Consider the following 540,987-nt stretch of genomic DNA (forward strand, 5'->3'; position numbering starts at 1 on the left):
AAATATTGATTGAACTGAAATTACTTCTTTTCGATTAGAAGCCAATTATACATATGCATAGTTATGAAACTGTTCTCATTTTGTTAATGGCTAAAAAATGTTTAGTATTATTACTTTAGCAACAGGAAGAATACTTAAACATTCTATATAGTTAACGTTATTCCAAGCAATATTAATAACCAATATTATTAAGGTAAATGGATTTCTGATCATATGTTGACAGGTGATAGACATATTTGAAGAAAAAAAATCTTGTAAATATAACGAATATAGAATACCCCTATGTTCATTGCTTAAAATATGTGTTTGGGTATATATAATGTAAGATTTTTTAATATAAATTAAGATTAGTATAATAATGATTTACTTACGTGGGGAAGAAGTAAATACTGTCAACTTGTATTGTTATTGATATTGTTTATAATTGTTATTACAATTTGTTCTAGTTTTTAGATAGCCCTAAATTAATTTAAATCAATATAATATCTGCCTTTGATGATTACACAATTTATTATTATTACAAAAAATAACTATATAAATTTGATTAATGACCTTTTTTTCCTTTTTTTTTTCTTTTCTATTCTACCTAGCCTCAAGGAGCTGTCTCGTGAAACTATCTCACGGATCTGTCTCGTGAAAGAAAAAAAATGGGCATATTATAACAAAAGACTTAATAAGATTAATATTTTATCGATATTTGAATTGTCATATTATCACATTTCTTTAATCTTATTTAAGGAGTTATTTATATGTAAAAAACTTGGAAAATTGTAAAATAATAAACTCAAGATTAATGTCTTAAAGCTACATTATATGAGATTACAAATTAGTTAGTAATCTAAATTAACATGATTCCTTGTTAATATAAAAAAACAACAATAACATTAATTATATTTACAACCAATTAAGGTCACGGCTTCGTAAATCATATTTAATCTGTTTGAGGCCTTATGCTCTTCAAGTCATGAATATTGAAGGTAAACAAATTTCACGATAGATTTTACGATCACTGAAATAAATTTGAAACTTCAAAGATCATCACGTGTTTGTTTTCGTAGCAAATACATTGTTCGAAACGATTAACGGTATCGTATCTATATTTATCTCGATAAGTTAAGGAATATTATTTATATAAAAATACAATATATGTCAATAAAGTTGAAACACTAGTCAATTATTTATTTGCATATGATATAGCAGACTTTTTAAACGGGCAAGTAATAGAAATAATAGTATTTTTTTTTCAACCTTTTGCCGTCCACTGCTGGACGAAAGCCATAGCACGCCAACCATCCCGATCTATACCGAACATAGGTATAGATGTTGCTAACATCGTAACTAAGTTTATGAGACAAATTTACGAAAAAGTGTGTTTCTTATGATTTCACGTCTTATTTACACAACTGGTCATCATGAAATTTTGAATACACATTGTCAGGATTAATAATGTCAGTTTAAGTTATGTATGATTGAATGTGTGACTGAAAATTTGATGTTTATTTCCACACCCAATTATTCTGTTATTCGCAAGCTATCAATAATATAATTTGTAAATTAATTATTATAAATTTTTATGATAGCATCTAAATAACAATATTTCTAAGTAAAATATAATATTGGACAATTTTATGGGCTTGACACCAACTTCAGGCAGTTGTTCTACGTACATTAAATAAATGACGCAATTTTGATATTTTATACATTAAATAATTTTAAAGTTGGTTTAACTTTTTATATTAAAGACATAGAGCGTAACTGACTTACTGATGGTCAAAATTTTTCATTTTTTATCATTTTAAATTGAAGATTTACAATTTTAATACATATTTAGATTTTCTTATAGTTTTCTTTAGTTACGAATGCGCAATAAACAATTAACATTAATTGGCACTTGAATGAGCCAGTGGTGCTTGTCAGGACATTAACCTCCGACCTTCTTGAGAAAATTTTCTTCTATATACCGGGCTATCATGAATTTACATTACTCAATATTATTTCATTAAGAAGAATACGATACATTTTACTTTGACAACATATTATTTTAATATACTTTGATTGACTGCCTCGTTGGTCTAGTGGCTTGATATAAGGCCGCAGACCCGGCGGTAATGGGTTAAATTTCCAGGTCGGGCCAATAAAAGTTATTGGGTTTTTCTGTCAGAAAATTCTCAGTCTGCCTGCCTGGTGCAGCCTGGAAGTTGGAAGTGTGTCCACTCCCGTGCCTCGGAAAGCATGTAAAGCCGTTGTTCCTGCGCTTAAACTCTTTCCGGTCGTGTCGAATAGCCATCCGATCGGATTATGAGAGTTAGGGAATAGCGAGTGCACCTGTGTTTGCGGACACACATGTGCACTTTAATATCTTATGCGTAGTTAGCTAATTTCTCTCGAGATTGGCCGCCGTGGCCGGAATCGGTCAAGAGGACATTATATTTATTAATATTTTGATATAATTATATCTTAAGGTTTCATATACTAAAAAAGTGCAGCATAAATAAAATAAACTGTGATTTGTAACGAGTGGTAGTGTAAGCCTAGGCAAGCACTTCCGAATTTTCTTATGCTAAACTTGTCTTTATAATTCATTTCGGACTCAGCGTTGAAGGATAACATCGTGCATACGTCGGACAACTAACTGCATTGGAGCAGAGTAATGGTATAAGCTCCAAGCTTTGTTCTCAAAACGGAGGCAATAAGCCCACATTGGAACATTTACAGGCTTTTACTTCTTACTGCTTTGGTGTAAAGTATAGCTTTGTGTTTTATTTTATACATTTAAAATATAAATAAGATTTTACATTACATTATCTCTTGGGAATTATTTTGGCTGCAATATTTAAGAATTGGATGTAGTTTAATTTGACCGTAAAACATTTTTTATTTATTTGTAGTAGGTATGCGGGTCGAAAAAGGTGTGATGATAACTAAGGAACTAAGATGTTATGTCCCTTGTGCCTGTGATTACTCTGGCTCACTCACCCTTTAAACCGGAACATAACAATACCAAGTACTGCATTTTTGCGGTAGAATATCTAATGAGTGGGTGGTATCTACCTAGACGAGCTTGCACAAAAACTTACCACCAGTGAAATATAAGCCATTTCTTACAACACCAATGCGCCATCAATTTTGGGTACTAAGAACTTATATCTCTTGTGCCTGTAATTACATTGGCTCACTCACCACTCAAATCGGAACACAACAATACTAGACAGGTACGTAATGCTGTTTAGCGGTAGAATATCTGATAAATGGGTATTACTATCCATACGTTCTTGCACAAATAGCCACCACCAAGAACATAGCTTATTACTTAAATTCAATTAAGTTAATTTGGATTACTGAAATTGTATTTAAAAAAGGGTCAACATTATGCATGAGTGAAAATTGATCCATAGTTTGATATATACAGAAAATAATCAGATATAAATAGACTATAATAGTTGAATAAAACATATGAATAATGTATCACGTTATTTACGTTAGCTTTAGTTCATAGCTTGCGGTTTCGTTGATAAATTGCTGTTTGTCATTTGTTTTGAAACACAAAATATTGATTGAACTGAAATTACTTCTTTTCGATTAGAAGCCAATTATACATATGCATAGTTATGAAACTGTTCTCATTTTGTTAATGGCTAAAAAATGTTTAGTATTATTACTTTAGCAACAGGAAGAATACTTAAACATTCTATATAGTTAACGTTATTCCAAGCAATATTAATAACCAATATTATTAAGGTAAATGGATTTCTGATCATATGTTGACAGGTGATAGACATATTTGAAGAAAAAAAATCTTTTAAATATAACGAATATAGAATACCCCTATGTTCATTGCTTAAAATATGTGTTTGGGTATATATAATGTAAGATTTTTTAATATAAATTAAGATTAGTATAATAATGATTTACTTACGTGGGGAAGAAGTAAATACTGTCAACTTGTATTGTTATTGATATTGTTTATAATTGTTATTACAATTTGTTCTAGTTTTTAGATAGCCCTAAATTAATTTAAATCAATATAATATCTGCCTTTGATGATTACACAATTTATTATTATTACAAAAAATAACTATATAAATTTGATTAATGACCTTTTTTTCCTTTTTTTTTTCTTTTCTATTCTACCTAGCCTCAAGGAGCTGTCTCGTGAAACTGTCTCACGGATCTGTCTCGTGAAAGAAAAAAAATGGGCATATTATAACAAAAGACTTAATAAGATTAATATTTTATCGATATTTGAATTGTCATATTATCACATTTCTTTAATCTTATTTAAGGAGTTATTTATATGTAAAAAACTTGGAAAATTGTAAAATAATAAACTCAAGATTAATGTCTTAAAGCTACATTATATGAGATTACAAATTAGTTAGTAATCTAAATTAACATGATTCCTTGTTAATATAAAAAAACAACAATAACATTAATTATATTTACAACCAATTAAGGTCACGGTTTCGTAAATCATATTTAATCTGTTTGAGGCCTTATGCTCTTCAAGTCATGAATATTGAAGGTAAACAAATTTCACGATAGATTTTACGATCACTGAAATAAATTTGAAACTTCAAAGATCATCACGTGTTTGTTTTCGTAGCAAATACATTGTTCGAAACGATTAACGGTATCGTATCTATATTTATCTCGATAAGTTAAGGAATATTATTTATATAAAAATACAATATATGTCAATAAAGTTGAAACACTAGTCAATTATTTATTTGCATATGATATAGCGGACTTTTTAAACGGGCAAGTAATAGAAATAATAGTATTTTTTTTTCAACCTTTTGCCGTCCACTGCTGGACGAAAGCCATAGCACGCCAATCATCCCGATCTATACCGAACATAGGTATAGATGTTGCTAACATCGTAACTAAGTTTATGAGACAAATTTACGAAAAAGTGTGTTTCTTATGATTTCACGTCTTATTTACACAACTGGTCATCATGAAATTTTGAATACACATTGTCAGGACACATTTGTACAGAAGATTGAACAGAAGGACATAGATTATGTAACACTTACCCCCCACAATGAGAGCGAAGCCGCAGGTGGTTAGCGGTACTTATATGACAAATTAGATTTAGGTCAACTGTAGAGATATTGGTGTGGTTAATTTAGTATGAGAATTCAATTAATGTTATTTTAAATACATTAACAAAGCGATCTGTTTAGATTTTCTAATGTGATGATATTATTATCCATTATATTTAGTTGTGTGCGGTGTCATACAGCTCATAAATCCCGAAGGATTAAGGTCGAGCCACGATAGCTCATTTATTTAAATCGATTTACTCTTTACTGCGCAATATGTTTAGTTTTATGTATTGATGGAGTACTAATTAACTAATATCAGTCTTAAAGATTTTTTTTATTAACACAGTTATACAATACTTTTAGTCGTTAAAAAACACTTATATTTTAATAGCTAAATGCAAGCTCGTCTGAGTAGGTACCACCCACTCATCAGATATTCTACCGCAAAACAGCAGTACTTGGTATTGTTGTGTTCCGGTTTGAAGGGTGAGTGAGCCAGTGTAATTACAGGCACATAACATCTTAGTTCCCAAGGTTGGTGGCGCATTGGTGATATAAGCGATGGTTAACATTTCTTACAACGCCATTGTCTATGGGCGTTGGTGACCACTTACCATCAGGGGGCCCATATGCTCGTCCACCTTCCTATTCTAAAAAAATAAAAATAAAAAATAAAATAAGTATATCTTTATGCCTTTTAAACGAAACGAGAAAGTTGGAACTTTGATTGTCTTTACGTCAGACGGCTAACTAATACACTAAAATATTTTTTTGTCGTAGCAGAATATGTTATTTTTAAAATAATTTCTTGCCAAACTAAATTATTGATCCTGCTGTTCATAATATATACATTATTTTTAAGTAACGTGCTGTCATGTTGCGTGTGTTTCAGTTTGTGTTTAATATTTTAAGTAATAGTATTAAGAAATAGTACTTATAATATTACAGAATACAAAATTTTTAGTATTATTTTCGTGGGATACAATTGGCCATAGGGTAACATACAATTGGTCATGAGAAAAATATTCGTTATCGAACCCTATTCAATATGTTTGATCATATAGATCTGAACTCAACTTTCATTGGAAGAATCTAAATCTCTGAAACTCTCCATTTTTTTAACTTTGTTTTGTTCCATAAGTCAATAATCATCATTTTACAAACTATCATTTATAGGTAGTTAAAGTTTCAGCCAATTCAACTGAACAGTTATTGTATAACATTTTTATCGAATATTACTAATATTCAACATGATTCGTTAAATTGACGTAACTTTTTTATTTATACACCGATTGAAATAAAAGAAACACTAAATTTTAAGTGAATGTTGCCACTATACATTAGTAAAAACCGCACCCAAATCATTTATGCCATTTCTAAGATTAGCGCATACCATGGCACAGACAAACAGAAAAAAATTCTAACAATCATTGTTATGGGTTCTATTGCATTATATCATCCATGTACAGTAATCAGTTATATTTTTATTATATGAAATAGAATAGAATAGAAATAGAATAGATAGTAATTTCAATTGACAAAAAATAATGACAGTATTTCGGTAAATTCAGCTTATAAGAAAATAATTGATCCTGAACAGTCTAGCGTTAACGTCTGAATTCAATCTTAAGCAATTTATATCTGTGAATATCGCTATGTCGGTATAGGTGCTTTGGGAGTTTGCTTAAATTTCAATTCAGTTGTTTTAAACAAAATATTAATTTAATAAATTACCATTTATTAAAAAATCTTTAATATATTCTTAAATCCTTCTATTCTACAACATCCAATAATATAAACTATGAGTACTAGTCTACAAAACCTCTGCTACTAAACTAAGTACCTATTGAAAGTTGCATTCACGCAATAATACTGCGTAAACTGTGTTTCAACCCTTAACAATCTAAATAAAGATTTAATACAATATTAGAGGCCGTTTATGTAAAATAAATATATGCTTCATACTTAAATGTTAATTTACATATGAAGCAAATTTAATTAATTATGCCTTAAAATTTCAAATAAAATTTTATAAAAAGGTGATTTCTTTTTATAAAATATCTCTAGTTTAGTCTTTTTAATTTCTTTATATATATATCTATGAGTAAAGTTTGATATATCAAATAGAATAAGTAAATTTCTTACACTCACACTAATATACTCACAATAATATATATATAATATAAGTAAGCATAATAGCTTTGCTTTCAATGGTTAATGGGTATGAAAAATCAATCTCACTCCATCAACCATTTATCAAATACACTGATTAAAATTACCAATATTTGAATTAGTGTTCCATTATTCTTTTGAAAAATGATAGCCGCACATCGTCGTTAAATCATAATTCTGATTCATAGGGCGAAAAAATAAGACTAAAGAGATAGAACTTTTAAAAATGTTTTGCACTATTTCTCCAAGGCTCATTGGTTCAAGCTGCAACAAAAATTAATATTAAATTAGAGATGAATATTATAAAGCAATTTTTTCAGTCCGCTGTGGCTCCAGCCTTGAACATTGTTTATCTGACATGAGGCAGGGCCAAAGTGTCAACGCATGTAGTGTCCCACAATAGAGCCCGACCTCATTTCCAGGATCACGATTAATATAGGAACTGAAGCTTCATAGAACCATATCAGAGAAGTTTATGTTTATAAACTATAATAGATTTAAATTCGTACTAAATTGTTTTAGTTAGTTTAATGAAAAACTTTTTTTACAGTCTATTATATCATGAGTTACTTTGATACCCTCTTACAAGAACGGTAAGGAACGCGGCTGAGCCGCTATGTGTTGTCATAGACATATTTGTATGTTTTTTTTTAAATATATGAAATTAGTTTTTCATTCATTCGAATCTTTTACAAAATTTGTCATTATTTTAAAAGTGTCTTTAGTTAGTTATGTAAGTGCAAAAATGTATTTGGAGTAAGCGAAAAAACCTATCATATTCATAACATTCACTAAAAATATCAAGGACTGCACAACTCTATAACAGTACAGTAACAGTAACAGCCTGTTAATGTCCCACTGCTGGGCTAAGGCCTCCTCTCCCTTTTTTGAGGAGAAGGTTTGGAGCTTATTCCACCACGCTGCTCCAATGCGGGTTGGTAGAATACACATGTGGCAGAATTTCAATGAAATCAGACACATGCAGGTTTCCTCACGATGTTTTCCTTCACCGTAAAGCACGAGATGAATTATAAACACAAATTAAGCACATGAAAATTCAGTGGTGCTGAACCGAGTGTGGTTGTGGAGTGGAGTGTGGTGTGAGTGTGGGTTTGAACCAACGATCATCGGTTAAGATCATCGGTTAAGACAACTCTATAAGTTATTTTATTATTGTACTTACTTTGTAACTTTTGTAAGTAGTAGTTTAAAAAGAATTGACATTTTTAATGATGGCACTATGTTATAAATTTGTTCGAGGATTCGTTAATTTGAGCTACAAAAGCAAATATGCAATAAACATATAAAAAGTAGGTCTTCATAATTGTGTCATTCGAATAATACTCCACGTATTTTGTTGTTTCATTACCTTATATTTTAACGGATTTATTAAATAAAAGTATAATATAACATATATAATTTGGTACCGAAATAAAAATAATATTATGTTAATAATTTCTTACTTCGATGTAAACGATGTTGCATGTTATACTTGTACATATCTAAATAAAATAAATAAAAATATTTTCTAAAATAAACATTATATGTTTAAAATGTAATAAACATATAAAAAGTAGGTCTTCATAATTGTGTCATTCGAATAATACTCCACGTATTTTGTTGTTTCATTACCTTATATTTTAACGGATTTATTAAATAAAAGTATAATATAACATATATAATTTGGTACCGAAATAAAAATAATATTATGTTAATAATTTCTTACTTCGATGTAAACGATGTTGCATGTTATACTTTTTTTTTTTTTTTTTTATTGATAAGGAAGGTGGACGAGCATATGGGCCACCTGATGGTAAGTGGTCACCAAACGCCCTTAGACATTGGCATTGTAAGAAATGTCAACCATCGCTTACAGCCAATGCGCCACCAACCTTGGGAACTAAGATTTTATGTCCCTTGTGCCTGTAATTACACTGGCTCACTCACCCTTCAAACCGGAACACAACAATATCAAGTATTGCTGTTTTGCGGTAGAATATTTGATGAGTGGGTGGTACCTACCCAGACGAGCTTGCACAAAGCCCTACCACCAGTAACTTGTACATATCCAAATAAAATAAATAAAAATATTTTCTAAAATAAACATTATATGTTATTTTTATATGTACATATTTAAATACAAAGTTTGTGGATCCACTTGGCGTTATCAACATTCATTAAAATGTGTATTTGCACCTTGAATCAGTTTTCACTAAGCATAAAGGATCCTTTATTGTTTTTGCAAATATTCGTTAGTTTATATGTACATATAATTTCGCAGATCATTCCTTTGATGGAGGTCTGACAGTGGGTGTTGCGAAATTTTGTTGGAAAGTATGGATCTTACCCGTTTATAACGCGGTTTACTAAATAAGAGAACAAATACAATAAAGCAAACACATAATAAATTTAACATAAACACTACTGATATTTTATTAGCCTTACTTATGTTTTAAAATAAAGTAAAAGCTTATAAAGTTGAAAATAAGTTTACTAATCAATTAATCTAAATTGACTTAATTCAGCCAGTACAGATGGCCCAGTGGTTCGAACGCGTGAATCTTAACCGATGATCGTGGGTTCAAACCCGGGCAAGCACCACTGAATTTTCATGTGCTTAATTTGCGATTATAATTCATCTCGTGCTTTACGGTGAAGGAAAACATCGTGAGGAAACCTGCATGTGTCTAATTTCACTGAAATTCTGCCACATGTGTATTTCACCAACCCGCATTGGAGCAGCGTGGTGGAATAAGCTCCAAACCTTCTCCTCAAAAAGAGGAGAGGAGGCCTTTAGCCCAGCAGTGGGACATTAACAGGCTGTTACTGTTGTTGTTGTACTGACTTAATTCAAGTAGGCGAGCACTTTTAAATCATTTTCTCTTAAATTCCATTAACTGTTTATAATCCGACGAGTCGGAAAGTGGTAATTCGGAGTGAAATAATTTTCCAATACAAGAATGAAACGACCTAGTTACCGTTTTATTTGTTTTAAGTTGTGTTTGGGTGTATACATATGTGCTTAGAGAAAAAACTTTCGAGATGTCTTAGATGTGTGATGTCTATAATTGTCTTTAATTAATACACATTTACACACACATATCTAAGACTTAGTAATATCTAGTGAGTTGTCAAAAAATATGACTATCTTGCCTTAAACCTTTGAGCTCGGTACTTTTATTACTTATAACCATAATCTACTAAAAACAATTGTAGAATTTTGGCTTTGATAACCACAATTTTTTTATTCATGCTATTTTCTGTGCCTAATAAAAATGATTGGTATGCTATGGTAATGCTATAAATACATTAGCCAACCGATTATTCGTGCGTACTGTACTAATGTATTGTACAACAGTCTCACGAATTATTCACACGTCTATTTAAATGTATAATGATAGTAACTATGTATACTCTATATGTTTAAGAAATAGGTGTTAAAAAGAAGACTATTGAACTTTAGTTTAATTGGTGCAGCTGTATGTAATTCGAACGAATAGTTTTAGAAATATTAAGAGATATTAAAACGCGTCAAAAGATCGTCGAATCAATAGGCAATATCTTATTGCTTAAAAATAGCACAGGATGAAATTCTTATTTTACCTGGACGAAGCTGCGACAGGCAACAAGTGTAGATACTATAAGTGTTGGCATTGTACGGTGTTTTGGACAGCGGCAACCCTCCTCGCGAGTAATCCGCCCTGGGAATTCCAGACGGAGGTGCTGGCGGAGATGTAAGGAAGTGTACTGCAGGTGAGGGAACGCGGCCACCGTTCAGGATCGGTGGAGGTTGGGTCGATCAGGGCTCTAGCCCAGCAAGCCCTGATCATCCGATGGAAGGAGGACCTGGGGTCCCCCTAGGTGGGTCTGGCGACAATGGAGGCGGTACGGCCCCACTTGAGTCACTGGGTCGAAAGAAAACTTTTATAGAATGTGTCACGGCGAGTGCTCTGAGGAATTATTCTCTCTCATTCCTGATTCCCCTTTCCTTCACAAGTCTACGCGTGCTGGCTCTCAATGTCACTGCTTAACTGTGACATCAATTCCATTGCATACGAAGAAATTTAGCAACTCTTTTGTTTGTCGCACCACTAAAGAATTGGAATTCTTTACCAGCACACGTCTTCGCCTCCTCTTACAACCTAGGTTCCTTCAAACGAGCCGTGGAGAGGCATCTTGCGGGTCCGCAAAGGCGGGGGTGGCTAGTGCAGAACACTCTTTCCGACTGTACTGGCCGTCGTCATGTTTGGACTCCACTACCGCTTACTATCAGGTGAAGTGGAGTCATTTGCTTTCTCGGTATACATAAAAAAAAACAAGGCATGCTCTCGTTCAGGTTGACGCAGGTAGAGCACAAGACAACAACAATTGTAAATGTCACATTTGCAAATGCACATTAGGACTCCGCGACCATGATTGGAAGGTCATGATTGATATCGATATTTTATCGGACCACCGATATATTCAATTTAGTATCTCGCTGTCGGACGCCATCGAAACCCGGCCCGCTTGGAAGAGTGGTCCACGTTGATCTCTTAAACGGCTTAATGAAGAGATGTTGGCTGAAGCAGCTCTAGTAAAATCTAGGGTTGCGTCGCAAAAGCTCCAATGGATGTCGGACAATAGGCGCAGTGGTTTGCGGAAGCCATGACGAACGTGTGTGATACAGCTATGCCTCGAGTAAAACCTTACTCGGCAAAGCGAGCCGTATACTGGTGGTCCACTGAGCTAGCTCAGCAACGCGAGACGTGTGTCGCAATGAGACGTCGGTATACAAGATGTTGAAGGTGACGCCCGAAAGACGAAGCAGAGGAAGCCACCCTGTATTCGTCATACAGGCAGGCTATTACGAACTTGCAGATCGCCATTGCCAAGGCTAAAGATTATGCAGAAGAGGAGTTCTTGCGAGCGCTCAATAATGATCCGTTTGGAAGATAGTATCGTATGGTTACACGCAAATTTCGCGCCTGCATGACACCTCTGACGCAAAGCCTGTGGCCAGATATACGGAGTCGAGTGATCGCCACGCTATTTCCAGATAGAGGAACTCACCATCCTCCATCGATGGAATTGTCGATGGACACAAACGAGGAAGAGAATGATGCTGAAATAGAAATCTCTGAGGGAGAGCTAGAGAGTGCAATGGTATGTCTTCAGGTAAAGAATGTTGCTCGAGGACCTTGGCTTGGTCCACTCCTATGAAACATCGGCTACTACTGGGTTCTGCGTGGTATCAATTTGGGAGGGGTTGAAATAGTGTGCTACGCTTACGAGACTCTTTTAACAGCCAGACGACGGACATACAAAGATGCAGCACTCGTGGGTACTATTGGAGTAGCGGATGTGATCGGCAGGATTTGGTAGTTAGGACTGGAGGTAGCTCTACAAAAGTATAATGCAATGTGCTTCCACGGCCCTCGGAGAACGCCACCGCCACGCTCTAGGCTATCGATTGGTGGGGTCTCCATTGGCATCGAGTCGACAATGAAGTACCTAGGGCTTGTCCTTGACAGTCGATGGAACTTTAAAGATTTTTATTTTAACCGTCTCACTCCAAAGCTCATCGGAGCAGCCGCAGCATTGACCCGACTGCTACCGAATGTGGGTGGACCGAATGTTAGTTGTCACCATCTGTATGCTGGTATGATAAGATCCATGGCTCTCTATGGAGCTTCAATATGGGTCGATGCTCTCACGGCCCAGAATAAGGCAATTCTGCGCCGACCACAACGAGCCATAGCGGTCATACTCATTAGAGGCTATCGCACCGATGCATATGGGGCGGCGTGCGTACTGGCTGGGACCCCACCCTGGGATCGAGAGGCAAAATGTGCTGTCCTCAGTGTACTGGAGGATTTCTGAAACTAAAAGGACAACGGGTCATCCTCCTCCAGAGCAAATAAGACCCTGGAGAGAGTCTGCTCAAGAAGGGCTTTTCGAAAAGTGCAGGGGACTCGAGGTAACTTTGTATGGTCTTATGGCGATAAGGCCCATACTTCAGCAGTAGAAGTCCGACATAACTCTCTCGCCTCGCCTGGCGAGAAGTATCTGAAGAGGATTTTCCAAAAAGAAAATGTCCGGTACCGGTCACGGCTGCTTCGGCAAGTACCTGCACGAGATAGTGCGGCGATTTTTTTATTGGTATTTAAGCATAAATGGGTTATTTTTTTATATAAGAGTAGGTAACTAAAAAAAAATTTTGCTAACCCAATTTCTCGTTGCACAAAGATAAGATACCTTATGTTGTTCGCTTTATCTGGATAGGCTACAGATAATATTACAAAAATTAGATAGTCAACTTGAATTGCTTATTATTATAATATGTTTATTTTCCTATTCCACGATAACAATTGAACAGTACTTCAAGTTATTTTGTAGCTGTTTATAGAAAAAGTCTAATCAAAATATCTATTTTAATTTATGCTATACAGATTTAATTTTTTTACGTGTAATCGTATAACACTTTATAATATTAATTATTTATTTAACGATTAATAAATGTAATGATTAGTATGTACGGCGAGGTCGACGTTCTATCGATTTCTTTTAACGTTTACTTGCATGCGAAAGACCAAACAGGTAGCTGAGTAACTATCATCAATGTTACTAAAAAATACTGCATTAAAAAAATCTTTTAAAGTTTTACTTGTTCTTACTACTCTTATTGATATATTAAAGCCAATTGTTATTGGCTTTATTATTGCAATTGTTATTGGTTATTCTAATTATTCAAATAAAATATTTCGGAAGTTTTCATTATTTGAAAAATATATTATATTATAATTGCTATGGCGTATATATTTTATTTTCAGAATAATTAGCCTAGAAAAGTTCTAATTTTGATTATATAGATTGAAAATATTGTCAGCGTTGTCCTTTATAGAGCCACCGTTGCAGAATATAGTGTGTGAAAAACTGTTTTCTAACGAGTTCGCACATTTAGACTTGTGGCTTGTGATTGCGGCTTCCAATTACCTATTCATTTCATTTTGGCTAAGATCCATATGTATTTCTTGAAAATTGTCGACTTCTTAGTTTAAAGATTTTTTTTTATATTACCACTCGTATGGAATTTATATATATGTTTATTTAAAAGGTTTAAAGACATTTGTTCTCAATAAGACATTATAGTCACTTACTTGAGAACAGAGGTTACATAATGTGTACAATTAAATACGCCATTCCATCTTAAGTACTATGTTTTAGATAGTTAGGAAGGTTTAATAATTTTAATAGGTGGGTATTTTTAAGTTAATTTTAAACATATAATTACGAAATTTACATACTTAAAATTTTAATTACAAATAGTAGAAAAATAAATAAATAAAAATAAAACAAAAACAAAACATAAAAATACAATAAAAAATAGGCTGATTAATTAAGGTTAAGTTAAATAATAATAAAAAAGATTTATTTAAATTGAAAGGACATAGATAGAATTATTCATTTTACCTTGTTAATAATTTTGCTAAGTACTATTTCATAGAGAAAGATATATGTTTTGAGATAAGTGCCTAGGGAGTCCTTTTAAGACTGTTAACTTACTTCTCTTAAGGTTCTTAAATAATCAACATCCTTAATAATTTTAAATTAAGATATATTTGAAGACATTTAAGTCTTAATCTCATTTACTTTAATTCCCTCAAGCCGGTTTTCTTAAGGGTTAATATAAATGCTAATAGACATTGTTTCACCTTTGACTGTGTTACTTTCTCAGACATTAAAAACAGAGGCTGACTATAAAACAATAAAAACCAAGTCATATCCCAAAGAAATATTAATATAAATTAATTATTTCCAGATACAGGTAGACTTAATATTTAAAGGTAATATTTTGATAAATAAATTTCGAGAAAATTATAAATGAAGCTATATTATATAATTTATTGGTACTAGTTAACGCTTGACAAAATTTGTTCAAAATTAAAAAAAAAATCGGCGAAAGATAAACCGGAAAGATATGGCCTCGACATAAAGGAAGAGGAAGTCCGTAGTATATTATAGAAGCCATAATATACATTGTAATGACGTAAAAAGAAACAAACTCTTATTCGTAACGCATTATTATAATTCAAATTATGACATGAGATCTGTAGAATTGATAGGCCAGAATGATAAAGGCTATTGACGTATAGAAATGGAACGTACAATGAAATCGGGTCGTGTAATCAACGAAACGAGCGTATTGTGACAATCCCATTTTAAAGATTTCTATATGACGTTACGAATAAGTTTATTATTAAGAAATAACTTTAAAAATAAATCCAAGCCACGCATTTCTTGCTATATTCATAAAAAATACAAGGACTTTCTTACGCACAATATATATAAGATTTATAAAGACTACTCGCTTGGGTCGAAATGGCTGTTTATTTTAGGAACATTTTACTATATTCATCAACGCCATGAACAAACACACCTTATGTATAAGTCTAATAGATATTATTGGCAGTGGTGACGTTTTCTACAGGCCACCATATTGTTACTTTGGTATATTGTTAGTCTAAGAAATGGTTTATACTTCTTACACCGTTCGTTACAGTTATTTGCTCCTTTCTGTTATGAAATATTTGATTTTCAAATAAAACATTCAGCGCAATATAATGAATAATCGGTTCAATAATTTTATGTTACTAGTTTCCGCACGCGGCTTTCCCACGTGAGAGGGGGGGGGGGGAGAATATTAGTTGTTACTGTTGTTGTTGTTGATACCCTATGCCTTTTTTGTATACAAAACGTGTATACACTTATTTTTGCATTTATAATGTTAGTAAGGGTTGTTAAGTTTATTGATGCTTAAAAATAGATGAAAATAAATAAGTAATAATCAGCTTTTAGTTATTTACTTTTTATAAATAAACACTGTGCGGTGTGTTTATATAAATAAAGATTGTAGGTTATTGGATTGTACCGGGGTCCATAAATATTGTATTAGGACACTATAATATTTCTAACTTAAGTTATTTTATGTTAAAACACATTATTTTTTAAATTTCTATAAATAAATATTTGACGCGCTAAATGAGCCAGATTTATTTTTTAAATAAACTTAGGTTATAATTGAAACATTCCCGTAATTATGTAAAGACGCAATGTACCGCAGTTTAACCGCTGATTATGTTACGATTGCCAATACATTACGTCATTGTTGACGTCACGCGATGTATAAATTTTTAAATCCGAACTTTGATACTTTTTATTCCAAAAATAAGTTAACATCGATATTAGGATAGCTGTCTTTTGGAATAGTTGTCTTTATATTTGATTTCTCGGGTAATAAATTCGTCCCAGGTTTGCACGACACAATTAGGGGTCGTCCACATGCCATTACTTATAATTATACCATCTTAATCATACGCGCATGAAATTATCATAATTCGAGTAGCTTAGAAGAACTAAGCGAACAAATGGGTACATACAAATATAAATTATTTATAAGAGTATCAAATTCAACAACGACGTTTATGTTATTTAAAAATTAATACTAGTATTTTAATTTTTAAGCAAAAGATTAAAAGTAAGAAAATAAATCCATTAACGAGGTATTTCTATGACACACAAATACGCTACTAAATTTGCATCTTACAAGCTTTAATATATAATGTTAATATAGTGCTGTTACCTTATAACGATAGAGCAGACACCGTTTTCGAATAAGGCTTACCTTTAATGTATATTGTAAATGTGTAATACTGGTATTAAATTATTATAAACAGATTAACTTGGGCTTTGTGCTAGCTCGTCTGGGTAGGTACCCCCCACTCATCAGATATTCCACCACAAAATAACAATATTTAGTATTGTTGTTGTTGTTCCAATTTTTAGGGTGGGTGAGACAGTGTAACTACAGACACGAGGGGCACCTTAGTTCCCAAGGTTGGTGGCGCACGGACGATGTAAGGGATAGTTAATATTTCTTAAAATAAATTCCAATTTATTTGGGCGGTGGTGACCACTGACCGTTAGGGGCATTTTTTAGTCCGCCTGCCTATTCTACATAAAAACGATTTTTAGTACGGTTTGCTTAACGATGGCGTGGTTTAAAATAGATTAATGGTTGTGATGTTCAGTGTAGGTACTCCCGCGAAGAATCTTGGCCCAAGAAGACATATAATTTTTCTTTATATTTTTGTCGTTTAATATAAACCCTTTATATATATCGTTATTTTATCCGTGCGAAGCTAGAATGGGTAGCTAGTTATATAATAAATACAATACGTGCGTAGTCTTTGAACAAAATCTTATAGATTCGAACCTTACTATTAACATTTGAAATGCCTCTTCATTTCCAGGCCAAATGACAATACATGCAGTTTCAAGTCAATTTGCTCCGATGTCTAGACGTGACCTCTGCAATGCATTTATTAGAGAATCGTATCTAAGCACGCAAGCGAGCCCGGTTGCATAGAATTCATTATGAAGTTTTCATAGAATTTACCCGATACTAAATGTACATTTAAGTGTATTCAGAACAGGCTGCACGTTTATTTAGGATGTGTTAGGTTAAATACATGAGAAAACTTTATTAGATAGTTTTTATATAATTAAACGTATGCAAGAGCCGAGGTGGCATAGTGTACATAACTGGGGTCAAAATCCTAATTTTATATACCTATTTTTATAATTTATCTTGTGCTCATACTGTAATGGAAAACATCGTGATGAAACTTTCATATATCGGATAAAACTGGCTGGTTTCCTTACTGAAGTAGCGTGGTGGCATAAGCTTAAAAACGTTATTTACTTAGAGGAGAGAAATGCAGAGAGCACACATTAACAAATTGTTATTAACTTATTTTACTTGATCATATGTATACAAATAGTACGAATTATATAAGCCTAAATGAAGTAGTTTCACGAATCATTGAGGGGATATGCCATAATCGCCACGCTTGGCAGACGGGTTGGCGGTCGACGATATGATGATGATGATGAAATGATGTAGAGTAAATAAAACTGTAAATAAATGTAAGCTTCACTATTCAAACGTCGAGCAAAATTAAGATATGATTGCAACTAAATAAAGAGTAACAAAGTAAATAATTGATTTTGAACATAGTATATAGTTGAAATCACAACCATATTCAATTATATTCTGCAAAAAAATAAAATCATACAAGATGTTTGTTTTATAAAAACATATCATTTATCATGAATCATACCGTAGAAAAAATGATTGAATATAAATTTATTTGCCGTAAAATATTGTTAATCGTTTTAAACTAAATTATTTTTTGTTACTTGATATATCGCTGATTGTTAATATTAAATGATTATATGTATAATGAATACTTATACTTCCAGAATGAATTTTAATTAATATGTATGAGTATTTTAATTTGTAATATATTTAATTTAGCAATAAGTTCCTTTATATTGCAATATAGATAGATAGATGTAAAATGTATTAAGTCAATCAATATTATAATAAAGTACATAAAAACAAGCAACTGTCAATTGAATCCGAAACATGTATTGAAAGGCTTTTGATATCTTTCTTAGGAAATAATCCAACCGCGACCCAAGGCAATACGATGAGTGTAATTAATTTTCTCCAAAACTACGTCGTTGGGCGTTCCCTCAATGGCTTTACCTTCGATGAGTTATCGATTGGTCCTTCGATCAATATTAACTCGAGGTGCTCGTGAAAGGAATATCTTCTTCGTTTGTTTGCATTTTAATAATGATAAACCTATATTAGTTCTGAAAAAAAAAGTACTTTATGCATTATTATTATTATATAATTCGATGCTTCTATGCAATTTTGTAATTTTTGGTTACATTTTCTCAACAAATCCTTAGTTACAAATTATTATTATGATAGCATTGTTGTGTGAAATGAAAGTAAGTTTTTTGATACTCAAAGATGTTATATGTATTCATGAAGATACATATTACGTAAAATGTCTTCTAAATGTTTATAGTAAACTATTAAAATAAATTGACTTATATTAATATTTAAGGTGATTGTGGTAAAATTGACAAACTTAAAACCATTCTAATATTTATTAAATATAAATTTAACGAAATTTTATACAAAATAATTAAAAAAAATATCATGAGTAAATATCTGCAAAAATTACAAACATGGTATCCTTCAGATGCTAAATTGAATTAAATAATAATTCCATATCTTTTTGTATGGGGCGTCGATTTTTTAAAAACATTACTGTGGTACAATCTTAATTCTATGTGAGTGAAATTGTGTAGGGTAGACCGTTTTTAACACATGCAAAGAAACAAACGTTACATTACTACAATTTCTGGTTGGTGGTTTTAATTTGTTTATCGTTTTAATTGTTTTTACCTACCACATACCATTTTTATCAATTAATTATATTCATTTACAAACTAGAATATTAAATTTATTAAAATCAAAGGTTGTTGAAACTTTCAAGATAATTTAATTTCCAAATAAATATTTAGGTGTTTAGGTTAATACTTATAAATAGTAAGGAGTGTTTTCATCGGAAGTTAAAGTGAGGTCAATTGAATATCATGTTTACTTTTTAATATGGCTTACATGCTTTACATTAGGGTTCAAAATAATTGTTAACTTATACTAAACCGGACACTTGTAAGACAAATATTGTTATCGTTTTTCCGGAATGAATTCTCTCTTTAAAGTCAGACAAAACATCAGAAAAAATCTTATCTTTGTATTCTAAAATATTTTTCAATATAACTCGATAGTAAAAGAACTTACTCTCAACAATACATGTTATAATTTTGAAAAATAATTATATTATCGATGACGGACTTGAACTATATTTTATTTGTATTATACAGACCTAATAAAACTATATACAGATGAAATAAAATTATGTATACGACAGAAATAAAAAAATAAAATTGATTTGTCATAAAGTACAAGTACAGCATATTATGTTTTTTTAATATAACTTTTTTCATCGAGTTTTTCAACTGAAAGTGTTGGTAAATTGTATTAAATTGTTACATTCTATAAATAAACAAAACGCATGTATTTTCCCAATGAACACGCATAGCATATTTCCTTCGGATATAAGTTTTAATGGTAGAAAAAAAGTAATTTCAGAAGTGTTATCAGGAACTTATTACTTGTTGTTACGAAAAGTCTTCGTGTTTTAAAAGAAGTTTCATATTGGAAACATATTAAAAAGTATTACAATTACTTGTTTACAAAATTTCTTGATAAAAGTAAAATCGACAAAAGAATTGGCGGAATAAAAAGTTATGCTTTTTTAACAGATTTTATATTTATCACTTAATTTACAACTATGTCATGTCATATAAACTACATATTTTCACGAACTTCACTTAAATAAATAAATATTAATTAATAATCTGTCTAATACAGGGTGGACCAAAAGTCCGGTAACATTTCGAATGGTTATAAAAAATACAAAAGAGATATGAGAGAAAATATGTTTATTTATTCTAAAAGTACAAAAATCAGGGTTTTATTTTTTAAAAATAACGTCGTCCAAATGTGTCCCTTGTTTAATTTGGCACTCCTGTAATCTAGAGCGGACATTTTCCATCACCGCCCGACAAGTGTTTGGAGAAATGTTCTGAATTTCCTCGCGTATATTTTCTTTTAATTCTTCAATAGACTGAGGGTTGTTATTAAAAACTTTACTTTTGAGGTATCCCCAAAGGAAAAAGTCCATTGGTGACAAATCCGGGCTGCGGGGTGGCCAGTTAATGTCACCTCTTTTGGATATGACTTTTTGCCCAAAAATTTCACGAACCGCTGCTATTGAGTCGTTGGAGGTGTGACATGTAGCCCCATCTTGTTGAAACCATGTCCGTTGATTAAAACCAGAGTAGTCCTGTAATGCTGGAGCAAAAAAGTTCTGTAGCATGGCAATGTATCGCTGTGTGTTGACGGTAACGGGACGGCTTCTCTGATCCTCATAAAAATACGGACCGATAATTCCACTGGCTGATAAAGCTGCCCATACAGTAACTTTGGGCGAGTGTAAGGGCTTTTGGTGCTTCAATTGCACCATGACATGACATGCCCATTTATGTGAAAATGTGCCTCGTCTGAGAAAAAGATGTTATTGAAGCTCGTAAACCTCGCAAGCATTTCGTTGGCAAACTGCAGTCTCTGAGTGTAGTCATTTGGCCTTAATTGTTGTACAATTTGAATTTTATACGGGTGTAAATGTAAATCCTTGTGAAGAATACGATTTAAAGATGTCCTAGACACATTTAAAACACTAGACCGCTTTCGAGTAGACAGGCCAGGTTGTTCTTTAACAGATGCTCGTACGCGCTCTATGTTTGCGGGCTCTCTCGACGTCTTAGGTCGGCCGGATCGTGGTTGATTTTTATGTTGAACCCGTCTTCTCAAACTTCTGTACCCAATTTTTAATTGCACGAGTTGATGGAGCTTGATTTTTATTTCGTATGTTGTACTGTGTACAAAATTTTCGTTGCGCTTCAGTCGCAGAATCGTTGTTGCGATAGTACTCGTGTACGCAAAACGCGCGTTGTGCTCCGCTGAACGACGCCATTGCACTGAATTCCAACTAGCCGCTCTCGCGCTTAGTAACGCCCCGCTCCCCCCTATCCCCCGCAATTGGAAGCAGCGCTCGATTCAAATGTTACCGGACTTTTGGTCCACCCTGTATTTGTAAAAATAAATACAAATATTGCTCATTACGACTTTGTATTCACATATTAGTTGTTTTATGCTTTGTGAAAAATAACAAATGATGTAGAAAACTTGTAAATCTGTTTGTTTAAATGTTTTTCGATTTAATGTAATTGTTCTGCTTAATGTAATTATATAAACTTAACTGTAATAACAAATATCTTAATTCTAATTGTGTGTTTTGGTTCCATGGAATTTAATAATGCATAATCACATGTATGATTTTTGTATAGATTTTAGACGTTTCACGCCTTAAGTACTCAATCGTAGCTCAACTCAAGGGGTAAAGAAAATGACATACGTACCAATCAATTGCCCCCGAAGAAGAAGCGAAGCTATGCCACGGGTAGAAACTAGTTTTATGATAAAGTGCCAGTTTATCCGTTGGATTTTATTTTAAATGGATGGAAAATATTTTACAATTTAAATGTTAGAAACACAAGGCACACGAGTAAATGGGTCACGGTTGATGATAAGTGATCAATATTGTTCATATTCATTGGCTATGTAAAAAATATTAACTGTTACTTGTCAATGTCACAGTCAATACTCCACCCAGGAGGGGGCGATGCATACTGATGTATTTTGCCCCTTGTTCCTGTAATTATAACGGCTCAATTACTGTTTAAACCGCAACATATCAACGCGAAATAATAACTATTAGATGGTATAGTATACTATCGATACTTGGTGGTAGGTGTGCAAACCTGTGCGTAAGTACCATCCTCTTACCACACATACCACATACTTTACCGCCAAAATACCTGCAGTTTATAATAACATTGGATACAAAGCCTGAACATATTACTATTCTCCGAGTCCGGACAAACTTATCTAGGTCTAACTGTTACAGATACAAAAATTTTGTAAGGAGGTTTTCTAGGTCACGATAATGTCTACATAAAGTCACTTACAGCAGTTAGCGGCTTAATATGTAATATAATGACCATAACATGTACAGAACTGATAATCAAGATTTTCATTTCTAGAAAAGTATTCCTAGGCAAGTATGTAAGTATGCAATGTATGTATACAAGTAAGTATTCCTTTGCATTTGCCAATGTTTAAGCTTAGTTATTTCAACTTTGCAACAGAATTAACTAAATATAGATAACGACCGAAATCGTGGCGGTATAACCACACAAATGCTGGAATCCGAAAATGCAAATCCTGATAGCGGGCAGCAGCGCTATTAGTGAAAGATGTCCAGCCACTGCGGTCACCAACCCGCCTGCCAAGCGTGGTGACTAAGGCAAAAACCCCCCTATGAGCGACGACAAAAATTCACGGCCCCCAATTCCCGGTAATCACACTATTCCTGGCCACGGTACCGGCCATGGTAACGGTGCGATGGGGGGTGCTAAGAATCCCCGGGCTACGGTAGGGTACCACAAACGGCGACTGTTTCTGGCCACGTATAATGGACGCTCTCTGCGGCTGGACGAACATCTGACAGAATTGGAAGTAGAGTTAAGTCGTATTAACTGGGATATAGTAGGTCTATCAGAAGTCTGAAGACAGGGCGAGGACACGATGACACTAGATGCCGGTCACTTACTCTACTTCCGAGAAGGACACCAACCATCCCAAGGTGGCGTCGGCTTTTTGATCCACAAGTCACTCAGATGCAATGTCGTGGAGGTTGGCAGTGTGTCGGCGAGGGTGGCATACCTTGTCTTAAAGATAACCGAGAGGTATGCCTTGAAGGTTATACAAGTGTATGCCCCAACGTCTACATACACTGACGAAGAGGTCGAAGCCATGTACGAAGACATAGTGAAAGCTATGTCTCGTACCAATACCTTCTACACAATTGTTATGGGTGACTTCAATGCCAAAGTGGGAGTACAAGAAGATGGTGAATCGAGGGTAGGAAAATTCGGCTATGGGCGCAGAAATCATCGGGGACAAATGCTGGTAAACTTCCTCGAGGCTCAGCGATTATTTCTGATGAATTCATTTTTCCAGAAAAAGCCCCAAAGGAAGTGGACCTGGCGAAGCCCCGATAACATAGCGATGAATGAGATCGACTTCATTTTATCCAATAAGCGCCAAATATTTAGGGATGTCTCCGTGATCAACAGGGTAAACACTGGAAGTGATCACCGCCTGGTAAGAGGCACCCTAAATATTAACACTAAAATAGAACGATCGCGGTTAATGAAGTCGACTCTTAGACCAACTCTGCCTCAGGTCGAAGCTGGTTGCGAAAGCTTCCAGCTGGAACTACAGAACCGATTTGCCATGTTGGAAACCAGGCAGGGCATTGACGACGCCACCAATGGTCTGGTGCGTGTCATCCGCGAGGTAGGCCAGAATTACTTTCGACAAAAGAGCAATGGACGTAAGTCGAAGCTCTCAGGCGAAACTCTGAACGAGATGACGAGGAGACGAGAACAGCAGAACATGACGCCATCTGAGTGTCAGGCACTTAACAGGAAGGTTAAAAAACTAATAAGGCGTGACACAAGACGAGCGAATACCCGGAATATTGAAGATGCTATAGCACTCAATAGGGGCTCAAAGGTTTTTGCAAAGTCACATACCTCCTGTTGTCACCTGACAAAACTCAGAACCATACAAGGCACAACCGTCACCTCAAAACCAGAGATTCTAGCTGAAGTCGAAAAGTACTATGGCGATTTATACTCATCACGAGTACCTCCACCTGAGTCCCACAGTGCGGATGACCCACGAGCCAGACTAACACGCCATCTATCAGACGATCTTCCCGACATCGATTTGGGCGAGATTAGGATGGCTCTCGGGCAACTTGGAAACAAAAAGGCTCCAGGAGATGACGGAATTACCTCAGAGCTTCTCAAAGCAGGTGGCACACCAGTTCTGAGAGAGCTGGCTAACATCTTTAATTCCGTCCTCCACAATGGTATAACACCGAAGACATGGAGCAGAAGTGTGGTGGTGCTGTTTTTCAAGAAGGGCGATAAAGCTCTTCTGAAAGACTACCGCCCCATTTCAATTTTAAGCCATGTTTACAAATTGTTTTCGAGGGTAATCACGAATCGTCTTGCCCGAAAATTCGATGACTTCCAACCCGTGGAGCAGGCTGGGTTTCGAAAAGGCTTCAGTACCGTAGACCACATACACACACTAAGGCAAATAATACAGAAGACCGAGGAATATAATCAGCCTCTATGCCTAGCGTTTGTGGACAACGAAAAAGCCTTCGATACCATCGAGACCTGGGCTGTTCTGGAATCCATGCAGAGATGCCTAATTGACTGTCGGTATGTCCAGGTGGTAAAGTGTTTGTACGAAGCCGCAACCATGACCGTCCAAGTACAAGATCAGAGCACAAGACCAATCCAATTGCATCGCGGGGTAAGACAGGGAGATGTAATATCACCGAAACTCTTTACCAATGCATTGGAGGACGTCTTCAAGACGCTCGATTGGAACGGACGCGGCATTAATATAAATGGCCAACACATTACACATCTGCGATTTGCCGACGACATTGTCATCATGGCGGAGACTCTGCAGGATTTGGAAGAGATGCTAAACAGCCTGAGCGATTCTTCAAGACAAGTAGGTCTCGGGATGAACATTGAAAAGACCAAAATTATGGCAAACCGTCATGTATCCCCGAGACCAGTGGTCGTAAATGGCTCTCCACTTGAAGTTGTGCAGGAATATATCTACCTGGGCCAAACTATACAACTTGGCCGGCACAACTTTGAGAAGGAGGCTAAAAGAAGAATACGTTTGGGCTGGGCGGCATTCGGGAGGTTACGTCATATTTTTGAATCGTCGATCCCACAGTCGCTTAAGACCAGGGTCTTCAATCAGTGCGTCCTACCTGTAATGACTTACGGTGCCGAAACGTGGACACTTACCGTAGGACTGGTCCACCAATTTAGGGTCGCTCAGCGAGCAATGGAACGCGCGATGCTTGGGGTTTCTCTGGCAGATAGAATCCGAAATGAGGACATTCGCCAGAGAACTAAAGTCACCGACATCGCGCTTAGAATTAGCTCGCTGAAGTGGAAGTGGGCTGGTCATGTCTCCAGGCGCATTGATGGCCGATGGAGCCGACACGTGTTGGAGTGGAGACCACGCTTAGGCAAACGTAGTGTAGGACGCCCTGTGACAAGATGGGCCGACGATTTAAAAAAGGTGGCAGGTTCGGGATGGATGCGGACTGCCCAAGATCGGGATGGTTGGCGTTCTATGGGGGAGGCTTTCGTCCAGCAGTGGACGGCAAAAGGCTGAAAAAAAAAAAAAAGATAACCATAGGTATAAAAGAGTAAAAGTTGTAATTTTTTCCATGTATTTCGAAGGTATTTTAAAGTAATAGATGATAAATGTCTCACTGGTGGGTTAAGACTTGCTTTTATGTTCAATAGATGGCTTGGGAGATATTTTAATGCGGTATGGTAGACAAATATATGGCAAAATTTTGCCATATCGCCATAATCCCTACGTCCATTCAAATCGCATGATGATAATTATGCGCGATGAAATATAAGCATATGAAAACTCACCGGCGCTTGCCGGGGTTCGAACTCACAATCCTCGTTCAAGATTAGCGTTTCTAGTCACTAGGTCGTCTCTGATTCGTATTGGGCTGATACAGACATCGCATCGATTCGTCTTCAACCAAATTGGATATAGGACAAATCGATACCATTTTAGCTACACCTATATAAATTTAGATATTTAATAATTTCTTACGGTATACGTTTTAATCTTCAAGTCATCCATGCAAAGATAAGGCAGAAAATCTTATAATAAGTTTCGTGAAGGTCTTTTTAGAATACCAAACGTTTGTATTCTTTAAGCTCTTACATATAAGATATTAGTGCTTAATGCTTCTATAATTAGGCAGATTATCTTGAATTGAAATACAATTTGTTATTAAAGAATGTACTTGCGTATGTAATTTGCTATTTTGTTTCATTTGATAAATTAATTTGACCTAAATAGTGCTTTTAATCTTACCTATTTTATATCCTGGTACAGTTTTGATTTATTCACTCCTTTATTAAAAACTAATTCTCAGAACATAATGATACTTTATAAGTTTACATTTTCATTTAAATACTGTGTTATGAGTGATATAAACGTAATACGGCCTAACTTAAAAACGTTGCTTTGCCGCTGTTTAGTTAAACACTTATTTCGATCTTTCTGTCACTATTGATTCGACATTTGAAAGAACAAGACAGCCACGTTTATAGGTATAAGTAAACCCGTTAGTTATTATTCCTTTAATAGTCATATAATATTACATACAACACGCTTATAAAACCCACTGTTTTATTTTATAATTTAAAAACTACTACTATTATAATAAATTTATTATTTTTTTAATAAGGGAATAAAGTCATTACATTAATTTGACGCTAGATTGCCACTGTCAAAAATTTTTACTATTTCATATAATAAAACTATGTCCTCAGAATCTGATTTATCTGACTCACTTTACCTACAAAACTGAAGTCAGGATTTAAAGGTTTTTTGCTAGGCGGTATAATAAAAGATGATCGGTTCTCTATCTTGGCAAGCTTGCACAAGCCTCTAAGTGAAAATAAATGCTTACACCGAAAACATAAAATGTTTTTGGGATAGGCTAAATGCCTGTTGTGTCAGATTTTTGGATACCTTATTCAAAGCCTTTTGTACAAACTTTTACACGTGCGGCCTGTGGGTAACATATACGCAGAAACAGTTCAGAGCACTTCGTGCCCATCATAATAATGCGTTTAGGGTGCTGATGGGGCTGCCACGGTACTGTAGTGCATCAGGGGTGTTCGCAGATTCGCGAATCAATTGTTTTTATGCAACCATGCGTAAGCGATGTACATCTCTTTTGCGCAGGGTTCGGAGCAGCTCCAACACCATCCTAAAAATGTTCGCATGCAAATTTAAGTGTTAGTACTTGAATCATTGCAATATGATTCCTGTACTGACTAATAATGAATATTAATATGTGAATTGACAATAATTAGATTCATGACATTGCTTAATTTAAATTTATTTTTGATTTAATTTAATGTAATTTAATTTAATGTGATTTAATCTAATTTTATTTTATGTATTCGATTTAGTCTAATTTAATATAATTTAATGTGATTGATTTCTTTTGATTAGTGTGAATTTGAATTGATTTGATTTAATTGAAATTTTATTTTAATTTAATTAATTTAGATTTGATTTAAATAATTTTAGTTTAATTTGGTATTATAATTTGTATTTATGATCCCTGTTTGGTCGAAATAAATGATTTTATTATTATTATTATTATAATTGATAGTTGACAATTATGTACAGATGTTATTTTTGGGTTTTGTATTCATGAGATTTGGTCTTGTCTTTCAATATTCACTCACTTTTTATTTCATTTCATTTCATTCACTCTATAATAACGGAGTTCATTACGTTGTCTGTCCGATTAAGAGTTAGTCAAAAAGCTTCTTGTTTTTTAATTTAAGAATAAAATAAATTATTAAAAACAATGCAAAAGCAAGTATCCATAAAAACACAGTAATAGCTCATTAATAAAAGCCTTGATTAAAGTATGATTAACAAAAAAAGATAGTATCTATATTTAGAATGTAATTTTCCTATAAGCCTTGCATTTCTAGTTAACGTGGAAATTATCCCCAACTTAACGAGCTACGACTATCTTATCGTGGCATTGTTGGCGTGTTTCGCATAATAGCTTCCATTCCAGTCAGGCGTGGCTAGAAATTAGTGTCAATGCAGTTTACGTTATGTATGTACTGGGTAGTGTTCTTGAATGAGTGATGATTGCGAGCATATTGTTAATGACAACCTTTTACTTTGAAAGTTACATAAAAAATCAAATTAAAATTTCCATAATCATAAAATATTATTTATTAACTAATAAACTTATTAAAATCTAAATATACTGTAAAAAGTAATAGTTGCTGGGCCCAGGCCTCTTCTTTTCTTGAGGAGAAAGTTCGGTGATTATTCCACCACGCTGGATACAAGGATGAACCTGAATTTTTCCAAAACAAGCTAATTTCCTCACGATAGATTCCGTCACCGCCAACCAATAATTTAATTATAAACACAAACTACTCAATATTGCTTGTGCGGTCTGCATCTTTAGTTTAGATTCACATATTCTAACTACAAGACCATCTCGGCTTTAAATAAATTGTGTTTACAAATTATTTACTACTTTAGTTAAAATTAGACATAATACGTCATCATGATTGTGGCATTTAAGATTTACATCGTATATATTCAATACAAATCATGTCTGTGGATCTGGTAATAGGTACATATATACGGGCTAAATACACGCCGGGTATCCGCTTCAACTTTTAATACTCATCGTATTAATTTCGTAAACATAACAAGTTTTTTTTTACTTTTATATTCATCAAAATCCTTTTTAGATTAAGCGATTATTTATTCTATATTAAGTTATTTAGGTAATAATTTTAACATAAAATAATTTTATTTACACACCATTAAGTATATTTATAGATGTATACAATACGGTGACTAAATTATATATGTCATGATCCCGTATACCCTAAGTTATTCTAAAAAATATTGTATGAAAAATTTGCTTCAATGGCACTTTTATAAGTTATGCTATAATGATAACAGACCGTCTCAAGCACCTTCCATTTGGATTATAAAAATCAAATTTTCCTAGAAATTGCTGAACAAATTCGTTCGATTTAGTTTCTACTTAATGAAGCCTGAATTATATTAACCTATTTCCCGTGTGAAACTAGTATAAAATTAAATACTTTTCATCTTGAGATTATTGAAAAAATATTTATGTTATGTTACAAATGTTTTAAAATAGCGCAAGAGTATGTCCTTTCCGTACTCGTAATACTCTACCCACATTACGGAGACTACATTGATGTTTTTTTCTTGTTTTCTTTTTCAGTATTATAGTAACATTCGAGGACACACTTAATGATAAAGATTAAAGAGAAAAAATCTTTGAATTCTTTTACATTATCACAAACGATTTTGTCCTTTAGGTACATGAATCTTCAGATTTCAGATATAATATGTTGGTTTTATACATCACTAATCAGACACATACGGTTAAATTAGTTTTTATGAAAAAAATACGAGTATGTATAATTCCAGGCTATTTAAGAAACAGTTCTATGTTTTTTACGTTTTGTTAAAATATTTAAGTGTTTAGATTCATTTATCTAAAGAGTTTCTGTTTACATTGTAATCGTAAGCCTGGTTGGAAAGAAATAAACGGAGGCATGGTTATAATTCGGGAAGTGGGTCGAGATATCGAGCGGGCGCGTGTCGTGCGACGGTCGGTGCCCCCGTACCTGCACTTACATCTGCATTTCACCGTCTTTTTCCTCAATCATCTTGACGTATTGTTTGTTTTTTACTTGGAATTACATTTTTTTTATCGTTATGAGCTGTGATGGATCCATTAGGTTTATTTTAACATTTGACGTTTACCTTTGTTTCGTTTCTGTATGTTGACCTTACTTGTCATTCAAGTAATGAGTGTGATCATTGAATTTTTTTGACGTAGCTTTTAAAGACGTTTATGTTCTAATCTTCCAAGAAATAAACTATAGATGAAACAATAAACCATAAAATCATGATATCATTTGAATAATAATGTCAAAATTTACTTAAGCTTAGACAGCTATATCATCATATACTATATAAAATACTGTAGGTACTTAATAATTGTTTCTCATATTAAATTATATTACAGAAGTAACTATTTGCTTTATTTTGAGATTCGCGTAAAAATGATTGGTTTTTACGTGAATCTCAAAAATATATTTTTATATTACGTAGTTTCCGATATCGAAAATATATTTTTATATTTATATTTAGTTACGTAGTTTCTTGAGGGATTCAAAAAATACATTATAATTTGTCAGGTTTAATTTTTCTTAATGTGTTAAAAATTATAACATCTAACTAATACTCGTTTTTTGTCTCCGGACTGTAGCGCATGATTTCACACCGCACCTCTGAAGTTACCGACACGCAGCGAATCCGACGCACCGCAACGGACTTGGACTTGACTGCGCTTCCACAGACGATACTCTTCCCGCGGTGCGTCGGTGCGGGCTGGCCGCGTCCGTCGGTAATATTACGCACCGTAGGAATTTTAATATTATGCAACTACAAACATATCGATTATATTACATTGAAGATAAAGGCGTTGCAGGTCCCTTCTAAAAATCAAAATTTCATCCTTCATCCTTCCATCAGTCCTTTCTTGATCACGAAAGAAAGATTTTATCAACAATTTCTCGTTTCTATTTCTTATAGTTTTAGCTGTGAGATGATATTTATTTAGGTCATTGGCTTATATATATAAAGTGGATATATTTAAATATTATGTCAACGTAATTAAATAGAAAGTTGTCAATCGCGACACAAACACTAGACTTCGCATGGGAAATAATTATGTAACAGACAAGTTTGATACTATTGATGTTTTAAAGACTGCTGGTATAAATATTTAGTGGATGGATTTTTTCTTAAAAACTTGTTAGTAAAGCTTTGTACAAGTCCGTCTTAGTAGATAGGTCACTTATCGATTATTCTACCTCCAAATTGCAATAATTTATTTTGTCCTGTCCCGGTTTGAAGGATAAGTGAGCCTGTGTATCTAGTTATAGGCATAAAGAACATAACATCTTATTTTCGAAGGTTAGTAATGGATTTTCCAATTTTGAGTGACCACTTATTATCTAGTAGCCAGCCTTCTTACTCTATATATGAAATTTAAAAAAAGAAGTATTTTGCATGGTAATATCAACAACTAGTGCTAATAAATATAATAAACAAATATACATAAATGTCATTAAATGAAAGTTAATTTAAAGTTAAATCGAAACGGGTTATGATTCAAGATAGAAGTTTTATAAAATCTCGAGTTGTGCTAATTGCAGCGAACTTTGCTAATCCCTTCCGATTTCTATCAGGGAATAATATAAAAGTTGTCCTCGTAAATGCTTTATCAAATGCAATACGATGGAATATTCTGACAATATTAAAGAACATTAATTTATGTACAAATTTTAAAATATATGTTTTAGGGCCGTGTATGTGCTGGTACAATGTTTAGTACATGCTTACAAAAGTTAGGAGGAATTTAGTAAAATGGCAGAAAATTAAAGTTTTATTTTTTATGTTCTTGTATAGGGTTATGTTTTTGAAAAGCGTGCGTTAGTTTTTTACAATATGCTTCATTGGTGTGGTCCATTTGTGCTTCCATTGGTGATCCATTGGTGCTTCCTTATAAGGTTGCAGATCGTAGGGTCCTTGGTTTGAATCCCAAACATCATTCAATTTAAGATGTGACAGTCACACACAGGAATTTTATCACTAAAAATGCATTCACTCTGCATAAAATCCCGGTACTCGATTTTTCGATTGGATTATGTTAGAGGGTGTCCGTCCCCTGAGTATAAAACAGAATTTTTGTCATCCCAGACCACGACCGTGTAGAGGATACAATTCCCCATCTTTTTTATTTGAAACTTTTTCTCTACTGTTAATATTTTCTGAGATATAGTTACTTAAAAACACCTAATTTTGCTTTTCGTAAAATATCATAATAATTTTTGGAAATACGAAATAAATGTCAGAATCAAAGTTGGAAAACTAACTTTTTGCAAATATAAATTTTATTGATTTAATAAAATTTATTTCTTTATAAAAATAGGCTACATTGACATGTGCAAATTTACAATATATCTGCAGTGACAAATTCATAACAAGATAAAAGATTAAACAATAAGATAGATCAGTACATGCATATATATAAATGATAATCGTTTATATTTTTCGTATTTTATTATCATTTATAATATTTTTTCATGTAACTTCTTCCATCAGCGGAATGATACAAAATCCTCTTATATTTAATATTTGAAACTACGCTAGACATTCTTTTGCAGCTAAGGTAGCTAAGAAAAATCATAAATCCGGAAAATTCAATATCAAGCTTCTAATACGATGAGGATCGAGATTTATACAATTATGTAAGGTCGATGTAATAGATTTAAAATATAAATGTTGAATATAGTTTAAAAAGTACTTAGTATTCTGATCGTCAAATAATGAAAATTTAAACTTAAGATGTAACAATTCCTATTTTCCAACATTTAATTATTACTTAGGTTTTTTTTATACAAATAAATTAAATGTAAAGGCGTAATATTTTAATATTGAATTTATTTCATATACAAGTTTAGAATACTGTTATATAAAAGTGATACAAAACTTTTTGATAAATTATTTATACTACGCTTTGAAAGTACTTATAAGTTGTCATTTTAGGGTTGAAATAAGAGGCCGTTTTCAATCCTGAATATTGTACGTTCGCGGTCGATTTCATTTCCTCTTTGGAATGTGGTCACGACTCGTTACAATACGAGGAAGGTATAGCTTAGATGCTTAGATGTGATTCCAAAGTGATTTATATACATCAGAGAATCGAATTATATTATTAAATTAATAACGTTTTTCACGAGAGTAGCACAAACATATATTAATGTTTCTTATAGCATTATATTTAATGCCTGGTATTTTGAAAATATTGTGCGATGACGGTACCATGAAATATTCTTGAGGAAAATGATAACAATAAGTATAAAACAGTTTAAGTGGAAAACTAAATCGGATGAATGATTTAGTAACGTATATAAAGAGATTGAGCGATTAATTTCCACATGTTATATGTATTTATACATTTGTTTACAAATTAAATATGTAGACAATTTACTTATAACACAAGCATTTACTTGTCTACCTTTAGAACAGACGACCGTGTTTCTAGTGTTTAGCAATCGCTTTAAAAACGACATATTTTATAAATGCACAGTTATTTATTAGGGTGGCATAAAATTTAAAGATATAAAATGATACAATCAAAACATATAACCTCGTATATCTTTACTTGCTGAACTACATGTTTTTCATTGCATTTTAATATTGATAAAATTCAAATCAGAAATTTTTAGACCCACAAACTAGTTAACATTCAAGCATACTGCTTTCGATGTAAAGGACGAGTGAGCCGGTAAAATTACAGACAAAAAGGAATATAACAACTTAGTGACGCTTGGCAGAACATTAGCAATGTAAGGAATGGTTAATGCCACTTGTAATGGTAATGTCTATGAGACGAAGAGACCACCGTAGTGCCGTGAATTGTGGACCATTTGCTCGTCTTCGTCCATAGTCTTATCCTATTTAGTTAAAAAGTAATTAGAACTATTTTCCTCTCTGGCTTTATAGCTCTCTAGTGATAATATAACTAACCTTAAATAAAAAACTATAAATAATTTGCAAATGATTCAAAATTCAAATAATAAATAATTTGAAAAAGGCTTATGTGTTAGCTTTTAAATTAGCCTTTATTTTTTAAAGCCCAACTTGTATATGACTTAAACCTTATCACGTTTTTTGGTTAATATATTTTAAGCATTGGTATATTAGTAAATATGACCACTGAAACATAATATACTAAACTTATGTGTTATCCTTATGTACAAAGAAATATATTAATTAGATAAAAACTACGAAGTACGTTACTTACGAGTGAGTATGTTGAGGAAGAAGACTATTTTAACAAAATAGACTTCTTACAATATAAAATGCTTTTAAAAGCCTTGAATAAATAATATTTTGATTTTGGTGTATATTTCTAAGTCAAATTTATTCGTAAAAATAGTTAACAGTCAGTATCAATAGAAATCGTTAAAATCTTCGGTCGATATTATTATAGGTCACGGAGGTCACATAACGAAAGCATAGTAAACTGTTGATATGTCATAACGATGGAATGTAATCAACTCATTAAATATTTAATAGGTTATAATATATGTACTTTTTAAAATTAGAATGTCATTCTCATGATAATAATTTGGTAATTATTTTTACCTGTTTGTTGATTGTTTTTCTTTTGTTCTCATTTTCTTAAATTTATATAAGTCAGGTATTTATTATATAAGTTCGAAACGCTACGTCGGACTATTTCAATTACAGATTATTTCGCCTGTATTGTATATTATTAGTTTGTTGGGTCATCAGCTAATTTATATTAATTGATAGGCAGACTGTCAGGCGCAAGCCTCGGAGCCTTTATTGAAGTATGCAGTCATGTCGCTGTGTTGTTGTGAGTAATGGTACAGGTACATATATTTAATTACTTAGTATCGTAACGTATCGTTAGATAACCATTGATACATAAGTTGAAAAAAAAAACAGATTTAATTTTACACAAATATGAGAATGTAATTTTTACTCTCTAAAGTCGAAAGATGGACAAAAGATGATTGCTTTTGTACCTGACGTTTAACTTACTTATTCTATTACATTCTATTACATTCATAAATTTATTCCTACGTTTAACTATCATTCCACACATGTATCCACGTTTTTATGGCTTAATCGTATCAATTATTAGTACAATCTAATATTTTGTAAGATTTTACCGATATATTATTATAGTCCAATTAAATTATAAATAATTTAAATTAAAGAATACATTGTAAGTAACGTAAGTTCAAATAAATTTCATATATGTTAAATTTTTCGTGCTAGTCGGACGCGAAAGTGTTTTTATTGTTTATACTTTTTTAGTATGTATATGGAATTGTCGTGTATTTGCAGTAAGATTGTTTATTAATTATTTATTAATTAATTTATTCTGAAAATTTTTATGACTTCGCTGCATGTAGTTAACCTAGTTAACTTAGTTAGTGTAACCTAGTTATTAATAAAAGCGCACTCCAAATACAAAACGAATTTCCTTAAAATCTGTGACTTACAAAATCACTACAATGCATTTAGTTTTGAGTGCTTAAAATTATGTAGTTGTTATCCGTCCGCTTCGCCGGCGTAAGTTATAACTTAGTATTCTCGTTTCGAAGATATTAACTCCTAGGTGAGTAAGTCTCGTGGATCAAGACATTCAATTCTAACTGTAATTCTGAAAGTTAAATTATAGATAGATATAAAACTCACTTGTCACGTCTTGAGAGTTGATATTCATAAATCCTCTTTATACGAGTAGCTCATATTTTTAGATTACAGTTAGGAGAAACAGTGATGAGCAAGAGAATAGTAGAAATATGTTTATAACGGGGAACATAAAGAAATATATATGTATATATTTCAAGAAACGTCACAAGTATTTTTATTATTACTAAAGTACGTAATAACTAATAGAAACAAACTATCAAATAAATTATATATTGACGTTATTTTCCTTTCATGAACATTTTAAGGATGATAATAAAAATGAGTTTAGCATTTTTTTGATGATTCGTGTGGCTTCGGGTTTAACCAAATACTGGACCAAAATGTCCGTAGCTCTTCAATATCCTGTTTCTACCTAAGCGAGGCTTTCAAGGTGTCCACGCTTTTACGTGTAGTAGCATATAACCTTTTTCCGTAACATTCTTTCAAATTGAAAAATAAGTTTTGCACCACTTTAGAATTTAGAGCACTATGAAATTAAGCTACCTTTTTGTAATATCCATTGTATTAAATTTAATTATTGGATATAAAGCGTTATCCATAAAAAATATGTTTTATCCATGGAAGAAGTACTACTCCTACCCATAATTATTGAAATAATTCTAAGATGACGTAATAAATATTTTCTCTAATCGCCGTGTATTTTTATTTATTCATACACTTTATTGCACAATTCTTTACTAGCCTATCTCAAAAATTTTATCAAACGAAAGCTTTCAAAATGAAAGTTAAAAAAATCGGAAATTATCATAAAAAGAATAAATAATTTTAATAATAATAACTCATAATGTAATTTATGTAAAATTACATATGAACTATACATACAAATAAAATAAATTAAAATTCTACATTACGTAGCGATAGTTCAATCGAAAAAGGTTGGTCATTTAATTTTTTTCTTTAATTTTCAGTATGTACAGGCGCGCTGCTTTAGCAAACGGCATCTTACAAGACAAACTTTGTTATCGTCATCTTTTTGGTAATTCATACTTTTCTCAGTTACGGAACGGTATGTTGCCCTTAAATTGAGGTAATTTTAAAAATATACTGTAGAAGACTTTGCTTATATTTTTCTGACTTTGCTCTGCGGGTTACCCTTAAATATTTGTGATTATAAATGTATGCGCTGAAGTCATAACTGTACCTTCTTTTTCTTCTATGTTATAAAGTAACCGAGCTCATTAAATTGTTAATCGGCATCTTTAGATAATAATCCGTTTTTTTATACAGTTTCATTAAAAGATATTATAGTTACAATATGATTCGAAGACATTGTGTAAAACTAAAAATAAAAAGACAAAGTAAGGAAAAACAAAATATTTATCTTGTCTGTTTGGCCGTCGGTTACAGCATTTTTCAGGAATCTACATTATACTAGAAAAAACAGTTATAACAGAAATATAAACTGTAACATATGTATAAACGAATTCTGATTTTTGAGGTTGATTTTGGAGCGCACATTAGCAAATTAAAATTATTTATTTTTCTAGAGTATTATCTACGTGGAAAAGATATAAAAAGAAATACAAGTATACACTTTTTACATTTAAATTACAGTTTTTAACATATAAATGAAAATTTTAATATAAAAATGTTTAAATTCCTATGGGAAACTAAATTATTCATAAAGTGAAAATGCACATTTTCACAAAATATAATAAGTATTTAATTTTGTATTTTATCGTTGTTATATACGTTGCCTTTTAATTTTCTAAAATCTTTTTATTTCTTAATGAGGATAACAATACTTGTTATCCTCATTAAGAAATAAAAAGCCTCTATGTTAATTTACTTACTAGTTCGTTTAAATAAACTAATAATTTCAGACTACGGTATATATTTCACTGCCTCGACTGCCTTGTTGGTCTGGGTACTGGTTTCAAATCCCAGGTCGGGTCAATAAAAAGTTAGTTTTTGTGTCGATAATTCTCAATTGCAGCCCGTAGTCTGAGAGTTGGACGTCTGTTTGGATTGCCGTCCTATCGGATTATGAGAGTTAGGCAATAGAGAGTAAATCTGTGTTTGCGCACTCATTATAATATATCCCGAGCAGTTGGCTAATCTCTCTTGAGATTGGCCGCCGTGGCCGAAATCGGTCTGGAGGATTAATATTATAAATTTCAATTTTGTATTACAATAAAAGTGAAAATAATATTTTTTTTTATAGAATTGGAAGGCGGACAAGCATATGGGCCACCTGATGGTAAGTGGTCACCAACGCCCATAGACATTGGCATTGTAAGAAATGTTAACCATCGCTTACATCACCAATGCGCCACCAACCTTGGGAATTAAGATGTTATGTCCCTTGTGTCTGTAATTATTACACTGGCTCACTCACCCTTCAAACCGGAACACAAATTGTTGTGTTCCGGTTTGAAGGGTGACTTGGTATTGACCAAGTACTGCTGTTTTGCGGTAGAATATCTGATGAGTGGGTGGTACCTACCCAGACGATCTTGCACAAAGCTCTACCACCAGTAATAATATATGTTATAACCAAAATTACTTATCTAGACAATAGTGATAAAGAGTCCCAGAGTTGGGAGCTACGTCAGTGAATCTCTGACCTTGGCCATACAAAGGATTTTCACTTTGCTACTACAAAAGACAAATTACCTCAATTTGGGATGTGGTATATAAATAGTTTTGTATTTCAGACCCGACTTCACACGGGTAAAGTTAGATAAATACGAGCTAAGTAGACGTTAGTTATAAAAAATACAATCAATTTATAGATGTGAGCGTGTTGGTGGGCTAATACGTCTTACCGCATCTTTATCCATGTTTTTCTGGTGTGAAACGTGTACAGTTATGATTGGATAGACCAACTCGACCTTTTGCCGTGACAGCAAATGGCATGACACACTCTTATGCCGTCATGCCCTCCCTGCGCCGCCGCTTTCACTCGCTAATACACTCTTGACTTGGGAGCTGGCGAGTTAATTTTTTGGCTTATCTGGTTATCTTATGGCATTATTAATAATGTTGATAGTGTCACAAAACACGTAACGACAAAGCAGGACCGCGTCTGCCACTTTGATATTCAATCGGATAATCATAATTATATACTTCGTTGTCGATATTTTATATATTTTTGATATATTTTTTTGTTTTTTTCGATGTTTTATGTTCTTAACTATCAATGCAAATGATAAGTGTTATAATTTTAACGCTTGTATCTTTGCGTCTGTCTGTGTCTATGTAGCTCCTGAACGGATAAAACGCATCATATATTATCTGTTGCTTATATTATGCGTTGGATAGAATATAATGCATTGGGGCATTATCTGTATTGGTCTACCTTTCCATAACCTGCGTAAATGAATAAATAAATAACCCAAGCACCTTTTATATCGCTTCTTTTTGTTTCGTCAAACTTTCCTTACAGGCTTCTTCATTCATACAAAACATTTCTTCTTGTAATATGACATTCATGTCGCCGTATTACATGTCCATACCCCACCATAAAATAATCGGTTTCCTTGCTGTATCGAAGGTTCCTCGTTCTTTCTATCTTCCTCTTACGTACTCATTTCGTATTCTATCTGTTCTTGTCACTCTTCACATCCATTTCAACAATAACATCTCAGCTGAATGCGTCGCCTTTCATCCGTGTCACGCGTTTATTCAAATACATCTTATAATATGAATAAAACTACTAGTTAAAATCGCATGTTAAACGGTGGTTTTTATACGCAAAAACATTTTTTTTATTTAAAAAAGGTAAGCAAACTGATAAATGAGCCATCTGATGTCACCATCGCACATTGGTAGTGTAGGAAAAATTAATCATCCCTTACATCGTCGATACGCTATCGACCTTGGAAATTAAAATGGGCAAACTCACTATTCAAACCAGAATAAAACAATAATATATTGATGTTTGGCGATGGAATATTTTATGTATGGATAAGCTGCACAAAACCCTACTACCAAATGAACAGTGTTAATATTGTGTTTATTTTAATCAGTATGCTGTTTGAAATTTTTTTTTCTTATTTTAAAACAAATTCTAATGGTTTCTACGATTTATATTAAAAAAAATACGTGTTATAAGAAAATAATTTGACGGGCCGGTTGGCGTGGTTGGTAGATACTTGTCTTTCACGCCGAAGGTTGTGGGTTCGATTCCCACTCAGGACAGACATTTGTGTGCATGAACATGTCTGTTTGTCCTGAGTCTGGGTGTAGTTATCTATATAATTATGCATTTACAAAAGAAAAGTAGTATATGTAGTATATCAGTTGTCTGGTTTCCATAGTACAAGCTCTGCTTAGTTTGGGATCAGATGGCCGTGTGTGAATAATGTCCCAGGACATTATTATTATTATTAATTTGAACAAGAAAACATATTGTATTTACTTTAATACAATATATATAATTTATATCTTAAAAATATGCGCACTCAAACATATATTATATTTCATGTCTGTACTGTACATGTCGGATAGTTAATAAAAGTAGTATATACTATTATTGTATAATGTTTAGGTACGGTTGTAATTTTTATACGTTATTGGAAATGAAGCTTATTATTTTATCAGAAGCAAATTAAATATATTGAATCTTAAATAAACAGCATTTATGTGAACATTGTCGTCATTTAAATATATTTTTATGATATTAGGAATACTTAGAGCGTATTCAAATCTGAGTAATGTTATTAATTACCAGTCTTGACCGTGTATAATATCTCCATCTACAGTACAGTACAGTAACAGCCTGTTAATGTCCCACTGCTGAGCTAAGGCCTCCTCTCCCATTTGAGGAGAAGGTTTGGAGCTTATTCCACCACGCTGCTCCAATGCGGGTTGGTAGAATTCACATGTGGCAGAATTTCAATGAAATTAGACACATGCAGGTTTCCTCACGATGTTTTCCTTCACCGTTAAGCACGAGATGAATTATAAACACAAATTAAGCACATGAAAATTCAGTGGTGCTTGCCCAGGTTTGAACCCACGATCATCGGTTAAGATTCACGCGTTCTTACCACTAGGCCATCTCGGCTTTTATATCTCCATCTATTCCGGCTCTATTACTTAAAATCAGATAATGATAATTAGTTCTCTTAGCTCAGATATGACTGCAAATATAGATAATAATAACATTTACCTAAAATAAATCCTACGATTAAATAGACCTAGGTTAGTTTATTTTTCTAATGTTGGACATAGGTTATATTGTATGTTAAATTGTATTGTCTTAGAAGTTCATACGGTCTGCTTTAATTAAAATAAAGATTTTACGTTTAATCTAGTAAGTATAAGTATGAGTAGTTAATTTCTATATATTGAACTTTTGTCATTCTTGAACTGCTCGGCCTGTTCAATGTTTGTATAAAGTGACTGTAGCGCTTAATTTAAATTCAGGAAAGAATCATTAAAATCCCAAGAGGTTAATTTGTTTTTACAATCTTTCGCTTTGCGTTGAAAGGAAATAGTGTTAAAAATTTGCATGTGAGGGAAATTTATGAGCCACTTACAAGTATATTAGTTTAACCGTAGAGGCGCGGCTTGGTATATTAAGCTTGGAAACCTTTTCCTTAACGGAAGTAAAATCTTTGCCAAAAGTGTATAATATTATTACTAGTGAATAAAGAAAGGTGTACTATAATATAAGAATAAATACAAGAGTACTATGCAGCAGTCTATTAAGCTATTTTTTTAAAGAATAGGAAGGCGGACGAGCATATGGGACACCTGATGGTAAGTGCTCACCAACGCCCATGCTTACATCATCAATGCGCCATCAACCTTGGGAACTAAGATGTTATGTCCCTTGTGCACAGGCACAAGGGACATAACATCTTAGTTCCCAAGGTTAGATCATCATTAAACAAAATTGTTAGTTGAACATCGTTGGCGAGGAATCCACGCCTGGATTTGAAAATTATGTAAACCAGTATAGTTTCAAGATATTTGAAAGATATTAATTTATTCATGAAATTATATAGATATAAATAATTCATTATTAATAATAGCTGATTTTAAAAGAAATGGACGCAAAATTCAATAAATAAAATATGAACAAAGTTGTTACAGTTTTTTGAGAATACAAATAAAAGTAAACGAAGCGCTCCTCTCGAATTTATTTTCACTAAAGTAGAAAATACAGTTGCGGTAAAATATCAAAAAATCACAAGCAAACAATCCCGCGTGAATTGTAAATAAACGTATGCAAACATTGCTTTATTTTTGTTGTTTGTAGATATCATTTTACTTTAGCCATGTGACTAGTTCTCACTATAGATTGTATTCCTAAAAACTATTTTTTAATTGTACAACAATACGATCAGTATCGTGGCAAACGACCACGCCATAACGAGTCCGTCTACCAAGTGTCAATGTATCTTGTCACATACTCAACGGTATTCCATGGGTGTTCTTTCAAACAAGTCATATATTTAGCAAATTGGGTTCAAATTACAAAGTAAGCAATAGTTGTACGGAATTTTTTTTATATATGTATAAGTATTTAAACCACCTAAAGCCAAGCCTTATGCTGCGTAACTTTGGTGGTGTGGATATCAGTCGCCTGCATGAAAATGCATCCAAAATCGACTGGTCAGTAGTGTTGGCTGCGGATACAGTTGATGAACGGGTTGCAATTTTTAATTCCTTATTGACACAATTATATGACACTCATGCTCCCATTCGTCCTGTACGCCTAAAACATCGGCCTGCTCCCTGGCTTACCGATGAATTCAAAAGACTACAACATCGTAAGAACTTAGCCAAAGCAAAATATAAGTTGAACCCTACAGACAAAAACCGCGAGAAATATAGAAATATTCGGAATCGCTGCAACATGCAATGTAGAGATCAACAACGACGCCATATTCATCGGTCCTTAACCGACAATGATCCTTCTAAAGTGTGGAAATTTCTTGAAACACTTGGAATTGGGAAAGCACGCCAAGAACTAAATTTAAATAATCTGGATATAAATCATCTTAACAAGCATTTCTCGTCTTCTGATACCATAGATGGTGCGACGAAAACAAGCACCATTAGAAATATTTCAGCGTCTTCTACTCCCAATATTCCTTCTTTCTCTTTTAGTCAGTTTACTGTATGTGATGTTAAGAAGAACATTTTAGACATCAACTCTGATGCCGTGGGTTCGGATTGCATTAGCCGTAAAATGATTATTCCCATTATTGTAGCTCCTATCATCACATCTATCTACAACTTGTCGATAGAATCCTGTACATTTCCTACGATCTGGAAAGATGCTCAAATAATCCCTGTACCTAAAAAGTCCAATCCGAATAGTTACTCCGAATTTCGTCCAATATCGATCCTTCCTTTCTTGTCAAAAGTATTTGAGCGTCTTATATATCAACAAATGACTCCCTTTCTATCCAAAAATAACCTTATGAATCCTTTCCAAACCGGTTTCCGTTGTGGTCATAGTACGGCTACTGCCCTCGTTCAAATAACGGACGACATCAGACTTGGTATGGACAACCAACTGATTACAGTGTTAGCACTGCTGGATTTCAGTAATGCATTTAGCACTGTAGATTTTGACATTTTACTAGCTATACTACGTTCTCTTAACATATCTCCTAAGGTGACTGATTGGTTTCAGTGTTACTTGCGAGGGCGTCGGCAGCGCGTATACACTAATGGTCGTAACTCAGACTGGTGTATGCTAAGCGCTGGCGTCCCGCAAGGTGGCGTGTTGTCTCCTTTATTATTTTCTATATTCATTTCCTCTATCACTAATCACATTTCTTCTCTCTACCACTTGTACGCAGATGATCTCCAAATATATTCACAAACTCAATTTAGCGGGTTCTCGGACACCATTGATTTAATAAACGAAGATTTGATGCACATAAGTCAATGGAGTAAATCTTATGGTCTGAGAGTTAATCCCACTAAAACAAAGGTGATTATCATTGGTAGCCCGAGACTTATTTCACGGATTGAGTGAAAACAATTACCACCCGTCCTTTTTGATGGCATCTGCATACCAATCTGTGAAACAGCAAAAAATCTCGGCGTTATCTTTGATAGGCACCTTTCTTGGACACCTCAAATAAATGAGGTTAGTAAAAAAATATTCTTTTCCATTGGCTCACTGAGAAGATTGAAAAACTTTCTACCCATTCCAACTAAAGTTACGCTAGCACAATCTCTCCTTCTACCGATTCTTGACTATGCTGACACTTGTTACACTAACTTAAGTGAGGAGCAATTAAACAAACTTGAGCGATTACAAAACCTATGTATACGGTTCATATTTGGTTTGCGGAAATATGATCATGTTTCCGAATATCGCCAAAAACTCAAGTGGCTCCCTATTCGCCTTCGCAGGAATTCTCACATTTTATCTCTTCTCTATTCTATTCTTTTTAATCCAGCGACACCCTTCTATCTTAAAGAGCGTTTCAATCTCCTAAGGGAGACTCATAAGCGCGCTCTTCGCTCGAATGAAAATTTAATTCTCTCCATTCCTTCTCACTCTTCTTCCTACTATTCTAAGTCCTTCACAGTTGAAGCTTCTCGACTTTGGAACTCATTATCCTTAGCTACAAGGCGCGCACAGTCATTGGCCGTTTTTAAAAGTATGATTAAGGACTTTTACCTGTCGCATTATTAATACTAAGCAGTCGTTGTCGTTGTTAATTTTTTGTTTTGTTATATCTCCTATTTTTATTATATATATATTATGTATTTATTTATATATGTATTTATTATAGTATATATATATATGTATATTTATATTATATATAATAGTAGTGTAGTATATATATGTATGTATGTATTATGTATGTAGTAGTGTATGTAGTATATAGATAAACTGGCTTGTACCCTTCCCATTTATAAATATTATGATCCTCTGCCCAAAGGTTGCCTGGAAGAGATCGCTGCTTAGCGATAAGGCCGCCTGTTGCACCTCATGCAACTTTTTTGTTTAAAAATTGTAATTTTTAGTTTTAAGTTTGGGTGCAATAAAGTGTCAATAAATAAATAAATAAATAAATAAATAAAGCATTAAAAGTATTTCAAACAAATTGAGTTACTTAAATTAAACAATTGTTATTTTTTAATTCACCGATGTATCTGAAAATACTATACTGAATTATACTAATATTTTATACATAATATTTTATTTATTGTTATATAACGTGTAGATACAAAGTTTTAGTTTGTCTAATATAATTTTACCACCTCATTTTAGCCATAAACACCTTGAAAGCATAAGCTGTCATAATTTGAAGTAATAAGTGAAAAAAGGGGTAAGAAACAAACAAAATTTACATCTTTGTAAAAATTATTGCTTTATCCGTGCTGTACGCACGAGCATTTTCCAGGAAAAGTCATTGTCCGATTCAAAAACCTATCTGTATGCAAAAGTCATCCGTTGTTCTTTGAAAAACTGAAAAAATAAAATTTTCCGATCATAAAATTATACGACATTTGAGTAATTTTTTTAAAAGTTAAAATCGTTTATATTTCCAATATTAATATATTTCCTAATATCGTTACCGTTTCTTCAGAAAAAATAGTTTATATTATTACACTGGTGTTGAAAAGATTGCTATCAGTTTAAAATATCACACGCGATTGCTCAATGGTACCTTTGTACCATTGAGCAATCGTTTTCCTTTGAAAATGTATATCGATGTGAAAGTCGGTGGTTCCATTTTATTCCATTTTCCATAAATAATCACTTAGAGAAACAAGTGACGAATTTCTTAATTATATAGAATGTATGGTAACGACATTACGTGAAATATCCACAAGTGACTAGGTTCCTAGGTTTCACCTTTATTCCACTTTCAGGTGTGGAAGTCTACGCCAAATTATAACCAATTCAATAAAAAAGGAAATATGAAAGTCGTACATAAACGATGAAGATATCGCGTAAACATATACACAAAAATAAATTAGTAAATTGATAACCTTCTTTTATATCGGTTATAAATATTACGAGAACGTACGTTGGGATGTTTCACAGCCTATGAAAATCGTTTTAGTTTATTCTGATTGACATGTTTGATGTGGAGTTTTGTGTCCCGCGGGATTATTTTATTAAAGTAATGGAGTTTGGGTACTCTGTTATACTAATCGATACTTCGTCCAAGGTGTGAAAATATTTAACTAGTACGTTTTCAGCCAACAATAACTTCGTAGCTATATAAAGTCTTTCTTTTATAAAGTTTATCCGATTTCCTTTATAAAATAACTTAACCTTTTTCAATTATCTTTAAATTAAAAAAAATATGTATAGTTCTTGGAATAAATTATAGTTTCATTTAAATGCTTTTTAAAAATAGCTTATCTATTAAGAAAATGTATTGCCGAAGAATAATGCTTAGTTTAATCTTAATGTGCAACAACATAGGGCATAAACTTTAGCAGAAATAACAGGCATTTACTAGTAAGCTTAGCGAACCCAATATTATTTATAAATAATTAAAATTAAATAATACATGAATCACTGGACCATGAAATGACTCGTTATAAAATGTATGTAATATTCGGTTATTATAAAATTAAATTCAATTTATTTTAATAAGCTCTCGAACTGAATATTTTACTATAATGCGTATTTAAAGTCTATAGTTACAATAAAAATTTAGTAATATTTTAGGCCTTATATTGTATGTATATGTATTCTAATAAATATTTTATCGTTATCGGTACGGTATCGTTTACTAATATTTTTTTGTTACAGGTTTATATAAACGCAGAGACGAACATTACAATATCTTTATTTTGAACAGTGAAATTTACGCACTAATAAAGTGTTACATTGTAATTTACGTGCTTGACTATTAATTGAATATAAACGTAAAGTAAACGTAGGGATGTCCGCTTGTGTGGTGGAAGAGGGTCGAGATGAGGGCGGCGGTTGCGTAGAGTCGAATGAGTGCGATGTGACCGAGCGCCCTCGCCGCGAGGTGCTATTAGGCGCCCGAGGCCGACGTGCCTGCTCTGAGCAGGGTCCACAGCAATCTCATTACATGCGTAAGTGTTTATCGATAAATTTATTATTTTTAAATAAGTTATTTCTTTTGAAATTATTCAAGAGATTTCCATAAGTTAAGACAAAATATTCTCCAACTTCTTTTTCTCGTTAAGGTTTTTTGATTTTTTTTAATGACAACTTAAATTTTTGAATAAAATAAACAATTTATTATGACATATCGTCATAAATCGATTTATAAATTTACTCTTAATCATTCAAGTCACTCTTTATCTTAAGTATTATTTAAAAGCTTAATAACTAACATGTTGAAGGAACATATTACATGTCATCTAGTCTATTGCGCTAAATTTGTTAAATGTAATTGTGATTCTGCTTTATATCAAGGCCCTAAGGTAATTTACATATAAAAAGGCGATAAAGGCCTGCGACAACAGAGATCAAAAGGTTGAGAACAGGTCGTGTTTTCATTGACATCTTTTGAAATTTATCGTTCTTTTTTGCGTGGAGTGGTTATTTTAAAATTGTAAAAATATATAAAATTTTATATTTTTCTATAATACTATACGTGTTTTAGTTTGCGTAAGTTATAAATATGTGTACACAAAGAACTATTAGTCTTTGCGTAAGCTAATAAATAAATTTGATGTAAATATATTTATAAAATAATTTTAAGATAACGTTTTTGGCTAAATAATTAAGTTCAATTATAGTTACATGTATTGAACATATATTTTTAAATACATACTATCTATTTAATATTAACTTAACCAAACATAAATAAATAAATTAACATTTATTATATACAATTAAATATATATTTTATTTAAATTTAATCTTTGTTACTTAAAAATGGCGTCTCCTTTAAAAGCGTCCTGGTAACAAGAAATGTATGATTTTTTTTTTTATATAAATAAATCGTCATCAGCTTAAAACATTTTGTTATGTTTATTTTTTTTATTTTAATTTATTATAGTGTGTTTATAATATTTAACTTAAAAAGAAAACATTTTAGAAGACTATTAATGAGGAAGATTTTTATACGTCATATGGAGATTTCCACGTGTTAATTTCCTTCACCGCCGTGCATGATATGATTTATAAATACAAATTAAGCTCATAAAAATTCAGGTGTTGTTGAAATCCACGTGTGCTATCCATTTTGTCGTCACCGCTCTTACTGGAAAATAATTATTAAAATTATAAAAATAGGATTCAATTATTGACTCACAAAGTGACTAGTATAAATTTTTTAAGCAAACAGAAGAAAAAATAAACGACCTTTTTCTCTCGTAGAATAAAAGTTACCTAACAACCCCATTTCAAGTTTTTACCATGAATGTTTGTTCCATAACGATGTGGGAAAGAATTATCATAAAAACAGGAACGAAAATGGTACACGTGCTAAAAATTATATTTGTTTATCTGTTTAATTGCTTTTTTGGTTCTGTCTATTGGTGACGTACTTACAGTTGAGTATAATCTGACTTCGACTTGGTTAATATTTGTAGTTATTCGCTTAGGAAATAGGTTTCTAAATTTGGGGCATATTAAGTGACTTTAAATTATTGTTTTCTATTTAATTTATAAACTACTTCATGAGTGAGTAAGCTATTTCATTTATTATATTGTTCAGCTCTGCCGAAGCTAAATATATTATTTAAAATGGATAATAAATAAATAACGTAAGTTTAAAATGTAATCACTTAATGTTATTCGCAGAACCTGGTACGGCGCATTTATGGGGTGCTAACAGTGGACGTCGAGGTTGGAGTCGCAAGCGAACTTCCGCACCTCAGATGGGCAATACTCAGGGCTCCATGCCCCGCGTGGGCCTTGTGCTACGTTCGAGACGCAGTTGGCCTGTCGCACCACAGTCATACCGCAGGTAAGCGTAAAATTTAATTCTTATAAAGATTAAACATCTCAGACTACTGAAAAAAGTCGGTGTTTTCTAAGTTAAAATAAAAGCCTTCCCTTAATACCGTTTAGGTTAAATGCTTAAATTACTCGACTAATGGAAGAGTATAAGTAAAGTTACAACAATACAACATTTCTTTCGTCCATAGTCTTCGTCGTAAGCCTGCGTAATATTTGTTAAGTCTCATAATTTTTGTTTAAATGTTTCTTTTATTTGGTTAAAAAGACTGGGTAATATATTTATACTTACTAGTATTAAATAAGCTCGACTGACTTTTCTCAAAAATTCTAGATATTTTTCGCCAAAAAGACTTATTCTAGTAACCTAAATATTATGAATTTTCAAGTCTTATTTTTTACAATGATAAACGGTACCGGCATATCGAAGAAGACAATATGAAACTGTAAGGGCAAGGTAATGACGCCAAAGGAATACGTGCGATTTATTGCGAGCACTATGCTGAGAAATCGTAATTTGACTTCTTCCGCGAAAAAACTAAGCTTTAAGAAGTAAGTAAGCACCAAACCATAAGAAGACTAAATGGGATATTTATTTGCTCTTATCTGCTACAGGATGGCACTAAAGTAGCTCAATTATGCTAGCGCAATCGAAACTGGGATGATGATATGTGAAGAACATTACTATTATATATACTAGGTGGTAGGCCTTTGTGCAGGCTCGGTTGAGTAGGTCCACTCATCAGGGGAGTACCCACTCATCAGATATTGATGACGCGGGTAGTTTTAACAAAATGAATTGAGTAATATTCAATTTAACTACGGTATACGGTAGGTAGAAAAATTGAGGTTTTATTTTGTTCAACAATGTTAGTTTTAATCGAATGTTCTAAAAAATCCAAGCAATTTGTACATTTTTATTGAGTTTTTTCTGTTTAAATTTCCTAAAATGAAAATGTTAAAAATTATTGCTTTACTTCAATCTAACAATTAAATCTCATAGAAAACTATTTCTGTAAAAATAGGTCACGCAATAGTTTCACTTTAAAAACTTTTGAGATCGATACTAAATGGTATACTAAATAACTTATATATTGCAAATAACTTGCAACTTCTTTTAACTATTAAGTAGCAAATTTTTCAGTACTTGTCTTAAATGACACTGATATCTAGTCAAAATAACTTTTTTGTAAACTAGATTTTATTCAATCTATGTACCAAAATAAATGCAATTTAATAGATTGTCATCAGGACTATGCACGTGTGTAAAATTACAAAAATAGAGTAATAAAGCAAGCTTATACAAATAGAGTAATTTATAAATAATATTTTTAATAGGAGGTTTTAGAACGACGTATTCAGGTTTTAGAGAAAAAAAAATCCTACTAATTAACTAATATTAGTGAGTTCGTGATAAAGCTGCCAAACTGCTATAGTAGATATCTTCTAAGGTATATTTATAGCAATTTAAGTTAGCTTATTACTTGAGTTAATTTTTTAGGCAACTGTATGCTGCTTTAAGTAAGTAAGTAGAGTAATTATTTACTTTAAAAGCATTCCTTTTGTTATTTAGAACCTAGTAAATAGCTTATAAAACAATAATAATACGCCTGGGCCTATATTTGCAAAAAAAAATTTAAATCACTATTTAATTTATTTTTATTAGAATGAATACTCCGTGACAAATGCTATGAATTAAAGATATGTAGAAGGTGGCGAAGTGAACGTTAATGTGAGCTACATTACTATATAAGAAGAAAGAATTGCTGAACTGATTTCGACCAAAAATCCCTTTAAATATTGATGTAGTTTAACCAACCAAAAACGTTAGTCTTATTTATCGTTGAATGTACATAAAAAAACATACGATTCTATCATATAACTTCCTAGATTTTGTAGTCAGTTAAATAAATTATATTAATGCTTTTGAATGAAAAACAGTTATCGAATAGAAATTATAATTTAATAATTGATAAACATGAAACTACAAGTATCAAAATTGCAACGTTGCCAACGATTGTCGGCGTAAACGTCCTTGTAAATAGTAAACGGAGAGTGCGGCCTACCTATTAAACTAAAGGAATGCCGCCTTTCACGCTGTCCTTACTATTACTTACGGCGGTAATTTTGTTAACAATACATCTTATCTAAAATATTTAGACTTAAGATCGAAAATATAATCTAGATTTGTTTTAAGGCGTGCCAATAATAACTTAGCATTTATATTGATGTTCATATTTATTATTCTAACAATCAATGCAACATTTTTTTATGTTATATAGGTAGTTAGACGGGCAAATGGGCCACCTGATGTTAAGTGGTCACCACTGCCCATGGACTTTGGCGATGTAAGAAATATTAACCACTTTTTTACAATGCCAATGCGACACCTTGGGAACGAGAATGTTATGCCCCTTGTCCCTGTTTTTACACTGGCTCAGTCATCCTTCAAACCGGAACGCAACAACACTAAATATTGCTGTTTACTGATAGAATATCTGATAAGTGGGTGGTACCTATCCAGACGGGCTTGCACAAAGCCCTACCACCTAGAAAACCCTAGCACCTACATTTTGCCAATTTAATGTCGTTTTTATTTTACTTTACTTAATATTTTATTTTACTTCATTTCTCCAATAATAGTGATTTTATAAAAAAAAAGTTCAATCAATGCGGAAAAGGTAATTAAATTACTCAGAGTGAACGAAGTCTAGAAAACGACTAATTCACTTTTAGGTTCCGGGTAATGAAATAATACCCCTTGCCCATGTTACCGTGTCAAAGTAAAATTCACAATTTGAAATTGGATTGTTTTAGAAACTAATAAAATCATGATGAAAAGAAAAGGTTTCGTGTCGGCACTTTTTCTTGTGATAAAATCTCCTTATAAAAAAGGTTTGATAAATGTAGCTTATTTTTTGCTCATTTAAATAAAAATTACACACTATTTCATTTTAATTACTAGTATAATATGAAATTAGTTTCACTCTTGTGTGAAAATAAATAGTTTAAAAAAACTACGTGTGTGAAAAATGACATATCTGTGATTTAATGTCGTTATAGAGACCTGGATTGAAGATCGATGTATCAATTGGCACATATCGTAAAATGATGTCTCGTATATCTCCTAAATGTGTATTACTATTTTACTCTTCTTATTTTCGCCAAATTTCTCTAGCTTTTTATGTAATAATTATTTTATTAAACCTGGTTTAGTAAAAACTAAGCTTATTATCAGTTGTTTCGAGTGCGAACGCGGGTCAATGAGGTCACGCGCGTCGTCGCGTTAGTGATTACAAGCAGTATTCGTTAGATATCGCGACGCGCTATCACTTTATACATTGTTTATATATTGATTTTTGTTAGTTCATTATTTAAATTTGTGGATTCATTATAATAATTTCGTTATATTTATAATTAAATTATAATTAATTGGTTGTTTGAAACGATTAATTACAATCACATTAACATTAAGTAGTTTATATTAATATAATTGAAATATCGCGTGAAGCACTTGCTAAAATAAAAATAAAACTATTTCTACACGAAATATATTAAAATTATAGGCTTATCGACTAAAGTTCTACTACTACTCGATCTAAAGTTTTTCTTGTAACTTTGAATTACTGTTTATTATTGATAAGCAAAGTTTTACTTATAGTTAATTCTGTAATCATCACCCTTTCGTTTGTAACTTATCTTTGTAAACTTAGGTTTAAATATATATTATATTTAAAAACTCATAAGGGCTCTTCAAATATTTTAATGAATGTTAATAAAGTTTGTTTTGCTTTTAAAAATGCCCGTTTTTTTTTCAACCGTGCTAAAGTGAATTTTAGAAGATAAATATGAAGTTGTAAGTTTAGAAAAATCAAAACATGAACTAAAAATACAGTGGTAATTTATTTTGAAGTAGTTAGTGTCAAATATTTTTTATCTTTTACAATAATTAATGTTAACACACATTTTGTTTATTTGGCGATTCATTAGTTCAACTTAAAAAAGTATGGTTGTATTATCAGCAAACAATACAATATCACAAATACCATTCTCCATACTCGCGAAACAGGAGATTATTCATATCCCACATAAAATATTGAAACCGATTCTTTTTGAACACTCACATTTAGCAAAGACCATATATTTTGGACCCTATATTGGTAGGGCTTTGTGCTAGACCATCTGGATAGGTACCATTCACTCATCAGATATTCTTCCGCTAAGGAGTATTACCTAGTATTGTTGCGTTCCGGTTTGATGGATGAGTGAGCCAGTGTAACTACAGGCACTAGGAACATAGCATCTTCGTTCCCAAGGTTGGTGACCCAAAAGCGATGTAAGGAATGATTAATATTTCTTACATCGCCCATGTCTATGATCGGTGGTGACCACTTCATATCAAGTGGCCCATTTGCCCGTCCACCTTCTTATAATATAAAAAAAAATATATAGAATTCACTTTATTTACTTTTTAATTTCTTTGACTCAAATATGAAGATATGAGGTCGAGAGTTTTCAGTTTAGCACAATAATCTTGAAGTTTTCATTTATTAATTTTTCATTCGGAAGATAATCGATTGCTTTTAAAAGATAACAGAATACGCAAATGACATTTTGTAATTTTCCCCTTGCTCGGAATACATATTTAAGTATATCTACGTCAGCCGAGGAGGAGGATTTAAAAAAGTTATCTAATACTTATACATATATTGACATAAAGGTTTTTTTTTACTCCTACTTAAACGCTTATAATTTATTAGTAACAATATTTACAAAAACAATTTGTATCCATTTTCATTTGTATGTAAGTTGGTTTGTCGTGACAAACTCATTTACTCTTTATTTATCTATAATAATATTTTTACGGAAACCAAAAAAAGTATGATGTTTGTAGGCGTAATAGTGAGGCTTAAATAGATAAATTATATTAATTATAATGCTATGTAATTTTAACTTCGTTCAATTAACGTCACGTAGTACTTATTAATAATAAGAATAAGAAGTAGTGTATGTAGTGTAGTTATTAATAACGTGAATATAAAGAATGAGTAATATTCAGTTCGTCATCAATTTAGTTTTTTTTTAAATTTAAATATTCACTTTAGAGTAATAAGCATCTTATAAACATTAATTATAACTCCTAACTTTAGTTTTGGTTTGTATGCATTCCTTTAGTTTTTGTACATAAATTGTTATTTACATTTAATGTTTGTATCACAAACTTACTTGAGTATATAATACATATCTCCGACTAATACTACTTTATAATTAAGATTACGTGTTTCTTAATATAAGCTTAATGAAGTAGCTTATGTATTTTTACATTTAATTGTTAAAATATGAGTTTGAAAGTTAAAACAAACATAATAAATTAAAACGCGCAGATTTTATTACGCACAATCTATTTTACATATTTATTACTTATGAAAAACCAACTTATATTTACGTGATTTAATTAAAACTCAATTTATCTTCGCCTCGACTCTCCTAACAAAGCTTAGTTAAGTCTCATCAGGAAAGTAGGTGTTCGTATTTTTAATTGCTGTGCTCCGTTATCGGTTTTTAATATCTAATTTTTTCATCAAAAGATTTTTCAGAAATTTTAAAACGTTGACATATTTTATAAAAACGTTTGTAATGGCATTACTAATTATGTTGTAATATACATCTATCTTTATCTTGTTGTCATTTTCATGACAGTACTCTCCAAAGTACCCCCCTTCGCAATCCAGCAAACAAATGAATTCAGTTGATAATTTGATTCTGAAATATAAAGACAGAAACTTCGCTCTTTTATTATGATATTGCAAATGATTGCTTTGTCTTAGATCTCGTGGTAACTGTCAGAGAACATGAATAAACGTAGTAAAACTTTATTGCTTCTGTGGATTTTCTATAAGACTGTCAAGAATAATAGTTTTGGTTTTATGATTCATCATAGAATATATTTATTTACTAGTTATCCATCTCGATTTTTCAAGCGTAAAATAAAGCATTCATATGATTATTGATCGCGTTTTTCTTTAATTTTTTAATAAAATATAAAATCTGTTCCTCTATTCGTGACGTTTAGTTTTAAAAATAGTTCGAACAAAAATGTTAGTACGATTAAGATTGTCTCGAATGTTCCAGAAAAGGATATAACAAGGACATACACAAAACATCCTTAAGAACACTGGGATCCTTAAAAGTGGCAAAGTTCCAACATTTGGGCCTCTGAAAAAATATTATAAATTAGTAGTTGTAGATAAATATTATAAAAACATAATAGCTATTATAGGCTGCTGTAATATGTATTAAATATTACTCGTATTTTATTTATGTAGGACTTATTTTTGCCCATTCTTCACATATATTAAGATGTATTTCATATCCCTAATGGCATTTCGGACTCTTGATAATATTTTTTGACTAGATATCTTATTTATTAATTTTGTCATTGCTTTGGATCTTTGAAATTAATATGATATTATATGTTATTATAAATATAAATTATATTGTTAAGATTAGTATTTATTATATAATATTTCCGATTTAATAAAATTATCTTATGTGATTTAATATTTTTTGTATTTTATTGCCAGTGACTTTTCTGAACCTTTATGACATACGCAACTTTTTTTTATAGAATAGGAAGGCGGAGGAGCATATGGGCCACCTGGTGGTAAGTAAGACCAACGCCCTTAGACATTGGCATTATAAGAAATGTCAACCTTCGCTCATATAGCAAATGCACCACCAACCTTAGGAACTAAGATTTTATGTCCCTTGTGCCTGTAATTACACTGGCTCACACACCATTCAAACTGAAACACAACAATACTAAATACTGCTGTTTTGCGGTAGAATATCTGATGAGTAGGTGGTACCTACCCAGACGAGCTTGCACAAAGCCCTACCACCAGTGCAAGCCCTACGGTATTGTAGGTGTCCATGGGCGGTGGTAGTCACTTTCCATCAGGTGAGCCTACTGCATGTTTGCGTCCCGCTGACGTAAAGTATAGAATTAATCAGTGGTATCTGTTCTGTATTCAGGATTTGGTAAGTTCAGAAAAGTATATTCCAGACAGCGCGACATTTATATATAATTATTATAATAGAAGGTCGGGAATTAGCACATTTTACGTTATAGCAACTTTAAATACTCATCATCAGACGCTCTTTGGGATATTTTTAAAAAAGTAGTTTTATTTCTATAGATATAAAAATTATCAACTGGAGCATTTTGTAAACACGAAAAATAAAAATATAACCTATACAACGAAGTTTTTTAATCGATAAAGTAAATATATCTTTCCCGATACTGTATACGACTATATAATAGATTACATAATTCAAAAGCCCTTTTGACATAGCTATTTGATAAATTAGAAGCTGAATTATACATATAAAATATTAAAAAGTCAATAAAAATGTATCTACTTACTCATTTGTTTTCACCTTGGTTGTATTTTTTTACCTATTTCTCCCAACCAGTTCCAGATTGTAGCTTTTTGCATATCATAATAGCGTAAAATACGAAGATTCAAATGTACTTGTAAGGGCTTAATCAAAAAAAGAATATATTAACTTCGATTTTACGATATTTCTGCAAATGTTTTAAACGTGTATAATTAATTTATAATATGGTAAATTAATAACTTGATTGATTACTTTAATCCGATATCTATCCTTTCACCTAAACTTAATAATTAATTTAATTAACTGTCAATTATAGTTAAATTTCATATTGTAGATTTATAATGATAATTTATTAAAAGCGGGTAAATATCGTTAAAGCTGGTTTCAAATTTGTGTTTATGTGAAAATGTGATTAAATTATAAAAGTTAATTTCGATTACCCTTTATCAATAACATTAAGATAATTTTATGTACGTTAATGTGTAAAAGTTTATTTGAAAATTAACATATATTTCGATCATGTTTATTTGATGAGGTTAATGTACAATGTAAATAATCCCTGCCTACCTTAATTATAAAAGAATTAAATATTCATATTTTTATTATTTAAATAGTACATTGGCTCGTGATTTCATCTAGTTAGTTAGGTTCTTAATAATGTTGTTTTCGTAATAACCGTGTTCTTTTAGAGCGTCAGAGATCACATGCTCAACAAACTATACAAGAGTCAAATAAAACTATGTTTATCTTTTAATACGTTTTTATTATATATTTTTTATGTATTTGGTTAATAAATGCAAAATTAAATTAATTGACTGAAACAATTGCAGTAATGAGATCCCGGTCCCATTTCCATTAACACCTTTTACGAGTAGTTGAAGGATGTCGCTCCTTCCCATCTTTAAATATTTAACTGATTTAGAAAAATATAAAAGGGAGAGGACGCTGAATTGGCACCACAACCGCCATCAGCTATAGGCTCCGACCGCACATCGGTGAACCTTCCTCGATCATGGGACATACAATTTTATAGTGCGCCTACAATTAGTTATTACTTATGTTTTTAATTAGTTAATAATATATAAAATTGAACTAAAGTCTAAAAGTCTAAAGTAGGTATCACAACCGTAGCTGAGGTATATAAAAGACTATAAATCTTATCAATAAGCTAGACCGTAGTCTAGTAAGAAGCACAGTCGTAGCTGCGGTGTTTATAAGGTAGCCGTAGCTAAACAACAATAATTACAACAACAATAATAATAAAAACAAGGAACAAAGTCAAAAGTTCGAACAATCAAAACTGTAGAAAAGCCGAAGCTAAAGTGACGACCCCTAGGTTGTAATAATACAGATAAATCACTGGCGGCCTAATGCAAGCATAACGCTTTACGTTTATATCCACTGACGTGGAGCGCCGTTATAGTAATAATATGTTTTAATTCCAACCATTGTGGAATACTAACAATAATATAAATATTGCATCAATTGCATAAATCACGTAGATGCCACTCAAGTGGACTTAAATATAATTTGTTATATGCTCTACCTCAATAGGCTCATGTGCTTATTTCCGTATTGTTTATAAACTGCCAGTTTCTGTGATACCTAGAGAAGCACCAGCTCAGTAGCGATCGTCAGTACGTCGGGGTCGCTCAGCTGGTGATCTTCTACTTTACCTGACACACACATATGCTGACGCAGTTGAGTCCAAGGCAGTATTAGCAGTTAGTCTGGACATAGTGAAAGCCTTTGATCTGTTTTGAAGCGCTTTTTTTGAAGCTTACTTCCTATGGGCTTTGCAACTGGATAACTAGCTTTTCGGATCGGAGCATCAAGGTCGTTGTCAATGCTCTGACTTAAAGTTCGTCAATTCTGCTGTTTTACAAGGCTGTGTGCTATCACCTAGTCTGTTTCTTCTGCATATCAATGACATGGTGTAACACCGGCTGTGCTAATATTTTTCGGGAACATATTGACGAGTGTTGAAACAAACTTGAGACTGAAGTCAAGTCTATATTAACCAAAGCTTCAGATTGGGGCCGACTAAACTTGGTCCAATTCAACCCCAATAAGACTCAAGTTTGTGTGTTGACCGCTAAAAAGTCACCTTTTTTCACAACTGGACATCGCACCTAAATTCGAAATTAACCATCACGATGACATGACGATGTCTTAAAATCCATAACAGCGCAATGCTTAAGGCATTTTCTGCCTCGGACAACGACTCTGTGAAACCAGCGTTCGGTGGCAACTTTTCCGAACCGATGACATGAAGCCTTCAAGAAAAGACAACTTATTCCTTAAAGGTCGGCAATGCACCTCCAAGCCCTCAGGTGTTGGAGTTGTCCATGGGCGGTGGTAGTCACTTTCCATCAGGTGAGCCTCCTGCTTGTTTGCTCCTTTTTACATAAAAAAAATTTATACACGTTGTATCCAAAATATCATGATGATCGGTTGAATATTTAAGACGAAAAAGCGTAACAAAGAAACTTATTTTCGCATTTATAATGATCCTGTCACCTGTACTAGTGACAGGATCGAAATTGCGATTCAAAGGAGAAATGCTGTTAGCATTCTAGCCACCATTCCACGCGGCCACGATTTGTATAGTAGCTTTTCTTAAATTTTTTTTGTATATATTAAGGCTTTAAAGTAAATTTAATAGTTTTGTAAATAATTCATTTAAACTAATTATTAATTATTTAATAATAATAATAATTTAATTTAATTAAACTAAATCTATTTACACCGTAGGTATGAATTTAGTTGGTGATAATTGAACTAATGTGTATATATGGCGGTCACAGTATTATTGTTATTTATTACGTAATATTTACTAAATTATGTTTTTTACTTAATGAATTATACACAGGAGGCACGGCACACAAGTGATTCGGTCTGATGGTAAGTGGTCTCCTCTGACAACAAACATAAAAATGGGCTTGTCTACATAATATATATAGGTACAAAGCCTATTATTATGAAAGATTATTTAATTAACATCATAAGTAATAACTATTGTATATATTTCATTGTTTTTAATCATAGAAGCAAGTATGTTATTTTCCTATCACACTGGCTTACTCATGCTTCAAACCCTTTGTTTGGGAAAATAATATATGAATGCTTGGCACGATCCATTCGGGCCTGTCACAAGTCACGTTTAAATTACTTCTTGTTAAATTTTAAATGTGATTAGGTTCGTATACATTTATTTGATTATTTTTTTCTAAGCTATCAGAAATAAATAACTTATTTAAAAAAATAAGTTATTTTTTATGAATATAATGGACCAATTCTATATGGCTTTGATTTTAAAAAGTAAATATACAAAACATATATTTAAGTATTGGTATTGGTAGCAGCCTGTGAATATCCCACTGCTGGACTAAAGCCTCCTCTCCCTTTTTGAGGAGAAGGTTTGGAGCTTATTCCACCGCGCTGCTCCAATGCGGATTGGTGGAATACACATGTGGCTGAATTTCAGTAATATTAGACACATGCAGGTTTCCTCACGATGTTTTCCTTCACCGTAAAGCACATATATGTAAGTATTAAACTTAAATAAACGAGATTGTCGTAAAATAAGTAATATACGGGGTTATTTAAAAAAAATCAATGTATAATTTATTCATACGTAGAGTAAAATAAAGTAGCATTCTGTATACGTCCCTCTAGTAGGCAAAGACCTCCTTTAATCTTGAAGAGAAGGTTCGGAGCTTATTTACTCGCTCACTCACTATATGTGTCAGAACAATTATTAATTAACCATAAATATGCTTTAACATCGGCTGTAATTAAAATTAAATAATACATTTCAAAATAGAAATATACTTTGCTCAAGTCGATATAAGCATATTAATCACTAGCTGTGCCCGCGGTTTTACCCGCGATTAACTTAAAGAAATCACTAAGAGCAGACTTATAATATTTCAGTATATCCAACATTTTTAGTTTTATTTCGTTTTAACCGCACCCGGATCTAGATAGGGCAAGATACAATTGGTCATGAGAGAAACAGCCTTACATCTATTCCGAAATAAATGAATGTATTTTCCTGTGCTTAATTTATTATGACTGCAAGCGACCCTCTTATAGGAAAATGTGTCCTTTTAAAACTAAAAGGTAAATTTGTATATTTAAAAATAAATACTTATAATCAACTATCCGACTAAGTATAAATTTAACAAAACATAGAGAATAATATATGCGGCGACGAAACGAAATACGTACCTAACCTATAAACTTTAACTTACAAATTTATTTATAAACCGAAAACAAATACTTAAGTATGAGTATTTTCAAAAAACCTACTGAACTACCATTTGGAATATGTTAAAAATAATAAAAATATGAATAATATTTTGAAATAAAGAAAAAGTTTCTGCACTTGGTCTTTACAGCATTAACAATGACGTGGATGAAGGGTGCATCTAAGCTACATCATATGATTGCATCGTAGATTGAATGACATGTATAAAATAATTTTTGTTTCAATTCACTTAGGTCACTATAATATTTCACTGATGAAGAAAAAAAGCCCTAATATACTTTTTTCTAACCAGAATGACATTTCATGCTTCTTACTTTATAATCTCAGACTTCCATATAACCACCAAACTTACGCGCGAGCGAAGCCGCGGCCAATAGCTAGTTGAATATATAAGTATCGAAAAACATAAGGTAATATGTATTACATAAATTGTTAATTTTTTGTCCGTAATATGTACAGTTTTTTTTAATAAGTGTAGCTTATTAAAAAAAACCCACCTTAACCTAACAAAATACATTACAAACGGATACAAACAGAGGTGTCCATCATTACCTGAAACCTGAACTATACTATATGAACTCATATGATTGGTCAAATAGATCTGAACTCAACATTGGAAAAATCAAAATCTCTGATCTAAGTCTATTTTTAACTTTGTTTTGTTCCTATAAACTTTCAATCATTATGATTTTACAGACTACCATTTATAGATAGTTTAGTTTCTGTAAAAAAGCCGAGATGACCCAGTGGTTCGAACGCGTGAATCTTAACCGATGATCGTGGGTTCAAACCCGGGCAAGCACCACTGAATTTTCATGTGCTTAATTTGTGTTTATAATACATCTTGTGCTTGACGGTGAAGGAAAACATCGTAAGGAAACCTGCGTGTGTCTAATTTCATTGAAATCCTGCCACATGTGTATTCTACCAACCCGCATTGGAGCAGCGTGGTGGAATAAGCTCCAAACCTTCTCCTCAAAAGGGAGAGGAGGCCTTAGCCCAGCAGTGGGACATTAACAGGCTGTTACTGTTAGGTTCAGTCAATTCAACTGAACAGTTATTTTATAGCATTTTTATCGAAAAAAATGTTTAACCTGTTTCGTTAAATGTACATAACTTTTTTATTTATTAACCGATTGAAATAAAACAAATACTAAATTTTAAGTGAAGTTTGCACCGTACCCAAATCAGTTAAGCCGTTTCTAAGATTAGCTGCACAAACGCACACACAAACAGATAAACAGAAAAAATTAACAATGATTCTTTTAGGCTCTATTGCGTTGATAAAGTTTGCTCATATATAAGACAGCGATCACTTACATTTTCACTATATGTATGTAAATCTATAATCGATTCGATTAGATATCGATTCTGCTGAGAAGAAACGGAAAGAAACTCAGTGGTTACCCTTTTTAATAAATCAAAGTACATATATCAACTGTATACAATTAAGTTTATATACAATGCATTTAAGTCATCAAATACTAACTTTATGCCTTGTAATCATATAATAAATATAGAACAATTTGTCTATATAAACAAACTTTTAAAATAAATATTTTTGTGAAAAAAAAAGAATATACATAATAAACTTACGTCGCCTCATGACCGCATAACTTACATTAGCCTGCACATCTATTTTAAATAGCGAATACAGTTGTTATAAAACGTAATAAAGTATCTGAAAATGCTAAATAATTATGACTGCTGTTGGTGACACGAGTCAGATTTTTTATATATTCCGGGAAAGCAAATGACTCCACTCCACCTGATGGTAAGTGGTAGTGGAGTCCAAACGCGACGACGGCTAGTAAAGTCGAGAATATTCTGCACTAGCCGCCCCCGCCTTGCCAGCCCGCAAGATGTCTTTTCACGCCTCGTTTGAAGGAACCCAGGTTTTAAGAGGAGGGGAACACGAGTACTGGTAAAAAATTCAATTTTTTAGTGGTGCGACAAAGAAAAGAGTTGTCAAATTTCTTCGTGCGTGATGGAATTGATGTCACAGTAAGGCGGTGGCATCGAGAGCCAGCACGCGTAGACTTGTGAAGTAAAGGGGAAGCGGGAATAAGGGAGAATAATTCCTCAGAGGACTCGCCGTGATTCATTATAGAAAGCGCTTAGCGCTGCTATTTCTCGACATAATTGCAAAGGCTCGCGGGTGTTAGTGACCTTTGCGTCGTCGATAATGCGAATCGCACGTCGTTGCAACCGATCCAAGGCCTCAAGAAGGTACTTAGCGGAGCCATCCCAAAGATGCGAGCAATATTCAACGCAAGACCGCACCTGCGTTTTGTATAACAGGAGCAGTTGCTGTGGCGTGAAAAAACGCCGTACTTTGTTCAGAACCCCGAGTTTTCGTGAGGCTGTTTTGATAACAGCCTCGATATAATCATCAGCGTAGTGCCACAGAGGGAAGGAACAGGGAAAAATGGTGACTTTTTCGCTGTGAAAACTCACACCTGTGTTTTCTTGGCGTTGGACTCAACAAGATTATCAGAACCCCATTGGGCAATGAGTTGTAACGTCCCGTTGAGCTCAACAACAAGATTCCTCCGTCTCTCCTCAACTTCTGCTCGCTCGGCCGCTGCGCGTCCATGATATCCCCCATGCACTGTACAATCGAGTTATTGATTCAATAACAATAAGTCATCAAAAGTGCAATATTTTTCCTTGAAACATATCTACATATTTATACATAATGTTACTTTATTTTAAACTTCAGTTTTATTTTAAAATTAATTGGTTTTATCTCTGTTATACCTTATAAGCTTCGCAAGCTTCCTGTGCTCACAACATTTCTTTTAGTACCTCTTTTAACATCTTGTCTATTTGGACTTAGCTTTATAAAATTCTTCTTTATTAATTTAAAAAGTTGGTCTTTGTTTTCTAGTCGTTTTATACAAATATTATTGTTATTATTTAGTTATAATTATTTACTGCTACGGCTTTGCCCGCGTTTGAGGGGACAGGTATAAGGTATAAGGTAAGGTATAAGGTAGGGTCTTTTCTGTACCCCCGATAACATATATACAAAATTTTATGATTTCAGTTGAGTAGTTCAGAAAAATAAGAATATAAAAAGAATAAAAAAAGAAAGTCATATCATAATACATTACATTTAAAAATAAGTATATATACTAAATTCTCTTGAAAATAAAAGTTTATTTATACTATATTTTCCGGAGTATTTAGAACAGCAGTACTAAAGTTGTTTAATTTATTTTATGGGGCAAACGCGTGCGGATTTCCCCGTTTATCTTGTAGTAAAAGAACCACGGGCTCACACGCTTATAGACATTCCTGTTTCCTTGAAACATATCTACATATTTATACATAATGTTACTTTATTTTAAACTTCAGTTTTATTTTAAAATTAATTGGTTTTATCTCTGTTATACCTTATAAGCTTCGCAAGCTTCCTGTGCTCACAACATTTCTTTTAGTACCTCTTTTAACATCTTGTCTATTTGGACTTAGCTTTATAAAATTCTTCTTTATTAATTTAAAAAGTTGGTCTTTGTTTTCTAGTCGTTTTATACAAATATTATTGTCATTATTTATTTATAATTATTTACTGCTACGGCTTTGCCCGCGTTTGAGGGGACAGGTATAAGGTAGTGTCTTTTCTGTACCCCCGATAACATATATACAAAATTTTATGATTTCGGTTGAGTAGGTCAGAAAAATAAGAATATAAAAAGAATAAAAAAAGTAAGTCATATCATAATACATTACATTTAAAAATAAGTATATATACTAAATTCTCTTGAAAATAAAAGTTTATTTATACTATATTCCGAAGTATTTAGAACAGCAGTACTAAAGTTGTTTAATTTATTTTATGTGGCAAACGCGTGCGGATTTCCTCGTTTATCTTGTAGTAAAAGAACCACGGGCTCACACGCTTATAGACCGCAACCGACGAGCCGTATAAATACTAATTACGATGTACATTATATTCATTAAGAATCCACTCAGTTTATGTATATATAAGATGTAAATTTGGACATTATATGAACCATTTCCGAGAAAATTTTTGCTATCGTTGTTTAATACGACTTAAAAGGTGACATTATGTAATACAAATCAATATATCTATAACGATAAATGTGTTATATAATTATATTGATGATTATTGACGTCAAAATTTAAAACAATATCTTGTTTACGGACATGTGCTCATTAAAGGTTTATTATATGTGAAGATTTGTTGCAGTCAGAACTCTGTTTTGATAAAATTGCTTGTGACGGTCAAAACTACTTTTGACTAGTGACATAGGCTAGGTTACTTTCATTTCTGTTAACTTGTTATCTGGGAAACTAGTAGTATATGATGTTGTGGTCCTTATACTCTGATACGTTATGTCCGTAATCCGTAACAGCCTGTGAATGTTCCACTGCTGGGCTAAAGGCCTCCTCTCCTCTTTTTGAGGAGAAGGTTTGGAGCTTATTCCACCACGCTGCTCCAATGCGTGTTGGTAGAATTCACATGTGGCAGAATTTCAGTGAAATTAGACACATGTAGGTTTCCTCACGATGTTTTCCTTCACCGTAAAGCACGAGATGAATTATAATCACAAATTAAGCACATGAAAATTCAGTGGTGCTTGCCCGGGTTTGAACCCACGATCATCGGTTAAGATTCACGCGTTCTTACCACAGGGCCATCTCGGCTTACGTTATGTACATTCACGCTTTCAGAATAAATAACTTATGTAATAATATTCTAATAACTAATATTTTCCGTTTAAATACATGTAACCGAAAATATTAGTTATTAGAATAACATTATATTTAAACATAAGTAATTTTGACCGTAACGATGTAGCTGCTTTAAACATTTTGTGTTGTAATTATTTTTACTGTGCAAATATCGTGACTGTGAGAATAAAAGGTATATGATAAGCTGTTATCCAGAAATAGATAACGTTCATTAAATTTGAAATGCCAACATCATATTATGTATGTTGTTAGTTATTAGTATGTTAACTATTACTTATTTTTTTAACAATTTTTTATAAAGATTAATAAAAATATAATCCCATAGTAATTCTAGTCTGATTAGCTTAAATCTTAATTTTTGAATATATATGTCTCAAGTTATTCATATCTCTGAAGAATAAAAACGCATCGTAAATTTCGTAAATATATAAGCTGTGTAATGAGGTTGTCATTACACAGCTTATATTAGCTTAGTTTTATATATTCGTATATGAATAATAACTATATAACTAGGTCAGTTATGGCTTATTAAATAACTGAATGTCGTTTTCTTTCGTACTTAGTACTTAGTACTACATAATATTTCATTGTGTAAACAAATTCCTAATTTTGGAGTTATATTGAAGTTTTAATTTAATTTTAGATTTAATTTAATAATTTCTCTTTAATTGAAGTGATTAAAATTTTAAAATGCAACACAATGTGTACCGGCTAAAAGTTATTTACGTGTCCGACAATTAGACCGCAAAAACGCATTTTATTTTAAACGCATGCAGACATGCATACCATGTCGTGATTTACATTAATAATACGTCAAGGCAATAATTAATATAAACATAAGGCCCTTTTTAAAAAAATAATGCAATATATATAATAATGCAATATTAAGTTATTTTTTCTGAAAATCGTAAAATATTTATTTGTATATAATTTATAAAATAATAGTCAAAATTGGCTTAAATTATTTTTAAAAGTCAAAATACGTAAGGGACAATTTAAAATTCAAATATAATTCTATAATTATATTCTCTATTTATAGTATATATTACCTTACATAACTACATTATATATATATATTCAGTTAAATCACCATTAAATGTTTCGATACTAGTTCCTGATTTATTCAGCTGTAACCATTTGGTGTTGTAAATTAGAATTTAACATCGCGTTTTATTATTGGATCAATAGCGTTCGTGTTAGCAATGCTGGCAGTCTTCTAGCTATATTTATTGTTCGATGAAAGAAAAACATATTTTATTAAAATATAAATATTAACTTAAATTAATTTAAAATATACCTTTGGCTTCCTTTTTTTTTAATTGTAATAGTAGTATATAGTAGGTAGAAGTAACGATTTGGAATTAAGATATAAACATATTGTATATTCAGTTGAGCGTAACTCACTAAACAATTTTAAAAGGTTAAAACTGTTTCTTAAGATATTAGTATTAGAAGTCAATTGTGTTCTAATATTGGCCTTTATAAAATGTTTCCAAAATGTTAATGATGAGCAAAGCGCGTGAATAAATCAAATCCAATTTATAAGAGCAACCCAAAAATGTAAGTTTGTCAGAAATATGACAATATTTATTATTAACTTATGCAAGATCATAAATAATACCACGTGTCATCTTTTATAAGTAACAAGAATTTATGTCGTTTCAATATCATAAAATATGTGTACATATTTTTTATCTTTTACTTGCCATTACCTTGGATTATACTCTGGCTAGAGAAAAGAAAAGAAAAATGTCGATAAGTTTCTAGAAAAATGTGGAATATGAACCACTCAGTACCTCTGAAAAGCCCGTTTTGAAACATCTATTAAGACAATCGTATTAATTATAAAATATACTTATGTTACCTTATGTATGTGCATATGTTATGTATAATCGAATAAAAGGGTTTAAAAAACTCCAAATTTTCTTAGTTAAAACTTTTTACAAATTGTATGAATGGAAGGACGTATAACAAAAAAGGCATAGAGTGAATGTAAGATAAATTACCAATTTAGTACCAGGTATGCTGACTTGTTAAGGGCAGAGATAGCTTGGCACGAATTCATTAATTTTTGTAAAAAGTTTAGGTATGTTCATAAATATATAACTTTTTAATCATTTTAGTAATTTTATATATATGAAATTTATAATTTAAACCTCGAAAAATCAGGGCAAGTAGGTTTTAGAAGGAACCAAATATGAAGCCCCATTATACGCTTTCTGCTTGTTTATTACCGTAGTCATTTCCTGATTGATTAAGCGGTATTGTTTACGGAATCTGATGGAATTGAAGATTGATGGAATGCTACTATTTATTTCAAAATATGTGGTTTCACTAAAAATATGTTTATTATAATATTTATATATTAAGTTCGTATGTACATAGGTTTTATTAGCTTAGTCTTATGTCCTTGCTGTGCTGTTACTTATGAATTAAAGGCAACAATATTTGTATAAAATACAAATGAATGATATACATTGATAATGGGTTATTTGTAAATTGTGTCGTGTATATTTTTTGGTGGGTACTCTGGTAAAATGATCATTATTTTTTAAATTAAATTAGGAAAACTCGTACGATGTATTCAGTTATTACGTATGAATAAAAATATTTTTCTCATCATATAATAATGTATTGCTCATGTCTGGTAAGTTACTTTGTACGGATTAATTTTAAAATGTAATTTTATATACGTAAATTAATAGAAGAAAAACAAGTTATTTACTCTAAAAAGAATAAAATAAACTTTAAAGTAAATAAAATTCATCATTTTGTGACATTATACAATTTAATTTAATATAAATAAAAGCTTTTAATAAGAGTTTGCATCGATATTGACATAATTTAGTTTACATATAGAATAATAATATAATAGAATAATAATAAATATTGCAGTAGGCTTGGATATTTATTTCTATACTCTAAAGATTTTTAAATCAAGCTTTGTTTGCAATGTTTGTAAAAGTTTTCACTTATGAATAATTTTATACGATTTAAGATAAGTTACATTTTAAATACACGTTTACTTAAACTCCATTTTATCAGTATTTATTGATTAAAGTATGTTCAACCTTATAACTATATTGTTCTAACCACAAGGAAAGAAAAAGTTTGGACTAAACAATCGGTAGAACGCATTTAACTTAACAAGAATTCTAAGCGTACGGTTAAGTTTATAGCTCGTAGAACAGAAGCCAAGATGGCCCAGTGGTAAGAACGCGTGAATCTTAACCGATGATCGTGGGTTCAAACCCGGGTAAGCACCACTTAATTTTCATGTGCTTAATTTGTGATTATGAGGGGTTTCCTCATAATCACAAATGCATGTGTCTGATTTCACTGAAATTCTGCCACATGTGTATTCCACCAACCCGCATTGGAGAAGCGTGGTGGAATAAGCTCCAAACCTTCTCCACAAAAAGAGGAGAGGGGAGGTCTTTAGCCCAGCGGTGGGACATTCACAGGCTGTTACAGACGGAGAACAGTAAAATCCAATATTTCCCGAGATTCACCATTATATAAAGATTTGTTGATTATTTCTTAATTTAGACACTAATTTATTATGCATTTTAACTTATCGATAATTTTAACTTAACACACGGTCATAATATTTTGCTTACCTACCTTACCGCCTACTCGTAAAAAACACGTACGATATAAATTTACATAATTATGTGCACAAATAATCGTTTAAAATCCCTCATTTAAAAGCGTTTAGTCTTTAGTATCCTTTCCAAAGAGTTTAGTACAAAGTTCCAGAAGTTATCGTACTGTTTATAAAATAAAATATAAATAGCATAAATTACAATTTTAATTAAATAAATTTGCTTATTTTCTTTAATTAAGAGGAAACAGCAAAGTAGGTTAATCCGTAAGCTGCAATTATTATAAAATGTTTTCACTAATTTTCTGAAACATAATTGAGAAGCTCGAAGTTCTAGCTTTCGAAGGGCTCTCGTTAAATTAACATTTAGCTTGTGTAAAAGTAAGTTAAAACCAGCCTCTAAATTTTTAAATATAACTATTTGTATTACAGCAATACTTACATCGCTTATATCGCTTACATCGCCAACGCGCCACTTACCTTGGGAACTAAGTTGTTATGTTCCTTGTGCTTGTAATTACACTGGCTCACTCATCCTTCACACTGGAACACAACAATAACAAGTACTGCTATTTTGCGATAGAATGTCCAATCATTGGGTGGTACCTACCCAGACGAGCTTGCACAAAGCCCTACCAGTATAAAAACTCGCATTTTATTTCCAAAAAATAGACTTTCTGTTAGTTTAATACTATGTGAAAAAGTTTTATAGTTTCGCAAGTAAATGTTTATTGCTTCTTCGTGTTCCTTAGTAATTTATAATTCTAATAATAGAATATTTTATAAATAATGCGGTCGTTAAATAATTTAAAGTAGAATTTTGTATGTTTCTACAATCTATTGTTTACGTTTTTTTATTTTTTTGAGGATATAAAAAAGGATGGTGAGATATTTTTGTTTGATGGCAATCAGTGTAAACATCCATAATGTGAGTGAGTGAGTCTCTTAATGTCGCGTCATTATCTACGGAGAAACGTCGACAGCCCGATAACATCTGATATTAACCAAGCAAGATTTTTTAGATGCTATAAATAAATATATTTCTTAGAAACAGGGAATTCTAGATTTAACGCTATAAAGGTTATATGTATATTGAAGATTGAGTATAAGATTGATGAGTATAATATTATTGTGGTTCATACCTTATTTCGTATCTTTTTATGATTGATTAGAAAGCTTTTCCATGTATATTTTTTTACTTACTATCACATAAAAGCCTTAATGCTATTTTATTGTTATCGTTTGCTTATAATTATTATTATAGTTTCAGTTTTTAATGAATGCAATATAAAAGACATGTGTTCTATTTAGCGCCATCTTACGTTGTGTGTACGAACATTATAAAAACTATCCTAACCATCCATGTACTTTGGAAAAATAATACTAGATGGCAGCACTCATTTACAGCTGTAATGACATTCAAGCGTTTTCATTTTCCTGTCTAATTTAAATCTACGGCTTACCAATAGATGGCGTTTTAAGTTTTTTTTTTTTAAATACAAAACAATTAAATACATAATAAATAATAATATATATATTTATTATTTTATTAGAGTGGTTTCATTGATATTTTGTCCTATCCTAGCATTTAAATTTAATTTTTCACAAAATCTAGTCTTAGTTTGGAAGAGCCATCAGTCTAATTAAAATATTTAGTAATGGAAATAACGCGGGCGTTTATCAAGCAGATAGTATTCAATCTTTAAGTTGGCAGATCATTATTTACGATCTAGTCAAAAGTGACTTTCTATTTAATTGAAGAACCTTACCCGTAGGTATACCTGGGCTCTTATTAATCACTATCAAGAAGTCAATAGTTATAAAAAGGAAGTAAATTTATTTGATTTCTAAAAGTAATTACTTTCATTAAATGTATGTTCTTTTAATATACATCTGTCATTAAATCAGTATAATATAAATGTAATATTTAATTTCTAGTTAATTTTTAAGCTTATAATCATTTTATTTCTACACATATATGGACAGATATTTCAACAAGATCTTGCATGCCTTTTATACTTTGAACGGAGCTTTAAATATAAAATTATGGTTACATTGCATAAATTGCGACTAAGAATAATAATAACCACAATAACTACTGACGATCTTGGATAATTGCTTAATTATTCACAGCATCATCGTAATTATCTAAGTTTTAGCGCTTATTCGAGAATTCAGAGAATTCACTCTTTATCTTCTAAGTTCACGCATTCTGGCTTAGAGGGCATTATTTGTGTTTTTGTGTATTTAAGTAACATTATAATCTGATTTTTTTCGGGTTTCAAATTACAAAAATAATACTTTGTAATAACATGGTTACTTGTTTTCATGACTTAATTTCATGGTTTCATGAACACCGATGTAAATAACCGCCTGGGTTCAGTAGAGTAGAATAGACCCGTAAATCATCTCATCCCGTAGGTATCGTAAGAAATAACTAAATGATTTTTAATTAAGATTTCCAATCAACCACGTAAGCGCTTCTACCAAACCATCAGGAAAAGCCAAAACCAAGGATGGTTGGCATCAGAAGGGCAGCGTAAAACTTAGCGTTTTTCTTTTTGCGAATAGTTTATATATTGCGCCGATCCCAATAAATTGTAAAAGGGAGAGAGAAGCGAATAATGAGACCAACGTGCCTATTATTTTTGTTTGTTACGACCTTTTTATTTTATAACTATCCGCTGTCGTGCCATCTCCTTTGCCTTCCTCCACTCGTGGCTCGGCGGACCTAGACTCAGGGAATGGAGAGGGTAATCTTGTTAGTTGGGAAGTGAGCCTATAATATTTTATAAATATAAACTGAGCTTTGACTTTCAAGTTAATTATTTTTATTTTTAATTGAAGTTCGGGCTCAAACCACTTTGTTTCTTTGTTAATTACTTATATTCAGGAATGGAGTAACAAATTTGCAATTCTATTGTATAAATTGTGACCTAAGCCATTTAGATGTTTATTTTCAGTCTATGTAGTCATTATAATACTAAATGTAGAGAGTTTCACATTAAAAGTTAATTTGAAATAGCTTTTAATGCCCTTGAATATTTATTAACATTTGAAATGAATATCCTAAATATTTTAACCAAATACGTATATTAATTCATTCATCTTTATTATTTTTATATAGGTTATTTATTTTTAGATAACTAACTTAACTGAATTTACGATGACATAAATACATACTATGAAAGTTTTAATTATCCTTAGCAGAAGGACTCCACCGATTGCTAAGTATAAGCCCTTTAGATGTAGGTACCACTTACTCATCAGTTATTCTATCGGTATTCATCAATACTTCTGTATTCCACGGTAAAAGATGAGTGAGCCAGGGTGTTAGGACAAGCGTGTTGGCATAGTATTTCAGTGCCGACATTTGGTGGCGTAAGACGGTAATTTTTGTAGTGCCGTTGTTTATAAGCGAAGGTTAGACGCAGCAGAAGGCGTAGAGAGCAAACCTTAGATTTATATTATTCCATGCGATTAACTAATGTATGCTATATTACGCACTACAAACTATTCTTGATAATACATATATATATTTGTTTATAATACAACACTATTCCACTTAACTACTTATATCCAGTTTATTTATTTTTTCCAAAGTTTCGATTACAACTCCGCTAACATTCAAAAAGCTATTTTCTTCACGAATGTATAATGAATATATAAATTTAGATGACGATTATTTAAAATACCAATGATGTCATGTCAAGTTCAAAATAGTTCAAGGTTAAGGTTGCTTTTATCTTTGCTCCTTCTTCATTGATATCGCGTTGGCTAATTTGGGCAAATTGTGGTTTGTCTTCCTGCTGTAAAAGAAGTAATAAGTTGTGTATCAATCACCATAATCTTATACATACTAGCATTTATGTACGACCCGAGACGATGAATATATCATCGACCCATTTTGCTACGGGACGTCCGATGTTACTGTTTATGATACTACAAAGTCAATTTCCTTATTATGTTTGTCGTGTTCGTTACTTACGAATGTAAAAACAAAATTACTTTAAATTAACGAGCACTCGAATGACTTACTCGATCATTCTCTGTTCGTAATGTATGTTTATTTAATTTGTTTTGTGAGCGAGTAACGGGCGTGCGTTTAATAAGAACATTTTTAAGCTTATAACAATAAAAAAGAGATTATTATAGTCAATTTTGTCGCCAATAATAAAATTAAATCAAGTTTTTGTAGAGGTGTATGCCCTAATCATGATTTAATTGTATTCTTTTCAATAGAGGAATAATAAATAACTTTTTTAAGATATATTTTTATGTTACGGTCTTTGAAATGTCTTTGAGTAATACATTTTAATTTTTTATATTCATTGAATAAAAGTTCGTAAAAATGGTTGTCAATTTCAGACAAGTCTTTAAGCCGTTAAAAGTTTCACAAATTATGATCACTTCTCCAAGAAATGTCTTGAATAAAGTATTGTTAAAAATTATAGCCATTCAAAGTTTAAGTAAATGTGACTACGACACATGAATTATATTTCAGTATTATAAATTATACATAAATTGGTATTTGTTTATTTCGTAAGGGCTTTCATAAAAGCGTTTAGAAAGAAATATTTTACACTATTTGACATTATTTTACCTATTAAAAAAAGTTGGTGTTGTTCCTTGAAACAAAAGTGAAAGTCATAAGGAGAAAGGACCCTGTAGGGGTGTCTTATAAAAATGACTTGGCTTGCCTTTGATAGTGCCAAGTTTAAAAAGATGATTACCGACCTTCAATAATAGAGCGGCACTTTGAGAAAAAGAAGAACTCTTAAGGTTTCATGCAAGAACCATCAGTATATCTAATTAATATAAAAAAATTACTTTTTGTTTCCAGTCTTAAAATGGGCACATAGGTGGAAAAATGTGGAATTGTCAATGTGGAAGTTCCATGGATATACTAAAGATCGCTTACAACCACGGCGCGAGCGCGAGAGAAAATTTGTAATAAAGTACTACGCACACAGTGATCCACGCGCTGGCGCCGCTCACGCAGCAGCCATATGATATATTTACACTATGGTTAAAGCGACATACAGGAAGATTGAAAATAAATTAAAAGTATTTTGTTCTTTTTAATACAAAACTTTATTGAAATAAAAAAACATATTTTTTAATTTAGTTCTGTGTGTCATACGACAAGTTTTAAAGGAAATCGTATCGTTTTGAAGAATGTTGATATGTCTAAAATGTTAATAGCTATTTATTTTACGAAATTAAATTTATTCTGCCTAATAGAAAAAACTACCTTAATACAGAAAATCGTCGTTGAACAGGCCCACACGTGGTGAAATACGTTTCATTTTCAATTTGGCGTTTATTTCATACCTGATTTTATTTATGTAACTCCGATTTCGCAGTTAAAGGTAATTTAAGGAGATTATGTTGGACGATCGAGAGGCTAAGGCAGCGCTTAAAATTGAACTAATGTTTCGAATATCGACATTGCACGCTCCTATTTTAAGCACGTGAAATGTGGAATGGGGAAGGTCTTGGGGTAACAGGGCGTAGGGTGTTGTCGGCATTCAACAGGCGGCGGTCGATACGGGCGGCGCCGCGGCGCAGCGCCACGCTACCTACCCTATATACTATGCTCGCCATACTGCAGCTTCGATAATATTGTGTCATATTAATAAAAAAAAAACTTTCACAAAATGATCTTTTGGATTAAAATTAATGTACTTTTGCTAAATCTTAAGTTACTCTCTATCATCGATATCATTTTAATTGCTTGTACTTACAACGAATTATATTTTTATGACGTGTATTCTTTATTATATATTTACAAACAAATATATTTAGATAAGCTTAATTAATAAAAATACATATTAATAATTTTATTTGGATTTTTTTATTCGGAAAAGAGTTCGCAGCAATTGACTCATAGTTTTAATTTCAAGTAAGCTTTTTTACCTAAAACACCGCGTCAGTTTCGACTTCGTTAGTATTATTTTTGATATGTACAAAAATACTAATTTCGTCAAAGCGAACATTAACATGGACGAGATGGCCTAGTGGTAAGAACGCGTGAATCTTAACCGATGATCGTGGGTTCAAACCCGGGCAAGCACCACTGAATTTTCATGTGCTTAATTTGTGTTTATAATTCATCTCGTGCTTAACGGTGAAGGAAAACATCGTGAGGAAACCTGCATGTGTCTAATTTCATTGAAATTCTGCCACATGTGTATTCTACCAACCCGCATTGGAGCAGCGTGGTGGAATAAGCTCCAAACCTTCTCCTCAAAAAGGGAGAGGAGGCCTTAGCCCAGCAGTGGGACATTAACAGGCTGTTACTGTACTGTACTGAACATTAACATTATATAGATTAATACTTTTATGTAGTAATCTACGTAGTAGTCTAGTGTTTGATTAAATATTTTCTTTGATCTGTTTTAGTTAAGATCTTAAAGCAATGAATAAAATTTTTGAGATTAAATAGTTACGTAATTCAAAAATTTGTCTCCGATCATATGAGAGGATTCTGTAGGTTTCGTGAATCTTCTTATATACATTATAAGAGACGTCGACGCTCATTAACACGTATTTAAGTAAATCCTACGCAATATATATTTTTTATCATAAATTTTCAATTAAATAAAAAAAATTAAAGGGTATGAATTAAAAGCAAACTATCTTTTATCACGTAAAGCATTATACATACACACAGTCCAATATAAAGACTCAGTGGCAGTAGCCCGAATTTCAAGCTTCGAACTTTAGTCCCACAATCCATATATTCTATCAATCACCAAAGGCTCGGTTCCCAAATGTAAATTTTAATGAATTTGGCACCCTGCTTCAGAAATATGGGTTCTGAGTGGCTTTAAGTTTTTAATATTTTCAAAATTAATGTTAAATGACACATATGTTACGTATATTATATTCTATGTATGTCTGAGAGAGTATGTTTTTGAGTGTTTTACGTGAAATATGTAGCAGCGTAACCACTGGTCATACATACTCGTATATGTTACTAATCAAAACAAAAGGAAATTAATATTGGTCGAAAGTCGTTTGTGCATAACAATAGTATTTATAACCGTGGCACGGCTTAAATAAAATATAAAGAGCGGAGTGGAACCTTGTGTATGGTTTCAAGGTTGCGATGAAAAATTGATAAGGTCAAATTATCTATACTTATTTCGTGATATATATGACATTTATATCTCTTTTCTCCTGATATAATAATAAAAATTGAATTTGAATATGAGATTTTCATTTGGAGAGACATGTTACACGGATCATAGGTTCAAATTCAGGCAGGCAAGTATTAATGTGTTTTTCAATCGCTTGTTAGTCGTAACTAATATAATAAAAGCGAAAGTGAGTTTGTTTATTCATCACGCTTTCACGTCTTAACTATTCAACCGATCATTATGAAATTTTGTATACATGTTATCAGGGATATAGGAAAGCACAAGCTTCCTCCCCCTCAAAGTAGTATTTATATTAATTATGTGGCAAGCAATGACAGAAAACCATCGTAGGGGAACCTGCGAACTGTCTTCTAAATAGTACATTTTAATTTATTTATTTCTATTAAATCGCAATCCTGCTTCAATTCCTGCTTCCCCCTTCCTTCTTAAGTCCACGCGAGCTGGTTCTCGATGTCACCGCCTAACTGTGACATCAATTCCATCGCGCACAAAGAAATTTGGCAACTCCTTTCTTTGCCGCACTACCAAAGAATGGAATTCCTTACCAGCTCACGTGTTCCCCTCCTCTTACAACCCGGGTTCCTTCAAACGAGGCGTGAAGAGGCATCTTGCGGGCCGGCATGGCGGGGACGGCTAGTACAGAACATTCTTCCCGACTGTACTGGCCGTCGTCGCGTTTGGACTCTACTACCACTTACCATCAGGTGGAGTGGAGTCATTTGCCATCCCGGGGCATATAAAAAAAAAAAAAAAAAATGTAGAAGAAGCGAATTAAGTTCTAAATTGGTCTCCTTAATAGGATGAAAGATGGTTGCCCAGCAGCGGGAGATTTACTATTTTATTAAAACAGAGTTTATACAATTTATAGTTGAGATTTCGTCTAATAGTGTTTAATGAACGATATGTAAATATTCAACATTAAGTAATACGAATAAAGTTATAATACTAAGTATAGAATTCAATCTATGTCTTTCTTTTTAACTCTTAAGCAACATGCAAAAACCAAATGCAATTGAAACCAAATATTGTTTCTAATAGAGTTACAACTGCGGCCGTCTTTTTTACGCGGTTAGTCGGTTTTTGTTTAAAATTTTATAATGAAGTCCAACCGAAAGATGTATTATTTTTATTAGGACTTTTTATAAAATATATAAAAATGCCATAGTAACATTATTATGTTATAAATAAAAACCTTTCTAAATAAATCAAGTAAGATTAAAATAGAGGTGTGGTGTGAAGTGGTTAATAAAAATATAAATAAGATAATTTCGTCAATTTATTGTAAAAACCTTTAAATACAACATTTTTTTAAATAACGAATATTTTAGAAAGTGAGTGTACCTTTTTATATTTTTACTCAACCTATATGCTTTTCATGTAAAATAGACTGATAGAATATTACCCTTATACATATATTTATGAAACTCAAACCAGATATGTCACTACAAAGAGATAATATGGATCTAAAGAACATGTGTTCTCTGTCCAGCTTTGGTTTACGTATAGGCTGTTATATCAACATCTACATTGGGTATCGTTAGGTACTTAACAAACTTATGGTATAACTACAATAATACAGGAATCGTTTTTATGATTTATTGTTTATTTTGTCATGGAATGTTTTCAAACCAAAGCCGAAAAATTTAATGAAACGTAGTTATGTCACAATTTGAAGGAAATAAAAAACGCATGTAAACGTGCGGTATATTTATAATTCCTTAATTACGGAATCGATATTACTCATTCAACATTTAATGTAATTGTTGACTAAAAATAAAAGACGAGTTTACGAATAAATTTATCAAAGATGGCGGCAAATATTTTGACGGGTGTCGTTAAACACAGGCCGAGGTAAGTTTCAGCATTTAGAAAATTACGCTTTGGTGGCTGAAATATAAATATAAGATTGAAGTGCTCTCTGAGGTAAGCTTTTGATAAAGTTCGAACATTTAAGTTTTCCGACTTTCTATACACCAGGTATATAATTAATAATGTTCAGCAATTTAGATAATTAAAACTACACTGTGTATAGAGGTTCGTATTTATTTCTATATTTTATAAGCGTGGAGTATTATTATACTCGCTTGAATTAATGTACAATCCAATAATAAAATACTACTTTCGTTTAAAGTAAACAAAGCAAGCTATTGCAGTTGTAAATTGCAATTTATTTATTAAAAAATAGGAAGTTTCATTGTATGTATCGTAATGATTTAAGGTATAGTTTTATTTTGTATACGGTGTATAATATGTTCTAGAACAGGTAAATCTTAATCGAAGATTGCAGGTTCAAACATAGTCGATTACTACTGAGTTTCATATGATTAATTATATGCTTCTAATTCATCTTGTGCTCGGTGGTAGAAAACTTGCATGTGTCCCGTATTTAAATATCGGAGCAGAATAAGCTTTTTTTTTTTAAGAGGAGAGAAGTGTTTGCTCAACTGTGGAACATTTAGTGACTGCTTTAATATACCGTTACATAAATGCGAGAATATGTAAATAACGATTATAAAAATAAAATATTAGTATAATTAACTTTATACTGAAATATATATATATCCCTACACATCGACATTACATCCATTCGCACGAAGCGTTTTGCTTCCTCATTTCTCATGGCGCACAGCGAAAATGTGGAATGTTCTTCCGGCGTCTGTCTTTCCTGAGCATTACAATCTGGGTATCTTTCAGTAAACAGCCATAATCTAGGCAAGTGCGTTTTATCTAATACTATATCAGCATTTATAATCAAGTATGATTGTGGTGAAGTATTTATATATATTCATTTCTTTTTGTAACTATCTATCATCTACATTTTTCAAAGCTAGCTTTTGTGTCGGGATCGATACAACTCAAAACATATATTTATATTGAACGAGCAGTAATTTGTTTCGGTCTGTCCGAGTGAATTACCCCTTTCTTGAAAAATTCATTAAGCTGTCGGTTTTTGTAGAAAAATACAATATGTCACGTAGATGTCGGAATAAGTAGCGCATTCTTAATTAATACCACGAATTTTACCCGGAATAAAAAACATGTAACACTTCTTTACCCAATCATGTTCATATTAAAAGTGATGGCAATCTATATCGTTTTATGAATATGAAGTGTTCAAAAACAATGTATGTTTTACAATGGTTTTAACCATTTGCAAAAATAATGACGGGTTATTTTCAGTGGACATTGCCATGGCGAAACCTCTTGAGACAGATACTTTGGTTTTTTCTCTGTCTTATTTTTCAACAGATTCTCGTCATAAGGCAAAGGTCGTACCAGCAAAAAACAATCTCGATTTTTGACCGGTCCACCACGAGGTTATTAATCAGTTATTAACCAAAATCGTCCTTTCCGTGATTATACTTACAAATAACAATAATTTATTATTAAACGTAAATAATATGACCAAAATATACAGCTGCAAATTTACTAAATTATAACATTGTCTACTTTCCATACGGAGAAATATTAATATATGAATATAATTCTGTAATAAGGTAAGATTTCGAATATTGTTTTAGAACATTATTTTTGTCAAATTTATCGTTATTATAAAAAGATAAAGAATAATAAATATAAATGTCGTCTAGGGTTATTTCGTCTTGTTTTCGTTTTTTCTTGCATTTTCATTCGTATCGTCTGAATGAAACACGATCGATATTTACTGTGTTATTTTTTTATTTTACATTGAAGATTTTAATTCATTATTAAGTAAGGAATGATGAATCTATTTGACTATCGACGTTATACATTTTTTATTTGTATGAATAGATTTCAGTGAAATAATTGATTAAGCTCTGAATTTCTTGCGGTTACATCCTAAATGAGTTTTTTTTTAAATTAAATAAGACAACTATTGAGAGGTTATCTGTTCAATAAAAAATGAATCAAATAACAATCGGCAATTTATTAGAAAACACATATAAATATTAGTTATAATTTTTAAATCAATGTCATGAAGCGTATACAGTTCAAAAGTTAAAACATGTCACTATAAAACTAAACTACTAAAGTTGTATTGGCAACCTATTAGGTAGATATCTACATACCTACTAATAAGTTACCAATAGGTTAGGTATATCTACATATATGTTGGCTTATAAGCTATACATATAGAGAGTGTCAGGCTTAAACGACGATCGGGTTCCGTTATATACTTGTTGTGTACTAGTCACTTGAAATAAAGCCATTTACCCGTCAGCCATTGAACCCAGAAAGTAAAGCGTAGGCTTGACATTTTAGCTTACTAGTTTTTGACACCATTTTATGAATTTTGTGTGATTGTGTAGTATTCGTTACCTCAATAAATAAACAAATATTGATTTTATATTGATCACATGGACCAGACAAAATTATAAAGAATGTTTATACTTTAAGATGGAAATGTGTATTACTGGAATACATTAAAAAAAATCTAAATAATTTGGTTTAATTCCATTATGTCACTTAAATCAGTTGCGTAAACTGAAAGTACGAACATTCAGAAACGTTTATTAAGTATTCGCTCCAAAAAGTTACTCTTGAAAGCCTTACAAAGTCATGCTCAATTATATATTGTAAAAAGTAAAAGAGTTGTGAGTACGAATTCTATGAGAAAACGTACATATTACGGCTACATAGGACAGTCTATTGAAGACTTACAATCGATATCGATATCGTTGGTGAGCCATTCTTAGACACGAATTTCAAAACTTGACTCCTTGTGTTCATATTTAGTTTTTTTTTAATAAAATAGTTAGGCGGATATGCAAATGGGCCACCTAATGGTAAATGGACACTACCGCCTATAGACATCGACACACATCGACGAGAAAAATTAACCATCGCACGTTGCCTATGTGCCATCAACCTTGGGAACTAAGATGTGATGTCCCTTATAACTATTATAATGGCTCACTCACCCTTCAAAATGAAACAAAACAACACTAAGTTTGGCGGTAGAATATCTAATGAGTGGGTGATACCTATCCAGACGGGCGTGCACAAAGCTCTTCCACCAATTAAAATTGTATTTTCACAAAATAAGCAGCTTGGCGTTATTCTAATGTTAAATACTTTCTATAGAACTGACATTTCTAAATAAGACAGTAGTAATATCGGTACATACAAGTACATATATCTCACTAAGCAGTTTTGATTGTTATTCCTATATAGAAGTATATATATACTTCTATACTGTGCCAAGAGTAATATAAGTTGTTTGTACCTAAGACAACGTTTTTTTGTTCACATACCAACACGTTCTCTTGCGGAATTCTTCAACGAAACGTTCATTTGGATATTCCATGAACTTTTTCTTGTTTTGGGAGTTCGTGGTGATATTTATCGTAAGTTTGGTTATTTCTGAATTGAAAATGGTTTTTTGTTTAATTTGGAATTGTGAAATTATGTATTCAATAAGTTGAGTTGAGGTGACCTATTGGTTAAACCACATGATTTTAGCCCGAGATTGCGGGTTCAGATTTGGTCAAGCATACCTGAATTTATCCATAATTTATGTTTACAATTAATGTCATGCTCGACGTTGAAGGGAAATTTTGTCAGAAAACATGTGTATCTATCGTCCCACACTGGAGCAGCGTTGTGTAATAAGCTCCAAATTACAACCAATTTCAAAAATGAGAGAAGACCTTAGGCCAGCAGTGGGGCATTTAGAGCTGTTACTTTAGGTTTTACGGTTTTTAAAACTATATTGGCAAAATAACCTCCAAACCTTCTCATTCAGCATTTTTGAGTAAAGTATACGGTTTATAAAGTATAAGCTTATAAATTATATAAAAAAAAATAACAAAATATTGTTCGTTCTTAATATATTTTCTAAGAAGGAATACGTGCTTAAGAAATTCCTGTCGTGCATAACTACTATGTGTCGTAAGTTTCTTAACATCCTTAATATGTTTCCTTTTGCCTTCCTTTCTTTTACCGTCACCCTGTTGAACGTAAAACATTTTAGAACGTTGGTTATTTCACCTTTACAAAATCATTCTCTACAGTTATTCTTTTTTTTTTAAATAATTAATACATCTGTTTTTTTAAACATTCTCATGGAATCTAATCCATATTATTAATTTATTAAGAGTGGCTACTCTTTGAGCTCTATAATGAAATCGGCTATTTGTATATCACAATAGTTTCTGTGACCACATTTTTAAAGATTTTTTGACACTTCAACTTTTGTTATAAAGTCTTTTAAAGCAAAGACAACAATGTACCGAAGAACGACTTTTGCAACCTTTAACCAACAACAAATGTTGACGCGCGTACTCAAAATTTTATGAGATTATTGAGGTACCTTACAGATTGTCAAAGTAAAGATTTAAAAAAGTTTTATAGGTAAATAATTTCAATACTGTAAAAATTAAATAAACCAATAGAATATGTATTACGATTTAATTTTTGTGTGGGTTATTCTATACTTGCAAAGCCGTGAAGGGAAGTATACGTAATATTTAAATAGAAAAGTTCAAAGATCACGTTTACAGTTTGAGTCATGCCTCGGATTTTATGTGCCGGAAGCTGTAGTCTGCGTTATTCCTATCGTTTAAATATAGAGTCTAAAACTTTGAACATTATTTAGTATAAACAACGAGTTCCAATTCTTAGTGACCGTTACTATTATGTTCTAGACAAGTATAAGGTCGTATGAGTTCGTGCGACTCACAGATGTCGGGTAGAGATGGCGCGGGATCAATATCTCTGCCATGAATAATTAAGATGGATGAGCCACTTTTTAGCGCTCCCTAGCTTTATCATCTTGATTAGAAAACAGATTTCTTTTAAGAAAACCAGTATCAATTTGTCTGCGTTGTGTTGTCTAATTTGTTATGCAGTTTTTTTTATTTTATTTTTTTACTTTTCGCATAAAATATTTAGTTATGTACAAATATATTGAATACTACATTATCATAAGCAATAAGAATTAAGTTTTATTTTATTATATTGCATTTTATTTTAATAGTACCTTAAGTATTATTATAAGACTTAATGAACATACGTTCAAAAGTTATGGAACTGGATGTTATTTAAAATTCTCATTATCTTGATTAAATATCTTTTGGTGTTTTTGATTTCATTAAATAGAGACCAGTAATGTAAAAAATTGTCTGCTTCTAATACAATTTTTTATAACTTAATGAAGTCTATATATTCTAACCATAACCGTAACAGCCTGTGAATGTCCCACTGCTGGGCTAAAGGCCTCCTCTCCTTTTTGAGGAGAAGGTTTGGAGCTTATTCCACCACGCTGCTCCAATGCGGGTTGGTAGAATTCACATGTGGCAGAACTTCAGTGAAATTAGACACATGCAGGTTTCCTCACGATGTTGTCCTTCACCGTAAAGCACGAGATGAATTATAATCACAAATTAAGCACATGAAAATTCAGTGGTGCTTGCCCGGGTTTGAACCCACGATCATCGGTTAAGATTCACGCGTTCTTACCACTGGGCCATCTCGGCTTTTTTATATCCTGGGTCCTGAGTCCTGGTCTCCTCGGTAAGTCGTATATACGTGTCAAAACGTATATACGACATGAGATGATTTCACTTTGACCAAGTCATATATTCTAAATTATAAAATAATATTCTAAATTTCAATTTTTGATTATTTTTCGTGATAAAGGTTCATGTACGTCGTAAAACAAACGTCGTAACAAGATACAGTTTTTGGTCAGGTTTTATAGCGGTTTGGCATAACAGCTGTTATTAAAATCTGCCACTGCTTTTATTAAATATATTTTGGCAATGCTAGATATATATTTAAAAGTTCTTATTAAAATTAAATAAAGGTAGCTGCCGATCTTGACCTTATTTCAAAACCTCTATAAGCATAAATATAAGTATAAAAATTCAATTTATAACTACATAATATTACAGTAACTTAGTCGCAATATTTTTTTATAATACATTTATTTTCTTAATTCTGTGGGATTTAAATTATGACATATATTATTCATAATTGATTTAAATTTATTTAACATAATGTACTTTTACAAATAAATGTAGTCATTACGCATATTTTTGTAAGTTTCTTTAATAAGCTATGTATAGAAATATTGTTAAGTTTATTTTGAATTATTATAAAAATATATATTTCACTATCATATATATCATTATGATATATACTATTTCAGTGATAGCTGTTTATATTTTTAATTTGTAATCTGCGGAAAGTGGAATACCATTAAATTTCGAAATAGCTGGATCAAATTAACGCTTGACGCGTTTCTGATTTCGTTTGCCTGTTTCCCTTTATTTCATTTCATGTTCATTTAATGTCCAACATAATTATGTTGAATAAGTAATTTGTTGATACATTTCAATTCTTAAGCAAATAGGTGACCTAAATCATTCATTACAACATAAAGCGAAGTAACAGTTACTCCTATTGAAGAGAGGGCTTGGAGCTTATACCACCACGCAGTTCGATTGCGTTTGTCGACATGTCAGAATTTTATCCAAAACATGCAGGTTTCCTTAAGATGTTTTCCTTTTCTGTCGAGCACGAGGTAAATTAAGTGTAGTCACAAATTAGTATAGCACTCAAAACTCAGTGGTGCTTGCTTGCATTTGAACCAGCGTTTTTAGTTAAGAATATTCTATCCACTGAGCCACCGCGACTTATTTTAATAATAGTAAAAATATTATACTTATATACATGATATTTTTATTATGCATTATTGTTAAACAATTTTAATAATTAGAGGACAGCTAGTCAAAATTATTTTGTTGCTGGTTAACATAAATTGGATAAGGTCACTAAAATATTCGTTTGACACACTTTAGGGTTCGTTTATTAAAAACTATCGACCCGCTGCTCCGCTTCCATTTTTAGAATAAAACAGCGCCAGTGATCATTTTGTTGAGGTAACCTTTCTAACATTATAGCATTCAAGATCTTTTTTATGTTTTATATTCTTCTTGACTATTAAAAAACAAAATATAGATTCAGTTATATAATGGATTATGAACTGCACATTTGCACTGCAGGAAGAAATAATTACAGTTCTAAATCATGATATATTATTTACTGGTAACCTGACCCGACTTAAAACTGTAAAAAATCACATTGTTAAAATTATGATTTACATTGAATATAATATAATAAGCAGTGAGGTCTAAAAATATAATATTATAGAAAATAAAATAAAAATATATGAATATATTTTAACTAGTGGTAGGGCCTTTACTGGTGGTAGTGGGCCTTATGCAAGCTCGTCTGGGTAGGTACCACCCACACATCAGATATTTTAGCGCAAAACAGCAGTACTTGATATTATTGTGTTCCGGTTTGAAGAGTGAGAGAGCCAGTGTAATTACAGGCACAAGAGATATAACATCTTAGTTACCAAGGCGAATTCGAATTTTATTGGCGAATGCTTAAGTTATAAAAGAAACCTATGTTCCAAATTACAGCTTTCTCAGTAGTTTTGGCTGTGCATACATAAAAGCGTTATTAATCGTTTTTTTCATACTAATACATAAATATAATTATATATTATTTATACATATATATGTTTGATAAAAAAGAATAATTACTATGTTTCTCGATTAGTTCTGAAACCATAGTTACGTTAAATCAATTCTTGTAAATTGACATGACGCAAAAGTGCTTGTAAGAAAGAGAGACATGTATCATCAGTAGCTTGTAATTATAGTAATTAAAAATATAATGCTGCTAATCATAAATAATATCACAAAATCATAATTATAATTTTGTGAGAGTCTAATAATTAATAATGTATTTTTAAAACAAACGAATGAATAAAATTATTTTCAAATATAATAATATCTGGCCTATGATTTGTATATAAGCTATTTCTAATTTTTATTTGTAGATATATAAGGCTTTAATGTGAATTACTATATACCTCACCTCAACAATTCACGGAGGGCCGAGTATATACCTTCAACTACTGCTATAAATTCTGTTAGATTAGCTAATCCTTCGATCCATTATTCCATTAAGTTTCCACCTTCCGATCAATCCAATCACTTTTATGTGATCCAATATACTTACATATGTTATACCTAAACAAATAAGTACAATATAAATTTTCCATCTACAATTCTTAATTCCTCTAAAATATTTTTTAGCTCATTACATGCTTAGACCATTGTATGTATATATTTGGATAAAATCATTTAATCAATGCAACAGTGTATATATAATATTTAAAGAATCTTTAGCGAAAATATATTTAAAAAATAAATGAAATAAATATAACATTGTTTACATTCGTAATAGAAAATATTAATTCACATTCACAGGCTGTTACTATATATACTTCTGGTAAAAAACGAATTATTTACATCCCGACCGACGAGTTAGAAGTTTCACATAGGAATGTCATAATTGGTTTTTGAATACGATCTTTGCTCTGAAGATTTTTTTTTATATTTGCCGGGGAGGCAAATGACTCTACTCCACCTGATGGTAAGTGATTCTGATCGTTTGAAGGAACCCGCGTAGTAAGAGGAGGGGAACACGTGATCTGGTAAAGAATTCCATTTTTTATAAGTGCGACAAAGAAAGGAATTGCCTAATTTCATTGTGCGCGATGGAATTGATGTTAGGCGGTGACACCGAGAACCGCGTAGACTTATGAATGAAGGGAGACGCAGGAATTAGAGAGAATAATTCCTCAGAGCACTCCCCGTGGTACAGTCGTTAGAAAGCGCTCAGCGCTGCTATAGGTGGTGGTATTGTTGAATTCCGGTTTGAAGGGTGAGCGAGCCAGTGTAATTACAGGCACAAGGGACATAAAATCTTAGTTCCCAAAGTTTTCGGCGCATTGGCGCACAACAATATCAAGTACTGCTGTTTTGCGGCAGAATATTTGATGAGTGGGTGGTACCTACCCAGACGAGCTTGCACAAAGCCCTACCACCAGTAAATACAATCTTACAATCAGCGAAGACATTAAAAACATACACAAAACAAGGGCGAATCTCGACGCGAGGCGAGTTAGGTAAAACTTTTAAACTTAACTTATCTATTGAAACTCAACATAGTGGTGGCTTTGTATTTTAGGTTGTCATATATATATTTTTTTTATAGAATAGGAAGGTGGACGAGCATATGGGCCACCTGATGGTAAGTGGTCACCAAACGCCCTTAGACATTGGCATTGTAAGAAATGTCAACCATCACTTATAGCCAATGCGCCACCAACCTTGGGAACTAAGATTTATGTCCCTTGTGCCTGTAATTACACGGACTCACTCACCCTTCAAACCGGAACACAACAATATCAAGTACTGCTGTTTTGCGGTAGAATATCTGATGAGTGGGTGGTACCTACCCAGACGAGCTTGCACAAAGCTATATTTGAGAAATAGTCATATCATAGATTGAGAAAGTACGGACTGAATAAATATTATACATTTATTTAGTCAGAATCTATCCATATTCCGCAATTAATGCAGATTCATTCGCTTGTCACGGGTTTATAACGGTATATTTATTTTCTTGTCGATATGTAAACTGCATGTGTCTAATTTCATTGAAATTATGCCACATGTGTATTCAACCGACCCGCATTGGAGCAGCGTTTTGAAATAAGCTCCAAACCTTCTCCTCAAAAGGGAAAGGAGGCCTTAGCCCAGCAGTGGGACATTCACAGGCTGTTACTGTACTACTGTAATGCACATATTTTTAGGGTTTCTCATGTATATACTGTCGTTTCTGTCTTTCTATTTGTTGATTTGTGTTTAACTAGAAAAATCAATAAAGTTTTTTTTAAATATTTTGTTATAACATCTTAATTGTATATAATTTTTTATTTATCGTTGATTTAGAAACTCAATTTATTAAATTTCGAACAGCAAATGTTATGTTTTTAGTTAGTTTCGTAACATTTTTGTAACAGAATTAAGATTTAATGATAGAAATAGAAATAAAAAATACCGAATGCCGTATTTATAAGGATAGTTATAAACGTTGTCCTTTCATGGAGTAAATTGAAATGTTTTTGAATATTAAAATTTTACCTTCTTTCCATAATTTAGTGTTACTTCCTCTTACTGTCAAAATTGCATCCGCATTTATATATTATCTTAATCGCGAATAAAACTTCAGCGGATGAGAATCCATTTTTATACAAATACACGTTTGTGGTTTCTTATGTTAGCCAGTATTTTATGTTTAACTTGTCTTCTTAGATAGTCTCAAACAAGCTCTAATGGTTAAAAGTTAAAGCCCAACGTGCTGACTCCTGCAGAACTTTTGTTTTAAATTCTCTATTCAAAACTATCGCGTCTGTGTGGAATTACCTTAAATTTGCATGAAAAGATTTTTTTTTTCAGTATATAATTGACCGTTCGCAGTCCAGGACGTATATTCTATTAGCTCCATGATATACAATAAGACTCTCATTCAAATTCATTACACTGGCTATATCATGTTTTTATTCGTGTCAATATATTCATTTCCATCCTCTAATTTAAAACAAAAGTGGAATTAGTCACTGAAGAGTACTGTATAGTCCACGTTAGGCATACATTATTTTTCAGTTTCGATTGAGCGAGCAGAATTGAATGGAGCTACTCGATAACTAGTAGGAACTGAACCTGTGAGAGACGAGTGCGAATGCTCTTATCCAATTTAGTCTTTCTATGAGTTTAGTGCTAACTGTCACTTGTCGAATTTCCTGCAGCTTGTTCTTTACTCGATTAAAGTCGAAGTACGTTTTTTTACTACAGCAATCATCTTAAATTTGTCTCTTGCCTTTTTTACTTTTTTGCGACTTTGCCCTTAGCGTATAGTAAAGTCTTCAGTCTGCCGATATTATTTAACATTGCAAAAAATAAAAACTTTGTCACAATGTTTGCGCCATTTTATTGTGAGTGTAACAATTTTCAATTAAAGTTACAGCCCTTGAAACTCGAGCTTCAAAGAGATCCGCCATTATCACTTAAATTTATTAAGCGATACTTTCTTAGTTTTATTTTTTTTCTCGCAGTGGAAACCTTCAGAAAGGTACCCGGGTCCTATGAGGGTGGAATTGGGTTATGTGGGATTCTTACCCACTAAAACCACTGCGATGGCCGTCCTCGTCACGGATCGGAGAGGCTGCGTGATCGTGTTGATATAACTCATCCGCGGCCTCTCCCGTGCTTTGCTCCGCTCGTGGCTCGGTGGAGCTCTCATCAGTTGGCGAATCTCGCCCCCCCCCTGCACTCCTCGCTAGTGCGCACGACAGCGCGAGGCCATCCCGGTTGCCATCCTCCTCAGGGCCGTCTGAAACAGGACGATATTAAGCGATACTAACGTAAAAAAACAATTTAAAAACATATTAACTGGGTTTTGTAGAAATCAATGAATTTTCTCGGGATACGTATTAGTTAAATAAACTCATCTTAGATTTCATTAGTAGAACATTATCGCTGCTAGTACTGGTTTACATTTTTATGGTGTCAGTGTCTATGTGTCTGGTAAAATAATGATAATAATAATAAAAAATATCCTGTGATATTATTCACACACGGCCATCTGATCTCAAATTAAGCAGAGCTAGTGCTATGGAAGTAAGACCACTGATATACTACATATACTACTTTTCTTTTGTAAATACATACTTATATAGATAATTACATCCAGACTCAGGACAAACAGACATGTTTACGTAAACAAATGTCTGTGTTGGGTGGGAATCGAACCCATAACCTTCGGCGTGAAAGACAAGTATCTACCAACGACGCCAATCGGCTCGACACGAAAAAAAACGAGAATGAATAACACAAATCAAAAAATCGTAATTAGAATGCTTCATTGATCATAAGGATATTTTTTTGGAACCCACAAATATAACGTGTAAAGGTGGGCGAATAATCATTTGAATTTATTTATACTAACGGCTTTTAAGTTGAAAGAGGATTCAAACAAGTGGAAATCGGGATTGTCCAATATTGTTCATGGCTAAAGCTGAAAATACCTTGATATTTACTTACGCATGCCTAAATATTAATAAGTTAAAGGTATATACTATAGGGCGAAAATGTATATTTAACAATTTTAAACTTTTATTAGAACTATTGATATGAAAAGTCTCTTCGGTTTTGTGGCGGACGCATAAGTTTTATAGATTCCAAGATCTCGAGTTTGAGTTGGGACAGGTATTAGATTTTTCTGTCTAGAACTGCTCAGTAGTACACCAAAATTAAAAAGTTGGCAGTGTTATACTTCTATGCCTCGTAGCATGATCACCATCGTTTTGATCTCAGCGCCTGATCTACTGGGCAGATGGCTAATCTTTAAGTCTTCATTATTATTTACTTGAATTTGTAAGTCAAGTGATAGTGTATTTAAATATTTATTATTGCAATAGTGATATGATTTTATAGTTACTAAGTTTACAATTCATGAATTACTGCTAATACCGATGGTCTTAAATATATTATATATAGATTATTGGTTTCTAATAAAATAAAATGGAACGTATGTATAATTCAAAAAACTTTTGTAAGTTTATACATAATTCCCTCATACAGTTTAATTGAAATATAATTCATTTTAAATTTCTACTAATATTATAAACGAGAATGTTTGTTAGGATAGATGGGTGGATCTTTGTTACTCTTTCAAGCAAAAATTGTTGAACGGATTTGAGTGAAATTCAAAATGAAGATAACATATAGGCTACATGAAACTTCTTCCACTATATATTGACATTCGGGTGTAGCGCGGTAGTTTTTTAATAATTTAGAGTACAGAATTGTGTTAATAAAAGTATGTCTGGCCACTTTTGTAGCAATTGTATGCATGTCGATTTAAATTGCAAATCGTTATCAACATTTCCATAAGTATAAAATTATGAATATGTCATCAACGTTCTATAAATCTAACATACATTTAACGTTGTGTACGAACGTCTGCTCGATAAATGATTTATTTAGAACTCTGCTGCTGTTAAAGGTCTGCTAAATTGAATCCAATAAACAATGTAGGGTATATTATAAAGTACGTGTCGTATCTCCGGGTGATATGTCGAGATGTTATTAATGTTTGTGATTTAAAAAAATCCGTGTCTTGCAATTAATTGTGTATTGTGTGCGTTTAAAGCCCTTTGGAACTCTGGAGCCCACAGTAATTTACTTTTTATTTGTAAAATTTGTCGCTATTGATTAAAAAAGAAAATTAAAAAACTGATGTTTTTGATTATTCATAGTTTTTATTACTATTAATTTTAGTATTTATATCATTAGATTTACCCATATCTTTCTTATTAAATTTAATTAAATATAATATTAAAAGACATACACTTGGCCTTACGTATTCGTTACGTATTATATTTATCTCTTTTTGTTTTTATCTAACGTTTTTTTTTTTGTTACAGGTAAATCTAAGGATTGTCAAACCCAAGTCGAAAATAATTTTGCATTAAAATAAAAAAAGAATGTAGCATCAGCATAGAATTATAACAGATATTTTGGAAATAAAAAAAGTGTTCGAGGCGAAAGTATTGAAACATATCTGTATCAAATATAAACAATGATCTATTAACGAAAATATATCCAAACTACTTTTTCTACCAAAAGAAAGTGTCCATGAAAACTATGTACTTACAAACTTTGCCCATTTCACGTAATCAAAACTTTTACTAAGTCGCATTTTCTATATTATACGTTTTATATTTTACTAGATACTTATACAAGATAATTAACAGCTCATTGCATTAGACGAAGTTAAAGTTAAACATATTGGATAAGAAAACATGTTCTGATTGGTAAGTAATTTTACACATAATTATACTATTTATATATTTCATTAAATATTAATTAATGACATGTAATTATATATGTTCAGACAATCATAATCCGAATGTATTTAAATTTTCTCTTACGTGACTTTAAAATATAAACGTCAGAAAATGAAAATGAGCATACACGCATTTCTCTATAAAATTTATATGACATTTCTGTATGTATATGTATTCACATTAGGCTTATACTTCAAAACCATTTTTGTATTATAAGCTAAATTGAATTAACAATGCGGGTGTGGGGAAATACGATAAGTCACATGCAGGCATAGATATTAAAAATATGTTTAAAGATGGTAGAGGTTTGCGCGAGGTCGTTTGGTTTCATCCACTCATTAGTTATTCTACCAACAAAAATTAATACTTAGTATAACTGTGTTCCGATTGGGAGGAAAATACATATTAGTTCTCATGGCTTACGGCATGTTAAAAATAGATAATATCACTTAGAATGCCAAGATCTATATACCGCATGTATGATTTCAAAATATATAATAAAAATTAGAATTTAATTATCGTCAGTATTGACTTAGTTTTATGATTATAATTATTATATATTAACATCTAATTTATTTGTTTAGTAAAATTGTATTAAATCTATAAAATATATTTTTAACGAGTGTACCAGATACTTATTTTATTGAAATCTATTTTAAATAATCAATTTATAATTACACATAAAAATAGTATGATATGTCTTCAAACTTAAAAGTGAACAGCAAAACGGGTTGTTCCACGAATTTCACGCCTATTATGAATAATAAATTATTTATTAAAGTATTTAAAAAAAAATTGGCCATAAAGTCCGAACCACAAAAGAGTGATGCTAGCTTAAAAAAGTAAATTAAATGAATATTATTAAACGTTTTCAGCTTAGAATATTTTTTAAAAAAAGCTAACCCAACAACAAATAGAACTTTTGCATTAAAACATTTTAGTAAAACCTTTTTTTTACGAAATTTACAATCTGTATTCAACCATGTCAAATTGAATGATCAAAAGCATACGAAGTATTCGAAATATTTCACTCAGTTCGAATGCGATGTAAAACGTTTAATAATAAAATTGCTGCTACGCGAGAATAAACTGTCATAATATAAAACGTTCTCTGCTATTATTTAAATTATGTGCCGGGATGCACAGGTGTGACAGTTATTTAGCGCACACGAATGCCAAAATAAACAATGTTTGAGTTTCTCTCAGCATGAAATTTCAAATAAACAGGACTGACAGCTTTTAAATAATTAATTACCAATCGTCTTTAAGATGATATATTGATGACGTGATATATTACTCCGCGTCCAGACTGTCAGGTTAAGCCGCTTAGAAATTTTGCGTATTTTGCTCAAATAATTATATTCTGACAAGACATTTGTTATAATTAATATATTCTATATATCATTCCAAAACTCCTATAATTATCCTACAACGAAACTAGTAACTAATACGATTATTATTTAATAACAATAAAAAAGAAATTGGTCTGTTATAATTAAATATGATCATATTATATTGGTAAGTCATACTTTTCAAATAACTTATTTAACATAAACAATACATTATTTGAGGAACGAAACTATGTATTTAAAATATATTATTGTGCTCAAAATATGAAATCAATGTTAGAAACTCATTTTTACATATAGTCTATTAATTATAAATGATGAAAGTATTCATTCGGTAGATACGAAGGCATATTATCGTCTAAACAGTAAAGTGCTTTGAAATGTGTGCCGATAGTTTCACTGTAGCATGGCGCTGAAATTGAAAAAGTCAATTTGTTAGAGCTGTCGCTTTTATGTTGTCTGATAAAAACTAGCGTTTCACACTTGTCACACCAGCAATCTTTCTTTGAAAAAGAGTACCACGGCTAATTTGTTAAAGTAATTAAAGTCATAATTAGCCGTAAATATTTTACAACACAAAACATATTCTATTTTAATATCAAAGAGTTCAAAATTATACAAAAGAACAAAATTATATTTAAGGAGTATATTAAATTATTTTCGACTAAACATTAAGTTCAAAAGCGTTAAATTTTGGTTTTTATTGTATTTATTTTAGTATGGCGAAGAAATCAGACCACATCTCTTATTTTGTATTTAAAACCGCGGTTTGTAAATATTAAAATGCAATTTAATTATCGGCTACTAACAATGACGGGGCTACGCAGGCGATGGGATGATAAAAGTTATATGACCAAACGATTATAATAATTTATAATACACTTTAAAGAGGGATTTTGGTCTTTTAATGTCCTTAAATCGTAATTTCACAAAATAAATTTTAGTGTATTGGAAAACGACGAACTCCTCCAAATTTCACGCCTCTGTGTGGACTAGTTTGAGTTTTGTGTTTGTTGCAAGGCCTTTTATTTATGGTCGTTGTCGATTACAATTAATTGAGCTAAAAAGTACTTTTATTGGTACATAAATCAAAAAAGTAAAGTATTATGCAAGGCAAATGTACATTGCGTGCGTTCACAAAAAATTACAATCAGTCAAAATAAACTTTACTCAAATAGGTTTTTATAAGCTTTTTGTTATCGTCATTTACAATGATTAATTAAAATCAAAGCTGTCGTCTGTTCGGAATTTAGATTTGGCTAAAACTGGCAGCAAACTCAATAGTTACTTATATACTTTAATAATATTTATATCATATTTGCCTGTTTGAATTACGAACAACGAATGTTACATCCGCGTTAAATTGTCCTCTGTATAAATATAGAAATTTAATTTCAATGTGATAACCGAGATTTCGATATGTGTGTGTTTGTGTGTATGTTTCGATTTCGCGATTGTGTGAAATTTGATTCTTTTTTCTTACGTACTTTAAAAGCTGAAAAGAAAATCATATTAATTATATATAAAAAGTATTTTTTAGGAAAACACTTAAAAAGCAAAACCTTGTCTATATATAAAATTTGATCCAAATCGTTAAGGCCGTTTCCGAGAAACATAAACAAGAATTCCTCAATATTGTCAGTTGATATCATTTTTGTAGTTTTCAGTGTATGGTTTATAATAAATACAAAGACTGAATATTGAGTAAACTAATTAATTATCTATATAAATATGTATTTACACAAGAAAAGTAGTATATGTAGTTGTCTATTTTCCATAGTACAAGCTCTGCTTAGCTTGGGATCAGATGGCCGTGTGTGAATAATATCCCAGGATATTATTATTATTATTATTAAACACGTTATTCAATCTCTCAGTAAGTCTTTAAGGCATTGTAAAGTAGGCAAGGCAAGGAAAGAAAGGCATGAATCCAAAGCTAATCTTTAAGATTTATTTTATTAGCTAACATACTAAAGTACTATTCTATAATATACTGTTTTAATAAGATAATTTATGGGTTTGCTTGTAAATCACATTCGGAAAATCTATTAGGACATTATGTTATCAAAGCAAAGTAATTTGATTGCTCTTCAAATATTTATGCCATGACCCATGAGTATACGCGATGAGGATAAAAAAATGTAGAGATGTGTCTTGTATATTACTCAATACAGTATACAATTATGTTTAATGTGTTATTTCTCATACTTATTTTACTTTATTAAAATTGTCAATATTATAAACACGTCACAACAAATATTCTTGTTGTATATCTAAGATCTAATGTATCCAAGGTATCTTAACAATAGACATTTCAAAGCAATAGACTATTGCAGTCTTTGATATTGGATTTGATGTTTACGCCGCACTATTGTTATCCTATCTCCGAATGTTGGGCTCATCATTGTTTTAATCTTTAAGTCTAATCTATTGTGTGTGACGCATGTATGACAACAACAACGATGCTAATAATTATTTTAATTTTTTTTTTTTAATTTATTCACAAATTTTTTACTTAAGTTAATATGGAATATTCATGGTATATTTTATTTTGAATTTGCTTAGATTTTGTTAATTGAACTGATCAGTTTTTACAATGAATAATGAATTGAAACGAAGAGTGTATTACCACTACAAAGTAGTTAGTATGTCCTCTGGCGAAGTCTTCTTCAATTAATATTGTATTTTTAGAGCGTCTAATTCGGAAATCGCATGATCGTCAACAGATAAACACGACTGTGTAGGCTACACATTCATATGGTTCTGTATCAAATACACCACATACATGGCTAAGTATTCATTTTTCATGTCGAATTTAGAAATTTAGTTTTATATGATTAAAAAAAATAGTTAAAATTTTGACAGTTATTTTCAATGAACATGCTATTTATTTATATAGGTAGCTTTACATTTAATTAATCTTGCAGAATGACAATTTCAAATTAAGATTAGCGAAATCAGTTATTAAAATTCCTAAGTGTAGTTTTGATAAAATAATATATAAGCAAAACTAATATAAAACGTTAAAAAATTGATAGTCAAAATGTTGCCAGCGTGTTAATAATTTCAATTGAATTTTGAATTCGATATTTATATGAATTGATGGCAATAAATTAAAGATATTCAACTGAATACATAAGAGTTATTTGCTCTTATGTATTGAGTTGAATATTTTTAATTTAAAGAAGTCAAATCCCATTTAAGAGAAATATATTTACTAATAAACAGAGTATTGTAACAATTATTCACGTAGAAGTACTGTCCGTTGGAATTAAGAATAAATAGAAACAGCCTGTAACGGTCCCACTGCTGGGCTAAGGCCTCCTCTCCCTATTTGAGGAGAAGGTTACCATATTCATTTTTAAAATTCAACCAAAAACTTGCAATGACTGAAGAACACTGTGTTAATTGTATTTGTGCCCAGTTCCAATCTGGTTGAAATTCAAAGTCTAAACGAATACACGAATACGCCTGAAGAAATTAATAAAAATATTAAATAGAGATACATTTTTTTTTGAATAGGCAGACTAGCATAGGGCCACTTGATGGTAAGTGGTCACTAACGCCTATAGACATTGGCATTGTAAGAAATGTTAACCTTCCCTTACATCGCCAATGCACCACCAACCTCGGGAACTCAGATGTTATGTCGCTTGTGCTTGTAATTACAATGGCTCACTCATCCTTCAAATTGGAACACAAAAATATGAAGTACTGCTGTTTTGCAGTAGAATATCTTATGAGTGGGTGGTACCTACATTCGTATCTAAATACGTCAATAATCTAATTATTGGAAAAATCTTAACTATTTTTATAAATGCAAAGTAAGGTTGTTTCTAAAATTTTCATACATAATACATAACCGTAGTAGTCATCTTAGAATTTTACATAACCGTTGTGAGGGATACTGAAAATGACATAGGGTACCACAATCACACGTGAGCGATTTTGTGGGTGGAAACTAGTGTATAATCAGCCAAAGTATCACTAATAAATGTTTTTTCATATCATGTTCATAACAAATGTCAATTTGTGGTTATTAGTTTCCAATATATACTACAAAATTATGTTGGATATATAAAAACGCTTATAAAATGTTTACTTTTTTCAGCTGTTTCTTAGTTTTATTAATAAAGAATTTTCTTTATTAATCCTTCTTTAAAATATTCTTGACATAAATATTTATATATATAACAATTTTCTAATCATTACTTAAACAATGCTTACCTGCCACAATTCTATTTTCAAAATGGAATGAAGAACTGTCAAATGAGCGCTCACTAAGAATCAACGAGAACGTGCAAGTTTTATCTAAGCTTCTACGAATTGGTTTGGGTAAAATCTAAGAAATCCCATTTAAGAGAAATATATTTACTAATAAACAGAGTATTGTAACAATTATTCACGTAGAAGTACTGTCCGTTGGAATTAAGAATAAATAGAAACAGCCTGTAACGGTCCCACTGCTGGGCTAAGGCCTCCTCTCCCTATTTGAGGAGAAGGTTACCATATTCATTTTTAAAATTCAACCAAAAACTTGCAATGACTGAAGAACACTGTGTTAATTGTATTTGTGCCCAGTTCCAATCTGGTTGAAATTCAAAGTCTAAACGAATACACGAATACGCCTGAAGAAATTAATAAAAATATTAAATAGAGATACATTTTTTTTTGAATAGGCAGACTAGCATAGGGCCACTTGATGGTAAGTGGTCACTAACGCCTATAGACATTGGCATTGTAAGAAATGTTAACCTTCCCTTACATCGCCAATGCACCACCAACCTCGGGAACTCAGATGTTATGTCGCTTGTGCTTGTAATTACAATGGCTCACTCATCCTTCAAATTGGAACACAAAAATATGAAGTACTGCTGTTTTGCAGTAGAATATCTTATGAGTGGGTGGTACCTACATTCGTATCTAAATACGTCAATAATCTAATTATTGGAAAAATCTTAACTATTTTTATAAATGCAAAGTAAGGTTGTTTCTAAAATTTTCATACATAATACATAACCGTAGTAGTCATCTTAGAATTTTACATAACCGTTGTGAGGGATACTGAAAATGACATAGGGTACCACAATCACACGTGAGCGATTTTGTGGGTGGAAACTAGTGTATAATCAGCCAAAGTATCACTAATAAATGTTTTTTCATATCATGTTCATAACAAATGTCAATTTGTGGTTATTAGTTTCCAATATATACTACAAAATTATGTTGGATATATAAAAACGCTTATAAAATGTTTACTTTTTTCAGCTGTTTCTTAGTTTTATTAATAAAGAATTTTCTTTATTAATCCTTCTTTAAAATATTCTTGACATAAATATTTATATATATAACAATTTTCTAATCATTACTTAAACAATGCTTACCTGCCACAATTCTATTTTCAAAATGGAATGAAGAACTGTCAAATGAGCGCTCACTAAGAATCAACGAGAACGTGCAAGTTTTATCTAAGCTTCTACGAATTGGTTTGGGTAAAATCTAAGAAAAAGCCAAATATATGACAAGAATTTATAAATTTATTATTAGTTTAATACATTTTTGTAAATATTTAATGGAATTATAAAGATAATTGAAAAGGGAATATATTGTAATGACTACTTAATTTTTCTTTGGCTTTATGTATTTAATAATTTGTTTTATAGAGGAATTGTGTAACTCTAAAAATTTGTATTGGAACAGATGCCCGGTTACGCGTTCTTGGATATAAATAGTGATCGATTTGGCGTGCGAATTGACGATACGATGAAGTGCCACGATCTACAGTTTGACTTTAGACGTGTGGTCGTGACGCTATCGTAGATGTATCAATGTCTCTTAATATAAAACGTAACAATATAAGATGTATATGATACTATAGTTATTTATAAGTTACAATTTGAAATATATAGTTCCATTAAAAATATTATGTAACTAGATAATACTTGTATTTATTAGTCACATGTCTGACAGAACAAAATGACGTTGTAGTCGAAACGAGTCCACAGTTAAAACTCGTTCATGGCCAAAACAAGAAGTCAAAGGCACGTTCAATAGTGATATAACATCAAAACGGCCTATAGGAAAGGCCACACAGCATCTCTATCTCTTGCATCTACGTAACTCTGCTCATGAAACGAACGGTTTGCGGGGTGAAAACCCTTTAGCGGACGCATTATAACATAAGAGACTCGATGCCGACAAGGTAAATAGGAATTAAGATAGAGGATTCAAGGGCTAGAATCGTAGGTGGAGTACGCCGTAAAGCGGTATGTTCGTCCTGCTCGCTCGGGGCCCTAGGCTGCGACGCGCAGCGACGCTTCACGGCTCCAGTCGCGGTCTGCCGGCCGTCGCGACGCTCGGGGTCGCTCCGCCGCGCCGCCTACCGGCCTGCTTTTCGTGTATCATGTGGGAAACGTGAAATGCACTGCTGACTGTCAGTTACCTGTGTTGCCGTTCGCTCGGCTTTAACCTAATATATCGGCTCTACCATATGCGTAGGGCTCCGTGACTGGTCACGCTCCCTTTATTCGTTCTATCGCGTTCCGCTTTAACTATATAGTGCAGTGTGCCACAGGGGCATTGTTTTATGTTTTAAGAGCCCTTTAATTTTATATTTTCAAAGTATGTAAATTTCTATAATGTTAACACTACAAGCATTCTGTTAGTAAGTGGTTATAACGTTACTGTGCTATCGTTTCACTTATGGGTTAAGTTTGTTTAAGTTTATAAAAGTATTATAAATTATTTTGCATAACGCGATCAACGTTACGATACATAAGATAACAGTTTAATCTGATAATCATGCGGTAAAACATTCATTAGCACTCGGCTCATCACGAGGTAAAGGTGTGACGAATGTGTAAAATTTAATTGAAAAAAATAATAATAATAAATTTATATACCGAGAATAGTTCTAAATAAATAAGCAAAAGAGGATATGCTTTGCCGGATACTTCACTTATCGGCAACTTGTTGAATGTTTGTAAACACCAAAATTTTATATAACTTGTAGTCATAAATCGATTATAGACAGAAATTAAATAAACACTAATGTAAATATTAAATAATTAATTACAAAATTAAAACACTATCACCGTAGTCTTTACGTTGTATATTCCGGTTCGTGGTTTAAACATAAGAGTTCACAATTAACCATGAACGGTCACTGTTGACGTATTAACAGTTTATTTTAACAATTATTGTTAGAGCAACGTAAATAGCATAACTAGTTCCTAAACAATGTAGTTATTTTTAAAAAAAAGAATACATTGCGTTTGGTAATAATAATAATGAAAACGAGAATTAATAATAATATTTACTTCGAAATACTGATTATTTTTTCGACATTAAGTCGGGTAAAGCAAAGTTTTTATGAATATATATTTACAAACTATGCGTATATATATATTTGTTACCTTAAATATAAAAATCATCAAAATCATATATTGATCTTAGACTCTGCGATTGAAGGTAACTGTAAAACGTTGGATTTTTATCTGTTTAGATGGATTTATCTTCGCTAAGGCTAATGTTTTGTAATAGTTGATATATCACTATACATTATTATCAAGATTAAAGTTGTAAATAAAACAGCTCAATAGTTTTGAGTGCTTTGCGTTAAAGGTCAATTAGTACATTTACATTCGTGAGTTACATTTTTTTAAAGTTATTTTAAATGGAATATTCTGGTTCGTAGTAGTTTTGATTGTAATGGATACGCTGACGTCATAGGTAGTATTGAGAGCACGTCTTTATCATTAGGTAGTTAGCGATGATGGTCACAAAAACGACTGGCAATTGAAGCACCGACCGCTCAATGAGGAGTAATTGATATACGTCTCGATCATAGCTCCTCCTTACATGGCTCTCGCAATATGAATAAAATGGAATTATTGAATATTTCTATCACCCATTGTATATAACATGTCGAAGGTCGAATTTAATGATATTCGAATTTTGTTTGTTACATAAATATTTTTTTAGTTGATTTTCTTTATTGAAAAAGTTATAGAGTTTGCTGTAATTTAATAAATATTCGAATAATTTTTCAAATAAATATTAATTCAAAATTATTATTAAAAAAATACGTACAAAGATATATCTGTGCCACTGTTGAATACTATGTATAAATAAATTTTCCGTTAAAGATATATGAAAACCAGATCTACGTGGTAATGTACGTCTCTAGTAAACAAGACAGAAATAATATTTATATGATGAACTGTTAACGCGAACAGAATTATAAAATCATTATATGTCTGTGATACTCTTATTGGGCAAGTTCTCTTAAAACTACGAACATTTTTTTTATTTATCCTGGTTTTTGTCCTGAAGATAATAATTGTATTTTATTCAATCGGTATTCGTGATGTCAGTCTAAATTACAATTGCCTTTTTTAAAAATGAGTTATGTATGAGTAAATTAAAAACTATATATAAGACTGCTATATAAGACTAATTTTATTATTTAAATATAATACATAACCCTTACATACAAGTAACCTTTTATTGATTTTATAATGGACGTTGTCTTGTAAATGTAAGTCTGCTTGGCACTATTGTTAAGTGCTTTTACATTTACAATGCCAATAACTGTATCGAAACAGTTTTAATAAGAATTGCTTACAGTGATGACTTAAATAAGTTCCAATAGAATATTTATCACATGGAAAGTTATCTCTCTTAAAATAATTTCGCTAAATCCTTTTGATTCTTAAAAGTTCTTGAATAAATGTGTCAACGGCTCCTGTTAACATCCGTTGTTAGATGTTCCGGAAGTAGTTATAAATTAAACTCGACTGAAACTATAACTTTAAAACTAGCGAAATCTATTTAAAAAGTAACGAGAAAATAGACACTTTTATTCTTTATTATAAGCATTGTAATAGGTCGTTGAATCCAAAATAACATGAAATGTGAAAATACGAAATAAAAGTTATAATATGTATAAATTTATACGTAAATAAATTTTCTTAACCACTACATTAAAAAAGTAGCAAATTGAAATAAGCAATATCGACGCTAAAGTGACCACAGATAAAAAAAAAATTAAATGTCCATAAGTAATACAGTATAATTTTATAATATGTGTTTAAACGTCCAATTCAATTAAAAACAAGAATAAATTCGAATGAATTAAAATCCGTATTAAAGAAATAGTGGAGAAGGATTTGAAAATTTGTGAGAAATTAGCATTCTATAATTATATAAAGTGTTCACTTACTAAAATACGAATATAAACTTGTATAAGACAGATATCACATGTATTTTTCTATTTCGATGTCACTGGAGGGCGAGTGCCTATTCTTGACATTAATAATTCTGTGTGGAATAACTATGAGTCTAATTGGAAGACTGCCAACAAATACTTGTAGATCATCTTTTCGTCACAATCATAATGCACTTTGATCTATATAGTTATGTGAAAGACGTTCAAGCTATTGCGCTGTTAATTAATTTAATTAGTTATCGTCAAAATTAAAACATGCTCTATTAATAATTCTTGAGAATTATTAAGACCAATAAAAATAAATCCGGATATAATTTAATATAAAACTACCAACGGTTTGGATTGTAGGTTCTACCGAGAATAACGGTAAAGATATTTAGTAGTAATCATTTTTGTCAAATAAAATTATATATATTTCATTTATCTTGCATCGATCAATAAGTATTCCATACATTAATTATACCCTTTTTTTATATTCGCCGGGAGGGCAAATAACTCTACTCCACCTGATGGTAAGTGGTAGTAGAGTCCAAACGCGACGACGGCCAGTACAGACGGGAAATACCTACACTTTCGTTCCTATTATTGTCACAGATAATCTCTATGTGCAGTGGTAATAAGCTTAATAAATTAATGCGCAATAATTATAATTGACATTAGGATTAATTAATAATCATATTAAAAAAGTTAATAATTTATGATTTTAATATCATTAATCCAATTGAAATCTAAAAACTACTTTATATGTATGTTAATTTTTCAAGATATTTTACTATTTATTCAAAATTTAATTAAATTAAACTTGTAAAAAAGAAAGAAGTGTAAATATATATGTATATATATATTTATATTTGATTCAGTTTAAAAAATATATAAATTAGAATGATTCCAAGTAATTGTTGCAGAAATAGCGGACAAGTCGGTAAAATTAACTTAAACTTTTACTTAACACTATTTTATGAATGTTATAATGCGTGATAACGAAAAGTGATAAGTTGAATAAATCTTTGATAATCATTTTCCCTTTCCCGATTTCTCAATCAACTTTCATATCAGTATAATTATCTTTGCTAACTTTTAAGACTGATGTTAAATTTTTTAAAAATTTACTCGTGCCAGAATTATAACTAGTGATGGGATTATTTATCATATCGAAGTTGAAAGCGATGTAAAACACGAATGGTGATTTTTAAGTTGTGTGTCGGTGTTTGTGTGCGTGAGTGTAGTGCTAGTGTGGCGGGCGGCGCGTACGCCTTGGCTTGTCGGGCGTGCACGGCACCAAGGTGGTCGGAGGGGGGGTGTTCCGTTGCTGCGTGCCCTGGTGCGGGGCGCGCGCGGCGGCGCCCGACGACGCCGACTATGCCCTGAGAGAGGGTAGCCCACAGCTCTCCCACCAAGAACTTGGTAAGTTATATTTTTTAACTTAACTAAAATCAGATCCATACATCAAATAAAACAGAGTTTTTGACTATATTATTGTTATTATCTATAATGTTCTCTTATCGTATATAAATTGACTTCAATTTCTTAAATCTCATTTAATTATATTTTTGTAAGCAGCAAATTATAATATAAATATTCAGTAGGGTGTGTATGATATCACTACGTAACCAAATATACCAATCGCCTTTAAACTTCTTATTACATTGATAATAATTAATGAATAATACTTGTTTAGGCGTAAGAAAAACTGTTATTAAAACAACTGAAGGCTGGCAGGAAAAATAACTGTACACTGTATTTGGGAATACTGTATTTAAATTAATATAATTATAAATTCCTATAGTTTTCTCTGTGTATAAAGAAGCGATATCGGTGGAACATTAACAGTATTTGCACGTCCTTATTTAACTGTCATTGATTTCTCTAGTTAAATCGGTGTTGGTTCAAGAACAGGATTACGGGAATAGACTAACATTATCAAACGGATTAGTTTATTTAAGAGTAATCAAGATTTTAAAGATAAATTATTATTAAGTTAATATTATAATTTACACCCAAGAAACGAGCACAATGATTTTCAGAATTATTTAAGTAAATACGGATCAACTAAATTTATATATGCAGCAATGTATCGAAGGGTGATAGTAGTTGGTATAATGGAACGATAAATCTTGAGCCTTTGTCTTGAGAAGCGTAAAGCGATCGGTCTTGGCTCGATTTGATAGATGACTGCCTTTACGGTAGGAGGTGCAAAGTCAGTTGTTTAGATAGCCTGCACTTCGTATTACATGTTCTAAGATTGAAGTACCGCAAGGTTAGAGCAATGTCTACGATGCGGTGAGATGTCGCACTATATCGAATAACTTCTCCAATTTTGAAACATATCAAATATTATATTAACAAGTATATAACTGGTTGACACGAAGTAGCTTTTAAAAGGAAAACAAACTATTATTTTCAATAAAATATTTTGTTTATTATATTGTACTCAAATATAAAGAAATGAAACTAAATTTTCATTTAAAGAGTATAAAAGTAAAAAATTGTTGTCATTCATTCAATCATACAAATAAGCCATTACATTGTAATGACAAGGTCATTCGTTACAGACTAGAAACATATCGTGTTTCTAAAACAGGGGTTTGCGTATAAAATAAAAAAGCCTCGTTACATCAATTAGTGACGCTCTGACGGTCGTTTTGTAAAAGGATCGCTGGGACTGATAGGCGTTAAATATCAATTAGTTTTATAAAGTAAACTAAACATGCGATGTACGAGTACGAGTATGTGTTTTCAAAATTTTATCTTTTTAGATATATATGTATATTTATGTATGTATGTATGTTTTGTATCTTTGTATATATACACGTATGTATATCACTGAATTTCATTTGCCTCGTATTTTATCAACAATTACATAGCTTAACAATTTAAACGAATTAATTGTTCAACAGTATCACTCTTAATAACGGTGACTACTATGATGAAATTTATACATATAAGCTATTGTAATACATGTATAAAGAAAAATATCTTGATTTCAATTTATAATAGTCGAAAATCTAGATTTTACATTTATAAAGTGATATTGTTTGTTTATATTAACCTGAAAGTTATCTTAATATCTTCAGAAGAATTGAACAATAAAATTGGTTTAGAGGCATACGTTATAAGGTCAAGCAAAGGCTTATTGAGTCATGGCTCATCTCATATCGATGTACTCTACAGAAAAAATAAATTATAATATTATTTGAAATATTTTAAGAACACATCAACTTTTTTAATCTTACTCCACTTGCCGCATTGGTGCAGCGTGGCTGTTTGAGCTTAAAACCGAACAAGAGTCAAGATTACTCTTGTCTACTCCTACTGCTTAGCAAACGTTACCATTTGATAAGCAGTAGGATATTTACATTCTGCTACTGCATATTTGATAATATAATATGGTATGGTATGGATAATATAATATATCATAATTTATAATATGGTTAATTATTTTAAGAGCGAGAGAATAGAGAGTGCACCTGTGTTTTGCGCACACACTTGTGCACTATACTATGTCTTGCTTTGTCGTATGTTGGCAAGTCTATCTTGACTCTGGCCGCTATGACCGAAATCGCTCAGGAGGAGACACATGGTTCGTAATGTAACACAATCTATATCTGTTACATGATATTCGTTAAACTAAGTAAAATTTCATTACATTATCTCATTTTTTCATTTTGACAAAAACATTGCTAGTATTAACATCCGCTGTCTTGGAATATAATAGATATTTATGAATTTTTACAAACATTTTCGAATTTAGAAAGTTTTAATCGACTTCAAGTCAAAGTCAAGTAAACGATTGTGTTACGTTATTTTTAATTTTTATGCAGTATGTACATATTATATAATTATCTTCAAAAGTTTTCAACAATAGACTAATATGAAAGCGGCCTTCCATTAGTGTTCTAACCGCACTCGGTAATTGAATAATTGTGTCAACCGTAAAATTGTTTGATTAGCTTAAATTAAAATTGTAAATGTATGATGGGCTGCAGTAATTACGTTAAATATCCTTTGTATGAGTAATTGTGGTAAAGGTATTTTTTTTATTTTGCTACATTTAATGAGATATGTGAGATTATGAAGATTTAGATTTTTGAATGTTAGTTTATTGTTTCTGTATTCACTCAAACACTGCAAATCCGATTGTTATGAAACTTTCACACTATGATAGATTATAGCTTACACGCGAACGTTGCCAAAACTATAGCAGATATTTGAAAAATGTGTACGCAATATATATACCTTAAATCTTAGAGAATTCTGCGACAGCATGTTATGTTAATCTCTTACAGATATCACAATGGTTTACGGGCCGCTTTGTGACGTAAAAGCCGCAGGTTCGATCCTGACCTCTGGGGCTATTGTCGTCTCCATTCGTAACACAAGAGGTACATTTTATTAGGTGTATTAGTAATACCTTAAAACGAGTATTACTTTTTTTGTAAATATGAAACAGTATAAAATTTACAATTTTCAATTTGGTACAAGATGGCTTTTAAATATTTCACAAGTATTTGAATAAAAACGTGAAATAATAAGAAGACTGTTTAAAAAAAACTTTGTAATATTTGTTTATTTCTCTTTTTTTAATATCTTTTGCTGAAATCTTATTTGACCGGATGATGCCCTTGCAAAGTCGAGAAGGATAGCAAGTATTACATAAAACGTTTATAATCAGACCTTTTCATAAAAATAAATAATTCCATATATTTGATGTCGATTACATAGATTTAGTATACATACATAATCTTTTGAACTAAAGTAAATTGACAGCACTTTTAGACGCTATCCCTTATTAAACTATTGATTATTAACGTGGTAGCAGGGCTTTGGTGTAAGCTCTTCTGGGTACCCACTCAACAGATATTCTTAATTCTACCGCAAAACAGTAATACTCAGTAATGTTGTGTTCCGGTTTGAAGGGTGAGTGAGCCAGTGAACTACAGGCATGAGTGACATCTTACTTCGTACCGTTAGTGGCGCGTTGGCGATGTAAGCGATGGTTAACATTTCTTACAATGCCAATGTCTATGGGCGTTGGTGACCACTTACCATCAGGTCGCCTATATGCTCGTGCGCTTTCCTATTCTATAAAAAAGGAGTGGTTAATATTTCATACAACGCAAATTTATCTAGCCGGTGGTGACCATTAGGTAGCCCATCCGACCATCCTACCTATTGTATAAAAAACCGTCTGTTATAAGGAACAAACGGAATGGATATTATTCGTTTTGTCCTGTAATGTATACAAAATGTGTGTTGATTGTGATTGGGTATAACAGAATCGTTGCCACTGTAAATTTGGTTTGATTCAATTAAGTTTCATTGACATATACTCGTACTTTAGTAGTTCAAAAGTGTGTCTAGCAATGATATAATTGCAGGTTGGCTAACCTAGTCGGCGGGTAGGAAATGAGAAGAAGTGCTCTATCGCGCAGGTAGTACTTTGTTCTGACCTATCTGGCTAGTTTCCCAGGTACTTTACCGACAAAAACAAATACTATGGATTACTGTGTTTTAGTTTGAATGGTGAGTGAGTGAGTATAGAAAAATATAGGCACAATAGACATTATACTTCAGGATCAGTTTGGAACAGGTTAGTGGGGAAATTGACGATAAAAAGTAATTTTAAATATTTCTTACAGTTCCATTGTGTATGGATGAAGGTGACTACTTAACATCAGGCTAATTTCTCGTTTGCTGTATTGAAATAAAAAAAGATGTCCGCCTAAGTTGAAACAAACTCTAATAGAATAATATTGTTGATCAATTTTTTAATCTAAAAAATAAATTGTATGGTTTATTATTTTGCCATGGAGACGGTTTAATTCACATGTTGTTTAACATATCAATTGTAATTGTATGCACAAATCTTAAAAATAACATTTAAATTTATAATAATATTATATTATTTCGTAGTTGAATAAACAAAGATATAATAGCACCATACTCTATTAAAACAGTAATATTTACTTTCCAGTTGCAATACAATGGTTACGTATTCTCTATATTTTTATTTTCACAAATACCTTTTTTTAAACCTTTTATTTAGGTTATGTAATAAAACACGTACATTTAATTTTGGTTTCATATTCCGTAATAGTTTTAAATTTATCGTTGAAGTTATTTTAAAGTGATGTGTATAATTCAATAGCCCCATCCTTTAGTATTAACGCGAACCTATTTAATGGACACCCAACTCATCTCAATTGCCAGGACAAGAGTTCAATTTATGTGATATGATAAATGTCCCGCTACTTGCAGAAAACGAACGTAATATGAATATAATTTATAATTTCGAATAAATCTTCGTAAAATTATTCAAGCAGCTAAGATAGAAGTTTCAATCATTTTAATTAATTAGTAGAATGCTCTATCGTACACTTCCTTATAGTGGGAGCGCCCCAGCTTCTTCTATTTAATTGAATTCAATGAAGATCAGCTCGAATTATCGACGATAAAGCTCGTTCCGACTGGTTTCATCTTTTGGCTCTAGTTTTTAAGTACTATATGCCTGTATACTCGTACATCGTACTCGTTAATACATTTATACGAATAGAACATTCGTAAACTCATTTTTTCTCGATTTATATCATAATTTATCGTGCAAGGTCAATGTGATGAGAGATCATTATATAGTAATCTGTGACGGTACAATAAGCAAAATAGGTCTGACCAATTAGAAGTGGTTATTGATAATAATATGTACGTCTGTATCCTGCATACTCATAACGGATGTAAGAAAATACCTTTTAAAAACAAGCTTATATGTAAACGGTCATGTTGAACAAATTTACACTCCTGCAAGCAAGACAGCTGGCACAGAACATCTGGTATAATAGAATTAACAAAAGGAATCAGTCGCAAAAACATTGCGACAAAACGCAATTTAAATCGAAATCCTGATATTTTGATTGTGATGCTACCTGGAAATAAAAACGTGCTAGCGCACCAAAAATAAACTCGAATATATCGAAGATTTGTTTGGTAAAGGAAATAACGTGTGAAAATTTTACAATATATTTTTATATGCTGGAATGTATAGATACCAGCACCGATAGTATTTGTTTCCTGTTAATCCTTTGGGTGAAAATGATTTAAAATTTAGTAGCAAGATTTGTATCAAATATACAAAGAACTGAAGTTAAGTTAAAGTCAGTAAATAATACATAAAGTCTTAATACCTACAAAGTTTGTAAGCGACAACACTGTTATATTTTCTTAATGAAACATTAAAATATTTTTCATCTTCAAAGTTAAGAATCCAGGAAAACAAATATAAAGAATGAGAATTTGAATAAAAACTATTACAGAACTGTATTTTATACATTAACATAAACGTAAAGAAATAAAAACATATTTTTATTAGTTTAAAAAACGATTTCAAACATATTTAATTAATAAATACGATTCTATTTTTCGTTCTCGTATACGTAATTGGTAAGTTCGATGTTTATTGATAAAGTTTCGACAGCTTGAATACCTCAACAAGCTTTAATAGTTTCTGGCCAAGTAAATCTTTTAGACGTTTATTTAATTTAATGATTTTAAAGTGCATAATGCTGTAATGTTGAAATAAAAAATGTTCAGGAGCCAAGATGGCCCAGTGGTTAGATCATGTCCAATTTAAGCGAGTTCAAACCTGGGCATGTGCTGCTGAGTTTTCAAGTACATAATTCGTGTTTATTATTTACCTCCCGATGGTAAAAAATAACACCGTGCATGAGAAGGTATGAGCCGGGCAAAAATCATGTGAATTAGCCAATCCACATTGGAGCAGTGTGGTGAAAGAAGCTCAAATTCTTCCCCCCCGAGAGAACATTTACATTTATTTGCTTTTTTTTTTAAGAGATTTAAATGTGAATTAAAAAACGAATTATTTCAAGGTAAAAAAAATCGAAATTGGAATATATATATACAATGTATAGAAGTAATATAGATTAAAAGGAAATAGTAACGGTTTTGTAATGTGACCACCAAGTGATGTATGGTGTTGGGAGCGGCATATTCAAATATTAACTCTTGTCGAATCGATCCATGTCGATGCTGGCTGCGGTCCGCATGTTTGGTTTAAATTCACATGGTAATTCTCCTATCATTTAGTAGATGACTTTGCAATTATTTATAGCAGCTTAATCTATTTGAATTGTTCATCATATCAATATTTTCACCTTTTTATTTACATACTGTTCTCGTTTACATTTAAGCCAGTTAATATATTTCTATATATAATTTATATATTGATATATGTACACACTCAACTGATTTCGATATATAAACAACTGAAACTAATGAAATTATTGTTGTTTTGGTAACTTGCAAATAGCCATGTATATTAACTTAAAAAAGCAAATGTTTTGAAATCACAGACGGACACTTTAATTTTATTTATTGATGTTGCTTTACAAATAGGAAAACTGATATGAGATATAGCAGCTGTGTATTTAATTAATCTGGTATCGTCAATCAATAATCTTAGTTGATTCAATGCGCCAATTTCAATAACTTCTAATATTGCACACGATTCCACCCCGAAATAATTAATATCTGAGACGCATTTACTATGACTTATTTCTTATAAATCGAAATGAGAGAACGACTCGCTCTTATATTGTTTACAGTTACGACCTTAAATATATTGGATATTTGCCATTGGTTATTGGTATTTTAATAAACATGTTATTTGAACAAAATATTCGCATTAACTTGCACTTAAAATAAATAAATAAATAAATAATAGATAATAACCGGAGACATTATTCACAAAGGCCATCAGATCCCAAACTAAGCAGAGCTTGTACTATGGAAACCAGACAACTGATATACCACATATACTACTTTTTTTGTAAATACTTATAAAGATAACTACACTCAGACTCAGGAAAAAACAGACATATTCATGCACACAAATGTCTGTCCTGGGTAGGACTCAAACCCAAAACCTTCGGCGTGAAAGGCAAGTATCTACCAACCACGCCAACCGGCCCGTCAACGTCAACTTAAAATAAATGAAGGTGTGGTTTTTCTAAATTCTAATTGCTGTTTTATATATTAATTCTCTGGCCCTTTCTAACTTGTATTTTAAGACTTGGTATCAACCAAAATGAAATTAATACTTAACATGAAAACTCTTTAACTATATACATAAATAAAATATTCATAGTATATTGTTATGACATTCTTATTATTCTTCATATAAATAATATGTATGTAAGTTATTTATCCATGTGAAGATTGAAACTCAATAAAAAGTTATTGAGTTTTCTTGTCATGAAATTATCTGTGCTAGCCCGTAGTTTGAAAGTTGACAGAACAAAATTCAGCCTTCAATAATACGTATAGTCGTTGATTCTGCGCCTGATCTCTCTCCAGACATAATGGATCAGCACCCCATTGGATTAGAGTGACGAAATAGAGAGGAGCACTCTCACACTTGAACACTATAATAATTCATGAGCAAATTGCATAGTCACCGTTGAGAACGACCTCCGTGATCGAAATCAGTCAAGTTAAGTAAGATTTGTATATGCTATATATATGATTTTAAAGAACGTAAAATCAAAACCAAAGTCATTATTTCAATATTGAGAGTATTTCTAAATAAATGTCTAAAATATACCGATATTTAAGCAGGAGTAAGTTGACGTATTTATAATTTAATTAAATTTAGTTCATTCATTTATATATCATATAGTATGTACACACGAATCAAAGATTTATGCTACCATAATATCTATCACTTTTATTCAATTCAAAATAGAGCCTTTGCCACAATTTCTCGAAAGTAAGATTAGAAAGCTAATTGAAATGAGGCTTAACGTGCTTGCTTCACGTTGTCTTAAAGCTGGCGTCTCATTTAAACGTAGAGTAACGTGTTAGCATTCGTATAGTTAGTAACCGAGCCGAACCATTCACCGAGATCAAAGTCCGATTGTACGTTTTTCGACCAAACCTTTTCTACTTTTTATTTTTCGTGATACGTTACAAGTAACAGGTAGTCATTTCCTTGCAATCAATGGCCCCTATCGATTTGAATTACTTTGTTATGTCTATAATATCACGTGACATCTTCACTACGAATGAAGTATGAACACGTGTGAGCATTTTACTATTTTTTTTAAATAATAAAAGTAGTTGGACGTGCTGATGTTATGTCCCTTGTTCCTGTCGTTACACTGACTCACTCACTCTTTTAACAGAAACACAACACTATTAAGTATTGCTGTTTAGCGGTACAGTATGTGATGAATGGATGATGCCTACTCAGACGGACTTACATAAAGCCCTACCACCAAGTAAAGTAAATTAAAGAAGTACGTGTGAGCGTTTTACTTGTAACGATTATTAGACCCCCATTGCTTTACAATAATAATGTATTAGGTCAGTCGCCAGCTTATGACAACTAATGTCCTACGTGACCCTAGTTGACTCGGATAGACTAAGCTGATCTACGCTATGAGTTAAGGATATGGTAAAATATTGTTTTGAAATAATATTCATGCGTATAGATGATTTGCAATTTTTTTATCACGTTGTCTTTGGCTCTAAGAAAATGTCGCTTATTCATGTATTAAACCGTGGGATTAAAGTAGTCTTTATATAATTATTTATGTGAACAAATAGATAATTAAAATATTTTTTTAATTTTATTCAGTACAAACTTTATAGTGATTAATCTTATCGAAAATTATAAACACGGTTATAATTTTATTATATAACGATATAGTTAAATATTATACAAGGAAACAAATATTGTATATTAATAATATATAAATATCATTTTATTAATTTTATCTTCACTTACACCTTAATTATACCTCAAATATTATAAACACATTCAATCTCACGGTTTAATTATCATCAAATTACAACTCGAAGATGTTAAACAAGAAATATGATCTGAAAAATAATTAACAAAATATCGTATATGTAATTTATTAATTTTACTTTAAGATAAACTTCTAAATATTTTTAAGTTTATAGCTTATCGGTCAATGACTTTTTATGAAAAAATGTGATGGAGCTTTAGTATGTAATTTTAGTATCTTAATTTTAAAATATACTACTCGTACGAATTGAAAACAGACGTATCATTGTTCAAACAGAAATATGTACATAGGACACTTTAGTGCTAGGATTAAGTCTTGTCACATTGTTTTGAAGCAGCTTATCATCATATATAGTATGCAATATTAATTACTATTATTAGCACTTACGTCTTAATTTCTTAAATGAAGTCGTTTTTTCGTTATTTCTATACGTTTATGTTAAGTTAATGACTTCCATGATTTAATTTAGTAAAAGTCATCGACCTGAAACAAAGATCATATTGAAAATTTTGTTTCAATGTCTCGGGTAAAACTTTAGGTCTGGTAATTTTTTTCTAGTTTTATCTATCATACTTATATAAATGTTTTTTTAAGAATTGAAAGGTATTTTTATAAAATGTAATTTTTAAGAATTGCATTTATTATTAGTCCTTGTTTAATCTATTATTGTACCTTAAAATTTTTAACGTTTGTTTTATTTAGTTTAGATTAAATTAGTTTTAAAATGTAAAAGTTATCAGTGCTTTTATTGCTTGGCTGTTGATCGCAATTATTTATAAAAAATGTAATACAGCACGGAGTGAAACATCTTAAAATATATATAGCTCTCTTTCTCTCTTTTTCTACGTAATATTTTTCTTCTCTTTCATTCTTAGAATTCTACTTTCAATTTTTGTCAAAAATTAAAAAGTCAACATTTTTAATTCTATGTAAGAAGCATTAAGGAAAGAAACACCTTAGACCTGAGAAGAACCGCCGAAAGAAAAGCAAAAAATTAATTGATTATTTATTCAATTGCCGTCCAAGAATTTTCATTTCATAAATAAAAATAATTAGCTTTTTTCTTCGGATTTCTATCAGTTTTCCAATTTATTCGAAATTTGAAATATTATATACGAGCATTCGTCACGAGATTGGTTACTCCAACGTGAAGTGATTGTTAAAAGTAATTCATTTTCTATTCTTGTTACCTACAATCGTATTAACTATAAATTTTAATCAATACTTTATTTCGCTACTTCAGCGGGTATTCATTCTCTATATTCAATTATTTTCACTGAGGATTCAAAATTGTATTGTCTTCTATGTTTTGTAATTTCCTACTAATTCTGTCGCTATTGGTTTTAATTTAACGTTGACTATAGAATAAAAACATATACATTAAGTAAATATTTTGTTTTTGAAAGATCAATATTTATTAAGAATTTTACTTATCTTGTTAATGTCAACTTATAGTAAAGTAATTAAATGAGCCTTTAAGTGTTTCACTGTCGGGCACGGCCGCATCTTCTGTTGAATGATTGAATCCTCTGTAGAAACACAAGTGGGAGAATTTTATTTCATGCAGGTAACTTGACGATGTTTTAGTTCATCACTGTGCACAAACATGTGTACTTGGTATTGTTGTATTCCGGTTTGAAGGGTGAGTGAGCCAGTCTAATTACAGCCACAAGGGACTTAACATCTTAGTTCCCAAGGTTGGTGGCGCATTGGTGATGTAAGCGATAACATTTCTAACAATGCCAATGTCTATATGTCTAATGCCTAACGCCCGTTGGTGACCACTTACCATCAGGTGGCCCATATGCTCCTCGTCCGCCTTCCTATTCAATAAAAAATAAGGTTAAATATTTTTAAATATGGAATAAATCTGTGATTTTCGGTTTATATGCATCAATTTATCCATCCATAAGCCATCTCCGTTTTCTTGCACTCAATTAATCGAAGTTTCCAATAGTTGCTATGTTAGGGTAACTTAATAGCAAGTGTTAGTAAAGTATTAAGGTGTAGTCTTAATTTGGATTGCAATACCTATCGAATTAACTACTCTTACTTATCATTCATTTAATATTACACATTTTAATTAATTTTTGAGCCGGTTAACCTTAAGCCGGTTTTATTAAACTGGTACCCAATATTGATATCAGGTTAATAAAAATAATTTCAAGTTATTTTTATCGTTTTCTATTGTTAAATTATACAAGGTATTTAATTGTTTTATTTATATATTAATATTAAAATCTCTTGACGTTTATAAATTAAAACTGTCATTATATTTTTATTTAGAAGTAATATAAAATTGATTTATTTTCAAATATGTTTTAATTGATATATGTTAACTTTAACGTAATCTTCGTAATTCGATTTAAAATATTTGTTACGATCAGAACTTAATTCAAAACTACTTTTAACCGGCTGCACGGTTGCTTGAAAGTACTTGTGGACCTTTTATCTATATCTTTACGTGGGTTAGGTTAGTTATTTTTGTCATCGTGACATGTGGAACAGGACCGACACAAATTGTCCTTCTACTGAGATAGACGTATACATAGATGGCACGCTTACAAAATGGTCGTCGTCGAAAGTATTTTCAAGTGATTTTTCTTAGAAAAGACTGATTATGTTTTGGACAAAATACCGATTTTTTTACAGGTAGTGCTTGCATCGATTTATGCCCGTGGTCTTCGGTTGTAATAACCGTTTTCTTTCCACTGAGCTATGTCTGCTTTATTACATATTATAACACAAACATTCCCTCTTTCATATTTAAACGTATAAAAAAATCTATTGTAGCCTAAATAAGATCACTATGAATAAAATTGTCTTAAGTTATTTATAGTGTAGATATATATAAAAACGAAAACATAATATGTAATATTAAATTGAATATTTTTCCCAGGCTAAGGAAAGCAAGCGTTCCCATACGCGCGCACATTTTAGCTTAGATGCCATATTCAATAATTTTACACGTGTTCATAGTTAGGTCCTCCAAACCGATTTCGGCCACGTCGACCAATCGCAACAGAGATAACCCAATTGCGCAGAAGATATTATAGCGCACAAGCGTGTGCGCAAACACAGGTGCACTCTCTGTTCCCTAGCTCTCATAATCTGAACACGACCGGAAAGAGTTCAGGCGCATGACCAACGGCTTTATGTGCTTTCCGAGGCACGGGAGTGTACACACTTCCAACTTCCATACTCCGGGCTGCCATTGAGAATTTTCTGAGAAAACCCCAATAACATTTTATTGGCCCGACTTGGGAATTTAAACCAGGACCTTCCGGGTCTGCGGCCTTAGATCTATCCACTAGACCAACGAGACAGTTGTGTTTATAGTATAACCATTAATAAATAATTAACTACCAAAAAATCTTAAGTAATGCTATAAATTTAAGTCTTCACTGCTTAAAATCTTTTATTCACAAAAGTATAACATGACATACATTTTGTTAGGCCTTGACATGATAAAATTACAATGTAAATATACAAATTTAAATATATTTATTGAATAAACACAAAGTATTACCATCTATAATAAGCTTACCTGTATTATTAGAGAAGCATCCGGACCCGAGATTCCCCGACTAAGTTGACAATTGTATAAATTATGTCAATTTGATATCTGTGAACTATCCATTCATATGAATTACCTACCAATGCCTTTTATTTAGATGCCTCTCATAAACTTATATAAATATAATATATAAAGTAAACCCTTCCGGAAACGGAAACGCCCAGACAGAAAGAGAATTTCATCAGGGCTTTTTACAGAAAACCTATCTATGATAATTACTTCGTATATTAATATAAATTATTATACTTTATAAGCAAGTAAACTGAAACATACTCCACTTCCACTTTCAAAGATATATGTATTTTGATGTTATTAAAATATTAGGAATTTAATAATATAAATGAAATTACTATTCGTTGAATTTGATACTATTCGTTGAAGTTGATGGATAACGAATAACTTAACAGTTTTATGTCTAAATCGTACAACTGATAATTACATTAATTAAATAATAGCATAATACCAGCTATAACCATTACGTCTTAATATAAGAACTTAATTTATTACTGACACGTATTTTCATGTTATGTTCTATTATTTAAACTATACTTTATTAAACGAACTTTGTTAAAAATTTAAGTTCTTCAGGCTTCAAGGCTTCAAGCTAAAAATATTATATATTTATCAATCAATACAAATACACATACATACATACAATAATACATATGAATATAAATGAAACTTGACTTGACATTGCAGGCTTAAAAGTATTTCCATTTGGTTCTATAATATGACTACTTTTAAAAGTGTGGCTCACAGTTACATACGTCATCTGTATTCCATTCTCATTTCTAGAGCGATTAGGTTCTCTGAATAGAACGTACCATACCGATACACTATACTAATTACAATTCCAGCTTAACTATCTCTTCGCTTAGAGGCTATTTCTTTTGAACCAGAATCTGAGCTACGTTATTATCGTACTTTATTTTAATCTAATATTCATTATATCATTTATTATTTCATTTATTATGTCATAATTTTATTATAAGCGTATTAAAAAAAATGCTCATCGTATCTCCTGTTTTATATTTGTACGGTATTTTTATAAACGACACGGTTCTTTATTATGATTTTTTTAAATAGAATAATTTATTCTTATATACAAGTAATAGAATCTTGACATTATAGGTTTAAAAGTATTTTTCATTTAGGTGCTGTAATTAATTTTTTTATCTTAAATATAGAATTTAACAATTTATTTAACAAGATTTTGGCATATAAAATATTAAAATACTATTTAATATACATGCTTAATATCTTCATTACTTGTATTGATATTTAGAGACGTTTGATTTAAAAATAAACTACTGTTTGTTTAATTTTATATATGTTGACAAGTTTCATTTGACACTGGAATGTTAAAAAGAAATAAATAAGAAACCAATTAAAACCGAGCTCTTATTAGGCGACAATTTTAAACAAATCTCAATGAGTTGAGTCATATTAGCTTAAAACTGAGTAATACACTAATGGGTGAACTTAATAAAAGCTTACAAATATTTAGTTCATTAGATATAGCACACAATCTAGGAACTTATTTTGTTTTTATAAATACTAATTGTTTTGAGTGGAACTGTAAGACTATTAAAAATATTATATGACATAAAACTACAAATGAAATATATATTTGAAATTGCAGGCAATGATTAGATGTTATATAAAAGCTTGGGAGTCGCTTAGAGACTCTAAAGAGCTCGGAGGTACGCGATGAGATTAGTTTCAAGATCTGCTAACGCGGAACGGATGAAACTGTTCCTAAGTTGGAAAGTTGCATTATTATCTGTAACTTTATTTCGTTATTTAGACGTTTATAATATATTTTTGAGTTTTTTAACAATAAACTCATAAGTTGTTTGTTTTCCTCATTGTTTTTAACTTCCTAATCGGAAATTGTTGTTTTGATCCGGATTCACTGATGTCACTGAAGTAGTTATGTACTTGTGTGTATATGTGTGACGATTTGTGCGTGAGTGTATTTATGTATGTATGGACTTATTATTACTTTTTATTTAGTCTTTATTACAAAAACTATAAAAAGTACAAAAGAACACGTAAACTAAAAATAAGCAATTATCACTTACAGTCATCTCTTCCAGACGATTGAGGTCGGACTTATGTTTGTAAATATGTCACTGCCTTTCATATTTCTATAATGACACAATACAATGCATAGAAAAAGGTAGTAAAAAATACAGGTCGCTACATTCGGTAACTATTTGCCGATAGTCTGGGCTGATCTATGATCTAATTTGTTTTTTTAACTATTACAGACATTGTAGGATTTTCCACTTAGTTGGAAATTCTGATCACACGCAATCTCAGGAAGGTGTTTTTGGTCAAAGCTATATCCTAATACAGACATAAAACGACGACGACAGACTTAATTTAAATACTTACATTTAATAAGATATTTATAACTTGATGAATATTATTATTACTATGGAAATTGAAGAAAATTTATATACGTTAATGAAATAAGTCGTTAAAAATATTTCTATCACATTTATATCTTACATAAAATATAATAAAAACGTATACTATATACATTTTCATTGGTAATCTTATTGCTTGTTTGCAGTCGTTCCAGAAACCGTAATTAGCTCTCCCCGTCCACTTGGTCAACAATCGCCATTGCCGGGTATCGAAGAGGAGGACGATTCTGACTGGCCCCTAGAAGACGCAGCTGACACAACACTTACCCCCTCTTATAAAAGTACAAAGAGTAGTACCGATACCGTGTATAGTTCATCGAGGAGTTCTGGGAAGAAGCGGAGTTTCGGTAGCCCTTCGTCAGTAAAGATATGCATTTCGGCGGCTGCGAGAAAGTCTAATAAAGTACGTACACGAGCCGTAGGCACGTCGTCGCCAGCCGGGCAAGTCGGTGACGACGTGTCCGCAGCAGCACAAGGCAGAATGCAGGCTGAACAAGGAAGCATCGGCGAGCTCCAGAAGTACCACGGAAGATATCTCAAAAGTCGCCGACACACGCTAGCAAATGTCCGGTGAGTTTATAGTTTTGACATTTACCACAGGGGTAATTTATATGGGATCAAGTTCCTTGCAAAGTGTGTCTTGTTTGTATTACTAAAGTGTCTGCGGTTAATTAGGGTTGAGGTAAGTTTAATATGCGGTCATTAGCCACGGATCGAAGTCGCACCAAAATTGACAGCTTACTGCTGTGGTGTTAGTGAATGTTGTGGTCGTTTCAAATAAACGCAATGAATATGAAAATTTTATAACTTATGTAATAAATATAATAAAAATAAACAATATTTGACGTATTTCTTTTAAAGTACTGTAGAGGTAGGTTTACATAAAATGCTTTTAAAAGAGATTTTATGACCAAATGTAGATGCAAGGCTCATAAAGTTGATCAGTCATTAAAACGAGAATGTTTAATTGTGTAATGGGTAATCTAAACGATTCTAATAAATGCGATGAAATAAATATTTATTTGGATATTTAATTTATAGTGTTTTAATTGTTCTATAACAGAAAAGTATGTCGTTTAATATCGCACTTAAACATCTTATAATCGCTTGAAAATTGGTGGAGACAGATGTAGGTCTTAGATGTTTTTAAGAACAAATAATTTGTAACGACATTTTCCTTAATCGTGAACATGAGATTAATTGCAAACATAAACATGAGGATAACAGAGATATTTTATCGTTTTTTAAAGCGCGACCTTTATTTATATTATATGGATAACACCTATTATGCTCGATTGTTATAAAAAGCAAAAATAAATTTAAATTTATTTTTATTCTTGAAATATATTGTAGAGCTCATAAGTTGTTTTTAACTATCTGATTATTTCTTTAATATTATTTGACTTAATTATTTTAGTGTTTATTTGATTTATTATTATTTCACGTTACCAAAATAACAAAATTACGATATAAATCTAAAACAGGACAAACTGAAAATATAAATTAACTTATAAATCTTAGCTATCGTACCCCGCTAAGGTACTTTTTGTCTTTAAGCTCGTATTGATTTGAGACACCTGCTATGAATTCCTTTGAAGTTCTCAAATGACAATAATTCATAAAATGTAATTGTGCCGAGATAAAATGCGGGCCATTAAAATTTCCGCAGAATAATAATTAAGTTTAACGAGTTCGGCTTTTATTGTACTCATCTTTAGACTTATCTCTAGACTAGTCAACAAATATAAAATTGTATTCATTTCTTTTTTTTTAAACGCCTATACCTACCTATATATACCAAAAATATGGTTTGTTGTTTCAAACTTAATAAACTAACGTATTATCGATATTATACGAATTATATTATTATAAGAAAAAGTAAATAATAATAATGAAATGGTTATAGTGTAAATTACGATACAATTGATACATACCAGGTTCTTTGGTACAATTGTTTATTAGTATATTTTGTAAATTAAATTATTTCATTTATACTGAATAATAATATCAGCCAATCTTAAGAGAGATTAGCCATCTGCGCAGGACATATTATATTGCACGAGTGTGTGCGCTAACACAAGCGCACTCTCTATTCCTTAATTCTAATAATCTGATGGGACGGCAATCCGATACGACCGGAAAGAGTTCATGCACAGGATCAACGGCTTTACGTGCTTTTTGAGGCACGGTAGTGTACACACTTCCAACTTCCAGACTCCGAGCTGCTACTAAACTGAACTTTTGAACAGAAAAACCCCATATTTTTTATTGGCTCGACTTGGGATTTAAACTCAGGACCTCCGGGTCTGCGGCTTTACATCTAGCCACTAGACCAACGAGGCATACTAATTATATAATAATTCATGAACCGTGAATTTACTTACAAAATCATATTTAATTTATTGTTAACACATGTTTACAAGCACTTTTTGATTATAAATAAATAAAATAAAATGTAAATCATGATGGTCTATAGTTTTGATCATAAATATATATTATCTATGCGATGTATGCGATGTATGTTTGCCGTGGAGTACCGGCTTAGAATAGTACTCTCCCAATCTCATCCCGTGGGTGTCGTAAGAGGCGACTGAGGGAAGGGGAAAAGGGGGGATGGGCAGCAGCGTCCCCCCTCCCATAAACATCTTACCCCTCTACTGCGCTCGCCAACACGCCTGCCCAGCGCGGCGAGTATGGGCAAGTATTATATTAAGGGAGGGGCCCTTAATGGCAGATGCGCCCAAAAAAAGGCCCCCAGTTACGCCCGACCAAGGTAGCGGTATCGGCAGGGCAGGGGGTGCTAAGAATCACCGGTTCACGGCAGGCTACCGTATAAAACGACTGCACATGGCAACGTATAATGGACGCTCGAGAGGCTGGACCATCACCTCGCCGAATTAGAAGTAGAGTTAAGTCATATAAACTGGCATATACTGGGGTTATCTGAAGTCCGAAGACAGGGGGAGGACACGATAACTCTAGAGTCCGGTAACTTACTCTACTTCCGCGAAGGTGATAACCTCTCCCAGGGTGGTGTCGGTTTTCTAGTCAAAAAGGATCTCATTAGCAGCATTGTGGAAATCAGTAGTGTGTCGAACTGGGTAGCGTACCTTGTCCTAAAACTTTCCGACAGGTACTCCCTGAAGGTCGTACAGGTATATGCGCCAACTTCGACATACTCTGATGATGTGGTCGAAGCGATGTACGAGGACATCGCAAAGGCCCTCAACGACACCTCGAAGGCCCACTACAATGTTATTATGGGAGACTTTAATGCTAAAGTGGGAGTACAGGATAGCGGTGAATCGAAAGTGGGACCTTACGGCTTGGGCTGCAGAAATCACAGGGGGCAAATGCTGGTAAACTTTCTCGAAGCGCAGGGGCTTTTTTTGATGAATTCTTTCTTTCAAAAGAAGCCTCAGAGGAGGTGGATCTGGCGAAGCCCCGATAACGTGACAAGGAACGAGATAGACTTTATCATTTCGAATAAAAGGCACATATTTAGAGATGTTTCAGTGATCAACAGGTTTAATACCGGAAGTGATCACCGGTTGGTTTGAGGCACTCTAAATATCAACTTAAAAGCCGAAAGATCGAGAATGATGAGGTCTACTCTCCGACCTACCAAGCTCCAAGCTGCTCAAGGTTCCGAAAAGTTCCAAATGGAACTTCAAAATCAATTCACCGCGTTGGAAACCATAAGCAGCATTGATGAGAGAACCGACACGCTGGTCAAAATACTGCAAAACACATCCCGCAAGTGTTTTCCGCCACAGAGAAGGGACAACGCACCAAAACTCTCTGCTGAGTCACTCGAGCTCATGAGAAAACGACGAGAACTACCATCGTTTTTGTCAGATAAGGCCTTAAATCGAATAATAAAAACGCTGACGCGACGTGATCTCCGACGCTCCAATACCCGTGCCATCAAGGCTGCGATTGAGCAAAATCATCAAAATCATCAAATTTCGGGGATCGAAAGTGTTCGCTCGCAAGTTTGGGAGGCCGCGTCTGACAAAACTTAAAACTGAAAATGGTGGGGTCGTTACCTCTAGGCCTGAGATTGTCGGAGAAGTAGAGAGGTTTTATGGGCAGTTGTTCTCTTCAAGATCGGATAAACCCGTGGGAATCAGTATTGATGACCAGCGCGCCCCTCTTACGCGCCATTACTCCGAGGAGCTCCCGGTCGTTGACCAAGGCGAGATTAGGGCGGCTCTAGAACAGCTTAAAAACAACAAAGCTCCGGGAGATGACGGAATCACAACCGAGTTGCTTAAGGCAGGCGGGACTCCGGTCCTGAAAGAGCTAGCAAGCCTCTTTAATTCCGTCATCCAACATGGCAAGACCCCGGAAACGTGGAGCGGGAGTGAGGTGGTACTGTTTTTCAAGAAAGGTGATAAAACCCTCTTGAAAAACTACAGACCAATCTCCCTCCTGAGTCACGTGTATAAGCTGTTCTCAAGAGTCGTCACGAACCGTCTCGCCAGACGACTTGACGAGTTCCAGCCCCCAGAGCAAGCCGGCTTTCGATCAGGCTACAGCACCGTGGACCACATCCATACTGTTCGGCAGATTGTGCAGAAGACCGAAGAGTACAATCAGCCGCTGTGTATGGCATTTGTGGACTACGAGAAAGCCTTCGACTCCATCGAAACCTGGGCAGTGCTCGACTCATTGCAGAGATGTCATATCGATTGGAGATATATCGAGGTACTGAGATGTCTGTACAACGCCGCTACAATGACTGTCCACATCCAGGACTGTAAGACGAAGGCGATCCAACTGCGCAGAGGGGTGAGACAGGGCGATGTAATATCCCCGAAACTGTTCACCAACGCGTTGGAAGACGTTTTCAAGACGCTGGATTGGACTGGGTATGGAGTCCATGTAAACGGCGAGTACATCTCACACCTTCGATTTGCCGACGATATCGTCATCATAGCAGTGTCGCTGGAACAACTCATCGAAATGCTGCGTAGCCTAGGCGAGTCTTCCCGGTGTGTCGGTCTCGGTATAAACTTGGACAAGACCAAGGTCATGTTCAATAGGCATGTCGTGCCGGGACCGATATACGTCGAGGGGAAACCTCTCGAAGGTGTTAGTGAATATATATACCTAGGACAGATAATACAAGTCGGTAGGAACAACTTCGAGAAGGAAGCCGATCGAAGAATTCGCTTGGGATTTGCAGCATTTGGCAACCTTCGTCAAGTCCTCAAGTCGTCTATACCGCAATGTTTGAAGACGAAAGTCTTCAACCAATACTTCTTACCTGCCATGACATACGGTGCCGAAACGTGGACACTAACTGCGGGACTAGTCCACAAATTCAAAGTCGCTCAGCGTGCTATGGAGCGAGCTATGCTCGGAGTATCTTTGAAGGATAAGATCAGAAATGAGATTATCCGGAAAAGAACCGGAGTCACCGACATAGCTTGCAAAATTAGCAGGCTGAAGTGGCAGTGGGCTGGTCACGTATGTCGTAGGACCGATGGCCGTTGGAGCAGACGAGTCCTAGAGTGGAGACCGCGAATCGGCAAGCGCAGCGTAGGGCGCCCTCCAGCCAGGTGGACCGACGACCTTAAGAAGGTGGCGGGTACCTTGGGAGAGGCCTATGTTCAGCAGTGGACAACGATTGGCTGTTGATTGATTGATTGATTGATTGATTGATTGATGTATGTAAATGTTTTTCAAAATTTTGCCATTTTCAGTACCAGTATCGAATCGTTCTTGCACAATATAATATACCGATATCCTTTAGAGTTCTTAGGTCTTATCTCAGTTTTTTTCAATGTTGCAAAAGCAGAAGTATCGCTCAGCATCGCGATTTATTACTAAGTTCTACAAAATTTACTTAAAACCAATAATCCTATTACTTTTTTTTGTAAAGGAAATATTTGTACATAACAGTATTTCATTTTTTTGTACAGCTTTGACTGTTAAGAAATACACATTGCCGAAATATAAATTACAAATACCGTTGCAATATTTTTAAAACAACAAATTAATATAAATGAGATTAAATCCGAAAAAAAATCTCCGCTAGCTGATTTCACTTTAGATATAGATATTTACATTAGGCTTAATTATATAGTCGTTAAATTTAACTGTAATAACAAATAAAAATATTAGGAAAAGGCTGTTCATTTCAATTTATTTTGAAATAACACTGTTAGGGATGATAAAGAATCTTGTGGATTTACCAGCCCCGTATTACTAGCGACCTCGAAATCTATTTTTAGTGACCACAGCGATCGCAATGTGATGAAAGAATGATACTCGTCTCTGATGTTAGTATAAATGGACCCTGAATTATACATATGTATTTGTATATATATATACTAACATATGAATTGTTGTAATGCGTAACTAAAAAAAACTACTAAGCCAATAATAAACATAAAACGAATATAAGATAATATTGAAGATCTCAATGAGTCATTTTTATTATTAATAATTAGTTATTTTTTTATTTACAAATGGTATTATAAATGTACATTTGTTAAATAATTTTAAATGAAAACATAATAAAATAGTTTCTTTTTATATGTGTAATTACACTTTTTATACGTAAGTAAGATAACTATGATCCCTAAAAAATAATATTATATACACTAGTATAGTATTGTAGTTTATTTTATGGTATAATAATCATTTGTTCTTGTAGCGTATTTATACACGAAATTGAAAAACAAATGACTAACCTTGAATGTTGTGTTAACAACAAAAACAAATAAAATAGAGACAAGCTTAAGACGTTTTCTTTTAAAGTTTTTATAACAAAACTTCCAATGAAAGAAATCGATTTTTAGGCAGGTCGTACTTTATTTTATTAAGTTAGGTAAGCATTTCGTCCAATAAGGGGAGAGTAAAGGCCGTTTGCGTTTATATAAGTCAACAAGCTTACCTTCTATATATAAGTCAAATAGAAATAGCAGTAGATAGACTAAAACTGTGATGGATTTTTATAGAATGAATTGAATATATCTAGACTTAAAATTATTTTACGGATGTTTCTATAACTACATAACAGCCAGTAGATATCCTAATCCTATTCCTGGTCAAAAGCCTTAACTCCTTTTGAGAAGATTTCGAGCTTATTCAACCATACTATTCCTGAATTATAGATACAAAGTTAGCACATGAAAAATCGAAGTGCTTACCCGGGTTTGAATCCAATATTAGAGTTAAGATTCACGTGCTCTAGTCACTGAGCTATCACGACTCATTGTATGATAGATGTGTATATTATTTCAAAGTATTAAAGGCATACATATTTATTCATTAGATGGTGATGTAATTATAATTCATTTAACGAGTTTTGAATTTGCCTTATATTTTTAAGCAATGTTCGACATTAGTTCTCACACTAACTAGAAACGTGACCTCGCATTCTATCTGCGCTTTTCGTTAAATTTACACGTTTTTCGGCATTTCTAGCACCAACGATTAAGAGCGCTTACAACGTAAATTAAAAATTTTTAACAACGGAAAACCGTAGCGCTCAAACATTCATATTTATAAATTCAATTGACTCAATATACTCGAAATGAAAAATCTCTGAAAAGTCTCCGCAAAAATGGTTGTGGAATATACCTTATACATTTTTGTATTAGACGCACACATGGACCAGTATGGATTTATTGTAACACTTCGTACGTAACGTGAGCATTATTCGGCAAAGGCTTTGTACAAATGTGTATGTGTAATCCATTCACAACATACCTGCGATGATTAATCGACGTCGACTGAGATGATTGATTTCGAAGGATCATCGGATTGAAAGTACATGGACCAAATCCATTATAGTTACCGACGGGGCCTTTAATATTATGAAATAAATACGACACAAAAGGTTATTTTCTTTATATCTACCACCTTTTTTTTTTTAATTAATCAAAAGGTGAAATATACTATATAGCGCCTTTGAAGCTGATTAAAAGGCTAACTGACTTTTAATATAAATAAATGAAGAAGTTGAATATAATACCGACGAAGAAAATAATAATTTTATTTATATAGATATTTTTTACAAATTTTCCATTTGTTATTATTGTTATAGTTTTCATTTCAAGAAATACATTTTAAAGCATAAACACTTCGAGATACAATAACATAATGTAATTGTTTAGAATTTATTGCCTCCTACAGAAAGAAATATTTATTATAATCACTTGTTTAATTTACTAGCCATCCTGACTTTGATTAAATAATCCTGAATTAGAGATAATTATGTATAAACCGAAATGGCTGCTAAATAGAATACGTAAATCTGAAACGAAGGCCGAGTGTTTCCAGCCCGGTAAGCACAACTGCGTTTTCGAGTGGCGGTGATCTCTTAGCGGTGAATGCAAACATCCTGAAGAAACCAGTTTGTAACGGATGAATTTTTTCTACACGTCCCCAATCCCCTATGGATGAGCGAAGTGGATTATATCCCAAATCTTCCCTCTAAGGAGTCAGAAGGTTTTTGCTAATTAGAAGGACATTTATTAGCTTTACCTTATCTTGAATTACAATAAGTATAAACATCATAATTTTTACTGGTGGTAGGCCTTTGTGCAAGCTCGTCTGGGTAGGTACCACCCACTTATCAGATAGTCTACCGCAAAACAGTAGTATATGGTATTATTGTGTTCCGGTTTGAAGGGTGAGTGAGTCAGTGTAAGTACAGGTACAAGGGACATGACATCTTAGTTCCCAAGGTTGGTGGCGCATTGCCAATGTAAGCGATGATTAACATTTCTTAAAATGCCAATGTCTATGGGCGTTGGTGACTTACCATCAGGTGGTCCATATGCTAGTCCACCTACCGATACTATAAAAAAATATGGGATCTACCTATGATAAAAATAAATTTGGCGTAGATGGAGCTGTAAGGAATAGCTAGACGCTATTTTTAAGAAATAGTCATGTTTTCAAAACATCAACCTTAAGCTAAATTTGCTTTAAAGAGTATAACTTTATATTATACCAATAAATCTTTTAAACGAAGTTTTTATATCCAATATATTTTGTCAACGTTAACTATGGGCGTGGACTCATGTCTACGGCGCGGCACGGCCACCGTGTAACAGCACGGCGCCACTGCCGTGCACCGCAATGTTTTGCCGTTGCTTAGTTCGCACGTGTTAATAAAAATGGCCGTCAATTTATATGTCGCATTTTTAATTTCACTAGAAGCACGTCCCGTTATATAATATATAATTATAAAAAATATACTCAAACATTGACGTAAACTTATATTTATATAGAGTTATGCATTTTCATTCGAATCGATCAAAAAAATTTTAAACAAACCTTTACAACAAACAAACCGAAACAACATTATCAACAAAGGTACTAAATGAAAATATAAGAGATGGTTAAGTGGAAACAACAAGTGGATTTTTATCGAGGTTCAAATCCGGGGAAGCATCACTTAATTTACAATTTCAGTTTTAGTAGGAGAACGAGGCAAGGGATATTGAGGCACTACGTGCTGATGGTATTGATAGATCAGCTACAGACAATAAAAATCGCTAAAATCGCTCGGCTTTACGATACCCACGGGTTGAGATGAGGTGCCTCTATTCTTCTCAGCCGGAAATCATTGGGCTTATGACGTACATATACGGCACTGAGTGCGACATGTGTGTTCTTTGTTAACTTAGCTCGCTGTATTGCTAATGTATGTAAATTATCTTAAAATTATTCACTGTTATATGTTTACGAATACAATTACTATAGTTGTTATTAAAAACTAATATGCTAGCACAGCTGTTCTGTAACAAACGCGAAATTCGTCGGCAAACAGGATCGTGAAATGTCAGAAAGTCATATGCGACAGTGCGTCCTTAAACTAAGCGGGGTCCATGTCGTAAAAGAATGTAGGTCAGGTAATTAGTTTCATTTTTTTTATTGTATTAAACTTTCATGAGAATTTGTTCTATTTATAATAATTGAATAAAAGCATTTAAAGATAACCTCCGACCAGCGGAATGTTCTCTCAGAATACGGCAGAGGAATTTCATATTCATTTCAAACTTTATTTCCGTCTTTCGCCAAAACGTTATAGAAGAAAAACCAATGTAGTGACTGTAATCATATTAACATTCGAAGGATACGCGTATTATCGTATTACTATCACAGTATATCAATAATTAGCGTTTCACTAGTGAGAGACTAAGTAGCATATAATAACAGTACGTAGCGCCTAATGCTGTGTATTTCCTCGCGTATTCAGTGTTTCAAGCCAAGGAATATATTCTACTATTATACGTCATTTATACACATAATGGATACAATGAAGAGTACGCCAGTTCAACGATGTTTCGTTTATTTATGTTTTAATGCACTCATACAGAATTAAAACCACAACAGATTGATGTTTGGGAACGAATGATGGATTTAGAAATAGAAATCGTTTTGAATAAATTTGGATTTATGGAGAGGCTCAGACGGTAAACATAAGAGTACGGTCAGCTGCGGCACGGTTATCCACATTAATATTTACGTAACTTGCTTTATTGCAACGCTTTTAGTACATTCATGTGAAATACAAACTATGGTTACACGCAGCTTGGGTAAATGTTTTAATATTTGTTTGCATGTAATTCTGTTGTTTTTTTTCAGTATAGTGAAATGAATGTTTATCTACGTTTTACGTTATGGTGAAAACAATAGGCAGTTATGTATAAATCGAGCTTGGTCGATCGATTCGTTTAACCGATTATTATATCTATTTGGTGTGTCATTTGTTATTATTGTTTGACTATAATAAAAGGTAATTTTGATAATTATAATTACGTATAAATATATAGTGACAATCTTACTTTAAATATATGATGAAATTAATAAATTATAAGTATCTAAGCGTATGTGAAATATATATGTAAAAGTTATATTGATATCGAATTTAGACAAATATTTTTTTGTCTTGGCTTATCAACATTTACTTATTATTATATAAATTATTAAAATTTCTAGTGATTGAAACTAAAATCAAAAATTTAGATGATGAATGAAACTGCTAAAAACTAAATATAAGTGTAATAATAATGCTCCTAATGTTCTTTACTACTATATCTAGCAAACTAAATGCATTGATTTGTGCAAATTAAACGGGAACGACGAGTCATCATATTTATCCGTCAATTCGAAATGTGAAGGCTGAAACATTCATTTTCGTACGTTACATTCGTTCGAACGACGCTTAAATTCGTGTATTGATTTTGATTCGAATGGTACATTTAAAAAGTATATGTGGTTTTCCTTTTTCTAAAAAATATAAAGAAATATTTAATTAAATTTGAGTTTGCGAAATTCAACTTATTCAATTACAAACAGTCTTTTCAGTAAGTACTTTTATTTCTTCACGTAATTGTTCTTTTAAGAACTACAAAAGACGTTACACTTAATGCAGGAGAAACAACAGTAATGACCGGTATGGGTGTTCATAATGACCAGTGTTCGCGGTAAATACTAGCTAATTGAGATACTAAGTTAGAGTTGGTACTATGGCTTGGGGTATAGGAATTAATGTGTAATAGACGAGCTAATAGCCGTCTCTTCGTATCCCTTCGAGGCAGATTTACGAGGCACTAAACCAGAAGAATACTATTTTAGCAACTTATACGCTATGTATTCTATCGTTAAAAAGTCGGTCAATGATAAAGTCTCAAACAAAATCAAGTGCATACAAAGATTGCTTCGTGCCAGAAGTCTTCAATTCTGTATGTTTGAGTTTTATTTGTTATTAACACTATGGGCGTTTTTATTAGCTTTAATATTATTGTGAATAATCAATTTTCTATTGAACACAAGTTATTCAAATGTAAGTTGCCAAAAATAGTCTAATCTAATCTCACTGTTGACTAAAATTCTGTTTTTACTAAAAAAGTGTGAAAAAAAAAATGAATCAACGAAATTTGTGGTTATTGAAATAATTTTTAATTAATCAAATATTTATATTTAAATAAGAAAATAAATAATATTGTTTATTATTGTATTCCTTTGTAGCAACGAAATATTATGAACTATAATAGCGGACGGCACAAGAGAGCGTTATGCCTTTGGCCGTCGCGGCATACGAGTCGGTCTTACCCCCGCGGCGCGCCAATAAATATTTTACATCAAATATAACCTGTAAAAATGTTTTCTAGCGTTACAAATATATAAAATAAGATATAATAAACTCCATAAAAAGTTTCAATGGGTTTAGTAAAAAATTGCCACTGAAATTGAGTTTTTGTAACAAGAAATGTATTCATTAATAGAAAATAAATCGATATATAGGTCATTGTAATATACCCTAGATACGATTCTGTAAATGTTTAATCTATTCGTGTATAAAGCACAATTGCAACGGCGACTCCGTTCGTGCTTTCACATATTGAGTTTCAACAAGTGCATTTTTTTAATGTGAGACGGAATTTTTAGAAAGTATTTTATCAGTGAATGTGTTTTTTTCGAATGTTAAAATATTAATGAATTCATTAAAAGAAAATTAGGAGGTCTTGCAACAAAAATTAAATTTGAGATATCTTTATTCCTATGGAAAGAACACGAATTTGAAAATGCCGTGTTGTAAATTTCAACGCAACTACAAAAGTCATATGGTGTAGTTCTGTTCTGTAATAGAATTATAGAAGATTTTATTTTTCTTTGTGTTCGTTATTTGAGATTACAAAATAATACAAAATAGTTTCAGTAGACTAATATTGATGTTACTATTATATAAGTTTTTTTTATAGTGTAGGTAGGCGGACGAGCATATGGACCACCTGATGGTAAGTGGTTGTCACCGCCTATAGACACTGGCATTGTAAGAAATGTTAACCATAGTTTACAACGTTAATGCGTCACCAACCTTGGGAACTAGGATGTTATGTCCCATGTGCCTGTATTTACACTGGCACACTCACCCTTCAAACCGGAACACAACAATACCAAATACTGCTGTTTTGCGGTAGAATGATAGATGAACAGGTATCTACCCAGACGAGCTTCCACAAAGCCCTATCACCAATAAGCTTAATTCGCATCTCTCTTTACTTTAGCAAACATGAGATCTTTTTAAGTTTAATAATGTCAGAGCCGTTGGATTTGGAAGAAAGACGTAAATTTCTCCATAGACGTACAGATTTTCTTGAAGAACTTCAAATGATGCATTGTTTGAAGTTCGCATTTTTGTTCGGAATTTAACTCGCTCAATTTACTTAGGATTTAGGTATTCTGTTCTGTAATAAAATTATAGAAGATTTTATTTTTCTTTGTGTTCGTTATTTGAGCTTACAAAATAATATAAAATAGTTTCAGTAGACTAATGACACTATATAATGAAACATCGATTATTATAACAAATAATAATATATAGATAGGGAATAAAAGCGAAGCAAACATTTAGTAAGGCCTTTTCATAAATGTATAATCCAAGTCCCTGACATTTGCAATAGGCCTGATAAAGTTCTACTAATTTTATTTGTACATGTATTCTAACAATTATATTGTTGTAAGATTTTTTTTATACATTGATTAAAACTTGGATTTGAATTGAACAGCCAAGTACATGTCAACATGGATGCGTTGAACAATTGGCTACGGGGTAGAGAAAGCTTCGAGACAGAGGCTTTCATAAAATCAATACAGGATCAAGTAATAGGTAACCACGACCCGCAACTGTCAGAAACATTATTCGCATACCCAACTTACCAAATGATTTATGTAAATTTGCCTCAGCAATTCAGAATTAATTCAACATATAACTGGTGCTTGCAATTGAATCATCCAAACTGATTATTATTTGCACAGGCATGATTAAGTAGCAGCAATATTTCACTAAAGTCTAGCTTATCATTATAAGTTAGATACTATAAATACTAGCTATAAAAAATCCTATATAGGAGTTATATAATCATTTCTACATACATTTGAAAAAAAAACCTATGATCACTGCCAAAACTATAAATTGTAATAGACTTCACATAGCAGTAGTAGACAAAAAAAAGTAAAAGCGGTTTTTTAAAAAAAAGCAGTGCAATCAGATGAAAAAGCGTATCATTAAATATTATGGGTGTAAAAGTTGGAAAAAAATACTATAACAAGTAGTGTCACTATATAATATAATATCTTTACGAATGTTATCAGTCGCTTACTTTATTTTCTCTCTTTCCCTATCCGGTATATCATCAGTATTCTCCTCTTTTTCGTTAATCTCAATATTTTCATCTCAGTTAAATGCAGTCTTTCATTTGTAACCTCAGTAGCCCGACACTATATACACGATATCGGGGTTAAAGGGAAAAAATATTCCTTTTAGTTTAAGTGGTTTGTTGTAAAGGTCGCTAATATTATGGCTTTATTTACACCGAGATTTTACCTTTTTCCTCTTTACCTATTTCACAATCGCTCTGTATAAGTGAATCGAGGTATCGTAAGTCGGAACAACGTGACAGAAAGCAATTACACATACATAAGTCCTATCGGCTGAAACATTAGCGTTTGAATCACGACATTTACTATATATTCATCTATTTTTATATTACGTATGTTTAAACGGTATGTTCAATATTATAACATCCATGGGATGGATGGGATATAAGGGGAGCCGACAACAACCTAGGCTCTCTAACGTCAACCTCAACTGCTCGTGGTACATCCTGCTAATCAACGAACGAGGCTCTGACGACTGAATTCGTGGCGGTATAACCACACAAATGCTGGAATCCGAAAATGCAAATCCTGATAGCGGGCAGCAGCGCTATTAGTGAAAGATGTCCCTCCCTCCCTCTATGAGCGACGACAAAAATTCTCGGTAATCGCACTATTCCTGGCCACGGTACCAGCCATGGTAACGGTGCGATGGGGGGTTCTAAGAATCCCCGGGCTACGGCAGGGTACCACAAACGGCGACTGTTTCTGGACACGTATAATGGACGCTCTCTGCGGCTGGACGAACATCTGACAGAATTGGAAGTAGAGTTAAGTCGTATTAACGGGGATATAGTAGGTCTATCAGAAATCCGAAGACAGGGCGAGGACACGATGACACTAGATGCCGGTCACTTACTCTACTTCCGAGAAGGACACCAACCATCCCAAGGTGGCGTCGGCTTTTTGATCCACAAGTCACTCAGAAGCAATGTCGTGGAGGTTGGCAGTGTGTCGGCGAGGGTGGCATACCTTGTCTTAAAGATAACCGAGAGGTATGCCTTGAAGGTTATACAAGTGTATGCCCCAACGTCTACATGCACTGACGAAGAGGTCGAAGCCATGTATGAAGACATAGTGAAAGCTATGTCTCGTACCAACACCTTCTACACAATTGTTATGGGTGACTTCAATGCCAAAGTGGGAGTACAAGAAGATAGTGAATCGAGGGTAGGAAAATTCGGCTATGGGCGCAGAAATCATCGGGCGCAAATGCTGGTAAACTTCCTCGAGGCTCAGGGATTATTTCTGATGAATTCATTTTTCCAGAAAAAGCCCCAAAGGAAGTGGACCTGGCGAAGCCCTGATAACATAGCGATGAATGAGATCGACTTCATTTTATTCAATAAGCGCCAAATATTCAGGGACGTCTCCGTGATCAACAGGGTAAACACTGGAAGTGATCACCGCCTGGTAAGAGGCTGAATATTAACACTAAAATAGAACGATCGCGGTTAATGAAGTCGACTCTTAGACCAACTCTGCCTCAGGTCGAAGCTGGTTGCGAAAGCTTCCAGCTGGAACTACAGAACCGATTTGCCATGTTGGAAAGCAGGCAGGGCATTGACGACGCCACCAATGGTATGGTGCGTGTCATCCGCGAGGTAGGCCAAAATTACTTTCGACAAAAGAGCAATGGACGTAAGTCGAAGTTCTCAGGTGAAACTCTGAACGAGATGACGAGGAGACGAGAACAGCAGAACATGACGCCATCTGAGTGTCAGGCACTTAACAGGAAGGTTAAAAAACTATAAGGCGTGACACAAGACGAGCGAATACCCGGAATATTGAAGATGCTATAGCACTCAATAGGGGCTCAAAGATTCTTGCAAAGTCACATACCTCCTGTTGTCACCTGACAAAACTCAGAACCGTACAAGGCACAACCGTCACCTCAAAACCAGAGATTCTAGCTGAAGTCGAAAAGTACTATGGCGATTTATACTCATCACGAGTACCTCCACCTGAGTCCCACAGTGCGGATGACCCACGAGCCAGACTAACACGCCACCTATCAGACGATCTTCGCGACATCGATTTGGGTGAGATTAGGATTGCTCTCGGGCAACTTGGAAACAACAAGGCTCCAGGAGATGACGGAATTACCTCAGAGCTTCTCAAAGCAGGAGGCACACCAGTTCTGAGAGAGCTGGCAAACATCTTTAATTCCGTCCTCCACGATGGTATAACACCAAAGACATGGAGCAGAAGTGTGGTGGTACTGTTTTTCAAGAAGGGTGATAAAGCTCTTCTGAAAAACTACCGCCCCATTTCACTTTTAAGCCATGTTTACAAATTGTTTTCGAGGGTAATCACGAATCGTCTTGCCCGAAAAGTCGAAGACTTCCAACTATGGTACTGAAGCCTTTTCGAAACCCAGCCTGTGTTTCGAAAAGGCTTCAGTACCGTAGACCACATACACACACTAATGCAAATAAAACATCCATTATTAATTAAATATTATGTCTTAAAGCTGACTTTCTTATGATGATATGATCTTAGTAGGTGGGTAGTTTAATATATACTTCTACCACACTTACTTAAAACAAATAATCAAATATGTACGGACGTATAACATCATTAAATGTAATCAAAGATATAATAATATTTATTTTTAACTTTGACAATAAAAAATATATTTAATTGATTTTACAATAAAAATATATTTAATTGATTTTTATGCACCGGCCCCCTCGAATTTATTACTATACATAATTTGATTTAAAAAGCTTGTGAGTACATAACTTACTTTGGAGCTTAACAAAATAAGAATTAATAAATTAATAATTTTCTATTATTTGCTTTAACTTATTTCGATAATTCACAAGTTTGTAAAGAGCTTTCACTTTACTATAGTACAATCTCCCAGGTTCTTATCATTATATATAAATTACTTAAGTATAATATAAAACATTGACCAATTATATATTAATACGAAAATGTAAATCAAGATTGCCTATTAATATAAAAACAGATATAACAAGCTGTTTATGAGCATATGAAAGCCTAAATGTAATTTATAAAAATATCTAGCAACTACTCAAAAAACACCAACCTATTTGTTTTTGTTTTAAATAACGATGCCAAACCAATAAAATATTTGATAAACAGTCAGGCCTAAGAATTCTCGTTAAAAATTTATAATGTTAGTAGTAGTAGTTTTGATATTTATTTTTGCTATGAAATCAAAGTCTATGTAGTCAATGAGGCATGTTACGTCAGCCATTGATTTAGTGAGCTTTCGTGCTTATAACATTATTGACGTTTTAATGTTTTTAATTTTATAGCCTTTATCCGCTCTTAAATAAATTTATTGCCACGTTCTTCCAAAATTTATAAATATCCGGTATTATTAGCTTGTAATTCACTGTCACAGTTACCCCTCATTAACGTTTTAGTGATAAAGCTTCGTTGATATTATTATTATGGTTTAATATAAATAATAATAATAATCCATCTTTTTTTTTTTTTTCTGATCTGATCCCAAACAAAGCTTGTGCTATGGAAACCAGACAACTGATATACTACATATACTACTTTTCTTTTGTAAATACATACTTATATAGAAAATTAAACCCAGACTCAGGATAAACAGACATGTTCATGCACACAAATGTCTGTCCTGGGTGGGAATCGAACCCACAACCTTCGTCGTGAAAAGGCTAGTATCTACTAACCCCGCCAACCGGCTCGTCAAATAATAGTAATTCTACCCAAAAACTTAATAACGATAAAGAGAATAATATGATATGCATATTAAAAATATTGTAATATTAAAAAAAATCATAGCACTTTTTCATTTAACTTTTTAAATTAGAATTTAAGGTAGATTCAGCTTGCTAAGCCGATTAGCTGACCATAGATACAATAAATCGTTAACTTAGGTTCAAGAGGGTTTTATCGTGATGTTATTTCTAGCAATATAAGAGCTTAAAAAAAACAATTTTTTGTATAACCGTTCTAAATACGTAGTTTAATTTTTTAACAAAAATGTAAATAAAAAGTAGAATATAATTAAATATCCACTTAGTGGCAGGGCTGGATTCTACTGCCATTGACCAATGACGATCATCCACGATTTTTTACCAGTCTGCCTGTCTACAAAAAAAAAAGTAGAATAACGTTGTTGTTCAAAAGGAATTATTAATTAAAGACATACTTTCAAAACATAACCCCTCAAAGAAAAGGGTGTTAAGAAGTAAAACAAGCAATTTATGTAATGTTTATATTAATAATGTCTAATTAACTTTGTGTCTTAAATAAAGTTATTTAGACATTATATTATATTATATATTAAATCTATAATACATAAAAATATTCTTTTTTAAAACTTTAATTTTAGTACACTAGTCTTAAATGATTTAGTTGCGTCTTACTTTCGTTTATGGATTTATATCCTTAGGTTTATACGCTAAGAGCTTGTATAGAAAGGGTAAATAGGGGCAGCCAAGCGGTGCAAAGAGTATATAGCATCCCTACGCCAATTCCTATGGGACAACAAAGGTTGAGAGATTAGTTACCAACGATTTTATCAATCTGAATACTTATACAATTTTTATCAATGACACAATGGGAATAAAATTTCTCTTCTATAAATTTTTTATTATAATTTTGTTTTAAGTAACTATTCAATAAGCTTCAGCTTCCTAATAATTAAATTATCTAAAGGCTTTCCCTGTCTTCAGCGTTAGTTTACTTGTGCAAATTATACGGTTATCGTATAAGTTAAACGATGAATATAATTTTCAGAAATTAATAATAAATAAGGGAGAGGAAATTGTTGATTTCATAAAGAGCCAGATTACGCAGCTTAATCACACTCAAATAAATTTCAGTATTAAAGTTCGAAACAACTGTTACGAAACATTTGTGTGCAAAATGTGTTACATAGTATAACTTACGAATTTATATGTAACACATAACTTCATAAAAGTAACGAACGCTGCCAGCCATTAAAGAAAATGACATAAATACATATATGGTTATTATTGGAATACGTGTAAGAATTTTTATGGTTATAATATATTAAAATGTTTGATTGTAATGAAATGTGCTATGTATGTTTAAACAAAAAAAGCTTTTTTCTTAAACATAATTTCATCATAAATAGATAGAATAGATGGTGATTGGTACTGGTAATTCTACTAATTCCAGTAGTAAGTCAACAGCTGTAGTCGTGAAGGTCACGAGACTTAGCCCCAGCAGGGATGGGTCAAAGTCAATTTAATTATAATGAGTCACCACAAAATATTCGCAGTGCATTATAATAGAATTGGTGACAAGTTAATTTGACGATAATATCATCGCGCTTACAAAAAATATTATTTCCTACAAAATTTAATAAAATTGTTCTTTACATAGATCGTTGTTAAAGAGGTATATTCTTACATACATATTATCTTAATACATAACTATATTTTAGGAGGTCACGCCTCACATTTCAATCATCTATAAATAATATTCATACATATTATAAATCGATATTGCCCATCGAGTCATGTAGTCACGTAGTTAAAGAGCTTCGTCGCAATTTTATTATGTTTACAACAACGGGATAAGCTACATAAAGCAATGAGCTGACGGGAATATGAAGCTTAACGCTTAAAACTATCGTAACATTTTGTATACACACATCTTATTGTATGTAAGACATCCACTCATAGCCAAAGAGTACAAAAACTTCATACCGGAGAAATGTAACATCTTTGTTATATTGGTACCAGCCATGACATTTTTTTTTAAAGTTCTTTCTGTTGTTAAATATTATAGTGGCCAGTAATAATATTTATAACAGTAACAGCCTGTGAATGTCTCACTGCTGGGCTAAAGGCCTCCTCTCCCTTTTTTTAGGAGAAGGTTTGGAGCTTATTCCACCACGTTGCTCCAGTGCGGGTTGATGGTGCACACATGTGGCAGAATTTCAGTGAAATTAGATACATGTAGATTTCCTCACGATGTTTTCCTTCACCGTAAAGCACGAGATGAATTATAATCACAAATTAAGCACATGAAAATTCAGTGGTACTAACCCGGGTTTGAACCCACGATCATCGGTTAACATTCACGCTTTCTTACCACACTGGGCCTATAATAGAATATTTATAATATACATACAAATATACCAGATTATAATGAAACACAATTACAAAATATATAAGAAATTATTTGAATCAAGTTAACATAAAAACATGAGAAATTATCTGTAAGCCTTGAGTATCTTTATAAATTAAAGATACCGTATATTCTATGTAGTTTGATTAAATAGAATCTGTTTTAACTGATTGCTATAACACATAACTGCAGTTAATTATACCAGCCTTAGTTTTGCGGTTTAAATTAACACTGTAATTTATAAGATATATTTGAAACCATATGTTATCTAAGCACTATTGTCAGGTTTGTCTGAGAACTTAATCTCTATATAAGGAGAATAATAAAACGTATGTTATTTAAATGTCTCTCTTATTTCTTATCTCATTGGCACCGAATAAAATAAATAAACTTGTCTTTTTTTGTTTGTAATTATTTTCAAAATTAGAATTAATTAGTTTTATCATTAAATCTGGGCTCTCAATGACGATGGATATTTAAAAACTATAAGCACAGATTATTAAAAAGAAGTTGATTTTCTCGCAGTTTATGCAAGTAAATCAACGTCAGGGTTTCGTTGCAATTTATATATAAATGTAATTATTTATGTTTCTTAATTTTCATTTTTATCGTTCCGTTTGAAGTTATTATAATGGGTCATATTTATACAAGTACACGTTTTGAGGTCATCTGAGTTTAATTCTGTTTATTTAAAAGGATGTACAAATGTGTGTGTAATGTATTACGGATGTACTTATGTTCGTGGATGTTTGCTTCGCCTCTTATATCTTGAGAACAAATGATGTTTATCTACTTCTTAACTTATATCGTTCGACGCGCTATAATATAATGATCTTCTGATTTTTTTTCAATGCGATTTATCACTTAAAGTCTGCAAAAAATTAATGTCAATTAAAAATGATTGACCAGTTTACTATATTCAAGAAACAATTTGTTTTACTTACGAAAAGTAGAATTGTCTACGATGAGTAAATAAAAGCGTTCCTATAAGAAACGGTTGGAAATATAATTATATAATTTGGTACCATTTAAGCCATCTGATAATGGATCAGTAGATTAATCATTGGCTATAGGTAATATCTTAGTGTTTTTTTAGTATGATTCGTTGAGTACCCATATATACCAATAACATTACAGTGACAAAATCGTTATTTATATAATCGTTATTCATAGATTAGTTATTTATAATGACATATTTTGTATAATTTCTAAAAAGTATTTTTTATGGAATCTAAGTACATTGTACCTGTAGTTACACTGGCTAATTCACCCTTCCAACAGTAACGAAACTGCACCGAATTGCTTGCCACTGCCACTATCAAAATTATCTATTAGGCTTACTTTACCGAACTACTGTGAAACAAAAAAAGTCTTCATTTGTTCGCGTTAAGACACTTATTTTACCTTGACAGTTGACAGACCAGACTGATTACAGCGCCTCGTGTTTCACATAAGCTAGGATGTCAAAATAAATCCTTAATGATTAGACATAGGTATAAAAATGTACAAAAATAAAAATATTATAAGCCAATACATTCTTTTGTATCGAAATATTCAATTATGATCTATTATTAAAACATAAATATTAATGATTTATAATATAATAATAAAATGCGTGTTAAATCTGAAAATTTCTGTAATAAAAATGTGTAATCTTTAAAAGGATCGATTGTTCAAAGAGATATTTAACTCAATTCGCGTGTTAAATATTAGTCATATTTCAAATAAATTTTTACATAAAAACTTTTCTCGTGATTAGCGTGTTAATAAATACGATACAATAAAACAAAAAAATACTAATATAAACATTTGTTTACGAAATAATGTCCTATAAAACTATTATTTTAATGTTTTATTTACAAAAATGGCCTTGCTTTTTAATGTATTGACGATGAAAATTATGCTTATGACCCAAATACATCGAAGCTACATTACATTGAAATATGGATAATTACCCTGTCACGTAATAAAGTAATTTTAATAGTTAAATAAATAATTTTGTGACCTATTCTTGATAGATTCTTGATAGGGCTCTACTATTGATCGTAATAATGTAAGCTCATTATTGTAATTACTTTCATATGTAGTAAGGATTACATATATTTATGTAGATATGTGTAGTTTATTGTTATATTCTAATTGTTCTCATAACATATTTAGTATCTCCTTTTTATATGTAAATGCACTTATCTGTTCCCTTACAAAACTTCTTACACCAAAGGTTGTCTGTGAGAGATCGCTAGAAGCGATAATATTGCCTTTGCGCACCATTTCTTGTTTGATTTTTTCCTATTACTCTTATATTATTTATATGTTGTGCAAGAAGTATATAAATAAAATGAATACTGGAAGAAATTAATAGTCAATTCTTTGAACTATAATTAACTATTTACTTCATAAAACAGATGTAATTATTCTTATTGACATAGTCTAGGACTTATGTATTGTTTGTTCTATCACTTATCATGACATCAAAAGAAATATATATAAATATAAGGTAGTATATTTATGTATTTATATACATATTACCTTACTTTAAACATACTAACTTTAAAGATATATATGGCAATATTTATTTGTGTCGATTTGCTTAAGAAAATTACACTTTGTTGGATAAAATTCAATTGTATTTAATTATCTAATTCATTAACTATGTAACTTTATTGTTGTTAAAGAGAAACTGTTGAGTTTTTAATCCGGTTCTTCTTGGTATAGACTTTACATTATTATAGAACCGGTGATAGCTTAAAATTTAATTTAATCTCGTAAATAGATTCAAAAGTGCTCACAAGAGCCTACTTGTATAAAGTATATTTTGATTTGAAACTTTATTGTATTTCTATATATTATTTATTTATATTTCATATCGCCGTGGAGTACCGGCTTAGAATAGTACTCCCCCAATCTCATCCCGTGGGTGTCGTAAGAGGCGACTGAGGGACGGGGAAAAGGGGGGATGGGCAGCAGCGTCCCCCCCCCATAAATATCTCACCCCCCTACTGCGCTCGCCAACACCCCTGTCCAGCGCGGCGAGTATGGGCAAACCCTCCTAAATGGCAGATGCGCCCAAAAAAAGGCTCCCAGTTACCGGCAAGCCCGCTAGGCCCGACCAAGGTAGCGGTCGTGGTATCGCCAGGGCAGGGGGTGCTAAGAATCACCGGTTCACGGCAGGCTACCATATAAGACGATTTCACATGGCAACGTACAATGGACGGTCGATGAGGCTGGACCATCACGTTGTTATGGGCGACTTTAATGCTAAAGTGGGAGTACAAGATAGCGGTGAATCGAAAGTCGGACCTTACAGCCTGGGCTGCAGAAATCACAGGAGGCAAATGCTGGTAGCTTTCTCGAAGCGCCGGGGCTCTTTTTGATGAATTCTTTCTTTCAAAAGAAGCCTCAGAGGAGGTGGACCTGGCGAAGCCCCGATAACGTGACAAGGAACGAGATAGACTTTATTATTTCGAATAAAAGGCACATATTTAGAGATGTTACAGTGATCAACTGGTGGTGGGGCTTTGTGCAAGCTCGTCTGGGTAGGTACCACCCACTCATCAGATATTCTACCGCAAAACAGCAATACTTGATATTGTTGTGTTCCGGTTTGAAGGGTGAGTGAGCCAGTGTAATTACAGGCACAAGGGACATAAAATCTTAGTTCCCAAGGTTGGTGGCGCATTGGATATGTAAGCGATGGTTGACATTTCTTACAATGCTAATGTCTAAGAGCGTTGGTGACCACTTACCATCAGGTGGCCCATATGCTCGTCCGCCTTCCTATTCTATAAAAAAAAAAAGGTTTAATACCGGAAGTGATCACCGCTTGGTTCGAGGCACTCTATATATCGACTTCAAAGCCGAAAGATCGAGAATGATGAGGTCTACTCTCCGACCTACCATGCTCCAAGCTGCTCAAGGCTCCGAAAAGTTCCAAATGGAACTTCAAAATCAATTCACCGCGTTGGAAACCATAAGCAGCATTGATGAGAGAACCGACACGCTGGTCAAAATACTGCAAAACACATCCCGCAAGTGTTTTCCGTCACAGAGAAGGGACAACGCACCAAAACTCTCTGCTGAGTCACTCGAGCTCATGAGAAAACGACGAGAACTACCATCGTTTTTGTCAGATAAGGCCTTAAATCGAATAATAAAAACGCTGACGCGACGTGATCTCCGACGCTCCAATACCCGTGCCATCAAGGCTGCGATTGAGCAAAATCATCAAAATCATCAAATTTCGGGGATCGAAAGTGTTCGCTCGCAAGTTTGGGAGGCCGCGTCTGACAAAACTTAAAACTGAAAATGGTGGGGTCGTTACCTCTAGGCCTGAGATTGTCGGAGAAGTAGAGAGGTTTTATGGGCAGTTGTTCTCTTCAAGATCGGATAAACCCGTGGGAATCAGTATTGATGACCAGCGCGCCCCTCTTACGCGCCATTACTCCGAGGAGCTCCCGGTCGTTGACCAAGGCGAGATTAGGGCGGCTCTAGAACAGCTTAAAAACAACAAAGCTCCGGGGGATGACGGAATCACAACAGAGTTGCTTAAGGCAGGCGGGACTCCGGTCCTGAAAGAGCTAGCAAGCCTCTTTAATTCCGTCATCCAACATGGCAAGACCCCGGAAACGTGGAGCGGGAGTGAGGTGGTACTGTTTTTCAAGAAAGGTGATAAAACCCTCTTGAAAAACTACAGACCAATCTCCCTCCTGAGTCACGTGTATAAGCTGATCTCAAGAGTCGTCACGAACCGTCTCGCCAGACGACTTGACGAGTTCCAGCCCCCAGAGCAAGTCGGCTTTCGATCAGGCTACAGCACCGTGGACCACATCCATACTGTTCGGCAGATTGTGCAGAAGACCGAAGAGTACAATCAGCTGCTGTGTATGGCATTTGTGAACTACGAGAAAGCCTTCGACTCCATCGAAACCTGGGCAGTGCTCGACTCATTGCAGAGATGTCATATCGATTGGAGATATATCGAGGTACTGAGATGTCTGTACAACGCCGCTACAATGACTGTCCACATCCAGAACTGTAAGACGAAGGCGATCCAACTGCGCAGAGGGGTGAGACAGGGCGATGTAATATCCCCGAAACTGTTCACCAACGCGTTGGAAGACGTTTTCAAGACGCTGGATTGGACTGGGTATGGAGTCCATGTAAACGGCGAGTACATCTCACACCTTCGATTTGCCGACGATATCGTCATCATAGCAGTGTCGCTGGAACAACTCACCGAAATGCTGCGTAGCCTAGGCGAGTCTTCCCGGTGTGTCGGTCTCGGTATAAACTTGGACAAGACCAAGGTCATGTTCAATAGGCATGTCGTGCCGGGACCGATATACGTCGAGGGGAAACCTCTCGAAGGTGTTAGTGAATATACCTACCTAGGACAGATAATACAGAAGGAAGCCGATCGAAGAATTCGCTCGGGATGGGCAGCATTTGGCAACCTTCGTCAAGTCCTCAAGTCGTCTATACCGCAATGTTTGAAGACGAAAGTCTTCAACCAATGCGTCTTACCTGCCATGACATACGGTGTCGAAACGTGGACACTAACACAAATTCAAAGTCGCTCAGCGTACTATGGAGCGAGCTATGCTCGGAGTATCTTTGAAGGATAAGATCAAAAATGAGATTATCTGGAAAAGAATCGGAGTCACCGACATAGCTTGCAAAATTAGCAGGCTGAAGTGGCAGTGGGCTGGTCACGTATGTCGTAGGACCGATGGCCGTTGGAGCAGACGAGTCCTAGAGTGGAGACCGTGAATCGGCAAGCGCAGCGTAGGGCCCCCTCCAGCCAGGTGGACCGACGACCTTAAGAAGGTGGCGGGCACCAACTGGATGCGGAAGACGGAGGGCAGGGAGCTTTGGCGCACCTTGGGAGAGGCCTATGTTCAGCAGTGGACAACGATTGGCTGTTGATTGATTGATTGATCGTTCAACCTGTGCATTGATAAGTTTTGATTATATATACCTAAAAAAAATTAAGCTAAATTGAGTAATTCTAAACAAGATAAAATGAACGGGTAGTGAATATTAGTACAAATTAAAATTCTATTCAGATCAAGTAGGGTACATTTATTATTTCAGATTTTTTCAATGTAATTATAATATCTACAAACTGTATTCCTCCTCTATTCACATAACAAGAAGGAACAATATCACTTTGTAACTTGATTAAATAATTTATTAAACAACGTAAGCCAACTCTACTTGGAAATATTTAGTTAAGAGCTATCCACGTACAATGTGCTAAATTAATGGGATGTTCCCAATTAAATGAGAAACAGTTATATTTTGTTAGTGAATTAAACGTTTACGTAAAATATTATTGACTTGTTCGAATGGTTTTCATTATATTAGATATATTCGATGAATATTTTGAACGTCAATATGACGTGTGATATAAAATTAAAAGCACTTATTTAGCGCGTTTTTTATTATTGAAATGTAATTACAGAAATAAAAAAAATAAGACATCAAAGAAACATCAACTATTCGTTTTATTATTCTTTTATATTGGCAATGTAGTGAAGTTGTTTTTAATAATTTTTTTAATGGCTATCTCAATTTATTTTACGGCTGTTTCGTTTAAGCAGCGCGTTCAGAAGAGCGTAGTTATATGTATATAATATAAACAATTTCCCAATACGAGCCATAGGAATAATATGATATACAAAAATATCATACATTTGCAAATCTGCTTTGCATCGCTCTGCTGGTACCAAATCTTAGAAATAGTATTGTAAATATTGAAATATTATTTTTAAGTGAATGTGCAGGAACATTTTTGAAGTCAGTTATATATTTTTTAATTTTTTTTTTTATATATTTGCAATAATTAGCTTAAACGTCGATTTTAATACATGTGGCTTGAGCGTTCAACAGCAGCATTATTCCGTTTATAAATTCAATCAGCATGAAGTGCTATGGCATACCAACTAGTGAGTTTTACAAAGAACTACTATCACATTATATTTCGCACTTTTTATTTATTTATTCTTCATTCATTTAAAAATTACTGATCCAATATTATGAAACCATTACGATAATTATTTCCAGCCTTTTTAGTATGATTATATTGCACATTTCTTAGCAATTTAATATATTATGTCAACTTAGACAAAGAGAAAATTGTATAACTAAGAATCTAAACAAACCTTGTCAAATTAAAACAATATATACACAAACTTTGTATGTAAGATTTATATGTAACAAAACACATAAAATATCTACAAAATTGTCCGTAACAGCTTATATCTTTTATAGAAAAGTCACATTATTCATTTGATTTGTGTTTTCTGTGATTAGAAAAAAGTTTTTTTTTAATTCGAATCACTATTTTTTTTGACATATATGAATAAACGCATGCAAGAAAACTTGAGACATGTGGTACACATATTAGCACAGACAGACAGAAAGCTTCACAATAAAGATATTGATCCTGATTTTACATTTTTTTATATCACATAATTTTAATAATGTCACAGCGCAAAAGCTTAATTATATTTTTGTCAACTCGAATTCATATTACCCAATCTGCGTATGATTACGTAAATTATAATCATTGTCACTATCTATTAATATTACAAAATACTAGTACTACTATAATATACACATATACGACAATCATGTCTAAATTCGGTGCCAATACTAAAACTGTACTGTGTAAATGGATCGGCTGTTATCGTATCGTACCGTATTGTATTGCCTCATCTCTTTTTACTTATACGATTTTGAAACATCCTATAATATATAGAAGACATTACTATTTTGAATTGTAAAATTTACGCGATATTCATTCTTTTCAGAAAACTTTAACATTAAGTATATCATGAATTTAAATAAAGATGAATACTTAAAACTAAAGCTGTGGAAAATTGGGCGAACGTCAGTAACACAGTGGTAATGTAAGCATTAGAATATATACTTACAAAACTACTGAACTTCAAATGTGACTTTTTTTAATTTCTTTTAATATAGCGTAGTTTTAACAACATAAGCCTGTTTTTACTTTAATTAAAAATAAGACAAATACTGTTAAGAGTCCAACATATGTAAACAAAATAAAAATAGACCAACCACCTCGAGTACCAACGGCTTACTTATAGATTAAATCATTTAAATCAGTCAAGCCGTTTCGAACCAACTGAACCGTTTCAACCGTTTCGAAAAACAGATAGATACAGAACCTACATATAAAAAGCATACGCGTTGAATATTTAGAACTTTCCAGAAGTTGGTTAAAAGGTTATGTCAGTTAATTTGTAAATATATATATTTTTCGACACATTGAAAGATCATATAAGTAATGGTTTTGTGAAAATGAAAAGATGAGAAAATATAAAGACATTTTAAGTGGACTATAAAGGAATATCATATTACAAATAGAAAAAGTGCTACAGTATGAACCATAAGAGTATTACATAACATATGAAGAAAGTAAGTCGCAGTTTGTAGCCGCCAAGAACGAGATGAATTATATACACATGTTAAATATATGAAAATTTAATGTTGCTTGCCCGGGCTTGAATCATTTGGCCATCTTGGCTCAACACAATTTATTGATCTTTATTTTCATCAATATCATTTTGTTATTTAATATTATTTTTAGTATTTACTAATATTCAAGGCAAAGTGCTACTTTACAAGTGTACACTGAACTACTTTTTGTTCAAATTGCAATTAAATTGTAGCTCCTTTATCCAAACGAAATATTCTCAGCTTTGTAAAGTCTATTTAACGTTCATGAATAAATTTTATCCCTCAGTCATCCCGGTCAGTGACTGGAGACCATTTACAGCTATAAATTTGAAGATTATGTTCGTACTTGTAACATTTAGCAGAATAATTAGTGTGAAAATAAGAAATTTTACTACATCGTGCCATAAATATATGTTGTGTAAACAAACACTTCGTATTTTAGAAATTCCCTGATTCAAAAAAAAAAACAACTATTGTTGTTTACATTTCATCAATCGTTTTTTTTTTATTATTTCATGTCAATGTGTGGAAAAACTTCACTAGTACGAGTATATTGTTTATGTGTAAGTTGTGTTTAATCTAATAGCAGTGAGTCGGGAATAAAACAATGTTTTAGTACATAAAGATGGATGTCTCTCGTTACGCAATACGAATACTCGTGTACATGTTATTCTCGTGAATGATTGCAATTCGTTTTTGGATATTACGATGTGTTTAAAACTTAGCTATACCGTGTTTTATGACATTTAACGGATATCGTCTACCGACGTTCTATGTATTATGTGTGTTAGGAACGGATATTACAGTGAAATTAGTTTGAAGACGTATTTTGCATTTATATAGATAAATAAATTGACAAATACAATTGACATATATTTTTATAAGTACTTCATAGTATACAGATTAAACGTAATTTTTAATCATAAATTTCTTTTACTTCGGACATTTCTTAGTCCATTTCTCATCCTCGCTTTCATCCCATAAATCATGTATCTTAATGATAATTTGTTTTTATATTTTACGTAAGGCCTCGTTTCTATCCTGATATTACTTTTCCTCTTCAATATAATAAATATATAAGCAAAAATTACTTCATTTCTCTATAGTTATGGCATAACATTTTTCCGCAGCTCATGTCATTATTATTCATTGTGATATTTTTTGCGACTAATTTTCTCTTTTCCCCATATGTTTTTTTCTGAACTAATTGGAAATAATTTACTTTGAGAAAAAATTACACTTCTAACTTGGTAGCTAGCGCAAACTGGTTTATTTCGGTTTTAGTCAATGTACGTATATACAATATAATACTACAACAGTAAAAACGTCTCCATGCTGATTTATCTGTGTATGATTGTGACATCTATATTGATTTGTTTTTACGCCTTATATTATAGATGTTTGTATGTTTGTAAGTTTGTATGTTTGGATGTTTGTTAATGAATTTCAAATGACTGGAAGGTTTTGGATGAAATTTTGAATAGAGAAAGTTTTTAACCTGACTTACCACGTGTGCCAACCTAACACCTATTTTCCCTCATACGCGACCAAAGTCGCAGTCGGAAGCTAATTATTATATTAACCCTTGGTAGGTTTAATGTGTAAGTTTATTATATTTCTATATTGAATAAACTATTTAACACAAATTTGAATATATATATTGAAACATTTTATTGAAGTTTGATACATTTGGAAACAAAGGTATGATAATTTTGTTTATTGTATTTAAATGACGCTGAACCCATGTATATAATTATTACTAAAGTATGTAATAAGAACCCGTTTACGAGATCGTGAGTAAATTTGTCTTCATGAATAAAGTTTTGTTGATGTTATTTCTGAAGTTTATGTAAGAGCAAATCAATAAATTCAAGTAACATCTTTGTATCGTCTTGTTAGAAAGTTCTCCTATTTTGTACTTCAAAAAGATTAAATAGTCTACTACATTATTTTATATTTGTATATATATATTAGTAACGCATTATTTTATTATACAATTATAAGGTCAGGTACATTGAACTTTTAAACATGTCGTCGTTATAACTTTTAATATTTAAGCTAAAAATTAGATAGATACTTTAAGTATATAGTTGACAATGTATATATATTAAATTTAACGTTTGCGGAAACAATGTTGCGGGCATTGCATATTGTGTAGTTACTGTGAGCTTTTATCTGAAAATTTATTGCAGGAGCGTATACATTGACTCAAAATTATAAATTTAACGTGAAAATGCTTATGTACTTAGGTAGTTATGTAGTCTTTTTCTTTTGAAATTTAGCCGGAGAATAATAATATATAATTTGCGTATATAATAAAACTTGTTAAGCTTAAGACCGAACTTTCTCTTATATAGACTTCAATATCTTCTTGAACCTTTTTAGAAACTGTTAAGTTCAAATTCATGTATTGTAAGTCATTTGGGTATCCTTGAAGGTGTATAAGTTTTATGTATTGATTTCTCAACCTTAATGTTTAATTTGATAACAATCATATAATTTTACCATAATATAAAAGACTTGCTGCTCTGCGCGGTTTCATCCACCTTACACGTCACTCACCCTCCTTTGTGTCGTAGCGTGACATTACATAGTCTATACAAAGAACATATTATTCAGCTTCATAATATTCGTATAGATTATATTGAACGAGAATTATAAATGTAATTATCAACTTACATGATTATTATTATACGTTTTCTTTTATGTTATAGGTAGGTGAACGTGGGCCACCTGGTGTTAAGTGGTCACCACTGCCCATAGACATTGGCGTTGTAAGAAGTTTTAACCATTCCTTACATCGCCAATGCGCCACCAACATTGGGGACTAAGATTTTATGTCCCTTGTGCCTGTAGTTACACTGGTTCACTATTCCTTCAAACCGGAACGCAACAATACTAAGTATTGCTGTTTGGCGGTAAAATATCTGATGTGTGGGTGGTACCTTCTCAGACGGGCTTGCATAAAGACCTACCACCTAGAAACATTCACAAATTTATTAATTATGAATAATATTTTGATAAGGGTGTATAAGTATATTCCTAAATAAAACATTTAGGAATATGTGTATACAGGCGATAAATACTGGCATGTTAGGGTTGGTTAGACACTAATTATCTGAAACTATTTATCTTTAGTTTTAGTTCTGTATTTTATTCAAAAGTTAGTTGTTTTGGTATTAGGTTGAGCCCGTGATGAATAGGACTTTACATCTTACCTAAAAACGAACATACATAATTATTGTTCAATATAAAACATAATTGATGTCAAAGTGATGAAAATTAAACTATTAGACGTTGTATTTTGAAATATCTTTCTGATCTTCTGTGTATTGGACAGATGACTATGAAAAACGATGTGACGTAATGTTGAGTCTGTGGTAGATGATATTATACAATATGTTGATTTGCACTCGAGTGGTACTTAGGATAACTACAATGCGGTTAATGGAACTATGTTGTATGCACTTCCATAGAATTGATTTGGTATAATAACGACAGAAGGTATTTAAGTGATTGTTCATCTGAGTTAGAGAAACATTTGTTTTTATTTTGTTAGGCTTTTCTTGAAGATATATCTAGTATATATTGTATACGATTTCGTTTTATTTAAATATAAATTTTTCTGTTCTATTATATAATTAAGTTTTAGAGTGCGGTCAATATCTTCTCGCATAGGATGGAACACACATTCGTATGCTTACGTGCCCTTGACCGTTCCTCCTTTAAGAAGTAATAAAATAAATAGATAAGGTCATGACTTGTTGGAGGAGGCGAAAAGGGATCTTTAGTTTAATTATTTATATTAATTACTGGCTACCCTTCAGGACCTTACACTGTTAAAGTTAACATTTTACTGATGATATTTAGTTAAATAATGAGCTGATATTAATGTTCCTCTGGTACCCACACCACCCATTAATCATATATTCTACCACCAAGCAGTAATATTTAGTATACTTGTGTTACGGTTTGAAGGGTGAGTGAGTCAATGTAACAACAGGTACAGGGGACATAAAATCGCAGTTCCCAAGAATAGTAGCACATTGGTGTTGAAAAACGGTTAATATTACTTGCAGGAGTAATTTCTTAAGGCGCTGGAGACCACTTACCGTCAGGCGGGTGAACGCTTGCCAGTCTGTCAATCTAATACAATAAAAAATAACGGTGTATCCATCCGTCTACATCTAAAACTATAATAACAACAATACATAACAAGTGGAATATACAATTTTGATTTACAGACTGGATTAAATAATTATTTTCTTGATTTAGCTCATAAATAATATGATATGGCATATTAATGTATTAAACAAAAAATTTGTATTTTTTTATTTTATGACCGTGACTTATCTATATTATATCTGGTCTATATTATATATAGACCAGGTATGAGTAGGTTAATATTGTTGATGTACAAACGTTCCACAAATGTATTTTATAAATCTGTTATAATTTTGACAACATTATTTTAGAACGCATCCACATTATTAATTTTCCTTTAGCTGCGGTTATTTCTTAAGCTACATTAAAAAAAAGCATTAAAGTGAAAGTTCGACTGGCAATCGGATTAGTAGTTTTTGCATGAAACCTAACTAACGACGAAAATTATCACTTTTTAATTATATTATTTATATGATCTGATAACAGTGATAACTTTATAGTATGACTAAATTAATATAATAATAAAGTATGAAGATATATCTTCGTCTGCCTTTACTACCCTATACTTTATTTTTAATTAAGCATTCACCAATAGTTGGGTTCATTCTCAAGGTTCTGTTATTTATGAATATTTTTTGCAAATTAGCCAGCATTTTATTTGTTGATTAGGCCGGAAAAATCGTACCAAATGAGAGCTTACATGTCGTGCGCTGTATAAATCGGTAAATTTATTTGAAAATAATACATGACGGAATTGCTTCACTCAAACGGTTCGAAAGAAAATTGCTCAACATTATCTGTGTCATTTCGTATACATCCGCGCGACGCTGGAAACGTTAGTTAAAACGTGTTTTCTTTGTATTGGGAAAGATAGCTATTGGTTTACACTGAACAGAGCATACTCGTATGTTATTTGTGAACAATCTTACTATCGGGTGACCTATTTGCTGGCCTGCTTTCCAAAATAAATAAACTGTAAAAATCACGTTGTTTATATAATAAATATATTTAAAAAGTCTGTTAGATGTGTGATAAATTATTTATAGAATATATAAAATTTAGTTTTAATTATATAGTCTGTCTTTCCATACCGTCCATTGGTGACAACCATGTGAAATGAAATCCATTTATTAGTGCTTGAATCTATCACGTTCAGACAGACAAACGCGGCGGGGGAATTTGTTTTATTATATGTAGTGATTATTACCATGTAAATTAGAATTAATGTATGTCTTGGATATTCAAGTTACATCACACTTCGTTGTTTGTTTTATTTCAATCAGTTTACGATACAAACATTTTTGTCCGTTTAAATTAATAAACTATAGTTTATCATGTTTGTACTGATTTTGTAAATATGCAACGACATTATATGATATGTTACAAAACCTTACGATACAGTACAAGCGTTATTCTGCAACTACTTTAGTATTTTTTTATTGAATTGTATAGGCTTGCAATTAATTATTATTATCTATTAAACTAATTAAAAACCAATTCGACGATTTAAAAAACGTTGAACGTTGAATAAAATAAGTGCTATGAAATTAAATATAGATGGAACTCCGTTGTTTTTTTAATAACAATTATAAAATAATATAGAAAAAATTAAATTTTATTTAATTATAACATTGGTTTCCTAAGGTTTTTACTGAGAATATTTTAATTAATGTGAATAAACACTTATTACAATTACATTATGTGAATACAGACGCATTCGTATCCCTTAAACATTAAAATATTTCAGTTGAAACACTTTTAAATAGAATAAACGGACAGTAATTTACGTTATATTTTAATATGTATTTCATAAAAAATAAAATAAACATAGCTTATGTTTATTTTATTTATGTTTTAAGGTTTCAGGAAGACTTAATCTAATAAAGTTAAAATTTATAAGCAATTTAAGCTATACATAAGTACTTAGACATAAGACTTATTAAGTGTTCTTATAATATTATAATACATTTATTTACGTTATAATTTTAATTGATGCTTCTAGTTTTTGTGCTATGGATATAAGATGAAGACAGTAATTAAATACAGTAACAGCCTGTGAATGTCCCACTGCTGGGCTAAGGCCTCCTCTCCCTTTTTGAGAAGATGGTTTGGAGCTTATTCCATCACGCTGCTCCAATGCTCGTTGGTGGAATACACATGTGGCAGAATTTCAGTGAAATTAGACACATGCAGGTTTCCCCACGATGTTTTCGTTCACCGTCAAGCACGAGATGAATTATAATGACAAATTAAGCACATGAAAATTCCGTGGTGCTTGCACGGGTTGGAACCCACGATCATCTGTTAAGATTTACGCGTTCTTACCACTGGGCCATCTCGGCTTCAATTAAATAGCAAAGTGATATTTACTTCGACTTAACGATGATGACGTCCTAAGGTGAGGGACGGGCATACCCTTAGGAAGTGCTTATTCTAAGCTCTAAGCTCCTTAAAGGGACTTCCAACTTTTGGCAAGTGGCTTGACCTTGAATCTCAGTAATCACCCCTCTGACCGGTGACGTAGTTAAAAGAGTGATTAATCAGAATTAAATTATGTTTATTATGTGATTTAGAATCGACTATTTGGGTAGATAGTCCCTATGGCCCGAACAGTGGATAATTGGATGGATCGGTAAAAACTTTTTTATCTACGTTGATTTGTGTTATATTTTATAATGTTTGATTTTTAGTATGTGCGATATATAATTTGGTTGATAATTTCTGATGAAAGTATTTCTATAAGAACAATTGCCAAATCACCACACTTGCTTCATAAAAAAAATGTAATATTAATAAATAAGTAGTTTATTTAAACAAGTATTAAATTTGATAAAAGCTTAGTCAGGATATTTATTTTTTCGACTGGCAGATCAAGATAGTTTTTCTTTAATATCCAATAATTTATTACAAATATTATTGAGAATTCGTTATTTAACTCTTTCTTTATTCGATTTGTATTATATTATATTCGATTCTTTAATATAAATTACTTTTTTTAATAAATTTATTAATAATTCAGAAAAGGTAGCTTTAATAATATATTTGGGGCAATATTGAATTTGATTGATGTAATTTAAATACAAACATAAATGTTTGATAGAGCTTAAAGAATCACAGAATATAAGAATATATTTATTGTAAAACCCTAATGTGTCCTATAAATATATATATGAAAAACTAAAAGCTATTAGATGAAAATCACGGGTGTAGTTTACCGTATCATATCATTTCACGTCTGACGATTTCTCTTCAGTTTGTAGACTTTAAATTTTTTTAACAAATAGGCAAAAATTCTAAGAACACGGATGAGTTGTTATAAATTAAATCATTTATCTTGTTCCAATGTCATGACAAAATTAAAAATCGCTTCTGACTCCCCCGGTTTCATTTAATGAATGCGAGGTTATCTAGTAAACATGTGTTCTGAACCTAATAGGGTTATATTTTATGATGATGAAAAGTTACGATCTTGTAAATAAAAGTTAATGTCATCAAGGCTTATAGATGGCTGGATTAAAATTTTTGACAGCAAAACCTGTTTCTATTAAACGACGACGTCGTCACTAACTAAATGAATTTACCCTTCATTAGTCTTGATGGACGTCGTTAAATAATAAAATATTATTAGATTTTATACGCCGACCGCTGTAATTAAGCTGCGTTCACTGTTATTTTGTTTACTAAGAAGTATATTTTCGTTTCGTTGTTAATTTAAAATTCAAATTAGGGTAACCAAAACTCTCGTATGCATTTTAATGATAGTAGCATCTAAGGTACATAAAGCTTTTACATAATATTTTAGTAACAGATGGCCCAGCGGATATAACTCTGGGATTGTAATTGAAGATCACTGGTTTAAGTCCAGGCATCCAGAAATGAATTTTCACGTGCTTTTGTAAATCATCTCATGCTTGGTGGTAAAGGAAAACATCGCGAGAAAAACATGTCCCGGATGAAATACTACATGTTTTGTACACCAGATTAGTTTTTTTTTTCGGTTTGTGTAGTACTGTTGGCCTTACTGGCCTCTACAGCATCACCGGGCGGGATGGGCGAGTTGAACTCAGCCGGATGTTGGGAGCCACGCATGGCTCAAGAGAGACGGACGTCCTAAGGGTGCCTCCTGTAAGGCCGGACCTCGGCTTAGGACTCCGTTGAAGTCGGGAGGGAGGGGCCCAGATTAGTGTAACACATGTAGCAGCAGCAGCAGCAGCTTGGTTAAATGATTGTATTAAAACCTTATTTTTATCAGATGCATTTGCCCCGGTTAAGCATTTTGTGGCTGTAACTTTATATTAAGAGGAACGTTAATAACTGTGTGAAGATATTAATGTGCATTATATTCATATAACTGTAAAAATATGCAAATGAGAGATGGACTGTGTCTTAAAAGCTTAAAGATAGAGATGATTTCATAAAGACCTTTTTCGTTACTCGATTTGCTATTTACGAGAACTTTTTTTAATCACAATAAAAATAAGTATAATAATAAATAACTTGAACTAGTTACATAAATCACAGTTTTCTAATGTAATTAAAATAAAAAAATCTTTAATTTATTCTTTGACTAAATATGTAATTATTTTATGTAAACAAGGTTTTTTCGAACGAGGTTTGGTTGTTTAGTTTTTTACAGAATTTGTTTGCACAAATCATTTGCATTTTAAAGCATTGGTTCGATGTTTGTTTGCGGCTGTCTGTTGCAGTAGTCTTTTGTCAGTTGGTCTTTTAATACAAATCAACTTTTTTGTTTTTACTACTCTCCAAACCTTATAGGTTTTTTCTATTAATATTTATCACGAACTCGATTGTTACTCTTGAAAAAAAATGAAGTAAATAATTTGTTTATACATTCACAGTAATCATTTAATCAAAAAAAATACACATATTACAATACAAAATACATAGAAAGTAGTAATAAAGTAGTGATCAATGACTTTATCCATGTGCCCAGATAACATTATAACTTCTTTGTAATTAATGGGAATTAATGTATCAGAATTTTAAAATATAAATCTGTTTGTTATTAATGATTATTAACTTTTAGTCTGGCTTGCTGTTTGAACACGGTTTACCTGAAATTGATCCTTTCTATTGAAACTATTGAGCAGTTTTAGTTTAGTAGGCTGCAAATTTTTTATGATTATTTTTATTCCTAAAGGCTATTCCTAAAGGTAGTTTTATAGTTTTGTATTCAGGCTACCATGCCCACTTAACAAACTCTAACCGCTTGTAGTAACAACACCAAGTGTTGCTACGTTGTAGCTTAAAACTGTAAATTCGTATTTTAAAAGTTCTCTTCAACCATTATTGTTTGCCAAGTTTATACAAATACTTATCACTCAATTGAAAAAAGTTTTATTTTAAGTAAAATTGTTAAGTATAATATTTACTGTGAACCCAAATTTAACATGTCATAAGTGTTAGGTATTACTTACTACTGATAATGATTGAGATATCTTTTAAGAGTTTGCGAAAAGTTATTTTATATATACAACCTTATAATATCGCACAGAGAAAAACTAACTAGCAATTGTTTAATTAAAATACGCTGATTAAAACTGGCTGACGAGAGCATATTATTTACTTATATTATATTTTACTGGTGGTAGGGCTTTGTGCAAGCTCGTCTGGGTAGGTACCACCCACTCATCAGATATTCTACCGCAAAACAGCAATACTTGGTATTGTTGTGTTCCGGTTTGAAGGGTGAGTGAGCCAGTGTAATTACAGGCACAAGGGACATAAAATCTTAGTTCCCAAGGTTGGTGGCGCATTGGATATGTAAGCGATGGTTGACATTTCTTACAATGCTAATGTCTAAGAGCGTTGGTGACCACTTACCATCAGGTGGCCCATATGCTCGTCCGCCTTCCTATTCTATAAAAAAAAAAAAAAATCTTCCAAATTAATTATATTATATCTTCATAACAAATGAACAAGATTTTTAAAATATATATATATATATATACTTATGGCCATGTTTAGATAGGCAACCAAGTCAGACAGTATTTCTCTATTAATATATTATAACTGTATTTCGATTGTATTATAGGTAGACGTATAAATCATGCGGTGACATCTTAGGCTATATTATGTTACTAGCTCTTGACCCGCGGCGTCGCCCGCGTCATAATCGAAAATAAACGGGATAAAAAGGCCAAATATATTATTATTATTATTGATAACCGATTAACCGAGAGTAATCGATTCTCATTAAATAAAGACTAAGCAGAACCTTGAAATACATCATTTGTAATTTTTAGCCATTTCAAAGATTATTCTGGACAAACAGACTGACAAAAATAAAAAAAATATTGTTTTGGTTTTGGTATCTCACAAATAGATTTTTATAATATTATAATATATTATTATTTTATAATTTAATATAGATTTACTTTTAAAGAGGCAGTTACTTAGAAATCACAGACCGACACTTCAATTTTATTTATATACATATTCTACATTCGAAGATACTAACATACACATCTTAAAAATATACAATGAGTCTGCTATTTGTTATCTTTCCTCAGCCATGTTTGGCCACTAATGCAAAGCTTAACGTTGGCTTAGTTAATACTTTACGAGATCCTTTATACAATTCGAATCAGACTTTCGTTACGTAACCTCTTCAACCATCTCTCAAATTAACTATCATCACGTAGAATTGTATAATAGATCATGATATCTCTTATTGAGTGTCATTCTTCTTAATGGTATTTATGTTTCGCTGTTAAAATTTATATTGTAGCGGAATTAGTTAATTTTGTAAATCTTAATAAAATTAATTACTGAAACGAAAAGATCTCGTCTTGTTTGTATGTATCGTTAAGTCACATATTATATTCAATGAAAGAAGTCAGTATAACACATTTTAATTGCTTTGGATAGTGATACAGCATGGTTGCCGCTTCAATGGCTGCAAAATCAATTCTCGCTTGAAACAAATATTTGTATTGGTCTTAAGTGTTCGAAACATGTTTTTCACTTCAATAGTTTCGCTATTCAATTATTGCTGGAAATTTTTGTTTAGACTATTAAATGTAAATATGAATTTAGTTTTAAGCGGCGTTGGGAAAATTGTCGTTTAAATTTTCTCGTTGCACTGTTAATTCCTTTAAATAAATTAATGGCCGCAATTATTTCTAACTACAAAAAAATAACCCCATACTAATTATTATTACTTGAAGAAGTATTATATATTCTTTGCATTATATATTAACATTTCCACTAACCCGCATTGGAGCAGCGTGGTGGAATAAACTCCAAACCTTCTCAAAAAGGGAGAGGAGACCTTAGCCCAGCAGTGGGACATTCACAGGCTGTTACTGACTGATATATTAATATTGTATTTTTTTATATTTTTTTATAAATTCTTAATTGTCTATTCTTAAATTCTCTATTCTTAATTGATTACAACAAAAGCTTCAAATTTGTATTCTGCTGAGATTTAAATTGTAAATAGTTTCTTTACTATTTAAATTCAGATTTTATGTAACTTTAGATAGTTAAAACAAAAGTTGTCAAAACATATTAATATCAAAGGCTTCGAAGAATCTAGATAATACCCATGTGTACTTTCTAGTGTGAAAAGTTTATTAAGCTTTGTTCAAGATGAAGAACAATGTTTTTCTGTTAACACCTTTTTATCCTGAGAGCATTTTATAGTCTTTCATTATCTGACCCTGTTAAAGCCTGTTTGGTTTCGCTCCATTCATCTGATACCTCACTACTGTCTCTTAGATTTTCAGAATTGCATTTAAATTGAAAAAAAAAATCTTCGAACGCCAACGAGTCAATTATATTTGCAGTGGATAGGAAAAGTTTATTGACGTAAAGTATTTACTCAGTGAAGTAAATTACTTACGGGGTGAGAAAATCTTATTTCGCCCTCGCGATTATTCCAGCAAGGCAAATTCTTGACAAAAAAATATATAAGTATTAGGAGTCATTTCATTACCTACCTATTTTAAGTTTTTTTTTTTTATATAAAAATTCACGAAACGAATGAATCAATGTATAAAATTAACAGCCCGTTAATATCCCAAAGCTGGGCAAAGTTCTCCTGTTAAGCCACTTGTTTAAAGCTTATATACCACAGTTTTGTTTGACTATAGATTTATGAATAAATGGGATAGAATTTGGTCGAAACACCAACATAAATGTTTCCTTATAATAAAATTCTTTACAGTCGAGTAAAAGATGAATTTTGTATACAAAACAAATATAATTGAACCTGAGACCTTCGAGCCATGTGTTCTATGCGCTTAATTGTAATATAGTGGTATCATAAAAGAAACTATTTCGTTTTATATATTCCATCAAATTAACTAACACACGTTTGAGTGGCTTATTTGATTTTAAATAATGATATTAATAAATAATAAATGACTCACTCTACTATTAACAAAAATTTATATATCTACTCGGTGTTGATATAATTTCGAATGGAAATGGAAAAATCTTAAGGATATTTATCTTCTCGTTTCTGTAAAATGTAAATTTATTTATAAAAATTTAATTTAGGTTTTTACTAATAAGAAATTCGTAAACAGATTGTTGTTTGAACGTTTTTCTGTTTAAATAGATAAACAAAATATTTTTTATTAAATCCTCATTTAAGAAACGAGTAAGATTTAGAAAAAACTTATTTTTATTCGAGTGTCCGCAATTGTGAAAGTTCTCAAGTCTTCATATAAAAATTTTTTCGTTCGCATACGAATATATATATATATTTTATTAAAGCTATAATAATGTAAAATTCGTATACGTTTAACTAATTACAAAGAATTTTATATTTAAAAATAATATTAATTTATTATTTTTGCCAAACATTAAAATATATATTTAACATTAATAAGAATTGTGTGGGTAGGTGGGTATTTAAAAAAAATACAAAAAAATTAAACGAATAGTTGAAATATAAACAATACAAAATGAGTTTTAGCAATACAATAATACTAATTCTCATAATGTACTGAAAAGAACAATGAATAATATGTATTGTAAATTAATTATACTAATTAGAGTGACGGTTCTTTTCATAAGATGTAAAAGACGCCAAATTTAATTGAATACTATGGATTACCTCGTTGGTCTTGTACCCGGCTCATAAAGTCCTCGATCGAGCTCCTAGATTCAAGCTCCGGCTTGGGCCAGTAAAAAAATTTTGAGTTTTTCCTCACTAGATGTATAAAATTAGACCTGTAAAATAATTTGCATTGCTCCTTAACAACTGCTCGTCCAAAAAGCAAATACTTACTGTATTATTGAAAGCAAATATTTACTGCATTTTTTAAGGTGAAGAGTGTATTTTTTTAAACATGTTACAATTTTACCCCCTTAATCACTTGTATTTCATACTAATCATAACAATATACTTAACTTTAAATATACATAAAATTAAAATATTTAGGCGATCTTGGAAAATGACGATAAAAATTTCAAATGCTAAACTTGTATGTAGGTACATAAAAATGATTGCTTTTTTATAATTCTACGTTAACGCATCGTTCATTCGACCGAGTTGAAACCTAGTTGGCACTTACGTTAAGGTTTCTGCATAGTGCTTAAAATAGTTTAAATTAGTTCATTAGGTGGTGCGGGAGTCTTAGCATATAACTTTCTTAGAAAATAAATGAAAAGCCATGAATGAAAGGAAATCGGTACGTATACAGCCATTTACTAGTGCTAAATATAATAAAATAATATTAATAGGACAATCAATATCTTTTAGCTTACTGACGCACTCCAGTGTCACTAAGGTGGCTATGGATGAAAATTCCTGAATTCTAAAATTAATTCACCTACGTGATAGTCATAAATGTTTATCAAAATATAACTTTTTGGCATCGAATCATTTCATATATTTTATGGAATTTACATCAGGACAGTAGTCCCAGTAAATATATTTTTTTGTAAATTTATATTGCGTTTATTTGTATATGTACCGGCTTTTATATTAAACTTGCCTGCAGTTTTAAATTAGGTCAAAGTCACGTTAGGGCAACTGCATAAATGTTAGTCGCATGAGGCTAGAAAAGATATAAGAAGTGAGTAAATAAGTTATTTTTATGTCCATAAATATATTTTGTATTATTCATAATTTAAGAAACAAACTTAATTTAAAGTCAGTTTTAAAAAGGCTTAATATTGTTATTCTATGTATTCTACTATTCAACATTATGATAAATATATTTATTAAACATAACTGCCCCAAGGGCTGGGCCTTTCCGACGTTTATTTTCTCTAAGAACTTAGAAAAGAAGGGAAGAATGGCTTGAGTACAGAACAAAGAGGGACATTGTATCCACAGCCAAAATCAATAACTGGTGTTAGATTTCCGTAGAATAATAATGTTATTTTTACAGATTTTTAGGATTGTATTGAAATACTTTAAAATGTTTGAAGTTTAGTTGCTAAGCATTATTTTTTAAGTTATTAATTTATATTATTGCTAAATATATTAGAAGAGTTTATAAAAAATATATTTTACACGCTGAAATGCAGCGCCATCTATTAGACTAAGCTGGTACCTCGCTGTGCGAAATCCTGAAATTTACAGTCTTATTATACGGAATGTCGATCTTGGCTTTCTAATAGTTGTGGAAAGCTACAAATAGGTGTCGCTTTCACCATATTTTTTAATATGTTTTTGCGACAAATTTTATAATATTGTTTATAGACACTGTTATAATAAATATATATTTTGTATCGATTAAAAACAAAATAACCTAAAAAAAATAATGCTTAAAATCAAAATTATCAATGAGTGATAATTTGAAATAAAAAACGTTTGGACTATACAACCATAACCAACGCAGTTGATTCACGCAGAACTGCGTTTTCTACTTTCCGCTCAATGATCAAGTCGGTCACATGCGAAAGTGAATGTGCTTCAGAATCAGTGAACCTTTGAGAATGATTAATGTTAAACTGCTTCGTTGTTACAATCTACATGGATATGATGCACTTACTACTTATACTTACGACAAGGAGACTATATCTTACTTTCATAGTATTGAAAAAAAAATATGTAGAATAAAATTATTTATTACCTGAAGATCGGGCTTCATACGAGTCCGCGTGGGTACCGCCGACTCATTCTTTTTTATCGTCAAACATCAATACCTTGTATAAGATGACATATTTGCCAGTCTGCTAACCTATTTTAAATTTAATAAAGGGCTATACTAATCGGGTGCCCCTGATGGTGGGCCCGATATAATACAAAGTATTTGGCATCATAAGTCATGTCATTATGTTTTCCAACCTTAAAAATATTGGCATATAACGACTTTTTGCTTTAGTAAGTAAAACAAACAACTTCTTTCGACATTTAAAAACTTTTAAAAGAAAGACTTTGTTCTAGCTAAATAGATCTATTACAGATATGTAAGATCATTAAGCATGTAAGCGCTAAAGTTGTAGTCTTGTTCCAAAGAATACCACTTAGTCTGCTCTGGTGCTGCTAGTCCACTATCCACTAAAAAAACTTTATTTTAACATTCTACATTACTATTGCAAAAAAAAGTATTCATAGCATTAAAGTAACAGGTTGTGAATATGAAATTGATGAATCTAAAGTCAGTCACCAGCTGTGCAGCTGGACGACATCCAAAAACAATTGAAAGTTCTTACAGTGAATAAAGCTACAGGTGAATGGAAATAAAACTAAAATTCTTTATTATATTTTCAATTTCGTATAAAAATATTTTTAGTTTTCTTTATAGTTATTTGATTTAGTGTCTTATATAGATTGTAGATTATAAATATATTTTTATATTCAATTATTATTACATTAAGTAGTAACGTAAGCAATGTCTGTACCAACAGATCACTTATTAAGTTGTTGTTTTATGCTGAATTTCGAAGCCCAGATCATCATCGTTTGTTAACAAAACATTAAAAAAACCGTGTTTTATTTAGGCTTTCGAAAACTCCAAATGTAAAATACAAATTACATTTAACTTGTCGTTCCGTTTATTTATATAGAAAATCGAAAACCTAAACAGGTATCTACGATAGAGAAGCTTAAAGAAACTTCCTGTGCTGAAATGCAGATGTAAATTTACGGGAAACTTTTATTCAACTGTATTTTTCTGCATGTCGTCACTTCTTTTAAATGTAAGTAGCGTGCCCAGATGTTCAGGACTCTGAATGTAATACGAATGTTTTGTATTTATTTCGTTTTCAAGCTCAATAAATCTTTATTATTTTAATTAAATTTGGTTACTATAAAAATCGAAGTTTCTTTCAAAATATTAGGTGTGAGATTATTTTTCCGAACCAGTTATAGCTTAGAACATATATGTTAATCTAGGGGGGAAAGGTAGTCTGTAAATAATAATTAATGAAACATTCTATTATCCTAAGAGTTGAAAATAAAAAGAAAACCCTTAGGTTCCTGTAAAGGAAGAAAGAGAGACCCTAGAGATCTTAACTCATGAGGGGGTAATTGATATTCTTAAAAACATAAATGAATAAAATTTTATCGATAAAAAAACACGAAATGTCCTTCATTTCTTTGATATTTACTCGTAATGCTATAGGTTGGTTATAAACACTTAGAACTGGATAATGGAGCTGCCCTTTTATTATTTTTACAAAACATTTTTATTTTTACAATATTAAAAAGCTTTTGTGACTAACTACATTTATCGTATATTTTCTTTTCGCGAAAAACATCTTCTGTCGCATATCATCCATACTTCAAATATATATATTATATTGTTTTTTAAATTTTTTGTTTCATAAATCAATCGTTGCGGCGTTGTTAAGATTAGAATTCTACGGAATTTCTTTTGACAGCGATTTGTATTAATTATATTATAGTTAAAAGAACTATTCCATATTCTTCTGAATAATAGGTAAAAATATTTGTAACACGAAAAAATAAAAATTGAATACAATACTACCGGTTCGTTTTAGATAGAAAAAGCATTGAAATGTGATTCAAATCGGTAATATTGCTAGCTTTAGGGATTTTTGTCAAGCTTCCATAAATCGAGAACATAAATTTCGTATATTTGCGGTGAACCAACCCACCAATTAAAGCATTCCTGATCCAAGTGAGATAGTTTTTAGCAATAGTTCGTTAAATTCTGCTAAAATATTTATCTAAATTAAATAAATAGGATAAATAGAGGACATATTGGTGAAATATTTATATATTTATATATTTCACCAATATGTCCCTATATTTAGATAGATAATATGAAAAATAGGTTGAAAAAAATCTTAAATTTCAATAAGTTTTATATATATAATAATAGTTTTAAATTATAGTATTCAAAACGAACAATTCAAATGGAATAATTTTATCCCATCCCTGCTTTATCGAAATGTTAACAGTAATCAAAATGACAACTCCGTCATCATATGTCATAAACAATGGTTGCACTCTGTTTACTACTCGTATCTGCTCTATCGATTTAAGATTTATTTAAGGTTTCAAAGCAACAATTAAAGTTCACACTTCAAGGAATATTGGACATTTGTATCATTAATATGAAACAATTGCATTATTGTTATTTGCTCTAATGGCCGCAATCATAGATCAATAGAATGAACATATTATTTCCTTTTATGCATTGCCTGTTTGTCACTCGAGGGAGTGACTGCAATTGCGAATAGTTTCGCTAGATTTGAGCCACTTGATACTTAAGTTCAGATTTCCAAGTTTTTTAAGTTTTAAAATATATTTCGGTTAAAATTATTTCATTGCATTCCTAATATATAATCAAGTGTTGTAGTGGCTAGAATAAATTTAAAAAGTGTTTAAAAATTACCTCTTTTGTTGCTTAAATTAATGTTGAATTCTACGGAAAAACACTATTTGTTGTTATATCCAACATTCTCTATCTGTGTTTAAATATTCAATCAATAATTATCGATAAATATTGCAAACTTTCTGAACTCATTTTCTGCGAGATGGTGCGCTGTTGTGTAATAAATATACTGTAAAGAAGCGGCATTAAAAATATTTGCTAGATGAAATAACCGAGAAGAGGTTAATATTCAAGGTTGAAAACACAATTATCCTTAGTTCGCGAGAGTTCTCGAAAAATAATAGGCTATTTGGTGCCGTCGCACAGCAAAGGCTAATGAGAGACGTTCTGAGCTTAACCAACTACGAGTACGTTGCTTTACCGGTTAGGCGAGGGCGTGAATAAAACTTCTTTATAGGTAGTTTTATTACATACAATTGTTAGAGCACCCCTTACATAAAAATAGATATTGGAAATATTTGCATGTCTAATTTAATTTTTGTATAAAATTATTATTTCATGTACGTGCTTTTTTGCGTTATATTGTTTTTTTTATGTGAACCTTGGGGTAAGATCAATTCGTATGCCGTGTCAGCAAATGGTATGTCGCTTTTTTTATGTAAATTCTTCAATTAAATTATTTCTATAACCATCAGTTACGAGATATTACATAAGCGGGGCGTTCCGTACCTACAACAGTTATCGCTATAATACATTCTAAAAACTTAAAAAAACAAAATCTATTTAATACCATAAGCAGCTTAACTTATAATTAAAGGTATCAATGTAATTGTACTCATCGCTATCGAAAAATTGCAAAGCAAATGCTGGGTGGCAGAGACCCACCCTGATTTGTGCAAGCATTACGTAAACGCGGTCGATACGGTTGTACCAAGCGGGGTCGTGACAATGAGGGTTTATAAAATTGCGATCGACATTTCGAATGATTTTAAGATTATATTGATAGCTGTGAAAAATAACATATAATTTTTTTACAATAAAATATTTATTTTTATAAAGAGGTTAGACGTATTGTTTCTTTTTGTCTGTTTTAAGCAAAAAAAAAATACAACGAAATCTTAACAATATAACAATATTTAAATAAGCATAAAATTAATTAAAGATGTGGATTACAGATTATATACCATATTATAATTTGACATGAAATCCTTTGGGAACCGTCGTAAACGGTATAGTTTTTGAAGCGGAGTTAAGGTACATTAAGCTACTTCATAAATATACTTTTTGGTTAAGTATTTAAATTACTGTTACCCTGCTCTAGAAATAATATTTACAACGGCTCCATGGGTGGGTTCACTTTCGAAACAGGACATGTAATGTAAACAAAACGGTGTTTCCATTGAGCAAAGATTTTAGTAAAGAAGTATGTATTTTTTATATCACTCTTGAGAGTAACGGGATAAAATAATTAATTATTTTTATTTTCTCGTATTCTGTACTAATATTATAAAGCTAGAGTGTTTTTTTTTGAGGATTGACGGTTCGGCCGTCGTCGAGTGAGGTTGTGTGCATACGCTTCTTATCTACGCTTTCCGAATGTTTCACGATTACCTACTTTGGCTTTGTTTATTGGTTTCTGATTTTTTACGCGTCATATTATTGAATTTTGGCTTGAATATGGACTTTTGTTTTGTTTAAGAATTGGTTTCGTTGTTTGGTATAGGTCTTTGTAGACCTATTTTTATTTTTGTTTTAGGTATAAGTCTTTTATAGACAAATTGTTGTTTTGAGTTGTTTTTTTTTGTTTTTTGTATTAACGATGGACACGGAGTTGTCCTCAGATGCCTTTGCTGGTCGGAAGCGCCCACGCGTGGGCTTAGGTATTTTCGACTCTTGCTCTGATACTGAGACAGAGGGACGAGTTACGGCGAAGTGTAATAGTGCACGTCGCGGGAAGCCCACTTCGAAGGGACGCGGAACTGCCCTAACTCGGGCTTAAGCTGAGCTTAAGGCGAAAGCCGCCGAAACCAGGGAGGAGGCGTTCGAGCGCTCCTTAAGAAGTCGGGCTTTCCGTAAAAATGCAACCGAAGTCGTGCTGGACTCTGACGAATCCTCATCCTCGGATGTCCGTAGAGAGGATCCCATAAAATTGGGTGCCGAGGAGCTGCGTGCGGAGGCTGGCCGCAACGCAGCGCTCTTTGGAGGTGGCCCAAAAGTCGGCCAATTTGAAGAGTGGCTTCATTAAGAAGCTAAAAGATTCGGCGGCTTCGCTTCAGTGTATCGTCGATGCTCTGGCGTCAAGGACTGAAGCGGAGGAGACCCGCAGGCTCCGTGCGGATAATGGTCGCCTCCGCAAGGAAATTGACGACCTAAAGACCGAGCTTAAGGCGCATCGCCGCGAGTTCACCGAGATGCGTACCTCGGTAGCAGCAGCGAACGGGTCGGGCACTAGCCCCTTGCAAGATTTGAAGGCTTTGGAAGAATTCAGGGCCTCAATTGTCTCGTCAGTCGGCGTAATGATAAACGTCAAGTTAGCGGGAATTGAGGAGCACCTCCTTCCTGCGAAGATACACCGTCCCCCGCTAGCCGCGGACATAAGGCGGGATGCGATGCAGGAAACTGCACCTACGTATGCGCAGGCAAGTGTGGAGCGTTGCAGCGGGGACCCGGATATATGGGTATGGTCCGCGTCACCTGTCCCATTGCGGTGGCGAAGAATCTGTCCGACGCCGGTCGTCTTCTGGTAGGGTGGAGCTCAGCCAAAGTGTACTTCCTGGAAAAGCGCCCTCTGCGCTGTTACAAATGCATGGGCGTTGGACACACAAAGATGCTCTGCCCATCCAAGGCGGAACGAGGTGGGCTTTGCTTCCGGTGTGGTACCGAGAGCCACAAGTCTTCGACCTGCACTGGAAAGCTGCACTGTGCAGTATGTGCGGACGCTGGAAGACCCTCTGGACACGTGATGGGCTCGGGATAGTGTAACCCTCCCTTCACAAAAGGAAAGATGGTATTAGGCACTCACACCATCACCAACGTCGGACGGCGCCAGGCCGAAGAGGAAGCACCCATGTCAGCGTGAGCGACAAACTCAGCTTCCTCCAGACGAACGTCAACCACTGCGCCGGGGCTCAGGACCTGCTACTGCAGTCCATGGCGGAGTGGGAAATCGACCTGGCTGTGGCCTGCAAGCCCTATTTTGTCCCTCCCTTATCTCACTGGGTAGGGGACTTGGACGGCACCGTGGCAGTCCTCACTCGGAGCGGTACGGGTCCTTCCCTCTCACTCATTGAAAGGGGCTCGGGCTACGTAGTGGCGGGATGGGGAGAGTACGTAGTAGTAGGAACGTACTTCTCCCCCAACCGCGGCCTGGCGGAGTTCGAGAGCTACCTCGGTTCTGTCAGAGTTGCGGTGTCCAGGCAGTCGCCGAAACCGATAGTGGTTCTCGGTGACTTCAACGCGAAATCATGTGCCTGGGGAAATCCTGCCACAAACCCGCGAGGGAGGGCTGTCCAGGTGTGGGCCCTACTCTCCAGCCTGTCCCTACTTAACAAAGGGCAGGTGCACACCTGCGTGAGGCAGCAGGGAGGGCCCGTGGTAGACTTATCATTCGCTACGCCTATCACGGCGCGAAGAGTGAGAAATTGGAGAGTAGAAGAGGAGGTGGAGACTGTCAGATCATAGATACATCCGATTTGAGATCTCCACCTCTTGCAGTCTAGCGGAACCTCTGAAGGTGCCAACCACGCTCCCCAGGTGGTCCCTTGACCAGCTGGATCGTGAGCTGGTCAAGGAAGCTACTATCGTGCAGCGGTGGGGTTCCGCAGAAAGGAGGGAGGGTGCCAGTGTCGACGAGCTGGCGGACGGCATGCGCAGCGCTCTAAAGGAGGTGTGCGATGCGGCCATGCCGAGGACCCGGCGCAGGCTACCGCGCCGCCAGGTATACTGGTGGTCGCCCGAAATAGCGGAGCTTCGGGCGACATGTAACCGGACGCGGAGGGCTTACGTCCGCTGTCGCAGGCACAACGGCCTCGACGCGGATTTGGAGGGACGGCTGTGGGCCACTTATCGCCAGCTGAAAAAGGAGCTGCAGCAGGTGATAAGTCAAGCTAAGGAGAGAGCAAGGGAAGAGTTTCTGGTGGGCCTGAACGGGGACCCGTGGAGACGCCCGTACCGTGGTGTGCGAGGAAAGTTCCGCACACACGGCGCCCCTGCGACGGAAACGTTGCCGCCGGATCTCCTCCTGCGACTGGTTGGTGAATTATTTCCCCAACCAGGCGAACACGTCCCACCAAGTATGCCCCCTCGCTCTGTAACAGATAACAGTGCGGCTCCACCACACGTTACGGAGCGAGAGATGGAGATGGCCCTCGATCGATTGAGGGCCAGAACCACAGCGCCGGGTCCGGACGGGGTTCCAGGGCGTGTTCTGCGTGACGCCCAGGAACATCTAGGTAGGAGGCTTCGGGAACTGTGTGATGAATGTCTTTCCAGTGGGCAGTTTCCGAAGCTGTGGAAGGAGGGAAAATTGATTCTGTTGTGAAGGAGGGGCGTCCACTCGATTTTCCTTCGGCATATAGGGCAATTGTGCTGCTGAATGAGACGGGCAAGCTCTTCGAGAAGATCCTCGCTGCCCGTCTTATTCAGCACCTCAACGAGGTGGGGCCGGGTCTTTCAGAGGCTCAGTACGGGTTCAGGGAGGGTCGATCAACCATTGACGCCCTGGACGCCCTAAAGGCCTGGACCACCGAGGTGGTGGCCCGAGGAGACGTAGTCCTGGCGGTATCGCTGGACGTAGCGAACGCCTTTAACAGTCTTCCCTTCGAGACTATAAGGGAGTCACTCCGATACCATGGGGTGCCTTCCTACCTCAGAAGGCTGTTGGGGGCATACCTCCAGGACCGAGTGGTCCTCTGGGAGGGGGGCGATGGGCGACTTGTCCAGCGTTGGGTAGGCTGCGGCGTTCCACAGGGGTCGGTACTCGGCCCAATCCTGTGGAACGTCGGATTCGATTGGCTCCTTAGGGCCCCCATCCTTCCCGGAATGAGGGTGTTGTGCTACGCGGATGACACCCTCATCACGGCGACGGGGCGGACCTTTCAGGCGGCGTTGTACGGTGCATCCATTTGGGTGAATGCTCTCACCGCTCGTAACAGAGCTCTTCTGCGGAGGCGCAAAGAGTCATAGCGGTGAGAGCGATACGTGGGTACCGTACGGTGTCATGGACGGCAGCGACACTTCTCGCGAGCGATCCGCCCTGGGAACTCCAGGCAGAGGTGCTTGCGGAAGTGCACCGGTTCCGGGTGGAAACGAGGTCAAGCGGCGTCCGTCCAGGGTCGGCGGAGGTTGAGCGAGTCAGGGCCCTAACTCAGCGAGCCTTGATTCGTAGTTGGGAGAAGGACCTGAGGTCCCCCTCGGTAGGCCTAGTGACAGTGGAGGCGGTCCGCCCCCACTTGAGTCGCTGGGTGGAACGGAGCACGGCACACTCACATTCAGGCTGACGCAGGTACTTACCGGACACGGTTGTTTCGGTAAGTACCTGCACCGGATAGCGAGGCGGGAGGTGACACCCTCCTGCCATGAGTGTGGTGCGCCTTCGGACACAGCGTGCCACACTCTGATGCAGTGTTTTTTTTTTTTATATTCGCCGGGAGGGCAAATGACTCTACTCCACCTGATGGTAAGTGGTAGTAGAGTCCAAACGCGACGACGGCCAGTACAGACGGGAAAAACGTTCTGCACTAGCCGCCTTCGCCTTGCCGGCCCGCAAGATGCCTCTTCACGCCTCGTTTGAAGGAACCCGGGTTGTAAGAGGAGGGGAACACGTGAGCTGGTAAGGAATTCCATTTTTTGGAAGTGCGACAAAGAAAGGAGTTACCAAGTTTGCCAAGTGTGCCACTTGGGGACCTCAGCGCCTGTCCCTGGCGGCCTTAGTCGGTGAAGACCTCTCGCTGCCGAGTGTGATAAATGCCATGCTTGGTAGCGAGAGGTACTGGTTGGAGACGGTCTCCTTCTGCGAAAATGTCATGTCGCTGAAGGAGGCAGCGGAGCGGGAGCGTGAGGAGAGGGCCTCCGCTGATTCGCTTCGCCGAAGAAGACCGGGGAGAAGGCGTCGGCGCTATGCGCATCTTCTCATCCCGCCCTAAGTGTTGCCGGGGTTAGGAGGTCTTTGTACCCTGAGAACCCCCTAGGATTTGGAGGCCTGCAGACGGTCCAACCGTCGGGGCGTCACGATAGTATGCGCAAGCGATCCCGTGACGCCCCTCGAAAAGGCGGTGTGGATACCGCTGGTTTTTTAGTGGGTATTCCGGCACATACTCGGCGCCGGCGAGTCCCACATACCCCCCCACTTCAAGTGGGGGAAACGCGTTAACGCGTTTTTCCAGCAAAAAAAAAAAGAAGTGTTTTGTTTTATTTCGCTAAGACCTACAGGGTTATAGCACTAATGTCTAACTTAGGTGAAACCTCGTGGAGCAGGTAGTTAATAAAAAAAATACTATTATTAGTTATTATATATTACATATTTTATATAACAAAGGCAGTTCGCGTCATAATGATTGTTTCATATAAATTGATGAGAATCGATGCGTTAATAAAAAAAAGTTGTAAAGATATTTATACGCTTATACTTATTTAATAGGATACTCATAAAGTATTAAAAATGTACTGCAACACTCATTTATGATGTTCAAAACTTATAAGTTATGTGGAGTTATATAATTACTTCCTCTTTGTTAAGGGAAAACGTTTAATTGCAATTAACTGTATAGCACAAAATTTACATGCGATTGAAGTTTTAATTAAATTACTTAATGCAATCACAATTAAAAATAATTACAATACAAATGTTACAATCTGTATGGAAGAGTTGGTTCACATTAATTCGGACCGACATATTTTTCGCCCGGTCAAATTTTTCGGATGTATATTGCAGCATTTATATCAATAGCACTATTCACATTGATGGGATCCGATAAAACTATCGTCAACGAAACATTTACCGGATGTTTTGATATGATGTAATCTTTGGGTCGGATATTATTAGTATATAGTTTTGTGTTACACCGTCAATAAACTAGCCACTGGGTCATTGAGACCCTGGCCCTTCGGACCAAAATGAAAAGACACGACAGGTTAACCTGTCGGTGAGGATCAGCCCGGGTAAAGGGGGCAACCCCTAGGCCCGTACCCAGACTGTCAGTCAGGAGGAACCAACTCTCTCTCCGTCAATAAAAGTAGGCCAGATAATGTGACACGACAAAATCAGACAATCTGGCAGATACAAAACAATTTGTCCAACTTAATGTTACCCAGCTCTTACATAATTGATAAAAACAGAACTAACTTATATTAAGTTAAAAAAAGCTGGAAGTACATATATATTTGCGGGAGCTGCACGATGTCGCTCGTGTTGTTTGCATGTCATATCAAGATAAATTATGTATTGTAAATAATTATTGTATATTTCAGCAGTAAAAACCAATATATCGCGTAACTATTAGTTTTTACAGCCAAAATATATATATATACTATTGAAAAAATAATAAAAAAATTATACGAGTAAATAAAAAGCATAGCAGTCACTATGACTTTATTGCTAAAAAATTATCTACATATATCGTTATCATAATAATCTCGATAAGTCATATATAGATATATATATGTAAAGATCTTCTTTCAAATTAAAAATATAAAAGCACTGAAATGCATATTCATTGCTAACATTTTCTTAAAATCCTAAATAAGCTCTTCTTAGCTTACATCAGATTTTAAAATGCATACATGCAAACTCGTTTACGATTAAGGGAATAACGTTTCTGTACCAAGCTATAGACGAGAGTGAATATGATATTTAGAACATAGATTTAGTGCGTTTTTTTTATCTTGTAATCTAGAAGTAGCATACGTGGAATTTATTGAAATAAATTTATTAATAATATTAATTAACTTGATTTAGTTTAAATATGGACCGACCAAATAAAAACAAACAACAAACTGTTGGCGGTCCTTTGCATGAATGCACCAGGCACACCATTAACAGGGACTTATGGCGAAGGCTCGTGAGGCGAATAACATCTGCGCCGAATAATTCATAATACTTCATGGCGACCACTACCGCTCTGACAAGAGTGTCACGACGAAGAAGAAGTTTAAATATTGAATAACATAAAACAAAATATATATAAATATACCACAGTCAATATATATAAATGTATATTGGCTGTGGTGACCACTACATTAGGTGGCTCATTCGCCTTTGCCTACATATTATATACAATATTAACATAATAAAAATCATAATTTCAAACAAATAAACTTATATTAAGGGTTGATTTTGTGATATACTTATAAGGCTCAAAATAAAAAATCCTACCGTGAAATTCATGGTTGCGTGAAATAGTGGCAAAAGTGCTAGCAGCGTTTACCCCTTAAATAGCAATTTCGATTCTCTGAACGAAAAATTCACAAGCCCATCTGTCACCAACATAAGCAATAAAGACGGACGTTTTTTTACTATTACTTCAAAGTTCATTCAACATACGCTCCTCGTAAAACCATACGACATCATTGTATGAAAAGTGAATATAATATACTAATAATCTTTATTTACAAGAATCGGAATAAGATACAGATGTCTCGTGAAATAATGATAAATACTAAGTGTTTTGCCTGACATAATACGCTTGTAAATCTAAACTTTAATTATTATTGAACTAATTTCCGTAATCCGTAACAGCCTGTGAATGTCCCACTGCTGGGCTAAAGGCCTCCTCTCCTCTTTTTGAGGAGAAGGTTTGGAGCTTATTCCACCACGCTGCTCCAATGCGGGTTGGTAGAATTCACATGTGGCAGAATTTCAGTGAAATTAGACACATGCAGGTTTCCTCATGATGTTTTCCTTCACCGTAAAGCACGAGATGAATTATAATCACAAATTAAGCACATGAAAATTCAGTGGTGCTTGCCCGGGTTTGAACCCACGATCATCGGTTAAGATTCACGCGTTCTTACCACAGGGCCATCTCGGCTTTGAACTAATTTATTATACTTCAATTACACATGTCACATTTTATATTCTAAATATACATTTATGGTATAAAAATCGTGCTTTAACAAAAATTATTGAGCTTATACTTAAATAATCTGATAGTTTTAATATTCTTAATATCGTCAGGTAAATTGTTGTAGATTTTAATAAACATGCCATAACTTTTAAAGTACAATTGTCTTCGTGGTTTATAAGGCAGTACTAATCTTAAGGGGTTTCTTATATATTGAGGATAAATATCAGCTGCTTTTGAAAATAAATGATTGTGATTGAATTCAAAACAACATGCTTTCAATACACATAAGCAATGTATTGTAATGTCTGTATATTAATTTTTTTCAAGCAGAGGTTTACATCTTTAATGTGGAAGAGCACGACATATCGATCTTACAGATTTTTTGTTTTTGTTGCATTTTTTTATTAAAAGGGTATAACAGATTAAAATTTATAGCGCGAATCCGGAACAAACAAACCGTGACGTTTTTATATAATATTGAATGATCTAGCGTATCTATATATCTGCTGTAGCATTCTACTTAAATTAAATTCCAGATGGCTTTTCCAGCAGCACCTTTTGCTGTAATGGTCATGGAAGAGCGCCAAAGCAATTAAATCGTGAAGCCGCACGCGACCGTCTCCCGCTCTCGAAAAATTCTTAGTGCGCGCTTCACGTACCGCTTTTTACATTAAAATCCTCAGCTGATTTGCATACACGTGTTCATTTGATACTGAAATAAAACATTTTTTTACCTTAAAGATAAAAAAACACGACTGCCCTAAATAAATTTATGAATGAACTTAAAGCCAATATCATTTGAGATGATGTGAGGAGAATCCTCCTACAAACAAATCTGTTCAGGATTTAAAAATTATTGCGGAATATACTCACATACACACATACATATATATAAAGGTATACAATCTGAACGTACATTAACATACATATACATATATATGTACACAATTTAACACATGATTATATTCTTAAATATGTGTACGCAGTATCCTCACTAAACTAACTTTAATACAGTCTGTTGCTTTTTATATAATAATCAGTAAAATTAATAAAAAAACACTGAAAACATTACATTCAATTTTTAAGCAGTAGTGTAAAAATATACACACAACATTACACCATAATTTCCTAAAATTAAGCAAACCATATACTCGAACGTGTGTTCTTTATTATATTAGAAAACCTATAAGTGTGCGGCTTCTGTCGACCAGTTTTGCCCATCCCTAAAGCCGCCATACTCTCGATTTGCTTATGTAATGTGCGTGGGTATATAATTTAATTAAAAAGAAAATAGGTCAAGTATCGGTGGTTTTTGTTTCAACTATTAAATTAATTTTGTAAGCACTGTGACTGTTAGTGTAACATTTATATTACGAAGTAATAATTTTATTTCACTTTATAAAGCAATAATACTGTTTGATTATTTTAGACTACTATTCTTATAACCACTATCACTACATATTATAAAAAAGTGCCTGTATGTCTGAGCGTGATAAATTCAAAAACTGCCAAACGGATTTTCATACGGTTTTCACCAATGGGCGGAGTAATTCACGGGGAAGGTTTAGTTGTATATTTTATTAATATTTTTTATCTATATATGTATGGTGATATGGTGTATTTTGTATATATTGGTTGACAGAGCTTTTCTGGCTTGCGCCACATAAATCAATAGAGTTATATAATATTACGATATAACCGTTTTATGTAGACACTTATTTTACAGTGCGAAGCCGGGACGGTTAGCTAGTTGTAATTATTATTCATTTAACTTATTTCATTACATATAGTATCTATAAGATTGATGTAATATATATCATGTTCAAATTGTTCAGGACAATAAAAACGCCAGCTACGTATTAGTTTGAGTAAAGTTAAGACCATATATACACCATATATATCGCAGAAAGAATGTGTACCTTCATTAAAGTAATTGGTTTACTTCGTTATTCAGATGTGACTGTAGCTTTATAACAGACAGCAGTCACGGTTGCTTTTACTTCGCTAGTGTCTATACGTGTTCTGTGTTCAATCCATAACGATTTAAGTATTTATCAGCAGTGCAGTCCTTGCAGTCAGTGCTCTTATTTAATACAAAAGTTTTAAAAGAGTTTTCTCCCTATTCGACTATTTGAATGGCATTTGATGTAAACTTGTTTATTTGTAAATAATAGTCTCTTTTTTCATCGTCTATTAATTCAAATCAATAATGTATTTTCTTTTTTTGCACTTACGCTTAGCCCGCGGCTTCGACCGCGCCTTAATCGAAAATCCAATTAAACGTAATAAAAAAAGGCCAAATTATGTTAATTTTAGCCGTACGTGAAAACGTGACGAAATAATTAATATTCACAACACACACAACCTTTCATATTAATGATATTATTGCGATTATTATTACTGGTGGTAGGGCTACTGGTGGTAGGGCTTTGTGCAAGCTCGTCTGGGTAGGTACCACCCACTCATCAGATATTCTACCGCAAAACAGCAATACTTGATATTGTTGTGTTCCGGTTTGAAGGGTGAGTGAGCCAGTGTAATAACAGGCACAAGGGACATAAAATCTTAGTTCCCAAGGTTGGTGGCGCATTGGATATGTAAGCGATGGTTGACATTTCTTACAATGCTAATGTCTAAGAGCGTTGGTGACCACTTACCATCAGGTGGCCCATATGCTCGTCCGCCTTCCTATTCTATAAAAAAAAAAAAATCTAGTAATTAAATATAAATACGGAATTTTTGTAATGCCTCCTTTATACTATATTAGATGTAGTATTTCCATTTGCTAGGACAACAATATCACTGGCAACACTTACACGTGAACATGAAACATATAGCTGCCCATGGGTAAGGTGGCAGCAAGTAACAGAAAAAAATTAGAACCCTTCTTACCTAATTAAACTATAAATAAGGTTGATACTAAACAATTGAATACAAACAAATAAGGAATAGGTAACCTAAAAGTAAAATTTAATAATCTATAAAATACAAAACAAAAATATTAACTTATATTAATAGACTAAAATAGACAGAAATTACGACCGAGTCGATAATTGCAAACTAAAGCCTCAACGTATTTAATATTATTAATGGAATATTTAAATTAATGAAAAAACTCAAAATAATCAGACGAAAAGACTACTGAACAACGACAGAATGCTATTATGTATGGCAACAGGTCCTCCACTCCGGAAAATCTGGACACCTGTATTCAGAAATTGACGTATTTAGCATACCGCATCTATGGACTAATGATTGCAGTGTATATTTATTTATTTTATTTTTACTGGTGGTACGGCTTTGTGCAAGCTCGTCTGGGTAGGTACCACCCACTCATCAGATATTCTACCGCAAAACAGCAATACTTGATATTGTTGTGTTCCGGTTTGAAGGGTGAGTGAGCCAGTGTAATAACAGGCACAAGGGACATAAAATCTTAGTTCCCAAGGTTGGTGGCGCATTGGCTATAAGCGATGGTTGACATTTCTTACAATGCCAATGTCTAAGGACGTTTGGTGACCACTTACCATCAGGTGGCCCATATGCTCGTCCACCTTGCTATTCTATAAAAAAAAAAATGTATTATAACAACAAAATTACGTACGTTTTTATAACTTTTGATAGACTCAACCGATAACAATGAAATAAAAACTAAATGGAACCTTGAAATACTTCAAATACTAATTTAGTTCTTTCAATTTGTAATTTTTAGACGTTTCAAAGATTAGTCCGGATTATCGGACAGACAGACAAAAATGATTGTTTAGGTTTTGGTAACTCGCAAATAGCCATATTAACTTTAAAAGAGGCAGTTATTTTAAAATCAACGACAGACACTTCAATTTCATTTATTTGTATCGATTCAAATAAATAAGTACCTAATGGCCGAATTGTATTTAATTCGATACTAATGTGAAGATAATATATTGTACCTGAATCACGCAGTTTGGTTTTCCGATTTATTGATAAATCCAAAAGCGAATAAAATAAAATATAATTTGAAATAGCACCAAAACAAATCCAAAGGTTGTACGTATTTATTCAGACATTCAAACGGTTAAAATTGTTTTCGATATAGAAGTTGAGCGATTAAAATTGGCTTAAGTGAACGTGGTTTTAATTAATGCTTGAAAACACGTAATGATGAATTAAAAGCAAACGGGTTTGACGTTCAATATAATTAATCAATTACAAAGGATGACTTATAAATTCGATTTTTTTTAAATATATATTTAAATATATTCTTGTTTCGTTTTACTCGGATAGTGCTATCTTTAAGTAGATCTGGTTAACTAAGGCAAAGCAAAAAGAATCGATATGAGCAATCTTTTTACGAAAAATCTAACGAACAATCTATGTATGTTAGGACGTACATCTATTTCCGTGTAGCTCCTAAGGTACGTATCAGATTTTGACAGACGAATTTGCGTTCGCTGGGTGTCCCGTGTGGCATAGGTTTCGATCACGATAATATTAATAGAAATATGGTGGATATGAGTAGTAGTCCCTGAACAATAAAAATGAAAAAGTTTACAAATGTATCGATTTTTCTGTTCTGCTTGGCTCAATGTTTATTTTATTTATTTAAATAAAGAATTATGTTTTATAATATGTTATTTACTTAAATTATTATAATTTTTTTAAGGCTTATTGTCTCTAGTATTTTTTTAAGGAGTTTATATTTTTATTTAATAAGCCTCTTCGGTTGGCGGCCCTGCGAGTTTCATTCTGTATTTTTAAGGATGAATCTCCCTCTTCGATGTTTATGTGTTTTTGTGAGTCTATACTATTATATTGTCTCCAAAACGACAATATTATACGACGTGTATCGGTACAATGAATGAATGATACATTTAACATTAATTTCGATTTAAAATATTTTTTACAATTTAATATTGTGTTCAAACAAAATTAATATTTTTCCAATGAACGTTAATTACGAAGTCACTAGAGTAGGAAAACGCTTTTAAGTTTTCATATCGCAATTATAAATTACTGCTATAGAAATATAATAATATTCTAACAATCTAAATACTTGGTTTTCATTACCATTACAGACTTAAATATTTCTCAGTGTTAAATACGCCAATAACGCAACGCCGCAGGCGATAAACTACTATATAATTGTCTATTATTTAACATTTTTTTATTTACTAAATAATCACCATTGAATACTAACAAATTAAATTATTATTAAACTACCTTTTTACGACTTACGATAAATTTGATCGAATATATATGAGACAATAAAAATAAAGTAATTTATTCATGAATAACACACCGTAAACGTGAGTGGAATTATAATTTTCTCGTCCTTCGTTTTTTATCCACTTCGGTATTTAAATGGTAAATTATTTATCAATTTAAGCCGAGTCATATAAAAAGTATTGTTTTTATTTATTTACTAAATTTGCTAGATAGCGATATATAGGTACTATTTTTTATTGGTGGCAGAACTTTATGTGGGTCCGACTAGATGGGTACCATCCATTCTGCAATACCTTGTATTGCTTTCTTCCAGAATAAATGGTTGGCGGGTCCAGTCCTATGGTTGGCGGGTGGGTTCATTAAATGTGTAAAAAGTATTTTATAAAGCTTACAATGCCTATGTTAGAATTTTCAAATCGAGAGGAAACCCGCACGCATCTGTCAATCTGTCATATGTTTCTAATCGTCGTTGAAGCAGATCACTAAGCATTTAACAATACGATGTTACTTTCTAATGATAAAGGTCCACTTGCAAACCAGTGAACCATATACACATTTACCATTAAAAATGCGTTAAAATTATATTATGTTTTAAAAAGATTTACGTCTGATTTGTTTACTAAGCAATAAAATTATTCATTAAGTGTTGTGCGAACATGTACAAAGTATTACTTACTTAAGTATTCTCAAGACACAGACCACAGACCACGGATACGGGTTTATATTACGACCGTGGTCTTCTCGATTACAATTATTCTACATTGCAAAAGATCAATTTTATTCATGTATATATGAACATGAGCCAAGTTGACACAATGGTTAGAATATAAATGGTTTCTAACCGATGATTCAAATCCAACTCAACACGACTGACTTTTAATATTATTTACTAGATGCGGCGAAATAACGTTTAACGGACTGACCGTTAAACGTTATTTCGCCGCCCAGTTGTAATGTTATATATAGTCTATAACTTAATTATAACTATAACTTTCTTTTTCAATAAAAATACTATCTAACGCAACAACAGTCACATGCAGAGGTATATTAGCTAACGCGTAGTCATTGGACTTAGTGTCAATTTTATATAATTTATTACATTGAAAGTGAACTATGGTAGAGAGAAAACTACAAGCATGTATTTAAGAAAGCAAGAACTTTTTTGAATATTTATTTTAATATAAGATTTAAGCTTCAAATTCTGGGCAATACAAATATTTTCATTTGATTTTTCTAAAGCATTAGCTAATAATGCTCGGCATGCGTTGAAAGCTTCTTTAATTTTTTTATTGTCAGCATTGTCCGATACGTTTCGCACGCTTCTTATTGTACTTTGGTATATCATGCCAGAAACCTGAGAAGAAAATGGTAAACATATATAATATAAACAAAAAAGGACTCAAATTTGTATAAAAGATGATATTGAGCTCGTAATTCAATAGCTTACCTAACTTTTTATTATTATTATAAAAATATTTACTTCTAAAATGTTAGTTTTGCTATTTAGGTGAAATATGTTTCTTGTAATAAAATGTATTCAATTTGCCGTGGATTGTTCGAAATTATTATAAAACCAATTATATTTAAGAACGTGTAAGGTTGAGGCTGTTATTTCACTTTTTACGTTTTCTTATCGGGTCGTTTACTTCGCTAATTGAATGTGGGTGGAAGAAATGTACAGTAACATAAAAGTAATAATTGTAAAAAATATAAAGGTATTTTTGGTCGCAAAATACAATTATGCTTATTAGAAACCACATAATATCAGAACGTTATCTCATAATCATAATTCTCTTAATTCAATTAAAATTATTAAAGAAACATTCTAGTGGTTTACATTTTATTTGAATATACATTAGCAATAGTTTTTGATAATGTCCTTTATGGGTCTGGATTTGGATGTAGTGGTTAAAGTTTTTGTGCAAAGGTCCAGATTCCGGGCCGCAAGTTACGTCACGAGCGGTCGATATGGCGGCGCAGCCCGCGGCGCTTCGACAACGAACTCACCAAGTTTTTAATACTTTGTTTTACATTCTTCTCGTTATTGCCCTTTTTTCGTTTACTACTTCGCAATAATGAGCTTGCGAAAAATAGGAGCCGAGCAAACCTAAGCTGACTAGCTTGTTAGAACCGCCTTTTCTTGGTATAGTTTGTCTTTGAGGTTTAAGTAGGAAACCTTATAATAGCCGTCTTTACGCATTTACTCTATTCCCTTCCTTTGCTTGTTATGTAAACAATTTCATCATAATACAATCATCATAATACCTTGAGTTTTAATCGTGTTTTATTAAAAGTTATAAATTTGGTTCTCGTTATTTCATTCGTGTGTTCACTTTACGTATCAATATAATATTAGCACACACATCAACATAAAAATACCTTTACTAAAAAAATAAGTACACATAATGGTGCCTATAATTTTAGCCTATGTAGGATTCATATCTCGTTCATATCACGTTCTCCATGTCAATTTAAGAACTCTGAATATCCAAAATTCCACTTTACATAAGGCCACAATTTAAAAAAAGTACCGCCTAGTCAGGGACTTTTTAAATTATCTCCTCTAGCTATGAATTTGCCTCTTTGTGTAACCTTGTAATGTAAGACTTTTCACTTGTAAAATTAGTGAACAAAAATGTTAAAAAAATAAGCAAAAATTAAAGTGTACGATTATCTTAGCGTTAAAATGTCTTTAATAGTCCTATAATATAACGTCGAACTGTCAATTGGATGTGTTTTTTAATTTCGGGAAAGAAATAACATACATGACAACATTCAATTAAATAATATTTATTGGTGGTAGGGTTTTGAGCAAGCTCGTCTGGTAGTAGGTAGGTAACACCCACTCATCAGATATTCTACCGCGAAACAGCAGTACTTAATATTGTTGTATTCCGGTTTGAAGGGTGAGTGAGCCAGTGTACTTACAGGCACAAGGGACATAAAATCTTAGTTCCCAAGGTTGGTACCGCATTGGCTATGTAAGCGATGGTTGACATTACTTACAATGCCAATGCTTAAGGGCGTAGGTGACCACTTACCATCAGGTCACAGGCCCATATGCTCGTCCGCCTTCCTATTCTACAAAAAAAACCAATATTGATCTTCCTAAATAAAAATCCCCTATTCATATCATTTTGCAAAATATATATGTAATAAATATCAATCAAATCAATCAACAGCCAATCGTTGTCCACTGCTGAACATAGGCCTCTCCCAAGGTGCGCCAAAGCTCCCTGTCCTCCGCCTTCCGCATCCAGTTGGTGCCCGCCACCTTCTTAAGGTCGTCGGTCCACCTGGCTGGAGGGCGCCCTACGCTGCGCTTGCCGATTCGCGGTCTCCACTCTAGGACTCGTCTGCTCCAACGGCCATCGGTCCTACGACATACGTGACCAGCCCACTGCCACTTCAGCCTGCTAATTTTGCAAGCTATGTCGATGACTCCGGTTCTTTTCCGGATAATCTCATTTCTGATCTTATCCTTCAAAGATACTCCGAGCATAGCTCGCTCCATAGCACGCTGAGCGACTTTGAATTTGTGGACTAGTCCCGCAGTTAGTGTCCACGTTTCGGCACCGTATGTCATGGCAGGTAAGACGCATTGGTTGAAGACTTTCGTCTTCAAACATTGCGGTATAGACGACTTGAGGACTTGACGAAGGTTGCCAAATGCTGCCCATCCCAAGCGAATTCTTCGATCGGCTTCCTTCTCGAAGTTGTTCCTACCGACTTGTATGTAATAAATATAACGAGATAAAAACTGATGTATTTTTTTTCAGGTAAGTGATAGCGGTCTTTGGTCTTAAGAAAAAACGTGATGTGTAAGTATGCATAGTTTATTAATTAATAATTAAGTTTAAGAGACTAATATTGTCTGTTTTACCGACGACTTCGTTCAGGTGGCATTAAGCTTGAAACAGTTAGGTTAGTTTGAATTTGTTCTGGGCCGTTTAAAAGTATTAATGGGCTTTTCAGTACACAGACAAGAGTTCTTTTAGAAAGTCAAAAACAAACATCACTGGGTTTGTTATTATGGAGTGCCGCGATCTCCTAGAATAAGGATAGAATTGGAAGTTCATACATAATTAAATATGTTCATTTCTCTTAACCTTAAAGGATCGTCTTTTAACCTTAAAAAAAAAATAAACTTTCTCTTATATATTATTGAATTTACTATCTTATATTTTATACTATACAAAATTACGATCCGTTTCGAAAAGATCAATCACTGGTGATGAAAAGTGGATTATCTACGAGCCTACGACAAGAACGTGCGAAAAAAAGTGGTTAAAGGACAGTCAAGCTCCACAAACTATAGCGAAACCCGGATTAACTCGCATTAAGGTGATGCCGTTTGTGGTAGGATTGGAAGGGCATCGTTCATTATCAGCTTTTACGGCCGATCAAAAACACGATTTGGATCTCTACTGCCAATGGCTAATGAGACTCAAGGAAGAAATAGAGAAAAATGGGCGGAATTGATCAACAGAAAGGGTATTTTTGTTCATAATAACGCCAGACCACCACTACTTTAGCCACTCAGCAAATATTAAGAGAGCTTGGTTGGGTACTGTATCCATCATATAGTCCTGACCTTGTACCCTCAGATTTTCATATGTTTCGGTCACTTCAGAATTCTTTAGGTAGTGCTAGGTTAACACCAAACATGGACTATAAAAAACTAATATTCGCAGTTTTATACCTCACATATTAAAGATTTTTTAAACAATAACTGTATAAATTATTAATGTTAAATGTAAAATTATATGCAGGAATTATTAAGCAATGGAATATACTGCCCAAGAAGGAAGTATTGACTTAGCTAAGTTGGAAATTGGGTGTTACAAGCTTGTTTTATTTGACGTGTTTATACAATGTTTGTCATTGGATCAAAATAATCGATTATGTTGTGGATATACATAATAGTGTTGTATGTATATTTGTAATTGTAGTTTAAACCTTTATATTTTCAATGTCTATTTTTATAATTTTTTAATATACTTGTCGAAGTAGGAGTACAAACCTTAGATTTTCATATTCCAAGCGATTTGTTAATAGCTCTGCTATTTTATGCGCTACAATTATTTCAAACTTCTTATATCCGCTTTAATTTTACTTCTAAAGTTCCTAATTTTCATTCAAAGCACCATTTTTTTGGAAATCCATAACGAATGAGGCCAACATGCCTCATCCGTTGGGTTATCTCTTAAGCATTGTTTATATTTGTATGTCTTGTTTCTTTTTGTTTTATTAACTACATATATATATGTGTATATTGTTAAAAATTGTGCGCCTTAACTTTATTTTTATTTAAGTATTATATTTAAAAATAGAGGCTTGATTATGTTATGAGTACCCTTAATGTTTCTATATTATATTGATGTTGGTAAATTGCTGATTACGACTCATTTTATCTGACAATTTATCAGCGTCACGAATGAAATGTTTATGTTTGGATATTAATCAAAGTAGCTGACTAAAGTGGAATGTATTATACGATTCGTTTTTTTGATGGATTATTTATTTTTTAACATTAAAAGAATATTCGATAATAAGGATATTACCAAATATTGGGTGGTAGTGAGGGTATTATAAGCTTTACAAAGTAAGTTAGCAAAGGATTATTTAAATATTTTATAATATTTTTTTTTTTAGAATAGGAAGGTGGACGAGCATATGGGCCACCTGATGGTAAGTGGTCACCAAACGCCCTTAGACATTGGCATTGTAAGAAATGTCAACCATCGCTTATAACCAATGCGCCACCAACCTTGGGATCTAAGATTTTATGTCCCTTGTGCCTGTAATTACACTAGCTCACTCACCCTTCAAACCGGAACACAATAATATCAAGTATTGCTGTTTTGCGGTAGAATATCTGATGAGTAGGTGGTACCTATCCAGACGAGCTTGCACAAAGCCCTACCACCATTAAAGCCCTACCACCAGTATACTAATATTCAGGAAACAAATTAGATAGATTTTATGGAATAAGTTGAAAAGGTTAATGATTTATGTATTAAATAAAGAAAAGAATATTGATAAAACATCCTTATTAAATATTTGCATATAGTTGACAAATAGTATTTACATATAATAATTATATAGAATAAATTGTGATACAATGGCTCGTACTTTGAGGAGATAAAGAAGCATGACATTACCTTTCTGTTCAAGTAAATAGATTCGCTAATTAAATGCTAATGATAGCGCAAAGTTGTTGAACCAGTTTAGATTTTGTTTGCTTCAGAACGCCCAATCAGTCTGTTTTCGAGCTAATTCCGCGCGACCTGAAATACAAGAAATGTAATGAATTGATTTTAAGCTAATTGTTAAGACTAATTATTATTTATATATAATTATAAATATAAATAATTTTAGTAACAGTTTGAGTTACTCAGTGAATAGAATACGTGGAATATGAAATAAATGATTTATTTCAGTTGTCGCATGTTACAGAACTATAATCTGGGACCATCCCAGTAAATTATTGTACTGATATCTACCAGTGCTTGCGGCAGTAGGTACACGCTGATTCATAACACTTCATACAATTATTTTAATTTTTATTAATCTCATACAATTTTATGTAGCAACTATATAATTTGTTATAATGTAAATATAGTATATTATCTGCAGAATTAGTAACGATGACGGTAAGGATCTTTAATTAATTGCTTAATAATTTACTAGAAACTGGGAAACTGTTCTTTTGTCTCGTCGATTTTAGTGCCATCTTTCGTCAGGTCGTTAAGTTTGGGAACTGTGGTGGAAAATGCTAAATCTATCGAATAATTATCTTCGTCAAAGTTACATCTTTTTGTTCATTACAGTAAGTGCATCGAAGTAATAATTTGAAAGAATCTCAATGCATTTATGATAATGGTTGAACTGATTCATTTTTCGCTCAAACTTGTGTACAAACGATTAATCTTTTTAGCATTCTTGTCATTATTCCTAGTGGTAATGAATTATATGTGTATCAATTGTTTGTAAATTGGTAAATGGATATTATTTTTCTCTAATCATGTTCATATAATATATTATATAAATTATGTAATAATTTATTTATAAATTGTTATTAGATATCAAAATATATGTATTTAATTAATTGTTATTAAATACATTTAATTAAATGAAAATATTTGATGATTGACTTAAATTTTGCCAGGACATGGCAATATATAGGCTTAATATAGGTTTAAACAAGCAATAGTCTTTTGTGAGTTAATAATGATAATTATAGTTATAATTATTATAATATGACAATTAACTGAAGAACAATTAATATTGTCATATTCATTTAATATTTGTACAATTAAAGACCACTCGTCTTTATTTTATAGGCATGTATTAATTTTAATTTATTTTTTTGTTATTCTCAGTATAAGTTATATTTAATTACAGGTGCAATAAAGAATGAACAATTAAATCATGTCGCATTTGTCCATATAATTAATTGTTAAAATGAAACAAATATTTTGCAAGTGTTTACCTTTAAAACAAATACTATTTACATTGTTAGCTACTTAGAATTTTTCCCCTTGTATTAATTACAGATTAAATATCTTTCAATCAATCAATTATGTAGTATATAATATGAGCATATCTTATAAAGTCTAAGCTCTACTACGACGCTTAAAAGTTCACTGACCTCCTGAAAATATCGACGCGTCAATGGTCAAACGTATGCTTATTTTACATAATTATATATATATTATACAAGCAGCAGGATCGGTTGAAATCTTATGAACATTTTTAAGATCCATATTAAACATTATAGTATTCTACTATGTATTCTTCATAAAGTTATATGTAACGCCTCTATTGGTTTCGTTACGGATGAGTTGTAATGAGATTTGCAATTTCACGCCACGTTCGTGAAGCGTTTGAAATAAGCCATTTACTTTGAAGTTACAATAAAACCGCTCGGAACATTAGATTGATTACCTATTGATCAGAAAACATTAACTGAGGTTTTGAAAACATAAGAAATTTGTATATTGCTCAGGAAACTGTAATAACCGTTAAGATTTCCTCAAGGACTGCTCACGATTCGATTCGACCTTATGTATTCACTGTATATACTTCAATTTGGTATTTAAAAACGCAATATTCGAACATGTTTTTTCTTCTTGTGTGTGCAAGAAATGTGTTTATTATTAGCCCTCTAAAGTTTTGGTACAATTGTGTATGGTGTGTTATAGTTGCCACAAAAGCGAAGATAAGACAAAAATTTTCTCTTCGACTTTATTGCTATAAAAAATATTTTTCAAAAAAAAAAATGTATAAAAATAATGCCTTTATATATCCTGGAAATACGATCTATTAAAATGCAAATGTTTTATATGAAACAAAGCAGTTTTTATATTGACTCTAATGTTAAATAAATTTAAATTATAACTTATTAAAGGTATATTTATGGTTAGTTTATTTTTTATTGTTATAAATTATTTTGAAATGTTTATTTGATTTTTAATCTAACAGTAATAATTTTCAAATCTCAAAACTGGATACAATTACATGAATACGATAAAAAACAATAAACTAATAATTTGTATCCTACTAGATTTAGTCCAGTATAGCATAGTCAGAATAAAAAACGTTATAATTTATTATATTCTGTTTGCACTTATATCATCAGCTCTATTATATAAAACGATACACATAGAAACATACAACATAGTTACTATCCATTAAAGTATTCGATAGTTATATCCTCTGCCTGTAATTACATTGATATTAATTATGTTAAAACTGAAATATAGATTAATTATTGTATTTAAATATATTCATATCCATTATTAATAAAAGTAACAACATTACATTTTGTTCACATAAAAACAATTGCTTACAAGAGATTTATGCGCGAATAAAAAAAAACTTGGTTTATGCTGATTTTAATTTATTTTGTAAATATTTAGATTGGTCATTACTTACATCATACAACATAGTATTTGGCCTATTTCATTACTTATTATATATTTCTATAACTACTAAGTAAAAAAATAGTACAATATCTAGATATTTCGATATTCTATATTAGTTCCGTTGTTTAGAAATGGCGAATAAAATAGCTATTGTAATCACTAATAAACGGCAAGATAACATATAAATAACTAAAACCACTTTTTATTGCACTTCATCCTTATCAACATATTGTAGGTACACGCTTCACGATATCAAACCCGTTATCTATACGTCGACTTGTTGTGGCTTCTGCCACCCCTCTGCTTAATTCCCCGTGGGTAAGGTAATAATATTGTAACAGTAAGGTTGAATGGTAATAGGTCATGACGTCACAGCGTCCAAACAACGGCCTAACAATCGGCAGAAACCAGAAACATTTAATTTACTAGTATTTGCAAGAGGGGTTGACTCAGATCGGACCCTTAGCAGCAAAACTTAGTTAGATATTAGCTGTGGTAATGGTCATCGTCTCATGCCCGCTCCGCTCGAGTGGTCGAGAGCACCCGCTCTGACGCCCGCTATACGCCCCGCTCGTTACTTGTATAGCAGCGGATCGCACCCACAGTCCTCTCTTAACCGCGAGTGAGCGCGCTGCCTCCCGCGGCGCGCCCTCCGCACATCGTTGGAGGCACATGCCTACGAAATGTCACCTACCTTCATACATTTTCTGATAACGTCTGAGTAGCAATTAGTACCGGTTAAGAGCACGTTCGGTGCCGGTATTGTTTATAACTTCTCTTATATTAAGGTATCTTATTTAGTGGAGTTTATTCGAATCAGTGCCTATTGCATAAATGGAATGTGTAGTTAAAATTTGAAACCTTGAAATATGATGTTTTATTTTTTGTGCGCTTTGTAATAATAGTTAATCGCGTTGCCGGCAATTACAGACGCGTGTGTATGAAGTTTCTTGTTTGCGATCGACGCACTTAGTTTGTGACTTTACAACTAAAGCAGGAAATTGTTGTTAAAGTTAACGAGTACTCGGTTCGTTTAGTATGTTTAATTATTGAAGTGACACAAATGAATATTATCAATTTGATAGTGAGGTCTTCAATCCGGTTTCTGTTTACGATACGATACGAGCCGAAATAACCTTGATGGTAAGAATAGAAACGAAAACAAAGAAAAAAAATATAAATTCACTTATATTTACCTAGTAAGTAGTTATCATATATAGTTAAAACTCAAAGATTCTTCCATATTTTAATGACGACAGTTATGATAACTATTCCATAGTATAATATTAACTTATTCTGAGCCCACTGTGAGACAACAACATGACTGTATTGATAATATCATAGGTTATTATAGCTATAAGTAAACAAGACCATTGTTTGCGTTAATAATTAATGTATAATCTCAAGATCGTATTATGACGATATAATTTTATTGATATTAGACGTGAAAAAGAATTTGTTAAACACTAACTTGAATCATGAAAGAAATATATTTTTTTGTAGAAATTTATTATGTATTTAATGAACTGAATAACATATGATATAATTTTAAAAAGACAATTCTATCGGCTATATTCGTGCATTTAATTGAATGGGCCGTCGCAATAATATGTACTAGGTAAGTAGGTGGTGTTGCGTGTTTTCATTGCTAAATTTATTTGGATGAAATACGACGTATCTTTTTCGTGCACAAGATCATTTAGAATTAGGGGTATACCATTTTTGTTACCCTACTTTTATAATAAAATTTACTATATTTTTTGATGTTCACATAATAATATTTTGTATATATTTGATTCAAAACGTTATTCTTTGACATCTCTTAAATATCTTGAAATTCCCGTCACGATTTTGCCTAAGCGACATGTTTACGTTTTCACATAGCGAGGTGATCTCTATCTGCTCAAATACCTCAAGAACTCGCATAAAAATTTACATAAGAAATGTATTTGCTTTTTTATGTTAATATACCAGATGTTATGATAAGTACAAAATTAAAAAAAGCGTTTTCTTAAATTTCATTATTATGTCTATGAAATAAAAAAAAAATTAAAAATCTTGATCTCATAATTTGAAATATTTTCTTATCGATATTTTCTGTATGTTCAACAATAACTTATTGTTTTACTTTAGTTTACTTTAACTCAAATATTATTAAGAAACTCACTGAAGCCTTTATTATTGATAAAGGTTAACACAATGAGTATTTATTTCCGTTTTCGAAGAAAGTTCACAAAAATCATTTGATAGCAAAAACAATAATACTAATTAAATAAAACTTCCACATGTCCTTCAAAGTTTACTCAGTATAATGTCGTTTAATCTTGTTTTAGCGGTCGGATTAAAGTAATTATGGAATTCGACTATCTTTTATTAAGAAGCCATGCAAAATAATTGTGGACACACTAGCGCGTTTATAACATGTCAATATTATTAACATTCATTTTTGATTTTTAAATAAACGATTGCAATTTTTTTTTAAATGAACGAAATATTAATCGAATTGCATTTGTACTGATGATGCAAAACTAATTTATTTTTAATTTTGGTTTAACGCAGTTTTACTTATATGTTGCAATTTTTATGATATTTATTATAGTTGATTATATTAACAGAATAATGGAATTTTGAATTATATTTTCATTTTATTATTATGGTTGTACAATAAATATTTCCTCATAAATAATATTCCCGCCCCTTACTGTAACTAAATATTTTTTCAAAGATCATTGGATTAAAATATATTATATTAAAATTTAATTATTAACTAAGAAAAATACTCAATGCTAAATAATTATTACCGAATGTTTATTTAACCGACTTTAAAAAAGTTCCGTAACCGTAACCGTAACAGCCTGTGAATGTCTCACTGCTGGGCTAAAGGCCTCCTCTCCTCTTTTTGAGGAGAAAGTTTGGAGCTTATTCCACCACGCTGCTCCAATGCGGGTTGGTGGAATACACATGTGGCAGAATTTCAGTGAAATTAGACACATGCAGGTTTCCTCACGATATTTTCCTTCACCGTAAAGCACGAGATGAATTATAATCACAAATTAAGCACATGAAAATTCAGTGGTGCTTGCCCGGGTTCGAACCCACGATCATCGGTTAAGATCGGTTAAGAAGATAAGAAGAATCATTTTCAATAGAATATTTTTTATACTATACCTCTTAGAATATTATTAATTACCATTTATGTCAATTGTAGTATTTATTAACAAGAATCCAGCAAAGATTAGCAGAAGAATAAAGATTTCTATTTATGAGGAATTTTAATTAATACAATATAAAAGCATTGCTCGAGTCAGATTCATGCAGATAAAAAATTTAAAGCATGTTACATTTTACCTTTCAAAGATTCTAATGAAAAATGGCACTTCATTTAAATGCTTGTCTATCAAGAATGATCGTATAACGAGAGTTATTTGCAGATTCTTAAACATTCCATGAATACGCCGTAGCGTGATATATTTTGTACATATGAATGATACCTACGCAATTTTTTCTTTTACATCTTAACAATTTAAACAAGAAATTCTCGATTTTAGCCTTAGCTTGGTATCAAGTTACTTTTGTAATAAAACCTTTTAATTCTCGCTTAAATACATAAATCCTTGCGAATTATTTCAATTATATTATGTCGAACTAGCTTACCCGTCCCGTCGTCGGGTATGCTTATATTTTTAAATACAGTAATAAAACCGAATACTATAAAACAATCAGTATATGTAATAGGGTCAACTGCTATCTCCGCCCTTACCCAGCCTGCCTACACAAGCCAAATAGACCTTATCGTACGACCCTAGATTTTTTTATTATGCGTTCTTTCGATAAAACTACTTTTAAAGTTAGAAAGATAATGTCAAAGAATATTTTTAAAATTGATCTTCTCATAAGTTTTGAATGTTAATAAAACCGTTTAAAAACTGAGCTAAATTTATTATTTAAATATCTTTATGTTTTTATAAAAAAAATGCTTTGTAACGTAGATACACGATTTAAGCTACAAAATCATTATATCAAATTACAAAGCCAGTAACAAACTATAATTCCATTTTATTTATTAATATTAGAATAATTCTAGCATTTCGGTTAAAGTATATTAATAAAACAAAGAAATTAAATAAACGAGAACAAAGCTATGTATGAAAAGTGTGAGAATTGGACTTGAGCATCGTTACGAATTCGCCAAGCCATTTGTTCTGGTTCAGTAAAGCCTGGGTTGGAAATGAATGACTATTACATTAGCATATACCAAATGACGCTACTTGAGAATATTGGTACAATTTGAATTCTTCGGTTTTCCCTCCGCATAAAAGCATATCCATTCCTACAAGCAAATGTTACTTATAATATTGATTTAACGAAACTTTTAATTCGATTGTTTCGTAAAGTCATCATATTCGACGACCATCGATCTAAAGCGATCTAAGGCGATCTAAAAATTAACAAAAAGACTAGCTTACGACAAATTTCATAATTCAAGCTAACCAATATTCCCGTGATAAATTCACAAAATTAGCTTGAGAATTATTAACAACATTTATTTCGTCTTAACTCAGCGTCGATAAGATAGTACAGAAAAAATTAAGAAAATCATAATCGCATTTAGATAAGCTACAATGCCCTTATTAAATACACTTGTAGTAGGGCTTTTTGCAAGCTTGGTAGGTACCACCCACTCATCAGATATTCTACCGCAAAACAGCAATACGTGGCATTGTTGTATTCCGGTTTGAAGGGTGAGTAAGCCAGTGTAATTACAGGCACAAAGGACACAACATCTTAGTTCCCAGTATTAATATTTCTTACAATGCAAATATCTATGGGCGTTGGTGAACACTTAATATCAGGTGGCCCATATACTCGTCTCCCTACCTAATATATAACTCGTCTCGTCTACCTATGTTATAAAAAACACCCGTAGAAATGAATGCGAAATATATAAATTACAAAAAAGTCGCGTTATTTTCAGTCGTTGTTTAGTCATATACATATATTACAGTAAACAATAATATTCGTTATATTAAAACATTATAATTATGTAGATTCTTTTTTCTCGGTACTATTTCAAGACAAAGTTGAATTGGTTTCTTTAGTTTTGTGTCTCAGTGAAATTTCATTTCATTAAAATGTTTAGTTTTTTTTATATAAAAACGTTTAAACTATATATCAATATAGTAATTACAGGCACAATTATATAAAACTTATTAAATTGTCATCTTTTTCTTAGAAAATTATTAAGCTATTTAAATTTTTTTCCGAATGATCTTGGAATTTCGTAATTTGAAATTCCGAAATTGAAATATTGTATTAACTAATCACATCTGACATATAAAACTGTTTTACAATGATCATCCCAAAATACATATCATTATAAATTTGTGATTCAATAATTGCTATAATTTAGTGACAAATGCTGTCGATTATTTGATTAATTCAGAACTCATTAATAATAGTTAAAAGTGCTGAATTGTATTGTTAAAATATTCGCATTTTCTTTAACAATTAGTTTGTTTATTGTTTGAGCAATAAAAAAAAATGAAATAAAATTATATTTTAATTATTCGTTTCGTTGCTAGCATTAAAAAAGAAACACAATGTCAACCTGATTTCTCAACTCCGATAGTGCTAAACTTTATCGATAACATCTACAATTTCAGATTAGATGGGAATATCTAAGGCTAACTTGTTATACCAAGGCTAAAACAGCATTGTGCTAAGGCCCCCAAAATGTATTAATTAGGCAACATTTGAAAGCAGCAAGTTTGCGTTAGAAATTTTAAAGTTGTTCTAATGAAAGTTCGTTTTTTGTTAAAAATTTAATTATTACCTATGTTTTATGCAGTTTAAATTTTTATGCAGTTTTATTAGGTGGTAGGGCTTTGTTCAAGTCCGTCTAGGTAAGCACCACCCAATCATCAGCTATTCTACCGCTAAGCAGCAATACTTAGTATGGTTGCGTTCCAGTTTCAAGGATGAGTGAGCTAGTGTAACTACAGCCACAAGGGAAAAAACATTTTAGTTACTAAGGTTGGTGGCACATTGACGATGTAAAGGAATGGTTAATGGTTTCTTATATCACAAATCTTTAGGTGGTGGTGACCACTTACCAACAGATGGCCCATTTACCCGTCGCCCTTCCTAATATATAAAAAAAACATAACTCAAAATTATTCAATCGTTGCAAGTAGTCGTTAGTATAAAATTTAAAACCGAGGTGACCCAGTGGTTAGAATACGTGAATATTAATCGAGTATTGTGAGCTTAAACCAGAATTCAATTTTTTTCCCTCTATATAGGGCGCTGGAAGAAAATACTATCTAACAGGCCAACATTTACAGCCTTCGTTACTTTTACAAAATTAAAACATTATTTATATTATACTTTATGTTACTAATATGCCATTATTAATATCTTCATCAGATATAAGCTATTATGACGTAAGATTGTTATGTAGATTCCGAATTATCATCTACCGTACATTACCTTAGTGCTAAATACATAAATTATTGAATGAAATATTTTTAAAACAACGCAAGACTTAAGATTTCACTTTCTGATGTTTGTGTATACAATGAGTGTATAAAAATTCAGAAATGTTATTATTTACCAACAACAATAAACTTGATATTATAAAGTCATAATATAATAGAAAAATATTAAATAATTGATATGAATGTGAAAAAAACTGCAAAAAGGTTTTTCTTTCTATTTTCGATATGTGTATCGTTATGACACGCTACTAATGGCGTAAAGCAGTGGACGAGAAAGAGATGATAATGACGATAATGTATCATTATGAACTAGCATGCTGTTTTTAAATAAATTAAATTGTACATTATATGAAAAAAAGAAGATTTTTTGTTTTGTGAAATAATTAATTCACTATTAATTTACGTAATACTTTATTGAGTATACATTTTTTTGCTATATCATTTGTATTGACACTTATTGACTTTTAGTACTGATTTGGTAATTTAAAATATTGTAACAATATATTAAGGTTATTAATATTATTTTTTGGTATTGGTAACTTTTGCCAACCATTAATGATTTTTCCAAATGGCGACAAAAGTTTAAGATGTTAAGCATCAAAATTATTTGTTTTCTTGACGCTTAGACGTGAGTTACGGGAAAAGGCGGGCCATGTGACATACATACGTCAAGCCGTAAACCAGCCGGATACTTTGATGGTGTCGAGCACGACATACATACGTTCCAGACCGTTCCGGCTTTATGTTCTGTGACCAAATGTCAGCATCCATATTGATTTTACGGATGAAGTTTTCCATATCCACATTGCTACTTGCTAATTGCGGACCTTCGAAAATTTTCAGTAGCGGAGATATTTTGGATGTTGTAAAAAAATCTTTCCCGTTAATTCAAAGACATATTTGATTGTATACAGTTGTCATTTTTTATTATGTTTTTCAATGGGTATGATGACTTAAAAGTACTTATAATAATACTCTTAGTTCGAATACAGCTATTTTGATTTTGTTTAATTTATATATACTCTGTGGTAGGGGCTTTGTGCAAGTTCTTAGTATTGTTGTGTTCCGGTTTGAAGGGTCAGTGAGCCAGTGTATTAATGGACTTTACACTTTAGTTTCAACGGTTGGTGACATTGTGAGGAATGGTTAATATTTATTACAGCGCAAAAGTCTATGGGTGCTGGTGACCACTAACCATTAGGTAACACAAATGCCCATCCTTCTACCGAAGTTATTAAAAAAAACTTAGAAAACTTGATAATTCTTACTATAAATTCTCTAGCAAATCGTAATTAATGTTTTAATCTTGACTCGAGTAAAAAAGGAAGATGGAAATTCTGGTGTACACAGTGTAAACTAAAGGCTTTTGTCGAGAGCAAGCGAACTGCTAATGAATGTGATAAAAGAACGAGATAATTATCCACCTCCATCTAATGGTCTTGTTGCTTAAGTCTAAAATGGTTGTTCTTTAGAGATTCGAGTAATATATATAGTACAGTTTAAAAAAATCTATTATGAGAAGTAATTTCCTTTCCCTCTAGTAGAGAGTTTATTAATAGAACTTTAAAGGATCCTCGCTAGTTGTTAAGAGTTTTGTAGCTCGAACGTATTAAATCGTCTCACTGAGCGAATAAATTTTACCTTAAAGTCTAAACTGGTAGACCGAGATCCGCTGAATGGTTCATTAAACGGATAAAAGAGTCTTGTATTCTTGCCATTACGTAGTCATACAATGTTCTGCAAATATTTTTTAATATTAGGAGTTTCGAACGAAATGTTAACAAATATATAAGTATGTAACTTAGTCGATTTTTCTAATATATTTTTTTTATAGTATATATACAATATCCTACAGACCTACAATTTGCCTAGATTATATATGCGTATAAGTCCATGTATACACTTGAATTAAAAATTTAAAAATATTTAATATACCTACTCAGTTCGGCTTAGAGAAATAATTAATATGAATTTTCTAGTTTTCCACCTATAGCGACGAATTATTTTTATAATTCACATGAAATCAATCATAATAAATAAAATTAACTTAAAATCGTTTAATGATTATTATTGTACCATTGTTTAATGGTAAGACCTAATGCTTAACCTCCTTATTATCAAAGTCGGATGAGAACGGTTTATATGGTTATCTATTCTTGATATTAAGACAAAGGTGTTTATCCTTAACATTATCTCATTTACTTTTTAGAATAAATAATTACTTCACTTATTAGCAACAAAGTAAATTTACTTAAAAATGTGATGAAGATTAATTATTATATATGTTTAATAGTTTTATCTTTTATTTACAAATTAAAAAAAAATCAAAACTGTTTTACAGTTTATGAAGAGATTCGATAATAATCTTGAGAGTAAACTTTTAAGGACGTTGATGCAGATTTCGTTACACGAGCCAGAAGATAGATACGAACGTAAAAAGAAAGAGAAAGATAACGTTATATTTAAAAAGTTTCGCTTCTATCAAGTGTAAGCACATGCGGTTTTTTTAACAGCTGAAATTCTGGGACGACCAGCAATTTCCGATTGATTCTAATGCGTAACAACGATTTTGTGTTGTACGGCGAACGACTAAATCACCGCATCCGACAGAACAAAGTCAGTGATAATGAATAAAACTTTTTAATGCTTAAGTAAACAAATACAATACGTTGGAATTTTTTGGAATTCAATTTGAACCTTCAAACAAATGCTATCATTTAAATGATCGGAATTTACTCACTCATTGTTAGAAGCTGATGTTGCTGAATTTTGTATGCGTCGTTCCATTTCGTCGATTATTTCTTTTAAGCCATATTATTAAAGATATATATTATTAAAGATTGATTTTGCCACAATTAAGTTTCTACCTGATGCTTTTAGTGTATCCTTAATACCCTTGGAAACGCATTTAATTGTGGGATAGCTGCCCTGTGAGATATTAAAGCGCTTAGTGTTGACGATAATGCTTATTGGGGCTTAATAAAAATACCTTGGTCGCCTTTAACAGGGTAATGCCTTTTAGTAGGGTTGAAATTAGGATGCTATATTCCAGTCTGCTAAAATGCTCGATAAACTAATTATATTTTATGAAATTTATTTATATTTCATTCTTTGTAAAACATCAGTAACAACTCACAACACTCTAATTGTATCCGTGCAAAGCGTGCAAAGGGGTAATGTTTTAATAAGTTTCATTTTAATTTTGCTCCATTTCCTTCATACCATAATATGAGCTGACATCGATGATGATGTTATGTTAAAAATAAAATGAAATGATTCTCCTTTAAATATGTATTTTATTCAAATGTATATATTATATACACTATTTGCTTAACTTCTTGAAATTGTGTCCTATAATAAAAATGGAACACCGAGGGCACTAGCCTTGTCTTGTTAAGGGAGCCGTGACGGATATATCAAAAGAACTCCCTTCTATACGGACATCTGATTCCAAAACGAAATTCCCATACAAAAAAATTTAGGGATCTGCTGTTCTCGTTATGTCATACATAATGCTTGTAATTGTTTGTATTAGAATCAGATATCCGATTGAGTTGAAATACAGTACAGTAAGTTATTGTTATAGCAGCTTAAAGATTTTTGATATTGTATCATCAACAAACAATAAGCAAGAGATTGCGAATTATATCGAATATTTGTTTATAAAATATGTATATAGATGAAACAGGGTATTGCAAAGCATGCTGATTAATGATTAGAAGCACCTAAAAATAAAATTTGTAAGTAGTACATATTCATTGGCAGCGTGTAAAATGTGCAATAAGCTATTTTTTATTTAATGTGATTAATAAGCTATTTTGAAATATATCTATCTGGTACATTTTACTTTTCATTTGCTTGTTACTGAGCAAAGCTTATAATTTTTCTATCGATAATCATATACTATATATTTCAAAGGTTTTTTAAATTTGAACTGGAAACTTTTTCAAAACTGCTAATAATGTGGCATATCAACCCGCGTTCGTTCATTTTTGTTTGTACTCTCTCTTTGATCTCTTTGATGGCGAGTTAAACTTACAATATGTTAAAAGAAAATCAATCTCTTCGCGGGCGTGTCATGAATGTTGGTTTTGATTGACGTTTTTCCAAAGGTTGAATAACTACTCAAACAAGGGGTGAGTCGGGCATGTGGCAGATCTGAGTAATCACTCTGGGTGAGGCAAGATATACGAGGCCAATTATAATCCCTGCTTTAGGTTGGATACTATATTTTGAATGATTGATATTTATGTATGTGTATAAATTGTATAAAAATGACAAAATGTGTAAAAGAACATTCTTCTAAATTGCGCGGCTTAAAAAATGTATATATTTTCTAAGTTTCATTTGTCTGGTATAAGTTCTAAGTATAAATAGGGAACTTGTCTTTTTGCCTGTATTTTAAAGATGTATGTTTTATAATCGTTTGTGTATTAAATTTAGGTTAAGATTGAATATATTTAGTAAAGAAGAGACTAAGAATAGACGAGATGCATTTGCCTTTTTGTTTTTCGTATGAGATAAATTGAAATGAATACCAAAATAAAGGTTTAGATAAATTTACATGACACCGTTACCGTTTTGTCAGCGAAAATGATCCCTTCTTGAACAATGGACCTTTTATATTAAATTTTGACATTACAAATAATGTTGTAAGTACGTGGCTTAAAATTAAAAAAGCAATTTAATTTAATTTCCAAATGTTGAAAATTAAATCGAAATGTTATTTTAAAACAAAAAGTGAAATTATTTAAAATTCGCTTATTTTCTAGGTGCGTTCATGCGTATTTCTATAAAACAAAGCAAAATAAACTATAAAATATTTTGCTTATAACTATGTTTGTTTGAAAATAGTTTTAAAAAGAACATTATAAAACATTGTATATCACGATATATCATTGTTAGAATTATACAATAGTTATGATATTTTATTTAAACCTCAATGAGTAATATGAGTTTTTTTTTCACTTTAAACGGTAAAACAATGTTAATTGGCTGTTACAAAATAAAACCTACAAAACAGTGTGTACATGAAAGACTGGTTTCACTACTTTTACTTGACATTCCTTAATATAGTAAAACCCGAGGACGATAAAAGCAATCCCTTTGCTAATTCTGGGCAACCTTAATATTCAGGGTCCAAATTGCGAGTGAAAGTATAAAAAGACGTATTCTTTTATTTCCCTTTCAGACACTATATACATATTGTCAAATATAACTTTCCTAAAATACTTTAGATACGGTTATGGAGACCGACAATCAGTTCTAATACCGCCATCTTCGAAAATAAAAGTACTTCAAAGTTAAGATCGTAATAAAATGTCATAGTCACGTAGACGTCGAGCATACTAACGGCGTTTCTTATATAGCATACCGTAATCCTCCCCTATAAGCTTATTATTACCAGGAATAAATGATAAAAGTATATGTACATACATATAATAAGTAGCTAAAAATAATGTAATAATCTTTTAAATGTATTTTTTTCTAATGAAATAAATTGTAATAACAGTAAATATTGTTTTAGAACAACTAATTGCCGCCCGCAGCTTAACTCGCGTATGAGTGGGTGGGGTTAAGGCAGTTGCACCTTATTCGTGCATACAAAATTTCATTCACATTTATATTCAATTGAGTGCAACTAATAAAAAAAATAGTTTCGCATTTGTACATAAGAAATAGCATTCCACTATCTAAGTAAGCCGGTCAGAAATCAAACACGAACGCCTTGTTCAGATATGGTTTTTGACAAATGCGTGGATCAAAGTAACTCAAACTAGACATGCGAATGTATCCAGTTACAGTTTAGCAAATAACTAAATTTAATTTAATTTAAGCACGTGAATTTTCGTGTGTGAAGTTAGGCTCGTATCGTAGTTAGGTTGAGCGTATTTCACACAAATTTTATTTCAGCTTCTATTTTCTAAAGCTTGATCATTTAGCAACCTCATTTATTACTTGCTCATCAGTAAAGTTTAGTATGGCGTATCAGTTCGAGATTTTCTCAGCTTTAGCTTTATTCTTAGATTAATTGTACTTTGCGCGGTTGAGAACTACACGTTATATTTTAACAAATTATATATTTATTTACAAGCAATGTCTTAAGTAATTGTTCATTTATATTATGCAATTATAACAATCGTATTATTATGAAAACATATTAGAAATTTATTTCATGAAGATGGTATAGGAAAGTTGTAGATCGTATTATAGTGTCTTAGCCTCTCGAGAATTTTATCCAATATATAATCAAAGATTCAGTTTTGAAAGCTATTTCGAAACTATTTTCAAACATATCAAGGTCTCGTCGTTCTTAATAATCCACAATTTTCCGATGGCTGAATATATTAACATTCAATAAAAATACCACGTATGTGAGCAATTCCATCTTTAATTCATGTATTAACATTGGACTAGACACTACAATAAACATGCGATACAAGTTAAGGTCATGAAATAAATCATAAAACCGAGTGCAGTAAAATACATTTGAGTACCGGTTGTAAATTATACTTTGGGAAACCAGTAACTAAATGTAATTGATAATACTTTCTTACAACATATAATATATAAACTCAATTTATATGTATTATTTTCGCTCAGTGATCGTAATTTCATCATAAACATTTTTGGAAATTCGACAAAAACGTATATGAATTTGCATGTGTCTAACATTAAATGTCACTTTTATTGCCACCATTTTTAACAATAAAAAAAGAAAAACTGTCTATTTATTATAGATACGTCACGTATTTACAAATTAATTGAAGCTAGATTCTTAGAAATATCTCGTAGACCATACGACATCGAAAATCTGATATGGAGTGTGCGTTAATAAATATGAGTATATAAAAATTAATGTTTCTTTGTATGTCCGTGTACAATACCATTTATACGATTGACTTGAAACTTTATACAGTTGTTGTTGACACTTGCGTGATGGTAACATAATAGGTATTTTTATTTCTAAAAATACTTTAAGCGGCATTACAACGTATCATTCGCCAGTACTTAAATAAAACCTTGAATGTTATTTATCTGTCAGTTATACGTAAATACGTTTAATGAAACCTAAAAAAGTCCGAGGTTAAGGTTACTTCATCGAATAATATGCACTTCATCAACTATAGATTATCCGTTTAACTCTGAAGCCAAGTTATATAAGATGTATATAAAGCTTCTTCTACTTAAGAGGTACTAATTCGTTTTAATATGATGTTATAGACTACTAGCTGTTCTTAGCGACTATATCCGGGTCATATTAATTTTTCCCATAGATTCTAGAGATACTGCGTATCCTTATACAGATCCTAGGTGATTTAATAGTTTAGTAGTGATGAGAAAACAAACAGACACACAAAGTTATATTATCATTTATAATTTTTGTTCAATAGTTGTAATATTTATCAGGACTGACGTGTAGGTAGGTATGACTACAAGATATTCATATTAAACTCATCCATACATAAATAATAGTGTAGTTAATTTTCTAAGAGTGGCGTTATTATAAATATACAAAATTTATTATAATACAATTCATAGCCGTAGATATAATTATCGTATATATTTAAAACTAGCCGCGTAATGTACTCTTAAATAAAATATTAAACGTTTCAATCGGGGCAGTTCTAACTTGTAGTTGAGTCTGCGTATAGAACTAAGATATTAGGTAAAAAACACTATACAAAATATACATATATATAAGATAAAATACTATAAACAACAATAATATTGTAGTAGAAAATTCTGACATGAAGCTTTACAATTAGTAAATAAAATTTATCTTTTATTTTAGCTTTGTTCCAAATAGTGGTATGTCGTAGTTTGGTATTAAAATTTAATAACATAAAGAAGGTAAAATTAAAACAGTAATTTATTATAAAGTATTAAAGAAACTATGAAATTAAATTATAATTTGTGATTGAGTCCAAATGTAAGTTTAGCTTTTATTTTCCCATGATGATTTCTACATTTCTATATTCACCTTGAAACGTGAGCCCGCGCCCGTGTCTACTAGAGACAGTTGAGATGCGATGCACATTCAAAATTGTTTTCGCGCAAATTCCTAAATTGAATAAATTTATTTTCTTTAGAATACATTATAAATTTTATTTTACATTAGAAATATAATTGTAAGGGTTAATAAAATCATAAAATCTAAAAATAAGTAAATAAATCTTTCAAAGCGTAATCTGATGATTAAAGTTGATACTTTAATTGAACTTTTGGGTATTTTAAAAGTAAAAATGAGAATAATTATAAACACGTATCCCATGGCATTAAATTTTTAGCGTTAAAACCTTTTCTTTATATCTAAATGTTTTTTTAAGATGTTTATAAATTTTGTTTATTGAACCTAACTTATTAAAAAATTAAAGTAATTATTTTACATAATATAGTTGTGACCTTCTTTAAAGTCTGTTATTTGTAACAAAGGAAGTATTTCCAGAGTGTGCATTTGAGATTCCAATTTAAAACTACATAAATATTTGTAGACTGAATAGACAAACTTTTTTTATTGTGTATGAGGCCCGTTTTATAACAATAGTCGGTATAAAAGAGCATACGTCATAAAACCTTTCTTTGTTTCGGGAATCTCACATGAGCTTGCGACAGCCGCTTAATTCTCTGACCTCAAAATAATTGTCTGGTAAACATAATGTTTCGTTTTTGGGAGTTTATAATCAAATTAAATATTTACTAAAAAGTCTCTTTGAAATAAATTTACCGACTCCTTGATAAATTATCAATCGCAATTAATATACTTCGTTGTGGTTTTCAATATTATATACATTTGTTAGATTTTTTGTGACGTATTCTACCTAACATATACAAAATAAATGTAAAGGCGCTCATTAGAATCAATCTTCATTCATTTATCAATAATTATTATAAAGGAATGTTATGTGATGATAGTTAGAATGTTTTTATTCCATTTGGATGACTAAGGAACTCGACCATCTGTGTGGCCTGCCATGATGTTGCCTGAATAATTCGAATGTTATATGACATGTATATAAATCATATTATATCTATATTTTTCGTATTTTGTAAAACTTATATAAATAAACCATTATTAGACCTTTTCCTCTGCTTTAAGTTACCTGGCTCTTAAGTGATACGAGACGTGATAGCTCATTATGGGCCTCATAAGAAGGCTCAAAGTCACTCAAAGAGCAATGGAGAGGGCTATGCTCGGAGTTTCTCTTCGAGATCGAATCAGTAATGATGAAATCCGTAGGCGAACCAAAGTAACCGACATAGCCCGAAGAATTGCTAAATTAAAGTGGGCGGGGCACATCGCTCGCAGAACTGACGGCCGCTGGGGCAGAAAGGTTCTCGAGTGGCGACCACGAAACGGAAGACGCAGCGTGGGCAGCCCCCCTACAAGGTGGACCGACGACATAAGAAGTGTTGCAGGAAGCCGTTGGATGCGGGTAGCGCAAGACCGGCCAAAATGGAAATCCTTGGGAGAGGCCTTTGTCCAGCAGTGGACGTCTTTCGGCTGAGATGATGATGATGAAGTAATACGGCTGTCTCTTGTGAAATCTGTTATTTTATTTTCTTTGACTGACAGAAACTGTTTTGTCTTGGTGTACAATATAATGTATGATTATTAAGTGTTATTGAAAAATAAGATATTACACACACCTTTATATAAACACTAGTTTTCGTCCGCCGCTTCGCCCGAATTTATTGAAAGGGGGTCAGTTATTAATTTTAAAAAAAGTAGCATATATATCATTTCTTAGGGTTCAAGTTGCTATATATCAAATTCCATTAATACCAGTGGCAATTCATTTAATTGACGAGCCGGTTGGCGTGGTTGGTAGAACACTTGCCTTTCACGCCGAAGGTTGTGGGTTCGATTCCCACCCTTTTGTCCTGAGTCTGGGTGTAATTATCTATATAAGTATGTATTTACAAAAAGAAAAGTAGTATATGTAGTATGTAGTTTACTTTGTGCTGGCTTTGTGCAAGCTCGTCTGGGTAGGTACCACCCACTCATCAGATATTCTACCGCAAAACAGCAATACTTGATATTGTTGTGTTCCGGTTTGAAGGGTGAGTGAGCCAGTGTAATTACAGGCACAAGGGACATAAAATCTTAGTTCCCAAGGTTGGTGGCGCATTGGATATGTAAGCGATGGTTGACATTTCTTACAATGCCAATGTCTAAGAGCGTTGGTGACCACTTACCATCAGGTGGCCCATATGCTCGTCCGCCTTCCTTTTCTATAAAAAAAAAAAAAAAAAGAAAATATCAGTTGTCTGATTTCCATAGCACAAGCTTTGTACAAGCTTAATTTGGGATCAGATGGCCGTGTGTGAAAAATGTCCCAGGATATTATTATTATTATTATTATTATTCATGCCAGTAACAGACTGACAAAGCAACTTTCGCATTTATAATATTAGTATAGATAGGTCATTTAGACATAATTAAAATACATTTGTCTTTTATTCAGATGTCTTGTATCTGCTTATATTCCGATAACAGTTTCTAAAATGACATGAATTTTGAAATAAAAGTAAATTATCATCAGATATTCTACCGCAAAACAGCAATACTTGATATTGTTGTGTTCCGGTTTGAAGGGTGAGTGAGCCAGTGTAATTACAGGCACAAGGGACATAACATCTTAGTTCCCAAGGCTGGTGGCGCATTGGCTATGTAAGCGATGGTTGACATTTCTTACAATGCCAATGTCTAAGGGCGTTTGGTGACCGCTTACCATCAGGTGGCCCATACGCTCGTCCACCTTCCTATTCTATAAAAAAAAAAAAATTATTATAGCAAAAAAAACACCTAAGTTGAAAACGTATCTTGCGGAGGCATTATGGTTGCACTTCAGATTCCAGCTGATTCTGTCAAAAGAAAAAAGAAATGCATAATGTCGTCGACTACATCTTGCATTTGTACATTAAGAATTTGAAACTTGTGTGCCTTTTTCAGTTTCGTTCGCAGTAGGTTTTTTCTTTAATTTTTTTTAACTTGAAGTTTTTCCGCAAATGTTTTTATACAGCCAAAAAGTTATCGCTATGGTAGATGATATAACTCAATATTATTAGATGACTAATGTGGAAGATTTTTTAAAAATAATTAAATCCAACTGCCAACTTATTATATTATATTATATATGAGTTATAAATAAGTATTTTTTTTTTTTTTTATAGAATAGGAAGGCGGACGAGCATATGGGCCACCTGATGGTAAGTAAGTATAGCATAAAATAAATATGTTCTGGAAATGATTCTTTTAAATTTTTAATTTACCTCCCCTTTAATACGTCACTCAATAGGTTTTGTTCATTTTCTGGTTCATCGTTAGTCCAATATGACGGCTCACCTCTGCCATATTAGTTTCCTTGACACTTCATTCACCTCATGTCACTATCTATCAAGAATAATCTCATATCTTAAAAGCTGCTTTTTAGGTTACCGAGCGTGCCAAGAATACGTACAAATAATCTATGTTATTTATATAATTGTGGTACATTGTACCATATTGGTATGGTACATTGTATTGTATATGCGTACACTTGACGTAATTTATTCTGGAGCAGTTGGGTTAAATTACCTCATGGAATTATATTATATCTGATTGTGCAGCTGAACTCAGTCACGTAAGTCAAGTCTTACTTTTTAATTGTTATTATTCAAATGTAACTTAACATATATGCTTTCATTTTTCCTATCAAGTTGGTTATTACTATATCAAGGGCATTTCACGTTATGTACCTAATCAATATTCGACGTATTTAGCAAGAGCTAACTGTATATAATCTGTCAAATCGATTCTGCTGATATTCATTAATTAGCGAGCATTAATTCACATCAGCTTAACATTTTCTATTACATAAATTATAGCCAATGAGCTTAATTAGATTATAGATTATTACTTTGTGTCTGGTCATTAATGACTGACGCAAGTCTTTGGCTGGCCTTCGTATTCCTATGACATGAAATTAGAAATAATGTTCACGTTCTGGTCCGAAATTAAATTTATAGGCAAATTTCTTTAGCTCAACCTTGAACGAAATAACTGAAGGCATGAATTAAATTACGTTGCGTTTCATTTACATCGTAATATAAAAGTCAAAAAATTAACAGTTTGAAAGTCCCACTGCTGGACCAAAATAAATTCCAAAATAAATGGTTCGTATTTGTTTTCTTCATATTCGTTAACTTATTAAAGCGGTTGAGTAATTTTTTTTCAAACAAATACTGTAAAAATAATTGGCTTTTGGCATGATTAGCATAAATGCGAAAAGTAAGAAATATCCATTACAATAAATAAATAATATATTTTTTCATGAAATAAACAAAATCTTAATTTAAATTTTAGTTTTTAGTATTGTTATATTTGTTTCGATTAGGTGTGTGCTGTTATTTAATTATAATTATAAATATTTTTTTAGTTTGTAATTGCATAGTATTTCAATATGAAGTACCTAGTAAATAAAATTAACCTAGAAAAATAACCTTTATTGTTTGTAATGGTCATAAGTTTTTGCACGACACAGGAGTGGCTGATAACTAACAGGCATTTTCCTTATTTTATGCTTACTACATAATGGTGAATAAATTAGACCAGTATAATCAAATTATTTTACGTGTATTAATTTATGTATAATATTTCACTATTATTATTATTATATATTTACTTAGATTAAATGCAAAACTATGTACGTGGCAAAGTAAATTCCTTTATAATGTTTTTAACCACATTTTTTATTATGTCATTTCCAAAAATATTATTTACAATTATATTTACTGGGCTTAAAAGTTCTTATGTGAATTTATGTAAGTCAGACTCTGTTAGTATATTCAAGGGAAATACATTGTGTGTCCTGTCGTGTAACTGAATTTTCAATAGTTCTTTAAATTATATTTATTAACTACAAATAGATGAGTCAAAAATCGCAATTTATATAAAATTAAATTAGTTAATATATAAAATTGTCTTAAATTATTATTTAATTCCTTCTCTCAATATTTATTAAGGGTCGGGTAGCTATCACTCGACGCAAAGTAGACCTATGGAATAGTTAAAGTAGGGCTTATGACGGACTCATAGTTACAATTTTGGGGATTCATACAATTTAATAACCTGTGAACTGCGTTTTCACCCGGATTTTCAAATACCAAATATATATTTATTTAATATTTAATTATTTATTAGCAACACCATTACTTATAGATAATATAATAAATATAAAAAATATATTGAACTAATAGTTCTTGAAATTGACGCGTGACCACCAGACAAACTTGCTAGCTTTATAATATGTACATTATATATATATTTAGATACCACTTAATGACAATACACTATTAGAATATATTGCGACGTCGACATTTTAGCCTCGGGTATTATACAAGTGTGTAATATGTTTTTAAACTAATAAAAACTTGTTTTAGCATGCAGATCACGGTCAGCCAACCCGAATAATAAAACAAATTATTAGGCGGAACTTTCTCGAATTTCTGTTCTTTTCGGAGCTTCATATTACAAAATTTGGAAGTTTCAGAGTAGAAAATATTCTGATGTTTTATGGTTTTTATTGACTTCTATCTGCTTAGATTTTGACGATATTTGTACAGACTGACGCAAACATGAAAAAATATATAATAGATAATTATGCCTGCCTTATAACATGATAACAATGATTCCACTAAATATCTTCCCTTTAATATTCTACGTACAAACAACTGAACTACCTTATATTTTTATTGTTATTATAAATGTTATGCTATTGTAACAGTCTATTTTCCAGTTTAAGTAAATATGAATAACGATAAATATTATTTAACATACGATGACAAAGACAGTAAATACATACATTTGCAAAGTTCAACAATTACGAAACTAACCATATGATATTTACAATGTCTGATTCCTCTCATATTTCATTGTTAAATATCGGTCGAAGTTACAAATTGTTAACAGCGGGTTCAATTTTAGTTTACCAACATTGATAACTAACAGAAAACTTTAAATTATTGGATATTGAAGCAAGAATGAAATAATAAGATATAAAATTAACAAAAATTAAAACTTATTGAATCTATTTTTGTTGTCAAATTAATTTAAAGTTAGTTAAGACCGTTGGAAATGCTTTTAAACCAGCAGGTGATCGATTAAAATCGTCTCACATAAACGCTGTTGAAGTGTCCTTACCCGACTTCAGCGCAGCCAAGAAGAGGTTTATGATTTAAGGCTAAAGTTTGATGCGAATATTTAAGTTAATCAGAATCACAAACATGAGCTTATTTAATTGTCAAATAACCAACAGCTAATCAGAACAATTATTCAACAGGAACACTGGCTCCATATAATGTATTCATTATGTTTGAATAGGGTATTTGAAAACTCCGTGTATCTTTAGCTTATCTTTAACGAGGGCGAACGATTATAACCACATGAATGGACCCTTTTGTTTGCAACACAAACTCAGATTTTCTGTTATATTAAGTAAATATTTTTGTTACAATCCGACACATTTTTTTATAGATTATTAGCAAATTAAGTAATATTAAATATTTATGTATTTTGTTTTTCTCTGTTATATATTATACAAACATTAATAAAAATATATTTACAGTACTTTTAGTGGTGAATATGTTCAATCCCTACGATATTTATCTAAAAAAAAAAAAATCGTGTTTAAAACCTATACTACCTATACTATACCTATACTATACTAGTAATACAAGTTCATGTGATAACAAAAATATCATGTTATTTTCTTTTTGTAGTATAATGTTTTATATACGGTGTGCAATAAATAATAAATCGTCATTTACAATATACATACACAAAAATAAATCTGTAAGGTATTAAAATGTAATATTATTTGTGAGAATATTTTAGACTCGCATATAAAAGAATCTTTTAATGGTAATTGCAATATTAGCAGTCATTTGTATTAATAGTCGACTATTTTCATTGTCATTGTAACATAATTCTTAGTTGTCGAGATAATCATTACTAGATGATTGCATGTCAAACATGTATTTGCAAAACGTTATCTTTTGCTGTTTTGAAACATGACAGTGACATTAACTCATTGCAGAAAAGTATTACGCAAAGGTATGTACATAGAACAATAAAGGATGCATTTAGCACAGATATAAGTATTTATATACTGTAATGATACGGATAAAGCAGTTGGTTTCCTTAAATCAAAGACAGTAGACCAATATACGATGTTATAAATAAAATTTGGTATTTTCTTAATATACTTTAGCTTTGCTGAATCTAAATATTTTGTTTAAAAACACACGATAAGAAAGCTTGGAGAATAAGTATTCGTTTAAAAACATACTGTTAATTTTTTATCCTGTATACATTATATACATGTAGATATTCTACCGCAAAACAGCAGTACTTGGTATTGTTGTGTTCCGGTTTGAAGGGTGAGTGAGCCAGAGTAATTACAGGCACAAGGGACATAACATCTTGGTTCCCACGGTTGGTGGCGCATTGGCGATGTAAGCGATGGTTAACATTTCTTACAATGTCAATGTCTAAGGGCGTTTGGTGGCCCATATGATGGCCCATATGCTCGTGCGCCTTCCTATTCTATAAAAAAAAAATATAATAATAATTTAATGTATACGTAATTTATTTAATAGAAAATAGTAACTGCTGAGTTTCTTTCCGGTTTATCTTGGTAGAATCAACACGAAAAGCAGGCTTTAACATTAATTTATTCTTGTAAAATGACGAAAAATTGATTATAAAAGCTTACTTGAATGATCTTTTTCTTGATCAATGTAATTTCAAAAAAAGATAGAAAAAATGAAAATACAATTTGCGAAGATAAAAACAGGTCACGTACAAGAGATGTATGTACTTGCCGAAGGTCGGATCAGAAATTCTTTATATTTTGATCGTTAACGCTTTCTTTTTTTTTTTTGTTAAATCCTGCAAATGTATTTCGTCAAATTTGTCGATGACGTATCACTTTGACAGGAACTTCGTGACAAATGTAACAGCATACATTTATTACTTAAAGATAAAAAAAACATAACCTACAATTAGACAGATATAAAGTAACAATTGTAAATAAAAAAAAACCCTAGTCTATTTTTGTCGAAAATATTTGATTACTATTCACGAGCTCCATACATAGTGAGCTATTTCCGTAGTACGAGTATGTATGCGGTTATTTGAATTGTAAAAGAGAAGTGATAGTGTGATTGCATTTCTCTGTTAAAATCCAGTATTTAATCTTAACTTGTTAGGCTATCAGGTGTGCTCTGGCAAATAGTCCAATTCATTTTCTTTTATTTACTTCATATAATATTACAGAAAACGGTAACGGATTTGTTTTTGTTTGCATTTTTAATAAATCTTTTGAAATAATATAATTAAGACTAAAAAATCTTACCAGATTATAAGCACCCCACTGCTGGGCAAAGTCATCGTCTTTCCTCTTTTTGAGAAGATATACGATACACGTGATTCTGATTTTATTTTCCTTCAGGTTAAGTTGAATTTTATACACAAATTATACATGAAAACTCAGCGTTGTTAGCCCGGATTCGAACCTGTAAACGTCGTCTAAGACTGACGTTTTCTTGCCACTGCGTCTCAATTTTGATCATTGAGAGCCACGTCGTTTGTTGAAAATGTACAGTATAAAAATTTTACCTGTTTACAGTATTCAATTCAACAAAATACTTCGGTTTCTGTTCGGTTCTTATACTAAGAATCTCATTAGTTTCAAAATATTTCCATTCTATTGTTGCTTTGCTATAGACTCTAAAGAAACAGTAATAAGTAATAAAGAACGGTCCAGTGTGATAGATGCAAATAGCTCAGAAGTAAAAGTTTTTTAATTTATTTATTTTCGCTTTTTGCTTCATTCTAGCGTCTTAACTTTCTGAGCAATATACATTTATTTTAGTAGCGTCTACCTTGACATCAGATTTACATAATTAATTAAAAGTTTTAAAATGAGTAAATTTTTTGAACCGAGAATAATTAAAATACAGGATTGCTAATATTTATACTAAAATATCTACATATGATATACATTTGTACAATTTACCACTTCTTGAGTATTTTTTATTTGTTATGAATATAGCGTAGAAGTATATTATATATTCAATAGTAATACACAATACACTTACACTTTTCTAGATGACATTTCTCGCTAAAATGCTATTTATTAAATGATATGTATCGGTTGTTTCTAAATTTCCTTTAGTATATAGTATATGTACATATACGAAAATATAAAGAATATTGTACAAATACTCATTGTCTCTCTCCCATTTTCCGATACGAATCTCGTATAAGAACGTTCGCCACGAAAGTATAATCTCCCTTTAAGTTTTCGCACGGCCGATATCGTTACTTCTTATACCCATTTCAGTGAATTTCAGTAATATTGTCGGAATAGCAGGCTTACAGCCATTCACGGTTTTTATGGTTAGATGAAACCAATATCGGAGATTGAGAATTTTATATGGAAATAACCTTATATATATATATATATATATATATATATATATATATAATAAAATTATATGGAAATGTAATATATTAATATATATATATTAACTTACTTATTATATATTATATTAATACTTATGATATTACGTTAATAAATATATTTCTTGTCTGTAAATGTCTCAATGTGTTAGGATCCATGGACGAACGGATTAGAGCTTATTGCACCACGTTTCTCCAATGCGTTTCGGTTGATAAACAAAAGGCCAAATATCATCTGACATATAATGTTCGATATGAATAGAAAATATAAGGATTGGCGTAAGTCTTTGTATTTAGTTTTCATTGAAACCTTGTTTCTCGGAAATTATTATCGATTTATCAATTATGTTAATACATAATTTAAAGCATTTCATCTATGCTTTAATTTAATTTATAAAAAAAAAAATAATTGGAAATAGTATATAAATAAGTAAAGTACATTCTATTTTTGTAATTGTTACCTTTTTGCTCCGAAACTTACTATCACAAGATTTTTTTTGACAGCAGTATATTGAATAAAATAACAACATCAAGGGAGCCTTCCCCACTTTTTTATATATTTTTAGATATTTATGATGATGATGAAGTGAAATATTACACTGTAGCAATAACTCAGTACAGGAACACAATTATTATTATTTATTACAGCATTAACGTTATTTTATTCATTTAAAATGCAAAATAAAACACCTTACACACTATAACATTTCTTTAAATATAATTTTACTTTAATTTTTCACTTGTATTATATAACTGACAAATGTTTACTACAATTCTAAATTAATAAAATAATATTGAAACCAGATGGTAGGTAGCTTTAAGCAGTTTTGAATCAGTTTGCGTTATTCCTAGTTAATTTGATTTATGAACAATATTTACATTTTGGTATAGTACATCTAAGGAATTTGGCGTGTGTTTTGATTTATGACATATAATAATAGTCAGGTTATGCATCATCCCGTCATCCGCGAGGAGAAGAACCACTCCATGTGTTTCCAGATTTAAACACAATTCATTATTATTTGCAAATGTATTACATACTACCGGGCTACTGTTCGTACTTTACAACTTAACAATTGATTTTAAACTCGTCTCTCGTGTCTTTTTTCTTATACTTTTGTTCAAATATCTTGCAATATGGATTTAAAATTGGACTCCCAAGTCCAATTTAAACTCATTAAAGCTATTTTTTACATTTAAAATGTTTAACATTTAATTTTTATTTATTTTAAAAATTATTAATAGAGTTTGTCAAATAAATTAAACTAAAATTATCGTTATTTTTAAAAAATAAAATTACAAAAGTAGTACTAATATGGGTATTGTGAGTTATATGTACATTTAACATAGATGTTGACACGGATAATAGACATTTTGGAGATATACATTATATAATACATATAAATCTTTTATATAACATTTTTAGTGTATCTGATGCTATTGCCGCAGCTTTCGCTTGGAAAGCATCCGGATCTACAATTTTCTCTTCGTCTACGTTAACATAAATGGTTTTTTCACGAATAATAAGCAACATATTATAAGCATACAAAATAATTTTTTTTTCCTTAAAATTATAAATGATACTTTTTTTTGGAAATTGAAAAAGTTTATCGGTATAACATTACGTTAATTATTATTGAACTTAATATTCACATATGTATGGAGCTGAATTTCAAAAAGTTTTAATTTATTTTAAGACAAAAATAAAGTTAAAATAAGTGAGTATTTCTTATATACATTATATATTATGTTCTTACTATTTATTTGTATACTTTGTTTATTAAATAGTAATTTTTATTTAAACCTGTGAAAAACATATTTAATTAAACTCCTTAATATAATGTTTTACGTTGAATTTAAAATTTAGTACCTTATTCCTATTCATTTGAAATAATTATATATATAGGCATTTTGGTACAATTTATCGGCTTCAAATAAAGATACACGTCGAACAAAGCCACACCTTCTACGAGGCCTACAGATATATTATGCGAGGATGACACTGAGAGTAAAAATAGCGCTGGATAATGTACGTAAATAACGCATTAATGAATTTTGCTGAACTCGAATGCAACAAAATTTCAACAACCAACAACTGCATTAAAATACGACAAATGCAATATTGCCTAATAGCTTTCCGTTACAGATTTTCGATTGATATAATTAATTTTCACGTTCAACATAGCAATAATAACATTTCCCGCGTTACAATAATGAATCAATTTCTAACATCCATCTTCATTTCATTTCCGTGGGGAATTTTGTTTAATTAAATCAATCCAACCACGCAGTATCTCTGCGACGACGAACTTACTATTATAAATTGCAATCTAATCTTGTAAGTGTAGTTATCTGATTAATTAAAATGTACGTTTCGATATGATCTACCTATCTATCTTATCAAATCAAATGTTGATGTATGTTTCGCGCAAAACTATGATTACAATATACTATTATATTACACAATGATATACTTTTATTAATTAAACGCAATTGTTCCAATATCTAAAATCAATCTTAATCAAAGATCACGGGTTAAAATCACAGAATTCCAATCACAGTTTTATAATTTAAATTTTTGTTTATATTTTGCTTCGTGCATAGTTGAAGAGAATTCACCTTGAGGGGTCCAGCAAGAGTGAAATGATAGTCTGCCATATGTATACACAAACAAGCACTAGAGTGTGCTCAGATCTCAAGTAGATAAGCTATTGCCCAGCTGCAGCTTATATATTTACAGGCTTTTACTTACTATTTACATTACATATATACATATATATATATATATATATATATATATATATATATATATATATATATATATAATATTATTTTATAAATATATGTATATATATATATATATAGTTTGCATTGAATATAAAATTAAAAAATACTCTTTATGGCTTAAGAAATTAAATCATTTAAAATATTAAAAATAAGCAATGTAATTCATAGTAACTATATTTGAAACAGTAGATGGCACGTACAATTATGACGTGAACTGTAATTGTAAGAACAATGCCAGGCGCGATTTAAATTTGAGTCGGAGATCATATACATTAACGACGCAATTGTATACATAATTATAAAATACAACATTCAACAGGTTAGTAATCATAATTACTGTCTACAGTTAGTTTTAAAATGATCTAGAGTACTTCTTATATAACAAAATAATATATATTATATATAACAAATAATAAGCTTTCCTTTTTGACTGTACATAACTCGTAAAAATGTATCATCTAGAATACGATAGAAATGCGGAAAATGTCAAATAGAATAGTAGGTATTATCCAGCATATACGTTTTTAATTAAATGCCTTTTCACTTCGGCGTCAATAATGAAAAGCTTTGACGGTAAATTCAATTTCTATCTACTTTATGTTTAAGCCTATTTTTATTACATTACTTTTATTTGAATAGTGAATTGTAATATTACGAAATTTGTTACGATTACAGTCGTCAGCCGGTTGTATGTGTGAATTCTATCAATGCTTATGAAGTCACTTTATTGTTTATTGTTATCGTTCAACTCATTAAAAATGCTGCCAGTGATTTCTTAATTTACTAATGGCATCCGGATTCATTTGAGTTGCGAAATACAAAATGCTGAATATGATTTCGTGCTAATGTACAATCATATAGCGCTGTGAATATTAAATAACATTGTCAATGTCTATTATTGTTGTCGTAAAATTCTGTGAAGGATTAATATATAATATTTAATTATATTTTAGGCTATAAGATATTACTTAAGTTTTAATTATAAATGCAGCTATTTTGAAACTTTACATGGATCAGTATAGTTTTTTTTACAGTTGTTTATATAATTTATAAATTAAAAAATGACTAGGTAATAGTCTTTTTTTCATTTATAAATAGAAAACGATAAATACTTATTCTCTTTTTAAAAAATTATCTTGTTCCTAGTAAAATATTTTAATTAATGGCTAATTAAATTAAGCTAATGTTTGAAAGCGTGTAAAGGAAGCGCCTGTCAACTTAAAATTGCATGCAGTAAGATGGTGCGTGCGCGAGTCCGTCAGGCGCTCACGCAAAGGTCGAGTTCCTGATATGCGATAATCGCACCCAACCTTATTGCCTCTCCATCTATGCCGAGCTTTGAGTGACAATGTTAAGGTCATCGTAAGACATTTACTAACGATTAAGGAAAGTATTTTCGTACGGTTGGCATTGAAACTCCAAGGTTTAATATATAAAACCAATAGCATTATGTTGTGATGTCAAAAGTATTGTAAAGTGAAGAATTATATACAATTCATTGGGTAATTCATTGACTGTGGTGTAATTTGTAGATATTATTTCTTAATCTATACATTAGCATAAACAGTGTTGTATTGCCAAATTGTAATATTTTAATGCATGAACAGGTTGATTTCCCTTACAATTGCATGTCTGGCATATTCTGGCCTCTAGTAACATCACAATATTTCCATTTTTATGAAACAAATAAATAGGCAGGTAGGTATTAACATTGCATGATAACCTTTTCGAAGGTTAAAATTTGAATACGTCTTATTGAATAGAAATTTCAACACGAAAGTTATATCGTAATAGCAATTTAGTAGTCTGAGAATTCAATATTCCTATGCGGTGTTACGACTTGTATTAGGTATATACGTTTTCTACACATAAATAAATTAAATCATAGATATCCATACGAATTTAACTAATGTTACCCACATTAGGTAGGGCCAGGTAGGCAATTTCTACTTTTATTCAAATTAATTTCACAATTATGATTAAAAAAAATTGTGTTCTTAATTAAGGGCAATAAAATTAAAAAGGCCTTACTGGCAAATTTTCGGGCACTGCGGCCAATCTCAAAGCGTTGCTATTTGCATTGAATATTTTGAATAAGAGTGAACCTGTTTGTCCACAAGTAATTGCACCAAAAAAAAAATGAACTTTTGATCTCGTAGTACGATGGGAGAGCTGTCCGATATAACTGGAGAGAGATCTCTCCATTCTCCCACGAGCATCGGCTTTATCTGCTGGCTTTCCAACGCACCAGAAAAACACTGTTAATTTCCTAACTTTTGTCTGACAATCAGAATTTATTGACAGTATAACGCAATAACCTTTATTGGCCTGACCATGGATTTAAACCTAGCACGTGCGGGTCTGAAGCCTTTTATCACTAAACGAATAAAGCAGTTAATATGCGCACAAATGTATAATATATGAACGATTTCATTACAATACAGCGTAATTATAATGTTTCCATAGTAACGTAATTAATCAGAATGCTATTTCTACAAAATAATAAAATAGGTATACCCTGTATGTAATAATGCCTATTCTACGAGTCGACATAAAATATGTCCAGCTCTGAAGGCAGCGTTGCTACGGATTAGGCATGTAGCCAACAGATGCCTCAATGTTCGCTCAAATATATCTAACCGAATATTTTTCCTTTCTTTTTGTTTTCTTGCTAATAATATGTATCACAAGTTTAATGTAACTTGTTGCTTATTATATTATTATTAGAATTATTGGAAGTCTCTCTAATTATACCATAGTATGAAAGGATAAATTTAAATATCTCATTATTTTCATAACATAGAAATAGAATACATAAAATTTTAAATCCAAATTTTGTAAAGCAATGATGGCTTCGTAGCATTGTAAGTCGGGCGGTATCGATTTAATATGGAAACTTAAATTTAGTATTACATTGCCTCGAACTTATTGTGGATACGATCACATAGTACAAAATTTAAATACAAAAAAATGACGAGATTTTGTCTCGACATTTTTTTGTATTGTAAGAGCGCCGCGACAATTTTCTCTTACTATAAATAATGATTAAACAATGTAACTATTTAATAAGAAAGAAAATATCGAAGATAACATTTTAAATTTTGCATTACCATCTAATCCATCACGGATTAAACTCGTGCTTACTATACATTCCATTTAGCAATCGTCAGTAGAGTACACTACGTGATATAACGAATATATTATATAATTTCGTAGGTTTGTGCTTTAAAATATTATAAATAAAGCGTTATTATAACAGTGTGCGTATGTGAAAATCAATTATATCCGTGTACCTCACGGTGAATAAAACATTAAATGAAGAAAGTAGTGATAATGATATAAGGAAACCTTGGGATGAGTGGTCGTCACCAGCTCCGCGTGCCTGAGGTGCGCGTGAGCGGGGCGCCTGCAGAGGACGAGCAGGACAATCCGCCCACAGCTCTGCCACCTTTCGCTCTCACCCTTGTTTCGATACCAAGACGTAGACATTCATGGATCTGCGGGTAAGTACTTTCTAATAATTAAAGTTGTCTAGGAAATATCTCAAGCTGTTCCGCGTTAAACGTTTCTGCTCCGACCCCTTGGGTCGTAGCATGATATAAAATAGCAAATAACCTTCCACGATGATTGGGCTAAAAAATGCAAAAAAAAAAATCTTCAAATCTGGTACTTCCAGAGGTAAGAGCGTTTCAAATAAAATAAAACAAACAACCTCTTTACCTATATTAGTATAGATGAACAACGTATCCAATTTATAGTATATCTCAATTTAATTTAAAAAACGTATGTTCGAGTTGATTTAGGAACATTAAAACATATTAAGTATATTTAAACGATCTTAATTTGAATTTGATGTAGAAAAATAAATGAAGTGTTTGTATTGGAATCAAAGCGGGCTGCGGTCACAACACTTCAAATACCCATAGATATTGTAATTAATTGTTTTAAGTATCATTATTTTAGTACTATATTCATGTTGGAAAAGATCGTTCTCCATATAAAATTCGTCGCGAAAGAAAATGTGTGAGACTCATTATCACTGTTTACGTCGTGAGCTCGTATATATAACACGAGACACAAAAATAATGCAAAAAATATAACCTAAATATCATAACGTAAGTGACCCATTAAACATAGTTCACTGATACACCCACTCATTAGATATTCTACCGCAAAACAGCATTACTTGGTAATGTTGTGTTCCGGTTTAAAGGGTGAGTAAGCCAGTGTAATTACAGGCACAGACATAACATCTTATCATTTTAAAACATAGTGTATCGAAATAATTTCTTGTATCTTTTATTTAAACCTATTTAAATTTTTCTTAGATCTGTCATTATAAACGTAGGCAGGTATTTGATTAATTTCCTTAAATTACTTTAATACTTGACATAAATAAAAAGACAAATAATTTATTTATTTACTATTACACTCCAAAAAATTAAATTAAAAGAAAATTTACAAAATTTGATGTGCAAGATGCGGTACCACAAAATTGTATTTAAATTATATTATGATTCATATTTAATACTCCGGTTTTATCTACAATAAATAATATTAAATAATACTATTTAAAAAGTATGAAATAGAAAATGACATTGACCATATGTTAATGGACTAGTGATGTATTTCTATTTAAGTTCTATTCAAAAATGACTCAAGCAGGTGTCGTGTCTATATTATACGGATATTTCCAGCGTCGACTAAACGTCTCTAAAACAATTAATATCAGTTAATATTCATGAGATGTTCTACACCAACACAGTATCTCGAACATTATCAAAACAAAGGACATGTAAGCGGCAACCTAACCTCGGCTATTGTCCTAAGAATTATGTATGTCTTCAACTGTTTTGCGATCTATTATCAAATTGATGCTGTTTCTGAATATTATTTCTATTTAATGTATACGTTGCTAATATAAGTATTAGTAAAATACTAGTTGTATTTAAATTATTTTATTGACATTAATTAAAATTGTTTTATGTACTCTAAACTTTATTTATTAGAACTAAATTATAAGCTAACAGGTTCTGAAAAAAACAAGGAAACTTGTAACAGCAGAGCGAAACGCTATATTAGTGCTTATGTCTATTTTAAAAAAGAGAGAAGTAAGTATTTTTGTTTTTATTATTGTTGTGTACTTACTTACTTTACTTTTTTTTTCTATTGTTTACAAACGACTACAAAATAACACTACAGTTGATGACAAATTAGCGGCTTGCCTTCCTTTGGCTAACACAGTTTATATATTTGCAAAAATAATTTAGCTATTTTATCTTCATTCACGTGTTGCGCTTAGTTTTGATATTAAGTATAATTTATACACTTCGGCCTTACTTATAAACTTTTTTAGTAGATTTTTACTCTCTTTCTGCTATCATTGATTTGTCATTCGAATGAACAACAACAACAGCTCCCTAAACAACAATTCTAGGTAAAGCCGCCCATGAATAGTTTCAAAGATTTTGTACTTTATTTTTGACAGTCCAGTTTTTTTTATGTAGGTCACTGAACATGTAATTTAGCTGATTATACAACGGGCTTGCCTTGCACGTTTCATTTATTTTGTCTTTTGCAGACCTACTGCCCGAGAATGCCCTTTTGTCAGCTTTGAGATAAATAATTAGGAAAATAATAATTTCGATTATAGAAAAAACACATTGATGAAATTGAAATTAACAAATCAATAATTATTATATTAGTAATAATAATATATAAATAATAAATTATGTTCCTTAAAACATTTTCCTAAGTCGAAGTTTACTGTATAAGTAAACTCAATACCGCATTTATTAAGCATACATATTTTTGAGCTTCATTGTAAACGAATATGTCTCTTCGAAACGTTCGTTATCTTTGGCTTTAAAACAAAGGGTGACATACCTTTTAGGGAAATAAGTGAACATCATGATCGTTGGGAAACGAGTCAATCTGTGAATAAGGAAATAACAGTTTAATTCCAATCACTGTTTTGATGTCCCATTGCGAGCCGAAATAACTGGTTATTAAAACCATTACTGCTATAACTTTGGTATAGTTCCAAGTTCCACTTTGACGTTTTCAGCTTAACACTGCCATTGACTCTTTGTCTCATTAATCTTATCAAGTTATGTCTTGAACAAAAACTTTTCTTGATAAAAGTTTCGAAGTAAAAGTTAAAGGAGAAATAGGTAAAAGTTTTTCAAGGGTTAGAATAAATGATAGAATTCTAAATAAATGTATCGACTAAAATATGGATGATCTCTTCAAAGTTCACTAAAGTTATTTAGTTATAAATTTAAAATGTTAAAATTATATCTAAAAGAGAATATATGGATTTTTTATTATTTTTTTATTGTATTTGATTGACGCTGTAATTAAAAGGACGAAAAATACCAACTACTGAAATTCTATTTGGTTCTTGTCGGTAGAATCTACGTTCCGAACTGGTGGTAGCTTTACATTTAATTCAATTGGTACTATAACATGACGATTCAAAAGTGCCCGTATATACCTACTTGAATAAAGAGTTTCAAATATTGTTTCAACCTTTAAATCATAACTCAATTAATGTTATAATTAATTATAAGTATTATAATATTTTAATTAATACCACTGACAGAATTACTAAAGAGGAATCATAAAATAAATAATTAGTAATTTACGTAAGGATTAAGATAATTGAAAAATAAATCTATTAACAGTTTGCTTTTAATAAATAAAATAAATTTAAATGCCTTTAGCAACAGATACGCTAAACGCATTTTATTTATTTTTTGTTATTTTGTTCATTGAAATACGAGCAGCCATCATCATTTTGATGAACACAAATATTTAAATAATTAGTTTTCTTTTCCTTTATATAAAAAGTAATATTTATTTTGTTTGTTTTCTATGCATATAAGTATTTTTCATAAGTTTATTAAGTTGAAATCAAAGTACAATAGATGGCGCGCGAGTCGTATCAAATACCCATTTATTTGTATTTGTAATTGTTTTATTTTTATACATATGTAACTATCTATATTGAAAGAACTAATTATACAATCGCCTTACTTAACCTAGTTTATATCAAGGTGCATGAATAGGGAAGTCATTGACCTTCTACATTCCATAATCGTCACGAGTATCATAAAAATGTAGCCTAGGTGATAGAAAAAGAAAATTTAATAAGTCGACATTAGCTGATTATGTCTGAACTCTGTATGTCTGACAAACAGCGTATGACTGATCATTTGAGGTCAAGTTCATCAGCTCACCTAGAGATGTAATTGTGACTTAACCAGCATCAGCATCATTAGTATTTTTACACCTTCTTCATCATCATCAATATAATTTCACATTACTAGATTATAAATATTAAATTGTTCTAGGCATGTTTTTGTTTTAAGAAACAGTTTAAGAATACATGTACCTACCTGTTGTTATTGGTACCATAATAAATCAATAAAGAATGTTAAGTTCTAGGTGAGTTGTATGTGTATATTGACTGACCAATAAAACTTGTTCACTAATATTAAAATGATTTTAATATGAATTTTTAATGTAGCAGTAATCTTTTGTTAAACTTACTACACATTTGTTGTTCGACTGTAGCAAATTTCATATAGAAAAAATCTTTATTGAATAGTCTATGAAACGATAGTGTACAAATTGATGTTTGTTTCGAAGTTTAATAATTGGATTTATGAGGCACCACCGAGTGCACGTATAAATTAATTCAATGCACATACAACTTTCATATGCGATAAACTCTGTTCTATAGGATAAAAGCACTACGATTTACTTAATAATTTTCAAGCATACGCTATATATACTCGCAATAATTTTGTAATACTTTACACCTAAATAATAAAAACTAACCTACCTAAAATATAAATAAAATTATACAAAACAGCGATTAATATTATACAACAGGGGTCTTAAATAACGGTTCAATGTAGGTATTTCAAATTACGACCTTAATTCTTATCTCTGGTGTTCAAAATTTTAGGTTAAATCCTACAACTAAATTTTAATTCCTAACTAAATGACAAACACACTCTTTTGATAACAATAAATAAATATTAATAACAATAATACAACTTGTATCGTAATTTGTTTGAAATAGCCGCAAATAAAAACAAAAACTTGAGTTGATTATTTTTTTATGGATATAACATTCTAATAATCATATTTTAATATTTTATAGCAATGAATGAAGAAATTTGATGAGGATAGTCACCATGTTTTATTTGTATTTCATATTTTTTAAATTGTGCTTATTTTAAAAATTTCCTCATGTATATTGCTAAGAACCTCATATACCCAGTTTGAGTGTAGGTACGTATATGTATTAACTATTCTAGTGCTTGACTGAATATCGCACGGTACAATGCTTTTCTCAATCACCATGTTCAAACATAGCTTTATTTTATGCAATATACAACGTTTAAATGTTATAATGCTTACTTATGTTTTGCCACTACAAGGTGCATATAAAAAAAAATTATAGTCATATTGTCGAATCGAAAGTAGTTTTTTTTTACGAATTACAAAGAAAAAAAAATCTAAAATAATAGATTTAACAAGATTATTAACTGATTCCAAACATACATAACATTTATTTGTATCCTTTTCCTGAACTACTTTCTCTATTCTATTTTTGAAATGGAAACGTTGCTTACTACAGAAAGAATTGTTTTCGGTTACATTTTGATGTAAACATTTCTTTTAAAGAAAAAACAATCTAAAACTCATTTGTCATGTTCTCGTCAGTGTTTGAGAACACAGATTCTTCATTATAACGTTTTAAAAAGTAAGAATTTTTGATAAATAATTCTTTGTGATATCGAACAAAGTATTAGATGAAAATATTTTAAACTCAACTATTAATGTGTAGTATATTAAACCTACAGAAATCATGATCATTACATAGGATTTGATTTAAATTTAGATTATTAATTTTTATTATTTTAGTCAAATTTTAAAATAGTCCCTCCCGATTCCCACCCGACGCAAAGCTGCCCATAATGCAGGCCGCAATATATGAAATAGATTTATATATTTAAATTTACATTACATTGTGTACGAACCTTGAAATGTCTTGAAAATGAGTAAGAAAAAATCAATAAATTAGTATTATTTCACATATTAAAATGTCGAAACACATCATTTTTTGTCCCACCTTATACGTGTTTATCACAAGTTATGCGGAGAACTTCTCCGACCTCCGATGATTTTTAATAAAAATTGGTATAGTTATAGCTTATAATTTATTTGATCCTGTCTCTTCTTACAATGTAAGTATCGCTACCAATTACTTGAATTTCGAAAATATTTTCGAAATTATCTCTTCAAAGCGCGCCTAAAGCCAACAAAATTTCAGATTTCACCCGCACGTTCCTTACATTCCCCTCTCGGTACTCATCGGCGATCTCATTCCTAAATCGGAAAAATGTAAAGATTAGACGACGTTTCGTGATTTTTTTGCGATCAAGCAAATTTATATTTATCATCATTCTTGAAAATATAATATAGTTCACATTCAATATTTTATTTTTAACTTTAATTTGGATTAACCCTTACCAAATTAAATAAAAGATTAGCAATATAGTGTTATACCACTCTTTTAATTATTATATATATTTGAATGAATTATAATCTGATATTAAATGGAAAATTCTTGTAAGCAATATATATATTGTATATCTCAGAAATGTCTCTAACAACATTGTTTTAACTTTGTATTTAGATAGGTAATAAGTAGGTAATTAATAGTATTTAAATATTAGTAAACTTTTATTTTATTATAGTCTTAGTAACTTTAATTTATAAAACTGCAAGTTTCTATTTAATTTCTTTATGCATGTGTCAAATTATGGTGAAATTTAAAGTGAAAACGCACTTAAGCGTTTGACATATCATATTGTGGTGACGTGTTAATGACAATATTAATTCAATAAGAATTTAAAAAATTAAATATTGTTACTTCTGTGAATTCAAAGAATTGTATCCCAAAAAATCACGAATTTGTACTTGGAAGAACAACTACACTTTGCATATTACGTATAATTGATTCTGCTATTGCATAAGATAATAGAATAAATAATAGCAGAAGCAATTGAAGGCCAAGAATGTGGAGTCAAAATAAATGGCCGGTATATTAACAACATCAGATACGCTGACGATACAGTCCTAATAGCATCATCTCCTGAAGAGCTGAAAAAAGTACTCTGCAATCGCAGACTTAAGATCCCTGTGCGCATACGACTCCTACATTGTTACATCTGGCCTATACTTCTTTACGGATGCGAGGCGTGGACAATTAAAGAAGACCTCAAAAAACGTATAGAAGCTTTCGAGATGTGGGCTTATAGACGTATGTTGGCCATTAGTTGGACTCAAAAGGTCTCGAACGTGGAAGTTCTGCGACACGTCAACCAAAAACGGCAACTTTTGGAGACTGTCAAGAAGAAAAAAGTTACATATCTCGAACACGTGCTTAGGCATGAAAGATATGAACTTTTGCAACTGATTATGATGGGAAAAGTTGCCGGAAGGAGAGCTGTTGGGCGCAGAAAAAAGTCTTGGCTGTGCAACATCCGTGAATGGACGGGAATCGCGAGTGCTGCCGAACTCTTTCGCCTCGCGAAGAACAAGAAGGAGTATTTAAAGCTGACTGCCAACCTTCGCTAGTCGGAGTGGCACTCGAAGAAGAAGAAGAAGTGTATAAGATCTCATAAGAAAAGTAAGTTCTAATTTGAAACTGGATAGCACAGCTTTGCTGTTATCTCTTGATCTTAATTTTCTTATAAAACTATATTATACATAAGTTTAAATAGAAACATTACTTTAATATGTTTTAATGTGAGTGTTTTAAAAATAAAACTTAAGAAAAGAATTAGTCTTTACACTCTTTGATATAATACATTAATTACATGAGACCTTTTTCACTAACAGGTGCGATTCTGGTATGATATTATGAGAAATTAATGAGATAAAGTTTAGGACAGTGCGACATATTTGAAACTCTGCCACAGGTTATTCTTATCCTCGGTCGCACGTAAATACGTCGCACGAAGACGATATTCAACTTCAATATTCATAAAACTACGCTATAGATAATAACAAAATACTTTATATTTCAATATAGAATAGCATTGAAACTTTTGCACCAGATATTTTTATTTAGAACAACTGCTACATACATTCGTTGTATTTCTAGCAAAGACTGTCTTAAATAGGTTACAAATACAATAAATCATTATATACGGATACGTTATATACATTACTTGATGTTTAATAAAAGGACAAATCGTCCTGTAATCCCTAGCCTGTAGGTAGGATTTACTATAGTAGATGGGCAAGATTTTATCTTAGGTTTTCTAAACTCATTTTCTTTTAGATCTTGAATGGGAGACTGCTTGGAAGTAAACGCGAACGAATGTTCCTAAATCCAATAAAAAAAATTGGATTGGAGAATAAGGACATTGTTTTCTTAAGCAATAACAATTAAAAAAAAAAACTTATTATAAATATCTAATGTAATACTGTATGTGCGCATTACATGAAAATAAACATGAAATATATTTATTATACTCATTATAAATATATTTATTACGTACACCATTGTTTTAAGAACATTTCGTAGAGGCTTTGTACGATTCGTAAATTTTTTCGTATCTGAGTCAGACAAGTAATGAAAGACAGAGAGTTATCACCGTTAATATTTTTTAATTTTTCACGGGAATATCTGCGTGTATGTGTCAACAGCTTTGCTGGCCGGCGCTAGTTTGCAGTTTACGCGCCAAGCCGCACGCGCAGTGCGCACCACGCTCTGGCTAATATAACTTCTATCGAAACTAAAATATATCGAGAAAGTATGCTCATTTCTTTTCACCACATGTGGGGTTAAGAGAAAGTGCTAAGTGCATGATACTTGTATCAGGTTTAAGTGCATCAGTATTGACAAATAAACCGTGTTTTTGTGTCAGTGAACTAATTACAAAAATGTGATGTTATTATTTATAATCTTCGAAGTATACAAGCAATCATAACTTTTACGTGAGTCTTGATTATACAAACAATTTAAAATGTCGTATTAATAAGGATGAAGCATTACAATTAAATATATGAAAAAAGAAAACTATAATGCCCCATTCTAAAAGCTTTAATGTAAATAAAATGATAAATTATAAATAATAATTCCATTTTTAAATACATACTACTACATAGATTTGATATTATCGTTAAAAACCTCTTCTAGAATTTCAATAAATAAAAAATAATAATAATGAGAATAAAATAATTTATTAATAATATAGAATATATATAATTGGAATAAATCTTTGCTTATACTTTCAAAGTCGTAATTATAAAAAAACATGTAAATAAAATACAAAAATAAATGAATGTAATGTAATATCATATTTAATATAAAAAGGAACAATAAATCGTTAATTCGATAAATAAACGTCAGACGTCGCGAAATCTAAAAAACCTCCAAAAGACACCATGATATGATTTGGGAATATACCGCCCTCGGGTTATCGCGGACTCTTCTTGAATAAAGAAATCACTGTGTCCGCTATCTTTTACATGAAGTCTGCATGTTCTGAATATTAAAGATTCTGAAGGCGAGCGTTATTAAAAGATCTCAAATTGATATTTTTTGTATTTGTATAATATTCAAAGATTATTAAAATTTTAACCTTACTTTTTATTCCTTTATATTAAAATAAGTCAATATGGCCCAGTGATTAGAAAACGTGAATCGTAATGGAATATTGTTGTATCAAACCCGGGCAAGAACCACCAAATTTTCATGTGGTTTATTTGTTTTTATAATTCATCTCGTGATCCGAGTTGATACAAAACATATGATAAAGCTTGTAGGATAAAATCTGTCACATGTGTATACATCAATCCGAATTGGAGAAACGTAGTAGAATAAGCTCTTAACCGTCCTTAATATGAGAGGAGTCCTTAGCCCAGCAGTGGTACATTTAACTTCTATACTAAATTTATATAAAATATTGCTCAACGTCATCTTTCATTGGAATTGTATTGATAACATTACAAAAAATACTTAAAAGCAACTCAGATCGTGGAATGTGTTAGAAGAAAATTATACAAATTATTTTTAGTACAAACTACAAACTTCCTGTTGCTTCCGACTAGTCATAAAACGAACAATCGTTTCGCCAAAAAATCATCTTCCGATTTCGAGATTAATAATATAGTAAGTTTACCAAAATATACCGGAAACAAAATTGATGCGTCATAGCCAGTCTATACATTTTATTGTATAATAAAATGATAAATGTCTGTCTGTTTGTTTGTTACCTCATCACGCATATGCCACTGAATTGGTTGTAAAGAAATTCAAGGTAGTTTGGGACCTGGATAATTGAAATACAGAACTGGTTTTACGTCGGCTTGAAGTCGCTTTGTTTACAATTAGTACGGCTGGTGGATTCATCTGCAAGATTGCTCATGACACAATTCTGACAAATATGTAAAATTAAACCTCGTATTATGATCAGATGTACAAATAATTAAAAAACAATATAATAACATCTTGCCTAAATATTTATTTAAGTAATTATCTAGTAAAACAAATTACGTATTTTATATACCTATCCTAAAATTTATGCTCCGTGAGTTCTCAAACTTAAAATATGCCACTTACTTTCTTTTTGTATATCGAGAGTTCAATTAAAAACTTCATAATGTTATTCTTACATAAATAAAACTATTAAGTAGGTTATAAGAAATTTTTAAAATAAATTATCCTGAATATCGTCTGGAATAGCCTATTGTAAAGTGTTTTATTCGTCAGGGAGCAAAAAAATAAAAACTTTTTTAAAAACAGTCTTGAGTGATTGATTTATTGCTTGTCGTGGCAAAGTCTAATAATATTGAAAAGCTATTTCAGAATATTTTCAAGATCAAAGTTAATTTGTGGTTATTATAGACTTTTGAGACTAAAATATAACAAATGAATGGGAACTATAAGTAAACAAACTATTAAAAACTAACTGCTTCACCTTTCAATGTTGCTTAGGAAAGTTGTATCTTCTTCTGTGAAAATCTGGCGAATGTGAAATCAATTATGATAGAAAGAGAAAAATCAAGTTTTTACTAAACATAGCACAACATATATAATCAAGGTCGCTAATAATAATTAATACTAATTTCAATTGTATGCCTTGTCTTTACGAATTTCTAGCAACAACAACAACAAACAAAAATTTTATTTGAGAAAAATTGTCATTGACATTGTGTTTTTTGTGTTACTCCTCCTAAAAGTAAAATAATAATAACTAAGACATAATAACTTGTAATGTTATTTCTAGAAACTTAAATTAAACGTAAATAATAGTACCATGATTGCTTTTATACTTTGATTAAAAAACTTTTCTTTTAATACAAACATTATTTAGATTCGTTACAATTTTTATTTGAAGAAAATGTGACAAATATACTTGTGAACAGTGGCGACATCTAAATAATTCACGACACATTCGTTTAAACTTTGACTCGAACCCTTGGAATAATGTTACCAATCGCTGAATTGGAAGAGGGCGCCACTGCGCTACTTGCGGCCAATGCAAACCGACATCGAAGAACCCGTGACCGCGTGGTTACGGCTGAAATCCGCGCGATACGCCGTAGGCGGGGCTGGACTGTAGTTGGGTCTGAAACTAGGTAAGTCTCGACGTCGCTAATAGATGCCGCTAATATTGCAATGGCGAATGGTGTTTTTTATATTTTTTATAAATTGTATCGGTGTTAATACAATAAATCTTACAAATTAAGTATCTGATTTAATTATTTTATCTTATGCCGTTTGTAAAGCTTAATTTAATATGTATACAATTAATTCTTTAGTAATTACATTTTGAAATACATATTTTTGTTACGTTAACTTTATTGTTCTTTAAAATTAGAACTTAAAAATTAGAACCTCTCTTACGTGTAACACCTTATAATTAAGGGAAGTTCCAATTTCATTTAAAAAAAAAAGCCGTAAATAAGTCGTTAATTTGTCACTTATTTTGTTTTATATCTTCACCGAATATGAACTGATTTGAACTGTTTTTTTTTTTTAATAATAATGTTTATTTTTTTGGCTATCTACAAATCTTACTTACAAAATTTTATTGCACCTTTTGGAGTTTGGAAAGTGCCCGGACCGGCATTGGCGCGGATAAAATGCTATTACTCAAAAAATATCGACCTACAACTATAATCTATCACAATGTGAAAGTACGAATTAAGCGTATCGATAGTTTTTCCGTGAATCCAGAAAGCACAAACAAACAAACTTCCTACTACATTAATATGATATCGTAGGCGATTTTAGCAAATTAATATTTCTCAAAAGTGTATTTTCTTAGAGCCGAGATGGCCTAGTGGTTAGAACGCGTGAATCTTAACTGACGATCGTGGTTTCAAACCCGGGCAAGCACCACTGAATGTTCTTGTGCTTAATTTGTGTTTATAATTCATCTCATGCTTGACGGTGAAGGAAAACATCGTGAGGCAACCTGCATGTGTCTCATTTCATTGAAATTCTGCTGCATGTGTATTCAACCAACCCGCATTGGAGCAGCGTGGTGGAATAAGCTCCAAACCTTCTCCTCAAAAGGGGGAGGAGGCCTTAGCCCAGCAATGGGACATTAACAGGCTGTTACTGCACTTTCTTAAAATATTTTATGTTAAGATTCCATTAAATTGCATTTCTGAACATTTTTGGTTTTATTATATAATATGATTAACATATTATTCTTGTTAAAATAAGTAGGTCAGTCAGATAAAGCACGTCTTGTTATTTATTAAATTCAGAATTTAAGATCGGTATTTGACATAGTTTTGTGACAATTACAGATTATCATGTTTAACAAATTAATCCTTTAATAATGTTATTGTCAAATTGAGTATAAATAATTTGTTTATATATTTTTAATTATAATATAATACAATTTGGTATGCTTTTTTTGTTTAATACCTTCATAGATTACACAAAAGCCTATTTCTCAAAAGGTTATTTAATTTGATAATATATATTTTTTAAAAAACTGTTTGAGAAATCTCAAATAAAACTAATTTAATGCCTTGACACGTATTACATGTTCACATCCCGTTGTTATTGATTTTTGCATTAAAACTTACATACAGATATTATACATATGTGCTTACATACAAAGCTTCATATATCTATCTACATAGGTAGAAGTACATAAAATATTCGCAACTTGAAGCTCAAACTAACTATGAACTACGACATATAAACTAATTGGCATGCAGTTGGAGGCAAAATTGTTAAGCAACATATCTTGTAATATAATATTATAGTAGGTAATCCTCTTTTATTAACTTTAATATGAAATATATGAAATTATATTATTAGTCCTTTCATATTGTAAATCAATACGTGTTTTAAAACAGTCTCCCCGCTGTATGAAGGTAAAAATCTTAAAAAACTACGATTTTAGGTAGCAGCGACGGATGTATAGTTTTATAATCATTGAGGTATACATTTGAAACATGTTTCTCGATATATATGTTTCATATGTATACCTTACATGTATTGACTGCCTCGTTGGTCTAGTGGCTTGAAGTATGGCACAGACCCGGAGGTCCTGGGTTCAATTCCCAGGTCGGGCCAATAAAAAGTTATTGGGTTTTCTGTCAGAAAATTCTCAGTAGCAGCCCGGAGTCTGGAAGTTGGAAGTATGTACACTTCCGTGCCTCGGAAAGTACGTAAAGCCGTTGGTCCTGCGCCTAAACTCTTTCCGGTCGTGTCAGATTGCCGTCCCATCGGATTATAAGGGAAAAGAGAAAGTACCTGTGTTTGCGCACACACTTGTGCACTATTATATCTCCCGCGTAGTTGGCTAATCTCTCTTGAGATTGGCCACCGTGGCCGAAATCGGTCTGGAGGTCATTATTATTAATATTTCGATATAAAAGTTTTATGTAGACCCTTATTCTAACCGTGCGAAGCCGGGACCGGTAGCTCGTGTTATATATAATATATAGCATTATTACATACAGCATTTATTTCAAACAAATTGAGGAATGTTTTATTTGGAATTTCATTACTAATCTTTGTAATTGCGAGTCCGGTGATATTCGTTGTAAGCAGAACCGTAAAAGCTCCTATTGCTTCAGGCTAAACATTTTCCTGTCTTACGTTTAATTAATTTTATATAATATTACTATCTGTATTCCAATGAGTTCCAAAACTTGAAGCAAACATCAACCTTGGAAAGATAAAATTTAACGATTGAGTCGATCTTTTACCAAAAACGTATGAGACTTCATTTGTCATGGTATGGCTAACAAATACTTTTAACGGGTTGATTGGGTGAAGTTGAATAAAGCAATTGTTACGCAATCTTAAAATGAAACAAAATATAAAAATATTTTTAGAGCATAATACAGATTATGAAACGATAGCCACCTCTAACTTTGAAGTCTCAATGTCTTAAGGCTTAGGATTTGATAAAGCAATAAAAACATTGGTTTTAACTCTACGACTTATTTATTTTATTTTTCTAGCTGGATTATATTGCGTAAAATATATTGTGTTCGTTATACATTAATTTGATTATTTTATTAATGTTTATTAAAATAATATATAATTATTTCCTCCTTTCATCTTACAAAATTTAATATTTAAATAAATTTTAAGTAAAAAATATATATTTGCCAGTAATATTTTTATCTATAAATTAAATGGTGAACTATATTTATCACACAAATCAATACATGAATTAATGTAGTCGTTGTTAATAACCGAAAAAATAAAAATATTTTCTTTACCCTCAAGTCCTTGAATTTATATCAAAAATCTCTGAATTCATTACAAAGCTCTACTCGTCGTTTCGGCACAATTTATTTAGCGAGGAATTTGAGAAAAATGGAATTGAATATACAGAAAAAACAATTTAGAAATAATATGAGTATAAATTGTAACATATGTGTATAAAAATAGCGTAATTATACATTTCTCATATAAATAGCTATATTCTCTCATAGCTTCACCGCATTTAGGGGGGTGAGCAGGTACTAGGTATAAAAAATGTTTATGTCCAGGTAGGACACCTGCGTATGTCCTTTCTTCAGGTTCAAGCAATAATACCAAATTTCATTACATTCGGTTCTGTGGTTTAGCTGTGAAAGCGTAACAGACAAACAGAGTAACTTTCGCATTTATAATATTAACGATAGATTTATACAGACAAATATTATAAAAACTCTCACGGTTGCCTGGATTTTATCCCACCATGTGTGGTGGAAGATTCACTAATAGAGACTTTCGTGTATTATTTTTTTATACTCCTTTTAAATTTATAGTATATACAATACTTATGTTTTTTCTCTCTCTATTTTCCATTTTACCCAGAAAGTTGAAATAACGGCACACAGAATCTCGCAGATTATCTTAAAATACAACCCCGTGACTTTCTATTCATACTATTAGAATCCCGAACCTTTCATCTACACAATAGCGTTGACGAAGTGTAACTGTAACCTTTAATACACTGTAACCTTTAATAAATAACCCTGGTTTATATGCCTATAAGTTCTTCTGTCTTACTGTCGTAAAACAATGCACTCGTATTCGTTATATATCGTAATATAATGAATATGAAGTTAAATTTTAATTTTCAATACGTGATGTCAAAAATGAACCATTTTTTTAAAATTTTTATTATATTGTACTGAATTGTAGTGCTTCAAGTACATTGTAAGTAACAGACTTATATATGTACCACTGGTGGGTTAAAGTCTATTCTCCTTTTCAGAAGGCTTAGAGTTTATTTTACCATGCCTCAATGCTGATTGGTTACACGTGTAGCAAATTTTCATCCGACACGTGTAAACTACACGTGATGTCTTCCTACACTGCTTAGAAGATTGATAATCACATACTAAGTACACGAAATTCAAAAGTACTCTCTCAGAATCATCAGTCACATATTCTAATCCATAAACCGAGCCATCTTGGCTTAAGTAATATGATAATATTAATAATGTCTAGATTTTTTTATTGTACTTGTCCAAAATTAGTGTTAAACTAATTGTAATTTAGTTAAAAGTGTTGATTGGAATTTAGTTTTGCATGTCATTTCAATGAATCGAGTAGATATTTGGAGTTTGCCATGCGCATATCCGAGAAGAATGTCTGATGCGTCAGCCAGACGCGCTGTTCAGGTGACGCTTCCCGGGCTCTTTGGCAACATGCCTTTACGGATATAGACGGGGACATTGCGTACACATACTTTTGAAAAGGTTTGGTCACATTCACGTGAAATAATATAATTATTGACGACTTATTATTAAAACTACTAATTCTAATGTATAATTAAGCTCTCCGGTTTACTTATTTTAAGGAATTTAATAAAATGATTTACTATATTTGAACAGTTATGGCTTAATTTAGTTGTTGAACAAGTATGATTTTTATATGCTGACGTAATTGAATAACCATTCCAATAACACTGGTATTGTGTGCTAATAAAGAGCTTAACTGAAACAATTGAATCATGTATAATAAAGATAATAATACTGAGATAAAATTATTCAATTTATTATTATGCTTTTATTGTAAAGGAACACTTATCTGCAAAAGATAATTGTACAATTAATTAGATCATGGATGATAGCACACCTTGGGAATTAAACGATAACCTCTCGGAAATTTCATTGTTACATTGAAAATTTGTAAATAATTAGAAGATCTTACAAAAAATAAACCGTTGAGACTCTTTCGCCAGTTATTCTCGGTGGTAGTTTTTAGTTTGACAACCAACATTTGAATTACATAAGTATATATTTACATAAAAAAATTTAAGGTAACGAAATAGTCTTGTCGATATTAATTTTATGAAGCATATTCCACTAAACTTGCATTTTACTGAAAATATATTAAATAATTGTTATTATTAATTTGTTTTAAACACGAATTTAATTTTATATTTACAATTCAATACAATTTTTTTTTGTAAGTCGTTTCTTCAGAACAAATTTTTATTTGAAATAATTATGTTCTATGGCTAATTGTAGATGAATTCAGTCGCAGGTTTCGTCGCTTTTCATTTTGATGGACGCCTCCCATAACCTACGTAATCGCTACGCAAAATACCACCTCTTATACAGAAATATGAATTTTCTGTTGGAGGGCTCCCTTAATTAAATACAGTGAGTTGTACCCCGATGATAAATATTTAAAAAATAAACTTTTAATTTATACTCGTAAATCTGACAAACTCATTCTAGTGAAATTCAGGCAAACGCTGGTTTTCTGGACTTTAAAGTTAAAAACTCATTATGTCAATTTTATAGTTCGCAGACTATGATATAATATGTATGAGAAAAAACCGTTAATAAATTATTTTATAGTTTTACAGTACATTTAAATTTAATATCGTGCTAATTGATTACGTGCATGTTTATATTTAATTAATGAACATAAGAAAAAAAAACTATGGGTCTGTGTTAAATATTATAACTTGGCATGGAATACATTGCCAGGCACATGTTCAACAGCGTAAAACAGCGTACATGACACGATGAATTTAAGCCACAAAAGATACGAAACGTTTATAAGTTGGAAAGAGTTTAAAAATACATTCCAAAGATGATAAGAAAGGTTCTGATTCGATTTTTATATTTCCGTAAAATTCCGTAACAGCCTGTGAATGTCCCACTGCTGGGCTAAAGGCCTCCTCTCCTCTTTTTGAGGAGAAGGTTTGGAGCTTATTCCACCACGCTGCTCCAATGCGGGTTGGTAGAATTCACATGTGGCAGAATTTCAGTGAAATTAGACACATGCAGGTTTCCTCACGATGTTTTCCTTCACCGTAAAGCACGAGATGAATTATAATCACAAATTAAGCACATGAAAATTCAGTGGTGCTTGCCCGGGTTTGAACCCACGATCATCGGTTAAGATTCACGCGTTCTTACCACAGGGCCATCTCGGCTTTTTTATATTTACCGGTTTATAAATAAGCGTGGAGGTGTTTATTGTTGAATTTCCTGCAGGATAAGTAATAACTGAATTGTATTTAATCAAAATAACTAAATAACAGCTCACGTGTTCCTCTCCTCTTACAACCCGGGTTCCTTCAAACGAGGCGTGAAGGGGCATCTTGCGGGCCGGCAAGGCGAAGGCGGCTAGTGCAGAACATTCTTCCCGTCTGAACTGGCCTGACTCTACTACCACTTACCATCAGGTGGAGTAGAGTCATTTGCCCTCTCGGCGAATATAAAAAAAAAGAAAAAAAAGTAATTTAATTGATGGAAAAGTCTAACTATGTGTCTTGCTGTTACTTATCGGTACAGTGTAATGTCAAGCCGAAAGTAACTTTACATAGACTTTCCAAGGGTGCCTACTTAAATAACTAATATGTTGATTATTAATAATAATACCCTATATATATTTGAGATATATCTGATAGAGGATCCTAGTGTCATTTGGCCGGGAAAATGATAGGCAGAAGAATATTATAATATTAGTTATTAGATTATAAGACTTTAATTTTAATGTTTTTAACAGAATCATACTTTTCAAGATTTGTGAACTAATAGTTTTTATTCCAATAAATTCAGTGTTGAGAAATTTTTTATTCGTAAACTTAAATAACCGGATGAGCTTCATAGAAATAATCTATATTCCAAAATGTCTGTTCTAGTGCGTGTTATACATGTGGCAAAGAATTCCTTAAAATATTTTCCTTGACGAGGATGTCATGAATTATAAAAATAATAATAAGTAATCGGTGATTGGCTAGTGGTGGTTTTATGTTAAGTCACACATATTAATTGGACCTATAAGTATCTGATACAATAAATATCCTTTTAATTTCGGAGTAAAATATGAATGTTGAACTGGGGTAAGAACTACCATCACTATAAGTTTATTGTTTGTTATTAAAATCTATCGAAGGAAAAATTGATAAGATTGTCTATCTTTCTAGTGGGTTATCCATTTATACAACACTAAGAAATAGTACATGACAGTAATTGGTTATTTGATAAATATATAGATATATGAGATACTTTTCTATTTCCTGTAATTAAATAGTTCCCAAGTTGTGGACACGCCTTGTATGTAATAGAACTATGTATTAACAAGTTAATTAGCGAGTCTTTTCATAACTTACTACCAGTTTCTAAAAGTCTTAATACAGTTATTAAATTGTACAATTATTGTGGTTTTAAAATCTATTTTATCCTGATTCTTAGCTTTGTTTAATTGATCTATTATTTATATATTTATTTATTATAGACAACAATATTTGGTAATACTTTAAGACGTTAAACTAAAAAGCATTTTTCAAGTAGCAAAAGAATACTAAAAATATATGAAATATATCTTGAAAAATGACGCAATACTCTGTTCTGGCGCTAGATGATAGCAACAATAAATGTGTGGGTGGAGTGTAGACATTACTTAGCTTAAACTTGTTTCATATTTTAAAAAATATATTTTTTTTCTATTTTTTAATGAAATTATATTCTCATGCGATTCCAGAGCGAATTGCTAAAATTTGCCGGCATACAATTAATAAAACCTACTAACGACATAAACATATGTTGCAACAAAGTATATAAATTTTATTTTATAATATGTATGTGTAATAGTGTATTACACATACATATTATAAAATAAAATTTATTTATTATAAATTACTGTTGAAATATGTCTAGACTATAAAAAGTACTGTAAAAGTGCAAACTATAAAAAAACTATTTTTTACAATTATTAATGACACGCTTATAAAAACGTAAACTGCTTTTTTTCACCACTTTAAGTTCATTGATGAAAAAAACCGCCGTAATATACTTTTTTTCTAATCAGAATGACATTTTATGCTTCCCACTTTATTGTAGGTAATAATGAGTGCTATTTTTTTTTTTTTTTTTTATAGAATAGGAAGGCGGACGAGCATATGGGCCACCTGATGGTAAGTGGTCACCAACGCTCTTAGACATTGGCATTGTAAGAAATGTCAACCATCGCTTACATATCCAATGCGCCACCAACCTTGGGAACTAAGATTTTATGTCCCTTGTGCCTGTAATTACACTGGCTCACTCACCCTTCAAACCGGAACACAACAATATCAAGTATTGCTGTTTTGCTATAAACATGAAATACATTATTTTAGTCATCATCAATAGTTTCCAGTGCGGAAACTATTGATGATGCCTAAAATACCAAATACTGACTTTTAGATGAAAAAAATGAAGCATTGGGTTATATTATTGCAATTTTCGGTTAATTTTAGTAATAACTATACACGACTAACTTATTTTTTCTGTAAGTGCGGCGTTAGTTTCCTCAAAATCTGTTATTTTAGCATTAAGTTCATTAAATAACGTGAGTTTCGGGTAATATTACATTTAAGAAAGTCGGAATAAGATATTTTCCTCTAATACATCGGTGAAAACCGCTTTAAATTCTGTGTCGTAGTTTTTGCGTGATGCGGGTACAAATGTACAAACAGACAGATAAAAAATCATTTAATAAAGACGAGAAGATGCATTAGTTTTTTCTTGTCTTTAATGTACAGACATTGACCTGTTAAAATTTTATTATATGTATAAATATGTGTATAAAAAGCTACATGAAATAAGTCTTAACTGCCATTATACCTGATTAGACTTCGTCAAATATAAAAACAAATGTAAAATACAAATAATTTTTTTTTTTTTTAATATTTTGCTTGACAAATTTACGTATCAATATTGTAGAGCTTTTATTCATTGCGATTACGCGTAAGCAGACGCAGGGCAAAGTTTTTACGCGTATTTGGAGATGTACGTAGCATTCTTTATACCTTTGTACAACGGCACCCCGATGGCTGGATAGATTTTAATCGATAACGGGCCTATCGATTCGTCTAAGACAAAATAGTCTCCGTAATATACAAAATGGCAATAGAAATGAAAAAAACGTACCTTAATGAGATATGTATCACTGGATAGATCTCTCAAAATCCAGATTTTTACTTTTTTACAGTTATATTTTACAGTTATATTAAAAAAAGCCGAGTTGGCCCTGTGGTAAGAACGCGTGAATCTTAACCGATGATCGTGGGTTCAAACCCGGGCAAGCACCATTGAATTTTCATGTGCTTAATTTGTGATTATAATTCATCTCGTGCTTTACGGTGAAGGAAAACATCGTGAGGAAACCTGCATGTGTCTAATTTCACTGAAATTGTGCCACATGTGAATTCTACCAACCCGCATTGGAGCAGCGTGGTGGAATAAGCTCCAAACCTTCTCCTCAAAAAGAGGAGAGGAGGCCTTTAGCCCAGCAGTGGGACATTCACAGGCTGTTACGGTACGGTTACAGTTATATTTAAGAACTTCACAAGTTGTAGTTACCACTTATATTTCATTTATTTAAAATTTATCTTGTATTCAGCAATTATGAAAAATAGAAAGATGAGGTCTGATGTCGGCAGTGTGTCATTTATTGAAGATGTCGTAAAATGACATTTCATTACAGAATAATTAAGGTTTTTACCAAAAAAATGTGAAATTTACAGAAGCCGTGTGTTAGTACACAAATACAATATAAGCAATTTCACATTTGATGCTTTCAATTATCTTCTCTGAATAAGGTAATTACTTGTCACGTGTATTTCGGTGTAATTATTCTATTTATATTGTTTATACGGAATCAGACAATGTATATTATTTATGAATATTTTAGTAATTATATTCATATTCAATTTTGCAATGGCATTAGTCGTTTATTTGGACAGTTTCAGCTTGAAGCTTTGGTATATTAGCCTGGTATCAAAGTTTTATGGGAATTTACGAAATATAAGATGGAATAACACAATTCTAATATTAAATTCTATATAGTCTAGTTAATGAAATTATGCTCACCGATGTCTAACGTACAAGCCATCTTATAATAAAGCTCTCTATAAAAAACTATAAAGTAAACAATTTAAGAAGATCACTAGTATTATAGTAGTGTAGTAGTTAAGCAGATAATTGGTATTTCATTCGTACCGTGTTAGTCCATCTAATCTTTTAAAAGCACAATACATTTAAGGAAATAATTTATCACGGCAATTATTAATTGTTTATGTCATGGTTGCACGAAAGCTATAAATCAACTATGCCAATCTATAACATTAAAAAATTACAAAGTCACGCTAAGCTAAATTTGTTGTTTTTTAATTTTTTTTTATTTTATTTTTTTTATTTTATTTATTTATTTTATTAATTTAAATAAGATTTCATTTGAAAAAAATAAGGAGTCAACTCAAAATGAACGTTTGTCAAGATGAACATTGAAGTTAATTAAAAGCGTTGAATATAAGAAATTGCACATGATGTTCTTTAAATTGATTTATTAATTACAGTTTGCCGACGGAATATTGGAAGTGTTCCAAAAGGACATCACGATAAAGTCTGGTTTTACGTTTTTAACTCAGTAATATTGCAATTTTAAATTATATTGAAAGTAGTGTTTTATTTGTTTATCTATGTTTTCTTAACAATGTTGTCTTCATTCTTTTGTATTTAAAATAACTAACAATAATATTAAATACAAAAAACTTTTAGGTTTTGGTAAAATAACTTTAATATCGCAAATATTAAATTTTCATTATTTCAATTTTTTTTTAATTATTCAAAAATAATAGTCGAAAAAATATTCTCCGAGTAACAAATTAAACAAAAGGAGAATGCAAAATTTCATTAAACGCGGAATCATTAATTTTATTTACCCACGCGAACAAATTAAAAACAAATCTTGTATATGTAATATTTTGTATCAATTCTCGTGATTGAAACAAACTTGTTGTCGATATTAAATTTTTTCTATATATTTTTTAGTATCTAACAATTTCTTTAAAACAAATTCTATATTTATGTGTGGAGTACAGCGTTAACTTTTATTATTATGATTATTGTCATTCTGTTGCTTAATATATATATTATAATAATATCCTGGGATATTATTCACACACGGCCACCTGATCCAAAACTAAGCAGAGCTTGTACTATGGAAACCAGACAACTGATATACTACATATACTACTATTTCTTTTGTAAATACATATTTATATAGATAATTACACTCAGACTCAGGACAAACAGACATGTTCATGCACACAAATGTGTGTCCTGGGTGGGAATCAAATCCACAACCTTCGGCGTGAAAGGCAAATATCTACCAACCATGCCAACCGTCTATTTGTATATAAGACAATTATGTTTGGTATATTATATCAAGGTTCTCATCAAGAAAGATAAAATGTAAACTTTTCCTCTTTGTAATAATATCCCATTGCTAACCGGAAAATTGAAAAAAAAACTTGATGTTTAATATTACTGCCCTTTTGAGTCGCAGTTGTGTTCTAAAAAGATTAAATATAGGCAGAGATAGACTTATACCAGCCTCGTTTTACCGATATTTTGGTTTGACTATTATGAGTCGGACAAACGTTCAATAAAAATGTTATCGAAGCGAATATGCCCGAATATACACGATTTTCTTATCGTATTTGCAAAATATAGAAATCTAGGCATTTTAACGCATTGTAAAATGCTTTAAAAAACAAAAAAATGAGTAAGAAATAGCTCGAAAACCTGGTAAAAATTGTGGCCTGACAGGAGATAAAATCTCAAGACTAAATCTATTTTGTACGAGCAAACCTTTAAACTCGATGTAAATCTTTAGCTAAACAAAAACATAAAAAATAACGAAGAAAAACAATATAATTATATTTTCTAAAGCAAATCACACAACTTTTAATAGTAAGTCGGAGTTTCAGGCAACTATTCAATAAATAACCTAATATACCAAAGAATGAACTTAAAATGAATATTTGTTTAAAAATACCAGTAAGTAAAATATTATACTCGAATAAATTCAATTATATGGTTAAAACTGTTCAAGTTTTGAAAATGTTGGTGTTACTACTATAATATTTATGGAGACGATACGCGCAAGTCTGTATGCTAGTATGTTTCGAATTATAGTTGCTCATATAATATTACATGGTACTGTTTGCGCATTGTTTACTCACGTGTACTTAACAACGTATAGCTATATAACGTTACAAAGATACAAACACCAATTTTGCTTCTGTCCAAATTAAATGTAGCATATTTTTATATTATGTTTACAACTTCATTCTTTAAATTTTCTAGTTGTATTTTAATGTTCATGATTTTTATTTGAGGATTACATAAATTATTCAAAATAAGTCGGATGTTTCTTAATTCAACGGACATTTTAAGAGTAACCTTGTTTAAAGGTTTCAGTGAGTGCAAAAGGAAATCCTGGTAATTCAATAAAACATCACGTACTTAGAGATATTGCAAGCAGAACAAATTCCTTACCGCGACTTTAAATAAAGCTTCTTCCAGCGAAACAACATCAACTGCTGAATGCATAAGATATCTGGAGTTTCACAAAAAAACCACATTTTTTTAAATAAGTAAAACTTTTAAATAACTTTAAAATAAACTTTAAATAAATTCCGATTTTACGGCAAATTAAGAACTCTCTGAAATGTTTACTGTATATTTATTTATTAATAAAGCTTTAGTGAGAAGATAACATATTCATAAAGTTATAACATAAGATTATAATATTAACGGAGTTTATAGAAACGTTAGTTAAACCTTGAAAGGCCGCTATCAAAACTAATTTGGTTGTTTTGTTTTATCCTATATAAATCCAGGTGGGTTTGGAAGACAAATAGTGTAATTTTATAAATATAATAATCAAACTCTGTTATTTGTAATGAATCCATCTAATTACATGGAAATATGTATTAACGCATATAATTTTCTAAGTAAACATAACAAATGCTGGTCAGTTTTCTAACAAAGTAACGTTTAAACAATGGATCGTGTATTAATTAATATAAAGTAAGTTGATACTATTATAATTGTGCGCGTATATTCAAAATTAGTGTTTTAACACTGAAATAAAATTAAAACCATTTTAATTACATAATATAGGTCATATTAACAAATAATTCCATCCAGTGTATACTTTTGGTTCTTAACCAAAGATCGCAAGGTAAATCCGAGTTAGGACCACTGATTTTCATATAATACAATTGTGTCTGGTATATACCTGATGTAAAATTATTACCATCGCCCATAGACAGTAGCGCTTTGTAATTATTAATAATAATAATAATGTACTCCGGACCGATTTTGGCCACGGCGGCCAATCTCAAGAGAGATTGCGCCAACTGCGCAGGATATATTATAGTGCACAAGTGTGTGCGCAAACACAAGTGCACTCTCTATTCCCTAACTCTCATAATCCGATGAGACGGCAATCCGACACGACCGGAAAGAATTCAGGCACTGGACCAACGGTGTTACGTGCTTTCCGAGGCACGGGAGTGTACACACTTCCAACTTCCAGATTTCGGGCTGCTACTAAAAATTTCGGACAGAAAAACTCAATACTTTTTATTAGCCCGACTTGTGATTTGAACCCAGGACCTCGGAGTCTGCGGTCTTATATTTAGTCACTAGACCAACGAGGCAGTCAGATAATTGTAATTATTTTAAGAAATATTAATCATTGCTTGCAACGTTCATGCGCCACCAAACTTGGAATCTAAGAAGCTAACGTCTCTTGTACCTGTAATTCCACTGGCTCACACACACTTCAAACCGGAACACAACAATATTAAGTAATGCTGATTAGCGGTAGAATATGTCTATATATACTATCTACCCAAGACCGACTTGTCTTGCTTTAATATTAGTATGTTTATTTATTAGAAGCTATTTAAAAACGTAAAACTTCTAGATATGTTAAAACGAATACATACAAATAAATAATAAATAAAATATGAAGGTACTTAGACTAAGTGTTTTAAAAAAACGGTAAATCTAAGTGGAAGAATGATGAATGAACTTAAGATCGTAATATTATGTTGAATTATTGAACAACACCAATGATGGGTTGATTGTTGTTTTGAGTCAAGATGAATCAGTAGTTAGAGCACGTAGGTATTAACCAAATATTGTGGATTCTAAGTCAGGCAAGCACTAATATAATTCATTTCGTACTCGGCGATGAGGGAAAACGTCGGGAGGAACTTGCACGTATCGTATAAAAATCTGTATTGGAACAACGAAGCCCAATATGTACTGTACGAATTTTTTATTGCTTTGCTTATGAGTCTGTTACCCACCACCATAAGCGTTTTTAAGGATTCGTTTCAGAAAGAAAATCTTATAATATTCGAATCGAAGTTGTTGTGGCACTCGGATGATGAAAATATGCATTTTTCTATATTGTTTTTATTTTTATACATTTTCCTTATAATATTCAATCATTTAAATCAAATCTAAGGATTCGTACTAATATTTTCATTTATATTGATGCATACGGTACTAAGGTCCAGATATTAAGCGCTATACGCCCCTTCTCCTCCCGCTGCAATAGGCGTCGCCGGGACTAGAGAGGTTCTCAGTACCCTGGGAATCCTCTCTAGAAATGGAGGTCCGCATAGGCAGGCCGTCCGTCAGAGCGTCCCGGTAGCGTGCGCAAGCGATGTAACGCTCCTCGTGAAGACGGAAAGGGTACCGCTGGTTTTTTAGTGGGTATTCCGATATTCGGAGTGCACTTGGTGCCTGGGACACCGGCGATTCCCTCACGGAAACAGTGGGGGGAATGTGGGAGGGAAAAAAAACCGGCCCAGATCTTAATCTCACTCGGTTTTGCTAAATTACGAGCTTTGGAACATTATATTATGTATGTGTATATAAACCATATAAACGATTCAGGATTAAATTTTCTAATCGAAGAAAATAATTCAGATAATTTTTTAAGATTTAAAACATAAGCGAACGCAATTTAAAGAACCGCCGTTTGCTAAACCAAGCGGAAAAAATCGTTTTTGTAAGAGGCTTGGAGCCTAATTAGTAATTTATGACTTGCTCTAAAGAAAAATTACATTATAAAATGCAACTTTTTTATTTCAAAGGTAAAATGTTTTTTGTTCACTTCTCAAGAAAATAATACTTTCTTTTTCATAAACTTATAAAAGAAATCAGGTAAGAGAACGTTATTTTTTATCTTCTATAGATTTTATTATTTATAATTTTAACAGTAAATAGTAAATGTTCTTTTTTTTAAAGTGTTAGTTACTGGGATTCTTGCCACCTCTCGATAGAAGTTATTTTATATTTATTTGAGTCTACTTGCATAAAAGTTTTTTTTTTGTAGTTATGTTTCTTTACATATATCATTCAAATATACCATTTTTTTTTAATATCATACAGTAGATATTCATATTTACGGAGTAATTGTGAAAATTTTGTTCATCCCTAAGGGAATAAATACAACCTTCATGAAAAATGTATGTTATACGTATACATTCTAAAACACTTAATGTTTAATAAGGCTAAATTTACATAGCATATATTTGAAGGTTTAACGATTATATAAATAAACTAGCTAATCTAATTTTTCTTCATATAATTTTTCTTCTTATCTACCCGAATGAAGCCAGGACGGCTTCATTCGGGTAGATAAGAAGAAAAATTTATTTTGGTTAGGATTTGCGTAAAATCCTAACCAAATCTTAGTGAGTGTATACGTCAGGGAAGGATAACTGTGACAATTCCAAGTCAATCGGGCGGATAGTTTAGGAGATCTCGTAATCAGTGGTATTTTTCTTAAATACATACATAGATATCACCTTGCGAAGTAAAGTATTGTTTTTGTTCCGTCAATGATTTAAGATATCAGACACTTTATAAGGACAAGGACTTCACTGAATATATGCCTACAAATGAAAAAAACAATAAGAGATGTAAGTACAAATTGTGACCGCGTGGTATGTAAGGTTTGTAAGAATGCTACTAACATTTTACCATTGGGTCCCAATTACAATTCTCTGGTTCATGAATAAGCCCAGTCACCAGTGGTGGCAACAAAAAGAGATGTTATTTACTCAAAACTATTAGTTTTTTTTTGTATTATTATTCTAAGGTCCAAGGCTTTTTAACATTATTTAATGTATATAATATGTATGTTAAGGTAATTTTAACTGCAAGTTCCTTAAAAAATATCCCTTTTTATATACATATAAAAATGGAAATATTTGTACATTAATAATTCAAAACTTAATTATATCTTCTTTATTTATATAAATTGCACAGAAATATTTCCCTAATAAAAAATCTATTCCTTAAATTTCATACTTTTTTAATTCCTATAGTCGATATTTTTAGAAAGGTAAAGCAACAGAGTAGGTTTTTTAATGGACTTTGACTGAGGGGAACTTTTAGGGAAAAATAAAAATATACGTTTCCTAAAATGTATTGTATTTTATATTTGCAAAATATTGTATTCTAATTTAATCGACTCGAATATTTCTAAGAGACAACATGCAGTGAATTAACAAATAACAAACCCATTATATTTTTAATAATAATGTATACAAATAGTTTAAAACTTTTGTATATACAAAAGTTTTAAACTTCATTATATAATGAAAAACTTTACTACTAAACTACTTTAGTTAGTTTTTAAAATAGATCAGTTTGTTAAGACAAGTTTCCACACATCAAAATTTCATATACGTAATAATTGTAGAATTTTCAGTTCTTATAGAAAACTACAAATGCGACACAAAATTGTTGATTCACCTGAACCAAGGCACATATTTATAATTCATTATAGCAGTATTCAGGCGAAAGTCATCTTAAGCAAATAAGGCCTTGCAGCCGTTAAATTGATAGCCAATTATTACTTACAGAATTCGTAGATAGATTCAGTAATAGTTTTAGACTTCAATTAAATGCCAATTTAAGGGATTTAAATCGTTATCGCAGTAGAGTGCATAGTGGTGGCGGGCGATAAGCGCAGACCGGGCAAAGCGCGACGACCGGCGGCGGCGGTAGCGGCAGTTACAGTCGGTAGGCAAGCGCGGCCACACGCGCACCGCGGCCCGAAGCCGCCCGCCGCCGCTTCCGCGCTCGCTTCAGCCCCTCTCTCACTCTCAGGTAAATACTCCTTATATGCCCCATGTACATTTTCTACCTTGATCACTAATTTGACAACAATATTATGTTCTCGAACAACTTAATGAAAAAATAACTGTCTCAAAAAATCATTTGTTTAAAATTTGTTTACATAATGTATCTATGTTTATTATAAACGGACTTGGATAACGATCAATTGGAGAGCTTTGTTTTGAATGATTTTATTTTTGCTATGCGGAGACACCTGCCTCTAATGACATGTTGTGTCATTTTTCTTGAAATAATACAAATTATTTAGAATTTTAAAAAATAAACGATATATTGGACTATTTGACTGCAATATTCTAAAACATGTTTAAAAATATAGTCTAAGGATGACATCATTGACGTAAATGAAATTGCAACAAAGATTTCTTCTACGAAAATCAGGACAGGACCTTATGGAATAAATTCCTGTTTATAAACTGGAGACAATATATCTGCAGATCGAAAATTTATAACGACTATCTCGATTATTCCTCCATGCAATAATGTTTGAGCAAATATTGCCTATTCATCTTATCTAAAACGGCCTTCGGATGAGCTCGAAATGGATCTACTTATCAAGATTAATGTTGTGGTATCTGCATCATTACAACGATCTTATAAGAATAACCGGCGGCCAAATATATCCAAAGCAACACAAGTCAAGCTAAGATGACATCGTATAACTTGAATCAGGAATTTGTTATCAATGAATGTGTATGAAAGTAATTTCTGGCAAATATTGGAAATAAGTTTTCTGAAATTATTTCTTCAGCGAAATTTAGATAATTTCCGTGGATTCGTAAGTGCTTTTGGATTGCTCTGGAATTTATGTGATATGCTGATTGAAAAGGATTTTGTAAGTTATTGGCATTATGTCACATATCATCAATTATTTTGTTAAATATTTCATTGAAATCATAATAAAATAGCGAATCGGAACATAATCCATAAACCTCTTATATTATGTAGTCAAAACTATCAATTAAATTAAATGATCTCTTTTTGACAAACGTAATAGTAAGTCTTATTATTTTCTTAATTATATAATCATATACAATAAATAATTATACAATTATATTATTTAATTTTGAAATAGTATTTTTTTTATATTAACCAAAAGTAAAAAATCGTTTTTAGTAGTTTACCTTTCACTCAGAACATTAGTCTACCTCAAATAACTAGTAAATTAGTGATATTGGATTGATTTGGATTTGTAGTTTCAAAGGAAACTAGATCAAATTTTTATTCAATGACATATAGGAGAGTACTTGCTTTAATTATACGACATTATATACGATAAATAATTCTGTAAACATACACTTATATTAGCAAACAAAGATTTTTGTAAAATTTTCCATATTTTTCTTCTTCCTGAAAACATTACTTAATTCTGAAGATATATGTACTTGAGAAATTTGTTTAACACGTATCGGAAACATCTGTGTTTTATCAGTTTGTGATGATTTATACTCAAATTCTTTTCTTATTAATTCGGCTACTTTCTAAATATTAACCTTTTGACTGTTTATTTAATATTTCGGAAATAATAACACATTTAAGTTTTTGGTATGTTTATCGCTAAGCACATCATCCGGTGACATTTATAACTGATGTCTTCTCTCTTCATAATTTAGAAAAAAAAACATAAACACAACTAGCTCCTTATTTAATCTATTTGATTAGAACCTTTGTTACACATTGTCTTGAAACTGCAGAGTATTATCGTTTCATTGAATGGCGATGCTTAGTCTTTGAGCTTAGTAAAGCTCTTGGGTCTCTAGAAATATGAGTCAGGTTTGACGAGATGAATATTGTGCTGTATTTTGATGTTTTAAATACGATAAGATTATTATTATGCTTCCTATATATGTTATTATATTTCAACTCCTTTCTTTGTCGCACTTCCAAAAAATGGAATTCCTTACCAGCTCACGTATTCCCCTCCTCTTACAACCCGGGTTCCTTCAAACGAGGCGTGAAGAGGCATCTTGCGGGCCGGCAAGGCGAAGGCGGCTAGTGCAGAACGTTTTTCCCGTCTGTACTGGCCGTCGTCGCGTTTGGACTGTACTACCGCTTACCATCAGGTGGAGTGGAGTCATTTGCCCTCCCGGCGATATAAAAAAAAAAATAAAAAATTATACTTTCTTTACATAAAGATAATAGTTACAGCTATTATCCGTAACGGATGGATTATATAATTAATGTTTAACTAAAATATATCGTTGTATTATTAAACATGAATAGGAATTATACATGAGTTGTTATTTATAAAATTTTCGGAACAATTTTATTCACATTCATTGTCAAATTACTTGACCTTCTTCTAAAGATAAGAGTCAAGTAAACGTATAGCTACTTAAATATTAATGTGTTTACGGGAATCCTTACAAAGCTTCATTGTGTAGTAAGAAAGTTGTTCTACATATTTTATATTTCCTGTAAAATTATTACATACTATTTGCTAACAAATTTATTATTATTTTAATATGCGAAATCCTTGGGGGAGGCCTTTGTCCAGCGGACGTCTTTCGGCTGGTGATGAATATGCGAAACTATACTATCAAAAACAATATTATTTAATGATACATAATTGGCGGACAAGGAAACAAATAAAATTAATATTATAGACTTACATTATGAATAAGTAAATAAAGCCTTTATTAGGTTCAGGTACTTTAACAATTTATTATATAAGAACAATATCGTTTTTTGTAATTAATTTGTAGTCAACGTAGTAATCGCCTTTGTTGACCTTCCTACGTCTATACATACAACAAAAATGTAACTAATCGCTGTCTGTACATGAAAGATATATGAGTAAAACTTATTATCGAGGCCTTTATCATGGCAATAGAACCCAAAATAGTGATTGTTAAAATTTTTGTTTGTTTGTCTGTGCTTTTGTGCAAGCTAATGTTATAAACGATATAACTGATTTGAGTACGGTTTTCACTAATGTATTGTGGAAAACTTCACTTAAATTTTAGTGTTTGTTTTATTTCAGTCTGTTAATAAATAAAAAAGTTATGTCAATTTAAAAAAATCACTTCGAACATTTATTCTATATAAATGCTATAAAATAACTTTTTTGAATTGGCTGAAACTTTATCTACCTATAAATGATAGTCTGCAAAATGATGATGATTGAAAGTTTATAGGAACAAAACAAAGTTAAAAATTGGACTGATTCAGAGATTTAGAATTCCAATATAAGTTGAACTCAGATCTATATGATCAATCATATTAAGTAGGGTTTAGCTTATGCTGGTCAGTGTCGGTTGAACTCGTCCACACTCATATGTAAAATGCACCGATTGCCACGCTGTTGCCTATGAATTGAGTTATACACATTTATTTTGATTTTCGATACTTCGTATTTAACTAGCTATTGCCCGCGGCGTCGCTCGAGCGTAAGTTTAGGTAAGGGATGAATGGTCGTATAGAAGTCTGTGATTTTAAATTGCATGGTGCTCTATCTAGATCTGGGTGCGAAAACCAATAAAAACGAATATAATATCCCACTGAAATAAAACTAAAAATGTTGTACATAGTGAAATACTATAAGTTTGCTCTTAGTGATTTATTTAAAGTTATACGCGGGTGAAACTGCGGACACAGAAAGTTTCTCAATACATTCCTCTCAGGCGTCCTTATAGTTTCGTAAAAACATCGCTTTCTTTGTCAGTCAATTGTGAACAATATCATAAAAACAATAACATTGTTATTTGGCGATAGAATATCAATCAAACAGTCGGTATCAACTAACGCATAAAATGTTACTAGTCCTTTGAATTCTCTTCCTGTGTAGCATTTTTATTTATTTATATCATTTCATTTTGTAATTTAATAAGTCGATTTTTTAAAGAACTTAGTTATTGTTAATAACGATTCATGTAACTTAATAGTTCTCGAAATAAGTAGGTACTTAGTTTTGCATAATTATGATAATGTTGCCACTGACCTTCGTATATTTTTTGTTAATTTTGTAAGGAATCACGATGTTGTGACTTAAAGTTATTTTAAAATATGAACATGTCTCGATGACAAGAAAAATAAATGAATTTTTGCTGATTTTATAATATTTCTTAAATTTTTTTTTTTTTTATTTCATGAATGACAGGTCCCTTGATCGATGTATAGATCACAATTTGGCCACCTGGCACCAACGATAAGCCTTTTAACGTGGCGCCGAGCCAAACGGCATGGAGACTTATCTTTATTGCTCCGCACTAATTGGCTTGATGAATTATTGCATACTGTTTACCACTACCTACCATTTTGCTATAGAACGGCAGTAATTGAATGATTCCTATTGAATGAAATGTCTTCATAAATTATGGTAGTCAAACAACAATTACTCGCGTAACACGAAATCTGAATAATTCATAAACAGACCTACAAATAATGATTTACTTTATTATTAGCAAATACTTCTGTTAAACAAAAATACGCAATAAACATATAAAAACAATATTACTTTGTTATTTGTTTTCATTTCTGATATTGATTTCTGAGATTGACACTAGTTCAGAGTCAATCATAGAAAAATCATTGAAAGACAGACACTTGACCCCTATTACGGGTAAGTGTGCGTATTCCTATAGGGTAAGAAGACGCACTTGGCACTAAGTGAACGCATGGTGGATTTAACAAAAAATAAACATAAGTATTTCAATACCGACCTATGGAAGACGCAGCTACGTTTAATTTTAGTTTTTTGCGATGACAAGAATCGCTGCTGCTGCAGATCGTTTGCTTTTCCCTTGTTCAAGAAGAGTTTTTATTATTACAATTTGTAGTTCCGTAAATGGCGCAAGTTCAGGTTTTTTCCTTATGTAATTTTGAGGCATTACAAAAAAAAAAACTGTGACAATTTAATAAATAATAAATGTAAATAAAATTATTTAGTTAAATACATAATTAGGTACCTACACATATATTCAGTACTTTATCACTTCGTGGGCAAGTGCGTTCACTTACCCGCACACACTTTCCTCGAGAACCCAAAATTCAGAACGATAACCACTGAGACAAACGCTGAACATAACCTCAAATTACGCTTACAAATTTCTCAAGAAATATGCTTACATTTAAAAAATAATGACTTACCTACTGGTCGCTATCAATTTTGCGTGTAAGACTGTTTTCCAAAACACAAAAAATAACGAGATTCAAAGGAGAAAACTACTTTTTTTCTAATTATTAATCAACGGAGGGTGATGTAGTGCAATGACGTGTAGCAACTAATTTGCGTTGACCACAAATAAGATTGGCCTAAACAATCACCCCTTCCTTCGTGCCCCGATCATGAGATACGGCCAGTGCGCATACTGCGCTCGATTACCCCGAACGACCATATAATCTCTAACATATAAATTGACTGAAATTATTCCTTAATTTCCCGTTGATACAACTTAAGACGTTTTTAAAAATATCAATGCAGTAAAGGTTAAAAAAGGTTTTTTTAGTGTAAATCGTAATTTAAAATGTTATTTGCTATTTGTAAAACCATATACTATGTCAATAAAAATCTTAATTTTTACAACGCAAGACTGAGCAATTGTGTTATGTTAATATAGAATATTTAATCTATGGAATGTTCTGCTTCGCCAGTAAATTTATTTTATTCACGTTTATAATTTAAAATACTTTATTTGAATCAAATATTGGATTTTTATAGATACTGATTTTCAACCGTAGTTTGATCACATGTAAGGGCGGGTGTCAGGTGTTGGTATATCCTTTTCTGTACCCTTGACAACGTGAATGAAAAATTTCATGATGATTGGTTGAGTAGTTATAGTGTTTCTAGCCACGCAACAAACAATACACTGCCGTATTTATAATATTAGTTAGGATTAGGATATCATAGCGCATGCTAGCGTTGGTCAAGACTGTTTGGACATCAAAATGACAGATTCTAATCAATTTATTCATTAAATTCTTAGTTCACATTTTTTTCATATGATAATGAAAACATAAGTATATTATAATTAATAAACTTTCACGTTATGTAATATATTGACAATGATGATGGTGATGTTCTTTCATCAAATTTCGGTCACGATTGCCAGCCAAATGCACTGGAGACATTATAGTGTTCGATGCGCAAACAGGTGTACTCTTGAATCGAATGAGACGGCAATCCGACCCGACCGGATAGAGTTCAAATGCAGGATCTATGACTTTACGTACTTTACGAGACACGAAAGTGTTTCACTAACTTTTAAAACACCACTGAGAATTTCATGACAGTAATTTTATATTGGCTCAGGCCAATATTTTTTCGGACACATGTTTGACTTCTATTATAATATAAAACGTTACTTTTTTAAAAGTCCTTATCTTTAATAGTCTACTGGTTAATTAATAGTCCATAAAAATGCATTAAATGGTGTCTGTGCTTATTCGACGAACGTTTACTAGCTCTTTATGATATCGTTAGCTTTAACTACGCTATGGGACAATTAAAACGGGCAAAAATTGTTAACAATTAATTCAATGAGTATAATAGCAAAATTACACGAATAGAGGAGTTTAAGGTAATTAAAATGTTTGTTAATGCTCTTAACGTCTAATATTGTATATCAGTCAAAGTAATTTATTGAAGTTTAAAAAAACATATATTCCCAAAAATCATATTGTTTTCTTCGACCTATGTATGTTTTTTGATAGTTGACAAATTACAATTAATTAATTTTAGTGAACTGATCGCGATCAGATTAGTACAAGTGCATTACCTAACTACACTCTAGTTTAACAACTACAGTCTAAGATTTTCACTTTTTACTGACTTTCTCTATTATTTTTGTCAATAATAAAATATTAATCTTGAATACTCTATATATATAAATAAAACTATTAATTTATTTAACTTGACTATAAGTTAAGTGTAATGATGTAAAGAACATTATGATTAACCTTTAATTGCTGATACTATATCTGATATATGTTATATAAACATTATTTCTAATTTATTATTATCTATCACCACGGATTTTCCGTCTTTGTAGTCAGCTTACTTTGTGATAAGAGATCAAGAGGTGGTCTACCTATGCTGTCTTTTTACTTTGTGCACTTGTCTGGGTAGGTACTACCCACTCATCACATATACTACCGCAAAATAGCATTACTTAGTATTGTTGTTTCGGCTGGAAGGTTGTGTGAGTCAGTGTAACCACAAGCACAAGGGACATAACATCTAAGATCCCAAGATTGATTGCGCATTGGTGATGTAAGGAATGGTTGGTTTCCAGCTTCGTATTTTATAAATAAAAATATTTACATCAATTGCATATCTAACTTTTTTAAAGTGGTCTACCCATTTATAGGCTGATCTTCTCCATAGTCATTTTAATTGATAATATTAGGCATACAAACTATGATATCATATATACGCTATGTTGCAATTCATGACACCCGTGTCTGCAGTGGTCTCAGGTAATTAAAAATAATATTAAATAATATGGTAGGTGAACATGCCACAATTATATTTATTAAAATATTATTCTAAAAAAATTTGCACTTTTTGGTTGAAATTTATAAATTTAACTTTATAGTTTTATAGTTTCAAAGTTAATATATAAATTTGTAGATTTAGGCAATTCCATATTGGACTTCAAAAATATTACTTAAGTAAAGAAACTAAAAAAATTGCATAACATCATAAAATGTATTGTAAATTGATAAAATGTGAATATAATATATAAAAGTAAGTATTAAATGGATTACTAGTTATATTACGAGTAGCACTTGATTTATTCACTTAATAAATATGTACATTATCTCATATCATACTGTTATCATGATATTTCGTATATTGTTATTGCATAATATAATGTGCAAAGTAGAATAATTTATATAAAAAAAACGTTTTATATCATTATCATTTTATCATCATTACATTACATATTATGATTTGAACAGGTTTTGAATAAATTGTAAACTAATTGTATTAGTATTCATAATTATATTTGGTTGATTTAACAAATAAGCAGTATTTTGAATTCATTGGTAAACTTTGAGGATTGATTGATGAAGATGATTTTGAAACATCCCTAAATGGGCTTACATAAAAAAAGAAAACTTAATATATTGTAACGATATCAAACATAGTAAAAAAATAAACATATACGGTAAACGTACTTACATATAAACATTGTACAGCGGGCGATATGTTAAACATGCTGTCTTCTTCTTTCAAATATCAAGTCAATAATAATAGAAAGAGAGAAACGAATGTTTAAGAAAGCAGCCACTAAGCAAAGTTTATAAGTAAGGACGATAATAACCAAAATTGTTAATTTTGAACCCAGTAAAAAGTTTATGGATATAAATTTATGTAATCTGTTTTTATATAGCCCTGACAGAAACAAGGTTATAGAGTGAATTAAAATAGGTAAACTACAGGTGTATTATTTTATCTTTTATTACGTTAGATAAGGTTCTATGTTGTTAATGTTAAAACATTGCAAAATAATCAATTCCGCCTACGCCATATGATATTCACGTCGATGTTTCTAGTAAAATCAGATTGAAATATGATACAAACATATATGTATGGAATATGGAAAATAATGCATTTTATTTGTCACGAGGAAAATAATCGCAAAACTGATGTATCTACATGTCCATATAAATGCGAATTTTTTTTAAATCGCGTATTCCTATTTTTTATCCGTTTGAGTTAACCCTTTGTTCATACAATCTCGATAGGAGAAGTTCGAGTCATATACTTAGTTTCACAAAACAAAACAATTTATTTGATTTTGAACGCGATTATCTATGGATCTATCATTAAAAAAATATTTTATGCGTTACGTAGCACATTTTTTGTGACAGGTTATAGACTATAGAACACACTGCAGCCCCCAGGGGGATGTGGTAACATTGAACGCGGGTAAAACCACGCGTATCAGTTATTAATGTATAACGCAGATCAGATCGTATAGCTACGATATACTATTGATATAAGTATATGTGAATATGACATGTAAATTTAAATACAGGAAATTGAAAATACTTGCGTCGAATAGAATCGTACATAAGTAAATGTTATTTATTATCTTTGTATATAGCGCTGACGTCTGGTTATATGAGATACAAAATGTATCACGTTAGGAAAATATTATTAAAATAAAGTAATTATTTAAAACATTTTAAAAGAAAGGCTATCAAAATAAAAAAAAATCTGGGTTAGCACCGATGACTTTTGATATGCTCGGTGTGTGTAGGAAAGCATTGTGAGGTAATCTGCATGATGTGGGTTCACCTTTACTCGATATATACGATTAACATTGCCCATCTGTGGGACAAAGACCTTTTTATTTTAAGATATCTTAAGTGAACTTAGTGATAACTTTAATGTACTTTTATTAAATTTATTTTATTCCGTCCGGACGCTTATGTAGTTTTACATTTATATTATTAGCTTTCTACTTTTGATATTAATATAACGAACTCCAGCATGGACCCAAAGTTAATTATTAAATTCGTTAACCATTTTGTTAGCACTCAGTATGATACCTACATCATTTCCCTCGTGTGTTATTAAAAATATTTCGGTACCGTTGTAATGAACAAAATCTCGGCTTTTAAAATATAAGTTATAAGTTAATTATACTATATTTCCGTGAAAACAAAATGAGTTTTTAAGAAGGTGAAGACTGCTGTCGTATAGTTTACGCTTATATCAAAGTAGCAATGTAAAAATGTTGTAATTTAATACAAAAAATTTAAAATATACGTGTAAATAATAACCGTTTTATTGACATTCTTTACATATTTATCAATGTGCTACTGAATTATTGTTCCATTACTATCATATACTAAAATAAATATTTTAGTCTGAATTGATATTAAGAAGTTCTAGCTAATATATTTTTTACTTAATTCGACGCTTATGACACGAAAGAAATGATCATACTTATGTGATATAGCACTGCACCACATTTTTGAGGTCTTAACCTCTTGACTCATCTATAGTTAACTAGACCACTGCGCAAGAGATATTCTAGCACACATTTATAACACTTCCAACTTTTATTTTAATTAAAAGAAAATCTTACGTAGTAAACACCAATCACTTTTATTGGCCCGGCCCGGGTCTCGAACAAGGGAAAGAAACAAACGCTATGTAATCATCAAAGCACAGAGGCAGACCTGCCTTTTAAGCAAATAAAAGGTATTTTGGATAGCGCTTGATTCGGTATTCTCGTACTCAATAAATTTTAAATGGGTTTTACTGAATACAAAATAGTTGTTCGTTACCGAAACGAAATTGGTTGTATTTTTATAGCGAGTACGGGTAGTGTAAAAAGATAAGAGATGATTCAGATTTAGTGATAAAGTAAAATTAAAATTCAACATTTCAACGGTGTTGGTGATGTAAGATAAATTGTTGCATTCATGCACTCAGCCGAGATAGATCGGCGATAGAACACGTGGGCCTTAACCTAAGATAGCGGGTTCAAATTTGGACAAGAAATAAATATTTTTCATAACGTGGTTTAATTGTGTTTATAAGTCATCTCGGTCGGTAGTGAAGAAAACATTGTGAAACCTGCATTTGTGGGATGATAGTATGCATGTTGCGGCCTAATTTTCAAACTTAACCTGAGCCCAGTGGGCCATTAATAGGCTATAACAATAGCATATTCGATTTATATGTATTATACATTTCAAATACGTGTAGTAAAGTCCAGATAATTTCATAATATTCAGCAACGATCACGGCTAAATGCAACGCATGAATGTAGCCTCCGTTATATTTCATGTACATATATACGTACGTCGTACAGGTGCGCAGCAGCAATCTTTATGACAAGGTCTAGTATTACAGCTTGGCTTTTGATTATTTGCATAAATTATCTATTGACATTGTAATAGTCATGACTAACCGGGATCAGAAATTATAATCGTGGGCAGGTCGACTCATCGTATTATATTATTTAAAATAGTTACACTTCCTTATATCATTTCAGTTCTGAGCGCTTTAGTATTATTGTAAATTCGCTTTGTTTCCAAAACAATATTATGATCATATTTTAAAAGGTTTTTCGTAAGCAAACAAACGCATCATAAAATCAATATGGGTTTCGCGTTGAACTCGCAATAACTTAAACATCATTCTCTTTTCTTTTAATATTGATTTACTAAAATTCAATAATATTTTTTAACAATATTAATAATTAATAATTGTAAAAATTTTAACAAACAACGTTACATTACCTATATTACTTAATTCATTGAATAACAAGATAATGAAAACGAATAGATTAAATAAACAGAACTGTGGTATGTTTGTGTGTTGTATATTTATCACTCACACATTTCATCTTTGTTCTTACTATAAGAATCGGTTGTTACAACATATTGTATAAGTTGTTGTATTCTAAATTAATTCTAATTGAATTAATTTAACATTTTATTTTACGAATAGTATTCTGAATTTTGTATTCAATTCCATTAATTAGAGTATATCGTTATATTTTATGCATCGAGTGACAAAGCTGTTTATATGCAATGACCGCAAAGTTGGTTGAGTGACCAAAATATATATATGCATGGAATTAAAAGATAAGTGAATTTTACATTTTAAAATAAAAGGGCGTGGTAATTATTGATAAGAGCGCTTTAATATTTTAGAAAGGCAAAAGGAACTCATAGACTTAACGCTGCAAGATATATGAGCCATTTCTTTCATCCTCAATGCGTCGCCAACCATGGAATCTGAGATGGCATAACCCTTGTACCTGTAATTACACTGGCTCATTCATTCTTTAATCGTGATAACAAAGATAGTAGAATAAAAACAGTACAATAACATGATTTCTTAGTTTCACTGATTTTTCACCTAAAGGTGTGAAAATATTCGTGAATTATTAATGAGACACACAATTATATTGATATCTCAACGTTTGCACCCATACACCTACTGTACGTGTGTTCTATTCCTTTTGTGAGAGCAATACGCCTCTCTGTTTCACTAATGAATGAGATCTCTTACTTACTCGTGACCGGGCAGAACAAATGACCGTTTCTATCTGTCTAGTTTAATTCTCAGAAAGGACGGATACATTTTCTTTTAAATTTTACAAAAGATATTCCTTAACAATCTTTTATTTTGTCAATATAATGTAATATATATATGGCTTTGTAAATCTTATATTGTAACGCTTATATTAAAACACAACTATACTTCTAAGGGCAACTAAGGGCAACTACACATAAAAACCTTGGCACCTTGCACACCTTTGATACTCGACTATAACATTTTTATATCCCTACTACAGTACAGCATAATACCATTAAGTTTAGAAGCAAGTTTGGCCCAAATATTAATAGCAAATTTGAAGTTAATTATATTGCAAGAGGTTTTTGATTAAATTGCTTAATTAGGTGATAAAATGCTTATGATAGCAAAATATATTATAGATTGGCGCCTCGTGGGATAAACTTTTGTGGAATTTCCTCGCAATCCAGACCAGAGAGATTAATAAAATAACGGCAAAGATACGAGTACTAAGAGCTAATATAACTTGTTAGAGAAATCTTATTAAATTAGTAAACAAACGATTCTAGGAAATTTGTGAAACTTATTGAATCGCGAGGAAATATCGATGAGTGATTGAAATAAAACACGGCAGAACTGTTTACGAAACAAGTTTTCTCTTTCGGAATGAAAAATTATATTTAATTTATTTTAATACAAAATGTTATACCTTCTCCTATTTGATATTTTTCCATTAACGATTTATATTTAAATTCACAGGAAACAAAGCTTAACTTGCTCTCTGTTACCGGAATACATCAATATTTTTAATTTGCTAGTGGAATAATGGATGAACGTTTTTGCCCACTTCTAGTGAATATTTAAAATTTTCAATTATTAGCTTCGAAAAATCGTACAAAACATTTTGTTCGCTAAAAGTTACAACAAATAAAACTAGCTATTATATAGATGCTAACACACCTTGGGAATAAAAGGATCATTTGCAGACTCATTCATATACAGTTGAAAATTATACACTCACGAGGGAATAAAACCTATTAAGTTTCATTTTTCTGGTCTTCTTAGGGCTTCGGTTATTTTTCTGAAACTTTAGTGAAACTAATTTGAAAAATCCACAGACAAATTAGTTTCACTAATTTCACTAATTTGTCTGTGGATTTGAACTGTATTATTACTTAATGCTTGTGAACATGTGATCGATTAATTTATATGTAATCCTGTTATAAGCTAAAGAGCTTAGCATCTCATTGATGCTCACAATATTTTAATTTACATATTATACGATTAGTTATTATGGCTTTAATTAAATATTTAAAGTACCAGTTACAGTTACCAGTACCAGCGAAAATTGTGCCAGTAATTCACTATTGTGGGCGAGGCATGCTCGTTTGGGTCGATACAACCCACTAACCAGTTATTCCATCGTCACACCACAATACTTTGTATATATGTAACAGCATGCCTGGTTTGAATGATGAGTGAGTCAGTATAATTACACAGGGAAATAAAAATGTATATTATATCTTAGATGCCAATAGAGTGATTGATATTTCAAAAATATGTCTACGTCCTACTTGTGTATGTATATTGCTTTAGATACCGCGGTCTCAGCCCACAAATATTCTGTCAATTTATTCTATCTGATTATATCTGATTATAAAAGTAAATATTTCAATTGCAATTTACGTACAGCCATTTATAATGTACATAATATAATGAATGAAGTATTTAATTAAATGAGCCGAATTGTTCCAATGATTAAAACAAAAATTGTGGATAGAAACCTGGACAAGCGCCACCGAATTTACCTGACAATTTATGTCGAGCTGAGGAGGAGGCCTTTTCTCAGCGGTGGGATATTTATTAGCTGTTACTTTACCTATTTCATAACTAAAACTGTAAAAATATTTATAAAAAGCGAGGAAATTTGAATTAAAATTAAAAGCCTGTTACACTTTTTGATGTTAACATTGTAAAAAGAGGCTTCTATTAAAACCATAAAATGGAATGTTTCTTTAGTCATATTCATGGTAGTTTTTGTAATACCTAAATAAGACATATTATCTATAGATCTACAATATATACATATTGACGTTATTTGTAACTACAAAGGTTATCAAAGGTACCTACGAGTACATATTAAAAATTAGCTATCGTGCGTGAGTGACCTTATAGTTGCTATTTTCAAATATTACACGGCAAATAATTCTTTAATATCAATCATAGCATTGAAACTTCGAATCGTATTTGACACGCTATATTTCACCTTGGAAGGTTGATTTTTATCTGCACCTTATAAATATATATTCTAATACAAAATAAAGTGTTACTTACTTTAAGTAATATAGTGATAATAATTCATATTTCGTTACATGTTGGACTAATGCAATTTGGCCATTTATTATTTATAATTTTAATTAATATTAAAATTAAATTATTAAATTAATCGTTTGATAAATTTTAAGAGCCATCTTAAATTAAATATATTTTGACATATATAATATATATATATGCAAAAACTAATAATTAAAACACCCCTCACAACTCTCAAACTCCTACCCTCACATTCATCAAACACATCAAAAACCTATTTATGTGAAGCAAATGCATAAAAATATATATTAGTGAGTTAACCGTATAATATTATACATTAAAACAGCTATGAAAGCATCATCGCCACATTTATATAACTACAAAATACAGTAATATGATGTCTCCCTGACCGAATTGAGAATAAAGCTGACTGCCTTATGGTCTCAAAGGAGATCATTCAACTACGCGGGAGATATTATGTTCATATGTGTGTGTGCAACACAGGTGCACTTTCTATTCCCTCATACGTCTGATGGGACGTCAATCCATCACGACCCGAGAGGGATCAGGCGCAACTAATAACAAAAGTGTATATTTTGTTTCTTTATATATACTATAGTATATTTCAAATCTCTAAAAGCATATATTTTATCTGTAAACTTTTGCAAGGTATAGATTTTCATTATCCATGTGATAATTTTACTGAGAGTTTCACAAAATAAGAAATGAAATAACAACAAATGTTATTTCTTCTACTGAAAAGAATCGACAACAACCTCCGTAGTTATTTTAACAAAAGTAAAATGAATTATCTCCGAATTAAATTAAAAACAACTAATATTATTCTTTCGTTATATCTATTATAAATGAGTGAATATTTTAATTAACGATTTTTCTAAATAAAGAAAGAAATCTTTTTAATTTTTGTCAACTTTGTTAATAAACCTCTCAATTACAAGCTGCGGTTTGTATTACAGACATACCTACTAGCAATTTGACAAGGCGATTGAACAAACTCGATATCTAATTACGTTTGACGTCCAATTAGTTTATCAAAACCGTGTCAATTACGGCTGTAATAGAAACTAACCACATTTCCTTAATCAGTTCAAATTATAAGTTTTAATATCAATATATATTATAAGGCAAATATTAAAAGAGGTAAGCAGAGTTTTAAAGAAGTTTGTCTCACCGCTGAGCTAATGGATAATCCTTTAGAGGAGAAGTTTTGGGGATACAAATGAGGTAGGGGTCGTGAATATGCATTGTCGCTCATTTAGGGGAGCTTATTGTCTTAGCTACCACGCTTGGGCTTGGGCCAAGCGTGGTGACTAAGGCTAAGGGTTGGTGACGCAGTAACTGAAAATATTTAACCGATAGCACTGCTGCCCGCTATCAGGATTTGCATATTCGGATTCCATCATTTGTGTGGTTTTACCGTCAAAATTTTGGTCGCCAGAGCCTCCTTTGTTGATCAGCAGGATGCATCATGGGCAGATGAGGTTGGCGGAAGGGAGCCTAAGGTCGGTATCGACTCCCCTTACATCGGAATGAATGCGGGCTGTCCAAGATTAAGATGGTTGGCGTTCTATGGGGGAGGTCGCCGTCCACTGCTTACGTCCAGCAGTGGACGGCGATAAGTTAATATATAAATGAGGCAGATTTTTATCCGTCACTTTAGAGAGTACAAACGTTTTCCTAGAGTATGACCTGAATTAAACACAATTTAAGCACATGAAAAATTCAGTAGTGCTCACCTGAGTTTGAACTCATAATCTTCGGTTAAGCTTCACGCGACCCGACTTAATTTGACCCGAGATTGTGAGAAACCATCTCAGGTGTAATAGTCTTGAGTTTTAAAAATTAAAAGAGTTATAAAAACGTTTACGTACTATCACAATTTAAAAGATTAATCTTCGTTAACGCATTTGATCGAATAATTATTTACAGTAAACTGTAGTCTTCATTAAAAATGTTATCACTAATTACTAATCTAAAAGGTATCTTAGAGCTTGTACGCATTAATTATGAACATTTTTTTAAAATATAATTTAGATTATATAATTTTATCAGTCTTCTTTATTAAAATGTCTTCTAAATTAGCCCTAGTAGATAAGTATTAACAATTACGGAAGCCACTGCCATAGCGTGCACTACTGTGAAGCATACATTAACAACGAGGCCAAAGTTCTAAAAGGTCAACCTTCGTACGTAAATCAGTAGCTATAACATTAAGAAATGCCGTGTGCATTATTACTAGCGGGTTATCTATTGTAATTTACCTAATGGTGTACGAAACAGATTGTTGGCGATTCGATTTCTAAAGTGTTAACCAAATGTATATATCCAGAATTTAAGTATACTACTAAAAAAAAACACATGTTTCTTTTTAGTAGTAAAAGGTCTATTCTCCGCTCAAGAAGAAGGTTTGGAGCTTTACCACGCTGCTTCACTATACATAGATTTGTGGATGATTGGTTAGGTTTTCTTTATGGTAACCTCAAGCTTACAGTATAATTAATAGACACTGGTGGTAGAGTTTTGTACAAGGTCGTCTGAGTAAGTATCACCCACTCGTCAGATATTCTACCGCAAAATAGCAGTACTTGGTATTGTTGTTGTTCCGGTTTGAAGGGTGAGTGAGCCAATGTAATTACAGGCATAAGGGACATAACATCTTAGTTCCCAAGGTTGGTGGCGCATTGGTGATGTAAGCGATGGTTAATATTTCTTACAATGCCAATGTCTATGGGCGTTGGTTTCCACTTACCATCAAGTGGCCCACATGCTCTCATGCTCCGCCTTCCTATTCTATAAAAAAAAGACTAACGTCTAGCAACTAAACTGTTGTTAAAAATGTATTGTAGGTAATGTAATTTACTTTGGTACAAGTTAAGGAATGTTGTGCAAACCTAATCCGGCTAAATATTTTTACCGTATAAAAAAAACATAACTAGTACGTCAAACTTAATGTATTCAACACGTTGAAACAAAACTGTCGGAATACTAATATTTCATACTTTGTCCAAGGGAAATATAAAATATATTTTGTTTTATAAAGAATCAAAACATAGTATGTTTAACACATCAGTGCTACATAAAATAAAAACTCTCATTGAATTTGTATGTGATTAGATTATAATTATTAATCCACGATACTTAATCAAATTAAGTATTTAATTAACTACTGTAAATCAACTACTTCAAGCAGCTTTAGGTTATACTAGGGACAAACATTTAATCTTAGTAATATATATAATGCATTTGGCAATAATAATTTAATTAATTAACAATATTTGATTATTATTAATAAATTAAATTATTATATAAGCTAATTTCGTTTACTTTGTTCAAGTTAAGCTTATTGTTATTATCATTGAAATGGATCAATGAATTGAATAACTTTATATTAAACTATTACAATAATTTAAATTGTTCGTCGTTGAATAATATAATAATGTTTATATTTCTTTGTAATCTTTGTATAAGTTTAATCATGATAAAAGTTTAAAATAAACAAATTAAATTATTTTAATCATTCTTTATATTTGCCGTATTATCCTACTTAAAAAAAATATTATATCAATTACTTTAGTTAATTTTTAATGCTTATTCTCAATCATTTTAAATAAATACTAAATTTACGAAAAAAGTATATATTTTTAAAAATAAATATATGATTGCAAATATAATTAACGTAAAAGTGTCGAGGTCGCGTCTAAGCTAAAGGAATATTCACAGTCCATTGACACTGAACTATTTAATTCGTGTTTTGATTTTGTTGTATAAAATCTGAAAATAAGAGGAAGACATTTCATATCGGATTAGGATAATAGGAGACCATCTCGGTCTAGTGGGTAGAACCGGTGAATTTTAACAGAAGATGCTTCTCTGAATTTTCATGTGCTTAATTTGTGTTCATAATTATTTCGTGCTCGGTAAAGAAAAACATCATGAGGAAAGATGAATAAAAGATGCATGTGTCGGATGAAAATCTGCTACATTTGTATCCCCACCTACTTAGGAACAGCATAATAAATAAGCTCCAAACCATTCAGAGAAAAAGAGTAGGCTGTAGCCCAGCTGTGGGGTTTTACTGAAGCGTTTCCCTCGACCCTATCCGCGTCTAATTAAATTTTCTGTTTTCCTTAATTTATATGGCTATTTTATTATCCAGACTAATTCTGTCATTTTATTACTAGGTTTAATCATGAGATAACTAAATTTATAATATTTTTTTATTATTAATTTATAATTTCAAATTTATATTACTTATCACTAAGAATTAATATATATGAGAGTTATATACATAGTATTAATCTGTTCTTATATATTAACTATTACAAAACGGAGCTAAGACGTCTGTTCATTAACTGACTACCGTAGTACGATTGTAAATATTAAGCATTCTGTAACATTGCTGAACGTTATGTCTACTAACTTTGTTTCTCACGTAACTATAAAGTGAATTACTAATTTTATCAAAGTCAGAGGTTTTAGCTTGATAAATTAATTTCCTATTCTATGTAGTCCTGTCTTTAATTACTTAAAACCGGTTTTAATGTGTTTGTTCAATCAAATGTTTCATAAATATTTATTTCATGTATTTAAATGTCGTCTAGCTTTTTGAATATTTCTTTTATTCAAGTAATTAACTGATACACATATTTTATTCCTCCAGTTAAAAGTTAAGCTTGTGATAACACTTACCTAAGGGTTCAAGATTAAATATACGTTTCAAATCGTTAAGCAGCCCGTAGATATTGAGTTATTTTCGCTTAAAACATTAAAAAAAATGTATACGAAAATAGATTTCCATTTAAACATATAATTAAAACACAAAGAGACTTATTCCTGTCAGATACATTTACTAACATAAACGAAAATATATTCATTTTTTATACATGTATATGCTGAAGTTCATTTAAATTAAATTTGTTTTCAATTTATCCGACCTGTTAAAATGAAAGTAGCTGACCAGTTCACTGCGACGCGATTTACATATCGGAATCAGCTTATGTACATATATTGCACTGAAATACATAATATTGAATAATTTAGACCTTACTGATTCATTATTAAGTTGTAATTATTACCAAGTGTTAATATATGAAATTTATTTCTAAACATATCAGAACATATTATAACAAACTGGTGCGTCTGTATGTGCACGTAAAACTCAAGAACAACCGAACCAATAGACGGAGAGATTCACGAGGAACGATTAGGTGTATAATTCATTAACGTTTTGTAAAAATTAGCTGAAATGTGACGATAAATGTTAAAGATGTCGAAAAAATATCACCCCGACTGAGTGCCACGTGAACTGTTAAAATTATATGTTTAAAACATTTTATATTGTCAAACGTTTTATACAAGCCATTATTCTGCTCGAGCTGAGTTTTGAATAAATCTTTAAAATAAAGTTATAACACGGTAACCTCAAACTGCTAGGCTAAGGCGTACTTTTCTTTTGAGGAGAATATTTAAAACTTATTTTACCACGATACTCTAATATGAGTTGTTCGATACAAAGGTGGCAGAATTTTATCCGAGACTACAGATTTCCTCACGATGTTTCCTATTAAACATAAATTAAGCACATAAAACCGCAATCTTCGGCTAAATTCACGTTTCGTAACATTTGGGCCATTGCGACTCCATCAATCATAATATCAGTAATAATACTTATTTATTATGTTTCTACAGAAGTTCTTACTTAGATAAAATTGGGTTATGTGTTAAGACTAATTCATAAGATGGTTTTGAGTCACCTTTGTAGGAGATGCCTTTAAAAAAACTTGTGCTTACTCAAGTAGTCGTGGGCATTACAAGCTGTTACCAAAATATTTTTATATGCACTAATGAAATAAGCAATATTTGAGTTTTTATATAAATATATATACATTTTTTAAAAGTGTCTAATACTTATAACGACGATATATATATATATATCTTGTATCATAATTTTAAAACATTCATAGGTTAAAAATATTTATAACACGAATCATCTAAAAAATTAGTATGATTGGATAAAAATAACAACATACAAAATTTATCATAAAAGTCACTTGTAATAGTGTATGTATACTGAAAAAACGACCGCACTTTCAGAAGATATGCAAAGAGATTTTTTTTATATATAAACATTCGCTAAATAGGTATTATCCACTTAACATAAACTTCAATGCTTGCTTCATGCTTAAGGCGAAGTCTGTTTATATGTTGTATATTTGAAAATAAAATAGCTTATGTACAGCTAAAAAGGTTAGCCCAAACTTTATCTGCAAATACTAGCGTAACTACAGCAAACATAGAAAAACTTTATCCGAGGGGATCGTAGCACTTAAAAAAGTATAAGTGTATGAGAATAAAAAGTTTGCTGTTTAAATATATTATACATACATACTTTTATACGATAAGTTTTATTTTACTTTAGATAAATAGGAGACCATTTACTTAACGTTTATCCGCCCATCAAAAACAAAGGTTATATTTCGCTGTAAACTGATGAGCAATCGTTATAATTACTGGTACACTTGAGAAATAATTGATTAATTAGTTCAGAATATATAATATATCTATATAAATACGTACTTAAAAGAATACATATATGAAATATAACTTAATTACTAGGTAACAAATGCCTGTGAATGTCCCACTGTAGGGCTAAGGCCTCTTCTTCCTTTTGAGGACAAGGTTAAAGTATATTCCACATCGCTGCTCCAATGCGGGTTGATGCAATAGACGTGTTGCAGATTTTCAGTAAAATTAGACACATGCAGGTGTTTTCTCACGATGTTGTCTTCACCGTCCAGCACGAAATGAATTATATTCACAAATTAAGCACATTAAAATTCAGTGGTGCTTGCCCGGGCTTGAACCCACGATCATCGGTTAAGATTCACGCGTTCTTAATTACTAATACTCATATCAATACTTAATAATTAATATATTATTTTGCTCTCTCTTAACTTAAATAAAAATATTCGCATCCGATAGAAAAATGCATGGGACGATTATACAAAATCGTAAACTCATACATATATACGTATATTTATACTTGTGTAAGTATTTTCGAAATTTTAAATTTGTTAACACAACTCGTGTTAAAATTTTACGAATCGATTAAAATAAAATGTCTTTAATTAAACACTACGTGAAGCAACGATAATTTTATAACACAGTATAAACCATCTCTTCGATATAAGTGCATTGGCCAATGTTTATTATAACTAATAAATATGTAAATTTTAATGGGTGAAATACTATCATATATATAATATACATATACAATAATAGCCGAGATGGCCCTGTGGTAAGAACGCGTGAATCTTAACCGATGATCGTGGGTTCAAAACCGGGCAAGCACCACTGAATTTTCATGTGCTTAATTTGTGATTATAATTCATCTCGTGCTTTACGGTGAAGGAAAACATCGTGAGGAAACCTGCATGTGTCTAATTTCACTGAAATTCTGCCACATGTGAATTCTACCAACCCGCATTGGAGCAGCGTGGTGGAATAAGCTCCAAACCTTCTCCTCAAAAATAGGAGAGGAGGCCTTTAGCCCAGCAGTGGGACATTCACAGGCTGTTACGGTTACGGTTATATAATATACATAATATACGATACGTACGCACATGTACAGATTACATAGCGTATCAGATGTGCTACTCTTGTTATTGCTTAGTATTCGTAAGAAATATAATTTTTTACATTCTATTTTTACGCAATAAATAATAAATTTAATATTTATTATATAAAATCAACTTAGTTGGATATAAAACCAAAGACCCGAGGGCATTCTTGTCGGCTGCCAATTCAAGGAGATATACTAAAACTTTTAGGAGGATATAAAATATTTTTAAAAGTTCTACAACGTTCTAGACTACGTTCTCAGCCCTGAGAGATACATATGTATATAATATAATAGGCACTTCGTGTAAGTACATAATACAACGTATTACAATTTCTAGATACAAATTTGTTGTAGTTTGTAGATACAAATAATAATTGTCAGTTAAATGCATTGTATAAATGCAGTTAAAACTGTTATTTCCACTTATCTAAAAAAATATTTGAAATTATTCTTTTACTTTGTACAATCTTTCGTTTAGATGAATAAATAAATAATAAATATGTAATGAAATTTGTTGACATTGTTTATTCATCAAGTAATATAAAAGTAGCTTAAAAGAACACGAAACAAAGGCTTTAATAATTCGATTTAAAACCAAGATTTCTCCTAAAAAATCTGCTACTAAGTATATTTATATATCAATAGCTTAAGAAGGAAAGGAATTAGGTAGAAACATGCAACCGTAAGTAATAAACACCTATTTTTAACGAAAAAAAACTAGGTTTAAATCACGCCATATTGAAATAGTTACAGTTAGGTATTTTAATGAGTTAAATTGAAAACTGCAAAAAATACTTAATTTTTTTTTTAATATAATTAACGTCTTGAAATATAACTAACCTTAAATTAATCACAGCAATAAATGTAGTAACACCTTATAAATCGTAGTATCAGTACAGTACAGTAACAGTAACAGCCTGTTAATGTCCCACTGCTGGGCTAAGGCCTCCTCTCCCTTTTGAGGAGAAGGTTTGGAGCTTATTCCACAACGCTGCTCCAATGCAGGTTGGTAGAATACACATGTGGCAGAATTTCAACGAAATTAGACACATGCAGGTTTCCTCACGATGTTTTCCTTCACCGTTAAGCACGAGATGAATTATAAACACAAATTAAGCACATGAAATTTCAGTGGTGCTTGCCCGGGTTTGAACCCACGATCATCGGTTAAGATTCACGCGTTCTTACCACTAGGCCATCTCGGTTAATCGTAGTCGGCCAATCGTAGTATATCTAAGACTATTTAAATAATATATCATATTTTAAACTCCGTTTCATGGCATGTTTTATCAAACTGTTAAGGTCAATGTCCACCAAACCGCATTGGACCAGCGTGATGGATTAAGATCCAAACGTTCTCATCAAGGAGAAAAGGCCTTAGCCCAGTAGTGGCGCATTTTTTTTGAGTTTCATATTAGGTGAAACCTTTCAGACTTTTAATAAAACTTCCATTATAATTTTTTAATGTATATATTTTAGAAATCAAAGCTTTTTAAACACATTCTGTAACTTGGTTTAACAACGCGTGTGCCATAAATGTTAGTGGGATGGGTCAGGTTATAAAATCTTTTCGGACGTAATAACTTGTGTATCCCTTACGGTAAGCTCTATTGCCCGTAAATAGTGCTTCGTTGTTTCATCCTGGACTTTTAAATTGCGATGTAAGTGTTGTAGAAGTAACTCGACTATCAAAATTTGTTATACTCACGGTGACTATGATTAAAAAAACCTAATTTAATCAATAGTATTGAAATTGCAAAAAGGAAAGAATTGTTCGTTTGTAATTAAATAACTCTAAAACCACTAAGCCGATTTGAATAATTCTTCCACCATTAGAAAGGTACTTTATGCAGAAGTGACTTCAAAATATAATAATGTTATTTCAGTAATAATAAGATTTCAAACGTCACAATATCTTAAGATTTCAAAATGTCTAATGGTCAAAAACAGAATTTCATGCAAGTGAATTGCCGGGCACAGCTAGTTTATAATAATGTAGACTTATTGTATTCGAAGATTAATAATAAAATATGTTTATAAAACTTAATATTAAGCTAATGACTAATCATTTCTTATAAAGGCTATTAATTTATTGAAGTCAAGCGTTACGATAATACATGATGTGTCTTGCTTATTCGTATTAAATTTGGATTTTACATGCCTGTTTCATGAACCATACTTAGTACTGTAACTAAGTGCATCTCGTTAACTAAATATCCAACAACCACACAACGTCACCGTGGCACCGTGTCGCCTGTCGTTGTTCTCGCTTCATGTACTTACCTTTAGTGAGCCAGATTGGTTGACATTTATAGTTACAGTTCTGCATTATCGTAGCATAAAGTTAAAGAGTCAGTTTTTTATATACATTAGTTCTACTTAGTTATATAACCTTCCTTATTAAACAGCCTATATAATACAAGGTTTTTTAATTTTACTGATAGTTCCTGAAATATGAGCGTCTAATCACAGGCTTCATAATATCAGTAAGTAAATTAGTATAAATAACAAATAAATTTATATGAGATTAAATATTCGCACTATGTGAAATTCCAATAAATGATTGATTTTCTTCGTTTAATAAAGTTAAAATCATAATAAGTATCGTATTTACAGAATAGTTTTCTACATTAATAGCTAGCAAATTGTTTTTTAATCATGTGAAATTTTGAATGGGGGTTTTAGCCATTACATCACATTACGTTATTTATTAACATATTTAGGTCAACTAGGCACTGACCTATTAACGAGTACTTTCATATTTGATTAACGACATTATTATAGGTTTTCTTATCATGTCTAATATCATGTATCATGATATTCTAATACGTATTTATAAGGTGAATTTACCATTTCAAATACCACTAACGTAATAAATTATTTAGCACAGTGTGAAAGTCCCTTCAAAAGCCCTGTAATCCGTTCTAAAATCGATACAGCTTGCTGCGAAGTTGTCGGTCCCCAGCTTGTTCGCTACCGTTCGATTTGCTCTTTCGTCTATTTTGTTGTTTACCGGTCTATATTAACTATAACAGAAAGTCAACATAAAAAAATAATGTTTAATATTTTTGACTTCTTTTACAATTTTTAATGAAAAAGTAAAGCCAAGTAAGCTTAAGCATACATTTCGTTTCAATATCGTACTTGGATAATTTCAATATGTTCAAATATGAGTTTCGTTCATTTTACGGACTTTATGTCTATGGGTCGTGTGGTAATATATTATACAATGTATTAAATTTGTAATTCGATTCTGCATGTATTTAACTAATGAAAACATCGCTTAAAGCGACTCGTATAACAAAAGAGTACCTTTTAATTTTTTAACCTTATCATACAAAAATACTGTGGTTATTTCTTTACTTTATATGGACAATTAATTTATTTCAATAAATTATAAGTAATTATAATTTATATCATGTTTCACTGTGAAGACATCCTATTAAGAAACAATGGTCATCCGTAATACAAGCTAAAATCCGTACTTAATTGGCTGTTCTAAGCTATGTAGTGTACAAGTTTTTGTATAGACAAGGGAGAACATCTATGAGGTGAATTATCTTTATATTTAATTAAGATTTTTTTTTCATCTATGTAAAATGTTAGCGTTGTTTCTTAATATAGTTGAGGTGACCTGGTTCAATGAATGGTAACCAAGGATTGCGAATTTCAATCGAAATAAATATCATTTGTGTTTATAATTTAACTCCCACTCGACGACGAAATAATATATCGTAAGAAAACTTACATGTGTATAATGCTGCCTCATGTGTATCTATAGACCTGTATTGGAACATAGTATAAGGTTCTGCAAAAAATGAGTTCAAATCTTTGCCCAGCTGTAGATGTAGAACCTTTATGGGCTATAAATTTAACGACATACGCAATTACCAAAATATTGTTTTTATTGTTTCTGAGTAAACATAAATGGGAATCATGATGATAATTCGTGGCTAATACGATGAGTCAGAGGAAAGCTTTGGCAATGATTATTACTCATGTTTATCGCATTCACGATCTTGGAGAGTCATCGATCGTGTTTCTCCGTCTCCTGACGCATACCATCTATTTCCAGCCCCGGGCAGTGCACTACTTGTGTATTTGTCTTGTTTGAAAAGGTCTTTTTTGGATGTTGATTGTTTTAAATATTGTAAGCAATTTTATATCGGGTTACAGATATATCAATTAACAAGATATACTATAATCAAACAAAACACTTTCAAAATATTTATAATGTAATAACATGTTAATAATTTTAATAAAACTAAAATAGTCAATATTAAATTATATAATGTTTTATTATGACTATAAATCTAAGGAATCAAGGTCAATTTAATTAATATTTCCACGTACAACATCTCGCAAATTATTGCAATGGATGTCAAAATTAGGATTAATTAATTTAGAATAAATGCGAGAGAATAAATGTGGTATTTTGGCCAAGTCACAGGCGCAGACGCATGGCTGCATACCTATCACCGCCCACGCAAAGCTCCGGACGAAACAAAACGATTCGTGCTCGTCAGTTTACTCCCAGTCTCGACTAAAGCAACTTCTCGCACAATACATAAACAATTTGAGGAAAAATATAATTATTTCCACTTGGAATCGTGCGTGTAGTGAAAAGTTTTTTCTATTCAAAAAGGTAAAAATATTTTATTTTCTGGTTCACTTTTATTTATCTTTTTCCGTCTCGATTTTTTTTTTATTTGTTAAACTCAAATATTCCATTGCCAACAATAGATACATTATTACAATAATAGATAGCATATTAGTAAAACATTTGAAAGTTTTAACAAAATATTTTTAACGCCATAAATCAACATAAAAAGCTAGTGATTTTAACATGATATTTTCTTCTATTCGAATGATGTATGTTGATAATAACTATTAATCAACATTAAATTTAATGATAGATACGTTTTTTTTAAATAATTACAAGTCAATGAATTATTGAAGATTACTTAAAAAAATATAAAGTATTGTACAATATTACGTATTATTTAGTATGGATAAATTATTTGTTGAATTCTAGAGCAACGGGCCTGCCCTGAAAATTCTAACAAAGAAAATTTTAATGCCGCCCAAACATCATGCCCCTGGCCTCATGCCAACTGCTGCTATTAATTTCTATCAAACTAGGAATTTTCGTACTTTAGGCCCGTCGTTTTTAGCTCTTTATCAAAAATTATAACCAGAAATAAGTATTGAAATATAATGACCATTATGTGTTGTAATTGGTACTTACTTTATAAGTTAGTTTAAAAACTAACTTATAACTTATAACATTCGAGCTTACATAAAGCATTTCCTTTTATTCTAGGAATTACTTCACCTATTTCAAAACAACAATTTACTATAATGTCTGAAAGCAAGACTCTGGAAGCTGGTCAGCAGCTCGTTAAGAAAACTATGGATGAATTAATCCAACAAAAACAAACAACTGAAAAAGTAACGATCCAAGCTAGACAAGAATTCCGTGAACACTACCAAGAGAGTTACGAAGAGGAATTTGAGGAGGAAACTTTTATTGATCAATATGGAAATGAAACCACAAAGAGAGTAGAGTCTAGCAGCGAAAGTAAGGAACATTCTAGAAGTGCTGACGTCAAAGTAAAGGCAACTGGTCTGAATGCAGAACAAGTGAAAGCCCTAACAGACTGTGCGAACCAAGCTGGGCAATTGGCGCTTGATTCCAAGCCTGCCAACTAAAAAATGTAATAATATAATTCATTAAATATGTCCAACAAGTTATATACAACGCTTAGTGTTATATTCTAAGAAAAAAATGCTCCAAAGTTTACGATCTATAAATATCCAAAGACTACAAAGGTTGTTCGAGATACATGATATCCCTGTAAATTATATTTTTGATCCTATATCCTTCGTTCAAAATACTTATTAATTTAATTTTATAGCCATATTCATATTTAAACTTTCATCAATTTGTTCCAGGTGTCCTTTGATTGTGCGTGAGGTGTTCTCAAAAAGTGATAAAGACTGTTCCCAGTGTTCCTTACTATATATTATTATCTACATAAAATTAAGTTTAAATTTGTAATACATTCAATAAATATATAAAAAAGCAAAATTGTTTATTAAAGTGTTGTGTGTGTTTTCATTATCAAATCAGTTTCATCCTTATATGATATAGTTCGTTATATTTCAAAATGGAGGAGGAAGACGATGAAAGAAAGGGCCGCAGACCCAAGCTTGCAGCTTTTAGTTCTTTAAACGCTCGCATTGTCCATTCTTCTCTTGAGGAAGGTTTCGTTCGGCAGCCAGTGTCATCCGAGTCGAATGACATTAATACAATGTCTAGTATCTCAACAGCACAATTTAGCGATAGAAGTTTTGTGTCTAAAGCGAGTACATTTTCGCGAAGCGGCACTTCGAGCTCTAGTCAAGAAGAATGTGAGGTGGCTCAAACAACGGTTACGAGTGGCCAATATTTGGCTGCTGCTCGGGTCGAAACAGCTCGATCGATGGAAAGCCTTCGGCCCAGCAAGGACACTTCGCCGGCGCGCCCTGCGAGCTCATGTACGTCTGTTCGCGTTCATCGAAGTTCATTTTTAACAGCAAGCGAACGTGATGTGAGAGAGACGCGTGGCGCGCCAGCACGGAGAGCTTTGTCGGGTGAGGATATGGGTAACTCAGCTGAAAAACGAAGAGGTCTATTTGCAAGCACAGAACGAAGGGCATTACAACAACTAAGCTTACCGCCTCCAGACCGCCGTTTAACAATTTTAAGTCCACATAGTCCAATGGCATCAGCTGAGTTACAATGGCCTATTCCATCCGGTATTCGCGGGAGACGAAAGAAAGGAATGGTCCTCCCGAAATTAATTCTACCCCGCAGTGACTCTGATGGCTCGGATGTATTTTTTGAAAGGTGCTTTTTTACTTTATGTATATTTCAATGGTTATTCATTAGTATTTCACTATTCATTACTTCAAACATAACTTTAAGCAAGAGTTGACACGTAAAACATTGTTTTTTACATATGTATAATGTATACGTGTCGTTAATGAAATACAAACTGTATTTCATTAACAATAAACATTTGGTAATTTTTGAATAGCATTAACAGTAAAATGAACGTTCGAGCGGACGCGGTAGTTAAAATAAAAATAAACTGTAATCGTACAAACCAAATGTTAATTTCTTCTAGAACAACACGTGACTAGCTCAATTTGCGTCAATACTAAAACTACGATGTGCAAACTTCTCTCAAAACAAGACTGTTTCATTTCATTTAACTTGTTTTTACCTTCGATTTAATTATACATCAAACGAAACCGTTATATTTCTTTTGAAACGTTTTATTGAACATCATAAATTAGTTAAATATACAAGATACTTTTTTTATTTACATGTTACATTAGAGATTTATTTTTTGACAGGGCTATTTCTGTCACCGTAAAGTAAGAGGAGCGGTGATAAAAATGAGGTCAAATTTACCAATATTTTTTAAGCAAAAGACACTGCAAAACAATTTTAAAATTGTCCTTGCATTAAATGTCTGTACAGCCGAAAGTTGGATCTTCTCCAAATATGCTTTCATTGTAAATCAAAAGTGATCAGTCAAAGAAATCTTTCACTTATTTATAAATAGCTTTCGTCGCAATGCTCCCGTTAAACAAATACGAAACAAAAATAGGTTTTAATTGTATCAGATACTTGTTACTTCTCCTTAAACTTTGTTGTTTGACGAAAATAATCGTTTTAATAAAATGAGATCTCTTGATCTTGATGACTACTAAACACAGCTTAGCTTGTTTCGTTCATCATTATACTTATAAAAAAATACAGTTTTAAGAAATAAATTGCTAGTTATTATATTTTCTTTTGTATCAAATATAATTTTATTATTTGAACTTTTGGTCAGTTTGTCAACTCAGAAGTCAGAAAAGTTACACATAATAAACTATTATCTCGAAAAATAAAAGAGTACAACGCTGATAGCTAAAATACCGTACCTATAGATCCAATATCTTTATGTTCACGAAAAAGATTGTTAGCAGAAGTTTATAACACAAAATTTATTCCAGTTGACGGCATAACAGCTGTTTTTAGCATTAATTTTATTGATATCACTGATAATTCATATCTTATGCGTAATAACGGTAATAATTTAGTAAATATACACATATCCAATGAATCAATCTTGTTATCTATGAGTCAATGCTGACTAGTTACATGAAAATATAAATATTCGTACTTGTAACGAGATTTATATTCGACAATTTCTATATCTGTTCACCTTTGAGATAGTAGCTGATTAATGTATGTTGTATTAAATGTAAGCGATTATAGTTTTTGAGGATTATTAGACTATTCTGAAAGTAAATTAATTAATCTAAGTATCTTCGACATTTGATTTGATATATTTAAAAATATATTTTTATAATTTTATTTTTAATCTCTATTACTGACTCGTCAGTCGTGTGAAAAGACTACAGATCATGGGATTGATTTAATAGTATAATTATGTATTTCAATCGAGACATACTCAGTAACCGTATGGAGCTTGAAAGCTTGCAGTGTTTACAATACCGTTTGTCTTGCACCTGAAGGGATCGGCCGTGTAGAATTTCCATCCCATCGAATTATATGAATGAGGGAATATAAAGTGCACCTTTGTTTGCATATACTTGAACACTGTAATATTTCGTGCACAGTTAGCTAGTCTTCACTAAGCCCTGTCCGAAATTGGTCATGAGGCTATCGTCATTTTATGTTTACAAATGAATGAAAAATAAATAGATTTTTTTTATTTATTCGCTATTAAAAATTTGAGGAAAACATAATATGTCGAATATTTTTTTCTACTACTATTTCCAATTTATTTTATTGATAACTATATAGCTCTTCAATAACTATCAAACAAAAGGCTGAACAAAGTACTGAACTTAGTTTTAGTACTTCAATAATAATAATAATAAATATAAGCAGCACTCCTTAACGCTTAGCTGCAGCCCGCGTTTTAGGTTTAATCCCTTCGAAAGAAGAGAAACTTTATAAGTTTAGAAATAACAATAACATCCTGGTATATTATTCACACACGGCCATCAGATCCCAAACTAAGCAGAGCTTGTACTATGGAAACCAGACATCTGATATACTGCATATACTATTTTTCTTTTGTAAATACATACTTATATAGATAATTACACCCAGACCCAGGACAACAGACATGTTCATGCTCACAAATGTCTATCCTGGGTGGGAATAGAACCCACAACCATCGGCGTGAAAGACAAGTATCTACCAACAACGCCAACCGGCCCATACCGACTTTAGCCTTTGCCTCTTTATATTTAGACATAATATGCTTTATTTTACTAAACTGTACATATTTTATTACTCTAACTAGTACTCTATTTTCATTCGTGAAAGCAAAGTACGTTTGGTTTCAGTTTGCTTAAAAACTAACTTTCGACTTTTCTGGTTTGTTCGTGAACTTCAGAATGCGTTTATGTAGGCCGTTGTTTTGTGTACAAGCAAATTGGATAGAATATAATATCTTAAAACAAGTTGAGGTTTTTTATTTATGGTGAGCTCAGTACAGGCCTTTGAGCGCGGACTTTGCACTCGTTAGCTTATTTCATCGTCAAGCATCGATGCTTTATATTAAATAAAGAGTTATCTGGCGTAACAAACTAAATTGTATACAAGTAACGCAAAAAATAAATAAAAAATCATACGATGTCGAGCCATTAGCCAAGTCTTTTATTGTTTGCTTAATTTTTAAATCTTATAAAAGTAATAGTGGTAAAATAAAACAAAATAAGAGCATTACGGACATATTTCGATCATAAGAAAATTGGCACAGTAGTATGTAGTACATAGACATAATCTATATCAAATATTACACACCTTTCTTGCAATTTATATAGCAGCTTTTGTAAAATTTAAAATAGGTCTTTATAATATTTTAGATAGCTAAAAGATCCCAACGTATAAAAGGTCGCAGGAGTTAAGTAACATGGGATTAAATCCGGGCAAGCACCACTAAGTTTTAATTAAGTTATATTTATAGTTCATCTCGTGCTCGGCGGCGACTGAAAATATCGTGAGATAACTTGCATGTAACTACGAGTACTATCCATGACTAGAACAGCGCGGTGGAATCTTCTCCAGCAGTGGAACATTAATTTACTATATATATGATAATAATAATGTCCTTCAGACTGATTTCGGCCACGGTGGCCAATCTCAAGATAGATTAGCCAACTGCGCAGGACATATGATAGAGCACAAATGTGGGCGTAATCATAGGTTTATTCTCTAGTCCCTAACTCTCATAATCCGATGGGATGCCAATCCGACACGGCCGGAAAGAGTTCAGGCGCAGGACCAACGGCTTTACGTGCTTTCCGGGGTACGGGAATGTACACACTTACAATTGCCAGATTCCGGACTGTTACTGAGAATTTTAGAACTCAATAACTTTTTACTGGCCTGACCTGGGATTTACACCCAGGATCTCCGGGTTTGTGGCCTTACATCTAGCTACTACACCAACAAGGCAGTCACCAAATATGCATAGTACTGAAACTATTTACTTTATCACATTAAGCAAATATTCCTATAAATTAGCGACAAATTCATGGAAGTTCGAAATGATATTACCATGTTGCATCAAACGTTTTAATATTCAATAATAATGAAATTAGAGCAGAGATTTCGTGTCACGTGAACTATATATAATTATGTACATATATTTATAGACGATAATAGCTTCATGTTTGTACAGTTGTTCACGAGTAAATACTGAAATGTACTGGTTTGAGCAACAGAAATAGTACCGAACCTTAATGGCGTGATAACTTAGGCGTGTAATATTGGTTTGTGTATGAACGTTATTGTCATTACGCATATACATATATTATTATATACATACATATATATATGGTAACTATATTTTATATTATATTGTAAAAGGTTATTTGCTTACGGTTAGTAGAATTGCCTAATACTACTTGAGGATCAGAAGGTTACGATAAACGGATACCATGAAGAAATAGTTTCAATAAAACATTATACTATCCACTATCCGCAAGCAAAACGAATCTTTTTTAAAATATATTAACCATACTACAGGTTTTATATGTAAAGGCTACATATTTATATTATTAAAATTATTTTTTTAACCATTTTTTTCTTTATGAGGATGTTTATTACGCCTAAGAGCTTGTAACAAATATACTACTTTAATGTAATAGAACCGAACCACATATACAAATAAACTATTGTTAAATAATCGTTAATATCATATTTCCGAGAAAAACTGTTGTAGTAGATTTCACTTTCATCAAAATTAAAAATGTGTATCCAAAGTTTTTAATTTAAAGTTTTAGGTCGTTTAAAAATATTGAGTCGAACACATTTCTTCAGTTGGTTGATTGCTTTTTTGTTAGGCGAGATTGGGAACCTAAGTTGAAAATATTGGATTGAATTTTTCGTAAGGACGAGAACGACGTGATAAAATTATAAAAGTCGTAGGTATATTTTATCGACAATATACGATATTTACCGATTATTTTAATTTCCTCTTTATTTAGTCATTATCTTGAAACAACAAAACATACTTTAACTGTTTCAGGAAATAGATGCTTGATTGAAGCTACGCATACATTTTTTTATACATTACATAATAGAATATGTGCGTACGTATGAAAATCATTATATTTATTTCTAAAAATAACAATAATCTTAAGTTTAATATTTTCTCTCGCAGTATTCTCTGATAACGATATCTTCAGACAAGCTGCCCCGATTAATCTATTTACAGAGCTATGGCATAGGTTATAGGTTATTAATATTATTAAAAGCTGACGTGATTGTTGTAATCAATTTATAAGGGTATTTTCATATAAATTTGCGTATTCGTAAATGATACAAATACATATTTAAGTTACGGGTAATTAATTTTTATTTATATTTATAAATGCTATATATTATTGTATAATAAAATAAACATGGAATCAGTTATGATAGAAAATAGAAAAATATTTTATTCAATTAAAAAAAAGTGTATAAAGCTAAATCGCAAATATTTCACTTGATAAAATATTGTATCTATTAAATATGAGGGTTGACATGGATCGATGGAAACAAAATATAAAGTAAAAAATTTGATAGAATAAAGTTAAGAAATATATTCTATTCTATTTTTATTTATTTATTTGGTTTTTATAAAAACTTTCCCATTTATATTTATTAAATAGTTAATTATATTATAAACTAATTATATATACGGTAACTTATCTTATACATCAAGTTAATACATTTGCGTTAGTTTGAAATCAAACGATTTTAAGTAATATTGCTTTTAAGCTGAAATTAGTAGATCAGAAGCGACTTAAACATTATTTATTCATATAAACGATCCAAATTCAAATTACTTCAAATATAGGACGAGCTGTTTCTTGCGACTTTATTATATATATATATAGGCCTCTGCATCTTTGACAGATGATTTAAGCGGCATCGCGAAGGCACTTGCGTTCATGACTGAATAGACCAATGCGAGAGAGGATCCTCCGGCCGCACTTCCGACAAGTGTATGCGCCCCCAGATGGGCGGGGGTTTGAAGCCCGCTCATGACGCCTAGTGCGTTTTTCTTTTAGTAGCTTAAACCAGTCATTGTCATGCTTTGATTGACCTTCGTGAATAAGGCGTCGCCACTTGGCACGGTCCTCTGCCAGTTCCTCCCATCGATTGCTAGGGATGTTAAACGCAACCATATCACGCTTAGCGCAATCTTTGTAACGGAGCATAGGCCGCCCAACAGACCTCTTTGCATCCACAACCTCTCCCAGTAGTATTTGCCTTGGAAGACGGGTCTGCTCCATTCGATGCACGTGTCCCAGCCACCGTAACGGTTACGACTTTATTAACACTATTATATAATTATAAAAAAAATAGTCCTCTCTCCTAAATCATATCTTGCCTTGTTGCCTTTTTGTTCATGTAGTCTCATGTAATTGAGGTGCCGCTACTTTTTTTTTATTTTGTCAATGTGAGATATAATGTATCTGTGTGTACTTTGTTGGTGATCTAATAAATAAATAAAATAAAATTAACATAATGAAAGTTGAAAAAAAAAAACAACTAATACTAATATGAAGTATGTACATATATATGTATATAATTATATATATTGCTCCAAAACTACGGTTATTCTGAAACATAAACCAGCTCATAAATCATTATAACTAACGTAACTATGATCTCAATAAGTCATAGTTTAAACGATGTAATCATGATGGCCAAATCCTACTACCTACTACAAGGAATCACGTAAACTGCTCAATGGAGTTTCAGATTCAATTTTATTGGAAATAACATACGATTACTAGTTACTTGATTTATTTTTTAAACCGTAAATCGAACCTGTAAATTAAAAAACACGTCCTCTTTCATTATAAAAGCCGATAGCATCAATATCGAGTCAAATTGAAATTCGAAGTAATATTACGCCAACAGTTAAATTCTTATTTAACATTTAGTAGATTGCTAGGCGTTTTCCAGCCGTTCATGCTGTAGGAATAATTGTTAATAATTCCTATTTTTTCTAATTAGTTGGAGCGCTTGAGCTTGAATGATATTCAATTGAATGGCGATTTCCAACGAAATTTAAAAAACTGTTCAGGGGTTACGCACATGTGTCTGCCTGAATGCAATTGCACTCTCTATTTCCTCATTCTAATATAATCCAATGGAACGGCAACCGACACGAAGGGAGACAGTTCAAGCGGCGGATCAATAGCTTAACATGATTTCCAAGGCACGGGAGTGTTAATACTGCCAACATCAAAAGCTCGGGCTGCTAGTGTGAATTTCTTGACCCGAGCCAGACAGACGAACGTGGGATTGATATATTCTCGTTATAAACAATAACAACACAACACTTGTTAGACATATGATGAGGTACTATTATAAATTATTATTATTAATATAAACATTTCGACAATATAATTTAATTATATTAATATCTATATTATGTCATATTATAATAAAACTCTAAGAATCTTTTTGTTCTGTAGCGTTTTATTCAACATAAGAATATATACGCCATTGAATTTCATCCCTCTTGCTCCATAATTGCAGAGCCATTTTTCAATGTAATACCTCTATCCCCGCTTGAGAGAAGCATTACTCAGGTTAGCCAATTATTTAAGAGTACATTTGAAGATTTAAAACTTTTCCTTTATATGTATATTATATATTAATTTTATGTGTAAAATAAAAATATTATAATAATAAATAGAACCAATGGTTATGCAGAAATATTAGTAAAGGATTAATTTGTATAAAAAATAGCTTAAAGTATATAATTTCAAAATAATCAATTATTATAGTACTTTGAACCGACTGAATTAAGGTAATTTAGTTATTCGTGAATATATCCCCAAGCCTCTAGAGAAATTTGGTCGTACATATCAGAAATTGCCGCCTGAAAACTAAATAGAAGCATATAATTAAAACCAAATATGTAGTTTGAAAACCCTGTCATATGAAATTAAAATGAAGACGTATATAACTATAACGTTAGTTATGAAATGCTAAATAACGTACGCACTCATACTCTATTGATATCGGTGCAAAATAGATGTTCTCTGCAAAATGCCCCGGGCTTCATTCGTTCGACATTTTTGATATAAAAACCTCTTTCCGAAACTTAATCAACAGTTGAAAATCGACATCCAATTACTTTGAGATGAAAAATATTAATATCCAGACATTTTATGTTTTATAAACATTTTAAGTAACGCGAGAATTTGATATTCATAGTCTTATGAATAGCAAATTAATTTGTTTTATAAAAATCAAGTAGACATTTTACTCTACACCAGATTCGACAAATTAAAAATAAAATCAACAAAGACTTTTCGAAACATGCATTGCAATATATTAGGCTGTTTTATTGCGTAATAGCCATTTCTACCAGACAAATTACATTTGATTTGCATTTGCATTAGAATTTCTGAAAACTGAAATTGGGTAAGGTAGTGTTATTATTAACCGAATTGGCCCAGTGGTAAGAAAGCGTGAATCTTAACCGACGCTCATGAGTTCAAACCCGGGCAAGCACCGCTGAATTTTCATGTGCTTAATTTGTGATTATAATTCATCTCGTGCTTTATGGTGAAGGAGAACATCGTGAGAAAACCTGCATGTGTTTAATTTCACTAAAATTCTACCACATGTGTATTCCACCAACCCTCATTGGAGTAGCGTGGTGGAATAAGCTCCAAACCTTCTCCCCAAAAAGGGAGAGGAGGCCTTTAGCCCAACAGTGGGACATTCACAGGCTGTTACGGAATTTTAATATAACTATTTACACATACATATAACATAATAATACAAATATACTTTTTTCATACTAGATAAATATTTATACATATAGTCAATTAATAATAAATATATACAGATGCTCAGTTTAAATTATTTATAGAAACATCAAGTAAGAACATTACCAATTTCAAATCATATATACGAGTAACTTAAATTGATTTATTTCTTAATATCTTATGTAAGTGTTTTCGCTCCGTGTTGTTTGCAGGTCTTAGCTACCATATATTTTTCTATACCCCTGATATGTGTATGCAAAATTTCATGATAAAAATCAAACAAATACTATAATACATACATAATACATTTCAAACGTTTATATAATAATGTTTTAAACTTAACTTTATGTAATATTCTTATTGTCACTTACAAAAGATGCTTGAATTACCTTTTTTTAATATTGTTTCTGTCATTTACAGAATCAAGTTTCATGTTACTAACAACGTGAAAGACATTTTCTATTTGATCTCACATATTTTTTCATACCGTTCATATGTAACCGATACTGAGACAAATACGGCTCGTAATAAGGGTAATGTTATTATAAAAAAAAACAATATGACGTCCTCATTAGGTTTTTTCAGTTTAAGTATTAATGTTATTTTTTTAAATATTTTTATATGATTTACATTTCATTCTTTTTATGACATATTTTATTTTACGTGTTTTCTACATATTACGACTAATAAACTTTATCAATTCCCCATGAAAACTTTCGAAAAAAGAGTTTTAGTTTAAGACAATGATCAATGATTTAAAGCTGCATATACCTTTTTAAGATTTTAATAGAAGTATAAATTGTGTTATTAAATAGTATATTTGAATAGTCTTTTTATTTTCTGTATATAATTGAATTTACAAAACATACTCTTTTAATAATTAGAATACGCATTTCGTGTTCAAAGAAATCGGCCAATACCACAGATTCAGTAATTTGTTGATTGAATAATATTGAAAATGTAATGAAAATGAAAAACCATATCATATGTTGATTCTGACTCAGTAAGACTCGGTAACAAGCCTTACTCGGGACAGTATCACATGTCTGTTAAAAAAACTTTATTAAAATAACACGATGTCAGAACTAGTATGTTTTCTAAGCAAATATTTTAGGAAGACAAAATGCTACCTGGGCTCTAAGCTTGCATTGTAAGAAATAAAAAAATACTAATGCTTACAAGATCTAAGATGTTATGTTCTTTGCCTTATACTACCTTAAGTCACCCTACAAATAGAGTACAATAAGAGAATGTGTAAACAGTTTTTGGTACCGAAAACCTTACAATTAATAAAATCTGAAATTTAATTCATATTATATATAAAGCAAGAATTATAAGAACGGAAAGATAATGTATTTCTGCATTGATTAAATAAACCTTTCATAAAAACGATGTACTTCAGTGAACAATACTTGAACCATTGGCTATGAGTAAAGCTCAGTAGTCAAGAAAATGGAAAAATACTGATCACGTTTTTTACATTTATTTTTAGGAGAAATTGCAATATCATATATAATGGAATTCTAACATTAACAGCTTAACATTAAATTAATTATTATTAGTAAGGCGCATATAGACAAAAATAAATAGCCTCAGGTTTAAGCATAGATTTTAAGGCTATAATTATGAATGCTACCCTCTGAGCGCTGCGTGACACGAACTGTGAAATTCATGAATATTTTAGCTCCCTTACCATTTTTTTCTGGAACATGCATAAGAGACAATTTCGAGCTAGAGTATAAGTCTATATTGTACACAGGAAAACTTTACTGTAAGTATTATTTCTTCGTCGTGTTTTTTCTATAAACTATATTTATAATTTCTACAAACTATAGTTTCTGTAAAATAATTTATGTTCGATACTGCCTTTTTGTATATCACTGACAATTGATTATTTAACTGCTATGATATTATTTTTTTCTATTAGCGACAATACTCTCGTTCGACCCCATACGGATTACCACACATTTCAACTTAGCCACCTGATGTGTAGTTATATAAAATAGCGAATGTCATTCAAATCAAAGGAGTGAAACTTTTACACGTAGTACCTATTATTTATTGCACGATAATATTATAAAATGAATGCACTAATTCGGAGAAATATTAATTTTCTCATTTGTTAAAGGTTTATGTATTCATTATGATGAAAACAACGCTAATGAAAAAAAAAACAGAATCATCTAAGATATATATATACAGCTTGTCAATATTTTTAAAAATACCCGAACTACATAGAAACTGTAAGAAAAACCAGGTCGAACCAAAAATACAAGTACATGAAAAATTCCTAATATTACACAGACTACTTCGATTAGGAACATGCTCCACTTAAATTAATGATGTGTATCTTACACACCACCATGTTTCGTAAATATTTTATTTAATAAATTACTAGAAATAAGAAAAATAAAAAGGGATAATAATTTTTTTTTATAATAATATAAAATATTTCGATCAATTAGCCAGACCGATTCGTATGACGACAAAAGTCATAACGCTCTTTTATATTCCCTCTCGACCGCCGCACCCTACCCCCTTGTATGTGCATGGCACATATATTGTGTAGTTTGCTTTACATATATAATTATTATAATGATAAAGTTGATATATATTTTAATAACGAAGCTGTATGTTTTTATTTGTTGTTGTAAGATTATAAATTATTTCAATAGTAATCGATATAGATTTTTCACATCTACTGAACGTCACGTTAAAGCCATTTTTTTAAGTATTTGATACTATTATCAACTAGTTTATTTTTTTTATTCTTCTTGAACTATACCGACACTGAAAAAAGTGACAAAAGTCGGACTGTTCTCAAAATGTTATTAGAGAAAGTTGGAGAAAACCGACATTATACGACGTAACTTTCAATTAAATTACGTAGCTTTTACAAAAATTTATAACATCGTTATTGAATATTTGATGCTACAAAAGATTTACTTTTCACTTCAACAAATTAACTTACATAATTTTGTGTTCGAATATATTTAAAACTTTTTGTAAATATAAATCAACACTAGTAATCACGCTTTTAGCCAGCCTGACCAATACTGACATTAAAAAATGTCATCTTAGCCCAGCGGTGGGACTTTTACTTTTTACTTTATGTTTTGTTAAAACAATGTACTATTTTTTAATTAATTTGTTTTTTTTTATCTGTTACAGGTAAGTGGAATGTGAATGCGAAACAACAAGAGAATATGAAATTGACACAATACGCCCAGGGAAGTGAAATCACTTTAATAAATATTGAATTTATTTACGTACAAAACAAAACTCAAACATCAAATAATACGTACTTTGAAAGGACGTAAAGCCGTTGGTCCTGTGCCTGAACTCTTTCCGGTCGTGTTAGATTGTAGTCCCATCGAATTATGAGAGTGAGAGAAAAGAGAGTGCACCTGTGTTTGCGCACACACTTGTGCACTATAATATCTCCTGCGCAGGAAATCGGTCTGGAGGACATTATTATTATAATACATACTTTATTGAAAGCAATATAAACGAAAACTAATATTTTATCTACTTTAGTAATGACAACAATACGTGTTTTCAATACGAGAAACGTAATACTGTTTATAATCTGTTTTCAAAATATAAGTATAACAATAAGATTAAATCATAAAAATAGAACTAAACGATAGAGATGATTTTCTAAGTAACTCTATCCTTTGAAGGAATATGTTTACAACCTCTAAGTAGCCGCTATGATTGTTGAATTGAATTTATACTGAAGCCGACCTTTTTCTTATTCTTATTCTTTATATATTTCTTTGTATTACTATTTGATACTGAAAAGTATAAGAGGATTATCTTGAATACCTTCTGGGTATTTTAATATTTAATTCTCGTTTCTCATTTCAATTTTTAGAAATTTATAAATCAGTTTAATATAATAATATTATATGAAAGCCTTTTGCATTAATATAGTTTCAATTTTTATTTAACTTTCATTATGGAAATTCACTAGAATTTAAACCTTTGTAGCAATATACCTAATAGCTCAACGTTTAATGGTTCGTCTAATGATAATCGAAGAATTAATTCCGACCTTTTAGGTTATGGCCGTACACACACATAAGTTCAACACCTAGTTGGATGGAAAATAATTATACTATTAATAACTGTACGAAGTTTATTGGATTATTTCTAAATAAAACCAATATTATAAGAGTTGTTACTAATATTTTCATTTAATTTTTAAGAAAAATAATAATTATTGTAGAAATAATAATTGTAGAAATGCTACACACAAGCTGCGTTCACATGAGTTGACAATAATCGATAAACTGATGAATGTAAAGCATCGTCTTCATATTTTATAGAAGAACATATGTTGGTAATTGAAAATAGAACCGCGTAATCACGCGTGTAATAACACAGAAAATTACAATAGAATTCTCACTACCTCAAATCGATGTTATCTAAGACAGAATATTTACATCACTATTATAAGATAACATTAATTAATTAAATAATATATTGAATATATGATAGACCTTTAAAAAATGTGTGAGTTTTAAACTGAAATTCGATTTGAAGAATGCGGTATACTGGTATACATGTACGTACATACATATATGCTGCAGAGGTTTATTTGAATGCAATGAGCTTCTACAAAGCAAATTCTCTAGATTTTTATTAGATACCTAAAATAGATCGTAGATGTATACCGACTTTCCTCTTCCTTAAAATTATAAAATAAACGAATAATTAACAATATACCAATATTAAAACATTAATATAAGAAAATATCTCTGTCTGTCTATTACGCTTACACGACTAGAATACAAATTTTGATGAAATTTAGTATGAAGCAAGGTTGAACTATCAGGAATGACATAGACTTCTTTTTTATAGCAACCAATACCAACATCTCCCACTCCCCTTACCTAACATATGGGCTAAGCCGCGGACGAATGCTAGTATTTTATAAAAGCGAAACGCAAAAAAAAAATTACTATTAAATTCGTTTTATCATTTTATTTACATTTATATTAATCAAATTAATCTATTTTTAATCAAATTACAATCACATCTATTCATAGCTATATATTATTGTTAATTAAAATCTCGCGTGGTTTTGGCTTTTGTTCTAATATAATTTGAATCATATTTTAGTAAAGTTTCTGAACGGTTACTTAACTTAATCTTGAAATGGAGTGCGAAACTCATATTAAGGGACCCATCAAGCTTTGAATTTCTCTTATCGAACCAGTGAACTCATACGCTTGTTACGTCACGAAAGTTTGTCCTTTTATTTTTAGATTTAAATATGACAATGTTTAATATGGGTAAAAATGTATGTAGTTTAAATTAATATTGTTTTTCTTCTGCATTTATACATACAGAATATAAGCACGATAAACAGACATTGTTTACACTACATCGTTTTGACAAGAGCAGCAAAAAAATATTGAATATATTTATAAGTTATTACTTGGTGGTAGGGCTTTTTGTAAGTCCATCTGGTCATCATTTCTACTGCCAAACAGCAGTACTTATTACAGTTGTATGTTTAGGCACGAGGGACATAATATCTTAGATGCAAACGTTCGTGGTGTACAGGCGATTAACAATTGATATTTCTTATCGAGTTATTATTTAAATCGTTCAGAAGGAAATCATCAATTTAGCAAATATTTCGTATATTGGTTCTGGTTGCATATACAAATTAAAAATAAAAAAAAACTTGAAATTATATTATATAAGTTTTAAAAATATTAGGAAAATACAATATATGTGTATATAAAGAAAAATACTCCTCATTAAGGTCAGTCAACGTTATCAACACAATCGTTTTACCAATGACACATTTTACGTATTTGATGACAGGATTGACTGCAACCATGATAGTTATAAATTACAGTATAAATAACACGGTGTATTATTATTGTTATTTTTATTTATTTCAGTGTCGTGTCTATTTTAAGCTTCCTCTTTATAAATTTATATGAACTTTATTTCTTATATATATCGTTTATGCTTGCAAATTAACCCGCGTATTAATATCTGTAGCAGTTTTTGTGTAATTCTCAATTAAATAGACCATTCAAAGTTTTACGAGTGTTTTTAATACAATATAAGAAAGATGTAGAGCGTACTCTAAATCAAAATTACAACCCGAAAATAAAACACTTGCAACAACAATATTATTCCCTCTATAAACCTAAACCTTTTGTATAGCAACAATATTTATTGTTAAAAACATTTTTAAAACAAGCTATTGTTTCATCTATGCCCTAAAAGAAACAAAATTGAATGTAACACTATTTTCTATTTTGTATTGTCGTGAATATCAAAGTATGAGCAAAATTCATTACAATCACTTGTTGTACTGGTGGTAGTGGCTGTACTGGTTTAAAATTCATCTGCGTCATTAAACGCACACATACTAACATATAAATTAATTAAAAAATTATAAAAAGAGAGAATTTACTGTCAGACTACACAGACACAGAGACTACTCTTATGCTGTTTATGAATGAAATGCTTCCAGACTCACAGTAAATAATTCTTTTACAACGATAAAATATATATGTATTATAAATATAAGTATTGTAGATATATATTTTTCGTTTAAATTAAAAATTAAATATATATCGTTGGAATTTTTAATTCACAATTCACAATATATACAGCCTTTAAGGTTTGCCAATATGGCACAGAATATATCTCATTATCACGTGCAATGGAGAAAAAACGAAGGATGCTTACTAATTAAAATATTTTATTCAAATAGACAACCTTAACACCTAGAGTTTAAATAAGTTCTCTTTGATTAATTGTTGGCTAGATTTTTCTTGATTAACAATTAAATACATGCAAAATTTATATGAAAATTTATACAACAATCAAATTATAATAGGTTATTGTTGCACGACGGATATAGAAACTAGGGTATGTTTATATGCTGCCAATTTTTGGGTATAACTCATTAGTCATTGTAGTCAGTTTCAGTGGTTTCCAAGCGAACGCTGCCAAAACTATAGCGAATACTTCTAATTCGTAGATTCTCTAAAATGTCTACTGAATAGTCTATCAATAGTCTAACCGTCTTTAATATATAAGTAACCATATGTAAATTAGTTTTCTGCTTGCTAGGTCAGAACGAGTATTAATATAAATTATACTGTCTTTGTATAAATTATACACATTAGTATTATATCACCAAAGCCTGCAGGCTAATTATCATGGCAATCAGTTGAACGCTATAGAAGTTAATGTGCTACAGTGCTATCTAGCAGTGATTTACAACAACGTGGATAATATAAAAACCTTCTCCATGAAAAATTAGATATATGTATAAATTATTCGTGTGTTATTTAACTTTCTTGTTAATTGGTGTAATCCATTTTTTAACATTCAAATATAAATCGTAAAAGATATGATAGCTAAGAAATAAATACTTATCGATAAATTTTGAACGATGTTCTATTAACCTGGACTTTTTATTTCAATGATTGGGATTTTAATGGAATATTGGATATCGTGATAAAATGAACGTCAATTATTTTCAATTATAAACGAAAAATCGAATCGGCAAATCCACAAAGAATGAAGATTTTTAAAAGATATTTGTTTTTTCTTGCATGTTATATTTATTTGTGCATAAAAAGCTTATTTACACGTATATTTTTTTAGTACAAAAAATGGATTTAAATATGGTCGCAATATAGTGACAGTTACACAAATAAATGGTCAAGCTTAAGATATGACTAAAATACATGGTAATAAAATTATAAACAACCATTTCTAGCTTCTATATTATTCTTCTATCTTGCGTCAATACCCATTTAAGCTTACATGACTTCGACATGTATACAATTTTGAAACACGTCATTTTAGAAAAAAAATTAGTTAGCTAATGTTATCTTTATGAAATAATATTGAAATTTTGCAATAATGAAAACTTGAATTAGCATTTTTCGAGTATAACCCAAGGAGCCCTTCCAATTAAGCGACGCTCTTTTAGCAAACCCCGCGTTATTTGTAGTGGAATCTTTATCCAATTCCTAACTACGCAAACGCATATTTTATAATGAAAACCTTAAAAAAAAGATAATGTATTATTTTATGTTAATCATTAGGAATTAATTCACCAACACGGAAACAAAAAACTCTAAATTTGAATAACATAATAGCAAAACATACGTTGTAAGACTTATTTTATTTGACTGAAAATGCTTTCAGCTATGTATATTGCATGGTTACATTTTCTTTTTGTTAGCACTTTATCAAAAGGTTATAAGATAAATCATAAATAATATAAATAAATAATAAATAATCCTGAAATTGATGGTTATTGAAAGTATATTTATTTATTATAAATAAATAAATATAGAGTAGAATTACGTAGTTTCGTAAATTTTTTCTAATTATTATTATAATATTTCTAATTATTATTATAGTATATAAGTGATATAAACGCTAAGCATACACTAGGAGTAGAGAGCGGCGGTGGAGAAGCAGCAAAGAAAGCGTTATGTCGTTTGCCGTCACAGCTTACGTGTCGGACTTGATAACTTGTACTGCAGCTATTTTTATGAAATATAGCTCCTCAATATATATCAGTAAATAAATATGTAATAAATAATAGAAAAAACATGTCAATATTTACTACTGCTCTAGAACTCCTAGATAATGTTCGATTAGTAAGATAAGGTTTGACCTAATCTTAACCTCACTAAATAACCGCGGTTGCAGACAGGCCATTAGCGTGACTTAAAGCTTACATTATCACAGTAAGCAAATCATAGCAATAATCGGGTGGTAATCAGTGTGGGGTTAGGTGATTAATCTAACTAACGTACGCTTCTGGTACGCTTCGGTCGCATTTAAAGGTCAGATGGTAATCGCCTATGTTCTAGTGACAACCTCGTATTACTTAAAGGAAATAAATACATGAAAAATATTGTTTTAACATTGAAATGTCACGCTCTCCGTTATAAAGTGGACAGTTTTCCACTCCAATCATAGTCATAACTTCAATTTTGCTTTTTCATTGTACCCGCATTTATTGATCCTAATCAATGATATATCCTTTGGTTTTAAACTATCCCCCTGCCTAAAGAATGCTTTTTAACAATCTCAGAGTTTCGAAACCTACCAAACATACCGCACCAAAATTGTCTATGTGGAATTGTTTAAAACAATAGCAAACTTTTGCATTCAACGACGCTCGAAATATATATTCATTACGCATATAGTTGGAATTCGAATAAAATTTAGCTTCGAATTGTTATTTATGCGTTCGATTAAAAATTATCTTGAATTAAAAAAATTTGCGACGACATATTTGTTATATTATTTGATTGCAAATGTATTTCATTATTATTTTGTATTGTCTTAAATTAAGTATATCCATTCTATATTAAGAGTCTTCATAAAATATTTACTTTATAAGATGAAAATACAACATTCATTTTAATGAAAACATAAGAAGAAGCATATATTTACGCATTTGAATGTGTCAAATAACAAAAAAAATCTAAATCATTTATATAGTCTACCAAGTAAAAGTAGTAGTATTATAATATATAAGGCATGTGTTTTTTAAGAAATACTATTGTATATCATATATTATGAAACTTAACATGTAAAAATAAAGAATATAGAAAGATATAAGCAATCTTTGAATACAAAACAGTACAAAATTTACAAGAAAGTGTTCAGTTGTTAAATATTTCAAATGTATTATTACATAAATTTAACAGTATACATATGTAAAATGTCTTATTGACCTTGATATAATATGACATTGTACTACGCATGTGAATATTAAGTGCGACAGAATATTTTTACAGTAAATGTTGTCTTAACTTGCTTACGTCACTCCCCCATCTGACCTTAGGTTGTAATCAAATAATTATTTACAGGTCATACCTTTCATAAAGTAAACATGTTTCAAGTTTTGCTCATATAAGTTACATACTTTAACTAAACATAAAATTATTATGAGTATATATATAGGCGGAACACGGTTCTTTGTTACTAATATTTCAGAGCTAAAATCACTTATTGCAAATGTTATTTGCGTTTATTGCATTGTTTTTTTTTTTCTTATTTATACATAACATTTAATGCATAATATTTTTTTGTTTACTGATTTATAAATAACAAACAATTGAGAAATTATCTAAAGTAAAATGATATTCGATATGTCACTTGTTCAATGATCGATAAATGGAAAATGACAGACTGGACGTTGACCATTTTTTAGCGATCAATCTGTTCGACATTGTTCGAAAAATACTTTTGAAAGGTTGCCGTACAAAGTCCTCGAAAAATGTTCGCTCTGACAAGCGGCTTTGATATATTACTGTTGTTTTATTTTAGCATTGATGCTACATACGGATGTCGCTATAGCAACAAAAATGATGTTGCTATATAAGTTATTGGATTTATGCTGGTACTTAATATTTGTCTTAATAAACTTACTTTAGCCTTAAATGTTTTTATGCTTAATAAGACATTATTAGGCCCAAGAAAGCAGTAGCCTCTAGGCTAAATTGGCTCCGGAGATTGTATTAAGTTTCAGGTCTACGTAAGTTTCTTTTTCGTTTCTTGAAATTTCGAATTAGGCTCAAGTATTTTATACGCCTCCACACCCATACCCTAAGGTATGAGTCTTTGCTACAATATCATTTTTCTTAATATTTCAATTAAGATTTAGATATCTTCAAGAATGTTACTATTACATAAAAAAACATAGCTAAAATAATATTTTTATATAAAATTAAATAATATAACCTTTGTTCCTCGAATATCAATTTCCTAAATTTATAAAAAAATAATATTAATCTATTATTTTGGATAATTAACGAATTTATAATAATTGTTAATCTACCCCATAAAACACATGATATTGACTATTAAACACATACGAGCTTAAATGAGACGTTGACGCATCTTTTGTTTGATTTTGCAAACATACCGTAACAGCCTGTGAATGTCCCACTGCTGGGCTAAAGGCCTCCTCTCCTCTTTTTGAGGAGAAGGTTTGAGCTTATTCCACCACGCTGCTCCAATGCGGGTTGGTAGAATTCACATGTGGCAGAATTTCAGTGAAATTAGACACATGCAGGTTTCCTCACGATGTTTTCCTTCACCGTAAAGCACGAGATGAATTAAAATAACAAATTAAGCACATGAAAATTCAGTGGTGCTTGCCCGGGTTTGAACCCACGATCATCGGTTAAGATTCACGCGTTCTTACCACAGGGCCATCTCGGCTTTTGCAAACATACATTCAGTTCAAATTTTAAAATAAAGTATTGTGTATCTACATACAATTTGTTTCAGTATTTGTAAACTACTCAGATTCATATTAATTTGTAAAATACTTTACTTTTAATTACTATTGTCATAAGTACAGTAAAGCGCCATCTATGAGACGTAAGAGTATATTTTGTGGACTCTTGTTTTCAGTAACGCCGTTTTAGCCGCTTCAGCTTGCCAAGAAATGTTTTATTGAACATGTTTAGTTCGGTCACTTAAAAACAGATGGCGCTGTAAAACTATGCCTATTCATATTACATGAAAATATAATAATTATACTCTTATTATACTCTTATAATGTTAAATCACATATGGGTAACATGTGATTTAACAATATAAATATATAATATTTATGAACTTTGTATTATACATATTTATTAATGTAATTATAAAACATTTTAATCTTGGTAATGGGCTGCAATAAGTTAAAACTATTAATATACACCTGTAACAAATAAACACAGGTAAAGAATTAACAAATGCATATTACATATTCTAGTGTATTCCGTTTTATGAGGATTGGAACTTATCACAACCACAATAAGAACAATATTTGTGTAGCAGATATTATTTACGCACTCTATGTCATCGGCCGCGCCCCGCCTCCGTTATATTGACGTCACGCGGAGTGACGTCAGAGAACCCATCGCCCTCCTAACCAGTATTTCATAGCCGTAAGCTACCTTTCAATGTTCAGTCTCCTTGTACTCTTTAGCCTTTTAATTATATAAAACAGATTCGTTAACGATCTAAATCCAATTTCAAAAGCTAAGTTTGATTATTAACGTTTGTATTTGTAAAAATCACATTGGTTAACATATTTATTAAATATTTATCAGGATCTTATGATTGATTTTATCAAGGTCAATTATTTTTACTACAAGGACACTTAGTAACTGAAATCTTATGCAAGTCCGATGATGGCACCGAGCAACCAAACAACTAAAATATATAAATATTATTCATATCTATTAAAAATAAACCAAAAAGAATACAATATAATTCGCAATTTATGCTAGTGAACAAGTATGCATTTTAAGCCACATAAGTACTCAAGAGTATTTTTTCCATTTCTTATTCAAACTTTGCCAGCTGTGTAAACTTTCATAGAAATAGATGAGTAACTCAAAGGTTGCGAATCTAGAAGCATCATCAGGAATAAACTTTTTTTGTTATTGCTATTTAGTTATTCTATGCCATCGCTCATGGGGGGTTGCCGAGTGGCGACCGTGAACTGGAAGACCATCAAGTATCTAGTTTGTAAGTAGACTAAGACCGGCCATCGTGGAGATCTCTGTGAGAGGCCTTAGTCCAGCAGTGAACGTGTTTCGGCTGAGATAATGATGATTATGAAGTTTTAAAAATGTAATAACTACTTTCAAATCAGATTTATCAATAAACTATTAGATTTTTTAGGGGTCGCACGAAAACCGATAATGTTAATTTCATTAAATATTATTTTTAGACCATGGGAAGACTCATAGGATTCTTTAGGTGTATTTTGTAATTTATCTAAGGCCTTTGATGACTACTCCATTGTACCCTCCGCTATATTATGCAGTAGAAAGATCTCCCAAGAATCTCCCAGGATTCCAGTTTATTGTAGGGGTCTCTCGAGGATCTATACTTAGGCCATTTCTCTTCCTCATCCTCATTTATATAAACAACTTGCCGTATCTTTAACTAATAAACACGAGTTGATATTAGTTACTGATCACACTTCAAATTATTTTTACAGAATTTCAGACATATGTACATTCTGTTAACATTAGCAACGCATAAATCTGTAAATTGTATTACATGTTAACAAGCGGCTATCAATTCTTTTGTGGTATAATATGTGTATTTCAAGATCCTGTAAAATAATAGCTTTAAAATTGGTTGGATTTTTCTGTCACGTAATTGTAGCCCGGAGCTTGGAACTGAGCAGTGCGTTCACTCCCGTCCTACGGAAAGTACGTACGGACATCAATTGTTCTTTGTCTTCTCTCTCTTTCCGATCCTATCATCTTCTATTGCCTTCCCATTGCATTATAAGAATAATGGAATAAAGATTAAACCTATATTTGCGCCTACATTGAAACACTATAGTGTATTCCGTGCAGTTTGCTAGACTCCTTTAAATTTAATTGAAAAACTTTTAACAACTACTCATAATCAAACAGAACTTTTACTGGTGGTAGGGTTATGTGCAAGTTCATCTGGGTAGGTACCATCCACTCATCAGATATTCTACCGCAAAACAGCAGTATTTGGTATTGTTGTTTTTCGGTTTGAAGGGTGAGTGAGCGAGTGTAATTACAGGCACAAGGGAGATAACATCTTATCGATGGTTAACATTTCTTTCAATGCCAACGTCTTTTGGCGGTAGTTAACACTTACCATGAGGTGATCCATTGGCTTGTCCGTCTACCTATTCTATAAAAAAAAGAAAACTTTATCATATTTTTTGACAAGCCAGTTGGCATGGTTGGTAGATACTTACCTTTCCTTTTCCACCCAAAACAGACATTTGTGTGCATAAACATGTTTGTTTGTCCTGAGTCTGGGTGTAATTATCTATGTATGTATTTACAAAAGCAAGAAAAGTAGTATATGTAGTATATCAGTTGTCTGGCTTCCATTGTACGAACTCTGCTTAGTTTGGGATCAGATGGCCTTGTGTGAATAATGTCCCAGGATATTATTATTATATATGTTAAAGTTTTCTGTTCTACAAACATCTATTGGGAGTAAGACCGACTCGTATGTCCAAACGTTTTCCTTTCTAGAGATTTCTTTTTGTACTTAGGATACATAATATGAATAATAATTAGAAAATATGTGTTATGTTATATGCATAAATGCAAAATATATTTTCTTATAATTAAATATTGCTACTCCCATAAAAATCTATGCAAATACATCCTACAAAACAATCTCGACGCATCATTTGTTTTGTGCTGAAATCACCACATTCTATAGCTACGTGCGTAGCTTTGCGTAGCATTCGTAGCAATTCGTAACTAAATTACGTCATGTATTACCAATTCGATTAACTACTGTAGCACCTTAATGGGATAATTTATATCGAAAATTGAATAATTATGTTTTGTTGTTGTTTTTCAACTAAACAAATATATGATCTAGTACTTTAACGGAACCATTTAAATGAACGGTAAAATAGTTTACATGTCACTTAAAATAACAACTTTTTCTTTTATTTGACGTAATATATTTTATGTAAAATGCTATACACCTGGAAACTTGAATATATACACTTACAAACAAATGTGAAATAAAATAATTTGAAAAAACAAACAAATACGACAATTGATTTAGAGCCTTTTCATTTAGAGTTCAGAAAAGTGTTATCAATAGATATCGGTTACATATTAGCTATTGACTAAACTGTTTACACGTGATGAATGTTAAGTATCGGATTCTATAAAACTGCACCTCAAAAATCGATTTAGTCCCAAAGCGTTGAGGTCTCGAGGTGTAGGGCTCTTTAGATTTTGAGTACAGGGGCTTGGGCGCATGCGCCAACGGGGCCTTCTGACGTCAGCCGCCGGGCCGCACCAGTACCCGCGACCGTGCGACCAGTCACGCGCGACTACCGCCCCTCATCTAAACACGAGCTTCCGATCTTAATTCTCAACAATAACAATAAAATACTGATTTAAAAAAGCCTAGATAAAAATATATCCAAATATAATGGCGGCTGTATACGTGATGTGACGTGTGATTGCATATTGAATCATATAACCTAAGTATATATTTACGAGTAGTTGACTATATTGTATCGAATATTTAATTTACTTCTTAGTTGGTTAATAAATAATATAAGTAAGTAAAGAAACTGGCAGTATATGTTTTACTACTGAGGCAAAGCCTCCTCTTCTTTTGAGGAGAAGCTTATTATGAATTAATATGAATAATCTTCAATCTTTTTATTTTATTTGGTGCAAGTAAATATAGTCTTGCCGTGCTGGAATCTTCACAAATTCTGAATATCTTTAGAAAACATAATAATCTTTTTTAAATCTGGAACTCGAAAAATTAGGTAATTTTAAAGTTTATATATAGCCTTGCAAGTGTTAAATGAGCATAAAATGATATAAAAAACTACCGGCACAGAGTTTAAAACGATAAACTGTTTTTAAATTTATTTAGATTTTGTTTCATTGAACACACTTTTTCTTTGAACTATCTATGAGTATGTTTAATTTATTAAATTAAAGATTAGAATTACTTTCAACACAACACTACTTTACCTTCATTACTATACATACATTAATCGATGATGCCTATATCAAATTAACATTAAACAGAACAGTATTTACAAAACACCACATTTTATTTTAATTTCCAATACTTATAATATATTATCTGAACGTAAAATGAAAAATATACAATTAATATTCCTAACGCTATTTATTTAATGATATTTTTGGAAAACTCTGCTTCAATTCCATGTTTTTTTCTTTTCTTGTGTAAATTTAATGTTGGTATAAATATAACAACACTACTGCTTTTTTGTTTGCTCTTTGTAGTAAATCCTAGAATTTCGTATTAATAAATAATGATTATTGCAATAGTTTTATTATATCGAGATTATAATATTTTATAAAGAGATTGGCACATTTGACCTTCGCTACACTTTGAGTCACTATCACGTGAGAAACTATTACTTTATGAGTTAAATCAATATTGCATTTTATAGTAATAATACCTTTTGTTATTCTTAAAAATCGTATAACATAAATAACAATGACTTTTATTTAGCATAAATAAATAAGAATCTTATTCTATCAGTCTAGCGAAACATGTTCCAATTACTATATTATATACATATGTATTTTAATTTATGTATAAAATTCATACTGGCAACTTGCCGGGTCCTAATTCAATATGGTATGTGTATATAGAATGAAAAAATAACCTCAAATATCGTATAATATTTTGAACAAAGCCACAAATATGCCTTTGATCCGAACTTTGACATGATTCAGGTAACCCTTTTCAAAACGGCTGTCATATTTTGACACATCCCGAATCGATTTGAGAAGGTTTAAAAGAAAAGTTTGGTGCGTGTGTTTTTAAATTATTGCATAGATATATACTCATGTAGAAGTAAAATAGGTAGCTTTGTTTGAAGAGAAATCAGGACAGGGACTCATCGCGCTCTCTGAATGCACGACGCAATCTCAGGTATCCAGCTCTTTTGAAAACATTTTCTAAAAAGCCTTCTTTATGCTAGGCACACACACGATAATCAACAATATTACTTACGTGGAAATTATTTGGAAATTTGAAAACTAAAATACTATATAGAGAATCAAGCGTCATTTTCATCTATTACCGGTAGTCTGAAAAATTAAGATTGATTTTTAGTGTCTAGCATTTCATTTAAGAAGGTTTTATATTTAAGAAGGTTAGACATACTTATCCATATAACAGTTTTTTTTTTTTCAAGAAGTTAAATAAATTTAATACATATAATTAACTATGAGTACACGATATTCGTTCAAAAATGTGATAAAAATACGCTATGTATACTTATATAAAATGAAACCGTAATTTTCGTCTCCTTAGTTTCTTCTCTGAAACGGGAAAATGTACAGTTTGTTCAGGCTTGTAGATAACAACGTGTATACCGTACGAGCGTAGCTTATGTTGCTAATGAGCGGAGTTATGAAGTTATTTTGCTGTATACGTATTGTACTGATAATATTATTTGTGTCATTGATATATTATTTCCAGATTAAAAATTATACACATTAGTTAATAATTTAAACAATATAAAAATATAAATATTTCTTTCCATACTAACTAAACTTATCGTCAATCTTGCATGATCCTCCAATTAGGCAAATATAATTTAATATCTCACAAAAAATATTCTGATAGAACTAAACTTTGAAGATAGGGATGTTCTATTTCACTATTTTATACACGTAAAGGTACAAACAAACATTCAAACACACGCACACTCCGTCTCTTTTATTTTTTGATTGTTTATATGTTTCTATTTTCAATCTCTCTTTTTTTAATTAGATAAATAATTTCAGAATTAATAAAATAACTTAGTATAGGCTATCTGGATGTCTATGAACGTATGAACCAATAACAAAATTAAACAAAGTTACATTTTATCTAATTGCATAACACTGCATAAATTGAATATGTATCGAAAATCAATTGTAACAGTAAGTTAAGTGTTGCTTAACTTTGTTATTTCCTTTTTTAAATAAATCTTATAATTGATAACTTAAATAAACCTATGTTGTCTTACTTTTCACTTTGAATATCATTAACTAACCAAATGATATGCTTAGAAATAATACCCATTGAATAGTTGTATAGTTACACTTGCCACCTCCTGGTCGTCAGCCATCGATCATGATGAGTGTTACGTCACCAGATACAATTTATGGGATTCGTAAAAACAAAATGAATGAACTTAAGAATCCTACTAATTGAGGAAAGTACTATCAGGTCAATGGCATCTATTATCTTCAATGGTGTATTGGCATCCGTATTATTTATTATATCAATAATACGGATAATAAATTTTAACCAAGTTCCTGAATTTGTTAAATAGATTTAATTTTGTATATACAAAGAAAACTAGTAAAGGCTCTTAAAAATAACCAGCTACATTCATAGTTCTATATTTTAGGCTTTTAATTTTTCTAATGTATTTAAAAAAAAGTAAACAAATGATTAATTATTGTTAAATATAAACTGATATAATCTTTAAATCTTCTACATTATAAAAGAAGATGAATAGTTATATTTTACTTGATTGATCCATAGTATTCTTTAGGTTTTTTTTTCAAATTAAATTCATTTTATATCTGTAGTTATTGTTAGATAAACAGAAGATGAAAACGGAAGCTCGTTTTTAAAAATAAACTAATAAAATGAACATCAATTAATGGACCCCATAAATCAGTGTGCTGACCCGTTTTAAGGTATCATTGAACTCTTAAAACTAAAACGAACTTTTACATAGCAATGAAAAGCTGTTATAGTGCCAAAAAAATAAATTAAGTACAACGTGCAACGAATCTAGAATATTCCTAACAAGACATCGAAATATCAGAAGAAAATCTCAGTTCTAGAAAAAACTGACGTTCATAAACAAACGATTGGTTTAAATTAACAATAAAAAAAACAAGGATATAGTTTAACAAAGAGTGTAAATACCTTTGTCGATGTGCTTCCAAAGTGTTGAAAAAGCTTACATGTAAAGCTATGGTGAGTGAGTGAGAGGCGCGCTGGGCGGAGGAGGCTCGCGGCACGCCGGCTGTGATGCGATGGGCCAGGACTGGTGCTTCCGCCGCAAAAGGAAGCGGAGCAGCACCCAGGATGACACCCAGTCGCATCACACCCGGTAAAAGTTCATTCACATTTAAAATTCATTAACCTTTTAAAGTCCTCTTGAAAAATATGATGTATCAAATTTGTATGTGTTGTGTAATTGCCATAAACTTAATTTAAATTTAGGATAAATATGTATGTAACGCCAGCATATTAATTAGTATTCATTATTGCCAAATGCGAAATAAAGATTATTGACATAGATACAGTTTAGCTGTGGAATTGAAAGTGTACTTATGTGTTAGTCTTATATTATCAATTATGTTAATTTTGATAAATAATAATTACGTTTTATAATCAATATTATAACAACAAAAAATCTTTCTAAAATGTCATAACTAAATTATACATAAGTGCCATCTATTCCAGTATAAGAAAACTTTCTGTCTGCATGTATTCAAATAGTTGCGTTTCTATAGCCTAGATGGCGTGAGTTTGTATAAAAAAATATAACTATAAACGTACTATAATTCTGTGGGTAACTCATTGTGAAATGTCGATATTTTTCACTTGACAAGTATGTGTCCTTCCAGAACATTCGGTACTTTAAACGATAAAACAGAAACCTATATTATTGATAAGGATAATTTTGAATTATTGCCTTGTTTTGAAATTAACATAATTATTTTCTAAAACATATTTATATATAATACAACAAATTAGCATTTTTTGTAGGAACTATTATAGCGAATTCATTTGATTTTTAATGATGATTCTTTTAATTTTTCCATTTATAGACAAATGTGTGAATGATGCCAATAAAGAGCGCATTCAAATGGGAATAACGAATAACGTGAACAGGAAGATTTTTTATATCTACACATACATATTGTATTGTAATAAATGTCGAATGAACTATGACCCTGAAAAATACCAAAATGTTTTTATTGGTACATACACGAACATGTAAATTAAAAACTGTTATATAGTATTCCGTTAAGATTCACGGAACCTTCTCCTCAAAAAAGGGAGAGGAGGCCTTAGCCAAGCAGTGGGACATTCACAGGTTATTCCTGTATATTGTATTCAAAAAATGAAGAAATAAAACGGTCAAGATATGAATTGTATATAAAAAAAGTAAGATTTTGAACATGATACTAGTTATGTCTCTTGTGTATCGTTGCATTAAGTCCTACCAATAAATACATAATATAAGTAAGTATATTCAATAAACATAAGATCAATATTTTTATCTGTTGTAAACGGTACGGAGTAGTAAAACGAATAACAAACAAAACTAAACTTAAAAATTTAATCGATTATTCATAAGCAATAGTTTGTTTACAATAAATTATCGTCATGCATGAAAATCTTTCATTTCATAATGATGATGAAATCATTGAGCTACATGATGCAAATATTTACAGACAATCACAATTTAATAAGACATATTAAATAATTTTGTTTTTGTCGTTTATCGTATTACCCTATTATAGTTAATAACATTATTAAATTTAATAAGTTACATTTATAAACTGGCTGTGCTGTGAGATTTTAGCGTAAAATTTCGAATATACATGCTTGTTTTCGGCTCAGGTGGTAATAATGAATGATGTGGTGAATCTTAACCACAAATTACAAGTTCAATCCCGGGCAAGCACCATTGAATTTTCTTATGCTTTATGAGTGTTTATAATTCATTTCGTGCTCGGCAGTGAAAAAAAACATCTTGAGAAAATCGTGATGAAAATCTCCCATATGTGTAGCCACCAACCAGAGTGGTGGAGTAATAAGCTCCAATCCTTACCCTCAAAAAGGAAGGAGCCCTTAGCCCAACAATGGGACATTTACAGGCTGCTACTCTTTTTACTTATTTAACTAAATACCAGTTTAACTTATAAGATCGGTTGTCGATTATATTTATGTATGCTCCACTCCTTAAGGTTCGTTTATAAATAATAATAATAATAATATCCTGGGACATTATTCACACAAGGCCATCTGATCCCAAACTAAGCAGAGCTCGTACTATGGAAACCAGGCAACTGATATACTACATTTCTTTTTCTTTTATAAATACATACTTATACATATAATTACAGACAGGACAAACAGGTATGCTTATACACACAAATGTCTGTCCTGGGTGCGAATCAAACCTATAACCTGCGGCGCGAAAGGCAAATATCTACCAATCACGCCAACCGTATATATACACTATAATCTGTCTCCATAATCGAGCTATCTTACATAAAAGTAAGGTTAAAATAGATTTATAGTTTCTGAGATTAATGCGTTTACACATACAAACTGTTCAGCTTTATATTATATATAATATCAGTGTAGATACGTAATATAATTATGTTTTGTGTGAAAGACTTATAAAATATAAAAAACCTATTAACTTATGTGATACTATTAATTCAAACCTAATATCAAATATTTAGTAAGAAAAACTGTTCTTTTTACCTACACCTAATTTACCATGTATAGGTAAATATATACAGACATTATTTACCTGTATATACAATATTTTATACATATGTACATAATATACATATTTTTAATAAAAAAATATATTGTGAATAATACAACATGAAAATTAAAAGATCTAACCGATATCAGTCGACAAAATAATAGTTTATTCGTATTTTTATGAACTATAATTCTAATAACACCTTATCATATATTTTGCCTACAGGAAATTTAATTTCCTGCTCTATTATCATAAACACAGTCATGTTTACCATAATTTAGTGTCACTTCTAACTATAATACTTTAGAAAGAATGTAACGTTAAATAACGCTTGAATTTTATAATAATACCAATATTGATTTAACATTACCATTTGTTATATGTACATAAGTAAAAGCCTCTTAGTATATCTACGAGTATATCCTCAACAAAGCGCTCATTTTCTTATAAAGAGACAATTTTTAACTTATTTCACCGTCCTGCATTCGAAGTTTCCTTAAGATATTTTCCTTCACTGCCAAGCATAAGATGCATTATAAACACAAATTAGGCAATTGAAAAGAAACTACTGCTTACCTGGACAAATTCAATTTTGAATGTGTTCGTTGTCAATGCCCATACAGGACAATCTAGTCTTCATATAAAATCTAAATTAAATGCCGTCCAATTCATAAAACTGGCTGATCAAAAACAATCGATTTAACCAAACAAATTATTAGTTAATTATTTCAAATGTTTTAAATTTCAAAGGTAAGAAGCCGACCCAATCCCCGATCACACGACTACGATGAAGCCGCAAGAAAGAGTCATGATTAATTTAATACTACGTTTGCGAATAACTATACTCTCTCGTTATGTTTATATTACAAGGATACTACACGAACTAGACATTTTAAAAAACAAAGTATTAACTGCCTGTAAGTATTCTAAAACTGGACTAAAACCGTTTTGAGGAAAAGATTAGGAGCTTATTACTGCTCCAATGTTTACATACAAAATTTCAAATATTCGATGCTCCAAAAATTCAATGGTGCTGCACTGTAATTAAAATCCACAATCTTCGGTTAAAATTCATGTATTCTAAGCACTGGATTATCTCGACACTTATAAGTCATAGGAGTGGTTATTGATTATTATATCTATTATTTAAAAGTTTATTACAAAAAGCTATATTATGAAGGCATTGAGATAATATTTGTTTCGTTTTTTTTTTATAAAGCAATAATAATTCGGCCTAACAAGCAATTATTTGTTAAAGTGATAGTCTTGGAAATAATCAGTTTAAGGCCATGGGATTTGTCGTGGGCCTCTATTATAACAATGGCCCTTTATTTAATTACTCCTTTTAACCCAAAAACGTTACAGGACGCAATTCATAACCAGACACTTAATAATATAAATCGATTTAAGCAACAACAAAGGATAGGAATTTAATTTATGTAGTAGAAGCAATACTCGATTTCATTTACTTTTTTACATATTCACAATATGATTATATGACTACAGTTTTGGGATAATATAATAATTGGTCATCTATAAAGTGTTTTGTTTTTCTGTAAAAAACTCCATAACATCGAAATGTTAACGTTGTTTGTGTTTATACTCTCGTGCCTTTGAAAGCACGTAAAGCCGTTGGTCCTGCACCTGATCTCTCCCCAGCCATGTCCAAAAAACAACTTGACAGTAGGGCTTTGTGCAAGCCCGTTTTGGTTGGTACCACCCAATCATCACATATTCCACCGCCTAATAGCAATACTTAGTATTGTTGTATTCCAGTGTGAGTGAGTGAGCTAGTATAACTACAGGCAAAAGAAACATAACATCTTAGTTCCAAGGTCGGTCCCATGGACGATGTAAGAAATAGTTAATATTCCTTGGTATCATGTCTATTTGCCTGCCCATCCTTTTATAGTATAAAAAAAATAAAAACAGCCCGCAGTCAAATAGCAAACATCCAAATTAAAAGTCACGAACTCATGTTATGTTACTTATAACATAACATTCGCCTTTCATATATAATAAAGTAATCAAATTATGCGACATCAAAGTCTGCACTATAAGAAAAGCTAAAAAGGCTTTCTATATTTGGTTAGTCACACTTTCGTATGATCTGTATAAATAATGTATCTATATAGCACCCACATTATATTATATATATATATATATATTCTTTCTATAAAGTTTACAAGAATGTTTTAAGAACACGCTAATAGCCGTAGATGGAACGCTGTCTGTAAATCGTAGCAAGGTATCCACGAAACAAAAAAACCCAACTATTGTATCAAGTGTGTAATATTATGCTGTAAAATAAACATTATTTTTTATAAAAAGGCCCATGTACAAAACACAGACTGACCGGATAGCAAAATTCGTGTCCAAGTGTGGCTTGTATGGAAGTAGTATTTTATACGATAACTTACCAATTACAAAGATTTTTTCAAATGCATATATACCTGCTTATGCAATTACCTTATGATAGTGTTCATTTACCGTTTTACTTGGTTTATATGAACTAAGAAAAACATATACAAACAATGCTGTTCTATCCTTACCATTTACATAATAATTACAATTGAGTACGACATGGAGCGTATGAATCCATGCAATCGTAATAGGTCTATTATCCTTCATGCATACATTGCGAGAGAACGGTATGTTGTCTTTTACATATGTTTTAATGACTTAACAATTCAATGGACTTACATAAATATACTTGACATCATTTCAAATAAGTAGCATCATACATGACGATTTATAAAGCACTTATTATGACTTGCGTCACTGCAAGAAAAAAGTAGGGTAAAGGTTTTTTAGATACTTTCAGTTGAGTTCCTTTTAAAAATATATATATAATTAATTCGAATCCTATTAAAAACCAATGTCAAGCCAGTAACCTCATCTGTACTGTACTTAAGCAGCTGTTTTTACATGATTGCCTAAAAAAAATTGGGAATATTTTCAGAATTCATGTATGTTGGTTTCTTTATTCCACTATAACTTTTGAGTGTCTGAACAGATTCGGACTTTAGAATAACTGTATCATGGATATTAAGGAGGATGTTATTTAATTGTCTATTCCTTAACTTACGCAAACATATAAAGCGGGCGAGGTCGCGGGAAACAGTTGATCGATATTCGATTAAAATAATATATTTGTTTAATTATTCGATTAAGAATTAAATGTATCACAACTCAAACAGGCATAAAATTTAATTTTAACAATATCTGTAAAGGATAATCTTTACTAAATAAAATTTATATTACATAAATATTTACTAGCCAAATAATATTAAAATTTTGTATCGTTTATTATCAATTTCGGCTTAAGCAATAAACATACCGCATAAGTATTAATCTTATTTATGCGAGTAACTGGATTATTAATATCTCATTTCATTTTTATTATTTTAAATACTTCTTTAATATCACTATGTTTTAAAATGTGTCAGAAACATATGTTTCTTTGCATTATATCAATTGAATAAACAATCAGTGATTCGGATATTTTCATTATATTATATTATTACAACTTTATAGTATGCAAATAAATTACAACAAAATAACAATAAATGTAAAGTCATCCTAAGTAATATTATAATTAATGTGAGTTTGTCGTAAAGCATATCAAGCGTTCACGTCTTAACTACTCATCCGATCATCATGAAATTTTCCATACACGTCAGACAGGACATAGGGTATACCTTACGTAGGTGGGCAATGTCATGAAAAGAAACTAAGAGTAATACGTTAAATAACTATTTGTTGATAACAACATACGTACCGTTTGATAAGCAAGTAAATATTTTGTTAGACAAAATACTTACTCGCGATTTCTTAATGAATTTCGTTTATAACCGCTATTTACCGAAGATATATTTCTCATTTCCCATTCAAAAAATTATGATTCGATTTGATTATTGAAATTTCTTTATCATTCCTTAATATTGAAATCTGGCTATCTTCAAGAATAGAGTAAATAGGAATAGAATCTTTTAGCCAAGCGCGTTCCATCTTAGACTGTGTCATCTACCCAAAATTCGATACTGAAATGAATGAAAAGTACTGTATACTAAATATCTGCGTATATTATGTCACTATACAAATATATATTTTTCCAAATTATATAATTACCTATGATAACAAGAACCCAAGAATAACTTTCTAGTATGTAGTGTTTTAATAGAAACCACCCATATATGCACAGCTAGACAAGAATAGTATTTGAATAAAGTTTTCCCCGTAATTAATCTTTTTTAAATCCTAATTTAATTTTTGTCTGAACATGAAATAGGTTTTATTAAGCTGCCTCGTTAATTTTTATTACATAGTAATAGATAAATAGATAGCAGAGCCTATGTACAACGTATTTCACTGGTATATGTTCGCTGTAATTGCATCTTCGTGCAATCCTACTGTAATTATCTTTAACCGCAACCGTAATAATAAGGCAGGAGTCGGCCTCTGCGATTCAAGGCAGCATTTGTATTCTGTATTCTTCGTTTAAATATAGTAGTTTAAATGTGATTATAATGTGTTACTTTTAAAGTAATCAAATATGCGATTTATGTAAATACTTTAATGTTCTTAGCTCCTAGTATGATAAGTATAACAAAGGCAATACGTATGGTATATATATATAGGTGGTATAAATCATAAATATAAATAGACAACCAATCATGATATTTGATATTTAATTGATGTAAATTACGATTTAGAACATATTTTATGTCAATTCAAACTTTTATGTTATTTTATTGTACAGACTAAAGTTTTTGTTTATGTCAATTAAGATTACTTAGAGGTTGATGACTGCACCCGCTAGCGGTCAAGTTCTCGCGCCACGTGGTCTACGTAATAGTCACTTTCACACACATACAAGGATGAAACAATCTGTATGTACATTGTAGGATTTAGTACAAAGTTTTCATATTTTGATCAGATTGGTCATTACATTTGACATGACATTTTTTTACATCAAAAAGTTAAAAAAAATTAAAACCAGTTTATTTAATATGGGCATCGTATTATAATTTATTTAATTATAATATGAGAAAATCAAAATTAAACGAAGATTATCAAGTTCATTTTAATGAATAGATTACGCGCACAATTTAGATTATTACACTTTCTACTAATAAGATTCCTTTCGTCATTTAATATAGCTCTGTTTAATCGATATCTACGTATAATTAAAAATTAAATTACTTTTTTTACCTATCGTAAATCAAAATTATATTTAAGCTAAAAGGTCTGAGTTCTTTTACTTATTTCGAAATAACATATAACTGTGCTGCAATACTGTTGGAAAAGGTCTTTAAGAATTCATATAAGTTTAAAATTATATTAAAACTGAAATCACTTCCCGTGATTCATAAACAGATTTACATCAGTTTTATGACCTACTAAAAACACACATGTTAGGTCGAATAGAAGTGACCCTTCAGGCGAGGTTGTAAAGCTTCGCTTCCACTGAATGGTTGGGGGACTTGCTACGTTTTCTACACGAGGGTTGCGTACCGGCGTACGCATGCGGCTCGCCCCTTTTCGACCCCCGGCAAAATGGCGGTGCCAACATGGCCGCCGGGCAGCCGCAGGATGCTCCGTGACGCTGTTCCTGTCCGAAACACCGCTGACACAATTTCCCAGCGGCCTGTACATTTTAACACGCACAGTCGCATCGAAACCGCCGGTACCATCGATTTATTGGTCGTTCGGCTTCGGAGCGAATTGAATATAACGCGCGTGCAACAAGTGATATCGCTCAGAAAGTTGAGATAATCGACACTCTAGTACAAGTTTCTAGTAGTGATGTGATCGTGGGTCGCTTATAAATATAGAACGTGCCCTTTTGCCGAGTGGCGGCGCGGGTGATCCAAGCAGCGTGTGACGTCGACCGCTCATGTTCCCCGCGCCGCGGAAACGTCAACAGTGCCGCGTCACGCCGACCGATCGTGGCTTCGCATAAATATTATCAACACGCACGCTCTCGCGACCTCTTGCGGATTTTTACAAACTAGTGTTAAACGGTGTCATTGATACGTAGCGCAAGCCCATAGTGAGCCACTATCAGACTTTCGAAAACGAATACAATAAGTATGATTCAATTGACTTGATTTACGATTAGGAGTGAATTAACTTATTCAATAATTCTTGATATGAAAATATTATAAGCGAATGCTTCAAACAACGTAAAATCGCTTCGATGCGTCCAGTAGTAGTCGCGATCGCGTGTGTACCGATCGTTTGTCGAGCACGTGCGCTTCTTGCAGCCGAAATGCTATTTTCGATAAGCCTCCGCGATGAGAAGAAATGTGCGACTAAATGAAAAAGTGAATTTTAACCGATGCATTTGTTAAAAAAGTGTTTGTGGAGGCTGGGTCGGAGACGCGTTCGACGAATACCGCGATAGGCGCAATGCTTACACTAGTGTTCGCGGTATGGTCGGCCGCGCGCGCGCTGGGCTGGGCTTACGAGGCGACAGCTACGTCGCCCGAGGCAGAGGAGGGGCCCATGCTGCCTAGACTTCGCTCGGCGCGTGCCTCCAGCGACCTTTCCACTCTAAGCACGACCACCACCAGCTCTAGCCAGACCAGTAGCGGAGACTATTCTAAGAGGTCCACGCACTGTTATACCACCATTTTTAAAGACACACAACCGCTTTGCTTTCATTAAATCTAATTAAGGAACTAATTCAGTAATCGTCTTGATAAAATAGACATTTATCAATTAGAAAAAAAAATATTAAAAATTTAAATAAAAGGACCTTGTATGTTAATTTAAACATGGTCTTAGCAAAAATAAGTCAGATATTAACTAAGAAACTGACTAAATAAGAAAAAATTAAGGTTTTTATGTAATAGTCGTATTTTTTTAAATACGAAAATTTTCTTTTCACCGATAATTTTCTACCTTATCTTACATTGTAATATGACAGAACTACGTACGTCAATTATTATTTATTATCTACGATGAGCAATGATCAAGTAACGCTGATTATAGTAGAAGGCCAACATGATGCCGAGCAATTATGATTGTCGAGACACAATAATAAGTAAAATTACTGTATATTAAGATACTATAAAGTTCTCATCTAACCATTACATTTACTTACGTATTTACCTAAATTTGAATCGTTGCTGTGATGGTTATATGTGTTACGCGTTGAGATTGTTTTAAATAATTAACTTGCGTATATACTATATATTTAGCTCAATCGTTATGAATTGTTATTTCTAAATATAAATTATTGCATAAATTTCATAAAATATATTGATATGTAGCAAACCTATATTCATTGCAACTTTTATTTACGCTCTTATCCAATAAAAGCTTACGATTAGTTACTTAAATGACAAGTATGTTTGTCTTGTTTCTAATAGATTTAAATAAAAGAAGAAATACTTAGTTTTACAGTCCAAGATTTATGTATAATTTTGTATTTAATTACTGTTACAATTTTGCTTATTTACTTCGTTACTTCATTGCTTTACATTTGATTTAATATTTTATTTAATGCACATACTTTAAAAACTTTACTATAATTAATTATTTAAATGATGATAAAAATAAAACTATATTATTAGGCATTTCTTTAGAATTTTGATATATATGTATGTATATAATATAATTTAAATTATTGTTTAAAGATTACACTTAAAAGCATACGTAGTCTTGTACTTCTTAAATGAAAAAGGAATGCATTTATTTTTGTTTATTCACTCATAACTTTGGACGAATTGAGGTGTTCCGATGTGATTTCCAATTTGCCGTAGAGGGTCGAGACCCTCGCGAGAGCGCCATTCCGCTTATATTGAAATTGGTTTTTCTTAGGAAATCAAAAAAACTCATAATCGAATTTCAAAGTAATATCGCTTTGGTTAAATTTAATTAAAAGTCATGTTCATTTTAATGTTTTAAATGAAGTGTTTTGATACATTCATTTACGATTTAAATTAACACTATAAACTAATTATGATCCGTTATTATTTTTCTAAATCAAGGCAAGACAAGATGACCCTAACTGTATTAAGAAAAATTAACCTATACCCTATTCCATTGAAAAGGGAATAAAGATAAGCAAATCTTTGTTTTACATCTTTATTTATAATATTTATACAATTACTTCTAAATCCCTGATAACAACATTCTAAATGTATTACTTTACAAACCCATTATATTATTATATTCATTACCATAGACTTTATTTCAGAACTCGACCAATGACATCACGTCGATTCAATGTCTATTTGTTTATTTGTCTTTATGCTTCCTGAGGTTGGAATACGCTATACACTCCAAAACCACCCACCCACCGCTTCCACCTTTGTGTAAAGACATACTAAATTTTATTTAAATTATGTCATGTTAATATTAATTGCTATAGATCAAATAGCTGTATCGAGCAAATATTTCTCTATCATTTATTTTCCTTACTAATGTTATAAATGCGAAAGTTAGTTTGTTACGCTTTCAACATTTAACTACGTATTCGATCATCACAAAATTTCGCATACACGTTGTCAGGTGTACAGAAAATGACACAGGCTAATAAACACCCCCGCCAAACACACGAGAAACAAATACTTGTGAAATAAACTTAAAATTGACTTTAAAAATTATCAAAACAAAAGAATCGAACAATTGAAAGCAATAAAATTTCTTTCGCTAGGAACGCACTGAGACAATAGCACTATCTCTTGATATATTAATTTATATGAGGCCAACGAAGAGAACATTCCCTTCAATTAAGCATCTAGAATGAAACAAAGATTAGTCTCATACGAAGGGAACGTGACAGGAGAAATATTACATCCAATCCATTGGAATTCTATCTATTTCTAAACAGCTATCTCCCTTCATACTCGCTTAAATATTTATTATTAGTAAATAAACATTCGATTTGATATATTAATCTAAAAAATAAGTGTAATGTGCAATGCAATATAAAATGTTAATATTGATTTATGATCTCCTAACCACATCCTATACCAAGTAATAATAATACATTAATTCAATATAATAGTATATAATTTAAGCCATTGCAGATATTTTCCAGAACTGTACTAATATGCTTTGACGAGCCGGTTGGCGTGGTTGGTAGAACACTTGCCTTTCACGCCGAAGGTTGTGGGTTCGATTCCCACCCAGGACAGACATTTGTGTGCATGAACATGAATGTTTGTCCTGAGTCTGGGTGTAATTATCTATATAAGTATGTATTTACAAAAAAAAAAGTAGTATATATAGTATATCAGTTGTCTGGTTTCCATAGCACAAGCTTTGTACAAGCTTAATTTGGGATCAGATGGCCGTGTGTGAAAAATGTCCCAGGATATTATTATGCTTTACTTTACTGTATTATATAACTATATGAATAACACTACATAAATCCCGAATTAGAATTAATTGTAAGTAATTTTTATTTTAATTATTAGTCAGTCTCGGTATATGCTAGTATATTATATATTCATTTAGTACGTTATTAGAAGATCATAAATTAAAATTAGTTAAAAGACATTTTACAATTATTTTGAAAATCAAAATGTATAATAATTAACTTAAAAATGTATCAAATCATATTAAACCAACTAAATAAGTTATTTTTAAAATAGACTATTCAAATAATTTAAAAGACAGAGATAGGCACATCCTTATAACTATCAGTTTATCGCACCCTTTCCACAATCATACGATAATACAAGATAAGATAGAAGTCATAGATTAAGAAATCAGAGTTATGATTAAAAAATAACAAAAGATACATGCAACTGATTAAGATCTTAGAGCTATAAATTTAATTTAACGTCACTGATATCGTTAATCTTTGATTGATTTAAATGTTTCCGATAAAATCCAAACATTCTGAACTTATTTTCTATATTCGTATTTATTTCTATGTAAGTTATCTACGATCTACTATTAAAATATTTTCCAAAACTTTATCAAAATAGTCATAAAATGTAGTCCAATAAAATAAGTTAATAAATATATGAATATTGTAGTATATCGAATACCACATGTATTTATATATGCCATTGTTTACATAAAATCATAATTACATTTACTAATTTTGTAAGATGTAAGCTCTTACGAGCTGTTTAGCAGAAGCTACCATTGGTTCGGAATGTAATGTATATTTTTTTTATAGAATAGGAAGGTGGACGAGCATATGGGCCACCTGATGGTAAGTGGTCACCAAACGCCCTTAGACATTGGCATTGTAAGAAATGTCAACCATCGCTTATAGCCAATGCGCCACCAACCTTGGGAACTAAGATTTTATGTCCCTTGTGCCTGTAATTACACTGGTTCACTCACCCTTCAAACCGGAACACAACAATATCAATATATATAACAATATATTCCAACAACTCCGTCAAGTACCTCAGTTTGCATACTCTTACATTAATCATACACATATTATAACAGCATATCGTTAAAGTAATTTATTCTAAATCAACCAATTTTATCTTTAAATTTATTATTTTGTAAATAATTTCTATTATTCTTTTTGTAAATAATTTCTATTATTACGTTACCATCACGCTGTGACGGGTTAAGTCACAAAACTAGTTCCTCAGATAAAGAACTGTCTAGCAATGAGACGTTTATGAATGAAAGCTACTTAAGTATTTTTTAACATTAATTATTTCATATATTGCATTGTTATCTTTACATATATTTTTTTAAATGACTATATTTATATTCTACTGAGAATAACGGGCAAAAAACTAAGTAATTACTCTCCTCTACTAATTGAGTTACATATTCATGTTAATTAAACTGTTAATTATCTTCCATGAAAATAAACGAACACAATTTTTTTTTTATTATCTTTATAGTCTCTTTATCGAGTAAACCCTTATCAATGTTATTTTAATAGATTTAAATTTATTGATAGACAAAGTTAAAAATATCTACGAAATATTATTATAAAACCGAATAATATATTGTTTATCTATTTGACAAAATTAGGGTATTTTATATATTAAACCGATATATTAAGGTGATAGGTCAAATCTCGAACTATAGGAACTATTTCCACAACATTAAATGTTTTCATCCAATTCCTGGTTATTAATAAATAGGATTGTTATATCATTTATATTATGTATTAGTGTAAAATGAAAACATTCTACGTTTCAGGACAGAACATTCACATATCTAGATAACCTATCGACTTAGGAACTATATCTTATCTGTATCTCTGCCTTCCTACTGTCTTAAATATTATATATAATTTTTAAAACGATTTACATTTATATGATAAAAATATCAATAAGCTGCCAATTACTTCAGATAAAGATTAAATTATATATAAGACCTTAGTTATATATAACGTAACAGCATGTTAATATCTCACTGCTGGGGTAAAGCCTCTTCACCGTTGACGATAAGGTTAGGAGGCTAATTCCATCACAAGCTGGTATATAAGTAGTCCAAATAAATAAATCTAATGCAATATAGTCCATTATATAGTTTTCATGTACTTCATTCGAGTTTAATTAATCTCACTGACTTAGAATTCTTCGGAAATCTGCATATTCCACGTGTTGGTATAAGCTACCTCACTTAAATACCGGTTTTATATTGAAATATGTACTTGTTATGTATTCTATTACTCTCTGATAACCAACGGCTATGATTGTAATGCAATTAAATAATAATGTTTTAGCAGTTGTGTGTCTTATCATAAAGATCCAATCAGTTATAATTTGTAAGTGCGGTTTTTGATAAACCAATTAATTTAATTTATACTTTATCGAATTCCCAGTTTACGTATTGGTAATAAATAAATAAGAATGACAAATTATACAACTATTAATTTATTATAATAAATTAGGGATGGTGGTGGACGTAGCTAGGTTACTGAGGTTGAATGTGGGCTATAGGTGGAGTGAAGCACCCCGAAGGTGGAGTGCAAGGGGTGCGTCACGTCGGCCATTGCGTAGACCACCAGTGTCAGCTCGAAGACGTACTACTGGCAGGTATTGCTTCAAATGACCGAAAATATGTTACCCTTACCTAACTATTCTATTATATAGACATTTATATAAAGCTACAAATATAATAATCAAAAATCTTTATGGACATCGTTCGCTACTTCCGTTTTAAGATGTTATTTTATATCGATTTGTATACGTAATAAATTAGTCGCTACAATTTAAAATCTGCCAGACAAATTATAAATTTAACAAGATGTAAAACAATCTGCATTTGTTTTAAAGTAAAAATATTAGAAACTCAACTTGATAACGATGATGAAGCTGAACAATTATTTTCACAATAGGACGCAATATTTTATAAATAAAATCATAGCATTGTGTGCGTACGTGTACGTATTTCCAGATGGTATTCATGACCCACATTTAAAAAAACTCACCCACAAGTGATGTAACTCTCGATGATGATATATTTATATAACTTCCTTCAGTCTTATTTCAATAACAGTGATAAATAATTGGCATTAACCATTAAGAATGATAAAAATATAAAACCTTTCAATTGCCTATGTGCAATTAAACGTTTTTTATAAGAATGTTTTCAGTATGACAGGAGCAATCGTTTGTAAATTTTATTTTCATAGAAGAGTTGGTCAAACATCCAAATAAGCCTAACAGTAATATGGATCTTATATTTACGGATCGATATACATAGTAATAAGCAATTTAAGAAATCATAATAATACATGGATGCGCCGCCAGAATTCAGTTGTACTAAAAAATGGCATTTTATGTACCACAAGGCACTCAATTTTTTTTCTTTTTTTTTATAGAATAGGAAGGTGGACGAGCATATGGGCCACCTGATGGTAAGTGGTCATCAAACGCCCTTAGACATTGGCATTGTAAGAAATGTCAACCATCGCTTATAGCCAATGCCCCACCAACCTTGGGAACTAAGATTTTATGTCCCTTGTGCCTGTAATTACACTGGCTCACTCACCCTTCAAACCAGAACACAACAATATCAAGTATTGCTGTTTTGCGGTAGAATATCTGATGAATGGGTGGTACCTACCCAGACGAGCTTGTACAAAGCCCTACCATCAGTAAAATATTTTGCGGTAGAATGATTAGTACGTGAATTACATCTACTGATTGTCTTCTTGGTTTAGTGACTAGCCTGTAACGCCGCAGATCTCGAGCTTTAATCATTGTCATTGTAAAAAATTATAGTAAGCAAAATCTGAGATGATAAATCCCAATGTTTATAATTTGTATGTTATAATATTGTATCTCATTTGTTAATCAAGAAGATATATTATATAATTTAAAATATATATGTCAACTATTTGTATAAATATTTGTTTGTAGACACTGTAAAAGATCACAAAAATTGTCAGTTCAGGCTGCTATAATAGATTTTTTGTTTCAAAAATTGAAGGAATTCGATGGTTGTGATACTCTTAAGATATATTATTTGAATTATTTTAAAATTCTATTTTCAAATGTTCTTTAGCAGATATGGGTACATATTTTAATGATCTCGGTTTTGTTCACAAATTTAAATCGATGTAACAACGATGACACGCAATATATAACTACGTAGAAGCTTAATTAACTACAAGTCGATTAGTTTTGATCCGAACTTTAATCTTCATCTAAATGAAACGTGAGCAAAATATAATGCCCGGCAGTTCCGTAACCACTAATAGAAGTGACTACCATCGATTTAACAGCGCATATTTTTATATATAAGTACTAAAAACCGAAAAAAATTATATTTGATGTTTTTGTTATACGTGTACGTATGTATTTATATTATATCTTTATTATCCTACTAACTGATTCTTAACATTAAACTTTATAGTAAGTACTCATATTTTGATGTAGTCAAATAAAATTCAAAAGAAGGCTTTTAAATTACGAAAGTTGCAATCCTCAAAACAATCGTAATCGGATCGTAAAAAGTGTGTAGGGGATCAACGGATACTGGACATCAAACGGCTTTCCATCAATATCTCCTTCGTATCGCATTCCACATTTTTCATTTGACAATTTATTTTCCAAAAAGAAAAATGCTTTTTATCGTACATATTTAGAATTTAACTATTGAAAGGATTACGATTAAATCTACGATAAATCAGTGAATTTATTTCTGAAATAGGATAATATTATAGTATCAAATAATTTGCTTAATAGCAATTCCACAGTCACGAAGTTGTTTGTTTTGCTCTTTTTAACCGGATATACACATTGAAATAAAATATAATGATGACTATACTGAATAGATGGATCATTCTCGGATCCTACAGAGGTATATTATATAAGGGATAATCGTCATGAGATGAAGCTTAGTTCGCGGAAAGTATTTTTTTATTATTTATATCAATAAAGTTCTTATTTAAAGACATAATACAAATAAAAACATAATATGTTTACAAGAAAAAAGAGAGCAGATCACTAAAATAATGTATGAAGATATATTTTCTTGTTTTGGTTCATTTGTTAAACGAACCACTAACTTTTTTAATTTTAACTGGATTTTCGTCATGTAACTCATACGTTTATTCCTAATTATTATCGCCAACATTACTTTGTTTAATTAATTTTGTCGAGGCTAATCGCAATTACTCTACAGCATATATATGGAATATATATAAGCGAAATACCACTCATCACGAGTTTTACTTAACTATGCACACGATCGACTTGAAATTTGTCACAGTTACTCCTTAACCGACGTAGACGGAAACGGATTTTAAACGGATTAAAAAAAAGATTTTACGCAAATCCTATCCAAAATACATTTTTCTTTTTCTATCCGTGTGAAGCCGGGTCGAATAGCTAGTATATTATATGTACAGACGTGAATTAGTCAACCTGACGAGTCGTATATTGAATAAAGTATTAACATAATGACTAGGGGTCAACGAAGCCACGTACATTAAAGGATCGATCATATCTGCGCAATAAAGTGGAGCGTAAGCGAATACGAACAACCAAGACCAATAAATTTAGAACAAAGATACTTTACATTGTAGTTGTACAATTATTATTGTTATTACAGTATAACAATTTTTCTATTTTCTTAAAATAATGATTTTTACAAATACAAAATTTGTCTGTAGTTTTAAAAGCGATTACACAAAGAATACATTTTAATATAGACCAAAAGTGTATCATTCAGCTTCAGCTATACCATACAAGCTCTTGGCCTGATAGGGCATCATTAAAGTCAAAACCCAAATTCGTTTGTCTTTATTTTTCAAGAAAGTAACCATCTAAACGCCTCAAGTTATAAGATAAGAAGCACATCAGACTAGAATCATCAAAATAAGTTTCATTGAAATAAATTCATAATTATGTACCCTCTATATTAAAAAAAAAATGTGTTTGTGCGTATGTTCGTAAATATTTACACACAGCCTAATAAGAGAATGAAAACCTGGTTGAAATTTTCATAAGGTTTGAATCAACAAGTACTTTTTATTAAAAAAAAGTAAATTATGATAATAATATATAGTGGATAATACGTTAAAATTTTTTTTTGTGTTATCTATTAGAAATTAAATTAAGGAATTGAAAAATATATGATTAATGCTCATAGACATTCAACAACTGTGAATTACAAACACAAACTGTGAATTTACACAAAAGGACAATAAATATGAAAGCTAGTTAAGATGATACTCTTATATTCTCTATCTTAAGGTTTTTATTTGTTTATGTATATATAAAAATGTATTTAACATAACTTAATACTATATAAAATTACTAGCTAATCGTAAAAATGTATTTTGGATATGATTTGCGTTAAGTCCATTATTAGTGAGCGTCTACGCCGGGGAAGGAGTAACTGTGACAAATTTCAAGTCAATCGGGCAAATTGTTTAGGATATATATATTTCGCTTATATATATAGAGATTATGTTTCTATTTAAAAATTTTAGTAATATGAAATTAATAAAAGTGTGTATGTACATAAGCTACTTAGCTCATGCACATCTAACATTAGAATTATTTTTAAAAATAACATTAAAATAATTCTTACGTAAAAGAGACCTCTATTGGAAATGTCTAGAAACTCAAAGCGACTCAGGGAAAAGTTTCATGAAAATTCCGGCAGATGTCGTGGTTTTTCGTTGAATGTAGCACCTGTATTTTATTTTATTTTACCTTGTCATTATTTTAAAATCATATATTTTGTGTATAATTATTAATTTTCATGTAATATTATTTAGAGCAAAAATTATAGATAATTTAATTTACTACTTTGGTAGGGCTTCCCAGTGAATGCGAAGTGTGAATCACAAAGTCGCTTTTTACTATCAAACGTAAATGTTTTTTTTTTCAATTTATTGCAAAAGATGAGTGGACGGTAGTGCACTTACTGACACGAGGGTCACAATAAGTTATATACAAAACAAACCTGATAACTTATCAATCATGTGTCCCTCTCTTGTAATACCAATATCTAAAAGCTCCAGATTGTTCCAAAGCTCATTGCACGCCTGTTCCCAAACATAATAAAATGTATAACAAATAGTATCAATACAAATAAATATTCTATTAGAAATAACCTTACTAAATCGAAGCCGAAAGTATTTTTAAAAATAGACTGAATAACTGAAAATAAGTGAAAATGTTTCCAACTGAATATATCATGAATTCTATCTGTAAGTAAAAATAAAATTACTGAATAACTCTATAACATAATTAAATGTCTGTGTTAAATAAATAAGTATATAAAATTTTGATGCCGATAGTAAGATCTTCAGAATTGTTAAATAATCTATCAATTCGTGTAAAATATGAATTAAACACTTCGTACCGAAAATGCTAGTAAAACATATTCAACCACATCAAGTAATTAAATATTTACTGGTGGTGCTTTGTGCAAGCTCGTCTGGATAGGTACCACCCACTCATCAGATATTCTACCGCAAAACAGCAGTACTTGGTATTGTTGTGTTCCGGTTTGAAGGGTGAGTGAGCCAGTGTAATTACAGGCACAAGAGACATAACATCTTAGTTCCCAAGATGGTGGCGCATTAGTGATGTAAGCGATGGTTAACATTTCTTACAATGCCAATGTCTATGAGCATTGGTGACTTACCATCAGATGAACCATATGCTCGTCCGCCTTCCTATTATATAAAAAATATACTTGAAGGATTAATTATTATTTAACATTTTATGTTGTTCTCCAGATTGGAAATTTAATCTTGCTCAATAGCAACTTCCTTAATTTAATAATGAGCGTATGTTGCCAAATTAATCTGTTATAACTTAATCTTTGCTCTCCTTTTCGGCTTTAAATTAAATTAATTTTAATAAATTAGTATTTGTTGTAAACTAATAATTACTTTCACTCAATAAATAAATATATATATATATACACACATCGTACACTAAAATCACTATATAGGTGTTGACTTACGCGACAGCGACTTAATCGAAAATTAAAAAGTGACTATTCTAATAGTGACTCCTAAATGGCGATAACGGTATTGATGAAGAGAAGAAAGAAAAGGAGAACTCAAATTTTATCCAGTGCTTAAGTGTTTTCTGCAGTTGACGATTTTAGGCGTCATGAATCTTTAGTAGTTATAAAATTTCATGTTATTACTGATATATCAAAATATTTTTGTACTAAGATCAGTAATAAGCCATAAGTAACTGTTTTTTATGTGTATTGTGTACGCAACTCTTTACACAAAATTGTAACACATCATTGTTTCTACCTTTTTCAGAGCCCTTTTATATCGTCTTAACAATTATATTGTACTAGTTATCGTTCTTATATTTCTGTTTCTGTTTCTGTAACTGTAAATAATTGATATCAACATTTGTTTGAAACAGTGTCTAATCTAAGAAAATGATATGGAATACTTTTTTGAAGTATTCATCAATACTTCTCAATTAAGTCATTAGCGAACGTTTGGCAGACACTTGACATTGATGCCATGAAAAATAGGCTAGTCGTCAATTGAAATACCACTTGCGAGATACACCGTAAATATTAGGTATATTCGACATCTTGTGGAAATATACGGTATTTTTCTAAACCTTTTATTTCTCTCAATTGGAAGAAAAGCATTGTACTGTGTACATAAACATTTTCTATTTTGTTTTTTTAAATATAGGTTCTGGATTATTTTTCGCCATGAAAACTAAGACTGATTTTTTTCTTTTTAATTATTCATTGGATAATATATATAAGTTGAAGCTGATTGAATCATCAGCAAAACATTTTTTTTTTGTTTTTGTAATAGCAGTAAAAAATTAACTTTATCTGAAGACTTAGTTTGAAAATTGTTGTCATAATTTTTTTAAGAAATAAGATTATTTAACGCACATATCTTTGCTTTATAAAACATGCGATTTTATTAAGAAAAATAATTTAAAAATACATCTTTAGCTGATTTAAATATACATCTCCATCAATTTATTAAAATATGATCTATTTGTTTTTTAATCAAACGTTCTCGTATGCAGAGACGAATAAATGAGAAACACACAGTGTGCCAATCCCTAATAAATGGGATAACGGTAAGCGAATGATGGATGAGGAATAAGGTATTATTATGTGATAGTTACATAACAGCAAAATAAACTAAAATATTTTTTAAGATATTTTCCGCAAATGGTATAGTGGTTATATAGCACCACAATTCAGGAATAGATTTGAACACAAAGATGTTTACCATTACCTACATGTGTAAATTAAAATTTTTAATCCTTGCTTTGTTGTTTCAGCTTCGATGTGGAGAATGGCGGGGGCGCCGGCGGTGTTGCAGGGGGCGCACGCTCCCCACTCGAGGGCGGCTCGCCCTCGGCTGCGCTGGTTCTCCAATCCATGCCCCAGCGCCGCGAGTCCTTCCTCTACCGATCTGACTCCGACTTCGAAATGTCGCCCAAGTCGATGTCGCGAAACAGCTCTATTGCCAGCGAGAGGTAGGTTCATGTAATATTATAGATTTAAAGTAGATAGTAATTCGTAAAAAGCAATCTAAAAAATTAAAAATAGCCAATTTATTCATTCTAATTCTGTAAATGATGACGTCAGTTTTTGAAATGAAAAAAAGAACATTAATAATAAGCCTTGATGATAGAATGAATGTCGTCATTTGAATATGAAGGTTAATGACTTAATTAAAACAATATTTTTAAACAACAACAACTTAACAAACTATACTTTAAAAGATAAGTCATAACTGCAACAATATGGAAAAGTTTCTTCAAGTTATAGTTACAACAATTAATTATTTCGTTGAGGAACGGGGGTGATAAAGAAAATTTTAGAAAAATCATTGTTCGAGTTTAACTCAAAAGAAAACATATATGATATTGAAATAAATATTTCCTTCAAGAGTAGTTTACAATACACTGTTACAGCTTATACATATGTTATACACTCGTAGCCACAGCCTAAAGTAACTAATTTACAATTTCGCAGGGATTAATTTATCTCAACACAAAAACAAAGTTTATTACTTATATGGGTAAAAGTAAGTTTAAATTACGATATAATAAAATCAAATTCAACTACCTTTGTACTGAGACTAATAAATCACAAACATGAAAAACACTTCTAACATTACATTAACAAAATTAAAAGCTTACGATTAAGTAATTACCGAAACAAATGAATATTATAAACATAATTACTTGAAAATATCAAAACATGCTATTTGCGGTTATGAGAGTAACATTAATGTTCAATAATTTCATTTTAAATACAAAATCATAGGCATAGTTGTTAGTACGACGAAAAAATTGATTTACAATTAACCAAATTACTTTAAAACAATATACTCATAATGAGTACTATTTATCCGATAAAAGCACGTTTTGGGTACATAATATATATATATGACGGTAATCATGTTATATTTTCTTGCGTGAATTAAATACAGAAAAAGCTTTGGGCTATAAATTTAAACGCTACCACAACAAATCTTTTTTAATGTGGAAAATTATCGAAAAATTAAATGAAAGTGAAGTGAATTCAAGTGAGTTGTAGGTAAATTATAAAACTTTTAAAGCAAATTGTGCACACTTAAACCACGAATACTCTTATTTTTTAAATATAACCTAAAAATATATTTTTTAACAAATAGCTCCGTATTCGTTAGCATATACGCTACTCACGATCAAACTCATAAAAAACATACTAAATTATGTTGCACTTAATTAATATAAAGGTACTATAAATGACTGTGGATTGAATTATCATGTATAGATTTTTTTTAATCCAGGTTAATTAATTTTGTTAATACAGTTGTTAAACAAAAAGATAAAAATTAAAAAAAAAACAGGCAACATTCCTAGAATTTATTTTGTACCTATAGCACAGTGTCCAATTTTATGAACTACAAGACACACTGAACAATGTAGTCACTCAAGAACGCTTCGAATCATGTTAAAGTAAGCCGTTTTCCAATAAAATACCGTATAAATGTTTTTGTATAACTAACAGTTAAGTAGAGCTTACTCACAAAGCGTACACACTGGTAATAGCATGCGAACGTAATATGTATTTCATTGATCCTTGTGCTGTTTTGTAACAAGAATGTTACCTAGTGAATGTTTTAAATTAAACTACAAAATTACTAGATTATGCGACCTTAATCATGCTATTGCCACCACCAAGACAAAGCCTGCCACTACACTCCAGCACAAACTATTTGGTGTGAAGCTAGACCCGCATTCTCGTAAGCGCGACCTGAACCGCTTAGGTGTTTGAAGTCTTCGTTCTATCTTTCTTTTCCATATTTTTTAATTGCTTGCAGATTCAAGGAGGTCGAGGCGGCACAGCTGGACAGAGCGTATGTATACTTACCTGCGAACGTATTTGGCATGTCCGCTTTATTGACACTTCCTGATTTTCTGAGCATGCTCTTCTATAGCTAATACTCTTGACGTATCCTGGTTATGATGAATGTTGTATTGTACATTTTTGGCTATTTTTGTTTCTCATTCAAAGTCATCATCTCAACTAATATGTTAGTGCCGTAAGCTTATCAGGCTATGGTAAGTTACCTTTTGTAAGTATCATTTAGATTTTTTCATATCGATTCAATAAATATAATGTTATCTACATGCAAATAAACATAACCGGAACCTTAAACATAATACCTTTAATTAAATAAAACTGGCAATTGGTTTCACCTTCACATAGAATTTAAATTGACATGAAAAATCGACATCTTTATAGGTTCGATGTCAATACTCCCGTTTCACATTTCTCTTTGAGCTCCTATATCAAGGAATCTCATTACATTTGGAAGAAAATAAAATATCACAATTTACTTGATCTTTCTACTAATATCCATATTTAGTATGATCATCATGAAATTTATTTACCTTTTATTCCACTTTAACTATTGCACTTTCCATACCTTCTGATCACTTCGTTTGAAAAATCAATTTTTTAAATAAGTTTCCAATCTTTTGGAGAAAATGCACCTTTTTCACACCTAACGACTAGAAATGGATTCTGTCATATTATGTCTGTTTTGGATTTCTACTCAAACAAACGTCGAAATTTAACAGTTTTTAATAATGCCTAATTTACTCATTTATATTTGCTCTTTACATATAAAATAGTCTAACAAATCTTTAAGAATTCCCAATATCTGATAACAGAGGATTTTTAAATAATCATGATACACCTGAATCTCACTAAAGGTTGATAATACTCTTACTGTCCCTCAATTTCCACGTCGAACATTGATTACCGGCGCTCACCGCCGCCAGTTCCATTAGCGCCAAATTTATCCTCGGGTAAAGTCGCGCACTCTCGGCGGTAGCCGGGCGAGTGAGTGGGATGCCGCGGGCCGCCGGCAGCCGCCGCTGCGCCGTATTCTCCTCCATTGACAGTCCGCGCGGCGCGCCGGCGGTACGTTGCTTCAATGCCAAGACACGTTTAGCTTTGCGGTCCAGTGCGCCGAGAAAGACCCTCTAGAAACGTTAACCCCTATTAAAATGTGACTTTTTTTATTTGTTATTAAATTTACACAAAGTAACGCCTCACGTTCGGATACAGAGACAATAAGTGATATTATGCAAATACGTATTATATATTTTAACTATATGTACCTTAAAAAAACGTGCTTATTGACGATTATTAGGTGTGTTCATGAAGCTCACAGTTGGACACCAGCGAGGTCATTCACTGGTTCGACGAGTCCGCCCCGGTTTACTATTTCATTTCACATGATGAACTAGACAGATTCTTTGACTCGCATATGAAGTGCCAAAGATGTATGATAATGAGGGCCTAACCTTATCAAAAAACCTTGAAAACATTCAGTAGCACATTGTTTTATTGATTGCGTTGTTGTGATGCTTACCGAAGTTCGCGAGTTATAAAAACACTAGTTGCGTTGTTGTCGATAAGAACACACGAGTGTGATAAAAAAATGTAAAATTAGTACATATTTGATATTTTGATATAATACCGAATGTGCATGGATTACAGTGATCGATATTAATTTGGCAATAAGCGCCATTAATTACGGGAAACAATTGATAGTTGTCGTCACTTGTCAAAGCGTTAATTCAAACTAAAGTTATAGAGACACGACCACAAACAACATAAAACGCGTACGGCTTAGATAAGGCAATAAACAATGAGATTTGAATACATTCTCGTGTAGTCAGCGTGAGCTAAAATCACCAAAATGCATCGTACAGGCTCTCAGTCTGAAGGGTTGGGCGCAAGTGGAGGTTCGACATTTATAACCAAGAGCTCTGCTTCAGAGCACAGCATGGCCACCAGCGTATCTACAGCTAGTACCGGCAGCACATTACCCCGTACCCTGAGCACCAGTGTATTGCGTATCAAAAATAGGTCCACATTTTGGGACAAATTCTGGGATGAGCGCACTAGGCGTGACGCGTGAGTACCTCTATATGCCTCATATAAATCTGCAATTTTAATTTTAATGTCGTTATCGTATAATATTTAGTTAAAAATAAGGTTTAATTATTTATTAAATATAACTAATCACCAACAAAGACAATCATTAGTTTTTTTTTAATCTGCACTTAAAAACGTAACCACTGGTAACATACAATTAGTTTTCCGTTAAAAACGACTAAATTTATTGGTATTTTATATTAATGTGTCATTTTTTAAAAGTAAACGCTAGCGAAATAATTACTGATATAGGGCAGTTTTTTATGGGAGTAGCTCAAAAATGGTCGAAGGTAAGGTCTGCTAAACGTTCAAGTTCTTTGGAAATATCACATAAAAATCTGGAACGTATGGTAAGATAATAATAAATAATATTATGCTGACGTGATACAACTTAAGCAATTAATGCCGAAACAATTAATATGTGACGGGCCAGTTGGCGTGGTTGGTAGATACTCGCCTTTCACGCCGAAGATTGTGCGTTCGATTCCCACCCAGGACAGACATTTGTATGCATGAAGATGTCTGTTTGTTCTGAGTCTGGGTGTAATTATCTATATAAGTATGTATTTACAAAAGAAAAGTAGGATATGTAGTATATCAGATGTCTGGTTTCCATAGTATAAGCTCTGCTTAGTTAAGGATCAGATGGCCGTGTGTGAATAATGTCCCAGGATATTATTAATGCAGGAGACCAATGAGCGTTTTATTTACATAACATTTTGCATGGGTAAATCCATTTCAAAGTAAAAAATTATTTATTAATTTAATTTAAGGGTTGTTTTTGATCGAAAACATAAATAATAAAATATTGTGGGTAGAAAAAAAATCACAAAAACCCGATTATCTTTCCATTTTATTCATCTTCGTAACGCTAAATTATTAAGGCAAAAACTGGATAATTAATTATATTTAAAAATAATCTAGAGCTATCATTAAAGACTTTTGTAAAACCGTTGCGTTTTATTTTTATAACGATTAAAAGATTTCTATACTTGTTTTTAAATTAGTAACTGCGGCGCAAATGAGACGAGGGGGCTATAGAAAACAAATTAACAGCCCTTTGGATTATTTGTCATACTATAGCTGAATAATAATAATAACTATACCATATTCTTCAGAATAATTTATGAAATATTTGCAACACCAGCGACAGCCTGTTAATGTCCCACTGTTGCACTAAGGCCTATCCCTTTTGAGGAGAAGGTTTGGAGCTTATTCCACCACGCTGCTCCATTGCTGGTTGGTAGAATACACATGTGGCAGAATTTAAATGAAACTAGACACATGCAAGTTTTCTCACGATGTTTTCCTTTACCGTCAAGCACGAGATGAATTTTAAACACAAATTAAGCACATGAAAATTTAGTGGCGCTTGCCCGGGCTTGAACCCACGATCATCGGTTAAGATTCACGCGTTTTAACCACTAGGCCATCTCGGCATTTTTGCAATACCAAAAAAATTAATACAATAATGCCGGTCGTTGTAGATAAAAAAAGTATTGAAGTGAAATCGCGTACCGTGAGAGGCACGCGAGTGACATTTAAAATTTTTGCGGCTTTCGGGAGCTATCAATTAATGGGATAATCTTAATAGGATTCAAAAGCAGCGATAAAACTGACATTCATTAATAATTAAAATTAATCCTAACACTTAAACGGATAGACTGTGTAGGAGTTACAATGTCGCTAAAAACAAACAATATTTGTTGCAGTATGATGACTATACAGATTACTCTGAGATTTTCATCTCACAGGAAGTAGTTTGTTTCCTAATCATTGCTATTGCTGGACCTTAAAAATATCATTCCTTAATGACGCGTGACTCTTTGCTTTTTTATTTTATAAGTACATTTATGAATTTGATGTGTAATTTTCTTTAATAACTCAAATGTAATACATTCGTAAATCATACTAAAAGATTCATCATAGATAAAGATTTAAAAAGTAAAGATTTAAAAACAAATTATTTGTTACCATGTGCGAATAATTGCACATAAATAAATAAGCATTTTAATTAAATGTAAAAAAAACTTGTTTAATAAATAATACGCAGTATTCTGGTATTCGCGTTATAACCACCGCCCCGTTGCACGTAGAGCATTATAGATAAAAACATAACTACTTCCGACCGTTATAAATAACACTATTAGACGAGGTAATAGAACAAAGTCTTTTTAGAATTGTTCTAATCGACAAAATCTAATTAAAATACAATTAAATATCTCGAAAGAAGTTATTAATGGGCGACAAACGCATTTTATAAAAATTATGACATTTAGTTTGTTGCTTTTTACTACTACTTTAGTAGTAACATGCAAATATGCTTGGATATTAATTGAAACTACTTTTTTTGTAATTGTATATATATAGCGTTGAAAAGGTAGCCGTAATATGTTTGTATCTTCTCAAAATACCCTTCAACTGGAGATAATATTTCGTCCAACAACATAATATGAATATTGAAACTATGACTTAACTGGTATATTTAATTTCAGTATTATTTAGCAGATTTTTATTTTCAAAGTGATCATTTCATGATCAGGTATACAGAGTACATAAATTGTCCGTTAAATAGTAAATACGCTAGAAAATATGTAACAACTTTTACTTAATATGAAATTAAATATAACGAGAAAAATATTACTTAGTTTGTATGTTTGATAAATAAAATAAAGCGGCGCCAAGGATACCTGAAATAGTATTTATAAAAATAATAATGCACGTGAACCAACAGGAAATTTACACTAGCAATAATACTTAGAAAAAATAATTAATATCCAACACATGTTTGTTTGTTTAACAACAAAAATATATACTATATGCGATAGAGTATTGTATTATAGATTATAATCTGACCGGCTACTCCCCGCGTTTTCGACCACGTTAAACCACTGTTCAATATTATAGCGTCATGTTATACAGTCTATGACTTGTAAATCCTAATATTAACGCATTCAAACAAACAAAAATATTAATTAGTTTTATAATATTGATAAAGATTATTAACTATTGAAAAAATATTGTTTGGATTTAATTATAAAATAGTTTTCCTGTATCGTTTAAAAATCATTTAGATATATACGAACGTATGGTATATACGAAAAAATATTTTTTTTCAAAGACACAAGAAACAAAAATATTACGTATCAAAATAGCAAAAGTACGTTTGAACAAATAATTTAACATTTATACCATGAATACGCATTCAAACTAGTATTTTTTTAAAATAAATAATAATCAAATAAAGTAATAAAATATCTTATACATTCCCATTCCCCTTGACTTATTTTTTTCTTGGTAACACAGGGGTACTTTTTAATTTATAGCTTAAAGTAGTACTTTATTTTTATCATTTATTATCTTTATATATATACTCAAGTCTTCAACACAATATTTAAAAAATACATTATATATTCAGAGTTAAACATTTATTTCATGAAAAAGACAAATGAAGATCAGAGAACATAAAAACTAAGAAATGGACAGATGACATTAACAAGGTTGCAGGGCTATTGTTGACAAAAATAGCTTACCACAGACACAAATGAATTTCACTGGAGAGTGCTACTCGCGACGCGAGAAACGCTAATACTTTACATTTCTAAATGTTTCATCCATATTTCAAGATATAAAAGTCAAATCTTTCTGTATTTATTTTTTAAAATGCTCTGTGTTAACTAAATATTAAAAGATATTAAAATCGTGCTGATAACGATGCCCGAGCTTATAAACCTAACTAGATAGTGATATTGTTCTTAATTTTAATGATGAAACTAAATTCAAGGTATAAAAAATTGTTTAAATAAAAAAATATTTCTAGAGAAATTATTAGTTCCTATTATTACTATGTCGAACATCGTTTCTCTTGATTACTGTATCATATTAAATTCCACCTTATATAACTACAAGAACAGTAAACAGTGAAGTAGGTGTCGAAAAGTTGTTGCAACTAAACTAAATATAGGACGATGTTTGTTAGAGCAAGGCAAATGCAAATAAAAGTCTATATTTAGCACTGGTTAATATTTACCTTCACAATATCCGAGGGCACCTTAAGCTGTTGATCTTCTCTCATTGTAATTTTACTACTAGTCATTAATCAATCGGTAATTAATGATATATATACAAAGAGACCAACATTCCATCAATACGATAATCTTTATAATAATAAATGTAAAATTACTTATTAATTTAATTTACAAATATATTTTAACATACCAGATTATTACTACTAGTGGAAGGGCATTGTGCAAACTCGTCTGGGTAGGTACCACCCACTCATCAGATATTATACGCAAAACAACAGTACTTGGTATTGTTGTATTTCAGTTTAAAGGGTGAGTGAACCAGTGTAATTACATACAGATACAAGAGATAGAACATCTTAGTCCCCAAGGTTGATGGCGCATTGGCGATGTAAGCTATGGTTAACATTTCTTAATAAATAAATAAACAATGCCAATTTCTATAGGCGTTGGTGACCGTTTACCATCAGGTGGCCCATATAATATGTTGTGGCTATAAAAAATATTTGTGGGCATTAGGCAGTAATACAGTTTGTTTTTCAACGTGTTAGTGTCAATATAAAGATTTCAATGTAAAAAATAAACGGATAACTTGTATATACTCATAACTTATATACCTTGTACAATATCTTTATAAATTTGTATCAGATAATATTATTACTAATAGTAAGTACTGATGTTCTTAGAATCTTTATATAAAATTTAATTTAATTTTACAACATCAAAAACTTAAGTTGATAAAAGTTTGTTTCATATATTTTAAATGGTAATATTTTGTATCATAATACGACAGGACCTAGATGCTGCGTGGGCTTAAATGAAAACACGTGCCGGTGCAGGCAGGGCCTACCTTTCTATAAATAAGCGCTTTGAGTGAGAAAGAGCAGATTCCCTGATAACGTTTGTTTGCTTATCCAACAATAAAACGGCTAGCGTTATATATTCTATTGTCACAGTTCGACAATATATTTAACTTCGAGGTTATTAATGCTATAAATAAATAAATAGTGCATATATAATGCATTTTTAAATGAGTTAATATACCGTACCTTTACATTTAATTTTAAATATTATAAGTGTTATATTAGATCTTGGAATTGAAGTGATCGTTCTCAGAATGTTTCAAATAAAGTCTAATATGTGAACACTATTTTCGGTGAACTTGTATGTCTGATGGGTATGAATAATAATATGAGCTAAATCTGTAAAAATAAATCTACTAAGTAAGAAAATACATAAAAAATAACGAATAAACACCACAGACAACTTTGTCGCGATACAATTTAAGATCAACCCCATGTATATATCAAACAACATCCCCAGGTCACTATTTACAAAATGGAAAAACATTTTTGATTGATTGATTCAATCATTAATGCCTCTTTCATTTGATTACGATTTAACGAATGATTCAGGTATATGCTCTGAGTCAGATACAGACATTATCTTCAAGATAACGCCTCAGAGTCCGTCTAGGTAAATTATAAAGTTTTTATTGACTTACATTACGCCATGTTTAAATGCAAATAAGGCAAGGAAATTTGAATCGGCCTGTATGATTTGTTACGTGTTTAATGTTACAAAAAATATTAAGCTTATTACTAATAAATTTTACAATAAATACAATTTACATTATTATTACAAATAAATTTTACATTACATTTATTGAAGATCGGATCTATAGTTTAAAAATGTAATGCAGCATTTATTTTTAAAGAAAACTAGTAATAGTTCAGTCAAAACAACAATATCAACTGACGCTTTAGACTTATGAAAGTGTCGCTTTAATATATTTGTCTTAAATATAACCAGGGATGAATTTAGATCAATAGCGAAAGAAACTGGGGTACCACGAGCAATGAGTCTATAATATAATTTATGTTTTTTTTTTAAATACCATCCGTTTAGCCAAAAAGCTGTAATGGGTAATTTTTCAAAAATATTTACAATATTCCACCAATAAATAATTTGAAAATAATGTTTTAGTTTGGTTCAAATATTATTAGGAGTTCCCCTTTTTCTGTTCCTCAGGGGCAATAAAAGTTAAATCCTGCATATTTCTAAGTGGCCAAATTAATATAGTTTAATAGCCACATTATTATCACACAAAATTCATAATGAACACAGGTTTTTGTAAGGAGGTAAATGTTTTTTTTTATTATTTATGTTTGCTTAAATAATCTTTCTTTTACTGAACTTCTAACACTGAAATGTAGATAATATTTATTTGATTACGAATATTATGAATACCAATTTTACCTTTTACGATTTTCTAACAAAAAACAATTTCGGTTAAAGTTGAATCGAAGTATTGTCACTTAAACGAAAGATACTCAACTCAAATTTTATAAGATATTTACCGAGTATTTGCAACATTTCTGAATAGCTGAAAATATACACATAATAACTCAAATAACTAACTATTTTAAAAACTAGTATTTTATCATCTTGAGAAAAGAATTGTGTATAAAACTCAAAGAAAAAATATGTAAATAGGTCACTCGAGGGTCTGCAATTGATCCAGTTGCGAGTTTGTATCATTTTTCTTCAGATGATATTGATAAATGTATCACAATCATTGTGAAACACGATTCCTAACCTTGCAATAATAATCCAACTCGTGGAGACAACGTTATTTTATGAAAACCTGCAACAAACCAGCGGCGCTTTCATGCCTGGGGAAATAAGGGAGGCCTTCTAACTTTCATCTACATTTATATTACTGATGAATTGCAAGAACCGGTGCTATAAATTTCCCTGGGGCTCGATAAATAATTTACACATTTATAGATAACGATATTCGACTAGTAACTATGAAATAAGGTCATCGTCAACTTAATTCTCGTTTGGGAGACAAATATGAGAAAATAGGATTGTTTATTTTGTACAATTTCCAACGAGCCGGTTGGCGTGGTTGGTAGATACTTGCCTTTCACGCCGAAGGTTGTGGGTTCGATTCCCAACCGGGAGAGACATTTGTGTGCATGAACATGTCTGTTTGTCCTGAGTCTGGGTGTAATTATCTATATAAGTATGTATTTCCAAAAAAAGGAGTATATGTAGTATATCAGTTGTCTGGTTTCCATAGCACAAGCTTTGTATAAGCTTAATTTGGGATCAGATAACTGTGTAAAAAAAAACCTTATGTTAGAATGGTAACAATAAATACTGAAATGAAAGTATCAAAAATTGTAATTCAAGAGTATTAATTTACATAGGAACTAATTAAAAATCGAAAAATTTCATAATTATCCTTAAAATGTTATCACACTGTCAAAGTTTTAATGGACAGTTAACTATTGCTAATTGAACCGTACGGCACTAATTTTTAGACCGATTTTGTAATGAAATTACTTAATTACGGGCCAGGAACGACTTCATAATACTACTCGGTGCTTTGTTACATATGCATGCACATTATTGATCTTCAACCGCAAGCAGTTTGTTAATTATTCCATAGATTTCTAAATTAAATTTATGCAATAATAACGATGTACTATATATGATATACTTTAAAATTCAGTTACTTAATACCCATAACTTATGGAAGATCTCAATATTAAGCAATTTATATTTAGTTAGTTACGTCTAGTAGACATCTACACAACTGAGCTTAAGTATGCACTCTATAATGATAATTATTAAGAAAAGAAGTTATGGTATAGTTATACTACAAAGTCCTTTGTGTAACAGTATAAGCACTTAGACTGGCCCTGACTTCACGACGGGAGAGAAAACACAATTTCCGTCTAACTCACGTTCCTTATTAACGAAATGTTTATATAAGATATTTATAAGTCAATAGACATAGTATTCATTACTGTGCTACTTAATAAAGCAAATCATTATTTAGAAGTTTTAATAATGTTCGTAGATTAATTCAAAATATTCCCCTTTGTCATGTCACTCGTCGTTTCCATTGTGTTTTTAATACGTTTTTATTAACTCGTTTTGGACAATGTAAAGGTGAACTTCAATTAAATGAAAAAAAAACGTGGCTTATAATATGTGGTTTTATAACTTCTTTGTAGAGTCCTAATAGAATATTATATTATATACTTTAACATTCATTGATGTTACTAAGTATATAAATGGTATATTATGTAATTTGTGTCACTGATAAGGTCAAATTTTCTCTCGGATACCGTTCAATTTACTTAACGTGGGCGTACTAAAGCAACGTAGGCGGATACAGCTCTTTCTATTCTGAAACCGATTTTCCTCATTTATATGGACTTTTAAAATTAATACAACTTTATTCCTATTAGTCAGCCACATTGGCCATTAAAGAAGCTCGAGTTTTAGTTTTGTGTTATAAACTTCAAATAACTAAATATTTTATTCATTTCATTTTTTTATTTTTTTTACGATAGTCGCCACCCACTACACATTAGTACTTATTCCATCGCTACACATTAATACTCTGTATTGCAATGTTCTGTCTTAAAGGATGAGTGAGCTAGTGTATATTATTAGCAGTTCATTGACTGTGCAAGGAGTGCGAGTCTATGAACGGTGTGACCAGCTATCCCTTGATGAGAGACCTTATATTGTCTTATTATTATGAAGTCACGAAGATATTATAACTTATCCTTGGACTCGCTCACTCATCCTTCAAACTTGTACACACCAATATAAATTATTGATACTTGACATTAGATCAACTGATATGTGGGTGGTTAACCCAGACGTTGTAACGTTTATATAAATATATTCAATAAAATTAGATTGAAAAACGATGCTCACATAATATGATGCTTCAAGTAAAAGTATTAAACATTTCTTCTTAAATTAAAATCATATCTTCATAGTTACCATAGGAATTCCTCGAATCATAAGTTGACTTTATTCTGTCCTAAAATATGACGGTAACGTATATCTTATTAAATGTTGAGCAATTTTCCGTTTCGCAACCCTAATTTACGATGTAAATATTTTTTAATATATAAAATGTATTCATTTGTACTTAATCAATTTCGTCATCCGATAATTCCTTAACTATTTGACTTTCATTTAATTCAGCTTGTTCCGTAATCATATTTTCGTAGAACTGCATTTTATCTTCTGGTACAAATTGAATAAGTTTTTTATATGTTATTAATTTTTTTAGCTTCTATAGTTTTAATCACATTATAATGGACTGGTGGTAGGGCTTCGTGCAAGCTCGTGTTGCCTACCCACTCGTCAGATATTCTACTGCAAATCAGCAGTACTTGGAATTGTTGTGATCCGGTTTAAAGGGTGAGTGAGCCAGTGTAATTACAAGCACAAGTGACATAACATATTAGTTCCCAAGGCTGGTAGCGCATTGGCGAGGTAAGCGATGGTTAACATTTCTTACAATGTCAATGTCTATGGAGGTTGATGACCACTTACCATCAAGTGGCTCATATGCTCGTCCATCTACCTATACAATAAAATAAAATAATAATAATCAACAGGTCCGCCCCGAAGATATCTAGACATACCTACTATGTATAAAATAAAGTCCTTAAAGTTATCACCCACCATGGAATTTGAAAAGGTTGGCTTTGCATATCTTTTAAATGAAATTCGACGACAAGATGAAATTCCTGGTGTTAACTTTAATAACCTTTAACATTCAAAATTCTTTCTTTACCTCTCTGTTCTTCTAGTCTTTCTGCTCTCTTCTCTGTTCTTCTTCAGGTTTTTTTTCTAAAAATACAACATTTTAAATTACATTTTATATTATAATTCTTACGGTCATCTTCGCTTTTAGTTTTAGTACGAGTTCGTAATCTACTTGGTATTTCTTCAAAACAACCCAGTAAATATATATTTTGTTGTGTATGATTTTCAAAATTTACAAATTTTTGATTTATTGCCTCCATGTGTTTGTTGTTAAAATTTTACAGCGACAATCATTTATTTCAGGTAATGTATGGTCTTGTAACTTTTTTTTTAGATATATGTTTTCCTACTTTTTTGGTTTTGTAATCCATTTTTTTCTCTCTCTGAGTCTTCCGAATCTGTTACGAAATTTCCGTAATCGCAGTTTAGTCTCATTTTTTACCATTGATTACATTTTTCAAGGCATATTATGAACTTACCTTAATAGTTCGTCGTCAGCCATTATTATGTTTCTTAAGATTAGTAACATTTTACTTTCACACTAATTAACTTAAACTATAACTTTAATAGACGAAAAAAGGGTAATTTTAAAAGTTTTTACTAATTAATAGTACCTATGTCAGCAAATAATTGACTAAATAGGTTTCAATAAAGAAAAAAAACGGTCGATCAGCCAGTGTTACTAGCGTGAAAAATCACTAAGTAGGATTTAGGGATTTTTCGAATCGAGCACACATTTATATTTTATAAATTGGTTTTAATTATACATAAAACTCAGTCAACTCGTGACTAGAACATGTGTCTCAAAATGGTATCCAAACATAACAAAATAAAAAAAAAAGATTAAAAATCTGAATATTACATATAAAATGAATCTCAAAACTAATTTACATATAAAGTTATTTGCAATTTTTATGTAGAGGAAACTTTCTAAGAAAATAATTGTCATTTAATGAAAATTAAAGAATTAAATTCAGTAAATTTACATAAGTTTTAATGGTCGCGTAATACAACCTCTTTTGGTTTCAAAAGATTAATAAGAATAAGTTTGAAATGTCAAGTTTATCAAGTAGTAACATGACATAACATCTTTGTTCTCTCGAATATAATTTCTGTTTAAACATAATTTTAACAAAATAAAAGTTTTTGAAAACATGCTTGAAGTTAATGGGAGCGATGAAAACTTAGAAACTAAAATGGAATTAAGGTATTGTTTTTCTAACTGGACTTTTTACGTCACCCTAATCGTTAAGTTTTGGACATATTTTCAAAACCTTTATAATAAAACCTAGCAAACTTTTTGTTCGAGTTTGAGACAATTTTATTTGATACACGCTACGGCGCTTTTTTACTAAAACAGATGGTAATTTCTTTGTATAGAATTCTGCAAACACTCATCAACAATAACTACGTTAAGGCAACATCGCATAATTTTTGTTGATAATGAATGAAATTATACCATCACAAATACATGTGAACAACAACTACCATTTTTTTCTTATACGAATAATACAGTTATATAATGCAATCAACAGATCAACTGTACTTATACACATTGTAAAAGTCATCAAAATTTTTGCATACAATTTCCAATTATTATAGGATTTACGTTTTTTAATCCCTCTGCGTATTTGAATTACCTAATTATTTTACGTTCTGTTTTGCTTGGCACAAAAATAGTAAAAGGTATCATTTACTGATGGAAATAGCTGGTCTATAAGTGACTATTTAGACTGAGTACAAACATAATATGAAATATGTTACTTCACTATAGCATAAAGATGCATTAAATGTAATGTAAAATAATACTTGAATCACATTTTTGCGCAATAGGGTAATTAGTGTGATGAAGTAAATACATATCTCGATGCTGCAATTAGAGATAACGAGAAAGGAATGTAAAACTCAGATTTTCTGAAATTGAAAAACTGAGATTACATAACCAAGAAGTGAGCGAAGCATTTCGGAATCTATTATTATTATTCGATATACAAATATCCAATATGATAATATTATTAACCATAAGATTATACATTTTTATAAAAAATTAATTATCTCTTTAAATTATTAAATTAAAAAATTGTTATTACTTTAATTAATTTACAGTTACAGTTAATCTAAGCCCGTTAATACATATATATGTATATTATGTAGGTTTCAAATACTACGAGATAGCAGTGTTTTGTAATGGACACGTATGTATGTACTTTATGATTGCATATGTGTGATGCAGTTACTTATTTTTCCATTATTGTGAATAACAAAACAAAGCCATTATACGGTTATTTACAAGAGTTATTATATATTAACGTATGTCTAATTTTAATATTTATGAAATAATAAAAATCATAGTATTGATATTATATATATCTAAAAAAATAATTTAATTTGCTCTTCTCATGTTATAATTGTTTTTGTAACCATTAACCCCCGTGCAATACTCAGCTCCTCAATGCACGAACAAACTCGTTCATGTGACAATAAAATGCGAACAATGCAATAGATATTCTTCGATATTGTCAAATAAAAATAGCGGACTGCAACGTATTGCCACTTTGCATACGAGGACGATAACCATGTAAATCTATAAACGTTTAATGGAAAACTGTCAGCCTTCAGTGTTTAAATCAGTGCATCAATAAAACTGTTTACTTGACGGATTGAACGCAAATCAATAATTGCCATCGTTACTTTGGGATTACGTTTAATTCAATTTAACGCTCGAACACTTATTTGGCACATATACTGGGCCAAATATATACACTTGACTTATATATTTATATGTATTTTCATTTCTATCTATGTATATAACAAAGTAGTAGCCAGTCAATATCCAATTTAAGATGCATCCTCTTCTCTTAAAAATAAGTTTTGCCGTTATTCCACTACGCTATATATATTTTTATTCTTCATAAGTGACCTTCATTACGATGTTTTCCTTAACCGCCGAGAACGATATAAATGATGAAAAGTGATTTAAACCTGCGAGCAATGATTATTATTGAGGGCCTTAGTAGAAGGACGAGCACATGCGATGACCTTAATTAAAGTCATTTGCTTTTTTGTTTCATTTAAAGTCACTTAAGTCAATCTACTGAATTACTAATAGTTAGCTGGCAATAAACTGCCACCATGAAATCAGCCGTGAATGTTCAATTAAGCATATTTATACCAATCCTATTTCTTACAAATTAAGATGATAATTTATTCTTAACTCTTTGCTGATCAATTGATTGTATTAAATATTATTTTATTTTTTTATACTATTAATAGGCCAGCGTTTGACCGTTGACTTGCCTGATGTTAAGCATCGACACGGTCTAAGATGTTAGGTAGCACGCTTGCCTATAAGAAACCTGTTTACTCTGGATTTGAAGGCACCAACATTGTACCTATCGGGAAATACGGACTCAGGCAAAGCATTCCAAAATTTCGCAGTGCGAACGAAGAATGTAGACTCAAAGCGCTTCGTACGTAGGCGGGGAATTTCCACTGTGTACCTATGGCGCTTTGGTCGCGTTTGCCTGGCCGTTCGATAGTAAAAAGGGGGGTTTAAATAGTGTTGGCTAAAATCTTAGCTAATTGTTTCTAGTTTGAACCCGGACAGGCACAACTGAGTTTCCATTTGATTGATATAACTAACAAGATAGGTTAGTTTCTAAGGTAAGCTCAAAGATGAAACCTGCATGAGCTAAATGAATAAAAACTGAACAACTTTATGAAATGAACTCCAAATCATGGAACACTTACTGCATTTTTATTATTTTATTTTACTCTTTCACGTTGAATCATATAACGTTATTCGTATTCTCTCTGGTTGGGTATTGGGTATCGATCTTGGGTAATACCTACTTGTTAGTTATTTCATGGTAGGCTTGATACGAGTTCATCGTGATAGTTAGCAATCAATCATACTAATCCTCTACCGCTATAGGTGAGCGATCAATTGTAATTATAGTCAAGTAACAGTAAGTTAATTATTATATAATTATATAAATTAGGTGTAATTGCAAACACAATAGATATAGCATCTAAGATCTTTGTATAATGTTTGTATAATGACGCAATGTCTTTGGATTCTAGTGATTAATTTCTATCTTATATCCTACCTGATAAATTTAAAAAATACTAATCAAAATATACTTTGCAAATATACTTTTTATTAATAATGTATTTTTGATATTTATTATCTTACAAGTTTATTAATAAATTTTACTCGTTAGTTTATTTATTTGTCGGTCAAATTTCATCTCGTTTTCCACTCATTTGATTGATTGATTAACTGATTACGTTGAAATTGACCCGGATTTTTTGTTTTGGTGACAATACTATCTAGCGCCTAAAAGGATTTTGGGTACATTTTTGTTACATACACTGGATATTATATAAGTTGGCCGTGATTAAAGTATCTATTCTATACCATAGAACGGAAATAATTCATAAGGGACTTTATACGATAATACGAATTCTAGGCGATATAAATAACAATAAACATTGCAGCATAGTCCCTAGAGATTTTTTGAGAAACAATTTCTCACTTTGTCACTTAAACTAAGTGGATAACAGATTATTACCTACTTACTATTCCCTACGCGTTTATCGAGTCAGAACGAAAATGTATGATATTCATGAAAATGAAGCCATCGACCCAATTCTCTCCGAGTTAATATACCATTTACTTAGAATTTAGCTTCTTTACTTGAAGTAAAAATAAAGTATGCTGTTATGTCGTATATGTAAAATTCATCTTATGAATGTAACGTTTGAATATATTAAATTAATATAAATACAAGCCTCCTGTGTCTTCTCGTGAAATATTTATAATTTATTTTTTTACTCGTGGTAGAGCTTTGTGCAAGCTCGTCTGGGTAGGTACCACCCACTCATCAGATATTCTACTGCAAAACAGCAGTACTTGGTATTGTTCCGGTTTGAAGGGTGAGTGAGCCAGTGTAATTACAGGCACGAGGGACATAATAGCGATGGTTAACATTTTTTACAATGCCATTGTATATGGGCGTTGGTGACCATTCCATTAGGTGATCCATATGCTTGCCCACCTTCCTATTCGATAAAAAAAAATTTTAAACATCAATATCCCGAAAAATTTAATATACCTTCGCAACAAACGATATGAAAGTGTAAAATATACAATATAACTTAAACACTTAAACCGATGAACCGATTTTGATGAAATTTGGTTTGAAGCTTTTATATCGAATACGTCCCTTCCCAAACACGCCGGCGAAAACTAATAATTAATATATATAACAAATAAACTTTTATATCAATGTCGCGGTCCGTTGTCCATTCTCTAGGCAGCAAAGTTCAGTTTCTGAGCTTTGAAAGCACCGAAAAAAGATTGGGTTTGGGTTACAGGAAATTCGAACCAGTCTCTTGAGGACATCTTTGAAATCCCTCAACTCCTTAAATGATACACGTGGACCTAAGAAAACTTAAATTTAATATACCTACTAAAAGTCTACTTTTATAATTCAAAACTGTTAAAAAAATTTTCAGTTGTAGTTACACCATTTATATTATAATATCCGTATATCTTTCCGCATACATTCAAATCTTATAGTATGAAATGTAAACTTAAAAATGTTTTAAGAAATGCCATAAAACTGTCATAAAATGTATATATACAACTGCTCGGAGAAGGTTTTTTTTTTGCGTTTCGTTTTTAGTTGCGTGTTCACGAGGCAAAATCTAACTGTTGTTTTATCAACACACATTGGCCAATTTTGTAATAAAATAGATGAATAATTGAACCAGTTAATCAACAAACATTTAAAAATTTTTATGAAATAGTTGTTGACTTACTAAAGTATTGCAAAAGTTGCCTCAAAAACTGACAACTATTTGGAAACGCACCATTATACCGTACAATACTCGTATCTCGTGAGCTGGGCATGTCTCCAGGCCCGCTCGCCAACTCATCACGTCCGCATGATTCCTATCATGTGATATTATAACTCATAACATTAGAATTTAACTCTGTAACACATTTTATTTCACGTTCTTTCTTGAATATCTTCCAAATATTTTCAAGAAATATATTATTCACCTGCATTGCATTATTATCTTTTTTCTAGATAAATGAATACATTAGAGAAATAAATTATCTATACTCCCTTACTTATATTTTAAATACAAAAATAACTCTGCTTGTCTGTTATCTCAACATAACTAAGCCACTGAATCGATCGTAATCAATTTTGACATTGAGATAGTCTGTGTCCTGTACCTGGGCTGTAATTTGTTCGCCTGAAAAGTAACCCCCTCTAAATTTCCCAGTTATGAGCAAAGGCCTCTTCTGCTCTAAAGGAGACTCATTCCACCACGCTGTATCAATGCGAAATGGTGTGTGACTAATGTGGCAGTACAATGTTTTAATTCTCAACCGAGTACGAGATGAATTTGATAGTGCAGCTAGGGATCTCTCTTATTTTTCAGATTATTACAAACATGTTTTTATCTTTATTTTGAAATAGAAAATCCTTGAATATAATTATATAAAGGTTATGTTGTTCATACACTTCTATGCATGGTACGGTTTTTTATTATTCATAAAAACATCTTTTCTATTGTACTCTTTTCAAGTAAATTCAGGTCTGCTATGTTATCTGCATAATATGTTAGTCATATAGTGTTACAGCAATATACTATCTTTTTCCATGAATATATATTGAATAATTTAAAGATACAAGGGTCAATACATATTATGAAGACAGAATTGAAAAGATGTATTTTTGATAAACATTTATTACATGTAATAGAGAATAATACCTCAAAGCCGCAAACCACAAATTAAAAACAAATAATGATACTATCCATAAGTGACAAAAGGTTTAAAATAAATACTTATAATCTATTACATATCGATATAAAAAATCTGAAATACTAAAAGTAGAAATTAAGCTAACGCCAGCTAATAATCCCTGAACGCAATTTCTCAACCTACGTATATAGAAATACGTGTTTCAATATAATATGGTATTTCGATGTGATAAAATGGGGTAATGAAAAGTCGACGGTGGCGTTAACTCACGCGCTATTGAACCGTTCTTTATTGGTGATTACAATCTGCCACAACTCAGGGCCAATAAAAATACTAATAAATTCCGCCTGCGAAAACCCGAAGGATCGAAATAGCTACCAGTTATTTGAAGAATTGTTTGTATGTATCTAAGAGTAATATATAAACTAGTGGGCTTTTTAAAACCAAAGAATAATATATGCGATAATTTTAATTAAATTTGTGTATTGAGATAATATAGGTAAAAATCATAAGATTTCACTTGCACTTATGTAATTGATCCGCGTCTGAGAATTTCCAATGTAAAAAAATAATACAATATATCAATGTTGTTTATTAAGCATTGAACGACAAGAAAAAATATTAGAATCAGTTCAATTTACTTGCGATTATTTCAATGTAGAACTGCATTCATTGTTATTGTACTATTTCACAATGCTAAGTGAATAAATGAGCGGAAATATATCGTTTATTCATTTATCCCATCTCGTGAACAGAGTAATTCTCCTATCCCACTACTGTATAGGACTCTTAAACCGTTTAAGACTGATCCCCTCATGGACTATTCTCGGAAGATAGGAATTAGACTGAATTCTAAAATAAAATGTTTTACTATGTATTAACACTTATACGTGAAATTTATTTAATTCATTAAAATTAAATTATTAAAATAGGCTAGCTCTACAGGAATATGGTACATATTTGGAAAGTATAAGATATATGGTTATAGAGTTTTTCTTATACTAGTTTTTACCCGTGGCTACACTTCAATGATATTTTTCGGGAAAAATGTATGCCAGTCTCTGAATGCTGATGCTGAAAATCACGTCGATCTGCAAGGTTATTGCTCAGAAGGACAAGCCAACAATAACAATTTCTGCATTAATGATATTAAGAGGGGTCGTTGACCTCATTAAGCCCTCATCAATAGCAAACTTTATTTTAAACCCATCCAATTATTCTCTTTACAATATTAACATAATATTGAGTTTTATATTTACATCAACAAAATTGTTTACAAATTTATCTTGTATAAAAAATATTTCAGAAGTAGGGCACTGTTCTGCTCGTTTTATTATATGTATGGATTCCAATTAACTTGATGTACGCTCTTACTACTATTATGATCAATGTTTTATATATCGAATCTTGCTTTAATTTTTCATATTTTTTTCGAATGTAAAATTACTGAGTGCTCAAATATGATTACGTAACGTAACGTTTACTGTGACACGTTAAAATATGCAAACATTAATCAAATGATCAATACATCAATATATATAATGTATCCTTAAATAAAATTTTGTTTCCTCTAGCGTAAAGAAAATATAAAAATATTATGAAATCTAGTCTAAGAGTAATTGAGTGAATTTTTCCTTTTCGCTACTTGAGCGTAGTTTCAATATTATACTTCGTTTGCTTGCACGAGCGTTTAAGTTAGTTTAATATTATTTTTATTAAATACGCTATTTATTAAAAAGCGCTCACTTATAACTTTAAAAAGGCTTTTAATTTTACTTGCAAAATTGTTCTAAAGAACAAAATCCATTACGAATCGTTATGTTCATTTTAATGTAAATTTTATAGTATAATCATGTATACTCTCTATGGATTATTTTGACTTATATGATATTTATGTTTGTTTACGTTTGTTCACAGTCATGGAGAAGACTTGATCGTAACACCCTTCGCGCAGGTCCTGGCTAGTCTGCGCAGCGTCCGCAACAATTTCCTATGCCTCACCAACGTACCGGTTGCAAAGTAAGTAAAACTTTACAAATACCTACTTTCTCAGATATTATATCTCTATATCTGCAGGTTTTACTTTAATAAATAGAATAAAAAATAGTTTAATTTTGTTTTAATAGAAATAATAATTGCAATAAAATATTTAGTCACTGTTTCTAATCTAAAATTACCGACATGTTTCACAAGTCTGATACGTTTACCTGATAAATAAAATCAAATAAATAATACTTTGTCAGCGTTATCTTATTGACGCTTATCAGATCGCTATATTACATATACGATAATTATTATTTGCTCGAAGCTTAACATGTGTTCAAACATTATTTTAAAGAAAACATTAAAACAATTATTATATATTTTTGAAAATTTTTAACAATTAATATATATTAAATTATATAATTGAATATGCTAAATATATTAAGGTAAAATTAATCCTCTTTTGATAGTAACTTATCTTTCATCGATAGGCCTGTGATTATCTAGTTATACAGATAAGAAATAATTGATACATTATTATTACTGGCTAAAGTATCGTTATAAGGACTTATGTTATAGTATTTTCTTAAGTATTAAAATGTTCTTAAATATATTGATGATTATTAAAACTTTCTTTTGACTGATATATTTATTTTATTTTTAATTATTTTAATAGGAAGCCAATGTTGCGTACAATATTAACATTGTCTTATATATAAAAAGAAAAATTCAAAACATTGTATACCCCACGTAAAGGCTAACTCAACATACATAATCTCACAGACGTTCTTTGTTATATTTACTTTCAGATTGTTTTTAAGTTGTATTGATGGTCTTGCTTTATTCTTAGTGGTAACGTTAAAATTAAATTAATCTTTAAAATTATTGATTCATAAGTGCTCGTTAGAGCCACATTAAATAAATTATATTTTTATTTAATTTACAAATATATTTGTCGTCGATATCATTTTTCACAACATTTCATAAATATTAGGTAATGCATTCCAAGTATAGATACTCATTTTTTTTTAAATAAATCCTTTACGAATAGCGCATCACCTATGATAGGTCGATGAAAACATGTTAGAATTCTTTATGCGAGTATTATTAAAAACACTGTACAATTTTTGATCTAAATGGGATAAACAGCTTAAAAACGCATACCGCATAAATAAAGAAACATTAATTATAATATAGATTAATTAAAATACTAATCTACAACATGTAGAACTAGCGCCGAGTGTGACCCGGACCATGGAGGCGGTGGCCCGAGGGGACGTGGTCCTGGCGGTATCGCTGGACGTGGCGAACGCCTTCAATAGTCTTCCTTTCGTGACAATAAGGGAGGTGCTTCGATATCACGGGGTGCCTTCCTATCTCAGAAGGCTGTTGGGGGCATACCTCCAGGATCGGGTGGTCCTCTGGGAGAGGGGCGATGGGCGACTTGTCCGGCGTCGAGTAGGCTGCGGCGTTCCACAAGGGTCGGTACTCGGCCCAATCCTGTCGAACGTTGGCTTTGACTGGCTCCTGCGGGCACCCGTCTTTCCCGGGATGGGGGTGCTGTGCTACGCGGACGACACCCTCATCACGGCGACGGGACGTACTTTTCAGGAGGCAGCCCGCCTGGCTGAGGTCGGAGTGTCGCTCACGATCGATCGAATCAGGATGCTGGGCTTGAGGGTCTCTGTAACAAAAACGGAGGCCCTCCTATTCCACGGTCCACGTCGAGGTCCCCCTCGAGGAGCGTCTATCACCGTTCAGGGAACGGTGATTATGGTGCAGGCCCAGATGAGGTATCTGGGCCTGATTCTGGATGGAAGATGGAGCTTCGGGCAGCATTTTGTCCAACTCAGCCCGAAGCTCATCAACGCCGCTGCCGCCTTGGGCCGCGTTCTACCCAACGTAGGAGGGCCGGAAACACCTTGCCGGCGATTATACGCTGGTGTGGTGCGCTCCATGGCGCTGTACGGTACACCCATCTGGGTGGACGCTCTCACTGCTCGTAACAAGGCTCTTCTTCGGAGACCACAGAGAGTCATAGCGGTGAGAGCGATACGTGGTTACCGTACAGTGTCATGGACGGCAGTGACACTTCTCGCGAGCGATCCACCTTGGGAACTCCAGGCAGAGGTGCTTGCGGAAGTGTACCGGTTTCGGGTGGAAGCGAGGTCGAGGAGCGACCGTCCAGGATTGGCGGAGGTGGAGTAAGCCAGGGCTCTAGCCCAGCGAGTCTTGATTCGCAGGTGGGAGGAGGACCTGGGGTCCCCCTCGGCAGGCCTGGCGACAGTGGAGGCGGTCCGTCCCCACTTGAGTCGCTGGGTGGAACGGAGTCACGGCACACTCACATTCAGGCTGACGCAGGTACTTACCGGACACGGTTGCTTCGGTAGGTATCTGCACCGTATAGCGAGGCAGGAGGTCACTCCCTCCTGAAACGAGTGACACGGCGCGTCACACCCTGATTGTAGGCGGAGACCTCTCGCTGCTGAGCGTGATAAACGCCATGATCGGTAGTGAGAGGGGCTGGAAGGAGATGATCTCTTTCTGCGAAAACGTCATGTCGCAGAAGGAGGCTGCGGAGCGGGAGCGTGAGAACAGTGCTTCCACTAACCCGCTTCGCCGAAGAAGACCGGGGAGAAGACGTCGGCGCTATGCAAACCTTCTCCTCCCGCCGTAAATGTCACCGGGGCTAGTAACCCGAGAACCCCTTAGAATTTGGAGGCTTGCAGAGGCGGGCCTACCGTCGGGACGTCACGGTAGTATGCGCAAGCGATCCCGTGGCGTCCCCCGAAAAGACGGTGTGGGTATCGCTGGTTTTTTGGTGGGTATTCCGGCGCCTTCAGCAGCGGCGAGCCCCACATACCCCCCCCCCCCCCCCCCACTTAAAGTGGGGGAAACGCGTAAATGCGTTTTTCCAGCGGAAAAAAAAAGCGCCGAGTGTGTAATAATTATTCTCCTCATAGAAAAGTCGACCAATTACAAAAATCAACTATTTTAATATTAAACAATCGTAAACACATTGTTTCCATTTTTATAAAGCCTTAAATATATACAAATAAAAATTAAAAATAGCTACTGTACAAATTGTGACGAGAATGCTAGTAGCTTTTCCCCTTTGTATCGCAAATTGCTTTGAATTTTATATTAAATAAATATAAAATATACTCTTATTATACTTTTCGTAACTAGACGTTTTTAATGAGGTGATAATGAAATATCTTGTAATCTTATATTACTTAAAAGTATTCGATCGACCTTTAATTGAGACTTGAATATCGAGTCGTAATTATTCACAATTAAAGGTTCTTAACAGTCGGACGTAACCCATAGCAGGTAATTATTTACTAAGTCATCATCATCACCACCCTTTTCGCGTCCACTGCTGAACATAGGTCTCCCCAATGGCACGCCACTGAGCTCGATTTTCAGCTCTTAATCTCCAACCGCTGCCAGCCACCTTGCGTATATCGTCACTAAGTAAGTCATATCTACTAAGTCATACGTTGTAGATTATTTGAAACATGTAACAAAATAATCGTCAGATATTTTATTTATCTTTACGTCAGACGTTAGGATACTTCTTATATCACATATCATGTAATTACACTATCTCACTCAACCTTCATACTAAAACACAACAATGTGATACACAGCTGGTGCTCACTTCTTATTCTAGCCTGCACAGATATCTACGGCCCATAAAGTCCTCTCACTGTAATGGTAATAACGTTATTATTGTTACAAAATTGTGTAATATGATAAATAGCAAGGATATGACAAACACTGTTGCGGAAAGTTTTAACATTGTTATTAATCTCTCGTATGAAGACCTCGACATTTACGATCTTTCAATAAGTTATTAGTACATTTTAGGTAGTGCAGGCAAATGTAAATATTTTTTTTATAAAATAGGAAGGCGGACGAGCATATGGGCCACCTGATGGTAAGTGGTCACCAACGCCCTTAGATATTGGCATTGTAAGAAATATTAACCATCGCTTATACAGCCAATGCGCCACCAACCTTGGGACCTATGATGATTTTATGTACCTTGTGCCTGTAATTACACTGGCTCACTCACCCTTCAAACCGAAACACAACAATACCAAGTACTGCTGTTTTGCGGTAGAATATCTGATGAGTGGGTGGTACCTACCCAGACGAGCTTGCCACAGCCGTACCACCAGTAAATAATTACACTAAACAATTATTGTGCATTATTTGTATATTATCTTAAAATATATAATATAATCATCATTAGTTTGCATTTCATACATTTGGAAACCGTACTGTGCGTTTATCTCTTCCACTCATCTGTACATGCATCCTCTTTTATTTATCCTATTCGTATACTTATTATATTATATCCTATATATTCATATATTACTAAACAATACGAAATATAAACTAATTAAAACATATTTATCGAAAGTGTAGAACATGTAATATACTTCTTGTTATTCTATCTTTTTAGTCCATGTTTAAAAAATGTTAAAGTTAAATTATTACATCATAAACATATTGACGGTATTTTATAGAAGTATATAAAAATGAAGGTCGTTTGTGAATGAATAATCTTTTTATTACGAACCAAGATTAAATAACTTTCAAGAGAGCAAAAGTGCTTCAATTTTCTTTTATTAAGTTGTAGGTTCTATATTTCACGGAATCTTATATCAACCTTTTTTACCTTTAATATATAACAAATGTAAAAAATATTATCATTAAAGTAATTTTACTATTGTAAAAATAATTTTAAGATTTACGAGATTAAATTAAGTGTGTTAATGAAAAATGTTTTGGGTCGTCCTTCGTGAGATATCTCGGGATAGACAAATATTTGCTCAAGGGCAACCTTTACGTAAGATGAGTGGAATACGTGCCTCCCAGTTATTTTCCTACAAAGTCGGACCGTTTTAATGAAGACCACAAATTCTTGTAATGTACTACAAGAGAAATATTTGTAAATAATCCTTATTTCTATTTAGATACACATGTATGTATATAATATTGGGCACGAGATATTTCTTACTATTCCTGTGCGATTATTTTCTCATTCATTTTTCTTTTATGTTTTCTGTTCCATACCCATAAGCAACAAATAAAATGACAAGACTGTGTTTAGGTTGACGTGATATAATAACATACAATGAAAATTTTAAACTTTAAAATTACTTTGTCTTTAACTAATTCCCGCATATTATTAATACCTTATTTATTGACATTTTCTTCATTGACTTAGACAAAATTACGTGACTTTGTCATTCGCTTTTATATTATTAATGATGAATTTAAAGTAGACTAAAAGTATGATTGCGAAAAGGTCAGATTGATTTGCTATATTTGAAGGACTTATGAAATAAAAATATACTAGGTCCTACATATGAAATTGGCGTTTTGTACGGGAGGAATATAAAGTCAATTTTTTTGTAAAATATATTTAATTAATCAAAGTATGCACCGTTGTTATCTATGCACTTTTGCCATCTCATAGGTAGTTCAATGATCCCTTTACTAAAAAAACCATGGGGGCGATAATCAATAAACTCTTTGAAGGCGATTTGGACTGCCGCATCGGAGTTGATTTTTTTCCTTGTAAGAAGTTGTACAAATTTCGGAAAAAATGGTAATCTGTTGGAGCAAGGTCTGGGGAGTTCGGTGGATGTCGCAGACATTCCAATAATAACTCATCTCTTAGTGGTTGTTTGTTGTCGTAAAACAGCCGTGGCCTAGAGCGATTGACCCATCTCGGTTGTTTAGCAGCTAGTTCTTCCTTCATGGTTTGCTTCCTTCATCTATTGTCAGCAGTTGCTGACAATAGATATCTGCCGTAATCGTGTGGCCAGATTTTAGAAAGCTGTAGTGAACGACACTGGCGCTAGTCCACCAAACACTCACAAGTAACTTTTTCTGAGTCAATTTTCGTTTAGGGCGGGATTTGGCTGGGTCTCCAGGGTTCAGCCATTGCGACGAGCACTTCCGATTTTCGTACAGTATCCACCTTTTATCACAAGTAATGATTTGATTTAAAATCCCTTTATTATCTTGTCGGTAGAGCAAAGTATCACAGCAGTCGACGCGTGTTAGCAAGTTCGATTCACTCAATTCATGAGTACGATGGGTTCGTTCAAGTTTTTTTACTTTCCCGATTTGCTTTATTAATACAGTTTTATCACTTACCCTTAAGTCTGAAGTGCTTTATAATGGATCCGGTTCCACAATAGCCTTTAATTCTTCATTTTCCACTTTGTTCTCCGGCCGTCCACGGGGTTGGTTCTGAAGGTCAAAATTTCCAGAACGAAAACGTTGAAACCAAAAAGTACCGTGCTTTCTTTTGCGACACCAGCGCCGTACACATCATTAATCTTTCGTTCGTTGCACCAGTGCTGTTGCAGCACTGGTGCCACGGTAGAACTCGTACTCGTAAATATACCGATATTTCATTGTGCGGTAATAAGCGACGCCAAAGAAAAAAATGATGAAAAACAAATGAATAACTGTTTTCAAAACTCAAATGTACCAGTTAAATGAATTTACCTACTGGTGGTAGGGCTTTGTGCAAGCTCGTCTGGGTAGGTACCACCCACTCATCAGATATTCTACCGCAAAACAACAATACTTGATATTGTTGTGTTCCGGTTTGAAGGGTGAGTGAGCCAGTGTAATTACAGGCACAAGGGACATAAAATCTTAGTTCCCAAGGTTGGTGGCGCATTGGATATGTAAGCGATGGTTGACATTTCTTACAATGCCAATGTCTAAGAGCGTTGGTGACCACTTACCATCAGGTGGCCCATATGCTCGTCCGCCTTCCTATTCTATAAAAAAAAAAAAAAAATTATAAATTTGAATTTGGAATTCTTAACCAAAGAGGCGATATTTCAGGTCAATATAATATATATAAAAATAAGTGATCAGTACGACAAAACGCTAATTTCATATGTAAGGACCTAATATTTATATTCGCGACAGGCTTATTGACTTTTTAAGGTTTTTAAACGAATTAAAAGATTTGATAAAAGTGAGTTAGTATAAAATTATTATTATTATTACCAGGAATCATTCTAACTATACAGGGGCAGATTATGTCGTATAATACCTAAAAAGTATGGCAAAAATCATTTTAATAACCATACGCTTAAATTTTGTATAAAAGCAGAAACGATATTTTTCGATAGAAACCTCGTTTAATGAACAATCTCTTAATTAAGCTCTCATAAAAAAGTATAATGTAGCTAGTTTATTTATTTAGTTTATTGATCTTCGAAACGTTAACAAATTACCGCGTTAAACAAAAAAACAAGTTCTTGTGCAGCGTGATACACAACTACAGGCCACACACCACTACATTATACATGTTTAACTACACAGCTAAACACTGTACTCCTACGAGTACGTTAATGTACATAAATATTTACCATAAAAACAATGACATTAATATAAAGATAAAAGAACATAAAATAATACAAAGATAAAAATAAATAAACTAATGATATAAAAACAAAAAAATATCTTATCGCTAATTAAGTAGAGCTAGTTATTTATTGTGCCTTAGCACTGAATTCTGGTAGACTTTAAAATGGTTTCACTAATTTTTGTCAATGATCAATGATAATGTGTATTATAAAGAATATTTTAATATCCTATTAATCTTCCCAAATACCATGGTACCCTAACATACTCTATTTTTCTCTATTTGACAAAATTACACATAATTCTATCAATATTTTAAACGCAGTAAATTTGTAACATTATGGTGATATTAGTTAGTCTTTTTTATTTTAAACGTTCTTAATCGTGAATATCGTATAAAAAAAATATATCACGGAAAATTCTTCAAAGAGTTCTTCTTATAGACTATTTCAAAGTACATAAATACTTTGAAAAGAAATAGGCTCTTAGACTTATAATCTTCGATGCTTACCTTTAATCTTAAAAGCCGGTCTATGTAACATTTTTCTTATTTATATTTGTACATATTGATTTCACCACTTTACCGATACAACTTACTTACATAACTATATTTAACAAATGTATTTTTTGTATAACTCAATTCTAAATTTTTAATTCTATGATTCCAGATCGCGAAGATCATCAGGGGCCGCTACCGCAGTCACACCGCAACCGAAAAACTTCAATCCAGGGGGTAAGCGAAAATTTTATTTTATATAAAAACACCCAGAACACGTTTGTAACATGTTGGAAAGTGAAATGCAGCTTTGACTATAATAATTATTATAACATTTAAAGAATCATCAAATTAACATTACGAGATAAGAAGTCCTTACATGACAGAATCGCTGTTACTTTTGAATGTTGTAAGTGTCATATTTTCATGTACTTAGTTTGTCTTTATAATTGATCTCGTGCTTCACGGTGAAGGAAAACATCGTGAGGAAACCTGCATGAGTGTGTAATTTCACTGAAATTCTGCCAAATGTGTATTCCACCAACCCGCATTGGAACAGCGTAGTGGAATAAGCTCCAACCCTTCTCCTTAAAAAAGGAGGCCATAGTCCAGCAGTGGGACATTCAAAGGCTGTTACTGTACTGTATTCTACTGAGTGTCATTCTCCTCTTAAATAAATACTGAAAACACCTACGTTAATTTTCAATGTTCATTTATTGTGTTAATTATACCTTTGGGTAAATTTTCTTTGTTGCGTCCTGTGTTATGTATACGAATATCCAATAACATTACATAACAAGAAATCATAGGTGAATTATAGGAGTACTTGCAGACATTTAAAATCTATCAGCTACCATTCATTTAAATTTTAATTGAATATAAAAAAATATTAAATTTTGTCATCCAGTATAAATTTATTTTTATAAAATAAATTGTTAATTGTAGTTGTACTACAGTTAAATTAAGACAAAGATAGAAAAAATGAGAGAATATGTTGCAAATAAATCATTTTTAGCCTGATACATAGTTTATGTTTACATTTCATTTAATAGTAGTTCACAGACAAAATTATTTTGTTATATATACTGTAGAACTAACGAGCGGTGACTATAATACGTGCATCTTAACCGATGATAGCGGTCTCAAGCCAGAGAAAAAGTTACTAAGTTTTCATGTGCTTAATTTGTGTTTATTGGAAATAACATGTGGAATGTGGCAAATAAAATCATGTCTCTTTTGTATCCAAACCTGCATTAGAGTAGCGCATTGCGGGGAGCACGTGTGGCATCGAATCCTGTCTTCAAAAGTCCATAAAACTCTCTATATTTTTTTTTATATTAAATATAATTATAGTTTATAATTTATACCTATAAATTATTATCTACAATCTACTAAATCGATACATAATAACTTTTTGAAAAATTTAAACTTTGATACACTATCTTTTCGTTGTCAACCATGCACTTATCAGGCTAGAGCGACACTGCCTTTGATTCCAATCAAGAATGTGGTGATGATGATGATCTTCTCATTTTCAATTTCGATCACGAAGGCCATCAAAGAATTCCAACTGCCCACAATTGTAGTTTACAAATGCGAGCACAAACACAAGTACACACTATTGTCTCACTGACAATCTGATAGAACACGTTTAAAATATAAATAGTAACACATTTTAAAGAGTTCAGAACCAACGACTTTATATGCTTATCAAGATATGTGAGATGTGTGAGAGTGTAAGCACATTAATGTAAGCATAATTTCTAATAGTTTATTTTTAATTTAATTTCTAAATACAAACTAGAACGACACACTTTTACATACGTAATACTTTGACACACGTAATATGTGTATCTTGATTTTTTTGTCTTATCCTTTCAATAGTGATGTTTTTATCTGATAAAGATACAGAAAGATAACGCGTAAAAATAACTCTTTTCGGGAATTTGTTTTGCGTCTATCGTAATTTTTATATCTATCGTTGCAACTTTTATAGGATGTTAGTTGATAAAAAATATTTTCTGTTCTCGACGAGCGCTTCCGATTATCGTACAGTATCTACTTTTCATCACAAGTAATGATTTAATTTAAAATCCTTTCATTATTGTGTCGGTTGAGCAAAGTATCACAGCAGTCGACGCGTGTTTGCAAGTTCGATTCACTCAATTCATGAGGTACCCATCGTTCAAGCTTTTTTACTTTCCCGATTTGCTTCAAGTAGATTAATATAGTTTTATCACTTACCCCGAAGCCTGCAGCTATCTCTGAAATGCTTTGTGATGGATCCGCTTCCACAATAGCCTTTAATTCCTCATTTTCCACTGTGGTCTCCGGCCGTCCACGGGATTGGTTCTGAAGGTCGAAATTTCCAGAACTAAAACGTTGAAACCAAAAACGTATCGTGCTTTCTTTTGTGACACATCATTAATCCTTCGAGCTGTTTCTGCAGCACTGGTGCCACGGTAGAACTCGTACTCCTAAATAAAACGATATTTCATGTTTTCCATTGTGCGATAATAAGCGACGTCAAAGAAAAAAATGATGAGGAAAAAACAAATGAATGACTGTTTTCAAAATTCAAATGTACCAGCTAAATGAATTTACAAATTCGAATTTGGAATTCTTAACCAAAGAGGAGATATTTCAGATCAAAGTGGTCAGTACGACAAAACACTAATTTCATATGTAAGGACCTAATATTATTACTAGTGGTCTTCTCTTGTCATCTCATAATATTAATTAGAAGCGGCCTCGTTCGTCTAGTGACTATATGAGGTCACTCACTTTAAATATCTTGGGAGCAACATTCGATCTGACAACACATTGGCTTCGGAAATCCTATCACGCATTGCCTACGCTGCCGCCAATTTCGGAAGACTCACTGATGGTGTGTGGAAATCCCATGACCTCAAATTAGAGACAAAGATTATTGTCTATAAGGCACTAATTATCCCCGTAGGCATGCCTCTGAGCCATATAATAGAATATAGTAGAAGTTACACCACCAATACACCATGGTGTATCTACAAATCAGACATCAAAAAACTTGACACATCATCTAAGGTGTCTACGTTCAATTTTACGTTTCAAGTGGCAGGATCACTTCCCTAACTCAGAGGTCCTGCGTCACCCTGGAATTTACGGCATGGAAGCTCTTCTGATGCAACGTCAACTCAGATGGTGTAGGCATGTCCTACGCATGGACGGTCGTCGTTTGCCTAAAGCTGTATTTTATTCGGAGTTAGCTAAAGGCAAACGGAAGCATGGTGGTCAGTATTTGCGATACAAGTACGTGTTTATAAGAAGAAACTAAAAGCTTGTGACATTGACATAGAGGGTTGGGAGGAGCTCGCTTCCCAAAGGGCATCTTGACGCTCTACCGTCTACAAAAAGATCAAAACGTTTGAGGAAAACCGCCTTCACGCACTAGACGAAAAGCGCCAGTTAAGAAAAGAAAGACCTAAGCCATCCTACATACAACTCTGCGGGCCAACTGTATTGTTACCGTTTCGTAGGGTTTTTAAAACCAAATTTGGTCTAGCGAGCCACATTAGGGCTCATGCTAGAAATAACAATTAATTTCTAGGGTCGCCGTCATCGAAATCGATGAGGAGGACTATATATATATAGTCCTCCTTTGGATTTTTATATATATATATGAGGTCGCAGCTTCCAGGTCGAACCAAAAAACGGATAAAAAGTTATTGAGGCTTTTCAGTCGGAAAATTCTCAGTAGCCGTACCCGAAATCTGGAAGTTGGCAGTGTAGGCTTTCGTGCCTTAGAAAGCACGTCAAGCTGTTGGTCATGCGCTTGAACTCTTTCTGGTCGTTGGTGGATTTGTCGTCCCATCTGAGAGCCCATATGCGTGCCCATATGCGCACACACATGTGTACTATAATATGACCTGCGCATTTGGCTAGCTTTCCTTGAGTAAGGCCTCTTTGGCTCAAATCGTTCAGGAGGACATAATTACTGTATAATACCACTAATGTCGCAATTACAGTATTCAATGAGGTAGTTGATCACATTAAAACTGCTTGAGACTAAACCTTTCTCGGTACCGGTAAACGTACAATGTTGATATTTAAAAAAAAAGTTAAAACGTAAAAATACAAACGTATAAATGATACATATACATGACGCTAGATGGCGTTAACTGTAGCAGTAAATCATGTTAATAATATTATTACATACATTACATTAATATCAATTTTTGATTTCTTGGAATAGTTTTATTATATAAAAATTTAATTGGAATGAATATGCAATATGAATACATCATATCTATTAATATAACTATGTCATAATTGGAGATTACATCTCGTTATACTCTGTATGAAAAAAAATGTAGGTAAAATAAATCACACAATAATAAGCATAAATTTAACACTAATTGATTAAATACGCCTGACCCACGGAAATTGTTTTATTTTATTAACTTCTTCAATCAAGTCTTGTTAATGAACAATGAGCTGGAAATATTTCTTGAATCGTGACACGACACTTGTCACATTCAATTACTCTGTTTTAGGCTTGTACTAACATTTAACAATTTTATCTTTACATATGAGTCAACGTCACATTATATTATTTTATGCGTTAGGGACTTTCAAGAGCTTCCTAGTCCGTCTACAAAGCCCTAAGTTAATCAAAAATTTTTAATATTATATATAATATATAATTTTTAATATTATGTATTATAGTTTTAAAAAGTATTTAAAGCTTTCGTAATTAATCTTGAATCATTGACCATCATTAGAATGTTAGCCGGTTTGTTATGAACGTGAATTCAGCATGAATTACAAAAATAAATTCTTTGTCTTCTTCCATGTACTGTTTTCAATAAAGTACACTCATAATTTTATCAAATATTTCTGAAGCAAATGTAAAAACAGTGATGATTAACTACTTATTATAAAGCATATATTATATTTCGTGATAATATTTTGTATGAATATTTAAAAATTATATCAATAATAATAATAAATTGATAATAATTAAAACGAATTCTTCTTTGTCCTCTTTATATGTCATATTGCGATTAGAAACTTAAAACTAGCAGCATTACAGTTATTACAATATTTTTATAACCACAAGTCTGGTTATTTCTTTTTGTTACCTATAAATAATTTGGTAAATTAATATTATTGTGTGCCAAATTTAGCAGCGAAAAAAAGTGTTAAATTTATTTTTAGTTTAACGATCTTCGAATTGTTAATAGTCCTTCGTCAAAAACACTTTACATCACATTCCTTCGATTAAACTAGGTATTGCTAGGTATTAAACTGGGTAAGCGAATAATTATAGCTAACGTTCGCCCAGTAGTAAAAGTCGAAAATAAAAATAATTGGTTGGTTTATATTGAATTAGATTACGCCACTTAAATTAGTCCAGTAGCTATTTTTATATTGTTTTGGTGACTACACGTTAAAAGTGTCTCACGGTTTAGTAAACGAAAAAACAAAAAAGATTATCTAAAAAAAAAAGATTACATAAACTAGATAAGACGACTTTAAATCTACAAATGATTATTGTACATTTTAAAGTTTTTATAATTCAACAAAATGGATATTTAAATAACTTGTATCAGGTTTTTTTTACGACACATGCAGCCATCTCCAAGATGCCATCATTACCACGGAATACGGGATAAATAGGAAGCACATAAAAATACCAAACATAGAAATCGGAAGTTGAAAATTTTAGTTCCATTCTAGTGACATTGCAAATCCTCATCTGTAATTAATAGTCCTGTTATGTAAAATAATACTATCAATTAATTGGCCTATCCGTTATCGGACTGTTACTAATGAAAATTCAATTTTTTCTTCGGTGTTATTGTTTAATTACTTAGGAACAGTTAAAAGATACGCAAAATAAATTTGAGTATAGTGCACTTTTTAAATAGTGAAAATTATTTTACACACGAGCACCAACAGTATACAGCAATAACTCTTATTACTGTCAGATCAAACCGAAAAAGATATTCTATGTACTTCACAATATTGATTACGTATTCAGAAATAAAATTAATTTAATAAAAAAAAACCTTTTAGCGATAAACATTGAAATTCCAATATTAATGCCAAAAAGAAAAATTTACACTATACTATTTAAGGATTTTGTGTTACTGCAAGTCTGAAGTAAAATTAGATCGCTTATATGAAGGGAAGACGAACTTTTTTTTAAGCTTTTATCTATGACTGAGATAAAGGTTGAAATCTTGTATATTTGTCACTTGTTTTGTTCATATTACTCTATTGTGAATCTATGCATATCTTACGCATTTTCGCCTAATGTGATCGAAGTTTAAATACTCTTATTACATTTAATAGGTTGGAGTTGATTTCGTATAAATAGAAAGAAAACATTTCAATCGTAAGGGCTTAATACTTGTAAATGTTTAAATATTTTCATCTTCTTATGATTTATTTTTGATGTGTCGATATTAGCCAAAGTTAAAACAAATATGTTTTGATATAAACAATTATACGTTTATTAATATATTTTATTTTAATGTTCAATTTGTATTAATTGAAAATTAAATAAAGAAAACGTATTCCGCTTTAAAAATAACAATTTCACAATATCAAAATATTTGGTTTATATCTCCAATCGGTACTCAAATAATTCAGAAATCCTCTTAAACAAAAAGCGAGTTAATCTGGAGCGTGACAAGTACTAATGAGCCACTGACTCCCCGACGCGATCTCAATTCAGGACACTCACTGTCACACGTTATTTCCAGTAAAACAAGGAATGTAGGCCATTGCAAAACTTTTCAGACTTACACGCAATTAGTCAACATTAGCGTGATTTTAAAACTTATTGTTGATAATGTATTTAGTTGCCCTACATAAGTTATTATTCAATATGGTGTATACCCACCACTGTTTTAATCCACAAAACCATTAAGCTTAAAAAGAAAATAGTCTGCCAAAACTGAGCTTGATATATCGAATATTATAACTTTAGTTTTAAAAATGTGTTTTGAGAGTACACGTATTCTTTTTTGTGTTTCTCTAGATCTCAATCATTGGATTTTTTTAATCTTTTTAGTACATTGTTTTTTTACACTTTAGCGTGCACACTAGTGTACAAATATGTTAAATTTGTTACGAAACATTATTTAATAGCTGTTCTTAATAAATAATATTGATAACATTTTATACGTTAATTTTATGACATTCATGTTTCACAACGCCTCGTAAGTTATAGTTCTTTTATGACGTCATACACACGTGTTGCATATCACATTTTATCTAGCACAAAAGTGCTTTTAATTTAAAAACTTACGACAAACGAAATAATAGTACTTGTTCTATACGTATGGGTTGATATGAAAATAAAATGTATGCAAATTAAAAAGGTTTTGAATAAAATAAATTGTGAATCGTGCAGTAATTCAAAAAATGGTTTAGTTAAAATATAATCATAATGTGAAATAGTTGAATCGGTTGTCAATTAAAAGCTGATAGTTAATGTGAACAACGTATTAAGCATAATAAATACTACGTCAATTCTTATACGCAATTTAAATAAAACGATTAATGCATGAAATGATCATGAAGTGTACAGTTAAAAAAAAACGCTATATGCGTGATGGTTTTTTTAATTTTTAATAATTTAAGCAGTGGGATTTACTCTACGAATCATAAAATATTATTCGAAAAGAGAAATTGTATCGAGCAAGTAGTAAAATTATTCCAGTTAATAATAATTTAATAGGTTAATGGTAAACTTACATTTATACTCAAGGATAAGATGAAGAGGTGAACGTCTCACATTTAAATTAATAAATAAACTTTATACTATTTAGTCGGTTACATTCATTGAAATACTTAAATAGTCATTATTTATATTATAATGAGAAGAAACAATCCTATTTTATATTGCTCACAGATAACACAAAATATGATAACCAAATTAAAATTTGGTATTGTTAAAATAGCAAGTTGGTAATACTGCGAAATCGATACGTAATTTAAAAATAATTGAGTCGTGCCAAACTTTTTAATTTTATATTCAATGCAGATGCCAGCAACACTAGTGCTTTTGAATTGAATCACTTATCGTCCAATAACGGTGGGATATTACGTTTACGCTACAAATTTTTAGATCGAAATGAATTAGAATATCATATTTTGAACTAAATAAAATACCAACATATTGTTTTTGAATTTTTAATATTATTAAAAAGAAAACGATTCATCGAATGACAAGTTGCAGTTTTTAGTTTTAAGTCACATTTTTTTCTATTCATATAATACATATACGTTACGACGTACATATAATTAATTAGCTATTATAATCAGTAAAAACCTTGTTTCTCTGTTGTTCATTTAAGGTGATCGATATCAATACTGACAGTAATTTTAAACTTTGTAAAGAGTTATAGATACGAAAATATTAAAATATGTTAAAATAACTCATTAAAAACCATAAGGTAAAAAGATATGAGATAAGAAATGTACACAACGGGTTATTAGCTGATTGAAAATAAGACAACTTGGCGCAATACTGATTGTATCATAAATTTCATATTTTAATGACAATTTTCCTTAAAAAAATCTAAGGTAAAAACCTTAATTGCGCCGTACTAAGTCGCGCGAGTCGCAATTGTTGATATAAAATTTATTTTCGAGTCTGTCAAACGTTATATTGCTCTTTTTATTCTCAATATAACTTAATAGAAAATATTATGTGTTTTAAAAACAGACCACAGAAATATGAATAGTTTAACTAAAACCGGTTTCAACAGTGTTTACATAAAAAATAAGATATAGCACAACAAATAATATGACCAAATTAGAGGTCATTTTAAAAATTATGTATTTTTTCTTGATGAAAAATATTATATAGATATGAAACATTATAAAAACAAAATTCAAATACAATTTCGAGTAATTTGATTCTTCATTGGTCTGTCCATCAAAGTCATTTTTGATTATAAAGTTGATAGACAGATTGTCCATTAAATAATTTAAGATTAAATTTACGTAGACAATAAAGTGAGAACAAAAATTTCTAATTATTTTGATACTAGACCATTTTGGCAACATTTTCTTCGATCAATAATTGTTGAAAACATTACCGGTTTATTTATTAGTTATAATAATTTCACGGATAAAATATTATACCCCAGCGGGACTTGTACTTGAATGAACTTAATAAGATACAGCTGTCGCGTACTTTGTGAAAGATACACTTGACTTTTTGATGCGCGTGCCCAGCATCATGTTGCAATATTACGTTACAGGCATCGGTAGACTACTTCATGCACTGAACGGTCAGGCGATGTATCAATGTTTACATACCCTGAGGTCAAAACTCATGAATTATCTATATTGTGACGTATGTGATCACGGCCCACAGACGTGTTCGTTAGCAACAGTAGTGTAATCGCAGAAGGTCGAAGCTTATCAGGACCTCTGTGTGCATCTTTGACAGACAGTATCGATGATTTGAAGGAAAAATAATCGCTTGTTTGTTACCGGAACCGTACTTAAGGCCGTTACTGATAATGTGTATAGTTTGTTATTATTGTTAGAGGTAAACAATTGAATATTTATTAATACACTAGTTTCCGACCGCGGCTTCGCCCGTGTGTGATGTGTCGTTTACTGTAAAATTTCATTATGATCAATTTAATAGTTAAGATGTGAAAGCGTAAACAAACAAACAAACTCACTTTCACATTTATAATATTAGTTATAATGTCGAAACCACATCTTCTGTATTTAAATACATAATTGTGTTATTAGAAATATACACCTTATCAGCCCGGAGCTAATTAAAATATGTAAAGTCGTTATTACTCTCACTTACTTGTGCACTATAACATCAACTTAATGACCGAGACTGAGACTAAGATTACTCATCATTGAGATCGGTCACAAATTACAAACAACTCTATCGATTAAAGTGTCTTAATAGCTTGATGGAATAAATCTTATGATGGTTATATTATATAACTAGCTGACCCGTGCCCTCTTTCTTTGGGTGGTAAGCATTTTCACATGTGATCGATTGGCCGAGCATTATCAATTTAAGAGATAATTTAAAATATCAAAAATCAAACTGTAAAAATGAATTAAAAAAAAAAGTGAGACATATGCTGTCACTGACTTTTTAGTAGGCTTTACCAAGTTCTACAACTTTTCTCTAGAACTTAATAATATATCTCTCATCGTTAGGGCAGCGTTCGTAAGAAACGTTTTCGTTCGACCGTTTTTTCTACGACTTACTTTTCATTTTTGAAAAGACTCTGTCGTTGTAGTGGGAGGCTATAGCCTATGACACTCACAAATGATGTGGCTTTCTATTGGTTAAAGAATTTTCAAAATCAGTTAAGTAGGTCCAAAGATTACCCCCAACAACCTCACAAACTTTACCTCTTTATATATTATAAGTATAGATATTGGTTTCTCTCGTACCATTTATCTTAGTGACATAAATCACGTCCGCCGTCTAGACATTTTTTTTTATATGTGCCGGGATGGCAAATTACTCTACTCCACCTGATGGTAAGTGGTAGTAGAGTCCAAACGCGACGACGGCCAGTACAGTCAGGAAGAATGTTCTGTACTAGCCGTCCCCGCCTTGCCGGCCCGCAAGATGCCTCTTCACGCCTCGTTTGAAGGAACCCGGGTTATAAGAGGAGGGGAACACGTGAGCTGGTAAGGAATTCCATTTTTTGGAAATGTGACAAAGAAAAGAGTTACCAAATTTCTTTGTGGGCGATGGAATTGATGTCACAGTTAGGCGGTGACATCGAGAACCAGCTCGCGTGGACTTAAGAAGGAAGGGGGAAGCAGGAATTAGAGAGAATAATTCCTCAGAGCACTCGCCGTGATACAGTCGATAAAAAGAAAGATACATCTAGACCAATTACAGAATAAAAGGCCAAGTCTCTATATATAATAACAGATAAATTATATACATTATAATAACAGATAAGCTATTTAAAAAAAATACATAACTGTACGTAATCTTTATTTAAATATTTTTTATAAGTGCGATTCTACAATAAAGGTAAAATTGTTAGTTGATATATGAGTTGATATATAAAATATAATATAGTGCGTTATTTATGAAAGACACACTTATTATTTTCATATCAGCTACCGTTTTATGTATCGCTTATAGATTTATTATTAATAATAATTGGTAATATTAGATTGCATATCGGCAATCTAGCAATCGTGTCGATCGTCAACAACTAACTCTATTACAGATAATTGGTAAACATTAATGTTGATTTTACAATAATTGTCTTACAGATATATATACAAACAGCTCAGATATACATATACATACATACATACATAGCATATATATACATCCATATTAATGTTATAAATTCGAAAGTGAGTTTGTTTGTTTGTTACCTGTCACGTCTTAACTCACTATCAACTCAAACAATCATCGTGATTTTTTTTATACACGTTGTCAGTGGTACAGAAATGGAAACAGGAAACCTAACATCTGACCGACACACACACCACCTTCCTCTTTATACGCGAGCGATGCCGTGAGCGGAAATTAGTAAATCATAAAAGTGAGTTGGTTAACTGACTTTCACGTATCGTGTGAATAAGATAAACCTAGTTAGCTAGTTCGAGACTGAGATCTTTTGTTCAATAAACGCGGAAAAAGTGTCAAAAGATATCTTCGCAGAAGCTCTTAAATTAATTGTTCCTTTATGTTTGATTATACAAATTCATGTATGCGGTTGTGTGGCAAACTTAAATACTGTATAAAGTAATAACGTATGTATAAATCATATTAACTTATAAAAAGATAACGTTAATCTGGTAGGATGCGGCTTTGTGCAAGCCCTCTGGGAATATTAAGTATATCACATATTCTATAAAACAATAACACAAGGGACATAGCCCCTTAACTTGGGAAAAGTTTGGCGTAAGGACGATGTAAGGAATATTTAATATTTCTTACAAAGCCCCCTTGGGCAAGGTGGCCATTTATTTGCCAGTCTGCCTATCATTTTTATTACAAAAATAATAAATTATACTACAAACAATATATATCTCACAAAAAAAAACTGATCAAATTATGTACGTACTTACATAGATATGTCTAATTATCTATAAAACTCAAACTACATAACTATAAAATGAATATATTTTATTTAGTATTCAATTTTTTGTGTACAAACATTATTATTTGACAAGTGTTATTAAACCAACGATATGTGTTCTTAATAACCACATCAAACACATCTTACGGATAAATAACCAGATCAAAATGTAACAGAAATTCACTTAGAATTTGTGGTAGTAAATCTTCATTCGTATTTTAGGCTGGTAATTAACAGGTTACATATTATAATTATATTTCTTTGATTCTTATATAAGAAACTTACTACATACTCATACATATACTCTTCTTAATGTACATACAATTTTCGGTTGATGATAATGATTGCCATCTTCACCTGAACCTGGTTCTTGTAACATAGTATCCCAAATAATTAATTGAGCCCTTCGTTTCCATTGTTAATAAATCCATGAAAATAATAGCATAATAACTTAGTGGATCACCTTTAAAAGGAAAAGTTCACCTTTAAGGCTTCGTTCCTCTCCTGTCGACGAGAAGGTTTGGAGCTCATTTAACGACGCTTCTCCAATGCAGGTTTCACGATGTTTTTCTTCAACGACGAGTACGAGATGAATTATAAAAACAAAGAAAATGAAAATTCAGTAGTGCTTTTGCCAGGATTTGAAGCAAACTTTAAGTTAAGACTCACGTGTTCTAGCCACTGATTTGATTTGACTTTATTTGAGAAATTGAGGCCCGTCTCGGCTGTAAGTCTCAAATAAAATTTAATAAATAACAGATCGCAATGTGATGCCAATGAACTACTTAAATAAAATAACTATGAAATTAAGCTTTAAAATTATAAAAAAAAACTTTTGTTAATCGACATAATATGTACGTTGTTTTATCTTAGATTTTAACTTGGCTTAATGATTTTTATTATTGTTACAGATGAAGCTTATATGAAGCTAGCACTCGAGACCGTTGAGGAGCTGGATTGGTGTCTGGATCAGCTCGAGACCATACAAACACACCGCTCTGTCTCTGATATGGCTTCGCTCAAGGTAAGCAACTAAGCGAGAAGCATGTATGTAAATAATGCGGTATTCTCATTGAGATCCAATACCGACCGCGTCATAATCAACATTATTTATTGCATAATTAAATCATCATACTCCTTATTAAATAGAAACATTAAACGGATAATTTATTCTGAGCAATATTGAGTTATAACCGCAGCTTAATATTAAACTAAGGAGAGCCTTAAGTAACTGTTGAATATCTCCGAGTGCTTAAGATAGTCATATTTTAAATATCGTTTTACAAAGGACTCATGTTGCTTACTTTAGATAAATATCTTGACGTTACGTGTACATTACGTCACTTATCATCGCATCTCTAGAAAATGCTTGCAAAACTTGAAACAGATAACGTGTTACATGCGGAATTCAATGATCGATGACACCGCCACCTAGAAAAAGATTTTTTCCTCGATGTTGTGATTGATGTTTATCATATATTGATATTTCTTAAACAATGACCTCAATTTATAAACTGACGAAATAATTATGAGTCAAGATTTATGAAAGCGTGACTAATGTTAATTTTGCTCTCAAACGGCAACGCGTTTATCTTCTTTTGAGAACACACTCTCACTCACATAAATAGGATAAAGGTTAAGAACGATCGGTATACGGTGAAAGGTGTTGGTAAATTTCCTCCCGTAGGAGTGTACGGTGAGGAGGGACTTTGATTGAATATGTTTTTGAGTTATTTATAATTTCGTGCTTGCTTTAAATTATTTATTATCTATGTCTTATTGTTATTTTCAATTTATGAAAGCCTTCAAAGGATAACATCTTTGAAGGTTTTATATAAACAAGTTGTATTGAATTATTTCGTTTAACATTAAATATAATCTTCGAGACGAAACGAATAATATTCATCCTTTCTGATTTCAATTTTTCGATGAATTTATTCTATTTCTTTCTGTTTAATAAAATATAGAAGAGAACGTACAGGTAATGTAAATTTATTTTTTGCCCATGCTTAACTACCACTAAATACTTTGACTTTCAAATTGTAATTCAAAGAAGTAAAAAATAATTCAAACCATTTTGATTGCTATCAAAATGGTATTTCAAAATTTCTCATGAAGCTTAATAAAATTAAATTATAAATAAATAAATTTTAAATATTACAATAAAATCTAATAAATCTAAAACAGCAATAATTAGTACTGTTCTGTTCCCGTTTAAATAGTGAATTAGACACAGCAACTACCATAACAAACCATACTATCATATTAAAAATGGCTAGTCATTTCACCGGACAGCTAATTATACTAGCAAACAATGCTCGAATGAGAAGTTTAATTTTGATATATTTCCTAGTTTGCCGACCTAATCTAAATGTAGTAGACACTAAATAAAATATTATTACTATAAGCAATCTACAATGATCACTGTTAACATTAAATTGGGGATTTTAATGTAAAACAGCGATTAATATTAGCTCTATGTTACTATATGGCATCAGAAAAGCATGACATTCAAGATTTGAATAAATTGATTGATTTGAAAATTGAAATGAAATATTTCTATTTATAAAAGATCAATAATACATTGCAGTCACGTTAATACAATCGCAAACGTTCATTCATATTTTTGTATACTACCATTTTCGTAAAAAAATAATTCCTAAAATATAACTTTGTGTATATGACTTAAGCCGAGATTGCTCCGTAACTGGCTAGAACACATGAATCTTATTCGAAGATTCCGAGTTCAAACCCAAGCAATTGAAAATTAATATGCTTAATTTGTGTATATAATTCATTGCGTTCTTGGCTGTAAATTTGTGTCGGATGAAAATCTACCACCAACCAATGTCGGAGCAGCGTGTTGGAATAAGCTCCAATCCCTGTTAAAGCGAAAAGGAGACTTTTTCCCAGCAAAGGAATTCACAAGTTATTACTTATTTATGCGCCCATAATTTATTATTTTATATGTTACATGCTCTTAATCGGTAATCACTTGATAATTAATGATAATTATTGTATACTAAATTAACCGGAGCTTAAACCGTGATCGTACCGATTAGCTTATTTTACAAGAATATTTAGCATCATTAAGCTTATTATAGGCACTTAGTGACATTGATAGAATGAATGTAGGATATTGTTATTGTTTAGACTATTACTGAATAGAGATCTATCGACCACTCATCAATTATTATGTAATAAAATTGTTGAAATGAGACATATTAGAACCGTAACCGTAACAGCCTGTGAATGTCCCACTGCTGGGCTAAAGGCCTCCTCTCCTCTTTTTTTGAGGAGAAGGTTTTGGAGCTTATTCTACCACGCTGCTCCAATGCGGGTTGGTAGAATTCACATGTGGCAGAATTTCAGTGAAATTAGACACATGCAGGTTTCCTCACGATGTTTTCCTTCACCGTAAAGCACGAGATGAATTATAATCACAAATTATTAGAACAGATAACGTATAACATAATGTGACAAGATTAATATTTATTTCACTTCTCACTTGTTTTCTATTTTCTTATGTATAAAGATATTTTTATAATAATATTCAAAAGATACGAAGGCATATTATTTTTATTAATTTAACGTAAAAGTTGCTCAAAATATAAGTCAGTGACCTTAAACAACATAGGAAGGTATTATTTATTATTGATACGAACAACATAGGTGTATGACGTACTATCAATAATGAAGGACATTACAACTCTACCTTCGCTCTACCGTTTATCGTTATAAACATATTATTTAATTTCGCTTTGAAGTTATTTATATTGATGATGATAGTATTTTTTTAACTGGCAACATTATTCAACAGTTTTCATCTAAGGAAAAATATTTTTTAATGATAATAAATAATTTGAATTTCAAATGTTCGATTCGTCTTAAACAACTGTTTATTTATTTTTACTTCTTATAAATGCAGGGGATTAAAATTGTACAAAACAAATATCGGTTGAATTTTGACCACGATAAATACTAGATTAAACAAATTAATAATGGCAAATACCGTACAAATCCATAAGGTATGTATGATATATAACATATGTATTTAAATAAAATCTGAGTTGAATATGATCGGAATTTAAATAAAATTAAATGTAATATAATCGAAACTATGAAGTTTTTAATCATTTAAATATTGCTTTGTTATTTACCCAAAATTCACAAACTTATATTTAAAATGTAACAAAAACAATAATATGTATGTCAGAGTATGCTTTAACTCAGTAATTGTTAGATGACACGTTTTGCAAAATAATATATGTGTAAAGTAATTCAAATTGACTCTCCAATGTCGTTTAACAACCTTGTAATATGTAGTGTGTCTGATCTATTCTTGAAATTTTAAATTATGTTTAAGAAAACAGTAATGCCGAGGTTGCCTACATAGTAAAATCTAACGGTTTAATTTGCATATAGATATAAACGATGGAATGTTACTACTCGTTATTATAGTGTTGCGTTAAACGGATAAGGTCCACGGTCGCAGCTTGCGCTCCGTCGGTCACGTACGCCCTCAGACTTACGTTTAAAGGCGGCGCCCGCCTTACAACAACAAAAAAAATTATCCACTCATCTTTATATCTTCGAAGATTGAATTTTAATTATTCTAACGATACAAAAAATATTTTTATTTGTATAAAACGGACAGAAATAAATAAATATCAGTGGGGTGACTATTCCGCAATTTAATTTATTTCCTTTTGATTATGATTCAACTTTAAAATATCATTCGTTGTATCTGATACATTACATGTTATGGTCTTCTGAGAAAATAACTAACAAAGATAAAAGAACATTTTCTCCCGTTAAATTTATTTATGAACCAATGCTGTAATTATGTAAACATTTCATTTTAGAGATAAAAATAAATTCAAAGAATATCTACAAGGTTTACCTGACTAACTGATCTGATTCCCTGAATTTACTAAAGATACTCTTGCTATACATCAAACATGATAAACCGAGAGTTGGCAGCCACTTTGACTAATGTGTAAAAGCCGTATTTTGTGCATACTTGTTTTAATACTAGTAAAATAAGAAATTCATAACTACATATTATAAAACAAAGTCTTATGCTGCGTTTGTCTGACTGTCTCTCTGGACACGATTGTCTGGACTCAAAGACTACCAAACGGATTGTCAGACGATTTTCACCAATGGATAGAGTGATTCATGAAGAAGGTTTAGTTATATTATTCATTAAAGTTTTGTTGATATTGGCTGAAAAATCAAGATAAATGTCGGAAAAAATCATACCCACTCGGATCTTTAGTGACGTGTGTCGTGTTATCGTTTTATGTAGAACATTATTCTGCCCTTGCAAAGCCGGAACGGTAGCGATAAAAGTATGGATTTTGCAGTTGCAATAGTGACATCTAAATATTTTCACCAAATATGCTTAATTGTACATCAAAGAATAACATAACATACGGAGACAAAATAAATATTACAAGGAATGCGCAAATCTTATTACTTAAAGGAACAACTTTTGGGTAGAGGACTTGTTATAGTAAAATTTAATAAAAACAGTGAGTAGTTGATATGGCTTAATTATATTAGTTAAAAGAAATACAACAATATTTTTACTTGGCATACTTTATTATAATTTTACAATATAAATTTAAAGTTGCATTTTAAGGTGGCAAATCTATTACATTTTTTATTTGATAATAATAAATACAAGGCATAGAAACCGCCAACAAAAGAAAGTTTTTTTTTTTATTCAACAGCAAAAATCAGTAATCGATAGTAAGTACCAATTAAAGTGTCAATAATCGAATCAATAATAATCAAAATGTTGCGTTGTCGTACTTACTAGTCCCAGCTTAGTCAAAATAGCTCCCACCTCTCCTGCTATAAGTTATATACATAATGTGATTCTGAAATATATTTTATATAATACTCTCTGAACAAATCCTTTAATTCATTTTTTCGATCCAAGCTATTAACTACGTGTATCGAAAAAAACGTCTACAAAAATATCGAATTTCTCAAACACCTTGTTTCACTATATTTTTGTTTATAATTAAAATTAAAGCTGTTTTTATCCGATTCCATGACAACACGTTAATATTCTATTTAAATATTTTTACGCGTATTTAATACGGTTGTTATAATGACTGTTATTGAATATTTACATCAAACGAGGCCTAACAAAACATCGATTCTGTACACCGATTCGTGTCTTTCAAATCCAAGGTAAATATATACGTAAGCTACTGGGAACAAAGAAAACCACATTTGTATAGAGCTTCTCAAAATTGCACTTTAATCTTGAATCGGTAATGTTTCCATTCCTAATATCCGTCAATGACTAATTATGCGTTAATACAAGTAATGAATCATTTTGATTATGTATTAATGACTGATTTGTACGTCACACAACACATGGGTATCTAAAATTGATCGTTATTAAATAAAAAACTGTATATCAAATAATGTATCCATACTTTTAAATAACTGATATATATTATATATTAAAGTTACAAACTTAGTTTTATATATCAGATCATAGGCAAGGTAAGGTGAACATCGAAAATACTTTTTTTAGTACTTATTTTAAAAAGGAGGAAATGAATAAATATAGTATTATCTTATAGATATATGTTTTTACAATTTAATTTTCTAATACAATTTGTTTTTTTTTTATAAACGTAATGTAAAGAATTAAAATTAGTATATAAATTTCTCCGAATAAGAGCTTTTCTGAGTTTTATATACGTTTTATGTGAACCAATACGCTTTCAAAGGTTTCACAGGCACTTAAAATATTACGGAGAGGGCTTGATTTAGTAGGTTTTTAATAGGAAGGGTCGCTTTTAATTCAGGATGGTACAACATAACGGACTTACTTAGATTGATGTCCTTATTGATCTCTACAACTTATAATGAATTTCTTTATTCATTAAATGACTACAGCATAACAAGAAAGAGATTCGTAAATATTTTATGTTAACCTTGTGCGATTAAATAACAGTTAAACAATCAACCGATTTTGTCAGCTGACAAAACAATCGATAGTGAAACATAAATGCTACGTCTGGTTACTTGAATGACCTGATTACAGTGTGACGTATTCAGCGACCTCTGAGCAACCGCCACCGGCCACACCGTCACACATGAAGGTTGTCATAACTAGCTGACTCCAATACTGTATTGTATGATTCCGCCAATATCATTAGAAAAGTGACCACTTAGCGTTATTCTATTCCATTTATTCATTCCCACCCGATATCACGTGGTGTACAGAAAATGCATTTAAAGAAAATCATTGGAGTTTTATTTAAGATTTTTTTTATATTTAAAACTTTATTAACAATTTCAATACACATTAATATATATATATATATATATATATATATATATATATATATATATATATATATATATATATATATTATATATATAGGAAAATCTGATAATATTTGTTAGTATATTTATTTGATAATAAATCGATTTATAAGGAGATTATAATAATTGCAATAAATTATTCGATTTAGAGAAAAACTACTCATTTTCTCAGTTTCGTATAATTATAAAAAAAATATTTATGATATATTTTCATAAACAAAAGCTTTTATTTCTACTTAAGTAGAATTTTGTAACACTTACTCATATAGTATATAAACGTCATTAATGTAATTTATATAATGTATAGGAATATAAGCAATTAATTTAAAAAATGTGTGACTTTATTATCATCTTAAATGTTATATTATCAAGGTTTCTGTTCAGGAAATAATCAAATATTGAACTGCGTGACGTAGTTCGACGTCAAGCTTACCTTTACCGTATACGTAGATGTAGACCGGTGTAATAGGATCAATGCAGTGTCATGCTAGTTTTAATATAATTTTTTATCGAATTTCTTAAGCAATACGTACATGAATAATGTTCTTATTCATTAAATAATGTAAATATGTTTCATACAGCATGGTTTCCATTCAAAGTATACTACAAGTCGTTCAATTGTGAACAAATACATTGTTTATACTTTGCATTTTTACTTACTATATTCTATTATGTTTTTTTCCTATTAATGTAGATCACTAAACTTTACAAATTCAATTTAAATTTATGTTAACAGAAATGAATGTTTTCAATATTTTTGATTTAAAATACATATGTAAATGAAAGTTTTCTACAAATAACGGAGGTAGTGAATTTTTAAACAAAGTTTAGTTGTATATACGTTATAAATATTTGAAAAGCCACAAATAGAAAAATAGATACATTTTGCAACACACTTGTCATCGAGTGATTTGAAACTGGGGCACGACCGCATACATCGATATGATATGACATAATACCTCCTACATAACTACGTGATGACGTTGAAATACTATTTTAATAGATACCAGAGATACATAACACACTTATAAATGAAAGCAAATACTGTGTGTGTCGTTAAATACTACGCACAATATGTAGGTCACGGCCGGTACCAGTTTGATTACTAGACGTAAGTAATCAACACGTGATTCCATAATATTTAACTATCTTACAAATTGTATCTTATCTAAAACCTTTACATTTTGTGATTCAATCGCGAAATGTCATAAAATATTGATCAAGCCCACCTTAGCAACAGATCGTACATGCGGGTTGATCTTATCTTCCAACACAATAGACGGATCATTCTGACGATTACCACCGAAACGATTACCAATCCAAACGTCAACTTGTTAATATAATTGCTTTCATTTTACAAGCAATAAAAGTTTTAGTTTTATAATATCTTGTGTGTTCTGTAATATTCGTCTAGTAAATCCTCTGTTATTTGTAAAATTAAATAATTTTCCTCACCAGGTATTTTCCATCAACAATTTATTATTTCATATTTGCATTGTGATGTTATGACAGGCTAATTCAACGCCTTTGAAATGAACTTTTAACTAATTTTAATTTTGTTGATAAATAATACTACTACGACGAACTACGTTCGATTTGTAGATATATAATTATAAAAATAACTATATTTGAATTTATATATTAAGGATGGTCTTATCTAATAGATAAATATGCCATATAATTATAATTTGTTTTCGAATAACGAAATCTTTTGGAGCGATATCGATAATCTTTCGGGTTGGCTAAGTAGAAAATAATACTATGTAAAGCTTGAAGTAATAAATATAAGGCATTATAATAATAACAAACCATTCATTTTGTTATTGCGTTTTCAAAGATCACTAAACTGAACAGCATAAATCGCAATTTTTACTTATAAATACATTATAAACAATGAATGGTAATGCGTAAATGAATCGGAAACACTTGCCAGAATTCATAAGATACAACTGTTCCTAGAAATAATTACAGGAAGAAAGATATTGAGTGATTGTGTATTATCTTAAACACCTATAACTTTGTATTATTTTTGTAACGAAAATGTTTACGCAGAATATTTTTAAAAATCACTAGAAGGCTATTGTAATAATAATAAAATCAATCACAAGTTTTTAAGATTAGAAGACACTGCTTTTTTGTACGGAATGGCATATAAATCAAGGCCTACGATTCAGATTAATCGTTTAAATCTATTAAACGCATCAAAATATAGTATGCCCGATAACGATATACAAAAGTAAACAAACGTATTCAACATGTACGTGTGAGGAGGCACGTACCATGTGACCATATAGGAGTAATTTATAAATATGGAATTTTATTAATGTCGACATACCAACCGTTACATTTTTTTAGATCACCAGATAGACGTCATATTATGTTACGAGAGTGGTGACTCACGATAAAGATGATTGATATATGGACCGCAATGATATATATAATAACATAAATGTTTAGAATTTTTAAATAGTTTAAACGTTTTCGCAATACATACAGCCATTACAAAGAAATCCAATATATCTAGTTAGTTAAAATATACAAGAATATCAAAGATACCTAAGTTTTAAGAAAAAACACGTGTATAGTAGTGATATTACAACAATTACAATTGCATTTTTCAAATGTCTAAATTTGTCTTTAAAATTTCGGATGTTCGACGGTGAATTTAAACATAAAGTTGAAATTTTGCATGTATCAGAGTTATCCAAAACATGTAAGTGCATCAACCCGCATTGAAGCAGTTTAAAGAATTACGAGTAAGATTCAAGTCCTTCTCTTTATCAAGATTCGAGGCATTTGTCTAACAGTGCGTTATTAAAAGCCATAATTAATAATTAACTAGGATTAGGCTTAAGAATCTGCTCCATAATTCTTCTTCTTATATTTAAAGCTACTTATTTTTATTTTGTAGGTTATAGTTTTTGCAAGATCTCTGTTTCAAAGATAGTTTAAAGGTTACGCTGTAGTTACTTAGTAATTTTAACATATTTAACCCTATTTTTCATATAAGCACGTAATATCTACATCGAGAAGACTCAATTGTAAATATTTCGTTTAAATGAACTAGTGTATGTTGTTGATTGTATAATTGTAGGTCGTTTTGTGGACTACATAAAAAAAAAAAAATCTATTACCAGAATATATGCTTACGCATAATGTAACATTTCCAGAAGATAAGGGAAGAAAAGAATGTTCCCTTACATTAAAATGATTCTAGAAGTATGTATTTTATTTGTATGTAAATATTTTCATTATTTTTTTGTATTAATTTAAGAGTAAATACTCTTTTTTCTAATTTTTGCATCTTTGAAATTATATAGATCTAAAAAATATTTATTTATAAATAGATACTTATTCATACAGCTAAGCCCCATTTTTTCCTTAACAATGATTTTTGTTTCTAGGAATGTTCATTTTATGTAAGTGTACATATTTCTGTGAAAAAAATGTGATTCAATTTTGGATGAAAACTAAATTTAAAGAACCTTTATAAAACATCTTTATTTTCATTGTTTACTTTAATAACTACTATTATAAACAATAAGCTATACGTATTGCCGTTTTCAAATAATAAATATAACAAGGTAAATTGATAAAAGTTACAACTAACAACCCACAAATGGTCCACAGCTGGGTAGCTCCTCGCCTCACAAGAAGCAGATTTAGTATCAGCCGACCATAAACATGTAGCACTTTTATTAGATACATGCAGGCATGCATGCTTTCTTTAAGGTAACGAAGCTCTACTACCAAATACAGGATGAATTATAAAAACGAACTAAGCATAAAAAAAATTTGAAGCCGCAAAAGTAATTGAAGTTTTCCATCCATGTTTTTTATCCAATGGGCCATATCGGCTCACTGAATCAGCACTTAGTGAATGTTTATTCTTGAAATTTGTAATGGTACAAAAAAAGGGTTTTTGTTAAATGTTAAAGTTTTTAAAAAAAAAATGGTGAATGGCATTTATGAAACTGCTATATCACAAGATTCAGTCACTTCGCTAATAATAGAATTTTATAAAGAAATCGTTTTTTTCTTAAGTTGTCATTTATATTTGTTGTGATTAAAATAACTTTCATGAAATTGGTTTGATAAATGAAATAAAATCCCGTTTTAGCTACTAGTGCGAGTATTTCAACGAATATTTCTCAAATAATATTAAAAATCATGCATATTCGATACATCATGTTACTTTAACTAAAACCTATCTCGTGGTAATAATTCAATATTTCATACCTATTTAATATGTATAGATCTATGCTGTAAACATAAATATTTTCAAATACTTTTTATGTATTAAATTACATAAGACTATTGTATCATTTTTAGTAAAAAGTTCAATAAGTTTTTTTTTTCAATAAAAGCCCGCATGTTTGTTTAAAACTGTTTGAAACATAAGATTGATATCGTGCGCTGTGCTAGTAAGACCTCGATCGTTCAACTTCCTATCCCGAGTATGTTGTCATCAGGGATAACAGGCAAGGTGATAAGAAAGTGTGTCAAGATCAGGTCTAAATTTACAAAAGTTACCAGTCGTGCTGGGATAAAATATTTAAATGACGTAAATTGTTAGCAGTAAGCTTCAACGTAATATCCAAGCTTACTTCATATCAGTTTCACCGGTAAATTTTAGTCTTAACATGAAAATGCGTTATTAGTTAATATTAGACTAAACATAAACACTAAAAATTGAATATATATGTAAATATGTTAAAGTGTTGAGATATACCCTAGATTATGGTTTAATATTGGAGACAAATGAGTCTATCCAGTGGCTTGTCTAAGAAAACATCGTAGAATAACTTAACCTGTCGGAAATAACTTGATATACGTCTGACCAATCCGCATTGCAGCAGTTTTGTGAAGGGATGTATGCATTGTAATAAATTGTACCAAAAACTTTGATATAAATCAATCTAGCAAGTTTATTTTAAATCAATGTATCGTTGTAAACGTTTTACCTGTCAATTATATTCAAATAGATACAAGGCAATATTTAACGAACTGTAAATTATCATCCATTGAGAGCTTGATTAAAGTAATTGATATACAACTTCTTAATTTTACCAACCGCACTGCTAATTCTAGATAAATCTGATCAAGGGCGGAATACAATTAAACTTGCAACGTTGTCTGAAACTTATTTAGTGAGTGACAACCAAACAACACAATTTATATCAGCAAAGTTATAACTTACATGTTGCGTTGTTATTAGGTAGCACCTTACCAGAATAATATACCATTACTCTTAGCGATCCACATCTGTCCTTTACGTAGTCTAAACTCACGAGGAAATTAGAAAACTTGGAATCTAGATTACTGGTAATTCATTTTACTAAGAATGTATATTTCTGTACGTAGGCGCCGATGACGGATAACGCTCCGCTAAGTGCGAGTTACCATATAATGACGCTTCAGTTCGACGATAGCGCTGTTAACACACGGACGTTTCTTTATAATAGCAGCTTAAAACATTTACGAATTTAATATACGCACAATAAAAAAAATATCTTTTCGTATTTAATTTGAACTTGGAATATTTGATTGAACTGTTTTTTATTTATCTTCATGTGTTGTGAAATGCGCGTGTGTGCTGAGGAGAGACAGTGCGTTCGGTGTGCGCCGGCCCGTTGGCTAAAACGCCGTGCTGCTAGAATGGCACGTTCAATCGAGATTTTGCATTTACAGTTCAAACGGATGCTGAACAAGGAGCTGAGCCATTTCTCAGAGTCAAGCAAATCCGGAAACCAGATCTCGGAATACATCTGTTCTACTTTCTTGGGTATGTATTATTTGTATATTACTTTAATTATACTTAATCTTTGCATTTTAGTTAAATTAATTTGAATTAAGAGTTGAATATAGAAAATAATATTTTATAGAAAACCGTAAACCTTCACAACTAATGTATTTGAGAAATTTTAACATTTATGCTAACACAATATATAATATGTTCAATTTGCAAAGAAACATAGTAAGCAGATATATTTCTCTCATATCTTTCAACTTGACGCATTGCTTTTATTATTGTACGATAAAAATACGTATTAACTAAATGCAATAACATCTTGTTTATCATTTACGACTATATAACAAAATAGTTGATAATAATCCAAGTCTGTACAAGTTGTTATGAATGTTATATCTAATTATGATTTTATATATTACGCATAAACAATTATTTATTCAAATGATACAATATACTAATCATTAATAAAAATATAATAGTATCTAGTTGTATATTTATTAACTTAAATCAAAAAGAAAACTCTAGATGCACTGAGAGCACGCTATTATAATCTAGGCTATCTCTTTTTTATTACAATGTAGTATTTAATATTTATTATATTTTATCAAAGTATTTAATAATGGAACAGAAATAACCATTCGATCTAAATGATCGATATGAACTTCATTTCAATAAACTGTACCTATTCATTCTAGGTTAACGTTTAAAATTCAGAGAATAATATTTTGTATTATTGATTTGTAGTTCGGAAATAGAACATAAAAGATAAGTCGGTGCGAATACATTTGGACTATATTTATATTATATTTATATTATAGTTTTTGTATTTTTATATATATGTGGACTCTCCGGGCGAAACTGCTTTTGGCTGACATCGCGTAGTTTTGATAATGTTCATTCTAGTTTTTACAGTCTTTTGATCGTAAGATAGGTAATTACTAAATAAGCTAGAATGAACTGACGGGAGCAAGAAAACGACATTAGGTAATAGCTTAAACGTTTCGAAAGTAGTTCCCAAAGTAAACCATAATAAAATTAGGCAAGATAATAAAAACGGAATATGATTGATTCATGTAAATAAATTTAAATAAACATTAATATGTTTATTTAAATTAAACGATATCGTATATTCAACTTTTCCTTATTATTGGAGTAGGTTCTTTACTTAATAAATTTATGTTTTATGATAAACAGTTCCTAATAACTACTACGCGTGTTTACATATAGAAATTTAGTAAAAAAGCTAAAATTAAATGACACAGAAAAATATTCTCTTTGTTGTTTGTCTCTTCAATTTTCAATTAACGTACGTCACATAAAGTTCCTCCAATGTTTAACAAATTCATTCTATTTTTATATTGACATTTCGTATTATCATCGATTGATTTCAAGTTTTCTATTATTGTTCATAAGTCTAAACGTATCAAATAAAATGCGAATTCGTGTAATAATTTTTTGTTGTTATTTTACACATTAATTATTGTATTTTTTATGTACTTCATTGATCCGAATGAGACTATAATATCTCACAGAGATTAAAGTCAAACTTAGATAGCAAAATATTCGGCTGTTCGGTAATTTCTTGGAATTCTTATACGTAAATAAACATTGAACGAAAATGTATTACAAACTGCTAATGTACATAACTTGCATGCTAGGAATATTATTGGCATTCCAAAACATTTTATTTGGCAATTTATGTTGTAAACTGTATAATTAATTATTTTTAGTAAATTTCAATATTATTTACTAAAAATGGAATAATAGGTACTAGTAATTATATATCAAGGCCCGTCTTACATATGCTGGAGATGGCATATTGGGATCATAATTTATTTGTTTTGCTTCTCCGCGCTTACGCGATGCTTTTGATAATATTATTTACTAAAAGTAAAGTTCAATTAATGTAAAGATACATTTCAAATTGTACTATTGTTAACAAAGATTATTTAAACTTTTAAAAATATATAATACTTATGCGTCTTAGGCGCTCGTTCCAATGCCTCCTTAATTTTTTTTTTTTTTGTAAAAAATTATTCGGCAAGAATTGTGCACTTGTGCGTGTATGTAGTTATGTTACGTTGATGGTACTATGCCAGAAACTTTTTTAATTATTATTTTATATTATTAAGTGTCTACAATATCTGCACAGTTTTAACTCAAACAAATGAACGATACATGAATGCATAGAAAACAAACAAAAAAAGCAATTATAAACATAATTATATGATAATATTACTTACATTCCTTTAAAGTAAAACAAACAAGTTGTCTCTTTCAATCAAAAATATTTGTATATTTTTCCACAAGTTCCACGAGCTCGATTTTATTTTAGTACATCAAAAAACATTAAAATATATTATATCTATATATCTCTCACTGCGCCGTTATATTACTTGCTTGATTTTCTAGAAAATAAACGCGCAGTAAGGAGGTACTTGTACTATCAAATTAATCTGAGATAATAATCCATCGTAACGTACTTATGTATTCATTTGGATTATTCAATAAACTAATTTTAGTTTTTTAATCTAGTCGTGTAATTTAATGATAATTAGTCACAAAACTCTATAGGTGCTAAATATAACTTACAATCATCGTGTAAATCATATTATGTGTATTGCATTTATTAAAAAATATATTTGTTTATTTATTCGTATTAGATTATCATTTTCTCGCCAATAATAAATCAGAATATTCAGATTTATGGTGTTATTGTTAATTTTAAAGCATTTATAAAATCGATTTATCGAAGACTAATAAAATGAATTGCTTATAAAACATTGATAGCAATGATGACCCAAAAATGTGTATTATTATAATTCATATTAGGCACTTCATATTTTTACCTACTTTCTTTCGGCATTGATACCCAATGACACAATTTTGGCACAGATAATAAAATTTATTAGGTGTTCCTATTTCCAATACGCAGTTTGTACTCTGTTATTAATTCTAGGTCATCATAACATTTGCTAGACCGCACGTCGACTCCTGTTATCAACTATTTCCATTGTTAATCAAACAATATATCTCATTATCTACGTATAGGACTTGTAAAAATTTAAGATAAATAATTTATTTGCATATATTATTAATTATTTATGTATTCAATTATTACATTTGTCACATTACGTTATTTTGTTATTAAATTAATTATAAATTTACTTTTTCTAGATAAACAACAAGAGCTTGATTTACCATCGCTACAAGTCGATGAAACCACTGAAAGGACAAAGAAAAAAGAAAAACCACGTCATGCCGGACCAGGGGCTACTATGTCCCAAGTAAGTATAGTAAGTAAACACAACTGATTAAAATTCCTAATTATTTTAAGAAATTATACAGTCCTTTAAAGGATATTATTTAAACAATAAAATATATTGATATAAAAAACTTCATTCGACATATTTGTACATAATACATTTTTTTTTCAGATTTCTGGCGTGAAAAGGGCTCTTACACATACGAACAGCTTCACAGGAGAACGTGTCCCAAGATATGGAGTTGAAACACCCCATGAAGAAGAGTTAGGCCGCTGTTTGGGCGAACTAGATCGCTGGGGAGTTGATATTTTCCGCATTGGAGATTTATCATGTGGGCGCCCTCTCACAGCTGTCGCTTATGCCGCCTTTACATCTCGGGAATTATTATCCACGCTACAAATCCCTGCACGCACTTTTCTTGCCTTTGCTGTTACTCTAGAAGAACATTACGTACGTGACAATCCGTTCCACAACTCGTTGCACGCTGCAGACGTAACACAATCGACAAATGTACTTCTGAATACACCCGCTCTCGATGCGGTGTTTACGCCCCTAGAAGTATGCGCTGCTTTGTTTGCTGCCTGCGTTCATGATGTTGATCATCCGGGGCTTACGAACCAGTTTCTCGTAAACTCTAGTTCTGAATTGGCACTTATGTATAATGATGAGTCTGTTCTTGAAAATCACCATCTTGCCGTTGCGTTTAAATTACTACAAAATGACGGATGCGATATATTCGTAAATCTTCATAAGAAGCAGAGGCAAACATTACGAAAAATGGTCATTGATATGGTGCTTTCAACTGACATGTCAAAACATATGAGTCTACTAGCAGATCTTAAAACTATGGTAGAAACAAAGAAAGTCGCTGGAAGTGGAGTATTATTACTTGACAACTATACAGACCGAATACAAGTTTTGGAGAATCTCGTACACTGTGCCGATCTGAGCAATCCCACAAAACCATTACCGTTGTATAAACGATGGGTAGCATTACTTATGGAAGAATTCTTTCAACAAGGTGATCGAGAGCGGGAACATGGCATGGATATTAGTCCTATGTGCGACAGACATAATGCGACGATTGAAAAATCTCAAGTTGGTTTTATCGACTACATCGTACATCCACTGTGGGAGACTTGGGCAGATCTTGTGCATCCAGATGCTCAAGATATTTTAGATACCCTAGAAGAGAATCGCGATTATTACCAAAGCATGATACCTCCTTCGCCGCCACCTGCGCCAGTACAGACACATTCAGGAGCCGAAGATGAACGCCCCGAACAAATACGTTTTCAAGTGAGTAAACAAAATACTTTTCTTAGGAATAAAGCAATCAAAATATTATTCAATGTATTTTTAATATAAAATTAAATCTTTTAAGTTTTAAAAACAAGTCTGCTACAATATAATGTAATTTGAAAATAGATTATGTTTTTCAGTAACGTGCTTACATTCATGCATGCTTGAACAATTTACTTCCATTTTTTTTTAATATTTTATAAAACAATTCTATGTTGCCAGGTAACACTCGAAGAGGGTGAAGGTTCCGAAGAATGCGAAGGAGAGGGTGATGGTGGGATGTGACGGAAACTAGTGGGAATCTGTAAGAAACTCTCTGAAAGGATGCAGGTTTGGTGGAAGCTCTGGCAGTAGAGGGTGGACGCAGAAGACGAACGCCCAGATGTGGTTTCTTGTTGATAGTAATACTTGCCAGTGGCGTAGCTGTCGTTGGACAATCTGTTCATTAGGACCCCGAAGTTCAGGTAGACTACCCCAGAGGCTTACTCCTAAAGGGAAGAAGCACGCATATTTTTGAATTTCGGGGTCCACTTGTACTTTAAAATCGTCTAGCTATGCCACTGAATACTTGTTGACGCTTACTCTCGAAATGTAACGATTACCCATACATCGTGACATTTCAAAAAATATTTATATTATGTGATCACTTTGCATTGTTGTTTAGAGTTACCTAACGACTAAATTGTCCCTCCACTGATTGTACAGTCAAGTTTCGTCTATCACTTTTGTTTCGTTAACCAAAGAAAAAAGATCATTACGTTCGTTCGAGTCCCATGAGTAGTTTGTCTTCGATTCGTAAAGTCGTATAAGTAGATTTTAGATGCCGACTTCGTGTATCGATTCGGCTAAGTAAGGACATTGAAAACGCTTATTAATTGGTATGAAAGGGTAATTTATATTGTCATATCATCCACGTTTCTCATATTTAATACGGGTTTGCGATAATGATGTTATTCACGAAAATATATTAACATAATAGGTATTCCTAAATGTAAAACTATTTTAAGGTAAATTTTTAAAATGCCTTTCAGACTTCTTGTTTGTCTTTTTCTGAGTACCTACCGGTTGAATATTCGGTCGGCCTCTTACTGTAAGACGCAAACCAAATTCATCCTGATAAATAGCTTTACTTGATTTGTTAACCTAGTAGCACCTCATTTCGTAAAAAGGATCGCTGGCGATCCTCTTTTTTTCTCTTTAGAGTAATGTATTATTTTTATAAATTACAAACTTTATTCTAGTTTGTTAACCCAAAAACTTAAGTCGTGAATCCCTTAGAACATAATGTTTGTATATTCAACTAACGGCTTGAAGTCTTGAAGCGTTTCATTATTATTATAAGTATTAACAAAGGCGTGTTTTGCTAATAAATTTTTTCTTGAGAGTTTAAATGTTTGCTGAAATAAATATTAAGTGCAAAGTAAAATAGAGCACGGGCCGGGTCTTGCAATAGCAACATAAATAAGTTATCATTGAAAATTGCGCACAACATTCACCACACGTGGCAAAGAACTCATTTCAATATGTAATATTTTTTAGGTGTTGAACAACATCGCTAATCTGATCTATTACTGTGAATATATCTCTCATACATATTATTGTTAACTGGCAACTATTGTACCTAGTTTGTAATAGGTATATTATAAAAAAGATGCAATATGACTTGTATGTATGCATTTTTTTATATTCATCGATGTTATTTTTAATTATAAATATTTGTGAGCTGGTCTCTTTACTTTCATGTACTCAAAAGATATTTGTTTGATTGATTGATAAATTTCATTTTTTTTGCTTTTATGCTTGAGACATAGTACATATAATAAAAAGTATTATTTACAAGTATTTTTAATGTCATTAGCTCCATCATTCATCTGTGTCAAGAATGAAGGTCCAATGTACATTATTTTCGTAGATAAATTAAGATTTTATCCGGCGAGAATACGTAAGAATGCTGTCGCCATGTTTATGAAATGTCTGATTTTAAAAGCATAGCATTAGAGGATGTCGTACAAAGACAAAAAAAAATAAAAAAAACGCTTAACTACAATTGTGTGTAATAGAAACATTACGCTTAGAAACATTTGTGTTATAATATATACATAATATGTATGTAAATTATCTTGAATAATGTTTGTACTATTAGATCTGTGTGATGTCGCGCGATATATCTACGTGCGCACCTAATCTTTTCTAGTTCTTATGTGAACGAAATCTATAGCCCGTCTTGGCAAAAAATACCGATAATAACTCTTTAAACCTAATAAAATGTGTAACTAGTTATTAATATGCTCGTTGTTAATCTTAATTTCAATATAAATTGGTGTACCTATATTAATAATTGAATGGGTGCGGTTAAAAATAAACCCATAATGTACCTACATACACAGATGGCGAGTATTCGCTAATGTTTTAATCACATAATAACTACCTTTAAGTCATCTATCACAGTTAGCTAACTACCAAAGAACAATGATTTCCTAATTTCATTATATTATGTATATGTGCATCTGGCATGTCACTTTTTCGAATTACTTGTTTAGAATTAACTGATAAGTATTTCGCAGTTCGGTTTCAGTGTTATATATGTTTGTCGGTATGGAGTACTAACACTAAGATTGAATAAAAACCTAGTTAAATTATAAATACCGAGTTAAAAGTGTGCAATGCTGGTCATTTGCATTACTTATTATTTATGTTTAAAGTAAAATAGCTTGTAATAGTTTAAATGAATATTTGAGTTGATTAAAAATATTAATGTATTTAGAATAAAAAATAATTGAAGTAAATTATGTATGTTTTATTTTTTACCTGTAATTGATTCAGTACCCTACGAAATTCTTCTTGAAATAGTAGTGCACGTTTTTTTACTTACGAAAGCTACTAAATCTAGCATACAAGCATTATTTAAAAAAAAACTCAAATGTTTAAAAATAAACCCAGAATACTCGATTGTAAGCTTGTCTCTTATATTGGTGTGCAGTGATTTTCACGTTTACCATTCACTTTATTATATTTACCAACTAAGCCCTATCAGGAAAGAAATTCAACATGGTCTGTGATTTATTTTATTAATAATCAAAATTATTATCGATTTCAGTAGTTGTTTGGAAAAATTTTCCAGTTCAGATTGTAAATGTGGGGATTAATGCGTTATTAAGTATATCGAGATATCAATACTAATCATTTTATAAATGCGTAGTATTGAAAAGTAAGTGTTACTCTGACAGTTACATTTTTTCGACTAAACCACCGAACTCATTTTGATGAAATCAGGTAAGGTAAGTTTGAACCCCAAGAAAGTACAAAGAAAAAATGAAAATATACACATTTGAAAAATAAATTTGTAAAGCTAGTTTAACTCGTTGACGGTCAAGGCGCTAAATTCGCGTGCCTGGGGGTTTTTCTTATTGGCCACTGGAGGTAAATATATTAATCTTTAAGTATAAATAAAACGATAGAAAAATAGCAAAAAACGAAATTAAAAAAAAAACAGTGAACAAAGTATATTAATGTATCACGTACGAACGCCGCAGTTTAGGTAGGGGGACCCCGTATCATATTTTGATACAAGGCCCATCAAGGACAAGCTACACATGGTTAAATTTCATCCGGCGTACTAAGACTTTATTTTATATATTTTTATACAACTTCATTCGAGCAGCTGACGCATAAACCCCGCCCTGATGCTAACTATTCATGAAAAAAGTTTCAACTATAACTTTTTTTTTACCACTTTCGCAACCTCCCACAGCCAAACCCATCGCGGGTGCATCAGCTGACACTTGGTTCACTTATTAGTCACTTGAATGAACTCAATCTATTGAAAATGATTGCAATCGATCGGTGTAAAACCACTACCTAAATGCAATGCTACCTCCCGGACCAATAGCCCAGGGGTCAGGATCGAAATCAGTCTCGCATCGCTATATGGCTTCAATTTAAATATTTTTTAGGTCATATTTGTATTATTTTTTATTTTTTTTATTTTTTTTTTTATAGAATAGGAAGGTGGACGAGCTATGGGCCACCTGATGGTAAGTGGTCACCAAACGCCCTTAGACATTGGCATTGTAAGAAATGTCAACCATCACTTATAGCCAATGCGCCACCAACCTTGGGAACTAAGATTTATGTCCCTTGTGCCTGTAATTACACTGGCTCACTCACCCTTCAAACCGGAACACAACAATATCAAGTATTGCTGTTTTGCGGTAGAATATCTGATGAGTAGGTGGTACCTACCCAGACGAGCTTGCACAAAGCCCTACCACCAGTGAAAAATTACTTCATTAATCATCATAATTAATAACTAAGCAAGGAGTTTCGTCACGAACCAAGCTCTACGCGGGCGAATCTACAACGTACAGCTAGTATTTATATCAGCTACATGTGTAATGATAAAATGAAAAATAGCTGAGTAACTCCTGAGATGAGAATCATCTCATTTAATAACGAATCTAAGAGGACCAAAGAAAGCTCTTTCTTGTGTCGCAAAAGATACTAATAAAGTTTTAGGTAAACATGTGTAAGTTAGCGAAATGAACAACCATAAGAAATGGGTAAAACACTTCAAATGAAAAATAGGCAACAAAAAATATATTATAATGTGGACAACATAAAATAAAATTAACATTATATGCGAGATGGCCCAGTGGTTAGAACGCGTGAATCGAGATGGCCCAGTGGTTAGAATGCGTGAATCTTAACCGATGATTGTGAATTCTGACACGGGTAAGCACCACTAAATGTTCATGTGCTTAATTTGTGTTTATAATTATGGAAGACTCGCAAACTATTGGGTATGACTAAAATATCAAAACGTCAGAAAAAACTAGAAAACTAACGTATTTTGTTTATGTCATATTTACTTGGTGGTATATGCCAAACATATACGTAATCTTGTATATTCCCCAAATTAGTTTAGGTCCTTACATATGAAATTAGCGTTTTGTCGTACTGACCACTTTGACCTGAAATATCTCCTCTTTGGTTAAGAATTCCAAACTCAAATTTATAAATTCATTTAGCTGGTACATTTGAGTTTTGAAAATAGTCATTAATTTGTTTTTTCCTCATTATTTTTTTCCTTGGCGTCGCTTATTACCACACAATGGAAAACATGAAATATCGGAATATTTATAAGTACGAGTTCTACGGTGGCACCAGTGCTGCAGAAACAGCTCGAAGGATTAATTATGTGTACGGCGCTGGTGTCTCAAAAGAAAGCACGGTACGTTTTTGATTTCAACGTGGACGGCTAGAGACCAAAGTGGAAAATGATGAATTAAAGGCTATTGTGGAAGCGGATCCATCACAAAGCACTTCAAAGATAGCTGCAGACTTCGAGGTAAGTGATAAAACTGTATCCACTTGAATCAAATCGGGAAAGTAAAAAAGCTTGAACGATGTGTACCTCATGAATTGAGTGAATCGAACTTGCAAACACGCGTCGACTGCTATGTTACTTTGCTCAACCGACACAATAATGAAGGGATTTTATATTGTGTCATTACTTGTGGTGAAAAGTACATACTGTTCGATAATCGGAAGCGCTCGTCACAATGGCTGAACCCTGGAGACCCAGCCAAATCCTGCCCTAAACGAAAATTGACTCTGAAAAAGTTACTTGTGAGTGTTTTGTGGACTAGCGCCGGTGTCGTTCGCTACAGCTTTCTAAAATCTGGCCAAACGATTACGGCAGATATCTATTGTCAGCAACTGCAAACCATGAAGGAAGAACTGGCTGCTAAACAACCGAGATTGGTCAATCGCTCTTAGCCACTGCTGCTTCACGAAAGCGCAAGACCTCACATTGCACTACAAACAACCACTATTAAATATAATATATATAATATATATAATAATATAATATATATAATAATATAATATATATAATATTAGATGAGCTACAATTGGAATGTCTGCGACATACACCGTACTCCCCGGACCTTGCTCCAACAGATTACCATATCTGCCAGAATTTGGACAACTTCTTACATGGATTTTTTTTAACTCCGATGCGGCAGTCCAAACCGCCTTCAAAGAGTTTATTGATTCTCGTCCCCATGTTTTTTTTAGTAAAGGGATCAATGAACTACCTATGAGATGGCAAAATTGCATAAATAACAACGGTGCATACATTGATTAATAAAATATATTTTACAAAAAAAAAATTGACTTTATATTCCTCTCGTACAAAACGCCAATTTCATATGTATGGACGTAATATATAGATTTCTCATAAATATTAATATTTACTTATATAACTTTTAATTTATACTCTACAGCTCATTGAATTAAATATATTGAAATAAGTAATAATCCTTAAAGTAACTAAGTAATTTTTTTTTTTTATATATATGCCGGTATAAGTCGAGATGGCCCAGTGGTAAGAACGCGTGAATCTTAACCGATGAACGTGGGTTCAAACCCGGGCGAGCACCTCTGAATTTACATATGCTTAATTTCTGTTTATAATTCATCTCGTGCTTTTCGGTGAAGGAAAACATCGTGAGGAAACCTGCATGTGTCTAATTTCATCGAAATTCTGCCACATGTGTATTCTACCAACCCGCACTGGAGCAGCGTGGCAAAATAAGCTCCAAACCTTCTCCTCAAAAAAGGGAGAGGAGGCCTTAGCCCAGCAGTGGGACATTTACAGGCTGTTACTGTACTGTACTGTATATATGCCGGGATGGCAAATTACACTACTCCATCTGATGGCAAGTGGTAGTAGAGTCCAAACCGCCTTTAAAGAGTTAATAATACTTTGATTAATAAAATATATTTTACAAATAAAAATTGACTTTATATTATTATGATCGCTTTCTAATTGACATTTACTTTATTATACCCAATACAAATTGTTTATTTCTCTTTAATTAGAAAAAATATCATGTTATAATATTACCTTCAATCTTGTGAAGTAGGTAACTAGTTAAAAATATTTTCCACGAATTAAAGATATTTAATATTTCAGGTTGCTGGTTACTGGCTGGTTTATGGTTATAGTGGCTGCTGTTGTATACTCTGTGACTGTGTCAGGCTATTGTCTATGTCTATTTTAAGTTTCAATTCAAAGCGTTGCTTGTAAATGTAAATTGTAATTTTAATGACAACATATATATGTTTTATGGAAATAAAATTGTGAATTTTGTATTTACATATTTAAAAGAATATCAATATGGTAAAGCTTACTACGGAACTCATCCAAAACTCCATGCAGTATATTAACCCCTGTAGAGATCGCGAACTAGATCTCAGAGGTTAGTTTTATACAAAAGAAATTTATTTTAGCTTAAAATTTTCAAAATAGGCATCTTCTACTCCACTTTAACAAAATTTACAAGCAATTTCAATGTTAATTGTTAACCTTTTTTTATTGATACTATTAACTCTTATCTTATCCTTCGCGATGCCGCTTAAATCATCTGTCAAAGATGCAGAGGCCTATATATATTAACTCTTAACTTACCCTCATATTTTTGTTTATAACTACTGGAGTGAAAACATTAGTGTTTTTTTAGGTTACAAAATTCCTCAAATTGAAAATTTGGGTGCAACTTTAGATCAGTTTGATACAATAGATTTTTCTGATAATGATGTCAGAAAGTTGGATGGTTTTCCCTTATTAAAACGACTTAAATGTTTGCTTCTCAACAACAACAGGATAGTGTAAGTGTATATTTGTAATGAATACATCAATCTGAGATGTTTTTATAATTGCATACTAAACAATTTAAGATTACTGTAATGATTATATAGTTTTTCAAATTATTATTTTTTTTATTTACAGGCGCTTAAGTGAAAATTTGGAACAATATTTACCTAATCTGGAGTCACTCATATTGACGAATAATAACATTTCTGAGTTAGGTGATTTGGATCCATTGGCTACGCTTACAAAATTACGAACACTTTCACTTATGCATAATCCTGTAGCAAATAAACAACACTACAGGTAATTATTTAGAATAAGTATGGGAGTCACAACATACAACTGATATTTTATTAAAACTTACTAAGTAAATATGGCAACTGCATTATTATCTTATGGCGAAAATTATATAAGTTGAATGTTTTATATCAATAATTTCATGAATAATTTTTAAATTAATTACATATGTATTAAAAGGATATTTACATTTTCAGAGCATATGTAGCTTTCAAATTACCTGAACTAAGATTATTAGATTTTAAAAAAATAAAGCAAAAAGAAAGAGATGAAGCTAACATTCTATTTAAGAGCAAAAAAGGAAAGGAAATACAGAAGGAAATCACAAGAAAAGCCAAAACTTTTGTGCCTGGTGGAAACATGCCAGATCCTAAAGTTACAAGTGAGTGTTGGTTTTTGTATAAGCACATATTTCCTATATAATTTTAAACATAAATACCTGATTAGAGTTAATTATAAATTACATGTGTATAATACGGAATTTAAAACTGAATTATTAGTATCATTTTCATGGGACAGCATAATGTCACCATCAAAAGTATAAACTTACTAGTCACATATGCATTAAAAACTCTTTTAGATCTTACACCTCAAGAAATTCATAAAATAAGAGAAGCAATTAAGAATGCTTCATCTCTACATGAAGTTGAGCGGCTAACAAGAATGTTACAATCTGGACAAATACCTGGACAGAAACCATTACAGCCTCAGTCCAACCCAACAAATGGACAGCGTAAGTTTTTTTTCTTTACACAAAAAAATTATACATATACCTGATGATGATAATGACTTTGAAATTTGCAATAAAAATTCTTCATTTTAGCCTTTGGTATATATCTAAACAAGTAGCATATCAATAACTTCAATTGCATATTAACTATAGTTCTTTAGATAAATAAAAAATATATTTCTTTATTAAGTTTTACTGGTGGTAGAGTTTTATGGAAGCTTGTCTGGATAGGTACCACCCACTCAGCAGGTATTCTACTGCAAAACAGCAGTATTTGGTATTGTCGTGTTCCGGTTGGAAGAGTCAGTGAGCCAGTGTAATTACAGGCACAAGGGACATAACATCTTAGTTCCCAGGGTTGGTGGCGCATTGGTGATGTAAGCGATGGTTAACATTTCTTACAATGCCAATGTTTATGGGCATTGGTGACCACTTTCCATCAGGTGGCCCATATGGTAGTCCACCTTCCTATTCAATAAAAAAAAATCTACTAGACCTTTAGATATATTATATATTTTACAACAATTTTTTTTTTTCTATCAAATAATAATTATTATACACTTTAGAAACATTTCAAAACTGAGTTCTAACACCAAAATTATGTATTTGAAAGTTAAGAAAGCTAGTGTAAAAACAGACACAGACAGAACACAGCAGTCTGTGAAAATGCCTATATACTGTCTATATATATTTTTGTCATAATAACCCTAGGTTTTATACTATGATTATAATTTTAAAATATGACTTACTAAGAAATTGGATAAAACAAACATGCCATTTACCAATACAGTATTCAGAGTTTAAAATAATATTATAGGTGATCGATCAATTAAGTAATTAAAATAATAAACTAATAAGTCCTGTCAAATTGGGATCAATCTCAAGATAATAAGCTGAAAACTCATATATATCTACAATTTGTCGATTATCTCGGCCTTTATAGCTCCAATGACGTTAAAATTATGTATTATAGAAATTATAGCATACAATTTGGGACAAAATTTTAATATAAACACTTTTTTATGCGTTCAACAATTTTCGAGATAGAGGGTAGTGAGTGCACAATGTTCTGGCTAAGCGTACAGGGCAGTTTTCTTGAAGAAAAACTTGGGATAAACATTGGATATGTAAAAATATATGTATAATGAGTTAGAGATATCAATACGTATTTATTATGTTGTAATCATCTTTAATGGTTCCATATTTCAGAAGATGAAGATGAAGAAATGGAGACGGATCAAACAAACGGCCAATAGAGCAAAAGGTTTGTTTTACAACCAGGTGTTACAGCTATAAGAACAGATACACATCCTAAAATTATGTTATTTTATTATTAAGCTGATAAGAACAGGTGTTTCATTACAATTAGCATATTTGGCTTCAAAGGCAGATACTACATAACTACCAAATAAGTATGAGTGGTTCTTGCTCCTACTCCTTATTAAAATGACCCCTAAAAATAATAATAATGAAACAGGAAACTATATTGGGTCATTTATAAACTTACTTTTGAGCAAAATATCTTTTTTTTCTTAACAAATAAAACTAAATATGAATCATAATTATTGTTTTATTTCAATGTCATCTAATATTACTACTACTATGTTAAAATTCATTACAAATTATTAAATTTTAAGCTCAACAATTCATCATTACCAGCATCTAAATATACAACATATATCATTTCCAGAATACTCTTTTTTCCCATGACTTCTTTGATTGTTGGCCTTTTGTCTGGCAAAATAGATAGCATAGAGTCAATAAGGTCCTGAATACCTCTGTCATAAACAGTTAAATCAACTGGGTGGACACTTCCACATGTTATAGCCCTGACCAATCCAACAAGAGTCTGAAATAAGGAGTTTTAATAAGAAATAATCATATACGTGACTGTTATTGCAATGCAGAGGAGATAAAATCTTATTCTACCACGCTGCTCTAGTGTTCTAGCTGGATTAGTGGATACTTGTAGAATTTCATCCAATACAAGAATTGTTTCTTGATTGACGAGATGAATATTAAGTATATACGATCTTATGATGAAAATTCTGTGATGCTTCACCAGATTTCGACTATAATAACCGCGTGTTATATTCAATGGCTATTTCGGCAATACTCTGGGGCCTATATAAAAGTATAGACAGATCCAACTGCACTGGAAAATGAAGACCATTGAAGATGACCATTCGGTCACATGGACATAATGTAATTTGTGAAATATTAAACACAAACAAAAAGAGACGGAATTAGTTTTTATATCATCGCACTTGTTTACGATGACTGTATTTTTAAAACTTGAGACAACAAAATAATATTGATGTTGACTTGTCATACATACCTCGGATTCAAACGCTCTTCGATGTGTGCACATTTCGTAAAGTAAACAACCTAAAGCCCATACGTCACTTTTTGTATCATATGGCTTTCCCTCGCATAATTCGGGTGCCAAATAATATGGAGTGCCAATTACAGTCGAGGTTTTTTTCGCACTGAAAATATTGTTTAAATAAAATTAATACTTAATAATTATAAATACGCATAAGTGATTACAAATTTAAGCAACTGATTATGAAGGGGCTTAAATTGTTTTCACGGCTTTACATATTAGTCCTAAATATGCGATTTAAACCGAACTAGTTTATAAATGTATAAATTGTCTAAAGGAATATCTTAGAGAGTATTTATATAACAAGACAGTACGAAAGAAGGCTTATGAGCGAGTAGGGTCTGCCAGATTCCCCCTTATGTAAGTAATAGGTAAATAGAGCAGTAAAACATATACAATACTATAGGGTGTAATAATAATACAGCAAGTTCGTACGGTAAGTTTTAGCTACATTAATATTTTCTAAAACCTACCTAGCCAACATTTTAGAGATACCGAAGTCACCAATTTTTACGATAACTCCATTACTTCCCGTCAAAAGAATATTTTCAGCTTTCAAATCCCTATGAATTATATGTAATTTGTGAATGTAACTAACTCCCAACAATACTTGGCAAAAAAAGAATAATATCTCCTGTGAAAAAAAGACCTTATTATATTGGTTGCACTTTTATACGTTAGGTAATTTTTGTATTACTTACGTATTTATATATATTATTCTACAATAACTGGTTTTACCCTGGTAATATATATTTTTTTATAAAACATGTAAGCGGCCGGGCAAACGAGCGATCTGGCTCATTGGCTTTGGTGCTGAAAGAAATATTAACCATTCCTCACATCGCCAGTACGCCACCAGCAATGACAACTTAGGTGTTCCAAATCCCTTGTACCTGTACTTACTTATCCTTCAAACCGGAACACAACAATACTAAGTATTACTGTTTGACGGTAGAATATGTGATAAGTGTATTTATGAATATATTGCCGCAACGGTACATTCCTATTACTATCGCGTTGAGAGTAAGTATGAAAATAACGTTTACTTATTATACGAAAGAGTTTTACAATAACATTATTACATTACTTAGACGAGTACCTGTTGAAAGTTACCTGCTGTTTTATTAATTCTGGACATCGCTGATACATGTATTCCGCTAAATTCCCGCTAACAGCATATTCCATACATATCATTACTTGATTATCTAAATAATAACATTCATAAAATTTTATTATATTAGGATGATTCATTTTTGATAATATCTTAACTTCGTTCTCTATTTCCTGAAAAAAATGTATAAAATACACTCTTTTCACTCAAATCTCTAAATAAGACTTCATAACTCACATTTCATAACACTTTAATATGTTAGTAAGTAATTATTGTAATAATGTTCAAATTTCTCATGACAATAGTGGATGTTGTGAAATCTAAACACAACTGATATAAAGAACATTACGCGCAATCTATGTTGGCCGGATTAAAGGTAAAGCTTCCGTGGCGTTCGCCACTCAAAAGTAGTCATTATACATAATATTCGCATCTCTACCTTATGTCGACCAACTTAGATTGCACTCAAAGACAGCAATGGGCACCGAAGATTACAAAATGATAATGTAGCGAACGCCCAGCTAGCTAGCTAGGGTAGCTGCTTGCAAAACTATGGCAGGTATAATGATTGGAAAAAAATAGTTACGTTAAGCAATTTTTTGATGGGCTATAATTAAAAGGTTAAGAAAAAAGGTGCGATTGTATGATAAAAAATATTTAGAGTTCTCAGAGGAGCTCTTTTAATTAAAATTTAATTTTACAGTAAATATAAGTACACTTAATCAGTTTACCTGCTTGTGATCTTGTATTTTTATATTTAATTCTATATCTTTTACTATCGTCAACATACTGCTTTTCACCATTTCACACAAATAAACATTTCTGTTGCAATAAAAAAGACATTTATTATTATTTATTATAATACAATTACAAATATTAAAAAACATTGTCTACGATGTAATATATGAGTAAAATACTACTGCTACGCATAGTTATTTTATTAAATATAATGAGGTAATTTGATGCAATATTATCATACCCATAAGTGCCTTTCCCTATAGTCTTCAATATCTTCAAATTATGTTTTTTAAATCTCTTCTTAAAATCCATATTTATTACAATACACGTTATTCATTTCTTTAAAAAAATTACAAATATTATTATCAGACTACCTGCTTTTTACTCTTTATTTAAAATAGTAATCTTCTATGTAAAGCTGACTCTACACTCGTCTATGAACTTTAACCACGAGTGTGGTCTCAATCTCAACGCAAAAAATATGACCCTCTACACCCGCAACGCTCACTATTAGTCCCTTTGTCGCGGATAGCGATGAGCGATATTTATCGATATTGGTTTATATATATATATATATATATATATATATATATATATTTAAACCAATATCGATAAATATATATATATATATATATATATATATATATATATATATTGTATATTTTATAGGAAGTTCAATTTAATCGGGTTAATTTCAAGTTTACAACTGCTTATAGTACTTGCTTTGCTTTTTGTTTTTTTACCTAATATTTATTTCACTTCATCGGTTAGGCGAAAACGGCATTGCAAGATGATCCTAGGGGCATTGCAAGCATCTCTCCCGATGCTTCTCAGAGGTTGGAAATTAGGAGGATGAGTTTATTTTTTTATGGTCTCAAAAAATCTTACTTAAAATATAAAAAATACTGACGAATAAATTTCTTTTCTTCAATTCTTTGCTGGAGCGACCGATCGACGCGTGACGTTACATCGCCCAACGCGTTATTCTTTATTTCATTTATATTTCGGTTAGTTTAAAGAAAACTTTCATATATTTATTTTACAGTACCATAGCATACTAATTCAAGAAATAGAACTCAGGAAAATTACTTTTTCCATAAATATCAACAAAAACAAGTGCATCACACATCGACGGTGCATGCTATGACTTAAAATTCGTCAATTATAGTGTTCCACAAGGATGCGTGTTATCACCTAATCTACTTCTTCTGCATATTAATGACATGTGCAAAGTAGCATCATTCAATGTTGGCAGACGACAGCACTGTAGACGCCTTATACACCGCCGGCGCTAATATTTGTCGGGAACACGTCGATGAGTATAAATTTGTGTCTGAAATCACAAGTGTTTATTAAACAAAGCCAAAATAAAACCAAACTAAAGCCTGGTATTGGGCCTATCAAACTTGGTCCTCACCTCAACCTCACTCAACCTCAATATGACACAAGTTTGCGCAATGAATTCTTAAATGACACCTTTTGTCATTTCCCATATTATTTTGAGAATACTGGCTCGCTACCAAATCCAGTAAAGCGGACGTTAGGTTCCGCCGTCTATTGGAAGGTGAAGTATTAACTTCTTAGTTTTGTGTGCTCAACAAGGTAAGTCAGTACTTCACGTCAGCTCCTGGCCTAAAATTCTACAAGGGGAAAATTCAGCCCCACATGGAGTACTGCTCTCAACTCTGGGCGAAAGAGATGTTATCACTCTGCATCTTCTATCGCATCTTTTACGGAAAATGCTCTGAGGAACTGTTTAGATTAATCCCATGCGCTGAATTTCACCACCGGACATCGTGTCTAAATTCTAAATTCCATCCATACCATCTCGATGTTTAGAAATTCACTACTACAGCGCTATTTTTAAATCATTTCCTGCCGCCGGGTAATATAGTCCGCAGTGGCTGTGCGACAGCCTGTCAGGTGACTTTTCCGAACCATTATGACATAGAAACCTTTAAGAAAAGCCTAAGGCTTTTAAGGCCGACAACGCACCTGCAAGCACTCCGGTATTGCTGTCCTTGGACAGTGGTAATCACTTTCCATCAGGAGAACCTCCTGCTTGTAAGCCCTTTTACATAAAAAAAGGTTTCTTCCAGTAACAGTTTATTTCATTAAAAGTAGTAAACTCCTCACATCTTATGTGACCAATGACATAGTATGTTTGCATCCTTCACATTCGAGATTGTTATTTTTATTAGCACATTTATCAGATAAAAATTTACAATAATATGCCGTGGCTCTATATCGTAACTATCGCCCCCCGAACTGTGTAAGTAAAATTAAAATGTAAGAAATTTATATTATATTCTATATCAATATTATCTTCTATCGAAAAGGGAAAGTACTAGTATCTACATAAAGAATACGAATTTATTGCCGATCACAGTTATGATCAATCTGCATTAACAAAACAATTAAAATAAACAATAACAATAAGCTCACTAATATATTTCGAGTGATTTGTGAAAGAATACGCAATCATAAGATCGACTTTCGGAAGATTATTTGTTAGTCTACGTGAAATTACTGCTCTTATTTTAGCATATATTAATAATCGTTCTAATATTATAATAAGTAAAAGAATGTGTGGGGCGTCAAATCACAAAAAAGGATAAAATAAATACAAAATTATCAACGCGCGTATCGCAAAAGAGCCGCTCGCAATAACGAAATGACATCACAGTCAAAATTCTGACTTAGCAAGAATTATACGAGAGCGCCTAAATTGATTTGTTTATAAAAAAAAGTTTGCATGATATAATCATAATGTTTTCACACATGTTATTATAATCGTGTAAAGATTATTTTAGTACAAAAAAAATAATATATTTTTTTAATTTACATCTACCTAATTGTAGCACTGCTTCACATTGGCATTTGTCACATACTCTGTGAGCATATCGTGACAGTGACAGACAACAGCTGTCATTTTAGTGTCAGTTAAAAAACTATGCCATATTAAAACCTAAAATTATTATTAAATATCTGATCTTTTAACTAAAAGTTGATCTATATTTAAATTTTAGGAATATTCATTAAAGCCGCCAGTATGGGGCAAATAATGGGATCATTTAATGCTCGAAATGTAGACCTTCATATGGACGATAATCCTACATTTAATCCCCAGGATGGATTTTCTTTCAATCGAAAACAACGAGGTAAAGCAGTTAAATAAAACGGTCTTGAATATATTTTTTTTTATTTATATGTACATGCATTTGAACCAAAAATAATTTTAGAGAACGAAGCAAGACATCGTAAATATTGTTACATAATGGTCACTATACAACATTTCAGAAATGATCGCTAAGGAGGAGGACTTGGTCTCGGCTAGAATCCCACCAAAATATCGTGATTATTGTTCCCATTATTTGCTTGAATACCAAGTATGCCGTTACAAGAATATGCCAATGTTGTATAAATGTGCTCACGAAAAACACGATTATTTAAATTGTGAACATCAAGAGTAAGTTTAATTTGATATTTATATTTGTGTCTTTGAAAATTATATTATTATACTTAATACAATTACTAGAACAAAATATATAAGAGAAAGAATGAACATAATACTATTAAATTAGTAGTGCATACTTGCATATGACCTTACATATACCCTATTCCAATCAGAGTAGGAATAAAGGTAAACAAAATGTAGATTTAAAAAATTGTATATGATTTTCTTATTGTTCTGCTGTATTACTCCCTATAAACAGTTCTTGATTAATTTACCTTTCTTTATTTATATTTACAACACTAAGCCACTTAACAAGTTATATCCACATTATTTTTACCTTCTAAGTTCTGATTACAAATTCGCGGACCATTTTTGGCGAATCCATAGTGAATGTCATAGATTATTCAAGATCTCAACCAATTATAAAGCATCAATTGATATCTGTGACTAAAAATATTGGTGTCAAAGTTGCTTATTTGTAGTTATTCCTCTTGTGGTTTGAATAAGTTATAGGCATTGGTATTGAGTATTGATAAACACATGACTTAAGACTTGGATAAGGAAAAATTACAGAATTAATCATACTTTATGTCCCAAATATTAAATAACTTCTCCTATGATTATGCATATTATATGGTGTATAACATAAAATAAGCAAATACAGGTAAATGCACTACCAGTAATTCATAATTAAAAAATCTTTTGTAGAAACAAATATATAAGTAAGGACTTATTATCATTGCTCAGCAGCTGATTAGACACTAATTCTTCTTTTCTGTTGTTTTTAATTTGACATTTGAAAGAAGTTAATACTACCTTATTTAACAATACTAACCACCCAATAATCGAGTTTTATTAGGAAGGCTATTAATATTGGTTTAACAGCATTTTAAAAGATGCTGAATATTTAATGTACTACTTTTCAGTTATATGCTTCGTATGAAAGAATTTGAACGTGAGCGCCGCCTGCGATTGAGAGAGAACAGACTCGTCGGTGTTGCGTAGGTTTCAGCATTGAAAAATATATAAGAATTTGTAAATACGAAAATAAATAGATCGTGGCAAAAAATAATTCTTTATTTCATTTTTGTTAGCAACCTACAATATATTATTTTCTAATAAGTTTTATAATCACTGCATCTAAGGTTTTTTTTTAACTATAAAACTGATAATGGTGATCTTTTATTTGATATTATAATAAAATAAATTGCTGTCATCTATATATTGGTTGATGGAGAAAGAAAGACTAAGTCCTATCAAATTTGAAATTATGTAATATAGAATTATTTTAATATCTATAGTTTGATACGGGAACAGAAAACTTTATAACCTTTTAAAAGTATATTATGCACACAAATTTGGCAGTTTAAGTTACATAGAGGGAGTGCAGGAAGCTAAAATTTATACATAATCTGTGTTAAAAATGCATAATGTTTTATATATCTATTATTTGTTTTTTTTTATCAGGTATAGTCAACTATTTTTGTCATTTGAATTATTATGTATTGTAAATATATTGTGGACTAAAATATATAATACATAGTAATAATGAAGTTATATAAGTTGTTTAAAAAAAAACGAGATGTTAAATATATATATATATAGTTTTTCATATACTGATTAGTATTTCAAGACCTGTTAAGAAAAAAATATTATTAATATAAATGATAACTCGAATGAGGGTAATTACGAAATGTCAGTAGCTAAAAACATTCATGATTAAATGAAAAATTACGTTTAATACGTGTAATATTATGGAATATATAAGAAAATAAAATTATAAACAAAATTATGAATACGTCGTTCACAACACGCTCCCCGTATTTTTTTATACGTTTATTTAAATATCTCGTAATATTTCAAACTACCGCATAGAATTGTAGGCAATATTTATATGCATAAAACGTATAATATTGTATTGGTGTTCATTTTGATAAGGTTTTATATATGATTATCAAAATAAATTACATTAGCACGAGTTTTTTACTTATTCTATAGCGTTGACGTTAAATGCGATTTCTATTAAATGAAAACAACGCTGACATAATCGAAATTCGTCAGGCACGCATAATGTAGGCACAGGTAATGTCGTCATTTTTTCCCTTTTTTTAACATTAAAATGATCTTAATACACATAAACGTTTTTTCCCCGTTTTCTGGTGCGTATCTACGCTATTTGAGCGCTATATAAACGTTACACATCGGCTATTTAGTTAAACATTTATTACTATCTTTCAGTCATAGATTTGACATTTGAATTTTGAAAGAAGAAAAAGCAAAGCATTAACTACTCAATACAGATAAACGTTGCGTAGAGGATGCAACGTTATAAGTATAGTCAAAAAACGTTTATCGTGAGTTATTTATAAATTTAGAAAATATAGATATTATACAGCTTTCGCTGATTTTCTATTGAGAATTTGAAGAATTTGATCTCATATAAAGTTTTTTTTTATCTCTGTTATAGTTTTGGCAAGCATTATGTCATAAAGTGATAGGCTATTTTTAATATAGTTTATTAAATGTAAACACATAAATATTTTTTTATATTTTATATGGTAATAACTAGTAAGCTAGTATGATATGTACATAATTATGATACAAGTCGTCTTCGTCGCAATAATTAAAAAATCGAGGCATGATTCAAATATAGTTGTCTCGAATTTTATAAAAATATGATTTCTCGTAATTTTTTACAAATTAAAAAAATTTTACAAATTAGATAAATAAACAATGACAAAAATATTTTTGTGCTTTTAATTTTTGACGAGCTTTTTTATTTTACATTGCGTAAGCTATTTAGCAATATGATATATTAAAATGATATTTATTAGTTTCAGGTTGCGAAATTACTACAACGGAAAGGAAGTATTGACATTACAAAGAATGAACGTAATGATCTTAGATAGGTAGCAACAATAATGACAACCCTTAGAATAAGACTGATAATGTTGCCATTGCTTAAAACATAGTGCTCATGTAACTTTTACCCTATTGGTTGGTTACTAGAAGGATCTGTATTGTTTGTGATAGTTTGTTGTAATCATGACTGATTGCTTTTACGCTAGTATTTATTGACATGCAATTTTATGCCTTAATGTAAAATTTAACTAAGGTTGTCAAAGCACACTCCGATAAAATGTCTAACAATTTTAGTAAACACGCTTGTCGAATACACAAATTATATGTATAATAGGCGAATGCTATTTATTGCGGAAGTAATGGCTTCCTAAATTTTAATTGCAGATTATCATTTTTTAAAGTTACAAATCTTGAGATTTTCGAAAAGGACCATTGAAAAGAGTGTTTTCGACAGTAAAAGTGCTCTCTATGAAGATTTTTGTTATCCGGCTTCTTTAATATTGTCTCATACACCGCGTCTAAAAATCTACAAAGAAGTCTTCCTAAAATGATATTTTTTTAAAATAAACAAGTAAAATTTGCCGGTTTCGACCAAGTTATCAATGAAACCTAAAGTGTTATTAGTCCCGCGTAAAAATGGAAGCTGTAATCTGATGAGTTGATGAGCAACGAACATGTATCCCAGTTAATCACCAGATATTGGAAAGACAGTTTATTTTTGATATGGGTGATGCTGGCGGGACTATGTCAGTTAGAGGCAAATTTAAAGGAAAAGTTGGAGAAGATGAAGATCCGGAAGAGGAAGTTTGGAACAGCGAGGACGAAGATGAAACAATTGCAAGAATACAACGCGCACATTTTGCTCAGGCTGCTGCTATGAACCCTCGGAAGAAGATTACCCAACGTCCTCGACCAATGAGCCATAAAAGAAAAATGGAAGCAGTTAAAACATTTCACGATTTTACAAAGAAATTAAAAAAGGACACTGGCATTACTATACGCAGTTTAATTGGTCAAAATGTGTTAGAATTAAGTGATTTTTCTAGTGATGACAACAACACTGATAGTGATGGTTTATCAGAAGAAGAGTTTGTAGTTGATCCTAGTGCTGTAGAAGATTTGAATGATGAGAATGACAGTTACATTGACCCAGAAACTGGTGACATTGTTGAAGCAAAAAAATCGAAACAAATGGTTGCAGGTTTACCAAAATCTATCCTGGATGAGTCAATGGTTCATAAAAGTGATCAGGAACCAAAGACACTTACAATTAGTGATATAATAAATGATGGTGGTTTAGATTTAATAAAAAATGTTGAGATAGCTGAGGTAGAACAAGGTGAGTTGTGTTCTGATAAAACAACAGAAGAATTATTAAATATGTCAAAGCAAGAAGATGGGACTCAGGATTTTGAATTAACAGAAAAATTAAAGGAAATGGAACAGATAAGTGTGAAACCTTTAAATAATGATGAACAAGAAGACGAGGAGAAAGAACAGAGTGAAGAAACACAGGCTGAAACTGATGAGGAGGTAAAATTTTGATATTGTTAAATTGTAGACAATATAATCACAAAGTATTGCAAATATATGATATATTATTTACTTACTTACTTTAACTAAATTTGTAAATAATGTGTAATCTTTATAAACAGAAAAAAGCATCTAACCCTAGTACACTGAATGTTCGGCGAAACATTAGAGAAGTCATGGACGAGAAGAACCTAGATGCATCTACTCTTGCTGCACAAAGACAGGAGTCTGAGAGATTGGCTCGTGTTCAGGAACAACAGAGAATTATTAGAGAAGTGAATTTTGTTTTACATTATTACCTAGCATGTATATGAGTAGTGAAAACATTTAAAAGTTATGAGTTAATAACATGATTAAAACCTAAGATATAAAATATTGTACTGTATTAGTAGCTGCCTAAGTAAGAATATATAAGAATATATATATTTAAATTTTTGTTTTATGACAGGTACAAAGGCAGATAGCTCTAAATAGACAAAATAAAATACATCAAAAAACATTATCATTACTTCAAGGTGGATCATCTATATTGAAAAAGGGTGGCTCTGCACAAAAGCTAAAGTATGTATTCATAAGTATTTATATTTATTGTATGTATATTATTCTGTGAATATTTTTTTATTATATATACAAATATATCTATTCTAGTTTACCAAACACAGTATTAGTTAAATTACCCTCTGGCGATATAAAGAAGACATCAGTCAAACAGGGTCAAGTAGAAGTAACAAAAGTATCAAAACCGACTACATCTGGGGCTTCCATGCTTCAAAAACAAATGAAACCTGATCAAAAATCTGAGAAAAAAGAGGTAAAATATTCTTATTAATAACATCTCGTAGGGAGGAAACAGTCCCTTATGCCTGTAGTTACACTGGCTTGCTCACTTTTTAAACTGAAATGTGACAGTAGTATATTGCTGTTTGTCAATAGAATATATATTCATGAATGGGAGGTACCTACCTATGTAAGGTTCTCCAGATAGATTTTGGCTACAGTAGCCAATCGCAAGAGAGATTACCTAACTGTGCAGGACATATTATAGTACACAAGCGTGTGCGCAAACACAGGTGCACTCTTTATTCCCTAACTCTTATAATCTGCTGGGACGGCAATCTGACATGACCGGAAAGGGTTCAACAGCTTTACATGCTTTCCGAGGCATGGGATTGTACACACTACCAACTTCCAGACTCCGGGCTGCTATTGAGATAGCAGACAGAGTCTGGAAGTTGGTAGTGTGTTAAAATTCTCAAATTTTCGACAGAAAAACCCTGACCATTTGACCCTGAACTCCTCTGGAACCATGGACCTTCGGGTCTGCTTTACATAGTCACTAGACCAACAAGGCAGTCAACCTACCTATATAGGCTTACAACCAAGCTCTATAATCTAATTTTCTAACTATATTTTATTTTAAATTGAAAACATTTTACTTTACAGGTGGTAGAAATAGTCGACAGCAGTAGTGGGGAGGACTCATCTTCATCATCATCTGACTCAGATGATTGTATAATGCTGTCAGATTCAGAAGTTCCTCCCAGTCCAGAAGCTGAAGATGATCCAGGCAATTCTGGTATTTTATTATAATAGTTAATTTTAATAGATTATAATATTATGCTTGGTCATTGTTGTTTGTTATGTGATGAATTACTTAAGCTTTATATATTTTGTTGTAGGTCTTCATGTTAATGATACATATAATGTACCAGATGAGCAAGGACGGGTCCTAATAAACATAGGTCATGCTGAAAATGAAGAAGATATATTCCTTGCACCACAAATTGCTAGGATTATAAAACCACACCAAGTATGTATACTTTGTTTTCAATAATAATTTTGTTGATCATCAAAATAATAAACCAAAAAATAGAGAATATTAGCGAATTGCATTTTTACTTGAATATTGAATATATGTTGGATATTTATATGCTTAAAACACATTTACATTTAACGTAAGCATTTGATTTATATTATTCACACATTACTTACTGTTCATGGAGTGATTTTTGTTTATTTTATTGTCAGTGGTAGGATTGTTATTATTGTGATTTGCCTTCTCTGTCACTGAAAAATTCTTAATTTATGTTTTTTTCACAAGATGCGTCAATCTTTGTTTGATTATGGTAAGTTTAATAGTTTTGAATATAAGTAATAATCACTCCCAAGAAACACAATGTGCCAAGTTGGCACTGACTTTTGATAGTAATTAAAGTAAAAATTGTTATAATTTTTTCAGATTGGTGGAGTTAGGTTTTTGTTTGACAATATAATAGAATCAGTGCAGAGATTTTCGACATCTACCGGTTTTGGCTGCATATTGGCACATTCCATGGGCTTAGGGAAAACACTACAAATTGTTTGCTTCTGTGATATATTCTTACGACACACTAATTCTAAGACAGTTTTATGCATCATGCCTATAAATACTCTTCAGAATTGGGTAAAGATTTTAACTGTTACTATTAAGTATTTTATACTCTTTTTGCTTTTAAATTGAATTATTTACATTCTTTAAGTGTTTTGTCTTATTTTCTACATTCTCTTCAAAAAATATGAAACCTTATATGTTTAAAAGAGTTAATACCTTTTTCATTACTATTTTTCATTAATAATTATTTTTATTTAATTGCATTTAAAATATATGTTCTAGGTAGCTGAATTCAATATGTGGCTTCCATTAGATGCAACAAATAGTCCACTAGCGGCACATGGTGAAGTTCGACCCCGAAACTTTCCCATTTATGTGTTAAACGATAGTCACAAAACATTACAAATGCGCGCTAAAGTTGTTAAGGTAACCCATTTAAATAACTTAACTCTCAATGTAAAAAATCACATTTATAATATCTTATAAATTTGTTTAAGTATCATTTTGTGAAATTGAATCTTCATATGTGAAATAAAATTTGACATGGGTTCTGTAGGAGTGGTCAACTGTAGGTGGAGTTTTAATGATTGGATATGAGCTGTATAGATTATTAAGTATGAAAAAAGACAAAAAACCTCGTAAGAAAAAGAAAACTGACAAAAATGACGCAGAAAAGGAGAAAGAGGAAAAGAAAAATGAAAGATTGGATGATGACACACAGGTAATAACAGTATAGATTTATAAACTTTGTGGTTACTTTGTGGTTTAATATTTTTTATTGGTAAAATACCTTAACTCACTTAGGAAATTATTGATTTACTAAGTGATTGGAATTATTATTTAGTAATATAAACAGCTGTGACTCTGCTTTTACAGCACACACTGGGTTCACGCTTGCCTTGCATTTGACAGGTCAGATGTCGATTAAAATACCAAATCCAGTGTAGTTTGTTGTGGCTTTTTGACGGTTAAATTCTGTGAGTCCAAGAGCCACTGGCTGGGCTGCGTGATTATAATTTTTGTAAAAAATTTATTTTATATATTGGTTCCAATGGCAGGTGTAAAAATAAACAAACCTCAGACTTATATATTCTTATCTTGCTAACCACTCCGCTATATAATGCTATTATTTGTGATTCTTGATTGAGATATCTTTATTTATAATATACTATTCAAATAAACTACTTATTACCTCCTTTAGTTTTTTTTATATAGTTAAGATGAATATTTTTTATTTTTGTTACACTAATAGCATAATTTAAGGGCAAATTTAAATAATTTTGAACAGTATACATCATTTATTTTGTTATTATTTCTAGGGAATGCACTCAAATCATTTTAAGCCCTTAGATGATATACGAGCAGATCGAGATGATGGTGATTCTTTAGGTAAAGGAGATACAGAACAAAAAGATGACAAGAAAGAAGATACACAAAATGATGAAGATAAAAAACTCTTAGATGGTGTGTGCTATGTTAAATTTTCTTGTAAAATTGATCATTATTAGTGTTGAGTTTTTTATATTTTTTGTTTAGTAAAAATTAGTTTTTTTTTAGTAAAATATATTTTTGTGTAAAAATTAGTTTTTATTGGTATTTCACAGAAATGTATGAAGCTCTAGTTAAACCTGGGCCTGATCTAGTAATTTGCGATGAAGGACATCGTATAAAAAACTCACATTCGAACATATCTTATGCTTTAAAGCAAATGAGAACCAAACGTCGAGTCGTATTGACAGGTAATATTTTAGGTTGTTTTATGTTACTTTGCACTATTAGAATCAGTAAAATTATAGGCTAAATTGACATAACACACATAAGTTCCCTTGCCTTACTAGGCAAGTTTTTTTAATAATTAATAATTATCTGTTAATATTTCTTACAATCCAATATGTATTGGTGAAGGTGGTTAACTTACTAAAAACTACTCAGCCCATGAATTTAATGAATTAATTACGTTTATATTATTATTATATTATATTATATAATAATTATAATATTTGTATTTTTGCAATCGGTTTGTTACAATAATTTCCTTCAAGATATAAATGATTCAATGTTTGTTAGTTTGTGTTAAATGTATTCCTAACTTTTTATTTAATAGAGTCACAACTTTATACAGTGGCCGTTGACTTTGAATGAAGGTTCTGATATAGTACGAGATGACTATATGCCTGACAATTTCATTAAACTATGCTAAAAATTTAAATATTTTATTTTCAGGCTATCCTCTTCAAAATAACTTATTAGAGTATTGGTGTATGGTAGATTTTGTCCGTCCCAATTATTTGGGTAGTAAGACAGAGTTTTGTAATATGTTCGAACGACCAATACAAAATGGACAGTGTATAGATTCTACACCCCAGGATATAAGACTTATGAGATACCGAGCACATGTATTACACTCCTTGCTTGTGGGCTTTGTACAGAGGTAATTTAAACTCATTATAAAATTTATAACAAAGCTGTGTCATAATATAAGCTATTGTTTCTTTTATCTTATGAATAAAACAGAACCTTGTAACATTAATGTTACAAAAGTTCACGTTTATATGAGCATTTGAAGATTCTCATTATTTTAAATACTTGCCTTTAAATGTGACGAGATGTTTATTTTTCGGGCAAGTATGTGTGTATGTTTATGATTTGTCATTTATGAATATTTGCTTATGTTGATAATGTGAATATTCTTTTTTTTTCAGACGTTCCCACGCTGTGTTACAGTCGACGCTACCACAAAAAGAGGAATACGTACTTCTTGTACGATTGACGCCATTACAGCGTAAATTGTACGATAGATTTATGAATGAAGTAGTTAGATCTGCTTCAGTTCCTAACCCTTTGAAGGCATTTGCCATATGTTGTAAGGTAAGTTAAAAATAATGCGTATATGGAAATATATTGAAACAAATTTTGTTCAATGTTAATTTTGTATTCTATTTGTAGATATGGAATCATCCAGATGTACTTTATAATTTTTTGAAAAAACGAAATGAAGTCAATGCAGCTATAGAAGAGGATTTGGATTTGGAGGAAATTGGTGGAGTCACTAAAGCTGGCCGTACTAAAAATAGCAAAGGCACAGCAAGAAGAACAGCAAAACCACGGGTTAGTCATTTCATATAGTGTGTATAATGAACACAATAACAATCTCATTATATCTATAATGTATAATTTGATATATTCTTTATTTGTTTGCTGAAATTGGATAAGAGATAATATTTTCACCAGGGGTCATCAAAAAAACCTGCAGCGACTATACCACCGAATACGACAGCGCCTATGCAGCCGAGACAAGATTCCACTACCTTTGCAGATGCGTCATACCCTTCCAATGGACCATATGGTCCTAACGCTTTTCCAAATCCATCCCCGTCTGATCGTCCTCCCGCTGACGGAGCTACATTTTCTCAATATCCGCCTTATCAAAACTCTAATAGTGGCTATTTCCCTTCTAATCCCAATTATAATCCGGAATATGGAAATAATTATTACCCACAGCAGGCCCCATACGGTAGTAACTATCCAAGTCAATATTCTCCAAACAATCCCGATCAGGGGGGGTACAATCAAAACTTTTGGGGAAACAGTAACTATTATGGTAATCAAGGATATTATGGAAATCAGCAATATGGACCAAATCAACCTCCTGCTGAGTTTAATGGAAATCCTCCTCCGAGCTATACTAACCCCCCACAATACGCATCAAACTATAATCCACCTCCGAACAATCCTCCATATCCAGGGAATTCCTTGCCACCCTATTCGAATAATCAAGAAGGTTACGGAAATCAAATCAGGCCTCAATATCAAGGTACGTTTCCAAATACACCTGGATACCCGCAATATAATGCTCAAAATCCTCCACCAGAATATCGGAATAACCCACCGTCTCAAGAATTTTCAAATCAGTCATATCCACAAACATTTACTGGAAATCCTGGGTACGAAGGCAATCCGCCTGCCGCTTACAATCAGTTTGGAAATCAACCTCAGAATTATCAAAACTACGTGAATAATATTCCTTCACATCAAAGTCAGAATAATGCTATGGCTAATCAGCCCCAAGGAAATAATACTTCTAATCAACCAATTGTGAAAACTGAATGCACAATGGATTCGAACTATCGACCCGCTGAGGTAAAAGGTGAACCAAATGAGCCCCAAACTTCGACATCCGCTCCTTATGGCAACCCATATGGCTATCCTCCACGATATCCTGAAACAGAAAATCCAAATGGTAATTACAATTGCCCATATCCCAACTTTCCTCCTCCACTTGAAACAAAACCACCTCTATGTAGCGCAAGTTCTGGTAGTCCTGTTACTTCATGGCCCTTGACGGAGACACTTAAAACGGAGGTTGATAAAATTAAATCTGAAGAAAAATTGGAAATGAAATCTGAATCAGATGGAGAAGTTAAAATTGAGGACTTAGATACGAAAAAAATTGTAAAAGACGAAGTTAAAAAAGAGTTTAATGTAATGCCGATGACACCTAAAAACATGGGAACGCAATTTTTTAACAAATGTGACAACATTTCGAAGATGGATAGTGTGAAAAGTGATGTATCGGAGACAGACGTCGAAACTACTAAAAAAGGCAGACAAAAGGGTAAGGGGAAAGAAGAGAAAAAAACTGATAATAAACCGAAACCCAGAGGTAGAGCAGCTAAGGCGAAAGGGCGAAAAGATCGAAAGAAATCGAAAGAAAAAAATAACGACGAATCCGAATCAGAAGAAAGCGAAAAAGAGGAGAAATTGAATAAGGAGGACGAAATAGCATTAACGAAAAAGGCTGAGGAAGTGACATATGATTGGGCATCTGAATTATTTAAGGAGTATATACCTGGCATTATAGAAAACTCTGCTAAGATGGAGCTTTTCTTTTACATTTTAAATGAGAGTATAAAACTCGGAGACAGGTTACTGTTGTTTAGTCAGAGCCTGTTCACACTTAACCTCATTGAAGATTTTCTGGAGAGGAATTTTATTCCTGGTACCACACGATTTTGGGAGAGAAATACATCGTACTATCGTGAGTTTTGCTTAAAGTCTAAAACAAAGAGATAACTTGAAATATAAAAAAAATATATTGTAACACTTTTTTATTTTTAGGTCTGGACGGTTCCACCCATGCACTTGAACGGGAAAAACTTATTAACGAGTTTAATGCGAATCCTCACGTGTACTTGTTCTTAGTGTCGACTCGTGCGGGATCATTAGGTATAAATCTGGTAGGCGCTAATCGTGTCATTGTATTTGATGCAAGTTGGAATCCGTGTCACGATACTCAGGCAGTTTGCAGAGTTTACAGGTATAATAAACATAAATCACGCTCGAGTTTGCTTAAAACTGACCTTAATAATATTGTTTGTAACATCGGGTAACTTTTTGTCTGTAGATACGGTCAAAAGAAGCCATGCTTTGTATATCGGTTTGTAATGGACTGTTGTCTTGAAAAGAAGATTTATGACAGGCAAATAAATAAGCAAGGAATGGCTGATCGGGTTGTGGATGAATGCAATCCGGACGCTGTGCTCTCCATGAAAGAGATCACGAATTTGTGTTTCGATAACGATGAAAAGGTACGAAAATAAATGATACTTAGATATTTATTAATTTTAGATATTTTTTCTATCTTAATCGCATAAAATTATCTAAATATGTAATATGTTTTCGAATTGTACATTTTTAGGAAGCAGAAATTAAGGATTTATCAGAACACAGAGATAAATACATTGACATGCTTATGCAAGGTATTATAACATTACACAGCAAGTTGTTAAGCAAAGAACCTTTCCAGCACGAATCGTTGCTGGTCGATAGAAAGGAAAAGAAATTGTCGAGTGCTGAAAAAAGACTGGCACAGAGAGGGTGAGCATCGTTTAAAGTTATGTACATTCTTTGTGTTTGTATATATTAATTTATGTTTCATAATAACAATATAATATAGACGACTCTCTAAAGACTAGGTAATTGATGTTGTAGGATAGTAAAGAAATTGTTAACAATTTTTTTCTATTTATTTCATAATTTGAAATATCGTCAGTTTCTATAAAAAAAAAATATTTTTAAATGTAGCTATATCATATATATATAATGTTTGTAGGTACGAGCTAGAAAAGAAAGCGGCTTCGGCGCCCAAGCCGACGACGGCGTACAGAACAGTCCGCACGGCTGACGGCAGCCTCGTGCAGCGCCCCGTGGCGTCCGTGCGGCCCATGCAGCACGGCGCGCGCTGGATCCCCGCCGACGTGTGGCGCCGCCAGGGCATGACCGCGCAAGAGATGACGCTGCCCCTAGGTACCGTACCGCCCTGCCACGGACCGCGGATCGACCAGATAGCTCCCTCATGAACTTCTCTTAATATAATAATCGATTGCCTGAGCTGGTAAAAGATAACACCAGTAAATGTATCAATACGTATACTTCAGCGGCAATGGCTTTCGATGTTAATGTATATTATTCAAAGATTGGTACTACTGGTGGTAGGGCTTTGTGCAAGCTCGTCTGGGTAGGTACCACCCACTCATCAGATATTCTACCGCAAAACAGCAATACTTGATATTGTTGTGTTCCAGTTTGAAGGGTGAGTGAGCCAGTGTAATTACAGGCACAAGGGACATAAAATCTTAGTTCCCAAGGTTGGTGGCGCATTGGCTATAAGCGATGGTTGACATTTCTTACAATGCCAATGTCTAAGGGCGTTTGGTGACCACTTACCATCAGGTGGCCCATATGCTCGTCCACCTTCCTATTCTATAAAAAAAAAAAAATTTAGTACACTGCGTTTTTGAGCATATTGGTATCATAACATTTCTCTAATTAAATAAATTATTATACATTATTAATTCAAAAACAAAAAAATGAGTATGATAATTAAGATTTTCGATATACTTGTATAAATTTCTCTTAATATTTTTAATTTTATTTTAATTTATAGATGTTGTTATACCAACAAATTCAGCGGAGAAAACTAACATAGTCCTTAAGGCGGGTCAACGTGTAATGGTGTTGAAGTCACCAAAAGGAATCTATATGCAACTGGAATCTGGAAAGATAATTGCAATCAAAACGTCACTTAAAGGATTGGGACAAAAAGGTGCAGAGAACAAGGACAATCCCCTAGGAAAGAAAGGTAAAACTAAGCAACAAAGTTTCAACAGTATATATTATTGAACTTGTGTTATATTTATATATTTTTGTAGTTTTAGGTAATCGACCACCACCAGTCAACATACCTGGATCTCTAAAAAATAATTCTGCAATTACGATCACGTCTAAAACAGGACCGAGACCAGGTTATCACAGAGTTATAAGACCTTCATTTAACAAAATTCAAAGACCTGCACTTTCCGGTCAAAAAATTTCTGATATTAGAAATCGTTTAGGGGAGTTACGTTCGTACGCTTCCATGCGGGGTAAACTGCCCATGTCGCCAACTCGAATGCTTAGACCTAACTTGCCGGGTTCCCTGAGTATAACAAAAATACCCAAAGAAGTTAAGAGACCTACACCTGATAATAATTCACCAGTTACCGCCAATACAGATGATGAGCCTCATGTTTTAGACAGTGATGATGAAGAAGAGACGAATAAAGAAGAAAATTCACAGTCGCCTAAAGAAAGCCCAGATATAAATTTGGATGAGTCTAAACCTACGTCTGATAATGATAATAATAAGAGTGTAGTAAGCGAAAATTCGACTAATGAATATAGAGAACCTATTGTTTTGACTACAGACGAAAAATTACCTTCAGAGGAAGCGTTAGAAGACAAATTGCAATCAGAAAATGATTCTATAGAAACCCCCATGAATTTACAAAATAAATTAAGTGACGACACGCCTATGAATCTCGTTAGTCGAAGTTCGAGTAAAATTAATCTGCTGAAAAATTATAGACATCAACGTCCGGTTAATCGCGTACCAAACGAATCGAGTCTTAGTCAGTTAGAAAGAACAGCCACTGCTTTAAACAAAGAAGGTCTTCCCGATTTCCGTAAGAATCTAGATGATATAACGCAATCCTACTCACCTGGTACTGAAGAGAAAAGCAGTTCATCGAGGAAAAAACGGTCTCCCAGTAAGGTTGATGTATCTGATTCCCAAAACGAAAGGCAGACAAATATGTCTCATAGTGTTTCTAACCTACTAGGTCCTAGCAACTTGACGAAACCCAGAATGGGTGATCACCCGATACAGAATTCTTTACCACAGATACCACAACAACACAGTCGATTGCCCAACTCGGGGAATCCTCAAAATCTTGCGGGGATTCCTCAAGATCCTCATTCTCTTGCTTATAATTTAGGCACTAAACATCAACCTTTGCCCACAAATATCGGCCACAGTAGCTTGATACCAAGCGCCTCTCCGTCAGTGTGTAACGAGCCTCCATCTGGTCCTCTGAGAAGTGGGACTGAAGTTCCTCCTGCAATGTCTGCGAATGTTATGCCAACTTCTAGCCAAGTATATCCTGCGGGTAATCCTCCAACAGAGGCACCATACGCTCAATATCCAGGTAATCTTTATTAGGGATTACGTAAAAGACATATATTAAGTATACATTTGACTTCGCAGGCTATCAAGATAGAAAGATACTGCTTACTGATTGTGTTTCAATGTTTATCCCATACATTGTACAGAAACAAGGACCTGTCTCTTGCTGTTTGTTTTTAATTAAACGACTGATATAATATTGACCAGCTTTATGTAATTACATTCATGTGAGTTTTTACAAGCCAAATTTGCGTTTGAAAAAAAGCGTTTTGCAGGTTATGGAATGGGATACGGTGCATATCCGAATACTGCATACTATGGCGGTTACGGGAGTGGTTATTATCCGCCATATGGGCCACATGGCGCAGCAGCTGGGGCTCCAGCGCCATTTACGGGGACTCCCCCTGCTCCCACGGAGCCCTACCTGCCGTCGAATCCGCAGTGGTAAAGAATACTTACTAATAATCAACGTCAACGAGGACTTGAAAGTTATTGTTACTGCGATTATAAACTTTTTGACTCTTGATACGTGAAGGAATTATATTAGATTTTCAGTGAATGTTTATGAGTGTCACGTATCGACTAGTGAAACTGAATAGTTCCGGTTGATTCATATTTATGTCATTTTGCCATTTGATAGTGATTTTTGTTTTATAAAAATTTAAATAAATTTTAATGAATTCGGACGTCGCCGTCTCCTTTTATTTGTAGCAGTCTCCTGCAAGCGATTTGATTTTTATTTGTATCGTAATTTGACTTGAGATTGACTGATCACATTTATTTAAATAAAATAACTTTCCTTTTTGTAAATTTTCCTTTGCTATATATTTATGGATGTACGAAATTCAAATGAAACATCTGATGTATTTGTACTTACTAGAGAGTATACGCGGATTATTGAATTATGAACAAATATAATTTTTAAATGTGAATAATTAATTAAAAACGTTTAGATTTAATGTATGTTATAAATCTCAATATTTCTATAATGTATACTCCGTTAGAGCTAATGTTTGATGTGAGTGCAGTATTTCCATTTCTAAGGCTGGTTTGTCTATGGATCAGTCGCTAGATGTGATATGTTGCTAACTTAGTGTAAGTTGATTGTAACTTATAAGAAGTATTTATCGACTAAATAGCTTAGATAGGTGCATATAATATAGATTGTCTTAGAATTTTGGGTTGTCATTTTGTTATTCTGAAAGCCAGTGATTTTTTAAGATGAGTATTCATGTATTTTGTATACATAGAAAACTATTTATCTTATCTATAAATGTTTGAACACAGATTTATGTGATCGTGGAAATTATTTTTCCATTTCTGTGAACATTTATTATTTTTCTTTGGTGTGTTTTTGGTATTTCTGTTAAAATTTAAGCTCCCGTCGCATTGTGAAACTTTGCATAGGCGCTTAAATGAAGGCGCTTAAATCTGTCTCTCTATAAGCCAACTTATAAAATGTTTAACAACTTAAGTCTCTGTGGCGAAACATGATGGCGTGAATCTCAAGACTTAATATTAAAGCAAGTTACAGAACTACTTTAGATTCTGCAGACACGAACTTAGAAGAATCGGTCATCGAAGTCATGATTTAAAACTTCCATCTGCAGCTTTAATTTATTTAAAAAATAAAGGCTGTTTTACTTTCCGCGTTTTTGATAATTTTATGTGATAATGTTTATACAACAAACTTGCGTCACGCTAGAGGAAATTAGTAAAATATAAGGCTTTAAGTGTAAAATGTTTTACGGAAATCATTATTTTTATGTCGTCCCGTGTACAAATGTTCAAAGTCAAACATTGCATTTTAAAATGGTCAAATAGTAATGTACTGACAGAATCAAATAAAGTAACTAACAAAATAAGAAACGTTGTCTTTTCTTACAAATATCTTGGTCTATTTTTATAATGACTAAACATTTGAAACGATCCTTTGTTACCCGCTGTCCTATTGCGGAGAGATCGCTTAGCATGATACTGGTTGTGTTATTGTTGATACTATATTATACTGATTATTTTTTAATTTGTATTCTTATTTAATATAAAGTGTTTCAGGATATTTTTACATTTAAATGAATTAATTTTAAAGTTCTAAACTGTCTATCACTCAACTGGAATCTAAAAATATCATGTCAGAGAAGAAAAATATGAGTCATCCAGGGGATAAAGAGATAAATTATTTTTGTGAGAAGATTGTATCAAGCTATAGTTTGATAGAGCTTGATAACTTGTGAAAACTAATACAATAATCAATAATAAATATTAGTGTTATGTTTGTGATCAAATAATTAAATGTATTTTAAAATACTACATAATAATAAAACAAAATAATTACAACATGAATTAAGGTCAATAATGTATAACTACAATTTGCAGTAAATTATACCACAATTATTACCCGCCGACTGACAACAGAAACTTCTAGATTTTAATCCTATAATAATTTAACAAAATTTAATAAATTTATAACCTTGTTTAGTTAAATGAAGTTGATTATTTATTTGTTTTGATTGGTTTAACATGTCTAATTTTCTTTAATAAATTAAGATAAAAATATGGTTTCTTTGTATATTGGCAGTATTTAAATAATAAATCATAAAATAGCACCTTAAATATTTGACTTAATATACCGTTAGTTATGTATTGAGAATGTGAACAATAAGGTTCATTGGACATACTTGTATCTAAAACATGGTGACAAATGAGTGTACCATTTGGGAACAGCACTAATACAACAGCCGCAATAATCGACTATTCATACTATTCAAAAGCACTAAAAGATAAATAGCATGCTTTTTGCCAGAAGATTGTTCAATTTGTGAGGACGTTGACCCTAGATTTACTCGGCAAAGAAGAATAAATAAAATTATCATAAAATACGGATCTGAACAAAGCTCATCTATGTCCTATGTAATATTTATGTTGTAATATTACATTGGTCGATAAAGATAGAAAAAAAAATGTGATAAAAATATTATTTAGTTATAATAAAGTACCTACTTAAATTCTTATATTTCTTTAACCCTCTAATAACATCTTACATAAACCATTCAGATAGATTTGTTTCTTATTATGTATTTGGTAATAATGTAACCGCCAAAAACATTTTTATTCTCTAGATAGCCGTTAGAGTTATTTATAATTGGAACACATGGTTAAATCGGCTTAGTAAAAATAGTGTTCAACTAAATATAGAAAATTTTCATAGACAATAAATAAAGTCATCTTTTGTTTTTTATTTTAATACTAAAAACTAGCAAATATATTTTCTAGACATTCAAATTCCTAGCGCAGAATTCGCGTTAAATATTTTTGTTCTGGCTAACCACATGTACATCGACAGTACTTGCAAGAATTTGTGATTCGTCGCTTGTATTGTCCAGCTCGAAGAGCTGACCTTATTAAGCTTACAACACCGTAGTGGCGTAGCTAGGTGGATAAGGGATCCGGTGCAGGGGTTGCATTTAGAAAAAAATCGGGTCGGCTCCAAATTTCCACCTGGTTTAAACTTATATCAGCCAAAACCTGATTACCATTATATGAGGCAAAAAAATGCACATTTTTGTATAAACCCAACTTTTCTTAATATCGTTCGTGTAGTTTTTAAAACAAATATTTTAATCAAATATCCTACTATATACCTACCTATATTTATTTATCTTTAAAACTAGCAACTTATCTAACAACTATCTAACAGTGCCTGTACCCCATTAATATAGGTAATACCTACCTAAACTAATAATTTTACCGCTTAATTATAGTTATTCTTATAAATTAAATTTGTTATAATATCATGGAATTAAACAACTACCTTTAATAATTGCAAAATATTAAATTAAGACGCTACTTACTAATTATTATACATATTAAGAGGTATTCATACTTTTTAACTAGTGACATAAATTTAAGTTATAGGTAGGTAGTTAATATTTTACTATTTCATGCATAATTTTTTTTTATTGAGATTATGTACAATTATTAACATATTGTTTTTCTTTTAATTATTCTTTTACATAATCTTCTTTAAATTAGGAATCTACAAATAAATATAATTTAAATGTCTGTGTGATTTTAAAATAACTGCCCCTTTATAAGTTGATATGACTATTTGAGAGTAAGATCAAATAGGTATTATGTACCGCAGATTTTGAAGGATTTTCGACGTAAAATGAATTCCTCGCTGGCGAAACCGCGCTTTATGCTAGTCTTACTTATTATATTTGTTTTAGCAACGTTGGCTTGGAAAACGCTTGTTCCGACATTTTTATTTCCGAATACGTTGACAATAGTAAGTGCTATACACTTACTATTATGTCAACGTATTCGTATATAAATGTATCTAATATAAGTATAAATAAATATAAGTAATAGGTAAATATGAATATTTATAATATTAGTACCATGATTAGTAGGTCTGATAATATTTCAAACTTGCTTATTTTGTAATGAGTCATAGAGAATTTTATAACGTGTAGTACCTATATTATATTACTATCGTAATTCGGTAAGAATGATAAGTTACAAAAAAAGAAAAATATTTACATACATTCGGAACAATTAAAGTTTTATTAGAAAATGAATGTATGCTGAAGAATTATGATAATGGACAGGACCTAATTAAACATTTAGACCAACTTAATCACCTTCTATTTTGGTACTTTTTTGCATTCAAATTAAAAACGCAAACATTTTACGCACCGATCGTTTGAAAAAAATATATACAGCAGAACCACAACACTTATCTAACTGGTGGTCAACAAAATAAAACTTTAAAGTCAATTTCCTATACAATTGAGCGGAATTGGTTGTCTATAAAACGTAAGCGTGACCGCCGTTCGCCTCCATTATTACAATGATAGAAGCTGCGCGCACGCAGCTGCAGAGTAAATAACCTCAAGAGCAGTTATTGAAGTGTTGTGAAAAATATAATTAGAAGTGAACCAAAATTTGCAGTGACAATTATTTAGCTGATTCAAATCAAAATGTGGCTGCAAACACTCTTAGTAAGTTTTAGAAATCATTATCGGTAACTAAAATTTACACCAACAATTAAAATAAAATTTACTAAGCCGGTACACTAAATAATTAATCACTATTATGACGCAAGTTTAAATTTTATACCATATTTTATCTTCTTAAATTTTATTATAAAAAAACAGATTTGATATTTATAATTCCGTGTCTCGGATCCATTGAAGGATAAGCCATAGTTACGAGCCATAATTCGATAGTAAACCTTTACAAATATAATATCTCTGTTATATGAAATTGAAAAAAGATTGTTGACAATATGAAAATACGCAAAAGTTGAACATGGGCACGTAGAGAATAAGCTTATCAATGTAGATAAAACATTAATTTTATAACAATATTTTTTTACTTAAAACAATAATTTAAATTTATGTATGATTATTCGTTCTTAAATATTTTATGGAAGATTTGAATAAATGGATCGCTGTAGATCCAGTCATAACCTCTCGCGGATATCTTGAGAAGCGCTTATAATTTTCTTATATAGAATGAAAACCAGAAATAACATCCAGTTTATTACACGGTAAAGATAAAAACTACCGACATAACAAGATTACCTTATATAAAAGTATCAGCGTGCCTCCAATTGGTTAAATAATAAAGCGACAAGCAAGTGTTACTTTCTTAGTCGCATGTCTATCACGTAACTCAAAGTCCCTAGGTAATTACAATATGGACTTTTCAACTAGTAACTTGTTCGTTTTCTTAGTAAGTCATTCGCCTAGTCGCAGCCTATTAGTTGCACTTTCATTTTAATAACTCTCTCGATAGTTGAGATAGTTCATTAAAACTATAATGGCGCATAAAATAGGCTCAACGATCTCCTGGAAAGCTGACGACTTTGTCTATAATCAACAGAAAATTTAGGAAATTGGAACTCTTTGCAGTTGGCAGAATAACTACCGTTAAAGTATTTTTTACATAACCCGATTATGTCTCAGTTAGGAAATTGTTTATTTATTTTTTATGATGATTAATTTAGTTCAATTCCCCGATTTGTGATAATGTTCATAGAGAGAATTATGCGCCAAACTATCTCTCTCCCCTGGCTCCGTCACTACCAAGTACCGTCCAATCTGAGTGTACGCACTACGAGCTCCATTTTTAGGTACTATATGTATAGGAAAAAAAAAAATATAGAAATTAAAATACCAAAATGTATTTTTTTTATTAAAAAGAAACTCTTAACATGTTTTATTCTTGGAAGATTAATACAACGTAAACATAAGCTTTATCAATATGAAGGAACCATATAATCATGTAATACAATCAAGGAAACATGTAATCATATGTATACATCTATTAGTTCGTACCACGAGTAGGTAGGTTGCCAATGTTCGTTTGTTCTGAAACTTTAAGGACAAATTGTTTGGGATCAATTTGCTAAAAGAAACAAACCAAAAATTTGACTTCTTTATAATATTTGTACAAAGTATGATAAATTTAATAGTACTATTAGGTATAGAGATGTCTTTGGCGATCGTCTTTGAAAGTTGCAGCTTTCTAGGACAGTCCTAGAAAGTGAATATATTCGCGTCATTAACCCTGGCCGCAAAATCGTATCTAATAGATATTGGAAATTTTCAATGCAAATACAATACCGATTTATACTGATTTCGATTTTGAAAGGTTTAACAGTTAACTTAAGTTTAACTTATAACTTTAACTTCATAAATCGGTAAAAATTTTGATGAAATTCGGATTATTTTGATGAAAATCGTAGATTCTATATTTTATTAATAGCTTGCACTCAAATGAAATAATATATAATCAAAGATTTAAAAAAATTGCTAGTGGGCAGGTAACCAATTTATTTATTTATGTAGGTTTTCTTATTATTTAATGACCTTATGAAGTAATAACTTTCGATAATTAAGTTTATTTATTCAAATTTTTTCAAATCTAAAATTTGTAATAAATGTTAAAAAAAATGGATCGAGCTATGAATAGTAAGGTTAAATTTCTTATAAATTAAATTTCTCAATAAATTCTTATTTGAACTCCGATTAGTCGCAACTAAACTGGTTAATGGTAGTAAAATGACTACAAAACAACATAACAAAAAATATTAAAGCATACAAGCAAATGATTATGATAACATAACGATATTAGGTTTGATAATATTTGAAATTATATTATATTAAGAATCGTGTTCAGACCACACTTTAGCCAATAGCTATTACACTATTTATGCTAGCTACCTGTAAATATTTAAAATATGGACTACGTTATTAGGATTTAATTTAGTTACAGTAGATTGTTACCTTCGTCTTGACATTGGAAGCGAATTATAATTTCATGGATTTATTTTCACTTTGTTGTAGGTAAATACTCTTCATATTTAGGCAGTATTGTTTTACATTGTTATTTAGTAATATTGTACAATAAGTATAAAGAATAACCTTCTGGGAAAATTTAGCCTGCTATGCTGATGGTCGTGTATTTGAATTGATATTTTCAATCATTGCATGTAACTGTTTATTTGAATATTTGCTTTGGTATAAATTTTGTTTTTAAGGTACCCCGCAAATCTTGCGGGGTACTTTATGTTTCATGTTAACCGAAATCACCAATCAGTGAAACATGTCACAAAGGGCTAATCGGGCTAAGGTTAAGTCTATACAAAAATGTAGGTCAGTTAGAATTGAGACTATTGAAATTCCGTAGTACATCGTCATATTCCATTTGTATAAAATTGTTAGTAGAAATTGTATTTATTTAATTATATAAATAACATAATAGTATGTAATATAGTCTGCATTATGTGAATCTGATCAGTGTCAATTGAATAAATAAAGGACCGTTAACAATTCGTGGCGACCTATAGATCCATTTTATCGTTGCACGATTGAGTGGCGAACTTTTCCTGCTTGTTTTGTAAAAAAACCTTTTTCTTATAGTGACATACTTTTGTCGATCAAATTACGTTACGTGATGCAATAGAAAAAAAAAGTTTTATTTTGTAAGATTGGTCATTTAGTGCGCTAATAAATCATTGTGTTTTATTTTATTTTTATAAGTTTTGTACAACTTTATTATTGGTGTTATGTAACGATTTGTGTTAATTTGAATTCTTTTTATTTCCTAATTATTTTATTTTTATTTTAGATAACACTACCTGCTTTTTCTATAGCAGCAATTAAAGTACCGGTGGAAACAACAGCTGAGACTATTACTAGCACAGTACCTATCAATGGAGAGCAAGTCGTTCCAATTTACTATGTTTCCGATGAAGCGAATATTGATAGTTATTTACTTCCACCTGATCCTCATAAGCCCGAGGAGGTCGATCATCAAAAAGTGGCCACACCAGCAACTTACCTGTTGCCACCGGCACCAGATGCCCAAAACGAATATTATTATAAGCCTACAGAGCCAGGTGAACAAACTGACTGGCTTCCTATAATAGCAGCACCTCAAAAACAAGCTGAGGTAATTCCGATAGCTCAAGAAGGGCGACCAAATCTGCAAGAACTCAGAGAAAATTTGAGAACAAGAAAAATGCTTAACGGAGAACACGGCTATTCAATTCCATCAAGAAATTTACTGCCACCACGGGAAAATGCACCTAATGATTTTGTACTTTTATCTCCTTCCGTTGAATTAGAACTACCTTCAGAGGAAATTGATCATACGTTACACAATTCACCAGCTAAAATTCCACTGTCTACATTAAGAGGGCCTCTTAAATATCTTATGAATGTTCCGATTAAACTCGATCCGATACCTTTGCCATATATAACACCACCCAAGAATGAGTATAGGAGCCCAACACGTTTATATCCTAAAAAATATTATAATGAATTCAAGCCTGTACCAATACCAGTATCTCAGTATGCTGATGCTTCTGTGGAGGAAGTGCCTAATGAAAACCCAGCTGAGCCATTAAAACAAACTATAAATACTGATAATGAGTACTTCGTACCGTCCGACCAGAAAAAAAAATACTTATATGAACAATCTGATAAAAAACGCAAATTAAAGCAACATCATGAAGTAGCTGAAGTAAATATAAAATCCTTCTATATCTGATAACATATTCTCATACAATATTTGTTAACAAAATTAGTAATGGAATAATCTTTACAGTTGGACACTACGACTAGCGAAACTCTTACGGAAGTACCCCCAGCAGAGCCAGAAGCTTCTGAAACGAATTATAGGAGTCCTGGACGTAAGTTTATAGCATTGTAATAGTCCAAAGATATCATATTACTAGGGACAACGTTCGCGACGTTTTCTTTTACAGTAAAGCATGAAATGACTTGTTAACACATACAAATACAAATACTTAACAGAAGAAGGATACATGAGATCCTTGCCCAGATTCGAGCCTAGGTATTTCGGTTAAGACATACATGTGTACTATTAACTCGCAAACATATCGGCAAAATCAGATGTTAAAATATAACAATGAGTATATAAGCTACGTTTTAATATTTAAATTAAATTATTAATTACGTGATAGAAAATAGTTCAATTGAAAATAATAATCTATTTTTTAATACAATTGATAGCATTGTTTACAATATATCATACGTAAACGTAAACGTAACAGCCTGTGAATGTCCCACTGCTGGGCTAAAGGCCTCCTCTCCTCTTTTTGAAGAGAAGGTTTGGAGCTTATTCCACCACGCTGCTCCAATGCGGGTTGGTGGAATACACATGTGGCAGAATTTCAGTGAAATTAGACACATGCAGGTTTCCTCACGATGTTTTCCTTCACCGTAAAGCACGAGATGAATTATAAACACAAATTCAGCACATGAAAATTCAGTGGTGCTTGCCCGGGTTTGAACCCACGATCATCGGTTAAGATTCACATGTTCTTACCACTGGGCCATCTCGGCTTATTATAATATATCATAAGTCTTCGATAATAGTCTTATGCTATTATTAAAGGTATAATAGTACTGTTTATATGTTTTTATTACAATACATTTAGTACTAATCATATTTATACAAAAATTAAATCTGTAACGAGGCCGTGGCAGTACGTGGAATACCTAGTAGGTAATTAATTTCAATGGACTTTGTTATATCGTGTCGCAGCGTTTGTGTTATCTTGATGTGCTTTTTATATCAAAAGCAATAGAGATGAATAGTAAAAAAATATATTTAATTTTTACTCCTCTTTATTTTTACATAGCTATTTAGTCAAGGTAATTAATATATATACTTGCTTGCTTATAAAATAAAATCAAATTCTGGGTCGGGCTATCAGATAACCAAAAGCTACTTGGTTTTTCGGATAAGAAATTCTTACTTTCAAGTTAGCAGAGATTTACTACCGAAAAGCACTTGAAGCTGTTTGTTGTGCGTCTCTATGGACTATGTGTACGTATCGGATTGCTAATCAGACTATGATTGTGAGACTAGAGAGTGCCTCATGTCAAACCTATGTATGCCTATTATAATATCTCTGGCGCCGATGAATGTTCCCTGAACTTCTATCAGGGGGATATTAGTAATAAAATACATGTACATATATTATACGTTTTTTCATTTATATTTCAGGTGGCGAATATCCAACTGAATTAAAACAATCACATCATGCAAATCCTAAAGCGAAGAATGGTTTAAAGTCGAAAGGCGAGCGAACGGAATTTCGAATGCACGGCATGAAAGGCCCTCATAGTTATCAATTTGGTTACGACACTGGAAAAGGGTAACGTTTTTTTCCTCAAATTAGTTCTGCAGTAGGTACTTACTCGAATATAGAACAGTAAAGTAGAGAAATTTCAAGCAGTCATGATTTGTATACCAATAATTTTGTTTATATTTATTTTAGTTTTTAGTAATATATATTATAAAAATGATAAATTACAGTAAAAATCGTCAGTTTCGATACGAAGAGCGCGACAATGACGGTCATGTAAAAGGTCACTATGGTTACATGGATAAATTTGGAAAACTTCGCGTCGTCAACTACGACGCCGATCCAGAACATGGGTTCCGAGCCGAGGTTCCCGTAGAAAAGGAATAAATGATGATATTATTATGCCGTACGATATGGTGTCTTGTAGATATTGTAAATATATTTAATGAACTTACGTTTGCCTTTATTCTATGTTTATAAACACTAACGACTTATAATGTCGTTTGGGAGGTGTTTAGTTATACACTGATTTCTTTCTGTCGACATTGATTTCACATTTGAAAGAAGAAGACAGACGTTTTTAACTAATCACACAAATTTATAGTTATCGATTAATTTTATCCGTAAATGAAATAATACAGGGTTTTTTTATAGACATAGCGTCTGTGGTTTTGTTAATGCAGAAAAAAAATAACATACAAACATAAAATGTATATATTTTTTAACATTTTGCAATCTTAACAAAACATTATTCCTTATATTAACAATAAACAAGCATTGTTACATTAGTTACCTAATTAACAATTTGTACATTTATTTAATAATAATTATAAAAAATGGTATTAAAAAAAATTGTTTCAAGAAATTATTGTTGTAAGTCTTTTTCCAAAACGGTGAGGAGACTAGACGCTCCGATGCGGAAAAGTTTAGGTGTAAGCCATTCAGGACCTAACTCCGTGTAGATCAAAATGAGCCAGTTGACTGCATCTTGGGATGTCTTTATACCACCAGCCGGTTTCAATCCAACCTGAGTATAAAAAAAATATTAATATTATTTATCATGTTAAAAATAAAAGAAACATTTTAATACCTACTCTGCAACAAAACCCCTTCATGCATATTCCAATCAAAGGAGTAAAGACAAATAAACAACCTTACTGGCGTTGAATACCGCAAAACAGCAATACTTGATATTGTTGTGTTCCGGTTTGAAGGGTGAGTGAGCCAGTGTAATTACAGGCACAAGGGACATAAAATCTTAGTTCCCAAGGTTGGTGGCGCATTGGATATGTAAGCGATGGTTGACATTTCTTACAATGCTAATGTCTAAGAGCGTTGGTGACCACTTACCATCAGGTGGCCCATATGCTCGTCCGCCTTCCTATTCTATAAAAAAAAAAAAGAATTGACGCTATACTGGTCTTGGTTTTAGTATTTGTGAAAAAATGGCGTTATGAATGTCGGCGAAATTGTTATGAAATTTGGAAGTAAAATTAAAGTTAATATAAGTAGTCAAGTAGAATAGTGTTGTATTATAAATAAAAATATATTATAATATATAGACTATAAAATTAATGTTAACTTTTTATTGATAAAGTAATATCTATTGTCAATTAAAACATAACTTTATTTAGATATTAAATCTATTAAACTTTGATAGTAAAATTGCTTTGAACATTAATACTACCTTCATTATTCGATGACAAAAATGAGGCATTTTCCATTTCGATCGAGGTTTAAATAATGCTTAGCTCAAAAAAAAAAAACTAGAAAATATATAATTTAGTTTCATTCTATTTTCGAATTTTATTTGAATTTTTATTTAGTAAGTCTTTAAATCTAGATGAACGATTAAAAGTTTGTGCTTTTAAGTTATATTAGTAGTACAAACGACATATCATTTTAAGTAAGTCTTTATTCCTAAATTGTATAATATAAATACGAAATGTTAAATATTAAAGTCTTCGTATTTTTACGGTAAAGAGACAAAAGGTCAACAATTTCGTTATAATCACCTATATCGTTGATTTGGGTCATTTAATGTTCGCTGAAGCATTAAAGCCTATTTGCTAACTTGGTAACATCACAATGAATACACACTAACAAGACAGTTCTTTCTTTTTAAACTTAGAACCCGATCGTAAAATATTGTCCCCTAAAATTGTTTCCAAAGAGATACCCCAACGTTATTTGTCTTATCTCTGATGTAAAGGTCGAGTCCAAGCGATCGCTGTCTACATCTTATTGTTTATATCCGTGTTAAAGTTTCGTTTGTGTGTAATATATTATTAGTATTGTAACTCTTATAAATTGTTTGCTTTTCTTACTTATTAAGATAGAAATAAGGCATGCGGCAGTTAGTCAGTGACAGGAGCATAATTGTGTCTCTTCCTTTTTGCGTCATTAATGTTCAATTTTGAAACATATTTACATATTACATATACACTGCGCTGGTGGTAGAGCTTTGTGCAAGCTCGTCTGCGTAGGTACCACCCACTCATCAGATATTCTACCGCAAAACAGCAGTACTTGGTATTGTGGTGTTCCGGTTTGAAGGGTGAGTGAGCCAGTGTCATTACAGGCACAAGGGACATAACATCTTAGCCAAGGTTGATGGCGCATTGGCGATGTAAGCAATGGTTAACATTTCTTACAATGCCAATGTCTATGCGCGTTGGTGACCACTTGCCATCAGGTGGCCCATATTCTCGTCCGCCTTCCTATTCTATAAAAAAAAAATAAAAAAATATACATACACATTTTTACATATACATAAAGATATTCTTTATATTATAGTTAGTTATTATATTTGATTTTGAAAATTCACTTCATAACTTATAAAATTAATATTATTATACAATAAAGTGTATGTAGAATAATATGAAATGTTATATAATTTACTATTATTCTTATATTATAATTTACCTTGGTTCCGGTCATTTGGTAAAAGTTTCGTATAGCTCGACACATCACCAAGCCCACTGGTAGTGTTGCATTTACCGCTTCTTTACCGGTGGAAGTTTTTATGAAGTCAGCACCTGCCATCATAGATACCATGGATGCGTTGTACACCTATGAGAACAAATGGTCATCAATTGTAATATAATTGGCCCAGGGGTTAGAACATAATATTTAATAATAAATATTGCAATTATACACAATAAAATGCTATTAAAAGTCGAGATTTTAATGAATGAATACTAGTTACCCGTAAAGGCTTCGTCGTCGTTGTAATAATCTTATTATAACATTATGAATACAATAACTTATTTGTATAATCTATTTTAATACTTAAGAAGCTATAGATTTAATGGCTTTGTGCAAGTCATATCCAGACACATAGATAATATCCACTCATCACATATTGTATAGCCTAACATTAATACTTTGTATAGTTGTGTTAATAGCCGGGATGGCCCAGGGGTTAGAATGCGTGAATCTTAACCGAAGATCGTGGGTTCAAACCAGGGTAAGCAGTATTGAATTTTCATGTGCTTAATTTGTGTTTATAATTCATCTCGTGCTTGACGGTGAAGGAAAACATCGTGAGGAATCCTGCATGTGGCTAATTTCATTGAAATTTCATGCTTCATCTCGGCTTGTTAGGGGGGATAAGCTACCTAAACTAACTAACTCTTATAAATTGTTTGCTTTTGTTACTTATTAAGACAGAAATAAAGCACGCAGCAGTTAGTCAGTGACAGGAGCATTATTATTGTGACTAATTTCATTGAAATTATGACACATGTGTATTCTACCAATCCGCATTGGAGCAGCGAGATGGAGTAAGCTCTAAACCTTCTCCTCAAAAGGGAGAGAGCCTTAGCCTAGCAGTGGGACATTAACAGGCTGTTTCTGTAAAGTTGTGTTCCTGTATGGGACAAGCCGCATAACATCTTAGTAACCAGGGTTGGTGGCGCATTGCATTGCAAATACAGAGATTAATATTTCTACATTATAGCGCTAATATCTATGGCTGGTGGTGACCACTTACCTTCAGGTGGCTATTGGCCAGTTCGCCTATATTATTAAAAAGCTAAATAGGTGTATATCTCCATCTGTCAAGAAATATTGCACTATTAGTACAGTACTATATTTTTATGATAAAATCAAGTAAAAAAATTGTCTCATTGTTTTGTTAATTTCAATCAGAAAATAGTCTTTCATTTTCATTGTAATATCTTATGAAAGTGACTTGAATTCAGTTTTTGAAATATTTACTAAAGTGAAATCAATAAATTTGGCTCAATACTCATTGGTCACCTATTACATCATCAGCTGTAATCAACTAATGATCACACAGATTAAAGAAAAATTAGTTCTCTTGACTTTGAGAACTGAATGTATGTTATCATGATGAAAGAATATTTTTAAAAACAAGCTTTTATTTAATTATTACAGAAAAGGAAACAAAAATTAAGACTAGATGATGTTATGTGTGTGTAAAATTTCAGTTCAACTAATCGGGTGAAACTGGTGTTAAAAATTAGTTGAAAGATTTGCCCCATACATAGTAACAGATGAAGTTTAATAAAAAACTTGTAAAAATATTTATAAGCATAACACAATACACTACTTTTATTTATTAGGCCGATATACTAGGCATACTTATTGCCTAACAATTCAATAAATAAATTTTAAATTGTTTAAATTATAAAAAAAAACAAAACTTGCATATAAATGGTGCATAAAAATATTGTACTGATTATATATATGTAGATTTTGAAACATATATAAGCTTTATACAAATAATATCTCATGTAATATAATAGTTACTAACATTTTCATATGTTCCTAGTTCTCCAACACCGAGGATGACTTTCAGATGAGCATTGCCACATTCTTTTTTCATTTGAAGCACCTCGTCATATAATATTTCCCATTTTCCCATTAAAACTAAACTTCTATCGAGAACTACATCAATTTCAGAAGCTCCATTTGCAACGGCTAATTTAATTTCTAGCAGTCTTGTTTGCAAGGGATATAATCCTGATGGAAAGCCTGTTGCAACTGTTAACATAGGTTAATACAATATTAAAATTGTCAGTTTTTTAAATATTATAATAAGGTTTGATTGTTTATAAGGGGTATATATATACCTCTATCTTTAATTACATATATAAAAATAAAAAAAAATTGAGCTTGTGTATTCAAAATAATATATAATATAAGGACTTTAAACCGTTTGGCTTCAAATTTAGGAAAATGCGAGTGGGTTTTTTATTGTCTCAATTGATGGTTACCCTTGTTGCTGCTAAAAAAACCTAATAAGAAATAATTTACATTTAGAAGTTATTGTAGGAAATTTATATATACTAACTCATGGACTTTTATGATAAAGATGTACTATACTATATAACTGCAAGGTAATTACCGACTAGTACACACTACAGACTAGTAGTAGTAGTAGTTTTTAGATATGTTAAGCGTTGTTACCTGATGCTATTTGAATTTTCCCAGCACATCCCAACTTTTTGATAGCATCACTTGCATCTGCAACTCTATTAGGATATACACACACTGCTGCAGTCTGAGTAGAACTATTTTTTAACGAAAGTGGATAAGCAGCCTGAAAAATAATATATCTTAATTTTTTTTCACAGGTTGACTAATGAATTATACTAGAATATATTAAAACTAAAATTATTATTATAGTTGAAAACATTTTTTTATATTTTAATCAAATGTGTAATTGGCCAAGAGGAGCCATATATCAGTCATGCCCATTGGCAATAGTAATGCAAGTTTATTATAAAAGCAAAAATATACAAATCTTCTTACCTTAACACAAAGTTTAGTAACATTGGACCGTGTATCATCACCCGATAGAGTGGTCAAGTCTATCAGAGATATGGCTTTCAGTAGCCATTCTTTATAATTTATAAGGTCTTTTATGTGGTATTTGTTAAGTATACTTTTTATTTGTGACTCGACGCAATTCTTGTCAATATAGACATGACTTAAAGCAGTTGTATCTAAAAAAGAAAGATAATTAAATTTTTATATATTGACTCTGATAATAATTGTAGGTTTTTAAATACGTTAAATAATAAAGTTTTACCTAAAGTTTTTGCGTAGACGAGAAACATATTAGATTTTTTGGAATATTAATTAAATTAAAAAATACTTTTTATGAAGATGTTAAACAGTTGGTTGGTTGGTTTGTTCCCAAAATTTTCTTATCAATATTAATACATTGAAGATTTTTAGCTTCTAAATTATTATCTTTTAGTTTTTTTTCTCTTTTCTGGCGTGTATGTACGCTATTTGAGCGCAAAATATTCTGTCAATGTCACGTATAAAATAGATAACACATAATTATGATATGAGATTATTCGGTTTCAAATTTTGAATCGTTTAATGATGATGTTAGTTGTCAGTTACCATCACATTGACATTTGACATAACATAATAGGGGCTGCCAGTAAAGTCAACTTCTTTTCCATCGCCATTTATGATAATATAATAAATAATAAAATGTTAAGTTAAGTCGGTACCAGTACCGACTAAATTGTTGAGAAATAGTCTAAAAAAGCAGCTATAATTTTTTTAAATCTCTTCCAATACGATAAAAACTAAATCATTTACATTTACCAACTATTTTGTGTGCAAACTCGAGGAGCAAACGTATTTAAAGTAAGCACGAAACTTTGACGTAAGTACAGTCATGCATACAGCGTCATGTATAAAATTACAGACAACATTAACAAATATATAGAAACATCTAAAGTGATTTGTGATCTCTTTAGATGTTTGTGATTATAATTCATCTCGTGCTTAACGGTGAAGGAAAACATCGTGAGGAAACCTGCATGTGTCTAATTTCATTGAAATTCTGCCACATGTGTATTCTACCAACCCGCATTGGAGCAGCGAGGTGGAATAAGCTCCACAACCTTCTCCTCAAAAGGGAGAGGAGGCCTTAGCCCAGCAGTGGGACATTAACAGGCTGTTACTGTACTGTACTGATCTAAAGTGATCAATAACATTCATACAACCAAAGTCTTCAAATTATTTAAATCATCCATTTTGTCCAAATATATCGTAGCGCGAACATCGTCAAATACATAAGTTCATTTAAACTGTGATTAAAATAGTAACAATCCAAAAACATCCAAGTATTCCAAAATATGAAACACACTATGAAAACAAACCTTATCGCAATACATTTTAATGAGGTAATCTTTTGCAGTATAAATATTTATAAGCTATTTTAATATTTCTGAAAATGTATTTTGTTTTTGTAGTATTTTGTAAAATGGATGTAGGGACTTGGAGCGAATAGATTTTCCTTCAAGAAGTCCCGACTTAAATCCAATTGAAAACTTGAGGCGGAAATTGTACAACTGTGGGCTAATAGTATATTAAGAAGTACTGAAAATTTAATACAACACGTTGAAACTACATAATATTATTATATAATAATTACTCTATATATTGTTAAAAAATCTTCACTTCGCAGGTATTATAATTCAAACACTTCTCCGTCTTGAAGATTTTATTATTTTAATACAACTCAATATGATATCAACAGTGTTAACAACCAACTTGTTTCACAGCTCAATGATGATTGCCGTTCTTACTTTTAAAACACAAAAATGAGAAATTATATCAACTGCTCAACTGACTAATAATAATATAATATTCACCGAAACCGGTGGTCAAAAAAGAGCTACAACTAACAAAAATACGAAATATTTAAATAAACAATATAAAAATACCAGCAAAATTAACATGTTTTGTAGTAAATATAACAATAATACAAATTATAATTTATTACATTATTTTCATAATGCAGACTTATTTTAATAGGCACGGCTATTCTTTACAAAATGCTTACTTATTTGAAATTAAAACGATTATTTTATCAAGCTAACAATTCGTCCGTCCTGATAAGTTTCGCGTCCCCGCGATGAATACAAATTTATAAGGTTTTTACATTCGATTACATACGTAAAACTACTAGTATGTTGTTACAAATAGGTTTATTTATTATTATACAACGGTAATTACACAAGCATAGGATACATTTGATAAAATAAATTCACTATTTAAATTTAATTATTCTATAGTTACTCTGCACTTTGCACTTCAAAAGTGTTGTATCATCTTAGCAGTACATACTTACCTCCGTGCACATTGCACTTTAAAATTATGTTGCTCATAGCAAATTAACATTAATACACGATATTGTAGTTCAAATATATATCTACTCTCATGCTCATTGCACGTCGTAGGCTTACAAATTGTGTGTTTTATTACACAATTCTAACTTAGTAAATAAAAAAAAAGTATACAAACTCAAAAATAGAACTCCAAATAAAATTACTAGTATTTATTTTACATTTCTTATTTAGTTAACCAAATCATTTTTGTACTTGAATTGTTACAATACACATTTACACAAAGTATTATTGTCTATCGTTCACGACACTATATTTCATAAATACACGAATAACCTTCAATTAAATATAAGCGACCACAATAACTTTATTTTGTAACATTTTAAATTAATCAGTATTCACGCTAGTAGACGATTCACTATCCTGGGAATTAAAACAAAGCAAAGGATTTATTTTATCAACTGAGAATATACCCTTATACTTTGTACTCCCTTTTTGTAATAGGAGTATCTGTTCCCTCATATCTATCATGATCCAGTACTTTTGTTATTCTGTATGGTCCTGAACACTTTGGTAAGAACTTTCTACTTCTACCTATGGTATGAGTTGTTCTTTCAACTCTTACCAAATCCCCAACTTTAAAATCTAACGGTTTTTTTTTCTCTTTTTATCATATCTATTTTTCTGTTTTTCTTGGGATTTTTTTGTATGTTCATCTACTTTATCCCTCATCTTACGTAAACTATCCTGTCTGTTGCATATTTCGTTTTCATAAAGATTGTTTTTGATTATGTCTGCATCTATTTGCGAAATTAGTCTACCTTCATTAATCCCAGTAAGCCTTAAGCCGAATAAAATTTGCATTTACCCTAGGTGAAGCAACTGCATTCTTTATGTGATGAACTCCTACTTCAGTAACAAACTTTTTAAATTTCAAACTTGTAAACGACGTAGGTAAGTGATAGGGGATCACTAATTAGTCGTTTCGGTAAACTAAACGTTCCAAAATAGTCCCTAAGAACTGTAATAGTGGCAGTATTTTTATGTGTGGAAGTGGAAGGACTTAGTATTTTTAACCGCCTTCAAAACAATAAATTTTGTGAACGACTACTATATCCAAAATGTAACAATTCTTCCTTTCTGATTTTACAAATGGTCCAACATGATCAATATGGATAGTATGGAAGGGCAAGTTTCTTTAGGGATAGGGTGCAAATAACCCTGCTTTTGCCCCGATGGCATTTTATTATAAGCACACTCTAGGCAGGAATTTACATATTTTTTTATAAATATTCGCATGCATGGAAACCAATAATGTTGTTCTATTTTATCTAATGTCTTATCAAAAGCAAAGTGACCTATTTCATGGTGATTTTTCTGTAGTATTTGCCACCTACAGCCCTTCGGCACCAGCCATCTTAATCCTCAGTTATTTTATACACTCTCTCTCGTTTAAGGACAAAATTCTTACGTATCTCTAATATGTTCTCAAATTCTTTAACAGAAAGGATTTTTTTTATACGTTGTATTTCGGAGTCCTCCATACCTTTGCCAGATTTATATATCACATTACAGTCATAGTCCTGTATCAAATTCCACCAACGCGCAACTCTTGGTACCATATCTCGTTTTAAAAATGTGGCTCGAAGAGAGTTGCAGTCTGTTACAATGGTGAAAGCACATAGGTCCTGAATTTCACCAACGCGGAAATGACTGCGAGAGTCTAACTCATACGAAGTAACAATTTTGGGATTTTAGGGTCAAACCCGACTCTCTAAATCTTTCAAGTACGATTTCTAACCTCTTTATACCTTCTTCAAATGATGTACTAGGTTTCAAAATGTTGTCCATATACGCTAATGCGATGCTATATCGTAAATTGTTCAGAACCAAATTAACAGTTCGCTGGAAAACGGCTGGTGCATTAGCTAATCCGAAGGGCATTCTATTAAACTCAAATTGCCCATCAGGTGTTACAAGCGAACTTTTACTCTTGCTTTCTTCATCCAGTGGAATTTGGTAATATCCCGACGCCAAATCTAAAGCACAAAAATATTTATTTCCCGCCGATCTGTCAATTTGGTCCTCGATACGAGGCAACGGGTAATGTTGCTTAATCGTTTTCTTATTTAGGGCGCGATAATCAACACAAAGGCGTTTATCCCCAGTTTTCTTTCTCACTAACAAAACGGGACTTGCATATGGCGTTTGAGATTCCCGTACAATGTCATATTTCAAAAGTTCTTCGACCATGATTCTAACTTCTTCGCGTTCTGAGTGACTCAATCTATATGGTCGATAAACAACTTCTTCTGGTTCTGAATCTTTTAAGTGAATATTCATTTCTGCAATCGTTGTCTGACCTAGTTCCGACAAGTCCTTGGCAAAACAATTGCGGTACTGGTTTAATGTTTGTAATAATTTAAGTTTCTGTCTATTATCGAGATTTTCATCAATGTTAAGGTCATCTAATGTAAGTGGAGTTTTAGCGTAGTGATCTTGTACATCTTGTATTCTATTAATGCTTTTAACGTTATTATTTGTTTCGATAATACAAGCACGAGCTAAGATTTGACCCTCTTTAAATTTAATTAATTTATTTTCACAGTTCAGTATAGTTAAATGATCACTACCGTTTTTGATATTGTAAGTACCAATCTCTATATCATATTTTAAGCGACGACCATTTTCAATAAAAACCATTCCACTAAAATTTGATGTATTGATTAACACCTTTACAGAAATACAACCTTCAGCCATAACAGTCTTTAGAGATCTTAAAACCAGTCGCTTATAGTTTCTCACTCGCCTATCGGTAATCAATAATTCTTTATTAGTTTTAAATACCCATAAGTGTGGTTGCTCCGTGGCACTGTCCAATAAGTAGGTCATGATTTAGATAATTATCAGGTACCACAACTGCCTCTACTGTAATTTTCGCATTATCAATAATTAACGAAATTATAATTTTACCTAAGGCATACACGTATGTATTACCAAAACCCTTGAGAAATGGTAGATTATTTACTTGCAACTTTTCGCGTGGTACTATTCCTTTCATGACGGATTCTTTTATCAAAGTACACTGACTACCAAAATCTACATACCCCATTAAGTGTACATAATTAACTGTTATACTTTTGATAAATTTGCCGTCTTCTCGCATGTCAGTACTGGTCTCTAGTCATAATGTTCTAACTTCGGCTTTATTTACCCAAACGCTCCTATTACATTCAGGATCATCATGACCAATGCGTTTACACTTTTGACATTTAATAATAAGTTTTTGACATCCCGATACTACATGACCCGTTTCATGACAGTTAAAACATTTTAATAGCCTTCCTAAATTATTCTTAATTGGTTTATATGAAAAGTTTCCTGTTACAGAACGTACCGGTTTTTTATTGAACTTATCTAATTGCTCATGCTTAACACCCCTCAAATAACCCAATAATTTATCGGTATTCTCAAATACTGCTTCTGCCCCGTATCGTACCGACCTATCGTCTATTCATAAACAATGCAATCAACAGCGTTCCTTCCTACTATTCCACATTGATTCAAGGCTATTAACTTTTCATAGTAGTACTCTTCTAAATCATCCCCAAATTTTGCTCTTTTTGCTAACATTTCTGTAAGTAAATGGCCATAATTTTTGTATGATGGGAAGGCAGATTTTAATTTTGACCCATTCGTCCCATGTAATCAAAACCGATGGCTGCCCTTCATACCATTTTTTTGCATTACCAATTAGCTTTGGTAGAGCGTAATGAGCAGTCTGTTTGCTATCCTAACCATAAATTTCAGAGCATTCTTTTACTTTATGCAACCATGTATCAATAGTTTGATTTTTTGATTTAGGATCAAATTCTGGTACTACATTGTTATTAGGAAAACCATCTTTACTTTGTGGTTGTACAACAGAAATAGATTGCAAGGACTCTTTAATACATTTAAGTAATTCACCATTAACATCATGTACTGGACTACGTGATCTACTAACTCTTTCTCTACAAGGAGTCTTTAATCTGTGACGCTTTTGCCTACTACTACTACGATGATCTATTAGTCTATCTATCGATTCACGTAACTGCGTGTCCAAGGCACCACCCTTACGCTGTAGTGGAGATGTTACAACTGACCTGCTTCGACTTCTTGCCTGGGGCTTCCTTGGAGGTGATTTTCTTGATCTGCGACGCTCGGTGTCACGACGTTTGGCGTGGAGCTCTGCTGGTGAACGATGACGTTGCCTTGAGCCTCGAGCACACGTCCGAGATCGGCTGCGTTTCGCAATACTTCCCAGCACAATGCTGCGACGCTTCCCAGTTGATCTCAGTCTACTCTCGCACCAATAACGAGGCATCTTCAACACTTATTTGAAATTAAAACATGATTATTTTATCAAGCTAACAATATATAGTCCTAACGTGGAGACGTGGATTTATTATACGTTGTTGATTTTATTTAATTGTTTCTAATTTTTTGTTTTGTTTTATTTAAATATAAATATTATTCCTGGAAATGAATTAGTACTTAATTTTACGTACTCGTCCCTAGAGTATACTAGTAGAGGGTGAATTTAATTGTACTCAAATAATATTGAAATTACTTAAGAAATACTAGTACGTTTGCTTCAGCAAAGTGAAATTGTTCTAAATACATTTGCAACAAATTAGGTTCAAATAAAGGACCAATACTTTTAATAGAACTAATAGTTTGTAATTGAAAGATGTTTGGTACCCAACATCGAGTACAGTACAGTACACCTTAAATATTAACTGACAATTTCTAAAATCAAGTGAATTTTGCTGTCAGAAATATTACAATATGTCATAAATACCCTAACCTAACCCAACTGTGTGAAGTGTACTTAAAAATTATTCGATAAGTTTACATAGTGTGTTCTATATTTTTGAATAGGTACTTTGGAAGCTTAGAAACTACTGGCGCTTTGTTTGTTACTATTTTAATTACGATGACGGTTTACATGAACTTATTTATGTATTTGACGATATTTGCGCTCCGATATATTTGGACAAAATGGATGATTTAAATAATTTGACGCTTTTGGTTGTATAAATGTTATTGATCGCTTTAGATGTTTCTATGTATTTGATTATGTTGTATGTTACATTATATATGACGCTGACTGTCCATTAATAATTCAAACATTGTATATTTTGTAATTTTATTGTTCTGTTCTCCAAACGCCAGCAGTTACAGGTAACTAAAACCACCTGATTGTGTATTTTTCGCGTTGCTTTTTACGTTTTTCGTTTGGTGTTAATTAGGATACATAGTTTCTAGAAAATAAATGAAATACATTCCATATTTGAATCTGCGAATACGTCCAGTATACATGTTAATTAGTCTCTGTTGAGCGGAGTGAAAAAAACAGCGAGTTAGAATTTATTTTTATTAACCAATTTGGCGAAGATCATTGAGTGTAAATCGATCTAATGTCTCGGTCGCCTTTGATCGCGAACAAAGTGATTAAATTGCGTGCTTCAGCAGTTGCTAACGCATACACTTCACATTGCTTTTTTTTTAAATAGTCACATTATATATATAACTTACAATTTATCTCAATTAAATGATTATTTATACCAATAAAAAGTTAATAAGATAGGTCAACTTTTACTGAAAGTAAAAAAAGATGCGAATGAAAGTTTTATTAGGCCCATATTTATATAGAAAATATAAAAAATGTTTTATATACAAATAGATTCCGACTTTATAAGTAACGTATAAAATAAAACACCGACAAAGCGAAGTAGCATTCTGTCTATAAAATAGTGTTCTTATCGACGGTATTTTTCTTGAAAGCATTCTTCATTAAAGCTTCGTCATTTCGCTTTCTTAAAAAAATAATTTCTTATAAGCTTATTGAAAATACAACACAAAAAAGTTAATGGTGAGCCAATCATTTCATTTTTATTAGACATTTTGTTGATTAGGTACAGACCTCTTTGAGGGCCTCCAAACTGATTTAAGCCACGGAATCTAATCTCAAGAGAGCTTAGCCAAATGCGCCGGAGATATTATAGTGCACAAGCGTATGCGCAAATACAGGTGCACTCTCTATTACCTAACTCTCATAAACCGTTGGGACGGGAATCCAACACGAACGGAAAGAGTTCAGGCGTAGGACCAACGGCTTGACGTGCTTTCCGAGGCACGGGAGTGTATACACTCCAACATCTAGATTCCGGACTACTATTGAGAATTTTAGACGGAAAATATCAATAACTTTTTATTGACCCGACCTGGGCTTTTGAATCCAGAACCTCTGGCTCTGCGGCCTTACATGTGGCCACTAGACCAACGAGACAGTCAAAAGAAAATTATTATTAATACAAAAAATATTATTACTATTTAAGATAAAAATATTTATAGAAAATAAACCTTCTAAAGAAAAATAATATAATGGAATAGTTTTATATTTTCCTTCATTATACAATAACCATGAACTGATTATTTAAAAATTTGAAGTTACAGCAAGTGTTTGATACATTGTGATGCCGAATGCGGTTGGAATACAAGCGTAGAGACCGGATAGGTGCTGAAATTGAGTATCACTTAGAACAATTTTAATTACTACGTGAAATGTTTGAAAAATAAAGAAAAATTAATCAGTAAAATTAATTGTCTTCAAATTAATGTAACATATTTCCAAGATTTTAATTCTCATTATATTTCTAAATCAACGCGTTCTAATCGAGAGACGATGCAAAAATCTAGTGATGCACTACTTAATATCAACAAAATTGATCTCAAAATTCAGCCAGATCTAAATTACTTGAAGAATTTGCTCTGCGTGCATAATTTAATTATTTAATTTCAATTAAGATAAAATTTTGATGTGTTTGTCCTTACAGTAGAACAAATCAATACATAAATCTTTGTTCCGAATAAAATTTATTGAGATCAAAGATTTGTATCTTGCAGGACGTGAAACCGTTGCTATAAACATTTCAACGACCCATTACAGTATCCCTAGAAAGAAAATGTCTCTAGTTTTGCCTTAGAAGATTTAATGGCATTATTGTTACTTTGTATATTTGTTTTTATTTTATATATTTCCATTTCTTTGATAAAATGTCGTGTGTGTTTATGTTTATAGTACAGTGTTAACTGACGACAAAATAATATTGTCCTCCAGACCGATTTTGGTCATGGCGGCCAATCTCGAGAGAGATTAGCCAACTACGCAGGAGATATTATAGTGCACAAGTGTGTGAGCAAACACAAGTGCACTCTCTATTCCCTAACTCTCATAATCCGATGGGACGGCAATTCGACACGACCAGAAAGAGTTCAGGTGCAGGACCAACGGCTTCACGTGCTGTCCGAGGCACGGGAGTGTACACACTTCCAACTTCCAGACTCCGGGCTGCTACTGAGAATTTTCTGACAGAATAACCAATAACTTTTTATTGGCCTGATCTGGTAATTGAACCTAGGACCTCCGGGTCTGCGGCCTTACATCAAGCCACTAGACCAACGAAGCAGTCAGTCTAACCTAACATATACGTTTATATGGATGTAGTGGAAATGCTTGTAATCCATGAAATGGAAAATACACGCTGCCCACGTCATGATATGGTCTGGCCAAATCAATGAATGAATAATAATAATAATGCGTTTGACAGTATGAACAGCTAAACCCACGACTACTACGTGGTATGGTCAAACCTTAGTCACTAGGCGCTGATTTGAAACGATAAATTAGTTTTAGCGGGAAATATAATGAAATGATCTTAGGTTTTTCGTATCTTACTTAAGTCCGGTTTGACTCGGATAGGTCAGGTTACATTGAATATTCCATTTATCGGAAATTTCAGAAGTTTATCTTTAAATATTACGAAGTTCTCAATTCGGAGTGTCCCTTTCGGAACTGTATCCATAATATCACTAATCAAATATTTACTTTCTAAGATTTCATTATATTTGTTCTTAAAATTCACCACAAGTTTATTAAATTATTTTAAATTTGTAAACCCTTCCACATTGTTTCAAATTACAAAAATCATAATTATTTTCCTTTCTTATTAAGGTGCCAATCGAACTCTGTTATTTTTAAAGTACGAAAATAATCTAGCTAGATGAAGAGCCATACATACTAGCACCATAAAAAAAAAACCGGGTAGTTTATAAAGCATAAGATTTAACTTATATACTCTATCTTTTATTACTTTTTGATAGAATTTGTAAGATTGATATCATCTAAACTAACGAGAGATAAAAAGGCTATCGAAAATATATAAATATTTTCATATGATGATTGAAATAGTTTGCTTGAAAAAGATAAAAACGAAAAAGACCCCATGTTAATATAATGTGGATATGTTTATCAAACAATAATATATAAAACAATAATAATAATAACTAAAACAAACTTATATTATTGTAAAATTTTGGTGTAAATTGTACAAACAATGAACGATACCATTTTTTTAATTAAATGTAAAAAAAGCAGACGAGGAAATGAGATACCTAATGGTTACGAGTATTGTTCGCTACCGCCCATAGACATTGGCAATGTAAGTAAATTCTATGTACCTACCTCTACAATAGATAAACCCGTACACTATTTAGATATATAAAATAAATCTTTTTAAATTTCATTTTTTTTAATTATAAATATTTTAATCAAAATAACGTAGCGAGTATAACATTTTATAATCAAATATTAATAAAATTGTGTTCTATTCTATTGCTAGTGATGAAATAGACTTTAACAATAAGTATAACTTTTAATTATTAGGTGTAGTATTGTTTTTATATCTCTTTATTTATATATAGTTATATTTCTGTAACAATTTATTATATGGTACAAACGTGTAATAAAGTATCGTGGTAGAATTCGTTATGAAAGTCGTAACTTTGAGTTTCTCTTCGAATATACCTCTCTTAGTTATCGTAGTGATATAAGCCTGATTCACAATATTATTCTAAGCGAGTGTGGAAACGAAAATTTTTCATGTTGAAAACGTGACTAAATGAAAGGGTGGGTTGGGTCGTTTAATAAATTCTGTGCCTTTCAGTTTTCTCGGCTTATATTTTTATTACATGTTCACTAACTTCATAAAAGTTATAAATATTACATTACTAATAACTAATTATTATGTGTCAAGTTTCCCAATAATTATTTTTCGTTTATTTTGTATTTACAGATTCTTTGGCATTTCCGACTTTACAATAAAAAATAAGAAACAGCTTGTAAATGTCTCATTGTTGGTGAGAGCCCTCCTTACTGCTGGAATGGTCCTCAGCGTCCTTCGGCTCTTTGATTTTACATTTTTACTTATAATTAAATAATATTAAATCAGCTTATAGCTGATATATATTTTCATTTAGTTACTAGACTTAGAACTTAGTCCTTTTGTCTGAATCGAGAACTCATTAGCAAGACGAATACAATGTTACAGCGTGGGAGTTGTAAGTGAACACCGTTAATTTACTCACCCGTATTGCATAATGTGAGATTGTATAGAAACAATTATTGCTCTTTGATACTCTATTGCAGTTATGTGATGAAATAGTGAAAGACTATTGTAATATTAATTAAAGCATATAATAATGTTCATAATAATTAATCATGTAAGTCGCATAACATGCATTTAAGATCATTATCGAATCAAAAGTAACCTCTATAATGTCAATATTATTTTTAATCCAAACGATATTGAAATGTTAGATTAATAAAGGTTTTATATATATTTAGGTACTGTTCATTAGTGCATTTGTGATTGTTATTGTAATAAGTTAATAATATATATATGTACATATGCGTTCAATGCATTCAATAGGGTAACAACAGAGTGGCTACATAAAATGTATAGGTTCTGTTGTGGTTTATGCTTCTTTAGGTTATCATTACAATATACAGCTTTTTAGCTGTGCGATTGTAGATTTATACAAATTTACATATATTTAAATATATAATATAAAAGAAATTTACAAAATTGTATTATGAAATTTTCGTAGACAATGTTCACTTAGGAGCAAACGCGCCAAAAACATTTTATGTCAAATCACGTTCCTATCATCAACTAAGGAGAGTGTTTGGACGTTTTTACATATTTTTACTTAATTTTCTTTTGAATACATGCTGTGCACGCTATTTATTTTAAATACATTTTATAGCTACGAGAAAATTATTCTCAATGCGTCCTATTCCCATTAAGAGGGCGAATTTTATGTAGTCATGAAAACGTCATATTAAAATATATTCCTCTCATGTATTTTGGGTTGTTTATGACCACAGATTATACATCTGAATCTTATCTTATTATGTAATAAAAATGCCAAGGCATCTGTGGTTATGACGGTTACCGTTATATTAGAGGTGTAGTTATATCTTCATTGATGTTGAAAAATTCAATTAAAATGTTATACTTAATTATTTTTTTAATGTTACATGCTGGAAGATTCTTATTGTTTTCAATCTTAATAGAATAATTTAGGTTTGTCCGTGTCCGTGCGTATTATATAGTTTTTAAAAATATAAATATAACTTATAAATATTATTAGATCAAAAGGATATCTTCGATTTTTTTGGATTTCAGGAAGAAGAAGGAATTCGAATGGTGCTGAATATAAATTATTTTACTGTAATAAATTTGATTGACAACGCAGCGCCAACATAATGACAGTCGCGGTCATTATTGTTTCTTGTGATACAATTACCACTGCTAATGAGTCTACCACATTAGCGAATTATATGGAAGTAAGCTGCTTAGACATCCCTTTCATAACTTTTATTCTCTATGGTTCCTTAGCTTGCCCCCTCTATTTTTTTTATAGAATAAGACGGCGGACGAGTATATGGTCCACCTGATGGTAAGTGGTCACCAAACGCCCTTAGACATTGGCATTGTAAGAAATGTCAACCATCGCTTATGTAGCATGGCTACGTTGACATTTCTATGGTGGTGAAGATCATTTCCTCCCCAGTCTCGCTCCGTGGTCTCTTTTAGCAAATTAACAAAATCGCAGGAGACGCTGGTGCTTACCCACACTCGATAAATGGAAGTCTTCGGCAATTATGGTTACTAGGACATAGCGTGGAGTACACATAATTACGAATACACATAATAACACATACGAGTTATATAACGACTTTTGTTTTTGACACCGTGACATTCAGATATTAATTTCTGCTCTTCTGAGGTGTAGTGTCACTTTTGCATTCTTTTTATTTCGCGTGTCACAGATTCTCTTAATTAGGTAGAAGTCGAAATTCATTTTAACCGAACCGGAGTTGTTTTTTTAGGTCAAGGCTACATATCATGAAGTCGCGCTTTGCAAAAAGTAGTTAACGGTGTGTTATAGAAACAAAAATAAAAAATTGGGAAATTACGTACAATTTTCAGTCTATCAAAGGAGTAAATTGTATTTTTTTAATGATTAAAATACTGAAAGAAATGTTCGTATCAAGTAAAGTGTTCAGTTGGAAAAAGGGTAGCTTACCGTAAACAGAAAACGACTCAGGACAAATTTAAAATAAGCTGAACTGGGTAATTGAGAAAAGCAGCCAACTGTGAAATGATTAGCTTATGCGAAAACATTAATTGGTTCAAACTTATTCCAGCCATATGTCATTATGTTAATCTTAATAGATCATCTAAAGATCGTTTAATGTTACTCAGTTATTTAGATAAAAATATCGTTTGAATTTGTTGTTCCATTTGTCATATTATAAGTATATATTTAAACTTTTTCAGCTTCACATTTTACTATTCAAAAACATTTCAAAAATAGTTTTATGTTCTGTTATGTAAATAGCCATTATTTGTTTCCAAATGTTCGCATTAAATATTGCCATATTAAAAGAAGTATAAACGTAAATTTATTTTGTGTTATCATATATGATAATATATTACAAAATGTTTATTATACGTTTAACCTATTTACAGTTACAAAGTTTAGTGTTAGGGGGTGCCATTGATTGATTCGAATCCAGTAATTAATGAACAATCAGCAGTGTCGACTACAGTGTACGGATTTGTCATCGATTGTGCCTACATGACTCGGATTTGTTCATAGAATTATCGAATACGAGGCCCTGACTTTGTTCTTTGTTCTAATAAATAATTATATAATATTCCTTATATTTGACTATTAATTTCTAATGTTAATAGTTTTTGTTTTGAATTTTGATTAATTACATTGTTTTAATTTTTAGTCTATTATCTTTTAAATTTATATTTATGTGATAATATATAATTATTATATGATTATTAATTCATGTCATTAATTGATTGAACCTTAAATAAGCTTCAGATCCTTTTATATTATCTTATAAATTAATAATCATTTTAGTTATTCTAATATCAGACGATATTTTCTTTTGATAAAAACCGGCAAGGACTTTTTTAATAGAAAAAAAAAACAATCCTTAACCTTAAATCATCGTTTTGTTCTAACTTTGCTAAAGTTGATTTTTTAGTCCGAATAAAAATATTATATATACAATGTTATTGATATATGTTTTTTCTTTAAATAATTTTCTATAAATTTAGTTTTACAACTACTTTATTTTTATTAACAAGCTTAAAGATTTTCATACACATTTTACATTTGGGAGCAACATTTGCGGTATACATTTCCGTTTACGACAACTTGGATGTTGTTAATATAACTTGTACAAAATATAAACAGTACTTGTTCTTGAGGGCCTCATACATTATATATTTTCAAACGATATAATTAGTTGTTAAATTTACAAAAAATATGTATAATAATTTTCTTATTGAATAAAAATTGCAATGCTAAACCATTCATGTAATTGTGATAAAACTTTGATCAGCTGTTCTTCATACACCAGCTAAGGTTCCTGGCTCGAAAAAATTATCTGTATCCCTTATTCTACCCGTGTGTAGCCATGAATGGTAGCTAGTATATGTATGACTAGCGGTTCACCCACGACATAATAAAAAAATCTGTTAAATGGGATAAAAAGGCCAAAATATCTTAATTATGTTATATTTTAGCTATGATAAAAGAAGTAAGAAATAATCAAAACACACACACACGACCTTTCGAATTAATGATATGAGTGTTGTTTTGGTAAGTCGCAAATGCATATTAACTTTATAATAGGCAGTTATTATGATTTCACAGACAGAAACTTTATTTACTTGTATAGATGTGATAAAGCGTGAAGAAGAACCAAATATATAAACCATCACACACAACCTTTCGTATTCATAATATGAGTTTGATTATTATTATTCTAGTAAGAAAAATTAATTTACTGAATTATTGCCTCCTTATATACTATATTAGGTGTAGTATTTCCATTTGCTGGGACAGTGATTTCATTGGAATGACTTACTCGCGAACATGCTACATATAGTTTGTTTAGTTGTTAGTTTGACTGCCTCGTTGGTCTAGTGGCTTGATATAAGGCCGCAGACCCGGAGGTCCTGGGTTCAATTGCCAGGTCGGGCCAATAAAAAGTTATTGGGTTTTTCTGTCAGAAAATTCTCAATAGCAGCGCGGAGTCTGGAAGTTGGAAGTGTGAACACTCCCGTGACTCGGAAAGCACGTAAAGTCTTGCGCCTGAACTCTTTCTGGTCGTGTCAGATTGCCGTCCCATCGGATTATGAGAGTTAAGGAATAGAGAGTGCACCTGTGTTTGCGCACACACTTGTGCACTATAATATCTCCTGCGTAGTTGGCTAATCTCTCTTGAGATTGGCCGCCGTGGCCGAAATCGGTCTGGAGGACATTATTATTATTACATATAGTTGTCCAGCAGCAAGTAATAGAAAAAAAATACAACACTTCTAATCTAATAAAACTAAAAATAAAGTTAAAACTAAGCAATTTAATCTATACTTTAATAAATTCTATAATTTATGCAAGCTGACTATTATGAAAACTCAAGACTAAAAGATTACCTCATAACTAATGATAAAAATAAAAGATGTACTAAAAAGTTACACAAAAAAATAACAATACCTTCTAATCTTTTTGAACTATAAATTACAATAAAACTAAACAATTGAATGCAAACTTTACTAAGCCCTATAACTAAGAAATAGGTAACAAAGTAAAAAGTAATCATTTATAAACTAAAGTATAAAATAGAACAAAATTACTACCGAGTTAATCATTGCAACCTAAGCGACAACGTATTCAATTTTATCAAAACAAGAATGAAATTAATGAACAACGTCAACAAAACAACGTTAATGAAAATTTGAACTAAACACAAATTTTAATATGGCAGAAAGTCACTCTACTCCAAAAATCTGGACACCGCGATTCAGAATTGACATATATTAAAACGATAAAAATACGCACGTTTTTATTACTTTTGATAGACGTGTTTGTGTTCAAGATGGCTTTTTTAAGACCACGATCAAGCTATCAAGCGGTCCAGGTAGAGGCAAAGAAGCCGGAAGCTGCAATTTACCAGCAAACCTTGGAAGCGAAGTTGTGTATAAAGAAAAGTAATTCTCGCGCCTCCCTAGATATTTATTTTGAGATATTGTGTATTTTGCATTTCATTATTTGCACCCAAAAGTAGGTATATGGAGTTCTTTAGCGAATATGTCCAAACAAACATTCTGACCCTTAACAACAACAAAAAAAGTCGCACCCATTTGAGTGGAACTACCGAAACTTTGAAATACATGTTTATCAATTCATTTAAGAAACACAAACAGTAAATTTCAAGCAGATCAAGCCATTTTTTATACTCATGTTTCCACCCCCATTTCTCCCGTTTGGGGTTGAATTTCCAAAATGATAAAATACGTGTGCATTTATTTTTGTTTAAAAACACCTTTAATATTAAATTTAATTCAATAAATAATTAATATTAAACTTACTTCAAAATGGACGGACTTCTTATACAAATTTTCATCTCCTATCCTATATTTTTAAAAATCTACTCCTTCTGGGAGTAGATTTTTAAAAATTCTGAAAGGCTTATTTATTGATTTTCAAGCTTCTAACTTTGAAAATGACGGATTTCCATACAACCGTTCATCCCTTATTTCACCTCTTTAGAAGAATTTCCAAAAATCCTTTTTTAGTGCGTGTTTTCATCATAAAATGGATCAACTGTCAGAATTTTAAGTTTTTAAACCCTGTTGATGAGTCAGTCAGGACAAGTCGTTATATATGTATAGATATAGATAAAAAAGTAGGCTAACTGACCATTTACATACGGGTTGAATCGGTTAACATTTTCTATTGATAATCTATAATACTTAATTTCTTAGTTGATGTTATAAAGTTTATTATTTTTTATTTACGTTACATGTGTTTGCAGTTTAAATAAGATAGTTTCAACCTTGTCTGAGTAAGCCTAAATGTAGCTTGAAGCTGAGTTATTAAGTGCTACACAGCCGACGCGAATGTTCGTGACATGGTACAATAGAGGCTAAATAATGGCCCCCAACACGCCATCTATAGGTAACTGCTGTCACTAGCCGTTACTGATATTAATTGTTTTGTTCAGTAAATTGTTCTATCTGGTTTTATTATGTTTCATCATGTTATTATTTTAATGTTTAGACGGTAAGAAGCTATCGCGTTCAATCAGTTTGAATTCAGGGTTTTAACAAGCAATCGTGGGTACTGCTCGCATATTTATAGGTACGCTATTCCCGTGGCTTCGCGTGTGTAATTTAAAATTTACCGTAGAGTTTATTATATAAGAATAAATACAATTACGTTTTTTCTCGTCATCTGATATTGCTTTACAGTCAAAACATTTATCTCAAGAGTTTTGGGACGTGTCTTAAATTTATTTGTACCATTATATATTATAAAGGTTAAACGCAAAACAATTTTCTTGTCTCGTTTCATAACATAATATGTATACTTTATCTATCTTAAACCAGCCTTTCCTAAATATTAATAAAAGAAATACCTTCAGCTTGAAATAGTTTAATCGATTTAAAGGAATCGGCTTAATAAAATTAATAATAATAACTATTTCAATCAGTTTTATTTATAAAACAAATATTTAAGTCAACTGTCTTTTATTAATTTTTATAATTGTAATTGAAACCAGTTAATAAATAAACCACATATATAAATCACTAGATTTTTTACTGGTTATAAACTTATTATGTCATTTGACAGAATCTATCATAAATAAAGTTTATAAAAGTTACAGTTTTTATAACTTATAGACGAACAATGTTTTATGAGTCTATATAATAAACTATTGGCTGGCGAAAAATGTAATAACCTGCAGCTATAGAAAATTGCTTCGTTACCCGAATTACGCGTTAACGGGTTCATTTTATTTCGTAGTAATACTGCGGGAAATTATTATTATACAGCTTTCTTTTAGGTAACAAAACGTTGTCGACTATTTGTGACGGATTTGTGACTGACATTTAGCAATAAAGTTGTTTTCGTAAGATTTGCATTATTAAAGAAAGAAAATTATACTTTTTTAGTAAACAAGCAACGGGCAAAATATTTCATATTTTTGAGAGACATATAAACATACTATTTAGGGCATAGTAATGGTTAAACAAATACTAAATTGTGTTTTTATCATCTCACAACATGTTTTATAAATATCGTAAAACATTTTTGTTGGCCTTAATTCCCAAACTCCAATAATCCGATAGGAGGGCAATTAGACACGACCAAAGGGAGTTCTGGAGTAAGAAAAACGGCTTTACGTGCTTTTAGAGATTTCGGAGGGTAAACACTGAAATTACATATACGGTGTTGCTATTTTCTTTATTTTTTTGTGCGGAATATTAAATACTTTATACCTGATTTATTTATTTGGTGTACCTGTTGGTATTTACCAAATAAGTTGTCACTGTAAGAAGAATGAACTACTTCAATGCGTATGTATTTATATAACCTTGTATTCGTAATTGCTCGCTGACTCAAACGTACATACAAATACACATAATATATATAAATACGCATAGGTGCGGTGCGCATATGCTTATTTTTTTTACTTCATAATTTGTATTTTTATTTATAATCTTTTTTGTCAATATGTTCACGTTATGTTTCTTATGCTTAGGAATTACACTGTCTCACTCAAGAGTAACTGGTGAATGAGTGGAACCCAAAAGTAAATAAAGTTCATACATTTAATGTTACATCTGAGTAAAATATTAGGTCCTTACATATGAAATTGGTGTTTTGTACGGGAGGGAGGAGAAAATGGTAATCTGTTGGAGCAAGGTCCGGGGAGTACGGTGGATGTCACAGAAATTCCAATTGTAGCTCATCTAACTTAGTGGTTGTTTGTTGTGCAGTGTGTGGTCTTGCGTTGTCGTGAAGCAGCAGTGGCCTAGAGCGATTGACCAATCGCGGTTGTTTAGCAGCTAGTTCTTCCTTCATGGCTTGCAGTTGCTGACAATTAATATCTGCTGTAATCGTTTGGCCAGATTTTAGAAAGCTGTAGTGAACGACACCGGCGCTAGTCCATCAAACACACAAGTTACTTTTTATGAGTCAATTTTCGTTTGGGGCAGGATTTGGCTGGGTTTCCAGAGTTCAGCCATTGGGACGACTGCTTCCGACTATCGTACAGTATCCACTTTTCATCACATGTAATGATTCGATTTTAAATCCCTTCATTATTGTGTCGGTTAAGTAAAGTAACACAGCAGTCGACGCATGTTTGCAAGTTTGATTCACTCAATTCATGAGGTAGAATAGAATAGAATATGCTTTATTGTACACCAAAAGAGTTACAGAACCATTTTAAACACAAACACAAAAGAAACGAAAACTATTTTGTACAAAAGGCGGTCTTATCGCTAAAAGAGCGATCTCTTCCAGAAAACCTTTGGGTGAAGGACATGAAATAAATAAATAAATAAAGCGGTAAGGAGGTACTAATCACCTCAATTTTTATTTTTTAAATAAATTTAAATATATATATATATATATACAGTATTATATATACTATACTAAATATACATACATATAAATAAATAATATATACATAAACATACATATATAATACATAAAACAAAACATTAAAAAAATAATATTATTACGATAATAATAATAATAAATAGCAATAAAGTGCGGCAGATAATAAAACAACACTCCCTGATAATTATAAAAATAAATAATATGCCTTGAGTCGGATTTTAAATGTGTTAATAGTTTGAGATTGTCTTAAGTGGAGTGGTAAAGAATTCCAAAGGCGAACTGCTTGGACAGAGAAAGAATTGGTATAAAAAGAAGAAGAGTGAGAAGGAATTTTAAGAATTAGATTATCGTCAGATCGTAGAGTGCGGCCGTGCTAGTCCTTAAGGGATTCAAAACGGTGTTTAAGATAGTGCAGAGAATTTGGATGAAAAAGTATACAGTAAAGAAGAGAAAGAATATGAGTATTCCTGCGAAGACGGATTGGGAGCCACTCGAGTTTTTTGCGAAATTCAGAAATGTTGCGGAGTCCAAATATAAGCCGAATACAGAGATTTTGAATACGCTCGAGTTTATTTAATTGCTCCTCTCTTAGGTCAAGATAGCAGGTGTCAGCGTAATCAAGGATGGGCAGGAGGATGGCTTGAGCTAACGCAATTTTGGTAGGAATAGGTAGAAAATTACGTAATCTACGAATGGACCCCATTGAGTGAAACATTTTCCTGCTCACTTCACCTATTTGTGACATCCATGAGAAAATTTGATCTATATATATTCCTAAATTTTTGACTTTGCTGCTTAATGGAATTACAGTATTGTTAAAGACAACAGGTGGCAAACAAGAATAGTCTACACGAGGTAATAATTTATAACTGCCAATTATAATAGCCTGGCTTTTAATAGGATTTACTCTGAGATCCAAAGAAAGACTCCTCTTTAAAATTTTGTCTAAGTCAGAATTAATTAATTGAATAGTATGTGGTAGGTCAGAAATTTTGGAATGGGCATAAATTTGGAGATCGTCGGCATACATCGTCGGAAGAGATATGTTGACTTACAGAGCTAATGAAAATTGAGAATAGAAGAGGAGATAAGACACCGCCTTGGGGAACACCGGCACTTACCGCTAACCAGTCCGAGTAAGAATCCTGGATTCGAATACGTTGACGGCGACCATTAAGATAACTATAAAACCAATTAATTACCGATGGAGATACATTAAGAGAATTTAGTATAGCCAGGAGTATGTCGAAATCTACAGTATTAAAAGCATTACTAAAATCAAGCAATGATAAAATTGTAACTTCCTGGTTATCCATAGCTAATCTGATGTCATCGGTAATCTTGACTAATGCAGTAGCCGTACTATGGCCAGATCTAAAACCAGATTGAAAAGGATTTAGCAGGTTGTAGGAAGACAGGAAGAGGTTAAGTTGTTGATGTACAAGACGCTCAAGAACTTTAGAAAGAAATGGAAGGATGGAAATAGGACGGTAATCACCATAAGACGAAGGATTATTTTTTTTAGGTAGAGGGATTATTTGAGCATCTTTCCAGGAGTCAGGAAAGGTACAGGAATTAATGGAATTATTGAATATGCATGTTATAGCCGGAGTTAAATAATCAATAATAGGCAGGATCATTTTACGGCTAATGCAGTCAGAACCAACGGCATCAGAATTTATAGCTAAGATTCTTCTTAACATCACATTCGGTAAAATCACAAAAAGTAAAGGGCAAAAAAGTCGGAGATGATGACGCAGAAAGTTGAATTAATGTATTAGATTTAGTTATACTATTTATGGTAACTGAAGATGCAAATTGATGGTTAAGTTGGTTGAGATCCAGGGTACTAGTGGAGGTATCGATATGTGACTTGCCAACTCCAAGAGACTTGAGAAATTTCCAGACTCTGGAAGCGTTGTCGTCCTCAACAACAGATTTAAAAATGTGCTTTTGTTGTGTATCCCTACACAGCATGTTGCAACGATTCTGATATTTTTTATAATTTAATTTATTCTTATCAGATGGATTAGACTTATATTTCGCTTTTGCCAAATTTTTTCTTATGCTGGAGTTCTTTAATTTTGGGAGTCATCCAAGGTGCTGGTAAGAGCTTTATACGTATACGCCTAATAGGAGTATGTACGTCGTACAATTAAGTCAGAAGAGAGTTAAAAATATTAACCTGCTCATTAACCGTAACTCCGTACTAAGCTTCTAGCCACTTTATTTTAGCAGCATCCTCTCGCAATTGCTCCACACACATTCCTCCGAAATTGCGTTGCAGGTGAATTCTAGGTTTAGCTCTAGGAGGTCTAATTTTATAAGAAAGGAAGAGGAGATCGTGGTATGAAAAAGCGAGTGATGTTGCACTCGCTTTTTCATTGCCCATGTTTTTCAACATGAGCAAGCGATGACACAAATATCAGATCAAGTAAAGAAGGGGTGGAATTTGGAAAGGAGTGAGTTGCAGAAAGTGGCAGAACATTTAAGTTAGCACCATTGATGATAGAAGATAGGCGTAATGATCGAGTATCGTTCTTGAGAAGGTAAGTATTAAAGTCACCCATCACCACGGTATGAGTGTACAAAGGAGTAAATGACTCTAGCAAGTTCTCAAAAGATAGAAAGTAATCAATATTCTGCGACGGACAATAGTATACACCCAGGAGTAACTTAGAGTGAGAGAGAATAACTTCAATAAAAAGGTGCTCTGGCTCTCCAACTGTATTCGAATTAGAGGAGCTTACAATAGAAAAGGGTATATGTGGTCTCAGATAAATGGTAACACCCCTACCAGTTCTTGCCATACGATCATTACGGATCAGATGGAATCCAGGAAGGGAATATGCTGTCGAAGGCAAACACGGCTTAAGCCAGAATTCAGAAACTAAAATTGCATGTAAATTTTTAATTTGAAAAGAGGATAACATGTCCGGATAATGTGCTGGAATACTCTGCGCATTTATATGTATAATGTTAAAATTATTTAGGTCGGAAAATTGGGAGTCAAGGGAATCACAAAGAGAAGGAGGAATACTGTAAAAACTACAGTCAGTGTTCGAGTCATCGGATGATGAGGAAAGAAAGGAATCGTTGACGCTCTCATTTACTGCCATTATTGTAATAAATATAAAATACCATATATGTAGAAAAAGTACTAATATATAAATAAATACAAATAAATAATAAAATAAAAACAAAAATATTAATAATAAATAAATTTGATAATAATAATAAGTATATTACACAATAAATGAAGAAATAAATAAGTAATAAATATTATGTGTACCTTTAAGACTAATGTAGCATGTTCATAACCCGCCAGTTAGCATCTCAAAAGAAACAATAAAAAAGGAAGTTTCACTTAAGGTCAACAACAGAACCATAGTAACTAACAGAAATAGGAGAAGGAAAAAAAAAGCTAATAAAAAGAATACAAAAGTTAATAGTGTAAAATAATATCTTTCTTCTCCCATAATATTCTTAATAAATTTTTAATCTACAACACGAACTCACTTTTTAATCTACGACATTGGCATTCAACATTGACATTTGACAATGACAAGTGGATGTATTTAACGACGCGAGACACTTAACATTAGGCATGGGTAATATCGCATTGAAGCGATATCGTATCTATATATTTTAATATCTAGATATTGTATCGATTCTATGGTACTCGGAAATCGAATCAGTACTAGATGATATCAGATTAATATTAATATTTGTGTTTATCGCATATATTATGTATTGGTTTATTTTTGTTATTGATAATAACATGGTTAAATAAGTAAATATTTGTTTATTAATAGATATGTTGCAGTTCCGAATTTGAAAATCAGTGAAATGAACTTTCCTTCATACTTTTTTCAGGCTGACTGACTGCGTAATAGCGATGTTTTTCTGTAATGACGGCGTATTTAAAAGTTCATTTCTTCGTATATACATCTCTTTTAACTGTTGTCGAAAGAGTATAACTCGTATCTCTTTTGATCTAATTTGACTTTTAAAAATATCTGTAAAATGCCTGAAGAGCCCTTGTCTTTTTTGCCTACAGTTGAATTTATCGAAAATTACGCTCGTATTGGGACGAGACAATTCTTCATTGTATTTAACACAAACATTAATCTAACTATAAATCATTCTTTAAAATTACATTTAATGAATATTAACACTTGCCTTAAATACCTCATTTCCTTGAAAAGTTCAATACAATATGTACATTATTTGATACACATCATAAATTATTATATACATCTACCTAAACAAGAAAAAATACATGAGTTACGAAAAACACCTAAAATTTAGAAAAAAAAAGCGAGTTATTAAATTACAAAGCTAACAACGCGACCGCGAAAACATAAAACGAAAATAAAATAGATCATAAAAATAATAGCAATTTCTAAAATAACACCCAAGGTCAAACAACCGATACCAGTAAAAATATCATAATATCCTTAACGGTTAAAATATCTAGATATCCGTAGACAGAGAAACTAAACTTTGTTTCTCTGTCTACGTAGATAACGAATATCCGATATTTTAAAAAATATCAACAGATAACCTAAACGTGAGTCGTATTTATGAATTGTTCTGAAACCGATTATATTTTTATTAAATCAAATACAATATAGAAATATGTAATTATTAAATATTACTTGCGCAAACTATTTATCATTAAGAAGAAAAAAGAGATATCACATATATCACTCTTTTATGTCTCGCTCAGAGCCAGAACAGGACGAAGTAAGCAAATGTAAGAAGCTATTTGTGATTGAGCTAGGTGGTAGTGTTACCAGACGTCACATAATAAAAAACCATATTACAAATATACTCAAAAATAGCTGTGACGCAATTACTGTACTATAATTTCCAAACTTTTTAATTTAAATAAGACAATTATGTGTACCAATATTTTTCCGTGAGATTTTAAAAATACTTGTTGTATTATAAGTTCGGCGGCTCGACTACTGCGATTATTAGACACTAAAAGATTAATTCTAATAAAAACTTATTTAAAAAAATATAAAAAACTTTAATATTTATACTTCAATATAAACTATCGATATGTCGTTCAAAAATATTCTATAATTATAATAATCATAAATAACATAATAATAATAAATAGTACTAAATATAGATATTTCTATAATCCTACTCGCGTTCGCGCCTACTCGTTTGACAATTGATATTTACAAATTTACAACGATATTCGATATCGGATATACTGTATGCAGAGTATACAAGACCGATATCGGTGGATATCCGAATATTATAAATACTGTGCGTGCGCTTCGATATCTAGATATTAGATTTACTTTGTATCGCCCATGCCTACTTAACATACAAAACAAAAGAGTAGATATTAAAAACAAAGCAAACTACAGAAAATAGTAACAATTAATAAGGATAAATATCGCAAGAAAGTTAAAAATCAACTATTACTTTTTAATCATCCTTTTAGTGCGTGAAATAGTCACCTTGTCACCTTTAGACTCGGTAGTTTTCATCTGAACGGGAGACTTCACATTCGACGAGCATTGAATAGCATTGAGATCCGACAAACATTCGACTTTATGCCGAGTACCATCTTGAGCTATGATATATATAAAGCCATCCCGTGTCCAGCATTTGTCAATACCGAAACGAGATCTTGCTTCAAGAAAGACATCATGCCTACTTTTTGTTAAAAATTCCGATTGCGTGACTCCAGTTCCTTTAAATTTTGTTTTGGCGAACCATATTTTATCTCGCATCGTGACGTCACAAAACTTGACTACAATAGGTCTAGGCTTCTTATCATTAAAACGACCTAAGCGGTAGGAATTTTTTTATACATGTACTGGAAAAATTCGGCAGAAGTAGATGTTGAACTACGAGACCAGTGGCGCGGGATGTTGTTTCCTCTGACTTCGTTTCTGGAACTCCATGTAAAAGAAGCATTCTTCGTCTTCTACGCATTTCCTGACGATCCATCTCTCTTGCAAGAAACTCAACTTGTCGCTGCAATGTTTTAAGTGCAGAAATAATAAATGACTTAAAGGTTGTGAATTCTGAAGCCAGAGAAGAAGTTGTAGTAAGCGAGGAAGATTTTTGTAGATCTTGCTGGAAGTCATTCATTTTGTTGTTAAACAATTCTGTCATGGCAGACAAAGACTCTTTAATGGTTTCCATAATGTGCTGTTGTGATGTAGTAGTGATGATATAGAGTGAAATTATACAGGAGAATACTTGCTGAGGGGTAATGAGATGCTACATATGTTTAATCTATAATAACATTCACTTAAAACAATTTTTCAAATAAAAGTTTATGAGAGCAAACAAAAGGTTGACTATATTGATTTACTCCTACCCGCCAAAAAAAAGAGGTAGCCATCGTTCAAGTTTTTTTATTTTCCCGATTTGCTTCAAGTGGATTAATACAGTTTTATCACTTACCCCGATGCCTGCACCTATCTCTGAAGTGCTTTGTGATGGATCCGCTTCCACAATAGCCTTTAATTTTTCATTTTCCACATTGGTCTTCGGCCATCCACGGGGTTGGTTCTGAAGGTCGAAATTTCCAGAACGAAAACGTTGAAACCAAAAACGTACCGTGCTTTCTTTTGCGACACCAGCGCCGTACACATCATTAATCCTTCGAGCTGTTTCTGCAGCACTGGTGCCATGGTAGAATTTGTACTCGTAAATATACCGTTATTTCATGTTTTCCATTGTGCGGTAATAAGCGACACTAAAGAAAAAAATAATGAGGAAAAACCAAATGAATGACTGTTTTCAAAACTCAAATGTACCAGCTAAATGAATTTATAAATTTGAATTTGGAATTCTTAACCAAAGAGGAGATATTTCAGATCAAATTGGTCAGTGCGACAAAACGCTAATTTCATATGTAAGGACCTAATATTAACATTAAATTTATATCATAACCTGGTATAATGAAATAGTATAAAAGTCATATTGCAGTTTATTATCTGCGTAAATAAGCCAGGATATATACTTTGAAATGTGTCTTAAAAATGTAAATGTCATATAAACCTTAGAATATTTTGCAAGTTTATACGCGTAAGCGACATTTTATGTGAAATCACGTTCCTAGCAACCGAGGAGAATGGTTTTTTATGTATTTTTTATAACCTTTTTTTCTAGAGAATACTGATTTATAAGTCTTACTTATTCTCATAGATTATGTCACAGCGTTTAATTTTTTGAATACAATTATTCTGTTTTGATTAAAAATATTGAGATCTCCACTCTTGCAGTTTTAATAAAATGTCCGCCATCATGAAAGAATGAAATTTAAGTGATTACGTTCAATACTTTCGTTTCTATAACATCTTTGTTTTGATAAACGCTATTAGAAAATAGAAAAAATGTCTTGGTTACTTATAAAGCCGGCTCTCTACACTCGCAACGTTCCCTTTGCACCACGAAAGTAAAGCGGGTGTAAGAATCGAAAATTATTATTCATCTAATTTTAATGCAATCAAACTAAAATAGTAACAGCTCGTGACTGGCCAAAAGCCCTGGCCCATGCTGGTTTATTACAGTATGTCTAATCATTACTAGATAAAAGAAGAAGTGTAAGAAAGTAATGATATAGACAATCTAGAAAGTACCTCAGTCTGTGCGTTTTCTCGACTAATCCACTGAACCGGTTTTAATGAAAGTTGGTATGAAGCAAGGTTGAGCAAAATTTAGTAAGGAATATGGTATAGTTCAGTTATTCAATTTAATAAATATTTAATAGGATAGTAATGTATTTATAAGTAGTTCTTTGATGTAATAAATTACGTAAAATGATTTATCGTCTTGTTAATTTTATCGCTTGTGGAATAATGTTAAAAATAATCATAGGACATATGTAAAATAGTATATCAAAAATTATATCATCATGTTTCCTTACGGTGTTTTTTCGTCGAGTTTCAAAATTAATTATGAACATATATTAAGCTCCTGTAATCCCAGTTCTGAATGTCCGATTTGTAATCTCGACCCGCGGTTAACACCCACATGTGCTATCCATGAGTGGATAAGACTTTTAAAGCTGAATAATATTTTAAAATAAAAGATCGTATTAATAAAAAAAAAATGCTAAGTAAGGAATGTTTGCAAATTTTATTAATTTAATTAGTTTATTTAATTTAAAAAATTAGACACGCACATAAGCTCACTATACGTAATGACATACATATGAATACACGCTCCAAGTATGGATAAAAAAAACCATCTGGACTAATCGGTCTAATTTATTTACTATTATTTAGAAGTGGAAAGTTACATTAGCAATAATGTTGTATATCTACGAGAAAAAAACATTTTTCTTTAAACGTTTGTCCTTTGTCATTATTATTTTTACGAGACGGCTTAATTTTTCCAAACGAACAATTTACATAATATTCATATTAGGAAAACTTACTAAGGTATTCATTGTGTTTAATTTTATTTTTTTAGATCAATACGTACGTTTACCCGTGTTTTAAGTTTTTTATTTACATTATGATATTGAATATAATTTCAGCCGGAAGAAATATATAATAGGTAAGTTTCTTTAAGTATATTTTTAACAAATATACACATTTTATTAAATTTTATTTTATACTCGGTAGGCGGACTGGCAAATGGACCGTCTGTGGTAAGGGGTTACCACTGCCGTTAGACAATGATGTTACATCAACAATGCGTCAACCTTGGGAACTAAGAAGTCACGACCTTGTGCTTGTAATGAAATTTCACTGGTTCACTCAACCATCAAACCGGAACGTAACAATACTTAGTACGCTGAGTGGCATAAGAAGTAATGATGAGTGGGTAGAAACTGTATGGGTAGGGTTTGCACAAAGCACTGGCATTAAATAAAATTTAAATTCGATTTTATCTGCGTTTTCTTAGACTACATTTATCATATATAATAAAGAAAGCGATATTTTATTGTTAAAAGATTTTAATAAGGAACTATTTTATCAACCAAGACAAAATACCACTATTTTCTCTTTTAAATAAACTATTTTTTATCAAAAACTTGATATCTTATATATATATAAATTTGAAGTGTAAGAGTGAACGAATTAATTATTTTTCACATTTAATTACTTTAAACTATAATATGGCTATGATTTAAATGAATATAAACTTCATTTGGATTCTTCCTAGTTGTGGTTTCGCTGCTAATAAACGCAGAATAAACAGACGCTTGGAAAACAAACATATTAAAGTTCTATTTATACATAACGATATGTAACATATTATTTTAGAAGTTATTATAATTATAATAATTAGGGTTTTTTAATATAAATAAGGTATGCTTTTACAATTCAAGCTTCAAATAATGAAAACAATATCACACAGAAGTTTTTTTTCATATAAAATTATAATATATACGAAGAATTATGTAAAATTATAATGTATTTGCTGATTTTGTCTTATAAAATTAGCAAAACTAATTAAAATTTAGAAAAAGAATTTTGTTATGAAATATTTAATAAATTATTTATTATTCAACAAAGAAGTGAGTTGGTTGAATTACTTAATTAACAGATAAATTATCAAACAGGGAGGTCGCCTTAATTCCGCTTTTACTAATAGAATTCGCTGTAAAGAATCAAAAGCCTTTTACAAAATTAACTACCTAAAACCAGCAATTTGTTTTTGACATTTATTAACTTCTGTAAAACGAATTTTCACCAGAAAGATTTAAAATTACTTAAGAGACAATGTTATAATATAAAGTTACTTTAGTTCCGAAAAAACCACTAAATGAATACTAGGTAGATATGTAACAAAAAATTAACACTGTTCGTGAACAATGAAGTCAGTAATTTGTTTACTTGACAATGTATTGAGCTTATATCATTAAATACAGTTGTGAACATTTTAAACACACTTATATAACGCACGTGTTCTTAAAGTTACAAAAACTGGTGACTTTGTTAACAATGTCGATTTTGAGTATCGAAATATTTTTGTAGATGTACATTTTTATAACGCAGCCATTTTACGTCTGAATGTGTAGTTTTGTTGACTTGTAATTGTTTTACTGTTTTTGCATAAAGAAAACCAAAGTTGAAACAACTTTATTTAAAGTCAACTCTCAATTAATTAAGAAACTTTTGCGCTGAAATTATAAATGCTCAAAAGAAAGAGGAATTCGAGTCAGACGCAGTTTTAGCAATTACCTTATTAAACAGAAGTTATTTAAGTTAAATTGATTAAAATAATTACTTTCTGATGTACGAAAATGTTTCGAATAAATAAGAACATATTTTAATTGCTTTATCTACATTTATTATTGTATATATTACTTTATTTACATAGTTGCGTCGCCTTCAGTTTGCCATATTAGTAGATGTTGCAATATGAGTTACATTTATAAAATATCGTTTTCGTCAATGAAAGGACTATTTAACGCAAAAATTTGAATCGGACTAACAGTCACTAAGATTATAGTATTTAACTATACAAACTTTGTAACTTTATTATATAAACGTACTGTTTATTATATAAACTAAATTCGTACGGGTCATATTAGGATTTTAATCAATGAGATATAAACATTCGCCAACCGATTTATTCGTCCGTACACTGGTTTTGGTTGGTACACTGGTTACATTGGTTGGCGAATGTGTATATCTTATTGATTAAAATCCTAATATGACCCGTACGAATTTAGTTTATATAATAAACAGTACGTACAGTATAATAAATATATATTATAAGGATTTTTCTTTGTGACAATTAAACTAATCTACAGTTGTAATTTTTTTTTCTCTTTTTTTAACATAATTAAAAATGGTTACAGCGAGTCTATTAAAGACAGATATATGTTATCCCGGACTTATATCCCTTTTTTTAAATAAATTTTTATGAGGAACAGTTTAGCCGTACTTTATTCTCGTGCAACGTTAACTATCCACGCCGTGGAAGCTCTCAAGACGCAGGAATTTTTCGGACTTGTCGAATTTTTCGGAGTTGATGAATGTCATCATGACTTTGGCTGATTTAAATTTTATGTACCTTTTAAATGCTGAATGAATTTTTCAAATAGGTGACATGGGTCCGCACATAGAGTGAGTTAGATGCACAAATTCACATTAACATTCACATTAAGTTCGCGCTCTCTCTCTTTATAATGTTACGTATAGATATATATTTCCTATTTCTTAATTGTAAGAGCTCTTTTATGATAACTATTTGCAATTATCGAAACCTTAATCAATAAAATAAGTAATATTATAAATTGACCAATTGCATTGTGCAATAAAATCTATTAAAGCTGTCCACATCCAAAACACACAGATTTGTAAGCCTCTTATAATATTTATTTTTTTATTAGGTAAAATGATTAGAATAGAATATGCTTTATTGTACACCAAAAGAGTTACAGAACCATTTTAAACACAAACACAAAAGAAACGAAAACTATTTTGTACAAAAGGCGGTCTTATCGCTAAAAGAGCGATCTCTTCCAGACAACCTTTGGGTGAAGGACATGAAATAAATAAATAAATAAAGCGGTAAGGAGGTGTACTAATCATGATTTTAAAATGAATTTAAAATATGTATTTCTACTTATATTAATAACTGTATTTATTATGAAAAAAATCGTTACCAATCCCCTTTTATTACAAAATATATTATGTATTGTTTATTTATAATGTATTTGCGACATTATAAATAATTCAGAAGTAAAAAAATCAATCACTACGTGATTTTGCAACTATTTTAAATTTTTTTAGCTGACATTTTAATTTTGATTAAAATAATTTAAAAAATAATTCTTATACTATCTAAAGAAAGGAACTAAAAAACTTTTGAAAAAATAAAAATATTAATCAAAAAAAATTTGTTGTTTAAAATTTTAATTAGAAGCTAAAGTTTCCGCTTATTTCATATTTATTGAAACGGATAAATATGCATTACGTTGTTATTGTTCGAATAAGTTTAATAAATATTACCACTTAAGCGCCAATTTATGGGGGTAAATCCCTTGAAGCTGTAGAAAATGTTAACAACTAATCGTTTTCCAAAATATTGCTCGTAGAGATGCGGGATCGACGCTGAACCCTTATTATCATTTAACATAAACCTTTACATTTATCACATTATGTGTACAATAAGAATAGAAAATTTAGATAATAATAAGATTATTTATTTATATTGCTTTTTAATAGAGAGAAACTTTATGGTCAACTCTTTACGTGGCGTAGCGTGTTTGTATCCATATATAATCCGAATACAGAAATGTGTTGAGGACATATTTCATTATTTTTGCTACTTGATATTTGTTTTTACTTGTCGGTTTTTGCTTATATATCTAAGGAGTCAATAAAAGTATTTCATGGCACAGCAAGCGATGACCATTCACACTTGGTCCGCTCTTACGATCATCGATTTGTGAATAAGCAAATGTTTTGACCAAGGATGATGCCAGGATTTGTATGAACTCTGGTCTCACCATCCAATAGCAACGTGCGACTTATTGGATAGGCATTTTAAGCTGAACAAAAGTTACTATAACGTTAAGTTCCAAATCTTAATCCGTTGAGAGTTGCTTTATTAAATATGAAAAGCATTAGCAAAAAGCAATAAAGTAACAGCCAAGTAATTCGTATTAGTCTGTACTTGGTTAACACGTGTTAACAATTAAAAACTAGTACTCTCTTTAATTTATTGAGACTTTTGAGCTGAGACTTCGCTTAGGGTTCGCTTCGCTTTCGCTCACTTTTTCGGTTTGATATAATAATAGAATAACTGTAATAAAATTATTACAATTATTCCATATATTATTAATTTTCCTTTTTTGAACAAAGTGACAAAATAACGTCAACATACGTTATTTTTATATTCATATTGACAAAAATACTAATTAGTGGCTTGTACTAAGTCTTTGAAATTTTGTTGTGAGTTTAGCAAATCTATAAAATAATAAAATTAAGTTCTAAGGTTATTGAATAGACGTGTGATCAGTAGGTCCATTCATTCAAAATAACTCGTTGAAAAACATTATCCTGAAATGTCAGAAAATGACATCTGGGTAAATGACAGAAAATGACGTCTGGGTAGGTACCACCCAATCATCAGATATTCTACCGCAAAACAACAATACTTGATATTGTTGTGTTCCGGTTTGAAGGGTGAGTGAGCCATTGTAATTACAGGCACAAGGGACATAAAATCTTAGTTCCCAAGGTTGGTGGCGCATTGGCTATGTAAGCGATGGTTGACATTTCTTACAATGCCAATGTCTAAGGGCGTTTGGTGACTACTTACTATCAGGTGGCCCATATGCCTTCCTATTCTATATAAAAAAAAAAACTTTTATGTCGGGGTCGCATACATCGCGATAACGCGAAGATTCACGGTATCACGGTGTATAAAGCTAAATTTTCCCGAAGTCTTCGGTATTAAAGTCACTTCGTTCCGCTGTCGGAAAGCTCTCGCGCATCAAAGGCTTTTATCGCGTTGAGCTTTGCTTGAACGGGTGTATTTCAGTCAGATACCTATAGCATTGAGCGGCGTTTGTATAATTTCAATATGGATAACGTAATTAAGCGGTACAATTTTAGAGCTTTTATCAATCTTTCTTATATATAATCTTCTTATATCCTTCACTTCACCCGGAGGCGTATTTTTTTCGCATGAATAACATCTCGCCACATACGTGAGATACGAAGTAACTGCTTACGGAATAGTAAGCCGGCAATGCTGACTTCACACTGTAAGTTTTTGTATGTTATATTTAACTAACAAAGTTAAAGTCATTATCTAAACAAATGTAGCGAGATGGCTCAGTGGTAGGAGCGCGTGAATTTTAACCGATGATCGTGGGTTCATGTACCACTGAAATTTCATGTGCTTAATTTGTAATTATAATTCATCTTGTGCTTGACGGTGAAAGAAAACACTATGAGGAAACCTGCATGTGTATTTTTTCACTGAAATTATGCCACATGTGTATTCCACCAACCCGCATAGGAGCAACGTGGTGGAATAAGCTCCAAAACCTTCTCCTCAAAAAAGGAGAGGAGACCTTAGCCCAGCTGTGGGACATTTACAATCTACTGACTTGTAAATGTCACATCGATTAAAAACTTTCCTAGAGATAATCTGAAAATGGAACCAGGAACAAATGGCGAAACTTTTTAAGTGTTACTATTTACTACCTCAATGGTCAGTACAGTCTTTCGAGTTTAGGCTCTATGCTATTGATCGATGAGTCAGATACAGTGATAACCAAGATATGTTGTATACATAATTGTTGTCATATTACAAGAGTTCGGAAGTCATTGTCATTTAATGAGCTGAATAGAGTAACTATTGAATTTTTTATCTCCCATGGTAAAATGTTCATTCTAAACGTTATTACGTTCATTGACATGGTACTTTAAACATCTAATATAGTTTATTTACATTTAACTATTATTTTAATAAAAAAGAACCATGACAATCATGAAATTAACCTGAATAAACAATAAAACTATATTATTTAATGTCACAAATCGTAGCAATGATGCGACAATAACAACACAACGAGCAATAATTACTACTGGCAATGTTTGAATAAAAATGTACAGTTAAATAACTCTTGCGAGCTTGAATTACGTTTATATTAATCTAGAGCAAATTATCGTATTTTTATGATTAATTAAAGGACCCTTGATATTAATAATATCAAAGTTCAGACAAAGTAATTCTTAACTGTTTTGTATATGGCTTATCACTGATTCATCTACATATACAAAATTTGTTACTCTTGTAAGGTAAGTTAATGTTATTACATATGTATACACGAGAACAGATTATACCAATTATTATTTTTATAATAATATTTCATTACATAAGCGAATTTAAGCTGTATTTAATGGGTTAATTGCTACTGCCCAGAAGGAAAAGGTTTTGTAGGTACTTGGATAGAATGCATAACTCCGTTTTTTTTCTCGCTCAAAAAATACATTTCCGTGTTTCACCTACGTGAAATGAGGCGTGGCGTATATGGGACTTATAGGCGCCGAGTGCACCGTAATACTTACTAAAAACCAACCACATACTACCGTGTCACCCCGAAGCTTTCTAGGTGATGGGCTTTGTGCGGGATCGTGTTGATATAATGCAGCCGTGGCCCTTCCCTTTCTGTGCACACCTCGTTAGTGCGTACGGCAGCGCGAGGCCCTCTCAGCTGCCGTCCTCCTCAGGATCATTTGAAATAGGACACTCGAGGCCCCGTCCCCATATGTTTATGTTACATTGGAACCCTAAAAATTTTAATTTTTCAATATTTTAATTTTTATTAAAATATTGTATCTATTTTACCTAATCTAACCGGTTTATAAAATAATTTACGGTTATCGAATCGGCATTCATTGTTTCGACATTTATTATCTATGCTGTTTGAGAGATGGCAGCACTACGTTGTTCGCCGGTCGGTCGTCTTTTTGATCGTTGAGCAGGCGCCGGTCGCTTACCGACGCCTGTCAGTTTTAAACAATTAAATATATTCCTTTTTGTAAGTGAAGTTGAATATAGTGGATTATTGGCATTGAATATATTGTTTGTACATTTCGTATATTGGTTTTTAAATTCGTTTCAGATTATATACAAAGTTATACTAACGGAGGGTTACCTACGTCATCTACTTTGTAAAACGTATTTGAGAGGTTCGGGTTACCAAACCGTAAGTAAAACAGAGTGTATTCGTTTAGTTGAGGCATATTGTTCGTTATTTGAGTAGTGCTTAATCGATTCTTCGTTTAATTCCAGTCTTTGTATCAAAACCGTGCCACGTGCAACATAAGTCATATATTGTCTTATTTCTACATATTTAAACACTTCTGAGGTGAGTTGATGCATAAATTACATTATATAATCATTATACCACGTGGTCAATTATTTATTATTATCAATTTCTTCGTATTTTATTCAAAAACTGAACATAAACTTTTTCAATGTACTAGGTGACCTGGGTCGAACCCTCATGTGATTCGAATTGCTTAAAAGTTTTGTTTCATTAATTTAAATATAGTTGTTGCTTTTTAATATTATTTTATTGCTAATTAAGCAATAATTTTTCATATTCTGACACTTTAAAAGTTAACTTTAATAAACTCAGTTGTCTAGGTTACTACTTGGTTTTAATAACTTATTTTTCTCTGTAAAAAAAAATCTGTAAAAAAATGCCCTAGACACAGGTCTAGGGCATTATTAGGAACTTCTTAGTGTTTTTGCAAGATAGGTAATAAGTTGTTTGGTTCACAGGGAGTGTTTATTTTTCTATAATTTTATATAAACTATGTATATTGCATTACAAAGTAATATAATATTTTTCGGTGGACCCAACAGAGGTATTGTTGCTGATTTGGAGCTGTTGCAGGCTCTGCTGTTTTATGAAGGAGGGGTGCTTGTCCAGTGGCCTGCTGTTGCTGCTGCAGGCCATGCTACTATATTTGCTGCTTCGCACTGCTTTTATAAATTTTATAATCTTTATGATGAGTTTTATTAATGTGACGGTCTTGGTGGAACGAACCCCGTACACACGAGAACCCCGTGACAACATACGTAACATCACTGAAAGCGGTGTCCCGGTCCACACCACAGTGGTGTCACATCGTCGTCGTTTCCCATCCGATTTTACACAGGTATTCTCCAAAACAACCATGACCTGCGTAAGTGGGAAGGGAAGGTGACTCATCGCTTTCGTATCATCCTCTTCGAAGGCTGGTAGGACCGCTCCAACGCGTTTGCGTGCGTACCGTTCTTCGCAGAGACGGTCACGTCACGTCGCAAGAGCCCTCCAGTGTTCCTGCCGCTTCTTTGTCTTGTGCGCACTCAGTGGGGGTCAGTATCAGTCCAGAGTAAGGAAGTTTCCGCTGTTATACGCCCGAGCCTATTAAAACATGTAAATCCCTTGGTCTTGTGCCTTCTCTGCGGTCGTGTCACATTGTTGCCCCATCGAATTATGAGAGTGATGTAATACAGATGTGCACTATAATATTATATAAGTCGAGATGGCCCAGTGGTAAGAACGCGTGAATCTTTACCGATGAACGTGGGTTCAAACCCGGGCAAGCACCTCTGAATTTACATGTGCTTAATTTCTGTTTATAATTGATCTCGTGCTTTTCGGTGAAGGAAAACATCGTGAGGAAACATGCATGTGTCTAATTTCATCGAAATTCTGCCACATGTGTATTCTACCAACCCGCACTGGAGCAGCGTGGTGGAATAAGCTCCAAACATTTACAGGCTGTTACTGTTACTGTACTATAATATTTCCAGAATTAATTTACGTAAATATCAATAAGACAATATGAGACAATTTTATAATTCCGAAATGTGTTTGCAATTTGATATTGTATTAATATTCTTGTATTTGGATTTTTATTATTTAGTTTTTACAGTTTATTGAAATATTATTACATTAATTAAGCGGTTAATATTCATTTTCTTGATTATATATATATATATATATATATATATATATATATATATATATATATATAAAACTAATATTACCCGTGTTGTAGTTGAGTCTATACTTGGCTGTGATAAAGAAATAAAGTCAGTTGTCAAAGAGTTGATGACTATAATTTACAACAACCCGTATCCATCAATTTATACAAATTGAATTCAAATATATGTCAAAAAATAGCTGCAGTTATTATGTTAAGAATTTATTTTCTTATACTATGAAATATTTCGAAACAAGTTTAAAAGCTTAAATTTTTTAACAATAATTAAAATAATCCCACACGAGTATTGAAAAATTAAAAGTAAAATGGCATAATAGTCTCTTGGGTATAGTTGTGTGCCGTGTGGCGTACTGTCGTCGTTAGCAGCGCAATCACAGCGTTTATTTTCAGTGTCACGTTCCTAAAGGTTCCCAATTACAACTGTACGTATTATGTATGTCTGGTATGCAGTGTAAGTGTGGTATGTAGTATAAGTGTTAGTTATGTTATTTTTTACTTTACTAGAAAAATGAATATAAAACCGCTTGGAATATATTATTTTTTACTTAGAGTTACTCGTTTCTACGATATTTTGTTATTGTTAGTTCAGTTTATCTGGAAGGAGGAGGTACAAGAAGTATTGTTATTATAGCATCAAAAGTTTAATACTTGAAACGATTGAATTATTAATTGAAATTGGTAAAACTTTATATTGAGCTAGAGGGACTGCAGCCTTTATTAAAGAGAATAAATTCAAACTTTGTGTAAGTTAGCTCAAGATAACACACGAAGTAATATTTACAAATTATTTATACTCTTGATCATTTTAAATAAATTCGTTACAATATTCAAATTAAGTTGAAAAGCTGTAACATCGTAAAGCGGGCTCTAGACTTGCGTAAATACTGGTATACATTTATATTTTAGTTTCGTTACTTGACAAATGAGCATAGACGCTAAAATATGTTTACTGCTGATATACATTTTTTATATCCACAATTATGTTTATATAAAGTTAGTTAAATAGTAAACATTAAGCTACTATTTTCACTCGCGTGTAATGCGCGAACCATCCAAATACGCGTTCGCAATTTCACGGGTGCTTAAAACGTAGATGTGGAACCTACGTAATGTTTTATTGGATGCTCAACCTATTTCCAAAGATAAAAATCCTATACATTATACCTATTAGTGATTGTAAATGAGTTGAAAACCTTTATCGCAGTTATTTATGTTCCGTTTTCTGAAAATTTAAAATAGAAAGAAGACCGGCGAATGGGCCACCTGATGGTAACTGGTCATCAACACCTTTAGCCAGTGTTTTACTATAAGAAATGTGAATAATTCTTAACACCTAGGTCTCTATGTATGCGTCTTATATCTGTAATAACATTGGCTTACTCACCTTTTAAACTAAAAACCAGCAATGCAATAATAATAAGATGACCTGAACACACTTCGTTTAAATTTGAAGCATATCTATTAAACTGACAACGAAGTACAACTATGATACCAGTATGTCGTTTATTGTGATAATAATCTAATAACAACGGTTATATTAAGATTAATTTACTAATTATTTTTGTGTGAATATTGGTTATTTTTAGTTTAAGTTATTTTTATAATGAATTGTTAGCGCCCATAGAGACCAATTCGTATAATAAACTTGTGGAATGAATCTGTTTCTATTTAGTTTTTTAAAATTTTTTCGAACGATGAATATTAATGTTTAATTATTATTATTAATTTTGAAATGTTATTATGTTATTGCTTGAGCGATAATATGAAAATCAAAACAGCAAAGTTAAGCGAGCTTCCCTCTATAAGTATCGATATATAAAAACGAATTGCAATGATTCCACCAACCCGCATTGGAGCAGCGTGGTGGAATAAGCTTCAAACCTTCTCCTCAAAAAAGGGAGAGGAGGTCTTTAGCCCAGCAGTGGGACATTCACAGGCTGTTACTGTAATGATTTACCTTATTGATGATTTAGTGGTACCTTATAAATAGTTTACATTTATTGGTGCGCCTTGAGTAAGTCGACTCAGCCGTGACGGCAAATGGCATGATGCTCTCGTAAGTCTCATCTCCGCTCTCGCTACTCCCTCATTAGACACAACACACTCTTCTCCATGTGGGTATGTGTGCTGTACACATAGCAAAATTATGTTTAATTTATTACCGAGACTGCATATTTAAAAAAAATTTAATACATATTTATTTATTTCTTTTATTATAATTTTTTTTTAATAGCCACCAATTTCAATGATTCACAAGCTGGATATTTCATGTCGGTCACGTTCTTTTATATTTCTGTGCATGATTAAGTAAGCAAAATAAATTATATTAGGTCCTTACATATGAAATTAGCGTTTTGTCGTACTGACCACTTTGATCTGAAATATCTCCTCTTTGGTTAATCAAATTTATAAATTCATTTAGCTGGTACATTTGAATTTTGAAAACAGTCATTCATTTGTTTTTTCCTAATAATTATTTTCTTTGGCGGCGCTCATACGAGTACAAGTACGAGTTCTACCATGGCACCAGTGCTGCAGAAACAGCTCGAAGAATTAATGATGTGTACGGCGCTGGTGTCGCACAAGAAAGCACGGTACGTTTTTGGTTTCAACGCCGGTGTCGTTCACAACAGCTTTCTGGCCAAACAATTACGGCAGATATCTATTGCCAGCAACTGCAAACCATGAAGGAAGAACTAGCTGCTAAACAACCGAGATTGGTCAATCGCTCTAGGCCACTGCTGTTTCACGACAACGCAAGACCATACACTGCACAACAAACAACCACTAAGTTAGATGAGCTACAATTGGAATGTCTGTGACATCCACCGTACTCCCCGAACCTTGCTCTAACAGATTATGCCCCCATGGTTTTTTTAGTAAAGGGATCAATGAACTACCTATGAGATGGCAAAAGCGCATAGATAACAACGGTGCATACTTTGATTATTTAAATATATTTTACAAAAAAAAAATTGACTTTATTTTCCTCGTGTACAAAACGCCAATTTCATATGTAAGGACCTAACATTTATAGCAATGGATTCTAAAATTGAATGAATAAAAATATCATGAAATACTAAATGAATTTTTGACATGAAATGTTACGATATTATGAGGAAAAACTTCTATTGAAAAGCTAATAAATTTCATTAGCTCAAGTAAAACCATTACGAGCCGAAAAGCTTGAAATTAACTTTTAACGAGCAGTCATTACCTGAAACCGAACTGAGACATCCGTTATCATTTGAAGTTGAATTTACCACTAGGGATGCTGTCGGAAATTTACGTAAAAATATTTTAAAAATATTAATGTATCAGATATTTATCAAAACACCAATTAAAACTAAAAAATAAGATAATTTACTGATTATACCCAAAAAAAGAAAACGTGTGAGTGAGCTCAAAAGACTATACAAAAACCTCTGGTGTACACGTCGCCTATGACAACCTTACAGTAACAGTATGTCAATGTCCCAATGCAGAGCTAAAGCCTTTTTTCCTTTATTTTTAAAGAAGGTTTGGAGCTTATTCCACCACGCTGCTTCAATGCGGGTTGGTGGAATACACATGTGGCATAATTCCAGTGAAATAAGACTAATGCAAGTTTCATCACGATGTTTTCACCGTCAAGATCGAGATTAACTAAAACACAAATTAAGCACATGAAAATTCAGTGGTGGTTGCCCGGATTTGAACTCAAGAACATCGGTTAAGACTCACGCGTTCTAACCACTGCACCATCTTGGCTTGACAACCTTTGCGTGTGATTTTTTACACGCAAAGTCAACAGAGATTACTTAGACTTAGATTAGATTTAGATTTTTTTTAATATTCGTTATGTGAAAATTTATTCAGGCATTTTTTAATAAATAGAATAGGGTAGCAAACACATAAATTATAAGTATCATATCATTTTATATAATAATCCAAATGAAATGACCTCCGAGTCGTAAGAACCGATACAATTTGTTTTTTTTTCAGAAAATATTTTTTACCGATGTCGCCTCATTATTAAGAATAATCAAACTAAGAATAATTAAGAATCGGTTGTTGGTCTACATTTATGTATCACTGATTATATTGGTACCGCGTATCGAGTTTTTTTGGCAATCCTGTGTGATTGGTAAAACATTTTGTTTGCTTAAATTGAAAGCGTTTGTCGATGTCGTATGTTTATAGGAGTTCATTTATTGAAATGATAATAAAGTTAAGTCACTTTTTTATTGACCAGCTAATCAATGTACATTAATAATAGATAAGTGGATATTCAATGCAATTTATTATGTAATATCTATTAATAGTAGCGTAAAAAATATATTTTTTAGTAAACTCCATACTCACCGCACCGGTCGTAAAATGTCAGAAAGTGAAATGCGCAATCGACTAAAATAATCATAAAATTTCGAGAATATATCTATATACCTAAAAATAGTATATCACCATAAATCGGTTGTCAACATTCTACGGGTGAGTAATGAAGTGAGTTTTAACAGAATCGCACCACTGATACGAAATAAACTGAAGTCTACGTGGGTCAAGTTGCTGATGTAAGCAAGTAGTTTAATAAAGGTAATGAATTTTGTCCTAAAGCAATAAAAAGTACCATATGGGTAATTTCTGTTGTAACAAAAAGGGGTTATACCATAAATCTCTGATAAAAATGTAGGCCTGAATTCGCAAATCTGAATGAAAAGGATCTAAATAAAGGAAGATAAATTCGATGGGCTCTCTTTAATCTATGTTCATAATGTTTGTTATAATACCATACATATGTACATATATGTTATTATTTTATTAATATTTTTGTTACATATATTTATAAAAAAATAATTATATTAAAAATGTATTATTATAACTCGCTTTAACTAGCTTAGAACTGTATGATAATATAATATCAACTTGTTTGTTCAATGACATTATTCAGAGGTTACAACACTAGTTGGTTTATTAGAAAATGCCTACAAAAATCAGTGAATTGTATTTTTTTCAAAAATATTTCAATGAAATATGTACATTATATTTTTAATCTTAAGTTCCAGGAAAAATTTTCAACTTACGCCATTGGTACTGTGAAATTTAGCTAATGTTCAAAGAAAGTTTCTTAATAAGAGTCACGTTAACCAGAAATTAATGTAAAATGCAGCGAACTTCGGCCCGCTCTTACTCACGTAGCTACAGTTTAAAACTTACAAGACATTTTGAATGTATATCTCTTAAATTTCGAATTCATTAATATTACTTTAACTTTTCTAAGCATTGATTCAATTCATAAATAATTAAAACGAATTAAGAAAACAGACTTGTCTTTTAGCTTTTGTTTTGTTCTTTTTCACATTTTTTTAAATTGCCTATGAGATGTAAAATATTTTATTAGATATAAACAGAGTAGATTTTTTTGACATTACAGTTAGGTCAATGTTTATATGCCTATTTTGCACTAACTCTTCGGTAACCTTTAACCTGTTTATAGATTTCAATGTAATCAAATCATATTGAAAAAAAAACAGTAAAAATAAACTTATATCCAATACTTATTTCGCTTTTTCTATATGATAGCACTATATGATAGTGAATGAAATGATCGCTTCCTGCCTAAAAAATTTAAATTAAATTTCGTAAAAAAATTCCGAATCTATATGTTAAAAAAACTGGTGCGTTTCACTGATTCTTCTAGTTAGGTTTTTTACAACCGTGCTTTTTAATTTTTTTTTAAAGAATAGGTAGACGGGCAAGCATATGGTAAGTGGTCACCAACACATATATAGACATTGGCATTGTAAGTAATGTTAACCATCGCTTACATCGCCAATGCGCTACCTACCTTGGGAAATAATATGTCCCTTGTGCCTTTAATTCCACTGACTCACTCACTCTTAAGACCCTGAACACAACAGTACTTCGGTTTTACGAATATCTCATGAGTAGGTGGTACTTACCCAGAGGAGCTTGCATAAACCCCTACTACCAGTAAAAACTTAGACTTTAAATTAATAAGCATTAAATGTTTCAATAATTGAATAAATAAATTAAAATATCACAGTTCAACTTCTTTATAAAAATATAGGTAAGTCATTACTCTTAAAAATATTTTATGATTTTAAGCATGTAGTGTAGAAATAGATGTAAAGACCAGCATGGAATTCAACAGAAATGTTAACAAACGTAAAAGCAGTGCATAAAAGCCGCCGTATTTTTTAAAGAAATTTCATACTTAAAATGTCTATGACATTTTGGAAACGCTTAAAATTAGTCGTTTTAAGTAAGTGGGTGTACTTTTACATTTTATTGTAAAAGTAACTAATGTAGTAAATGAAACACAGGTCAAGGTGAGCGCAGTGTGAAAGTATACATTCGTTCCTAAGTCAGCCAATAGTGCACTTGTTCAGAAATCAACATATACTGAGAAAATATGGTTCATTTTTCAACGACTTAAAAAATGGTTAGGTTAGTTACTACATAATATAGATGAAGGTTTACCACAGATTGGGATAGTTTATACTTACAACTATTTAAGTAAGATCCCAGGAAGGCCCGTATATAAATAATAGTGAAAACCGTTTAATGTACATAGAAGTGAAATCATAATTATACGACCAAAAAATATGTAAAATTAATTATAAATAAATATTATGCTCACATACGTGATGCTGGCAGTGAGATTTTTAAAACCATTAGTTTTAAAATGCTGTAGTCGGTGTCTAGAAGGTCATACATTATATTCGTGTGCTGTGATATCCCAGCATAAAATGATTTATGCTATAATTTTAAATGCATTTAGAACACAGCTACAGCTACATTTTAATTTTATTATGCTTCAATATTATATTACAGTTTTTTAAAATGTGTTATTTAATACTGTACTGTGTTTTTTTCTATAACTAAATGTATCATGTTTGCAATAAAACATTATATACGGTAAAACTATGCACTATATATTATATTATAATAATAGTCTTATGAGTAGGTTGAACAATATATTCATATTTCAGTTGCTTATTTCTTTTATTGTTCTACGCCCATTTAGAACAAAGAGATTTTAGTCAAGATGACAAATTATTATTTATATTATTTACCGAAAGCTATCAATTTGATGTCCATTGTTCTTATATGGGTGACAAAGTAATACATTATATTCATTTTTCAATTAGACTTTGTGAATGCGTCCTTCGTGGGTTGTCGACGTATGTGTTAATAAAATCATCTGTTTTGTTTCTGGACGGTTCTTCCCAGTGGAATTCATGTTTCGAAGCGGAAGCAGCTTTACGACTGATATATATAATATTTCAACATATTTTTAATATAACATTCATGAATAAGTCGAGATGGCCTAGTGGTTAGGACACGTGAATCATAACCGATGATCGTGGGTTCAAATCCGGGTAAGCACCACTGATTTTCATGTGCCTAATTTGTGTTTATAATTCGTCTCGTGCTTGACGGTAAAGGAAAACATCGTAAGGAAACCTGCATGTGGCTAATTTCATTAAAATTCTGCCACATGTGTATTCTACTAACCCGCATCGGAGCAGCCTGGTGGAATAAGCTTCAAACGTTCTCCTCAAAAGGGAGAGGAGGCCTTAGCCCAGCAGTGGGACATTAACAGGCTGTTACTGTATTCATGAATAAAATATCGAAGTAAATTAAATGAAATTATTTTAAAAATTCTAAAATAAACTAATATGTATTTCGTATTATAAATCGCTCTTAAGTTTTTAAGACGTACAAGTTATGAAAAATTGTTTAGTTTTAATAACTACTACTACTTTGTCTCAAAAAAGAAAAATCACTGGCAAACGAACAAAGGATTCCAAGAAATGAAGAAAAAATTGTGTCATTATATTATTTTTTTCATCGCGTCTATCAAAATTTTTTCAGTGAGTAGTTTCGAGTATAAAATCATAACAATTTGTTATCTCTGCATTTTTGCAGTAAATTTCTACATTTTTTATAGCAAGATACGTTTAAAAAACAGCTATATTTTAACTCAGAGCAACAAACTTTAAGAGGAAGAATAAAGCAAAATTGCTAATCTGTTATTTGATTTTGCATGGGTCGATTCAGTTTAAAGTTAAAAATGAAATATGCGCGGGCGAAATCTGAAATTTGCTAGCTTTAGGCGCGCTCTTAAGTTGTTAGATTAATTAATTATAAATTATACGTTAAAAATTTGTATTATTCATTAGTTTTTAATCGAAGTTGAGTGTAATTTGTAAAATATTGAACAGCAGTGCTATTCTGGGAGAACTTCGCATATCACTCTAGTGAAGGATTGAAAACCTAATGATGCATGTACATATTATATTTCAACTGTTTTGATTATTCCATTCAATGTTATCTATAATTTTCTGACATTTCACGATAGTGTTTGGCGTTAATTAACCATTTTATAAATGTGGGATGGATTACGATTTTAAGAAATACTATAAAAAAGAAATTCTTATATAATGTAGGTATGTAGCTATATACAGTTATTTCCTTATCATATCTATCTCCGTAACAGCCTGTGAATGTCCCACTGCTGGGCTAAAGGCCTCCTCTCCCTTTTTTGAGGAGAAGGGTTGGAGCTTATTCCACCACGCTGCTCCAGTGCGGGTTGGTGGAATACACATGTGGCAGAATTTGAGTGAAATTAGACACATGCAGGTTTCCTCACGATGTTTTCCTTCACCGTAAAGCAAGAGATGGATTATAATCACAAATTAATCACATGAAAATTCTGTGGAAATTGCCCGGGTTTGAACCCACGATCATCGGTTAAGATTCACGCGTTCTTACCACTGGGCCATCTCGGCCATATAAATATTGCCAATTACAGTTTTGTTTCGTAAATGGTTATATTCGTTCTAAATAAATATAAGATTATAAAAATGTAATTAGGATTAAATTGTTTCTTTGTATCCATAAATAAGTAAGTTACAAATTTAGTCGTCTGTATGTATTCTTTACAGGCGCTAAAACGAATATATTTCATGTTCTAAACGTGACTTATATAAAGAGCGGTTGCAGTCGTTCAGTAAATTGTAACTCTCCCGAGTTTGAAATTTATTTTTCTATTAGCGTATATCTGAACCGAGACTCTGTTTCGCGTTAAGACAAATCCGATAATAAAATATATTCTAAATTACACTCTCTCTCAAACTCCGAAAGAAATTCTTACATTATTATCTTTGTTTTCAGTACGTATACGGACTGCCTCATTGGTCTAGTTGCTAGATGTAATGCCGTTGACCCGGAAGTCCTAGGTTCAAAACCCAGGTCGGACCAATTAAAAAAGTTATTGAGATTATCTGTCGAAAATTCTTAATAGCAGCCCGGAGTCTGGAAGTTGGAAGTGTGTACACTTCTGTGCCTCGGAAAGCACGTAAAGCCGTTGGTCCTGCGTCTGAACTCTATCCGGTAGTGTCGGATTGCCGTGCCATTGGATTATGAGAGTTAGGGAATAGAGAGTGCACTTGTGTTTGCGCACAAACTTGTGTACTATATTATGTCCGGCACATGCCGTGACCGAAATCAGTCAGGAGGACATCATTTGAGTGCCTCATTGGTTTAGTGGCTAGTTTTAGCTTTTGCAGATTAGATCTCGAAATTCGGGGCACAAAGCAGGGCGCAGGTCAAAAAAAAATGATAATTTATCGGTCAAAATAATTAATCTGCCTGTTTATTTTTTATTTTCCTTGTTATTTGATATTCATTTTTTGTAAGTTATGGCCATTTAATTTATAAATAGACTTATCCATTGAAGTCAGACTTTTATAGGGTTTTTTATTTACCATTAATTAATATTTTTATTTGCAATTAGATACAGTAACAGTAACAGTACAGTAACAGCCTGTAAATGTCCCACTGCTGGGCTAAGGCCTCCTCTCCCTTTTTGAGGAGAAGGTTTGGAGCTTATTCCACCACGCTGCTCCAATGCGGGTTGGTGGAATACACATGTGGCAGAATTTCGATGAAATTAGACACATGCAGGTTTCCTCACGATGTTTTCCTTCACCGAAAAGCGCGAGATGAATTATAACAGAAATTAAGCACATGAAAATTCAGAGGTGCTTGTCCGGGTTTGAACCCACGTTCATCGGTTAAGATTCACGCGTTCTTACCACTGGGCCATCTCGACTTACTTTATTTTCGATTTTTATTTGTCATTAAATAAATAATTTATACTTTGCTGTTTAATGTTATATTTAAAAAGTAGCATAAAAGATTAAATCTATTTACAAATTCAAATTAATTAAATTCTATATTCATAAATAAAATATCATATTTAAACAATAAATTATTCGATAAAGATATAAAATGAAAAAGTAGTTATTAAAATCATAAATGTTTCTGTTTATGTTGACTTTCGTATAAATTTTATTAAACGTTGACCTGATAATCGAAATGTATAAATGCGCTTTATAATTGAACAGAAAATACATCTTCCAAATGTATTAATAAAATAAATCTTTTTGTGCATTTATTGTTAACATTAGTAACTAAAAAAACTGCATAGAAAATTGTAATTAGCTAAATTGAAACTGATTGGTAATTCATTAGAAACAAAGAATTATGAAAAAATCCTATAAAATATTTTTTAATTTATGTATATACTGTCATAAAGTATTATTGTGATACTTGTATATTTTTAGCTCTGAATAAAAGTCTGTTTTAAGACAAAATCGATACTAATTACTTTTGCTTTTACATTCGAAAGAAGAATACATAATATTGTATATCTCAGCAGCCCATAAACAAGGCAATATAAGCTAATATAAGGTGTAAATATATATAGTATACGAAATCTTTAATATGTAGTTGAAAATAGAGTAGACTATATAGTCGTCATATTAATCATGACCTTTGTGCTTTTTTCGGTTCCGCACCTATCTAGGCCATGGCTTTCTATTTCCACAGAGTCGGCGAATTATGTAAAGATGTGTACAAAACAATCTTCGTAGTATGTATTAGTAGCAATTTCTTGTTTGCAAAATTTTTATGACTTGGATTCTTAGTTAGTTAATTTGATTTCCATGATAGTTTCTGTTTCAATTTACTTACGACAGATATATATATATATATATATTTTAATTCCTTATCTTATCTTTTGATCTCCTATATACATGCGTAGAATTGCGCGGTACAAATACTGATTATCCTTTGCCACACTAAAATCAAAAATAAAAATAACTAAAAATAACGAAAAGAAAAACTCTATATACATTTTTATTGAGCAGAATGATTTTAGGGTTCTTAATAAATAAATAACAAAAAGTCTGTTCAAATACTCATTAAAGAGCTTATTCCGTCCATTTGCTTCACTGTTTGTTGCCCAAAGTTTAACTAGTAATCTTCGGTTGAGATAAATAGTTCGTCTAAATTTATTTTAAGTATGCCAACTCACGTTTTAGTTCTATAAATTGCACAGAATATTCTTATAGAAAATGCTTTATTTGTCTTTGAAATTGATTTTCATATACGTTTTCAGCTAATAAATAACATTTTCCTCCAGCCTTCATTACCAGACGCCATTGTTTTCTCTGCAAATCTCGTCGAAACTATTAAGCAATATTGATCAACGCGCAATTAACTTTATTTTTATTATTTGGTAATGTCGAAACTATGTAAAACCATTTAGCGTACTATAAATTCACAGCTGCCTTTGATAACTGTATAATATTTTTACACCTTATCTTTTCTTTTTGTCTAAGAAAATAATGGCGAAAAAGTGTGACGTCTGACAAAACCACTTAGAAAACTTCACTACATATTATAAAAACAACAACCAAATGGATTTTCTTAAGGTTATTACAAATGGTGGTTGTAAATAAACATCATCATCATCATCATCAACAGCCAATCATTATCCACTGCTGAACATAGGCCTCTCCTAAGGTGCGCCAAAGCTCCCTGTCCTCCGCCTTCCGCATCCAGTTGGTGCCCGCCACCTTCTTAAGGTCGTCGGTCCACTGGCTGGAGGGCGCCCTACGCTGCGCTTGCCGATTCGCGGTCTCCACTCTAGGACTCGTCTGCTCCAACGGCCATCGGTCCTACGACATACGTGACCAGCCCACTGCCACTTCAGCCTGCTAATTTTGCAAGCTATGTCGGTGACTCCGGTTCTTTTCCGGATAATCTCATTTCTGATCTTATCCTTCAAAGATACTCCGAGCATAGCTCGCTCCATAGCACGCTGAGCGACTTTGAGTTTGTGGACTAGTCCCGCAGTTAGTGTCCACGTTTCAGCACCGTATGTCATGGCAGGTAAGACGCATTGGTTGAAGAATTGACGAGATTACGATATCATCGGAAAATCGAAGGTGTAAGATGTACTCGCCGTTTACATTGACTCCATACCCAGTCCAATCCAGCGTATTGAAAACGTATTCCAACGACTTCTGGTGAACAGTTTCGGGGATATTACGTCCCCCTGTCTCACTCCTCTGCGCAGTTGGATCGTCTTCGTCTTACAGTCCTGGATGTAGACAGTCATTGTAGCGGCATTGTACAGACATCTCAGTACCTCGATATATCTCCAGCTGATATGACATCTCTGCAATGATTCGAGCACTGCCCAGATTTCGATGGAGTCGAAGGCTTTCTCGTAGTCCACAAATGCCATACACAGCGTCTGATTGTACTCTTCGGTATTCTGCACAATCTGCCAAACAGTATGGATGTGGTCCACGGTGCTGTAGCCTGATCGAAAGCCGGCATGCTCTGGGGGCTGGAACGCGTCAAGTCGTCTGGCGAGACGGTTCGTGACGACTCTTGAGAACAACTTATACACGTGACTCAGGAGGGAGATTGGTCTGTAGTTTTTAACAAAATTTTAGTAAATAAACGCGGATATTATTATTGAAGGTAAAAAATCTTCTACTTCTACGAAAACACATTATCACATATGTACCTATTAAGAACGTTGTTTAGTAGGTGTTTTATTAAACGACTCATCTGTTTTTAACATCGTTAATTTGACATTCGTAACAAGAACTCACAGTACTGTTTCACTAAACACTTCTAAACAAGACTTTTAGTTACAGCCGAAAGTGTTTTGTCTAGTTTTTCGTTATATTGCACAGCTTAATTAAAAATATAAAATTTAAATATCTGACAAACAGAATAACTGTTCAACGCTACAATAACTTCGATGTTGGTTACGTTCGTGGTCACAGTATTGAACAAACTACAAACTTCGTTAAGCGGGTCTTCGAAACTACAAAGGTTGAAGACAAGAAGTCAAAAGTTAACGTTTAGTTTAAATACAGACTGCACTACAAAGTTATAATACTTTACTTGAAAATTATAAAAAGAAAAAAATATTTTCGTATATTATTTTAAGCTTAAATTAAATATTAATACACAGGAAGCAAAGTCTTATGTAACAAACCATGATTGTGGTAATGGCTTAGTGAGAGTATAGGAGAGGAACTCATTAGTCATTAGCGAAAACAACAATGTCGCTGGTCACGCTAGAAACTCGAAACTAACAAACGCTGATGTAGTCGCTACCTATAGAAAATACCTTCCGTTCAGACTAATGTAAAGTTGAAAGAGATTGACTTTTTACTCCTTTTATTAGAGTATACTTGTGTTATAAATAACTTTGTAAATTTTATTTTGGTAAGGATAATTATTAAACCGTTGAACAGGTTTTTATATCATTTTAAAAATACAAATAAGTATAATTAATAGTTTAGTACATAAAGAAAACTATTATTGAATATATTGCTTTATATACCTATGTATTTAAGGAAATCACTGAAGTGCGAAATTGTAAAGGCAAAGGAAAACACCGAGTTGTTGCAAGGTTGTTCTACTTGTACTTGTGAAACAAATGTCATTACCAGAGTTAATTATTTTTAATGCGTTTAACAATATTTGACTTTAATACTAAATAGCGTACATCTAATTTTTTTTGAATTTGTACATTTTTATTAATGCTGTATTTTTTTAAATATTTTGTGATGAAGGTATTACAAAAATTTGGACTGAAAGTTAGTGTAAGAACTGTGTGATTTTGTAGTGTGTTTCTTTAACTGCACGTAATGAATTAAATACAAGTAAAACACTTTAAATACTTGGAGATACTTATCTGAAATCCAGCCCGACCCTTAGTGGGGTAGTTAGGATTTACATGTTCTCTTCGCAGAACAGTTTTTTAAAGACAAAATAATTAAATGGAGGATTCTAAGTTCTAACTGCAGTGTATACTTTCTAAAAAATGTTAGTTAATAGTCACATACTTATATTTTTATCAGATAATTGATAGGAGCTATAAAATGCAGAAATGAGGCTGTAACTTTAAGAACGTCTTGCAAGTTCTAAAATGGAACTACGTGACATTGAAAGAATAATTTTCGTTGCATTATACATGAAACTTGCGCGTTAACGCGAGTTTTATTGGGAAAGTTCTGAACAAAATTAGCTAAATCTCAACGGTCACTAACGAAACGATTGAATTAATTTCGTCCCAATTACTTTTATATTAATTTTATTCAACTATTTGTTCAACATTTATTTTACAATAAAATATTTTGATATGCTAAGTTGTGTATTCATCTTATAAAAGATCTATGAAAATATATTTTATGCCTTTAATTATCTATCAAGTTACAGACGTTTTAAAAATCTACCTACTACTACGAAATATCTCTTTAGTTTATGTTCAGTATTGGCAGGTTTCTCTTGCAAATCGTCCGGACTGACCATTTTCTCTCCGACTTTAGGCATATATATGTTGCATTTTTGAAACTAGTATATATATATATAGGAAATATGCAACAAATAAATAAATTATATAGCCTTAGTCCGTCAAATAATTATAAAATAATGATTGTGAGAGTACATTCGAATGATTAGTTTCTACGTAGAGAAACAAAACAACAAAAAATTACTTCTTTGTAATATATCTATACTATGAAAGATCAACCAAGTATTACATATTACAAATCAGTTTTAATTTATATAGCAATAATATCAAAATCTAGGTCACACAGCGGCCGATAAAGTTTTCTCATAAACAATAGGCATACTTTATGGCTTGTTAATATCGGAAACACGCTAGCAACTCCCTTTCGATTTGGAAGCAATTGTATTTCACAAGTTTAATGTTGCAATCTAAAACTAACTCTATTGTGTGTTTAACAAATGTTTATTAATTTTTTAAAGATTATAATCATATGTAAATAGTAAGTCCGCCTGCCTTCATTAATATCCTAAGCTGAGTATTATGCAACAAGTACTTAATGTTTCGTAATTCATAATATGAAACTTATTTTTTTTTTTTTTGTAATTTAGTACGGTATTATTATATACCTTGTTAGCTAGCAGTTCACATAAAAAGTTTTTGAATCGTCATTATTCATGAGAAAAAGGAAAATAAAAGTCGTTTAGGTTAATTTTTTTTAAATAAATCAGATTTAAAATGTGGTTACTGTTCACAATTATTGTGGTTTGTCAGCCCTGGGCGTATAACAAACCCAGGGCGTAACTAGGTGAAGCAGTTAGAAAAATATTTTAAAAAATAATGATTTTTTGATTTGTGAAATAGCTAATGAGCATTATCACTTATAGTATTCTCCTCTATAATAAGAGGGGGTAGGTGCACTCCATCAAATTTCGTTTTGTCTGTCTCTAAACTTACAATGTTATATAAATTACAGTTTTAATTTCAGTTTATATTTTGTGATTCTATTTTTAATAATAGTCAGTAATCTTTGACATATATCACGAATTTAAACAAAAATCTTAATGAATTATACTCATAAATCCTACTCATGAATCACTCCGTTCATTGGTATGAAAGTCTGCTAGGTAGTTTTGAGTGTTGTTGTTTCAACAGGACTCAGATGCGTGAGGGGACTTTGTTTTATAATATGTAATGATTAATTATTACAAATAAATTTATCCGCATACATATTGTCATAAGTTTTGTTATAGTACCGTCTTTATAATATAGTTTCTTATAATTCGTACTATAAATTTGATTTATCGACTAGTAACGTAACTAATACGGGTGGGTGGATTGACCTTAATACAGCTTTAGAAGTGGCCACAAATATATTGTTAGACGACATCGGCGCCCTACTAAAGATTAATAAGGACCCATATACCTCAGGTAAAACGGTACTTATAATTAAATTTATGTAGTACGTCGCACAATATTAGAATATTGTCACAACTGTGAATGTGAACAATATATTGCTCGTTACTCTCTGCTATATTAGTAGTATATGTCTTGTATTATGGAGTGTGTAGTGAATTTAGCACTTTATGACACAGCACCGCATAATAAATAATAAAAAAAGAAATATTGAAATCCACATCCATATAATACAAACAACAAATAAGTGTAATACTTGTATATTGAATAACGATTTTGACTTTGACTGTTTATTCTTCCCAACTCATATATATAAGTATGCGCCTTTTATATATAATAAATACATACATAAAATATATCAAATTACTTTCATTCTGTACATGTCGAGTCTATCGCAATTTAAATTTAACGAATGTCGGTCGAGATGTTTGACGCTTTATTTAAATCTTATTTATTTACAAGACTTCTTTTGATATTGTATTCTTCTTGACGGGCCGGTTGGCGTGGTTGGTAGATACTTGCCTTTCACGACGAAGGTTGTGGGTTCGATTCCCACCCAGGATAGACATTTGTGTGCATGAACATGTCTGTTTGTCCTGAGTCTGAGTGTAATTATCTATATAAATATGTATTTACAAAAGAAAAGTAGAATGCTTAGTATATCAATTGTCTGGTTTCCATAGTACAAGCTCTGCTTAGTTTAGGATCAGATGGCTGTGTGTGAATACTGGCCAAGGATATTATTATTATTATTATAATCATTCGTCATTATTCGACATATAAAACTGTTAAACAGTTATATATTTTTCCTAACAAAAAGATCATTAGGTGAACTCATCTGTAACTCTGGAAGCTGGCTTGAATACAATAGTTTCAACCAAACTTCCAAACAAGGGCGGGCTTTGGAAGTAACGTCGTAAATTAACAATCACATTAGAAAAGGCTTTGTTAACAAAGTTTTTGGGATAATTCGTATGTTCATTGCATGGAGTAAGAGATTTTATACTTTATAGAAACAAGTAAAAAGGGAGCCATTATGAATAAAAACAAACAAATAAGATCATTATAATATGAAATGAAATCTCTCAAGTCGATGGAAGTAATGTTAGTATATTTTCAATAAAATATTCAGATATTATAGAATGTTGATGAAATGAATAAAATAATATTTTTTGTTTATCCCTCATACATAATGTTATTATATTGCATCATCATCATTTAATAAATTATTGATATTTGTGTGAAGGTATTGTACCAATTCTTATTAACAGATTAACTACGTAATCTTATACGTAAAAAATAAGCGTTGGTGACACAAAAATTGTCAACTTTTTTTGGCGGAGACGCAGTTTTTTTAATAGCCTACCCTTCAATCAATCAATCAATCAACAGCCAATCGTTGTCCACTGCTGAACATAGGCCTCTCTCAAGGTGCGCCAAAGCTCCCTGTCCTCCGCCTTCCGCATCCAGTTGGTGCCCGCCACCTTCTTAAGGTCGTCGGTCCACCTGGCTGGAGGGCGCCCTACGCTGCGCTTGCCGATTCGCGGTCTCCACTCTAGGACTCGTCTGCTCCAACGGCCATCGGTCCTACGACATACGTGACCAGCCCACTGCCACTTCAGCCTGCTAATTTTGCAAGCTATGTCGGTGACTCCGGTTCTTTTCCGGATAATCTCATTTCTGATCTTATCCTTCAAAGATACTCCGAGCATAGCTCGCTCCATAGCACGCTGAGCGACTTTGAATTTGTGGACTAGTCCCGCAGTTAGTGTCCACGTTTCGGCACCGTATGTCATGGCAGGTAAGACGCATTGGTTGAAGACTTTCGTCTTCAAACATTGCGGTATAGACGACTTGAGGACTTGACGAAGGTTGCCAAATGCTGCCCATCCCAAGCGAATTCTTCGATCGGCTTCCTTCTCGAAGTTGTTCCTACCGACTTGTATTATCTGTCCTAGGTAGGTATATTCACTAACAACTTCGAGAGGTTTCCCCTCGACGTATATCGGTCCCGGCACGACATGCCTATTGAACATGACCTTGGTCTTGTCCAAGTTCATACCGAGACCGACACACCGGGAAGACTCGCCTAGGCTACGCAGCATTTCGGTGAGTTGTTCCAGCGACTCTGCTATGATGACGATATCGTCGGCAAATCGAAGGTGTGAGATGTACTCGCCGTTTACGTATACCTAGTCCAATCCAGCGTTTTGAAAACGTCTTCCAACGCGTTGGTGAACAGTTTCGGGGATATTACATCCCCCTGTCTCACCCCTCTGCGCAGTTGGATCGCCTTCGTCTTACAGTCCTGGATGTGGACAGTCATTGTAGCGGCGTTGTACAGACATCTCAGTACCTCGATATATCTCCAATCGATATGACATCTCTGCAATGAGTCGAGCACTGCCCAGGTTTCGATGGAGTCGAAGGCTTTCTCGTAGTCCACAAATGCCATACACAGCGGCTGATTGTACTCTTCGGTCTTCTGCACAATCTGCCGAACAGTATGGATGTGGTCCACGGTGCTGTAGCCTGATCGAAAGCCGGCTTGCTCTGGGGGCTGGAACTCGTCAAGTCGTCTGGCGAGACGGTTCGTGACGACTCTTGAGAACAGCTTATACACGTGAGTCAGGAGGGAGATTGGTCTGTAGTTTTTCAAGAGGGTTTTATCACCTTTCTTGAAAAACAGTACCACCTCACTCCCGCTCCACGTTTCCGGGGTCTTGCCATGTTGGATGACGGAATTAAAGAGGCTTGCTAGCTCTTTCAGGACCGGAGTCCCGCCTGCCTTAAGCAACTCTGTTGTGATTCCGTCATCTCCCGGAGCTTTGTTGTTTTTAAGCTGTTCTAGAGCCGCCCTAATCTCTCCTTGGTCAACGACCGGGAGCTCCTCGGAGTAATGGCGCATAAGAGGGGCGCGCTGGTCTTCAATACTGATTCCCACGGGTTTATCCGATCTTGAAGAGAACAACTGCCCATAAAACCTCTCTACTTCTCCGATAATCTCAGGCCTAGAGGTAACGACCCCACCATTTTCAGTTTTAAGTTTTGTCAGACGCGGCCTCCCAAACTTGCGAGCGAACACTTTCGATCCCCGATTTTGCTCAATCGCAGCCTTGATGGCACGGGTATTGGAGCGTCGGAGATCGCGTCGCGTCAGCGTTTTTATTGTTCGGTTTAAGGCCTTATCTGACAAAAACGATGGTAGTTCTCGTCGTTTTCTCATGAGCTCGAGTGTCTCAGCAGAGAGTTTTGGTGCGTTGTCTCTTCTCTGTGGCGGAAAACACTTGCGGGATGTGTTTTGCAGTATTTTGACCAGCGTGTCGGTTCTCTCATCAATGCTGCTTATGGTTTCCAACGCGGTGAATTGATTTTGAAGTTCCATTTTGAACTTTTCGGAGCCTTGAGCAGCTTGGAGCATGGTAGGTCGGAGAGTAGACCTCATCATTCTCGATCTTTCGGCGTTTAAGTTGATATTTAGAGTGCCTCGAACCAAGCGGTGATCACTTCCGGTATTAAACCTGTTGATCACTGAAACATCTCTAAATATGTGCCTTTTATTCGAAATAATAAAGTCTATCTCGTTCCTTGTCACGTTATCGGGGCTTCGCCAGGTCCACCTCCTCTGAGGCTTTTTTTGAAAGAAAGAATTCATCAAAAAAAGCCCCTGCGCTTCGAGAAAGTTTACCAGCATTTGCCCCCTGTGATTTCTGCAGCCCAAGCCGTAAGGTCCGACTTTCGATTCACCGCTATCTTGTACTCCCACTTTAGCATTAAAGTCTCCCATAACAACATTGTAGTGGGCTCTCGAGGTGTCGTTGAGGGCCTTTGCGATGTCCTCGTACATCGCTTCGACCACATCATCAGAGTATGTCGAAGTTGGCGCATATACCTGTACAACCTTCAGGGAGTACCTGTCGGAAAGTTTTAGGACAAGGTACGCTACCCGGTTCGACACACTACTGATTTCCACAATGCTGCTAATGAGATCCTTTTTGACTAGAAAACCGACACCACCCTGGGAGAGGTTATCACCTTCGCGGAAGTAGAGTAAGTTACCGGACTCTAGAGTTATCGTGTCCTCCCCCTGTCTTCGGACTTCAGATAACCCCAGTATATGCCAGTTTATATGACTTAACTCTACTTCTAATTCGGCGAGGTGATGGTCCAGCCTCATCGAGCGTCCATTATACGTTGCCATTTTCAGTCGTTTTATACGGTAGCCTGCCGTGAACCGGTGATTCTTAGCACCCCCTGCCCTGCCGATACCGCGACCGCTACCTTGGCCGGGCCTAGCGGGCTTGCCGGTAACTGGGGGCCTTTTTTTGGGCGCATCTGCCATTAAGGGAGGGGTTTGCCCATACTCGCCGCGCTGGGCAGGCGTGTTGGCGAGCGCAGTAGGGGGTAAGATGTTTATGGGAGGGGGGACGCTGCTGCCCATCCCCCCTTTTCCCCGTCCCTCAGTCGCCTCTTACGACACCCACGGGATGAGATTGGGGGAGTACTATTCTAAGCCGGTACTCCACGGCAACACCGTAACAAACTGTAAATACCCTACTGATGGGCAATGTCCTCCTATATACTTCTCCTAAGTATCAAGCACGTATATCATGATTTACATCACCATTCTCCAAGCTATGTTAAATATATATCCGCACGGATAGTAGTTGAAATTACTCTTACAAGTTAGGTAAAATATACAAATGAACAATAACAGTGTGAAATAATTACTGTTAAACATTGTTTTGGCTGCCCCTTGATCTAATGACTAATTTAAATGGCTGTATATTAGCTTCTTAGATCAAAGCTTCAAAGATCAAAGATCAGATCACGTCAGTAAAAACTATTAGAATTTTTGTTATTTTTTTATCACTCATCACCATCGTCATTATCATAATCATATCACCAAGGGGAGGCTAAGCGTACACTGATAGACAAAGGCCTCCCTCAAGAATTTCCACGATGACCGGTCTTTTTTTTTTGGTGCGGACATGAGGTGGGGTGGTATGAGGGATTCGTTGGCGCTGAAAGCAGTGGAATAACCACTAAAAAAACCAGCGTTACCCACTCCGTCTTTTTTAAAGGGGCTGTCACGGGATCGCTTGCTCATCCTACCGTGACGCTCCAACTGTTGGGCCTCTATTTTTAGGGGGGTTCCCGGGGTAAGGAGTACCACCCTAAACCTAGCGGCGCTTACGGTGGGGAAAGAAGAAGGGAAAGAAGACCGGGGAGTCGTTGCCTCCTCCCCGGTCTTCTTCAGCGTAGTGGGTCAGCGGTGGCACTCGCCTCACGCTCTCGCTCCGCGGCCTCCTTCTGCGACATGACACTCTCGCAAAAAGAGACCATCTCCATCAAACACCTCTCGCTGCTAAGCATGGAGTTGATTACGCTCGGCAGCGAGAGGTCCGGTAAGCTCCTGCATTAGCCTGAATGTGAGTGTGCTGCTCCTTCTTGTTATCCAGCGACTCAAGTGTGGGTGGATCACCCCAACTGTCGCCAGACCTGATGATGGAGATCCCAGGTCCTCCTCCCATCAGCGAATCAGGGCTAGTCTGGCTACAGACCTGATTTGTCCCACCTCCGCTGATCCTGCACGGTCGCCATTCGCCCTGGCTTCCACCTGGAACCGGTGCATTTTCGCGAGTAGCTCGGCCTGGAGGTCCTAGGGTGGATCGCTCGCAAGAAGTGTCGCCGTCGTCTACGACACCGTACGTTAACCTCGTACTGCTGTTACCGCTATAACTCTGCGGTCTCCGCAGAATAACTCTATTACGAGCGGTGAGAGCATCCACCTATATGGGAGAACCATATAGTGCCATGGAGCGCAATACACTGGCGTATAAGCGCCAGCATGGTGTTTCCTGCCCTCCCACATAAGCTAGGAGGCGACCCAACGCAGCGGCAGCATTGATGAACTTCGGGCTCAGTTGGACAATGTGTTGTCTGAAGCTCAATCTTCCGTCCAGATTTGCGCTATGCGCATCCAACGGCTACCCGCGACCATTACGATATCGTCATTCCACCTTTTAGGGTGGCTACTCACACTCCAAATCCGATTCGATATTTTTTTTTCTTTTGTTTTATGCCCGGGGAAACACGTAAAGACATTCCGATGTTTTAAATAACTATTGTTATTAATCTTACAAATATAGTAGAAAACAGTTATATCATTATATATTATATCTTAGTGCTGATAGTGCAAAATCTTTAGAAAAACATATAAACCCAATTAAGCCCAGTGGTGAGAGAAAGGCTGGTTCATTATTGCGACGGGGAAATTCTGCTAGCATTCTTGCCACCATTCCACCACACGGTCATGATTTGTAAATCATAACCGTGTGGTCGTAGTTTGTATAGTAGCTTATTTTGAATTGTACATACTTATTTAAGTCCTCCATGTAAATAATTCTTGTATTCATTTTTTATAGCTATTTTTTTTTTGATAATACGGTATGTCCTACTCTATATCACACGTGGTTAATATGTAATTTTATGTGAATAGATACACACAATCTAATTGAATTATAAATTAATCTGTTTATAAGCGTGACGAGATAATAATAATATACAATGCAAAGTTTATCCTTAGTAATGCTGCTTCTTACTAAGATATATCTCCAAAAGTAACTTGTTCGAACAGCTTAGTAATAGCATTGTAGAAGTTGCATAACTTCTCCGAGTTGCTAGTTGTTTCGAACAACAATTTGTTAAAGGGATATTTTTATAATTATATAAAAATAATTCTGAATTCGCTTTTTCGGCGCTATAAATATATGAAACTATTTAAATATTTCTCATGATAACTTAGCATTTATTACAATATTTGGAAATTGTCCAAATAGGTTAAAGTCCATTCACGGTAGACCAATTTGCAGATTAAATTGCTATGTGCGCTATTTAAGAGTGCTTATAAATACAACTGTTTCATCTATATTAATATCGTAAAAGGTTAAAATAGATATTTATTCGCTTGTTTATTTTTCTATTGCGGGTGCGTAAAATAATAATCCTATTAACATAGGACGATACAAATACACATAATTATCTGATAAGGATCCGTAACTATAACATATCAAGTATTTGTTTCGTTTGTACAGTAACAGGGGTCTGGTCAACCACATTGGTTGATTAGTGATAACAGAATATAATCATAAAGTTATCTGTTTCATATGAACTAACGTATAGGTTAATTATATCATCCATTTTAATTAAATTTAACGACATAAATTGTTATTTATTATTGTGTTGTATTATGTAGCAAATAATGTTATTTATGTCTTATATTCTATGAAATGCGATTTTTACATATAATTACATACAATTGTTAATATTATAGGGATATTAGGTTTATCCACTCGCGTTTTGAGTGAAGGTTAAAGGTTCATAAAAGACGAGATTTACTATATCGAATTATTTTCTAAATTATTTAATCAACATAAAAACTGTGGTGATTTCTTTAATTTATAATATAAACGTAGACTTATACTACTGGTTGAGGTAGCAACATAACAAAGGCTGGGCAGTGATTAACTTGTAATTGAAATACTTATTTAAAATTATTGTATTTAATATTTGTTTTTCAATTACTTCCTAAAAATGTTATTTGCAATTGGTATTTCGAATAAATAACCCTAAGGTACTTTTTAATTAGTATTTAAAATACTTATGGCATCAAAATACATTTTCACAAACTTTCTAACTTTCACAAATTTTAGCAAAATGCAGATTCGAAAATAACAAAACCTTACCATTTATTTTTGGATGAATAAGATATGATAATAATAATTAAAATGTTTAAGACGGACTTGGCGAAAAAATTGTGATTGTTTATTGATATAATAAACTTTTTTGGATTATCGCATCTGCCTGGCAAATACGCTAACTTAACAGATTTACAGATGTAATTATTTAAGATATTTGCTTACACGGTGCAAGACAAATAACTGTTAGTGTGCGGCAGTGAAGCGGGGATGAAATATTGAAGTAAGTTTATGCTTTTTTAATACCTAAATCTAATTTCAATGTTTAGGAATTCTGTTTTCACACGCGATTATGCGATTTGATCAAAGTTGTTTCTCCGATATGTTACGGCAAAGCGCATACAATAACTGAGATGTAATTATCACATTTCAAATATTTTAACAAAATGAAGTGTTACAATGTAAATAAAGTATTCAAAATAGCTAAGCGCAGAGATTGAATAGGTGCCCTAAAATTAATGACGTTACTCTCATTCATATTATTATTTACTCGTAGCATAAGATTTACATCAATATCTTCAAACGCAATTATCACTAGCGAATAATCGTTATAAGCGACAGAAAAAGGTTTTATTAACCTAATTACACTCAGTACAATCACTTTTGTAAAGAGAACAAGATAAGATCAACAGCTCGCGAAGTGCAGCCCAGAGATGAACATAAAACTTTAATGAGTTTCGCCTATCTTGTTATCTTAAGCTAGGTTCTGCAGAGTTTTCCTATGTTTTGTTTCGGAACATTACTGTAACCTTATACTTAAATGGTAAATCTATAAATACTAAGCACACACTGGCAATCCATAATATTAAAATCTAATTTGATTATAAAATTGGTTATCTTATATTAAATAAAAAAGTGTTAGTATATAAATTAAGAAAAGCAAAGCTTTTCTTTTGATAATAAATTATCACAATTGTCCAGAGAGACTGGTACTGTAAGAAATATAACCCACTTTTCAACTAGGGTTTGTAAACCTAGATGATCCCTTGTACCAGTTATTATTTCTTTTTTTATTTGTAACAATGTTTTGATGTTTGGTGGTAGTATGACTGAAGGGCTGAGGACAAGGTACACTGTACAGTATTAACCTTAAAGGAATTGCATGAAATAATACCACTATACCAAAACCTACGTCATTTATTAAACTAAAAATAATAACAGTGTTAATTTTTATATTACTTTTATTAGGCTTAGGATTGACAATCTACCATCTGTGTTGAAAACATATCTCCTAAATAAGATTATAAAACTGACTGACAGACAACGCACAGCTTTAAGTTGTAAAAGCAACATTTTTTATACTATAGATAAACTATAATTTTCTTTTCTACCTCTATATTATATCAAGGCTTAAAACATTGAAAACTGTCAGATTACCCAATAAAGACAAAATACAATAAAGTAGAGAAAGCATGAACCGTGTCTGTCCAATATGCGTTAAAAAACGTATACGATAAATAATTATTTAATAATTAAAATAAAAAATAGATAAACAAAACCCAAATTATCAGAAACATCATATGTATATGTTTATTGTATACTGTAATAGATTAACCCAGTGAAAAAAAGAACACAAAAGTGGATCGTGTAGTTTTTGAAAAATTGCGCACTTTGTGGGCTGAGAACCCTACTTTATTAAAGTCAGATAATAAATTAAACTTACACTACCGAAATGTGACCACAGTTCGTATTTGTATAATGAGGTTCCAAAAATAAAGTTATTATTCATTTACAAATATCAATTATATTTTAACATTTTAATTAAAACTAACAATTAAAAGTGGTAGAGATACAACGACTCGGTTGAAAGACAAAAAATCATAATTAAAAGCTTCTATTATCTGATCCCATTTTATTGTCAAGGAGTTAAGATTTTTTTTCATCTTACAAACAAGGGAAAACTTCAAGGGGAATTGAAATAAATTAGGCTATTGTATTAAGAGCAACAGAAAACGTCGTTAGACAAATTTTCTTTTACAAAATAATTCAAGAATCTAAACCAAAATCTAAAAATACTGACCATTATGTTAGATTTGGAAAATAAAACGATAGAAATATACTGTTTCAAGCGAATTATTTTAATACGCGAAGAATGAATACGACCGCTTAAATAAATATTTATATTAAAAGAATGTCGAATATTATTTTTTTATGTAAATGTTATGTCACGAAACGTCAACCCGTGTCTATGGACAAACATCTCATACAATAACATAAGCATATGTTTATATAAAATATAAAATTTTAATAGAACTGAATAAATCAATATAAATATTGAGATACTAAACACTTGATTTTTTTTTGGTATTACCACGTTTTTGTAATTAGTTTTTTTTATTAGCTTTCTGATGAGCTAGAGACTTGAAATTTAAAAGGGGATGATTATGTAAAAAAATAAACACACAAAAAAGTATAATTATAATAATAATATCTATAAAAAAGTTATAATTTATTACTATTACTATACATAAAATTTGTAAAAAAAATGGTTTAGCTTATATTACCTTTAAGTGTGTAATTCAATAAAAAAAAAAATAATATTCAATCAAATTGATTGAATATTATTTTAACGTTCGAGCATTCAACCCGCTTTTCGTACGAATTACAATAATTTGGTCTTTTATACATAGTAATTGTTTCTGGTATATTTAAGTCACAGTCGCTGTGACATCTACAATCACGATGTTGAATCATGAAGTCTATGCTTACTCGTTTTATCGTATAGCCGTTACAAAAATGCATAAATGAATATTAAGTAATTAAATTTCCCTTACTAAAAATTATAATAAAGTAGTTCCATTGTTGGATAGGATGGAAAATTTAAAATGGAAAACAGGAATTGGTACTGGCAGCGCTCGTTTTGTTCAGGGATGAGCGGTTTCGCTTTGTCCGATGTCAGGGCAAGATGCAGGTAAACTTCAACAATTTACTATGTACGTCACAACTTGCCGAGTTATTTATATTCCATGAAAATTTAGAAATATAGCTCCTAAAGAAAGATTTTGTGTATTGATTTTGATCTTTGTTCTGATTATGTATAACTTATATAACTTATTGTTCCGATTATGAAGCCACACTTATCAGATTTATGTTTATGTCAACAACAATAGATCAACAATGTTTTAAGAAACACGTTTTAAAATTTCATACTTTCGACAAGTTTGATTTATTATTCAATACCATATAAAACAAAGCCGAAAGCCTAACCTCAATTGGTGCGAGAGCCCATTTAACTTTTTTCATTATATCGCTGCCATTGGCGCATATGTGTTGAATGCAGAATGGTTTCTATTATGACTTATAGGTAAAAATTGCTATAATAGTAATATTGGTTATGAAAATTCCTAGTAACTTCTAGCTCATATGTGATCCTAGTTATACTTTAATTATTGATGAAACTATCTTTTATGTGCATTAACTTTTAAATTGTAAAATTTATACAATAAAATTAATTGCACGTAAATTCTGCGGCGTGTATTTATATAATTGTGTAATTAAAATATATAATTATTGGAAGTATTTGTTGTCTCTTATGACATAACTATACATATTGAATAATAATACTAATTACAGTCAGAACACGATGTTGTAAAGCGTGCTTTTTTATTGAATGAAAATGAAGGTAGACCAACGAGCTTATGGGCCACCTGATGGTTAGTGGTCACCAACGCTCATAGACATTAGAATAGTAAGACATGGTAACCATCGCTTAAATCGCCAATGCGCCACCAACCTTGGGAATTAAGATGTTATGTTCTTTGTATTACACTGGCTCACTCACCATTCAACCCGGATCACAACAATACCAAGTAATGCTGTTTTGCACAAAGCCCAACCACCAGTACTACAATAAAACTGAAAATCTATAAAATATGGCCCAATTTCAATTTAAAAAAAAATGTAGTAATTATGTTGCATTCCGAAAATCATTTTTTATTGTTTCATCCCTAAAATAATCTCTTTTGAAGTTTTATATAAAATATTTATAGATTTAAGTTTAACTTCTATCTCGTGCACTGTCGTGTGCATGCGTAAATCGTATTTATTATTTATATTATTGAACATCTGCTTATAATTAAAGTAACCCCTTTCATTTTTTAATTTAGTTGAAAACTTATCTTTTAAATTTCAGATGTTGAGAAATTTATTTTGTGTCGATTTTGCGTAAAACCTATATGCATATGACGTTTCTGATAATCTGGGTTTTGTTATTCTATTTTTTTTTTTTTATGTTATAGTTAGACGGACGAGCAAATGGGCACCTGATGGTAAGTGGTCATCACCGCCCATAGACATTGGCGAAGTAAGAAATAATAGAGAGAGAAAAGAGAAATGCTTTAGGGTGGAATTATTCTAACGCCTAACATCAAAACTTTGTTACAAACAAAATGGAATTATAGCAGGTACAGGGGATATAACATCTTGGAACCCAAGTAGACAAGTGGATTATGTTTCTTACAGGGCCAGGCTTGCTGGTCGAATGATACTATATACCATCAGATGGCCAAAGCGCTTTTATGAATATATTTATGTAATTGAAATTGATCAGGTGGACTCATCTTTGAAAGTGGTATAATTAATGGATATTTGTTACATTATTAGTGTTACATTGAACTAATGTGTTTATCTCAAATAGTGGCTAAAGTAAACGAATACGAATTTTTATATTTTTTTTATTTTAGGTAGGTTGGCGTCTATGTGTGAAGTACATATGTACAAAAAGAAGAAGACGAAAAATAAACTGCAATATATGTATCAAAACAATAGGAATAAGCCCCAAATTTTCTTCTCTAAAGGGGGGACATATATTACAATTATCATAATTTAAGTGTACGTTCCGGATTAGAAAGGCCGTAAACTTTAAGAAAACGAAGCTTATTAATTAAAATTTTATCGGACACAGTTAAACCGTTTCATTCCCTTAATACTTATGTACTAAATCCATAAAGCGTCAAGGTTTCACTTGGAGCGCAATTTCTTATTAGATCCATATCTAAGTAATATAATTACAATATACTGTAAGCGCTTTGTACTTAAATTTTAACTAGGCTATGTTTTATTTTCCATCTACGGCCTAGTCTGAGCGTCCTTGTTTAACTTTTTCTTTGATATTCACAATTATTTCGGTACAACAATAATAGCACATTGCAAGCATTGATTCTTATAAGTAAAAGTTAAAGCAGTTGTATGAAGAAAGTAATAAATTAAAAAAAAAATTCAATAAATGTGGTTATTAAAATATCTCTCATTTTAGCCGTCTATGAAAAATGGGGAGTATGAAATATCGACTGTTGCGGCGCTTCACTATCTATCATGGCGGGGTGCGGGGACACGCCTACCAACTTAACTTCACTTGTCGTCTCGACTCGCGTGCGCGACACACATCAGTTCTTCATCTTATAATTATTTATCATTAATACAAGTATTCAATTTCCAAAGTCTTCGTTATTTTTACCACCACAAAAGCAGCTATCGAAGCTAACATCGACCGATTTACAATTTTTGTTGTTGTTTGGTAATGTGAAATTATTCCAATCTATACTTGTACTTTGTTTTAGTGTTATTAAAAAAATGTCTTTATGGCTTGGTTACTATTATCGAATCCCCATATCCGTGATAGTATTTGACGTTGTAGGGAATGGTTAACATTTCTTACATCTCCAATGTCTATGGGCGGTGGTAATCATCAGGTGGCCCATTTTCCCGTCCGCCTACGTATAATATAAAATAAATATCTTAATAGGTATGGTTAAGAGGCAGATTGAGTTGTCAACTCCGGCTTGTCTTACAAAGCTAAAGACATATTATTTACATATGTAATTTTAAATTAAATAAAAAATGGTAAGTTGTTATCAAATCAATCAAATCAAATCAACAGCCAATCGTTGTCCACTGCTGAACATAGGCCTCTCTCAAGGTGCGCCAAAGCTCCCTGTCCTCCGCCTTCCGCATCCAGTTGGTGCCCGCCACCTTCTTAAGGTCGTCGGTCCACCTGGCTGGAGGGCGCCCTACGCTGTGCTTGCCGATTCGCATTCTCCACTCTAGGACTCATCTGCTCCAACGGCCATCGGTCCTACGACATACGTGACCAGCCCACTGCCACTTCAGCCTGCTAATTTTGCAAGCTATGTCGGTGACTCCGGTTCTTTTCCGGATAATCTCATTTCTGATCTTATCCTTTAAAGATACTCCGAGCATAGCTCGCTCCATAGCACGCTGAGCGACTTTGAATTTGTGGACTAGTCCCGCAGTTAGTGTCCACGTTTCGGCACCGTATGTCATGGCAGGTAAGACGCATTGGTTGAAGACTTTTGTCTTCAAACATTGCGGTATAGACGACTTGAGGACTTGACGAAGGTTGCCAAATGCTGCCCATTTCAAGCGAATTCTTCGATCGGCTTCCTTCTCGAAGTTGTTCCTTCCGACTTGTATTATCTGTCCTAGGTAGGTATATTCACTAACAACTTCGAGAGGTTTCCCCTCGACGTATATCGGTCCCGGCACGACATGCCTATTGAACATGACCTTGGTCTTGTCCAAGTTTATACCGAGACCGACACACCGGGAAGACTCACCTAGGCTACGCAGCATTTCGGTGAGTTGTTCCAGCGACTCTGCTATGATGACGATATCGTCGGCAAATCGAAGGTGTGAGATGTACTCGCCGTTTACATTGACTCCATACCTAGTCCAATCCAGCGTCTTAAAAATGTCTTCCAACGCGTTGGTGAACAGTTTCGGGGATATTACATCCCCCTGTCTCACCCCTCTGCGCAGTTGGATCGCCTTCGTCTTACAGTCCTGGATGTGGACAGTCATTGTAGCGGCGTTGTACAGACATCTCAGTACCTCGATATATCTTCAATCGATATGACATCTCTGCAATGAGTCGAGCACTGCCCAGGTTTTGATGGAGTCGAAGGCTTTCTCGTAGTCCACAAATGCCATACACAGCGGCTGATTGTACTCTTCGGTCTTCTGCACAATCTGCCGAACAGTATGGATGTAGTCCACGGTGCTGTAGCCTGATCGAAAGCTGGCTTGCTCTGGGGGCTGGAACTCGTCAAGTCATCTGGCGAGACGGTTCGTGACGACTCTTGAGAACAGCTTATACACGTGACTCAGGAGGGAGATTGGTCTGTATTTTTTCAAGAGGATTTTATCACCTTTCTTGAAAAACAGTACCACCTCACTTCAGCTCCACGTTTCCGGGGTCTTGCCATGTTGGATGACGGAATTAAAGAGGCTTGCTAGCTCTTTCAGGACCGGAGTCCCGCCTGCCTTAAGCAACTCTGTTGTGATTCCGTCATCTCCCGGAGCTTTGTTGCTTTTAAGCTGTTCTAGAGCTGCCCTAATCTCGCCTTGGTCAACGACCGGGAGCTCCTCGGAGTAATGGCGCGTAAGAGCGGCGCGCTGGTCATCAATACTGATTCCCACGGGTTTATCCGATCTTGAAGAGAACAACTGCCCATAAAACCTCTCTACTTCTCCGACAATCTCAGGCCTAGAGGTTTCCCAACCACCATTTTCAGTTTTAAGTTTTGTCAGACGCGGCCTCTCAAACTTGCGAGTGAACACTTTTGATCCCCGATTTTGCTCAATCGCAGCCTTGATGGCACGGGTATTGGAGTGTCGGAGATCGCGTCGCGTCAGCGTTTTTATTGTTCGATTTAAGGCCTTATCTGACAAAAACGATGGTAGTTCTCGTCGTTTTCTCATGAGCTCGAGTGTCTCAGCAGAGAGTTTTGGTGCGTTGTCTCTTCTCTGTGGCGGAAAACACTTGCGGGATGTGTTTTGCAGTATTTTGACCAGCGTGTCGGTTTTCTCATCAATGCTGCTTACGGTTTCCAACGCGGTGAATTGATTTTGAAGTTCCATTTGGAACTTTTTGGAGCCTTGAGCAGCTTGGAGCATGGTAGGTCGAAGAGTAGACCTCATCATTCTCGATCTTTCGGCTTTGAAGTCGATATTTAGAGTGCCTCAAACCAAGCGGTGATCACTTCCGGTATTAAACCTGTTGATTACTGAAACATCTTTAAATATGTGCCTTTTATTCGAAATGATAAAGTCTATCTCGTTCCTTGTCACGTTATCGCATCTTCGCCAGGTCAACCTCCTCTGAGGCTTCTTTTGAAAGAAAGAATTAATAAAAAAGAGCCTCTGCGCTTCGAGATAGTTTACCAGCATTTGCCCCCTGTGATTTCTGCAGCCCAAGGCGTAGGTTCGGACTTTCAATTCACCGCTATCTTGTACTCCCACTTTAGCATTAAAGTCTCCCATAACAACATTGTAGTGGGCCTTCGAGGTGTCGTTGAGGGCCTTTGCGATGTCCTCGTACATCGCTTCGACCACATCATCAGAGTATGTCGAAGTTGGCGCATATACCTGTACGACCTTCAGGGAGTACCTGTCGGAAAGTTTTAGGACAAGTACGCTACCCGGTTCGACACACTACTGATTTCCACAATGCTGCTAATGAGATCATTTTTAACTAGGAAACCGACACCACCCTGGGAGAGGTTATCACCTTCGCGGAAGTAGAGTAAGTTACGGGACTCTAGAGTTATCGTGTCCTCCGCCTGTCGTCGGACTTCAGATAACCCCAGTATATGCCAGTTTATATGACTTAACTCTACTTCTAATTCGGCGAGGTGATGGTCCAGCCTCATCGAGCGTCCATTGTACGTTGCCATGTGAAGTCGGTACCTGCCGTGAAATACGGTATACTATACGGTATGCGGTGAAATACGGTAGCCTGCCGTGAACCGGTGATTCTTAGCACCCCCTGCCCTGCCGATACCGCGACCGCTACCTTGGTCGGGCCTAGCGGGCTTGCCGATAACTGGGGGCCTTTTTTTGGACGCATCTGCCATTAAGGAGGGATTGCCCATACTCGCCGCGCTGGGCAGGCATGTTGGCGAGCGCAGTAGGGGGGTAAGATGTTTATGGAGGGGGGACGCTGCTGCCCATCCCCCCTTTTCCCCGTCCCTCAGTCGCCTCTTACGACACCCACGGGATGAGATTAGGGGTTGTTATCACAACCAAAATATTATATTAGACTATATATCGGTGACAATCGTAAAACTATATTTTATGAGCCGAGTTTTGTTAAGGGATGATCCCTTGTTGCTGTAGTAAAATTGAGAATGACAGCACCGAATAAAGTGATCAATGCAACATTCGACAGAGAACAACCATACGACAGAAATAACTTGCCCTTATAAGAATTTGGCGTCAAACTTTTCCTGAAACATCCTGACACTAGAAAAATCACTTTCGCATGTAATGTGCAGTTCGAATTTAGAAACCGAATTTCCACTTGGGCAATATTATGTCAGATTAAAAAACATAGTTTTTTTCTTAATTTTTTATTATTATAGCAGTGGTGTTGAATTGAAATAATATGTTCGCTTGGTGAATCTACTAATCTACAATACTTTTAGTTACTTCACTATTAATCAAACGGAGCCACAGCGAAGCATTGTATTTTATAAATACTTGATAGTGCATTTTACATAGCTTCCGTTAAATATATTAAATTATATTTCTAAAGGTAAATTTAACGACATGTATTTCATAAAAAAATACTGTTTATTAGATATACGTATATCACTAGTTCTTTGTGGGATCATTTTGCAATTTTATTGATAATTATTGATAATATTAATATTAATTTACATTTTATCACGATTTTCTATTTGAATTGTATAATTATCTACGTGTTTCAACGTAACATCAAAGGAAATACGAAGTGGATTATTTTTGTCGTATGTTAAATTTGTGGCTGGAGTGAAACGGTAATTTCGTAAGAGTGTCACCAAGGTTGTTGTTAGTGACAGCATCGCATATTGTTGACCTGAAATTTAATTAGCTGTTTATTTCGGTTAGCTTCGAAAAAATATCAATACTTTACAAATAAATTGGATTATTTTACTATTTTTTTTTATTTTATTTTACATTTACAATAATAAAAAAAAATATAATGTAAAAATTATATTAATTATTATATAATGTAATTAAAATGATTATTCAACTAAATATATGACTATGAAGTATATTTATGATATGTTATTGTAGGTATTTTCTTACCAATACAGTTCCTTAGACCATGACTGAATGGCATAAAAGCTTTTGGTATTTGTCCAGACATAAAACGATCAGGATTAAAATCATTCACATCTTCACCCCAGTGCTGAGGATTGTGGTGTATGCCCCAGATATTAATAACTGCTATAGTATCTTTAGGTAAAGTTATGCCAGAAGCTGGGAAAAAATGGTTATTATTTTAAATTGGATATATAAGATGACGAGTACCGTAAATTGCTAATTAAGAGTGCGAATTAATCTAAGAAAATTTCTGACTTCATCTCCTACACACCTCTTTAGACACGCGATCTCATTTCTGTACTTTTTTATCTAAAACGACCGGTAGTATTGTATTTTTTTTTTCGTATTGCACAAATTTTACAATTTTTTAAAACTATAATATGATAATAGAAAGCGCTTTAAAAATAAAATTCGTAGTTTTCTGGCTTAACAGAAGAACAACCGTCTCTTTAGTTTCTTCTACAAAAGAATAAAAAAAAAATAAAGTTATGCGATTAAAATTTTAATCGGCGTTACCATCGTACCACACATTATAATAATATAAATTGGTAGCTATCTAATATTGGAATATGAAACGTTGAATTAATTAAATGAATAAAAAAATATTAAAACAAAACCAAAGAAACTATATTATTGTAGTCTGCATGCAAGTAATATATATTTGTATATAACAAAGACTACTTCTATCTTTGGTCTACCTTTCTCCTAAAATGAAATAAATTATGTTGTGAAACTTTATACATCGTTTTATTAATGATTACTTCGCTTTTAATTTGATGGCTAAGTAAATAATCAATCAACCAAAAAATCAAGTAAGCTCTTGCGAGCAGTTTCGATTTCGCACTTCGGCTTGAAATGTAAATTCTACCGAAAAGAACTAGCAAGAAGCTTGGTAGTTTTTTTTTCTCTTTTCCGACATTTAAGTTGTGTTCCGGTTTGAAGGTTAGTAAGCCAGTGTGACAGTACAGTATAGGATACTTTACTTATTTCCCAAGGGGGGTGGTGCATTGGTGATGTAGGGGTGGTTAATATTTCTTACAATATCAATATCTATGAGCATTAAGCATCAGGAGGCCCACTTTCTGGTCTACCTACCTAATATAAACAATTGAAATAAATTTTGAAATGAAATAGCTATATGATATAATTCCTTATTGAGTAATACGCCTTATTAATCAAAGTATTTTAACGTGACATTTAAATTTATTAATTGGCAAAGCTAAAACTATTTCAAGATATTTACTATTGAAGCAACAAATTACTATAAATGCTAATTATACTCGTATATACCTTTTTTTAACACTGGAAAAACGCATTACGCATTTCCCCCACATAAATGAAAGCACTGTTTTTTATATAAGGTACGGTTAAAACTATATTATTTGCTATAAAACAGCTTTGATTAAAAGAAAATGTATTGTTCACATCGTTTTTTATTCTGCACAATTTAAAAAGAAATGAGTAATCACAAATACCTTTAATAATTTTATATATTATTCGTTAATAATATAAAAAACAGAAAAACCGAAATACCCCATTTTCACTAATTTTTTAATATTCATAGTTGTAAATAATTTACAATATTTACTTCAATTTCTGGATCAAGTGAACATTCAATACTTTATTTGGAGACATTGTTCTTTAATAATAATGTAACTACTTACTTACTTTAGTAGGTAATTTATGAAAAAAATCTTTCAAATACTAATTAATTTAACTTCTAATTCCGACATTATATTATTTTATATTTTATTTGATTCGATCATCGAGGCTTCCTGATTAGGCATCCCTCAAGCAGCCATTAAATTTATGATTTAATTTTTATGTATATTAATTTAGCACAAATGCATACAAGTTTTTAATACAGCTCAACATATTCTAAAAAAGTTGTATCCTGATACTTGATACCATCCATTACTTCGTACTATGTAATTCATATAATTAAATATACTTTTTAAATGTCAATAGTAGCCCAGCCACAACACGTCAGTATTATGTCTGTGTAAAACATTTTTGTTTTAAATACTTACGAAGTATTATATCCTCTATACAATCTCGAACAATAAAGGGAACCGGTGGATAAAGTCTTAATGTTTCATTTATAACTGCTTTTGTATACTTTAATTTAAGCAAATCTTTCAACTGAAGGGGATTGTTCAAATCACCAATAACTTCTTGTATTCTGAAATTTATTATTTGTATGAAAAATGTGAAAAAGATTATTTGATAAATAGTAGAAGATCCAGTCTAAATTTAAATTATGAAAAGATAAAATGATAATTGAGCTTTGCCTCAATTAATTGAGATTAGCTATATGATAAATCGATACTTTACAAGAAAAAAATGCAACATATTAAATAATTTAATATCTTGGTCTAATTAGTAAATATTCCGACCAAAAACGATGTAAGCGTTACGTAAATCTGCTGTGGCGAAGGCACGGTATGGTACTGTTCGTTAGTTTCGGTTAATATTTTTAATTAAATTATAAAAACATAAGAATGTTTTTATAGTCAATCGCGTTTCAAGTCTTTCCATATTAAGGATGAGAATGGTTGAGAGTTTTGAGTCTAAGAGTATTATTTTGAGATCAAGTGACTGTCTGAAAAGATTGACTAATCGAACATTACTATTAAATCTTAAAATGAATTCCATTAAGGAAATAAGATAATACATACTCCCTGTAAACTCTTTCTTGAATATCAGTATGTTGGGACAACAATAAAATTGTTGTGGAAATTCCAGCAGCTGAGGTATCAGTACCAGCTAGTAGAAGTACAAGTGCCTCTTCCCGTAGTTCTTCATGCGTAAACGATGCGTTTATCAAAAATTCTACGGATGACTTTAATTGATTTGTATGTATTGCTGAAAAAAATATGGTTTTTGTTGTTATTGCTTGATATCAAAAATAATATAACATATGTCTTAATTTTTACAAAATATGTTCTTACGATCATTATTAGTTCCCGCTTCATTTCCATTTCGTTCTCTAATCTGCGCTTTCTTTTTGTAAATGAGCTGAAAATATATTAATCACATCACTAACATTATTCATTCAATATATCATAACTTTAACCTAATATAATGAAAATCATAGCCAAAAAAATAAAAATAAAACAAAAACTTACATCGTTGATGAATTCGTAAATGATTTCCTTCATTTGCTCTTGCCTGGAATACGTCGCTGTTAATTTGTAAATAGCGTCACTGTATACCCAAGGTTTAAATATGCGAGGAACGAAACTTTTAAGGAATTCGTTAAAAGCATTGAAGAGTGGATGTTCCGGCTGCCGCTGCATCTCAACGTTCATTCCAAACACTGTCTCTAACGAAACACATAATAAATAAATTTTAATAATGATAACAACCCGTATTCCAAATAAGCTGTTTAGACAACATCACTGTATAATTAAAATAATTTAAGAAAAACATAGTCTTTACCACACGGGTCGGTCACAATATCAAATACACTCTTCACAAACAACTTTAGACTTTTACAGTGCTTATTTATATTTAATTTCATAACATTGACATATATTTACCGACCATATATTTAGAATTATTTTCATGCAACTATTGTAAGGTTAGAAATATATGATTTAATGTTATACCACAAACAGAATCCAATGCATAGCTTGCAATAAAATCCCAGCATGAGAAGTTCCCTTTTCCAACTTTGGATTTAAGTTGTTCGACTAAAGTCTTGTCCTGTGCCTCAAAAACAGCTATAAATTTATTGACATATTTTGGCGCGAATGATGGTACTAGGATTTTGCGCCTTCGATGCCAAATATCAACTGCAATAAAATAATAGGTTCAAATTATATAGATTTATGGCGTATATATGTTTTTATATGATGGTTATGCAGTGGAAACATTTACGTAATTAAGGAAATTTTTGAGGTATGCACCTACTATAGTTTAAGTGTAATAAAGATAACAAATAAAAAATGTCAATATTTTAGGCTTTCCTATATTTTAATGTAATGTGAAGCCGAGATGGTCTAGTGGTAAGAACGCGTGAATCGTAACCGATGATCGTGGGCTCAAACCCGGGCAAGCACCACTGAATTTTCATGTGCTTAAGTTGTGATTATAATTGATCTCGTGTTTGGCGGTGAAGGAAAAAATCGTGAGGAAACCTGCATGTGTCTAATTTCACTGAAATTCTGCTACATGTGTATTCCATCAACCCCTATTGGAGCAGCTTATTCCATAAGCTCCAAACTCTCTCCTCAAAAAGGGAGAGGAGGCCTTTGCCCAGCAGTGGCACATTCACAGGCTGTTACTTTATGTTTTAATACCTTTAATTGCTTTACTTCGTGTACTCTATAACAATGGGTTAATCATTTAGGCTCATAACTTAAAGGACGATATTTTTATTTTAATAATATACCTGGTGCGAATATTGATCCGTTGCCGAGTTGAAGCTTCGTGAAATCATAAGCACTATTTTTATGTAGTGTTGACTTTAATACCATTATAGCTTGGTCTGCACGAGATAAAACTGAAAAAAGTACAATTTATTACACCTTATTTAAATTCCAAGAATATATTAAATATGAAAAATCGCCGTACACTTAAATTAAATAATATCACTTTCACCTTAAAATATCATAAAATTCCCAATTATTTGGCGGATAAATTAAATGGTCTGAAAGAAATGAATCCAATTGTAGATTGAGTCGAGTTCCGCGACTAGTACTGCCTAGACCACATGTACAAGCATTTAGTAGCTTTCGTTTCGCTGCTTCTAAGTGTTGGAACGATATCCCACCTCCGATTAAGAACAGTACATCTCAAAATAAGTTTAAGGCACAATGCAAGCAATGGCTTCTATCTATGCAAAAGACGCAATGTGTCTGGACAAATGTGTGTAACTAAACTTCAAAATTTAATTGTTACTGTGATTGTAATTTATTAAAACATATATCTCTATTTGTTTAAACATTTTAAATATTTTATTACTATTTTATTTTCATTTTTTATTCACTATGAAATATTTTTCTTTTTCTAGAATTAAAAAAAAACATCACTATTTTAGTAATGCTAGCTTGTTTTTTTTTATATGCGCCGGGATGGCAAATGACTCTACTCCACCTGATCGTAAGTGGTAGTAGAGTCCAAACGCGACGACGGCCAGTACAGTCGGGAAGAATGTTCTGTACTAGCCGTCCCCGCCTTGCCGGCCCGCAAGATGCCTCTTCACGCCTCGTTTGAAGGAACCCGGGTTGTAAGAGGAGGGGAACACGTGAGCTGGTAAGGAGTTCCATTTTTTGGTAGTGCGACAAAGAAAGGAGTTGCCAAATTTCTTTGTGCGCGATGGAATTGATGTCACAGTTAGGCGGTGACATCGAGAACCAGCTCGCGTGGACTTAAGAAGGAAGGGGGAAGCAGGAATTAGAGAGAATAATTCCTCAGAGCACTCGCCGTGATACAGTCGATAGAAAGCGCTCAGTGCAGCTATCTCGCGACGCAATTGTGAAGGTTCAAGAGTGTTTGTGACCTTTACGTCGCCAATAATGCGTACTGTACGTCGCTGCAACCGGTCCAAGGCCTCCAGTAGGTACTTAGCGGAGCCATCCCAAAGGTGCGAGCAATATTCAACGCAAGACCGTACCTGTGTTTTGTATAACAGGCACAGTTGTTGTGGCGTGAAAAAACGCCGCACCTTGTTCAGAACTCCGAGTTTCCGTGAAGCTGTTTTTATAATAGCCTCGATTTTATAATAGCCTTGGACTAAGGTCGCAGCGAACGTCCATCCCCAGCATGGCGATTCCGAGCGTGCCTAACCAGCTCGTGAGGCTGCCCCACCAGGCCACGCATAATCTCGGGGTGGACCGTCGTGCCGGTTGGTGACCGGAAGGTGGGGTCCCGGCGGCCACTTCCGGGGGGGTCCAGAGGGAAAAATGTTGACTTTTTCGCCGTGTGAGCGCATACCTGTGTTTTCTTGGCATTAAACTCAACAAGATTATCAGAGCCCCATTTGGCGATGAGCTCTAACATCCTATCGAGTTCAATGGCAAGATCCTTCCGCCTCTCCTCAATTTCCGCTCGCCTAGCCACTGCGCGTCCGTGGTATCCACCATGCACTGTACTATCGTCTGCATAGCAATGTATGTTCCCAAGAGAGAGCATATCATTGATATGCAAAAGAAAGAGTGTGGGAGATAGCACAGATCTCTGGGGGACCCCAGCATTCACTACAAAGAATTGTGAAGCGCAACCATCAACTAAAACACGAAGGCTACGCTTGTGTAGGAAGCTGGCAATCCAGGTGCATAGCTGAACAGGCAGACCATATGCCGGTAGCTTGGAGAGAAGACTTCTGTGCCAGACCCTGTCGAAAGCCTTGGAGATATCGAGGCTGACAGCCAACGATTCTCCATGTTTGTCGATAGCTTCACCCCAGAGGTGTGTTACGTACGCTAGGAGATCACCTGTGAACCGTTTTGGTCGAAACCCGTACTGATCATTAATTAGACAGTGATATTCTAGGTAATGGATCAGTTGGTTGTTTAGAATCCGTTCCATCACCTTACAAAGTACTGAGGTGATAGCTATTGGTCGATAATTTGCCGGGTCAGACCGATCCCCTTTTTTGGGAACCGCTTGCACATTAGCTCTTCTCCAAGCCTCCGGCACACATCCCGAAGAGAGAGAAAGTTGGAACAGAAGCGTTAACACAGGAGACAGCTCCGCTGCGCACTTCTTCAGCACTATGGCTGGTATTCCATCGGGACCGCTAGCTTTCCATATATCAAGTGATTGCAGCTCCGCACGCACATCACGTTGCCTGATTTTGATGTCAGGCATCGTGTGGCCACATGAAGGTATTGTTGGTGGCGGTACTTATGAGATCTGAGCTAGGAATGTAGTATTCCATTCCTAACATGATCTCATCAGCAACAGCAGCGGCACTAGCTGTCGGGTCATTCCCACTGAAGCAACGTTCCTTCCAAGGGACCGACGCATAGTAATTGCGCATACCGTCCCAATCTGCCAACTTATAGTGCCAAACGCGACGTTTGCATACCACTGATGGCGGCAGCTTGGCCTGTGGCACCTTGGTAGATATAAGGCCGTGATCCGAAGAACCAAGTGGAGCTTGAACCACAACCTGATATTCCACCGGGTGAGAAGTCAGCAGAAGATCCAGTAGAGAAGGCGCTTGCCTACCAATGTCTGGGATCCTGGTAGGCTGATCAACCAGTTGGGTCAAGTCGTGTGTGAGAGCAAAAGCATGAGCAGTTCTTCCAGCATGGTCAGTTTTGAGGGATTTCAACCACGATTCATGGTGAGCATTTAAATCCCCCAAAAACACCAATTCCGCTTTAGGAAACTGCTCTTGCGCAGCATCTGCCACCCGACTAAGATGGTCAAATAATTGGCTTGTCTCCAAGTCACCATTGTGGGATCTGTAGAGGCACACGTAGACTCGACTCTGACGAACCAGGTCCACACGTACCACTAACATGGAGAAGGAGGGGTCTTCCAAGCAGCGCACTCGGTGACAACCTCAAACAGCGTGGGTATGGTGGGGGTGTGCACCGCTGAACGACCGTTATTTCTTAGTTGCGCTACCATTTAGAAAAATAAGGAAAAGAGACGTGAAGCGAGCGACGTATTGCCACGATAGGGATGGGCAAAGTACGGAGGCGTGTTTCCCCAAATGGTTGCCAAAAGGGAAAATATACTGATCCACCGGACGGATGGGTCCCCGAACCCCCCCGGAAGGGGCCGCGGGGACCAACCGGCACGACGGTCCACCCCGAGATTATGCGTGGCCTGGTGGAGCAGCCTCGCGAGCTGGTTAGGCACGCTCGGGCCCCTGTTCTATGCCACGGGTGGCCAGCGGAACAGCCGTTTCTTCAGGTCTCCCTGTCCGGCAGGTCAATACAGTGTCCCCCGGCATTGGTTCAACAGCCGTCTCCACTGGACCAACACCCATCGTGGCAATACTCGCACTGGCTGTACGCTGGCTGACCTCGAAACGCGGCTGCAAGCCACTTCACGAGTTTTTCACCATGCGTAAGATGGTAACAAGCCAGGCAGATAGTTAGCATCCTACCACCAGAAAATTTTCTTTTATTTTAGCCTATTGTGCGTGTTATAAATTGTATTAACTTTTATTATTTAAGTAATTTTATCTCCTTTTACCTTTTACTGCACTGAATGTAGCGTTTGTGTTGGCAGCATATGTACAAGGCGTAGACTGAAAAGCAGCCTAGCTGAGACTACGACCTTTTTACCAAATTATGATATTGTTAACTCTTTTTTTTATGGTTATGTACCTTAATTTTTTTGTCTTTGTTTCTTTTTGGTGAATAAAGTTATTTATTATTATTATTATTATTAATTACATAATTACTTTAGCAAATTAGGGGGCAGATTTATATCTGGCAACGTCTGAAACGCAAAACACACATCTTGGAGCTCCAGGTTAACACACGAGGCAGACAGCTGCAGGATAGCGTAACAATAATGAACATGATCTCGTTATCGGCTGGTAAACTCACATACTGGCCCACTCACACAATGGAGGAAACATTGTTTTGAACAAACACAAAATTGTCAACGGACACTAAATTCAAATATTGCTATGATACAACGATCACAAAATGTTATTTTGCGCACCATTTCCAATGTTCTTTGGATCATAACAAATAGTAAAAACTACGACATGACCATCACCTACAAATGACCACAGTGGAAGATGAAATTTTAGAAGTAACAAACAACGGATTGCCCTACTCTCCAAACAATTGACATTCCAGCTTAAAAGCCAAAAAAATCCTAGGCGCATAAAGAGCATTGAATGTCACGGAATGGTGGACAGGTGGTGTACAAGAGGATGTAGCATCCTCATAACACGAGTAGTGTTTTCGATGGAGGACTGCAGGAAGTCTCTTTGATTAATTTTGTAAGAACAACTCATTCTAAGTATTAGTAGATAAAAAACTAGATAATTATAAAAGAAAGGTAACTGGGTGATAATAATTGAATGTAATTTTTTTTGATGATTTTTTTTTATATATGCTTGGAGTATGTACAACAGTGCCATATATCAAAAAATATTATGCTGCAAATAAGCTGGATAACCTAGTAGGTTTTTTGCAAACAGAAACTAATATATTATATATTTTCTGGTATTTATGGTGAAACAAAAAAGCCCTAAGCAACCTTGACCTTAATTTTTTGAACACATCTAAGCATATACAGATATAGCAGACAGGCAAAAATGTTATGATGAGAATTAAAATATTACTTACTAACAAAAAATAAGGGTCCCATCAACAGTGATACAGCATTATGCTTTCTCTTATAGCATTGCAACGATATTTTCATCATTCTTGCCATTCGATCTGAAGTATAAGGCATGAAAATGTTAGTTTAATATTATTTAAATTAAATTGAAAAGCCGTAATTTTAAGCGTCGTAATTTTTTGTAAATGATAAATCAATGACGGATGAAGATTTTTAGCCCTACTACACCATCAAGTGCTTTACTATTAAATACCCAGCGGTAGAAAATTCACGTGTTCTACCACTGGGCTCATTCACAATTTCATTTTTGTATATATAATAATTCATCTTATGTTTGAAGGTAAAGGAAACATCGTAATAATAAAAAAAAAACTTACCTTCGTTATTTCCTATAAAAATCAATGCATTTCCGATAAAAGGAAAAGGCGTGAAATCATTTCCAAGTTGCTGATGTAATTTCAAAAATTTATTTGGTTTCCAGCGATCCAGTACCAGCAAGACGACGAAAACCACAATTAGATATAGTGTAAACATTATTTATACCTAACAAATTAATTTTAAATAGGTACCTACGTACCTTGTATGTATTTGTACGTACGTAGACAATATAAAAGTAAGCTTGCGAACTAGCAACTAAAAATATATATTAATTTAAACATTGGGATTCATCAGATACACTTTTTTTTAAATTATGTGATTTTTTATAGAGATTAGCTTTATATACATACGTTCACCATAATGAGATATAAACTGGTTATCAGAGAGGTTAACCACTAAAAGACGTTATTATTTTTTGTGGTATGCTATTAAATTAAAATACTTAATTTTCAATGTCAAATATTGGAATAGTACAACTGATAAGATTTCTTAAGATTTTAATATGTATCTATTATATTTACATAATATACACATGATGATGTCGTCCATGGCGACCAAAGAGATTAGCCAACTTTGCCTTATGATATGTAGTAATATTTAATAATTGGAAAATGTACAACCATTTTTAGAATTTTATAATGTGGTAATTAACTTCAAATTATAATGTAACAGGAATAAGTTGAACTAACATTTGTATTGTTAGACAATTAGCTTAATTTTTTTTTTTTGGTATAGGGAACTAAATTATTTTTTGCAAAATCACATCAAACAACAAGGATACATACTTATTTATATTTTTGCCAATTAAAAATAAATTATGTAATATCAGCCAACAAAACGATATCACATGCTACTTTAATATTTTAACAATTATTTGTGCGAAAAATGATCATTAATTGACCTTTGTTGAGCAATTATTTTCACTAATTTGGGAAGACATTTAGAACACATAATTTTTTAGAAAATTGTTCCCCATGAACCATATTTATAGTTATCAACGAATGATTTCCATAGGTTATCTTATTACTCTCAATATCACGATAACCATTATGTATTTTCTTAATTACAAAGTAAAACAGCTTACAGCATACGTGACGCTTTTTCATACGTTCATCCACTACCTGATAACGTTAGTTTAAATTATATATAATATATACAAAGAACATAAATCTTTTTTTTACGTTAAATGTTCATGTAAATAAATATATTAAATTAAATATGTATGTATTCAAAACAGATGGTAAAATGTCAATACTAAAAAGAAAAATAAATATTTAATCTGCTAAAAATGTTACTATAAATGTATCTATTATAATATGTAATCAAAGCTGGGCAGTATTTTATATACTTGTAATTAAGATAGGCACTTGCTTAGTATTATTTCGATTATTTCCTAAAAATGTTATTTATAATTTGTATATGAAATAAATGAATCTGAGGGTTGACAGTTCCTCGTATAAGGAACATCCTAATTTTTTTCAATTCATCTTGAAATTCTCCCTAGCCGGTGGAAAAGAAGCTTAACAATGTGAACGACGTTAAAAATCTATCAGATAATAGAAGTTTTTAATTTTTTTGTCTATTAACCGACCTCTATCAGTTTTAAATGTTAGTATTAATTAAATTGCTCAAATATAAATAAACATATAAATTTATTAATTTAATTTATTTTTTAACCTCCATTATACAAATACGAGCTATGGTCGCGTTTCCGTTTGAGAAACTTAAGTACATTATCCGACTTTAAAAAAGTATGGTTCTGAATTTTCCTCATATGTATGTGAGCGAAACTTAATTCAATAATCACACCAATTTTTGAAAAACTCTTTTTTTTGTTTGTATTATTTTTTTATATAAATAAATATTTACAGAAAACCTTTTTTTTAAATGCGTATTGACCAGATATGTCTCAACCTTTCGCTATTTTGTTTTATTTTGTCATTATTGGACAATCTAACAGCCTTCAGTGTTTCATGCCTGGGTATAATGGGAAGAAAGTTTTGTAGTATCTAGCAGTGTAGACTGTGTATATGTTATGGAGAGTTTTATTAAATAGGTATGTATTCAAGAGAGTACAACAAAGATTGAGTCTGCTTAAATTTTGTCGTTTTTTAGTTTAGTAAGTGTTATTTTGATAAAATAAAATAAAAATAGGTACGTGGAATATAACATCTTGGGGCCTAGGGAGAAAAGTGAATTGTTATTCGTGCAAAGTGGGCATCATTTACCATTAGATGGTCAAATTGCTCATATGATTTTCTAAATTAAATATTTTATTAAAAAAAAACTAACTTATATGAATAACGAATAGTTTAAATTATTTACTAAAAAAATAATTAAAATATAAATTGTAAATGACAATAACAGGTAAGGACTATTATACATGAAACCAACTTTAACAATTGCGCAGTACATGAAAAGAGGTTGCTCTTACAGTACTTTAAAAATGTAATTTCATTTGTGAACTTATTTAAAACATAAATTCTGTTGATTTCTCTTTTTAGGCAACTTTTTACGACTCAAGGACTCTCGTCCTTGAATATTCTTCCAGTGGCGTCAGTGGTTCTTTTGAACTTGACTGCGATATCGTTTTATGTAAGTATGCTTATTGGCATATTATTTCAAACGGACGTACTGACTTTTTTATTAAAAATAATTAAGATAGGATAGCTTTTTATTACAATCAAATTATATTTTGATTGAATGACTTAAATCACACCCAACAATAGTATTAAGAAATATATAACATAATTTAAATTTATGGTGGTAAATCCTTTTTTGAAACTTCTTCGAAGTCCTATTAATTAAGTATATATTTGTCCAATGTATAGTATTATATTTAACTAATGTTATACATTAGTTACTAAACTAAACTAAACTGAGTTACGAGTATCCAAGAGGAATGAGCAATATTCAAATAAATTTATGTTTATTTTAAGAGTATAAAGCGGCAAAAATGTAAACTTCAGTATTTAAATAAATACTGAGAACGATACAGGCTCCCTTAGTACGGTTGTGTAATGACTGCCTCGTTGGTCTAGTGGCTTGATGTAAGACCGTAGATCTGGAGGTCCTGCGTTCAATTTCCAGTTCGGGCCTATAAAAAGTTGGAAGTGTGTACACTCCCGTGTCTCGGAAAGCACGTAAAGCCCTTATAGTCTCTAAAGCCCTTATAGCCAATTATAGAACTCTTTCCTGTGGTGTCGGATTGCCGTCGCATCGGATTATGAGAATGAGGGAAGAGAGAGTGCACCTGTGTTTGCGCACACACTTGTGCACTATAATATCTCCAGCGCAGTTGGCTAATCTTTCTTGAGATTGGTCGCCGTGGCCGAAAACGGTCTGAAGGATTTTATTATTATTATTGTTATTATTATTGTGTAATAGATATAATAATATCGTTAAATTAATTTCTGGCTTTGAGATTTTTTATGCCTTTCTAATAATAATTAGTTTTAATTAATACTTTTAATCATTTCAATCATGATATCGCCATTTGATTTTTATTATAACCATGACCTTAATTTATAATTTAAATTTGACATTTTTTGTTACTTTTAATTCGAATTTCATTAGATTGAATCTGGAAGTGCTATGTACACTTGATTGACATGAATATTAGATATACCATTTCTGTTTCATAAATTAATTTTTTCAGTGCTTTATATTTATGTTGCAAGTGGCTTTTACAATTAAATAAATAATAAAAACGAGAACAAGTTTACATGTAGACATGATGAAATATACGATTTGTGTTTTTTTTTATTTTAGGAAGATCGATGTCATCTCTTATAGACGACCCAAGTACTTTCAACTTTCATTCATCAGTTGAAAAGGCCAACAAATTATAGAGGTTTAAACAAAACTATCACTATCACCACTCGCCCTGTGAATATATCTAGTGTATATATTATTTTTAATCTTTATTTTGACTGCAAAATCCTAAGGCAATAATTACAATATACTGTAAGTGCTTTGTACTTAAATTATAATTAGGCAAAGTTTCATTTTCCATCGGCAGTCATAGGCTGAGCACTGTACCTACTCCCCCTTCCCCTTTTATATTATATATGTTAAAATATATAAAGATGGGAAGGAGCAACATCCTTCACTCAATCGTAAGAGGTGTTAAAGGAAATGGGTCTGGAATCTCAAAATTGAAATTGTTTACAATTTCACTTATTTATTTTAATTTTCAAATATTAACCAATTACATAAAACAAATATATTTATAATAAAAATTTATTTAAAAGATAAACATAGTTTTAATTTACTCCTCTATAGTCTGTTGAACATATGATTTCTGACGCTCTAAAAGAACACGGTTATTACGAAAACAAGATTATAAGGTTCCTCCTAGCTAACTAGACGAAATCACGAGCCAATACAGTATTTAAATAATAAAAATATTAATAATTAATTCTGTATTTAATACAGGGATTAGTCACAACGCTATGAATAATTATGTTCTCATATTGCAAAATATTTAAACAAACAGTTTATGAATTATCACTAGTCGAGGTACTTCTAAAAGACAAAAAAAAAACTTCAAATTTTGAATTCAGTTAGTATTTAACCAATATAAACTGAAAAATTCCGAAATATCAATAGAAATTATAACCTTTATATTATATCAATATGCATAAAATCGAGATAAAATCCTTATTTTACCCGTACGTAGTCGGGATGTGCAGCAACTATATAACTGCATACTAAATAACCGATTTGTCTTTACGCGAGATCTCAGAACTTTGTTTGGTTGTAGGACTGCGTTGGGAGACTTGCATTTCTATATTTTATGTTTTTATGCGATGGTTTGGTATTTATCGAACATCGAATATCGGTATTTGAATAATATTATTCAACTGATCATCGCGATATTTTGCATACACGTTGTCAGGGTTACAGAAAACGACGTAGGATACTCTTGACACCCTTTGTATAATGGCATGTGTTACAACCCGATAGCGATACGTGGCGCTTATTCAATATGTCAATATTCTGAATCGCGCTGTCTAGATTTGCTACTGAATATGTATTATGTGGAAGTGTTTATGATAAAATTATCAGATCAAATAAATTATATTGTAAACAACGAAAAGCTTTTCGGTCTTTCTAACTTTTTTTTAAAATTAATTCGGCGTAAAGACCGCCACCATGTCACAAAGATGTTATATTTTTATTAATATATGCTAAACTAAATTAAACTTTATTATTTTTTAATGCACTTCTCTGAATATAATTAGAGCCTAAATGGCAACAGATGAGCAGCTTATTTTTTATTTTTAAGTAGGTTAAATAATAATAATTCCAGTTCTCTAAACACAATTAGGTCATGAAAGAATTATCGTAAAAGCGTCTACGTAAAATATACATGCGACATCTAACGAAATTTAAGTAATCCAAAAAAAAAAATTAATGAGAACGGTCGCCATACCCATACCCAGAATCGGTCAGGTGGACATCATCATCTTCATATTTAAATAATAATTTGATTAATCGACGACGACTAACGTTATGCTACATAAATAAAACTTTACACTATGCACTATTTAGAGAAAACAAACAAATTTTCGGCACATGAAATATAATTGAATGATCTTGACAAAAAACGTTTACTCTTGGAAGTAGCATGTACACAAAGATTTAGCGTGATAAGTTAGCCACCCAAGATGAGTGTCAGGAATTCTTCTTCTGATAATTGTTCATAATAATATAGTTGGATTGTAACATAGTACCGGTGGTAGAGCTTTGTGCAAGCTCGTCTGGGTAGGTACCACCCACTCATCAGATATTCTACCGCAAAATAGTAGTACTTGGTATCGTTGTGTTCCGGCTTAAGGGGTGAGTGAGCCAGTGTAATTACAGGCACAAGGGACATAACATTTTAGTTCCCAAGGTTGGTGGCGCATTGGTGATGTAAGCGATGGTTAACATTTCTTACCATACCAATGTCTATGGGCGTTGGTGACCATTTACCATCAGGTGGCCCATATGCTCATCCGCCTTCCTATTCTATAAAAAAAAAAGAGTATGTATCATGTTCATACGAATAAATAGTTAAAAAAGTAAAGCATATTCATTAAAATTAAAAGCGTGATCGCTCATACATTGCAACTTGCTCAAGAAGAATTAAATTCTTCGTTGAATATGCAGGTTTCGTCATTACAATTATCATCTTTGTTCGTTTTGGCTCTGCGCCAAACTAGGGCGAGGCTTTTTGAGAGAGATTCACATCTTGAAACATTTTTTTGTGAATTAGTATGACTGTCTACCACGTAAAAGTTCTTTTGACCTTGCTTTTACAAAAAAACTTCGACTTACGAAACAGCATATCTAGTTTAAGACTAAATTTGAGGGAACATGACATAAAACTGAAACAGCTTAAACTTAGAGGATTAAGCGATCCCTTATAAAATCTCCGATGTTAAATTAACTAATTTTGGAATATTTTTACTCGCTACAAATACTTATAATGAATAACAACTCCTCATAAATGAAAATATTTATGAATACTTTGTATAGTAAATCTCATATCCGAAATCGACCGCGGATGGATGGAAATGGGAAAGTTAAATGGATAATGGGTTATCCATAATGATTAAGGTTTTCCTTTGTTGTTTGTCATTTTATAGCTATATTCAGAAATAATATTTTGTTTTATTTTAAAACAAATGGGAGCCAAAAGTATTTCCAATAGTTAACATATTTTTAATAAGCCTTTGAATTCATAGTCGTACAATATTTTTTATTATATTTTTAGAAGCATTAATACAATGTTATTTAAAAAGTAAAGAAAAAATAAATGATTATCACCCGATTGATAAAAAGGAGGTTTTTTAATTTGTTTACTCTTTCTTTTAATTTTTTTTCAGTTCACCTGGTAACTTTTCTTTATGTACGATAGTATAACTATTCATGTTGTTTTTTGATCGATTCCAATCGTAATTCTACGAAAACTGCGCAGTGTTATTTGTCTGTGTATAAAAATAAATATGGATAAACTAGAACAATCTAAGTTTTCCGGCCATCAAATCGTATGAGGAAATCATATTTTTTTAATAAATGGATAAAAGCTAACTTAATGTACGATTTTATTCTAAATATATATTATTCATGAGTAGGTAATTTGTAAAACGTCTGGTGCCGGGAAATGATAATTTGAACTCCCTACGTCCATGGATACATTACTTGCATATTATATGTAAAGTAAAAGTTAAGATTGATCCATACATATTCCTGCAACAAAAAGTTGCTATATGGTAGTAATATATGACACATTAAAAAGCGATATGCTCTGCGTACCCAGTCACCTTAATTGCTAAATATTATAGCGATAAATTTGGAATGTGTAAATTGTACTGGACCAAGTTTATTTAGTAGGGTTTGATATGCCTATATTTTACAAATTATTTATAATAATATAGTACAGTTCTTATAACTATAATATAATAATTAATACAAAGCGCTCTTAAAATGTTTTCCGCAGTCGTCTCGTCTCAACAGCGCCGCGAAATAAATATATAATGTTGTTGTATGACATACGACAGGAGATCTTGTTTTGTTGAAATCCTTAGGTTAGACAGCCCCAGGTTGTTTGTAAACAATTATCTATCCGGTTTTTGTCTTAATAATCTATAGCATTACGAGTATATGTAAATCAGAAAAATGTTAAGATTACAGGATATTCCGTGATTATTTGAGTAAATAAGGATTGTTACTAAGAAAATGTTTAATTATAAAAAATACACATAAATTGTAAATTTTATTTTTTTAAACAATTTACATTCGGAACATATTCAGAGTAATTTAGATTTTTTCAACAGTGGATAATCAAGTTTTATTAAATAACCTTAATATTATGCAATGAGAGTATCAGAGGAAAGTTAGCTGCAGTCCAGCAGTAAGTGCAAGAGAAAATTCATATTTCTGTTATATGCAAAACGTGGTTAGACTCTGAAATTAATTTAAAAATTAGTGGATGTAATATTTATCGAATTAACAGGCAAAATGGTTATGAAGAATTCGCAATTTTTACTTATTATTCTGTTAAAGCTCGAATAATACATTTCTAACCTAGGTTTAATTTTTTTGGACTTGGAAATATTGGTTTAAGTCTTAATCCTTAAAAATAATAAAGTCATAGATTTACTCATACTTTGCAAAATGTCTGATTCTAACGAAAGTCCTAATTATTGGTTGAATAAACTAAAATCATTTATAACAATTCCATCCAACGCATTTGGATGTATATTTTTTGAATTAAAAAAATATATGGTAATATATGTCAATAGCTGGTCAAAATACTGCAAAACACATCCCGCAAGTGTTTTCCGCCACAGAGAAGAGACAACGCACCAAAACTCTCTGCTGAGACACTCGAGCTCATGAGAAAACGACGAGAACTACCATCGTTTTTGTCAGATAAGGCCTTAAATCGAATAATAAAAACGCTGACGCGACGCGATCTCCGACGCTCCAATACCCGTATCATCAAGGCTGCGATTGAGCAAAATCGGGGATCGAAAGTGTTCGCTCGCAAGTTTGGGAAACAAAACTTAAAACTGAAAATGGTGGGGTCGTTACCTCTAGGCCTGAGATTGTCGGAGAAGTAGAGAGGTTTTTTGGGCAGTTGTTCTCTTCAAGATCGGATAAACCCGTGGGAATCAGTATTGATGACCAGCCCGCCCCTCTTATGCGCCATTACTCCGAGGAGCTCCCGGTCGTTGACCAAGGCGAGATTAGGGCGGCTCTAGAACAGCTTAAAAACAACAAAGCTCCGGGAGATGACGGAATCACAACAGAGTTGCTTAAGGCAGGCGGGACTCCGGTCCTGAAAGAGCTAGCAAGCCTCTTTAATTCCGTCATCCAACATGGCAAGACCCCGGAAACGTGGAGCGGGAGTGAGGTGGTACTGTTTTTCAAGAAAGGTGATAAAACTCTCTTGAAAAACTACAGACCAATCTCCCTCCTGAGTCACGTGTATAAGCTGTTCTCAAGAGTCGTCACGAACCGTCTCGCCAGACGACTTGACGAGTTCCAGCCCCCAGAGCAAGCCGGCTTTCGATCAGGCTACAGCACCGTGGACCACATCCATACTGATCGGCAGATTGTGCAGAAGACCGAAGAGTACAATCAGCCGCTGTGTATGGCATTTGTGGACTACGAGAAAGCCTTCGACTCCATCGAAACCTGGGCAGTGCTCGACTCATTGCAGAGATGTCATATCGATTGGAGATATATCGAGGTACTGAGCGCGTTGGAAGACGTTTTCAAGACGCTGGATTGGACTAGGTATGGAGTCAATGTAAACGGCGAGTACATCTCACACCTTCGATTTGCCGACGATATCGTCATCATAGCAGAGTCGCTGGAACAACTCACCGAAATGCTACGTAGCCTAGGCGAGTCTTCCCGGTGTGTCGGTCTCGGTATAAACTTGGACAAGACCAAGGTCATGTTCAATAGGCATGTCGTGCCGGGACCGATATACGTCGACGGGAAACCTCTCGAAGTTGTTAGTGAATATACCTACCTAGGAGAGATAATACAGGGGTGCATGTCAGTCACCTCCACGTGGTGCACCCTGGGCAACGGGGTCGACCAGCAATCCGATGTTTTTCCGGAATGCTTGTCGATCGCGGCTGAGACTGACGCGGCGGAAGTGTCGCGGGCGCTCCTGGGACTTCTCTGTTGCGCAGAGTGGACCAACGAGCGGCTTCGTGGCAAATAGGAGGACTCCTTTTGGGCCGCCGGAGAGAGGAGGAGTTGGTCTCTGGAGTCCTTTCGGGCTGCCGGAGACAGGAGTAGAGGAGTAGAGGAGGAGGGAGAGGCGGGTTCGTCTAGTTTCGGTGTCGATGCTGGGCGGACAGACTTCGGTCACCGCCTTCTCAAACTCATTTCCCCATCCAGGCGCCAGCCTGTGGTGGGACCGAGGGCCTTGCCTTCACCGTCCGGGTCGAGAGGAGAAAACCTCAATAAAAAACAACAGGTGGGTCACTCACCCAAAGCGACGGCCGCAGGTGGGGTCGCGGTGGTGTGCTAACGCGTTCCCGTAACCCCACCACCATGCGGTGAGAAGGAAACGAGGAGGTTTTAGTGGGTAGGACGGTGGCCTTCTGCCCCGTGAGTCCCACATACCCGTCCCGGTCGTGTCCGGGCGGCAGGCGTAAAGGCCTTTCCTCCTCGAAAAAAAAAAAAAAAAGGACAGATAATACAAGTCGGTAGGAACAACTTCAAGAAGGAAGCCGATCGAAGAATTCGCTTGGGATGGGCAGCATTTGGCAACCTTCGTCAAGTCCTCAAGTCGTCTATACCGCAATGTTTGAAGACGAAAGTCTTCAACCAATGCGTCTTACCTGCCATGACATACGGTGCCGAAACGTGGACACTAACTACGGGACTAGTCCACAAATTCAAAGTCGCTCAGCGTGCTATGGAGCGAGCAATGCTCGGAGTATCTTTGAAGGATAAGATCAGAAATGAGATTATCCGGAAAAGAACCGGAGTCACCGACATAGCTTGCAAAATTGGCAGGCTGAAGTGGCAGTGGGCTGGTCACGTATGTCGTAGGACCGATGGTCGTTGGAGCAGACGAGTCCTAGAGTGGAGACCGCGAAACGGCAAGCGCAGCGTAGGGCGCCCTCCAGCCAGGTGGACCGACGACCTTAAGAAGGTGGTGGGCACCAACTGGATGCGGAAGGCGGAGGACAGGGAGCTTTGGCGCACCTTGGGAGAGGCCTATGTTCAGCAGTGGACAACGATTGGCTGTTGATTGATTGATATGTTAATAGCTGCGACAAACACTAAGATATTTAAAAATAAAATTATTAAAATCGACGACAAAAAGACGAATATGTATACATTCGTCTTTAAAGCGTCGCGCGTATAATATACTTGTTGAAGCTGGAAACAATCGCAGCTCGTATAATAAGATTTTTAAATCACACTCTCGGGATCTGTTCTCAACAAAGATGCGTGCGGCGTGTGCCCATATCTTGCCGTAATTCCCCTTATACTTGCGCTTTAATCGTCCCCTTTAAAGGAAGACTCACGTCCCGACCGAGAGAAAACGTTTATTTTAATCCTCCACAAACGCTTGTTTAATTTGTACAAATGTGTTTTGTTAATAACGATTGCCAGGACAAGGCTCAAATTGTTTATTGTATTTACACAACAAGTTAATTTATTAACTTAATAATTAAACTATAATGTTAGTAGATATCACATGAGTAGATTTTCTAATATCTATGATAAGTTGTATGCATAATATAAGTTTGTAAATTCTTAAAAATCTTTAATGTTAAATTCAACGCGTTATACATATATATTTAATATAATATAATGTATTTTTAATTATATATTATTTTCAAAAGGTTCTGTAAAAATCATTGATAAATGCGATATTTTATTTCTTTGCCAATAGTTGCATGAGAAATCTTCACAAAAATGTATATTTCCGAGTATGAGTTTCATTAGAATGTTTAAAAAGTACAGAACCGATGATCTTGTCGGTATGGGTTCTGCTATTTTACATATTGAAATCAATTATTCAAATTATAGCTTATAGAAAAAGACACGTTAGCAAGGATAATATTTTATTTATTATAATGAAACCAATATCTAATATTCTAAAATACAAATGGTACACACCAATTAATTTTTTTTACCAATTTAACAATATTCAGTTCCACCTTATGGTCTACCAAACCTCTTGGCTTACCATAAAGAATGTATCAAAATTCGACATGCAAAACGAGTGAGACGTTGTCCAAGGCGCCAACGTATACGTTTCTATTGGTTAAAAACTGACCAATAGTGATGCACTTGTCTGGATGTTCACAATCTGATTATTCACTTTTAAAAAACTAGTTAATATTTAATATTTTATTTAATTATTATAATTAAATAAATCTAAGTAATCATAACCAGAAAAGTTTCTATAGTCAGTTATAATTGCAATTTATTGTCTTACTGAATTCATTACCAACCTGAACACTCGAGGTAAATTAGTGTCATGAACACTAATTTTGAGAGATGGTGGTTTTTACACAGTTTTCCGTGTACACGTTAAACTTTTAAAAGGTATATAATAACCAAATTTTTATATTGTACATACTATATATTTTGCCCGACTTTTCGATAATGTTGCATTAGTCTGCCTCGCCCACTGATGTCGAGTTTTCTCCGTCTACCTCCATTTTAACGTATTTATGTGTACTATTACGTTGCGAACATACCACACTAAAGCAATTGGACTAAGCGAACATTGTTCGAGGCATTTTAATTTTATGAAATTCATGTAGTACCGAGTTCCATGTCGTTGACAAATTAAATTTATCGTTGCAATTAAAATTTATATGTTTCTTAATTTCAATCGCTTCTTGTGCAAAACATTTTTTGTAAGTAAGATTTTTTTTCATTTGAAAATTTTTGCAATCTTTTGGTCATAAGCTTAATCCGATGATGTGTTCTTGAGTTAAGTTTTCAGCTAATACGCATTTGTTTTTTTGTATACACAAATGTATGCTACATACAATATATATTATAGGTATTGAATTTATTTTCATTTTACAAAAAGAGCTGTTCTGTCTGGTCCGAAGTTCGAGATTCTCTTCGGGATGTTTTTATGTATATACGATGAAATTGACCTTCTTGGTAGAAATATTGATAATCACTATGTTAACAAGAGAAGTAAGGATATACTTTTAATGCCACGACTTCACAAAGTTATAATCCTGGGGCAAGTTGCCCGTTTTTAAAATAAAATTACGCAGATATTTTTAACTATATTGATACCTATTAATACATTTGAATCGTATGTTAAAAAAAGTTAATAAATAAGGTATATTATTCAAAACATGATTATATTATAAATCGTAAAAAAGCGTGGGGTTAGTATTTGTTGAATGCATAAAGCATATACTGCTTGGGATATAATTATATTTGATTGCATAACTTGGGATGATAAAAATAGTAACTACTGAGTATCTTGCAAAAAACTCTTCTCTCCTTGGTAGAAACTACATTCCAAACAGGTGAAACCTACCACATTAATATAATTATGCAAAACTTATACATATAATATATATAGCCAATGTCGGTCTTAAAACTATAAAATAAAATAGTTTAGAAATTCCATTGTCGGTTTAGTAGTATTTGTGTAAAACCAGAAAAACGAAAAAAAGTAGACGAAAAACGTTTCCAATTTATCATCTCATGTACATATCAGCGAAAAACAGATTAAAACTTCAGTTGAATACGTATGAAACAGAGCTAATATTATAATAGCTCTGCTAACCTATTCACGTCCTTGTGATTTTTCACACCAAGCTCTTGGGAAAAAAATCCCTTTTCAAAAAACACTATTATCATCCGAAAAGAACGACCGACACAGCTCAAAATAACATGATATAATAAATATTTCACACATATTCAAATAATGTTTTTATTTCCTTTTTGATGATAAATTAAGAATTTTAGCGATTATGTTGTCACTTGTCATGCGTAACGAGAAAAAAGACCTTTTTTTATCATAAATATAAAGATAATATTATTAGTCATATTTAGTTTTGAATGTCGTGAAAAACAATATTTTTTGAGAAAATTTAGAGCTTATTCCACGACGCTGCTCCATATTAGACATGGTGGACAGACATGATAAATTTTCACCCGAAATATGCAAATTACTTACGTTGTTTTCTTTCACCGCTGAGCAATAGACGAATTTTAAACATAAACACCTGAAAATTCAGCGGTGCTTACACGAGTTTGAAACTGCAATCTTCAATTAAAATTCTTGTGTTCTAATCACTGAGACATCTTGCTACTTTTTTAAAGTAGTATTAAAAAAGTAATAGTGAAAGTTTATAGATTATTAAATAGGCAACCTGAAAATCAAAAAATCTAAGAAATCGTTATAAAATATGTATATGATAATGGAATGCTTTATATTCGCAGTGCGTACGTTGTGTTACGTGCTTAGTTTAATACAGCATGAGTAAATTTGATTTCGATTATAAAATTTTGATAAGGATACCACTTACCTTTTTACATCCATCAAAACGCTTACTAGAAAAGATATGCACTTAAAGCTATTAAGACAAATGTGACTTTGTATAAACATTTGAATGCTTCAATTATTCTTTAACATCATCGTTTTTGCTTTGTTGTTTGTTTTTGTCTAATCTATTATAAAGCCAAAACGTCTCTCAAAGGTTTTTTTTTATATTCGCCGGGAGGGCAAATGACTACTCCACCTGATGGTAAGTGGTAGTAGAGTCCAAACGCGACGACGGCCAGTACAGTCGGGAAGAGTGTTTTGCACTAGCCGCCTTCGCCTTGCCGGCACGCAAGATGCCTCTTCACGCCCCGTTAGAAGGAACCCGGGTTGTAAGAGGAGGGGATACGTGAGCTGGTACAAAACAATTACATGAATTATTCATCTTTTATCGGTTCTATTTTCTCAAAATATTTCTAACAGTACAAGCGTATATACAGTGACAACATTTATGATGAAACTCTGCATAGCTCTCTCTTATCACAATAACATTAGACAGGCAGCATAATCTTAACATTGGCTTATTCGCTAGCTTATACGGCATCATTTCCTGAGCTTCTGTGTTCTAATCCCGGGGTGAGATCAATAAAAGTTTTGTATCCAGAAAATCACAGTAGAAGCTGGCATTGCTTAATCCTCGTGCCTTAAAAGGCACACCTTTATAAATATATCTAGATTTTTTAAAATTAGAATAAGTTCCATTTTTCATTTGTTTCTTAAGAATTTAAATTAAATCTGAAGTTTGTTGCCAAAATACTTTTTATTCCAGACAAAGGCTTCCCGCGAGGTACAAGCTTCATTATGCTATGTCTTTGTTTTATTTTTGAAATTTTATACCTAATTAAGGACAAAATTGCAACATTAAAAAAAATACTAGATCCCACCTACGAAGAATTTTTAAGGCATCAATTGCAACATTATATTTTTATACTACTACATTTTTATAACAATTTTAAGAATGATTATAAATTTAATGTATTTGTAATTTCAGGCACATTTAAATATTTAATTACAATTCAGCTCGCTGAACATTTGATGAGCCTTCCAGAAGATTATTTGATTTTAATGTACTTATTTTTTTTATTCTTGATTTCCAGAAAATTAATAACAGAAGGAATGGCAACAAAGCTATTTTCAAATAAATAAAGGAATAATCCTTAGGTAGCTTATATTTCATTAAAAAATAAACGTATCTTATGCGAATCTGAGTTTGAGTGATTGAGAGCTATTGCAATTTTTTTTGTCGGAAATATATTTTAAAAGATTAACATTTATATAGTGCATAATCTAAATACATATATAATTTTATAGAAATTCAAAAATTATAAATATGATGTTAAGAATGTATTTAGTAATAAAGTACTCTTAAATGAATATCAGTCATTGCGACCAACTTCAAAGACCAGTCAGCTGTCGGTGTCAGATTCTTTACGATAGAGATAATATGCGTTAGTGTGTAGTAGTATAGCGAATATATTTTAGGGCTCAAATATAGGCGCAAGCATACAACATTTTCTATTACCTCCCTCACTATCATATTTCGATCTCACGACAATGTGGGGGAAAACTGACAATTTCTTACCAGAAGCTGCTACTTAAAATTCCTTGAAAAGAGAACCACACTTTTATATTGGCATGACTGGATTAGAAGCTAAGATTTCAAAGTCGTTCAATTGTACGTTCCAGCTAAAAGACCGACGAGGAAGCCAAAAATATAAGTTGATTTTGAATTAAAAAGTTACTTTACATTAAAGCAAAATTAAATTCGGAGAGTTAAAAGCTGAAACGCGTCACGCGTATTTTTGTTACTTTCACATCACCCTATTATCTCGCTATCAGAGATCGGTATTGTTACCACTTTGTATGGCTTTTTTTACTGAAAAAGTGTGAATTCCTTTGTAAAATAGTACACTGCTTTTAGCTCTCAATTGTTCCTCGTTAACAGTTTATTTTATCAACTCGGAATTGGCTTCATGATCTCAAATCGGATTGAGATACATTTAATTCATTGCACTGTATTATAAAAAACATTGATTAATATATATAATATTTATAACATAAATATATTTCAAATGGATGTGTGTATTTTTGGCTAGTTTTCGTTTGTTTATACTTTGTCCAATGTCACTTTCTAACACGATAGCAACAAAGTATTATGTTATTTATATTTTTTAATTTACTGCCTACGAATTGTTTCAGGAAAGATTAAAAAGTTAATAATTACCGATACAAATAATAATGAGCTGACTGTTAATTATCATGCACACAAAACATAGGGAATAAAAAGACATTGTTTTTGTAAACATTAATGAATCCTACAAAATATACGCGTCCTTATGCTGCCTTCATTAGTTTCTGATAAGAACTGTAATGTATCTAACATTACAGTTATTCGGTAATATTCAACGCGTTATAGACGATGTAGGCGGTTTAGACGAACATAGTTGAATCGGAACAACTTCAGTTGATTAAGGGCAGCTAGGTGACAACCCTCATTAAAAAAAAGAAAAAAATCGCTCTAGGACTTGTATTGCAATCACAAAGTGGTTCACAAGTACCTCGTTATTCGTTGATCTTTTTTATACGTGTGCTAGTTAGCAGGTATTTGATTTGTGTTTTGAAATGCTATTATAAAATGTCAGCAAAAAAAATAAAGTGGTCGATAGCGTCATAAATCGTTCTTAATGCACTTACTGAATGAATATTAATTATCAATATTAATTATCTATGAAATATTTAGTCTCTAACTTTGACAATTTTGACTGACTAAGTCAAAACTAACACACTTTATTAACTAGGCCCAAAACTATTTCACTAAGTAAAAATAGTTTTGTGTAAATAATACTCTACATAATTTACGAATATAGGTACATCCTATAACTTTGCACAATCCGTATTTGAGAATTAAATATCAATCGGATTATGTTTTTGATCAACAAACAAACTAAGGAACAAACATAACTCACATCTTTACGATATTCATAAGATAATATCATAAGAAGTGAAAGAAAACTATTCGACGATTATGGTTCCTTCTTTTAATAAATGTTTCTCGAGTTGATCGATACGATACCATCCCTTCACTAGTTTTGAAAAATGGAGGTGTGATATCCTTTATTGAGTAATTCAATTTACGGTCTTGTCACCCGCTGCGGCGACGGCGGCGCCACCTTTTACTGCGAAATATTTTACGTTTTATCAATTTCATAAGAGTAGTTTGCATTTAATGATTGATGATGATGATGAAATTCATACAAGTAGTTGAATTCATATGTTAATATATAAATTATATTATATAATTTTTGAAATGTAATTACATGTCCATGTAAAAAAAAGTTTTTTATAAGAGACGGGAATAACTTGAAGATATACTATGAATTACTGAACACCTACAATGACTTCATTAGGATTAATGAATCGAACAACTTATTTTCTAAAGATATAAAGTAATATTTTTTAAAGTTTTGGTATAAATACAGAATCGTGATGATGAAGCTGAAATGATGAAACCAAATAATAATTTTTATTTATTAATTGTCATTCTCACCTTTCATTCATTTTAACTGCGATCAATATTACGTGCGTGGTGGGAACTTTCACATTTTATCTTTGATCTTCAATAAAAAATCCGTTGGGGCAAATACTGGTCCGTCTAAGCCGAGATGGCCTTGGATTGTAGTGCACTGCCACCTACAATATCTGCATGTGGCCATACGATGTCTGACATCAAAATCAGGCAACGTGATGTGCGTGTGGAGCTGCAATCACTTGATGTACGAAAAGCTAGCGGTCCCGATGGAATACCAGCCATAGTGCTGAAGAAGTGCGCAGCGGAGCTGTCTCCTGTGTTAACGCGCCTGTTCCAACTTTCTCTCTCTTCGGGAAGTGTGCCGGAGGCTTGGAGAAGAGCTAATGTGCAAGCGGTTCCCAAAAAAGGGGATCGGTCTGACCCGGCAAATTATCGGCCAATAGCTATCACCTCAGTACTTTGTAAGGTGATGGAACGGATTTTAAACAACCAACTGATCCATTACCTAGAAGATCACTCTTTAATTAATGATCGTCAATACGGGTTTCGACCAAAACGGTCCACAGGTGATCCTCTAGCGTACGTAACGCACCTCTGGGGTGAAGCTATCAACAAGCATGGAGAATCGTTGGCTGTCAGCCTCGATATCTCCAAGGCTTTCGACAGGGTCTGGCACAGAAGTCTTCTCTCCAAGCTGCCGGCATATGGTCTGCCTGCTCAGCTATGCACCTGGATTGCCAGCTTCCTACACAAGCGTAGCCTTCGTGTTTTAATTGATGGTTGCGCTTCACAATTCTATGTAGTGAATGCTGGGGTCCCCCAGGGATCTGTGCTATCTCCCACACTCTTTCTTTTGCATATCAATGATATGCTCTCTCTTGGGAACATACATTGCTATGCAGACGATAGTACAGTGCATGGTGGATACCACGGACGTGCAGTGGCTGGGCGAGCGGAAATTGAGGAGAGGCGAAGAATCTTGTCAGTGAACTCGATAGGACGTTAGAGCTCATCGCCAAATGGGGCTCTGATAATCTTGTTGAGTTTAATGCCAAGAAAACACAGGTATGAGCTCTCACGGCGAAAAAGTCAACATTTTCCCCTCTTCCCTCCCTCTGCGGTACTCCGCTGGTGATGCAAAGCAAAATCGCCATGCTGGGGATTGACGTTCGCTGCGATCTTAGTCCAAGGGATTACATCGAGGCTGTTATAAAAACAGCTTCACGGAAACTCGGAGTTCTGAACAAGGTGCGGCGCTTTTTCACGCCACAACAACTGTGCCTGCTGTACAAAACACAGGTACGGTCTTGCGTGGAATATTGCTCGCACCTTTGGGATGGCTCCGCTAAGTACCTACTTGAGGCCTTGGACCGGTTGCAGCGACGTGCCGTACGCATTATTGGCGACGTAAAGGTCACAAACACCCTTGAACCTTTAAAATTGCGTCGTGAGATAGCAGCACTGAGCGCTTTCTATCGACTGTATCACGGCGAGTGCTCTGAGGAATTATTCTCTCTAATTCCTGCTTCCCCCTTCCTTCTTAAGTCCACGCGAGCTGGTTCTCGATGTCACCGCCTAACTGTGACATCAATTCCATCGCGAACAAAGAAATTTGGCAACTCCTTTCTTTGTCGCACTTCCAAAAAATGGAAATCCTTACCAGCTCACGTGTTCCCCTCCTCTTACAACCCGGGTTCCTTCAAACGAGGCGTGAAGAGGCATCTTGCGGGCCGGCAAGGCGAAGGCGGCTAGTGCAGAACGTTTTTCCCGTCTGTACTGGCCGTCGTCGCGTTTGGACTCTACTACCACTTACCATCAGGTGGAATAGAGTCATTTGCCCTCCCGGCGAATATATATATAAAAAAAAAAAAAGTGGTTAGAACGCGTGAATCTTATCCGATGATCGTGGGTTCAAACCCGTGCAAGCACCACTGTATTTTCATGTGCTTAATTTGTGATTAAGTTGGAGCAGCGTGGTGGAATAAGCTCCACAACCTTCTCCTCAAAAGGGAGAGGAGGCCTTAGCCCGGCAGTGGGACATTAACAGGCTGTTACTGTAAATACTGGTTAGAGCTATGGCATATTTTTAAGTTGGATAATACTCTTTTAATATTTTTAAAAGTATTTTCAGTGGAAATTTAATTGTTATCTGCATCTTATCTAGTATTTGATATATGAACAGACCCCAAGGGTAAAAGACCCACAAATTCGGGAGCGACCTTTCTAATGGATAAGGGTTGACATTTTCTTAACCTTATTTAAACATAAAAAGTTAAACACAACTTAATTGTTTATCGCTAATTAAGGTTTCAAGTGAGTAGGAACGAATCCTAAGAGTTCTAAATTTAGATATTAATGAATCATATTATTATTTATTGATCACATTTAGCTTTACTTATGAACATTGTTTACGGGTGTTTAGATAAACACTGGTTTCTCTAGTTTTGGTATGATTGATTTGACATTCAAAAAAAGTTTATTAGCGTTGTTTAAACATATATTTAACAAAATATATATGTAAAACTAGACTATTAATGCGTGTCGTATATAATATAAATAATAGCCTTATATTCGTAAAACACAGGTGCACTCTCTATTCCCTAACTCTCATAATCCGATGGGACGGCAAGCCGTCACAACCGGAAAGTTCAGGGGCAGGACCAACTGCTTTACGTGCTTTCCGAGGCACGGAAGTGTACACACTTCCAACTTCCCGTCTACGGGCTGCTAGTGAGAATTTACTGACAGAAAAACCCAATAACTTTTATTGGGCCGAGCTGGGAATTGAACCCAGGACCTCCGGGTCTGCGACCTTACAACAAACCACTAGACCAACAAGGAGGTCAAGCCCATGATGTAGCCCATGTGGACAAAAAACTTTTGTTGGTTATATCCTTACAAATATTACAGATGAGTGCGCTTGATTTAAGATGGTATCAGAGGTACATGGTGACATTGTCTAAAAAACATTGTTTAGAATTATAATTAATTATATTAATTTAAGTCCTAAAGTATAAAATTTATTAGCAAAAAACAACAGATATTTTGAGTTTTTCATATTATAATAGATAGGTGGACTGGCAAATGGACTACTAAAAAAATATTAACCGTACCTTACATCACCAATGAACATGAACAATCTTTTCTCATTTAAAAAAACCAGAATTCTTCAAAAAAAACATTTGAAGTAGAAGTAATTAAAAACAAACTAATTTGTTGTAAGTAGACTATATAATATTTTTATTTAATTATTAAATTGTGCACTTATTTTTGATTGGCAATATTATGAAATATTTACAAATATGGTTGCATTACGGCCGTACGTCACTAAGTAACAAAAAATATAATCAGTCGACTTAGTTAAAGTAATGGTTTAAATCAAATTTAAAATCAGAAGTTTTTTTACAATTCATGACGTAAATTCAAACTTTCTTATTCTTAAAATCTGAAATAATAAATTGGTATTACGTAAATTAAGCAATACAGCATCCTTCAGTTATTAAACATGACGATTTTTTTTGATGAGAAAATATTATTATGGAGAAAGCACGATTGGTAGTTACGTATCAAAACATTTATCTGATTGAGTGCATTTAATTGCTATACCGTCATTGAGTATTCGCTCATTCGTGATGTTTTCGGTGTATTTTTATATTATTACTTTTATGGAACATACAAGCTGTATTTGTGGTCATTATTGTGTAATCTGTGAGCTTCTTTAAATTTGAGCAAAATAAACCTTCTCCTCAAAAAATAGACGAGGCCAAGCTTAGCCTCGAAGTAGAACATTAACATGCTATTAGTAATATGAAATAATTTAGTGTTCGTCAATTAATTTATTCCTTTTTTAACTCGAAGATAAATTGTAAGTTTTAAAAATTATCTATGACATGAAATAGTAATTATTCAATTGTGATTTCTGAAATGAAAAATTATATTTAATTTTTATTATATGTTCTTTCTGTATCATGTTTTTTTACTTACTATGAACGAAACTTATTCCCAAAATATAGACTATAAAGACAAGTTATTTCTACACATCACATAACAATGGAACTATTTCACCGTAACCGTGGCCTATGTCGGGATTAGACGTTTTATTCTGATTGTATAAATGATGATTTTGATTTTTGCTGACCGTAAAGACTTATAGGGTGATTGAGTGATTAGGGACCGCACTGAAATTTGAGATATCGCGTGCTCCGAATGACGTGCATCCTAAGGGAGATTCCTATAAGGTCGCAACTCAGCTCATTACGCGGTCGGTAGGGTGGGGTGCTTCTGCTTTTAGCACTAGTATTGTCGTCACGTACGTTTGCGTGACGTCACTAAGGGGTTTTTCCGTTTCCGTCGGTGGATACGATGTGTATGTGGCTGAAGCGTATTGAATGATAACTATATTTATTTACTTAATTAGTTATCTATGGATCATATTCATCATCAGGTGTGATTTATCATAGTCTAGAGTAATGTTAAATTGACGCAACGAATATGTCAGATATCACTCGTTCTAAGTTTGTTTTACTAATTTTATGGTCCCATACCATTGAGTATGAAGGGAACCCTATCGGTTTTCCGGCTGTCATTCAGAAACCCATTATCCGTAAAGGAAATGAGATAAGGAGTTGAAAATTCAACGTAAGCTGTTAAATATGTATCATAAGAATAAGTTCAAACCAAATAATATTCAGCAATCTGTAATGTAACTTAGTTCCTTATTTAAATTTTTCCTTTTTATCTTCTTCTTTTTATCTTCTATTAGTTTGCATGGAGCGAACAAATAGAATCTTAGATCTTTGTTTGAAGTTTGAGAGTGAACTGTTTGTCGAAGTATTGCCAGAAAATAATAAATCAATAAAAATAAAAACAGTTAGACCTTTTTTCTCCCTTTTGACTATTACGCAATTGAAGATTTTATATAAGTATGTTTGTACATAATGAGTTACTCAAATTCGCAAATTAAGTGCTAACATTGTTCCCTTCAAGTTCCCAGTTTCGTTTGATTAAATTTGCAATAGTTGCAATTACTGCTAGACCAAGTTAAATTTCTCTGGAGAATACATTCTTTTATATAAAGCGTATAACATGTACGTACGTTATAAAACCATTTAATGTTTGATATTAGTTGTACGTTTGAGGCCATCGCGGCTTTATATGCAGAAATATTTTATATATTTCAGCTATTAACATACATTATATAATAGACGTCAATCTTCTTTATTATTATTTTTAAATTATAAATATTAGTTCCCTTTGTTACTGTTTTGGAAATATTTAGTATAATGTCTAAATGTTTCATTACTTTATTTTAGTTTCTTTGTAATATTCGTGGAAGATTTCGAAATTATACATACTATAAGTTTTAATTCTCATAAAATATGATAAATGTCATATAAAAAAAGTTATACTACATACTACAATTTTTCCAATTAAATAGGTAAATATCTCATAGTGTCAAAAACATATAAGTAAGAAGGCGGCCAATTCAATACAACGAGCAAGTGGGTTTGTCAGATTTGCCGATTTGATTTGAAATAAAGAATTGATATCTAAGTGGGTGCCAAGTTTTATTATAAAAATTCCTTCAATTTCAACCGCAAAGATATATAATACTAGTATCGCCCTAAATCTCTTATCTTTACAAATTAATTTTGAAATACATTTTTTAATATCAATTTTTTTTTATATAGAATAGGAAGGTGGATGAGCATATGGGCCACCTGACGGTAAGTGGTCACCAAACGCCCTTAGACATTGGCATGTTGGATGTCAACCATCGCTTACATAGCCAATGCGCCACCAACCTTGGGAACTAAGATTTTATGTCCCTTGTGCCTGTAATTACACTGGCTCACTCATCCTTCAAACCGGAACAAAACAATATCAAGTACTGCTGTTTTAAAATAGTTATATTTATATAAGTTGGACATTAGAAACAGAAAAAAAACTTTAAATATGGTTTTTCTGATACATTTATAAAGTCACAAACACTTCGGTTGACATTTCAAATATCTAGAAATGTTCCATACAAAGTTTCGATTGTTGAAATTGATCGGAAGTTTTATGTATAAATTATTTGTAACTGGAAGCTTCGAATTGAGAGTTTGAAATGTTTTATATAATACAGCATATATGTCAATATAGCGCTCTTTTATTTTCCGATCATCTGAACGCTGATATTTGTCTAGATTTGCTTTTTAGTTTTTTTAGCTTTAGTAGCATTCACTTAATGGAATTTTACACAGAGTACTGACGATTGGTAATTTTTAACATTGCCTTACTTTTAATGTTATAAAAATTAATTGATATCGAATAAAAAAAGATTATACGGAAATAGAGGTAATATAAAAATAGAAGACGTATAAATAGTCGCGTTTAAGTTTAATGGCAACATTTAATTATTTCAGGTTTTGTAAATATATTCGAAAACAAAAACTATATTAATTCTGCTTATATTAACTGCAGATCGTATTTAATTTTCTAGGTAGCTTGACGAATTATTTATTTGTATTTTCTATTTATTGTGCTGACATTTAATTTAAGCTTTTTGTTGTTTTAGATTAGTAGTTAAGTGATTTCAAGAGTACAGTAATTTCAAGTTAAGTGATTTAAAGAGTAAGTGCATTACATAAGAATAATGAACAAGACTATATAACAAATATAAACCTTTTACCTAAAGTGTAAAATAATGTTATAAATATAATATTTTAGCAAAACTATTGTGACACAAAATAAGTAATTGGACTTTTAATTTGTTTTTCTGACGAAAATATTTGCAATGTACAAAAAAGGTGTTCGTTCCAAATTTGAACGGGCAATTTATTTTATTTTATTTAAGTAATCATTTTTTAATCTATTATATTAGACTAAAAAATATATCAATGTAATATAAGTTTTATTTTATCTCAATTTTATACGTCTAGGTCGTTTGTATAATCACGTCTTATGTTTTCTAATGCCTGCACATTTGGCAATGTATCTGGAACAGTCAACATCTGCAAATAGGTAACGACATTTCAAGACATAGTACAATCTACTACGTTCAATTTTAAGAGACTATTATTGTAGTGTTGTTTGTTTCTTTTAAAAAACAATTTAACTTCGAAAATAAAGATAAATATACATTGGATTATTGTTTGCACGTCGTATACCGGTAGAGCGTCGTGCACGTCTGGATGATTACTCATACTCACCAGTTATTCTATCGCCAACCAGCAATACTTTCTGAACGGACACCTCGTGGTTGGCAGTCTGTTGGTTTTTTAAGACGTATAAAGTGATTCACAGGCCATCAGATTGACTCGTCAGATTTTTTTGAATAAATTATTAAAAATGTACAACGTGAAAGAAAAGGAGAAAAGGAAACGTATTCATTGATTTTCTATTTGGATTACCATTATTTTCATATCTTAGTTTCATCCGAATGGAATATGAAAAGACATTTATAGTTTTGGACAGAATGAACAAATGTTTGTAGCACAATATTTGAATAATCTAGAAATACAATAAATAATGTGCAAAATAAGGCATTGTTCATTTAAAGTGATTTTAGACTTATGATCAATAAATTGAGCTTCGTATAGCATTAATTAAATTCACAAAGTTTGGATGTGAATTTCGTGTGATCCATTAGCACAGAAATGAAATCGGGTGCGAGAGGGGCGCACCCTGTCACATCAACCTTACACCCTTCGTTCGAATACAAATTCGAATGTTATTTTGATTATTACCTAAAGCGGATTTATTAGAACAGTGTTTTACAATATAAGAAAATAACATTAGTAAGTTAACAGTTACATGTTTTTTAACAATAGTATTTCTCTACCTGGTTTTGAATAATAGCAATGAGTTTTGAATTTTAGCAGTAATGTAATGTATACTTTGCAAGAAATAAAATAAATATTTTGTTTGTTTTGTCTGGAAAAATAAATCATGTATTTATTCCTTGACACTAAGACGCTGTAATTAAAAATATTTTTTAATTTTTATTATGTATTTTTTTAATGTTGTTAATTTTTCTTAAATAAAAAAAAACTAGGTTTATTGTAATCGTACCGAAAAAAAGTTGAGAAGTTTTCTTTCTTGACATTAAAATATTGAAGGCCATAAACGCTTGAAAGTTATTAGAACTTTCAATTTAAAGAATTCAGGAAAGGGCAAAGAATTATTGATCCGGCTCATGGGAGGAAGTGAATATTGGTTTTATTGAATGAAAGATTTTGCTCAATCAACTAGCGAGAGACTAATGGAAGAGTCGGCTAACGAACAATACATAGTGCTGTGCCAAACGTATGTTTAGCTGCCGGGTCTAGATTGAAGTATTTAAAAGTCACACTTTTTTTGGGGATGAAATTCTTTAACTTTTTACTCGAAATCGACTGAGAAATTTGCTTTATAAAAATCTAATGTTGTTGTAATATAATATTTTTTGTAAGAAGATCAACTATCTCGAAGTTCAGTTAAGTAATGATAAATGGAAATTAATTTGATAGTTATATTTTTTATAATTAAATATTCAAATTCTATATTTCTTAATCTAAATACTATATTGACCTTCATTATATTACATAATATATACATAAAATGTAATATATATATCTATATAATATTTTTCACAATTATTGTATCGATGATAATATAAAGAAGGCAAATGATGTATTGTTGTAATGTGAGGTAACATAATTAAGCAGCGACAAAACCTGGTTCCTATATTTATTAAATCTTTAATGAACATCGCTTTGAAGTAAACAGTAACGAGCCGTTAAAGTCTTTCCTATAAGTTTTTATGTTGCATGTAGCAACTTCGAAACTAGTAAAATATTCTTTTTTTATTGGGAGTCTTTTGATTTGTATTAAAATTAAAAATATCTATTGTAATCGCATTTTCGATCTAATAAAAAAAAATTGAAATAAATGATTTTAAAATAAGAAGAATAATTGAAGTCTTTAGTTAAAAAGATCTATTCTAG

The 540,987-nt window shown here is 32.1% G+C and overlaps 10 protein-coding genes, 1 long non-coding RNA gene and 1 pseudogene across 20 annotated transcripts; 6 read left to right on the plus strand and 6 right to left on the minus strand.

Moving 5' to 3' along the window:
- Positions 1 to 20,662: 20,662 nt before the first annotated feature.
- On the minus strand, positions 20,663 to 21,214 carry LOC126768367 (uncharacterized). Its single transcript, XM_050486391.1, has one exon. The coding sequence runs from the start codon at positions 21,212 to 21,214 to the stop codon at positions 20,663 to 20,665; it is 552 nt and encodes a 183-aa protein (XP_050342348.1).
- A 25,477-nt stretch (positions 21,215 to 46,691) lies between these two features.
- Positions 46,692 to 387,859, plus strand: LOC126768474 (cAMP-specific 3',5'-cyclic phosphodiesterase). Of its 8 annotated transcripts, XM_050486605.1 has the most exons (12): positions 230,125 to 230,387; positions 247,551 to 247,721; positions 275,651 to 276,587; positions 324,833 to 325,030; positions 326,869 to 326,904; positions 347,319 to 347,420; positions 355,466 to 355,530; positions 368,306 to 368,418; positions 380,445 to 380,538; positions 383,683 to 383,801; positions 383,943 to 385,070; positions 385,296 to 387,859. In XM_050486605.1, the coding sequence occupies exons 3-12, from the start codon at positions 275,866 to 275,868 to the stop codon at positions 385,356 to 385,358; spliced, it is 2,640 nt and encodes an 879-aa protein (XP_050342562.1). In that variant the 5' UTR covers positions 230,125 to 230,387; positions 247,551 to 247,721; positions 275,651 to 275,865; the 3' UTR covers positions 385,359 to 387,859. The 8 variants fall into 8 exon arrangements, with proteins under 8 accessions (XP_050342565.1, XP_050342568.1, XP_050342562.1 ...); XM_050486608.1 differs by lacking the exons at positions 230,125 to 230,387; positions 247,551 to 247,721; positions 275,651 to 276,587 and adding exons at positions 46,692 to 46,866; positions 48,548 to 48,713; XM_050486611.1 differs by lacking the exons at positions 230,125 to 230,387; positions 247,551 to 247,721; positions 275,651 to 276,587 and adding exons at positions 189,558 to 189,709; positions 218,931 to 219,217.
- Positions 387,860 to 392,142: 4,283 nt separating this feature from the next.
- On the plus strand, positions 392,143 to 395,319 carry LOC126768560 (U2 small nuclear ribonucleoprotein A'). Of its 2 annotated transcripts, none has more exons than XM_050486744.1 (6): positions 392,143 to 392,338; positions 392,600 to 392,747; positions 392,869 to 393,033; positions 393,225 to 393,409; positions 393,608 to 393,760; positions 394,967 to 395,319. In XM_050486744.1, exons 1-6 carry the CDS (start codon positions 392,257 to 392,259, stop codon positions 395,011 to 395,013), a joined length of 780 nt encoding a protein of 259 aa, XP_050342701.1. In that variant the 5' UTR covers positions 392,143 to 392,256; the 3' UTR covers positions 395,014 to 395,319. The 2 variants fall into 2 exon arrangements, with proteins under 2 accessions (XP_050342701.1, XP_050342702.1); XM_050486745.1 differs by having other exon boundaries at positions 394,970 to 395,319.
- On the minus strand, positions 395,310 to 398,355 carry LOC126768548 (serine/threonine-protein kinase Nek8-like). The gene is made up of 6 exons (XM_050486726.1): positions 398,234 to 398,355; positions 397,986 to 398,076; positions 397,257 to 397,427; positions 396,617 to 396,777; positions 396,096 to 396,246; positions 395,310 to 395,606 (listed from the first exon to the last, which is right to left on the minus strand). The coding sequence occupies exons 1-6, from the start codon at positions 398,302 to 398,304 to the stop codon at positions 395,373 to 395,375; spliced, it is 879 nt and encodes a 292-aa protein (XP_050342683.1). The 5' UTR covers positions 398,305 to 398,355; the 3' UTR covers positions 395,310 to 395,372.
- A 2,511-nt stretch (positions 398,356 to 400,866) lies between these two features.
- On the plus strand, positions 400,867 to 402,521 carry LOC126768578 (NADH dehydrogenase [ubiquinone] 1 beta subcomplex subunit 7). 2 transcript variants are annotated; one of them, XM_050486771.1, is made up of 4 exons: positions 400,867 to 400,930; positions 401,022 to 401,153; positions 401,293 to 401,461; positions 402,376 to 402,521. In XM_050486771.1, the coding sequence occupies exons 2-4, from the start codon at positions 401,045 to 401,047 to the stop codon at positions 402,452 to 402,454; spliced, it is 357 nt and encodes a 118-aa protein (XP_050342728.1). In that variant the 5' UTR covers positions 400,867 to 400,930; positions 401,022 to 401,044; the 3' UTR covers positions 402,455 to 402,521. The 2 variants fall into 2 exon arrangements, with proteins under 2 accessions (XP_050342728.1, XP_050342727.1); XM_050486770.1 differs by having other exon boundaries at positions 400,920 to 401,153.
- A 2,087-nt stretch (positions 402,522 to 404,608) lies between these two features.
- Positions 404,609 to 417,378, plus strand: LOC126768463 (uncharacterized). Its single transcript, XM_050486582.1, has 22 exons — positions 404,609 to 405,844; positions 405,967 to 406,119; positions 406,293 to 406,405; positions 406,493 to 406,655; positions 407,288 to 407,420; positions 407,524 to 407,654; positions 408,084 to 408,287; positions 408,498 to 408,641; positions 408,772 to 408,936; positions 409,535 to 409,679; positions 409,820 to 409,954; positions 410,439 to 410,646; positions 410,918 to 411,083; positions 411,162 to 411,323; positions 411,447 to 413,253; positions 413,334 to 413,532; positions 413,620 to 413,803; positions 413,914 to 414,092; positions 414,328 to 414,521; positions 415,162 to 415,356; positions 415,427 to 416,740; positions 416,994 to 417,378. The coding sequence occupies exons 1-22, from the start codon at positions 405,035 to 405,037 to the stop codon at positions 417,164 to 417,166; spliced, it is 7,077 nt and encodes a 2,358-aa protein (XP_050342539.1). The 5' UTR covers positions 404,609 to 405,034; the 3' UTR covers positions 417,167 to 417,378.
- A 4,192-nt stretch (positions 417,379 to 421,570) lies between these two features.
- LOC126768516 (titin-like) lies at positions 421,571 to 427,861 on the plus strand. The gene is made up of 5 exons (XM_050486677.1): positions 421,571 to 421,721; positions 424,858 to 425,754; positions 425,839 to 425,923; positions 427,267 to 427,417; positions 427,579 to 427,861. The coding sequence occupies exons 1-5, from the start codon at positions 421,701 to 421,703 to the stop codon at positions 427,733 to 427,735; spliced, it is 1,311 nt and encodes a 436-aa protein (XP_050342634.1). The 5' UTR covers positions 421,571 to 421,700; the 3' UTR covers positions 427,736 to 427,861.
- Positions 427,862 to 428,048: 187 nt separating this feature from the next.
- Positions 428,049 to 433,711, minus strand: LOC126768547 (deoxyribose-phosphate aldolase). The gene is made up of 6 exons (XM_050486725.1): positions 433,410 to 433,711; positions 433,130 to 433,323; positions 432,785 to 432,917; positions 432,129 to 432,358; positions 430,274 to 430,420; positions 428,049 to 428,375 (listed from the first exon to the last, which is right to left on the minus strand). The coding sequence occupies exons 1-6, from the start codon at positions 433,435 to 433,437 to the stop codon at positions 428,214 to 428,216; spliced, it is 894 nt and encodes a 297-aa protein (XP_050342682.1). The 5' UTR covers positions 433,438 to 433,711; the 3' UTR covers positions 428,049 to 428,213.
- A 5,553-nt stretch (positions 433,712 to 439,264) lies between these two features.
- LOC126768368 (serine/arginine repetitive matrix protein 2-like) lies at positions 439,265 to 455,003 on the minus strand. The gene is made up of 2 exons (XM_050486392.1): positions 454,566 to 455,003; positions 439,265 to 439,837 (listed from the first exon to the last, which is right to left on the minus strand). The coding sequence occupies exons 1-2, from the start codon at positions 455,001 to 455,003 to the stop codon at positions 439,265 to 439,267; spliced, it is 1,011 nt and encodes a 336-aa protein (XP_050342349.1).
- A 3,729-nt stretch (positions 455,004 to 458,732) lies between these two features.
- LOC126768563 (uncharacterized) lies at positions 458,733 to 459,618 on the minus strand (annotated as a pseudogene).
- A 9,348-nt stretch (positions 459,619 to 468,966) lies between these two features.
- On the plus strand, positions 468,967 to 470,683 carry LOC126768592 (uncharacterized). Its single transcript, XR_007669246.1, has 3 exons — positions 468,967 to 469,036; positions 469,123 to 469,198; positions 469,702 to 470,683. It is a non-coding gene; the product is annotated as an uncharacterized LOC126768592 (long non-coding RNA).
- A 33,669-nt stretch (positions 470,684 to 504,352) lies between these two features.
- Positions 504,353 to 509,269, minus strand: LOC126768369 (cytochrome P450 4c3-like). The gene is made up of 8 exons (XM_050486393.1): positions 509,182 to 509,269; positions 508,397 to 508,582; positions 507,914 to 508,110; positions 507,737 to 507,803; positions 507,464 to 507,650; positions 506,816 to 506,967; positions 504,768 to 504,941; positions 504,353 to 504,534 (listed from the first exon to the last, which is right to left on the minus strand). Exons 1-8 carry the CDS (start codon positions 509,264 to 509,266, stop codon positions 504,353 to 504,355), a joined length of 1,230 nt encoding a protein of 409 aa, XP_050342350.1. The 5' UTR covers positions 509,267 to 509,269.
- Between the last annotated feature and the right edge of the window lie 31,718 nt (positions 509,270 to 540,987).

The sequence above is a fragment of the Nymphalis io genome, chromosome 5 (assembly GCF_905147045.1).
Source record: "Nymphalis io chromosome 5, ilAglIoxx1.1, whole genome shotgun sequence".
Lineage (NCBI taxonomy): Eukaryota > Metazoa > Arthropoda > Insecta > Lepidoptera > Nymphalidae > Nymphalis > Nymphalis io.

Excerpts from the sequence above, each read along its gene's own strand:
- LOC126768367 (XM_050486391.1), bottom strand. The coding sequence starts at position 21,214 with ATGGTGCAATTGAAGCACCAAAAGCCCTTACACTCGCCCAAAGTTACT.
- LOC126768474 (XM_050486605.1), top strand. The coding sequence starts at position 275,866 with ATGGAGGAGGAAGACGATGAAAGAAAGGGCCGCAGACCCAAGCTTGCA. Across the intron at positions 276,588-324,832 it reads TCGGATGTATTTTTTGAAAG|CTTCGATGTGGAGAATGGCG; the intron begins GTGCTTTTTTAC and ends TTGTTGTTTCAG. Across the intron at positions 325,031-326,868 it reads AGCTCTATTGCCAGCGAGAG|ATTCAAGGAGGTCGAGGCGG; the intron begins GTAGGTTCATGT and ends AATTGCTTGCAG.
- LOC126768560 (XM_050486744.1), top strand. The coding sequence starts at position 392,257 with ATGGTAAAGCTTACTACGGAACTCATCCAAAACTCCATGCAGTATATT. Across the intron at positions 392,748-392,868 it reads CTCAACAACAACAGGATAGT|GCGCTTAAGTGAAAATTTGG; the intron begins GTAAGTGTATAT and ends TTTTATTTACAG. Across the intron at positions 393,410-393,607 it reads GCCAGATCCTAAAGTTACAA|ATCTTACACCTCAAGAAATT; the intron begins GTGAGTGTTGGT and ends AAACTCTTTTAG.
- LOC126768548 (XM_050486726.1), bottom strand. The coding sequence starts at position 398,304 with ATGGATTTTAAGAAGAGATTTAAAAAACATAATTTGAAGATATTGAAG. Across the intron at positions 396,247-396,616 it reads ATCTCTAAAATGTTGGCTAG|TGCGAAAAAAACCTCGACTG; the intron begins GTAGGTTTTAGA and ends CAATATTTTCAG. Across the intron at positions 395,607-396,095 it reads GAAGAGCGTTTGAATCCGAG|ACTCTTGTTGGATTGGTCAG; the intron begins GTATGTATGACA and ends TCCTTATTTCAG.
- LOC126768578 (XM_050486771.1), top strand. The coding sequence starts at position 401,045 with ATGGGGCAAATAATGGGATCATTTAATGCTCGAAATGTAGACCTTCAT. Across the intron at positions 401,154-401,292 it reads TTTCAATCGAAAACAACGAG|AAATGATCGCTAAGGAGGAG; the intron begins GTAAAGCAGTTA and ends ACAACATTTCAG. Across the intron at positions 401,462-402,375 it reads TTAAATTGTGAACATCAAGA|TTATATGCTTCGTATGAAAG; the intron begins GTAAGTTTAATT and ends ACTACTTTTCAG.
- LOC126768463 (XM_050486582.1), top strand. The coding sequence starts at position 405,035 with ATGGGTGATGCTGGCGGGACTATGTCAGTTAGAGGCAAATTTAAAGGA. Across the intron at positions 413,533-413,619 it reads GCAGTTTGCAGAGTTTACAG|ATACGGTCAAAAGAAGCCAT; the intron begins GTATAATAAACA and ends TTTTGTCTGTAG. Across the intron at positions 414,522-415,161 it reads AGAGATGACGCTGCCCCTAG|ATGTTGTTATACCAACAAAT; the intron begins GTACCGTACCGC and ends TTTAATTTATAG.
- LOC126768516 (XM_050486677.1), top strand. The coding sequence starts at position 421,701 with ATGTGGCTGCAAACACTCTTA. Across the intron at positions 421,722-424,857 it reads TGTGGCTGCAAACACTCTTA|ATAACACTACCTGCTTTTTC; the intron begins GTAAGTTTTAGA and ends TTTTTATTTTAG. Across the intron at positions 425,755-425,838 it reads AACATCATGAAGTAGCTGAA|TTGGACACTACGACTAGCGA; the intron begins GTAAATATAAAA and ends TAATCTTTACAG.
- LOC126768547 (XM_050486725.1), bottom strand. The coding sequence starts at position 433,437 with ATGTTTCTCGTCTACGCAAAAACTTTAG. Across the intron at positions 432,918-433,129 it reads TTACTAAACTTTGTGTTAAG|GCTGCTTATCCACTTTCGTT; the intron begins GTAAGAAGATTT and ends ATTATTTTTCAG. Across the intron at positions 432,359-432,784 it reads GAAAATTCAAATAGCATCAG|TTGCAACAGGCTTTCCATCA; the intron begins GTAACAACGCTT and ends CTATGTTAACAG.
- LOC126768368 (XM_050486392.1), bottom strand. The coding sequence starts at position 455,003 with ATGATCCTGCCTATTATTGATTATTTAACTCCGGCTATAACATGCATA. Across the intron at positions 439,838-454,565 it reads CTCTTAATGTATCTCCATCG|ATGCCTCGTTATTGGTGCGA; the intron begins GTAATTAATTGG and ends TAAGTGTTGAAG.
- LOC126768369 (XM_050486393.1), bottom strand. The coding sequence starts at position 509,266 with ATGGTATTAAAGTCAACACTACATAAAAATAGTGCTTATGATTTCACG. Across the intron at positions 508,111-508,396 it reads TGCATTGGATTCTGTTTGTG|AGACAGTGTTTGGAATGAAC; the intron begins GTATAACATTAA and ends GTGTTTCGTTAG. Across the intron at positions 506,968-507,463 it reads CAAGAAAGAGTTTACAGGGA|AATACAAGAAGTTATTGGTG; the intron begins GTATGTATTATC and ends AATAAATTTCAG.